This window comes from Hemicordylus capensis, chromosome 1, assembly GCF_027244095.1.
Source record: "Hemicordylus capensis ecotype Gifberg chromosome 1, rHemCap1.1.pri, whole genome shotgun sequence".
Classification (NCBI taxonomy): domain Eukaryota; kingdom Metazoa; phylum Chordata; class Lepidosauria; order Squamata; family Cordylidae; genus Hemicordylus; species Hemicordylus capensis.
Genome location: NC_069657.1, coordinates 88082869 through 88659584, shown reverse-complemented (window position 1 = coordinate 88659584; position 576716 = coordinate 88082869). Strand labels below are relative to the sequence as shown.

The following is a 576716-nucleotide window of genomic DNA, read 5'->3' as shown; positions in this document are numbered from 1 at the left end:
TATATTATAAACTGCCCCTCAATGGAGTCTCCTTTGGCCTCACACTGACAGGAAAATAACAGTTTGGGACATGCCACATTGCGTGGAGTGAAGTGGAGCTATTGGTACTGGTTCCAATGTTGGTCATTTTGCTATATCTCAGAGCTGTAATATCTGAACATGAAATAAATTTGAATTTTTTAATAATTATCTGGAAATGTACTGTGCATCTCCATTGTTGCAAAAAAAGAAACATTTTGTGAAAATATTTTTCACAGTAGAATGAACAGGCTGCCATTATGTTAGTTATGCTCATGAATTAATCTTTCTCTGGAGTTCATAGAAATGTCATTGCTTTTGCTTGCTATCCTGTCCTATGTCTATATTACAAGCAAGCTACTGAAAACTTGGGACAATAACATATCCTTTCTGGCGGTTTCAGAAAGCTGTACATTTAGGAACGTTGCATAGCCTTGTATGATGCTAGATGTCTCAAGAAGAAATGATGAGCACATAGTGACATAACAGTGAAATAAATATAAAAATCGATTGCAAATACTTTTAATTCAAATAATGCTCCCTTGAAATGTGGCTTTTAATCAGGATTATCTGGTCCATTATTTTGTTCTTGTGCACTAATATTAGTATACAATGCTCATCTTTAGTATTAAAGATGAGCATTACCCATCACAGACTTTCATTTTTATGCTAGAGAAGTGACTGGTATCCAGTCTTCTTTTCTGGATATAAAGCAGATTCCTACAAATTAGTAAGGTTGTGGTATTTCTAAGAGTGCAAAGAGCTTGTTGTGATATTATCATGCAATCGACAGAAGTTCACAAGATACATTGGGCCAGTTTGGATGATACTGTCTAACTAGAGAGCCCACTGTGTGATTCTTGCGAGTGAGGGTGTACATCTCTTGTCCTCCCACACAGCATGGTGTTCTGCCATGCGTCCTCATGTAGGGTGTGGGTCATCTGAACCACCCCCGACTGTGTAGGTCCAGAATTAGAACTCTGCAGTTAGGGTGGCGAAGAGACGTATGTGCCCTTGCTTCTAATTGCGTGGTTGATAGGCTGGATCATCCAAACCAGCCCATTTAAATCCTCAGAAGTGCAATGGAAGTTCTGGGATGTAATAGTTGTGATTGCCCATTCAAACATGCATCTTGTTCTTAATTGGGGCCTGTTGCATGCTTGATTTTTCTGACATAAATAGCATAGGCAAGACCCAACCAAATTGGAACCATTGTGGAGGGCAAAAGATTAAAGTTGCCCTCCCCCTGTGGTCCCAATCCAGATTGCCCTCACTGGCATGCTTGCCATTTACATTATAAAAATTGCACACACAGTAACCAATTGTGCACTAGGCGGATTGTCTGGTTTGGCCCAGTTTCATCATATGAATATGCATGGGTGTCTTTACATAGATCAGGGGTTCTGAACTCTGGGTTCCCAGATGTTGCTGGACTACAACTCCCATCATCCCAAGCCACAAAGACTAAGGCTATCTGCATATTATCCTATCTGCATATGTGAAAAAGAATCAAGAAAATCAAAACAAACAAAACACCACCATCACCATCACCATCACAGCTTGACTTTGAAGCAAGGACCTTTATGATAACTGTTGCAAGCCTTTGCGTCAAACAGCTCAACAGCCAAGCTGAAACATGTTTGTACCAATCCTTGGACTGAAAGTACATCAAAAAATCTGGTGTGGGATGATTTGTGGACATTTTGGCACCCAATGCAAAAGCCATTGATGCAGTTTCTGTGTGTTCGGTCCTTGTCTTTTCTTATAATATTTATAGAATCTTTCCAGCTACCAATATATCCATTCCCTTTGGCCTTCTCATTCCCGTTATAGGAATACTTGGTTCACTATGTCTCTCTCTCTGGTTTCCAGGGAACTTGCCTATTATTTTCTGTATGTTTGTTTGCTTTCTGCCTGCTTATTCCAGTAATCCTTGAGTAGTTTCTTGGCAAAGGAAACTGTATCTGATTAATGAGTACAGGACAATACTAATAACAGGAGGTCTTGCCTCAGAAGTGAACGATGTAGAACTACAAGTTTGCTTTGTGTCTTTGTTTTACTTTGTGAAAACATGCAGAAAAGGGATAGCAATGGTGTCTGGTCTGAACACATGAATTTGCCTTCTACTAAGTCAGAGCAATGGTCCATTTAAGCCAAGAGTATCTACTCTGACTGGTCCAGCATCTCAACAGAGGTCTTTATTATATCCTTTAATTAGAGATGCGAGAAGCCCAATGCCCTCACTTTTTCCTTTTTATTCTCCCCCCTGCCCCCACTCTCAGATAACTCCTGAAATTCTACATAAATGGTGTTAAGGGGCGGTTGCCAGACTTCCTGAATAGGACAAACAAGAATGTAGATAGCCATGTTTATTGTATCTTTTCATATGTGTGCCAGTTCTTCAGAAAGAGGTAGAAATGTGATAAGCAGCAGCTGCTGCTCACTTACATCAAAATATTTAAAATTACTTATTGAGTGGAACCAAAACTACACTTTTATAAAGCAGGCAGGTGTCAGAAAAGCAATGGACCAATGCAAATGGTGAGGTTGGTAAAGAGGTCAAGTGGCAACCCTTTGTCATATAAGTTGATAAGCTCACATTAAGGCTAGTCAAGAACCCTCACAAAGCCAACCTGAACTGAGTCTATAAAAATAAATCAGTTCATTAAACTGAATTGAAAAACATGAACATATAGCTTACAAGCCCACGATTCCTGAGGTGGCTTTGTTTGGAAGTAGTTCTTGAGAAGACGAGGCTCAGACCAGGGGAGGCAGCAAACTTCTGTTTTCTTTCCTAATGAAGAAAGCAGGCAAGCAAATAAATCAACAAGAAAACAAGGGGGAAAGGACATGGTAAGTTTGTTAGGGCCAGCCTTTTCTAGGGTTTGATTTCCAGCTGGCTAGGAAATTGTTTTTGACAGGGCAGTGTCAGTTGTGCCTAGAGAGACTGTGGGGCAGGGGTTAACTGTAGGTGAGTCACACAGCTTGTTGGAGGGGCCACATTCCTGAGGTAGCTCAGTTTGGAAGCACCTATTTGTAGGAGAAAAATGGCAATTCAGTCCCCAAATAGCAAAACAAAACTAGTTTGGTGAGAAAGCAGCAAAGCAAGAGGTCTTGAGACAGTTCCTTAGTACTGAAGAACCACAAGGATTTATTTAAAGTAAAGGTTACAAATGAATGTGAAAAAGCCTGCAGCTTAACTTCAGCTGTGGCTCATGGCTGAAGAGAGTGATCAAAACAAACAGCCATCTCTGGAGAGACAAAATGGAGACTAACACTGGAAGAACAAATTGGTGAGGAGTCCAGCACTTTTATCCATCACCCTAAAAAACTCCAGTGGTCACTGTGAGACGTTGCAGCTGAGAGCGGATGCTGCCAGGGTCCTAGCTCCAACACTCTTGAGAAGACAAGACTAGACCAGGGGAACTTTGCTACTCAGAACTTTGTGAACAGGAGTTTGCTGACAGATATCAAATGTGCTTTGTGTGGAGTTTAGCATGAAAGTGTGTGTGGAGGTATACAAGTGGTCCCCTTTTATCACAAAGGAGACACCCAGCATGATGAGAAGGTGATTACTATCCCACTTGTATAATTTTCTTGACGGACAAAGCTTAAAAACTTTAATTAGCTGACAACTGCAGCTAAGACCTAGTTTTCAAGTAAACAAGCTCTTTATATTCTAAATAGCCAATAGAACCAGTTATGAAGGTAGAATGCCAGCAGGGGAGGGGGTGCTTCTGAGTGCATTGCACAGTCTTGCGTGTATGATTAGCTGCCTGAGGGGCAGAAGTCGTGGGTGTGCACTCAGTGCAAAGAGCTCTTGCCTCTCAGGAAACAAGTTTGTTCTCACAGAGCCAAAGTGGCTGGCCTGGAGAAGCCCAGGGTATGTGGATGAGACCCTCAGGGATGTGATAGAGGCACCCCACTCCCAGGCTGACAACTCCTCTGCTGTCATGGAGAATGAAGATCTTTGGGAAGGAGGACATCAATTTGAGGAAGAGGGGAATACTCCCTTAAAAGGGACCCCTTACTTGGGTGATGCACCTATATCTTTTCACACAGGAGATATTCCTTCCAGGGGAGTCTCCTATTAGTGGCCGATTTGATCATTAGGAGCATAGAGTTTGTGACCCATGTGTGACTTGCCTGCCTGGTGCGAAGGTTGTGGGTGTCCTGCAGCATCTAGATAGCCTGTTAGGCAGTACTGGGTAGGAGTCAGCTGTTGTGGTCCTCATCAGCACCAACAATGTTGGGAAATGCAGTCAGGATTTAAACAGTTTAAACCTCATTTAAACTGTGCTGACAAGAGGCCAGTCTGGAGACATTTGTGTTGCACATCCTAACAAGGGGAGCAGGGTCAAGAAAATTGCATCTTTTTGCTCTGCAATTACAAGACTATCTTGTCAATTCTGTTCTTTTCTTCCAGATGTATTCTCAGCAATGTATACTCAACTTCCCCCATATATTCTGTTTTTCCCCCTGTCCCTTCTTTAGTCGGCAGCAAGTTTGATTTGACTCCTCTCTAACCCTGTATGCACCAAAAGAACTGAGTAACTGGGTGTCTTGGGCTGAGTGACATTGGTCCATTTCCTGCTATAGCTTTTCCAGCCAAATACACTGTCATGCATAATTCCAGTAGCAGAGAGATGTCTCTGTCCTTTGGTATGTAAGAGGAGAAAGGGCAAATGGCAGCTTTTATTCTCCACTTTAGAAAGATAGGGAACTAGATGGAGCTATCTGAGAAGGAAAAGCAAGATGGAAGGGGGAGTATCATAAATACACTGAAGCTGAGAGCTAGTTGGAGAGGGAATGTATGATCTTACTCTGGCAACAATTTCAGACAAGGCCAATGTCAGCACAAAGCACCCTTGGGCAGCTGCCAGATCCCCCAGTGCCCTGGCAAGGTCCACCACTGTCACCTGGCCTTAGGGAGGATAAGATCAGGCCACCTTCCTCCCACTCACACAGTGGAAACAGTGGAGTGTTTCTGTTCTAGAAGCATGGGAGGAAAATGTCCTGTCATCCAAAATGGTGGCCATCAGCAGCCATCCAGTACTGATTTCAACCCATGACAATTTCAGAGAAAGAACACACAATACTGATGTCTTGCTTCATCAGCCCATGTTATAAGAATCCACCAACAGGTACAGAAGTCAGACCAAACAATCTGAGCTAAATCCTGCACACGCTGTTGCATTTTGCACCTTGCCATGTTTTGCACCTTGCCATTGGCTAACATGGCTGCTAGTCAGCATGAACTGTCTTTTCCATATGGCTGTCTTAGGGTGAGGCCCCCAGATTGCATTTGTTTAATCAGTTGCTGCTGAAATCACCTTGAATTTGTTCAGAGAATCCCAATATCTTGCAGTCAGATCTCTTGACTCACTGGTATAGATTACTGCTGGTGAATACTCATCATAAATCTGCTCTTTGATCATGTAAAACGGCTCTTCTAGGTCTTGGTGTGGTCTGATCTGTGATGGCCACCCAGCTTTCTTTAGGGCAGCAGGCCAGCAACTAGGGATGTCACATGGGAGCAAAAACCCTAGGTAAGACTTTGATATGAGACAAAAAATGGGTTGGATTTGTTCAAAGAAAAATGTGAGATTTTGCAACAGGCTTGCAGTCTTGGAGGTGTGGCTGTAAGAGTGTCATGTTGCTTTTGGGAACTGTGGATGGATGGTGCGCTAAGTTTAGATGTTGCTTGTCTGTGCATCTACTTATTTCCCACTTACTCAACCTGTAGAACTTCAAAGAAATAGATATTACAGAAGTACAAGTCTCAGTTCTCTCTCTAAAGAATCTGCCAGATCCTAAAGAATCCACCAGATTCTTCTGCTGGAAATAGGAAAAGAGAAAAATACAATTAATTGTGGACACTTTCCAGATTACACACTGTTCAGCAGTAAAATGCTTTGGCTTGGCAGGATTGTTTTAAAAATGTTAATAGCTTGCACAACCCTCCTACAATGGGAAAATACAGGGGTTTTTTTGCGATGCAAATGCAATGTTGTAGGATTAAAATGCAAGGGTAAAATCTGAAAGAAAGCATCGGAAATGTGAACGGCACCTTGCTGACAGCGCAGGGATGCCAAAACACGACACAATGCCACAACACAGGCAGTTCGGAATCACATTTGACGGACACGTAGTGACACTTGTAGCGTGTAATCTGGAAAGCGCCCAGGCCATCTGTAAAGATGGTAGCACAGCAGGAGGTGACATGAAGCCTGCCACTCCCAACCCTTTGGCTAGCACAACGGTGTCGCCAGAAGCAAAAGGATTCAGCAGAGTCTTGAGGCCTTGGGGAACCATGTCTCTGTGAGTGGAAGCCTTATCTTTGGATATGCCTCTGGAAATGTATTTGCCCATATTGTGCCTTTATTTATTATGCGTTTATTAAACATATTTATATCTGCCCCAAACTGATGCAGTTTACAATAAAAACAATACAAATTAACACAAAATCAAAACATTAAAACAATTTAAAACTTCACACAATGTTAAAAGCTGTTAAAAATGGTTAAAACTGTAAATCAGATTGAAAGCCTGAGTGAATAAATGTGTCTTAAGCCTTGGGGCAGCAACAGAGAAGGCTCATCCCTAAATAGCCACCGGATGAGCCAGTGGCAACTGCAGATGAACCTTTCCAGATTATCTAAATGGACAGTGGGGCTCATGGTGAAGAAGACATTCTCTTAAATAGCCAGAGCCTAAGCTGTTGAGGGCTTTTATAACCAGCACCTTGATTTTGCCCAGAATCTTAACAGCAGCCAGTGTAGCTCTTTCAATACAGGGGTAATATGGTGTCTCCAATATGACCCAGAGACTAACCTGGCTGCTGCATTCTGGACCAACTGCAGTTTCCGGACTATGTACAAAGGCAGCCCCACATAGAGCGCATTGCAGTAGTCAAGTCTGGAGGTGACCAGCAGATGTACTACTCTTCTGAGGTCATTCATTTCAAGAAATGGACACAGATGGCATATACTGTAAGCTGAAGCTGATAAAAGGCACCTCTGGCCACTGCCTTAAACTGGGACACCAGGGAGAGGTTCGGATCCAGAAGTGTGACCCTATCCAGAACCAGCAGATCAAAATCGATTCCAGAGTTCCAACCCTGCACAATAAGTACCTCCATCTTATCTGGATTCAGTTTCAGTTTGCTATCCCTCATCCAGCCCATCACTGTTTCCAGGCAAACATATCGGGAGTTTATGCCTTCCCCTGATGATCGTGATGTGGAGAAAAAGATTGGGGTGTCATCAGCATAGTGATAACACCCTGCGCTAAGTCTCCTGATGATTTCTCCCAGGGGTTTCATGTAGCTGTAAAACGTTGAAGACCTTATGGAGAGCTAAGGGACACCATACAAGTGCAGATTTTGAAGGGCAACAGTCTCCAAGGGACACCGTCTGGAATCTGCCTGAGTGGTAGGAGTGGAACTGCTACAAAGCAGTGCCTTTAAGTCCCAACTGCTTTAAACACTCCAGAAGGATACCACGGTCAATAGTATCAAAAGCCACCAATAGATCAAAAAGGACCAACAGAGTCACACTCCCTCTATTGATTCCCAGTTGGAAATCATCCATCAGGCTGACCAAAGCAGACTCCACCCCATAGTCCACCCAAAAATTTGAATTTGAAATGGGTCTAGATAATCAAGACTGCCTGGAGCTGGGAGGCTACCACCCTCTCGATTACCTTGCCCAGCCTTGGAAAGTAGGAGATAGGCCTATAGCTGCTTGACTCTGAGGGATCCAATGCAGGTTTCTTAATAAGAGGTTTAATTCCCTGCCCTCCCCCAGAGAAGCATCTGTAATATCTACCAAGCCTTCTACAACAACCCCTCTGCCTGATAGTATAAGCCATGTCAGATAAGGGTCAGGAGAACAATGGTAGGCCACACTGCTCCAAGCAGCTTGTCCACATCTTCAGAAGTCACAAACTGAAACTGATCCATCCTAACCACATAACAGAAGATGCTGGACACCTCTGCATCAGACGCTGCAGTAATTGTGGGGTCTGAATCTAAGATGGCCCAAATACAAGATATTGTATCCACAAAGAACTCATTAAAAATTGTTTTTTTGATGGTTCTAAATTCTGATTCAAGGGAGGAGGGCACACACTAGCCCTCTCACAACCCAGAACAACTCTGCTGGGCGTGAGCTTGCAGATGCAATATGGGCAGAAAAGAATTGCTTCTTTGCCGCACGTATTGCCTGAGCATAGATCTTCAAATGTGTTCTGTATTATAATCTGTTGGATTCAAATCAAGTCTTTCTCCATTTGTTCTCCAGTCATCTACCTTGCTGCTTCAGCCTCCATAGTTCTTCCATACACCAAGGGGCCAGTTTCAAAGCAGGCCAGGGAAACCGCTTAGGAGCTATCAGGTCTACAGCCCTGTTGAGTTTGCTGTTCCAATTTTCTACCAGGGCATCAACAGGATCTCCAGCAGAGCCAACACTAAATTCTTCCAAGGCTTCTTGGAATGTGGCAAGCCCACCACCACAGGCAGCATCCCTCTATTGGTCCAGAGTTGGCTTCTCTGGCAGGGGCATATCTAGGGTAGGGCAGGCAAGGCACATGCCCTGGGCGCCACTTGAAGGAAAGGCCATTTTTTTTAATTTAAAAAATGGCCACTGAAAACAAAATGGCCTCTGTGCATGCTCTAATGGCCTCTGTGAGGCCCTAGGCCATGCCAGGCCTCGCAGAGGCCATTTGAGCATGCATGGCAGCCATTTTGTTTTCAGCAGCCTTAAAAAAAAAAGCCACCGCACATGCTCAAATGGTCCCTGTGAGGCCCTAGAGGCCAGCAGGGGGAGGGGGAACCTTTGCAGACCCCCCCCACGGCCTTTAGGAAGCCCCCCGAAGGGGCTACAGGTTGAAAATAATAATTTAATATATGTCACTGTACACATATTTAGTTTGGCACTATGTACAGAGAATCAGGGCTTGTGAATACTGAGCTGAAGCTTATGAGCTGGGATTGTATTCATTTGCTCTTACTTTGCTTCTTGTGATAAGTGAGTTAAATGTGATGTCTTAATAATATGGCTATTAATGTTCAGTTTGTCTTTGAATCAGTGTGAAATCCTTAATATTAAGGCCCACTGGGAGTTTCTTGCTCTCTTTCTCTCATTTTAACTGTCTTTCTGAAATACTAGAATCTATTCCAAGCAGTGACACAGTTTACTCTGCATATCCTTTAATTATTTTCAGAGTATCTGGGAAAAGTCAAAATCTCCATTTATTTTTAAAACTTATGTAATAGTGATGCTACAATGCATAGCAGAGAATTAGACAGGCACTTCTGTTTAGTTTTCCAAGTACACCTCCAGATAGTATTTGGGTATTTCATGAGCCCCCGCATACTGAAATTTGTAGTTTTCCAGAATTTTTTTGTCTGTCTACGTCCACTGCTGAATAGTTTTTGAAATATTACAAGATTAAGGAGCTTGACTTGTATTTTTGAGCTGATATGATGGTAAAGTTATCTGAAAGAGGGGTGTCAGATGTCTGGACAGGGGGTGCGATTTCAGTGCTTGCCGTAGGCACTATTTCCCCTCGATACGCCTCTGTTCTCTGGGCAGGTGGGATTCAGGAACTGCTGACTTGCCCTGGGCTCCAGTCCTGCACAAACTCCCCACAGAGAAGCAGCAGCGGCCACAGTCCCACGGGGCCAGCAGCGGGCAGGAAGCAGGCTGGCAACCACCACCACCAGCAGACAGACAGCAGCACAGGCTCTCACCCTGGAGCTGTCTGGGAAGCAGATGTTCTCTTCCTCTCCTGCAGGGCTTCTCTATTAATATAGTTATACTAACAGAGGCCAAAAAGAACCTCTTTTTATTTTGTTTACTTCATCCTTGGTTTGTTTTTTTGTTTTGTTTTTTTGAACATGTAAACTATTATTGGGTTCAAACAAGGTAAAGGAGCCTGTTCCTGGAATTGCAAACATGATGGTAGTGATAATGTATTCTTTCATGCCAATTTTCAACTTAAGATTACAAAAATATCTACCCAGCTTGGCATCACAATCCCCTCTGACCTGAGGCATGCTCAAATGTGACATCTTGGTCTTCTCCGCCTGATGCTGATAATGCCTCTGTTGAAGTCATAAGCCAGTGCTTTTCCAGGTGTTCTGTCTCACAGCTCTAATGGGCAAAAACTTACACTGCCTCCTAATGTAAGAGGCTTTGCACTGGAGAGTTTTGTGTAAACCAGGCCTGCACAACATAAGGCCCGGGGGCCGGATTCAGCCCTCAGGAACTATTTTACTGGCCCTCAGGTAACTTGCAGCAAGACAGGAGCTGGAAACTGCCTTATAGCACCATCCTGTGCATGCTTTCTCAGAAATATGCTCTATGGTATGCCAAGTGAGGCTTACTCCTGTGTAAGCATGCCTAGCATTGCAGCCTGAAAGCAACAATTTAGGGAGAGGAGAGGACTTGGCATTTGTTTGGGGCTGGCATGCACTCTAGGGGCTCCGCTGATTGAGCAGAGGCAGGACCTATTCTGTGGCCACTATCCTTGGTTAAAACTATGGGTCCATTGAAAGGAGGAATAGATCCACAAGTAACTAATAATATTTTTAATCTGAACATAATAATGTGCTAAAAAGTTGACCTTGGCCCCTGCACGCCAAGTTGTGAATGGTTCCAGCCCACCAGCATTTGAGTTGTGCAGCCCTGGAAAACTGTGTAAGGTGAGTTTACAGACAAGTTTTCTCAATTCTCCACCCCTCTCGTGTTTGTTCTCCTTGACATCTTTATTTTGAAGTTCTCCCTTCAGCAGTGCTGAAGCCTGACTCCTAAGCAGGATGTCTTGATTAGATAAGACTAATCTTGATTCGATAAGACTAATCAAGCATGATGATGTGTGTTTCTTTTTAACCACTTCCTTTAGCAACAAAAGCAGCATCCAAACGATAAAACCATTTGGGTGAGAAAAAAGAACATCTTATATTCTATACCAAAGGGAAATGCTTTTGCAGCTCTATTTGTTTGCAAAGTGAGGAACAGAGAAGCACCAAATATCCAGACATGATGGTCATGTCTCTTCTTGAGCCATGGCAAGAGTCCCAGAAGATCTGGGACCTGCGGGACCTGCTGTTGTCTTGGACTTCCTCTTTGGCTATTTGTGGACATGCAGCTGGAAAAATCTCATGTCCCATTTTTGCCCTTTCTCTTTGCTGTGACACACTTCACCTGACCAGGTCATGGCAGGCTTTTCACTTAGCCTTGTGGGTTAGCTAATGCAGTTTTGGGGGTGGGTGAGGAAGAGCATTTAAATAGCTTCCTCATCAGTTATATGGAGTCTCTGAGAATAAAAATGAACAGAGTAATGGGGGGACATGGCTTCCTCACAATCACTTCATAGTGCAACAAATATACACTTGGTGTGTGTTTGTTCCAGAGGCCCACATGTATTTAATTGATATTGTACATGTCACTTTTTATTTGTAGATATGCTATATTTTCCTTTTCTGTAGCTGCTCCTATGGAATGCACTCCCGGCAGAGATCTGCAGTTTAGGCTCACTGTCGGCCTTTAAGAGAGCCCTAAAATCCTATTTATTTGGCCTGGCCTTCCAAAGCTTGTAAAGTCTTGTTGTTTTTAAATGTATTTTAATTGGTTTTAACTAGTTTTAATCATTTTTGAATTGTTTTTATATTGTTTTTAGCATTGTTTTAATTGTGGGTTTTATGTCTTTTTAAAAGTTGTTGTACACTGCCCAGAGCCTCTGGATGGGGTGGTTTATAAATGTAATAAATAAATTAATAATAATAATAAATATTTATCCTGGATGCCATACTCCCCCCAAGACAAGTACATCCACTGCTATTGCAACTGCTAGTCTGAATTTTGTTCTTTGCCCTATCTGATAAAACAGTATTTTAAAATATTGCCAGTAGCATCAGCACCATAACACATAGAACACATTGGGAATGCATTCCCTCGGGTTATCATAGGGGCCAAGGGAGTTCAGCATTCTAGAGGAATTTCCAGAATGCTGAATAAAAGTTGTCTACTACAAACCTACAGCAAAGTGGCACTTTGACCACTGACAGCCTGTTCTGCATGGAATAAGAAGATAGCAAGTACAGGTTCCTAAATTTCTTCCTTTCAAAATTATTGAGTAGCTAAATAGCATTCTAGAGGCTGATCTGGGTATTTCATATGTTCAGTACCTCAGCAACAGATTGTTGTCCTTGGATATGCTTGATGGCATTTTTTTTAAAAAAATTAAAATATCAGAACTAAAGTAGTACATTTTGAAGAGGATTTCACAAAGTGGCTGATATGTGTGAAAGAGCCAAATCTCTCCCTGACAGAATAATTCGATTGACGTCAGTTCCCTGGTGCTGTATTCAGAATCTTTCAGTTCCCATTCTCTGCCTCTTTTCACTGCTTAACATCTGGCATGTGCTTTTGTTACTGCAGCTGGGCCAACAGTTTCAGTGATTTCTTCATCTCTATGATCATGTCAGTCACCCCACTGTCAGCAACATCTTCTTTAATCTCTTCTCTGAAGGTATAAACAGGCTGATGGTTTTCCATAATCTTCAGTTTGCTCCCAGACTAATTCATCTGACTAATCTTGGCATTCAGTATAGATATGGGCCCACTGCAATCTGATCTGTGTCTTATCATTCCAAACAAATACAATATTTTAGAAAATGTAAACTACGGCCATCTAATGGTCAAAACAGGTACTGCAGTGATATTGTAAGGGTATCCAAGATGCAGTGCTGGAAGGGAATCATATATGCATATTAGGTAGTGTAGTCTAACTGCAAGTCTATAATGTGTTAAAGAACAAATTATTTGTGGTTTTGCTTTGCCAGTGTTTTTATACTCCTTTAAGACCTTCATATTGCATAAAAACAGATGACAATACCTTGTAAAAACGTTGTTGTTTCTCTAATCTTTCTTCGTACTAAGCAACGCTCCACCTCCAATAAAAGGTAAAGTGTGCTGTCGAGTTGGTTTCGACTCCTGGACCACAGAGCCCTGTGGTTGTCTTTCGTAGAATACAGGAGGGGTTTACCATTGTCTACTCCCGCACAGTATGATATGATGCTTTTCAGCATTTTCCTATATTGCTGCTGCCCGATATAGGTGTACCAGCAGGGATTCGAACCGGCAACCTCTTGCTTGATAGTCAAGAATTTCCCCGCTGAGCACCTCCAATACATCCACCTTAATAGGCATTCCCTCATGATATTTGGTCATATGTACTGACTATGGCCTAGAGCAGAGATTCTCAATGTTGGGTCCCCAGATGTTATTTGACATCAACTTCCATAATCCCCAGCCCCAGAGTCCTTTGGTTGGGGATTATGGGAGCTGAAGTCCAATAACATCTGGGGCCCTAACATTGAGAATCCCTGGCCTAGAGTACAAAGAAAGATTAGAGAGGCAATATATAGAGATAAACTCAAACCCAGTGTAAATGGCAGGGAAGAGTTAAAGGAGACCATGAAGTATATTGGCTACTAAGGAGTATGTGATGTATGAACACAGACACACAGCTGTATGACTTTGGTTCCCTTTCTCTCTTTTCTTCCCCCTCCTCCCCAAATTAACCTCATTTGTTTGATTGAAATTACTGCCAGAGTGTGTGTAATTAAAGCTGTGAACATTATAAGCAGGTGATCCACAGAAGATGGAGGAACAACAACAAATATTTATATACCACTTTTCAACAAAAGGTTCCAAAGCGGTTTACATAGAGAAATAATAAATAAATAAGATCAATCCTTGTCCCCAAAGGGCTCACAATCTAAAAAGAAACATAAGATAGACACCAGCAACAGTCACTGGAGGTGGATAGAGCCAGTTATTCTCCTCCTGCTAAATAAAGAGAATCACCATGGTAAAAAGGTGCCTCTTTGCCCAGTTAGCAGGAACAACCCTGAGGCTGGCGTTTGACGCTGAAATGTTTGTTTGTACTATGCTTTTAACAACATTTTAAACAATGTTTTTACAAGTGATTATCATCTGTTTTTATGCAATAAATTTGAAAAAGGAGTACTTGGGAGTCACCTTAAATATGCATATTGCATCACCAGCTTATTAATTTATACTGTTTTTATATATTTATTTTATTTATTTTATTTATTTATTACATTTGTACATCGCCCCAAACTTTCATCTCTGGGCAGTTAACAAGAGCATAAAACATATACAAAAAAATTAAAAACAATTTTAAGAGCCAGTGTGGTATAGTGGTTAGAGTGCTGGACTAGGATCGGGGAGACCCGAGTTCAAATCCCCATTCAGCCATGAGACTAGCTGGGTGACTCTGGGCCAGTCACTTCTCTCTCAGCCTAACCTACTTCACAGGGTTGTTGTGAGGAGAAACTCAATTATGTAGTACACCACTCTGGGCTCCTCGGAAGGAGAGCAGTATATAAATGTAAAAATAAATAAATAAATAAATAAAAATTTAACAATTTAAAAATAAACCAGAGATTAAAACCCACATTTTTTTCACTCTGAATAAATATGAAATAATAAATAATAATAACTCTGAATAACTCGGGAGCAGCAGCAGTTGATGGGGCCCTTCCTCACTGCTGCCACCACCAGGGCCACTTATTCCCCTCAGGCTGCTGACAGGCCTGGGCCCATCCCTTGCCTGCCACCTGCCTGCCTGCCTCCCTCCCTCTGCCAATGGCCTCAGTAGCCCCAAACAGCAGCACTGGTTGACTGGGCCCTTCCTTGCTGCCGCCACCATGGCTGCTTGCTCCCCTCAGGCTGCTGACAGGCTCGGGCGTGTCCCTCACACTTCCTTCTTTCTCTCTTCCCCTTTCTTCTTTTTTTCTCTTTCTCTCTCCTCCACTTGTTCTTCCCCTCTGTCTTTCTCCCCCTCCCTTCTTCTCCCCCCAGACTTCTCTCTCTCTCCCTTCCAGAGTTAAGGGATCTTGTTTCCTCATCTAATTCACACAACGGCAGCCTCTTTCTCCTGAAGGGGCTCTTTCCTCCCTCACAACCTCTCTCTTCACAGACCCCTGCCAACTATCCTTATAGATTTCTCTCCTCTACAATCAAGAACATCTTCTGACCAGTAACAGTTGCATTCCAACTGAGCTTAATCATCACAGGCTCCTCCTCCCTATCTGCATATGGAATCCCCACTGCCTAATCAGGTGCTGCTGCTCGCAAACGCTCACGAGAGCTGCCACGCACAGGATTTGCCATGAGTATGCCTTAGAGAATTATACAGTATAGATAGATAGATAAATTTAGCTAAGAATTTATTCAGAAACAACTCCATTTTCTCCTCCCCTCCCTTTTTCTTTCTGACTGCACCCCCCCCCCCCAGGATCCCCATTGGGGCAAACTTCTAAACAACAAAATATAAAAGATACTGGATAGAATACAACAGACCCTTCATTTGATCTTGGTGGCAGGATCTTTGAAATCTCTCCTAGCATGCACCTCAGGCTACAATCTATGCAACTTGAAAGCCAGCACAACTGGTCCAATGTCTGGATCGAGTTGAGTATGTTTCCTACTGAGTGATTGGTTTGCCTGTCTTCTCATTTGATGTCATGTAGGCTTTCCATCTGGGAAGGGAGTAAAGAATTATTTCAGAGCTTTCTGGCAGATATCACTTGCCATTTGACAGCTTGCCTGTCATAATGTTCCTGCTTCATGTGTAATTTGCCTGATATACTTGCCTCCTCTTTTCATGATAGTTCTGCAAAACTCTGTCAAAACATGGCCTTTGAATAAAACATAGGCTTGCTCTATAACAACAGATAGTTCTGAAGGTGCATGGTTCAGTTCTGCTGCTGAAGTTAAACAAGTTTGGCCTCGTTGGCTGCCTAGAATACCGGGAATTTATATGTTACCTGCTCTATGGATGAAGAGTGGGATATAAGTGTGATAAATTCACTGGCTGACATCCAGGACAAGACTGCACTAGTGCAAACATTGCACTGGTTCAAGGATGTTGCACTAGCTAGTTCCACTATGTCAGGGGTGCATGACTTGGACCCTCCAGCTGTCATTGGACCACAATTCCCATAATTTCCAGCCACAGTGGCTAATAGTTGAGGATGATGGGAGCTGTATTCCAACAGCTGGAGGGTCAAAGTTGTGCGGCCCTGCCTGCGTTCCAGATTAGCATTACATGGGTGCAACGGTGCGCTTGTGCAACCTGTGATGTGCCTCTGTCCATACATGTTGCAAGGAATAATGCAAAGCTGTCAGTTATCCTTGTTCAAGTGCAACAAACAAGCAGACTGAAAGTGCAAGAAACTGAGCAACTTTGAGCATCTATTCAGCAACATGATCTTCTTGCATGTGTGTATCTTTGTTGGTGCACTTGTACTGTACAGTGTTGGTCTGGATGCCAGCCACTAATAATAAACAACATACTAGGGATTGGCAAATGCTTGGTGAGCATCCCTTGAGGACTGGTTTGTCCATGAAAAGAAGCAGTATATTCACGCTTCTTATTTTTCTGCCTCCAGTGTCGTAGGAAGAGGGACTCACAGGCCTACCTAAGACAGCCACAGAGACATCTTCTTTTGCCACTTATTTGCATGTATGAGCTGACTCATAATCAAGGGATAAAATAGGGACACAGAGTTCAGGTTTGAGGTTAAGCAAAACTGAAGGGGGGAAGATGGCACAAAATTGTACGAGTGTAAAATATGCTTTTAAGATCAGTGAAGGAAGTAGGTGGAAGCAGAAATCACATACAAGATTGGACCCATTTCCACACTGGTTGGCATGCTGTTTCACCCAATGGTGACTGCATGCTCATTTCAAGTATTTAAATTGATTAATCAGAAGCATTCAGGAAATGGTATTTTTAAAAAAAAACAATCTTCACAACTGCTGTCTTTGTTGAATCTCAGTCTGGAAAGTGAGCACCAAGAAGACGATCTGGGATGCTTTCAAAGCATACTTAAAATTATTGAGGCAGATGTTTGTTTCTGAGTTTCTTTTTTAAAAAAAATAAAGAAAAATTTCCCATCCTTAAGCTAAGTCTCTTGCTTTGGTTTTAGCTGACGAGGGAAAACTCAGTACTGTGGTAATTTGCAGCTGGAGGCCCCTCAACCCACTGGCTAACAATGGGGTAAGGGCCTAAAAAGAATGTTTAAAATCCTTTAAACAGGGCCAAATACAGCAGACATTTTTTCCCATAAAAGGGAGTGAATTGCTATCCAGTGGTTCACATTCATCTTGCTGGCAGGTTTGTGCTTGAGTTGGAACTTCCAGCCTTCTTGCATCTTTTCATTTGTGAGTGTTTTTTATGTGCTCTCTTGAAGTTTTGACTTTTAAACTAAGCTAAATGTAGCACACGATATATGCGATTGTCTCTCCCCCCTTGTCCAATTCTCTGATATTTTACTTATGCCTGTAAATGTTTCATTTGGAACTAATTCACCAGAAAAATGCTGGGCCCAGCTCCAGACAGCTTCATTTTCCTCTTCCATCTCAAGACATTCCTGGGTCTGACAGAACAAACTCTCATAGATAAATATTTAGGAGAAAGCAGTGGAGTTGTGTTAGTAAGATGCACAAAATGTGTTTTGGATTAAATGGAACCGTTGCCTCACCTGGGAGGAGAGAATCTTGTTTCTTTAGGTGTTGGGCTGGAGGATGCTTTTGTATGAACATTACCTAGGGAGTGCTTCAGCTGGTAAACATCAATATTAAGAAGAAAGTAGTCCCAGAGACAATGTTTGGAAATTTCACCCACAAACCCTATAAACTTCAGAACCGACCAATGAAAAATGTATTTAAGACATTTACACCCCATGTTTCCGGCTACAAAGTGGTTTGCACAAAATATTATAAAACAGTCAACATTGGAACAAACAAAGCAACAGCATTAGAAGCAGGGACAATAAGAACCCCAATGAGTCAGCAGACAAGATTAAAAGCGATCTTATATAAGTCTTCAGGTACTGACAGAAGCAGCCTAGAGAAAGGACCAGGTGACCCCTGCTAACTGGGCAAAGAGGCACCTTTTACCGTGGTGATTCTCTTTATTTAGCAGGGGGATAGTAACTGGCCCTATCCACCCCCAGCATAGTACTTCCAGTGACTGTTGCTGGTGTGTGTCTTATGTTTCTTTTTAGAATGTGAGCCCTTTGGGGACAGGGAGCCATCTTATTTGTTTGTTATCTCTCTTTGTAAACCGCCCTGAGCCATTTTTGGAAGGGCGGTATAGAAATTGAATAATAATAATAATAATAATAATAATTTGTGTGATGTTTTTCACATTTTTTGAATGGAATACTGGACGATTTTTCCAGCATTGTTAAAGGTGTTATTTATGTGTTTTACAATTTATGGTTATGGGATGGTGTAAAAAATTTTACTGCAGTACAATGTAAGTATGTGCAAGAGGGAGATTGACTGACAGGGAGAGGCTGCAGGCAAGTTGGGAGACTGTTTAGAATGCAAGAAGAGAAAACAGGCAGAGAAAAGGAGGTAGTGGTCAGTTACTTGTCACCTAACTAAAGTGTGAGAGGGTGTGTCTGGAGGTTTGGAAAGTAAAAATTAGACTGGACAAGAAGTGGACTTTTCTGAAGAAAGGAGATTTTAGGTAGAGACTGAGACATATTGGCGCTCTAAAGGAAAACTCCATTTCTGTTGCGGGAAAGATTTGAGAGTCTTCAGCTGGACTGAAACAAAGTAGCCAAGCAAAACACCCTAACCCTAAAAGGAGAAAAGTCATATGGAAGGAGCCTTCACTGTATAACTTTTCAAAAACATCAACAGTAAGTTATACTGAACTCATTTGTTTACGGTCAATGACCAAACAAACACTACAGCAAAGAGCAATACAATACAATGCAATAACATAGGTAAAAATTTAAAAACCAATTTGCAAACACCTTATTTTACAAGCCTCCGAGCAAAAGCAAGCAATCCTATGGGTAACTTCTTCATGCCTATCTCCTAAAAATAAACAATAAAATGTTCCTCAGACCAATCCTAATGTTTCTTTTGATAGGGGGCAATCTGAATGGAACGGGCAATATCATAGAAAGGGCAGTTAAACAAAGTATGGGTTAATGTTTCCACCTCAGCAGCTCCACATGGGCACATACGTTCCTCCAAGAGGATCCCTCGAAATCTGCCCTCCAACACAGCTGAATGGAGGTCATTAAAACGGGCCTGAGAGAAGACCCTTCTCAGCCTGGGTGTAGGCAAATGTGTAAGGTACACAGCTGGCCTCGGGTAATTTAAAAAGCTGAGATAATTATATCTGGAAGCAATCAGGCTAAGATCACTCTGCTTTTCTATGTCTCTTACCCTCTGTGTAATGATCTTTTTTGCCTGGTCATAATTTAACGATCATATATATTGCTCCGAGAGGCCACAATTACCCAGTGTGTCATGTATATTCCTCCTCCAAGTGGAACAGAAATCATCCACCAAAGTTAGTGAGCCTAGCCCCTGGGGACAGCTGATAGGTTTAAGCCAATATAAGACCGCTTGCAGCCGAGCCTGAGCCTAATAGAGTCTAATAATGTCTAATAACTAATAGACTAGACCAATAATGAGTCTAATAACGCCTGCTTCCAAATGCAGAGCTGCATTCAGGACGTAGCTGGGGAGTTGGAAGATGTCCCATAAGAACTTTGACTGAACAACTTCAAAAGATTGTAAGTTCCCAGCTAAAAGAATCTGGGCACCATATAGCATCTGAGCTCGAGGTTTCACCTGATATACCCTTAGCGCTGCCGGGATGTTCTGAGCGCCTTTAGAGTAAAAAAATTTCTTAATAGCTGCAATGGATCTTTGAGCATTTGCAGTCACAAACTCACAATGTGGTCTCCAGGAATTCCTTGAATGGAATATGAGGCCCAGATACTTATATGTTTTAACTTTTTGAAGGCTCCTACCATTGATTGACCATTTATAAGATCTTCTACGCTTATTGAAACCCATTATTTTTGTTTTTTGGGTATTGATGGACAGCGCCTCCTCTTCACAGAACTTCGCAAGGGCTCTCAAAGCGCGTCTCATTCTTACCGGCGTGATCGATACAATCGCCGCGTCATCAGCATATAATAAAATAGAAATGGCTTTCCCAGCTATTCTTGGCTGATGGAAAGAAGGGTCGTCAAGACAGAAAACTAAGGAGGTTATATAAAAATTAAACAAAAAGGGCCAAAATACAGCCCTGCTTTACCCCCTTCTGTGAGGGGACCAGATTTGAGAGGTGTCCTTGGATGTCACATTTGACTCTTAAAAAGGTGTTTTCATATAATGAACGAATCAAGAATAGCACATGGGGGTCTAATGAAGCTTTTGCGAGTTTACACCATAGACGGGTTCTAGGGATCGAATCAAATGCAGCCTTAAAATATATAAAGGCTATATATAGGGGAACATTTCTACTAAGTTGTTTGTCTACTAGATGTGAAAGGGTCAAAATCTGATCCAGTGTAGACCGGCCTGATCGAAAGCCAGTTCAACCCTTATAATATTGTTTTGCTCTGCCCAGTCTATGAGTTTGTTTGTTTATTTATTTATTTATTTATTTATTTATTTATTATTATTAAAACTTTTATACCGCCCTTCCAAAAGGCTCAGGGCGGTTTACATTAAAACACCATTAAAATCAATTAATTATTAAAGCAAAAAATAAAAATAAAACAATGATTAACAATTAAAAACATCATAAAACAACAATTAAACAATCAGAACAATTTAAAAACAAGTTTTAAAAAGCTGAGAAAGCCTGGCTGAAGAGATGTGTTTTCAGGTGTTTTCTGAAAATTTATAACATAAATGCCTCGCATACAATTTGCTGATGACGGACAAGAGGCTAATTGGCCGATAATTGGCTGGATCTGACCATAGTCCATTTTCATATATTGGGACAATTATGGCCATGTGCCAATCCTCCGGAATACAACCCTCATGGTCTATGTAGGTAAAAGGTTTGGCCAGAACTGGGGCCCACCAGTCAGATTCCGCCTTCAATAATTCCCTGGAAATCAGGTCTATACCAGGAGCCTTGCCAGGTCGTAGTTGAGAAATTAAATTATAAATTTCTCATTCCGTGACTGGAGGCCATGGGGGAAGGCAGTCTAAATAATGTGAGCAAGGGGAAGGGTCCAGCACAGGAGCTGTATATAATGATTTAAAATGGGCCACCCAACAGTCCGCAGTAATATAATTATCCAAAATAACAGTAAGTTATAAGTTTATGTTTAAAACCTGAAAGCACAATGATAAGAATTTATATTATAATACCCCAAACCATTATGCTTTAAAAACTTGTTTAACATCAACCAGTTATTTCAACGTTGTGTGGGACAGGATTTCTGCGTGGGAAATTGTGTTGGAGATGGAGTTTCAGTGCATCAACCTTTTGCACCGACTATCCTAATGACCACTAGGGACATTAGAAGTAGAGGTAGTTAGAGATGATCTCCTTACCTGTCCCTGCTTGCCTCTACTCTATGACCCCTGCCTTGACTCCTCTGGTACTTCCTATAGTGAGTCAGTCCTCTTCCTTTCCTCCTAGAGGAAAGATGGAAACTTCTATCCCTTCCTCCCTGTTCATTGTGTAGCTGATAGATAGGATAGGTCTTTCCTATCTCAAATGTACTTCATAAATAAATCTATTTCGTTTCGATTGAACAACAATCTCCATGTGTGTTCTTTTAGTAGCTGCAACAACTAAACTCTGCACTCTACTCTGTAACAGGAGTGGGTAGCTTCTCTTGTTGGCACTTTGCAAAATAATCACAAACCCCAACTAAATTAACATACATAAATACTAGCAGAAAAGGAACTTACAACAGGGGTGGTCGTTTGGGGGACCCTAGAATAAATTGAGTTGGTCAGACTAAGTTGGCCATACTTTAAAAGTGTCCGCATGCATGGGAAGTTGTGATATTATTTGCATAGGAGTGAAAGAAAGGGTGTGCCAGAAATGTTTTGTTTTTCACCATATAAAAACATAGGAAGAACATAGCTTTATACCAAGTCAGACCATTAGTCTATCTAGCTCAGTATCATCTAAACTGACTGGCAGCCACTCTCCAAGGTTTCAGGCAGGAGTCTCTCCCAACCCTACTTGGAGATGCCAGGGAGTGAACCTGGGACCTTCTGCAGATGTTCTACCACTGAGCTACAGCCCCATCCCCTAAATATCTTTACAGCAGAGAGTATTCACATGTAGTCACCTATCCAAATGCAAACCAAAGTGAAACCTGCTTAGCAAAGGGGACAATTCATGCTCACTACCACAAGACTTGCTATTCACCCCCAATATCCTTACAGTTCTTCTCCAGCAAAGATATGGGAGGAGGCCTTTCTTTGAAGGGGGCCCAGGGGAGGACCAAGGGCCCATCTTCACCATTTGTCCCAGAGCCCCTTCCATCCTTGCTACACCACTGATAGAAAGGATTACTGAGTCAGTATAACCATACTTCATGTAAACATTTTTTAATTCCTCAGTGTTCTGAATACTTTCTTTGTATAATTTCTGCTTGCTCAAGCGACTTGACCTTGATCATGCAATCTATCAAACACCTGCGCTTTTCCCATGTTTGTTCTTGGACACACCTGGTAATGTTCTCTAGGTATTGTCAATATTTGAGAGTTTGCTAGTGTCAAGGAAGAGAAATCCTTGGAGCACTGGATTTCTTTCTCACTTCCATCAGTGAGTTGCATTTTCAGGATGATGAAGGGTTGGACAACCAGGCAAGAAGGCAAAAGGACAACCAGAGTACTGCTTCTGCCAGTACTTTCCTAATCCAGTGGCCAAGTAAGTGATGGAACTGTTCTGTTTCCCTCGATACATTCAAACAGTCCAAGAGCTCCCTTTCTGCAGGTCAGTATAGCCAGAAAGTTTTGATTTAAACCAGCTGGCAATAATCTCAAAAAAGATCTCTGCTATCTATATCATACTGCATACTATATCATCTATATCATACCCCCACCCCCAAGATTAGGTAGAAATGTAAAATGCATAACATTTTTGTGCACAGGGAGTGCTGTTAAAAGATTATAGAGTAATCTTCAGAAATAATTTAAAAATGAATACCATAATATTAGACATGAGGAGCCTCTCAGCAAGAAGTGAAGTGGATTGTACTACATTTGAGAAGCGGAGATCTTTGTGGGTTCTGTCTTCTTCTCCCACAAGAAATGGAAGGAACAGGTTCCTGGAACCTGGAAATGGAAGGAACAGGACAAAAAGAGTGATTGCATTATTACAACAGCATTTTGTGACGGGCGCTGGGGTTTGAACTCTAGCACCTTAAGCTTCCCAATGGGTGTTGGCAATTCCGCAATATCTGTATTAGTATATACTATGATTTTGAAAAATATTACAGAGGGTTGTGGATGAAATACTACAGGGCACTTTCCCTCATTCAGGGCAAACCTGATTTGGAACACTGAAAGCACATTTTTATTGCTTGGGAGGGGGCTTCTCAAAATGAGGTACATAGGAACATAGGAAACTGCCATATACTGAGTCAGACCATTGGTCCATCTAGCTCAGTATTGTCTTCGCAGACTGGCAGCGGCTTCTCCAAGGTTGCAGGCAGGAATCTCTCTCAGCCCTTTCTTGGAGATGCCAGGGAGGGAACTTGGAACCTTCTGCTCTTCCCAGAGTGGCTCCATCCCCTGAGGGGAATAGCTTACAGGGCTCACACATCAAGTCTCCCATTCACATGCAACCAGGGCAGACCCTGCTTAGCTATGGGGACAAGTCATGCTTGTTACCACAAGACCAGCTCTCTTCCCTTAAAATCCCACCTCGTTCCTTTTATATGGAGACTGACATTCTTATCTATTGTTATCCACTTTTTAGCCTACTTTCCAGTAGGCTTATGAGATCACCTGGCATTCTGAGTGTCCATGTGTGTGTTGCCCCCTATCAACTTTGCGATGCCTGGACCAATATGAACCAAATTGGGTACAGTTGTAGGGACACATAGGGACACCTCAACGACATAGTTTGTGATTATGTCATCCAGCCCAATTCAAGATGGCAGACACATAAATTGTGAGGCGCAAGTGGGCTAACTTGTGAACTACTTAACTGATTTGAATCAAATTTGCTACAGCTGTTGGAACACATAGGCATGCCCCAATGGTGTAGTCTGAGATGATGTCATTCACCCCAGTTCAAGATGGTGGATGCATGAATGTTTGAGGTGCAAGTGGATTGTGGAACTGATTCTGGATTGTCTAACTGCTATGAACCAAATTAGGTACAGTTGTATTGAGTGACACATAGGGACTCCTCAATGGCATAGTTTGTGATGATGTCATCCACCCCAATTCAAAATGGCAGACACATAAACTTTTGAGGTGCAAGAGATCTAACCTGTGGACCTCGATTTGAACAAAATTTAGCCCAGTTGTAGAGATAACTGAAAGGAAAGTAGGCAGATTAGTTCTTACTAGAACAACTTGTTAATGAATTGTTAAAGGGCAAAATACCAATATGTTTAATAGTAAGTCAGCTAAAGAATGGGTACTACTTATGCCTGCAACCTTTAATCAGTTTAATTGGTAGATAGATCAGATGAAATTTTAAGACCCCTTATCAAGGTTGAGATAGAATTGAAAGGCACACTGCTATTTAGTCCATACAGATGCACTCGTTCTGTCTTGCTTGTGCCAGATTTGCAGGGAGGTGGTGGAATCCCCCCAAATAAGGAGATGGCTTTTAATTCCAGACTGTATTTAAAGCTAGCAGACATTTTGCATTTCAGAGTGAAACCACTATGTCTTTCCTTCTGGCAATAAGAATACAGGCAGTAGGGATGTGCAAACCGGCTCGAATTTGAACTGGTTCAAATTTGAACTGGTTTGGTTCAAAGGTTCAAACTCAGACTAAATAGGGCATTGCACTGGCAATGCCGGTCCAAGTTTGAACCGATCAACCACAGTTCAGTTTGAGCCTGTTCGAGCCAGTTAGAAGGTTCTAGTGGCCATTTTAGATGTTGTCCTCCATTTAGTGTGACTTGTGTTCCTTGATTTCATTGGCTGAGCTCTTGCTTCCCTTATTGGCCAGATGAGTCTGGCTCTCTGGTAGGCTCTGCACTGTGACAGTCCTTGAGAACTGGCACCCTATTGGCCAGCGGGGGAGGGCAAAAGTGGGTGATCCCAAAGCAGAGAGTTTCAAATCCTATTTAAAGCCAAGTTTCTGGTCCAGCAAAATCACTCTGGCTGCAGTTGCTGCGTGGCTTCCTTCTGGCCTGCTGCTGCTGGTGTGGTGAGAGTCTGCTTGGCAGACTGCTGTGTTTTTGTTCCCAATCCCCTATTGCCTTCTGCCTGTTTCTCTCTGCTCCCCCACCTTCTCTCCCCTACTTTAAACTGTTTTTCCCCTGGTGTGTGTCTGTTCTGCTGTGTGTTTGTTCTGCTGCTACTATCCCCCCTCAAGTAAGTGAGTGAGTGTCTGTCTCTCTCTCTCCCCCCCCCCTCCTCTCCTCTGGGCCAGGGAGGCCCAGGCCCTTTGGCCTGAGGCCTCTCTGGCCCCGTTTCCTAACCCAGTCACCACTTTCCCCCACCTTTTTTGCTTTTGGTGGCTGGCTGCTGCTTTAAAATCTTTTGGCTGAGTTGAGATCCTTCCCTTCAGCTCAGCAGCCACTGCCAGTTGTTTTTATTTTATTCTGGGTTCTTGCGGGGGGGGGCTTGTTTTTTCTGGAGCAGCTGCTTTTCTTTGTTAATCCTTTTCTTGCTGTGCTTAGCACACTGCCTGCTCCAAAGTCCAGCACCTCTCTGTCCTCCCCTTTCCTTCCCATCCCCATCTCCACAGCCTTTTCCCCCACCAGTCTTTTTATTTATTTTCTCAGGGTTTCTACTTTTAATTTGCTTTTGGGGTGGGTGAAATTGCTGGAGAGCTTTTCATTCTGCCCTACCTTTGCCCTGGCTGTGCCTGCCCGCCTGCGCTGTGCCAGCCTGCCACTGGTCTGGGATTCCTTCTTTTTTGTCCTGACCAGTGTGTGGGGCAGAAGATCTCCAGGACAATGAAGGGGTAAGTGATTACTTTTTGTTGTCCCCCTTTCCCCCTTTAGTGTTCCTTAAATAGGGCCTCCTTTCATATTTGGGTGTGGGGAGGTATATTTTCTGTTTTTTCTTTCTTTCCAGGTTGTTTCTTGTTTATGCAGGTTGTTTCTCATTTTTACAGGTTCTCTCATTGTGTAGTTTATTCATTACATTGTTTTTTATTGTATTGTATTATTGTGGGTGGAGTGGGTGGGTAGGTTTGTTTTAAAAGGGCTTTTCTTTAATTAGGGTTTCTTTTTAAAAAAAAAAAATCCCCCCATGGATTTTTTTAAAAAATGTTTTAAAGGGTGGGGGGGGGGTTTCCTCCCAAATAGGGTTGGTGTTTTTTTTTTTTAAAAAAAAAATCGCCCCTCCATTTTTTTTCCATTTCCCCAATTTTTTTAAAAAAAGCCCCAGAGTCTTTGGGAATTGTCTGAGCGCTGTGTTGCAAGCAACCTTGCAGCAGGGTGTCAGGCAGAGGTGGGAGGGGTCCCCAAGCTGGTGTGGGAGGCCGGGGTGGGAGGCAGAGAAGACACCATCCTGGAGTCCCACAGGTCCCCATCAATGAATTCTTTGGCCCAGTTGAGGCAGTGGTGTGAAGGTTCTCCTATACGGAGGAGCCTGCTGCTGTCGAACCAGTTCCTGGACCAGTGGCAGGTCCATCGGGTGGTGTGCCACCAGTGTTGCTGCCCTGTGTGGAGCCTGGTGGTGCAGGGGGCTATCTTTACAGGGACGCTCCTTCCGTGGTGAGGGTGGAGGCCAGGGACTTGATGTCTGGCAGTGCAGCCAGAATTTGCAGCCAGATTTTCTTGCAGCCCTTCCATTGCTCCTCTCAGCATTAAGGGGGCCCCCCTGATGATGCCCAGGTTGTAGGAGAGTCCAGTGCTGGGGCCTCCCAGTCTAGCTCCAAGGGGGAAGGGTCTGCTGCTGAGGTGGAGGGGGCATCCCCTCCTCCAGTGAAGCCCGGCCCTTCTTCTTCCACGCAGGGTGGAAGGGGGTGGGTGACGGTGGTGGGCGAGCACCAGCAGCTCCACTAGGTCAGAGGTCACCCAAGAGGCCCAAGATGGCACCCAGGTTGTCTGAGGCCACCCAGAGCAGTGATGTTTGGTGGCATTTTGAGGTCGCTCGAGATGCTCCAACCACTGCTCGCTGTGTCCACTGCAGGGCACAGGTCAGTCAGGGAAAGAATGCAAAGCATCTGGGGATGACCTCCATGTGGCGACACATGTAATGACTTCACCCAGAACTCCTTGACTCCACTAGTACGCCTTGTGTGCCTGCGAATAGTGCTGTGTGCCTTGTGTGCCTGCGACTAGCGCTGACAAGGGCAGTGCACCATCTTCCATGAAGCAGGGCACGCTGCCAGTCAAGTGGTGGACGCAGTCATTGGGCACGAAGTGGCCTGGTCACGTGGACCCATGTCTACTCACCTGTCTGATAGGGGAGATGATGCCCACTGACTATCAACCTTTTCAGGTGTTTGAGAACTCAGGCTTCTGCCAGATACTCCAGCTGCAGCGCCCAACTATACCATCCCCTCAAGGACCACATTCAGCTGGAACGTGGTCCCGTCCCTGTACAGGCGATGCAGGGAGCTTGTGTCAGGCATGCTGAGTGCAGCACCAGCTGGCACCAGCGTGCATTTCACCACTGATCTGTGAAACAATGTGAGTGGGATGCACGCTGCTTTCCTGGCCCTGACTGCCCACTGGTGGTGTCCGGAGAGAGAGGAGACCTCCAGTGCTGCCTCTGGCCTCAGCACATCCCACACTGCATTTTGGCACAGGTGGGCCATCTTGCACGTGGAGACCTTGGATGTCAAGCACACCAAGGAGGAGGTGGCAGCCATACTTGGTCACCAAATTAAGGAGTGGATCGGTGGGTTTCCACACCTCTCGCGGGGCTTTAGTGTCACAGACAATGGGTCCAATGCTAACATGGTGGTAGAGACAGTGATGGAGTGTGTGAACATCCACACACACTCCACCTGACGGTCAGGGTCAGGTCACCTCCTTGGCCTCAAGGAGGTGAAGGCATCCAGGGAACGTGGCTGCCCCATGGTAGTTGCTGTTGCTGTTGCTGCCACAGCTGCACTTGTGGAGAAGTCCCGCAATATTGCAGCCCACTTCCACCGGAGTGAGAAGTCCAGGCGTGTGTCCATTGGCTTCCACAACATCTCATTTCCACAAATGTAGATACTCAGTGGAACTCCACCATCCTCTTGTTTCAGAGCCTGCTGGAGCAGGATGTGGCTCTCAACAACCTGGTGAGGAACGAGTCCTTGGGAGTGTGCAACTTATCCAATGCAGAGTGGAAGCTCATGTCTGAGATGGTGTCAGCACTTGAGCTCTTCCTGTTTGCCACGAAGAGCTCATGTGGCGATACCACTCCTCTGGGCCAGGCCCTGCCCGCGGCTCTCCTCCTGGAGAAGCTGATGGGTGAACTCCAGACTTCACTGACCACGCCAGAGAGGCGTGCTCTGGCTGGAAGGCTGAGGCCTGGGGTTGTCGACTGGCTGGTCGATGAGTTGGGTAACAGGGAGGAGTATGTCCTGGCTTGTCTCTGTGACCCAACCATCAAGGGCGATATTGTTTGCTCGGATGATTTGCCCAGGTGGAGGGATCTCCTGGTTGATAGAGTTAAGGAAGAGGAGGTCACTAGGACTGGCAGAGACCAGGAGGGTGGTGATGGTGTGCCCCCCGAGCATGCGTGACCCACACCCAGCAGCAGCAGTGTGGGCGACCCTTCAGCTCCCACCCCTTCCAAGTCCAGTGGCACGGCATCCCAAGCAGCGGCACCAACGCAGCAGGCAGTGACTCCTGCTAAATCAGCCCAGTGGTTTAAGCAGGTGTGCCTGGGTGCCTTGCCTGGTTTGCGGGAGGCTTGACCTACCAGGCCCACCAGTGCTGCACAATGCATTGCCCAGTACTTTGAGGAGCCTTTGGAGGAAAACCCTGAGATGGACCATGTGCAGTTCTGGGAAACCCACCGTCAAGTCTGACTGCACCTGGCAGTGGTTGCTGCGCGCCTCCTCTCCTGCCTGCCAACCAGCGTCCAGAGTGAGCAGGTGTTTTCATGTGCTGGTGACATGGTAACACCCGCTCGGTCCCAGTTGGACCCTGGCTTGGTTGAGCAGGAAAACCAGCTGGCTTTCCCCTGCTGGGCTACCAAGCTGGTTTTCGCCTGCTGGGTTACCCTGAGCTGGAGGTTGAGCTGAGCGAGTAATTGGCCTATGGTTGACCCATGGCGCCAGTTAACTGCCTGGCAGCTGCTTCTGCTCATCCCTCCCCTCCCCCCTTCAGCTGTGCCAAGTTGCAGTGTGCCCGCTAGCACTTTGACTTGGCAACTGGATACACCCCCCCACTGGAGTAACCCAATGCTGAACTAGCCCTTGGTTCCACCTGACCACAGCACTCGGGGGGCCGTGGGCACATACACAAAACTAGGCGGTTTGTGCCAGTGTGGCACTGTGTAGATGTGTAAATATGTTGATGTGTAAATATGTAGATGTGTAAAAATGTACATTTCCGAATGTGTAAATAAGTGACTTGGGGGGAGGCAGCGGGCCTGGGGTGGGGCGGGGACTGTAAAAAGGTGGTTCTGTAAAAAATGTAGATTTGTAAAACTATAGAACTTGTTAGTATGTAAATTTTTAAATGTGTTGTGTTGCTTGGCGGGGAGGGCAGGTAGACTACTAAAATGTATATTTGTAAATATTTCAGTGTGTGTAAATAGGTGCTTGTGTAGATAGGTGTTGTGTGTGCATATGTGTGTGTGAGTGTGCTTGTGCGTGGAGGTTTCTTCTGGTGTGTGTGTGTGTGTGTGTGTGTGTGTGTGAGATGTCAGTAGTAGTAGTAGAGGTTTCTTCTTTCCTTTCTGTAGATAGTGTTTTTGGTCCAGTATGTGTATAGATAGTTATTGATGGTGTAAATATTATTGTATAGCTGCTGTATAGATGGATTTGTATATATACTTGTGTAATGTGTACTGTATATATGTATTTGTGAATTGTTTTTATTGTGTGCCCACCCCTCGTTTGGTTCTTCTGACATGCGCGCGCGCACGCACGCACACACACACACACACCAGACACGCATGTACAGACCATGATGAGTAAGTGGTCTCCCACCACATCATGTCGTGTGTGGCCTCCACTGACCCACCTCTGAGCCGGACTTTCCTATCCCTTTATTTTTTTCAGAGCCCCCTCCCGCTTCTCCTCTTCTAGCTAGCAGCACACACACACACACACCAAACGCAAACACACATGCATGCGTTGCACCCGAAGAGAAGAGCAGAAGAACCAGGTGCATTTTACTTTAAGTTCTTCAGAGTGTTTGTGTGTTTTTGCCATGCCCTTCTTTCTTTGCAGTTTGCGTGCTGGGTTGGTTTTACTGCCTTGCGCTGTCTAGTTAAGTCTTGTTGATTTGTGGCTGTTGTTGTGTAGTCTGTGCTGTTGTTTGGTTTGGTCCCCTTGGCTTTGCAGTTGTGCGGGCACAGCAGCAGGTCTGTTTCTGTGGTGGTTTTTTGGTTTCCAGTTGGTTGTCTTCTTATTTGTGTCATATGGTGGCCTGCTAGGGGCACAAAACTGGGGTGGTGAATTAGCAATTGCTGTGAATTAACAATTAAGGTCACACACAGTTCTACTTATGAATGGGGAGATACTCCTATGCATTGCAATGAAAGGGGGGAAAATTCTTTTTAAAAATTCTTTTAGAAAAACCACAATAAATCCTACAAACTTGGAGCTACCTGGGGGGAGTTGAGGCCAGACCTCCCATGCCCCCAGACCCACTTTGGGGTTCCCTGGCACCCCCCAAAGTGTGGAATGGGGCTGCCTCAAGTCCCCATTATTACCTATGAGAGGAATGCAAAAATTGGAAAAATCTTCAAAAATGCATTAATAATCACAGAAGTGTCCGGTTGCTTTGGGGTTTGGTGAGTGGTTGGCACCCCTGGGTGCCTACCACCCACCCTGGTTTTGTGCCCCTAGGTGCTCTACATAGGGAGTAATGGACTGGTTCGAGTCCCCATTATACCCTATGTAGAACCTTTTAGAGCCAGTTTGAATTGGGTTTGAATTAAAACTGAACTGGGGGTGGAGGAGTTCGAGCAAAACCAAACATACCCACCCTGTTTCAAAGCTGGTTCAAATTCAAACTAAACAGGCCAAGCCGATTTTGTTCACATCCCTAACAGGCAGTTGAAAAGAGTGTCAATACATCTTTTAAATCTGGAGTTTTCTCAGTACTGATGAGGACTTGAATTTTTGTACATCATTTTGGCTTTGATTTGTTACTGTAATAGGAAATACTCACACTGTAAAAGGAAAAATATATATAACAAATGGTCTTTCCTTTCAACCATCAGTGGTTACTTACCTGTATTAAATTATTTAACTATTTACTTACCTGTATTAAACTATTTATTTTCACACTTCTAGAAAAATTGTGCCCCTTTTAAAATTATCTTCAGCAACACCGAAGGGAGTCAGTGAAGCCTTTGTGATATTCAGGTTATTAATTAGTTAACCAATCTTTTAATTCAAAGTCAGGTGATAATAATAATAATAATAAATAATTCGATTTCTATACCGTCCTTCCAAAAATGGTTCAGGGCAGCTTACACAGAGAAATAACAAACAGATAAGATGGATCCCTGTCCCCAAAGGGCTCACAGTCTAAAAAGAAACATAAGATCGACACCAGCATCAGTCACTGGAGGTACTGTGCTGGGGGTGGATAGGGCCAGTTACTCTCCCCCCTGCTAAATAAAGAGAATCACCATGGTAAAAGGTGCCTCTTTGCCCAGTTAGCAGAATGGCAGACAGATGCTGCAAGGGGACCAAGATTGCCCATACACCACCCTTTATGCGGCATTTTTAGGGCTCATGGAAATAGATCTGCCCCCCAGCACCAGCACACAGTTTGGGAATGTGGGAGGCAATTAGGACTAAACTTTGCTTTCTTTGGAAAGGATGCTGTTTTAGCTGCTGAGTGAATTGCAAGGTTTGTGAACCAGGGTCAGCTGAAACCCTGAGCAGAGCTTAGGCTAAAGTACAACAATCATGAGTCACAAGAACAGCTGTTTGATGGCACAAGAGGCAACCAGGTCTGCAATGACAATGACTGACTGCTGAGCTGAACAGGAAATTTCTGTCTGCACAAATGTTATGGAGCTTCAATTTTTGGCAGAGAAATGTATACCCTTTATTGTTAAAATATTTATTGTTAAATTTATATTCCGCCTTTCATTAAAAATGATCACAAGGCGGTTCACATAGAAAAATTAAAACAGGACTATAAAAATTACACAGTTAAAATATGCTAAAATATAAAAACAGAGCTAATTAATTTTTAAAAAAAATACATACATAAAAATAACCATACAATATACAAAGAAGCAGCAATGGAGACAATCACCCTTTCCAGTCTATACAGAAAGAAATACTAGCATTCTACTTGACACCTAACTCAGGTATCATGTTGGCATTCTGGTGTCTCCTCACTCATTTAAATATTTTGTGCTGCTTCAATTGCCTCAACTAAAACTCTGATTTCCAGTGGTGTGTTGCCAGATGCCGCGGCTGAAATGTGCAATACATGGCTGTAAGTATTGAGGCAGGCAGCAATGCAAATACTCCCTGGTTCACTGTACAGTTGCCTTGCCTTCCTTCCTTGTTGGCATTTGAGTAGAATTTCCACTCCACTCTGAGAACAGGAGAAACCCTAGATATTGCATGCTTGCAAAAATGAACATTAGGTCAACATGCAGGGGTAGCAGGCATGGCAGGCAGACCTTTCCTACCATACAAACCATCTTCCTTCACAGTTGCCAACAACCCTGGTGGGAAGGATTCCAGTGAATTTCCTCCCTCTTCCCCAGCAGTTGACCAATATATGCAAATATACTTTGAACTGCACACAGATTTTAAAGGGTTCATTTCCTAATATTGAATCTGCGCTAAAATATGTACCAGCAAATTGGTGAATAATGCTGCCTTAAAGGTAAAGTGTGCTGTCGAGTCGATTTTGACTCCTGGCGCCCACAGAGCCCTGTGGTTTTCTTTGGTAGAATACAGGAGGGGTTTACCATTGCCTCCTCCCATGCAGTATGAGATGACACCTTTCAGCATCTTCCTATATCACTGCTGCCTGATACAGGTGTTTCCCATAGTCTGGGAAACATATCAGCAGGGATTCGAACCAGCAACTTTCTGCTTGTTAGTCAATCACTATAAATGAGTAAGCTAACAAGAACCTATGTCTTTGGTCCACTTGGCTCTAGGAATTCGCAGCTCCGTGTTGTACTCTCGTCAATCAGTTTCGTGTTTGCTTCAGATTATCTTCTCCAGTGCTATGACTTGATTTATGAGACACAGGGGTTTTAATGATGCAGCCATAAATTTAAATGATAGAGTGCATTTTCAACAAATCTTACTTCAGAGGTTGCTCCAGTCAGTCCATTAGATGTAATTTTATCTGTAATCCATCTGATGGAGAAATCAGATAATTGTACAGTAGTCTTCCTACAGTAGTCTCTGGAATCTGACACAGATTCATAGTCTAAGGATCTCCCCCCGTGCTTTAGGTATGAGTAAGATAAAGTGTGCCGTCGAGTTGATTTCGACTCCTGGCACCCACAGAGCCCTGTGGTTTTCTTTGGTAGCATACAGGAGGGGTTTACCATTGCCTCCTCCCATGCAGTATGAGATGATGCCTTTCAACATCTTCCTATATCGCTGCTGCCCAATATAGTACCAGTGGGGATTCGAACTGGCAACCTTCTGTTTGTTAGTCAAGCATTTCCCCACTGTGCCACTTAAGGTGGTTTTACATATGAGTACAAAACTGTAAACCAGTACAGTGGAGCTGGGGATATCTTGGTTCAAATTTCCACTCATAAGCCCCCTGGATGGATCAGGACAAGTCACTGTCTCTCAGCATAACCTTTCACAGGATTGCTATGATGATATACTTTCATTCTGAAATTTAGCCCCCGTCACTAGCCTGAAAACAGACTCTTGAAGTAGCTCACGATATAGCATCCTCTATAATAAAAGGCTTGAGTGTGTGCCCGTGTCCTTTTCCGGCCCGTGTCTTTCTCAGCTGTTCTGGGCATGCGTGGAGTGCATGCCCAGAATGACCGTGAAAAATACGGCCGCCCAGACACTGGTGGCCATTTTCAGTGACAGCAGGGGGACTGGGAGGACACAGGCAGCAGCGGGGGAACCGGGAGAGCAGCGGGGAACACAAAAAAAGCCAGGGAGAAAATAAAAGAGTTAAAAGATGGGCCCACGGAGGGACCGGGAGAGCAGAGACGGCAATGGAGGGAAGCGGCAGAGCGGAAACCGGGGAGAACTCTGGGCAGCAGTGGAACTCTCCGCCTGGCCGCCCAACAAACAAAAGGGCGGCAGGATCCCTCGCCGCCCACTTCAATTCAACCCGATGGCGCCTCCCTGTTAAAGAAATCGGGCGGCAGGATAGTCCCCTGCCGCCCCCTTGAAGGCCCCTGCTGCTGCCGCCCCCTTTCGCCCCCTTAAATCTCGCCCCGGACCGACCTCAGAAGGCTTCCTTCCAAAACACTTTTGCGGAGCAGACAGACAGCAGGGAAGGGGGCGGGCGGGCGTACATCCCGCTGCCGCGCCGCCTGCCCGTTTGTAGAGAGCGAGGTCGGTCTGGGGCGAGATTTAAGGGGGCGAAAGGGGGCGGCAGCAGCAGGGGCCTTCAAGGGGGCGGCAGGGAACTATCCTGCCGCCTGATTTCTTTAACAGGAAGGCGCCATCGGGTTGAATTGAAGCGGGCAGCGAGGGATCCTGCCGCCAGGATTTTTTCAATAATTACGGTCACTAAAGTGGAAAGCGCGGGAGGGGTAAGTAAAGCCCCCCCCCAAATAGAATCCCCCACCCCAGTGCCGAACCAAAACCACCCCAAGTCTGGGGGACTGGGCCCGCTGGCAGCCCAAGGTGAGGCCGAGAGCAGCACCCCCCCACTAGAGCCCGTTATTAAAATGGGCTTACAAATACTAGTTCTTAATATAAGTGACGGATATGTTCTGCAGCATAATGCGGCTAGTTCTGAGCTGCCCGCGCTGCTATAGGCTCCTAAGGATGAGCTGGCAGTCTTGTGCAAGAGTGAAAATACTTAAAGTAGCACGCTCACACCATGGGAGCACTATGTATATTGGAAATAATGTAAGTTAAATAATGTAAGTTATGTAAGTTGTCTCCAAGACAGAGCAGACAGCAGCTATACATTTCTAGGCTATTACTCCAATGAGAGATGGCACCTTTAAGATCAGCCTGTGTTCCAGCATCATTGAAAGGACCCAGCAAATCCATGCTCATTCTGTTCATAAATCTCTGTTCAAGTGATTGGGGAGGGGGGCAATGTTCATAGTCTTAACTCCTAGTAGTGGATACCTGCATGCTAGCAAAGCATCATGATTAGGGATACATCTCCCAAAGATGCTTACAACTAGTATAATAGAATGAGTGGCAGTCAAGTGTTGGTACCAACAGAATTACTAATAGCATACTGGGCTCCAGGATTGTGGAATTAGGAATGGGGAGCAGCAGATCAGAGCTGAAAAAAGGCATTGATTCTATTGGGGACTGTGGTACCACTAGAAGCAGCATGCCAAAACATGTACACTCTCTTCCTTACACTTTTGCATAAGTAAAGTATACAACTGCTTGCTCTGCACCTTAGCCATTGGTTTTCTGCAAGCACAATATTTCTCCTAAATGTAATTGGTGTAAAACTGCTTCAGCATTTTTCAGAGCCTCAGGTTGACAAAGCTTCATTGCTAGTAAAGAATGCTGGGTGTGCATATGCAGGATCCAAGCTAGTTTGTAACTGCTTGATCAGAAACAGAATCACATTTTTGGTGTGAATGGTTAGTTCAGGCACAATTAACTGCAACTGCTGACTGTTGCCAGTTGAATGAAGTGTAATTCCCATATGTAACAAGATGTACAGATTTAACCCCCTCTGATTTCTTTAAAAGAATACAGGCCCTGTCTCTCCACCCCACCAGCCTCAGCTAATAGCTGTTCCAGGAGAGGCTTTTTGTTCAGGGACATGGTTCAGGTGAAAGAGTTAATACATCTCCCCCAGCACTAGAGGCCCCAATGCTGTTTCACTCCCCTTCCCCAGCTTCCTTTAAGTCTTAACAAGTTGTTCTAGTAAGAATTCATCTTCCTACTTTCCTAAATTTGGTTCAGATCGGTTAGGCAGTTCACAAGTTAGCCCACTTGTGCCTCAAACATTCATGTGTCTGCCATCTTGAACTGGGGTGGATGACATCATCACAAACTACACCATTGAGATGTTCCTATGTGTCGCTACAGCTGTAGCAAATTTGGTTCAAATTGGTTAGGCGGTTCACAAGTTAGTTCAATTGCACCCAGGGCATAGCTATAATTGGGCGAACGGGTTCAAAGAACCCAAGCTGTGCCCAATCAGGAGCCACCATTCGTGGCCCTGACACGCCCCCTGCGTCTGACGTCAGTCGCGGGGGTGGTAGTTTAGCTCCCAAGCGGGGGCCGTGCGGCCCCTTCGGGAGCTAAACAAAGGCTGGCGCTGTGTTCGCAGCACCAGCCAGGAGCAGCTCTTCCCTGCAAAGGCAGGGAAGAGTCGCTCCTTGCTGGGGCTGCAAACGCAGCGCCAGCCTAACTACCGGTAGCTCCTGAAGGGGCCGCGCGGCCCCTTCAGGAGCTAAGACTGGTGCTGCGTTCACAACGCAGCCCAGAAGCGGCTCTTCCAGGGAAGAGCCGCTCCTGGGCTGCGCTGCGAATGCAGCACCAGCCTTTGTCTAACTGCCGAAGGGGCTGCACGGCCCCTTCAGCAGTTATGCTGCTTCTCCCAAACGGAGCCTCAAGGCTCCGTTCAGGAGCCAGACCACGCCCCCCTGTGTCTGACGTCAGACGTGGGGGGCATGGCTATCCCCTGCGTCTGATGTCAGATGCAGGGGGCGGGGCTATCGGGGCGCCCGCCGTGGCCGCACACGGGCCGCTGGCGGGCTAGCTACGCCCCTGATTGCACCTCAAATGTTCATCTATATGCCAACTTAAATAGGGGTGGATGATATCATCACAAACCATGCCATTGAGGTATCCCTGAGTGTCACTCAGTACAACTATACCAAATTTGGTTTGAATTGGTTAGGTGGTCCACAAGTTAGCCCTCTTCCATCTCAAATGTCCATGTGTCTGCCATCTTGGATCAGAGTGGAAGACATCATTACAAACTACACCACTGAGATCTTCCTAGGTGTCACTCACTACAATTGTACCAAATTTGGCTCAAATCAGTTAGATGGTCCACAAGTTAGCCCACTTGTGCCTCAAGCATTTACATGTCTGCCATTTTGAATTGGGGTGGATGACATCATCACAAACTACACCACTGAGATGTTCCTATGTGCCCTACTACTGTACCCGATTTGGTTCATATTGGTCCAGGCACTGCAAAGTTGATGTGGGGACAAACACACATACACGGACAGATACAACCATGGAATGCTGGGTGATCTCATAAGCCTACTGGAAAGTAGGCTAAAAACATCCAAGCACAGATTTCCCAAGTAACATGTCATCTGGTCCTCAGTCAAAGATCAGTTTTTCAGCCCATTTCTTAATCTTGATGCTGACCATCCATGGCTTGAAAATTAGAACATTTACCAGAAATATAGTGAGATCAATTTGCCTTAAAAATAGTCTCCCATAATAAATGATGGGAATCTCACAGCATGAGTTTTTAGAAAGAGAAATGTACAAAGCTATGGAGTGGGCAGAAAACATCTGTTCGGCCACTGGTGGAAAACAGGATGCGTTATTGCATTATGCATCATCACCACCTTTTGTTTTCCTGAGAATTATAGCAGATTTTGATAATGTGTTATGGATTGCAATATTTCTGATTTCACAGCATTGCATAAGTTTCTGGAGATATTTCAGGGCTAATATTAATCACTGAAAGACTGTGTTGTCTGAAATTTTGATGGCCCCTCTATGATGATCTCAGTGAATGGTCTTGACTTTCCCATTGTGATTCCTCTGATGCTGTAATTAAAGTCCAAGGTCAAAAGACCATTATGTTTTGCCCAACATCCATTCTAAAAACATAACAATTCTTTTCTTAAAGCATGTTGCTAGAACATCCTTTCTTTTGCCCCCTATAGTTGTTGAACTGTGTGTGCCTTTTAAGCATAATACACTGTTCTGCAAGAAGTCTGAGACAGAAAGAAACAAAAGTTCAGAGTCCATCTATCATAAATACTGCAATACAGTTGAAGCAGAGGTCTTTGGAATAATGTCAGTTCACAAGACATGACCATTTCCTTTCATCTCCTCTTTAAGTCTCATTCTCACATGAGTGAACTGTTGCACACAGAAATTTTGTCAGCTTTAGTCCAGTGTGCTGGACTAATTCTTAAGACTTCTTGGGGGTTTGCTAAGATGGTGGGAAAGAAATGAGCAAGAGCAAAAGCAGAATAAAATTTAAAAGAGCCCAATTAGCTTGCAGGAAAGGAACAACCAGCACAGTTGTGTGGAGCTGTGTTCCCTGTAACAGGGATTCCTTGATGTGGACTATAACTCTCATCATCCTCACCCAGAGTCCACTGAAGCTGGGATGATGGGAGTTGTAGTCAACAAGATCTAGGAATCATTGCTCCAGGGAACAGTGGTGTGGAAGTGAAAGTATGCATGGCAAGTGTTTTACAAATGGCACTTGTTTCTCCCTTGTTTGGAGAGGAGAGCTGGTCTGGAGAGGAGAGCTGGACTTGTGGTAGCAAACATGACTTGTCCCCTTAGCTAAGTAGGGTTCGCTCTGGTTACATATGAAAGGGAGACTAGAAGCGTGAGCACTGTAAGATATTCCCCTCAGGGGATGGAGCCGCTCTGGGAAGAGCAGAAGGTTTCACGTTCCCTCCCTGGCTTCTCCAAGATAGAGCTGAGAGAGATTCCTGCCTGCAACCTTGGAGAAGCTGCTGCTAGTCTGTGAAGACAATACTGAGCTAGACAGACCAATGGTCTGATTCAGTATATGACAGATTCCTATGTTTCTCCCTTGCTGTTTTGTTTTAGTCTGTGAATTATTACTGTCCCTTACAGAAAGTGGAAGCTCAATACCATTTATACCATACCATCAATACCTGAGCCATTTTGGAAGGGCAGTATATCAATCAATCAATCAATCAATCAAATACAAAAATAAAATAAAATAAAATAAAATACTCCTAAATATCAGCACAAGGAGCTGAGAGTTCACAGTGACTTACTGCTCTGGGCTTTCTTCTTTCAGTCTTTTTTGTTTATTAGACTGTGACAACAGCTGGTGAAACATGCTCTTGGAATCACTCACACAAGGTTACTGCAGCAAGGGACCTCTCAACCAGCCATCTTTTGATCTCCTTAGTTGTCCCATTACCAGCAGTTTCATCTGCAGCAATTATCTTTTATTTTATTTATGTTTACATTTATATTCCACTCTTCCTCCAAGGAGCCCAGAGTGGTGTACATAGTTAAAAATCTCTTCTCAACAATCCTGCGAAGCAGGTTAGGCTAAGAGAGAAATGACTGGCCCAGAGTCACTCAGCAAGTATCATGGCTGAATGGGGATTTGAATTTGGGTCTCCCCGGTCCTAATCCAGCACTAAGCACTCTAACCACTTAATGTCTAGCTCCGTGCCATGAAAAGTTGATGATTTTTGCACAGCATACAACTGTTAAATTTCCAGAAGCAAGGCAAGCCTTTTCTTTTTCTTTTTGATAGCCAGCCATGTTGGCAATGTTAGCCAATCCACCCACCCACCTAAAGAATCATACAGGCATGTGATGTGATCCATTCTGGACTCAGTCCAGAGAAAGTTGAAACTAACTTGTCCCATTGATTTCAAAGCATGGCTAACACTACTCTGGATCTGGCCCAGTGGGCCACTGTGGTCTGGTAAACTGTCCATCAGGGAGGACACACTTAAAACTGTCAGAATGTCCATTCTACGCTACTGTTGCATATTCTAGCAGTAAATAAATCACATATAACACTGCACTTCTCTTAGGGTAATTCAAATTATGTGGCAAAATAGGGACATGTTGGCAGGTATGTAATATTGGTCTCTGATATTGTAGACTGATATTTTTTGAGTGTGTGTGTATGTTCCTCTCTGCACCCACTGCACCCAGGCCCTGCCCAGAAGCTTGCTAAACAACAATACAGACCAAGATAAAATTGAGCTTGATTTTAGAACTCTCAGCACTCGGATGACCATCACCCCAGGCTGAATCAGCAGCCGGCCTGACATTAAAAGAGGGGGGCAGGGGTGGGGGCTTTGCATCCCTGCTCATGGGCCAGGCGTGAATGAGTGTGTGTGTGTGTAATATACACACCACTTAACACCACTAGTATGCAGAAGATTGTATCCAAAGGAAGTTAGTCATGATGAAGCACCATTGAAAGAAAACTTCCCATTTGGAAAGAAAACTTCCCATTTGGAAAGAAAACTTCCCATTAATTTCAATGGGACCTAGTTATGAATGCCTTTCTTTGAATACAACCCAGAGAGTATACTTATGGACTAGTTGTATGATCTGAAGAAATTGATATTTCTTATATAAAAAACTAGACACCTGCTCTTAGTGCCTTTCTGTATATCAAAGGAAAACAGAGTTTACATTAAAATCAGTTGGGAAACATGGTGGAGGAAAGTCAGCTTTTAAAAAACAACACTATACATATCCCTCCAAATCACGTGCTGCTGTTTTTCTGTAGAAAACCATCCTTGTCTAATCACCCGCAATAGCTAGTATCAAGGGTCATCCCTCCTTCCCAGACTGAACTGCTTGCTTCATGTGAAGTGCTCTAAATAACTCTTTTGCAAATGCTTAGTAAATATTCCTTTTGAGCCTTTCTGGTCTCATTTACATGCAATTCAGGCAACTTAATAAAGTAATGACGTGATCTTTTTAAACAAAGATGACTCTGTCCTCCAAAATAAAAAATCCAGATAAAAACAAATAAGCAAACAAAAACACAACTCAGTTTCCCAGTCCCCAAGCTTGAGTCTTGACTAGGAGGCATAGAATGAGGTTGCTAGGCTGGATTTTAGTAATTATCCAAACCCATACAAGCATTTCACACATGAAACTATTTATGCAAACTTGTGTTGTTCTTCAAATGGAATCATAGCAAACAGAATAGAGACATTTGTAATTTAAATGAGTAATGGTCAGTGGATGTTTTTATATTTGTATTACTGACTGATTTGGGGGCAAAAGCTACTTTAACCCTCATACGTGTCTTTTATCAAGTCTCTGTGTGAGTCAAGAAGAGCCCTTGTCATCTGAATAGGAACAGCCTTACCTCAAAAGGAGAGAAGGCAGAAGGCTTGAAGAACTGGGGAAAGCATGTCCGTTCGCTAATCGCTATACGGTGTTAGAAGCAGCAGTGTCGAAAGGCTAGTGAAATAGGTTTCCAGTTGTAATGCTTTATGGGTTCCAGGTTCAAGAGGAGTTGGTGTGGGCAGAGGCGTAACTAGGGAAAACAGCGCCTAGGGCAAGCACTGAAATTGCGCCCCCTCCGCTGCCCCCCCCAAACATACATCTGACTGACACATGTTTCAGAAAACTTTTATTTTAAATTTTTTAAAAATTACAAAAATTACCAAAAATTTCAAAATGCAATAAATAACAAAAAAAGCAATAAATAACCAAAAATGCAAAGTAAGGTGGAGAGGAAAGATAACCTCAGTTCAACCCCCATCCCTTTCTTTAAATCCCTGTTCCTCTAACTGCAAACACAACACAAACTGGGACTCCATGTTTTCTGCCTGTTACATCGCCGCTCTTGCCCCACAATCTCCTCCTCTGAATCCTTTCCATGGGGTGGTCAAGGGCAAGGCTTGAGCTGACCCCCACCCCAAGAAAAAAGGGGTCCCCCGGCACCCACAAATAGAGAGCAATCGGAAGCGGAGAGGGGCACACAGAAAGTTTCTCTCTGTCTCTTTCCCTGAGTGACAGATGCCTAGACAGAGTTCTCTTTGTTCCAAAAGAAACAGGAACTTGCACCCCCCCCGTATGCGTTACCCCGGTTTTGCTCCAAACACATTGCCGCCGCCGCCGCCCCCGCCGCCCTCAAGCTGTCATTTTAAAAGCTCTGCAAAAATCAGCAAAAGGGAAAAAGTCTCTGAACATTCGTCGAATGAAAAACCTTGAGTTTAGGGGGGGTCGAGACACAGATGGGGAGGGGGAGGAGTTTGCAAAAGAGAAAATTGGGAAAGTTGCCATTTTGGGATCAAGAGAGACGAAAAACATGCAAAAGTAGACGGGAAAGGAAGGCGGAGGAAGAAAAAGGGAGACCTTGGGAGTTTTGTTGCTTTTTAATGCAATTTGGGGGTTGGGTGGGAAAGAGGATCTACCATTCAGAAAAGCAGGCAAGAAGTTGGAGCTGCTTTGCTTTTCCTCCTGCAGTGTTGCAATAAATGCGCCCGAACAAAAGATTCTCTGCCCTGCTCGCTCGCTTACTCTCCCTCCCTTGCACTCTCTCCCTCAACATAGCTGAGTGTTTAGAAGGCAATCCCCCCCGCCCCCAGCCTCCCTCGTGCTTTTGCTTTTTCGGGACTTTTGCAGAGAGTCCCGGAGTTTTGCAAGCCCCAAGCAGACACACTCGCACACGAGACCAAACACGGAGACAGACCCAGTCTCCACGCGGGTGCTCCATTCTCTACGCCCACAAGCACACGAAACTCTTCCCCTTTGCAATCCAAGCTCCTACAAGTGCTGGCCATCTCCAAGTCCTCCTCCACACACTTTGCAAAGGAACAAAAACAGAAGTTTTCTCGAGCAAGCGGGGCGGGCGCTCGGTAGGGAACCCAAGCAACTTTCGAGACTTACTTTTCCTCATCGGTTTCATTTTCTTCCTTGTGGTGTCTCCCACCCCCTTCCACCTTCTTCCGCTCGCTCCTTGTCCTTGTGCTCAGCCTCACAGCAGCCCCAGGCAGCAGCAACAGAAACGCTCCGAGTCCCATCCTGCCTTGCCGACGCACGCAAAGTCCACGTGCTGCAGGCGGCGAGCTGGGAGGAGGACACCACCATGCATGCGCGACTGGTGGCAGGGCGGGGCGGGGTGTGAGCGGAGTAGTCGTGCTGATTGACGAAGAAGAGAGTAGACGAGGTCTGTTGTTGCCGACACGACGCCAAAGCAGCAAGCAGGCAGGCACTGCTTTAGGCGCCCGCACTGCGTGCCGGAGCTGAACAATGGGGTGCAGGGGCGGCACTGGGACCGGGGGAGGGGGCGCCACCACGTCGACTGTGCGGAGCAGACTGCTCTTTGTGGACTCAACTGCTGCTGCGTTCCAAATTTTTTTTTTTCCAGGAAAAGCAGGGGATCGGCTGGGGCACGTTTTGGTGCCCCCTACCGAAGTGGCGCCCAGGGCACGTGCCCTGCCTGCCCCGCCTATCGTTACGCCCCTGGGTGTGGGGGCAGCAATATCACAGGTAGCAAGCAGAGGGAGATATGGCAGTGGGTGTTGGGCTGGTCGTTACAGGAGGGAACAGTACAGGCAACTGAAGCTTGTTCCTTTTTCCAGCTCTTCTCCCAACCCTCTGACCCCAGGGAGCTCTGAGAACACTCCCTCAAGGATTAGGGTGCTGCTGTTGAATGCCAGGTCGGTTAATGCTAAAACGTCTCTCATCCACAACCTGATTGTGGATGAGCATGCTAACCTGGTATGTGTGACAAAGACCTGGTTGGATGAGCTGGGTGGGGTTGGTCTCTCTCAGCTCTGTCCTCCAGGTTTCCTGAGCATGCAGCAGCTCCACCTGGAGGGTCGGGGAGGGGTGTTTTAGTCACCTATTGAGAGATCCTCCCCATTTCCAGGTGCCCAGTCAGGCAATCTCAGAATTTTGAGTGTCTGTCCTTGAGGGTTGGCCTCCGAGATAGGCTGGGGATTCTGCTGGTGTACCGACCACCCTGCTGCACTTCAGTCTCTCTACCTGAGCTGGTGGGGGTGGTCTCAGAGATGGCCTTGGGTTCACTCAAACTTATTGTTTTGGGGGATTTCAATGTCCACGCTGAGGCCCCGCCTAGTAGGTGCAGCTCAGGATTTCATGGCCTCCATGGCAACCATGGGTTTGTCTCAATTGGTATCGGGCCCTACTCACATGGCAGGACACACTCTGGATCTGTTTTTTGCCGACCAGGGAATAAATGATCTGGAGGTGGGTGAGTTTGAGATAACTCCCTTGTCATGGACAGATCATCATCTGATGGGGTTTAGTTTGACTGCTCCGTCTGCCCTCTGCAGGGGAGGTGGACCGATTAGAATGGTCCGCCCCCGGAGACTTATGGATCCGCTTGGATTCCAGATGGCCCTCGGGGAGCTTCCAGTGTCCAGAGCTGGTGACCCTGTCAAGGCCCTGGTTGATCTCTGGAATGGAGAGACGGCCTGGGCCGTTGACACGGTTGCTCCTAAATGCTCTCTCTGGCTTGGTGGAGCCCGTTTGGCTCCTTGGTTTTCCGCGGAGCTTGGAGCGATGAAACAACTTGGGTGATGGCTGGAACGACGCTGGAGGAAGAGTCGTGCCGAATCCGAATGAACATGGGCTAGAGCCCCTTTTAGGGACTACTCCATGGCAGTGGGGGCGGCAAAGAAATGTTTTTTCTCCACCTCCATTTTATCTGCTCAGTGCAGACCACTGGAGCTGTTTCATGTGGCAAAGACATTGCTCCACACATCCCCCCAGGTAATGGGAGAGGAATCATCTACAGCCCGTTGCGGTCAGTTTACATGTCACTTTGCAGATAAAGTCGCTCGCTCTGTGCTGACCTGGACTCCAGAGTTTTAGCAGTTCTGGCAAACATGCCTCTGGTACTATCTGGTCCTGTTGTGTTGGATTCTTTTCAGTTGGTGCAGCCTGAAGATGTGGACAAGATCTTGTGCAATGTGTGGGCAACATCGTGCGCTCTTGACCCTTGCCCACCATAGCTAATAAAATCTGCCAGGGAAGGTACAGGCCGCTGGTTAGAGGTGATCATTAATGCTTCATTAAGGGAGGGCAGGATGCCATCATGCCTCAAGGAGGCGGTGTTAAGACCATTATTTTAAAAGCCCTTCCTTGATCCCTCCAACCCCGACAACTACAGACTTGTATCTAACCTTCCCTTTTCGGGGCAAGGTGATAGAGCATGTGGTGGCATCCCAGCTGCAGAGGGTCTTGGATGAGATGGATTATCTGGACCCTTTTCAATCTGGCTTCCGCCCTGGATATGGGACTGAGACTGCCTTGGTCGCTCTAGTGGATGACCTTCTCTGGAAACTAGACAGGGGGAGTGCATCCCTGTTGGTTCTGCTGGACGTCTCAGAGGCGTTCGATACCATCAGCTATGGTATCCTTCTGGACCGCCTCTTGAGTATGGGAATTGGAGGTACTGTGTTGGAGTGGCTTCGATCCTTTCTTCGGGGAGGGTCCAGAAGGTGGTGCTGTGGGACTATTGCTCGGCCCCATGACTTTTGGCCTGTGGAGTCCCGCAGGATTCGGTTTTGTCCCCCATGCTGTTTAACATATACATGAAGCCGCTGGAAGTGGTCATCCGGAGACTTGGACTGAGTTGTCAGCAATATGCAGATAACACTCAGCTCTATCTCTCCTTGTCACCTGATCCTAGGGAGGCAGTGGATGTCCTGAATCAGGGAATAGAGGCGGTGATGGGTTGGATGTGGGCTAATAAACTGAGACTGAATCTGGACAAGACGGAGGTAGTGTTGGTCAGTAGGAGAGCCAATCAGGGTGAGGTGATTCCACCTGTTCTAGATGGGGTTGCACTCCCCTTGAAGGAGCAAGTACGCAGCTTGCAGGTGTCACTGGACCCGGCTCTGCTTTTGGAAGCTCAGGTGGAGGTGGTGGCCAGGTTTGCCTTTGCATGGCTTTGGCTAGTGTGCCAGCTGAGTCCCTTTCTCAAGAAGGCAGATCTGGCCACAGTTACCCATGCCTTAGTCATGTCATGGCTGGATTACTGTAACACACTCTACATGGGGCTGCCCTTGAAGAATATCTGGAAACTGCAGCTAGTGCAAAATGCAGCAGCTAGGGTTCTATCTGGAGCTGCCTGGTGTGATCATATCACACCTATTTTGAAAGAGCTGCACTAGTTACCAGTGTGTTTTCTGGTCCAATTCAAGGTGCTGGGTTTGACCTTTAAAGCCCTTAACGGTTTGGGCCTGGGATATCTGAGGGACCGCCTGCTCCCAAGGGTTGCTGCCCGCTTGACGAGATCATCTGAGGGGGCTCTGCTCTGGGTCCTGACAATGAGGGAGGCTTGGTTGTCATGCACATGGTACAGGGCCTTCTCTGTTGCTGCCCCCAGACTTTGGAATTCTCTCTCAGTGGCCATTCGCTGCTGGGCTTGCTAAAGCTTGCAAAATCTTGGCTTTTTATCCAGGCCTTTACATTATTGTTTCTATTGCTGCTTCTGTGTGTTTACCCGTGTATAGTTTTTTATGTTTGTATTTTATATATTTCAAATTAGATTTGTTTCATATTTTTAGATTAATATTTTTAATTGTCTTTTTTATTGTATGTTTTTAAACTTTTGTAAACCACCTTGGGATTGTTTTTAATGAAAGACAGTATATAAATTTAACAAATAAATAAATAAATAAAACTTCAGAGCCCTTTCACCTATGTCTATGAAATGTCATGCAGTTCTCTGATTCTTTTGGGTGCTTCTTAAAAATATATATGTACACACAATACAGCTTCTGAAGTGGTAATCTGAAGAATGCTATCATGGGAGAAGAGGGGTTCCTTCATCCTCCTGCCATTTTCCTACTGAAAACTCCATCCCCAACTGTTTATATGTTTTGTAAATTCATTATACATCACTGGACCATGAGGGAGGGAGGGAGGGAGGGAAGTTGAAAAAAATTAAGAAGTAGAGCATGCAAGACTCAAGTCAGCCAACTCTTGAACTAGAACACTGTGGTTCTGGACACTATAGCTCAGGCATACACAAACAGTTTCTGAGGGGGCTTTGTTTACTTTTTTGGTTGCATATATTAAGGCAAGTTTTGTAACAAAGGAAGTCTTGGAAGGCTAGCTATCCAGGTAAATTTTAAAACAAATTGATATTTCATTTTTTCGCCTGTACAGCTGTGGAACTGGTGGAAATATTTTTTATTTGAATAATCTTTATGGAAAACCTATCCATTTGAGATAACAGAGAAAGCAAAACAAGACCCAGAACTGACATCCATGTGGCTTCTGGATTAGGCCCCTGTCCTTCCAAGATCTCTTGGCTCAAATGTGTTTTTGTGGTCTTAGCTCAACAGCCGGGTATGTTCTCATCAGTGAGGTCCAAGCAACTCCAAATTAGGTTGTTGCAAGTTCAGTGTGTTTTTGACTCATCTTCCAGAATACAGAGATTTAGCACCATCTGTTGGCAAATTCCTTTTATAACACTTGCTGCTGAGTGAAGGATGTTTATTCATTTATTTACACGTATAACCCACTCTTCTTCCAAGGAGCCCAGAGTGGTGTACATAGTTATGTTTATCCTCACAAGAAGAGAATATCTTTTCTTTCATGAACTTTGGCAAGCTTCCAAGTGACATTGAGCTCTTCATTAGGCCAAATGGAAAAATTACAAAGTCTTCATCAAGGGAGGGCATCTGCTTATACATGAAATATTTTAGACACTTCAGTTGGATTTTGATTCAGCAAGCCATAAACCACTTCCTCCCCACATGCACCAAGACTACAGCTAAGAGAAGGCTTGGAAGAAATGGGGGTGGGTAGGGAGAAAGAGGGTTTTTTTGTTTTGTTTTTGCTCTTGTTTGTAAGCAAGCATACATAGGATGAAGCTGTAAAAGTCCCTCCCTTACATGAAACAATTTGCTTTACCACCTGCTTCTTCCTACTGTTAGCAAAGAGAGCAACCAGCCTCAGAATTGACAATGAAGACATTGAAGTGGAGGATAGCTGCTTCTGCCTTTTAGGATCGACCATCAACAGTAAAGGATCCAGCAGTCAAGAAATACGCCACAGACTAGCATTTGGTAGGCTACAAAGATTAGAATCATTTGGACAATGGTTTTTCCATTATACTCTATGGATGTGAAAGATGGATTTGAAGAAGCAAGATAGAAAAAGCATTGACGCTTTTGAACTTTGGTGCTGGAGAAGTCTTTTGAGGATACCATGGACAGCCAGGAAAACAAACTAATGGATCATGAAACAAATCAATCCAGAGTTTTCACTCGAGGCACAAATGACCAGGCTCTAACTGTCATACTTCAGACACATTATGCAAAAATCCTTGAGAAGTCCATAATGCTGGGGAAAGTTGAAGGAAAGAGAAGAAGAGGGCAACCAGCAGCAAGGTGGATGGACTCAATTACGACAGCAATGAATGCACCACTGAGAGACCTTAAAGGCCAAGTTGAAGACTGATCATCCTGGAGAGAATCTATGTGGTCTCTAAGAGTCAACACTGACTGGATGGCACTTAATCAATCAATCAAGCATGATATTCCATTTAAACAAAAGGCTTCCAAATGCAGATGCTGAGAATAATATACAAGTATGACGGCACTGCACCATGGCACTTTCCAGATTAGACCCTGCAACTGGGTCATGTCATATCTCTGAAGTGTGCTTCCACACTAGGGATGTGCACGGAATCAGCTGGCCCGGTTCAGTTCGAATCCGGACCAGACTCAAACCTGACCGGACCAGTTCAGTCCAGCACCCCCTCGAACCCCCCAGGTTCGGTCTGAGGGGGTGCTCTCACATTTTTTTATCTAAGTTTTTTTCAAAACAAAAATTTTCCTTATTGTTCCTCAAGGTGGCGGCAGGGTGGCGGTCTGTGGAGGTTCACCCTCCCACCACTGGCCTCCGTAATCATACCCTCCGGCTGGTTTGGCCAGTTCTTCGGCCCATTTGGGCCTGCGGAGCTCGGTGCGGGGGCCATTTTGGATGCCACCGTGCATGCGCAAATGGCCTCTGCAAGGCCTGGCATGACCCAGGGCCTCATAGAGGCCATTTGCACACGTGTGGCATCATCCAAAATGGCCACCGTGCAGAACTGCCCATAGTTCGGCACTGTGGCCATTTTGGATGCCACCGCACATGAGCAAATGGCCTCTGTGAGGCCCTGGGTCATGCCAGGCCTCGCAGAGGCCATTGGCGCATGCACAGCGGCATCCCAAATGGCCGCTGCACTGAGCTCCACAGGCCCGAATGGGCTGAAGAACCGGCCAGAGGGAGTGATTACAGAGGCGGGCGGGGGGAGGGGGAACCTCTGCAGACCCCCTCCCCCAACCACCTCAAGGAACAATAAGGTAATTTTAAAAACCCCAAAAAACCCAACCCTTTTAAAAAAAATCGCAACACACACACCTCCGGTCTCGGTCCAGGGTCGGACTGAACAGGGGATGGTTAGGTTAAATGCCAAGCCGTCGAACCGTCGAACCCATTCAATATCGAGCCGGTTTGCACATCCCTATCTATTCCACACTTCCTGCGTTGTGACACCACAGTTCCTATGCTGACAGCATGGAGACGTTCATATTTCCAATGCCTTGTTTCTAAGTTAATCGCTGTGATATAGTGCTATAACGTCTTATGCTGTTGTTGCTGTTATTTCAGGTTGCTGTTATTATTTATTTTTATTTTATTTATTACATTTTATATCCCGCTTTTCCTCCAAGGAGCCCAGAGCAGTGTACTACATACTTAAATTTTCTCCTCACAACAACCCTGTGAAGTAGGTTAGGCTGAGAGAGAAATGACTGGCCCATATTCACCCAGCAAGTATCATGGCTGAATGGAGATTTGAACTTGGGTCTCCCCGGTCCTAGTCCAGCACTCTAACCACTACAAAGCTGCTGTTATTTCACGTTGTTAGTTTCTGCAAGACTGCTCCCTCTGCTGTTTACGTTTCGAATGCAATTTGCGTGAACAGAAGCATTTTGCTGCTGTTGAGCAGCTAATCTTGAAAGCGCGCAGATGACACTTTCCGCACCACAATGATAGAATCTGCACAATGGTAGAATTTACTTTTTTATGCACCTTTTAAAGGTAGAAGGAATTCTCTCCGAGATGAACCTGGCAATTTCATCTCTGCTTAATGACGCAGGGGAGACAAGCTGTCAGGCAGTAGCCCTGCTGCTATTCATCTCAAGGATAAATGGGTTATTGTAGGTTCGTGGCCAGAGGGCAGAGTTATGTCTGCGTGGCAACTGCCCATGCTCCAGGTTGTATTGAAAGCATCTCTGGGAAACCTGATTGGGTAATTGATCCCTTCAAAAGGACAGTGCTGGCTGAGAAAAAAAAGGGGGGGGCAAGGTGGCAACCCTACAAATCATAGATGACTATGCATGATGGAACCTATTCTCTATTCTTGGAGAGTAGTGATCAGGAAATGAAGCACTGATGCTAACCACCATTGGTTTCACAAGTGTGTCCTCACTTTAATTAGGATAATCCATAGCATGAGGATAATCCATAGCATGCTAGAAAAGCCTGACAGTATAATTTAGAAAGGCAAACAGGGGACAGTAAAATGACCTCACAAATTCCCCACCTTCCATTGCTGAGGAGGTAGGCCCATGTAAGCGAGCAAATTCCACAAGTATATCATTAACCAAGTCTACATTGCTACACTTGTTTTCTGTAGTGTTTGGGCATAACGGGAACTGGTCCAAGGTCAGAGAGAAAGCAAAATGTGTAGGATAGAGTGAGTAGCCACAAGAAGAAAATAATATGCTCCCCAAGGCGAAACAGAGAGTTCCACCTACAGCAAGTGGATTTCCTTAACTGGGCTCTTATTAGGTCTGCAACTCAATCTCAGTGGTTAGAAAGACCAGAGGAACGATTTAGATACACAAGGTGCAATCTGTATATGATAATCCATGCGGTTAGTTACTATCCATGCAAAAGCGACTAACAGCATTAATAAACCTACAATGCATCTGGTATCTAACTGTGTGGTAGGGATGACATGTAAGTAAATTCTGACAATCATTTCAAGGTGTTCATTAAAATATCTATTTGTGTGTTGATAAGTATCATCTGAACTGGCAGATAGAACATACTTCTCCAGCAACCACATTTTCATAGCACTTGAAGAAAAAGCTGATGTAAAGCCTCAAGGGGCTACAAACCTTGGTGTACTTAAAGGCCCCCAACCACTGCACATACCCTTTGAGTCGGCGCCTGTCTTTAGATGTGGGTGAATGGGGCATCACGCTGAGCCCAGACTGGAATCTCCCTGTCTACAGTGTAAGTGTGGGGCTGGCCGAGTGAGAGGGTGACTGCTGCAACAGGAAGGAGCTGAGCTCCATCAACAGGATCAGCGTGGAGATTTTCTACCACCAGCTGCCCGAGCTGGTGGTCTATGGGGAAGGGGGCTTCATTTTGTAGTAGCAAGCATGCTAAGCTTAGACCTTGCTAAGCAGTGTCCACCTGGTTTGCATTTGAATGGGAGACTACATGTGAGCACTTTAAGATATCCCCCTTAGGGGATGGGCCCACTCTGGGAAGAGCATCATCTGCTTGCATGCATGCAGAAGCTTCCAAGTTCCTTCCCTGGCATCTCCAGATAGGGCTGAGAAAGACTCCTCCCTGTAACCTTGGAGAAGCTGCTGCCAGTCTGTGTAGACAGTACTGTACTAGACGGACCAATGGTCTGGCTCAGTATAAGGCAGCTTCCTATGTTGGCTCTTGCCTGCCGCAGCAGTTGCCCTCCAACTTGGCCAGATGGCCCGGATCCTATGGTCTGCTCTGTTTAGCCAACCAGAAGACACTGCAGGGCTAGCTGAATGGGGCGGGGTGGGAGCTGTGCTGCAACAAACAATTGACCTCCAACTCAGCTGGGCCGCCTGGGCTCCACACTGCGCAGTGCTTGACAAACCAGACAGAGCACACCACTGAGGAGGCTGGCCGAGTAGGAAGGCAGCTGATGTGGCGTGTGGTAGCTACACGCTCCGCCAGTGGTGCAGATATTTCCCGCGGTTGCTGGCCCGAAGCTCGGCTCCCGCCTGTTGTAGCAGTTGCCTTCCAGCCCGCCCCAGCCCCACGGCGGACTCTGCTGGACAAACCAGAGCGTGCCATAGAGCCGGTTGAGTTGAGGGTGGCTGTTGCGGCCGGGGGGTGGGCCGCGCTCTGGCTGGCAGCAATGGGAGGAGGGAGATTTCAGGCAAGCATCTCTACACCGCTGGGGCACAGCGCATCTCTACGCCTCCGTTGTCTCCCGCCGCTGGTGCCCCGCACAGCCTATGGACGGCCCTGCCTAGGAACTCGCAGTCCCGTCGGGTCTCTGCCGGGGCGGGGCTGAGCCCTCCCCCAGGGGCGTTCCTGCGGCTCTGCTTTGTTTCGCTCAGCCCAGTCTAGCTCGGCCGGGCAAACAGGAGGACGTGTGATTGACACGGACCAAAGTTATCCCGGAATAAACACAGCACGCATGTGCAATCACACCGGATGTGAACATGCCCACTTTGCTCCCCTTTCCTTGTCTCTCTCTCTCAGCTGGGAGTTCGCAACCGTGCCGAGCCGTGCCAAACCGGTCCAAGCAAAAGAGAAAAGAGGCAGAGAGGAAGGGGGAGGATAAAGGCTATTCCCCCCCCCCGCACCCCTCTCCCCAGCACAGCTCCAACTGAACAAAGCTTTAGGCGCCAGTAATGCCATTACTACACTGAACCGGGTCAAATCCGTTCCAGCCGCGAACTTGAGGCTTTTCTAAGAGGCTTGAGTACGATTTGCCTGGCTTGCTGCTTCGTTCCAGTTATTTTCTCCCTAATGCACCCCTTTTGCCTCGGAAATCTTTTGGTTTTGTTGTAGCCGTAGGGGGATCGAGAGCTCAGGAAAGCATGGATTTCCGAGGGAAGAAGTACGAACGGGGCAGTAACTGGTCAGATCCGGAGGTGGTGGAGCTGCTGCATTTGTGGGCTGACGAATCGGTGCAGGCGGAGCTGGAGAGCTGCCTGAGGAACCAGCACGTCTTCAACAGGATCGCCGAGGTGCTGCGGGACAAGGGCATCCACCGCACAGGCGACCAGTGCCGGGAGAAGATCAAGAAAATGAAGCTGGAGTACCGTCGGATCAAGGACAACAACAAGGCCCCCCGAGGAGGCAGGACTTGGAAATTTTACGAGGTGATGGATCGGGTGCTGGCTAGCCGGCCTTCCCTGTCCTACAGCGCTGTCAACAACAGCGGCCTGATGGCTCAGCAAGTGCTCCAGGGAAGTATGATGGACGGCTACCATCACCACTTGGGCGCTTCCGCGCTGTCCTTTGCCCAGTCTCAGCCCCCGGAGTTGATGGAGATCAAGTGCGAGGAGGTGGATTCAGAGGACCAGTGTTTGACGCCTGAGCCTCCACCCTCTCTCACTTATCAGCAGGTGGGCTCTGCTGAGGAGCATGAGGTAGAAAGGGCCTTTTTGGATAGGTCCCAGAATGACTCTCCCATCTCCAGGGTGGAGATCCCCATTGAGACCAGTGTCTCACCTTCAGGTAGGACTCTTATGCTAACCAGGAGCTGCTTTTCTACCCTCGAGATAGATCCTTCCCCAGCCCCAACCAACACGGCCTGGTACACTGTGCACGGATTCCTGCCAGCATGTGAGAATTGCCATAACGGGGCAAAAATGCAGGGCCCCATTTGCCTTGGTTGCAGAAGTGGCCCACACCCACCAACTAGATGCCTGTGTTTATGAAGGGCTCCATTTCTTGCCATTGCCTCCCAGCTTTTGGCAACCTGCAATGGTAAAGCCCAGAAGGAGTAATTGCATCCTTTAACCTGTTAGCTTCAGGGTATAAGGAAGGAGGCTGTTGCCTCTGACCACTCATGTAGAAATAAACTAGTTACTGGTTATAATGGGTTTCTCAAACTTAGGTCCCTGGATGTTGCTGGACTACAGCACCCATCATTCCCAGCCCCAAAGACTAAAGGCCATTGAGGCTGGGGATGATGGGAGTTGTCGTCCAACAACATCAACAGTTGTCAACCCAAGTTTGAGAAACCCTGGGTTATAAATTAGTTATAAGCTGAATCCTGCTCATGTTTTCTCAGAAGTAAGCCCCACTCAGTTCATGGAACTTACTTCCAAGAATGTGTGCATCAGATGCTTATGTTATCACAATACCATTTGTGGGAGGGCCACTTTACACAAGTTACCTAAAGCAGTGTGAGGGGGGGAAACAAATGAACACTTCACATGTATGCCAGAAGTTAATGACTTTTCTTGTTGCAAATACCTTGAGACAATAGCACAAAGACCTTTGTTCACAGAATTTCAACATTATTTTATCAGTAATGTTCAATTCAAAACAAATCCAAACAAATCACAAGTCTAATGGAAGCCTAAAACCATGAGATAAAACTTAAGATAGCCTGGTGAGTTAAAACTTCTGTTATCCACAAAGCAAACATTCACTTTAGACTCCCGCTGTTGTGTCTGCAGTAGTAGAATGTTTAGCTCAAACTGCCTTGCTTCCTGCCTCACAGTACAGACCTGTTCCTAATATATATTATGCTGACTGACTTAAACATCTGCAAGAAGCAAAGTCTGCATAGTCAGGCAGTGATTCAGCTTCCTGCACAGTTCTGTTCATTCATCCCAAGTCCACAAGAGGATATTAACACTTTGGGTCTTTATAAGAATATATAACCACTTTAAGATTGTTGATTTGGGTGGCATACAAATGCAGCAAATAAATAAATACAAGGCTATTATACAAAATCGCTTGCTATATTATGAATAAGCTGCTTTGTTATTTTTTACCTTGGTCATTGCCTCATTGGCATTGCTTTTTAAGTGTGATAGTCAAAACAGGTCAATTGGTTGACACTGACAGTGTTTAGGAGATAGGAAATAAGTAGTGGCAGGCAAAGCACATGTAGACTTCATAAAAGAAGATGGCTCTTTGGTGAATGTGTACTTATGCAACAGTTTTAGTATCTGTGATGCACACAGTCTGGGAATTTATTGGAATTCCAGGAATATTTGGAATCAATGTAGAGGGCATTTGTTATAGATGAAGCTTGGGCACACAAACCATATGGGTTCAGGGAAGGAAACTTCACAGCAGTGTTGTGAATTTGTATTGCCAGATTAACCAAGAATGTTATGTTGGGTATACTGAGTGCTTAATATGAGCCAGGATTTGTCAGAGGTGGATCCTGGACTGGTTTGTTCTGGTTTATAATGCACATTGCACCAGGAGGAAGCTCTCCCAGCCCCTACTGGCACCTTTTCCTGACGCTGCTACGTCTGTTCTACAGATGTATATGAAAGAACAGAATCAACCAATCATACTGGCTGGTTTAGTAGACTGCAATTTAGCAATTCCCCCAATAACTTTATATCTACCACTGCAATGACAGACACGGCAGCCAAAGAGTCTCCTGTCCATTTTGCCCTACCACCAGTCCTATAATCTCGTCTTCTTCCTGACTACTCTGCAACAACACAGCTCTGCAGCTAGGCAGAATATGGACAAAGGGACTCTGGGAAGGAATGGGCTGCAACAGCATCCCTTTTCATTTCAACAGCAGATTTGGATACTGGGTGTGTGTGTATATGTTAATCCCCACACCCTGTAACCTTGCCTCTAGGTGGGTTCCCATCAGATGGAACATAGCCTAATCTCTGAGTAGGTTTACATGGAGAGGTCAGTTCCATATTTTGACAGGAGGACCAGCTTAGATGCTTAAGCTTAATTAGGCTTCATTGGTGTCGGTCTTCAGGAACAAGTATAGTTCCTGTTCTCCTGTTGCTCCTGTTCTCTTGACCCTTGCACAACTTGGTTTATCTCATTTGATAATCATATTATCAGAGAGGGTCTGGTAAATATTATAAATGCTTCTCTGAGGGAGGACAGGATCAGTGTTCCCTCTAAGAAGGATTCCCAGATGTTGTTGACTACAATGCCCAGCATCCCCAGCTGCAGTGGCCTTTGGCCATTGATTATGGGAACTGTAGTCATCAGCACAACAACAACAAATATTTATACACTGCTTTTCAACAAAAGTTTCCAAAGTGGTTTACAAAGAGAAAGAATAAATACATAAATAAATAAATAAATGGGGGTTGAAAATAAAAATGCTAATATTATAATCGCCTTATACAAAACTATGGTGTGGCCATACCTGGTGTACTACGTACAATTCTGGTCACCACATCTAAAAAAGGACATTGTAGAACTGGAAAAGGTGCAGAAGAGGGCAATCAAGATGACTGGGGCCTGGAGCACCTTTCTTATGAGGCAAGGCTACAACACCTGGGGCTATTTAGTTTAGAAAAAGGAAGACTGCAGGGAGACATGATAGAAGTCTATAAAATCATGCATGGTGTGGAGAAATCTAGGACCAACAAACGGAAGTACTTTTTCACACAACACATCATCAACTTGTGAAATTTTCTACCACAAGATGTGGTGATAGCCAACAACCTGGATGGCTTTAAGAGGGGCTTGAATAACTTCATGGAGGAGAGGTCTATCAATGGAGGGCTATAGGCTAGTTGGAGGGCTATAGGCCACCTCCAGCCTCAAAGGCAGGATGCCTCTGAGTACCAGTTGCAGAGGAGTAAAAGCTGGACTAGATGGGCCTAAAAAGAAACAGTCACTGGAGATATTGTGCTGGGGCTGGATAGGGCCAGTTACTCTCCCCCTGCTAAATAAAGAGAAACCATGTTAAAAAGGTGCCTCTTCGCGCAGTTAGCAGGGAATCCCTCTTAGAAGAAACACTGGACAGGATGCCTCCTTGTCTTAAGAAAGCTATTATTAGGCCACTTTTGAAGAAAGCTGCACTGGATCCCTTGGAATTAGCTAATTATAGACATGTTTCTAATCTTCCATGGTTGGCCAAGGTAATTGAGTGGGCAGTGGCCTCTCAGCTCCAGGCAGTATTGGATGATTCTGAATATCTAAACCCATTTCAAACTGGCTTTCGTGTGGGCTATGGGGTTGAGACTGCCTTGGTCAGCCTGATAGATGATCTCCAACTGGCTGTCGACATAGGGAGTGTGACTCTGCTGATCCTTTTGGATTTTTCTACAGCTTTCAATACCATCGACAATAGTATACTTCTGGACTGCCTAAGGGAGTTGGGGTTAGATGGCACTGTCTTACAGTGGTTCTACACCTTCCTCTCTAATAAATTCCAGATGGTGTTGCTTGGAGACTGTTATTCTGAAAAGTGAGAACTGAAGTGTAGAGTTCCACAAGGCACCATACTATCTTCAGTGCTCTTTAACATCTACATGAAACCGCTGGGAGAGATCATCATGAGGTTTGGCGCTGGGTCATTAATATGTTGATGACACCCCAGGTCTACTTCTCCATGTTGACCTAATCAGGAAATTGCATATCTTTCCTAAATGCCTGCCTGGAGGCAATAATGAGGGTAATGAGCTGGATGAGGGACAACAAACTGAAGTTGAATCCAAATAAGACTGAGGTACTGACTGTGGGGGGTTGGGACCTGAGATATGGTTTAGATCTGCCTGTTCTGGATGGGGTTACACTCCTGAAAGATCAGGAATGTAGCTTGGGAGTGCTTCTGGACCCAAAGCTCTCCCTAGTTTCTCAAGTTAAGGCAGTGGCCAGGAGCGCTTTTTATCAGCTTCGGCTGATATGTTAGCTACGTCCATTTCTAGAGGTGAATGAACTTAAAATACAGGTGAAACTCAGAAAATTAGAATATCGTGCAAAAGTCCATTAATTTCAGTAATGCAAATTAAAAGGTGAAACTGATATATGAGACAGACGCATTACATGCAAAGCAAGATGTCAAGCCTTAATTTGTTATAATTGTGATGATCATGGCGTACAGCTCATGAAAACCCCAAATCCACAATCTCAGGAAATTAGACTATTACATGGAACCAATAAGACAAGGATTGAAGAATAGAACAATATCGGACCTCTGAAAAGTATACAGTGTACTGTGCTTGATTGGTCAGCAAACTCGCCTGACCTGACCCCATAGAGAATCTATGGGGCATTGCCAAGAGAAGGATGAGAGACATGAGACCAAACAATGCAGAATTGCTGCAGGCCGCTAATGAAGCATCCTGGTCTTCCATAATACCTCATCAGTGCCACAGGCTGATAGCATCCATGCCACGCCTCATTGAGGCAGTAATTGCTGCAAAAGGGGCCCAAACCAAGTACTGAATACAAATGCATGCTTATACTTTTCAGAGGTCCGATATTGTTCTGTTCTTCAATCCTTGTCTTATTGGTTCCATGTAATATTCTAATTTTCTGAGATTGTGGATTTGGGGTTTTCATGAGCTGTACACCGTGATCATCACAATTATAACAAATTAAGGCTTGACTTATCTCGCTTTGCATGTAATGCGTCTGTCTCATATATCAGTTTCACCTTTTAATTTGCATTACTGAAATTAATGGACTTTTGCACGATATTCTAATTTTCCGAGTTTCACCTGTAGTGGTACATATGCTGGTAACCTCCAGACTTGACTACTGTAATATACTCTTTGCCGGGGCTGCCTTTGTACGTAGTCTGGAAACTACAATTGGTACAGAATGCAGCAACCAGATTGGTCTGTGGGACAACACGAAGGGACCACATAACACCGGTTTTGAAAGAACTGCACTGGCTGCCAATATGTTTCCAGGTGAAATATAAGGTGCTGGTTAATGGCTTGGGTCCAGGTTATTTAAGAGAGTGCCTCCTTTTTCATGAACCTTGCCACCTGTTATGATCTTCTGGAGGGGTCCTGTTACAGTTGCCACCAGCTTGTCTTTCACTGTAGCTGCGCTGCCAGGGCTTTGGAATATTCTCCCCGCTGAAATAAGAGCATCTCCTTCTCTGTTTGTTTTCAGGAAGACCCTCAAGACTCTCCTGTTCTCGCAAGCTTTTAATTAATTTTAATTTGTTTTAATAACTGTTTTGTACTATTTTTATTGTGTCTTGTATATTTTAATCAGTGTTGATTTTTTAATATTTTAAATCTTGTACATTGCCTAGAGATGTACATATCAAGCGGTGTAAAAATATGATTGATAGATAGATAGATAGATAGATAGATAGATAAGATAAGATAGTTAAAGGGTCTTGGAATATAACCTCCATGTAATCCATTATCTGGGGAACTGTTTATAACTTTGGCTGTCTGAAGGCTTGCTACAGTACAAGTCTCTCTGAGCATTTGCAGGCTCCCCTTGCTTGATCACTGAGTCACCACAGCTAGACTCAATATAAAAGTGAGAGGGTGTGGCACTCATCAGCTTTGAGCCCCATCGCTTGCCATCTTCCTGTGAGGGCACATATAATACTCTATAGCAAAATGCTGGATGAGGTGCCAGTGAAACCTGGGAAAATACAACTTGTTTGTTTCATAAAGTTACAGGAAAGGGCACATTTATCAACATTCACTAGTAATCAAATTGATTCAGCTTTGATTTGGCCTTGAAATTCTATTATGGACAGGTCTCATGCATGGCAGCTCATGCATTCATGAACATTTGAGCTTTCCAAGTGATATAAGATGATTTAAAGGAGTTGATTTGGATAATTTCCCCTTATCTGTTTACTAGGTTTCAGTGAGCCCAACATGGCTTCTTCATCACGGATCCAAAATCTGGGGCCACGGCCAGGTTTTTCCACTTTGCACCGCCTGCGGAAAAAGCGGAAAGCCCAACGGCTGAAAGACCCCTTGGATGAGCTCCTGCTGAAGACTCTTACAGCCCAGCGGGAAATGGAGGAGCGCTTTCTGCAGATGGAAGAACGTCGTCTGCAGCGAGATCTGGAAGTGGAAGAACGGCGGATACAGTTGGAGCAGCGACGTTTTGAACTGGAACGGGACCATGAGTTCCGCATGTTCAATGTCTTTGCCCAAATGCTCAGCATCTTAAAGCAGAGCAACAATAGCTCCTCAGCAAGTGGGCTGCCTCAGGGTGTGGACTTTAGCCAGGCATTTTCTGATACTGCAGGAACAGGTGAAGGGGGCCAACAGGAAAGAAGAACCCCACGGTTAGGGCAACCAATAACGGCTAGAGCAACGGACAGGATAACCAATGCATACAGTTTCTGTAACTATAGTGATTTCCAAAGCAGCCCATACCTCTCTGTCCGAGGCAACATTGCTAACATCTTCCGTGGCTCCACAGAAGACGGGTACAATGCCTATCATGCTGACAAGTACGATGAAGACAAAAATCCCAGTGTGAGTGAGGTTATTTCTCTTGCTTTTTAAAAATGTAAAACATAATTACCATAGTTTCTTATTATTTACATCAAGGTACAGGGCACTTTACAACTTACAGTAAGCAAAAATAGACACATGAATAACAGACATGGCCCAGCTTTCAGGAGCTGACACGCCAATGTCTAACTATGGCTGGAAGTCAGAGGGAAGGCCAGTGAGGGAGGGATGTGAGCAAAGGAAGGGGCATGTTCTCAGGCACAATTGCATTTGGGGAATGAAAGTAAAACTGGCCGTCCTGTGTATGCTTACTTGGGAGTAAGCCTAATTGAAATCAGTGGGGTTTACTTCTGAGGAAGTATCCATTGCATTGGGCTATACAGTATTAAACCAAAGGCTTTATAGAAAATGTGGGTTTGGGGGAGAAAAATAAGGGAAATTCTTATCAAAGGTGCTGTTTCTGAGCTCCTTGAGTTTAATTAATGGGCTAAGTCAGGAACAATTATCCATGTTATTTAAGAGCAGATCCCTCCCCATGAGAAAACTGACCATTGCATATATTGTTCCTAAATTTGTCAGCACAATGTATTTGGTTTTCTGTCTTTAGAAATCCTTCGCCAAACTGCTCCTGGCCAAGCACAGCCTATAATTATGATACAGTGTGTACAATTCCAATATTATTTCATCTTTTATTGCCAATAATGTCTGCTGAATCTGACTGCAGTGTTTATGGCTGGTGATGATGATGCATCAGAAGCCCCATATCTCTCTCTCTCTCCATTTTCTTTACTGTTATAATTATTTCCAAAACAGCCCGTGCTAATGGATTTGTTCTCTGAGGTTCATGGTGGACAGGTCTATCAATGGCTACTGGTCTGGTGCCTGTGGGCCATCTCCAGCCTCAGAGGCATGATGCCTCTCAATACCAGTTGCAGGGGAGCAACAGCAAGAGAGAGGGCATGCACATACCCAGAGGCATCTGGTGGGACACTGTGTGAAACAGGACTGGACTAGATGGGCCTTGGGCCTGATCCAGCAGGGTTGTTCTTAAATTATTAGGTTGACTTGGGTCATGATAGCTGGTATACTATAGTTCATAAAGCATTGAATTCGGTCTGGGAAAGCCCTGTTACAGATTTTTAATTGCTAAGCCTGATCTACTCACAGGATTGTTGTGAGGATAAAATGAGATAAGCTCATGTACACCACCTTGAACTCCTTTAAGGAAAGGCAAGGTACAAATGTAAAAAGTAAACACATTATATGGGTAAAGGCAGTGTCTGAGCTTATTGTTATTACATGTATATCTTGACCTTCCTCCAAGGAACTTGAGGGGTGGTGGTGGGTACATGGTTCTATTTATTCTTACAACTCTGTGAGGTAAGTTAGGCTGAGAGAGAGAAGTGGCTTGCTTAAAATGACCCAGTGAGCTGCATAGCTGAATGGAGATTTGAATCTCGGTCGCACCAGTCCAAGTCCAGCACTCTGACTTCTATGCTACATGTAGGCATTCTCTTCCAGGAGTAACAACAAACCTGCGTTTCTTTCATCGTAAATTTCATTCAGTGTGAGATTTCTTTTTACACTGTATGAGAAACAAAGCTTCTAGATATGAACAGAAATGAATGGCATGGCTTGACAAGTCATCTTTTGAGATACGTGTATTTGGGCTATGCTAAATGTAATTGTGGTGGTGTAATTACACAGCAGGTAAATCCTGTGATAGCAAGCTTTGCTAAGCAGGACCTTTGCTAAGCAGGATCCACCCTGGTTTGCATTTGAATGGAAACCAGTGCTACATGTGAGCACTGTAAGCTATCCCTAGGGGATGGGGCTGCTCTGGGAAGAGCACCTGCATGCTAGTATGCAGAACTTCTCAAGTTCCCTCCCTGTCATCCCCAAGATAGGGCTGAGAGACTCCTGCCTGCTACCTTGGAGAAGCCTCTGCCACTCTGTGTAGACAATACAGAGCTAGATGGATCACTGGTCCGACTCCATATAAGGCAGCTTCCTTATGCTCTGCCCATGAAATGTCTCATTATAAACAGATACGAAAAGTCAGTGCTATATTAACAAGTGAACTGAAGGATAAATTATGTACTGTTATGTATATAAATATATATTACTTCCCTCCTTGGGGGAAGTGCAGTAGTTCAAAGCTAGAGCACATACTTTGATAGAAGGTCCCACGTTAAATCCCTGACATCTCCAGGTAGGGCTAGGAAAGACCTGCCCCCTCTGAACAGTTGGAGGCCAGCAGCCAATCAATGTAGCAATACTGACCCCAAGCATGTAACTTAGTATAAGGAAGCTTCATATGTCTGATTTTTCTTTAAAACATTTCCCCAAAGTGTTCATTGGCTCCTTTGCTTAAAATAATCCCCTAGTTTGTGTAGTATGTGGCAATCATTTTGATGTAATATGAGTTTTGTGATGGCATTGTGAGATGCCAGCTAATGTGAAATATGTATAAATACAAAGAGTTATTGTTTTTCCTTAACAAAAGCTCCTTTTTGTTTTGGTCTCTGTCTCCAGGGCATCATTAACTTTGGCACCAGTGAGAACAAACTCTGCTTTGATCTGATGTCCAAGCGGGTAAGCAGTATTGTAAACACAGAAATGTTTGCTTCATTCTTAAGCAGTCATAGGCAGCCCTGGGGTTGTTGGTTTTTCCTAGATATTCCCATGGAGATCTTTACTTCCCAGAGCAATTTGCCTCTCAAAGCACTCAGGCTTAGCTTGATGTTTTGTTACATCTTGAAACTGCTACAAGTTGGACCCTTTTCTCTGTTGTTGGCCTGTTTCCTTTACTTCCTTGCTAGCATATGAGTTTGTGCTCTTTCCAGATTGATTGGTAAAAAGAAAAAGGTGCCTCCTTGGGCTGTGAGCTATCATCCCAAAGATCCCATCTGTTCCTTTAAAGCCTCTGAAGCAGCTTTCTGCGATGTCCCCTCCACCTTGCAATCTCTTAATCATTGAAGCTATTCTCATGCATGGCTAAAATCGAGCCAGGGGAACCCAGCCCTATTTTAGCCGCACTTGAGAACCAGTGTGGGAGCTGCGTGGCTCCCAGTGGCAGCTTGGCGGCAAACCCTACTGGGTGGCCCACCTCTTAACCCAGGTTTCGGGCATGAGGTTGCCTGAAAAGTGGGTAAAGTGATTGTGTGTCATTGCAGTGTGGCTTTGCACCGCATCGACTCACAAGTAGCCCCCCCCATGGGAGGCCAGTGTTGGGAGGCTCCCCAACCCCGCTGCTTGCACTGTTGCTCTGTGACGGAGCCAGTAATTGTCTTGGCGGCCAATCCGGCCACCCAGGGATGACTGCGGAATTTATTTATTTATTTATTTACTTACATTTCTATCCCACTCTTCCTCCAAGGAGCCCAGAGTGGTGTACTACATACTTGAGTTTCTCTTTCATAGCAACCCTGTGAAGTAGGTTAGGCTGAGAGAGAAATGACTGGCCCAGAGTCACCCAGCTGGTTTCATGGCTGAATGGGGATTTGAACTCGGGTCTCCCCGGTCCTAGTCCAGCACTCTAGCCACTACACCACGCTGGCTGCAATTGTTTGTGGGGAGAGCGGGTCAAATCCCTTCTCCCTGCAAACCCCCTTTAGGCTCTTCACACTGCTTGTGTGAAGAGCCTCATTGTCTTGCCCCTGAGCCCAGCAGACAGAATCTTAGCAAGTAAGGAAAAGAGTGGGCAAACAAACCAGTGTGGAACGGAGGCCCAATAGCTGCTTCTTTTTAAAGGTCAGCAGGGGGTGGGGGTGGTGAATAGCTCAGAGGTAGAGCATCTGCTTTGCATACAGAAGGCCCCAGGTTCAGTTCCATCTCAAGTAGGCATCTCAAGTAGGGTTGGAGGAAAACCCAGAGAGCTGCTGCAGGCTAATGTAAACAGTACTGACTTCGATGGACAGTCTGACTCCTGTAAAAGGCGGCTTCTGTCATTCAAGGGACAGGCATGATCCCCAGGTTTACAAATAGCCACCCTGTGTCTCCTTTGCCAAGCTCAGAAAGTGCTCAGTAAAAACAGAAAGGTAAGACTCTTTCACCCTCCTGGTAGCTCCTCTTTTGCCTTCAGAGTTTTTCCTGAATTTAAAACACTTTAAATTCACTTCCACACAGAGGTCTCCTTTCTGTGGCTCTCCTGAGCAGTACTGCAGTAGTGCGCTGCTGCAACTGCTGCAGCAGGTTGCACTGTCTGCGACGACACTCCTGCCCATATCAGAGAAAAGGGAGTGGAAAAGGAACCTGACCGGAGATAGACTTGCATGTGTTTTGTTGTCATTTGTAAGAAGAATGCAATCCAGTTAGAGAGGGTGAGTGCAGGCCCTTATTATGAGCATTAAGTACTACTGGCTCATTCTTACATTTCTAGACCAGTTTTGTTGTGTCTAGCTTAATGGTTATGCCATCTCCTTCTCATTGCTGATAGCTGACACAAAGTGACATGAACCTTATTGAGCCTCCATTGCTACAGTATCCAGACTGGAAGGGCCATTTGTTGTAAGTATCTTTTGTCTTTTGCATCTTTTCTTCTTGTGGATATGATCTCTCTCTTGTCTCTGTCAACAAGAAATAGTCAGTGTTTGGGATATTCAAAATTCATGCTTTAAAACTGTCTTTATGATGGGTTAAATGGCTTACGTCATTAGAGCTTCCTCCTCTTCCTCCTCATCGCAACCTCAAGTGAGTTAGTTCTAGAGTAATTGCCTTCTAATTTCATCCTTATAGAGTAGGGGTGGGCAACCTTGTCTCTCCAGCTGTTGCTGAACTACAACTCCCACATCCCAGCCACAATTTACTGGGCCACTGTGCAAAACAGGATGCTGGACTAGATGGCCCTTGGGCCTGATCCAGCAGGGATGTACTTATGTTCTAATATGTAATAGTTTCAGTTACATGTATTTAAGTTCAGTTAACGTAGGAAATCGGGATTAGGGTGTGGTGCTGAAGGCTTAATGGAAAAGGTGGGTTTTAAGGAGGGATTTGAAGCAAGTAAGAGAGGAGGCATTATTTTATTAGGGATGTGCGAATCGATTCAGGTACAGATTCAGACACAAAACAAATCGGATTATTCAATTCAGGCACAAATTGAATCGGAAAAATCTATTTGTACACATCCCTATATTTTATTTTATTTAGTATATTTATATACCACCCCATACAAAAAAGTCCCTGGACGGTTAACAGTATAAAACCATTAAAACATTAACACAATTAAAACAATTTGAAATACAATAAAAACTTGTTCATTTATATTATTCAGCTGTTCTGGGAAGCAGTTCCAAGCATAAAGTGCAGCAGGGGAGAAGGGTGGTGATATTGGCTGACATCCAAACTGGTGTTGCATTAGTGCAATGAGATAAGTTGCACATACTTAAGACATTTGTGAAGCTGTGCAAAGCCATGATGTGGCACTACCTTTAGTGGGGGATCTTTTTTTGGACAAATACAAGACTGCACAGCCTTCAACATCTTCCACTAGTGCAAGGACTAGTCTGGAACAGATGTTCTTGCTTTATGTCCTCTCTGTGTGAGTGGAACAGCAATGTGCTAGCGCAACGTGCAGGCCAGTGTCAGCAGACAAGGAGAGAATGCAAGAAGAGGAAGGGGTGGGAGAAATTAAGAGGTGTTTGAATTTGGACGTATTGGGTTTGAGCTGATGACAAAGTGATTAACGAAGATGTTGAATAGAGGAGTTAACCAGGATTTGGGTTGAGAAGAGTGTATAGACTAGAGAGAGGGGAAACCTGTTGAGACTTGAGGAAAGGAATGATTGAAAGTGGAAGCTGCAGAGTCTAAGGAGGGTGCAGAGGAGGAGAACAAAGTTTTGGAGAAAGCCACTATCTCAAGGGATTGCCAGCCATAGAAGGAGCAGGAAGGAGGACGTGTGGAGGATTGTCTGTGTGCAGTGCTGAAAGAGATTTTATGGTTGCTTTTGTATTGTCTTTAGCTTGCGAGAGGAAGTGGCTCGCTTTTTGACCTATTACTGCAAGGCACCTGCACCTCTCAAAGCAGAAAATGTGAGTCAGCTTACTTTCTGGCTTGTTCTCCTCTAATATGTTGGCATTCACTCTTGTATAACATGATCTAGAGATCGTTTCTGCTCACTAAAAAGGAAATCTATATTATATGGATGTGCCTGAGGAAGATTACTGTGAGCACCAGGAAGGCACTGTAATTATGTACGCACCTAAGCTGACTGCTGCTTACATCCTGGCACCTTATAAAACGTAGGCCACAATGAAGGTGTATTTGATTGATGAATTGATTAACGAACTTGCTGGACTGTGTTGTATTAACATGGAGTGGGTTTCTGTGGACTTAAAGAAGTCTACTACATATTTTCTTGGCTTGACATCATGGTTTTATAGTATTTGACCATGGTTAAATTGTAAATGCTCATAATGCCAATTGACTGCTTTCCCAAAGCGAATATGACCCTTTGCCAACACCTCAATAGCTAATGTACCTCAGATCTACATCATATCATAGCTGACATTCTTTTCCAGACTGGTGCTCACCATGGTAGAGTGTCATAGCCTTGCATGGCCATTTTCAAGTTTTGTGCCCCATGTGCAGTGAGTAGCCTTCAGGGATAACATCTTGAAATCCTGAGTGAGGCAGTTCTTTTGGTTCTATTTGTTTAGTTGGAATGGTGGAACAAAAAAGTAGATTTTCGTCCTGGGTGCCAGAAATTTTGTGTGGTGAATATATCTCCTGAGTGGGAGTAACATCTGACCCTCAATCTGTTTTGCAGGTCATTGTGCAGAATGGCTGTGGCTCTCTGTTTTCTGCTTTAGCTACAGTTCTCTGTGATCCAGGGGGTAAGTGATATTGCTGGAACAAATTAATATATAGATTGGTTCAATGGAACAACTGCAGTAGGAATAACACGTATCACTTGTGCATAGAAAATGACAATGAAATTGCTAATGTTGGTGGTGGCATTTCTGCCAGGTAACCCCTTCTTGTTCACCTTCCATAGTTCTGAATTGCCACAATGGATGGATACACAGACACAAAACACACACACAGAGCTACATTTTGCGCAGTCTTCCATCAAGATTAGAGGCCCACTAGGTCTGCTGCACTTTCCCAAAGGGCTTCCTTCTGGGTAGCAGTACAATACTCCTTTCCATTGTTTCCACCATTAAGAACATAAGAACAGCCCTGCTGGATCAGGCCCAAGGCCCATCTAGTCCAGCATCCTGTTTCGCACAGTGGCCCACCAGATGCTGCTGGAAGCCACAGACAGGAGTTGAGGGCGTGCCCTCTCTCCTGCCATTACTCCCCTGCAACCCCTGTGGATTCCTTACCTTGATGGGATACTGCACACAGTGTAGCCCACTGTACTATTCCCCCAATCTATCCCACATAGGCAGCATGGATACTTTCATGGATACTTTCACAACAAAAAGGTAGATCCTTGAGCCGACAGGCTTCCAACTCAGTGGAGAAAGTGCAGGATGCAGCAACAATTCTACTGGATTCTGTAACAGAACAAACATCCAGTTTTCTTTCTGCTAGCAAATTCTGCATTAATACAATTTTATTACTTGATTTAGTTATATTTGATCCAGCAGGAGGAGGAGCTAATGGCTATATAGACTCATATTTGAGATTGGGTGTTCAGCTTCATAGTTTTAAAATCCTTTCTACCTATATGACTTTATTATTATATGAGTTTTAGGCCCTTTTAATTCTTTCCAGAGGTGGCAAGAGAGGAAGCATTGCTTTTCTCTCCATGCTTCTCGATCATGTCCAAAGTGGGATGATGTACATCTTCTTGATGCAAGGACAGAATACTATTCTCCTTGCATGAGATATACTTATCTCCCTCCTCTGTAAGTTAACAAGGAATTAATGGTGGAGGATGAATGAGTCATGCTTCTTCTATTGCCACTTCTGGAGAATGTCCAAAGTAGCACTTCAAGGAGGCAGTCTGCACTTTTGTCAGTGCAGATGCCAGCTGGATGGATCTGTCTGTCTGTCTTTCTGTCTGTCTATCTTTTTATACAATCTGATATGCACATCTCTAGGTGGTATAAAGATTTAAAATATTTAAAAATCAACACTGATTAAAATACACATGACACATCTGCAGTTGCCACTGGCTCGTCTGGTGTCTACTCAGGGACGGGCCTTCTCCATTGCTGCCCGAGGCTTTGTAACACACTTCCTGCTGAGATAAGAGCCTCCCCATCTCTTACAACTTTTAAAAGGACAGTCAAGACACATTCGTTCACCCAAGCTTTTAATTAGATATGGTTTTAATTGTGTTTTAGTAGTTTTAACTTTTAAAATTTGAATTGTTGTTGAAATGTTTTAATCTTTTTAATGGTTGTTTTTATTTTCTTGTAAACTGCCCAGAGAACTTGCGTTTTGGATGGTATAAAAATATGTTAAATAAATAAATAAATAAAAACAATATAAAACAAATTATAAAAATTAATTCTAATTAAAAGCTTGTGAGAACAGGAGAGCCTTGAGGGTCTTCCTGAAAACAAACAGAGAAGGAGATGCTCTTATTTCAGCAGGAAGAATATTCCAAAGCCCTGGGGCAGCCACAGAGAAAGCCCAGTCTACGTGTCCACCATCTTGGATGGGGTGGATGACATCATCACAAACTCTGCTGTTGAGGTGTTCCTGTGTGTCCCTACAACTGTACCTGATTTGGTTCATATTGGTCCAGGTGTTCCAAAGTTGATAACAGGGGACACATGGACGGACACACAGACACATAAACAAAGAATGCCGGGTGATCTCATAAGCCTACTAGAAAGTAGGCTAAAAATGGTTCCACATTCTTACATTAAAATGGATTCTGAAGCATGTGTATTCTGCCCTCCAAGGTGTGAGATTGGGTTTAAAGATGTACCAGAACCCTAGCCTTCAGAATAAAAGTTAACTTAAAAGTAGACTTCAAGAAAGGAACTTTAAACAAAAGATTCTGACTTCTTGATTGCAGCAGTAGAATAACTAGCTCTATTCTTGTTTGTTTCAGAAGCCTTCCTGATTGCCACCCCGTTTTATGGGGGTATCACTCAAAGTGTGTTTCTTTATGGGAATGTCAAGCTGGTCTATGCCTATTTAGACAGTCAGGTAAGGAGGAGAATGCAAAAACCATCCCATCTCATAGTAGAAATAAACAACCTTTGTGAAAGGTCTTGCACTTTCTGGCAGCAGAGAGCTTTACAAATCTTCTAGCTTGACAGTTCACTTGGATGGCAGCTGAAAACAGTAGTTTCCTAAACAGTAGACTGAGACCCGACAATGGTTGCACTCATGGTGATCTTGTGCATGCCAGATTGTTAGCAGAGGGAGAGACTTTGCAGTTAAGGTATGTGTGGTGGTTTCTGGGGTTAGGGAAGCTCAGAAATCACATGTGTGTATCCCTTTGAGAAGAAGCTTTGGAACACACTCCTAGAAGCTATTTGCTGAATTATAAATGGGTATATTATAATTGAATTATAAATGGGTATATATATCTTGGGTATATTGAGGTCCAAGTAATTTTGGGATACAGAGAACTGTTGATTGTGCCAGGATTAGTACTCTGTTGTTACTAGGATTAGTACTGTTGTTGTTGTTACAGGATTAGTACTCTGTTGTTACCTAGTCCTTGTTACTAGACTACAAGCCCATGATTATCCAGGTCTCAGCAAATGGTGAACCATCAGCCTCAGTGAATGGCTGATCTATTCATGATGTCTTCTGGAACTTTAAAAAAAAATCTTCTTGTTCTTTGTTATGTGCAATGGAAGTGGAGCAGAGTCATTGTTGGGTTGCTTTTGTTACCTAGCAGAAATTGCTCTTCCTTTTAGTTCTAAAGGGCCATCATATTCTTTTGGTGTGTTTCAGGTCACTGGTGCATGCACCCGTCCTTTCCAGCTCACTGTAGATAAGCTAAAGAAGGCATTGCAGGATGCACAGTCAGAGGTGAGCTTGGCTTGAATCATATACACTTATCTTAATAACCATCCTCCATATGAACTTGCCTGGTTTTTGTATTCAAATTTGGAGGTCCTACTCACAGACTCATCATTAACAGGAATTTGGTTGGTGGGTACTGGAGATAGGGACTTTTCAGTGGTGATGTCTTCTCTGTACAATGCCCTCTCTAGGGAGTTCCATCTAGCCCCTTCCTTGGTCACTCAGATGGCAAGCAAAAACATTCTTTTTCCAGAACTCCATATAATTTGTTTGCAAAAAATTTTATTGCTGCTGTCCTTAATTTATTGTTTTTATTGTATTTTTACACTGCTTTGTGGGTTTTTTTAAAAAAGAATATTTATTATTTATTATTTTATTTATTTTATTTTATTTCTATACCGCCCTTCCAAAAATGGCTCAGGGCGGTTTACACAGAGAAATAATAAATAAATAAGAAGATGGATCTGTCCCCAAAGGGCTCACAGTCTAAAAGAAACATAAGTCAGACTCCAGCAACAGTCACTGGAGGTACTGTGCTGGGGATGGATAGAGGCAGTTACTTTCCTCCTGCTAAATAAAGAGAATCACCACGTTAAAAGGTGCCTCTTTGCCAAGTTAGCTGGGGTAAATAACTTAAATAATATACTTGTGGAATATACTTGCAAAGGTCTAGTGAGAGGTGCAGATCCAAGGAATATTATTGTGTGCAGTATAAAAACTTTAGAAACAGTGTTGTTTTCTCAGTGGCCAGGAGTGGTCTGAGAGCACCTAGAACTACGATATTGTCAAGACTGAGTGGGTGTGGACCTGACTAGTGTTGTGTTGTATTGTACTACTTTGCTGCTGCTTTATGGCTCCAGAACTCTGCTAGGCCACCACCTTGAAACATGGATTGCATTTTGATTGAATGAGGACTGAAGGGTCAGAAACAAATTTACCCCCACATGAACTGAGACGGAGGCAAAGAGTTTTTAAAGTCCCTCCTTCCCAGCAATAGAGGCTTTAGTAGAGACCTGCCCTCAATGTGCCCTTCAGCCACTTCCCTCAAGGCACAAGCAAAGGGCTCTTTGGATCAGCATAATGGATTACAGTAGAATTCTTCCCTTATGCACCTGGATCCTGCTTGCGTGAGATATGTAAACTCCAGCAGGACTTCTGTTGCTGGTCACATTAAGGGCAGTGGCATTGCCAGTGTCTTGGCTCCAGTGGCTAAGGCACATAAGAAAACGGGAGTGCCCTTTGGGATTAGGGTTGTGTGGAGCACAGATGGGGAGTTCTTTCGAGCAGATTGGGTCCCTGGGCTGAAGGTCATTGTGGCTGGGATGGATGACAGTGGTGTCTAGCAATACCTGGGAACCCAAGTTTGAGAAATTAATAGCGCAGCGGGGAAATGACTTGACTAGCAAGCCAGAGATTGCCGGTTCGAATCCCCGCCGGTATGTTTCTCAGACTATGGAAAACACCTATATCAAGCATACAGGATACAAGGAGATGCTGAAAGGCACCATCTCATACTGCGCAGCAGATGGCAATGGTAAACCCCTCCTGTATACTACCAAAGACAACCACAGGGCTCTGTGGTCGCCAGGAGTTGACACTGACTCGACGGCACACTTTACTTTTGCTGGACTGGATACATTCTGATACATTCACTAATTGGGATACTGATCCCCTGCAGATCTGAGAGCAAGCTGACATTATCACATTTCAGGAAATGACAAATGGTGTCCAATGGATGCCATCTCACACTTCCCCAATAGCATTCAGTAAGTGGAAACAATTAAGCACCATCCCTTCTAGATAGGTGTCAAGCCTCCTTAGCCTGTGGGAGTGAGTGGGAGACAGCACCCAGTATGGGAAAGGCTGTGTGAAAATTTGAACCTCAGCCAAATAGCTTCCTGGCTCTTAAAGTACCATGTCTGCAAAAATGTCATCAATGTACAACCCACACAGAGAAGTTAGAAGTAGTTGTGCCTTTTATTTTCCTTTCTGAATTGCCTATCTTCCAATGTCTTTATCTGGGTTTTTTCAATAAAAGTACTCTTTCTGGGGCATTATATGTAGGGATGTGCACAAACTAAGGCCCGTGCACAGATTCGGCACTGAACCGGTTTGGTGCTCCAAGGAACTGGCGGGGGGGGGAGCAGCAAGTAGGACCTTTACAAGAGAGTACAGCAGGTCCTTCCCTGCTCTCAGCCACTCCATGCAGCTTTCGGCTGCAGTGGCGCCACCCCTAACAGCCCATGTGGAAGCATGCACATGGCCTCTGTGCATGTGCAGAGGCCATGTGCATGCCACTGCTGTGCGTGGGCTGTTGTGGGGAGCGCCATTGTAGCAGGTCGAGAGCAGGTAAGGACCTGCTGTACTCTTTTAAAATGTCCAGCTTGCTGCTCCCCCAACCAGCGGTGCCTCAGAGCGTCGAACTGGTTTGGTGCCAGACCTGTGCATGAACCTCAGTTTATGTATCTCCCTAATTATATGTTCCAGACAGGTGTTAATGCTGCAGTTAAGAAATACCTCATGAGCTTCAATGCTCGGTGACACTGTTGATTCAAAAGGAATGAGCACAATGGAGATTGTAAAGATCTCGTGCTCAGGATGGGGTTGGGAGGAGGGAAGGCAGTCCACAGACCCTCCCTTGTAAAATGCCTTGTTAAGCAAGTTTTCCCACGGGTGCCTTTTCCTTGAAGTAACTTAAGGGAAATGGTGGCACTCTCAGGATAAGCCCAGATAAAAAGATTTCCTTTCTTTGCAATTTTATTTATTTATTTATTTATTTATTCGGTTTTTATACCGCCCTTCCAAAATGGCTCAGGGCGGTTTACAATTAAAAACAGAAACCATTAAAACCAATAACAATTAAAACAGAAATATAAATATGAACACCAATTTAAAAACATCTTAAAAAACAATTAAACTATCAGAACAATTAAAACCCTGAAAACCAGGTTAGCATTAAAACAATTAAAATTAATTAAAAACCCTGAAAGGCCCGGCCAAACAAATGGGTTTATATCCCACTCTTCTGCCAAGAAACCCAGAGTGGTGTTCATGATTATGTTTATCTTACAACAACCCTGTGAGGTAGGCTTGGCTGAGAGATATGTGACTGGCCCAGAGACATCCAGTGAGCTTCATGGCTGAGTGGGGATTTGAACTTGGGTCTCCCTAGCCCTAGACTAATGCATTATACCACATTGGCACTCTCTTTTTATGTTATTTTAACCAAATACTTTGTATAAAAGGGGGCAGTCAAACTCTTAGGGTGTGCAAGTTTCTCAACAAGCAGTGTTTTAAATCAGAGCCCTTGTGTGCTTTGTTTGTTTTTATCTCTGATGTTTTTACTTTATAGGGTACCAGAGTCAAGGCTTTAATTCTCCTGAATCCACAAAATCCCTTGGGGGACATCTATTCTCTCTCAGAGTTGCATGACTACTTAGAATTTGCAAAAAGGTAGGAGAACCTGGGAAGCTGAACAGAAGTGGTGTCTGGAGCCTGCCTGTCCAATAGTTTACTACTAAAACAAATATTTATATATCACTTATCAGCAAAAATTCTCAATGTGGTTTACATAAAAAAATGAATAAATAAGATGGTCTCCTGTTCCCAAAGGATCACAATCTTAAAAAAGAAACATAAAGTAGACATCAGAGGCTGGATAGGGGTTGGATAGGGATAGTTGCTCTCTCCCTGCTTAATACAGGTGGACCTCACTATATGCAGTACCGCTATTCATGGTTCTACATATCCGCAGGTGCCTAATTGACACCCGACCTCATTATCTGCAGATACAGAGGGGTTAAAACCCATGTATCCGTGGTCATTTCTGGTCACCATTTTGTGAGGAGGAGCCATTTTGTGGCTCATTTTGGGTTTTTAAAAAAGCATTTTTTCCTGCGATTTTTCGTGGGAAAATGGGAATTTGGGACTTGCAGTGGGGCATTCCTGGCCAGTTTGAGACCCGCAGAGCATGGAAACCTGGCTTTGTTTCATGGTTTTTTTGCCCATTTCCCTGCCTCCAGGAACCTAACCACCCCCATCCCATTTACTTTAATGCCCCATTATCCATGGTTCTGTTATCTGCGGTTGCAGCAGAGAACGGAACCCCTGTGGATAATGGGGTTCACCTGTATAAGAGAATCACCACTTTAAAAGGTGCTTCTTTGCTCAGCAGAGGTGCAGATGGTTTAGACTGCCTGTCTAGCTTTTTATTTGTTGCAGCCAATCACCTCTATAAAAAAGATGAAGGTGGAGGAGGGTAGTTAAAGAGAGAGAGAGGTGGGGCGGGTGGTACCGTGTAGGTTTTCTGGGAGAGAATTGTAGGCATACAGGCAGCAAAAAAAAAGACGCAAAGGAAGAAGGGAACAGAACCTTTCAGGTGTTTGTGGGTGGTACATTTAGAGAAGCAAAGTTCATGGGTAAGGATGAATTACTTCCATTCCAATAGATGATGATGTTCCTTATTTTATAGGAGGAACTGGGAATAATAAGGAAAAGAACAGACCTTTCATCCATACTTTGCCAATAGGCTGCTTTATATGCCAAAGAAAGGCACATTTGTGCGGGGAATCTGATGCCGTAAAGGTCTTGCCATAATCTTTAGTAATAAGAAAGTCTGTAGCTACTAGGTATGACATTAACTCCATTCTTGCTGTCTTTTGGATTCTCTTGTTGTCAGGATGACTTTCTAAACAATCTTTCTAGTAGCAGCTAATTAAAATATCCAGAAATACAGTTTTTTTGCAGCAAGTAGTCTCCCCTAGCCCAGAGCTGCTCAACTTCAGCTCCTCTGCAGAGGTTGGCCTACATTTCCTATAATCTGTCACTATTGGCCACTGTGGCTGGGGATTATGGGAGTTGTAGTCCAAAAACAGTGTGTGGGGGGGTTAAGTTAAGCAGACCTGCCCTAGCTGTTGCAGAAAATATTCTCTTTATGTTTGTTTTCCTCCTTACCAGGCATGAGTTACATGTGATTGTAGACGAGATCTATATGCTGTCGGTTTTTGATGATTCTGCCACATTTCACAGTGTGCTGGAAATGGAAAGGTAAGCCAGTTGGTGTTTCAGTCACCTGATAACATGGATTGCTAATCTCATAAAGCAGGGATTCCCAACCTTGGGTCCCCTTATGTTGCTGGACTAAGTTCCCTACACCCCCAGCAACAATGGCCTGCTATTGTGGCTGAGGTTGCTGGGAGTTGTAGTTCAACATCTGGGGATCCTAAACTGGGAACTGCTGCTATAGAATACTGTGAAAATAGAAACAACTCTGATGCAACAACTTCCTGGTACAAGTAGTTATTAAAGATGTAGAAGGCCCTATCAGATCAGGAGTTGGCACTTTTCTGTTGGAAGAAATGCTTTGCTTAACTTGCTTTTTTGAGAGTTTGTAACTAGAAAAAGTACTCCCTATGCTTCTGTGCAAGCATGTTCTGGGACTTCCAAGGATTGTCTGTAGCGTCATTCCTAGTCACTTAAGAAGCACCACTGAGAAAATGGTTCTGGAAACTTATTGGAGAGGTACAATAATACCCAATAAGCAATGAAATTATTTGTGGCATTCTGTTGTTTTGAGATCTCTCTAAATATGGTGTGATAGTGCACAGCTCATAGGCAGAATTACTTTAATGTGGTCTTTGGGTTTTCTCAGAGAAACGAATTTTTGCTTTAAATAATAGTAGTAGCTGTGATAGTAGTACAGTCTGGATATAGTATGATCTGTGGAGTTTTGGAATTCTGGAATCCTCAGCAATTTGTCACTAATATCCCTGTATGCATCTTTCTTACATTCAGATTACCAGATCCTCAGAGGACCCATGTGATGTGGGGGATTAGCAAGGTGAATGTTTTTTTCCATAATGTTGAGATGAATTAAATCAAAGGATGTTTGTGTTGTGATGGTGCAATTATGATTATTTCCCCCTTGCAGGATTTTGCTGTCTCTGGGATTCGGTTTGGAACCCTGTACACAGAGAACCAAGATGTTGCCAGTGCTGTTACATCCTTGTGTTACTTCCATGGGGTCTGTGGGCCTGTCCAATATAAAATTGCCCAGCTACTCAGAGACAGAGGTGAAATAAAGGGTGTTGCAGGATCCTGAAATTCTGTACCTCCTTTGCTAAACAGTTTCTGTTCTAGAATTCTTAGAATGCATGTTGGAGGTGATTTGACAATTCTTCAGAACTCAGTTTTAAAAGAAAATGTTATACTATGTTCAGATATAACAAGAGTTAAGGGAGAAACATGGAGTCTGTGTGAATGCACTTTCTTAATGCCTTTTCATACATTTACACATTTTAAAAGATGCCTGTCTAAGACTTCTTAACATGTAAGCATGGCAAGTGTGAATGTGACAAACCGGGTATCGTAAGCAGTTAAGGCCACTAAGTTTTGGAATTGTTTTTCTTCCAGTGTAATGCTTGATAGTGGAGAAGGAGAAAGTGAGAATAAGAAAAGAAGGGAGAGGAGTGAGGCATGCATTATAACGTGACATTGCACGTGACATGCACAGCCATTAGAAAGACTTAATTGGCTTCTTCTCTATGGGCTGGTTCATCTGTGTGTGATTCTTACTTGATGACTGTACCACCAAGTGATAGTGGTGTGCATGGAACCAGCGTCCTTCGAGCCGATGCCGAGGGGGAATAGCTTTAAGGAAAAGATGGGGAAGCATTCACTTACCAACCCCACTGCACTTCTCCCTCCGGTGCTCTGTGTAAAAATAGTCCAGCGGGGCAGCAGTCTATCTCCTTGCCGCACTGTTGATCCCCTGACCGGAAATGGCTGGAAGTGCCTTGTGCATGCACGTTGCGGGCGGGCACGCACACATCGTGTGTGTGGTGCGTGACATGCACACACATGCTGGGCACTTCCTGCCACTTCTGGTTGGGGGATCAATGGGGCGGCAAGGAGGTACACTGCTGCCCCGCTGGACTATTTTTACACAGAGCACTGGAGGGGGAAGCGTGGCTGGGGGGAGGGGTAAGTGCACACTCCCCCATCCTTCAAGCTACCCCCCCCGCTTGAACCGGCGGAACCACTGGTCTATTGAACCAGTTCGGAGGACTGTAAAATGGCCTGGAAGAAACTTGCATATTGCTTTAGATTCCTTTAAACACAGTGCTTTCCCATGGAGTCAGTTTATACATTCAACTGCCAGTCATCAAAAGACAAGAAATCAAATGATATCTCTTACAAATTTTGAAGAGTATTTCAGTGTGTTTGTGTGAAGGCAAGCCATACTTCCCAATAACACATTTTGCATATGCAGCCAGGCCAGTGAAATTAGCTGGATGAACTACTTTTTACATTGGAATATGCTGGGGCGAGGTTAACATTTTTATTTTTTTATTTTTTAGAAGAAATTCTGAATTTAATAATGAGATTCTAACTGTTATTGTTCTGAACAAATTTTTAACACTCAATAATTATATCAATAATTCAAAAATAATATGCCCAAGAGGAGGAGGAGGAGGAGGAGGAGATCTTTCTCAGATTCAAATTTATTGTGATTCAAATTTACCATATTTGTTAATCATTCATTACAATGAATAATGTTTGAAGTTGAAATCCTACAAATTTCAAACTCTTCTTTTCCTTCCCTTTTGCAAGCACATTAATAAAAAATTATATGACATATATAGCACAGTTCAAGAAATTAAATATGTGTAACCTATGTACTCAATATGACTTTGCCCAATCAACAAAGGGCCTCCTGCTAGTATGTATGTATTTCTACCAACCCTAAGTGTCTTCTTCTCTTGGATAGACTGGATCAACCAGGTGTACTTACGGACCAACCATGACAGGCTGAAAGCTGCCCATACTTTTGTGACAGATGAGCTCAAGACCCTTGGGGTTCCTTTCCTCAACCGCAATGCAGGCTTCTTTGTATGGATTGACTTCCGAAAGGTCAGTGTTCATAAGAAGAGCCCTGCTGTATCAGACCAAGGATTCATCTAGCATTCTGTTTCCACTAGTAACAGAACAGGTGCTTCTGGGAAACCTAGGAACAGATTAGGAAAACAATTCTCCATTGCCTACTTTCTATCTATCTATCTATCTATCTATCTATCTATCTATCTATCTATCTATCATATTTGTACACTGCCCAAAACGCAAGTCTCTGGGCAGTTTAAAACAAAACAATATAAACAATAAATAAAAAGGTCAAAACATTACAATAATTTAAAATGTAAAACAACGTTAAAACTATTAAAAATTATCAGACTATTAAAACAGTATCTAATTAAAAGAAGTATACTCTGAAGATGGGGATTCTGTTTAACCATTATGGCTACTGGACACTGGAAGGTCTATCTTTTATGAATTTATCCAATCCTTTTTTTTTTTTGGAGGGGTGTGGTTTTAATCTTGGGAGAGGTATGAAAGGAATCAAGCTGTCATCTGGTGTCTTGGCATTTGGAAAACATTTCTTGTGACTGATATAGATAATATTTAGCATAGATAATATTTAGCATTTGTTTAGTGCTCTTGAGTGTTCAAAGCGCTTCATGTGAATAATATTCCTCTAACGGTAACAATCCTTTTAAGGTAAGGAAGTATTATGGGAATGGGGCTTGTAGCTCAGTGGTATATCATCTGCTTGGCCTGCTAAAGGTCCCAGGTTCAATACCTGGCATCTCCACTTGGTGCTGGGAAAGACTCCTGCCTGAAACCTTGGAGAGCCACTGCCAATCAGTGTAGATAGTACTGAGCTTGATGGACCAATGGGCTGACTCGGTATGAAATAGCTTCCTGTTTCCCCCATATATTCCCCATATTCCTATGTCCCCATATTGAAGCTGAGACTGAGAAGAAGTAGCTTGCCTAGGGGCAACTAGTGAGTTGGCAGAGGGAAGATTTGAACTAGGAAAGTCTCGATTCCTGTCTCAGTCTCTTTACTGCTATGCTACACCAGATAGCATTGTTTCACTGGAGAAAAGCTTTTTGAAAGGATTGCTGAGACATTCCTTTAAAGTGTAGCAACTAGGGATGTGCAAAAATCTATTTTTTAATTCAATTTGTGCCCAGAACATAGGAACATAGGAAGCTGCCATATACTGAGTCAGACCATATGTCCATCTAGCTCAGTATTATCTTCACAGACAGGCAGCAGCTTTTCCAAGGTTGCAGGCAGGAATCTCTCTCTCAGCCCTATCCTGGAAATGCCAGGAAGGGAACCTGGAACCTTCTGCTCTTCCCAGAGCGGCTCCATCTCCTGACGGGAATATCTTACAGTGCTCACACATCTAGTCTCCCATTCATATGCAACCAGGGCAGCTCCCATTCATATGCAACCCTGCTTAGCTAAGGGGACAAGTCATGCTTGCTACCACTAGACCAGCTCTCCATATCTACCCCCTCCAAATCATCCCAGATTCTATTTGTATTTGCTTTGATTCAATTTGGTTTCAGACTGATTTGGACCACTTAACAAGGTCATAGGGCCACAAAATTTGGGAGATGGGTAGGTCCCCATGGGTGCCACCTACCACCCAAATTTCAAGGCGGTGGGACACTTGGTTAATTTTTAAAAATGATTTTTATTTTAGTTTTTACTGATTTTGAACATTTCTACCATAGGAAAAAAATGGGGATTCAAATTTGCCATATCCTAATCCTAAAACGGATCCCCAGCTTTCATTTAAAAAAAAAAAAGCTAAGCTCTAGCCCTTGTAGAAGTGGACTTATGGAGCAAAATGTGCAGTCATTGTGTTTGGATTCTTTGGTGTATAATAACTTTTCCTCATAATGAATCCCTATGAGGATTCATTGCACACCTTCATTTCTTCTGTTCATTTTGACTATCATTGGACAGTGCCAACTGTCAACTGCCATGTGTCAACTATACCACCACACACACACACACACACACACACACACACACACACTGGGGTACTCAGTTTATTTTTAAGGTATTTTTGAAGTGTTTAGATTCTTTGGTGTCTTCCTTACACACCTTCATTTCTTCTGTTCATTTTTACCACACTGCTTTGCAGATGGGGGTGGGGAATTAGTGGCATCCCATGTTCCAACTACCCCACAAACCACTGCGTACTCAGTTTATATTTTAGAAATTTGTGAGGTGTTTAGACTCTTTGGTGTGTAATGAATCCTCATAGGGATTCATTATGAAGAAAGGTTATTAGACACCAAAGAGCCTAAACACTTGAAAAAAATCTTAGAACATAAACTGAGTAGTACCCCACTGCCTTGAGGATGGGAGTGGGGTGTAGTTGGCACATGGCAGTTGACAGTTGGCACTGTCGAAAAGACAGTCAAAATGAATAGAAGAAATGAAGGTGTGTAATGAATCCTCATAGGGATTCATTGAGGGAAAGTTATTATACACCAAAGAATTCAAACACTTGAAAAATAGTGACCACACATTTTGCTCCATAACTCCACTTCTACAAGGAGCTTAGCTTAAAAAAAAAAAAAAAAATCAAAGCTGGGAATCTGGGGGAATTAATAGGAGGGATCTGAATCTCGAATTGATTCTAATCGAATCAGGCACAATTTGATTTGTACCCGAATCTAGCCAATGGACCACAGGGGTGATTTGTTTTGTCTCCAAATTGCCCGAATCAGCTAGATTCAGGTACAAATTGATTTGTACCCAAATCAATTTGCACATCCCTAGTAGCAACACACTTTCCTCTGCCCTGGTCTCAAAAACTGTGTCATCCATCAAAATAGCTCTCTTTTGTTTCTCACAAAGTAGCCAGATGTACGTCCGTACACCTTTCATTCAGAAACTGATTTGGAAATCTTTTGTGAATTAGTGAATTAATTTTATTGGGACTTGTATGCCTCCTCCCCGTCCCTAGCAAAGTGTTTACAGCTTTAGATTTCAATTGTCATGATATTTGAATGTTAATGTTGTGTAAAGTGTTATAGTTGGACTGCATATTTTGATGGTTCAATCTGGATATTGTACTCATAAGCTGCTTTAGACATCCTAGTGAGAAAGTGGCATGTAAATTAGTTAAACTAAGTATTCTCTAAATTGCCAGATGTTTCCCCTTTGCCCAACCAAGCAAAACATCTTGGAAAGATCCCTTTGCTTCTTAAACCATTGGCAGTGGGTGAAAGAGTCCTTAGTTCTCTTAACTTGTCTGAGACCATGGCAGCCCCATTCTCAGAAAGGAGAGAATGCCTCCCTTGTCTCCACTTACCCCTTTATTTTTATTGTATTTAAAAAAATATTTTGCCTATATTCTCACTTTCTCCTAACTCTGTGGGGGATCTCATGTCTCTCCCTACACTAAGGAGACATGAAGATAGTTCCTTCTTAAGCCTGTAACCCTCTTATATATGTTGACTTTGCTGTCTTGTTAACTGGCTCTAGTACCTGAGGAGAGGAACATTTGAGGAGGAAATGCTGCTCTGGAGGCGCTTCTTGGATAACAAGGTCCTGCTTTCCTGTGGTAAAGCCTTTGAGTGTGGCGAGCCCGGCTGGTTCCGCATTATCTTTGCTGACAAGCTACACCGGCTGCAGCTAGGTCAGTGCTGGCTTCATCGTGTTGTCTATCCCAAGTCGGCACAACCTGTTTGCCACCAAATCAAGCATAGCCTACTAGTTAGTTGGGTATTGTGGCCTGCTGGCCTGTTTTGGCACTCCCGGGCAAGCCGCAAAACCAGGTTTAACTGTCGGACTCCTGATGGGATATCATAGATGGCTAGTGGGCTGCATTCACCTTGGTGGCTAAGGAGTTGTGCAGGCCCACTCTTCATTCACCATGTTTGTTGCCCGCCCACCCACTTTCATGTCTTCTGTAGTACTGTCTTTATTTTTTATAATTCTTGGGAGGTAGATGAAGATTTAGAAGAGCAGAGAAAGCAGCATGTAAGTAATATTGTTAAATTTTCAAAAGAGGAAATAATCATTTGCTGACGCATTGTGCAAGAGAATCCGGGCAGCCAGAGCACTACCTGCGCCCCTGTGCATGTATAAACACCACTGATGGGGCTAGGGAAGCAGCAGTCAATCACAAGTGCTCCATGCACACAGTTGCACAATGCGGCGCTCATTATTTCCAATGGGCATTGTGTCGCACAACTGCATGCACAGGGTGCTTACAACCAAGTGCCCATGTTCCCTGGTACGGCATGTCAGGCACTGATCTTAAAGTTTCTTTAGCTGAGGCTAATCCTGGGCACACCCACTTAGGAATAAATCCCATTGAGGTTTGTGGGATTTATATCTGCATAAATCATGATTGGATGAAAACAGCCTCAAGATAACTGGTAGACATTTATAGAAAACACGATGGCTGTGGGTCATCACACTAAACTAAGAGTTTTGTTTTCTGGGAGACTGACTTGGCTGAAAGGATAAGACCAATGGTTGGATTTACTTTTGACCCTGTTCAAAAATATTCTCAGAAATACATGAGAGAATACAAGGGGCACATGATACATCATTAAGAGATGGGCTTAACACAGAAAGTAAACTGGAAATGTCACTGTCTTCTTGTTTTTTGTTTTGTTATAAAATTAAATGGTGTGTGTGTGTGTGTGTGTGTGTGTGTGTGTGTGTGTGTGTGTGTAAGGCTGGCCAGCCGGCCAACTGGGACCATAAGATGGTTTCCACATCCCTCTAAGTTATGAACATACAGAAGTTCCTGTGGATAGGATAGGAGATCAGCAAGCAGATGTTAATTCTTAGTCCTGCTTTCTCCCTTTCTATCCTGGACAAGACTGAGGTTCTGGAATGTTTGTGGAACAAGCTCTCCTGTCTCATACCTCCTTGGTGCTTTGGACTTCTCTCTTTGCAGCCTCATTTCTCTTATCTGGCCAGGACCACCATCTTCTGACCACAGGCATTCCCACACCACCTTTGGTACACGTTGACACTGTTGACACTGAAGAGAGCTAGGCACTATATATCTGTGGTGCCAGTCACATTTTAAATACTGTGTATTTTTGTGGTCACCATCTCAAAAAAGATATCATGGAGCCTCAAAAGATTCAGAGGAGGACAACCAAAATGATCCTATGAGGAAAGTCAAAAGTGTTTGTGATTATTAGTTTAGAAAAGGTGAGCAGGGACATTACAGAATTTTATAAAATTATGCATAATGTGAACAGAGAGATTTTTTCTTCTCTCATAGCACTAGAACGTAGGATCAGTCAATGACATTGGCTGGTAGTAAGTTCAAGAAAATAGTTACACAAGACAAAATCAATTCATGGATTTGCTGCCACAACATATGGTGGTGATGCCTCCTGGCTTTGCTTTAAAATGGAATTAGATAAATTAATGAAGGATAGGTTTATCAAAGCTATGATTAAAAGGAGGCAGTATTCAGGTTCAGAGACAGAATTTCTCAGAATATCAGATGCCCCTGGAGGGGAAGATGCCCCTGGGAGGAGGGCAACCACCTTCATTTCTTGCTTGTGTCTGCCTTCAAGGCTTCTGGGTGGCCCACTGTGGCAAACAGGATATTGGACAGACCTTTTGGTCCACTCTTATATTTTTAGGAGGCTGGATTTAACATTTTTTTCAGAATGAACAGATACTGTACTTCAGTATGATACTGTACAGAACAGATAAATGTACTTCATTTCAGTAAGTTGCTGTAAGTAACGTGGGCTTCTCTTCCAGCCCTGACTGTCAAACTGCAGTTCAGCTTTTACCTCATCTGTGTGTGTCTCTTTAATCTCCATCCCAAAAGTTGTCCGATTCTTGTTGAATACTGGCTTCTTTGATGGTGCTACACAAATGGCAAAGTTGATGAGTGAGGCAGGGAAGCTATTGAGCAGTGACCATTCATACAAATCTGTCACCATCTTGCTTGCCAAGTGGCGAGACCATGTTAATGGAACTATTCTGGAATGCTGGCAGAACATCCCGAGACTACTTTTGGGCTTATGTGGGGAATTAGCGAGACTAGTGGGAACAGTCATTACTGAATCAATTTGTGCAAAGCTCTGGTCTGGAAATAAAGGCTTGAGAGAGGGATATGGTACATTCAGATTTATTTAAGGGTTATTGGGGTACAGGAAATGAAAAATAGTTTGGCAATTGATAAAAGACGCTAAAATTTAACTAGCAATATAAATCAGAGACTCACAAAGAGGCGTTTTAGCTTAAAGCTCCAAATTGTGATTAAATCAGCTTAATGCTTGCCAGAGAGGGAGAGGGCCTGGAGTGCTGAGTTTTAGATTTAGGAGAGGGAGGGAGAGATTATTAGTAACAAGTGAATTTTTGGCCCATTGAATAACGGGCGCTAGTAACGGCGCTCCTGGCCCCCCACCGCCATTCCCCCTCCCTCCGCTGTCCGCCCCCCCTACCTTTAAGGGCCAAATCGGCCCAGGCACTTGCCCCCGCCAGGCCGGGGAGACGGAGGCCGGGACCGGGGGCGGAGCGGAGGCCATGTAACTTTTAAAATAAATGTTCCCGCGGCCGACGCCGCCGACCGCCCACCCTCCCTCCCAGCTGCCGAGTCCCCCTTACCCTGGCCGACTTCTGACAGCCGAAGACAGCCCTTAATTTAAGAGGCAGAGAGGAGCTCGCAAGCAGAGCTCCTCTCTGTGCAAAGCCTCTTGCCGAACTGCCGCTTTGGGCGCTTGTGTCCCTTGCGCCCAAAGCGGCAGTTTGGCAAGAGGCTTTGCACAGAGAGGAGCTCTGCTTGCGAGCTCCTCTCTGCCTCTTAAATTAAGGGCTGTCTTCGGCCGACAGAGGTCGGCCAGGGTAAGGGGGACTCGGCAGCTGGGAGGGAGGGTGGGCGGTTGGCGGCGTCAGCCGCGTGAGCATTTTTAAAAAAAGTTACATGGCCTCCGCTCCACCCCCGGCCTCCGTCTATTTCGGCCAAGGCGGCAGCTCTGCCGCCGCCTCGGTCACTTTCCCCTGCTGCCACTTCTCTGGCTGCTTCGGGGCAGCCGCTTCTGGCCACCCAAGATGGCTGCCAGGTGCCGGCGATCGTGTCTCCCTTGCCCTGTTCTGGGCATGCGCTTCGCGCATGCCCAGAACAGGGCAGGGAGGCACGGACACCAAGCGTTTTATTAGAGAGGATTCTTTTGGCAGTGTATTCAGTCATGCAGAAATATGTGGTAGAGTTCTAGGGGTGGTGGTGGTTCTCTTATTCAGAATTTATAGACTTCAGAATTTGGGGGGGGCGGGGGAGTGGAGTGAGCCAGGAAGTGGTGAGCTGCTGCCAGTTCTGCATTTGGCTGTGATGTTTTAGCAGGACCATGTGAATTGTTACTACTTGGTAGCTCTGACACATTAGCTATTCATCTGAATCATGCTTCCCTGCAGCTGATATCTCTCCCCCCCCGCCCCGCTTTCCTCCAGGCATGCAAAGGGTCCGCGAGGTCCTAGAAGAACACGAGCATGAAATGCTGAATGAAGATAAAGACCAGTCTTGCCAGTCTGACTCAGAGGGCAAAGCAGACAGCACAGACGAAGTGATCTTTGTTTCCCACCACCAGGAACCAGCCTCAGCTGGTGGCTCCAACCTTGGTGATCTTATTGGCCTCTTGCAGCAGCAAATGCGCTCCTCTGACTGGCTGCAGAAGAATACAGTGGAGCAGTTTGCACAGGAGAAGCCAGAAATCTATGATGTTTTCAGCAAGTTGGTGGGGAAACAGTAGAAAGCTCTGGTGCATCTATGCAGGGACGGTCACTGGAGCTCCTCATTGCTCGGCTTTGACTTATAGCCAAGGATATATTTTCTATAGGACAGGAACCAATTTTTGTAAAGCTCCTTCCTTAGCCATCCTCTCATCACTGAAAGGGATTGGGTCCATGAATCGAGGGGTGCCTTTTACTCTGCCTCTATCTCCTGTATTGTATTCTTTCTCTATATATTTTATAATGAACAGGCTTGTGCTTTCATGTAGGGAGAGTGATGGTGTTCTCATTTGTGCTGTTGCTGCTTCTACTACAAATATTTATATAACGCTTTTCAACACAAATTCTTGAAACAGAAATAATAAGTAATAGTTCCCTGTCCCAAAAGAGCTCACAATCGAAAAGAAACATAAGGTAGACACCAACAGCAACTGGAGGGATGTCATGCTGGGTGTGGATTGGGCCAGTTGCTCTCCCTTGCTAAATATAAGAGGACCTCTTTAAAAGGTGTGTCATCTGGCAGGAGATGACTGATCCTGTCTTACTTTTCATGAGAAAGATTTTCACCACTGCAGAACTTATTTAAAATATCTTTTCCTGCTTGGAATGAAAGTCATGGACAACTGATTTTAACCCAAATTTGAATATGTTCTCAACAAGTAACTTTAATACATAATTTAGTGGGAGATACAAATATCCACCAGCTCAGATATGTGGGTAAGTATTAGAACAGTTCTCATCTGCTTTAGAGTGAGTGTTTGTTACTAACAGCAGTGGTTTGTTCCTAAATTCCACTATCCTGGAGGCTAGTACAAATGCTGTCTGTTTCTCATCCATTGCTCAGGGATTGGGAACAGCCCAGAGGCTCACTCACTTAGATCCCTTTCCCTCTCATACTTGAACCTGAGGTGACTGACCAGGGAGGATTAAAGCCAGGAGGATTCACACACAAGGAGAAAGAGCAAGCAATCCTGCAGCTGTTTCTGGTCCCTTAGCTGGCTTAGGTTTGCGCCAGACTGGAAACCCTAAAATGATTAAAATCTCATTGGTTTAAGTCCAACACTTTTAAGGTCTGGCTTATTTCAGTGCTATCCCTCAAGAAAAAAGTGGCCAGTCGAGTTGTTTCATATAGCTCCAGAGCCTGTCTCTGAAACAACTAGCCAACACTTCAGGTCTCTCATGGCGACATCTACCATGGAACTGATGGCCAACCATTCTCAATTTAGAGGTAAACTTTGGGCTGTAATGTGCCATGTTGCATGGTGGCCTTTTCAGATCTGTGATTCCATAAAAGCACTGTGTTAGTGGACAGGAAATGGGGCTGTGTTAGGTCTGATGCACGTGATTGAAGGAGAGAGATCATGGAGTGACTTTGTACTCAACATTAATATAGTCTTGTGAGACAGCTTCAAGGGGTGGTTGCAAATTAATCTATCCTGACTAATGAATTTTTAAATACTGTTTTATGGACATAATTTGTGATTAAGAGGGGATGAGAGGAGAGTATCTTCTCCAGCTTCAAAAACTGTTGTTGTGTGTCAGCCTTTTGAATCAGTTGGTAGCTGTTTTTGGTCAACTTGCCTTATTCTGATAACTTATGGCCTTCCCTTTTGTTTGGGGGAGGATGGCAGTCACTGCTCCCCCTTTTGCAGCTGTATTGACAACTGTATTTTCCACACCCACACCCCAGGTGGTTGCCCTTGTCAAACATTCAGTAGAAGATTATCATCAATACCAACCATAAGTACTAATGCAGATATTCCATATTTGATACCCCTGTATAGCGAATTAAAGCCTTTGTCTCGGAGCAAGCTCACATGAGGGAAAGAAATGCTGAATCATCCCTGCTGAGCTGCCTGGAAAGGCTTCTCCTAAAACTAAACTGTATTATCAGTAGGTTCAAAATGCTGCCACACACACCCCCTTTTGTTTACAGAAACTCTCTGGGCTTGGGGTGGGATAATCCGGGGGGGGGGAATCTCTCAATTTGGCTCTTGGACAAGCACAAAAATCTTCCACGTGCAAACCTACACATGGTGAGAAAACTGATAGCTGCTGAATGTTTGAAGATGTATTTACAACAAAGAAATCCCCACCACCCCCGCTTTCCTGAGTTAAAAACCAATTCAAAGAGGCTTGTAAAAAGAAAAGAACTAAAAAAAAAGTTTTATTCAATTACTATAGACTGCTTCCTCCTGAGGCTTTCTCAGATTTTAGATATGGTTAAGAATACTTAGTAGGATACAAATATAGGCTGTTTAAGGCACAGTTAAATGTTTATAGAATCTTTTGCAATGCCCTAGGTGGGCGTAGGCTAGTGTTTCTTATTTTAATTATGTTGCAGGTAAACAATACTAGAACAGTATCAGGGATATACAAAACACACACCAAAGAAACAGAGATTCTAATGCAAATTCTTACTAAACCACTTTCTCCTGCCCTAACCTTCCGAAGCCACTAGCCTTGGCTTCCTTTTTCCTTGAACTCACCAAATTCCTGTTGAGAATCAATCCCCTGCAGTTCTATCTTCCAAGAGCTGCAGTCATCCTGTTGCAGCAAACTCCATTGCAATATGACCCCCTTAATCCTCCAGCACAGAACTTCCTTTCTTGTTCCCAGAATTCCCAGCAACAGCTCTCTAGGTCCCAGCCCCCCTGGTGGACTGATTGTGCAATCTCTGTAGGTCACCAGCCAGTCAGTCAAGACAAGGGTTCACTTCCAGTTAACTCTTTAGAGGGAGGGGAGGCTGGTCACTACACCCTGTCATACTAACTTGGATCAACTTGATTATAAGTGTAGAGCAAGCAGAAATCACAGACTAAGCGATATCAGATATTCTATTATGATAAGGAACAACATGCATCTAGAAGGCTTAAGCTATGCTGGTTGTTATAAGGTAAAGTTGTGCCGTTGAGTCGCTGTTGATTCCTGGCGACCACAGAGCCATGTGGTTTTCTTTGGTAGAATACAGGAGGGGTTTACCATTGCCACCTCCCACACAGTATGAGATGATGCCTTTCAGCATCTTCCTATATCGCTTCTGCCCGATATAGGTGTATCCCATAGTTTGGGAAACATACCAGCGGGGATTTGAACTGGCAACCTCTTTCTCCCTAGGCATGCTACTTCTCCGCTGCGCCGTCAAGTCTGTGTCAACTCCTGGCACCCACAGAGCCCTGTGGTTTTCTTTGGTAGTATACAGGAAGGGTTAACCATTGCCACTTCCTGCGCAGTATGGGATGATGCCTTTCAGCATCTTCCTATATACCTGCTCCCCGATAGGATAAGGCAAAAGATGCATTCTGTGAATGAATAGAGGGCTGCAATGCAAATGGACCTAACTGCGGTGCCAACTGCAGTTAGGTCTGTCCCTATTAGATTTGCAAATCTGTCCCCAATAGATCTGCAGATTAGTCAAAGGTCATGAAAATTCCATGTGGAACAGGCTTGACAGTACAGAAGGATCTTCAAGTCTAGCATTTGTCAAGTCACATTTATTATAAACTAGTTAATAACCTGCAAGACATCATAGCTATGGCTGGTTATTTGGGGGCAGAGGGGAAAAGGGAGGGCTCCTTGCATTACCCTCACTTTTGCCCACCTCTTCCTCTTCTGCCTATTATGCTGCACCAAATACAGCCTACAAGACTTGTATTGTGGCCTGTGGGGACTCCCTGTTTTTGCTGTCGTACTTAGGTACAATTGATTATTCGGTTACTGATGGATCACAGGCTGTACTGAGAGTGCTGGGAGTTTTTAAGAACAAAGAGAGAGAACATTGGAAGCTTATTGTCGCTTAAAAAAACAACCACCACCACCTCTGGTTCATTTTAAGGTCCAAGTTTTCCAGCAATTCATGTTCAGAATAGTTTGCTTTTTGTCCTCAGCTTGCTAGGAACATTTATTCATAGTAAAGGACGCAAGCAAAACGAAGCATAAAAAAACCCAAAAACCCTGTACTGGATAAACACTGGAAGCAAAGGCTATTTTTAGCTGCTCAGTGTATTCCCTGCTGTTCTGCAGCAGATTCTGAATGTGCACAAATACATGCACGAGGGCTTCGCTATTCTAGGCAAGTCCTCCGCCTGACCCTTTTCTCTCTGAACACCCACATGCCAAAAGCAAAGGATTAAAGATTAATACTACAGCAAACCATGGCAACTGCATTTCATTCATCAGTGTTTCATTCGTTTGCTTTCTTTAAATGATGGGGAAAGTTGGGCAGGGTAGAATCTGTTACTTTAAATGAGCTGCCATTATATGCTCTAGTCTAATGCTTAAGCCTAGAGAAGAAAACTTCAGAAATTAGGATCAAGGGAGGTTAATTCAGCCCATCTGTTATAAATCATGGGGTTATTTGGGCTAAACACAGGAAACAAAATATAGTGGCCCACATAATACACAGCACAACAGAGTTGTAATTCTGTGCCTTGGGGCAGCTGTGACAATGGGTGGGGGGAGATGTCTGCATTACCACCCATTCTTTACCAGCATCAGAAGATTACAGCAGGTCCCAAGGCACAGCGTTACAGCTCCATGACACTGCACATCATGTGGCCACTAAATTTCACATATTCTACATGGTTCCTATGGACTAGCCCATTGTTGGTAACCATATGTGGAAACTGGCAATGACTAAATGGCTGGCATAAGTAATAACAATCTATAATACAAAATACACATTTGGCAACATGTCTGAATGTGTTATAATGTGGTCAGTTCCCCACCCCCTCCTGTTTTTATTTTGCCTTCATGTACTGGATCCAACTGAAACATACGATTTCTGACAGTACAGATCTCTCATGGACTTCAGAGTGCCGATAGGATAGTGTGTTTGTGAAAGTACAGCAATTCCCAGTTCTCAAGCCTCCTTGCACCTGGGAAGCTTACTCATCATAGAGAAGTAGACTATCGGGGCACATGTGAATTGGCTACTGGCAGATGTTGACGCCTGTCTCTGATGATAACCATATTGTTTATCTTGTTTTTGTGGGCAAGAGGAAGCTTAGATTAGTCCATTATTTGTGTAGTTGAGTGTAGGGGGGCAACCCATTTCCATCCTTAGGCTATGTTAAAGGTAAAGTGTGCCATCAAGTCGATGTCAACTCCTGGTGACCACAGAGCTTTGGTAGAATACAAAAGACAAAAGAGGGGTTTACCATTGCCATCTCCGGCACAGTATAAGATGATGCCTTTCAGCATCTTTCTATATCACTGCTGCCCAATATAGATGTTTTCCATAGTCTGGGAAACATACCAGCAGGAATTCGAAGCGGCAACTTCTGGCTTGCTAGTCAAGTGATTTCCCAGCTGCACCATTAGGTGACTTAGGCGATGTTGGCCATGTCTAAAACAGATAAACTTTATGAGAGGGATCAAGTTTATCAGTAGCATTAGTAAGGAACCTGGGTACAGGTTACCACATCTTAGCAAGTGCAACTTGCAGAAAAGCTGTCTTAGTTCAGACAAATTTATGGGTAGGGTTGCCATATTCAAGCTTCCCAAATCCAGGAGACCTAATTTGCATATTATGCAAAATATGTGACAACTAACTTTATTTATTTATTTATTTATTTGGCAGATGTTTATACTTTCTCCTCCTTCTCTGCCCTCCCATATGATCGGATCCAGAGTAAAATCCGGGCAGCACATTTGAAATCCATGTAAATCCGGGTGGAATTTAGCAGCCGGGTGGAGGAGCCAAAATCTGGGGGCTACCCTAAATTCCCGGGGACATGGCAAGGCTATTTATGGGGTAAAATAAATGTCCTTTCTAGCATTCAGCTAGAAAGATGTTCCTTCCCAGAAAACAAATTGTTTTGTCTCCTCTGGAACTGAAGGTGATAGACAAAAGCAGGAGGCTTGGCATGAATGTCTGAGCCTGCAAGTCATGAGCAAAGAGTCAGGTGCAACAAGCAAGCCTTTTTAGGTGCTGACTTAAAGTCAAATGTCTGTGGGTCTAGTATCTCATGATCAACTGGTAATGCACTGGCTGCATCCAGTCCCCACAATTCCCCCGCCCCAAGGCCTGCTAAATTTTGCTCACAATTTAGCTTGTAAGGTAGGGGTAGGCAAATTTGGCCTTCCAGCTGTTGTTGAATTACAACTCCCATCTTCCCCAGGCACAATAAATTGTGGCTGGGGATGATGGGAGTTCAACAACAGCTGGAGGGCCAGGTTTGCCCACCCCTGTTGTAAGCAAAACAAGGTTTCATAAACATATTCTGGAAATGCAAAGGACCACAGCCAATCTGCCTCTTGAGGAAATCTTCAAGGAAGCACCACATATTCATCCCAATGGCCAGTGGCCTCAGACCATCCAAGTGCATACGTTTTGTATCTGTGAAGCTACTACTAGGCGATGCCAACTTGGTTACAGAGCCATCTATGAGGTGGCCAGATCATTCTGTTGGCCCTCAATCAGCTGGTCAAACCCAACGTAGGAAATGCTGACAGCCAGGGCTAGTATTTTAGGAAGGAAGGGATTAAACCTCTAGCCAACAATAGCTTTGTGTAGTCAATCTCTCCTTACTCATACCCCTAAGGGCACAGCACTTCAGGACAAGGGGCTGTGAGGTGAGCCCACTGTACAATAAATTTCCTGTCATCACTGATACAGTATTATATAAGATATTTGCTGGTCAGTGACCGAAATAAAAAATTACTTACTTACATACACAAAAGATAACTAGCTAAAGAATCCCAACCAAGTCCTGTGGCTATTTTGTCCTCTGCAGTTTCAGCTCTGTGTAATAATGAGGTGCAAATGGCACTGGGTAAGCTCTTGCATGCAGAATATGAATGAACAGTGGGAGAGAAACTGGCTGTGAGCTGAAGAATGTTATTTGTGATCTCAAACCGATTTCCTCTTTCCCCACTCCGTGCTGCACATGAAGGCAAGAGGGTGGGGGTGAGGAAGCCCTGTTTTGACGTAATTATACAAATTAATAGCTTGTCACCCTGAAGCTGACGAATAATTTTGCAGGATATAAATGGCAAGGCAGAGTCTAAAAATAGTTTTGCTGCAGACCTGTCTGCCTTAGCGATACCACTGGAATACAAACAAGATCCCTTGCTGCTTTTTCTGCAGAGCCAAGAAAATATCCATTGGAAGATATCTGTTGTTTTCTGAAAAGTGTCTCAAAACCTAAGCAGAACAGGGAAGGAATCTTTACACAATTTACACTCTTGGTCGGTTTGCTTACACTTTTTTCCTTGGTGGAAATTTCCTATTTTACCTGACAGGAGTGTAACTACCATCCCTTTTTACTTGCAATTGACCTGGTGCAGAAAAGCTCAGATCCAGGGAGAAGTGCTTGTGGGGCACTGTGTGGGCATCAGCATGACATGTTGAGCAACTCTCAATCCTCCCCCCCTCCACCAGCAGTGTGTGGAGTGGCCAATGTTCTCACTGCATGACAATGCAGCTCTTCCCTTCAGGGTTCCATACCATCCAGTCACCATGCACACCAAGGAGTGCTTCTCCATTCATAAAAGAGGCAATACTCTATTCATCATGCACCCTTTGCTTCTTGGTAAACAGTGTCAGAGAAAGTCGTCGGTGTTTAATGATGGTAACATGGCAATAGGGAGGGAGAGCACATCTTATGGAAGCAGGTTTGGGACACGATTTTTCTCACTGCACACACGAAATGCTGCTGTGGGAGGGCGGAAAGGGCAGTCCCTTGCTTCCAGAAGCCTTGGCTGTTTGTGTGGGGGCAGATCAGCAAACAGCAGCAGCTGCACGCCCACGGCTGTGCTTAGGGAGCCTGCCCACCGCTTCCTCCCAACTGAGGAGTATTTCAGGCAGGTATCCCTTTTCACTTCTGCCAAAGGTTACAAACTGACCAGGAAAACAAAAACAAAAAACTGCCTGATCTGTTCCTCCACTAAACAGCAGGTGATGCTTTTTACAACATGAAGATAAATACATACTGTAATCACTTCCTAACAGTTGGCACATCAAGCTGTTGGTGCTGATTAAAAAGCTGTCAACCCCTCTATTCCTGCTAACCATCTGTTTGGCAACTGAGAGGTGACTAGCATCCATGGATCTCTGGATCTGGTGAAAATCTTAAACAGAAGATTTAAAAAGGAATTTAATGAAGACTCACATCATTGTCAAAGTGTGATATCAGCAACAGGAATAAATGAAACCCAGAGAGAACCCAGTACTGAAATCTTAGAAGAGAGCAATCACTTTGTTGTTCCAGTGACTAAGCTACTCTTCCCCACTTGACAAAATGTATCTGACAGTATGCATGGCAGCAAACCCTCTACTTGAAACCCAAAGGGTGGTGTTTGGTGGGGGGTGCAGACTGCTTGAAGGATGCGGGACATTATTACATGACACAATGTTAGTGTCTTTTTAGTGACGTACTCACTTTCCTATGACAACACCAAGAAGTAGGACAGCAATCAGTGACATCAGGTACAGAATCCAATAGGAGTTCATGATACCTTCGGGGATATGATCCGTTGAAAACAGCTGGTGCAGCTATGCAATCCTTCAGGGGATGCAGGGGCCCTGAGCAACCTGTCATTCACTGATGGGACTCGGGATGGATGCTTGCTGAGAGAGAAACATCAACTCATCGTGCCATGCTATTGAATCAGCCAGCTCACACCATAAGCCATTGGGAACAGAGATAGCTACCAGATTAAATCAAAGTCAGGCAAAGTGCAGTTTCTCTCTTGAAAGAGGAGTCAGAAAAGTCAGTGGGCAGGCACCCCTCTACCCATGGGTGGAGAAGGGATGGGGGAGAGCCCTGCCAGATTCTTCATTCTGAGGAGCCAGATCTCCCAACAAGTTTAAGGGAATATATGATGATGTCATTGCCACGGAGCATCAGGCTCCAGTGAAGCTTGACTGGGAGGGACAGAGGCTCAACCCCCAAAGCTGAAAAAGTTAGTCATCTTTACGCAAAACAATCACGAGTGAGAGAGATTAGGAGGAGATCCATAAACAGCAAGATATCAGAATGTGGTGGTGGGTTTGAGCCAGTCTGTGATGGGGCCAAATGGAGACATCAGTTACTGAATAATATTCTTTCCCTCCACCTCCCACATTTTCTAACATACTCAGCCTATGCAGTCCAGACCATAACAATTGATCAAATGCCTCCCAGCTCTGGTCTCAGTTGAAGACGTGTGATCAATTGCTATGGCTTGCTATGACCAAATAGGCCAGAGAACAGGTGGATCCAGCATGGGGTGGGGTGGGGGGCAGCTACAGTCAGTGGCCTTTTGACCACTGTTCCCACTCCTCCTCCTCCTCTTTGAACAATTATATAGCACTTTTCAACAGTTCTCCAAGTGATTTACATAGAAACATAAATAAGCATAACCTTCTGTGAAAAGGTTTTGAATAAAAATTATGCAAGCACTCAGAACATTTATAAATGCACAATGATAAAATTCCCATTCCTCTAGGAGTTATCTTATTATAAATCAAAGGAACATTGGAGATATTTCTGCACACGGGCTGCCCCTGCTCCTTTTACTTTCTACAGTACATTCCTCCACTAAGCTATGGACATGCTTGTTGGACCAATTTAAGCACCAGTCACTTGATATTTGGGATTTGAGCACTGAGAACCTTCTCTCACTGCTTAATCACGTAGCATGGGGACCCAGCAGCACATGGGATAGCTCGACGTACTAATATGGCGGCAACATTTGGCACTGTCTACATTTCACAACCATAAGCACGTTCTGTGAGTATGACCTATATCCCATAGACACTTTGCTTCTCCTTCTTAGCTACACAGCTATCTCATGCCAGAACTGATACGGCAACAGACTAAATGTAGAGCCAGCCCTCGCTATGCAATGAGAGATCTCATCATCTGCATCTAGGCAGTCAGTGAGAGCATGCTCCCTAAAATAGCAGGAGGTAAGGTTGAGTCCCACCAACTGTAACGGCTGCATGAACGTGCACATTCCCAGGCAGAGGCCAGGCAGTACTTGAGAAGTTTCTTTAATGTGCCTTGGAGAATGCAAATTATAACCAAAGCAATGCAATTATTAGTTTGCATTAAATATCCTCAACAAAATGAGCAATCAGAGAACAAGCATGAGCAAGCAGTAGCCTTTTTGGCAAGCCAGCCTTTTCTATGTGATCATGGAGAAACTGAGGATTGGATGCTTGAACCAGTTCAAAGCTGCATATCTGCTGTTCTCAAAGTTTTCAAGTGACTGAGCCATGCTAACAAATTGATCCTATGCATGCTTACTCAAAGTAAGTCCCACTGAATATAATGGGGCTCACTTCCAAACAAGAGTGCATAGGACTGAATCTGATACTATCACAGATAGATGCAGGGACACACCTTTAGGCACACCTAAGACCATTGATACGTCTAAGTTTCTGTGAGAAAGGATGCCTCCAAAAATAGGAAAGACAGATACTAAGCTGTCCAAGCCCTTTGTGAACCCTGAGGCAACATTCCATCTATATATATAATTCTCCTGGGTGTGCCCAGGAAAAATGTGTCCCGCAGCCCAGCTAATTGGCTGGGCTGCGGGGGCGCGTGATTGGTCCTGGCGGCACACCCAGGAGAACAGTGGCGGCCATGGCCACTGGTGGGCCCGGCCTGGCAGCAATGGGGACAGGCTGAGAAGCCGAGGCGAGGAGGCGGCGGGGGAAGCTGGGCGAGGCGGCGGCAGGCCCGGGCGGCAGTGGGCCCAGCCGGAGGAGGCGGCGTGAGAAGCCGGGAGGAGGCGGTAGGCCCGGCTGGGAGGAGGTGGTGGGCCTGGCCGGGAGGCGGTGGCAGGGAAGCCGGAGGAGGCAGCGGGCCCGGCTGGAGGCGGCGGTGGGGGAAGCCAGGGGAGGCGGCGGTGGGCCCGGCCAGAGCCGCGGGCGGCGGCAGTGGGCCCGGGCAGAGCCCAAATAGAGGCACAGATGCTCTGTGCCCGGGCCCACTAGTTTAAAGGTAATCCCCTAACAAGTGCTTTTATTTGTATATTCCATATATCTATCATTCTGTTATCTAGAATCTGATGTCTGGCACAAACTTTAGTATCTCTGTGTGTGTGGACTTTAACATGTACGATTAGCATCTGGAACAGGTGGACAAATTAGAGTAGTGTTGAGTAGCACCAACGGAACTAGACCTAGATCTGAGAGACCGGGGTTCCAACTTCCAGCCCCAGTTTTCCATTTGTAAAAATAGCAATAATGTCAACTTTCCTTTTCAGTTTTCAATACGGCAATAGAATAAAGACCGCAAGACAATTTGCAAATTTTAAAAGTGCCTTATAAACTGTTCAGGACATTTATTTTATTCTTCAAATTTACAGACTGCCTCAAACCTCCATCTCTGAGTGGTCTACAAATTTTAAAAATATCACCTGCTAACTGACAAATAGCAGCAGTGGGCAGGTGAGATTTAAACATGCTGTGCAGTTAAAAGGTGCTCTTCTATAGCATGAAACATTGATTTGTTTCCGCTGACATGTGCAGCATTACAGTGGTGTAACTCAGAGATGTGGCATTGTTGCAGATGTCAAAGAGACCATCAGGGCTGCACAAAAGGGGTGGTTACATAATGTCCTTCCACGAGTTGCACAATTGCTGCTTTTGCTCAGCCCCAAAGCTCCTTTTGAAGTCTGCATCAGCCCTGCCATGCAGCGACACACCACTGTAATACTGTGCATTATGTCAGCCATTACTAACTTTATTGGTTTGGTGTGGACTTTGTAAAGCCTATAAGTCACAGAGCTTTGTCTGGAAACTTTACAATGATAAGCAAGCTGGAAATGAGCAAAAGCATGTTTGTTATTTTTAGTTCCAGCTTTAGTTTTTGCATTTGAAAGGGGGGGGAAACCCTTATCTTCTTGATCATTTGTGCTATGACCAGAGGCGTATCTAGGGAAAATAGCGCCTAGGGCAAGCATTGAAATTGCACCCCCAGTCCAAACATCTGACACCCATCTTTCAGATAACTTTACCATAATATCAGCTGAAAAATACAAGTCTGAAGGTCACATACAAGTCACATATCTGAATATGTGTACAGTGACTTATATTATATTAATTTTTAAAAAAAATACCTGTAGCACCTTCAGGGGGCTTCAAAAAGGTCATGGGGCAGGATCTGCAAAGGTTCCCCTCCTCCCTGCTGGCCTCTAGGGCCTCACAGGGACCATTTGAGCATGTGCGGTGGCCATTTATATGTATATGTGTATATGTGTATATATATATATATATATATATATATATATATATATATATATACACACACACACACACACACATACATACACACACACACACACACACACACACACATATTTAAAAGGCAGCTGAAAACAAAATGGCCACCACGCATCTCAAATGGCCTCTGTGAGGCCTGGTATGGCCTAGGGCCTCACAGAGGCCATTTGAGCATGCGAAGTGGCCATTTTGTTTTTGGCAGCCTTTAAATTTTTGTTAAAAAATTAAGAAATAGCACCCCCTTCAAGTGGTGCCCGGGGCACGTGCCCTGCCTGCCCAACACTAGATATGCCCCTGGCTATGATGCTAGGGCAATCACTTGAAATGGCCTAAGAAATCTTAGTTGAGACAATTAGTTGAAACTATTGCATATGTCTCAATAAATTAAAGGAATCAATTCAATATGCATAAATGTGCATCTGTTTACAACTTCATAAATTTGCATACATTCTGAAGAAAAAAGCATTCCTTCTTTCTAGATTATGCATAAGTTGTACTAGTAGGCACCATCTTAGAAGAGTCAATTCCTTCCGTGTGAGAAAGGATGTTATACTTATCACCTACTTTTGTTGTATGTAGTCGTATTAAAAATAGTTAATGTCTACCAAAACTAGTCTCTTGTGTGATTAATCAGGGACACCTTTTAAATCAGAGTTTTTAAGTGTTTGATCTTACCAGTGATTTGACTGAACACTGCAGCCTTATATGAGACCCATCTTTCTTAGCTGCCAAATTTCTCTCCACTCTGTACCATGTGTATCACTGGACCAGAATAGAGCAACACTGCCCTCTGGTGTTGTAATCTATGTTACAGCCTCAGTTATGTCCAACTACATAAGGAAAGGATCCTGGCATGGTCATCTGTCAAGCAGGCTTAGAACTGGTAGAATTGAGCTCACATCTACAACTATCTCTAGGCAAAATTTATAGCTGGGAAGGCTGAAAACAGTGAAATAAATAAGTTCAGAATAAGACCGAAATTGCCCACGATTTGATCGTGGATGAGGGAGCTGACCTGGCATGTATAACTGAGACCTGGTTGGGGGAGGCGAGTGGTCCAATGTGGGCTCAGCTTCTCCCACCAGGTTAGTCTGTTGTGGAGCAGGCCAGGGGAAGTGGGTGGGGATGGGGGTGGAGTGGCTGAGGTCCATAAGAATACCATTTCCCTCACCAGGGCCCCTGTGAGACAGCTGACTTATATTGAGTGCATATTTTTGAGGCTGGGAACTAGGGATAGATTGGGGATTCTGTTGGTGTACCATCCACCCCGCTGCCCAACTGACTCCCTAACTGAGCTGACAGAGCTGGTCACAGAGTTGGTGTTGGAGTCTCCTAGACTTTTGGTGCTGGAGGACTTCAATATCCACTTTGGGGCTGGGTTGTCTGGTGCAGCTCAGGAGTTCATAGCGGCCATGGCAACTATGGGCCTATCCCAATTAGTTTCTGAACCAACTCATGTTGCCGGCCATACACTCGATTTGGTCTTTTGTTCGGATCAGGGGGGTGTTCCGTGGGTGGGGGATCCAGTGGTTTCCCCATTGTCATGGACTACCTGGTTAAGGTTGGTCTCACAGCCGCAATCCACCCCTGCAGGCGTGGTGGACCTATTAAGATGGTACGTCCAAAAAGGCTGCTGGACCCAGCGGGATTTCAAAAGGCCTTGGAGGATTTTGACGTTGGTGCAGCCGGTGATTCTGGCGATGCCCTGGTGGGAACCTGGAATAGGGAACTCAACAGGGCAGTAGACATGATTGCTCCTAAGTGTCCCTTCTGACCTGCTGCAAAAATGGCTCCTTGGTATACTGAGGAGCTGCAGGGGCTGAAGCGGTCGGGTAGACGACTAGAGCGCAAGTGGAGGAGAACTCGGCTCGAATCTGACAGAATTCAACATGTGACTCATTTGAAGGCTTATGCGGTGGCAGTGCCCACAGTGAAAAAGAGATTCTGGTCTGCGTGCATTGTGGCAGCAGGTTCACGCTCGGCGGAGCTATCCCGGGTTGTGAGGAGTTTGATTTCTGCTCCTTCTACTTCCAATCAGTCCCCGGAGTTGCTCTGCTGTGATGCCTTTCGTGGGTTTTTTGCGAATAAGATCTCCTGTATTCGGGCCGACTTGGACTCCACTATTTCTGCAAGGTCTATGGAGGAGGTGTCCAGCAATCCCTCTTGCAGTATTAGATTGGATCAGTTTCAATCTGTGACTCCTGAGGATGTGGACAAGCTGCTTGGGGCGGTGCAGCCTACCACCTGTTTTCTGGATCCTTGCCCGACTTGGTTGCTTCTATTTAGCAGGGAGATTGTTGGAGGTGGCCTAGTTAATATCATAAATGCATCGCTGAGGGAGGGTAGGGTGCCTCCTTGTCTGAAGGAGGCAATGGTTAGACCACTCTTAAAGAAGCCTTCCCTGGACCCCTTAGCGATGGACAGTTACAGGCCAATCTCCAATCTCCCTTGGTTGGGCAAGGTGATTGAGAGGGTGGTGGCCGACCAGCTCCAGACAGTCTTGGAGGAAACTGATTATCTAGACCCTTTTCAGACTGGCTTTAGTGCTGGCTATGGGGTGGAGACAGCCTTGGTCGGCCTGATGGATGACCTTTACCGGGGAATCGACAGAGGGAATGTGACTCTGCTGGTTCTTCTGGATCTCTTGGCGGCGTTCGAGACTATCGACCATGGTATCCTTCTGGATCGCCTGGGAGAGTTGGGGATAGGGGGCACTGCTTTGCAGTGGTTCTGTTCCTATCTCTCAGGTAGATTCCAGATGGTGGAGCTTAGTGACAGTTGCTCCTCAAAACAGGAACTGCTATATGGAGTCCTTCAGGGCTCCATTCTGTCACCAATGCTTGTTAACATGTACATGAAACCGCTGGGTGAGTTCATCAGGAGGTTTGGTGCTGGGTGTTATCAGTATGCTGATGACACCCAAATCTATTTCTCCTTTTCATCTTCAGGAAATGGCACTCATTCTTTAAATGCCTGCCTATAGGCAGTAATGGGCTGGATGAGGAAGAACAAATTGAAGCTGAATCCAAGCAAGACGGAGGTGCTCCTTGTGGGTGCTCAGAATCTGAGGGGTGAGTTAGAACTTCCTGTGCTGGATGGGGTTACACTCTCCCAGAAGGAGCAGGTGCGCAGCTTGGTAGTACTCCTGGACCCAGGCCTCACCCTGGTATCTCAGGTGGAGGCCATGGCCAGGAGTGCCTTCTATCAGCTTCGGCTGATTTGACAGCTGCGCCTATTCCTTGAAGAGGATGACCTCAAAACAGTGGTGCATCAGCTGGTAACCTTCCGGCTTGACTATTGCAATGCACTCTAAGTTTTCTGACCAGATACTTCACCCAGTTCTGCGCCTGGATGGTTCCAAGTTTCATCTTCTTACTTCCACTGGATTTTGCCTTTGTACATAGTCCGGAAACTTCAGTTAGTTCAGAATGCGGCAGCCAGATTGGTCTCTGGGGCAACCCGTAGACACCACCTTATGCCTGTTTTGAAAGTTACACTTGCTGCCGATATGTTTCCGGGCAAAATACAAAGTGCTGGTTATTGCCTTTAAAGCCCTGAATGGCTTGGGCCTGAGATATCTTAGAGAGCGCCTTCTTTTACATGATCCCCACTGCACGTTAAGGTCATCTGAGGAGGTCCGTCTCCAGTTACCACCAGTTTGATTGGTGGCAACTCAGAGGCGGGCTTTCTCTGTCGCTGCTCCCAGGCTGTAGAATGCACTCCCGGCAGAAATTCGTAATCTTAATTCCTTACTGTCCTTCAAGAGAGCCCTTAAAACCATCTGTTTGGCCTCGCCTTTCAGGCTTTTTAATTTGTTTTAACTGTTTTAATGTTTGCCCTGGTTCTCCAGGGTTTTTAGCTGTTTGAATGTTTTAATTGGTTTTATTCTGTTTTTATAGTTTTGATTTTAATTGTTAACTGGTTTTACTTTTTTTTATTCTGTTGTAAACTGCCCTGAGCCATTTTGGAAGGGCGGTGTATAAATCAAATAAATAAATAAATAAATCTGAAGTAGGAGAGCCATAAAGAAACAAAGAAGGGACAGAGAACACTAGACAAGCCAAATGAAGATATCTTTTAGGAACCAGGGGGATGTATTTGTGTGTGCCTGTTGGCTACCAGTCTCTGCCTGTCATGTGCACATCATGTGGCTTTAGAGAAGACCAGTGGACCACATCCATGTGTGTATTTCAAATGGTTTTCTGACCAGATACTTCACCCAGTTCTGCGCCTGGATGGTTCCAAGTTTCATCTTCTTACTTCCACTGGATTTTCAAAGCATTAAATCATACCTTAGGACAGGGCTGCATAACTTTGGCCCTCTAACTGTTTTTAAACTACAACTCCTATCTTCCTCAGTCACAATGGCCAACAGTCAGAGATTATGGGACACAATGGTCAATAGTCAGGCCAATATCTGCGAAAGGACTGAAGCTAAGGACATGAGGCTGTTAGTAACTAACCAACCATGACTCAAAATCATGTATGCAGGAAATGGAGAGAGCGGGGGAAGGAGAGAGAGAGAGGGAAGGAGGAGGGAGAGAATGTTTGAGCAAGTTGTCCTGACCCTTCCAAAACTGCCTGCAATCTAAGCAGGGCTGTCCTTAGGGCATGGCAAGCAGGGTGATCGCCCTGGGCCCCGTTCTTTTAACCCCCATTAAAATTAACTGGAAGGGGGCCCCACACTGGCTGATTGCCCCAGGCCCCGCACCCTGCCAGGGCTTTCTAAGGACAACCTTGAATCTAGGACACTATGGAGTTATTCCAGAGATTATAGAACTGTGGCTGGCAATGAGACATGGATATGGAAGAAAGATAATCATTCCCAAATTGACACCAATCAAGGAATAAAGTGGGGGAAAGTCAGGCGCGTAACAACGATCGGGCAAGGGGAGACAGTTGTCTGGGGGCCCCACTGCCTGGAGGGGCCCCCCAGAGGTACCTCATGTGACTCCCCATTGCCCCCTGCCCAGCCCCAAGGCCCCTCAGCCACTTGCCCTCTTCGCCGTCTCTCCTGCTTGTTCTCCTGGCCCGCAATCCAGGCAGCAGACAAGCTGCAAAGAGCTCCTTTTCTCCCGCCTCTCAGCTGATCGGCGGGTGGGCGGGGCTTCCACGGAGGCCTCCGTGTAGGCCGCAGTGAAGCCTGAACTCCAGTAGGGCCCAAGCCAGCCAGGAAGGAGGAGGCAGCCAGAGTGGCCACCACTGGCCTCTGCAGCAGAAGACCCCCTGCTGCCAGGTAGAGTGTGAACTCCTTTTTGTGGTTACCTTCCCCCCCCCCGGATATATAGGGATCTGCTTGCCATAGGGCTTTGATATGGGGGGAGGGACTGAGAAGTCTCTGAATATTTATTTTGAAACAGCTTGGAAAAGTTGCTGGCTTAAAAAAAACTATCTAAAAAGTCCTATAAGTGGCTTGTTTCATGGCAGAAAATTACAAGAACTTCTGGAAGAAACAGTATTATATTAATTTCATTCATTCATTCATTCATTCATTTATAAATGCACTTATGTTCAAGTTGTTTTGCAACCCAGAAGGTCTGAGTGAGAACTGTGAAGCATTTATGGTGCTTTTATTTTATTTTTCTTGTGTGTGAACTGCTCCCCAATAACTTGCAGGGACTTCAGGGTAAATCTGGCCAACATGTGAATGCAGCACCTCTATTCCAGAGGAGATGTGTGTTAAAGGGCTTTAAAAGCCTCCTGTGAAAAATCTCCTGGAATCGAACTTGACGAATTTGTTCAGAATTCTGAGGAAAAAAACATAGGCTCACCCTGCATGGTTGAAAGTCTCCTTTGCTAATCTGCAGCAAGGAGTCCATTTTAATCATTCATCTTTCTAGTGTGTTCTAGGCATTAAAAGTAAAACAAATGTATAGTACTCAATTTATATCACTTTGTATTGTGACGTGTGCATGTGTGTATTCAGTGAAATGTATTTCCAGGCAGCATACTTATTTTGGAATATCAGACTTAAATCCTTGGGGGCCTGGGGTGTCCGGAGGCCCTGGACTTTGAGTGGGGGGGGGGCCCATTTTAAAATCTTGTCTCTGGGCCCATTCCAACCTTGCTACGCCCCTGGGGAAAGTTCATGGGGACAAGATTGTGGTAATGCAGCACTTTGGTGACCTGCACATCTCTTCTGTAAAAGAATCAACTGTAGCAACAATGGCAGTGATAAAAACTCCCAAGCTAATGAGATCTAGACTCTGGGTCAGACGACGATATTAACATTAAAATTACGTATTCTAACTTCAGCAATAATGGTGATAGCACCTGTTATTTTAGAAAGATCTTTACTTGTTTAGTTAGATAATTACTCAGATAAAAAGCTTTTCTGTTCAGTATAGGAAGCTGCCTGATACTGAGTCAAACCATTGGTCTATCTAGCTCAGTATTGTCAGATAGGCAATATAGAGATGCAACAAACAAATAACAGAGATCAAGCAAGATCAGCACTGCTATGTGACTCCATGCAGACAGGTGATTATATTGCAACTTTTAGTGAAGGTGGCGGAAATGGCTCACTGATTGTGTGCATTCGCCAGAAAATTACTATCCAGGAAATCTATACCGGATTGGTCGTCGCCCGGGTCAACAAGGACCGCGCCAGGTGCTATAGTCCCTGGACATCTGGTGGCAAGTGGGCTGCAGGACTCAGGATTTTCAGTTGAGCAACCAGGGCTGGAGACAGCAAAGCTACTGGAAGAAACGTCGCTTAACCGAAAAAAAATATACAAAAAATGCCAACAAGGAAATAATGATCTGCTATTACAAGTCTAGTCCAACTAGAAGAGGTTATTTAAAAAGAATGTACCAAATTTGGAAAGAGAAGCATCCAGATACAGAAATAACAGAACAAAGGCTAGCAGACCAGAGAAGATTCATAATAAGAAATAAAGTATTCACAGGAGTTGAGCTGGAAGAACTGCAAAGAGCAACACAGGCTCAAGATATGGAAGAAGAATTACCACCAACTGAAGCAGTTGCTCAGGTGCAGATGGAGGAGGTGTTGGAAATAGAGGATACCACCGTTGCTGAACTGTTTCAAAATCAAAACCAGGCAACCTCCCCTTCGCCTTCACCTCAAAAACCCAAATGCCATTTAACAGAAAAGCAACAAGAACTAAAGCAAAAAATAACTGAGCACATGAACCAAACAACCACCAGGGTTCGACTTCCCGCTCTAAAAACAGTTGCCAAAAAACAACTTGCTCAGGCATTAAAAGATGTCAATGCTGCACTTGCAGAAATAACAACCAATAATTTGCAAGAAACAAACCAACTAATGTACAGTGCAGCAACAACAACAAAACAAGAGCTCGGATATAAGATCAGTGGGCCTGTAAAAAAAGAAAGCAGTACATCACCTAAAGGGAAGATTCGATTAGAAAATAAAATCTCCAGGCTTAGATCAGATGCTAGTAAATTGAAAGATATGAAAGACAAGAAGCTGAAGAATGAAAACACCAAACAGTATCTGATCCAAAAATACCACCTAGATTCAAGGAAAATTAGAGAAGTCCTGGAAATAATAAAGCAGCAAATAACAGCACTGTCAAAGAAGATTAGCAGATATGAAGCCAGAATTACACAACACAGGCAGAATCTCCAATTCCAGTCGAATCAGAGACATTTCTACCAAAACATAGAAGGAGAAAGTGCAAGAAACGTAGGAACACCAAATAAAGAAGAAACAGTGCAATTCTGGCGGAAATTATGGGACAATCCAATAGATTATAATAAAAAAGCAGGCTGGATGAAAGAGGTCAAAAAATGTAACCAACAAATGCAAGATCTAATAATAACACCAGAATTAATAAGTGAAGAGTAAAGAAAATTAAAAATTGGACTGCGCCAGGCGACGATGAACTGCATGGCTTCTGGCTTAAACACCTAACAAGCCTTCATAAACAACTATCAAAACAGTTCAATCACATTATGAAAGGCGGTGATATTGAACAATGGCTAACAACTGGGAAAACTCATCTCATTATGAAAGACCCAGCAAAAGGTGCAGTTCCAAGTAATTATAGACCGATAACCTGCCTGCCAACCATGTTCAAATTATTAACTGGAATAATAGCAGATGAAGTGATACAACACTTATTAACTAACAAACAGCTTCCAGTTGAACAGAAAGGAAATTGCCCGAACACCAGAGGCACAAAAGACCAGCTGCTTGACAAAATGATTTTAGAAAACTGCAAGAGAAGAAAAACAAATCTAAGTGTTGCATGGATTGACTACAAGAAAGCCTTCGATTCATTGCCTCACACATGGATACTAAAATGTTTAGAAACAACTGGTGTCAGCAAAAACATTCAGATATTTATTTAAAAAGCAATGAGCATGTGGAGTACACAGTTAACAATCAATGGCGAGGCGCTTGGACAGGTTAGCATTAGAAGAGGCATTTTCCAAGGGGACACACTATCCCCTCTATTGTTTGTAATCACCATGACCCCACTTTCACAAATACTAAACAAAACAAGCCTCGGATACCAAACATCTAAAACATCCAGTAAAATCAACCATCTGCTGTACATGGACGATCTGAAGTTGTATGGAAAGTCCCAGTCAGAAATCGAATCACTGCTAAACACTGTCCGTATATTCAGTAGCGATATAGCAATGGAGATTGGACTAGACAAGTGTGCTGCATTAATAATGAACAGAGGGGAAATAACAAAAACAGAAGGAATAGAACTGCTCAATGGAAGCAACATCAAGAACCTGGAAGAGAAAGAACATTACAAATACTTGGGCATTCTCCAGGCTGATAACATCGCACACACTGAAGTTAAAAGAAAAATTGGAAGTGAATACATCAGGAGAGCTAGAAAAATCCTCAAGTCCAAACTCAATGGCGGGAACACCATACAAGCCATAAACACCTGGGCTATACCTGTTATCAGATACACTGCAGGAATAATAGACTGGACCCAGGCAGAGCTAGAGACGCTAGATCGTAAGACCAGGAAAATCATGACCATCAACCATGCTCTGCACCCCCGCAGTGATGTAGATAGGCTCTACCTCCCTCACAGCTCAGGTGGAAGAGGAATGCTGCAAGTCCATCAAACAGTAGAGGAGGAGAAAAGAGGCCTTGAAGAATATATAAGGGACAGTGAAGAAGATGCACTTCAAATGGTCAAGAACGAGAAACTATTCAACACCAATGAAACAAAACAGGCCTACAAGAAAGAACAAGTCAAGAACCGAGCAGAAAAATGGAGAAATAAGCCACTGCATGGTCAATATTTGCACAATATAAGTGGAAAATCAGACATCACCAAGACCTGGCAATGGCTTAAGAATGGCAACTTGAAGAAAGAAACAGAGGGTTTAATACTGGCTGCACAAGAACAGGCACTAAGAACAAATGCAATAAGAGTAAAAGTAGAAAAATCCACAACAAACAGCAAGTGCCACCTTTGTAAAGAAGCGGATGAAACAGTGGACCACCTGATCAGCTGTTGTAAGAAGATCGCACAGACTGACTACAAACAAAGGCATGACAAGGTAGCAGGGATGATACACCGGAACATCTGCAAAAAATACAAGCTACCTGTAGCCAAGAATTGGTGGGACCATAAAATTGAAAAAGTCAAAGAAAATGAAGATGTAAAAATATTATGGGACTTCCAACTACAAACAGACAAACATCTGCCACACAATACACCAGATAGAATTGTAGTCGAGAAGAAAGAAAAACAAGTCAAAATAATCGACATAGCAATACCAGGGGATAGCAGAATAGAAGAAAAAGAAATAGAAAAAAATCACAAAATACAAAGATCTACAAATTGAAATTGAAAGGCTGTGGCAGAAAAAGACCCAAATAATCCCAGTGGTAATTGGCGCCCTGGATGCAGTTCCAAAAGACATTGAAGAGCACCTCAACACCATAGGGGCCACAGAAATAACCATCAGCCAATTACAAAAAGCAGTTCTACTGGGAACAGCCTATATTCTGCAACGATATCTATAACAACAGCAACAACATTGACAATAAAATTCTGGCATCCCAGGTCCTTGGGAAGGACTCGATGTCTGGATAAAACAAACCAATCAATAACACCTGTCTGACTGTGTAAAATAATAATAATAATATCTCTGGAGGATGTGGAGCTTAAGTCAGCAGAAGGTAATTTGGAGTGCAGGTTCTTATTATTAATTATTATTATTATTTCTCTTTCCTCCTTCACTCATCTCTGGTAGACTGCCTCTGGTATCAAAGCGCTAAGGAACAGCAGCAGTCACCACGAACAGTGTGGGTGAGCTCAACAAATATTCTTTGACAGAGTGTGCAAGCTCACCAATGTAGTTCTGGAAATGAGGCAGCCTTTCACAGAAGAATCGACAGATCTACTTGTTCCCCACATACCTGAGATATTGCTGACATGGTTTTTACACAAGTAGAGAGCAGTTCAGGTCATTTGTGGTGGGGCTAAGCAATGAAGATGAAAAACCAGTCTATCAACCTATTAAGAAAAACAAGTTTGGTTTCTTCAAGCAACAGGTTGTTGCTTCACAGGCTACAATAAAGGAAGATTGCAACCTTTTCTCACAACTCTTTATCTCTTGACAGAACAAACAATTAAATTTGCCAGAAGTTTTAAAGTATGAAAATCAGAAAATCTATGTTACTGAGCAGTGCTCCCTGTAACAGGGATTCCCAGTTGTTGTTAAATGCAATTGCCACAATCCCCAGCCAAAGGCCATTTTCACCTTGGGATGATGGGAGTTGTAGTCAGCATCATCTAGGAATCCCCTGTTACAAGAAACACTATCACTGAGATAAATCCACTGAATCTAAATGACATGCAAATGAAACAATTAGAGATGTGCACGGAACCAGCAACTGCCGGTTCAAAGGTGAAAAAAATATTTTAAGACTGGGGAGGGTGCTCTTACCCCCCACACCCCGGCGCTGTTCTCAAAAACCATGGGAGGACCATGATGGGTGCTGACCTCCCACACCCCTCGGTCTTGCCAAGTGCAGCAGGTTTTATCTCTTTGGTTGAGCATAGCTTCATTTCCTACACACTCACTCATCTGGGCTCAGTTGGAGTTTCCAGAGTTGGATTCATTGTTTTCCTGACCAAGTCAGGAACATCTGCTGTGCATCAACGACACGAGCAGCAGGTTCCTGATAGAAAGAAGCCATTCACCTATAGTGGAGCAGCTAACTGGCAAAAAAATAAATTGAATCATGGACTTTGGGCTACAAAGCATGTGATTTGTAAGAAATCACATATGTGATATATGATGTCATATAAAACATAGGTAGGCACCCTCAAAATCCAATATGGTAGCTAAAAATCCAAAATTCGATATGGTGTCACAATATTACAAGTTTAAGATCACTAGAGTCATTAAAATGGCGATAAAGGCCTGGGATTTGGCAGATGTTTTGTCAGATATGTGTCATTTTAGAAAGTAAAAGTGGGAACTCTTAAAATGCAATATGGTAGCTAAAAATTCAATATGGTGTTGCAATATTGAATGTTTAAGCTCACCAGAATCAATCCAATCTCTATATATAATTCTCTAAGGCATACCCGTGGCTAATCCTGTGCATGGGAGATCTCACGAGCAGAAGCACCGTGGTGACTGGGCAGTGGAGAATCCATATGCAGATAGGGAGGAGGAGCCTGTGATGGTTAAGGTCAATTGGAATGCAACTGTTACTGATTGGAAGGTGTTCTTGATTGTAGAGGAGAGGAATCTCTCTATATAAAAGGATAGTGGGCAGGGGTCTGAGAAGAGAGGTGTCGTGAGGGAGCAAAGAGCCCTTTCAGGAGAAGGAGGCTGCCGTTCTGTGAATTAGATGAGGAAACAAGATGAACAAGTTCTGTTAACTCAGGAAGGGAGAAAGAAAGAAAAAGAGAAGGGAGTGGAAGAAAGACAGAGGAAGTGTGTGTGTAGTAGAGAGAAAGAGAGAGAAAGAAGAGAGAGGTAGAGAGAAAGAAGGAAGGGAGAGGGATGGGCTCAAGCCTGTCAGTGACCTGAGGGGAATGAGCGGCCATGGTGGTGCCTATTGGCAGCAAGGAAAGGCCCAGTTAACCACTGCTGCTGTTTGGGGCTACCAAGGCCATTAGCAGAGGGAGGCAGGCAGGCAAGGGATGGGTCCGGCCTGTCAATGGCCTGAAGGGAACGAGTGGCCATGGCAGTGGTGGCAGCGAGAAAGGGCCTGGTCAACCGCTGCTGCTGCTGCTCCTGTGAGGAAGAGCAAGAGCAGAGCTTGGGTGAGGATGGGGATGGGGAAGTCTCTGGGGAGAGGGGGCTGCAGCTTGGCCAATAGGTGCCAGCAACACAGCAGCCACGGCCAAGAGGGGGATGGAGTAAAGGGATGGAGGAGTGACCAAGAGGGGTGAGGGGGATGGAAGCAACTGGATGGAGAAGGAGGAGCAGGAGTGCGGCTCAGGTGAGGGTGGAGATATCTCTGAGATGAGGGGGGCTGTGGCAGGGGGTGAGGGGAACAATCAAGTACTAGCATGCAATGTTCTGCACAGGCTAAGCTAGTTATAGATAAAGGCCTAGGATTTGGCTGACATGTTGTTAGATATATGTGGGTTTAGTAAATAATGTTTAGCACCCCAAAAATTCAATATAGTGGCTAAATAAAATTATGGCCTCACAAAATGAAATGTTGAAAATAATCAGATTATCATAGTGATACAGATCCGAGATATAGCAGAAATGTTGTCGGATGCTTAGAAAGTAACTTCAGGTGCCCCAAAAATCCAATGTGGTGGTTACAAATCCAATATGGTGGCTAAACATTGCAGCTAAAAATAAAATGAATATAGTGTCACAGTAAATGTTGCAGATCTTTAGAATTAAATAGTTCTGTAAAATTGAAAAAATATCATCCAAATTGTATGGAATACATTTTATTTGATGGAAGGGGGCATCAGAATTTGCAACAGACCAACTTTCAGAAAAAATTGAGCTAACTAGCTGGCCCGGGACAGAGCATCAGTGTGCTAGTTCTTTCTGTCTCTCCCCCGCTACCAATCCAGATCCTTGCACTGCCTTCCCCCTGCCCCAGCCAACCCCTGCTATCCGGGATGGCAGTGGAGGCGGCAAAACCTCCTTCCTGCCTCCCTCACCGACTGGCTGATTTGGCCCCCTGCCCCATCCCTCAGCCTTAAGCTGCCCCATGGCAGCAGAGGATGGGCAATGGTGGGGTGCTGGTGGTGGAGATAGCAGTGAAAGCTCCTTCTGTGGGCCTGCCTTCCGCCCAAATGACGTCAGGCTGTTCATGGCCCATTTCGGGGCTCTCTCAGAGAGCCCCTAAATGCGGACTCACGGAAGGAGCTTTCACCACCCTCTTAGCTGCCAGTGCTGCGCCCTGTTGTCGCTGTCTCTGCTGCCATTCCCGCCTTGTCTAAGGTTGTATGTGCAAACCTCGCCCCTGCACTTTCATTGGTCATGGTTGCGGCGGCGGCAGGGTTTGCCACATACCACCTTAGCATATTATATATACAGTAGATAGATACTGTAATCTCTTTTTGAGTGTGGGGGCTGACATTTTGAATCTGGAAATGTTATAGTGTTAGTATTTAAAACAAATTCTTTGTTTTATGTCAATGGGTTCACAGATGAATAATCCATATTAAGATAACTAAGTCATTCCATGGAATGATGGTGTGCACGTTAGACTGAGGAGGAACATTCATTTTCCATAATAACTCACAAATTTGTCATAAATGTCTGATCTCAGTGCAATACACCAGGAGATTTCATTGCTTGGGCCACAGTGAGATTTAGTTCTGTTCATGGTATAACTTACCATGGTGTTATTTTGGCTACTCAAATGTTTTGATCCAGATTCCATGAGGAAAATATTAATGAGGTCTAGGAACTTTATGTCCTTCTATAGCTGATAACAGAGAAGGCCAACGGCATGTGGATCAGGCGGGGACAAGAGTAGAGGTAGTTGATCTGCTGGCTAACTATTTATTTGGAAGTAGGCTGTAAAAATGGTTGTAAAAAGACAAACTATATTTAGTTTCAGAAAAAGGAAAAGTCTTACTTTTGCAAAATTTTCCTGAAGGGATACATGTGGTTTGAAGTCTTATTTAGCCATTTTAGTTATGACAGTGCTGACCTTTATGTAATAAAGATGTGATGTACATTTACTTATTTCCCATGAAACATCTTTTTGCAAATAGGAAGTTTCTTTCTCTTAATGCCTTTTTTAAAATTGAAAAGCAGCCTTGGAAAATGTGATGGGGAGCAAAAGCAAGTGTGTGGGGGTGCTGCTTAACTCATTTCCTTTCTTGCTTTCTCCAAGCTGCTTTCCCACCCATTTTGGGAGGAAGTGAATGTTGAGTGGACAAAATAGCAGGAAGAGAAAAGGTTAAACAGTCTTCCTTCTTAATCCTGCACTTCAGATCAGAAGCTGCTCTTTCAATGCAAAACCCAAACTAGAGTGGGGTGGGTGGGAATGGATATATGACACATAGTTTGGCTGTCGTATCTGCTGTTTCCCATGATTATGAGTTTTGGAATAAATATTAGTAAATGCAAAATAGGAAACCTAGGAAATGGAAAATCCCAACAAGCTCTGTTTGTTCCTATTCTGAGTTCTGATATTGGCTGCATAAAGTCAGTCCTTGAAATCATGGTTTGGAAGATTGTAAATACACCATGTGTGCATGCACTTCCTCCCCTCTTGTGTGTAGGGCTTTATTCAGTGGCCACATACATATGTGATGGGGAACCGGAGTTGAAGGAGCCTAAGGTTAACTTTCTTTTACATCCGAATTTGTCAAACCCTGGTTCCATCAGAAAAAGGACCTTAGGTTTTCCCTTCCCAAACGCCCAGTTTGAAACATAGGGTTCTAGTGCGTATTGCTGCTCCTGAGGTTTGCAACTATCTGTGTTACTTCAGAACACTGAACTGCAGGCTGCATGCACTGTAACCAGAGTTGAGGGACGAAGCTCCTCCCTCTCTCCAGCTGTGATTGGCTGTCTGGGCTGTCCTTCATGCCAGCAGGAAGCCCACAAAACCAGTAGTAGTAGTAGTTCCCCCTCCTCTCTGCAGTCTCCCTAAGTGCAGTTCGGTTCCTGTCCGCTTCATCTGAATGTGGACAGGTAAGCGCATGAGGGGGACAGAACCGTGGATCCATCAGACCCTCAGTTCTGCGATACTTGCATATGCAGCCAGTGTTTCCTGCATTTCCCAAACCATGGTGTACCATGACATCCAAACAGACAAATTGTGGTAACAATTCCTCCAAATAAGGATTGCTAAATCCAGTTTGTCACTTCTGGATGTTACCCCTGTTAACTGAGCAAAGAGACACCTTTTAAAGTGGTGATTCTCTTATATTTATCAATGGGAGAGAAACTGGCCCTATCCAGCCCTAGCACAGCATCCCTCCAGTGGCTGTTGCTGGTACCTGCCTTATGTTTCTTTTTAGAATGTGAGCCCTTTGGGGACAGAGAACCATCTTATTTATGTATTTATTTTTCTATGTAAACTGCTTTGGGAACTTTGGTTGAAAGGTGGTATATAAATATCTGTTGTAGTAGTTCAGATTTCACACAAAAATTATGGATTGAGTGAAAGATGAAGCAAGGAATTAAGCCCTGAGGGTAAGGGAAGAGAACATTCTTAATCTCTTCACAAAAATAAAACTAAGTGGCTGAGGCAAGTTGGTTTAACTTTTTAATATGCCCTTTGTCATTCCAGTGGTGACAATCTTTGCCTTTTCTCTGTTATCTTTGTCCTGTATGGGATAAGTTGCAAATTTGGGGCTGGAATGGCCACAGTATGGTGTAGTTGTTACTGAGCATAGGAATAACTAAAGGAAAAGGTAAAGTGTGCCATCAAGTCGATTTCGACTCCTGGCGCCCAGAGAGCCCTGTGGTTTTCTTTGGTAGGATACAGGAGGGGTTTACCATTGCCTCCTCTTGTGCAGTATGAGATGATGGCCTTTCAGCATCTTCCTATATTGCTGCTATCCAATATAGTGCCAGTGGGGATTCAAACTGGCAACCTTCTGCTTGTTAGTCCAGCATTTCCCCTGCTGCGCCACTTAAGGTGATTCCATGGGAATAAGTAGCCTATCTCTATCCAAAGGATTACACCTCCTAATTTTAAACTATTCTCTCACAACACATTAATTGTATATATTATGTACTGGATATTGTGGCAATGTAAGAAGCAGCCTTCAGAATTGTCAGACACCGACACTGAACCCCTCTCAAGTCCAGGAAGATGACTTTTTATATTTTTTAACAACTTGGGTCTTCAGGTTCTGGGAAGTTATTCAGTTTTTACTTTCTTTCGCTACCACCATATGATTATTTACTACCCTACTCTCTCAGTACTCAGCACCTTGGTTACATAGCCTCGCGAGTGCAGGACAGACATATGTGTTCAGTGTACAAATGAAACAAAACTTGAGGTGTAGAACAAAAACAAGAATAAGTTTATTGTTTACAACTGATTGGAATAAAGATCTCTGCAAGGCAGCACATAAACCTCTCTACAAAGTGGCTAAGTATGTCACCTGTATAACTGAGTGGTTTTTCTTCCTTGATAAAATGTAACATTTGGGGAGGTGGGACAACTGGGAGAGGTAAATAAAACTTGGTTGTAGACTTAAGTGAATTTCCCCAGACCTTCTTGTGTTACTAGGTTTCACTACTGGGCACCTTTCACATTCAAGGTCTCTTTCCCAGGCTTAACACCTCCCCACTTTCAGAGCACTGCCTCAAGGTACTGCTGGTTCAACAGTCTCCACACATTCACCACTCAAGTCTCACACAAACTCCTGAACAATCTCTCTTGTTCAGATCACATAAAGCAATCTCTCTGCTCCGCTCTATCCAACCTCTCACTCCCAACAATCGTTTCCAACCACCTCCAACTGTCTTTTCCTAACCCTGTATTTGTTTAAATCCCTCCTCCTGTACATTTCGTGCCTGGTTACTATGACAACACTCACTCTCCAGCAGCTATATGTACATTCCATCTCAAGAATCTCTTAGGTAAATGAACTCTTGTCAGAATTAGTGATGTGCACGGACCACGGAGACGCGGCCGGCAGGGGGTGTTGCTTTAAGGGCGGGGGGTTGTACTTATCCCTCCCACCGCTTTCCCCCCTCTGGCGCTCCAGTTTTCAGCAAAATCTTTGGGGCCGCAGTGTTCCTCCCTGCTGTCTCTAACCCCCTTGTTGTCGGCCAAATCCGGAAGTAACATGGGTGCGTGCGCCCGCTTCTGCTGCGCACACCACAAAAGCCCCCAGTTCAAATTTCCTTCTGCCTGGAAGGCAGAAGATGGCCCTAGGCAAGGGGTGTCCAACTCAAAGGCCCAGATGGGCTGAAACCAAACATGACTTGGCACACGGGGCCCCTCCATGGCAGCCCCCACCCCGTAAGGCTGTAAACAAACAAATAACCAATCCCTTTTTCTCCCACAAAATCTTCCTGTCCAAAAAGAAACTTTTCTCAGCAGGGTCAGGCCGCTCGGCTCGCTCCCCGCCTGAGACAGGCTCGGCAAGTTCTTACCGGGCGAGGGAGCTCTTTCGGGCAGTGGAAGGACCAGCCCGCTCGCCCCCCGGTGAGGCAGCCTCAGACTCCAGCTCGGTCCTGCCCCCCACCCTGGTCCGCCCCGCTCCCCGTTGCCGAACTCGGGCGATGGCAGCTGCGGCCGTGCAGGCTGCTGCTACCCGCCAGCACTTCGTGGTGCGGTGGCCGGGCGCAGCAGCGGTGCCTCCTGAGGCAGCATTGCTGCTGCTGTAGCGCCCGCCATGAACAGCGGCAGGCTGGCTCTCCTGCTCCCCCTCAGGGGATGGAGCCTCCAGAGGTGCTGTCAGCAGCGGACTTCGGCGGGGTGAAGAAGCTCAGCTTCTGTCACTGTTAAGCCTTCACTCTCGTGGGGCTTCCGCTCAGGCTCCCAGCCCAGCCGCCACCGCTTCGGAGCGGCCAGATCCCGAGCCCTTCGGGGCGTCTCGAGGCTACGAGCGTCTTCCAGCCTGGAAATAAGGGCGCGCATGCGCCCTGAAGGAGATACAAGGCGCACGCGTGTCCTCATTCAGAGCACGCATGCGCACTGTATCTCCTTCAGGGCGCACGCGCGCCCTTATTTCCAGGAAGCTCCCGGCCCCCGACAGCACAGCAGCCGAGGGGTTCGGGAGCTGGCGGTCAGAAACCAGTGGGGAGGTAGCGAGCCCCGTGGAGGGCTCGGCAGGTGAGTAGCAGGAATGGCCTGGCAGGCCAATATAAGAGGCTTCGTGGGCTGGATGTTGTGCAGGCCTGCCCTTGGCAAACTACCATCTTTCAGTCTCAGACATCCACCTGAAGCATGAAGGCAAGAATACTGATCTACCTTGCAGTGTTCTTGTGAGGATTATTGAGGGGAAATGCTTACATTACTTTGAACACTCAGAAGCACTCTGTAAATGCTTAGTAGTAGCAGTAGTATTCTTAAGCTAATGTTTTACTTTTCTCAGTTTTCCAAGGAAATGAATAATTTACCAATGCCCTTCCCAAGAATATTTCCCACCCTGTGGAATTGCTAACTCCAGGCAGGAATCTGAATTTTGTACTGCATCCTGTATGTTCTTGGCATGAGAAGCCTAGTAGTAGAAATTATCAACAGAGGTTTGGGATAGAGCCAAACTTTAGGGGAGAGAGATGTGTTCACAAACTACAAAACTTCTTTGGTACATCAGAAAATTAGCATTTTCATTTAATTGATATTTGAATGCATCAGGAATATTGTTACAACCTAATTGTGTGAATTTGACCCTGTTGTAACAGTTCAAACACTTAATTTTGTAACTTTGTTTTGTTTATCTTCTGTCTTCTAGAAGCTTGTGGGAAAGGTGGCTTTGTTCATTATGTGTGCGTCAGTCAAATATAACACCCGGGGTCCAGCCCTTATCCCAAGAATGAAGACCAAACATCGCATCTACTACATTGCTCTCTTTTCCATTGTGCTGCTTGGCCTCATTGCCACAGGCATGTTCCAGTTCTGGCCGCACTCTATAGAATCCTCAAATGACTGGACAGTTGAAAAGCGTAGCATTCATGATGTACCTCTAGTCAAGATTCCTGCAGACAGTGCCATCCCAGAACGAGGAGACCTCAGCTGTAGGATGCATACATGCTTTGATGTCTACCGCTGTGGTTTCAACCCCAAAAATAAGATCAAGGTCTACATTTACCCTTTAAAGAAGTATGTGGATGAATTCGGCACACCAGTCAGCCAGACTATTTCCAGGGAATACAATGAACTGCTAACTGCTATTTCTGACAGTGACTTCTACACAGATGATGTCAACCGTGCCTGCCTCTTTGTGCCATCTATTGATATGCTGAACCAGAACACTCTTCGTATTAAGGAAACGGCTCAGGCTTTGGCGCAGCTATCCCGGTACCTACCAAAACCTTATTCTTACTGCTAGGCCTAGAATAGGAAACCAAGGATAAAATACTAAAGCCAGATAGTAAAGAAATGCATGATATTCTAATATGATCATTGCTACTCATGTAAGCAGAGTAATGGTCCTCAGTTATATATGATCTCTCATTTCCAAGTTTAGTGATGAGTGATGATTGTCTATCACTAATGGGTTGGGTCAATTGTCAAGCAGGCCAGCTGCAATCTTCCAAGTGTGGTTGGACTTCAGCTTGGAACAGAAACCTGTGGGTATGATGTCACTTATGGCCAGCTTGAGACTATTGCGTTACCTTATTTTACTTCAGAGCTGTTCCTTTTAACGTGGCTTCAGATGTGTGTTCTCTTCTGAAGCTGTGGTTCCTGGTATGTGTTGTGCTTAAATTTCCCTTCAATTTTTTTTCTTCCTTAGTTGGGATCGAGGGACAAATCACCTGTTGTTCAACATGTTGCCTGGAGGACCACCTGACTATAATACAGCATTAGATGTTCCAAGGGACAGGTAAGCAACTTGCTGCTGCTCTAAAGTTTTTTATAACAAGTCTCTAAACTAGATAGACTAAGAGCTGTTGGGAGCCCCACTTCAAATACTGACTGACATCCTGATTAACAAAGCACTGGTGCAGATCAAATGCTTCTGAAGAGTTCTGGACTAACACTTCACAAGTGTGGGCGGAATTTCAGTTACCTCCCCTTATTTCCCAGAAGCCCTTTGTGTCACCAAAAAATATGACCCTGAGGGCTGTGTGACCCTCAAGGTCATATTTTTGGGTGACACTGAGTGCTTCCTGGGAAAGGGGGCATCATCAAAATTTTCCTCTACTGATGAGTCGGCAGTGGAACTGAGTGAGTTGAAGTTTTCAGAAGCACTAGTGTTTCTGCTGTTGTGCAGATAGTTTATCAGGATGTCATCCACTTTTCTGGGGCACTCAGAGCATTAGCTTCTGAAACTCAAGATAATGCAAATGTGGATTGCACTGTACTTGTTTGAATTTTATGTGCTGCTTTCCAAGAATTGTTAAACAACTCTTAACTTGACCTTGATTTATATGTATCACAAAGGGCAACTTCCTCCTGAAGAGGAAAACTTCATTTTCAGTGGAATGCTACTTACAAACAGTTCTTGGGTTTATGTCTATTTTCTTTCAACATTTGGGTGCATTTATACTGAAAAGGCATGAAGGGTGGAGTTATGATTAGTGAAAGTTTTGTCACTGACTTCAGAGAGATGTGGGTTATACTCCAGAAGATGTTACTGAGTTACAACAACCCTGAAATACTTTTTCTGTACTACTTGCTGTCTGTTTCAAACATTTCATTCATTTTAGAGTGGGTAGCTTCTTCAGAACTAGAAGGTGGCTGGATTTATGTCAGCACAAGAAATTAGAAGTGGTGGAACATATGTTCTCAGTCCTTGGCTGTACGCAAGGAATCCATAAAGACTTTTAGTTGATAAGCCTCAGATTCAGTGGATGTTTGACATGGTTGGCCTGTAGAGGGCAGTCAAGCATTAATATAGCTAATCTAAATTTCTTTTCTTGAAATCTCATATTACCCTATATCAGCTGGTTAAGAGAGTATAAAAACTCTCCCTCTAAATCAGACATAATCTTTCTGTAGGGCGTGATGGTTTCCATCTTCTGTTTTTTTACTCCTTCACCTGCTAATCAGAGATGTGATGCTACCTTAAAATATGGAGGCTTCATTTTTTGTTATCGTGCTTAGTGATTTGTACATGTATCTTCCAAGGATTAATTAAATGAGGATTAAACCTATTGGCTAATCTTTCTTTAAAGCTAGTGACTACCCTCACATGTTGTGGCAAGGAATTCCATGTGATATGCGTTCTGTGCTTCTTTTTATTTGTCCTGAGGCTACTACCAATTTCAGTAACGACACCAAGTTCTAGCATCTAGTTGACAAATATCTTTAGTCACTTTCACAATGTTCATAATTTTGTATATATCTATTAGATTAGATTGACCTTACTTATTGAAGCTGCTGTCCATAACACTGACAAACTATGAAAATAAAACACAACATTACTAAAAGTAGTAGAAAATAGCAGCATCCAATATGAAAGAGTGTCAAAATCAAGCATCAGTTAGGCAATGTGCTGGTAGTCATTTTTTTAAAAAAAGTCCCAACTTCTTCAGCTTTTCATTATAAAGAAAGTGTGGCTCTTCACACAGATGGTGTGGTTGCTGCCCAGACTTGTACATGCGGTACTCCTCATGCCATTAATAATATGAATTCCTTATTGAAGTAAAACATGATTGCCTTGAGTGGTTGTGAGTTCTGTGTACAGATTGGAGCTCCAACAGATGCATGGATCCTCTGGACATGGGTGAATGTGTAGCTGTAAAGATCATAGACCTCGGTATGACAGTGACAATTAGGTTGAAATGTCCATGCACACTTTAGAAATAGCAGTAACCTTGGGTGACTAGACAGCACATGAGCGAGATCTTCAGAGCATAGTGATAGTTTAGCTTTAACAAATCAGGGGACATTACTCTGTCATATGTATTTAAGATTACACTTGTATGCTTACCAAGTGTGTATTAAAAACATAGTGTTGGATTGTAACCAGCATTTGTGCGAGTGGAACTTTCACATGTACGAGGAAGGGAGTGGGCTTTCCACCAGCAACCTTGAATCGGCAGCACCCCCCCCCATGCCATGTGTGGCATTGATCTTGGAGGTCACCAACCCTCAAAGTTGGCTCTTGGGAGTGGGTACTGGAGGCTCCAGGACAAAAGAGGTGGCAAGGAAGTACCATTGCACCCCCAGGCCCCAATGAAGACAGGACACACTTAAATGGAATAAAATAGGGCCACTTCTTTTGATGTACAGCAGAAATAGGACTTGCAACGAGGTACCTAACTAACCAGAGTGCGGGTACTCCTCCCGTGTGACACAGCCTCCTAGGGAGGGCCTTCTCACACCAGGGCGAAGGGCCGGGTGCTGATTCTGTCAGGCACCAGATCCTGACATCCTCTCACCATGAGGCTTTCCCCTGCTGAGAGGAGGGCAACACAGCCTACCCCAACCCAAGCTGCAGAACTATGAGTGGGGAGCTGAGCCACCCCCCCGAGGTAGGGCCATTCTCAACCCTCCAGGCCTCAAAAACCCCGCCCCTTACCTTAAATGGCCCTCCAGCTCGACACTATTAATCAGTCTATCTACCCCACACCTGCACTCTCCTGCCACAGAAGCAGGGCAAACATCTGTTTTGCCCCGCTTCTCCCTCCACCTCACTAGCGCTTCCTGAATACTTCATTGCAAGTACTGGAGGAACAGCTTGATCCCCCAATCAGACAGACATACTCAGTCTCCTCTCACCAGTGAACCTGTCTGGACCCAAATAGGTGACCCCCTGCCGGTTTCCTTGTGCACCTTTCCGCGTGCCTGATTGAAGCACAGTTGACTCCATTCGCCCCTCCACCTCAGTTGTGGAACCATTTTGGACCAAACCAACCGCAGGTTTGTCCACCACACAGCCAGCCTTCGTGGGTCTTTCCAGGCCTTGCCCTGCAGCAAGCTGATGTTCTCGCCCCCCAGGCGAATGACTAGTAGTATAATGGCCTTGCCCCGTAGCAAGCCAATGTCATTGCCCGCCCCGGCAGTGCCTAGCACATGTGTTGGCCGCAGTGGTGTACTCATCCAGCAGTGGAAGGAAAAGGTTCCACAGTGTTTCTTGATGCCCCCAGCCATTCCGTCTCCACATCCTCAGCGAGGCCCAACTGGGTGCCCACGATGGCCAGCCGAGCCCTCCAACTGGCAACTCTACTGGCCCAAAACACATAGCTGTGACCGTAGATGAGTACATGAAGAGGGAAAGGAGGCTGCTGGTGGTCTGCATAATAAAGGCAAGTTAGCCCCCTTTACTGCTGCAACAGACATATGTAGCGGTGGCAGTAGCTTGAACACCATGCCTGCTGTTGCCACTGAAGAAGCCACCTCGATCCTCCAGGCTAAGGTCCACCCTCCACAATGCTTGGTTCAAAGACAAGAAGTGTTATGTTACAAATGGAAAGGACTTGGAAAGAGCAATCTAGGAACAGAGTGCCCTACTGTGGCACCGTCACTGTGCTCATTGTAACTTTGAAGTGATTCATGAGCTTGTGAAGGGGGAAACTAATTAAAGACTTTAAAATACAGCCACGTAGAGGGTCTACATCCAGATGTGACTCTTGCCTTCATGCTAAAGGTGTGGAGTGTCACAGTGCTCCTAAGCTGTAGAGCCTACCCTCCACAAGACAGAGAAAGAATCACCACGCCCCCTAGGGGTGATTCACAGTGATCGTTGTGCTCTGCTGGAAGCAAGCAATCATTACAAACTCACCTTTATTGAAGTTTAGAGAGTATGTTGCACTGGCCAGTAACAAATTTGGAGGAAAGCCTCAGACTAAGGTCCGGCAATGTAGGTGAGCACCTGTCAAGTGACCTGAACAAATTCCGGCAGGAACATGAGACTACGCCCCCACCCCCAATACACCAGAATTGAATGGTGTGGCAGAGAGGAGGTTTGGCAAACAAGTTCTGGGGAGAAGCTGTGAGGTCTGCCTGCAATTTACAGAACTGGTTGTCACCAAAGCATTTGAACTTTGGTCACAGGATCCAGAATCCTTGATGTTGAAACTGGTGCTACTGAAACATGCAATGTTGTGAGAAGACAGTTGAACGAACTTTCATACATCTCATGCTAGCCAATGAACCTGAACCAAAACCAGACTCAGAAGGGGTTGCACAACCTGAACTGGAACTGAGCTGTTCACGGAGGCTCAACAACAAGATTGCACCCAAAAGACCCTCACTCATGAGTGAAGAGTTGCCTGAACTAGTCTATGCTTATCCTTTAATAATATTAGTAGATGGGTACTATAAATGTAGACATAAATGCATGTATGAATGTATTGTTGTATCACTCAGATGTAAACTCTTCTGCAGTTATGTAGCACAGAAAAAAGACGTAATTTCAGATTAACCTTATCCACCCAAACTAGAGGGTCTGGTTTAGTGGACCACGATGCCAATTGAGAAATGTGAATGGACTCACTCAGATTAGATCACTACATGTATCTCATATATGGTGCTCTGGCACAGGCACAAAGCCTCCTATGTTTCCAGTCCACTAGGTTTACCCCATGCATCTGATTGCGTAGAATCTAGGGAATGTACTAAACTGGATGACCCTGCTCAGGGCAATCCCCAAAGTTGATAAATGAAGGAAAGCTGCAAAGAAATTATTGAATCCTTGGACCAGATCAGGATGTGGATCCTTGTGGAACTACCCGCTGGAAGAAAAACTGTAGGATGCACGTGGGTCTCTAAAACCAAACAAGATGTAGAAGGGGGTGTTCAACACTATAAGGCAAGGCTAGTAGCTAAAGGATACAGTACTCCCAAGCGAGACATTCTCACCAGTCATGAAACACATTTACATCAGAGCAGCAGCCAGAAGGAAGCACATTGACCACTTGGATGTAAAGACTGCCCTCCTACATGGAGAAATGGAGGAAGACATCTATATGCAGCCACCACCAGGCTTTGAAGAACCTGAAAAAGAGGGGCTTGTGTACCAACTTCAAAAGAGCATCTATGGCTTATAGCAAACTGCTAGAGCATGAAAAGAAAAGCTAAAACAACTGCTGCCCCAGGAGGGGTTCACACAAGGACAGGCTGAAGAATCGGAGACAATTGATAGACTCTCATCTGGATTCATGGTGATGACCTGATTACTGTACATAAGGGAACAAGACAGCCATGAGATTGTACAGCACCAACAAGGAAATAGAGGCAAGAGACTTGGAAGCCTCACCCACTACCTTGGCCTCCAAATAGAAAGAGAAGAATGATTGGACTCCAGTCAAAAGGCTGGGGAGAAACCTGAAGGGTCCCACACACTACGCATCAGGGTTCCATCAAGCAGCCACCTCAGACTCGTGGGATACATGGACACAAATTGGGCTGAAGACAAAGCTGATTGCAAGTCCACCAGTTCTTTAAATGGAGCCGGAGGTGTAAGTTGGACTAGCCAGAAGCCATCACTCGATGCTTTCTCATCCAAAGAATCTGAGTACATCTCAGCCACTGAAGTGTGCAAGGAGGCTGTGTGGATACACAACTTACCGCTGGACTGTGGGATTGAAGCACGAAGGCCCCCTGAGTTGTTCACAGCCCGCCAAAGTTGTACTCAACTCTCACATATGGAGAAAAACCTGCACCAGAGAAGAGGCCAGCCAAGCTGAAGTACTGCCTGACTGAAGAGATGGTGACAGATGGGTTGACCAAGCTGCCACCAAAAGATCGGTTCCAGATGCTTGGTGAGAAGAAGGTAGTCATGAACCGGTGTGACAGGTGCTGAGAAGGGGAGTTGGAGATCTAGCTCCTACTGGCGTTCATCTGTTGCGCCCATAACCCTAATAACCACTAGGGGCCTTGGGAGTTGAGATTGGCCGTTAGGGTCCCTCTCTCCCCCTTATTCATCTCTGCCTCCTTGGCTCCTCCACTGCTGGAATGCACCCAGGAACTTCCCAGGAGTGACCCCCCCCCAATTCTTCCCAGAATGACTGCTGCTCTTTCTCTGAGCACTCTGCCTTCTTAGGTCTCTCTCTGACAAACATGCAGCCAGAAGTTAGATGTAGGTCTCTCCCTATCATCCTGTACTTCTGAATAAAGTAGATTAGTTTAAACTTACCTGAATCTCCGTACTTATTATTTACAAGCTGTTGCCCCAGGACCCTGTCAGCTTTTACCGTGAGAGTTGCAGTTGTTTGCTAGCCTGAGTCCCTGCCTTCTTCACACCCCCATTGTACCCATTCCAGACCCCGCACCATGGGGGCCTGCTAACTGGACTCTAATGCCTCCAGGCGGGACAAGATCTGCACTCTAACAAGCTGCCCCTCGTCCTCAGAAGAGGAGGAAGACTCCAGCTCTGTGGGCTAGGGCACTGTATGCTTAGGGGCGGGTGCCTTCCCCTTCGGCTCACTGGGTCCAATCTTAGCTGCCCATTGCTGAAGCCACCAATCAAGTGCCCCCCCAGCAATTAAATCAATCGAGTGCTCCCACAGAGTGGGGAAAGCCCCCCCTGGCAGTCAATACATTAATGCACCCCATTACCATCAAGAGGTAATGCCCTCAATCGATGCATTCAGGATGCCCCCGATATTAAGACTGTCTCCAATCAAGGAATTAAGTCTGCTCCCAAATCAGTGTATTATTATTGTTGTATTTTTAAATCTTGTGTGGGATGCTGCAGCCACGCTGCAGAGTGACTGGACCAAATAGAGGCTGGCTGGTGCTGTAACTGGCCCAGCCTCTTCCCTGATTGGCTGATACTGGCCACGTGCTGGGGGAGGCAAGATGGCGGTGCCATGCCTGCCTCACCTACCGGGGGCACAACCCTGCCACCTGCTCCATTGTGCTGGTGTGGCAGTGGGGATCGGCATTACATGAGTGACATGCTGCACATGGGTCTCTGGATCCAAGCCAAAAGTTTGGGTCTTAAAGCTAGTTGCTGGCTAGCCCTGCCCTGGTAGAGTTCTCTCAGACCTGTATAAATTGCCACCTTCCCCAGAGAAAGACATATTCTAAAGGCAGTTTATTTCCCTGCTCCCACTATATAGTTTGAGCACTGGGGCTAGAAGGCCTGGATCTTAGTGGAAGGAATGAGGCTTCAGGGTGAGCCTGGCGGCCTTTCTAGAGCAAAGACGGGACATCAATTGAGAAAACTCAGGGAAGAGGGAAGTCTCAAAGAATGGGCGATGTATATGTCTCTTACAGAGTTGCTTGCACTTGGAAACCTAAGAGTTAATCTTGCAGGTTTTTTGTTGCAGAGTAAAAATCCAAGCTGAGGTACTTAGCTGGGTGTTGGTTCCCTGTGGCTTTACTTGGGTAGATGCACACCTGTTTTCTCAAGGTTGATGAAGTGTTGTTACTTCGTTTACCAGATCCAATTAAACAATGTGGTTACTATTTTCTAATGAGGGAGGAGAAATAATGTGTAAAAATGCAGAAGTAACACATGAGCCAAATCCAGCCTTTTCTTTCTTACTCCACACCTCCACATTCATTAGAATGAAATTTGAAACGGGAGGCTTAAAGAGGCGCAGCAGCAATCTACAAGCAGGTGGCTCTGAAAGTGTGTGGAAATGATGCAAGAGAATCAATTCTAGGTTTAGGACTTAAAAAGTCAACGCTTCCATCCTCCAAGCAGCTTATTTTGCTGTTAAAGCCCATCTAGTTTTGGCTCTTATTTGGGGGTTTACTCCCTTCTTTCTTAAATTGAAGATTTGAAATGTTAAATTGCAGCAGCACCTTTCACTTTGCATCCTTCAGTTAATGTTAATTGTCCCTCTATTCCAGAGTTCAACAGCTGTTCTGAAATTTCTGTGCTCAAAATAAATCATGCAAGTAACACTTATGTAAACTTGCCTATCCTGATAGGAACCAAATGTTTGGTTTTTTTCAGACTGGGTGTTTTTGGCTAAGGAGGAGATGTATGGATGAAGGAGTACATGGGTATAAGGACTTGACGTGTGAGTGTGAGAGGGGTACCCCGTTGGGGACTGAACCTCTACGCTCATGAGCATTGGAACCATTTGTTGACATATTTTTCAACTGTGCTTCTTTGATTGTGAGAGTTCGAGAACTGGATTTTTAATTTTTTTTAAATGTTGTTTTTCAGAATCTGGAAGAGGTATAAGATTTTATCTAAATTTCTATGATTCTGTAAAATTTATTTATCACTCCATGGACAGAGCTCCTGTTCATAGGAGAGTTGCGGTCCTTGAGCATAGGTGCTTATTGTCTTTTGTTAAAACACTTTATCTACTAAAATCAAATAAGCAGGTTATTTATCTCTGTATACTCCGTGTGCTGACAATGAGGGAGCCTTGGCTGTCGTGCACACAGGACAGGGCCTTCTCAATTATTGCCCCCAGATCTTGGAATGCTCTCCCGGTGGGCATCTGGTCCTCAGTCTTCATCACAGTTTTTAAAAAGCAAGTGAAGACTTGGCTCCCCCCCCCCGGCTTTTAGATGAGTGTATTTTTGTTGTTGCTGCTTTGTATTTTGTGGTTATGGGGTGTGTGTGTGTGAGAGAGAGAGAGAGAGAGAAACCTTTGATTAGATTTGCATATTTATTTTCCATTTTAATATTTTGAAATTTTTATTTTATTTAACATTTTTTATACCACCCCAAACTTGTATCTCTGGATATTTTATAATTAAAATAATTTAAACATTAATGATTTAAAACAAACATTAAAAATTAAAACCATAAATCTAATAAAAAGCCTGGGTGAATAAATGTGTCTTAAGTGCCTTTTAAAAAGTTGCCAGAGATGGGGAGGCTCTTATTTCAACAGGAAGTGCATTCCAAAGTCCAGGGGCAGCAATGAAGAAGGCCTGTTCCTGAGTAGCCACCAAACTAATTGGCGGCAACTGCAGACGAACCTCTACAGATTATCTTAACAGGCAGTGCGGCCCATGGTGAAGAAGTTGAAGAAGAAACCCAGGGCCTAAGCTGTTTAGGGCTTTATAGGTAATAACCAGCACCTTGTATCTTGCCTGGAAACTTTTAGCAGCCAGTGTAGTTCTTACAACACAAGAGTAATATGGTCTCTCCTAGATGACCCAGAGACCAACCTGGCTGCCACATTCTGGACCAACTGCAGTTTCCGTTCTACATTCAAAGGCAGGCCCACATAGAGTGCATTGCAGTAATCCAGCCTAGAGGTTACCAGCTTATGTACCACTCTTCTGAGGTGGTTCATCTCAAGAAAAGGACGCAGCTGACATATTGGCCAAAGCATATAAAAACACCTCTGGCCACTGTCTCAGCCTGGGACACTATGGAGAGGTTCCATCCCATAGTCTGCCCGAAAGCCACTCTGCAATGGGTCTAGATAATCAGTTTCCTCCAAGACCGCCTGGAGTTGGGAAGCCACCGCCTTCTCAATCATCTTGCCCAGCCATGGAAGGTTGGAGACAGGCCTATAGTTGCTTAACTCTAAGGGATACAAGGCAGGCTTCTTCAGAAGCTGTCTAATGATTGCCTCCTTAAGACAAGGAGGCATCCTGCCATCCCTCAGAGAAGCATTTACGATCTCTACCAGGCCCTCTGCAACAGCCTCCATGCAAGTTAGTATAAACCATGTCAGGCAAGGATCAAGAGGGCAGGTGGTAGGCCACACCATTCTGAGCAACTTGTCCACATCCTCAGGAGTCACAAACTGAAATTGATCCAGGGTCATCACATAAGAGGAGCTGCTGGACACCTTGGCATCAGACTGTAACAATTGTGGAGTTTGAATCTTAGGTCGGCCCGAATAAGAGAGATTTTTGTCCACAAAAAATTCATTAAAAATGTAACAGCAAGTAATTGTTGGTTCCAAGAACTGGTTCAAGGGGGAAGGAGCACAATTAGCCCCTTCACAGCTCTACCAGACGTGAACTTACAGATGTGATACGGGAGGAAAACAATAGCTTCTTTGCTGCACGTATCGTCTGAGCATAGATCTTCAAATGTGCTCTATGTAGTAGTCTGTTGGATTCAAGTCAAGTCTTTCTTGCACTCTAGTCGTCTACCCCACCGCTTCAGCCCCCATAGTTCTTCCGTATACTAAGAGGCCAGTTTTGAAGCTGGTTGGAAAGGATGCTTAGGAGCGCTCGTGCCCACTGCCCTGGTGAATTGATTATTCCAATTCTCAGGGTCACAAGCAAAGCCAACTCCGAGGCTTCTTGGAATCCTGTTGGATCCAATAACCTTCTGGGGCGGACCATCCTAATGGGCCCCTGCAGAGGTGGTACGTGGTTGTGAGTCCAACCTTAATCAGATGGTTGTCTCTCCATGACAATGGGGAAGTCACAGGAGTCCCCACCTATGGAACACCACCCTGTTCTGAGTGCAAGATCAGATCAAGCATGTGACCAGCAATATGCGTCGGTCCTGAGACCACTTGGGATAGGCCCATAGTTTTTTGTGGGTTTTTTGTACATTTATATCCCGCTCTTCCTCTAAGGAGCCCAGAGCGGTGTACTACATACTTTAAGTTTCTCCTCACAACAACCCTGTGAAGTAAGTTAGGCTGAGAGAGAAGTGATTGGCCCAGAGTCACCCAGCAAGTATCATGGCTGAATGGGGATTTGAACTCTGGTCTCCCTGGTCCTAGTCCAGCACTCTAACCACTACACCACGACCACTATGAACTGCTGAGCCGCCCCAGACAAATTGGTTCCAAAGTGAACATTGAAGTCCCCCAGCACCACAAGCCTGGGAGACTCCAACGCTAAGCCTGAGACCAAGTCCGTCAGCTCAGTTAGGGACTCAGTTGAGCAGTGGGGTAATAGGTACACTAATAGAAGTCCCAGTCTACCCCTGGTCCCCAAACTTAGGTACACATATTCAGTATGGTCAAACACTTGGACAAGGATCCTGGCAAGGGAGATAGTGTTCTTATAGACCACAGCCACTCCACCTCCCTGCCTACTTCCCATCCCCTGCTCCTCAGAGTACCCTGGAAGGAGAAGCTGGGACCAGATTGGGCCACCAGCTTCCCCCAACCAAGTCTCCATAATACATACCATATTGAACGCTTCATCCAGAATCAAATCATGCATGATTTCAGGTTTGTTCTGGACTGATCCGGCATTACAAAGGAGCAAGGTGAGGCTCTTTGGGTGGCTGGCATTGCTTCCCAAGGTCAAAAAGCTGGCAGGACAGCCAGAAGGGAAAACGACAATTAAGTTTCTGATTTTCTTTCTCCTGCAGTGGCTTGCTGACGTGTCCACATTACTTCATCTATTCCCCACCATCACTGTAATAGCTGCCCCATAATCAGTGGATACACCCCCTGTCTCTCCATCTCTAGACAGACCCAGACACATTAAAACTCAACTTACCCAGGATTAAAACAGATGCTGATTTTGAAAATACCCACCCACCTTTACGCACCATGAGGGATCCTGAACCAAACAGCCTCGCCCTCATTATTCCCCTGTGTGACTCCCCCAAAGGAGTTACTCCCCCAAAGGAGTTACAGACCAGTTACTCACCCATGCCCCAGTCCTGCGTACACGCCACACAGATGACACCCAGAGGCAGTAGGCCGCAGTCTCACAAGAGAAGCAGAAGCAGGCAGCAGCATAAGGAGCCACAAGCACCCTCTCGGTCTCTCCCACTGGGCAGCACTGGATGGGAAGTAGATGGGCTCTTCCTCTCCTCTGCTTGACATCGTTATAGTCTTATATTGTGTTAAATGTTTGTAAATGGCCTTGGAGTTTTTTTTAATGAAAGGTGGTGTATAAATTTAACAATAAAAATAAACAAATATACATCTATGTAGGGTGGCTTTTTACCTCAAAGATCTTGAAGCACTCTAAGTTAAAAGAACTTAAATAGTATTGCATTCAGTTTAGCAGTCCTGTATAACTTGGTGAGAAGTAGGAAACAAAGGATCTGGTTTTCTGCTGGGTTGGTGTTATGCAAGCTGAAATGATGTTAAATGAAGCAGACTTTGCAAGAATTCTCCTCAATCTTAAATCTCATTGTGCTGCCAAAAGCAAGGGAAAGGCATAAGTTCAGAGGAACTAAAGGACAAGAGGATTGCCTGTTTGTTTAAAATGTCAAGGATATACTTTGGATGAAGCCTCTGAAGTCCTTTATCTGAAATATATTAGGAGTTGTAACTGTTCACAGGGAAACATTCTTACTTATTTTTTCTCAGTTAGGAAGTAAAGGCAATACAATATTGGGAAGAATGTGTCATAATTTTTTTTTAAATGATAAGCAGGACCACAACAAAATGGTATGCTCAGTAGTGTATGCTCAGTTCTTGAAAGAAACATACCTGTTCTGGGATCACCCAACTCTGGTATTGGAGGGAATTATGATCTATAGTGTAAGAGTAGTAAAATGGAAATCTCCCCTGCAATTTTACTCCTAAACTCTTTATGTACAATCATTTGCTAAGGGTAGTGAGTTTTGGGGTTTTTTTTCCTGGTAGAAAATAATGCATGACATAAAGTAATATCAGATTAATCTCTATCTCACATCCCTCTGAACCAGCTATCCACATTCCTCTTTCAATCTAGGTGTGCATTCTGGGTTCAGGGCAATCCTAGTTAGTTCCAGTATTTTATCAGGTCATATTACTTTTTATTATTTAAAGATGGGGCAAGGGCACATGGAAACCCGAGGTCTTCTGCCCTGGAACTGGGTACAAGAATATTCACATGAACATTTATCTGAAACTCCTAGCTAGATGTCTGATATTCTGAATTCATTAGAATATTCATATTATGTAGGATCTATTTGGAATTTTTTTATTATAACTGATCTTTCCCCCTCTTTCTCAAGAGCTCTGTTGGCAGGAGGTGGCTTTTCTACATGGACCTACCGACAAGGCTATGATGTCAGTATTCCTGTTTACAGTCCACTGTCTTTAGAGGTACAGCTGACAAGTAAAGGACCCGGGTGAGTTGAGGATGATTAGAATGAGGTTGTATAACTGTGCTTTTGCCAACAGTGTCATAAAATGTCAGCAGCAGCAAGCTGCTAAGAGTAAAAGTTGCTATTTCTGGTAGCATCTTTGCTATAATCAGTGCTCTTGTCATTGAAATCAGCAAAGCTGAAATATAGCTGCATATTTAAACATGCATCTACAGATACTAGAGTAACTGTTAATTTAAGAGATTATTTTATAACTATTATAGAAAATCCAAGTTTTTGTCATTAAATGTATAAAGTAATTTTCAGTTTCTGACTGCTGTGGTTCCTGAGCAGTAGCACATGTTTTTCCTGGATACCCTGTTCTGAATCTTCTTTGTGAAACTGTTTTAATTGTTTAAACACAGTTTATGAAATTGGTTCGCAACAATTTATGCACCCCTTTGTTAGAAAAAAGCTCGTTGCTGTGCAAGTGGTTCTGTTAGACCAGCCTCAGCCCCAGTGTTTCCTCTAAGGCATGTGCATGTGCGTGCGCTCACAAGTTTTTTGATGTCCCCTCAGTTAATTTTAGATCCCATTCAGGTTGAATCAGGATGGGCCCACTCTGAATGCATGTGCACACATATTGTCTTGATACTGCCGCCCATAACAAATCTCATCCCGCAATGAGATGAAAAAAATAGAGAGAATACTGCTCAGCCCCCAGACTCGCATGCCCTGTCTAGCTCCAGGGCTGGCACGATGCAGTAAGTGAGCACCTCATCGTAGGGGGGCACTGACGTTAGGATGGTACATGCTGCTCCCATTCCCTCCTTGTGCCTTTTCCCTGTTGTTCCCTTCCTCGGCTCGCCACTTAGCTTCCTCCTCATCGTTTCCCTGTCGTTCCCTTCCTCGGCTCATGCCTTGCTGGTTGCTCCAGGAGCTCCCTCTCTAACATGCCCCTGAGGGCATGTTAACATGCCCTCTCTAACATGCCCCCTCATGTTAGTGAGGGGGTAGGAGCAGCACGTGCCTTCCCAACATTGGCGCCCTTCCTCAGCTCATGCCCTGCTGGTTGCTTAGGGCACGCACGCTCCCTAGCACTCCCTAACACTCCCCTGTTAGGCAGGTGGAAACCGCCTCAGCTTGCCCTGATGCTGCTTTTCCCATTCCTTTTCTCCCCCTCTCCCGCCCATTGTCTGGCTATAGCAGGCAGCGCACTCCTGTGCAGTGCTTCGTGTGGGAGCCAGCTAGGCAGGCACAATGGGATTTGTGGGTGGGAAGGAGTGGATGGTAATTGAGGCTAGGAACAGATGAAGGGGGAGATACTTCTGCCTTCTGCTGGTTTGAGAGGTAAAAATGTCCACACACAGACACATATCTTCCCCATTATAGCTTGAAGAGAATGAAAGAGGGCTGTGAGGTGATTTCTATAAAACACATAATGGAAACTTCACTGAATATGTAAACTTACTGTCACAAAAGTGAACATGTAGTATTGTTAGGAAACAGACTGCAAATAAGACAGAATGTATGGTAATGCTATCAAATAAATACATGGTGTAGCCATATGTAAAATACTGTGAAGCTTCGGTTGCACCATTAAAATTTTTTTTAGCTGGGCCGGGCGCAGAACACCTGCTCCTTTAGTTGGCTGCAGCTGTTTTCTCTCTCCCGCCCCCTCTCACCTGACCTGCAGTGGCACTTATTTTCCTGGCCAGCCAGCCACCCTTCCTCTGGCCGCCTCGGTCTACCACCACCTCCCGTCCACTGACCGGCCCGGCACCAACCACCGGCGGCCGCCTCTTCTTGATGGCTGGCCCACCGCCTGCTCCTGGCAGCTGGCTTCTCCGGCCCGTCACCAGCCGCCATTGCTGTTCTCTTCCCTGTGCACATTCGGGCAGCTACTTGCAAACTCTCGCGAGAGCTGCCACACATTGGATTAGCCATAAGTATGTCTTAGAGAAATAAATGTATAGAATGTATAGAGGTGTTAAAAGTCTGAAAAGGGCATCTAAAATGATCAAGGCGTTCCCTATGTTGGGAGTTCCCAACCCCAACCCTTTCCCCCCAGTATTTTTTTATGATTGCTTCTCCACACACTGCCATTGTTCTGATGCTTATCTGTGTCATTTTGTGTATATGTATACTTCTAGATTGCAGGCTGTATTTACTACCTTTCTTATTAAAATGAACAGAATATATATTTTTTAAAAAGCTAATTGACACTTGGTTTATATATGTGGCCCCACCCCTTATATTTCTTCCCAGAGACTACACTGAGAGAGGTATAAAATATATGTAATAAATTTTTAAATTAATGTGCTTGCAAAAGAAAAGTAAAAGAATATTTGGAAATTTGTGGGATTCAACTACAAATGTTCGTTTTATCTACAATTTATCACACACTCTGGCATTTAGATATACTGCCTCTGAACATGGAGGTTCCACACAGCCATCATGACTAACAGCCAGTGATACTTCTCATAGAATTTGTCTATCCTCTTTTAAAGCCATCTAAACAAGTGGCTATCATCACATCCTGTGGCAGCAGATTTCAGAAATTAATTACAGATTGTATGAAGAAGTGCTTTCTTCTGGCCATCCCGCCTCTCCATTTTTTAGTATTATGAATAATGTACATTTTGTAAATCTCTGTAACTTCCTCCTTTGGTCGCCTTTTTTTTTTCCTTTTTGGAAATCCAGGAGCCCCAAACACTTCAACCTTGCTTGTTGGGAAGTCGTTCAAGCCCACTGGTAAAACGTTATAGCATTATTCCGTTGATAGACTAATGATAGGTATGATAGGTGCTCTTTCCAGACAGTATTTACTTTATCAAAATAAGTATCAACAATTAAAAAAAATTATATATAGGAACTTAAAAATCTCCTTTTTAAAGTCCCTACAAATATTTACTTACTTTGATGAAGTAAATACTGTCTGGAAGGAGCACCACCTATCATACAAATGGAAAAATGTTGTAAAGTTGATGGTGGAGGCATGCTGATTTATAGGTTGCGGGGCAGAACCCTAGCACCTGCCTAGCTCCCTGATCATCTGTGTCTGAAAAATTATCATCCTGCATCACCTCACATGGCTCTTGATTCCTATGCTTCCATCAGACTGGTTTGGCAATTCCAACCCTGCATATTTTGGTAGCAAAATAAACAATGGAAATTACACATGTCCTTCTTGTTTGCCTAATATTCATATCTGCTTTCCTTGCTGAGTACTTGACTTTCTAGAGCAGAACTTCAGTAGAGATTAGGGTGGCATTCGGACCTTTAGTGGAGTGGTGCTCCCACCAGTGGATGCTCCTTCCCTCATGGAAAGAGCACTTCATTCATGGAAGGGGTCCTTGCTTGAGCAAAAAGGGCCCTTCCATGAGGGAAGGAGCTTCCACTGACAGAACAATGATCTGCTAAAGATCTGGATGCTGCTCATTGTACAAAGTTTTGAAACAGGGAAAGCATTCTTTATTGGTGAGAAACCATATCAGACTGAAATGTAATGGGAACTTGATTATCTATAGTACGTATTGGACAATTATTTGGGCCATTTTTTAGCTCTCGTTAAATGACCAATTTGACAGATGTTTTCGATTGTGCAGTCCAAGTTTTTGTATCATTCATGGAAGCCTTGAACAGCACTTCAAGGCTTGTACTCTGGAGCATTCCTCATTTGTATTGAGTCCCCACTTGTTTGTGTATACAGGAAACCCTTGTTTTTCATGGGCTCTCCTATCACAGTTTCATTTATTCACAGGTGGGTCATAGAAACCCAGTTTATTTGTTTGCAGGCCAAAAATAGCCCTGCTTTTGGATGTTCATGGTGTAGAGACCTAAAATTTTGTTCATGTGCCTAAAACTAGGTCTATTTCTGTGTATTTGTGATTTAGAGACCTAATTTTTTGTTTGCGCACTAAAACTAGGGTTATTTATGAGATTTGAGCACACATAAGTGTGCTGAGGAACCTAACCCTCAACCCCCCCCCCCCACATTCCCCATAGGCTCATGGTTTCTTTTTTCGCAGTTTCCTTGTTTGCGGCAATAGGCCAGAACAGAACCCTCATGAAAAAAGAGGGCCTTCTGTATATGCCAGTTCTCAGCTTCTTTTTTGTCAAGCTAAGCTTTCGGTATGATGCTCCTTCATTCCTCTCTTCTAGATGATATGCAATTCTGGTATTTGCTCTCTTTCTCTCATAGTAATAAATGATCCATACTTTAGTTACACATCTTATTTCACACAGTGTACTTTCCTCAAGGAAGTGAATAGAAGCTGTTTGTTTTATGGAAGAAAGTAAATGGGCCCAGAAATCTTGATGGGCATTTTGGTGATTGCTAATGAATATATTTTTAAGAGTTGCAGTACTATATTGCAACTTCAGTGTGTGGCTGTGTAGTGGAGTTCAGTCTTTTCCTAGCAAGGGCTAAAGTGCATATTCAGTTTAGATGGTTGTTTTTAAGTAAGGAGCAGTTGAGCAGGACTGTCTCAACAGAACTGTGGGTTGGCAAAAAGGAGGGGTACTACAGTATCTCTTGCATAACAAGAAAGAAAACAAACAGTGATGCTGCTTCACTTCTTAGAACCCTTCAGTTAACAATCGATCTTTCCAAGTTGCTCTAAATATTCAAGATCATTCCCATGTATACTGAGTCAGAAAAACTATATAGAAAAATATAGCTGGTAAGGTCTAATAAGATATCTCTGTATAACCTTTTGTGAATAGAGAAAATTAAAACTAAATACTCATGTATGTATACTTTTCCCTGTTATTTAAGGCAAACTTGAGAAGGGTGTTAAGGATATTCATGGGATATTTTTGTTTTCAAATTGCCATGTGTCAGTTTGCACTACTTGAAACTAGTACTTGTCACACTACTGTAAGGGAATTCCCTTAATAGTCACTTGTACCAGTACAATCCCAATGAACAGTCCTAATAAATAGCAAATGGTGAGTGAAATTCTGTAGGCAGAGAGTGCCATCTACTGGCCATCTGTTTCTCTAAGAAACTCAGAACTTTTTGTTTGCTGATTTTGTCTTGGTATAAAGACTTGGGATAGGTTACAATACTATTAATAAGGGCTTTTTGTCCTTGGGATTGAATTGTCAATGAGAGAAGAGATTACAATTCTATTCTTCTTGAGTTATATATGCTAGGTGTTCAGAGTTGTACTGTACTAGAAATTGATCTCTCCTATTTATAGACAGGCTTGAATTGCAGATTTAAAAAAATAAATAAATCATGACTTCAATCATGTGCCACTTAGCTCAGACCATTGGCATTTCTGGTACTTATCTGCAGCTGTGCTCATGCATGGTGTAGCGTTTTTGTTTGAAAACCTGAGAACAATTTCATTTTTATTACAAAGCTGTAACTTTATAGTTATAAAGCTAGAGGTACCATTGGAAGTATATGAGCAAGTTTTCTGAAAATAGTTATTTACAAGATAAATTTATATGCTTTAAAATTTTCATTGGAATGAGAACACCAAGGAGATAAGTAGGCCAGAGGAATGCCCCCCCCCCCCCCCGCATTGCAAAGCTGTATTTAAACAGATTTTCTTCAAGAGAAGTAGAAGTGAAATATTAAACTGAGGACTTGGTTGGGTTTCAACACCACCACAGCCCTGCTTATGAGCAAGTCTAAAGTGCTTCTCTGAGTGCCTGAGGGAGGACAATATTTCCTTCTGGTAATAGCCCCTTGCACCCCTGAATTTGGTGGGCAGTTGATTTTTGTGGGGCAGGGTACATGTATGCTGTTGAAAGTGGGGAGCTTAAATCACACATGGTGCTTTGAATTCCAGCCCTTGTGTTTCTTGGCATTGCCAGGATATATACAACATTGATAGCGTCTGAAATAGTGCTTGTACAAAGTGTGAGCCAAGTCCCCATCCTCTCCTCTTCGCTCTAGCCCCCTGAACCATACTAAAAACCATTCCTGAGGATCAAGGGACCTTTGAAAAGGGTGTGAGGTTTGGCAGGGGTGACTAGAGGGGTGTTGGATGAATCGCCAGAAGAGGGTGTGAATATCCTCTGCTTACAGGAGGTGTCTTCACCAGCTTTCTAGGTATTCTAGTCTCCCTTTCCAGCCACCCCTTCCTCATTCCACATCATTAAGGACCCCTCAACCCTCAGAAATGGCTTTGAGAAGCCTCAGAGGGCTGCAGCAAGGAGGAAGTGTTGGGGAAATGGCTTGTGCTTGAGTACTGTACACTTTTCTAATTTTATTGTTAAATTTATATACCACCTTTCATTAAAACAAACCCAAGATAGTTCACATAGAAAAATTTAAACAAGCCTATAAAAACTACATAATTAAAATATTAAGGTAAAACATAAAAACAGAGATCTAACTAAAAAAAAATTTAAAATACACTTATAAAATAGCCATACAAAGAAGCAGAAGTGGAGACAATCACATAAAAGCCTGGGTAAAAAGCCAAGTTTTCACATTATTTGTAAAAGCTGTGATGGAGACTGAGGAGTGAATAGCCTGGAGAGCATTCTAGAATCTGGGGGCAGCAACAGAGAAGGCCCTGTCCTGTATGCATGACAGTCAAGCCTCCCTCATTGTTGGCACCTGGAGCAGAGCCCCCTCAGATGACCTTGTCAAGAGGGCAGCAACCCTTGGGAGCAGGTGGTCCCTCAGGTATCCAGGGCCCAAACCATTAAGGGCTTTAAAGGTCAAAACTAGCACCTTGAATTGGACCCAGAAACAAACTGGCAGCCAGTGCAGCTCTTTCAAATGGGTGTAATGTGATCCCAGTGGGCAGTTCCAGATAAAAATCCTACCTGCCACATTTTGCACTAGCTGTAGTTTCAGAATATTCTTCAAGGGTAGCCCCACATAGAGTGCATTACAGTAATCCAGCTGTGACGTGATTAAGGCATGGGTATCTGCCTTCTTGAGAAAGGGACACAGCTGGCGCACTAACCGAAGCCGTGCAAAGGCACCTCTGGCCACCACTTCCACCTGAGCTTCCAAAAGCAGAGCCGGGTCCAGCAATACCCCCAAGTTGTGTACTTGCTTCTTCAAGGGAAGTGCAACCCCATCTAGAACTGGTAGAATCTCCTCATCCCGATTGGCTCTCCTACTGACCAACATTACCTCCATCTTGTCCGGATTCAATTTCAGTTTATTAGCCCACATCCAACCCATCACGGCCTCCAGCCCCAGTTCAGGACATCCACTGCCTCCGTAGGATCAGGTGACGAGGATTGAGAGTTGAGTGTCATCTGCATATTGCTGACAACTCAGTCCAAGTCCATGGATTACCTCTCCCAGCAGTTTCATGTAGATATTGAATAGCATGGGGGACAAAACTGAACCCTGTGGGACCCCACAGGCCAATGGCCACAGAGCCGAGCAATAGTCCTCCAGCACCACTGGAGCCACTCCAAAGGACCAGAGCCACTCCAAAGCTTTACCTCCAATTCCCATACTCGAGATGTGGTTCAGAAGGATACAATGGTATCCTTAAGATACCACATTGAAGACTGTTTCATGTAATAACAATCTTTTTGAGGATCTTGGTTATTGTGAACATCTTAAAACAAGGATAACCAAGTCCAACTCCTTATGCAATGAGACCATAGCAAATTGACAGGGTATATGTTCTGCATGCAGAAAGTCAAAGGTCGAAGCCTAGCACCTCCAGTTAAAAGGATCTCAAGAAATAGGGCTGGGATATACTTGAGGCCTCAGGCAATTAGAGTGGTCAGTATTGGATTAAATGGCCAATGGGCTGGCTGCATTTAGGTCAGCTTCATACATTCAAAGACTGGACCACCCATCCTTTCCCAGATTTAGTTGCTAGTTTTTGAGTGTTGGAGAGTAGGTGCTCAGTAGACAAAATGTCTGTTGAGCAAGTAACTCTGAATGACTCAAGAGTGAAAAGCCACACTGGAAAGCAGCCTTTTCTTCCTGACCCCAAACATGGTGAGAGGCTGAACCCAGATTGTGAGACACAAATGCCACTCTTAAGTACACTGTTGTCGAATGAAGGCAAGGTTGGTTTTCAACAGTAAATGTAGCATTCTACTTCCAAGCCCTACTGCAGATTGGTTGCTCACTGTATTTCTGAGATTCCGTACATATTCCTGAATGTGTTTAGTGGCTTTTGTAAGTTTCCTGCTAATTCTACTCAACTATATCATAAGGTTTGCTTGCCAGTTGGGTTGTCTAATCTTAGCTTGTTTTCAAAACAAATCAGTTTGATAAGAATAAAATTATGCTTTCCTGCCTGCTTGCTTTCTTTCTTTCTTTCTTTCTTTCTTTCTTTCTTTCTTTCTTTCTTTCTTTCTAGCATTAGAATAGCACTTGAAGTTGTCCCTGCATTGCATTGAACACAATTGCATAGTTAAAAGTTGTGGGGAACTTGCTGAGTATATGCTGTGTTTCTAAGCAGAATTGGTTGGTTCAGAAGCATTCATCAGGGAGGAAAGGTAGCATCTGGTGTGACTTGGTGGCTGAGAGAGTGACTGTAACGGGTTTACACACACAAAGGCTGTTGTTCTAAACGTAAACCATTCTTTTAGTAGCTCACTCGCTGCCACCACACCCACTTTTTAACAGATTTTAATACTCCCCCCCCGCTTGTGTGGGCAAAATTCCAGGGAACTCTCCTTCGCTTTACTATTGAAAAAGTACACAAAAACCTCTATGTGCAAGCCTACAAGTGATGAGAACACTTGGTAGAGTTGCTGAGCAATTAGAACTGAGACATGTATTGCACCAGAGTCAAATCTCTTTTCCTGAGTTAAAAATCCATTCACAGGCCGGAAACATCCAAAGAACAAAAAGAGAAAAACTTTATTCAAAATACTATAGACTGCTTCTGTCTGAGGCTTTCTCAGCTTTTAGTTACAGGTAAAAGAAACATTCAGTAGTTGCAAGAATACTTCAAAAAACATCCCAGTTGCAAGGAACAGGGATATAGGAACCATTAAAAGCCCCTTTAGGTTACAGAGACTTTTGCAGTGCCCTGGATGGACTTCGGCACAGGCTTAGCGTTTCTTACATTACAGATAAACAAACTTAGAACAAAAGCAGGGATGAGCAGAGCACACAAAAATAAAGATAAATTTATGAGGTAGCTGACTAACAAACTGTTCCCTAGACTAAATTCCCTTTTCCTTGAAAATTCACCCCTCACCTGATAAGCTTCAAGTATTCTGCAATCCTGTCTCCTAAGGATCTGCAGTCCTTTTCAGCAGCTAACTCCATGGCTACATATCTTGTTGCAAGCTGAGCCTGGCTGCAACCAAAATCAAAGAACCCTTTCTCTTCCTGCTGCAAGGCCCTCAAGGTCCCACCCAGCATGTGCTGAGTGGCTGATTCCTAGAGGTCACTGCCTGTCAGACAAGACAGGGTTCACTTCTGGTTCACTTCTTAGGGGAGGGAGGGGTCGTTCACTACAACTTCTTTGGAAGCAAGTCTCATTTAATTCAATGAAGCTCACTTCTGAGTAAATATGCAAAGGATTGGACAGTTAGCTTACATCCAACTGTACTTATTCATGATTTAAGCATATTTATCTGGGTGGGACTGCTTGCCAAAATTGCTTTTGTTGTTCACACCTCTATCTCATTTGCATGCTAATAACTATAGCTAGTTGTTCATACAGCTTTTGAATCCTGCCAGACTTTTGCTTGACTGTGCCAACATTTGATTTTTTCACAACCATCACCTTGTTGCCAGCTCTTCAAAATGCTGGAAGAGGAAACAATGTTTAACAATATGTCCCATGAAAAGAAACACATTCTAGACTTTCTAGTCAGGACATTGCTGGATTTGTCAGAGTATCGTTGTGTTCTTCAGTCCTCGCAGGTACTTCCTCCTGTCATCTCAGATGGCTCTGCATCCTGAGTACCGTTCTGAATTGGAGGCGCTTCAAGCTGAGAATGTAGAATCTGTCCTGATCCTGGACAAATGCACCAACCTTTCTGATGGAATCCCTTTTATGCGTAAGCGTTGCCACAAGAATCAGGTCTTCGATTACCCTCTGGTGCTTCAGGTAAAGCTGCCCTATCAGTCAAAAGCAATTATTGATAGTGATAAGATCTTTTTTAAAACTTTGTGGTCTAATATGCAAGTATATATTCAAAAGATAACATGTCTTATAACCTTTTAATTATATAAATAAACTGTAACTTGACATTGGGTTTGCTGTCACTTTCAGAGTGGTTTGTTGCTTGCCTTTCTCCCTGCCCCCCCCCAAAAGAAAAAAAAAGCTCAGGTTGGTATGCAAGAAGTTCTGGTTTTACCCTCTCAACAACCCTATTGGATAGCTTAGGCTGAGAGACGGCAACTTGTCTAAAGCCACACAGTGAACTTCATAGTGGAATGGGCATTTGAAATTGGGTTTCCTGCATACTAATCCAAATTGTAGGAATATCATCACACTGGCTTTCATAACCCAGGTTTGGTTTGTTCCCATGCTTGCTCATATTTATGTATCTATCCTTTTAGGACAAACTTGCGGAATTGGCTCAAAAACCAACTGTGCATCCCAGGGCTTCAGCTTAGAGGGGAAAGAGTTTGAGTACATAGTGGATACTCAGCTGAATGGTCTTTGAGGGTAGTAGCAGACAGCTTGAATCACCAGAATCCCATGACAGCAGCAGCAAGGATGCTTCCCCGGAACCTACTACACATGTGTCTGGGGGCAAGACCTTTTACTAAAGTTCTGTCCTGTGTAAAATCCCAAAGGTGGGGATTCTTTGGATTTCAAGGTAGAAAAGGGGATTAGACTTGAGGAGGGTGTAGGTGTGGTTGTGACTATTCAGAGGAAGTTCTGCATGAATGACATGGGACCTGATTTTGATTGCATTCTGGGGATATCTGAACAGTTTAAAGGCTCGGTAGCCACACATGTATTTAATGCTTCTTTTGGGTCATGAACTCTGACTATCAAGAATGCACATGATTCAGTCATGTTGGAGTGGCAAGTGTCACCTTCTGCTAGGCAGATTTTTGCCTCAGTTCAGCTTTTTACACAATGCTACTGCTTGATCAAAGCAGAGGCCACTTTCTTCTATGTTCTGATTCCATTGCTGTCAGTAGAAAGCCAGTGTTTCCTAAAGATGGTAGGGAGATGCTGTCTGCTAACAAGTGGCTGCACAGTTTGGGTGGCTATCTGAAATATTATCGCATGCATGCATGTGTGCGTGCAGTCCCAGGTATATGAGTACGCAAACCTGAGACTGCTAGAATAGAAATGTCTTTTATGTGGATTATAGTTGTCTACAAATACACCCTTGCAGTGAGCATTAATGTGGAGTTGTGGTGACCTTTCCCCTCCGTAGTCTTGGGAGGAAATGTCTGTAGGTGGGCATGGTGCATATCTGGTTGCACAGTTGATCTTTGAAGAATATATAGCTATAGGTAAACAACATTTCTTTCTCTGAAAGATCATGGTGATTGAAATCATAGCCTAGATTTCATACTGTGTGGCTGCATCTGATAAGATGATGATGACTAGCTTTGAACATTTTCAGCAACTTCTTTCTTCAGGCAGTGATAAAACCTGGCCCACATGTGTGGCCATTGTACAAAGTGTAGAGGTGCTCAGGTGCAGCAATATGAAGACTGCTGCTTTCCATCTCTAACTGTGGCATACAATCGCTCTCAATTTCTACAATAAAGGACCAGCATTTTAAGCAAAAGTAACATTATGCAAATGTTCAATTTCTTGTATGAGATAGCTATCTAAAATTCTGCATTCAGGTGTGGAGGGAATGACTTTCCTCAACCCATGTGTTTTGCCAGAAGATAAAATGATTTCTATTTCATTTTTGCTTCTTTAAAGGCAGTCTGAATTGCCCTAGAATAAAAGGTGAAGAGGTGTCTTTTTTTTAAAAGTGAAAGGAGCTGTCACATGCAGAGATAGTTAAAATGCTTTTCTTCGCAGAACCCTACATCTCCCTTTTGGAATGTCTGGCTGATAATGGTGATGATTTGAGAGAGTATTTATAGTAACTTTTGTCTAGACAGGAAAACTGGTTAGTTGGGTGGCTGAGCATGTGTGTTCACATATGGGTACTCTCCCTTCTAAACCACACTTTTCCCTTATCCCCATCAAAAATGTCCATATTTCCTGCCTGCTATGTAATTGATCAAGTGATGTTCAGGTTATTTTGCTCTCTTAAATTTAGCAATTTATTGATCTATGCTAATATTATTAGACATTATGGATGGTAGTCCTAGCAGGTCGTGCATTGCTTCAGGGGTCCCTGACACTACAGAGGGTAGTGACAAGGACCCTTGCAGCAATGCAAGACAACCTGCTACAACTACTTCTCAAGGACATTAGGTGGTCCAGCCTCCACTGACAGACCCTGTCAGTGGTGGCTGGACCACCATTGTCTATGACTACATACACCCTATTACTTTCTCCAAAGACTTGAATTGTGAGGAAAAAATAAAGCTGCCCCTTTTAGAAATACAATCTAGGTGCAGCTGATTCATTCCTGTGGGTAAAAGCAGAAGTGCTGACTCCCATTCACTTTGTGGGAGAAGGCTGCACCACGTTGGAAGTTGGGTGTAATCAAATCACAGATGCTTGTCAGTTAAATGCAAATACGTTTAATTGTATAATTTGTTCCATACTTGAAAATTAGAGTTGTGCTGACAGTGTCACTGGAGGATGTTCTTGTGCTTTCTTCAGTTTGGCCCTTTAGACCAGGAGTAGGCAACTGTGGGTCTCCAGCTGCTGTTGAACTGCAACTCTCATCATCCCCAGCTACAGTTGAGGGATGGGAGTTGCAGTTCAACAGCAACTGGAGTGCCAAGCTTGCCAATTTCTACTTGATTTGTTTAACAGACTTCTATACTGTCTAAAACTCGTGTCTCTGGGCGGACTACAATTTTAAAAATGCAATTAAAGCACTAAAACAGTTTAAAATTTAAAACATGATAAAAGTGTTAATTATTAAAACTGTAAATCTAATTAAAAGCCTGGGTGAACAGATGTGTCCTGATTGACATTTTAAAAGTTGTCAGATGAGGAGGCTCTTATTTCAACAGGGAGCACATTCCAAAGCCTTGGGGCAGCAATGGAGAAGGCCTGTCCTTCAGTAGCCACCAGACATGCTACTGTAGAAAAATCTCTCCAGATAATCTTAATGGGAGGTGGGGATCATGGTGAAGAAGACGTTCTCTGGCTCGCCTAAGTCATTTAGGGCTTTATAAGTTATAACCAGCACCTTGCATTTTGCCCAGAAACCCTTTGGCAGCCAGTGTCGTTCTTTCAATATTGGAGTAATGTGGTCTCTTGGAGTTGACCCAGAGACCAATCTGGCTGCAACGTTCTGTACCAATTGCAGTTTTCGGATGCAGCTGGTGTATCAGCCAAAGCTGATAAAAAGCATCTCTGGCCACCAACTCAACCTGGGACACCAGAGAGAGGTTGGATCCAAAAGCACCCCCAGACTGCCCACCTGTTCCTTCTGGGGAAGTGTGACCCCCTTCAGAACTGGCAGATCAAGATCATCTCCTGAGTTCCGACCTGGCACAATAAGTACCACTGTCTCATCTGGATTCAGCCTCAGTTTATCTCTCATCCAGCCTATTACTGTCTCCAGGCAGGCATTTAGGGAGGCTATGCCTCTCCCAATGATGTTGACATGGAGAAATAGATTTGGGTGTCATCAGCATACTGATAACATCCTGCGCCAAATCTCCTGATGATCTTTCCCAGCGGTTTCATGTGGTTGTTAAATAACATTGGAGACAATGGAGCCCTCAGGGACACCATATGAAACTTGTGATTTTTGAAGAACAGTCTCTAAGGGATACCATCTGGAACCTGCCTGAGAGGTAGGAGCGGAACCACTGCAAAGCAGTGTCTCCCACTCCCAACCCCCGAAACATTCCGGAAGGATACTATGGTTGATAGTATCAAAAGCTGTTGAGAGGTCCAAAAGGACCAACAGTCACACTCCCTCTGTCGATTCCCATTTGGAAATCCACCAGGCCAACTAGAGCAGTCTCCACCCCATAGCCTGTCTAAAAGCCAGTTTGATATGTTTCTAGATAAACAGTTTCTTCCAAGACTGCCTGGCGTTGGGAAGTCACCACCCTCCAGTTACCTTGCCAAACCATGGAAAGTTGGAGACAGGCCTGTAAGTACTTAACTCTGAAGAATCCAATGCAGACTTCTTCAAAAGAGGTCTAATTGTCTGCTTGAGACAAGGAGGCATCCTGCCCTCCCTCAAGGAAGCATTTGTAATCTCTACCAGGCCTCCTACAACTACCCCCCTGGCTGATAATATAAGGCAAGTTGGACATGGGTAAGGAGAACAGGTGGTAGGCTATACCATTCCAAGCAACTTGTCCACATCCTCAGGAGTTACAAACTGAAACTGAACCAGTCTAATCACATAACAGGAGTCGTTGGACAGCCCTGCATTAGAAACTGCAGTAATTGTGGGATCTGAATCCAAGTTGGCCTGAATAAGAGAGATATTATCCAAAAGAACTCATTAAAAATGTTGCAGCAGGTAATAGATAGTTCCAGATTCTGATTCAAGGGAGGAGGGGCACGGACTAGCCCTCTCACAACCCATGAGCTTGCAGATGCAATATAGGCAGAAAAGAAACACTACTTTGCCATGTGTATTGCCTGAGCATAGATCTTCAAATACGCTCTATGTTGTAATCTGTCAGATTTGAGTAGAGTCTTCCTCCACTTGTGCTCCACTCATTTACCTTCCCACTTCAGCCCCCATAGTTCTTTTATGTACCAGGGTGCCAATTTCGAAGTGAGTTGGAGAGGATGCTTAGGAGCAATCATGTCTACTGCCCTGGTGAGTTTGCTTTTCCAGTTCTCCACCAGGGCATCAACAGGATCACTGGCAGAGGCAACACTAAATCCCTCCAAGGCTTCAATTCCACTGGATCCAATAACCTTCTCGGGTGAACCATCCTCACCCCTGCAGAGGTGGGATGTGATAGTGAGTCCACCTTTAACTGGATGGTAGTCAGTCCATGACAAAGGGGAAATCACAGGAGTCCTCACTCATGAAATACCACCCTGATCAGGGTGAAAGACCAGATCAAGTGTGTGACCAGCAATTTGCATAGGTCCCAAGATGACTTGGGATAGGCCCATAGTTGTTATGGCCACTATGAACGCCTGAGCCACTCGGACAAATTAGTCCCAAAGTGAACACTGAACCACCATCAACAACCTGGGGGATTTCAGCGCCAGTTCCGAGACCAAGTCTGTCAGTTCAGTTAGGGACTCTGTTGGGCAACGGGGTGATCGGTACACCAACTGAAGTCCCAATCTGTTCCTGGTCCCCAAACTCAAGTACACACATTCAGCATGGTTAGACACTTCAACAGGGATCCTGGTAAAGGAGATGTTGTTCTTATAGACCATAGGCACTCCACCTCCCTACCCACGTCCTCTCACCTTCTCCTCCGTAAAGTATCCTGGAGGGAGAAGTTGGGACCATACTGGGCCACCAGCCTGGCCCCAAATAAGTCTCTGTAATACATATCAGGTCAGCCCCTTCATCCAGAATCAAATCATGGATGGTTTTTGATTTATTCTGGACTGAACTGGCATTACAAAGGATCAAGGTGAGGCTCTGTGGATGGGTTGGCACCGCTCCCCAAGGTTAAAGAGCTGGCAGGACAGCTGGAAGGGGAAATGGCTATTAGATTTCTGATTTCCCTTCCCATGTAATGGCCCACTGACTTGCCAACGTTACTTCTTCTATTCTCCACCACCACTAAAATAGTTACCCCATAGTCAGTGGATATGCCGCTTTTCTCCCCATCTCCAGACAAATCCAGACACATAAAACAATCCTACCCAGGACTGACTTAAAACAAAAGCCACAATATAAAAGCCCACCCACTACTAACACATACAAATAAAATCTTAGGCCAGGGAGCCTTACCCTCGCCATCCCTCAAGTGCTTTAGACAGTCTTAAGTCAATAGAAGGCACAAAATTGACATTATTTCATATAGAAGTCTTTTATTTGCTATAAAAGAGAACCATCTTCTGAAGGGGATATTCACACTCAAACCATTAGCGGCTTCTTCTCCCCTTCTGCTATTGCAAGAAGTCTCTGGAAGCCCCATAAGGTCGCTTACTCTGCTAATCTCCTTTGTTCTGTTGGACAACCCTGTTCTAGTTTCTACTCCACTCTGGATTTTTAATGGAATTCAACCAGCCAGACTACTCACAGCCTGATCAGATTGGTATCTATGCACTCGTTTCATCTCAGACTTTCTCTCCTGAATAGTAGCATCAAATTGACCTGGAGAAGGCGGGCGGGGTGTGTGTGTGGATTTCAGTCTTGTATAACTCTATGCTGCTTGTTCTCCTCCTCAGTGTGACCAGTTGTCCTGGTCACACTTGTGTGTATATAAAAATGTAAATATTAAGATAACATTATCTTTGCTGTTCTAATCCTGTACTGCCAAAGAAAAAATATTTAATAAAGGACTGCTTCCCTCCCCCTTTTGTATCTGGTGCAAGTTGCTTATTTCTCTGATTTACTTTGGGGTACATTCAGCCTTCACAGTGGATTAGTAAAGTACCCTTTTTTATTCGGGCAAAGCTTGAAGAGCAGCCACAGTGCTGTAACACAAATACACTTGATCAACCATGTTAAATTTTCAAACAAAGTACAATCCCTATTACAGGCACCAAAATGAATTTGTCTGGTGCAGAGTACACAAAGTCTCCATATACAGAATATCTATAAAATTTCATCCCTACTATTTAAGTTTCACCTCAAATATGTAAGGATGCTTCACATACGATTTGATTTTATTGGCTTGCTAATAGGAATAGGGTATCTCATGGTAAGGCAGTGTGTCTTCCAGGAATTCCACTGAGACAAAAATGTGTTTCACATCTAATCCTCTGTGGAAACAGAGGACAAACTTTGAAATGGTGGCCTAGAACTGTGATTTTTTAAAATTATTGAACAGCAGAGCAGTTGTGCTATGTGGCAGAACTCCTTTTGATAGCTTATGGCATTCAGCTTCTTGGAGCTGAGCTTGCCCCTCACACTTTTTACAATGTCTATGATTGGCATTGAGGGGACTGATTGCTGCTGAATTAAAAATACTTAGTTTATTACTTTATTACCGAGAATAGCTCTCACGTGGTGTGTGTGTCTAGTAGTGTTTCTTGTAGCAAATTCCAAAGTTTGGGTGGTAGTCATGGGACTGCGAACACTATTTCTGTTTGGGAGAACTTTATAGTACCTGTGCCACCAGACTAAGGAACCTGTAGTTGATGGTTTGAATTTTATTTGATAGATATATTAAAGTCTTCAAAAATCTGCATATGAATAGAACCATCATTCTGAGGAAAAAGTCATGCTTGCTTTATTTCTTGTGGATTTATGTATGTAATTGCAGACATCATCTTAGAAAAATGTTCTCTCCTTTAGAGGGAAGGAAGAATGCTTCTTCTAGGCTGGTGTCTGTTGCCCATAGTCTTTGAAGTATTTGGGGTTTTTTTTAATTGCTGCTCAGAATAATAATAATAATAATAATTTATTTATTTATTTATTTATTTACACAGTCAGACAGGTGTTTTTGACTGGTTTGTTTTATCCAGACATTGAGTCCTTCCCAAGGACCTGGGATGGCTGAATTTTTTTGTTATTATTTGTTTGTTATTTCTCTGTGTAAACCGCCCTGAGCCACTTTTGGAAGGGCGGTATAGAAATCAAATTATTAATATTATTATTATTATTATTTATTCATTCGATTTCTATACCACCCTTCCAAAATTGACTCAGAGTGGTTTACACAGAGAAACAATAAATAAATAAGATTGATGGATCCCTGTCCCCAAAGGGCTCACAATCTAAAAGAAACATAAGATAGACACCAGCAACAATCACTAGAGGTACTGTGCTGGGGGTGGAGAGGGACAGTAGGGATGCGCACGGACTGTGGAGGCGTGGTCCGACGCCGGGGGGTGTCGCTTTAAGGGTGGGGGGTTCATACTTCAACCCCCCCGCTTGCCCCCCCCGGCGCTCTATTCCTTAGTGAAATTCTGGGGTGGCAGCGTTCCTCCCTGCCGCCCCTTGCCCCCTTGTTGCCTGCGAAAAGCGGAAGTAACTTCTGCACATGCGCGCACCGCACACATCACACACACTGTGCGGCGCGCATGCTTGGAAGTTACTTCCGCTTTTCGCAGGCGGCAACGGTTGGCAGGGAGGAATGCTGCCGCCCCGAAAATTTCACTAAGAAATAGAGCACGGGCGGGGGGGAGCGGCGAGAGGGGCAAGTACAACCCCCCGCCCTTAAAGCAACACCCCCCACCCTTAAAGCGACACACACCCCCGGCGTTGGACTTCTTGACCGGGCCACTTGCGAACCAGCCTGTGGACCGGTTTGTGCACATCCCTAAGGGCCAGTTACTCTCCCCCTGCTAAATAAAGAGAATCACCACATTAAAAGGTGCCTCTTTGCCAAGTTAGCAGGGGACTTGAGAGTAGTTGAGGGTACCTATTCAATGGATCAAAAGGATTAAACCGATTTTAATCAATTAATTAGCTGAATGTTGTAGCCCTACTTCAGGTACACGTTCATAGATATTTAAAAGACTGTGGGGTTGTGGGCTCAGAAATGCTTTAGAAAGCTCACTGACATAGTTATCATCTGCAGCTGTGTAAATGAAATGTGGACAAGCCCTGTTGACTTTTATTGTTTTTGGTCACCCCAGAACCCAGCTGATGAGGCAGGGGGAAAAAAACTCTGAAAGATTGTGAAGGTTAATGTATTGATTTTGATTATGATAAAATATTTTCTAAAGTGATGCTGTTACTCTTAACTCTGGTTAGTGAGGGACTTGTGTGTCTCACCATGTTTGTTTGTTTTTTATGCCATTTGCAAACAGGAGGCCACATTTTGTGTGGTTTTGCGGGGAACCCGTTTGGGGCAAGCTGTACTGAGTGATGTACTTCAGGCTGGCTGCATCCCTGTTGTCGTAGCTGATTCATACATTCTGCCTTTCTCTGAGGTTCTGGACTGGAAGAGGTATATTCTTAGTCTTGCTGTGTGCTCGGTTGCTGGGATTTATTTGCACGTGTTTTTTAGGATTGACACTAAGCAAAGTGCTAAAAAGCTACTTAAAGACCCACTGGTATTCATGCAAAGCAGGGGCAGAATATTATGTCTGTGTGTCGAATGATCCTTTGAAAACATTCTGATCCCTTGAATCAGAATCTGGAACCATTGATTACCTGCTGTGACATGTTTAATGAATTCTTGGGGGGGGGGATCTCATTTTCAGGCCAACTTAAGATTCAGTCTCCACAATTACTTCAGTGTCTGATGTGGAGATGTCCAGCGACTCCTCTTGTGTGGTTAGGTTGGATCAGTTCCAGTTTGTGATTTCTGAGGATGTGGATGAGCTGACTGGAACGGTGTGGCCTACTACCTGTTCTCTTGACCCTTGCCTGACATGGCTTATATTATCTGGCAGGGGGGTTGTTGTAGAAGGCTTGGTAGAGATTATAAATGCTTCTCTGAGGGAAGGCAAGATGACTCCTTACCTTAAGGAGCCAATTATTAGACCACTTCTGAAGAAGTCTGCCTTGGATCCCTCAGAGTTGAGCAACCCATTGCAGACTGGTTTTCGGGTGGGCTGTGGGATGGAGACTACCTTTGTCGGCCTGATGGATGATCTCCAATTGGGAATTGACAGAGGAAGTGTGACTCTGTTGGTCCTTTTTGACCTCTTGGCAGCTTTTGATACTATTGACAGTAGTATCCTTCTGGAGCATCTGATGGGGTTGGGAGTGGGAGGCACTGCTTTGCAGTGGTTCCGCTCCTACCTCTCAGGCAGGTTCCAGATGGTGTCCCTTGGAGACTGTTCTTCAAAAACTGAACTTCTGTATGGAGTCCCTCAGGGCTCCATATTGTCTCCGATGTTGTTTAACAGCTACATGAAACAGCTGGGAGAGATGATCAGGAGATTTGGTGCAGGGTGCTAGCAGTATGCTGATGACACCCAAATCTATTTCTCCACGTCAACATCATTGGGAGAGGCATAACCTCCCTAAATGCCTGCCTGGAATTGGTGATGGGCTGCATAAGGGATAACAAACTTAGACTGAATCCAGATAAGACAGATGTACTCATTGTGCTGGGTCGAAACTCAGAAGATGAGTTTGATCTTCCTGTTATGGATAGGGTCACACTTCCCTGGAAGGAACAGGTACACAGTCTGGGGGTGCTTCTGTATCCAAACCTCTCCCTGCTGTCCCAGGTTGAGGCGGTGGCCAGAAGTGCTTTCTACCAGCTTCGGCTGATATGCCAGCTGCGTCCGTTTCTTGAGATAAACTACCTCAGAACAGTGGTACATATGCCGTTAATCTCCAGACTGGATTACTGCAATGCGCTCCATGTAGGGCTGCCCTTGAATGTAGTCCAGAAACTACAATTGGTCCAGAATGTGGCAGCCAGGTTGATCTCTGGGTCATCTCGGAGAGACCATGTTACTCCTGTATTGAAAGAGCTACACTGGCGGCCGATAAGTTTCTGGGCAAAATAAAAGATGCTGGTTATAACCTATAAAGCCCTAAACAGCTTAGTCCTGTTCTCTTATTTAAGAGAACGTCTTCTTCGCCATGAGCCCCTCCACCTGTTAAGATCATCTGGAGCAGTTCATCTGCAGTTGCCACTGGTGCATCTGGGGGCTATTTAGGATGGGCCTTCTCTGTTGCTGTCCCGAGGCTTTGTAATGCACTCCCTGCTGAAATAAGAAACTCCCCATCTCTGACAGCTTCTAAAAATGTATTTAAAGATGCATCCGTTCACTCAGGCTTTTAATTAAATATTGTGTTAATAGTTTTAATATTGTGTTAAAATATTATTTTTAAAACTTTAAATTGTTGCAATGTGTTAACCTTGTTGTTGTCATAGTTTTTGCTTTGTTTTAAACTGCCCAGAGACTTATGTCTTGGGCGGTATAAAAATATGTTAAATAAAATTAAAAATATGTGGAAAGGAAAGATATAGTATCTGAGCAGCCATTTGCTCCAAATCCACTTTCATATGTTTCCCTCCCTCTTGTTTATTGGCTTGGATCCATTAAAAACATTTTCTCATTTATTTTAACTTATGAATTAGGCAAGGACATATCTTAATTTGCTTTTTCTGAAACTTATTTTCAAAGGAGGGTTGGCAGTTATGTTGATAGTATTATGTTCTTTGGCACTTGCTAAAATTATCTTTTGGTTTCCTTCTCACATGCCTACACTTAGAGCTTCTGTGGTGATACCTGAAGAAAAAATGTCTGATATGTACAACATCCTTCAAGGCATACCCCAGCAACAAATTGAAGAGATGCAGAGACAGGTAAAATAAACTGAGTACAGACCATGAAATATTATCCTAGGAGCCATGTGGATAAAGATGACCCAGTTGACATAGTATACTTGCACTTTCAAAAAGTTTTTGACAAAGTTCTTCATCAAAAACTCTTGAGAAAACTTAGCATGGGAAAAGAGGACAGGTTCAGTTGTGGATCGGTAACTGATTGAAGGACAGGAAACTGACGGTAGGTATAAATAGGCAGCTTTTTCAATGGAGGGAAGTAAGAAGTGGGGTCCCCCAGGGATCTGTACTGGGACTAATGCTTTTAAATTTATTCATAAATGATCTAGAAGTTAGAGTAAAGAGCGAGGTAACCAAATTTGCAGATGGCACCAGACTATTTAGGATAGTGAAATCCAAAACAGATTGTGAGGAGCATCAAAAGGATCTCACCAAACTGGGGGAGTGGGCAACAAAATGGCAGAAGGAGTTCAGTATAACAAGTGATGCATATTAGGGCAAAAAACCCCAACATCACATATTCATTGATGGGGTCTGAGCTGTTGGTGACTGAACAGGAGAGAGATCTTGGGGTCATGGTGGACAGCTTATTGAAAGTGTTGACACAATGTGCGGCAGCTGTGAAAAAGGCCCATTCCATGCTTTGAGTTGTTAGGAAGGGATTGAAAATAAAACTGCTAATATTATAATGACCTTATACGGTGCGACCACATTTGAAGCACTCTGTACAATTCTGGTCACCGTACCTCAGAAAGGACATTATAGAACTGGAGAAGGTGCAGAGGAGGGCAAATAAGATCATCGGGGCCTGGAGCACCTTCCTTATGAGGTAAGGCTACAGCTCTTGGGGCTTTTTAGTTTAGGAAAATGATGGCTGAGGGGCGACATGATAAACGTCTATAAAACTATGCATGGTGTGGAGAGAGAGAAAATTTTCTCCCCTTCTCACAAAACTAGAACATTAAACTGATTGCCAAGAAATTTTGGACTGACAAAAGGAAGTACTTTTTCACACAAAACATAATTAACTTGTGGCAGAGAATTCCTTAAAATGTGGTGACAGGCAATAATCTGGATGGCTTTAAGAAGGGCTTAAATAAGTTCATGGAGGATATGTCTTTCAATAGCTACTAGTCTGAGGGCTATAGGCCATCTCCAGCCTCAGAGGCAAGATAACTCTAAATACCAGCTGTAGGGGAGTAACAGCCGGAGAGTGTATATGCCCTCAGCTCTTGCCTGTGGGCTTCTCAGAGGCATCTAGTGGGTCACTATGTGAAACAAGATGCTGGACTAAATAGGCCTATGTGAAACAGGATGCTGGACTAAATATGCAGGGCTGTTCTTATGAGCAAAGCACAAGTTTGCATATCTTGCTGCTGTGGAAGTTGGAGTGACTGTCACAACGTTCTGTATATTTCTGTATTTTTAAGGTTTTTTTAATTTTAGGAGTCTGTATCCTGCTTGTTGCATAGCTTTGAAGTAGCTAAGAAAAGTGCATAATAAAGGCAATAGAATTGCAAATACGGTAAAGTCAATAACAAAATAGATAAAAACAGTGAGCTAGCAGCTAAAAATATTTTGAAACAGCAGTCAATTTCAGTTAAAAAGGAAGCCCTGAGCTATTCTGTAAGGGTGGTCTAGAAATCGAATGAATGAATGAATGAATGAATAAATAAATAAATAAATAAGCGGACTAATTTGCAACTTTGTTCATATGTGAGGTAATAAGGCTACAGTCATCCCTTGCCAACTGCAGTTTTAAGTATCTGTGACTGGGAAATTGTGGCAGGTCTCACCAACAGTGAGCCGAATATCCGCGGTTTGGTGATTTTTGGGCAATCTGGGGTTTGGGTGGGGTATTGGGGGGGGGCTGCAATTTCTGAGGGTCAGGGAGTGATTTTGGGGGGGTCAGGGGATGACTTTTCTGTTTTTAACTGTATTTTTCAGTTTTCCCCCAACCACGATTCCCCTAACTCCCTGTTTCCAATGTATTTCTGTTGTTCTCCAGCCACAAATTCGCCAACCACGAGATTTTCCCAGAACAGAACCCTCGCGTTTGGTGAGGGGTGACTGTGCTTAGATGATAGCCTAATTTTATGTGATTTGTATTGTTTTTCCTGTACTGAGGACTTTGCTACAATGACAAACAACCAGAAGAGGTCTCTGTTTGCTTGATTCATACTGATCCCCTTAGCTTTTTTGCCAGGCATTCTATGTGGAGACCAAATGGTTTGTTTAACCAATACAGTTAGGCTAGAATCCATTACCTCTTGATCAACTATTGTGGGTAGCAAAGTAAACACAATTTTGTTGTGAGATTGCTTATAGTTGTGACTGGTTTGATACCCGTATTAACTAGTCAGGTTAGTGTTATTGACTCTTTCTGTAAATGCAAGAGCATCTGCTTCAGTAGACCTAAAAACAGTCCTGTGTTCATGGTAGATATCCCTGCCATTTGAATTATGAACTAAAACCTGCTCTAGAATGTCTAGAACTAGGAAACACAAACAGAGGTTTGGAGCCTCTGCCATTTCCCCTGTTATTCTATGGAGTATACAACATCTGGCAAAGATGCAAGGATGAAATTAGAACTACATCTGTAAGTGTTCTGGAATCACATAACTGGAAAGGCTCTAAAGGTTCATCTAATCACATGCCCCACCCCAGCCCTAAGTTTGGCCCCACACCTAATGCACCCTCCAACAAATCTATTGGCTTTTAGGTGAACCCTCCAAGGAATGAGATCCCACATCATTCATACATAGCTAATTTATTCTATTGCTGACTGATCTTTTAGTTCAGCTGTTTAGCCCAGATCTACTTTCCTCTATTTAAAATAATTGTTTCTTGTCCTGTATGCTCAAGGGATAAGATGAATGGCTTCATGCCCTGCTTTCTGAGAGAAAGTATTTGAAAACTCTTGGCTTGCATACTTCTGTAATAGCACAAGTTGATGTATCAACGTAGCATTTTTAGGGGTGTATATATTAATACATGAAATCTTTAGTTGATAGGTGAATTTTTATTGCTGAGGACCTTTTTATTGTGTGATTGAGAATATTTTGTGTGTTTGAGGCTATTTTAGTTCCAGTGTGCTACTGTACAAGGATATGAAAAGAGAAAATATTAAAAATAACCTGCTCTAAACATTTGTGGTGGTGTTTACTAAAATGTCAGTTATTCTTACATTTTCCTCGCATCTCAAAAAAATAGCTGAGAGGTTTTTGAAATATGAAAATTAATTTACATATACAATTGTAATCATGTTAAAAGGCAGATGATTAATCAGTTTAATTAACAGGCTTAATCATTTTCTTATGCAAGGGGAACTACTTGTGAATGGTGTTGGGATGTGTTGTCACTTTGTGTCCTCCAGAAAGCTAATCAGCTGGATCAGGGGAACCTCTAGAGCAGTATGCAGTGCAGCAGTGTAGAGTGCAACTGTCGACAACTACTTTTGCAATTATTTTGAGTTATGAATTTGACATTCCATGTAATATGAAAAACAGAAAATTGGAATAAGTATTCTTTATAGTGCAGAAATGTAAATTGGGTCATGACCCCCAGTGTGGTTCTTTATGAATTTCTGAACTCAAATCTCTTTAGGTAGTAGAAATACTAGAATACTGAATGGTTAACATCTCCTTATCTTAACTGCTCTCTCAATATGAAGTTATCTTGTAAAATGAAAATTTTAACAATATTGGTGTCATTTAGATTCTTAGTACCTTGGACATATGGTGACCTTTTCCTTTCTCTCATTTTGATTGGGATGTAGCTGACCTCAGTACTCATTTAGTGCAAACTTCAACTGTTTGAAAAAACACAGTGGGAGGGGAAATTCAAACATCACAGATCAGTTCACCCCTTTATTGAAGAATATATGAATATAAAACAGCCCTGGTTGTATGGAGTCAAGTTTTTACATTTTTATAACTCTTTGGGGCCAGTTATAACTCCAGATATATAGGAAGGTTGATCACGGCTGGAAATATATTTCTAATTCCTAATTGGCAAAATTGAGTTTGAAGTTGCTGGTATCAGATTTTTAGGACCTTGGAAACAGAGTGTCTGGGATGGTTTTTCTTCACAATAGCATTAACATTCATTTGCAAATATATATATATATATATATATATATATATATATATATATATACATAGCCCTTGGCATATGTCATTGGTTTTTCTATACTCTGGTGTTTCTTCTCCATGCCTTGCATAGAATACACACAATTCATCTGTTGTCAACCTTATTTATTAGTAGATTCTTGTACTGGCGCATCTGTGGAATTTCCCTAGTGATGCATGCTTGTGTGATATTTGCAGGAAATATATATTCATAAAATAGTCTCCAGCATAGATGCTGATCAGCAAAATAGTCCATGGATGCACATTCTTAGTTTTTGTGAAGCAAACCACCACCTGCTCAGCAGCTGTTCCTTTTGTTTGACCGTGAAGCTATTTCACAATAAAGTGATGGGTTAAAGATGGCCACTGACACACAGGTTAAAAACATACTTGTTTCTAATGTGAAAGGGGTGGGGGTGGGGGTGAGAAGAGAGTGCTCGGGATTTGCCAGCTCATTGATTCTGCAGACTTTCATTCTCTGCCCTTTCTTTTTTGCCTTCTTAAAAGAAATGCATGTTTGTGATACTATACAAGCAATGATGATTAAAGAAAAGATAGGAATATAACGCTTTAGAGACTGGCTGAGTAAAAATGGCTAGGAGAATTCAAAGTGGAGGTGTTCGGAAGCCATCATATTAGTTTGTGGCTGATAGGAGTCAAGGTAATAAAAGTGTGGGCGCCTTTCTTGGCAGAGATGAAATGGGGGAGGGGGAATATTTATTCCATGAGTATTTTTTGAAAGTCATTTTTCTACCAAAATCCACTCGCTTTGTGATTTGATCTGCTTGAATCAGCTCATGCTTAGCTGCTTTCAAGATTACTGTACTGTGTTTTTTAAATCCATAAAGCTTTGGGAGAACTGCCATCTGTCATTATATAGCTGTTTCTTGTTTTACTTGTTAGATTTCTTATCTCTTCAAATTTTTTCTGTTCACCTATTGCAGTTACTTAATATTTAGCTGCTTGTACACCATTTTTCATTCTGATGAGTGCTTTGTTATTTTTGTTTGTTTGTTTATTTAACATATTTTTGTACCGCCCAAAACTTGCATCTCTGGGTGTTGTACAACAAAATAAAAACAGAAAAAGTAAAACATTAGTTAAAACTAAAACAAAAAGCTTAAAACATTACAACTTTAACATTTTAAAATAATATTTTAAAACACCATTAAAACCATTAAAACAATATTAATTAAAAGCCTGGGTGAACAGATGCATCTTTAAGGACTTTTAAAAAGCTGTCAGAGATGGGAAGGCTCTTATTTCAGTAGGGAGTGCATTCCAAAGCCTCAGGGCAGCAGCAGAGAGAGCTCATCCCTGAGTAGCCACCAGATGAGCCGGTGGCGACTACAGATGGACATCTCCTGATGATCTTAATGGGCGGTGGGGTTCATGACTGTCTCCACTTGTGCTCCAGTCGTCTGCTTCAGCCCCGTAGTTCTTCCATATACCAAGGGGCCAGTTTTGAAGCGGGTCGGAGAGGACGCTTATGTCTACTGCCTTGGTGAGTTTGCTGTTTCAATTCTGCACTAGGGCATCAACAGAATCACTGGCAGAGCCAACACTAAATCCCTCCAAGGCTTATTGAAATCCTATTGGATCCAATAACCTTCTCAGGTGGACCATCCTAATAGGTCCCTCACCCCTGTGAAGGTGGGAAATGATTGCGAGTCCAACCTTAACCAGATGGTGGTCTGTCCATGACAATGGGGAAATCACAGGAGTCCCCACCCATGGAACACCACCCTGATCAGAGTGAAAGACCAAATCAAGTGTGTGACCAGCAATATGCATCGGTCCATAGTTGTCATGGCTACTATGAACTCCTGAGCTGCCCTGGACAAATTGGTTTCAAAATGAACATTGAAGTCCCCCAGCACCACAAGCCTGGGGGACTCCAACACCAAGCCCAAGACCAAGTCCGTCAGCTCAGTTAGGGACTCTGTGGAGCAGCGGGGTGACACCAACAGATGTCCCAGTCTATCCCTGGTCCCCAAACTTAAGTACACAAATTCAGTATGGTCCAACACTTTAACAGGGATCCTGATAAGGGAAAGGTTATTCTTATAGACCACAGCCACTCCACCTCCCCGCCCACAGTCCCTCACCCACTCCTCAACAGAGTATCCTAGAGGGAGAAGCTGGGACCATACTGGGCTCCCAGCCAGGTCTTGTAATACATACCAGGTTGGCGCCTTCATCCAGAATCAAATCATGGATGGTTTCTGATTTGTTCTGGACCGACCTGGCATTACAGAGGAGCAAGGTGAGGTTCCAAGGGTGATCGGCACTGCTCCTCAAGGTCAAAGAGCTGGCAGGACAGCCGGAAGGGAAAACAGCTATTAGGTTTCCAAGTCCTCTTCCCCTGTAATGGCCTGCTGACCTGCCAACGTTACTTCTTTTGTTCACCACCACCACCACCACCACCGGAATTGCCGCCCTATGATCAGTGTATACCCTCCTTGTCTCCCCATCTACAGATAAGCCCAGACACATTTATAAACAGAACTAAAACAGTTATGGTACTGCCAGATGACATGGCAGGGTATGTGGGCAACACCCGGCTGCAGTAAACTACTTGTGTATCTATTACAGCTGTCTGAGGGGGATGTACTATGGCCTCTCCTCTAATAGCAGATGGGCACTGTGCAGGTGGCTTCTGTGTGGACCAAATCAGTTGTTAGGTGGGGCAGGAGAGCAATGCACATGGATCCAGGTGCCCCCACCTAACTGGTGATTAGTGTAGTGAGTGAATGAAACCCTTCGCAGTGTGGCCAGAACCTAAAGGGTATACTCGTGAGTCAAATGGGCCATAAACCAAAATTTGGCTTTAAAAAAGCCAAATCTGGCAACAGAGCTTCAAAGTACAAAACTGCTAGTGAGTGAAGAGAGGAATCCTGGAGTGGAGTTAGTTCCCTTTACTCCCAATTATTGCCAAACCGAAGAGCTGTTTGGGGCTATGAATCTTCTCCCCAGTGCTGATTACTCTCAGGAAATTGTAAGCACCATTGCAGAAAATTGCAGCATGAACTTGTGCTGCATTTGTAGCCAGGCCTCAACAAATTTGCTCGGGCACTGTGAGCCAGCCCCAAACTTTAGGAGCCAGATTGCACTCTTCTCCATGGGAGAGCAGGCTTACAGCTTGCCCCTAGCAGTGCCCTCTGTGCGGGAGAAGGAGGGCTCCCCACCTTGCTTGCTCATTCCCCTTCCTGGTCATGTACAGCTGGCTCAGACAGATGTTGAACCAGTACAACCAGGAGGAGAAGGGAACAAGCAAACTGGGGTGAGTGAAAGAGCAGGTTGATCCCTCCTCCTTTTGGCTGAATCCATCCATTGCCTGCCTGCGCCAGACAGGCGCATCTAGGAAGAGGAGGAAGCAATTTGTCCCTGCCTTGCTTGCTCATTCTGCCTCCTGGTCGTTTCCGTCCATCATCTGGCTTGAGCAAACTGGCACCTGGAAATTGTTGAGCCCTGTTTGTGGCTTTCAGCTTTTTCAGTCAAGCTATAGGGTAATATTTTTTGTTAAATACATTATGCAGGCAGAAGAGTTACTGAATCTAATAATGAAGGTTTGAGGTGCAGGTGGGCTGACTTGTAAACTGCCTAACCAATTTGGGCCAAACTTTGTCCAGTTGTAGGGATAGTGAAAAAGTAGGCAGATTAGTTCTTACTAGAACAACTTGTCTGTTTAAGTGAGTTTTGTGGAAATCTGACACAGACTGAAATGCAGTGAACTGAAAAAAAATATAGCTTGCTTGTTTGCTTCATATTCTGGTGAAAGTCCAGAGTTTCTGTCTTGAAAGTATCCAAGAAGACTGCCAAAGTATGTTGGAAGGTATCATTCCAATGGAGGAGAGTTTTTCATCATTTCCTGGCAAATCAATCAATTTTTCTGGGTAAAGTCTGGAACCTACCTGTGAAAATGGCATGTTTCCAACTTTCGAGCTTTAGTCTGGGAGTTCCATGCCAGTGAGTGAGTAAGGCCCAAGCAGCTTGATATATAGAGAGATATCAGATGTAACAGTGACCAGTAGACTAGGCTGCTTTAGGCAAGTTCGTTTGTGGTCTTTTGATGATGATGTTGCTCACTTGTAAAATGTTTCTCTCATTCAAATTCTTAAACTCTGGCAAATTACTCTGTGTGTGTTTCACTTCCTACTGCTGCATTTTTACAATAAATTATACTTCTGTACTTTGTATTTGTCAGGCTAAAGATCTATAAAGGTATAGCTCTAGGTCAGTAAATAATTGTCTATAAAGGTTTAATTTTGGAAGTAATATATTTGAATCAGGAGGGCAACAAATGTGGAATCCAGACCATCTTCAGAAGAGAGGCCCCAGTTGATTTCTACCCCAGCAGAACATGATACTTCACAAGTATGAGAGTTTTCCAGGGTGTTTTTTCTCTCTCCCGCTTTTGAGTTCTGCATAACTACCTCTGCTCTAATTACATGGTAGGTACATAGCTTGGAGGAACAGGAAAACCAAATATTAAGTTTTAAAATATATATATATTTGATTTGAGAAAGTTGAGCATATACATGATGGCACATTTTTTTGTTTTAATATGTCATTGGTTTGTATTTGTATAAGTATCCTGTTTTTAATTCACACCAAAGTTGAAACATATCTTCGCACTTATAAAAGAGTAAACAGTTAGGCATATGCATACACAATCAAAAGAATAATGCACTGTTTACTAGTTTCTGTGAAATGTTTACTGAATGGTATGCCAATATTGTGCTTTGAGTGAGAGAGTCAAATGAGAAATGACAATTTTTTGCATTCTTTAATGTCACAATTGGAATGGTTTCTTGGTAGTTAATTGACTAGCGATATTCAAATTTTTGCTACTTGCATATCAATGTGCATCCTCTGCTATAAAATTGAAATGGTTTTCTAGGTACCCCATGTCTTTATTGAAACAATTTTGGTTTTGGCATCTTATACTGGAAACTGATTCTGGAAATGCTGTATCTTGCTACTTAAAAAAACGAATTGCATATGTTTGCAACACACATCAGCCAGAAACTTAATTGTGTTACATTTCTGCTGTTGAGGAAAATGCATTCCTCACAAGTCTAGTAAGAATTAAAGCACTGTTGTTAAGATGGGTGTGCAATATATGTTCATGTGTTACTTTAGCCCCTAGGAAAATATATTTTGGAGGCAAACTTTATTTAATATTATCTTACTTTGCAGAGCTGCCAGGAGATCATATGATATATAAACCAGAGATGAGGAATTGTGGTATTTTGTGGCTTGCTCAAAACCTAGGAATTGGGAGGGCTAGGTTTTCTTTTATGTTCTCTGACTTGCAGTGAAACCTTGGGTAAGTCCAGCAATCTAGACTAAGCAATCAAGCAGGCTAAACATTTTGCTACACAAGGCCCCAAAGCCACCTGAATTTTGACACATCTCTGACTCCTAATCCTGCAAGCTGATTTGTGTTCATGGTTTAATCCCATGCAGTTATGCCTTGAAAGAATAAAAATATGGTGGCCATGTGTGCTTGGAGAACATGAATGTCCCCATTTCCCCCCCAAAGCCCCTCCTTTTTAGTTTTACAGAAACCAGAGTTTTCTTCTGGCTTTATCTAACCCCAGCAGACTTGCCACTTGGAAGAGACATGAGCCAATTGAGTGTATGAATCTGATAGCAAGCTGGCTGAACACATGGATTTCCAGGACCACCCCATGTCTGCTAAACAGTACTGTTGCCAGCCTGATTTCTAAAAAGCCACCTAGTAAGCATTCTTTTCAAACCAGCCCTCCTTCACATTAGATCCACATGGAGCCTGAAATCTAGGCATTACTGTGAGTGGCAAGCCCACAGACAGCTCTGCATGCATATATAGTATGCTCTTGTCATTTGCAGTAGATCTCTATCCTTAATTTTTTTTTTTTGGTAGTTTTCTAAGTCACAGGTTAACATAGAACTATGACATGGCCCTGAAGGTGGTAGAAAAGGTTTATGAATGGCTAGTCAGATTTCTGGAAAACATGTAAGTAATTATCTAGACTCATTTCAGACTGGCTTTAGAGCTGGCTATGGGGTTGAGACAGCCTTGGTTGGCCTGATGGATGACCTTTACTGAGGAATTGACAGAGAGTGTGATTCTGCTGGTTCTTTTGGCTCTCTTGGTGGTGTTCAATACCATCGACAATGGTATTCTTCTGGATCATTTGGGGGAGTTGGGGATAGGGGGCACTGCTTTTTAGTGGTTCCACTCTTATCTCTTGGGTAGATTCCAGATGGTGGAGCTTGGTGACAGCTGCTTCTCAAAACAGGAGCTGTTGTATGGAGACCCTCAGGGCTCCATTCTGTCACCAATGCTTTTTAATACCTACATGAAACCACTGGGTTTCAAATCATAGAAGTGCCCACTACTCTTACAGTGTTCACCACTACAGACAAATGCTGTAAGCACGAGTGCCTGCCAGGGAGGATGAGTTATGCAACAGGTGAGGGACTTCTGGCACTCCCTTATATCTTGTATTAAAAAAATAACATCTGAAGAGGGCTCTTGTTTTCTTTGAATATGAAGGGTTTGTCTATTGGATGTCCTACATGCAAGGTTTTGGGTTTTTTTGTGGGGAGCAGAGAGAGAGGTTTTTATGTTAATACTATCAGAAATTGTTCCAAGTCCTTAGATTCAAATATCTGTAAATCACATGAAAGGAAGAAAACTAGTATTGCAGAGTGTCTCAGAGTCTGAAGAACACTTCCCTTTAGACTAAAGATTTGATTATCATTTTTACTTGCAGAAGATATATTTCTGGCTGATTGTATCCAGTGTTGGTTGAACCCTTTTGACCATCTGAGATCACCTTGCTAAAAACCATTCAAGGAGGCCCTTGGGCTTGTTAATTGTCCAGCTATGGTACAATCAAGAATGTCTTGATTACTTCCCAAAATACTTTCAAGTCGTTTGTGTGTATTCATGTTGCCAGCCTCATCTCAATGTCCGAAACAAAACAAAAATAAGGGGTAGTGATGAGATTGTGACCTCTTCATTCAGAAGAGGCACCTCACTGGCACTGCAGCGGCAGTATTTTTACCTATGTTTCAAGTGTTTCAACTGTGACCTTTAAGCAGGCTTCAGTCTCCAGGTCAACAAAGACATTTGCAAGCATAAATAATGTATTTGTTTTAATGCCACATTAAAACAGCATGAGTGACTGGTTTTGGTGACCCTTCCCCCTTTTATTTAATGTGCTGCTTTTGGCTCTTCTTTAAAGAGGACTCTGTGGAGTAATTTCAGCTCTTATCAGTTTGCTGACAACTATATGAGCTATTACTGGCTCCAGGCAGTGTGTGCAGGCATGTGAAATCTCTCGCTCTTAACTCAGGGGGAAAGTTCTGAACCAAATGGTTTATGAGGAATATTTCTGTACCAAATGGTTTTTGGGGGCTGACAAAACTGCATAGGAGAGATTCATAATTGAGTGTTTGATTTAATGTGTAAATACAGTATCCTATGTCCAGTCAAACTACAATCTATATTTGGATGTTTGTGAGAAGTTAGGAATCATCAGAAGATTTAAAAAGATGGACTTATATTTTCTCATTACTATGCCATTCTCATATAGGAATATTTGTAAGCAAATATTTGGTACTTAAAAGGCTTTTAATTAGTATATTTGACTTTAGCCATCCATCTTTTCCCTGAGGGGAAACAGCTTCTGTCTCAGGGCCTTTTAGAATAGTTATCACATTGAAAAGAACTTTCATTCATCTTCCATTTGTAGCATTTTAGGTCGTGTGAGTAGAGAGCTTAACCCCACTTTAATCCTCCCAGAGTGCTTCACTAAAATTTTACCTTAATAAATGTCAGGCCTGGACATTTTTCCATCTTATCAGATGCATAGAAAAAACGGCAGTTCTTCCTTTTCTCCTTGAGAAAAATCTTTGAAACAGACAGCAAAGGAAAGCAGAGCGGGGTGGAGGAGAGAGAAGAACTATTACCTGGTTACTTGCCAGGAGCATCAAGGGGAGCTGTTGAATCCCTGGCATTTGCTGAATGCCTTTTCTTTTTTTTCTTTTAAAAATGTAAAGCATATTCTTAACCAACTTTTATTACTCACCTTATTTTCCACAAGCTTTGGGGAAGAGAATAAACAGTATTTTAATCTATAATGCAGTAAAGCAAACCTTTTTTGGAACTTTGGCGGTAGAGTATTTTCCTCAAATAACTTCCAGTGTTTGATTCTCTATCTGAACGAATGTTTCATCAGTAACTATGCACAGTTAAGACTCTCTTACACGGGTATGCCATATGAAGCAGAAAAGAAGAGGTGCAGTAAGGCTGAGCAGGTATCCTCTATGAATGGGCACAGAACCGGGCGGGGAAGTTCGAAGGCAGGGTGGGGGAGGGTGCACTTATCCCTCCCTCTGCTCCCCCCCCCCCCGTGCTCCATTGCAAACTGAACCGGCAGGGTGGCAGCGTACCTCCCTGCCGCCAGATCTGTTCCTCAAACCAGAAGTAAGTGGAAGTACCTAGTGTGTGTGCGCACGTCGCGCTCCAGACACAAAATAGCTTTTTTTTTTAAATGCCCCGTTCAGTTGCCCATTAATTAAGACTGGAATTCACCAATTAAGTTTGACACTACTGATTAATCAACTAAAGAGATTTCTTATTTATATCCTGCCTCATAATTGTACTGATTCACAAGGCATCTAGCTACATAAAATCACAATAAAGTAACAGCAGTTAAAGCAAATAAATGATGACACAATAAACACTGAATTACATTAAAATTGAGATGATTGCTTTGATTGTAGTAAGGATAGTCATTTTATTTCTACACCCTTCTTTCTTTTAATCTTTTGGATATAATGATTAAAATTTTCTAGGTTGAACATAGATTTTAAAAGTCACAGGCTGTTTCTGTAGGTTTGCAGTCTAATTAACCCTATACAAAAGGGAAAAGAGCTGGAGAAGGAAGAGGAAAATTTCCAAGTTATATTCCAATAACAGGTGGGATGACCTCCGAGGAGACAATTTTGTGAGAAGAGGAGCCAGTTGAAAATTGATGGCAGCCAAGCTGATGGAATGGGCCATGCTGTATCATGCATAAGATATGTTTACTGTAATGTAAACAAGGTATTACGATTAATATAATATATTAATTAGTTGATTCATGCAATGCTGCATCTGTGGGTAGAACTGAATGTGATGCTAAACACAGATGCCTCTGAAAATGTGTTGAGCTCATCTTCCTTTTCCCACTAATGTGTAGTTGCAGAAACATGTGAACTTCAGCTAGAAGTTCACAAGCAGAAATATGTTAACTTCAACTAGAAGTTCACATGCAAAACGTGAATGTTCAACAGACATGGACATTGTGAAGTGATTCCCTCAGCCTGTGTGTGTGTGTGTACACGTGTACATACAACATGCTATTCTTAGCAGAAAAGCACATTTTGACATGTGTACATATAGCGCGGGCAGAACTGGAGAAAGGGAGAGGAAAGGATATAATGGTGTGTGTGCATATATAGGGATGGGTTGACAAGGGTAGAAATATGTATTAATGACCCAGTTCAGATATAATGGTAAACCATGGGTTACCACTATGTGTCCAAGCCTAAGGAAGCTGCAGTTTTGATTCTGCTTTGATAGTACTGGTTAGAACAAACCAGGCTATGTGCTTAATAGCAGGTGTATAGGATTTACATATAGGTGTGTTACTTAGTAGTGGTTTGAGTAGTTTATATGTGATATTCCTCACAAGCTTAGTGTGTTGCTACTGTTTGATGGGGCTGTAGCGAAGTATATAGGAGAGTCCTGGGGCTGTTTGGACATGCAGCTGAACAGACATGCTATACAGCCTGGCTGATCTTTTGTGCATATAAATAAATTCCATGAGACCTCTCTAGGAAAAAATTCATGTTCTGTATGTTGTTGTTGTTTATCCTTACATGATAGCTTTCCAATATTGCTGAAAACAGTGTAGACTAGTACACAGCAGTGTTGACTTTTTGGAAAGGTGAAATATGATACACAGAACAACTTTGCTGATTGAATAAAGAATATTATTATTGTTATTATTATTATTTTACATTTATGTCTCGCTCTTCCTCCAAGGAGCCCAAAGCGGTGTACTACATACTTAGGTTTCTCCTCACAACAACCCTGTGAAGTGGGTTAGGCTAAGAGAGAAGTGACTGGCCCAGAGTCACCCAGCAAGTATTTGGCTGAATGGTGATTTGAACTTGGGTCTCCCCGGTCCTAGTCCAGCACTCTAACCACTACACCACGCTGGCTTTTGTCATATAATATATTGTCATTAAATAGTTCATAATTTTGCATTTACTTGATTTTATATAATCATGTGAATGCTCCTGTCCCTTTTGTTCTCATGGAGACTTATTATTGCACTATGACAAAATTCAAGATGCTCTCCTTTGCTACATTGTTCACATCCTTTAATTACAGGTACAGAATTAATTGAAGGCCTAAACTGAGTTCTTATTTGAAGCCTAGGCTCATCAGTACTTAGACCTAGATCTGTTTCAGTGCCAGATTACATTCTTGGAGAATGTTAGTAAGTAAGAGTTTGTTTTTGGATGTGCAAAATGCCGTCCTCTTACTAACCTCAGCAAATGTGGGTGATGGCTTTTAAAACAGAGATCAATTTCTGGGCAGGCTGGATCCTTCTGTCTTGTAAATTAAACAGAGCATATTGCCAGAGCATAGTTTTCAGAATAGGTGACCTTAAGTACACCAATGGAATGTTGTGAAGTTAAGCCCTGGGAAATAAGATGCATCCATTATATGGTCCAGGATAAAGAACAGCCCTTTAATATAAGGGATACCTATTTAAAATAAGAGAAATCTGGTAGCCTTGTATGTGATTGGCAATAGGTTTCCTTCATGTTTAACTTCCCTAGTCATGGGAATTAAAACTTCCATTCTCCTGGTACTAGCATGGCAATCATGAGAAATGTTAGGCAAGATTGTTGTAGTTGTTGTTGCGGTGGACACTTTTTTATTTATTTACTTAAGATGCTGGATACTGATGAAAAGTTTCCATCCATGTCTTAAACTGGCCTTGTCTAGAGCCAGGGCAGCTGCTGACCAAGGGAGATGCTAGTGGACATTGTACCAAGTCACAGTGGGAAGCATCACTGTATAGCTCCGAAAGCTGGGAAAGGTGTAAACAGATCCTCAATTTATCTGCTGAATGGGCTCTCTAAACACTGTTTTATTGGACAGTGGCTCCTGCTTTACTAACCTCTAACCTCCATGGTGCTCAGAGGTGCTACCCACTGACCAGCCTTGTCTTTGAACCTCTCTTGGTTTCTGCCACCTCAAAGGCTTGCTGTCGGATTCCTATGTTTTTCTTGGGACTTCACCTCTCAGCAGGATGTCTGCAGCAGAGAAAACTGATCCACCCTTAGAACATTGACATATTTGAAAGTGATACCCCCGAGACTTGAAACCTATTGCTTTCTGTTTCAAGAGCTGTCCGTCACTTGTCAAGAATGAAGCTGGATCTTTTTCACCCTTTTTCAGTTGGCAGTCATATTGCATTAGGACATAGCATATAGTTATGTATAACATTGATTTCTGTTCTCCTCTTCCTTACCATCTGCTGTAACTGAAGCAGATATTCATATCTTTAGATTTAGGTTTGTGATAGGAGGGCTACTACAAAGCAAAACTTTGTGTCTGTAGAACTTTTAGTTGAAAAGATTCTAAACATCCTCTGTAATGCTTGACGTTGTTCTTCCTTATTAAGATCAATATTGGGAACTTGGCTCTTCTGGTGATGCTTACTCAGACACCATTGCCTTTAGTGGTATTAAGTATGATTCTTACCTGAGAAGGCAGAGTTTTTTCTCCTTGTCCTACCAAAGTAATATTGCCATCTGTAACATATATACACACATACACACAACTGTAATGTGGGAAGGTAAACCCAAAGAAACATGAATATGCTAAGACAAAATTACATAAGTTTATGTCTACAAGTAGAGACTCATTGGGAGTTTCAGTGGGGAGAGAAGGGGAGGCAGAGGCCAAGGTGGACTCACTTTCTCTTATGTACTTGCACCAGGTTTTTCTGAAAGCTGTCTCTCCCTGTTTATTGCAGGGAGCCAGTGATTGCTACCATCTCTTCCAGCGGACATCGGGTGTGGTGGGCTTGGATCAATGGTGCCTGAGGACTGAACAAGGTCTGCTGCTATACAGACCAACTGTCATTCCATTTGGCCCAGCAGCCTGCCTGCTGCCTCCCAGCCTGACATAATTATTTACTGAATGTTGCCAATGTGTTTAGGGGCTTTGGCTGTTTGTGGGGTCAACAGGTCAGCCACTCACTCCCTGCCTGATCTTCCTGCTCCTCTCAGCTATTTCTCAGGTATGCCAGCCTTAAATGCTGGGATAATTCCAGCTGCTTGAGGCAAGCATGCATGGCAGGTATTGTGAGGTCAGGAGCTTCCACTACCCCAGATAGTTTTCAGCAAGGCTAGCAGAGAGACCCTAGCCTTTTCAAGGCTATCACTATCGGTACACAGGACTATCTGCATGTATGTGAGAGTGGAGGCATTATTGATAGCATATAAAGACAAAGACAGATACAACATATTGCCGAAAAGTATCACCTTCTAAACCATCAGAAGAAAATTGTGTTTGGTTTTCATATTAGTTTCTCAAATTAAATAATTTTGCTTTGTTTGAATATATAGATGGCAGGAAAGTGTTCTCCAGTTTATTTTCTATGTTGCCTGAATGTGCATACACATAAATATTTACTAGGATTAGAACTGAACATAGAATTCTAAGAAGAACCTAGAGGGTTATATCCTAAGCCTAACAACTTCTTCTGTTAGTAGTAGTTCTGTTTTCTCAAGTAAATGGGGGGGGGGAGAGAATTTTCACCTATCTCCCCTTTCTTCTGCAGCCACCTGCATATTTGCTCCTGAGAGTTGGGGTTGCAGAGAAGAGGGCAGATAAGTAAAAATCATTTGTTCTTCTTTGTGCCCACAGAACTTCTGTTAATAGAAGAAGTTCTTGGAATATAAGCTAGAAGGCTTACAAGTGTGTTCAAATCTAACACTGGTAAGCGTTTTTTAAAAACTTTGTTCTCATGCATCTGAATAAATGACTTACGTGGAATGAAGTATTGAAAGCTAATAAAGTCCAAATGTAGAATAAGGATCAAGAAGTTTAGCAGGTCAGAAATCTTAGTGATATGGAGTTAAGAACTCAACATATCTTCCCTTTCTAACCTGGGAGTCATGCCTATTATGTTGGGCATTTACAGCAATAAAATTGAGAACCCATAGAATGTAGCTCCCAAGTGACCAATATCTGGAGGGCTAGAAGAGAACTTTGAACTGTGACCCTGGTGCTGCTTGCAAATCTGCAGCTACAAAACAAATGTGGTTAATAGTTCAGATCTTGTTTCCTACATCCAGCTTTCAGATTAGATTAATATTAAACTTGGCAAAAGCCTCAGCTATTCCTAATTTGGGTAATTAAAAGGTCAGGATTAGTGTATTGTAGGTTGCCAAATGCTGGTGACAATTTTAATGTACTTTATATAGATGCCCAACTTCAGTTCATTATTTAATATTGTGAATATGTGGAAATATCCATAGCTAATACAGTGAATATGTTGAAATTGAGAGTGTGTAGCAGTAAATGTAAGCACTTCTGCATTAATTCCTGCCCCCTATTTATGCACATACAAAATCTTCTTACATCCGTGGAACGTATTCATATAACTTGTTATAAGGAGTATCATCTATCCCAGGGTTTCTTAACCTTGAGACCCCAGATGTTGATGGACTACAACTCCCATCATCCCAAGTCACAATGGACATGGCTGGGGATGATGGGAGTTGTAGTCCATCAACATCTCGGGGCCCAAGGTTTAGAAACTTTGATCTATCCCCTTGAGGGACTTTGAAGGCTAGGTTTTAAAACTGACAGTTTCCCAGAAAGTCACAACCACAGACTTAAAATCCAAATAAATATATATTTTATTGAATACAGTGTGAGGCTTGGATAAAATGGAACATGCAGGCATTCCCACATTATAAACTCTTAGATGTCCATGTACCTCAGCACTAATACTTAACCTCTGTTGCACTGGTTATTTAAATGTGTATGCTATACTGGGAGAAGGGAAGACGGTGGAGGGTACTAAGGGAGAAAGGCAGGAAAATAGATCTGAGCAAGATCACATAAGGAGGAAAGGCGAGACCAGTGAAGAGATTTGGGAAAAGAGCAGGGGAATGAAAAGGACCGATTCAAACAGGTTTGAGGAAAGAAAGTAGCATAAACTGATAGAGAGATCCAGAGACGGAGCAGAGGACAGAAAGAGGGTTATCCAGATTAGTTTAGTGAAGGAAGCCAGGTGGAGTTGGTCTGGAATAGGGATGTGCACGAATCAGCTTTTTTGTTTTGATTTGCACCTGAATGGAATCACCCCCAATTTGTTTTGGGTCTGAATCTGCCCCCCAAATCACCCCAGATTTGATTCATACCCAATCTTTCTGAATCTGAATCCAAATCAATTACGGACAAAAAAGGGATCCCGGGGGCAAAAGAGTGGGGTGGGTGGTAGTGTCCAATGGATGGAAGCTACCACCCAAATTTCAAAGAAATCGGGCAAAGGGTGATTTTAAAAAAATTATTTTGAAGCTTTGCCCCATAGGGAATAATAAGGATTACAGCAGCCTTATAGCTCCACGTGGGGGGCACCAGGGTAGCCCAGAAGTGGTGGATGGTAGTGCCAAATGTGTGCAAGGAAGCTACCACCTATATTTCAAAGAAATTGGGCAAAGGGGTGATTTTTAAATGATTTTTGAAGTTTATGTGTCTTTAAGCTTTTCCCCACAGGGAATAATGGGGATTTCAGCCACCTGAAAATGGAGGTCTGAATCTTTGAATTTTCCAGTTCCAAATCTGAGGTGATTTGTTTTGTACCTGAATCTGGGCAATTGAGGACAGGGTGGTTTATTTTGTCTACAAATCATCCGAATCAGCCAGATTCGGGTACAGATTTTTTTGTACTTGAATCGTTTTGCACATCCCTAGTCTGGAAGAATAGCAGAAGAAAGAGGACAGACCCAAGCCAGTTCTGATAAATTGTGGGGAGTGGAGGACAGAACAGAGAAACCCGAATGAGTTCACGTAGAGAAAGCAGATTGGTACCTGTCAGAGATGTGGAGAGACAAAAAAGCCCAAATGGGTTTGGATAGAGAAACTGGCGAGACTGGGAAGAAACGACTTTGTTCTTTGTGAGGAGGGCTGTGACTCAGCTCTCCAACTACAGAGCAAGTCCCAGGCTGAGATTATGTAAATGGAGGGAGTTTGCTAGGAACCCAGAAATGTGACTGGGAGAGGTGGCTGTCCCTGTGTCATCAGGGAGTCACTGATGACAATGGAATTGTCATGACTGAATGAAATATATCTGAGCAAGAATGAAATGACAATAGATCTGACTGAAAGAAATAAAATTGAGTCAGAATTAAATGACAATGGAATGAAGGACCATTTTGTACTTCTGGGGGACTGAACAATCGGGAACAGGGGGGTTGAATACAGCGTGGATGGCTAGGGTCACCTGTACTAAAAGCGAAGTCTTGTGGGTAAGCTGGCCTAGGAAAAATTGGCAAAAACCCCCACTCCAATCAGGCAGTAAAAGCTTGACTGTGCCCTTCTATGGCTCACGCTCTCATGAGAGAGTGGTCCATGAGAGGACTCCCTTACAGTGGTGCATACAGTAAACAAGTCTGTCACAGGTTGGGCCAGAATGAACCATCTCTCATGAGCTGTGGTCTTGAGCGGACCGCACTAAATGGGTGCTCTCTTTAACTTAAGGGGAGGAGTTGACTGTTGTCCCCACTTTCTCTAGAAAAAGGTTTTAAAAACCAACCTTTAGCCTAGCTCACTGGCACTTCAAGCACTTGCACACACACACACACCCAGGAAGGGAAGAGGAATTTGGGGATGAAAATAGAGAACTCCCACAAGCTGAGGAAGGGAAAGAGTTCTCCCTATATTTCTGTCTGAAATGGAGGGAAGAGAAGTGGGTTCTCAAGAATGAAGCTGGGGTGCAATGGAGGGGAAATCAGAGAGGCTAACAGCCTTCAGAATGGATCCCAAAGGCTGCACAACTGGAGTCGTCCCCTCCCCCCCAGTCAATTTTATAGGGTAAAAAGACACTAAACCTCTGGGTTACTCACTAATGGGGATGGTCTTCATTCTTTAATGGGGAACACTGAATTCCAAGACAGGAACATGGGCATATCTTGATAACTAGGTATTGATTTTAGGAAGTTGCTCTTGTTATCCTTTAGGCTTAGAAGGATCTAGATAGAATGACTAAGTGGTTTTAATGCATAAGGAATGTGAATATGTGCTGGGAAGGGAAAGGTCTATGGAGACCTGGCTTGGAATTCTCAGGAATGCCGTAGAATGTTCATACAGGAAATATGGTTTGGGGTCCGGGGGTGGGTGGGGACTGTGCATACCTCTGGGGCGGGGAATAGGATGCATTGGCTATGCTGCCTTACTTGATTTCCTAGGATGTTCTTTTGGCAGCAGTGCCATTTTTCTTCCTGGACTCTTTCTACTAAACATTGGTCAAGCAAAGCACCTCTGTAGGGGTGCCAAGGGGGATGTACAGACAGTCCCATTTCTAGATTCCATAACAAATGGCTGTGAGATAGTAGTCAATGTCTTATAGGATACTGGCCTTAGACTTTGCATTGTTGTTAACATCGGTCATAGATGTATTGGTTATGGCAAGGGACTGTTGAGAACAAGTGGAAGCCCATGAAAATTCATGGCCAGAAGTTGAAATAGGGAGTCTGGATGCAAGGAGCGGGGTTGAAAAGACTACAGCCTGAATAAAGGACAAAGACCAATATAATATCAGGGGGAACTGCGGTACAGTGGGAGCAGCCACCTCTGACTAACTGACGTGATGGTAGTAAAAGATGTATGGGTTTTCTATAACCGTTCTCCAAAAGGAAAACCATTAGAGTAAAGTAACCTCTGCCAACATGAAAATGGTAGCACTTCAGGACCTCAAACTGTGTGAAGTGTGGCTCTCAGGAAACACTTGACTTTTGCCATGGGGCAAAATCTCACAACGCCGTGGTGCCTGTTAGTTGAGGCAGTTAACTTTTATTGCTTTCTTCCAAGTCTCCCTCTCTTTCTCTTGGCTGACTTTTCTCTTTTTCAACTAAAACTTTGGCCTGGGTGAATGATGAAAGCCAAAAGATTTCCCCCCACTGAACATAGCCTCCATGTGATTAATCCATTTCAATTCATTCGGCCTTTTTGTACATCTTGCTCAGTAATTTCATCATACTAAACTGAACATTTACCATTGATGTAGTGTGATGGAGCACTTCTAGTCGGATTAATACCAAACCTTACAAACACTGTAGGAGTAGGCTGTGGTGTAACCTGATGCTGCCCAGGCTTGTGAATAAATTCTAGATGCTCAAGAGTGTTTATTTCTCAGGAAAATAACATCTTACCTAGCTAAATGTTAGTTTCACCGAGCAGATTATTAATAGTGCTGAATCAAGGTTATAAAACAGAAGAATATTGTAAAATGAGTGCATAATTTAGATCAGGAATACAAATTAAAATAGGAAAAATAGTGTTGCCCTCTTTATTCTATGTTTCTCTTGTGGCCCTTGCTCCTGAACTACTTTTAAAACGTCTTTTTAAAATCTTCGTTAGTGCTCCAGACCATAACAAACAAATTACAACAAAATAATGAAAACACATCCACTTCAAAAGTAGGATAGTGTCATTTTTTGGAACAAGCCAAAAATACATTTAAAGGTTGGACTATGACAAGCCTTGGGTGGTGCCTGGTCTCAGAAGCAAGCTGGTAGGACTTGGCACCAGAGCTAACATAAGAACAGCCTTGCTGAATCAGGCCCAATACCCATCTTGTCAAGCATTCTGTTTCTCACAATGGCCAACCTACCTCCTGCTACATCAAATAGAGATGACTAGAGATGATGTTCTAAAGTGTCCTGAAAAATTAAAAATTAACGAATTGCCAAGGCCACAAGGCATCCCCAAGAGTTCTAAAATAACTTAAATGTGAAATTGCTGATCTCTTAGCAAAAATATGTAACTTGTCCTTACAATCAGGCTCTGTATCAGAGGACTGGAAAGTAGCCAATATAACACTGATTTTCAAAAGGGAACCCAAAGAGAATCCAGGAAATCACAAGCCAGTTAGCTTAATGTCTATCCTGAGTAAGTGATGGAAAGCATACTTAAGGATAAAATCGTTAAACACACAGAAGAACAGAGCTTGCCGAAGGAAAACCAGCATAGCTCCTGCAAGGGCAAGTCTTGCCTTACTACTCTCTTGAAGTTCTTTGAGAGTTTCAATAAGCATGTGAATAAAGGTTATCCAGTTGATATAGGACTTTCAAAAAGCTTTTGATAAAGTTCCTCAGCATCAAAAGCTCTTGTGTAAACTTAGCAGTCATGGGAGGAGGAGGAGGAGGAGGAGGAGGAGAAAGGTTTGAGGGTCCGGCTGTTGTTTCTTCCTCCCCCCCCCACCCTCCCTCCACCGCTCGGATATTACATCTGGCCCCTCTGGGTTTGTGTTACCATTGTGCCCTGACGAGGAGCTGCCTGCCAGCCTGCTGTCTTCAAAATAGCCTGACAACTAACCTCTGTGTCGGCCAGCAGTCCTTTGTGGCAGAGGGGGCTGCGGGGAAGCTTTAAGACTTATAAAAACTGCAGAAGGCATGCTGGCGGCGTGGCCGGCGGCCTGCCTGTAGGCGGCCGCTGAAGCCAGCCGCCAAAGGGGGCCAGGCCTTCGGGGCCGGGCCTTCGGGGGTGGGACTGAGGGCTGGGGGATGGTTGTTTTGTGGGTTGGTGGATATTTTGGGTTAAGTACTGTTTTTATTGCCCTGAGTTGTACCAGGCCTAGTTGATGAGATGTGTTTGGGCTCTCCTGAGGGGGATAATGCAGGGGGTGCGCCTGGCAGCCTTGGGGCAGCTATTGCTGTAGTGGTGGGGAATAGAAAAATTGGCGCTGGCAGAACAGCTGGCTGTTACAGGGGAAGAGAAATTAGTAATGTAGTAACTATTTCTACTTCCAACTGTTCTGACAACTCTCAGGCCTTGGGGAGCAGCACCAACTACCCACAGAGCCTGACCTTGCTCCTTTGTAATGCCAGGTCAGTTCAAAACAAGACCGAAATTGTTCATGATTTGATCATGGATGAGGGAGCTGACCTGGCATGTATAACTGAGACCTGGTTGGGGGAGGTGAGTGGCCCAGTGTGGGCTCAGCTTCTCCCTCCAGGTTACTCTGTTGTGGAGCAGGTTAGGGGAAGTGGGCGGGAAGGTGGAGTGGCTGTGGTCCATAGAAATACTATCTCCCTTACCAGGCCCCTGTGAGACAGTTGACCTATATTGAGTGTGTATTCTTGAGGCTGGGAACTAGGGATAGATTGGGGATTCTGTTGGTGTATCGTTCACCCTGCTGCCCAACTGACTCCCTAACTGAGCTGACGGAGCTGGTTGCGGAGTTAGTGTTGGAGTCCCCTAGGCTCTTGGTGCTGGGGGACTTCAATATCCACTTTGGGACTGGCTTGTCTGGTGTGGCTCAGGAGTTCATAGCGGCCATGACAACTATGGGCCTATCCCAATTAATTTTTGAACCAACTCATGTTGCCGGCCACACACTGGATTTGGTCTTCTGTTCGAATCAGGGGGGTGTTCCATGGGTGGGGAATCCGGTGGTTACCCCATTGTCATGGATGGATCACTACCTGGTTAAGGTTGGTATCATGGTCACAATCCACCCCTGCAGGGGTGATGGACCTATTAGGATGGTCCGCCCAAAAAGGCTGCTGGACCCAGCAGGTTTCCAAAAGGCCTTGGAGGATTTTGATGTTGGTGCAGCCGGTGATTCTGTCGATGCCCTGGTGGGAGCATGGAATAGAGAACTCACCAGGGCAGTAGATATTATCGCTCCTAAGCATCCCTCCAGGCCTGCTTCTAAGATGGCCCCCTGGTACACGGAGGAGTTGCGGGGGATGAAGCGGCTTGGTAGGCGACTGGAACGCAAGTGGAGGAGAACTCGGCTCGAATCTGACAGGATGCAGCATAGAACCCATTTGAAAACCTATGCAATGGCAGTGCGCGCGGCAAAAAAGCATTTTTGGTCAGCGCGCATTGCGTCTGCAGGTTCACGTACGGCAGAGTTATCCCGGGTGGTGAGGAGTATAATCTCTGCTCCTTCTGCCTCAAATCAGCTCCCAGAGACACTCTGCTGTGACGCCTTTAGTGGGTTCTTTGCGAATAAAATCTCCTGTATTCGGGCTGACTTGGACTCCACTATTTCTGCAGGGTCTGTGAGGGAGGTATCCAGCAATCCTTCTTGCAGTGTTAGGTTGGATCAGTTTCAATCTGTGACTCCTGATGACATGGACAAGCTGCTTGGAGCGGTACGGCCTACCACTTGTTCTCTGGATCCATGCCCGACCTGGCTGCTTCAATCTAGCGGAGAGATTGTTGGAGATGGCCTAGTTAATATCATAAATGCATCGCTGGGGGAGCGTAGGGTGCCTCCATGTTTGAAGGAGGCAATAGTTAGACCTCTTCTTAAGAAGCCTACCCTGGATCCCTCAGCGATGGATAGTTATAGGCTATCCATACCTGGCTGGGCAAGGTAATCAAGAGGGTGGTGGCTAACCAGCTCCAGGTGGTTTTGGAGGAAACTGATTATCTAGACCCATTTCAGACTGGATTTAGAACGGGCTATGGGGTTGAGACAGCCTTGGTCGGCCTGATGGATGACCTTTACCGGGGAATCGACAGAGGAAGTGTGACTCTGTTGGTCCTCTTGGATCTCTCGGCGGCGTTCGATACCATCGACCATGGTATCCTTCTGGGTTGCCTGGAGGAGCTGGGAATAGAGGGCACTGCTTTGCAGTGGTTCCGTTCCTATCTCTTGGGTAGATCCCAGATGGTGGAGCTTGGTGACAGTCGCTTCTCAAAGCAGGAGCTATTATATGGAGTCCCTCAGGGCTCCATTCTGTCACCAATGCTTTTTAATATCTACATGAAACCGCTGGGTGAGGTCATCAGGAGATTTGGTGCTGGGTGTTATCAGTATGCTGATGACACCCAAATCTATTTCTCCTTTTCATCTTCAGGAAATGGCACTCACTCTTTAAATGCCTGCCTACAGGCAGTAATGGGCTGGATGAGGGAGAACAAATTGAAGCTGAATCCAAGCAAGATGGCGGTGCTCATTGTGGGGGCTCAGAATCTGAGGAGTGAGTTAGATCTCCCTGTGCTGGATGGGGTCACACTCCCCCAGAAGGAGCAGGTGCACAGCTTGGGAGTACTCCTGGACCCAAGCCTCACCCTGGTTTCTCAGGTGGAGGCCATGGCCAGGAGTGCTTTCTATCAGCTTCGGCTGATTCGACAGTTGCGTCCATTCCTTGAGGAGGATGACCTCAAAACAGTGGTGCACCAGCTGGTAACCTCCCGGCTTGACTATTGCAATGCGCTCTACGTGGGGCTGCCTTTGTACGTAGTTCGGAAACTTCAATTAGTTCAGAATGCGGCAGCCAGATTGGTTTCTGGGGTAACCCGGAGAGACCATATTACACCTATTTTGAAACAATTGTACTGGCTGCCGATATGTTTCCGGGCAAAATACAAAGTGCTGGTGATTACCTCTAAAGGCCTGAACGGCTTAGGCCCAAGTTACCTTAAAGAGCGCCTTCTTCTGCGTGATCCCCACCGCACATTAAGGTCATCTGAGGAGGTCCGTCTCCAGTTACCACCAGCTCGTCTGGTGGCGACTCAGAGGCGGGCCTTCTCTCTGGCTGCTCCGGGGCTGTGGAATGCGCTCCCTGCGGAAATCTGTAATTTGAATTCTCTATTAGTCTTCAGGAGAGCCCTTAAAACATATTTGTTTGGCCTGGCTTTCCAGGGTTTTTAAATTTTAACCCCATTTTGGGGCTTTTAATTACTGTAAACTGTTTAATTGCTGTTTTAAAATGTTTTTAAATTGTTAATTGCTATATTGTTTTTAATTTGTTTTAGCTTTTTATTGTTTTAGTGGCTTGTTTTAATTGTAAACCGCCCTGAGCCATTTTGGAAGGGCGGTATATAAATCAAATAAATAAATAAATAAATAAATAAATGGGATAAGGTTGACAGGTTCATGTGTGGATTGGTAACTGGTTGAAGGGCAGGAAACGGAGGGTAAGAATAAGTGGACAGTTTTCACAGTGGGGGGAAATAAGAAGTGGGGTGCCCCAGGGATCTGTACCGGGACCTATGCTTTTTAAATTGTTCATAAATGATCTGTAAGTTGGGGAAAGTAGCAATGTGGCCAGATTTGCAGATGACACTAAATTATTTAGGGTAGTGAAATCCAAAACATACTGTGAGGAGTTCCAAAAGGATCTCTCTGAACTAGATGAGGGGACAACAAAATGTCAAATGTTGTTCAATGTAAGTAAGTGAACAGTTTGTTAAGGGGCAGTTAACAAAGTGATTATTATCATTTATTATTTTATTCTATTTATTATATTTTTATCATAGTGTACAGTGATGTATATTAGGGCAAAAAACCCCAACCACATACACACTGATGGGGTCTGAGCTGTCGGTGACTGACCAGGAGAGGAATCTTGGGGTTGTGGTGGACAGCTCATTGAAAGGGTCAGCTCAGTGTGCAGCAGCTGTGCTATTGAATTCCAAGGGGATTGAAAATAAACCTGTTAATATTTTAATGCCCTTATACAAGGAGCTTGTCCCAGCAACAAGGCAGAAGACAAATCACAAACCAGAGTCTCCAAACATAACTGTTACTCATTACAGAATTATGTCCTAGGAACTCCAGGCAAAACATGTCAAGAGCAGAATTCCAGGCAGTCTTGTAAATGTAGTTCTAGCTCCTCAGGACGTGAAACATATGATAAGGAAGACTGGGTTCCAGAAGGTAGGTGGGGATGGATAACAGGATAGACAGACCAGGCTGGAGTTGTAACCCAACAGACTTCAAAGACCTCTTGGACTCCTAGTTAAAGTTTGCATCAATTTTCTAGAAAGTATGTCAAATAGCGTTAACAGCCAGTTGGACTGCAGCTGATTGACAAGTAATCTTGTTTGCACAGGATAAGAGCCTCAGCTGAATTATCTGTCTATTTCCAAGCTAACGTCAGTTCTCTGAGGAAGGGGACAATGGTGATCAAGATCTCGCTCGCAGATCTTAAGGAACAATTAGGATCATATGGAGAGAAATTGTGCAAGACAAAGGTGATTGGGCTTTGTAGTTTATCAATAATTACACTAAACTCAACATTTTTTAGTTGGACCTGGAACCTAACAATGCAGTTGGGTTAGACTCCGTTGTATATGTCTTTGTCTCTCTGCCCCTGCTAACCGGTGATTCGCTTGTGGTGGAAGCTTCCGAAAGCTACTTAAAAGTAGCCCATGTAGTATTGAACACCACCTTTCCACCTGTCCTGGCTATGCCAAAAACTGTAGCTTGGATCAAAAAGTGCTCTTATGTGAGCAAAAGGAGCCTGTGCAAGATGGTACTGGATTTCTTCAGATTCTCCCCTCTTGCTGCAGCCCCCTAGTCATATTCTATGCCCTTCTGGATGGTCCTCCAACTCTTGAGAGCAGCATTTTGGGGACACGAGGCAGGAAGGCCCAGTTTCATGAGTACATCCAAAGTAAAATAATACGCACCACCCATTCAAAATTACATGGAGGCGGCTGCTGGCGACATGCCTGTCTTCGCATAGTACTGCACATTTCCTGTGTGTGTGAGGTGCATGTATGGCCCTTTATGGGAATCTGAGCCCTGTATTGCCCCAGCAATGGCTGGGAAGATGCATGGGCAGATGTAGTACTTTCAAGCACGTTCCCCATATGACCCTCTGGGGAAACAACTATATGTCCTAGTTCTCCTCTCACACACCTTCCCATGTGCCTTCCCAGCCATCACTGGGGCAGTACAGGTCTCTGCTTCCTGTAAAGGATGCCTCCCTCCCACATAGAAGCACCTAGTATTCTGTGGAGACTGGTGTGCTGCAAGCAGCTGTCTCCATGCTGTTGCAAAGGGGTGAATATTCATATGAACATAGGAAGCTGCCATATACTGAGTCAGACCATAGGTCTATCTAGCTCAGAATTGTCTACACAGACTGGCAGCGGCTTCTCTAAGGTTGCAGGCTGGAATCTCTCTCAGCCATATCTTGGAGAAGCCAGGAAAGGAACTTGAAGCTTTCTGCTCTTCCCAGAGCGGCTCCATCACCTGAGGGGAATTTCTTACAGTGCTCACATGTGGTTTCCCATTCATATGCAACCAGGGTGGACCCTGCTTAGCTAGAGGACACGACATGCTTGCTACCACATGACTGGCTCTCCTTTCCAGTTCAACTTCAGACATTCTGAAGCACAGCCATAATTGCAAATCCTGTGGCTAGAAGGGAGAGTTTTGAAGTAGAAGCAAGCTGTTTGAGTGGCTTGACTAAAGATATGAAAGAAACAGTGTCAGAGTAAAGAAAGGCACTCCACATTTTTTATTCAGTAACTCATACTGTGGTTTTTCTGGGCATGCACCCATTTGTTGTGGCCTCCTAGATTTTAAGAAGCTAGTGTTGTTTGTTGTTTTCTCATAACGATGCTTCACCATCACCAAGAATCTGTTTCATGACTATCAAGTAATTGATTTGAAATCTATAATCAGCCCATTTTGAGTTGTCTTCTTAAATCACATGAATTAGATAAAACTGTGGCTCTTGAAAGTGCCCATAACTTTTGTTTAAGTCTAGGTTTCTCAATTACATACGGTGTTGGAAAGAAAAATCAAAGCTCCCTTTGATTAAATTGGGATGGTGCATCTCTTCTTAGTGAAAGAATTTCCTGCTGTGCTCAGTAATGTTCTGTGTTACATAGTACTGGATGACTGACTAGAAGCATTGATCAGTTTATTTTCTGGAAAAGCAAACAAGGTGGGAAGGAAGCACTGAGCCCTGAAAACATCTGTTTGGAGACTTGTAATCCCCCTGGAAAGTTTTGAATTCTGCCTTAAAAAAATACAACTTGGAAAAATAATTGCCAGTTGATAAAAGCCTTGTAGTTCTGTTCTTAAAATTAATAATTACATAAACATTTAGGATAGAAAAGATAAATTCCCTCCCTTCCTTGTTCCCTCATTTTCCCTATCATTCTCAGTGTAAAACTGCAGTTCTTTCTGATGCTGCTATTAGCATGCTTGCACAGGGAAGGTGAAAGAGATTAATGGTTGCTATAGTCACAAGAGTGAAGAGGAGGGTTAACTCCACTTTGTTAGTCACATCTAGCATCACAGAAACTATTTTGCAGGGTAAAATTATTAGAGAGGGTGCATGATGGTGCTGTGGATACCCTCCTAAAGCCCCTTTTGCTACTCAGTAGTTATTTCCACACAATTTTATGTACCTAAGATTTCAAACTGTATTAGCATAGAAAGATCTCAAACATAGTACAGACATAAACAAGAGACACAGCATTGTGTACACAATCACCCTCATAAAGATGCCACAATTTTGTGATCACCTGCCAACAGTACCTTTCTGTTGTCTGTATAGAGCAAACAGATCAGCTTCTATGCAAGAGAACAAATACCAGGAGACACAATTCTGAGATCAGAGATGGCAGCCTTCAGAAACCAGTGGGGGGAACAGATACTCTGCTGCTAACCTAAAGGTTGCCATCCTTCAATAGAATAATCTCAAAGATAGACTGCCGTGTGAAACAGCTGAATTTAAATTTTTAACAGGGTTTGACACTTACTACTTCTGGTTTGAATTGACACAATAGCTTTTTATCACATTACAAATTTAACAACATTCTCTCAGCAATGTTAGCAATCACCCCCGCATACATGTGCTTGTACTGTTTTAGGCAGGAATGCAGCACACTGTACACATGCTTCATTTGTCTGGATGTCAGCTGCTATTGTGATTTGTCACTGTTTCTCATAGATTAAGCTTTGCATAGGATTGTCACAGCATATGTGTCTTGCATTTTCTAACTTCACTGTTTACATGTTTTCTGCTGTATATGTGTGAGGGGGAGGGGGTGAGCGCGAGTGCGAGCGAGCACATATGCACACCCCTGCCTGCTGAGGATAACACTTCACAAATCTGCTGGACTCTAGTTCATGAAGCCTCATGCTACAATAAATTTGTTAGTCTTTAAAATGCCACGAAAGCATTTGGTTGTGTTTGCTGCAGTGAGCTACCACAGCTGCTCCTCTGGTAATGGTTACAATTTGCCATCTGTTATTGGAGGACTCCAGGCTCCTTGCAGATATAGGTGGGGCTTGGAGCACTCCAGTGACAGGTCTCAAAACAGTCTTAATGTATTTTTGGTTGGAAACAGAATGAGTAAGTAGACAATGACGTACTTTGGGTTTGCCACTCGGCCTCTTACCTTGACTCTCCTCTACCCAGCATGTTTGTGTATAAATAAATAAAAATAATACGGGCATTTTTGTGTGTTCCTTTGGGACAGGAAACCTTTTGTTGTTGTTTCCTTTGCTTTGTCAACTGCTTTGAAAACTTTTTTGTTGAAAAGCTGTATGTAGATATTCTAAATAGCTAAATAAATAACTTGCTGGTTTGCAGGCATGATACAATCACTCTAAGGTATCTGATTTGTTTCTGTAATGAAGGGTTCCAGTCTAGAATAGAAATTTAGGCTTAATCCTGCTTGTTTACAGGCAAAACCAGTCATTTTCTAACTTAGTGGCAACAGCACTTCACTTAGGATTCAAATTTAGATCACTCTGCTTGTCATCTTTCCCTTGTGTAGGTTTCCCATCTGAATATTTTCCAAAGGCAGAGTGTAAATGTTTCTTGCCTCTACGTTCCCAAACGGTTTACATTGAGGGCTCAACCCTTAACTTGATAGCTCTTTTTGATAGCTACTTGTAGCTAGGGATGTACTCCAAACAGATTTTGCATTCAGTTTTGAGCTCAGAACAGAACGCAAAATCCCCAGAATGTTCTGTCGGAACAACTGGTTGAGCCAGTTATTCTGACAGAATGACCCCATTCCAACTCATAACATTCCAAGCACCATTTTGGACTCCAAAATGGTGCTCTTCTGGCCTCTGAACATGCATGGTAGTACTGACCATGTAAATGGCTGCTGAACATGCGCAGAGGCCAGAAGAGTGCCATTTTGGAGTTCCAAATGGTTCTTGGAATGTTTCAGGTGTTTTAAGTAGAAACAGGGTCATTCCATTCCAAGCTCTGAACAGGACCTTCATTTGAAGGGCATTCTGTTCTGAGCTTAGAACACACGGTTGGAATGGCCTGACTGCGAACCATTCTGCATATCCCTACTTGTAATCTCATTTACTCATCTGTCCTCAAGTTGCAGAATAGACTAATCTGTTAGTGAAGTTTTCCTGTTAGGTTTCTAATTTTTCCTAGGAAATTAGATTTACGCCTTTTACCTGACATGCACATATTAACTGACCTTGAGCTCTTGATAAATTTTTCTATCTATCTGGCCATGGAAATCAAGCTCACAAAACAACACTTAATAATTTTCTGCAAGTGGTTGAAGTTAGCCTTTTTACAGTGGACTTACAGCTGACCAGTTGCAGAGGAGAATGGACTTTCCCCGCTTTGCAAACAGAGTGCCTCCATTCTATGCTTGCACTTGAACCAAGATGGAACCAGGCTGCTAGCACTTAAAATCAAAAAGATCACAGAGCAGCTTTTAAAATGATGTCTGGGCGATTGCTGACAGGAGCATAGGAATCTGCTATATACTGAGTCAGACCATAGGTCCATCTTACTCAGTATTGTCTACACAGACTGACAGTGGCTTCTCCTAGGTTGCAGGCAAGAATCTCTCTCAGCCCTATCTTGGAAATGCCAGAGAAGGAACTTGGAACCTAGATGCTATCCCCAGAGCAGCTCCATCCCCTGAGGGGAATATCTTACAGTGCTCACACTTCTAGTCTCCCATTCATATGCAACCAGGGTAGACCCTGCTTAGCTAAGGGGACAAGTCATGCTTGCTACCATAAGACCAGCTCTCTTCCAGTTCCCAGACCAGAACTGGATGGTACCTGGTTCAGCAAGCAAAATTCCCTAAGTCTCATCATGGGTGCAAACATTTTGGATATACCAGAAGGGGACAAAGTAGAATCAGGAGGAGATCAGAAGGAAACACATGACAGCTGCAGTGTTCCCTCTAACAGGGATTCCCTGATGTTGCTGACTACAGCTCTCACCATCCCCAGCTGCAACAGCCTTTGGGGATTATGGGAGTTGTAGTCAACTACATCTGGGAATCCCTATTTGTGGGAACACTGGACAGCTGATCAAACAGGTCAAATGATGGTAAGGAAGATGGGACACGCCAACAGCAGGTAAGAGACTTGGCATATGGTGTCTATATACCAGTGCCAGAAGCTTTCGAGCAAAGATTGGAGAGCTGGTTACTAATGAAAAAAAACATAGTGGTTATAATGAGACCCTGGTGGAATGATGAGAATCAGTTGGAAACTGATCTGGATCGTGATCCATTGCATTCCTAAGAAATGGGTTCTGTGCTTGCATTGTGGTTGGGTTTGAGCTCAGTGTTGAAGTCAACATCGAGTTTGCAGGGAACTGCAGGAACACAATCTAAAACCCCTGCAGGTGATACGGAGCCCCTATTCAAGAAACCAAAAGAGGTCTCAATAGTCGACACATGAGCGTAAGGACAAGAAGAGGAGGCGCTCCTTGGATGAGGAAATGGATTCTCCTCCTAGGAAAAAAACACCACACCAAGTCAAAATTTAAGGGCAGTACTCCTTCTCCAGCTTCCCTAAAGGACTATAACCTCTCTTCAAGATTGGCAACAGCTCCATCAATGTTGACAGATCAACCCTTGCGGTGGATGTCGGGAACTTTGCCTTCAATATCAACCACGATATCGACCACAGGCTTGACTGAAGCTGATCTTCATTTCACAGACACAATGTCAACATCGGTACCGTATGCGCTTTTGGAACCAGTTACGACATCGACTGTCTCGAAGGGCTTGCTGCACATGCCGGTTATAGCGGCTCTGCCTAAGAGGATCCTACAATTGTCCCCAGCCCAAACGCTGGTCCAGTACACGTTGACTCTCTTGTGGCAGCAGCCTATGGACAGAGGGGATTGCACTGATTTCTCTACTGAACATCTTCAGGATGATGATGTGTCCTTGGATCCGAACACTGAGCCAGCGTGGTGTAGTGGTTAGAGTGCTGGACTAGGACCGGGGAGACCCGAGTTCAAATCCCTATTCAGCCATGAGACTTGCTGGGTGACTCTGGGCCAGTCACTTCTCTCTCAGCCTTACCTACTTCACAGGGTTGTTGTGAAAGAGAAACTCAAGTATGTAGTACACCTCTCTGGGCTCCTTGGAGGAAGAGCGGGATATAAATGTAAAAATAAATAATAACAATAAAAGACCTTGAAGAGCACCTCAACACCACAGGGGCCACAGAAATCACCATCAGCCAATTACAAAAAGCAACTTTACTGGGAACAGCCTATATTCTGCGACGATATCTATAACAGCAGCAACAACATTGACAATAAAATTCAGCCATCCCAGGTCCTTGGGAAAGGACTCGATGTCTGGATAAAACAAACCAGTCAATAACACCTGTCTGACTGTGTAAACAAGAAATAATAATAATAATTAATAAATTAATACTTTGCTAGCTAAGCTAGCTTCTTCGAACAGCACCCCCTTGGGGTCAACTTTCCATGGTTTTTAAAGTAATGGTCTCAGTATCGAACAGGATGTCGAGGAGGTTCCAGTGTCTGTACCTAAAACACCATCCATGTCGCCTGTGCATTGTTACAACTATGATGAAAATGCCTATTTTGTCTAATGTCACTTTTGCGTGTTCCAAATCCAACAGTTTCGAGACCTTTCAGACTGTTCTCTTGACCATCGGTGCCATCACTATGCATACTTCATTAGCATGGAAGTCATCCATGCAGTATGTGTGCTCTCAGGGGCTTGTGCATCAGCAACAAGGTCACAGATGGATCACACATTCATGTGGTTTTTGCCGCACTCCAACGAATATGTTGCCAAATGAATATGCGGAATTCCAAATATGGAAAGGCACAGCGTGCTTTGCAGTGGCCTCTGTTAGTGGCCCCTGGGGGTCAAGTGGGTATGCAGCAACCTAAGATTATTTCTAGTACTGATACCGTGTCCACCACTTGCCAGACTATGGCTGAGGAGGCATCTCACCTGGTGATACCAGAGCAGCCTCTTGCAGCACCGTGGCCACCAGCAGAGACTCCAGCGGTGCCAGCACTGCCACTTGTAAAAACCAATATACTGTACTCCCTTTTGCGTTTTGAACGTGTGTTCAAAAAAGTCATGGAGTTGTGGCGGCACACTTATAGACCATCTTCCAATAGTTGGATGACTGGCTTTTGGTGAGTGACAACAAAGAAAAGTTACATATTGCAACTACTGCAGGATCTGGGCATCAGTATCAATTGGGAGAAATTGAACCTGGAACCACAAAAGCGCGTAAACTACATCGGAACAATCCTAGATGTGTAGCTAAAAAAGGGCATATTTACCAATAATATGCTCTGAGCAAATCAAGGACCTGATACAGCTATTCACCTCAGCTCCAATCCAGCCTGTGACCAACATACAACATTTGATGGGGTTAATGGCATTGTGCAATGCGACTGTGTGCTACATGTGAATGCAGCCACTACAAATGTAGTACCTCAAGCACTTCCGCCCCAATGTGGACTGTTAACAGAAGTTGCTGCCGCTGCCGCAGGAGGTCCGACGATCTCTGCGCTGGTGGACTGAGGAGGCCAACCTGCTGGGCTGATGTTCATGATCATCCCTTTTCAGACCCTGACCCTCGCACCATGGTTAACGACGGATGCGCCTCTGATAGGATGGGGGGCACATTGTACTGAGCATCAGGTGCAGGGTCAGTGGACCAGGCGGCAGCAGCATCAACATATAAATTACTTAAGAGTTAATGGCTTTGTTCATAGCATTGAAGGCATTCGGACCTCTGCTATGCAACAGGGTGGTGCAGCTCTAACTCAACAACACCACAGCCATAGCGTATCTCAACCAGCAGTGGGGGATGGTCTCTTGCTCCCTTTGTACCTTGGGTCTACAGATATGAGATTGGTGCATTTGTCACAGTGTGTATCCTCTGGCCATACCTATCCAGGGAGTGGACAATGTACTGGCAGATGACCTCAGCCGTTCTATGCAGAATTATCAGCACCACAAATGGGAGATCAGCTACATCTATCGGAGATTGGTGTTTGACTTATGGGGACATCAGACTGTGGACTTGTTTGCAACTGCTGCCAACAAAAAGTGTCTGGGATATTGCTCGCATGCCACTGTTGGGAGAAGATCGCTGGGAGATGCGTTTCAGCATGTGTGCAACAAAGGGCTCCTGTGTCTATTTCCACCTCGGCCACTTATAAGCCATGTACTGGGACAGATCATTCTGGACAAGACAACTGGCATCTTGGTGACACCATGGTGGCCTTGCTGGCTGTGGTTTGTACTTCTTCTCAAACTCTCGAAGGGGACTTACCACATATTTTCTCCAAGACCAGATCTCCTGGTGTGGGACAGCGGAGCAGTCCAGTGTCCAGATGTAAGGACTCTGCGGATGACAGCATGGAGAATTGGCTTCTAATGAAAATTCTAATTATCAATAGATGGTTGTCAACTAGGAAGAACTACGGTTCCAAGTGGAAACAATTTAAGGAGTGTGCTTGTAAGCAAGGTTTACTTCCTGACAAAGCAATGCTGAGACAATATTACTTTATATGACTATTTTAAAGTTTAAAGGATTGGCAAATGTATCCCTCAAGGTACATCTGGCTATTTCCTCATAGCATGAAGGATGGGATGGCTCTATTGTTTTCTCCCATCCAGACTGCAAAAAAATTCTGAAGGGTGTGAACAATTTATATACGCCAATAAGAAAACCAATGGAGCAGTGAAGTTTGTCCTTGTCAGCTCTCATGGAAAATCAATTTGAGCCTCTGAATGAGGCTTCACTTAAGTGGGTCACCATGAAGACGGTGTTCCTTTATAGCGATCACTACTGTGAGACGTGTTAGTGAGCTGATGGCATTGTGCATGGACATCCCTTATACTCAGTTCTATCCACATAAGGTAGTCATGCAATTTGGATCCACAGTTCCGTCTTAAAATAGTGGAGTTTGATTTAAGCCAAGACATTATTCTGCCAACCTTTTCCCAAAAGCCAGACATATCATTGGAGAAGGCACTGCATTCTCTGCATGTGACATTCTCTGCTGTACTATCTAGAGACAACCAAGAGTATTAGAAAAACAAAGAAGCTGTTTGTGGTCCCTAAGGTTATAGCCAAGGGACAGCCAATATCCCTACAAAGGCTTGCACCTTGTTTGGTGGAGTTAATAGTGCAAGCATATAAGCTGCAGGGTGTAGATCCACCATGTACCATGCGGGAGCATTCGACTAGGGCATACACATACTCAACAGCCTATCTATCCAGAATCTATATGGCTGATACTTGCACGGCTGCCGCATGATCCTCACAACTGCTGTTTATTAAGCATTATGCCATTGATCTGCTATCTGCTGAGCTGGCATACTTTGGGAGGAGTGCTTTAAAATGGGTGCTGCTGTAGGCTTCAGGGATTACTATGCCCGCCACCATGGTGGAAAGCTGGCCCATTCCTTAGGAATGCAATGGATCCCGATCCCGATAAACAAGTTGCTCACCTGTAATTTATGATCTGGTAGTGATCTGTTGTATTCCTAAGACCCTCCTGGCAACAGTAGAAGTAGTACAATGATAAAAGGAAGACTACCAAATAAAGACACTGTAAAATCATCAGGAGATGGCGGTCTGCCAGAACCTGAAAAAATGATGCCCCCAACTGCTGATTTCACTGAAAACACGAAGCACGTGCGAGGCAGAGTGGGCGTCACAAGGAGCTAGTCAATCGATCCGTGAGGTTCCTGCACAGAAGCAGAAGCCATTCCTTAGGAATACAACAGATCACTACCAGATCATAAGTTACAGGTATGCAACCTGTTTTTATTCCAATTTAAGACTCATCTCTTCAGCCAAGCTTTTTTGTTAGTTGGTGTTCTATGGATATTTTAATCTGCTTTTATGTTTTAACTATTCAATTATTGATTTGTTTTATGCTGTAAACCACCTAGAGACTTGGGTAGTGGGTAGTATACAAATTTAATAGAGTGGAGAGAGAGAATTTTTTCTCCCTCTCTCACAACACTAGAACCAAGGGCCATACCATGAAACAGAAGGTCAGGAAATTTAAGACTGACAAAGGGAAGTACTTTTCACGCAGCACGAAATCTGTGGAATTATCTGCCATGGGAAGGCCACTAGCTTGAATGGCTTTAAAAGGGGCTTAGGCAAATTCGAGGAGGAGAGGTCTATCAATGGCTACTAGCCTCAAGGCAAGATGTCTCTAAATCCAGATGCAGGGGAACAACAGCAGGAGTTAAGGCATGCCTTCACCTCTTGCCTGTGTATACTTCTCAGAGGTATCTGATGGGCCACTGTGTGAAACAGGATTCTGGACTAGATAGGCTTTGTGCCTGACCAAGCAGGGCTTTTCTTATGTAATGCCACAGTATCCTTTAATAAAGATAGTTCTCTCCTTGTCAGAGAGTCAAAAAATAAGTGTTGACTCTTCATGTTTGACTCTCTATGGCTTTATACCTTTTCATAATGCAGGCATCACTTGTCTTCTGAAGGACAGTGAGTAAGAAGAGATTTAAGCTTCTTTTCATGGTTTACAGCAAACTTCCATGTGCCATTTTGTCCAAATATGGAAAACATTGATTTGTTCAGACCACAGTTAGTTAATGTGACTTGAACATGTATCCCTAAACTAGGATATTAAACAATGGCTTGATTTGGTTTAATATACTGGTTGATTAACTGTGGTTTGAAAAATTTGCAGTTTTCCATAAACAGACAAAATGGGAAACGGTGGTTTGTTGTAAATCACAAAGAGATGCTTTAATCTCTTCCCTTCACATTTAAAGGAGTAGAGAGTTCACAAGCCTGGAGTTTGTGAAGGTGTATTCTTGTAACCTCACCAAATGTGTTATATGTCAGAATGTGGCGTAGAACTGCTTACTTTTAAATTATCCAGAAGTTTGCCTTTCTAAAAGCAAGGTGTTCCTCAGTTGTATTTAATTCTGTTATTTCAGCATGATCATATTTGTAGTCCTAGTATTTCTTCACAGTTTGAAAAGTCACCCTGATAAGTGTAAGTATCGCTTGGCCAGCTGTGTGTATTATGTTTAGTCTTGGTTGTCTTCTGGCACTGCAAGTTTTGTGTGCAGGTAGTACAACGGGGGGTGGGTGGGATTGCTGGCTGCCCCCCCTTTATCTCTGTGTGTATGTGTACACATACACGGCTGTCCCTAGGGGGCTGGGTGGGGCGAATCAGCATGTGCGGGGCCTCCTTAACATTTCATATCATTGCAGAATCATACTGATTGATGGCATACAGTGTAAATAGTGAGAGATGAAAGTTTGGGGAAGTATACAAATTTGATAAGTAAATAAATAAATAGTATGAGTGAGGTTTTTGGACATGTCCAACCAGCTTGGACATATGCATTTCTAAAGAAATAAAAGTAAAAAGCACAAAACATGCTTCACAGATCTCAGACCTTGTGGACTGCAAATCAACTTGAGCATAGTGCATTCATAAATAAATGAAATTCTGTTTGTTCCAGAGGGTTTTGTAATTTTCTGCCATGAAACAAGCCACTTATAGGACTTTTTGGATGGGTTCAAAAAAAGCCAACATCCAACAATTTGTCCTGTCCACTTCAATTTAAAGATACATATTCCTCCCCCACCCCCCATCCTACATCTCTGCTCAATACCAAAGCCCAATGGCAGGCCAATCCCTAAATATTCAACGAGGCGGGGAGAGATAGCCACAAAAAGGAAATCACATCCTATTTCCATTACTAGGGCTGTGCTGGGCAGAAGGTCTGCAGAGAGCTCTGGTGCTGGACACTAGGGGTGTGCAATTCGGGATTTCGGGTGATTCGGCTCGGACCCGAACCGAATCACCCCTGTTCTGTTTTGTGCCCGAATCTGGGTCACCCGAATCACCCTTGATTCGGTTCGGATTCGGATTTAATCCGAATCCGAATCGATTCGGGGGGGTAAAAAGGGGCCCAGGGGCAAAATTTTGGGGTGGGGTGGTAGTGCCCAATGGGTAGAGTCTACCACCCCAATTTCAGGGGGATTGGGCAAAATCCTGATTTTTGGTGAATTTTTAAAGTTTTAGTGACTTTGGGGCAGTTCAGGGGCATAGCATGGGATCTGGGCAAAAGGAGTGGGGTGGGGAGGTAGTGCCTAATGGGTGCAGGCTACCACCACAATTTCAGGGGGATTGGGCCAAGGGCTGATTTTTGGTAAATTTCTGAAAATTTCATGTCTTTGGGGCAGATTGGGGAATATTGGGGCAGAAAGTGGGGCCTGGGGCAGAATAGTGGGGTGGGGTGGTAGTTCCTAATGGGTGGAGGCTACCACCCCAATTTCAGGGGGTTTGGACAAAGGGCTGATTTTTTGAGAATTTTTGAAGTTTTAGTGACTTTGGGGCAGTTTGGGGGCAGAAAGTGGATCTGCCCCAAAATAGTGGGGTGCGGTGGTAGTGCCTAATGGGTGGAGGCTACCACCCCCATTTCAGGGGGATTGGGCAGAGGGCTGATTTTTTGAGAATTTTTGAAGTTTGGGTGTCTTTGGGGCAGATTGGGGGCAGAAAGTGGATCTGCCCCAAAGGAGTGGGGTGGGCTGGTAGATAGTGCCTAATGGCTGGAGGCTACCACCCATCCCCAATTTAAGAGTGATTGGGCAGAGGGGGGAATTTTGGTGAATTTATTTGTATGAGGTTTGTCTTCATAAGGTGAAGTGTGCTAAACTGATTACTTCCTCATATTATTCATAGTAAAGGAAAGTGTGAAAAAGTGAAAGTGGGGTCATGAGAGTTGTTTAATTGAAAAAAATCTCATTTGCTATGATAGAATGAGAATTCACACCTCAGAAAAAACTTCTGAGGTGTGAATTCTCATTCTATCATAGCAAATGAGATTTTTTTCAATTAAACAACTCTCATGACCCCACTTTCACTTTTTCACACTTTCCTTTACTATGAATAATATGAGGAAGTAATCAGTTTAGCACACTTCACCTTATGAAGACAAACCTCATACAAATAAATTCACCATAATTCACCCCTCTGCCCAATCACTCTTAAATTGGGGATGGGTGGTAGCCTCCAGCCATTAGGCACTATCTACCAGCCCACCCCACTCCTTTGGGGCAGATCCACTTTCTGCCCCCAATCTGCCCCAAAGTCACTAAAACCTCAAAAATTCTCAAAAAATCAGCCCTTTGTCCAAACCCCCTGAAATTGGGGTGGTAGCCTCCACCCATTAGGCACTACCACCCCACCCCACTATTCTGCCCCAGGCCCCACTTTCTGCCCCAATGGGCCCCAATCTGCCCCAAAGACATGAAATTTTCAGAAATTTACCAAAAATCAGCCCTTGGCCCAATCCCCCTGAAATTGGGGTGGTAGCCTGCACCCATTAGGCACTACCACCCCACCCCACTCCTTTTGCCCAGATCCCATGCTATGCCCCCGAACTGCCCCAAAGTCACTAAAACTTTAAAAATTCACCAAAAATCAACCGTGAACCGAATCACCCGAATTTTTCATGCCCGAAATTCGGGTGATTCGGCTCGTGCCCGAAAAATATCGGGGGACATCGGGGGTGATTCGGTTCGGCCCCGAATCACCCGAAATTGTTCGTTTCGGGCACAGATCGTTCTGTGCCCGAAATTTTTTGCACATCCCTACTGGACACTCTCTGCCTACCTGTCTGCTTGCTTGCTTCTTTCCTGAGCTTCATGGAGGCTTGCATGAGGCTTGCATGGAGGCCTCTCTGGAAGCCTTGCCCACCTGCCGAACAGCTGAGAGGCGGGAGAGACAGAACTCTAGCATTTTCCCTGGGAGCCTTTCAAGCTCCACACACACACACACAAAAAGATCGGCTCTGGCTGGGCTGAGTGAGGAAAAAATAAGTGACTGGGACTGGGGGAGAGAGGAGGGCAGGCTGCACTGCACTGTGCCCAGAATGGGGCCTTTGCCAATGCGGGCTTGGGGCAATTGCCTCAGTCATCCCACCTTAAGGACAGCTGCACGTACATACATACTTACATACACTCACTCACTCACTCTCCCCCCACCCCCCAGAGTGATAGTAAGCTTTGAGGGGCCTTAAATTTAAGTTCCATCTGGGCACTTAGATGTGTTGGAGATTTCTGCAGAAACAAGGTGGGAAAATAACTTCTGTAAGGCTAGAGAACTTGAACTGATTATGGCAAAGCATGTTTCCCTTGGGGCTGTATAGTTTTCAGAGTCAATTTGATTCCAAACCCTTACAAAAATTCTGTTCATAGCAGTTCTGTGTTAGAATCAAATTACAAATTAACCACCAGATGACAACTAGTAGTGAATGAAAAGGGAATAAATGAGACATCTTTGTGTTTTGAATTCTCTAGTAGGTTTAGGATGCTCTCATTATATGGCATCTATAGCCAAGTTCCAAATTAACTGAGGATTAAAAGACATGAGCATACATACAATACCACGTTTGTATAGTTAAGGCCCAGAATTGCAATTGTCTGGCCTGCAAAGTTCATTATTGGGAAATAATACACAATCTTCTTATTTGCATGCTCGTTGTATCTTCCTTCCCTCGCTCATGCTTAGCTGCCAATATGTGTGCATGCTCTAAATCATAAGCAAGTGCATAGCCAGAACATGAGCATGATAGCTATTCCCCGCTGGCTTTTATAGCAGTGAAATGCTGTAGTTGTCACAGGCAGGTGGTGTGCTGAGGGATGGCCCATGTATTGTAAGAAATCTTGAAGGTGTAGTGTGTATGTGTGCACATAGTGCTTGACTTTGGAAGCAGGGGAAGCCAAGCCACCCGGTGTCAGGAGTCGAGAGGTGGTTTAGCTTTCACTGCAGCAACATCCCCAGTGGCAGATGGGGGCTATAAAGGTGTGTTACCATAGCAATTGTCCAGTTAAGAGCTTCACACAAGGGAACCCTCTGGGTGGGAACCCATTCTGTTCAGCGGGGTTTGAAGGTTTAGTCCCCTCTCAACTGAGTCCCAGATTGTAGCCCTGTTGGCTTTGTTTCCTTGTGGCTCAGTGGGGCCACTGAGAATAAAGTCTGTTTCTGTTTTCATGGCAGTATCCTGGGGTTGGCTCTTTAGTGACGTTAGTTTGTGACTAAACCTTGGAAACTGGTGCTGGGGGAGGGGGTGGTTTCACATATTTTTGCCTAAATTGTGTATATGCAGTATGTGAAGGCTTGTAGTTACATTATGCTGGCTTTATAAAACGGGATCCATACACCCATACTTTACCTTGGTCTTTCAGTGTGACATTGGGAGGGTGTCAAGGAAGAAATTCAGTAAGTGTGCTTTTCTGGTGTAATGATGCCAGAGTGAAAATTGTAAGCACTAATTCATCTTAAATCAAAAGTGTTTTGATATTTTAATGTCCTTGGTTTTTGTAAAGGAACATCACTAAATTATGACGTGTATGTGTGTGTGTCAGACACAGAGACACACCAACGCAGAGAATTTTGCTCTGTGATTGTATAGCACTTTAAGTTGTCCAAACCACTTCATCTATATTATCTTTTTAAATGTGCATAGGATTGTGTTCAGCAACTTAGCACATTTATGAAAAGGTTTTGTATCAAACTAAGTAAAATGGAGTAATTCCACTAATCCATTAGAAAATTAATCACTTAGAAAAATTAATGGAACCCCAACAGCCATCATCCAAGATAGCTAAGTGGAACCTCCATCTTCAAAGGCAGTATATCTCTCAGTACCAGTTTATGGGGATGTACGAAGGCAAAAATTTTTAGAATAATCTATGTAACCCATTCTGTTACATAATTTTGCAAATAGGTGCTCTGAGTAAGTGAAAAATGACATAGAGATTCAAGGTAGGAGGAAGAGCAGTCTCCCAACCTTGGTTCAGTAACTTTTATTGAAGATCCTGCAATTTAATGTAATAAGCCAGGGAGCTTTATTACATCAAACTAGTGCCATTTTCATTTGTTTCAAGAGCAAAATCTTAGGGTAGGGGAGCTCTCCCCCAAATGAAATGTATAGTTTGTTGACTTTGCCCCCAAAATGATTGGACAAGGCCATGATTTAATGTAATGCAACCAGACCACTTGATTAGATTAAACTGATGCTGTTTTTATCAGTTTGGTCAAATTTTGACCCCAAAGTGAATGGAACATTTCCATTACATGTAAAGAAAACACCAAGTGCATAGACAGCCATTTTAAGAAGCAGAAATCACTCTTTCAAAACATTTGCCAGTACTTCCCCTGCTCCCAGTTCTACCTTTGAAGCTTTGCTCTGTCAGAATCTGTGAGATGGCACTTAGCTGATTGCTCTCTTTTGATAGGGATTTCAAAAACTAGTTTCTGAGATATACTGAATAGAGTCTTTTTCAAAAGAAAAAACATACATTTTTGTGATGAATTTTTGGACACATTTAAAGGATGATGGGATGGGTGAGGAAGAAAGGTTTGTTACTTTTAGTCAAATGTAGGTAGCCAGCATGTAAAAATCACATTATTAGTGATCAGTTATCAAACTGTATCTGTTATTTCTCAGTTGATCTCTATGCAATTTGATTAAATGGTGAAACTTGTCAACAGGTTGCTCCATGCCAAATTTCAGACAAATTGGATGGATAGTTGAGATGATGTGACTGATAGAGCATTCAGAGTTTATAATGGTGGGATGCGGTTTTTATACCATCCCTTACCTGTACACGCCCTACTGTGCCTGCATCATATATTTGGTATTTCCACACCATGTATAAAAGATGTGTGAACATGTTCATTCTGTTTCTGCAGGCAAGGTGGTTCTGGGAAGCTTATTTTCAGTCAGTGAAATCTATTGCCCTGGCAACCCTCAAGATTATCAATGACAGGATCTATCCATATGCTGCCACGTCATATGAAGAATGGAATGATCCCCCAGCAATTGTAAGTGTACTTAAGTTTTATTAAGTTAGCTTAATATGCTGGTTCTCTTTAAAAACAGCCTTCCTGAATGATGTTGATATATAATTCTCTTGAACGTACCCATCGCTAATCCCATGCGTGGCAGCTCTCGTGAGAGTTTGTGAGCAGCTGCCGGGGTCGGGGGGTAGCGACATGGATGGGGACGGCCGGCTGGCGAGAACAAGTACGGTTGGGCGGGTGAGAAGATGCGGCCTCTGGTGGGAGTGAAAGGGACGTGTTGGGCCAGCCAGTGGAGGTGATGGGTTGGCAGGCCAAGGTGGCCGGCAGGAGGGTGGCTGGCTGGCCAGCCAGCCAGCTGGCCAGGAAAATAAGCAAGGGCAGGGGAGAGAAAATGGCTGCAGCAACCAGAGGCGCAGATGCTCTGTGCCCAGCCCAGCTAGTACTTTATATTTTATTTCATTTGAACAAACTGAGTTTTCTTAACTTGAAACAAGATAATGGCCTGCTTTTCTAAAAGGTAATACTGGTATTACTTAATATTAATGATGTTAATATATTTGGTTGTTACATCATTTAAACATGTTGTTTTTTTCATCTTACAATGGAACTGTAACCATTTGTGTTTAATTGTACAAAGTCATAAAAAAGTATCCAATAATTTGGGGCAAATTCATTTTGCCCAGTAATACATGCATACCTTTAATTATTAGCATGTGTTAATAAATTTACTTTGGTCCATTACAAAAGAGGAATGCACTGTACTTCAGCTCTAAAAAAAAAAAAAAAATTGAGCCACATAGCAACAGGAGAGCTTCCAAAAATGGAGGTCAGAAAACCTTTAGACATATATACATTGAGCTTGCACTGACAAATGAGTGATTGCTATGAATTTTGGAAGCATACTCTGTGGGCCTGACTGGCAATCGATATTCATCTATTACTGATTAATGGATGAGTATAGAGCTATTCCATGATTAGGGTGCAAGAGTGAATTGTGAAAGAGGCATTCAACAGGATCCAATCTAACTTAGTTATGACTAAACACCATTGAATCATTGAGACAAATTTTTCATGGCTAACTTGAGTCCCATTACTTTCAGTGGAACTTAATCATGACTAATGGATTCTGCCCATTTCAGTACAAATCTTCAGTAATTGGTTATAAAATCTCATCATTGTTTGGATTTTGAGCCAGTATCTCAAAGTGTTCTACTACTACTGCTACTAAAAAATGATATGGATCTTCCCCAACTTTGATCTGAAAATCCCCTCTGTAGCTACTTCAACTTTTCTCTTTAGGATGTCATTATTTAAGCACTGACTTTTTGTATCCTGCAAAAAAGACATTTAATACCCTATATTTCAAGAGAAACTTTAATTCTACAGAATTCCTTCACAGGAGGTTGCTTGGTTTGTCTGTGGCAGCTAGTCTGTAGGATGGTTGCATATATTCTACACAGAATATTTCACGAAATCGGTATAAGCTGTGTAGCAGTTGGACATTGCAAAGAAGCATAAGGTAGCCAGTTGTTGTTCTCCAAACTGGAATTTACCTAGGGCAATAAAAATCATATTCCATACTCTGAGTCCCCCTTTCCAAAAAATAGTCAATTTCTTAGTAGGTTTTGATCCCAGCTGAAACAACAAAAGGCTGTTTGGTTTCTGAAATACATATATAAATATATATTTTTGCTGGCAGTGGAGATAAAAAAACAAAGTGCTCTTTGGATTCTAAGGACAGATTAGCTAGCTGTGCTTAATGTTTGTAGATCTTCAGTAGTTCGTATACCTGGTGGCACATATGAGTTGTTATAAGAGTGCCAAGACAGAAACACTGATCACCCAGTGCCTCCGTTCATGTCAGCTGTTGCCTTTAATTCTTGTACACCTTTGTTAAAAAAAACTGCAGCCATTGTTTTTGATAAACTCTATACATTTTCATACTGAAGATATAACATGTAATTGAGCCAGCCATTGGACTAATTTAAAAAATGCAGGCCTTTAAACATTCTTGCATTTAAACAACTGAATGTAAAAACAATATTGACAATGTTTATTTGATTGAAAATGCCCCTGTTCCACTACCTATATGGTATTAATATTTAGAATTGAGCCGTATACGTCTATAAGGTGTTCTTAGTATCACTTGTGATGATACCCCAAGTGGTATCACTTGTGGCTTTTATTATTGTGGCTGGGGGTGCTGGGAGTTGTAGTTCAGCAACATCTGGAGGAACCCAGGTTGGGAACCCCTGCCTTATAGCCTTATGCTTTGCTTGACAGTAGGAAAAATTAAAAACCCCACCACCAACAAAGCCTGGTTTGACATCGAAGGGCAATGGGCGGCTGCAGGAAAAGTTGTTTAAAGTGCCTAATGGCCTAGCGCCGTTATTTGGATCATAACTTTGTAGTTTAATCACCACTTTATTGATGATCACTACCGTGTTTCCCCGAAAATAAGACAGTGTCTTATATTAATTTTAGGCCCAAAAAATGCACTAGGGCTTATTTTCGGGTAGGTCTTATTTTGCACACACCTCCCCCGCCACGGCAGGCAAGCACAGAACAACTTACTCCGAGGTAGCGCCCCAAGTTTCAACCCCGTCTCCTGCCATTCTCGATCCCTGCGGCCAGCGCGCGGCCGCGAACCCCCGCCTCCCACCTAGGTCTTATTTTCGGGTAGGTCTTATTTTGGGGGGAGGGCTTATATTAGCGGCACATCAGAAATTACTGCTAAGTCTTACTTTCGGGGTAGGTCTTACTTTCGGGGAAACACGGTAGAAGAATAGCTGGTTGACATGTTGCAGAGTTCTACTCTGACATTTCCAACTGGCCTGTACTTCTAAAGAAGCTCTGGTAGCTTTTTGCAAGAACTAATTAATACAGATACTCAGTTTCACATCAGAACTGGAAACTGTTTCCAATGGAAGTTGTATTCCTGAGGTGCAGACTAAGATTGCGCAACATGTCAGACAGCATGTGTAGAGCCAGAAACAATTATTGATATGAAAGAGGTTAAGGAGCCCTTGCTAAATGAAATTGCAGATCCGTAGTGCAAAGAATGGTTCAGATGTGTGTTAGAGCAAGACTGCAGCTAATATAGAGATCTAGCTGGGCCAGGCGCAGAGCATCTGTGCCTTCGGCTGGCCCACCCACGGCCAGTTTTTCCTCCCCCTCCCCCCGGCAGTCCCAGCTTTCTGGCCGGCCAGCCGCTTCTCATCTCCCCCACCCCGCACACACACACTTTCTGTCGGGCTGGCCAGCCCTCTTCCTCTCCCCCCACCCCATGGTTTCGGGCTGGCCAGCCGGCTGGCCCACTTTTTCTCCGCCCCACCCCCGCGCTTTCTGGCTGGCTGGAAAGCCAGTCTGCCACCTCCTCCCGCGCGCCCACTCCCAGTAGCAGCCGCCAGCTCCCACGAGCCGGGTTGGCCCGCCGCCACCTTCTCCTCCTGGCAGCCAGCCTGCCCTGCCATTGCCTCCTGCTCCCACTAGCCGGGTCGGGCCGGCCCGCCACTGCCTTCTCCCTAGGATACGCCTAGTATTCTGTTTTGAGTCTGTTGGTTTATTTGTGAAAGTCTCTGAAATTGCCATCAGATCCCATAAACAGAGTGGATGGAAGCCACTGCCCAGTTTTTATTTCTTTTCTAGGTGAATGACTTGGCTGCGTGAAGAGCAGCTCTTTTAAAAAAGCACACACAACTATTTACAGAGTGTTAAAGAAGAGTGTTAAGTAAATCTGGCTATCTTTTACCTGTAATTTATATGTGATTTGGTAGGAAGCTCTTAGCATTTACCCAAAATAGGACACTGACATTTGGGTTTCTTGTTATACACCTCCAACTTTGGCAGTTGGAGCCTTGAGGTACAACTTATATGGAGCTGTGTGTAACGAAACCTCGATGGTGCTTTTCAGGAGCAATCTCCTTCTAACCTCTGCTTGAGGAAGCAATTTGGAGCAGAGAAGTAGTGAGGAAGGGGGTGTTTCCTCCCAGTACGAACTGTCATATAGCTTGTGTGCAGCAGAGCTTTTCTGCTCCCCATGTCCCTGCTCCTCTCAACTCAGAGAGTGAGTGAGCTAAAGTGGCCGACACCGCCTCAGAGGAAGCAATGGCCACGGTGCTAGGATGGTGGTGGTGAATGAAGGTGGCCGCCTCCTCTGATCCCTCGCTGCCGTCTCCTTCCCACCCCCACATTCCAACTGCCCGCCAAGTATCAAGTCCCCCCCCGTACTGCTGCCGCCTCTCTCCCCCCCCCCCGTTCTTCCTCCCCGGCCAGGCCGCAACTGCTGCTGCTGCCTCCTTCTGCCTCCAGCACCAACTACAGATCTTGTCAGAAGGGGATTTCAGACTCTTGCGAGACTTCCAATGAGTTGGAGGTGGGAGGAGAAGGAGGAAGAGGCAGAGGCTCATCTAGGGAGCAGGGGGAGGGAGGGGGAGAGAGAGATGGTGGTGCGGGGAACCAGAATCCTGGTGAGACTGCATGGCTGCCAAAAATAGCTACGCAGGGAGGTGGAATTTTATGCACGGGCATGCGGCCACACAACTTAGAGGGAACACAGTCTCCCACCCAACTGCTTGTAAAGAGGAATCCTCACTGGCTTAGCCCTTCGACTGGACCAAATCCATTCAAACTCAGACTGACTGCCTTGACGGGTCAGGATAGTTCAAGGTCAAACTGGGCCTATTTGGATTTGACCAAGTTCTGCTCACCCCTACTTAACAATTTGGGCCCTGGATATCTGAAGGACTGCCTACTCCAAGGGCTTCTGCCCGCCCAACAAGTTTGTCAGAGGGGCCTTTGCTCTATTTGCTAATATTTGAGAGTGGCTACATTTTCGTGTTCATGGGACAGGGCGTTCTCTGTTATTGCCCCCAGACTCTGGAATGCTCTTCCAGTGAATGTCCACTCTTTGACATCAGTAGCTGCTTTTAAAAAATGAAAGACATTTTTATTCAGGTTTTTACCCCCTTAGGGGCTGCCAGGGATCTCAGCTCTCCTGCTTGTCTTTTTTAAATGGTGGTTAGTTTTTTGTGTGTGTTTCTTTGGTGTGTTTATGGTTTTTACTGTTTAACTGATTTTAAGGTTTTAAATGCAATTTTTATGGAGTTCTTCTGTATTTTAACTTTTGTAAACCACTTGGGATGCTTTATGAAAGGCGGTATAAAAACTGAACAGTAAATTGATTAGTAAATTGAATTTGACAAGGCATTTATGTGAATGAGTCCTCTCATGTGAATGAGTTATTCATTTAACTGATTGTAAAAGTGTACATATCAATGCACAATGGAAGATAATCTTAGCATTATAGGTAATGCTAATTATATGATGTACCAGCCATCTGGTAAACTTTGGGGCAGGAAGGGAGAAAACAATGCAGTGATGAACTGTAGATATATGCTTATTAGTGAGTGAGGCTGACCCTGTGAAAATGGAGTAAGTAAATTCTTCAGGTTTTGCCCTTTGACCATTTGTGGATGAGACTTATGATGAAATGCGTTCAAAGTATTCAGCAGAAATGCATCATGCAAAACAGAATAAATCAAGGCACTTCTCGTCAGGTATTTCATAATTGAAACCACATTGAGGTTACAACCGATATTCTAAATGTCTGAGCCAAAAATGCCCCATTTTTAAAAGCAAGATAGAAATATAATTTCATAGTAAAGGATGTTGGAAATCATGTGATAGTCACCAAATTCTTCAGTCTTTTCTCCTTGACTTTTAAAAAATGATAGTAGTCCAGTCTGGTTCAAATTGAATATGCTTTTATTAAAATGGCTGGTTGACATCTAGCAATAAAATTCAATGGCTGCTGAAAAGAACATGGTGAGGGCGGAGAAGATCAGTGTTGTTTATGAGAACAGCCAAATATATTTATGTAGCTACCAGAATCCTTTCTTAGTCCCTCCTGGTTCTATCATTTCTCCTTCCCTGCCTTTTGCCCTTCAAATCCTGCTGCCTTCACATATTCTCAAGCTGGTCCTGTCCTAGCCTCCCTTGCCTTGGCCTCTGCTTCCTCCATATCTTCCCATAGCTATACTGCCTCGGGCCCCTGTCCCCTAACCCTCTTCAGTTCTATTCACATAGATAACTGTGGGATGAAGGGAAAGTGGGCCTGTGGGCATCTGCAGTCAATGTGTTACTCCAGTCTGCCTGGAGGAAAGTGGGGTGGTGGAATGGACTTCCTCCAAGTTTCTTCAAGAACAATCTGTTTCCTTCCCACCCTGCTGAACTTTCTCAGAATCTCTCTAACGTGTGCACCAGTAGAGTGGTTCAGGAGGAAAAGGCAGGCAGTCACATACACAAGAAAGCACGCAGACATATCAGCATCTTTGTGGTTACGCACTTAGGATAACCAGCATCTTTAGGGTTATCCATTTATACCATTACATCTTCTCCTTTTGGTTCCATTCTTGCTGTTTTATAGCTTATTCCACTTGAGATATCAATGATGTTCTTAATCTTGAGTATCATACACTTGACAAATAACTAATTACCATAACTGTTTGTTGTTTTCCATTGCTCATGTAACTGCAGCTACCTTGAGCTAATTGTATTGGAGACAGCACAGAAATTTTCAGAAATAAAATACCATGTATTAGCTTCTTTAGAGATTAACTGGTGGGAAGTCTGTCACATACAGTCACTTGATTTCTCACAAGATTGGTTTCTCTCTCTGCGATGAATATTTTTCTTTCTTCCTCTGGTTCCGATCCAGTCTTTAAGTATCTCTGGGGAAGAGAATTCCACAAGCTTCTTTAGTACCTTTCCTGTTCTTTTATTTACTCCTAAAGATTCATTCTGCATGTGAAAGAATTTTTCACTTAGTCTGAATCAAAGAAAATAAACTCTTCTGTAGCAAATGGAATTCTTTTTTTTTTAAACTAATGGCAGTTTGACACAAACAAGTTGCTTCTTGTGGAGATGTTACTTTAAAAAAAAAAACTTTTCCAAAATTAGGTCAGTTTTCCAACTTTCCACTCAGGTTCTGGATTCCAGTGTTTTGGCTGCTTTTGCTGTCTGCGGAAAGGAAACCTCTGTCAAACAGCCAGGAATGCCAGACCAAGCAATGTGAGATCACTTTTGCAAAGTTGGCACTTGCAACTCGATATGGCTTGTGCATAAAACTGATTCACAATAAACAGCCTATCAGTCTTAGGTTAATTACTGTGGCTCCTGCAATGTATATTAACTGTTTGAGGGAGGGAGTAGGGATGGGATTGTCTTAGCCATAACTGAATGTCAGCACTTTGTCAAAGAAAGTGATGGATGATTATATCACCAATACCTGTTGGTGTGTGGGAGTAGGGGGTGGAGGGCAGTGGAGGCACACTAGCAGACACTTAGATGAATCTCTCGTGTGAGGGCTAGATGTGCCTAAATGTTCGCTGGCTCATTCTCCATTGTTGGAAAGTTCCTTATGTCGCAATCAATTTCATGCCTTGCTTCCATAATAGGGATTTAATTAGGCTTCTGTTGAGTTAATTAGCTGTATTGTTTGCCTTTCTCCAACAGAAGTCTGAAAGACTCAAGTAAATCATGGAGAGTTGAATTTGCCCAATTTCCTGCCGAAAGTGAGGTCAAGAGGTCCCAGACTGTAGACACACTTTTCAGGCAGGCAGCAGGGGGTTGGCTCTTAATGGTGCTTCAGTGATGCCTAAATGCCCTTTTGAAATGTTGCTCTTGAATGAGGGAACTTGATGGGGGGGGGTCACTGTTGAGCAGCAGAACATGCGTGCACTTTCTTCTAGTCAGCCATTCTTTGCCAGCACCATTTTTTACTAGCCATAACAGATCTAATTAATACAAAACAGACTGAAGAGTTTTTTGGAGAAATTCTCAATTGTACAGGAGTTCTTATTCCATGAAACTGTTAGAATTAATACTCAGTTTTTCACCAGATATCCAGGTCTCATTCAAAAATGTGATAATATTTGAGGGGAAATGTGAACTATGTTGTTTGCTATATAATATCAAGAAGGAAACTCTTGTCTTTACAATATTATCAGATTGTGATAATTAAGTAGCCTTCAGAAGCAACTTGGGATCAATGGTAGTGGAACTACAAAACTTACTCCATCTTTAATGATTGTGAATCTAAACCAGGGCTGCTCAACTTCAGCCCTCCTGCAGATGTTGGCCTGTCTATTGGCCACTGTGGCTGGGGATTATGGGAGTTGTAGTCCCAAAACATCTTGGGGGCCTAAGTTGAGCAGGCCTGATCTAAACTGTCCTGCTGGGACTACAGAAGAGCAACCTGCTTTAGTTTAGAGTTTACCTGTTACAAAAGCTGAGGAGGACCTTCTGATGCAGTTCAGTTTGCTTTGTTATGACCTGTGCTTTGTCTTGTCCATTACTTCCCCTCGTACTGCACTTGCCATACGTACATGCAGTGTGAAGGGCTGTGGTCAGAACTGAAAACCAAACTCCCGTTTATGGAGCTAGGAGATTGAGGGGCATGTAAGACACTTTACAACCAATCTGTTATGCCCTTTGCAAGGATGCAGTTATTTGAAAGTGTTTCTGGCCAACTACAAATATCCCTAGTTTTCTTTAGGCCTTTATTCAAAATATTCCTAGGAAACCTCCCTGAATGCATCTATCTAATCTTTCCCTGTATATGTTGTTGTTTCTGCTGCTGACTATCCTTGATTGATCATTGGGAACAAAAAAGATGTGCTTAGAAATGCCTTCTGTTGAGTTTTCAGCTCATAGTCCCTGTTGCTCCTCTATCACAGTTTTCTAGCCAAACAGACTTCCTATGCTGGAAGTACTCAAGTACTTTAAATAGTGCTTAGAGGCTTTCCAGTGAAAATTGAGGTGAACTAAATAACTTTTAGGTTGATCTTTGCCTCTCTTCTAGGATTTTTTAAAATGCCTATATAGTGAATGGTTTAAAATCATAGAACAATCTTGTTTTTGTTGAAGGTAGTATTTTATCCTTCTGTATTGAACTATGAGTGCTTTTCTTTTTTGTGTGCCCATTTTGTGTCAGGTTTATGAATTTGCGTGCCTCTACTTCATTTCCCCTCAGAAATTGTGGCACTAGGCTGGTTTTCTGTTTGTTGGCCAAGTCTGAATTAATATGAAGGTTAAGCTGTCTTTTGAGAAGAGCGATGTGGGGAAGAAGCAAGCCAGGTTAGCTGGATTTTAAAACCCTCTGGTTTGCCTTGCACTAATCTTTCTTCTGGCTTCTTTATTTCAAATGTACCTCAATGAGATTTGCTCATGCCACAGAAGATACTTAGTTTATAAGAGCAATTGGCGCCTGATCACATAAACAGGCTCCCCCCCGCCCCCCCGCCGCCGCCTTCACTAAAAGAGTCAAAGTATTCAATAAACTGGTCTGAACTGGTCCTAGCATTCTGTCTATGTATTTTGCTTTTGTAGCTTAAAGTGATTTGCTCTTCCATCTTTCCTTTTACAGAAATGGAGCAGTGTAAGCAATCCACTCTTTCTTCCACTGATCCCACCGCAATCGCAAGGCTTCACTGCTATTGTCTTGACCTATGATCGAGTTGAGAGCCTTTTCAGAGTCATCACTGAAGTATCGAAGGTGCCTAGCCTTTCCAAGTTGCTTGTAGTTTGGAACAACCAGAATAAAGTTCCACCAGAAGGTAAATCATTTGAAGTCCTTAACATCTTGACCTCCATGTACTTTGTAGATTGCCTTCTTTGTATCATCACAGTATTTCAGATCACGCAGGGTAAACTTTTGACCATACTATCAGTGCCCCAAGTTTTAACTGCAAGGACACTTTGAGAGAGGGTTTCTCTGACTATCCCTTAGGTATGGAACTCTGTTTCCTTAATGGATCTGTCAAAGTCTTTGTGCCTTCTAGAAGTTTTATAAGACTTATTTGTCTGAGCTGATTTTTAATGCCCAGAGTTGAGCAGGTGTGAGGCATTTTAATTTCTATTCTTATAAATAAGGTAGAGTGTGCTATCAAGTTGATTCTGACTCCTGGCGCCCACAGAGCCCTGTGGTTTTATTTGGTAGAATACAGGAGGGCTTTACCATTGCCTCCTCCCACTAGGGATGGGCCCGGACCAGTCCAGAGGCCATTTAAAAAACCTCCGGACCTGGGCGGTCCGGTTCGGGTGGGGGGGGTTTCTTTAAGAGCGACGGGAGGGTTTACTTACCCCTCCCGCCGCTTTCCCGCTTGGCTCCCGTAATCTTTAGAATAATTGGGGTGGCAGGACACCAGCCACCCCGGCCGTGACCGGATTAGGGGCCAAATCGGCCCAAACTACTGCTGCCGCCGCCGACCACCCACCCAACCGCCCAACACAAGGCCCGATTTCGGGCCAAGGAAGCCACCCCACACACGGCCGATGACGGGCCGAATCGGCCCAAACTACAGCCGCCGACGACGACCGACCACCCGCCCTCCCTCCCAGCCGCCCGAGTCCTCACCACAACAAGGCCCGTGTCGGTCGGGCCGATCAGGGCCCCACAATTTGAAAAGGAGAGGAGCTCGCAAACAGAGCTCCTCTCTCTGCAAAGTCTCGGCCCGAACTGGGGCTTTGGGCGCAAAGGACGCCTGGGAGTTCCAAAGAGCGTCAGAACTCCCAGACGTCCTTTGCGCCCAAAGCCCCAGTTCGGGCTGAGACTTTGCAGAGAGAGGAGCTCTGTTTGCGAGCTCCTCTCCTTTTCAAATTGTGGGGCCCTGATCGGCCCGACTGATGCGGGCCTTGTTGTGGTGAGGGGGCGGGCGGCTGGGTGGCGGCGGCTGTAGTTTGGCCGATTCGGCCCGTCATCGGCCGTGTGGGGGGTGGCTTCCTTGGCCCGAAATCTGGCCTTGTATTGGGCGGTTGGGTGGGTGGTCGGTGGCGGCCACGGCAGTAGTTTGGGCCGATTTGGCCCCTAATCCGGTCGCGGGGGGTGGGGGTGGCCGGGGCGGCTGGTGTCCTGCCGCCCCAATTATTCTAAAGATTACGGGCGCCAAGCGGGAAAGCGGCGGGAGGGGTAAGTAAACCCTCCCGCTGCTCTTAAAGAAACCCCCACCCACCCAGTGCCGGACCGCAGTTGGCGGTTCCGTGCATACCCCTACCTCCCACGCAGTATGAGATGATGCCTTCCAGCATCTTCCTGTATCTTTTATTTGGTAGAATACAGGAGGGTTTACCATTGCCTCCTCCCATGCAGTATGAGATGATGCCTTTCAGCATCTTCCTTATATCGCTGTTGCCCAATATAGTACCAGTGGCGATTCGAACAGGCAACCTTCTGCTTGTTAGTCAAGCATTTCCCCGCTGTGCCAATTAAGGTGGTTATTCTTATAAATACATGTGTATAATGCATATATTCTTATAAATACATGTGTGTTAAAAGTACTGTTCTTATATCTTTTTTTAAACTGTTATTAACCAATCATCAGTGTTGGATGATTGTTCAAATTGTTTTATTGACATTTCCATTGCGGAAAGGCAAAATGAATAAATACAATAGGATTAACTACTAACATTTGTCATGACACTGCCAGTGGTTTTTCGTTCCAAAACTTTCTTTTTTCCTAGTCTCTTTAAACAAGTTATGTAACTTCTATGATCAGATTGTCAAAATCACAAACTAGATCATTTACTTGGCAAACTGTGAAATATTACTACAAAAGGAAAATATGTGCTTAAAATAAAATATTGGGTGCTGCTCTTTTAGTCCCTTTAACCAAAAGGAACCACAGATATGTTTGCTAGTGGAAGTTTTTCTTCCCTGCCAGACCATAACTATGAAATACTGACCATTTGTTTAACAATTAGGTTTCATGTCATGAACAACTGTTGGTGCTCCTTTTTTCCAAGCCTTGTTGAATACCTTGAATATTCACTTCAGGGTACTGTTGTTCTGAAGAATTGAGCTAAGGCTAGTGTGGCAGCTGTGACTCCCTCCTGGACAGAGATAGTCTGACCACAATTAGCCATGCCATGGTAATCTCCAGGTTAGACCATGATAATGTATTGTACATGGGTCTGCCTCTGAAGACTTCTTGGAAATTTCAGTTCGTTAAAAAATTCAGCTACTAGCCCACTAAACTAGGACCAGCTTCTGAGAACATTTCAGTTCTCTCATGGATGGTCTGCAATTCAAAATGTTAGTCATTATAACTGCTTCTTCCTGCACCATTCTACTCAAACCTTACAGAAATCTTCTGAGGCCCTCCTCAGAGTCTCCCACCTTCTGAAGCTGGGAACTGGAAGGATGGCTTTCTCAGTTTTGGTACCCGGTATATGAAACGGCTTCCCCACAGAGGCTCCCTAGCATCACATTTGATGTCTTTCCATTGCTAGGCAAAGGCCTCTCATTTGCCCAGGCCTTCCAGTATGATGATCCAGTTGATGCTGTTTTGATGGATGGTTGTATTGGTTCACCAGAGTGTTAACCTCTGCTAATATGTTGCTGCTACTGGGTTTTATTATTTATTTATTTATTCATTCATTCATCCATCCATTCATTTTATTTTTTTTCTAGTCTCTATTTTGTTAGCTGCCCTAGGAGTTTAACTGAGAGGAGGCAGAAATTCTGCCTTAAAACAAATTAAATTAAATAGTTTAAATTACCTTAAACAAATTCTGCCTTAAAGAGTTTACAATTAAAGAAACTAAACTTTTCATGAAACTAAGTAATATATTTCAAAATGTCATGAAATTAGTGCTTAGATCCCAGAATACTGTATGAAATCTTAAACAAATTGCATGCTTATTTGTCAGTGATGAGAAAACCTTATTGTAAGCTTAGTGAATGTTACATCCTGGTTCTAAATTTGGAAACCAACTTGTATTGAACCTGTCATCTAAATCCATACCTTCATTTGCTTTATACAATTAAGTCTCATTTTTCTGTTGCTTGAAACTATCTGAGCACTCTCAAAGTCAGAATTATGTATTTACTATTCTATCCCATCTTTCCAAAGTATAAAACCAGCATGTTGACTGATAAAAGTATTAAATACCATAAAAATCCAAAAATATAAATATCAAGTAACATATAATGAAAAGCAGCAGTTAAAAAAACACATTATCTTTGATAAAGCATTCTAAAAAGTCTTGCAGAACACACAATGTCTTTAAATGACATTTAAAAGTTGCAAGAGAGGCAGCCAGTCAGACCTCCCAGGACAAATGATTCCATAATATGGGGCACCACCAGGCTCTGTCTCCAGTACTTGCAAAACAAACCTCTGAAAACTGAGGGCCAGAGAGTAAAGTCCCAGATGCTGATTTAGGGCTCGAGCATATTCATATAGGTGTGGCCGATCCTAAGGTAACCTGGTCCCAGACCATTTAGGGCTTTAAAGGCCAAATCCAGCACTTTGAATTGGGCCTGGAAGCAAATAGTCAGAAAGTCTAACACAGTGGGGTGGGCAGTACACTAACAGAATCCTAATCCTGTCTCTAGCCCAGCACCAGATCTAAACATTCAAAACTAGGAAGCTGTCAGACCGGATGGAGGCTGCTATATGTTCCTGCCCATCGTGGCAACATTGGTATTACACTGGGAAATCTGGAGGATAAAGCTGTGAGAGATTAGCGTTGTTTGTTAAAGTTCTCAGCTGAACCCACAAGTACTTTGTGTTTATAAGGGTAGCAGATACAAAAACATCAAAATAGAATTGATTGCAAAAGGCTTTCTATGGAAGATAGTTTCTAGGAGCTTAGTCTTACCCACGGCTTCTCTGAAGCTGTCCAGAGCCAGTTGAGGTGTGTGAAGGACATTGCAACTTTTCATTTGAGCCTTCACTTCTTACTCTAAAATTTCTCATGACCATGCAGAAAATCATAACTAGAGAAACATGTCAGCATTCCAATCATAAACTTTTCTCTTAATTAAAAACAGGCTGTCACATTTAGTCTTTGTTCTGTTGTTTCTCCAACTTAGATATATAATTAACCTTTTCTTTATAATTAATTAAAGGATCAATATTAAAGGATCAATCTCAACCTGAGCCTTTTGGAAGGGCGGTATAAAAGTTTTAATAATAATAATAATAATAATAATAATAATAATAATAATAATAATAATCTCTTCATTAATCCTTTTGTTTGAGAAACAGAAAACTAGTTAGCTACTGCATCAACAAAAATAACTGATTCAAAAAAATCTCTGTTTAAAGAAAAGAGGGTTTCAGCTGGAAAAAAGAGGGTTTCAACCCCATCCCTGACATTTTTTAAAAAATCCTTAAAGAATTATCTTTTCACCCAAGCCTTTTAATTTAATTGTGGTTGTAAATTGTTGTGAGGTTTTTATTTTTGTTTCAACTTCTTATATTGTTGTGAGCCACCTAGAGATAGGGATGTGCACAAAGCGGCAGATGGCTGGTTCAGTGGCAATGGTGGGGTTACCTTTTAAGGAGCAGGGAGGCTGCTCTTAACACACACCCCACTGCATTTTCTCGGCTGGCACTGTCTGCAAAATCTCTGGTATGGGGTGACAGCGAACTCTCTTGCCACCCCGGTCAGCGGCAGTCTGGAAGTGGTCAGTGCGCGTGTGCATGTCGCGCACTGGTCTGACGCTGACCAGGGCAGCAAGAGGCTACTCTGCTGCCCAGCGCCAGCAATTTTGTAAACAGCACCAGTGGGGGAAATGCAGTGGGGGGTGGGTAAGAGCACCCTCTCTGCTACTTAAAGTACCCCCCCCGCCGCCTCCAAACCACCTGGACCTCCAAGCTGGTTTGTAGGTCCGGAAAAGGGCCTCCGAACTGGTTCGTGCACATCCCTATCCACAGACAGAAGTTTGGGGCAGCATAATTAATAAATAAAGAAAGAAAAAGAAAGAAAGAAAGTCACAGGTTAGAAGGTCATTTTCTAGGCCAGAGTAGAATTAAAGAAGAAGCAATTTATTCTCAAGATCCATGACGCAGTAAGAGCACTCAAATGTCAAGAGTCCTCCTATCTGGTTCATCCTAACCCCACCACTGTCTGTCTCCCATGCCACGCCACATCACAGGTGATATGTGCCATCAGGCAACATTCAGGCCCTCCAAACACATTTTGCAGGGCAACATTAAAAGTGCCTTCTAAGAGAGTTAAAGACTCCGTTTAAAATACTCCCTCTAGAAGAGATTCTCGGCAGATATCATTCTTGCCAGAAGTTCAGGGGGAAAGAAACTCAGCCAGTCCTTCAGTCATTCCCCCCCCCCCGCCCCGATCCCCCCACACAGTGTTTCACAGCATCAGACCTGTCAAACCTCTGCTATCTCACACCACTGTTGAAATTCCAGCTCTTACAAGGAGGCAATACCACTAACCCACTCTTACTGTATGTGGTGCCAGTTTCTGACAGTAATCTCACCACTCTGCTCTGAAGAGGACAGAGACTTACCTTCCCACTTCACTACAGCCTTGATGGTAAACAGGAAAAATAAAATAAAATAGGGGTAAGGCATTAAATGACTAAAAGTGGGGGCTTGCCCCTGTTGCAGTCCTGAAGTGGCAACCCCCACACCACTCCCATCAGGCCTCAGGTATATGCTTTCCCAGAAATGGAGCTACAGAGCAACAGTTATCCAAATCAACAGGCAGGCTGAGCTTCCTCATTGGACCAAATGGTCTCTCAAGCTGGCTCTGATATTTGCTTTCAATCCTGGAGCCCAGATGAAACTCTGACTGTGGCAGCAGGGAAGACTTGGGATGATGTTAACGGAACCTTTCCCCTGATTGCCTCACCTCTGCTATTCTAAAGCCATGGTTATCTCCCATTTTGCGGGGGTAGATTATTGTTGAGTGTCGAACTGGATTTTTTCATTCCTTTCCTATTCTTGGTTTAAAAAAATAGTTAACTCTCTCAAGGGGTTTGTGGTAGGGTGTTGCAACTAAACAGAAAATACTGATTTCTGTCCCCAGAAGCCTAGCACTCTAAAACATATATGGGTCTCTACAAATGGTAAAAGTTGCCAAAACCAGTGTATTGGGAGGTGAGTGCAATCAAGGTATCGTCCAAAGCCCATGTCTCATAGCTTTGCACTTGTGCTAATTCCAGATCTCCAGGCAAGTCAGTCAGCCAAAGCTAATGTGCACGCACCAACCGTAGCTGGCTGAGGAGGATTACTGCCAACTCCCCCCACTCCCAGTGTCCTTTGTCCCTCATGGAGAAAGCAGATGCAGGGAGCTGGATCTTCCAACCCCTACATTTCTGTCTCCCTGCTGCACTCCGGTTTTCCTGGGCAGGCAGCTGTGATGACTGTTTCTGGTTTCTCCTGCTTCCAGCTTCATGGTGCCAGTGAAGGGGAGGACTTGGTGTACTTGCCACTGTGCACCATAATTTCTTAGGATTTTGAGCTGGCTTAGAATGAGAGCAAGAGTAATGTACTCTGCTGCACCCTTTCCCTTCTCTTATGGGTAGATATTAATGAGCATAGTAAGCTGATTTTTGCTTACCTGATCCTTGATCAGGTAATTTTTGCTTACCGCCCTGAGCCATTTTTGGAAGAACAGTATATAAATCAAATAAATAAATAGACAGATATAAAATTATCATCTTATCTCCCTCTTCATTGCAACTTCTCCACAACTTACCCATCGTTCTAGGGGAGAAAGACATCAGAAACCCAATCGTTTTGTGTCGTGGGAAGGGATGCTTGTGCAGGGAGGGATTGTTCCTCTGTGTGTGTGTGTGTTTGTGTACTCACACACACACACACGTGTGCAACTGAATCGTTGCTTTATTACAAAAAGTACAAATGAACTGTCACAAGAAAATTAATTGTACACAGCTATCCATAGGATTGGTTAGGTTCCAGTTGTTTCATGCCATCTCCTTCACATGTTCTTTTATTTAATCCTGAGATTTGGATGAAGTCACACAAAGTGATAGTAATACTGTTTTAAAATCAATACTCTTCATTTTTAATCATTCATAAATCATTTAATCATTCATTTTTAATCATTCATCATACATTAGTTTATATGCTGTTGAAAATATCTTAAGTAGTCGAAAAATAATTGGCCCTGAAGGTCATAGGTTTGTTTCCTAGCTGAGTCTTAGTTATCTAGCCTTACTTTCTAATAGGTATGTATTTTAATAATTTTCTTATGTGACTGCCAGCTACCCCCTTCATCTGTGTATTTTTAACACTTGGATAGCCTGTGGAATCTCCTGGTCTGCTGTCGAGGGGTTTAATTTAATTTGTTTTAATTCAAATGCATACAGTTCGTTCCACCTAGCTCTTTCATGGGACAGCAGAACTTGGCTTCACTAAGTCTTTCATTCAGTCTGTCTGTTACGGCTCCTAATCCTTGGACTTCAAAGCTTCTTCCATTTATAGCCTATTAAAGCCAGGAAGTTTCTGATGGATTAGGACAAGGAATGAGTTTGAAGTTAGTAATGCACACCGCTGTCAACGATAACGTCTAGTTTATTACCCTACGGTAGTATCTGCACTTTTATGGCTATTCTCTCTTAATTGGTTATAGTAAAGCTGGGACTGTTAACCTGGTTGAGTATCAAATGCAGAATATCTTGGCCATTGCTGTATAAATAACACATTTTTGGCTTTCTGTCAGGTAGGAATCCTGTTATTTGAGCCAGTTGTATTTTTGATATACATATATTGTAGCTAGGAGAAAACATCAAAGTAATTTTCCCTTGTGATGTCCTACGGTAAATTCAGATTTGAACTTGGCTCTTGATGGTTGGCTACTGCAGTGGTGGGTAATAAAGACTCTTAGCTAACCCCCACCATTTCCCCATTGCTGACCCCATTGTAACTTTATAAATGGAATTCTGTCTTTATGTATTATTACTGCTCAATTTGTAACTCAGTTATATAATAAAAATTGTGCACATTTGCTGAAGGCCCATATATAAAAAAATTAAAGAGTAGCAAAATGAGCTCATGCAGCATTCTAGAAGACACTTATTGGAAAATGATAAATTTTAAAGCCGCTCTGCTATCTTAATGACCACTTGACATTTCTGAGGTGTGCCTCTTCTGGATTAATTTAAAGCAAAACAATCCTACCAAACAAGTTCTGGAATTGTAAATCATGTAAAACAAAGTAATACAAAGTCTCAGTTGGCATAGTCAAGCGAAAACTATTCAACACGAAGATTATTGCTCTGTTCTTGCTATTACAATTCAGAGGAACGAAAAATATATTTTGTAAAACAATCTGTAAATTAACAGATAGCAATAATAAACTTTATTTGTTAGCCACCCATAACAAATTGTTTTCTGTGCAGTTCACAACACAGCATTAAAACAAAAAATAAAAACACCTAACATGTTAAATCATAACAGACCAAAGCGGGGGGGGGGGCACACAAAATACAATACAAAGCAATTCTAAAACTCCTTTAAATCAGTTTTAAAACCAAATTTTAAAATCAAAACTTAAAAGACCTGAGTGAACAAAAGGCGAAAGGGAAAGGATAAAGGAAAGTAGCAATGTCAGGTTGATTATTTTGCTCAGAGAATTTGCTCCTGCCAGCCTCCAATTTAGTAATCTAAATGGATTGTTGGACAAAAGTATCATAAAGAAGAGATGGTTGAGCTATCTGTAGTGTTAAGACCCTCTAATGAAAGTATGATAGAATAGGCAAGCTAAGGCTGTGCGTGCTTAGTGCTAAAAAGAGAGGGTAAAATTCTGTATCCAGGTAAATCAAACACTCCACCAAGAAAAATTGAATTACAGTAGAACTTTGATACCCATAGATCCAGCACCCATGGATTCGCGTATCCACAGTCAGATAATAGACACCCTCATGGAGGAGGGAGGGTTTTTTTAAAAACGGGGTTAAATCCACATATCTGCAGGTTAAGGTGGCCGGAAATGACCTCAGAGGTAATTTCTGACCACCATTTTGGGATCAGGAGTGATTTTATGGCTCCTTTTGCACACAAAAAGGTGGGCAGGGGGCAGCCATGATTTTTGGCCGATTTTTCACTATTGGGGGCACTGCTGGGGACCTGTAAAACATGGTAGGCCACTTCACACTGCATTTCTACTTCCTTTGGGAGACTTTTCCCAACCTCCAGGAACCTAACTCCTGGATTTCCATAGCCCCAATGTTCCAGTATTTGCAGTTTCTGTATTCATGGTAGTAGCAGAGACTGGAACCCCCACAAATACCAAGGTTCTCCTGTATGTGACCTGTTTGTGCAGATTATCTCAAACTGCATAATCTCTCATTTTGCAAAATTTACTCTGATTATACTATTCATTGGGAAAGGCAATGAGTTATACTGTACATGGCACTGAAAAGCTTCATTGTTACGTTGCCAGCAAAAATAACAATAGAGTCTGAGTTTTACAGAAGCCAAGAGTTGCTGGGACGCTTTGTTGCTGTTTGTTTTTGTTTTTAAGGGGAACTGATGCTATTTTAAATACTAGCATTGTCTGTCTGGATGCTTTCCTGTTGCCTTAAGTGTGTTACAAGGTGCACACCTAACCTTGACTCTCAATAAACCATGGTTTGTAAATTAGTCTTGTTCTCCTCCTTCTTCTGGAGTAAGTTCCTCCCTCCCTTCCTTTCCTTTCCTGATGTTAACATGGTTTTTTATTACATTTGCATTGGTATGAATCATTTAAACCATTTAAATGATGCAAAGGTAACATGGTTTTACATTACATTTACATTGGTACAATCTTTTAAACTGAATTGTAGCCATGTTTTGAAGTAGGTTTGTCAGCTCTGATTATGAGGTAAGCTGGCTTGCATTGGCACACGGGGTTAGCACAAAGAGCAAGGAGAGATCATTATGGAGAGGACAGAATACAGCACTGCTTGTGAAATTCTTCTCAGTTTTGCACACCATGGCAACCGTAGTGTTACATCTGCATCGTCCATATTTTGATGACCAAATTGTATTCACTTGCTCATCCCTGAGAAACTCTTATTATAAATGATCTTTAAAACAGGGCACTTTGAGAACTAACTCTTTTTTAAAAATTTGTGTTACAAGAACCAATTAACACTGCTGGCTGGTTGTACATAAAGCCAAATTTGCACTCTTTAGCAAAGTGTTCAATGTGTAAGAGTCTCAGCTGCAGCACCAAAAAATGCATATGACTCTACATGTGGGATATTAATTTTTTTAAGTCTGGAGGCTTTGAAATGTTATAGGAGAAACTAATGTTTTTCACTTAGTCTGCATTTACTAAAATAAATATTGTGGTCTAAATGTCTGCTCCTGGAAATATTTGTGTAGGCAGAAATGTCGTTATAATTTCCCCATCTTATCCAATACTCTTCCTTAGCATTTAATTCTAAACTGATGGTCTTAAAGATCAAGAAAATCAATGTTATGAAAATTTTTATCCACTCTGCATGAAGTGGATCTTCACTATTACTTTACTACTGATAAAATAGTGTCCTCTTTTACAAGTAACTAGTACTACTTCCGTAACATGCTAAATTCATTGAGATTTAAGTAGTGCTTGCACATCTAACAGTATTTATGCCTGCTCCTGATTAGCCCCACAATGCTGATAGCAATTTTAATTAGTTATCTCTATTTAGACACTGTACATAATACAGAAACGTGTGCCATTTGAAACCAGACTAGCCAGCTTTTGAAGGTGGATATTATGTATTACCACTTTTAACCATATAAAGTAAGCTAGGCTAAGAGAGAGTGGTTTGTACAAGGTCATCCAGTTTGGTATTTAGGATCTGTTTTGTGGTGTTTCTTGCTACTATTAGGAGAATATAGTATGCTTAAGCAGTGGCACAAAAATACAGTTACCTATGTTAGATGATGCTTAGGCAATGAAGATATGTTTAGATTATAGTGAGTTCCCAATTTGTAGTCCCCATACCATAAACCAAGATGTACCTGGAGTGTCTGGGCCCTGGATACCTGAGGGAGGGACCACCTGCTCCAAAGACTTTCTGCCCACTTGACGAGGTCATCGGAGGTGACTCTGCTCTGTGTGCTGACAATGAGGGAGGCTCAGCTGTCATGCACGTGGGACAGGGACTTCTCAATTATTGCCTCCAGACTTTGGAATGCTCTCCCGGTGGGCATCCGCTCCTCAGGCTCTGTCACAGTTTTTAGAAAGCAAGTGAAATCTTGGCTTTTTATCCAGGATTTTATATGAATGTTTTTGCTGCTGCTGCTCTGTATTTTGTGGTCCTTTTGTATATAATTGTTTAATATTTTAATTAGATTTATTTTAAAAAATATTTCAATTTAATATTTTCATTGTGTAACTTTTATTGTCTTATATTGTGTTAACTGTTTTGTAAACTCCCTTGAGAAAGGCGGTGTAAACAATGATATAGATCATTGCTCTTTTATCTTTTATGGCTTGCTGTATTATGTGGCATATACAAAATATGTGCCCTGTTACTGAACCAAGGCCCCACGTAACAGCATTAGTAAGAATTAATTTTATAAAGCATTTTTGTAGTCTTGCAAAGGCCACCTTGGAGTAGGAAACTTAAGTGATTATATTTCCAAAAACTCTCAGTCTTTATTTTTTCTTATTTCTTTTGATCACTTAGGCCAATTCCTCCTTTATAAAAATCCCTCCAAGGTAAATGTTCTTTTCGTAGCTGTTTAGTGTGGTTTGGGAAAAGGTACCGTTTTCCTAAGGAAGCTGTCTCAGGTATTTTGTTTGGATATATCTGAAGTGTGCAGGACTTTATATGCTCTTTAAGAGTACTCTCTAAACTATAAAGTCAGGCACTCCCTAGCTATGAATATGGACATCTAGCCATACTTCTTCTTTTAGGGCCATCTGTGTACACTGTCATTGACATATCTTTATGCTTAAACACATTAATAAGCTGTGAGCAGCAGCAGATTCACATATAAATCATGTGTTCAGTATTCACATATAAAGGTATACAGTACACACTTTTCTCACACTTATGTATACTGGTGTAGGTAAAATGTTCTATGAAAAAGGCTTTACAGTCAGATCCCTACCCATCTAGGATGCGAGTTGTTTCTCTTCCCACCCCCACCCTTTTAATATGTCTAAATTAATTTTAAAGTTGGTTTTAAAGTTGAAGGAAGCACTACTCTGATGATACCACTCTGATAGCTGAGAATGAGGATGATCTGCAATCTCTAGCAATGAAAGTCAAGGAGCACAGTGGAAAAAATGGGACTACGACTAATTGTAAAGACGACTAAATGGGTACAGCAACCAAGCCTCAGAATTGATAATCGAAGTGGTGAATAGTTTCTGCCTTTTAGGATCGACCATCAACAGTAAAGGATCTAGCAGTCAAGAAATACACTGCAGACTAGCACGTAGTAGGGTTGCAGTGACGGCCTTGGAAAGGATACTTAGATGCCGTGACATGTCTATATCTACAAAGATTAGAATTGTTTAGACAATGGTTTTTCCCATGACACTCTATGGATGCGAAAGCTGGACTTTGAAGAAGCAAGATAGAAAAAGTATTGACGCTTTGGAACTTTGGTGCTGGAGAAGACTTTTGAGGATACCATGGACATCCAGGAAAAGAAACAAATGGATCCTAGAACAAATCCAGAATTTTCACTCAAAGCACAAACGACCAGGTTCAAACTATCATACTTTGGACACATTATGCAAAAACCTTCCTTGAGAAGTCCATAATGCTGGGAAAAGTTGAAGGAAAGAGAAGAAGAGGACGACCAGCAGCAAGGTGGATGGACCCGATTATGACAATAGTGAATGCACCACTGAGATACCTTAAAGGCCAAGTTGAAGACAGATCATCCTGGAGAGGATCTATCTATGGGGTTAAGTCAGAATAAATGCTGCTTCTTGGATGTCCACCAGAAACATCTAAATTGTGGATAGCTGGAGTAAAGGGCTGCGTTTGCGTGATGTGTGGGGTTTGAAAACTACTGGAAGTAGGCTTTTTGAAATGTGCAGTTGTATATTCGTAAGCTGCGGAACACCACTTATATCAAAACGTGTTGTATGTGCTCTTTGAAAGCTGTCCCATTGTCCATTCAGACACATACATGCAATTGACTTTCATCAGGAACAATTAAATGATGCAACTCTGGTAAACCTACACGACTCTATTTACCTTTGGGAATAGGCTGATTAGACATGCCAGTTAAGAAATAATGCATATGAAAATTGAGATGAAATACTGTACTATGTTTGTTAAAGCAGTCTTAAATCATTACCATTACATTTTAAGTAGTATTGTATGTATTCTATTTAGTTGTATTATCCACTCTTGCTTTTTGTTCTTTATGCTGGTCTACGGCTGTAATAAAGATGATTGATTTAAATCATTATGGTTAGATCATATGATGAAAAGATTAGATTTTCTGTAGCATTAGGAAATCATGTTGGGCAAGATCCAGACTATCTTGTCAAATTTATTTCAAAAGTGCTTAGTTGTGATTAACTTAGTCTGGGTTCTGCCTGTTATGATGGAATCAGCAAATAGACTGGATGGGAATGAATAAACTTGAGGTTATTCCAGATAAAAGGGAGCCAGTAGGCCTCTTTCAGTAGGCCAGTTGGATAGGGAAATGCCTTTTTGAATGGGGTTGCCCTCTCCTTGAAGGATTGGGTTCATAGCATGAAAGACTTTTGGACCTAGCATTGTAGATAGTGGCTATGGTTCTCTTCAGTTCTTGTTTTCATTGATTCATCAGCTATTCCAGATTGGACTACTGTAAGGCACTCTACATGGGGCTGCTGTCCATATTTCAAATAGGACATGTCAGTTATAATATTGCATCAGTTCTACAACTACTATACTTTCTTCCAGTATGTTATTGGGCCCAGTTCAAAGTTCTGGTTTTCTTCTATAAAACCCTAAGTGGCCTGAGTCTAGAGAATCTGAGGGAAAATCTTCTCCATTTAGACATCCCTCCCCCACAGCATGCACATTGATTTTTATCAGAGAATTCCAGTTTAATTATGTTTGATTAAAGGGATTAAACTGACTTGAGGGGATTAAGCGGGAGGTGAACATGAATTGTTCCCTCTGCTAAGCAAGGTTAGCTTTTGATTGCATTTGGATGTGTGACTACACGTGAGCTCTGCTATAAGATATTTCCCTGAGGGGATGGGGTTGTAGCTCAGTGCTTGAGCATCTGCTTTGCATGCAGAAGGTCCAAGGTTCAATCTCTGGCATCTCCAGATCGGGCTGAGAAAGACTGCCTGAAACCTTGGAGAGCCACTGCCAGTCAGTATAGACAATACTGAGCTGGATGGACCAATGGTCTGACTCGGTATAAGGCAGCTTCCAAGGTTCCTAGATTCTTTTCAGCTTGGGGCAGGATCTTTTCAGTAGTTACCTCAAAAATGTGGAATTGCCTTATAGTGAGAAGTGTTGTTGCTTATTGGAAACAGACAAAAACTTTTTTTATCTTGCCTTTGGGGCTTTCATAATCTTCTGCTAACTGATCTTGCATAGTTTGGAATTTCAGTCTTTTTGTTTAGTTTTATTGGTTTTATTATACATTACTTTGAGCCTTTTATTCCTGAAGTTTTCCTCATGAGGGTTGGAGGACCCTCCAGAAAGATGTGAGATGAAGTACAGAGGGTTGAAGTGGAGAGGAGAGAATGGGAAGGTTCACCTGATCTCCATTTGCGCCCCCACCCACACACACTAATCCAGCCCATTATAGTTTATCTAATCATTTTAATCTTGAGTTATAATTGAATACCTTTCTTTTTCGTATTTTACTTGTCCAAAACACAATCCAGTGCCATCTAGTTGTTTTCTGCCCCTCCTAAATTCTTCAAGCAGCAGCATTCTTACTTTCTTGTGTTGCTAATGTTGTCTGGAATTCTTGTGCATGCTATTACATAATTATTGTGTTGGTTACTTTTTGTGTGTAAATGTTAGTAGAAATCAAAGCAATTTTTCTGTAGAAAGCTTCTTTGAATTCACCAGAGTGAAAAGATACATTTGGTTTAATTTTCCCATTACAGTTCCTGTCTAGTAAGAGCAGATGGTGCAAAGACTGGTTCTGGGAAAGAGCTAAGGGAATAAAAGCTGCAGATTGGGTATGGCTTTAATGCAAATGAAATCTTCCTTGCTCTCCTCTGCTACAGAAACTGTTTGGCCCAGAGTTCGAGTTCCACTAAAGGTTGTACGGACCACAGAAAACAAACTGAGTAACCGTTTCTTTCCTTATGATGAGATTGAAACAGAAGCGGTGTTGGCCATTGATGATGACATAATAATGTTGACTTCAGATGAGCTGCAGTTTGGTTACGAGGTAAGTCTGTTCTTCTCACAGGATTTGAGTTGATGGATTTTTCTGTTGACAAATCCTCAGTTAAGATGTCACTCAAGCAGTGCCATGATGTATTATCAGCAGGCATTGCTTGCAGTGAGGCTGGCAATGTTGTGAAACTTCAAAAAGCATGACAATTCTCAAAGCAGCTGCCCTAGTACATGGAGATATATGAAAAGGCCTTCATGTTGCTCCTACCTAGCTCAGCCACTAGGATCCTCAGAACTAGTTTGCAAAAGCAAACTAGTAGAAGAGATACAACCTGTTGCATCAGCATAATTTTTCCCCCTCTGGGGCTAAAGTGGTAAAGAAGGAAGCATGAGTAGAGCATGAGCCCCCTCTGTGTCAAACCCTTTAAAAGAATTTAGCAAGAGATGTGTGAAGGGGAAACTGGGGCTTACTGCAGTGATGAGCTGTTATCTGTGCTTGCTTGCCCTCTACAAGTCCCTTGGATTGGCTTTGTCCCCTGCCCTGCCCAGCCCCTACAAGTGGATGGAAGATGGAGATCCCTCCTCATCACATATGTGAGACTAGCACATGAAGGTGTATGCCAGGGAGACTGCATGATGGAATTGCTTACCCTTTAAGAAGTAGGGGAGAGATTTCTAAGCAGAAAAGTCAAAGATGAGAGGGAGGGGGATATGGGGATAGAGAGTTGGAATTAATAAGTTGGCAAGGAAGGGGCAAGATGGTAAACTAATAATGGCTTAATAGAAAAGTTCTCTTGTCTTTAGCTTTTTCTCCATAATCATGGGAAAGTTAGTTAATGACACCACAGTTTATATAGGGTAACTTTGGCAATTGACACATTGACTTAAGCAATAATAAAAAAGAATGTAGAGAACCGATTAATAATACAGGTTGAGTATCCCTTATCCGGACTGCTTGGGACCAGAAGTGTTCCGGATTTTGGATTTTTCTGGATTTTTTAATATTTGCTCTCTCTTGCAACACAGGGATAGAGGATCCCCCTTTGCTGCTTCCTGCCAGGGGAATGCTAGTTTAAGGGTTAACCTGAGGGAGTCCAGGTTCCTAGAGAGGCGACTGGGAAGAAACATTCGGCACAGGGGCCTTCCCTTCCGGCCCTTCCCCTGAGAAAGTAGCCTTTGTGTCTTTTCCTGCCTGCGGGATCTGCAGCCCCCGCTTGAAGAGGAGAACTCAGTGATTGCCAATGTAGGTGGGGTGTGTGGGGACACCAGAGCCACAGGGGAAGCCGATGCAAGGGAGGAAAGCAGGGAGTGGGCTTGGGACAACGGAACCAGGGGAGAAATGTCCCGAGTGGGCAATGAGGGGGATGAGATGTATGCAGCCTTCTGAAATAAATACCTGTAAGTTAATACGTGAGTTTTGACTGCATGTTTAAAAGCAGCAAAATTGGGAATCTGCGAGCAAGTGAGCTGAGGCGTTTTGTTTTTTGTTTTTGTTATGGCGTGGTGTCTGGAGTTTGGAGCATTCTGGATTTCGGATGTCCAGATAAGGGATACTCAGCCTGTACCACATGTGCCTCCAGATGGGGAAATTCCCCTATGGAGATTAGCAGTTATATGGGAAGCCAAGCTTATATTTTCTTGTTCCAAGGCAACTTCCAGATGGCATGTTCCAGTGCTGCTAGTCAGCCAGTGTAGCACTCAAAAATGGGAGTGTGAGCAAGTAGAGAAAACACCTTCCAGACACCAGGAAAAACTAGACATCTTCATACACAAGGTGAAATCCTTGCAAATTATTAATTATTATTTATTATTTATTCGATTTCTATACCGCCCTTCCAAAAATGGCTCAGGATGGCTTACACAGAGAAATAACAAATAAATAAGATGGCTCTCTATCCCCAAAAGGCTCACAATCTAAAAAGAAACATAAGATAGACACCAGCAACAGTCACTAGAGGTACTGTACTGGAGGTTAATAGGGCCAGTTACACTCCCCCTGCTAAATAAAGAGAATCACCGTGTTAAAAAGGTGCCTCTTTGCCTAGTTAGCAGGGGATAATAATGTTATCACACTCATGTTAAAAATAAGAATGGATTAACTTTGTTGGACATTCCTCCGAAGAGATTTCTACAATTGTGTGACTGCTTATAAAAATGTTCTTGGTTAAATATCTCTGGTTAATGAAGCGTGGAGCATTATTACTTGTTCTCAAGGCGTGGGAAGTAAAGGTATTTCTATTAAATGAGGAGTCCATACTTCTGCTTCCTTCTCAGCTTATTGAGACCGGCACGAGGCCAGAAGCATATGAAGGGCGTAACTGAAGCAGTGTTTCATGTGGTGTGTGGGAGGTAGCTTAGGATTTGACTGGGTCCCTGTGCTACTTCCCTCTGTATCTTAGTGCTTAGTGCAAGGTGTGGTGCTGTAGAGACAGTAGTAGAGCCTGCTGAGGCTACAGCTCAGTTTGGAGGGGAAACTGGCATGTCTAGGTTTAAATTAAAGACACTGTTGGAAAGCTATGTATGGTTATTTAGGTTATGGTAGTAAACTTCAGCTGGTATTTCACTTCTAACATATGAGAACCGCAACTGGAAAAAAATGTTATCAAACATATCCTGCTGTATATGTATATAATGCATTGCTTTATAGCGGTTAATACTCTAGTGTGGCTCCTGTTAGGGTGTTTGTCCTCCTGTTTCATCTACTTCAGGTATGAGAAACAAAGACGAGTCTCTTTCTTAAGGGCACCCACAGGTACAGCAGTTGAATTGCAGTCCCCACATTTGGATTGTTCAGTCCATTTTACCTATTTTTTCTGACTGATGTCAGCCAGATGCTTGGATTGTAGAACTGCCTGAGTAACAACAGCCGGTATAGTCTTTGTGTGGACTCGGTGCCATTTGGATAGAGGTTCCTCTGGTCTGGCAGATGTACTTGAGACTTGCAAAGTGGATTTTTAACAGCATTTCTTTTTCTTCCATTTATAAAATAATTCTGCAGTATAATACAATGCCATACAGCTGGGATTTTAAAGAGCCTTATCAAACAGGCTGCAAACCCCTGCTAATTTCAATAAGTATTAGTAATATTTTAAAAAGAGAGAAAACAAATACCCTTGTGCCTGTATTGCTATTTTGTTTTTTAAAAAAAAAATTGGTACAGTTTCCTCTGAAAAAGAGGATAAAGGGAAGTGTGTATAAATGCAGTTCCTACCTTCAGCCCCCCAAATCAGTGACTGCAGATCAATCTTCTCAGGGCTAAAGTGTCTTTGACTTGCTTGACAGGCCTGAGCTGGCTACCAGATGTTTAACTTGTCCTCAGCCTGTGGTAATTTATTTATCTGTTTATGTATTTCACAAGGAAAGTATCTGTTGTGTTTCTGAGTAGTTTGCAAGGGAATTCTAAAGAAACAGTAGCTACAGTTATATTACCACCAGGAGGATTTCTTTTTAAGCGTCTTGCTTCAGTCAAGAGAAACATTTGGAATTGTGATGTTGAGAACATTCTTCCTCATGCTCCAGACCTTGTTTTTAAACATGTGGCTGAATTTTTGTAGCAGCACAGGCTTGTCTGGCTATATCGATTAGGGTCTTTTAAAAAAGAAGAAAAGAGGGGGAGGGCACTTTGATCTCTGTACACTTTCAGCCATAAAAATTAAAGTAACACTCAAAGTGTCAGACACTTCTTACTTGTTATAAGTGAACTATTAAAGGCCGTAGTGATTTATTGCATGGTGCAAAACTACTGCAGCAAGAGCAATATAGTCCCTCTTGCTGCCTCATTTAAGGTGGCATAGAAATATCTATGGCTCTGTGACTTTAATAGGAAGCTTTGTGAGAAGTAAGAGGACAGCTCTTCAGCATCGTGTTGACAGAAGTACTGACAGATAGTGTGCTGTGCTCTTAAACAGTTAGGACTGTACAACATTTCTATTCATTCATCAGCTGTTTCTGTTTCCCTTACAAGAAAGATAAAAGCAAAAGAGCAAAGAAATGTAACATGCTTTCATCTGATTATAATTTTAAGATATAGAGGCAAACCTGAATAGTCTTGCTCTAAACCAGGTTTTATGTTTTGAGCCCTCTATAGTCTCCAAGTTGCCTTAACTTGCATAGGGTCTTGCTTAAAATCTGGGATAAGGGGGTAACATTCCACTTTCTGAACACTTCATTGTAACTTATTCTGTTCTTTGGGTTCCAAAATATAATCTTGCTCATAGCTTTAGTTAGCTCTCCCCACTGAAATCCTGAAACTGAGTGTAACTGATCGTGAGACCCAGCTCAGTAAGTACCTATTGAGGCTCTTCTAGGAGATTTCTCCTCTTCTTGCTACCCATATTTACCCAAATTCAAACCTGAATTTAAGATTCCCTCTTTAAAAATATGGATTAAATATAGGTTATATATACTATTTACGCAAAAGGAAGAGCACCTTGAATTTAAGACTACCTCCCAATATCTATCAAAGAACTGGGGGGGGGGCTAGTCTTGGATTCAAGTAAATACAGTGCGGCTATTCACACAATCCTCACTGGAGCGGGGAGGGTGGCAGGGATTGAGAGAGGCAGGATTTCACCCACCTTCCTGCCAGATGATCCTTTGCAAAGTCTTCAGAATGCTGTGGCACACCCAGATGATTGACGCTGCTCCATACAGCGCAGATCATTCAAAGCCGGGACTTGTTTTCCTGGCCTCTGAATATCCCTCAATGCACTGCATGACTATCATGCTGCATTGGGGGAATCCCCCAGGAGTCCAGTGCTCTAGGCACATGACTCTTTGCATGCTCGGCAGCAAGCAGCCTGAACACACAAACAACCCCAGCACTGTGGTAAGGACACACTCACACCCTTAACCTTGGCTAAAGGCTGGGATACAAAGTAGGGTTAGGTGGGCGGTCAGCACCTGGTTCCACATGGTCCACTGCTGCACCCGAGCAGCCTAACCCAGACTGGGTTGCCCTAGCCTGGGTTAGACTGCACATGAGAACAGCCTTAGTATGCCTTTTAATTTGACACTTGTGTGTTCATAGACTAGTTGGTTGAGCGGGATGCAATGCCAAGGTGGGTCAGCTAGGGATGGAAAATGTTTGGTTGGCGACTGCTGCTGTCTCCTTTAGCCTCCTTTAATACTCTTGGACATTCAGTGGAGTTTAAAAGTTGCCATTCTTCTACCATAAGTATTAAAGTGAGCACTCTGTCCTGTATGGGTCACACTGTTATCCATATTGATCAAGTATATCCGCTGAATAGATCTTACGTTTTTCTAGAAGAATGTACAATGTACCTTATCTATGCATTGAACTGAATTCATTTATTTATGGTCAACGACTAAATAAACACGCAAGGATTTATCTATGCATTAAAATTGCAATTAAGAAGACTGCCCATTATGTTATCCACATTGTATGCTGCTCAGAGTAAGTTTGTATCAAAAGTCATAATAGAAAATTCACTCAGGCTCAATTGAGGCATCCTCTTTCTGGTTTTCAAACCATAATTTCAAGATCAGGAATGTGATGAGTCTCTTGCTGCTCCAGATAGGAACTATTTTCTGCTTCCATTGAAGATCGATATTATCCATCTATTCTTACTTAGGAAAAAAGGCTATTTATCAGTTACTTAAGAGTAAGGCAGTTACTAGCCGCTTGGGAGTTTTGGATCTTTCATTTCTTCTCCATCATATAGTGCATGGAGGAATATTCTGGGTGCTTCAGAATCAGGTGATAGATGGAGGGCGATCAGTTCCATCACAGGTTAATTTTTCAATTATTTATAAATCAATTTAAGAATACCATAGGCCTGCTTAAGCTAAATTGCACTAATATATCCATGCAATGCCCATTTAAGTAACTATGATTTCCTAAGAGAATCTGTTTAACACTGTTAACTCTCAGAATGTTTTTGTTTTTGCCTAGTGTCTTTCTATGCTTCCTTTTCTCAAACACAGTCCAAGTTTTATAGCCAGAGGGTTTATATTTTCTTACTTAGTCTCTCTCATGTGTGCATTCCAAACAGCAGTTTTTTCATTGTCATTCACTCCTTGCAGAACTCTAGTCAGCTGACATAGTCTTCCCAACTGAACCTGCTTGTTAAGTTATTCAGCAGTCTCTCTTTGACCTTCCTCCTCTTCTGGAACTATCCTTTTCAAATCTTCATTTTTTAAATCACCCAACATTTCCCCCCTCCAAGCCTGACTTCTCATTGGCTGGGCCCAGGTTCCATCTTTAAGTGGTTATACTTCTACCCTCCCACTGATAGATGCAAAGAGTCACAGAAATAACAAAGCTGTAGTGACACGTCTAATTCTCAATTTAAAAATACATGGTAACCCAAACAGACAAATAGGACAGAGTACCAGAGAGCTTAGAGTAGAGCAGCTCCCACATTTGTGGTGTTATCCTGTGGTGCATATGGCAGCATTAATTAGACATTGGAAATGATTGGTGTAACTGTCTTGGGTAGATAGGATCCAGTGTTCCCTGTAAGAGGGATTCCCAGAGTCAGCAACATCTGCGGATCCCTTTTATAGGGAACACTGATAGGGTCTACTCCTAAATTAGGATCATGCCTGAGGTGGAGTGAGGGAAGGTTAGGTGATAAGCCCCTTCCTTTTTTTAGCCTACTTTCCAGTAGGCTTATGAGATCACCCAGCATTCTGTGTGTGTGTCCATGTGTGTCCCCCCACCAGCTCCGTAACACCTGGACCAATATGAACCACATCAGGTACAGTTGTAGGGACACTTCAGTGGTGTAATTTGTGATGTCATCCAACCCGATCCAAGATGGCAGATGAGTAAACTGGAGGCGCAAGTGGGCTAACTTGTGAACCACCTAACCGATTTGAACCAAATTTGCTCCAGCTGTAGGGCCACATAGGGATGCCCAAATGGCGTGGTGTGTAATGATGTCATCCACTCTGATTCAAGATGGTGGATGTGTAAACTTTTGAGGTGCAAGGGGGCTAACTTGTGAACCACCTAACCGATTTGAACCAAATTTGCTACAGCTGTAGGGGCACATGGGGAAACCTCAATGGCATAGTTTGTGATGATGTCATCTACCCCAAGCCCAAGATGGCAGACATATGAATGTTTGAGCCGCAAGTGGGCTAACTTGTGTCTAACCAATTTGAAAGAAATTAGGTACAGTTGTAGTGAGTGACACACAGGGACACCTCAATGGTATAGTTTGTAATGATGTCGTCTACCCTGATCCAAGATGGCGGATGTGTGAACATTTGAGGTGCAAGAGATCTAGCTTGTGGGCTCCAATTTGAACCAAATTTAGTCCCGTTATAGAGACGGAGAAAGGAAAGTAGGCTGATTAGTTCTTACTTGAACAATTTGTTTTATCTGAGGTAGCTTCTTGGAGAATGCTAACAGAGAAGGACAGAGGATGAGAGGAAAGCTACTAAAAGAAACTTTTTCCCCCAAAAATAGGAGTGAGCCAGGCAACAACTGGATCACAAAGCCCCAGATTATAATGAGCAATGACTGAAGGTATTGATAGCAGAGGAAAAATCAAGGAACAGACAGATTTTATGAGAAAAAATCTTATGTATTTTTGTCAGATTATTAAAATGTAAACTATACTGAAATAAGTTAAAGTAGTACGGAGAAAATGGAGACACCGGCCAACATCCAGATTAACCCTCTACCAGTGGGTCATGATTTTTCCATTGCTTGTGGAGCACCAACTCTTCAGGGTTTGGGGCAGGAACCTTTCCTAGCCCTACCTCGAGATGCCAAGAATTGAATCTGGGACCTTCTACAGATTCATGTAAAACATGTGCTCTGTCGCTGAACAAGAGTCCCTCCCTAAATGCTATCAAACATCAAACAAAAATGCCACAGAAAAGCCCATCTCACTCAAAGACCTTTTTACTTTTTAAATTCTTTTTTCAAATTATTGTTAAAATCACATAATTGAAGTTAACTTCAATTAATTTCTTATAATACAAAAATATATGGAGCAGATAAGACAAGAAGCGGAAACGAATACATCAGAAATAAAACTTACTTTGTTCATGTATATGTACTTGTAAGTTTTTGTTTAAAATAATCATTAAGAAAAATGTGAAACATTCTTACATTTTAAAATTATTGATAGCCAAAGTGCTACTGAGTTCTTGGATACTTTGCATCTTTTCTGTTGTACTGAACCCCTTGGGAAAGGTGTCCATTGAGTAATGCTGTCCAAAGACTATAGAACTGAGGGCTGCATTAATGATGACTTGTCCCTGTTCCTGTCAGTTTGTGTTTTGATCTGTAGTCACTGGCAGAATAATGAAGTGATAGGAATGGCATCCTGATTGTATCCAGGTGCCAGGAACAAGGCAAGGGCAGAGAGACTGTTCATGTAATGATAGTTCCACCAAAGCACTCGGTAAAGAACATTGAAAAATGTGAAACATAAAGCTTTAGTTTCTAAACATATCCCTGTTTTAATTTGGGGGAAGGGTGGAAATCTGTACAGACCCTCATTTACCTCCAGAACTTGCATAAGTCGCACCTGCTAGCAACATGTTTTGTATCAAAACTACTGTATTTTGATTATATTTCTCCGTTTAAAATGTGTTAACCTTATGATCAAAGCATTTGTCGTGCCCTTCAAAGTCTTAATATTAAAGCCAGAATTATTTTACATGTATCTTGTATTTAAAATCTATGTCATCTAAAACAAACTTTTTTTCATTTTTGAAAGTGAATGTTGCATGAAGTAATGTGGGGTCTATGAATCCTTCGAGAAGATTGATGTAGACTGCTGTGTCACTAGAACATTTTTTACTCCCTGTAAATGTAATATTATAAACTGTCACATTGGAATTGCAGAATGAAGTGAAAAACAATTATATTAAATGTGAAGCTGTTCAAGGCAACATATGGTTGCTGAAAGGAAGTGGAGAAAGCAACTAGGCTGTTAGGGAAAACCAGTTGTGTGGAGCAACCTTTCTTCTTGATTGTGCGAAGAAGAGCAAAGAGAACAGCCTACATATGATATTATTATTATTATTATTATTATTATTATTATTATTTTCTTAAATTTCTATACCGCCCTTCCAAAAATGGCTCAGGGCAGTTTACACAGAGAAATAATAAATAAATAAAATGGATCCCTGTTCCCAAAGAGTTCACAATCTAAAAGAAACTTAAGACAGACACCAGCAACAGTCACTGGAGGTACTGTGCTGGGGGTGGATAGGGCCAGTTACTCTCCTCCTGCTAAGTAAAGAGAATTGCCACATTAAAATGTGTCTCTTTGCCAAGTTAGCAGGGGTTCTTATACTAGATATTTTTTTCTACAGCCATGCAGGGAAAACACTGTTTGTAAAGCAGCCATAAAACCAATATACTTAAGTTCTAGGTTTGTGTGGTGTTCATTTCTATTCCTACAGAAATGTTTTTTTCAATAAAAACATAATATATAAATTGTGTTTTTCATGCTGCAGGGTTTTTTCCCTTTTGAATTGCAGTAAGGTAGAGTTGGACACAGGGAATTGAATAGTCTGACAGTTTTGAATACTAGAACCGCATTGGGGCTATCATGCTTTTATTAACCTTCAGATGTTTTGCCAACCAAATGTATGATGGACTTGTAAGTGATGTGCATGACCCCTTACATTGTTAGAGTTTCCTTAATCCTACCATGTGGTGGTAATAAACTCACAAAAAGTGGAAAATATGTCATCTACTACTGTGCAATCCTCCCTCAAAAATGTTGTACCTAAGGGGCAGCTCACATGTGGGAAATCTGGCTTGCACTGACCACTTTATACACAAGGTGTGCCTACCTTATTTGCAGGCCTACTTGAGGTTCACATGTTGGACATAACATTGCATTAGGGCCTACATACCTAGAGGGGCAGGATTCAAATTGTGTGGATGTGTCGAGGGCCCCTCTGCAACCCCTCCCCCCGCCATCCAACCGTTAACTCCCATGATCATGTGCGGACCAGTGCTATCCCCTCCATACTGCCCCCTGCCTTGCCAGTGCCGGCTGCCATTCCCCCTCTGGCTCGAGCAGGTGGCTGGGCCATTTCCTTTGGGGGGGGGGCTCATGAGCTCATCCACCCACTCACTGCTACAAAATCTGGTGGGGAAATGATGGGTGGCAGTGGCAGGAAACAGTAAGGAGGAACATGGGGGCAGCCCCCATATTATAAAGGTGAATGATGGAATTGGTGCTGGGTAGCCACCGTGAGATGAAGCATGTGGGCTGCTACAGGGCATCTTGCACTCTCTTCTGCATGTTTACCAACACCCGATTTTGGTGACTAACAACTGCATGGATCAGAGCTACAGGCATCGGGCTCTGCAAGTTTATACCCCATTTCAGTATTACTTGAAATGTGTGCAGGCCTGGTGACTAGGCTGGGCACAGTCCTTTTTCCTTGCTGTGCTTATGCTCTATACACTTGGAGGCTCACATGAGTCACCCCAAGGCATTAAAAGCAAGTCCAGAGCAGGGCCCAAGATGCCCAGCTTCAATGACCTTTGGCTGGGGATTATGGGAGTTGTAGTCAACAACATCTGGGAATCCCTGTTAGAGGGAACACTGCCCAAGATGTGTTCTATCTTACAGCCTCTTGCACATTTTGATGCAAATGTTTATATTACTTGCACAGTGGTAAATTATGTTTAGCACCAAATGGTCTTGCATGTTGGAATAAGAGTTTCTTTTCTTTTTTTATTTAACACATTTTTATATCTCCCTAAACGTAAGACCTTGGGTGGTTCACAATCTAAAAACACAACAATTAAAATACTAACACAATTAAAAGAGTTTAAATACAGATTAAAATCTATTAACACTTAAAACTTTAAAACTATAAACTAAAATCCTGACTAAACTGGTATGTTTTCAGGTCCTTCTTTAAAACATCCTGAGAAGGGAGGCTCTAATTTTTGTTAGGAAGCACATTCCAAAATCCTGAGGCAACCCTAAGAAAGGCCCGGTTTCAAGTTGCCACTAACAGAGCTAGTGGCAACCACAACCTGACCTCCCCAGGTGATCTTAATAGGTGGTGGGGTTCATGAAGAAGGTGTTCTCTTAAATACCTTGGACCTAAGCCTTTCAGAACTTTATAGGTAATTACCAATACGTTGTATTTTGCCTGGAAACTTATTGGCAGCCACTGTAGTTCATTTAAAATGGGTGTAATATGATATCTTCAGGTAATCCTGGAGACCAACCTGGCTGCTGTATTCTGTACCAACTACAGTTTCCGGACTATGTACAAAAGCAGCCCAATGTAGAGTGCACTGCAATAGACAAGTCTGGATGTATCACTGTTTTAAGGTTCTTTATCTCCAGAAGTGGATATAGCTGGCATATCAGCCAAAGCTGATAGAAAGCCCTCCTGTGGAGAGGGCTGAGGGACCTGAGAGACCAGGGAAATATTTGAGTCTGGGGGTACTCCCAGAATACATACTTGCTCTTTCTGGGGGAGTGTAACCCCATCCAGAACAGGCAGATCTAAGCTACTTCTTAAGTTCTGAACTCACACAATGGTACCATCTTGCTTGGATTCAGCCTCAGTTTGTTCTCTCTCCACCACCCCATTACCACCTCCAAGCAGGTATTTAGGGAAGTTAGGCCATTTCCTGATGAAGTTGACATGGAGAAACAGATTTGAGTGTCGTCAGCATTCTTCCATAGTAGTCTAATAATTACCTCTTTGAGATAAGGAAGCATCCTGCCCTCCCTCTGAGAAGCATTAATGATCCTAACAAGACCCTCTCCAATAATCTCCCTGCTATATCATATAAGCCATGTCAGGCAAGAGGATCAAGATAACAGGTAGTAAGGCTAAGTGTCCCAAGCAGCTTGTCCACATTCTCAGGAGTCATAAACTGAAATTGATCTAATTTAATCAAACAAGAGGAGCTGCTAGACACCTCCACAATAGGCTTCTCAGTAACTGCAGCGTCAAGTTCAGGTCAAATATGAGATATTTTATCTGCAAAAACGTCACCATGGGTAACTGGCTCAGAATTTGAGGGATGAGTTAGATCTCTATGCTGGATGGGGTTACACTCCCCCAGAAGGAGCAGGTACGCAGCTTGGGGGCTCCTGGATCCAGGCCTCACCCTGGTATCTCAGGTGGAGGCTGTGGCCGGGAGTGCTTTTTATCAGCTTAGGCTGATTTGACAGCTGCGTCCATTCCTTGAGGAGGATGACCTCAGAACAGTGGTGCACCAGATGGTAACCTCCAGGCTTGACTACTGTAATGCGCTCTAAGTGGGGCTGCCTTTGTACGTAGTTTGGAAACTTCAGTTAGTTCAAAATGTGGCAGCCAGGCTGGTCTCTGGGGCAACTCAGAGAGACCATATTATGCCTGTTTTGAAACAGCTGCCGATACATTTCCAGGCAAAATACAAAGTACTGGTTATTACCTTTAAAGCCCTGAATGGCTTAGGTCCAGCTTGCCTTAGGGAGCACCTTCTTCAGTCTGATCCCCACTGCACACTAAGATCATCTGAGGAGGTCCGGCTCCAGTTGCCACTGGCTCGTCTGGTGGCAACCCGGAGGCGGGCCTTCTCTGTACCCACTCCTAGATTGTGGAATGCGTTCCCTGCAGAAATCCGTAATTTGACTTCTTTATTGGCATTTAGGAGAGCCCTAAAGACCTACCTGTTTGGCCTGGCCTTCCAGGGTTTTTAAATTGTTTTAAAGGGTTTTTAATGTATCGGGTTTTTATAAAGTTTTGAATTGTTTTATTTTTTAGCTGTTTTATTGTATTTTAAATTTTTCATTCCCAATCATTGATTGATTTTAACTGTTTTATTATATTTGTGAACCACCCTGAGCTATTCTGTAAGGGTGTTCACCCCTGCTAACTTGGCAAAGAGGCACCTTTTAATGTGGCAATTCTCTTTATTTAGCAGGGGTAGAGTAACTGGCCCTATCCACGCCAGCACAGAACTTCCAGTGACTGTTGCTGGTGTCTGTCTTGTGTTTCTTTTTAGATTGTGAGCCCTTTGGGGACAGGGATCCATCTTATTTATATATTATTTCTCTGTGTAAACCGCCCTGAGCCATTTTTGGAAGGGCGGTATAGAAATCGAATTAATAATAATAGAAATCGAACGAACAAACAAACAATAAATTAAAATAACTGGGATCAAAATTCTGATTCAAGCGAGGAAGGGCATGTACAAGCCCTCTCACAATCCTAGACAATAGGGATGTGTCCAAACCAGTTCAGTGGTCCTTTTCCGGACTGCCAAACAGGTTTGGAGGTCCAGTGTTTGGACCAGTTCCTTAGGTTACCCTTTAAGGGACTGGGAGAGTGCTCTTACACACACACACACACACACACACACACACACACACACCCCTCTGTATTTCCCCCACCGGTGCTGTTACCAAAATTACTGGTGCAGAGCGGCAGCGTACCTCCTTGCTGCCCCGGTCAGTGTCAAACCGGAAATGCTTGATGCATGTGCACACGTATCAGGGAGGTACACTGCCACCCTGCACCAGTGACTTTAGTGGGAGCACCAGCAGGGGAAACATGGGGGGGTAGTTAAGAGCATTCTCCCGGGCCCCTTAAAGGTGACCCCGCCGCTGCCGAACCATCGGTCGGACAGTTCGTGCACATCCCTACTAGACAACTCAACTGGACGTGAGCTTGCAGAAGCAATGTGAGCAGAAAAGAACTGCCTCTTTGCTGTGTGCATTGCCAGAGCATAGTTCTTCAAATTTGTTGTGTTGTAATATGTTGGATTAGAGCATAGTCTTTCTCCACTTGTGCTCTTGCCGACTACCTTGCTGCTTCAGCCCCCATAGTTCTTCTGTATAACAAGAGGCTAATTTAGAAGTGAGTCAGAGAGGGCGCTTAGGGTGTAGGAGATGATTGAATTTATGGATTCTGAGATTAGGTGGTGCCAAGATTAGTATATCAGAGAAGTATTCGCAGGGAGTTATTGATGTCGCATGCAGCTCAGTTTCATACTTCGAAAGGTTTCGTCTTCCTACACCTGCCGATATCCCCTGTTCCATGGATTCAGTATCAGAAATGCCATGTGATTTAAAATTCTCTGTACATGTTGAACTGCCCTCTGAGGCTGATACTTTACTCTTTAACATCTGGTATATGTAGTGTAAGACAGGGAAGGAGACAATTATGGTTGGACTGTTTATGTATGTATGTGCATATATGTGCCTGCACGTGTGGATAAAATACTTTCTTGCACTGCAGCTAAAAGATCACGTATTTAAAATGCACTGCATTTAAAAGATCACATAAGATTAAGGACTCGCAGCAATGGAGCAGGGAAGCTACATGCTGCTATTGAGGAAAGAGACTCCCTTGAAACTTCACTATAGTAGCATAACAGTCAAAGCTAGTTCTGTGACAAGGGGACATCCCAAAGTTGGCTATAGACCAAACTGGGCAGGGACCTCTAAACCCATTTCAAAGGCAGTTGAAACACACTCAGTAGTCCCAGAAGATCTTATGGCAGCTCGAGGAAGTCAGGGAAGTCTGCACCACTGTTCCCTCTGCTCCCAGTGGAGACCTCTGCTGCCAGCTGCTCTCCTCTCTACAAAGGCAGTTTTGCAAGCTGTGCAGACCACTGTTCCCTCTAACAGGGATTTCCAGATGTTGTTCACTACAACTCCCAGCATGCCCAGCTGCAATGGCCTTTGGCTGGGGATTGTGGGAGTTGTAGTCAACAACATCTGGGAATCCCTGTTAGAGGGAACAGTGGTCTGCACAGCTTGCAAAACTGCCTTTGTAGAGAGGAGAGCAGCTGGCAGCAGAGGTCTCCACTGGGAGCAAACAACATGAGCCAAGTGAGAGAAGGGAAGCCTAGGGAGCTGTGATTTGTACATCCACTATAACCTGCTGTAGGCAGGGCTCATACCCCCTTTTCATCTCTATGCTTCTTCTTCCTATATGTTCATATCTAACTGTAGAAAATGTTTTTACATGTATAGTCCTATTTTACATGTATAGTTTAATGTATAGTCCTGTTAAACCAAATGCTCCAACTTTCTGTAGAATATCTCTGGTGTAATGCCTCAGTTGTGCTCTGCAGGTCTGGAGAGAGTTCCCTGACAGACTAGTTGGCTACCCTGGTCGCCTGCATTTGTGGGATCATGAGACCAACAAATGGAAATACGAATCTGAGTGGACCAATGAAGTTTCGATGGTGTTAACAGGTGCCGCTTTTTACCACAAGGTAAGATAATAACATCAAAATGTTCAAATTGGAAGGGACTTTAGAAGTCTTCTGGTCTCACTCCTTATTCAGTGCAGTAGTCTGCTTCAGCATTCCTGACAGTCCAGCCTCTGTCTGATAACCTCTAGTGAAGGAGAGCTCGCCGCTGTGTTGGAGATAAACAGCAAGAATGTGACATAATTCTGAAATGGTGAATTTTACCTTTGTATGCTGGCAAAGGTCTTCCTCATATATGCTGAGAGACAGATGTGATCTAGAGAGAGAGACTGTCTTCTTTTGGTTTGTCTTGGGCAAAGCACTTGAGTATAGCTATCAACAGCATTGCAAATATGGTGCACCCCTCTCTCATTACACTCCTTGGTTGCTTAACAGAATAGTCCTAATAATTGTAGACTGGTCTGTTTAGGAATATTTGGATGCAGAATATAATCTCGGAATAACATTTTGCATTTATGTAGTGCTTTTGAGTGTTGAAGGTACTTTGAAGAAGAAATGACAATTGTGTGAGATTAAAATCACAAAGTATAATCTAATGGGTGTAGCTATAGCAAAGTGAAGAGCTAACTTATGCATGCACAATGCCATTTTTTGGCCTCTGAATATAGATCTCCCATTCCATATTAAAAACTTATTTTGAATTTCTACAACAGTTTGCTCTGTGGCATGTGGGGCTGTATTCTGAACCCATAGTTATATTCTTTGGATAATATGAATCCATAGTTATATTATTCTTTGGATTCAGACCTCTGGAAATCTTAACAGTTCTCAGAGATAGTTTTTCAAAATTATTTGTAGGGGAGCGTTGCAGTGGAGTACAGTATTTATTATTCATACGGTGGGTCCAGAAACATCAGGTTGTATCTTGCTGAAGGGAGAGCTGTTTCTCTCATTTTAAGATGACATGTCAGATAAAAATATGCTCTTGATTGACTGAAAAGAGTGAATGGAAATAAATGCTGGGCGTGATGTACTGGATGCATCTCTAGTACAAACCACACCAAAGAATAAAGGGGTGATTTTATTATTTTCAGTTGGGTTTGCACTGGAGAAATTTATGTGGATCATGCCCTTTACTTGCTCTCATTCTAGTTCTAATGCACCTGTTCTTGCTGGTGTTTTTAAAAGCTTGCAACCTGCACAAATGTGCATAAAACCTGTATTTTTCCCTTCTGTACCATTTCCCCCCATTCTGCAGTATTTTAATTACTTGTACACGTACAAAATGCCTGGGGACATCAAGAACTGGGTGGATGCTCACATGAATTGTGAAGACATTGCCATGAATTTTCTAGTTGCCAATGTTACAGGAAAAGCAGTAATAAAGGTGAGGTGTTCTTCAACTATTGTTTCTAACGATATAATATTGCTGTCCCATACTACGAAGCTGCTCCCCGCCCCCTTCGCTGCTCCTGCTGCAATACTGGGCGAGCAGGGGGCAGAGTTGCAGGCCTGGCCCATGAAGCAGGCACGTGAGCCACCATTTTTGTCCCACATCACATGTTGTGGGTGGACCAATCAGAGCCCAGGAGCGCCTGCATAAACTGACGGCTCCGTTCTGTTCCTTCACAGTTGCTCTGCGGGCAGGCAGCCTCCTGCCCGTCCCTTGACTCAGTGGAGGATATTCCAGTTGCCTTTTGGGGCCAAGTAAAATTTTTTTTTGGTCTCCATTTATTGGCTATGGCTTGGGCCTTTTTTCGCCTACTTCTCAATGACTTTGTTAAGGTTGTCACCCTTGAGTGCAGGTCGTGGTAGGTTAATTTGTAATGGTGTTGGACTGGAGGGCCATTATGGTGAGTGGAAATATGGAGGAAGGATTGGTGATCTCACAACTCTCAGGCTGGATCTGCTCTCACTCGGATGCATGCCAGCAAAAGCCGCTTAGTGCCTTGCAACTTGGATTGAGGTGGACTGGCATGCATCCCCGTGGGGGTAATCTCGTGGTCAAGATAAGGTTCGCACTGGTTCCGAGCCAAATCAAAGCCCAGTCCTTCGCCTCCTGTGGGCATACCTCTTATGAGATTGACCCACATAGGGATACCCACACCTTAGTTCAATTTGGCCCGCCCTGGGCCAAATTGAGAGGGGCAGTATAAAAATGCAATAAATAATAATAATAATTCCTCATTGCAGGTTTGTAATTATTTAATAAAGTGGCCCTAGTTTCTTCCCACTATGTGTCCTGTCATTATTTGGGTCTGGGTTTGCAAATTGTTACCTGCATATGCGGGTTAGTATATTTATGTACTTTTTCCCCATGTACTACTGAGATGATCTCTCCCACTACTACTTTAATGTAAAAGACCGAAGCTCCCAGCTGGATAAAAATGTATGGGGGAAATCAGATTTTTTAAAATGGAAATTGGATTTTTTAAAAAAAATTGAAATTGGATTCTTAAAATAAGTAAACAAATTAATTAATTTTCAATTCTCATGTAAAAACTAACATGGTTAAAATCCAATCTTATCACAAACATACTACACCAAAACATAAAGTTTCCTAAAAATGAACTGGCACTCTGTCACACGTCATTAAATTACCAACAAAGCATGGACATTCATTTGTTTCATCTCATGAAAATTATTCTAGTCTGCCCAGCAGCTACCAGCTCTTGCTTTGGGAAATTTCTGGATTTTCTGTTTATTTCTAAACCTGTTTTCCAAGTGCAAAGACACAAGCTGAATGGTAGAGTGGTGTTCTGTGGTGAGGCTGGGCCAAGGCGGAGGTGTTAAGACAAGCGCACAAGATAAGAAAGGAAGTGGAATAGAAAAACGGTGAGGGAAAGAAAAGGTGGGCATTATTTAGTATATAGCTTGTACTGCTCACGTTGCCACCAAAAAACTGTCATAGCTGGCATAAGAGGCATCTTATCTGAGAATATTTTGAAGAAATACCTTCCCTAGGGAAAAAGGAAAATGTGTCAAGTGTAAGCAGTGCAACACAGGGATGTAGCAGCTTGACACAGGTAATGAGTAAAGTTTTCCTGTACATTTTTTAAAAGTACTGTTATTTCCTAAATGAGTAAAAATAAAATTGTCTTTAAAAATTACCCTAAGTATACCCTGTTAGATGTTGTAAATGCTCTGTTGAGTTGTAAATCACCATGATTTAGTGATCAGATTTGCACAATTGTTTAAGAAATATGTGAAATATCAATGGGAAACTTGATTTAAAACAATGATTCGGACTGAAGTTTTCTCTTGGTGGTTTAAATCAATCTACCCTACAAGCCCCTGAAACCAACATGTCATTTTGGTAGTGCAAGGCTCTTTTTTGTCATTCTTTGATCATAATGGCCAAACAAATGTGAGAGTAAGCAAGTTAAAGTGTGTGTATGTGTGTTAATTATTGAACAAAATTACCAGAAGAAGAAAATTCTAACCCAATCCATCTTTCTTTTGCAATTGGCAACAGCTGATTTATAAAAATGCTAATTGCAAGAATGTTAATTGCAAGATCAGCTTTTAAATGCTTTCCCCCCTGAATTAAATTCCCTGACATGTTTCAACACATCTTTTTGGCCTGGATGTTCACTTTGCTCATTTCAAAGAGTGTCAACTTGGGCTGAGATTTAGAGGCCTCCAGGCATTACTTCAATTAGCAAGGTCTGCTTTCCTGCCTGTCCATCATCATTTACCCAGACTGGTGGCTGAGTTTCCTAGAAAAGCCTTTAAAAGATAAAGCATGTGTGTTTGCTGTGAGAGTTTCTGAACTGTGCAAGGGCACTGCAGAGTAATTTGGCACCTCAATGTAGTTGGGAGAGCCTCACAGAGTTTGCCAGTTAGCTATTAACTCAAGTGAGCAAAGTGTGTCTGTTGGATTAAGGTTACAGTGGAGTATGGGAAGCTATATTTCATCGCTCTTATGGCTGCAAGAACAAATGGTGTTTATACAGGGACCTTGGCAGTGAGAAAACAGTCATTAAACAGGAATTAAGGAGCTTGTCATCACCACTACTTTCCACTTATAGAAGGCAAAACCCCTCCAGGCCTTTTTTATTGGACCACTGTGAGCTTTGCAAGTCAGCTGGGCCAGATGGAACTTAATGGCATATTTTTATTTATTTATTTCATCTCCTTCAAGGGTTTGACTTACACTACAAATATGTGCAAGGGTGCTGTGCTGCTTTTTGGAGTAAGGGGATTAATGTCTGTACTGTTGACAATGTTATCACCATGACTTTGTACAGGTGACCCCCAGAAAGAAATTCAAGTGTCCAGAATGCACAGCCATTGATGGGTTATCGCTAGACCAGACACACATGGTCGAGAGGTGAGTTTCCTTCTGTCCCCTTGACATAATTAATTTGTAATATCTTTGAAGTTTAACCCGAATGAAGTGCTTATATTTACAAAATGCTATTACACAAATCTGATCTGCCAGGACAGTTTTAGAATGAGGCAGAATCTGCCCATTATTTCTGTGTTAAAAAATTTCTAATTTGCATCCAAACAAGGTTTTGAAAGCATCGTTTTTGCTCCCAAGTGCAGCAGGTTTTCTATGTTTTCTGTGGCTGTTGCTGATATCCTGATTGAAACAGCTGTTCAGAGGTGTAGCGAGCATTATACTGTTCAGCATAGCTATAACCAAAAAGTCCCTCCAAACTTTGATTGTTGTTAAATCTTGACATGGGCTGCATTCTCAAATGACTAGAGCTATATTCTATATATTTGTAGGCACATCTTCTCTTCCATATTGCTACTGCCAATTCAGGGAACACAGTCTTTTCATTGCCTAGAGCCTCATTCTAAGCATACTTACTGGAAATTAATTCCATTGAATTGAGCAGTCCTCATCCAAGATGCAAGGTTTAGTGGATAACATACTTTTATATTAAAGTGCTATCTAGGTGTGAAATGTAACTGATAGCTATTCAGATACAAAGCATATACTTCTATATGCTTTTAAAAAATCTTCTGTATGTGCTTCATGGGTGAGTCCATCTGGGTGTTTAGAGCAAATTTTCCTTTTTTCTGAAATAGAATTTAGCACTGTTCAGGCTGTTTTCAACAGACTATCAGTGTCAAGCCCTTGTGGTCATAAAAGAGGAATATTATTACCTGAAATGTTTTACATATGGATAGTTACACCTACAACTGCAGGTACTGTCATCTTTCAAAGCTCTTCAGTTCTGGATAGAAGGGGCATCAGCTCAGAAGGGAAGGTCTTATCTGCGAATAACCATTTGAAAGGAATCTGTCCCTATAAAGATATTGTAATATTTTCTTTCCTTTCTTATAATGCATTGGCAGTATCACAGAAGGCATATTGTATTCACTTTGCCCTGCCAGCAAATTTCCATGAGAAGTTAAAGATTGCTGCTGAAATTTAATACAGTTCTAGGCTGTCAGCAAGATTGATGACATGAGATTACTTACACACACACACACACACACACACACAAACCAAGAATGGTGAGGTGATGAGTTATTTAGGGTGGCAAGAGAGTATATGTGGTGTAATAAGGAGATAGCTTTCTCTGAATTGTCAGGAAGTACTACTTAAACATGGCATCTTATGCTCTAGAATAGTTTCCAAAGGGAGGTGGTGGATTCCTTCGGAAATCTACATGTGAAATGATACCTATCCAATTCCTGCAATAAGGGGTCTTGAATGCCGCTGTTGTCATGAGCCCGTCAAAAGAAAAACTGAGCCATCCCAATCTTCAGCCTTTTCCTTTCAGGAAAAACCAAGCCTTCCCCTTCTTCCACCTAACTAAGTTTTATTTTGAAGGGTAGGACCTCTCTTGCTTGGCAGTCATACAGCAAAAACCTTTCTTGCTTGGCATAGAGCAAACTACATTAGGGTTGGAGGATTTTGAGGATGAGGACTATTTGCTAGTTATACTTGTTTCAGTGTGATGTCATTACCTAATGGTTAGGATGTTGTTTTGTTAAGTCCTCATGACTTGTATCTTGGCTTTTGGGGTTCTCATTCTTGAAACTTGTATGTTCCCAGAAACACTGGGAATATAAATCTCTATATTAGAATGACTTCCACAGCTCATCTGCATAAGCACAGTAATAAAAATTATCTTGTAGTTGGGAGGAAAGTGTGTATGAATGCACCCATTCTGTCCTTGCTAATACTAGTAATGTTTCTCACCCTCAGTCCATGTTCTTATGCTTCATCTTTGATCCAGATGTGTAATGCCTCAAGGATTAAGAGCACATTTGGTCCCAATGTCCATTTGAATTAGAGGATGCCACTGAATTGTCATTCATATCAGTATTTTTATCAGGCAGATACCTGCCTCCAAAGAAGTAGGGCAAAATGAAGACATTCATTTCACACGGGACATTAAAGAGCTGCTATCCTAACATTAGGGTTGTGTGCATGGTGCATACTTTGCAGAAATGGAATTGAATATTCTGCACAGAATTTGGTATTCAGGTTGGGTGGAGGGACGTTGCTTTATAAACTGAGTTACTAACCTTCATGCCTGCTGAGAAAATCTTTCAAATTTATATGCACTGATGACTTTTCACCCAGAGGAGCACTGAAAACATTTCCTGTAGTCCTTGAGATGGGACATGTGCTTTGCATAACTCTAGTCTAGACAACCTCAAGGGCTTCAGATACTTGCCACCCTCATCACCCAATGGTAATCGCCATGTCCTTTGTTTCTTTCCTTGCTTAAGATGTCTTCTACTGCAAAATTGTCTGAACTGTTTGGCACCAATTGCTCAAGTGTGCTGGGGCTGACCATCTTCTCACCCATACAGAGGAAGTTAGGATTGCATGGTGCATTATCAGAAGATGTGTACTGAACATTAGTCTGTGCAGCGGAAAATGCCAACTTGCTTCTAGGATAATTTTTTTCTACAGTTTTAGCAGTGTGGTCAATTTTTGAAAAGTCGGGGAGAAGAATTGCAAAACCTCTGTTTTTAAGTTACTTGTGGGTACTAGCACTCTCCATGTTTTGTTTTGTTTATATATCCATCCATCCATCCATCCATCCATTCGATTTATACACTACCCTTCCTAAAGTTGCTCAGGGTGGTTTACATGAAAATAAAACATGCATAATAAAATCAAAAATCATTTAAACCAGATTAAAATTAAAACTAGATATCATTAAAAGTCAGCCTAAGAAGATGGGTCTTTAAGGCTCTTCTGAAGGCCTCCAAGGAAGATAATCCTCCTATCCAAAGGGAGCACTTTCCACTACCTAGGGGCAACAACTGAGAAGGCCCGATCCCAGGTCGCCACCAGATGAACTGGTGGCAGTTCATCTTCCATCACCTGAAGACAGACCCCTCCCAATTATCTTAATGAGCAGTGGGGATTTTGTAGAGAAGGCATTCTCTCAGGTAACACAGACCTAAGCCATTCAGGGCTTGAAAGGTAATAATCGGCATTTTGTATTTTGCCCGGAAACATATCAGCAGCCAATGCAATTGCTTAAGAACAGACATAAGGTGGTCTCTCTGGGTTACCCCAGAGACCAATCTGGCTGCCGCATTTTGAACTAACTGAAGTTTCCAAACTGAAGTTTCCAAACTATGTACAAAGGCAGCCCTACATAGAGCACATTGCAGTGGTCCAACCTGGAGGTTACCAGCTGGTGTACTACTGTTTTCAGATCATTCTCAAGGACTAGGCAAAGTTGTCAAATAAATCGCATCTGTTTTTTCCAGCTAGATTTGTCTAGATATCTTCCTGAATAGTGAATTCTTTCAGTTCTCACTGCATTACCATCCCTGGTCTTGGTTTCTCATCTTGCAATGAAGGGGTTGAGAAGAAAGGCAGCAGGGTTTTCACAATTATATCATTTAAAATAAAAGAATGCTATTACTTGTTACTAACGCCATTGTATGTTGCAAGAGGCAAGGGTGCAGAATAAGAATACAGTTGGCTTTTCAAAAGTGTATATCCTTTATTTCAGTCAGCTTAGACAGTGAAAATAAACCAGTCAGTTTCAGATTTGGGTTTTAAGAAATGTTGTATTTTAAGCTTTCAAGTACAATCAGTGCTGTAGACATCATAAAGGGAATGCTTGTTTATTTTCTGGAGGGGAAAAAACTGTCTCCAATTGATTTTTTTTTTTTTTTTTAAGAAACCCAAGATATATTTCTATGTGCCTTTGGTTTCCTTCATGCTTATTTTTGCAAGACCTGTACTGAGCCAAATTTGACCTGACAGTGGCCCTTTAAGAGAGATGTTGGCAGCTAATCTGCCCTCATTTATAGCATGTACATTGCTTTAAGAATGTCTGGAATTCTGGCAGGGAGGGAATAGGGAAGCTTTGACCTCCCTGTGCACATGTGCAGCTGACAGCATCTCCTTCCTCTTTGCTCTGATTAGATGCTTCAAAGAACTTCACATCTTTTCCAAATCCTGTAAAGTGTGAGTTTCCCTCTCCTGTTTCCTGCATCTGACAAAGTGGGCTCCAGCTCACAAAAACGTATGCCATGTCTCTTTTAGTTGCCACCCAGTGTTATTGTACTTGCACGGTAACACCAAAATAACACAGCTATTCCACTGGAATTCATCTCGTTTCCTATCAACTCATGTGGATAAAGCATGTCCAAGAACTCAAGAGAGGGTCAAGTTATTGTGAGGTTGTGTATCCCTAAACAGACCGTACAAAGAGGCAGTTCCAAAGTAATGCAATTGTCTTTTTCCCCAGGTCCGAATGTATTAACAAGTTTGCCTCTGTCTTTGGGACCATGCCTCTTAAAGTGGTGGAGCACCGGGCAGATCCCGTCTTGTACAAAGATGACTTCCCTGAAAAACTGAAGAGTTTCCCCAACATTGGAAGCTTGTAAAGCATTGCCACAAGGCAAACTAGATATTGGAATCCAATATGCAAACAAAGACTGGTGCTAAGCATGAGGCCTTTGAAGAAATGTGCCGGGGAGTATTATGGGAAGTGGACACAGAGATTAATGCACCCCACTCCAGGTATAATGCAAGCTTTTTTCTCAGGGCTCAAGACTTGATGGAGGGCATAGCAGCTGTTTCTGCATTGCATCAAAACATATGCTCTCATTTCTCTACATGGGTCTATTGAAATGCCAGACAAATATTTTTTTTTTCTTAGAGGCTACATGCAGACAAACAGATGCACACACAACACAGTCTTTGCTCAGACAGAAAAAACATGTTTGTTCTCAAGGGGCTGTTGGTGGGTTAAATCTGTATTGCTAGCTCTCAGCAAGCTCTTGTCTGTGTTTATTGCATGATCCCAGCCCCCACTGAATTTGTGCAAGACTGGCTTACCTACACCCCTTAAGATTCATCCTTAATACTAACTCTTCCACAAATATGCCAGCCTTTTTAGAAAGGAAAAGAAAACAAATAGCCAGATAGAAAAGAAAAATAAATTACCATGTGGTGGGATTAACCTTATGTATTGTAAGAAGAACGCCATCAGTAGTAGGAGAAACAAATAGCAGACAATGATTTCCTTCCTGTAGATGTTAATAAGTATACACATTTTACGTTTTCCATCATATTCCTAGAAAGGACAACATCATGGGTCACCAGCTTAACCCACGCACAATTTTTCAGTGTGTGGTGAATATTTCAGTCTTGGTTTGTTTTGATTTCTCAGTTCTATTTCTTACCATGCTGAAGTTCAGACACACATGGTCAGTACATACCCTGTTTCCCCGAAAGTAAGACCTACCCCGAAAGTAAGACCTAGCAGTAATTTCTGATGTACTGCTAATTGCCCTAGTGCATTTTTGGGGGCTAAAATTAATATAAGACACTGTCTTATTTTCGGGGAAACACGGTAAATGGCACCTAAAGCAGTTGGAGCACTGTTTTGAAGACAGCATATGGCATTCAGTTTCATAAACCATTTTACGTCTCACTTCTCAACAGAGTTGTGCATGTGTTCAGTACATTAATAGAAATCAAACTCCTCCTCTTACCTACCATATTCTGAATAGCTACCAAAGACTTATCTAGTACTCACTGCCACAAGCTTATTGAAATGCATGAAATAAGTGATTGGTGCTTAAGTAAGCATGATCTGTTTAAAATATGCCAGGGGTGGTTGTGAAAGGTAAATTCCCTGGGATTACAGAATTCACTGCCATCATTGCAAAAAATAGTTAACCGTATGTTAAAAATATACAAAATAATGTGAAAATATTGTATATAAAAGGTGTGAGAACACCAGTATAAGCTGGTTTGATATGAACATGCAACCCTTTTGAGTTTGTTTAGCACTGTTCACCAGAAATTGGTTCAAGTAAGATATTACTGCCTTTATTTTATTTTCTTCTCTTAGACCAGTGTCAGCAGTAGCCGTCTAATATCAAAATTAGATATACTTTGACATTTATTATAGGAAGGGAAGTTACATCTGCATAGTTGAAGTTGGTCTGAATAAAGATACCCTCATGCTGATTCGCATCTAGAGTAGAAAGGAGTTTTCCTCTTTGTACCAGCAGTATGATGTTCCAGTTCCACATCTCTCTCTAAGAGGCCTGCATGACTGTCGTTCTAGAACTTGCATGATCTGCCATTTCTGGTAATGCAGTTTGCCAAGATGCAAACTGCATGACAAATCACATAGACTTCAGGCCAGAAACAGGAAATATTTCATCTTTATCTGCAGCATCCTGAGCTAGCTGGACAATGGTTTGACTCATTATAAAGCAGCTTCCTGTGTTCCTGGGTGCGGAAATCTTGCTGCCTGTCATAGTGATACTATTGGAGGTGAAAGAATGGTAGCTGCAAGAGGACTTTCCACTTACACACTCTCCAGGAAAGGTTTATAAAGTAGACTCTCTCACTCAGTAGGGAAGAGTTAAATTTGTAATTCATTTTGCACTTGCTTCAGATTTTATCTTCTGCTGTATTTTTGACTTGGCAGGAGTAAATGGCATTGGATGATGTACTAAGGTTTTCTAATCACATACCATCAATGGTTTTTTTGAGTTACACAGAACTCTTTGCCAGAGGTTGGTTTGAATTAAACATATCACCTAAATAATTTTGCATCTCTTTTGAGTTAAAAATTGGACACACTTCCTGCACACACTACAGCCATATAAAAGCTTTCCTTGGTGTTGACAGGCTACCATCACAAGGCAAGTGAAGGTGAGAATGTAATCATTCTCTGGGCCCCATCTCCCCCCCCCCCAAAGCTTGAATAGCAAGCTGCAGGGTGGTTGGGGCGGCACTCCCAGGAAATGGGAAATTTCCCATCATAATGGGAAATGTTGCTTTATCCTTAAAAACTTAAGCCCAACAATTTACCTAGTTGTATGTAACTTTAACTACATGCGACAATAATTATTGCCATTTTAAAGCTATTAAATTTCTTTCTTATGAATACAATGTGTCCCTTAAAAGAACAACAAAAACCCCTCCCCCAATGACCTCTAGCCACGGTGAAGGATACAGCTTTTTTAAAAATCTAGACTGTCAGCTGCCTCTAAAGTTAGTGTGTACCCTGATAAGCCTCATGCTGCAGTTTCCCTGGTGCCCTCATCTCTTGCTGCTCTGGGCTGTTCAGCTGATCAGCTGATGGTCTGTTCTACCACCTTCTCAAAACTACTGTTCTCTTTGACCGTCTCTCTCCCTTTTTCTTTACAACCTTCCCCTTTCTTTCTTATCCTCTCAGCATCTGTCTCTTACCAATTAAACCCAACTTCCATTGGCCATGGCCAAGGTTCTGTCATGCTTATCTGAAGCAGCTCAGTTTTCTGCTCTGTTCGTTGTGCAATTTAATGCCAGGCTAATAGTATGAAAAGCAGTACTGCAAAAACGGGCTACAAGGTTGTGCTTCATGCAACATTCAGTTCCCCCACAATCCATCACTTTGGATTGTGCCATTTATGCTTACCCCTCTAATATTTCATCTTTCATTTGCTCTAGCACAGTAGCTGGCGCAATACTGTATTTCTTGGAGATGTTCAGTGTGTGCTGAATCAGTGCCCCTCAAACTGTAGAAATCACTTGAATGAGCTGCTCTTTGTTACCCAAAGGATGATTATGCCAGAAAAGTGTTAGCCAGCCTTTTGCCCTTTCTCTGAACTTTACCACATTGGTGTCTACTTTCCTAAAATAACCATGTGTGTGATTGTGCCCATCTGCTAGCTTCTGAACTTGAGAATGAATGGCAGAGTATATCTGTTTAATGCATGTGCAAACAGAATGCTTGACAAATAGAATCTGATTGCTTAGTGTCACTTCACACATGATATTTTTAACACCTACAATGTTTTAAGTGTCCTCCTAAATATGTAAAGTGTGAATGCAGTAAATGTGTGTGTATGTATACTTAGGGAGTTGTGTTTGCTGCAGCTACTTGTTGAGTAGCTCAATAGCAAACTCAGGTTTGTCTTTGTGTAATGTGAAAACTATAAAAAGCAGGCTGAAATCCACCTGTACACTCCTGGGTTCCTGAGGCACCAATAGTTTCTGCTTTGGGGCAAATTGCCACTTCACGGATGAAATGGGCCATGGAGAAAGAATGAACTTGTCCCCACCCCAATCCCAACCAACCTTTTGACCCCACTTCCCTCAGCATGATATTTTTGACAAGATTTTTTTTAAAGGCATGTGCAGTTGGAAGCACATCTCAGTAACACACATTTGCCTGCTGTTTAGTTTAACCTAGAGTGCACAAGCACCCTTTGTGGTCTTTGCTAATATCAAGAAGCCTGAGTGACTATTCCTTCTTTTTACTGAAAGTCTGCAAATAATAAGTGTCACATAAATTGTCCTGAAGCATTTCATAATTGCTTTATACTGCAAACTTCTTTTTTTACTGATTGCTAACATTCTGTAGTGTCAGAATTGTTCGGGGACCACATTTTTCCACTGTATGTATAATTCATTTTCTTAAAAAAAATAAAAATAAAAATAAAAAAAATAAATGGGTAAAAACAGTGTGCCTGAGTCAATATACTCTCTTGATTAGCAACACTACTTTCTTAAACTTACATCATGTAGCAATATTTTTTAAATAGGAAAAACTATTTTTACAAACATTCCCAAGCAGTGGTCTCTCATTTTCTTCATCTGTGTGCAGAATGAATTTTATTCCGCGGGGCAGTATCAAGGCAGTGTGTGCTCACATGCATTCAGAGTGGGGCATTCCTATTTCAACCTGAGCGGGATCTAAAATTAACTGAGCAGACATCAAACTTGTGAGCACACACACTCCTTAGAGGGAACACTGTTCCCAAGTTCAGTTCAGTTCAATCATGGATAAATTATTTTTGTGCCTCTAGCAGATTAAATCTGATTCCTTCCTTCCTTCCTTCCTTCCTTCCTTCCTTCCTTCCTTCCTTCCTTAATCTGTGCTGAGACTTCTAAAAGAGGGGAAAGTGGTGTGTTCAGCAAATATTATCAGTCATTTTATTAAGATACTATATATTTTTATATATTTAAATATATATTATGTTTAACAATATAATATAAACCCCATTATAGTTAAATGGGGTTGGGAGTGGCACTTGGCACAGTGTTCCCAAATAGAAAAACCTTCACGCAAGTAGTCTTCCTTGCTGCCAGAGAAATTTGGCATGGCAGGCAATTCTTCAAGAATGCAGCAGACCCTCAGAAACATGGCGTTCGAGAGGCAGGAAGTTCCAGCCATTAGGAGTGGCACAGAACTCTTTTGCAGTTTGGTTCAAATTCGAACCAAGCTGCCAGTTCACAAACCAGTTTGGTCGAAGCAAGTGGTGGTTCGGTCCATTCAGTTGACCCAGTTTGACCTGGTCAGGTCAGGACCGACCTGAGGGGCTATGCTTGTAAAGGGGACTCCAATGAGTATTCCCCTTTACAGCGCTGGCAGCTCTTCTAAACCCTGGTGCTCCCCACCAGCAGTGCGGCCCACATGGCTGAGGCATGGCAAAGGGGAATCCTGCCTTTAAAAAGCTTCTAAGGGTGGCCAGTGGACAGCAAGAGCATTACCTTACCCGTGCTGGCAGCGGCTTCTTGTGTGATCATGCAAATGGAGGCTAGAACCACACTTCAGCCACGTAGGCCGCGCTGCTGGTGGGGAGCACTGGGGTTTAGAGGAGCCGCAGGTGCTGATAAGGTGCCCTCTCACCACCACCCTTGGAAACCTTTCAAAGGCAGGATTCCCCTTTGCTTGTAAAGGGAAATCCTCACCAGATTCCTCATTTACAAGCATAGCCCTTTGGACTGGGCCCAGATCAGTTCAAACTCAGACTGGCCGACTTTTTATGAGGCCAGTTCAGTTTGAGTTTCAACTGGTAGAACCAGGCTGGTTTGATTCAATCCAGTTCTGTACACCCCTACCAGCCATTCTCAGGAAGAATGGCTGCTTTGTTTTAGTGACAGCTCCCTATCTGTCATCTTAGGAAGAGATCAAAGATGTCTTGGACTATTCACCATCCATGGATCCTTACATGCAGTAGAGAACTGCACAAATGCAAATGTGCACAAGGTTCTCCACATGCTCCCACACAAATGATTTGTTTTATTTATTTTAAAAAAATATTTATACCTCACCCCTCCAGTACACTGCTCAGGACAACTCACAACATTAATAAAACAGATACAAAGTAAAATATGACTAATAAAATTAAACAAGTTAAAAGACGAGGCTAAAACCACATTTTAAATTATTATATTTTTTAAAAATTGTTAAAAAGCTGAAAACACTAAAAACTAAAGAACCTACCAGAAATAAGCAACAGATAAAACATTTAAAAGCCTCTTTTAAAATATGTTTTGTTTTTTAAAACAGTGAGGGAGAGATCATGGTGCAACATGGTGAGAGCATGGTGAATTGTTACCCCCATCCAGTTCCAAAGCCTAGGGGCCACAACTGAAAAGGCCCTGTCTCTAGTCCCCGCCAACCAGATCACTGTTAGTGGTGGGGCCATGAGCAGGGACTGCGATGCCAAGCGGAGGGCCTTGGCAGATGCATATGAGTGAATGTGATCCAACTGTTACCCCAGCCCCAAGCCATGTAGAGCTTTAAAGGTCAATACCAGCACCTTGAATCTACCCTGGAATGAGACTGGTAATGAAATTGCCTTAGGATGGGTGCGATCCTCATGAAGCAACTTGCGCCCACAAGCATCCTTCCAGCCTCATTCTGGACCAGCTGAAACTTCCAACCTGTCTTCAAGGGCAGCCCCACGTAGAGTTCATTGTAGTAGTCAAATCTGGATGTCACCAAAGCATGAGTGACTGAGGCCAGTTCGCAGCTGGTGTACCAACCATAGCTGCGGGAAAGTACCTTTGTACAGTGCCGCCACTTATGCCTCCAAGGACAGCGTCGGGTCCAGAAACACCCCCAAGCTGTGGACTACTTCTTTAAGAGGGAGTATGACTCTGCCCAAGATCAGATTTACCTCACTACTCGGATGATTAGTATTACCAACACAGAGCACTTCCGACTTATCTGGATTAAGTTTCAGGTTGTTATCCCCATCCAGTCCAGAATAGCCTCCAAGCCACAGTTCAGAGCATCCACTGCCTCCCTGGTGTCTGCTGATTTAAAAACAAGGTAGAGCTGGGTGTCATCAGAGGGATAACAAACCCTGCTGAAATAAGAGCATCTCCTTCTCTGTTTGTTTTCAGGAAGAACCTCAAGTGGGCATAACAGAAACATGGTGGAACTGTGAGAACCAGTGGGACACTGTTATCCCTGGATAAAAACTCTATAGAAAGGACAGGGAGGGGTGCCTTGGAGGTAGAGTAGCACTGTATGTTAAAGAAGACATAGAATCTAACAAGCTAGAAAACCTGGGTGGACTGGAGTCCTCCACAGAAACTCTGTGGGTGACAATACAAGGCCTGAAAGGGAACGTGCTACTGGGGACGTGCTATTGCCCTCCGGATCAAAATTCTGACAGTGACTGGGAGTTGCAGCAGGAAATCAGGGAAGCGTCAGGGAGAGGCAGGGCTGTAATAATGGGCGATTTCAATTACCCACACACAGACTAAGTAAATTCACAGTCAGGTAATGACAAAGAGGCCACATTTCTAGACACACTGAATGACTGTGCCCTAGACCAGTTGGTCTTGGAACCAACCAGAGAGAAGGCGACCCTGGACTTAATTCTGAGTGGCACCCAAGACCTGGTGCGCAATGTCAGTGTCATCAACCTTTTAGAGAACAGTGACCACAGTGCCATCAAATTCAACATATATGCGGGGAGAGAATCACCAAGGAAGTCTAACACAGGCATTTTGAATTTCAGAAGAGGAAACGTCTCCAAAATGAGGAGTATGGTGAAAAGAAAGCTGAAAGGAAAAATCAGGAGAGTCAGTTCTCTCCAGAGTGCATGGATTTTACTCAAAGCCACAATACTAGAAGCCCAGTTAGATTGTATACCCAAAAGGAGGAAAGGTACCACTAAGTCCAGGAGGATGCCAGCATGGCTAATGGGTACCGTCAAGGAAGCCATAAAAGGGAAGAAGACTTCCTTCCGAAATTGGTAGGCCTGTCCAAATGAAGAGAACAGAAAGGAACACAAACTGTGGGGAAAGAAATGCAAGGTGACAATAAGGGAGGCAAAATAAGTTCTTTGCGTCCATCTTCACGGCAGAGGATACTGAGCATATACCTGTTCCTGAACCAGGTTTTTTAGGGATGGAGGCTAAAGAACTGAGTCAGATAGAAGTGACATGAGATGATGTTCTAAACTGTCTGGAAAAACTGAAAACTAACAAATCACCAGGGCCGGATGGCATCCATCCAAGAGTCCTCAAAGAACTCAGATGTGAAATTGCTGACCTCCTTGCTAAAATATATAACTTATCCCAGAAATCGGGCTCTGCACCAGAGGACTGGAGAGTAGCAAATGTAACACCGATTTTCAAAAAGCGATCCGGGAAATTACAGGCCGGTTAGCTTAACGTCCTTTCCAGGCACATAGAAGAACATGCCCTGCTGGGAGTGAACCAGCATAGCTTCCGCAAAAGTAAATCTTGCCTACCAACCTTTTGGAGTTCTTTGAGAGTGTCAACAAGTGTGTGGGATCAAGGTGATCCAGTTGACATAGTATACCTGGACTTCCAAAAAGCTTTTGACAAAGTTCCTTATCAAAGACTCCTGTGGAAACTTAGCGGTCGTGGGATAAGTGGACAAGTACATGTGTGGATTGCTAACTGGTTGAAGGACAGGAAACAGAGTGTAGGTATAAATTGAGAGTTTTCACTATGGAGGGAAGTAAGAAGTGGGGTCCCCCAGGGACCTGTACTGGGACCGGTGCTTTTTAATTTATTCATAAATGATCTAGAAGCAGGGGTAAGCAGCGATGTGGCCAAATTTGCAGATGATACCAAACTCTTTCAGGTAGTGAAATCCAAAACGGATTGTGAGGAGCTCCAAAAAGATCTCTCCGGACTGGGGGAGTGGGCGACAAAATGGCAAATGCGGTTCAATGTTGGCAAGTGTAAAGTGATGCACATTGGGACAAAAAACCCCAACTTCAAGTATACACTGATGGGATCTGAGCTGTCGGTGACTGACCAGGAGAAGGATCTTGGGGTTGTGGTGTACAGCTCGTTGAAAGTGTCGATTCAATGTGCAGTAGCTGTGGAAAAGGCCAATTCCATGCTAGGGATCATTAGGAAGGGGACTGAAAATAAAATGGCTAATATTATAATGCCCTTATACAAAACTATGGTGCGACCACACTTGGAGTACTGCGTACAATTCTGGTCACCACATCTAAAAAAAGGCATTGTAGAACTGGAAAAGGTGCAGAAGAGGGCAACCAAGATGATCAAGGGCTTAGAGCACCTTTCTTATGAGGCAAGACTACAACACCTGGGGCTTTTTAGTTTAGAAAAAAAGATGACTGTGGGGAGACATGATAGAGATCTATAAAATCATGCATGGTGTGGAGAAAGTGGATAGAGAGAAATTCTTTTCCCTCCAGATAACACTAGAACCAGGGGTCATCCCATGAAATTGATTGCCTGGAAATCTAGGACCAACAAACGGAAGTACTTTTTCACACAACACATAATCAACTTTTGGGATTCTCTGCCACAAGATGTGGTGACAGCCAACAACCTGGATGGCTTTAAGAGGGGTTTGGATAACTTCATGGAGGAGAGGTCTATCAACGGCTACTAGTCGGAGTGCTGTGGGCCACCTCCAGCCTCAAAGGTAGCCTCAAAGGCACCTCCAGCCTCCAAGTACCAGTTGCAGGGGAGTAACAGCAGGAGAGAGGGCATGCCCTCAACTCCTGCCTGTCGGCTTAAAGCAGCATCTGGTGGGCCACTGTGCGAAACAGGATGCTGGACTAGATGGGCCTTGGGCCTGATCCAGCAGGGCTGTTCTTATGTAAGACTCTCTTGTTCTCTCAAGCTTTTAATTAGAATTGGTTTTAATCATTTGTTTTATTGTGATATCTATTTTAATGTATGATTTTTAATATTAAAATTTGTACACCGCCTAGAGATGCACATATCAGACGGTATAAAAATATGATAGATAAATAAATATTGTTGGCACCACAGCCCACACCCACGGATGACCTTTCCAGTGGTTTCATGTAGATGTTGAACAGCAGAATAGATCCCTGTGGCACCCCATAGGCCAAAGGCAAAGGATTGAAGCAGGCGTCCCCCAGCACCACTTTCTGAGTACGATCCTCCAGGTAGGAGCGAAATAAATACATAACCATGCCCCCAAGTTGCAACCTGGAGAGAGAATCCAGAAGGATCCCATGGTCAATGGTATCGAAAGCCACTGATCGGTTCAGGATAATCAACAGTCACACTCCCTCTGTCTATCTCCTGGCGTAGGTGATCCACCAGGGCAACGGAAGCAGTTTCCATCCGGTATACAGGTCGGAAGCCAGACTGGAAAGGATCTAAGTAATCAGATTCATCCCGGACTGTCTGGAGCTGAGATGCCACAGATGGCTGGTACTAAGTTTGAATTAGGGGAGCATAAGGTAGACTGAGTTGAGGAGGGGTGTTCAGTTTCAAGTTTGAGAAATGCTCAGAGAGTCATAAAAATTACATTTGTAATCCTCGTGCTTGTGGAGGATTGTGTTAAAGGTTCTGACTCCAGTAGACAAAAGTTCCTATTTACCATTTTGTTAAAATTTGGATGGTACTTGGATTTTTTAAAATATAAAATATTGAATTTGGTCATTCAAACATCTTACCCTCATGCTAGAAATGTATCATTGAAAGGAAAAAGAACTGTAGCAAGGACTTTGGAGGGATTTTTTTTTCCCTCCTTTGCATAGCAGGCAAGCAATAGCATCTGCTATTTATTGGTGGTCTTGTTCAGCTGCGTATAAAGTAAAGTTCTGCCGTTGAGTTGGTGTCAACTCCTGGCAACCACAGAGCCATGTGGTTGTCCTTGGTAGAATACCGGAGGGGTTTACCATTGCCATCTCCTATGCAATACGAGATGATGCCTTTCAGCTTCTTCCTATATCACTGCTGCTCAATAAAGGTGTTTCCCATCGTCTGGGAAACATACCAGTGGGGATTCGAACCAGCAACCTCTTGCTCCCTAAGCAAGTTTCTTCCCCACTGCACCATTATTATTATTATTTTTTAATTTATTGAATTTATATACCGCCTAGTATAAAAAATCTCTAGGCGGTGTACAGAATTAAAACATAAAATATAACCCATTTAAAATTCATAAAAAGATAAAAATCAGATAAAAACACATTAAAATTTTAAAATTGTATAAAGGTGGCTTATGCTGAACTACAATTCCAAAATGCCTTGGTAGGAGAAGCAAAAGCAAATAGTAGTGGGCTGATGTCTGTAAAATGTTACACAAAGTATGCTATATACGAATAATGGCCAACATGTGCAAGGCAATGCTGCAGTTTCTGACCTAACAGCTGCTGCACACATATAAGCCAGCCTTGTGGTTATTGTGTCAGGTATATTCAATTGCGCTGATATTCAATTGCGCAGCAGCCCCAGTGGCTTGGAAATTCTGGTGCTAACATGTTGGCCAATAGGTATAATACTAAGCACTTTACCTGAGTTCACAGCACTTCATTCATTCATTCATTCATTTATAAATCGCTCAATTCAAAGGCTCTGATCATCACTTTACATAAGTGATGAGGACTGAGTGGTAATCACTTGCCAAAAGCAACCCTTCAAATTCATGGGATGGGATGTGCTTTGAACCTGGGATCTGCAGCTCTTAGCTCATCTTAACCACTGTGTTATACCAACAGCAAAGACACGTCACTAGATTTCTGAAGAAGGAAACACAGTCAGTAGTAGTATTTATGCTAGCTTTACTTCTTCCCCATAAACATTGCACACTGCAAGATGCTATAAGGGCATGAAACTCAAACAGGTAAATTGAGTACTTGATTTTAAGCTTGTTTAGTTTCTTTTGAACCCAGCAGTATTTGAAATTTAGAACTGTGGAAGTTGCTGGGACATAAGCAGCTTAAATCCATCAGTTTACCTAAGCTTGGCTGAGGGATCCAAGTTTGTCAGTGACTGAAAACAGCAAAGCCAATTGATCATTTCTCCCAGCCCTGGTTCCTCACATGACTCATCTTGAGGCAGATCTTGAGGACAGAGGAGACAACCAGCTTGTATTTCTCTCCTAAAGAAGACATCAGGCAATGGAACACAACAAGGAAATAAATCAGTAATTCAACAAGAAAACAAAGGGGAAAGGAGAAGCTAAATTTGTTGGGGCTAGTCATTTTCCAGGGTTTGATTTCTGGCTGGCTGGAAGTGGGCGTTTTTTAGAAAGCAAGAACAGTTAGCCTGAGTGGGCGATAAATTCCAGGTGAGTGACTCAGCTTGTGGGATGGGTCACATTCTTGAGGAGAGTCATGCCTGTAGATCTTGAAGACAAGGTTCAGACCAAAGGAGCTTTGCTCCCAGGAACTTTGCGAACAGGAGTTTGCAAATATATATTGAAGGAGTTTTGCAGGGATTGATTGATTGATTGATTGATTGATTGATTGATTGATTGATATGCCACCTTTCCAGAAATGGTTCAGGGTGGTTTACGCAGAGAAATAACAAATAAATAAGATGGATGCTTGTCTCCCTTGGATTGTGTCCAAGGGCTCACAATCTAAAAAGAAACAAGATAGACACCAGCAACAGTCACTGGAGGTACTGTGCTGGGGGTGGATAGGGCCAGTTACTCTCTCCCTGCTAAGTAAAGAGAATCACCACGGTAAAAGATACCTCTTTGCCCAGTTAGCAGGAGAGATTGTGGGGAGGTATACAAGTGGTCCCCCTTCATCACAGAGGAAACACGTAGCACAAGGATAAGGTGAGTACTAACCAACATTTGTAATTTTCTTGGAAGACAAAGCTTAAAACCTTCATTCAGCTGACAACTGCACCCAATACATAGCTTCAAATGAACAAACTCTATGTATTCTAAATAGCCAGTCAAACTGTTATACAGGTAGAATGCCAGCAGGGGCGGAGTGTATTGCACAGAGTGTTGCATGTATGACTACCTGCCTGAAACGCAGATTTCCTGGGTGTGTGCTCAGTACAAAGAGCTCCTGGCTCTCAGGGAACATGCTCATTCCCTCAAAGCCAAGGTCACTGACCTGGAGAAGCTAAGAGCGGAGTGTGGATGAGACCTTCAGGGATGTGATAGAGCCATCCCACTCCCAGGCTGGTGGAGCTTCTGTCAGGGAGAATGAGGGTCTCAGTGAAGGAGGACATCAATCTGAGGAAGAGGGAAACACTCCCTTAGCAGGGACTCCTTCCTTGGGTGATGTGCCCTGATGCGCCCATATCCTCTCGCATCGAGGGCACTCCTCCAGGGGGTGGGTTACTCCTCTTAGTAGTGGGTAGATTTATTAAGCACTGGGATACATTGGGGGGCAAGCGACACCTGTACAAAAGATGGAACCAGACTACTGGCACTTAAAATAAAAAAAGTCGCAGAGCAGCTTTTAAAATGATGCCTGGGTGGGGGAGGGGATTGTTGACAGGAACTGAGTCGTATCTGGTTCAGCTAGCAAAATCCTTAAGGTGTGAGGGTGTGCACGTTTCAGATAAACCAGAAGGGGATAGAGTAGAGCCAGGAATTGAGCAGAAGGAAACATATGTCAGATGGCCAAAAAGGTGAAATGATGATAAGGGAGATAGCATGCGCCTACACCAGGTGAGGGACTTGGCATATAGGTGTCTATATACCAATGCCAGAAGCCTCCAAGCGAAGATGGGTGAGCTAGAGTGCCTGGTTACTAATGAAAACATAGATATGGTGCATGGAACGGAAACTTGGGTGGAACTGTGAGAACCAGTGGGACGATATAAACTCTACAGAAGGGACAGGGAGGGGAGGATTGGGGGAAGAGTAGCACTGTATGTTAAAGAAGGGATAGTTTCCAACAAGCCAGAAAACCGAAGAGGACCAGCGTCATACAAAAATATTGGTGGCAAATCGAGAACTGAAAGGAAATGTGTTACTAGGGTCATGCTATCACCCTCCAGATCAAAACACTGAGAGTGACCTGGAGTTGGAGAAACAAACAAACAAACAAACAAACAAATAAGAGAGGCGTCAAAGAGAGAGACAGCAGTAATAATGGGTGGCTTCAACTACCCACACGTAGACCTGGTAAATTCACATTCACGTAATGAAAGAGAGGCCAAATGACCATACCTTAGAACAGTTAGTCACAGAACGAACCAGGCAGATGGTGAACATGGATTTAATCCTGAGTGGTGCCCAGGACCTGGTGCAAGATGTAAAAGTTGTGGAGCCATTGAGAAGCAGCGACCACTGTGTGATCCAATTCAACATATATGCAAGTGGAGATTTGTCAAGGAAGTCCAACACTGATGCACTGGACTTCAGAAGAGGAACCTTCTCAAAAATGAGGGGACTGGTATAAAGGAAGTTGAAAGGGAATATCATGAGGGTCAAATGACTCCAGAAAGCATGGAACCTATTTAAAACCACAATATTAGAAGCTTAGTTAGAATGTATACCAAGAAGCAGGAAAGGTATCACCAAGTTCAGGAGGACGCCAGCATGGCTAACAAGTAAGTGAAGCTATAAAAGGGAAGAAGACTTCAGAAAATGGAAGTCCTGCCCAAATGGAGAGAACAGGAAGGAACATAAACTCTGACAAAAGAAATGCAAGGAGACAATAAAGAATGCAAAAAAGAGAGTTTGAGGAGTATATAGCTAGGAGTGTTGAGGGAGATAAGAAAAACTTCTTTAAATATATCAGAAGCAGAAAAACTGCCAGGGAGGCGGTTGGTCCCTTAGATGAAGATGGCATGAAAGGGATTATTAAGGAGGATAAGGAGATTGCAGAGAAGCTGAATGAGTTATTTGCATCTGTCTTCACGGCAGAGGATGTAGACCATATACCCTCTCTGGAACTGAGCTTCTTCGACATGGTTTCTCTCTTTTACACCAATGGGCTATGCGCCTGCGCAGAGACCTTGTCAGAACCTAACAAGCTCAATTCTCCTGCTTTTGGCGGGAACCCCTCCCCCAGCTGCTATATCCGGCTGTGCCACTCCTCATCCCCTCAGTCTTTCGTCATCCGCCCTTCAATCAACATCGTGGAATCTGCAGCTCGGCAATGAGTAGGATCAGTATCTATCCCCTTGCTTTTTCCTGCTTTCTTCTCTGTTTCTTCTTTATTTTCATGTAGTAGCTTTTTTTCCCTTGGCATTTTGTTTTTTACGGGTTTTTTTCTTCCTTTGGAGCTCTGATCCTGGCTGGGACGGAGCATGGTGGCCGACCTATGGCATTTATGCCGGGCACAATGAACTTCAAGAAATGCATTCATTGCGGATCTAAGATTCCTTCCCCCGATACTCATACCGAGTGTCTTCTTTGTCCGAGGAAATCCCACATTGTTGAGACCTGTCTTCACTGCCAGAGGTTTACAACTGCCAGAGGTTTACAAAGCAGGCTCGCAAGAATAGGGCTTCTCGCCTGCGCGCAGCCCTGTGGGACTTGGCTCTCCAGTCTTCGGAAGCCTTATCTTTGAAGCGGTCAGTTAAAATGGCTTCGTTGGTACAGTCTGACCATCCTGAATCCACTTCTGTAGAAGTCAAAATTCCGACCTCAATACCGGTTTCAGCGCCTCCCCCCCCCCCCATCGTTATTTCTGTGACGGTTTCGAACACTTTGGTGTGTTTGGAAGACTTGCCCCGATACCCTCTGCCAACGGTGCTGGATCCTTCGACTACCTCGGGGTCGAAGCCAAAGAAGAAGATGCCGAAGTTGCCTCATGACTTGCTGGCAGGTCAACACCTCCCTCCTATCCCAAAGAAACAGAAAAATGTGTCATTTTCGATGCCAGAGGGCCCGTTGGCCAAGAAACTTAAGTTGGATTCACCGCTGACCGGAGATTCGTTGCATGTGACACCTGAGCGTGCTTGCCCGCATAGAGAACAGTTGGTAGCAACGGATAAGCCTGGCTATGCTTCGTCAGGGGAGGAGGCCTATTCTCCAGAAAAGCCCATAGAAGATGTGTCGTGGCTGCCTCGGTGTCAGTCACCCTCTCGACCACATCAGGAGCGTCTCTCTCCTAGAGATCGAAATTCCCATTGGACTAGGAAGACCGCTCCTCTCTTTACAGACAGGATCAGGACTGGGACTGTCGTGAGCCCATGTACATGGATTGGTACCATGTATAGGAGCATCGCTCTCCTTTGGATAAGGTGGCACCCTTGTATAGTGCTTGGTGACGGGACTTGTGTTCTTATGACTGATACCGTGGGGACTATCATTCAGACTACTCGAACTATGTTCGACCTCAATATGGCCCTCGATACCCAGATGATCCCGCATATGGGAGATCAGGAACTGTTTGGGACTGACGTGAGCCACCTTCCCACTCCATGCTCTCGCTCCCCACACCTTTCTCCTCAGGATTGTCCTGAGCAGCACGTCTCACCCTCTGCGGCTCCTATTGTGCAGCAAGCCTCACTCTCTACCCAGGTCCTGCCAGTGGAGCTTCCTGCCTTGATACCAACTTGTAAGGGCAGCAAAAAGGACTCCCCTCCAGTTTAGGCGGCCTTGGCCCAGCACTTATCAGCGCCTCCTGAGTCAGACTATAAGAGTGATCTTAGCTCTCTGGAATAGGAGGATGTTTCCCGGGGCTCATCTTCCCAGGATATATAGTCAGACTCTACGCCTGTTTCTCCATCGGAAGATCTTAAACAGTACTCCGCATCTGTGGCATGGACGGCTTCAGCCTTGGGCATGAGCCTCGGTACGCAACAGAAAGGGGAATTGGACCCTTTGTTTAGCCTTATCAATGCGGAGGCTAAGGTGCCAACCGCTTTACCTCTTTAACCCAGCATTGTTGGGGGTCGTGCAGGGTCACTGGAAGAAGCCAGCGACTCTTTCTCAGCCTAATAGATGCTTGGAGAACTTTTATAGGGTGCAATTACAGGATGATACAGCATTCCTAAAGAATCATCCTATCCCTAATTCTATAGTAGTAGAAGCGTCTTTGCAGAAGACTAGGGGTCACAGCCAGTCGACAGCGGGTGATGAGGGCAGAAAATTGGACTCCTTTGGGAGAAGGTTTTATTTGACCTCAGCTCTCCACTTAAGAGTGACCAACTATCAGGCCTACAATGCCCAATATGATCACTTTCTGTGAGAGAAAGTGGCTTCATTCCTGGATCTACTGCCACAAGATAAGCGAGATCCTGCCAAGGCGTTCCTACGAGAAGCAATACAAGTTGCTAAACAAGAACTCTACTCAGCTAGACACTCAATGGTGTGTGCAGCCAAAGTGATGGCCACATTGGTGGCTCTCAGGTGGCATGCCTGGCTGCGTTCCTCTGGCCTGACCTATGAGCCTCATGCTAGTGTCGAGTACCTGCCCTTTAAAGGCTCTAGCCTCTTTGCCGAATAGACTGATGACATGCTTCAAAAAGTCCAGAAGCTGCAGAGCATGGTGAGGTCCATGTCCTATTCTTCTCCGGCACCCAAACCGCAGAAGCCTTCTAGGTGGTCCCCTTATCAACAGAAGGCCCCATCTCAACAACAAGCACCTTCTGAACATTCCTTTCAGGGCAAAAGTACCAGTCCCAATACATGTCCGGCCCACAACCTATTAAGCCGGCCTTCAAAAGCAACGCCCAAACATCTTTCCAAAAAAACAATGATTCATGGAATTTTCGGACTTGCCTGACCCCATTTTTTACTGAATGGGACAAGGTGACCACGGACCAGTGGGTCCTCACAGTTGTATGTTTGGGTTATGCTCTCGAGTTCTGCAGGACACTACCCGTGTCCGGGGTCGTGTCTACTCTGTATACTCTGGAACTGGACGAAGAAGTCACTGCTCTCCTGTCAAAGGATGCAATAGAACAGGTCGCCAATCCAGAGAGCCCCGGTTTCTATTCCTGGTACTTTATCGTCCCCAAACCAGATGGAGGTCGGCATCCTATATTGGACCTCAGGGCCCTGAACAGGCACCTGGTGTACAAGCGCTTCCAGATGCTGTCAGTGCCTACCATACTGGCCATCCTGGAGAAAGGCATGTGGATGGTCTCACTAGACTTCAAGGATGCGTATTATCACATCTCAATACATCGTAAACATTGATGATTCCTCTGTTTTCAGATAGAGGGGATCATATATCAATTCAAGGCCCTGCCGTTTGGTCTCACAACAGCGCCCAAGGTTTTTACAAAATGCCTGGCCCCTGTGGTGGCTTTCCTGCAGGAGCAAGACATGCAGATCCTGCCATACTTGGACGATTGGCTCATCCTGGCGAGAACCAAATGGGTGGTCTTGGACACCCTTGAGATGGTAGTGGATACTCTGCAGGTTCTGAGTTTCCAGATCAATTTTGAGAAATCTCAGCAGGAACCAACCCACAGGATTCAATTCATAGGGCTGATTTTCAGTGAGACCTTGGAGAAGGTCTTCCTCCTGAACACCCGCATACATATGCTCAGGAGGCTGGCCTCTGCCTTTCTAGCCGGAGTTCCCCAGACTATGCACTCAGTGCAGCACTTGTTGGGACATATGGCAGCCACCACTTATGTGCTTCCTCAGGCATGCCTTCGGATGCGAATCATCCAGTGCTGGTTCTTGGACCCCCTTTGGGATCTGGCTCGTTTGGAACGGATGCCCCCTTGATGGGTGCGGGCAACTGTGGCCTGGTGGACCGAGATCCACTATCTGGCCATCGGCACCCCTTTCAGAACTCCCCGGTCTTGATGGGTGATTACGACCGATGCATCAGAGCTCGGTTGGGGAGCGCACCTGGACGGCTTTCACCTGAGTGGACATTAGTCCCCCAGGGAAAGGACTCGACACATCAACTACTTATAGTTGCTGGCCATATTCAATGCACTCAAGGGGTTCTTGCTAGTAATGGTGGGTTACTCGATGACAGTCCAAATGGACAATATGAAGGCAAAAGCTTACATCAATTGACAGGGCAGCACGTCTTCAAGGAGCCTTCTGTTCCTGTCAGTGGATCTTTGGCACTGGTGTGTGGCGCATGCGGTGTCCTATTCTTCTGCGGTTTGGGTGCCGGAGAAGAATAGGACATTCAGGGTGCCCTGAATGTCCATGCAGACATATTGAGCCAGACTGTGTCAGTCTCCTATGAATGGACCTTGGACCAGGGTGTTCTCAGGAACATATTCGCAAAGTGGGGTGTTCCAGTTCTGGACGTATTTGCTTCCTGGGACAATGCTCGGTGAGCCCTCTATTGCTCCAGAGGAGCGGAGGGCGAGGGCTCTTTGGGTGATGCCTTCGTCCTGTCTTGGAAAGGCCCTCTACTGTACCTGTTTTCTCCATTTCCCCTCATTCTGAGGGTGCTGAGCAAACTGAGATTGGAGCGGGCCAGGGCCATCCTGATAGTCCCTTAGTGGCCCAGGAGGCCTTGGTTTCCGGCCCTGAGGCAGCTGGCGGTGTCTTGGATGCGCCTCACCACTTGACTGAACCTGCTGTAGCAGGAGAGGGGTTGGGTGCTCCACCCAAACGTGCAGACCCTTCATCTGTCCGCCTGGAAGGTCCTGCCAACTTCCCATTGAGACTAATAGACATTTTGGTTGCAGCCAGGAAGCAGTCCACTAGAAAATCCTACACCATAAGTGGACTTATTTCGGTTCCTTTGCTAGCCTGCATGGGTTTGATGTGTATAACCCTTCTGTACAAGATGTCTGTAATTATCTTCTCTCACTTAAGGAGTCTGGTTTGAAGCTCTCATACCTTAAGGTACATTTGGCTGCCATTGCGGCACATTCCCCAGCAACCCGGGCTTCATGGTTTAAAGACCCAGTGGTTAAGAGTTTCCTGAAGGGTCTGTCAAATGTTTTTCCTGATGATCTTGTTATGTCACCAACCTGGGATCTGTCTGTGGTTCTGGCCAGATTGATGCCGCCTCCCTTTGAGCCTTTGACTTCAATTGATCCCTGTCTCCTTACCTGGAAGGTGGCCTTTCTGGTGGCCATCACCTCCGCAAGTAGGGTGAATGAATTACGGGCACTAAGGGTTGATCCACCTTACCTTCAATTTCACAAGGACAAGGTGGTGCTTAGGCTGGATGTACAATTCCTCCCTAAGGTTCCATCGTTCCTTTCCACTTACTCTGCCCGTATTCTTCCATGACCCTTCCTCTGATGCAGAGTGTAGGTTACATCGCTTGGACGTTAGAAGGGCATTATCCTTCTGTGTCCAGAGGTCTGCTCACTGGAGGAAAACTCCTTCCCTGTTTGTTCTCTGTGATGGGCATCGTAAAGGCCTCCAAGTTTCTGCTCAATCTATGTCCAGGTGGATAATTTTGACGGTTGAGCTTTGTTATAAATTGGCTCATAAGCAGTTACCTGCTTCTGTTAAGGCCTACTCGATCAGATCCGTGGCAGCCTCTGTGGCCTTTGATCGTGCATTCCCTTGGGACACTGTTTGTCCATTCGTTTATCCGCCATTATGGTATTGATGCCAGGGCACAGAATGATGCTGTATTTGGCAGGAGTGTCCTGCAGTCTATTTTCAGTTGATGTACTTGTTTCTGAAATAAAAGATTCTGGCAGATTACATATTGCTTTGTTTCTTCCCTCCTCCTTGGGTGCTAGCTTGTTATGCACCCATTGGTGTAAAAGACAGAGACCACGTTGAAGAACAACAGGTTACTCACCTGTAACTTTGGTTATTCTAGTGGTCATCTGTACTTTTACACACCCTCTCATCCTCCCTGTGAGGTCTCCTGAAGGCAGACTCTGTGACTGAAGGGATGAGGAGTGGCACAGACACATATAGCGGCTGTGGGTGGGGTTCCCTCCCAAAGCAGGAGAATTGAGCTTGTTAGGTTCCAGTGAGGTCTCTGCGCAGGCACATAGCCCACTGGTGTAAAAGTACAGATGACCACTAGAAGAAGCAAAGTTACAGGTGAGTAACCTGTAGTTCTCAGGTTTAGAGGCTGAAGAAATGGGCCAATTTGGGGTGACAAGGGAAAATGTTCTAAACTGTCTTGATGATTAAAAATTAACAAGTCGCCAGGGACAGATGGCATCCACCTGAGTTCTGAAGGAACTCAAATGTGAAATTGCTGATCTCCTAGCAAAAAAATGTACCTTGTCCCTACAATCAGTCTCTGTACCGGAGGATTGGAAAGTAGTCAATGTGACTCCAATTTTTTAAAGGGATCTGAGGGGATCCAGGAAATTGCAGGCTGGTCAGCTTAACTTCAGTGCTGAGTAAATTGATGGAAATCATACTGATCCAGTATCAGTTTGGTGACTGATCTAGACAAAATTGTTAAATATACAGAAGAAAAGACTTTGCTGAAGAAGAACCAGCATGGCTTCTGCAAGGGCAGGCCTTGCCTCACTAACCTTTTGGAGTTCTTTGAGAGTGTCAACAGGCATGTGAATAAAAGTGATCCAGTTGATACAGTATACTGTATTTGGACTTCTGAAAAGCTTTTGACAAAGTTCCGCACCAAAGGCTCTCGAGTAAACCTAGCAGACATAGGAAGCTGCTATATACTGAATCAGACCGTTGGTCCATCTAGCTCAGTATTATCTACACAGAGTGGCAGTGGCTTCTCCAAGTTTGCAGGCAGGAATCTCTCTCAGCCCTATCTTGGGGATGCCAGGTAGTGATGTGCACGGACCGGTCTGGAAGCCATTCTACAGGCCTCCAGACCGGTCCGGACATGGGCAGTTTGGGGTTCGGGCAGACTGGGGTGGGGGTTCCTTTAAGAGTGGGGGGAGGGTGTACTTACCTCTCCCGCTGCTTTCCCCCCTCCGGCGCACGTATTTTAGTCAGCAATTGGGGCGGCAGGATACCTCCCTGCCGCCCCTCCCCCCACTCGGCTGCAAAAGGCTTCAGGAAGCCTTTTGCGTGTGCATCACGTATCTGTGATGTGCGCGTGTGCGTGTGTGGCCGCGCGCACACGCAAAAGGCTTCCTGAAGCCTTTTGCAGCCGAGTGGGGGAAGGGGAGGCAGGGAGGTATCCTGCCGCCCCTATTGCTGACTAAAATACGTGCGCCGGAGGGGAGAAAGCGGCAGGAGGGGTTAGTACACCCTCCCCCCACCCTTAAAGGAACCCCCACCCCAGTGCCAGACTGCAGCTCCGCGGTTCCGTGCACACCTCTAATGCCAGGGAGGGGACTTTTAACCTAGATGCTCTTCCCAGAGCAGATCCACCCCATAAGACTCAACTTAGGGGCCCCCAACTCTTTTTGGACTACAACTCCCATAATCCCCAGCCACTGTGGCCAATAGACAGGGAATATGGGAGCTGTAGGCCAACATCTGCAGGAGGGCTGTAGTTTATTATTTATTTATTTATTCATTCATTCATTCATTCATTCATTCAATTTTTATACCACACTTCCAGAAAGGCTCAGGGCGGTTGAGCAGCCCTGCCCTAAGGGGGATATCTTACAGTGCTCACACATGTAGTCTCCCATTCATATGCAGCCTGCTTAGCGAAGGTGACAAGTTATGCTTCCTACCACAAGACCAGCTCTCTTCCAAGGGAATAAAGGGACATGTGGGGATCAGTAACTGGTTGAAAGAGAGGAAACCGGGTAGGAATAAATGGGCAGATTTCATAATGGAGGGAAATAGGAAGTAGGGTCCCCCAGGTATCTGTACTGGGACCAGTTCTCTTTAACTTGTTCATAAATGATCTAGAAGTTTGGGTAAGCAGCAAAGTGCCAATTTGCAGATGACACTAAACTATTTAGGGTAATGAAATCCACAAAAGGTTGTGATGAGCTGCAAAAAGATCTCTCCAAACTGGGGGAGTGGGTGACAAAATTTCTCTATGTAAACTGCCCTGAGCCATTTTTTGGAAGGGCGGTATAGAAATTGAATGAATGAATGAATGAAAATGCCAAATGCAGTTCAATGTAAGCAAATATAAAGTGATGCATATTGTGGCAGAGAAAAAACCCCAATTTCACATATACGCTGATGAGATCTGAGCTGTGACTGACCAGGAGAGAGATCTTGGGGTTGTGGTGAGCAGCTAATTGAAAGTGTCAACTCAGTGTGCGGCAGCTGTGAAAAAGGACAATTTCATGCTAGGGATCATTAGGAGGGGGGGTTGAAAATAAAAATGCTAATATTACCATGCCCTTGTACAAATATGTGGTGCAGCCACATCTGGAGTACTGTGTATAGTTTTGGTCACTGTATCTTAAGGATATTGTAGAACTGCAAAAAGTGTAGAAAAGGGCAATCAAGTTGATCAGGGGGCTGGAGCATCTTCCTTATGAGGCAAGACCACGGCATCTGGGGCTTTTTACTTCACAAAAGAGGCGACTAAGGGGAGACATGATCACGGTGTATAACATTATGCATGGAGTGGAGAGAGTCGACATAAAGAAATTTTTCTCCCTCTCTCACAACCCTAGAACCAGGGGTAATCCCATGAAACTGAAGGTCAGGAAATTTAGGACTGACAAGAAGTACTTTTTCACACAGCACATAATTAATCTATGAAATTCTTTGCCCTGAGCTGTGGTGATGGCCACCAGTTTGGACAGCTTTAAAAGTGGCTTAGACAAATTCATGGAGGACAGATCTATCTATCAATGGTTACTAGTCCAGTGGCTGTGGGCCACCTCCAGCCTCAGAGGCATGATGCCTCTCAATCTCAGTCACAGGGGAATAACAGCAGGAGAGAGAGCATGCCCTCATCTCTTGCCTGTAGGCTTCCAGCGGCATCTGGTGGGCCATTGTGTGAAACAGGATGCTGGTCTAGATGGGCCTTGGGCTTGATGCAGCAGGGCTGTTCTTATGTTATTTATTATTATTCATTTAAACCTATTTCTATACCACCCAAAACTTGCATCCCTGGGCGGTTTACAAAAAAGTAAAACATTAGTAAAACAAAAGAAGAATTAAAAAGTTAAAATGTGACAACAATTTCAAATTTTTAAAATAACTAGCTTAACCCATGCAGAGCATCTGCACGCTAGTACTTGATTGCTCCCGTCACTCACAGCCCCCTTCACCTCAGAGATCTCTCCACCCTCACCTGAGCCGCACTCCTAATGTCACACAGGGAAAATCTGAACCAAGATGGCTGTCCTTCATGACAAGCAACATTTGCCTGAAGCACTAGGTAACCTAGTGCCAAGCTGTCAGCACTGATTATTAGTGGGAGTGTTGCTCAGTCTACCTTAGGTCTGAAGCCGTTTGGAATCACTTGCCCTTTCTGTGTAATTTCAGTTTAGAACAAACTGCTGTTTTACAGTCCTGCATCTGCTGATCTTCATGATTCTGCTGCCTGCCAAGTTCTTGCGGCAGTGGCTGTGAAGGAAAGTTGTGTTTCTCATTAAAGGGATAATGAATGGCAACATCTGAGACAATTAGTTGAAATGGAGCAGTGATGGTGGTGGCTGAAGCGTAATCCATTGGAGGAAACACAGCACAGTCCTGATAGGTATTCCCAGCAGGAATTCCAGCAAGATTTCTCAGAAGGGATACTGAACTGAGAGGGAGGCCTCCTGTTTGCCAGTTTCATTTTCCGGAATTGGTTCCAGTAATTCCTCTCCAAAAGTCCTTGACTTTATCCTCATTTGCCTTGATTGTCTGTTTACTTGGAGAAAGAAGGAAATGCTTAACTCTTTCGGTGCCTATGCCCTGTAATAAGTGTCTACAGTTTTGGAAACCAGGCAAACATGAAGCAGATTTGTTAGCAATATCTGTGGGCTATTGCTTGGCTTTGAATAGAGACAGTCACTGCACTGTCTTAAGATAACTTGTAAAAATACATGAATAAGCTCCACCCCCCTTTTAAACCCTTGTGAATATGGTTAATGCAGCATGTATTGTGGCAAACAATAACTTAACCTGATGGGCATGCTTTTCTGTTTTCTTTTGTTCCTCCAAGCAGAGAAGATCTTAAAATTAGCATTATCAACTGATGGCCACCCTATCTATAAACAAACTTAGCATCCTGAATATTCTTGAAGGTGTGGTGCCTCCTACAGTACAGCAGAATAAAGTCCAGAATGGGGAAACTAAAATGTTGATATTTTAACATGCCCAGTACAGATTAACTCAACATAATCAAAACCTCAAAAATAAGGAACCTTTATTTAAAACTTCACTAGAAGGGTTGCTAATTGATTATGTTATTTGTGGCTTGGGGAACCAGAAGGGAATTTAGCTACAGAAGCAGTTGCAAGAATCACTCACATTTCCCCTTCAACGCTGGTTCTCCAAGGGCACTTGGAATTACTATTAGATCTTTCAATGCTAAGATAATGGTGATGTTTATGTGTTTCTGTGAAAAAGAGAGTTTTTGGCTACAGTCACTGTGGTGTTTCCAGTGGTGTCGTCTAAGATGTTTCCTCTCATTTTATACAGAATTCTGAATTGCTATTCTATCTATCTATCTATCTATCTATCTATCTATCTATCTATGTTACACAGTGATTCAACCATTTGTATGTAATATATATGAATGCTGAGACAAGAGAAGGTGTATCTAGAACCCTCCCTACCAAACCTTCTTAGCTATCTGTATGCAGGTTATTTCTTTCATTTATGTTCTGTATTGTGACATTGTAGGTGGGGGTAAAGACTGTGAGTGTGTAGAAACTGAGACCTAAAATATATAAAAGCTGGGGACAGAAAAAATAATTGGAAAGGTAAAATGTGGGAAGGCACAAAAAGGCCAAAGGAGTGCATCTATCTGTCTCATCATTAACTTTCAATCTAAAAATATATCCCCAGCTGTAACAGGGAAAGTAGAAGATACAAGCAACAAACTCTCATTTGTCTTGGATTAAATGCAACACCTTGACAGATGGTCTCCATATGGCTGTAAAGAGATGCCTTTACCACTTTCTCATATGTTTAGAGGCTATGATTGGTCTGAATTATTAAAAGATTAGTAATTCTTTGAAAAGGAGAATGTAAAAAAATTAAAAGCAGCATCAACTGAGCTAGTAGCATATTAAAAATTACTTTTCCACTTGATGAAATTTCACACCTAAATGGATTTAAGGTATTAAATGACTCTCAATCTTCTATGTAGAATTCCACATCTGTGTGAGGGCTGCTTCATTCTGCAATCAGTGTCTCAACCTGGCCAGCCCCTTCTTGCATTAAGTGAAAGAATAACCCAGAAGCCCATAGGCTTCTTTTCTTTTGCACACCCTGATCCACTTGCCCATACTAGCTCCCTCCCCACCTCTTTCCATCTGCAGTTATAGCTCTATCCAGACATAATGTTGTATGTGCATTCAAGTGACTGAACACATGTATGTGTGTTTGTGTGAATGACTGTACATGCATTCTTTAAAAAATGAACCTATGTACAGACCCCCTCAAATACATGGTACAGGTTGGAAGTGTGCTGCTTTACATGTGTTGAATATAATGTGTGGATGACTATATGTGTGTACAGGAGTACAGATCTGTACATGTGTATGCTGCACAAAGAATGTACATGTATTCAGCACGGTGTGTGAATAGGGCTTATGTCAGATGAATAAATGGAGCCGGTGGTATTCATTTGGCCCCATGTACTTTACTCAGCTGCCAAATTGGAAAGGCTTCTTCTTTACTTGTGTAGAATAAAGATTAGTGGTTTTTTGGGGGGTGTTTTTTTTGTGTGTGTGTGTATTCCTGTTCTGCCCCAAAATTGCATCTCTGGGTAGTTTACAATAAATGCAACATAATAATACAGCATAATAAAACAACAATTAAACATTAAGACAATTTTAAAATCACATTTAAACCGAATTAAAAGCTTGGGTAAATAGGTGTGTTTAAGCAACTTCTTAAAAATTGCCAGAGGTGGGGAAGCCCTTACTTCAACATATGCTTTCTCAGCTATCCTGGACCTAAGCTGTTTATGGCTGTATAGTTATAACCAGCACTTCGTATTTTGCCCAGAAACTTATTGGCAGCCAGTTCTTTCAATATATGTTATATATATTGGTCTCTTCAAGATGACCCAGAAACCAACCTGGCTGCCACATTTTACACCAGCTGCAGTTTCCAGACTATGTGTGAAGGCAGCCCCAAGGAAAGTGCATTGCAGTAGTCGAGTCTAGAGGTTACCAGCATGTGTACTATTGTTTTAAGGTCATTTATCTCCAGAAACGAACACAGCTAGAGTATCAGCAGAAGCTGATAGAAAGCACTCCTGGCCACTGCCTTAACCTAAGACACCAGAGAGAGTTTGGGATCCAAATGTACTCCCAGACAGTGCATCTGTTCCTTCTGGGGGAGTGCAACCCCCATCCACATCCAGGACAAGCAGATCAAAATTGAATTCTGACCTTGCACAATAAGTACCTGTGTATTATTTGGATTCAGCTTCCATTCAATAGTCTTCATTCAGCCCATTACTGCCTTCAGGCAAGTATTTAGGAAGGTTATGCCTTTTGCTGATGAAGTTGACATGGAAAAATAGATTTGGGTGTCATCAGCATATTGATAACACCCTACACTAAATCTCATGATTATCTCTCCCAGCGGTTTCATGTAGATGTGAAAAAGCATTAGTGATGGTATAGAGCCCCAAGGGACTACATATAAAAACTCTCATTTTGAAGAGCAACAATCTCCAAGTGACACCATCTGGAATCTGCCCAAGAGGTAGGAGTGGAACCACTGCATACCAATGCCCCCCCCCCCACCACCAACTCCCTCAAACGATCCCAAAGGATACCATGGAAAGCCTTGATGGTATGGAAAGCCTCTGAGAGATCCAAAAGGGCCAAAAGAGTCACACTCCCTCTGCCAATACTCAATAGGGAGGAGAGCTGGTCTTGTGGTAGCAAGCACGAATTGTTGCCTTTGCTAAGCAGGGTCTGGTCTGCCCTGGTTGTATTTGAATGGGAGACATGTGAGCATTATAAGAAATTCCCCTCAGGGGATGGGGCCACTCTGGGAAGAGCAGAAGGTTCTAACTTCCCTCCCTGGTATCTCCAAGATAGGGCTGAGAGAGACTCCTGCCTGCAACCTTGGAGAAGCCGCTGCCAATCTGTGTAGACAATACTGAGCTAAATGGACCAATGGTCTGACTCGGTATATGGCAGCTGCCCATGTTCCAAATTGGAGATCATCAGGCTGACCAAGGCCATATCCACCCCATAACCTGCCTGAAAATCAGTTTGAAATGAGTCTAGATCATCTGTATAACTGTGAGCTATCCACATAAACATTCTACAAAAATAACAGAGATAATACAACTCAGCAACAGTTCACTACTTCTTCCTAACCTCTGCAGGGTTTTGTAGGAATAAGAGGAGCATAAGCATAATCAGCCATTAGACCTTAAATGCTGCTTGAAGCTAACTCCTGTTGAAGTGGCACCTTTGGGCTGAGGAGCAATAAAGGAATATCAAAATCACTGATAATGCTTAGGCGGTTTTAGTGAAATTTCACACCACTATCATGTTGGGAGCAAAGGGTGCAGAAAGTGTATTTGAAAACTGATGTCATGATCCTGAGTAAGTTCAGGGGCTACCTGTCTCCCGATGCCAGATGTTTTCTTCCTTTAAACTTCCTTTGAAGCTGAGATGAAACTACAAAAGCTCTAAAACAGCCGCGGATACCTTCCCCCTTCTCTTTCATTGTAAACTCCAGGAATACTCTTGTAATGTGCCATCCATGTGCCGTGATCCTACTAGAGTAAGCAGTAACCAGCCCTTCACAGGTTAGGGACCATAACAACATGCAGAAGATCCCAGGTTTAGTTCCCTGTGTCTGTCACTAAAGTTGCTCAGGTTGCAAGGCAAGGAAGGACTCCCCCCTGAGGCCCTGGAGAGTTGCCTGCCACCCACCAGAACAGATAGTGCTTAGCTAGATGGACCAGTGGTCTGACTCGGATCAGGCAGCTTCAGATGGAGGCTTGACAAAACTAGAGCTTGAGCATTAATTGGGAGCACTGTACACACCTTCTGTTTGGTCTGAATTTGAGGGTCTAGGTTAAATATATTCAGAATTGGCGAGCAAAGGGGAATAGTCCTGTTCAGTGTGTGTGAGAGAGGGAGAGAAATCAATGTGTGTGGTGCTTTACAAAGTATGAGAGTTCGGGTCTCTCATGCTCTGTAAAGCACTCTGCAGAGTTTATAATTTAAAATTTGATACAAGGCAGAGGAAGAGGAGGCAAAAGGAATAAAGAGGGAGGAATATGCTATTACAGTATTTCAGTTATACATATGCTGACTTCTATGTATTTTAAACATTTACTTCCCATCCATTCAGGATGATGCAGATTTGAAGTTCAAATCACTAAAGCAAGAAGTGGCGGGTTTCTCATAATGGAGGAAGCCTTCTCTTAAATACCTTTGTTGGAGTAGAGCTTCAGTGATAGCTGGATGGTGTTGGTGGTGATTCTCATGTGACTGGCCAAGATTTGCCATTGAGTTGAAGGACCCATGTAGTCTACTAGTCACGTTTCCAGGCTTCCTCAGATGACTGCTGGGACAGGTGTAGTGTAAGGGACTCAGGGATGAGATGTGAAGTGATTGCATCTCAACCAGTCACTGAGATGTAGGTCCCGAATGCAGACAGAATTGTTAGTAATGTCCTTCAGTTGGTAACAGATGGGCACCCACTGTCTTAGATATTCTAGGAACACTATGTATGTCACCTTGAGTTCCATCATAGAAAAAAGTTGGGAGCTAAATATAATAAATTATGCCATCTTTGGATGATTCTGTTGCAATGATTAATATTCATGCATGCCTCAATTCCACAAGACAGCTCTGCAGCTTCTGCACATGTGGCATCTGCAGATGCTGAAGCACATCTGAATGTGTAACCACATTGCAATGCTCATCTGGGCCCCACTGAACTGGCAGGATCCATCTATTGCTAGCAGAATCCATCTATTGATGTACATCCACATCCGGGACCAGCAATTGTTAGGTACACCTAATTGCCCACAACTTGGGCTGGTTTGGGAATATATCTTTTTGAAAGAAAACTAATTGAAAGCAAACACCAGAACTGATCAGTTAGTTATAAGTTTATTCGGTCATTGATCAGCAAAGCAGAACTGATCATTTGTGTAACTTTTCTAGAGACCATCCTGTGAGCAGAAACCTGAGAATACTTTTGAGCTCTGATCACAGATGTGCTTTTCAAAAAAAAAAAAAAAGAAATGTGGAGAATCAACGTAAATTTCTGTATGTATGTGCTTATGGAATTCCTTCAGAACAACCTGTGAGCGCCAACACCACATAAAAATAATCTTATTTTCCCCCTGTAATCAGGTCTTCACTTCATCCACCAGCAGCCTAATGTTTAGCAACTCATTGGCTGGCTCCAAGTTTGCCTGCAGGATGTTCCCGTGGTCGCTGCTTCTAAGACTCTCTCGAGGCAGCAGGACTGTAAGCTGCCACCTGTTGTTAATCTAGCCTTGTTTAATCCATTCTGCTCTGTGTCAGCAGTTCAAAAGGGCACTGTTAGTATTTTTTGCCAACTTCAATTAACGTGAGACTTTGGAGGCCCCCTCCGATCACATTTCATCTGTCATGAGTCAGGAACAAAATAGACAGATTTCCGTTGGGAGTAGAGAAGAGACCATTTATTGCAACTAAAAATAACAACAATAATAGTATTTATTTGGGTCTCCTCTGCCAAAGCTCTAGGTGTTTATCATTCTTTCTCAACAACTTTTCCTTTGTTTAATTTTTTTTACTGTGGCATTATGAAATCTCACTTTATTCTCATCCTCAACTTGGGCGGGGGGCCTGTATGTGCAACAACTTACTTCAAACAAAACAAAAATAAAAACAAAATGCAAAGCAGTTTGTTCTTTTTTTAATATTACAATGTAATGAATTTGCAATACATATCTGTATAGGCAGCAAAATTGTATGGCACAACCTCACACAGCAATTTTTGTGGGGGGGTTTCCCATTCCATTACTTTATTCTCAAACTTTTTTTAATGTATATTTTTAATATATTCTGCCCCAGGCCATTAAGCTAAAGGAGAAAAAAAATAAGTTGCATTTATACATGGTTACAATATTTTACAACAATAATATTGACTGAGGTTTGTTTTCTTGCAATCTTTCTCCCATTCTCACTTTCAAACACTGCACACCCCCAAACCGATATATTATTATACATTGAAAACTGTCCTTCAACATCAGTAGTATAAAAGTCCTAGCACTATCTATATATGTGGAAAGAGGACCGGGCAATAGTGACCCACAATTTGGTAAAGAATGGAGGTGGGGGAAGGGTCACGCGTGGACTTCCCTGCAGTGCAGATACTCTCCCCAAAGTTGAAAGGCTTTCATCTGTTCAGTCAAGCTCTGCCCTAGTTCCCATTTGGCTTAATTCTTTAATTCCAAGTGTTTGCTTTTTTGCTATGTCAGTCAACGCAGCAAAATAAACAGAGTGCTCAGCTGCTGTGTCTGCCTGATTATTTTTCAAACCATTTCCAGGAAACTACCTTTTTTCACTGTTGTTTGTTTTCAAAGTGTTTTACAACATACTGTGAAATCTGGGTGCACTCTGAGATGAGAAACAGCCACCAAAAAAATAAGAAATCTAGAAATCTCCTGTAAAGGCGGGTGGGGGTGGGAATGAATGAAATGGGCATATAGGACACACTGTGCATGGCCCTGGTCAGCAACTAGTTCATTTTGGGAGGAGGAGGAGGAGGGCGTGGAAGGTGTGGGCAAGTGTGGCTCCTCCCAAGTAAATTTCCAGCAAGATTTCACTGCCATAGCCACTGCTCCAGAGGGTGCCGCATAGAACTCGGAAGGATAGATTTGGTGCTTATCCCAGTCAACCTCTGGCATTCTCAGTCTATATTCAGTGCACTGAGGCGAGTCTGCATAATTGTTGGTGGGAGGACTTTAATGCAGCACTGATGCAAAGCTATCCCGTTCTTGTAATCCATACAACATGTGCTCTGCCATGCACTGATCTTCTGCTTGTCTGCACTGTAGAGTTGGGAGTGGGAGGAATTGCAGTATTAGCATGGGTAGTACATGCCAAGCTATTGAAATGAGTGCAAAACCCCGCGTCAACATGGTAGTTTTTTTAGTTCTGATTTCTAAACTTCCAACTTCAAGGAATACAGGAAACTCTTGGGCTGATCTGCCATGAGTGACATTATCTTGCTAAGGATGGATTTTTTAAAAAAATTGAATGTTGAAGTTGTGGTCGAACTAGGCATGCGCAACACACATCTGCCATCAGAATGGCAGCCCTGTGTCTGAATTTTCTCACCCTTTCGCTGTAATGTTTAAGCACGCTTATGTGTGTTATCTCCCTACTTACCTCTCCAGCAGTAACCAATGAAGTAGAGTGGGAGCAGGGGAAATGCACATTCTCATGACACCATGAATGTCAATCTGGCTGAGACAACAGTCCTGTTTCTGAGCATAATATCTATCTCCACTCTTAGTGTGTGTATACTTTTTTCAGTGGATTTGCACATGTTGCTTGTGAATAGTCCAGCACATGGTGATCCAGAACACTGCTTCAAACATCATGAAACACCTTCTGAAGTACATTTTGTTTACAATTGGGCAATAATTGAACCAGTCACATGCAAAGTTGCTATTGAGTTGAATTTAACACATACTAATCAAGAGAGCCTGCTTTTATGCAAAGTACACATCAAATACATTTCTGCACATTTCTTCACACACAATACCTTTTGCACACTACTGCACACAGTACTATGTATATACTATGTAGCCAATACGCACGGCCAGTGTTGACCATCCAGCCTGGTTCTAAGCAGCCAAAATTCATTTTAGTCATACAGCAATGTACTACTTAAAAATCAGGGTGAAATCACATGGCAGTTTTATAAGCTGCTGATATTAACACTGGAGTGCTAACCCAGCAGCATGAGCTACTTGTAACTGGAGTTATCCTCCCACAATGGTACATTACTTGTCCACTCCCTGAAAACTGGAAGTATGTTGGACAGAATATATGGCCAGTGCTAACATGAGAAATCCTTACTCACGCCCAAACAAAGCTGACAATCTCCATTCAGGGCAGGGGAGTTAACATAACAGTACCAGTTCCTGAGACATTATGATGGGACCTGGATTTCATAGCTCAGAAGCAGGAGGGGTAGAGAGAGCTCTTTCCTGACAAGCTAGGCTCATTCTCACAATCCACATAACTATAGTTTAACTATGATTACCAAGCTGGGCATGCTGATGTGAGAACCTGAGCTTTATCAGCAATTGTAGTCCTGCCACTGTGATCAACTAAGATCAGCAATAATTGCAAGCGCCACCACGGTGAGGCTATGATTGCCCATAAAGTGTAGGTTCTCACTGTCACACTCCACAAGTGCATGCCTGACTTGGCAATTATAGTTAACCCTTTATCTAAAATCACACAGGTTGTGAGAACAAGCCCATTGTTCATAGCTAAGTTGTTACTAACTTGTAGTGGAGGGGACTTGGATTTTTTTTTGCGAATGCCAGTTCTATTGCAAAAGTACTGAATTTTCTACAAATTACAGGGTCTGATCCACAGAAAGCAGAAGCATTTCCAAGTTTCAATGAGGTGCTTGACACTCCCACTACCATCGATAAAGTTTAAGCATGCTCAGATTTTGACATCAGGGAAAAGGCAGTTTTTCTGTAGAACCAGCATGTCAGTTATGGTGAGGAGTGCTGTAGAATGGGGTGGTGTAAGAGTCACAGCATCTATTGGATAGTGCACGTGGCATCTTCACTAGAGAGAAAGGAACTTTCTTTCCCTAAGAGAAAAGGATCAGGGCCTGTTTACCCTGTATGCCACAAGCATCTGTTATGATTGCAATGTATAGAATTAGTGAGCTGGCCAGAAGTATAGGGACTCCTGAGGACTAATCATATGCCGTATGAAATGGGGGCAGGAGAGGGATGTCCACCTTTTGTTTCATCTCAGGAACAGGATGTCTCCAAACTTCTTCAGTTCAGATTTTCCACCAAGTTTTCCTTTCCAGGGGCTGGGTACACTGCAGACTAAGCAGCCTTGCCTTTGGGGAGCTCATTCGCTCATTCATAGGGATCGCCAGTGGCTTCCTTACTCTTCCAGGTTGTACTGTGTGCAAATGTGAATGATCCCATAGATATGTGAAAGCCAGAAGGCAGGTGTGGGCTTGTGTCTCAGGTATGACTGAGGACGGTCTTGTTCTTTTTGCTCCAAAGTCCAAATGAATTTGTATGAATTACAGAGCCTGCACAGCAGCTGCTCACTGGAAGGATAGGGACTCATAGCCACACCTCTAAAAAAACCATCCCAGATTGATGGTTTAAAGCTCCCCCCGCTTCTTCCTCTCTCCTCCTGTGGATGTGGATCAGTGCATAAGAAACCACAAAATTCAAACACTATTAAAAGTCTGCTTTTCTTATAGCTGAGTTGGACAGCATCTCACCAGACTTCATATAAATCCTCTTTGATCCATCTGTAATGCAGACCGACACAGGGGAACTGATGAATGGGAGTAATGAGGTGGGTTTGTGTCTGCGAAAACTTTGAGGTGAACGCATAAGCATTTCCAACTACGGAAATAGTATCTATTTATCCAAGATGCTACTTCTTGCAATCTCCATTCAGATGGGAGGAACTGGTGTTCCGGGAAGGAACAGTTTGGGACACCAGGAAACTGGTGTTTTTTGAGCTGGGCTGCAGGAAGCAGCAGCATGTATATACTTCCTTAATTAAAGGAGGGTCTGGTAACCATGCAGATTGTCTGTTATTGGCCAAAAGCCTGGGCATGAAATAACAACATTGGAAGAGAAAATCACATAACTTGGCCCTGTTTAGAGCTAGGCATAACACAAGTGCAGACTTGGGAAGCATTTCCTCTTCCTTTCCCACAGTTTCCTCCCCCAGCTTTGTTTCTCATTCAAGCCAATAGGCAAGCGATCTCCAGCTCCTCTTTGCCTGCTTGCCTGGCAGCCTCAGAATCCTGCTTACTAGAGTAGATGTGGAAGGGGCAGATGAAAGGAGCGGGGGGGGGAATGAGTGGGAGCAGTAGCAGCTGCCTTGTCTCTTAATTCAGTGGGAATTTCAAACGCAGGAAAAATCTCCAGGTTGCAGCCTGTCAACTCTACTTCTGTGGCTTTCAAGTACCCTGTGTGTTGAATCAGAATGCCTTACACTCAGCATACACACACAGGTTGGGATTCTAGGTCAAGAACAGTGAAGGTAACCACATTCCTCTGGTTTTAGGCATCATAACTCTATCCATAACATCAAAATAAATGAGAAAGAAGATGGGGGGGCGGAGGGGAAATCAACTGAAATGCTTGATTTGAATATTTCAGGGAGACAAATCTGGGGTCAGAAAAGGTAGGAGACCAGTGTTCCCTCTAACAGAGATTCCTAGATGTTGTTGACTTCAACTCCCATAATCCCCAGCCAAAGGCCGTTGAAGCTGGGGATGCTGGGAGTTGTAGTCAACAACATCTGGGAATCCCTGTTGGAGGGAATAGTGTAGGAGACCCCAAGTGCCCTTTTTGACTGGCATCCAGGAAAATAACAGTAGAAGAGAAACATGCCATGTGCACAGAAAATGCAATTGTGTTTTACGTACCTGAAACACCCACTCTTTCCTTTCACACACCCATTCTCAGGTGCTCACAGCCTGCCCCCCCCCCGCATGCTTAAAACACTCCAAATATGGCAATATACACAATGCTAGTATACCTAGGGTAGCTAAAAGTGCTGCACTCAGATCTCTGAGGAAGGCATTGGCTGTCTTGAGTCCAAGAGTGGATAGATTCGTTTGGTTGTCCCTGTTTGCTCTGCCAGTGTCTTGAGGGCATTGGCTACAGCCCTGTCATGTTGCCCATGATATGGCAGCACTGTGCTCCTTTGCTTTCATCCTCAGGGCTGCAATGCTGGAAGACTTGCGGTCAGGCTCACCGTTCAGCTCATAACCATTGATGCCAGGGCTGATGCCAGCACTGCCAAAGAGGCTGCCCATGTGAGTCTGTCCCACGTGGCTGCCGGGAGCAGAGACACTCAGGAATTCAGAGACTCCTCCAGTTGCATGGGGATGAGCGTGGGGAGACATGCAGGAAGGCACCGAGTCACAGGGTACTACGCAGGCAGGCACAGGGGAGGCAGCACCATTGTTGCCAATCCAGGATGGATTCTGGATCTGAGATGGAGAGAGGAGGGAAAGATCATTTAACTCACCTTGGCTTGTCTCATGGTTCAAAGAGTAAGCAGGGCCTCACCAAAAAGATGCAGGTATGGGAATTGTGAGCTTGTTCATATCTCCTTCCAGACAAGTATCAAGAGTTCTTTATCAAGACAACCATTCCAAAGTGGGCACATCTGTGAAGGATATGTGCCTTCACAGATCACATTAAGTTGATTGACAGTGCTGATGGTCATTGGTGTTCTTATTCTTTCTCAAACTTCCTTGAGGTCACTTCCATGGCAATCTTAAAACATGCCACATGCTCTGATTCCACCCCCCCTTTTCCTCATAATCTAAACCAGTTCCTGAGTTCAGCATGAACTGCATCAACCACAGTGACGTTTACAGTAACTCAAGGGTTTTTCACATACTGTATGAAATCTACATTGAATGCAAAACATACCATTGGCTTTGAATCCTGCATTAACAATGTGCACCATCAGAGTGGGTGAGAACGGTGCTTATAAGGATAACATGTTAACATTCTCAAAGGTGCTCAAGGTATAAATTTATGGGGGAAAGGAATGGGTACCACTAGAACCACCAACCCAAAATTTCAGAAGAAAGGGACATACTGGAGTTATTTGAACCAAAGGACATCCCTTATGAGGTTTATGGAGCTACAATATTTTTGAATAAGAGCTATTGTGCATAGTTTGATGACAAAATTGGCTGCTGTTTGAAAAAATGCACTCGATCTGTCCAATAACATCCTTTCCGTGTCAGGCCAATCAATTCATTTAGTGCCAGTCATGGGGACACTGGGGTGAGAGTGAAAAGTTTGATCATGGCCTTCGCATCTAAGTAATGTCAGTTTCTGAAACAAAGGAAGGGTCTGTACAAAGAGAGAGAAGAAATGTGCTCCACAAGGAATGCAAGAAGAAACAGGTACAATAGTGGCAGAGCTTTCCTTTCACCTTGGAATTCCTTTCAAAGGAATGAGAAGACCCTTCTGAATCAGAAATTGGCAACCCCATGCCCATCTGCTCATCTCCAAGTCACATGCCTCACCCACACTGGAGAAGTTCTGCTCTTTGTTGGGAGCAAAGGAATCAATAAATAGCATCGCTCTACTGGCGACAGTGTAATCTGCGCAGAGGCTACTACAGACTTGTAAGAAGCCCTGACACCGTTGAAAACTAGTGGTTGTGCAATTGCACCACTCATCACAATGGGAATAATTTCAGTACCACTGCTTTTGCAACTACTCATTCTCAACAGTGTCGAGGCTGCTTACAAGTCCATTGCAGCTCCAGCACAGTGCACATCATGTTGGCCCTGGTGTTCAAAACACTATTAACTTGTTCATATTGATTGGAAGCAAATCAGGTACAGGCAATAAGACTGCCACTTTCCCCCCCACACACTTACAGGGGCTCTGTGCAAGCATGGCAGGCAACAATTCAGTTGGTGCCACTCCAATAATGCAATTAGTGCATTAATAATTATTTGTTATTTAATATAATTATCATTTGTTATTTAACATATTTATTAATTATATTATTTAATATAATTATTTAATTATTGGTGCAATAATGCAGAAAGCTCAACCTCATTCATTTCTGTTATCCAGCCATTAAAAGACAGAGCCTTTGTCAAGAAAGAAAAGGTGACAACCCTAAGAAAAGTCAGCCTTCTAATGGGCAATTGTTGGTCTAGCCCAGAAGTGCTTGACTTGACTGGCAGCAACTCTGCTAGGTGTTCCTAGTTCTGCACTCAAGATACAGCAACTGGAGATGGCAGGGACTGAATCTGGGGTTTTCTGCATTAAGTGCAAGCTCATCTTTGGAGTCCCCTCACACCCGCATTTCCCATTTGGTTCAATTTGGTTCATTTCCCTTCTCTTCCTCAAGGGCAAAGCCAAGCCCTCCTGATAACAAAGGACTTTAGAGGCCAATTCAACAAGCACATGATCTAGGAGGCAAACACCAAAACGAAACTACAGAAGAGGAGACAGAAGGACAGCCTTTACCAGCAGGAGGCCCTGAGGGGGAGGGAGGTGTGTTGAGGGGGAGAGTGTGGGATGAAAGAATGCAACAGGAGAGCATCCAGATGGAGAGTAGGGAAATGCATGTCTCTGAAAGGCCTGCATTCCACAGCCTATTCCAGCACTATGTGCTCTGGCTCCACGTCTGACCTTTTACCTCCGGCTAACTACATATCTGTGGCATGTACAGGGGGAGGCAAGAGATGAAAATATAGGCAGATGGGCCATAAAATGCCAGGAATCATCATGCCATTAAATAGATGCATGGTCTTGTCACATTTAGAATACTGCATGCAGTTCTGGTTGCTCCCATCTCAAAAAGGATATCATAAAGTGAAAGTAGCACAAAATGCAAACAACATGGTCAAGGGATTGGTGCATCTTTCCTGTGAGGAAAGGCTAAAGAACTTGGGGCTCTTTCATTAGGAAAAAAATGACTTGGGTGGGAGATGGTGGAGGTGTACAAGCATGGAGGGAGTACATAGGGAACGTTTCCCCCCAACTCTGCCACACGTTTGAATTCAGGATCGCTCAATGAAGTTAACTGGTAGATTCTGGACAAAGAAAAGTATGCATGACTAACTCCTGGAATTCAATACCAATAAATATGGTGGTGGTCACTGGCAGATGGTTTTAGGACTGGACAAATTAATAGAAGATAGACCCATCAATGACTATCAGCCAAAACAAACCAAATGGAACCTCCATGATAGGAAACAGTGCTATATGTATGTGTATCTTCTCCCCAACACACCGTTTTGGGTGGAGGCATGGTTCATCCAAACTGTCCCTCTTCATGTGGTCCAAATACTACTTGAAACTTGGTGTGTAGAGCTTACCTTGTATGGATCTGACAATGTGCCTGATGGGTTGCTGCTTTTGCAGTTGCCTAAGTCAGCCTTCTGATGCTGCTAGACTAGAAAGCTGGATCTATTTTGGAGGGACAGTGTGATGTTATTCCCTATGACTGTGAATTCTACTTGCCTAGAACTAGGAGGAAATCACATTTTCAGTGTGATTTGTAGATCTTGTCATTTGAAAGCAATCTTAAGTTTTAAATATAGGAACTCTTGAGTCAGTCCTTTGGTACATATATCTCAGAATTGTCTACTCTGGCTGGCAGCAGCTCTCCAAGGTTTTAAGGAAGGAGTCTTTCCCAGTCCTCGCGGAAGATGCCAGGAACTGATCCAGAGACCTTCTGTATACAAAGCCTTTGCTATACTACTGAACTATGGCCCCATCCCCAGTCGCCCATTTCTTTCAGGGAGGGAGACAGACTTCAAATGGCTTTCTGTTTGTCAGGTTCTCATTGAAGAGACGAGAGGCAGAGATGACTTGAAACCATTGCTGTGCAGTCCAGAAGGATCCTTTACACAGAACTGGTTGTGTTCCCAATTACAGCTTCCAAATATTTCCCATGAATGGCCCAGATACAAAGAAGAAGGAAAAAGCACTCTGAAAGGTTACCAGGAACATTTCCTTTGGGTGAAAGCCTACAGTCTTCAGTACGTAACACAGATTGTCTCAAAGGACTCTTCTGAATTCAAAAACTACTGAACCAGCAGGTCTTTAACTTACAATCAAAAGGCTGACCTGCTTAGGTTTGGTGTTTGCCACCGTGTTGGTTAGAACTCTGTTCTGGCCTGTTGGGGATTGTCAGGGCATATCATACTAGCCAAGGGGATATAACCTAAAAAAGTCTCCTCGTGGCACTTGATCCATGTCTGAACTGTCATACAGCTATACAATTTGGGGTGAGGCATCATAGCAGAGTGGCAGGGCACAAGCTTTGCCTACAGAATGTCCAAATTCAATCCCTTCAGGCAGGGCTGGGGAAGACCCCTGGAGAGATGCTGCTGCTGCTGCTATAGATATTTGGTATCGACAATACTGAACTAGAGGGATCAAAGGATCTGACGAAAATGTGCATTGTAACACTAACTGAGAGTTTATTGACAGTATGAGGCAGATTCATATGTAGAACAGATGCCCAAATCCTCTGTTGTGGCACATTTCTGAAGAGGATCAGCAGTGTTGAACAATCTGTCTTCCAGGAAAACTTCAGCATTACTGATCTTCTAATTAAGGAACTATGTTTTGATAAGGTGCTATGGAAGTTCAGGATTCCCCAGAAAACTCTTGTGCCCAGAGTGGGCAGCCACAGAGCAATTAAGAGTCTGGGGCTGGGCCCTGAAACCAGATTTGTTAATGACTTTTTTTTTTTTTTTGCTCTATGTTCACTTCTCTGATGTTTAGCAATGCTTTTGCTTCTTTGGACAAACAGCTCATCAAGCTGGACTAATGGTGGCTTAGCAACAGAGACATATTCTTGATGACTGATCCTCTATATCTGAAGAAACTCCCACTAAGTTCAACAGACTTTATTCCCAAGTAATGTGCATAAGTCTGAAGCCATCATAGAAAAAGTGTCAGACTGTTCTTGGAAATAAAGAGCATAATGAACATTCATTTCCCTCTGCTTCAGGTCTGAATCTCACAACTATTATCCAGAATAAAGTTAAATAAATCAAAAGAGATTCATTGAGCCTTGAATTATTTGTCACATCCAGCAACATCTCAATAGGTTATGGCAGAGCCTCTGAAGTGACAAATCTTTTGGTGACAGACACTGACCTGGGCATAATTTTCTGCTCGGGTTAGCAAGGGCAGCTCATAGGCTGTGGAGAAGTGTGTGCGAACCTGCTGCATTTGACCAAACCGCTCTCGTTTCCTCCATTTTGCCCGTCGGTTCTGAAACCAAACCTGAGAGGAAAAGCACAAGAGAATTCAAATCAGGATAGGTAGGGCAGAAAAATACACTCAAAGCTTCTGCAGCTGAAAACAGACAAATCCCCCAACCCAGAGAGTTGAAAGCAGCTTGTAAAAGGGGTTGTTGCTTGTGTGGTATGCACTAACCCCACTTTAGCCTCCAGAAAATCGGTTTTGCCGATTTTTGTAGTAATCTCCAAATGCGATAAACCCTATTTGAGCAGAGGCAATAAGGAGGACAAAATAAATGTGTGTATACATCTCTCTAGAAATGTAAAATATAAGAGCACTATCTTTTCCCCTTAAAGCAGTCTGTTTTCAGCTTCAGATGGAAATGACAGTGAGGAACATCAAGCCAAAGATGCTCCTTGTTAGTACGGTAGCACCAATTTGAGTGTGCTAACCCTTTGTATAGGAACTCTAATGCTAGTCAAACATACAAAGAGAAAGGTTTATTGGTTGCTTAATGAGAAACCTAAATCATGATTTTCGATTCGATTTAATTTGGGTTGTTTGGGGTTGCTTATCTCACTGGAATCATACATGTGTTTGATGTATCTATACACTCATGAATAATTGCTCAGACACACTGAGTTAATTCAAGTACCAACATTATTGTATTGACCAAAACTACACAGTCATCTATTCTCATGTGTAACTCTGTTTCTTCTTGATCTCATCTGTTCTTCCACTGTTGTGAGAGCATCCTTGTCTTATAATGACAGGTACAGTTTCTAAAACATATCTCTCTATAAGGGCATGGTAGCATCTCTCTGGCCATGTGAATTCCCATACAGTTTCCTTACTATAAATTCTGCATATGTCTAGAGTACAATGCCTAATACAGGTCAGATACTAAGAAAGCAACACATGCTGATGATGGTATTGATATCTGCCAGGACAGTGGTTTTCAAACTGTGTTCTGGTGAACTCTGGGGGTTCTTTGGAAACTCATTGAGGTCCATCGATGAGAAGATCAGTAATGATAGCAAATGTGACACCTTGTCCACCACTACTGATCTTCCTCTGCAATGCAGAGCCATAGGAGACTACTGGGAGTGTTCTAGGGCACATCCTCAGCTCAAATGAAGTGACTGTGAGGTTTGATCGCTCTTGACCATGATGGTAAGGCTCCCTAGGCTTGCCCAATGTGTGTGTCCTTGAACATTCCCAGAAATCCTCAGCAATGAACTGGAATTCTGTGACAAATGTGCTGGAGTTGCTTGGTGGACAAACTGAACCCAGGGAACTGCCTTCTACTTAATTGATCCATCTAGCTCAACACTGTATACACTGAGTGACAGCAACTCTGCATGGCTTCAGAGTGGAGTTGAACCTGAGACCTTTTGCTTGCAAAGCATCATCTCAACCACTGAGCTGCAACCCCTCTCCAATTGATCTAAAAAGGGTTCCAGCAGATAGGAATTCTGAAAGCCCTGGGATTACGGCATTTCTTCCAACTTCTTAACTGTTGATATCCCCTTCTTAAAAGAGCAGTAACAATTCTGATCCATCTTAGAAGTATTTGGTAAAGTACTGCACATTTGCACAATTCCAGTCCTCCTGCAGATGTTGCACTACAACACCCATCATCCCTGACTATTGGCCACTATGGCTGGAAGTTGTAATCCAAAAACAGCAAGAAGGCCCAAGTTGTGCAGCCCTGGTTTACTACATTAAAAGTTGTGCATAATGCACACATATTTATTAGGAGATATGAAGCTAATAGCTGTGCAGTGACATCCTATATATGTGTGTGTGTAATCAGAAGCAAGTCTCACTGGGTTCAGTGGAGGTTACTCCCATGTAACTGTAACTTTAGAAAATCAGTAAGCACAGTTAACAGATCAGGCAAGAACTGTGAAAGCACTTCTTCTGAACCCAGCAGTCAAAAGACAATATGTATTCCACTACGTTCACTTTGTAAAGATTCCAGACTTGAACAAGGGAAAAGGACAACACCTTGCTAAGAAGGAAGTTTCAGGAGATTCCTGCTGCTGGCTTGGTTCTTACAAGATGAAGGCTACAGGCTCAGCCCCAACTGAGATACACAGACATGAAGCCTTGTCTAAAAAATAGCAAGAGATCCTCATTCGGGTTGTTGGGGGGAGAAGGTCTACCCTAAGGTGTAGTAGTTTTATAGTATTCTTCATAATATTAGAGCAATTATTTTAAAGTCATATGATTCTGCTATTCCATAATTTGTTATTGATGCATGCTCTACTGGTCTTGGACCGTATAAGATAATTGATTGATTGATTGAAACCCAGAAGGTGCCCAAGTTGCACAGTGGTGGCTCAGCTGTTGGGTTCTCTGTCTGACACCCAAAGATCCTGCCTTTCCTTTTAAATGTACTGAAGCTGAGAATGCTATTTGTTTGTTTGTTTGTTTATCTACCACACTTGTATACCACCCCAGCTCTTGTCTCTGGGCAGTTCACAATGATATAAACAGCTCGAACACATATAAAAACACATAAAAGCAAATAAAAACTAACAATTCAAAAATCAGTCACAAAATTAAAACCTATCAATTATCCAGAAGCTGAAAAAGCCTGAGTAAAAAGATGGGTTTTTAAATATTTTTTTAAAAAATGTCAGAGATAGGGAGGATCGTATCTCAACAGGGAGCGCATTCCACAGTTCTGGGGCAGCAACCAAGAAAGCTCGTATCCATGTGGCTCCCAGACGAACTGGCGGCTACTGGAGACGGACCTCCACAGACAACCGCAATGGACGGCGGGGCTCATAATGAAGGAGACGTTCTTTCAGATACCCAGGACCCAAGCTGTTTAGGGCTTTATAAGTTATAACTAGCACTTTGTATTTTGCTCAGAAACGTATAGGCCAAATACAAAGTGCAGGTGATATCCCTCCTTCCTGTTTCCTGATCCATTTCTGTGAGGGAGGGTGAGGGAAGTGTGGAGGAATGGGTCTCCCCTGTGACATCTGTGGAGCTATATCTTACTAGTTTTCTGGAGACAGCTCAAGATCACTCTGTTCCAATCGATTTCAATTACCTCAAGGTAGCTTGAGCGCCATTTCTACCTTATGGCATTTATGCACTAAACACTCCATGATCTAGATGTTCATGATGCCCTGTGGAAAAGCACGCTTCAGCAAGTTAGATTCATTATGCTAGTGTCATACATATAATCCCTGGTGGTGCAGCAGGGAAGCAGCTTGCCTAGGGAGCAAGAGGCTGTTAGTTCGAATCCCCGCCAGTGTGCCTCCCAGACTGTGCCTAGTAAATATATATTTGTAGTCACCTATATCAGGCAGTAATGATATAGGAAGGTGCTGGAGGCAGATGCTCACTTCAGTGACAACGGCAAAGGCATTATCTCATACTGCACAGGAGAAAGGCAATGATAAACCACTCCTGTATTCTACCAAGAAAACCACATGGCCCTGTGGTCACCAGGATTCGACACCGACTCGGAGGCACAATCTTTCCTTTCCTTTCCTTTCAACCAAGCAAAGAGGCACCTTTTAAAATGGTGGATGTCTTAATATTTTTTAGGAGGAGAGCAACTGTCCCAATCTAGCCCCAGCATAGTGACTCTCCGGCAGTGTTCCCTCTAAGGTGGGTGCGTTTTTTTAATGTCTGCTCAGTTAATTTTTAGATCCCGCTCAGGTTGAATCAGAAAGGTTTCACTCTGAATACATGTGTGCACAAAAAAATAGAAAGAACACTGCTCTCCAGTAGCTGTTGCTAGTGTCTATCTTGTATTTCTTTTTAAATTGTGAGATCTTTTGAGACAGGGAAACATCTTGCTCCTTATTCTATGTAAACCACATTGAAAAGCAGTATGTGTGTGTATATATATATATATTCTTAAAAAAACTACTACTACTACTACTACTACTACTACTACTACTACTAAGGCAAAAGTGTTCATTCAAAATATTTAGACTGTAGCAGCTGTAAACTAGTGTTAATCCAGACTAGAAAAGCTTTAAAGTTGTCACAAAGTTTAATTTTGTCTCTTTGTGGAAGCACTAGGAATGTTTATCTTAAATTATTGTATTGTACTTCAAGTTTACAGTGAGATATGTACCTCCTCCTCCTCCAGCCAGTTGCTTCCATCCTCCTCACCCCTCTTGGTCACTCCCCCATCCCTTTACTCCATCTCCCTCACCCCTCTAGGTCACAACTGCAGTTTTGCTAGTGCCTATTGGCCAAGCTGCAGCCCCCTATCTCCAGAGACCTTCCTACCCTCACTCAAGCCCCACTCCTGCTCCACCCCAAAGGAGCAGCAGCAGCAGTGGTTGACCGGGCCCTTCCTCGCTGCTGCTACCACCATGGCCACTCATTTCCCTCAGTCCACTGATGGGCCCGGGCCCGTCCTTTGCCTGCCTGCCTCCCTCCACCAATGGCCTCAGTAGCCCCAAACAGCAGCAGTGGTTGACTGAGCCCTTCCTTGCTGCCAGTGAGCACCACCATGGCAGCTCATTTCCCTCAAGCCACTGACAGGCTCAGGCCTTTCCCTCGCCCTTCCTTCTTTCTCTCTTCCCCTCCCTTCTTTTTCTCTCTTTCTCTCTCCTCCACTTGCTCTTCCCCTCTTTCTTTCTTCCACTCCCTTCTTTCTCTCTCTCTCTCTTTCTTGCCTCTCGCTCCCTTCCTGAGTTAACGGATTTTTTTCATCTTGTTTCCTCATCTAATTCACACACTGGCAGTCTCCTTCTCCTGAAGGGGCTCTTTTCTCCCTCACAACTCCTCTCTTCACAGACCCCTGCCCCCTATCCTTTTGTATATATAGATTCCTCTCCTCTCCAATCAAGAACATCTTCCAACCAGTAACAATTGCATTCCAACAGACCTTAACCATCACAGGCTCCTCCTCCCTGGCTGCATATGGAATCCCCATTGCCCAATCATCATGGTGCTCCTGCTCTCACAGGCTCCTCCCCACTATCTGCATATGGAATCCCCACTGCCCAATCATCATGGCGCTCCCGCTCTCACAAGCTCCTCCTCCCTATCTGCATATGGAATCTCCACTGACCAATCACCATGGTGCTTCTGCTCACGAACTCTTGCGAGATCTGCCACACATGGAATTATCCACAGGTACGCGTTAGAGAATTTTACAAATATATATATTAACAGTCAATTAAAAATATATACAATGAGACATCAAAACAAACAGCAGAAAAACGTGTTCAAAAGCCAGATTTTTTCATGCTGCAATTTTAAATATGGTGTAGAAATGTAACCTCAACAACAACACTGTGAAATATCTCTTCACATATTACCAAATTTCTACATGGGAAGATTCCCATTCAGTAATACTGAGAAAACATGCATAGCAGTCATAATGTGTGGTGACAGCAACAATTAATTCTTACAGCAGTGCTGCTTACAGACTGCTTACAGCATTGTTCATTGTAAGGCTTGGGGGCCAGTGGCAGCCCACATCAACCCTAAGTGGTTGGACTAATGGTTTTTTGGGCCTGCATGACGCTTCGACCAAAGCTGAATATTCTGCACAGTCCCCCTGGCACCATGAGGAGGTAACCATTCCCACCATGCAGTGATGCACTTTGCCTAGTGCCAGTGTGGCTCTTTTAAAGAAAACTGAGTCATTTTGAGCCCCTGCTTTATCTTGGAAGGCATGTCCAAAGTGGTAGGAAGTATAGACCTTCTCAGCACTTTCCCTAGAGAGCACTTAAGAGAGGGCCTGTCTCGCTTAAAGGGCCCTCCCAGCATTGAGGAACGTGTAGAGGTCAGCACAGTGGAAATGGCTCTCACACTGGAGTTTGGTTATTGTTTTTGCCAAAGGGTCCCCCACTTTAAAAATAGTGAAGATCACTGGCACTATGCATTTACAGGATCCCTACTCGGGATCCCCTTGGTGAAGGATAATTAGGGGCCAGTCTCCAACCTCCCATGGTTGAGTAAGATGATTGAGAGGGTAGTGTCTGACCAGCTTCAAGCAATCCTGGAGAAAAATGATTATCTAGACCCATTTCAAACAGGCTTTAGGGTGGGCTATGCGGTTGAGATGTCCTTGGTCAGCCTGATAAGGGCATAGGAACAGTCTTGCTGGATCATGCCCAAGGCCCATCTAGTCCAGCATCCTGTTTCACACGGTAGCCCACCGGATGCCCACAGGCAGGAACTGAGGACATACCCTGCTGTTACTCCCTTGCAACTGGTATCTGCAACCTGGATGTTGGCTGTCACAACATCTGATAGATGACCTGATAGATGAACTTCACAAGGGAACTGACAGAGGGGGTGTGACTCTTCTGGTTCTTTTGGATCTCTCAGTGGCTTTCGATACCATCGATCATGGTTTCCTTATGGTTCGCTTGAGGGAGTTGGGGATAGGAGGCACTGTTTTACAGTGGTTCCACTCCTATGTCTTGGGTAGATTTCACATGGTGGCACTTGGTGACAGTTGCTCTTCAAAATAGGGGCTACTATATGGAGTCCCTCAGGGCTCCATTCTGTCACCAATGCTTTTTAACATCTACATGAAACCACTAGGTGAGATCATCAGAAAATTTGGTGCTAGGTGTTATCAATATGCTGATGACACCCAAATCTACTTCTCCTTGTCATCAATAGCAGGAAATGGCATTACAACCTTCCTACAGGCAGTAATGAACTGTATAAGGGATAATAAACTGAAGCTGAACCCAAGCAAGATGGAGGTGCTCATTGTTGGGGGTCATAATCTGTAAGAAGGGATAGAACTTGCTGTTTTGAAAGAATTTACACTCCCCCAGAAAGAACAGGTTCCTCGCTTGGGAATGATCTTGGACCCGGGTCTCACTCTGGTGCCTCAAGTTGAGGCTGAGGCAAGAATGCTTTTTACCACTATGTGCTTTTTACCACTAGTGGATGTGCAAGAAACTAGCAGGGGCCGGTTTGAAGGCAGGGGTGGGACAAATTTAAGGGTGGGGGAGGGTGCACTTACCCCTAACTCTGCTTTCCCCCTGCCGGCGATCCGTTTGTAAAGACTCCGTTGGGGTGGCAGCATACCTCCCTGCCGCTCCGTTGCTTCCTAGTCCAAAATGTGGCAGCTAGTTTGGTCTCTGGGGTACACATTATGCCTGTAACTAAACAGTTACACTGGCTGCTGATATGTTTCCGAGCAAAGTACAAGGTGCTGGTTATTATCTTTAAAGTGCTAAATGGCTTCGGTCCGGGTTACCTGAGAGAGTGCCTTTTTCTAGAAGATCTTCACTGCTCATTAAGATAATCAGGAGGGGTCCCTCTTCGGGTGCCACCAGTTCATCTGGTGGTGACCTGAGATCAGTACTTCTCAGTTGTCTCCCCCTAGGTTGTGGAATGCACTCCTCATGGATATGAGAGGATTATCTTCCTTGGAGACCTTCAGGAGAGCATTAAAGACCCATCTTTTAAGCCTGGCTTTTAATGATATAGTATTTTAATTTTAATTTTAATGAGTTTTAATCTGGTTTTAAAAATTTTTTAATTGTAATTGTTTTATTATGTGCTTTTTATTTTCATGTAAACTGCCCTAAGCCACTTTAGGAAGGGTGGTATATAAAGATGAATGAATGGATGGATGGATGGATGAATATTACAAACAGAGGCAAGACCCTGCTTTAACCAGTAGCAATAATAACTACTAGATGATTAACCACACCTGTCATGTTCAAGAGGAGATGAAATCATTCCTCAAAAATTCAACTCTACACCTAATTTCAGCTTTGAAAAGACACCAGCTAATTTTCCAGGTTAAGACATAAAAACAGAGTGCACATAGTAATCAGCAGTTGCCCATAAATGTCCTAAATAAAGCCATTCATTCTTTTACAAGATTATGCACCCATTAATTAATCTTAGGAGGTCTAATAAGAACCATAAAGGGCCAAGATGGACATCACACGTGTCGCTTTTCTCTTAACAGTTTTTGTGTAATGAAAATCAGTCTTGGGAAGCAAAAACTGAGGGGGAGGGGGAGCTGCTTAACCTTTTCCCATCCTGTCATGTATCTCCTAAAAATCGCTTCCCAGCTGCCATGAGGAGAAATCCCCATCCTGTGGCACCTTAAAGACTGTCAAATGTATTGTCACAAGAGCTTTTGTAGGCAAGGCTTACTTCATCAGATGTATGAAATTTACAGTGAACATAGTGCATACATATAGGTCCAGGGTGTGTGTGAGAATGGGTGGTGGGGAGACTGTTCTGCAAGATAAAATGTTAAGAAACAAGCCGACCCCCGCACAGAGCATCTGCGCGTTTTTTTGGGCTGGCTACCTCTCTCCCCCCCCGCCCCAGTCTCCGGCCGGGCTGCCACTGGCCTCCGCAGCCGGGCCGGGCCTGCCGCCACCAGCCTCCACGGCCAGACCAGGGCCCCCACCACCGCCGGCCTCCCCGGCCGGGCCAGGCCCACTGCCGCCCTGGCCTCCATGGCCCGGCAAAGCCCACCGCCACCTCTGTCCTCCACCACAGATGCGCCTCAGCCAATCAGGTGCATCCCTCCGCTCCGCTGCCCAGCCAATCAGCTGGGTTGCCGGGACGCATCCCCACAGAGCCTGAGGCACGTCTACGGGGATTAAATATATAGATGAATGAACATATTATGCTGAAAGCAGAAGTATCATACAATCAACTGAAGTACTCAAGATGCAGTCACAAAGAGCCAACAATGAGTCCAGGCACACCCAATCATCACAGGTGGAAGAAACTCAACTGCATGTGAGATAATTACTGATCCTAGCCAATCTTCCTTCCTTCCTTGCTTCCTCCCTTCACCTTTCATTCATAGTGGAACTCAAGGTAAAGTAAGATAAGTCACCATTAAGCCCTAATTTTTAAAAGTGTCAATTCTGTCAATAAATTCCAGTTCAGGAGCCTTGCTATCCTTCTACTCTTCAAATATTTTTTGCTTGGAAGACTTAAAGCCAAGGTTCTGTCCCAACAAAATACTGATGTCACCATATAGTACATCAGAAAAATGTAGAACTAAATTGTCAAAAAGAGCCCAAATGAACATTAATTAAAACAGAAATATAACCAGGTGCCATGATTTCTGCTCTTTGATACACTGTGGCTGTGATGGTATCTTGTTGTTTTTGTTATGTTTTTATGGTTTACTCATGTGCTATGTATTATATACTGCTGTTTTTTGCCTAAGCCTTTGGTTTAGTTGCTAAGTAAATCTTGGAATAATTTTAAAAAATAAAAATAAAAAAGAGCAGTTCAGGAACTGGAATGCTGTTTATTCCAAATTACAGTTTCTATGGGTAAATACATTTCTGGTTTACCTTAACTATGTTGCTTAACCTGGGTTCCACCCTCTAGTCTCTTGAATAAAAGCAGAGAAGAGCGTCATTACATATTTCTGGCTATTCAATATAACTTTTTAAAATGGACTCATAACTGAAGTGATGCTCAAGCTATAGCGGTTTTCTAGTGTGTCACCAATTTGTATGCATACAGGACTTTTAATGTTTTGCCACATGTTTAGTTTTAATCAAATTGTAGCTATAGTTTCATATCTTCTTGTCACCCAGTCTGAGTGTGTGATACAGATCAGGCTAGACACTTAAATTAAAAAACCCACGATGCCTCTGGAGAAGAAGGCTAATGAGAGTGCAGAAGAATCCCCTCCCCCCTGCCCAGTCCACTTCTTTTCAGTCCTCACAATCCCTCCCCCTGTCTTTAAGTCTGACTTCCCTTGTAAACTGCTGGAGTCAGTCTTGCCAGCATCTCACTTTGATCTCAGAGAGGAGATTTCTCTCTGTCTGCTTGGGGCTGGCAAGGAGCATCTCGATGACCTGGAGATTTCCTCCCCATGTGGCTTGGCGGGGATGGTTTGTATCTCATCCAAACAGCAGCAGCAAAGCAATCACTCATTTATGTGAAATGGCTGGAACGGGAGAGTCTGCATGGGTGTCTGCCAGCTGAAGCCTTTGGAGTTAAGAGGACAGTTATTTTCGCCTGGACTGCACTCTCTGCAAGAGACGGCAACTCCTGCTATCGGGGTTGTGGTTAAAGGGAACCCCTGTGGGATTACAGCCTCAAACAGAACGGGGGAAGGCAAAGGGAGAGACACACTGGGCTACATCAGTGTTGACACCGAAACATGCTTTTGTGCAGAGAGACCGAACATTATTTGTAACGGGACCGGATGTATCTGTCACCTTCTTCAGTCTGCTTTGCCTTTACCACATGTTGATATTGCCCCCTCCCATAAGAGGCCAGCTGGCAGCCAGTCGTGGGCTTGGCCAGCCCCATCTATCTTTGATCTGCAGATGCAGAGTCCGTGATGGTGACCCTGCTGTGCATCAAGGAGTGCATAGCAGGTAGAGAGGGTGCCTTAAGTTGCAAGCAGAACATATGTTGTGCACATGTGTCTGTCCTCCTACATGGCAACAGACTTCTTTCTCTCCGTGCTAAACATTCATGAGGGTCCTCTTGAATATACATGACATGTGCTGGATAACCATACTAGGGCAGCCAGAAGTGCCCTCGGGCTAGCAGAAAGCTCTGCAGCCTGCTTCCGAGGGGAGGGTTGTACTAGCAATGTGAGCAAGAGCCTAAATGTCAAAGCAGCTTCCATATTCACAGGTTAAAACTTTCAGAAGAATAACCCTGACCCTTAGCCTCTGAATTAGTCGATTTGAGAGGGAAGATCTGGTTTTGCATTTTCAAATGAGCAGGCCCTTCAAGAGCCATCACTGTGATTCCCAGAATCCTACCCAGGAGGTTGAAGAGTCATTCAGTTCTTCCCCCTGTTGTATTCTCTCTAGTAATCTTTTATGTTGTGTTGTAGAGAATTTTGTCCCAGTGGGGATCCTGTAGAGAGTTTGGGGAGTGGAGTCAGTAAGGAAAGGAGAGGGAAAGGAGAAAATAGAGTTGTTTCTGAATAAACTTTTAGTTAAATCTACATAAGATTTTTGTGCCTATGGCAACGAGATTTCGAACCAGCTAAGTGTGTGAGCCTACAAAGCTTGTGAATGTTCCTGCAATGTCAAATCATTGCATTACTCAGCCTACATTCCTGAACTGCTTTCTACTATAGCTGCTGCTGATTGTTTCTCCAGCTTCTTGACTTGCACAACCCCTGAAGGTACTTTTCCCTTATCTATCCTGGATGTTGTTCACTGGCTGCCTACTGCAGCACAGCTCAGATCCCACCAACACCTTTTTTCTTGTCCACTCCAGGAGCATTTGCAGACAGCAGGCTTTACCAGACGGGGGAGGGTTTACTGCAAGGCTTTACTGTGAATTTGAATTTGCAAAAAAAAAAAAAAAAACCCTATGCAAAAAGTCTTTTTTTCAACCCCAGACATAAATCAGTCTACCCTTGAGTGCACAATGAAAAACCCGAATCGTATCTGGAGTGCTCCCTGATAGCTTGCAGGGACTTCAGAGTAAATCTGGCTGATATGTGAACACACACCCTCCATTCCAGAGGAGAAGCAAGCTAAAAGCCGCATCTGGAAATGCTCTAAGTGAACCTGCTCTTCCCTGGACACAATGGAGCTCCAATTCTGCAGTTACTTCCTCACCATTCATAAAGGAAAGGAGAGGTTGTGCTGTCGAGTCGATGTCGACTCCTGGCGACCACAGAGTGGTTTTCTTGGTAGAATCACCATACATAACTCTGGTTTTATTCCAGCGAAGCAGAAGGCTATATTGCTTCACTGCCTGGGCCCTGAAGACCAAAGAACTTATAATCATTTGCCCTTTCCTGCCAATTTTTAAGGGGATGCCAACCCTTATAAAGCTGCTCTTCATGCCTTAGATGATCATTTCAATCCTATTTTGAATGTGATTGCTGAACATTACAAGTTCTGTTAAAGAGCCCAACTGCCTAGTGAATCTATTGATTAGCATATCACAGCATTGTGTGCCTTAAGTGTAACCTGTGATTTTTGCCAACTTTACTGATGAAATGACTAGGAATCAAATTGTTATGAAAACAAACTTCTCCAAACTGCATGAAAAACTGCTATTGGAGTGGAAACTTCCCTTGGATAAAGTTATAGAGATGGCTAGAAAGGTGGAAAATTCTCTTCACTGTGCCAAATCACTCTCTTTGGTACCCCCAAACCAACCTCCTGAAATCCAGCTGTTCAATCTAAATCCTTCCAAACCCAATCTTCTCATATGGTACTGCCCCAGACAGTGGCAGCACAAGAAAGGAGGAGCTACCACTGCTACCAATGTGGAGACTCTGCCCACAAAGCCAGTATTGCTCACTTCCTAAACAAGTCACTTGAAACAGGTGCAAAAATGGGGGGGGGCACTTTGCTAAGGTTAGGTCACTCCATTACTGATTACTGTCAGTAATGGGTTACTCCATCACTGTCCATTCCATTACTGATTCACTAAATGATGAGGCAGATGAACCGCTTCCTGGCAGTGTTTTAAGGGTGACAGAATTAGGGCCTGCTTCTCCACATTGTCAAGCTAAATTTAATGGCCATTAAGGATGTGCACGAACCAAGGTTTGGTTTGGTGCCAAACCAGTTTGGACAACAACTGAACCAGTTCTGTGCTGCAGGGAAGGGAATTGTGAGTGGGATTTTTGAAAAAGAGGACAGTTGCTGTCCCCAAGGACCTGTGCACAGCACCAGCATAGATGTCATGTGCATGCTGGCACTGCGTGCTGGTTCCTGGGGACAGCACCGTAGCAGCAGGAAGCTGCAAGTGGCAGCGGAGAGCAGGTAGGGACCTGCTCTCCTCTTTTTAAAAGATCCTGCTCACCACTTCGCTCCCCATGGGTCGTCATTCCCCTCCCTGCATGAACCTCAATTTGTGCACATCCCTAATGGCCATGAAAAGTGGATACTGGCTGATTCTGGTTCTCCGTACACTATCATTTCCCATCTATTTTACAAGAAATTCCTTACTACATCAGATCAGCACCTGCCCCCTTCAGACATCCACTCATGGGGATATGGAGGTTCCTCTATTGCCAAAATGGATATTTCGCTGCTGTCCTGGAATACAGGACGTACTGCAGAAGGGAAAGTGTTTGTGTAACAAAAAGGAGTCTCAATATTAGGCTGGAAACATCACAAAGCTCTACAAATTGTGTTCAATCCAAATACCATGGTTACAGATGACGGAGCATCCATATCCTGATATGACTGCTGATTTCTCAGATGTTTTCACTGATACTCCTGACACTGCCATACACTTCAAACTTAAAATTCAGATGAAGACAAATGCAACACCTGTACAACACAAAGTGGGGAACATACCCATAGCATTGCTCCAGAGGAGTTCTTAAGACTACAGCATATTGACATCATAGAACCTATTGATACATCAGAATGGGTCTCTCCCACTGTTCTTGTGTGGAAATCAAATGGTACACTTAGAATGTGCCTAGATTTAAGAGATGTGAACTCCAACATGATAATGGATTATCATCCATTACACAATATCATTGAAATGCTGTTGACTCTGTAAGCCTCAGGACTTGTCTCTGGCCCATCATCAATCCTCTGCTCAAAAGCTCTTGGAAATACACAGACTTCATTACCCCAGAGAGTCTTTTTCAATTCAAAAGACTGTCCTTTGGATTAGCCTCTGCAGCTTCAGTATTTCAAAGAATGATAAATGCAAATTTTGGGACTATGGGTGCCATCACTTACTTTCAGGGTAACATTTTAGTGTGTGGCACAACCATGTTGCCATACTGACAGAAATCTTAAGAAAACTCCGACAACACTGACTTAATGTCTCTGCAGAGAAATGTCGGTTTTGCACACACTCGGTGACATACTTGGGACACACAATATCTCAGAGTAGTGTACATCCCAAAACAGACTTGGTGAAAACTATTTAGGAAGCACCAGAGCCTTTTCAGACTATCAAATTGGCCATTGTAGTCGTAGTAGATTTTATTTCAGTCATTGACCAGTAAATGAAAAATGGGCCATTGCTGAAAGCCCTGCTCTCACTTCTTTCAGTACAAATAGGCACACTATTATAACCACTGATTGCTTCTGAATATGGTTAGGGTGTTGTCTTGACCCTAGGGATGTGCGAATGGGTTTGGTATTGAACCCATTTGACATCGAACAGGGCCAGTTCAGTGGTTCGATATTAAACCATCCCCCAACTGAACTGGCCCCTGTTCAGCCTGATCACGGACCAAACAACCCCCAGTTCAGGTTTGGGGTTCATTGTTTCTTTAAAATAAATTAAAATAAATTTGGAGGCCCATTGGGTATGCATGGTGGCCTCCAAAATGGCCACTGCCATGGAGGTGAGATGCGGAATGGACTGAAGACTGCCCGAACTGGGCTTTTTGGAACTTAATGGAGGCTGCTGGGGGAGGGGGGACCTCTGGAGACACATATACACACCCTGCAGCTGGGGACAAGCCCCTGGAGCAGCAGTGGTGAGTTATATTTTGTTTTTGTTTTTTTTAAGGTTTGTCTTTTAAAAAAAATTAAATTGCAAATCCCTTGAACCTGAAATCAACAGGAGTGTGTTTGGGGGTGCACAAAACTGAACATGCCTGGTCTGGGTCTAGTCTGGTCTGGACTCAAAACTGAATTAGGCAACCCGGTTTTGTGCACATCCCTACTTGACCCAGCAAAAAGCAGACAGGGAAGTTACAGTTGCCTTTTCTTCGAGAGTGCTTACTACTTCAGAGAGACGTATTCTGTCATTAAACAAGAAGCTCTAGCATGTTTCTGGGTGGTGAGGCACTTCAGGACTTACTTGTGGGGCAGAAAATTCACTTTACAGTCAGACCATAAACCTATCTGCTTCATTTACTACTTGGGGATCAAGTCGAGCAACCCCAAGAATAACTAAATGGATCACCAGACTTATGGATTTTGATTTCCAGGTGGAATATCTTCCACGTCTTTGGAATACAATTGCAGATTGTTTATCTCAACTTCGATTTCCAGGCCAAGAGGAGATCCTAGAAGAAGAGGATAAAGGAGTAGTAATTGCTCAAATAGCTTCATCCACTCATGGAGTGATCATGTCTTCTGAATGGAAAGTAACCCTCCGTGCTGATCAAGTGCTTACTGAACTTAAACATTACATGACTAATGGATGGCCATGTAAAAACAAGAACATCTTCAGCCATATATGCACATAGCAAGTGAGCTGTCTCTTCTCAATGAGCTGGTGCTGTGGACTGATCATTTGGTGGTGCCAGCCTCCTTACAAGAAATCAAAATTGCCCATGCAGGTCACCTGGGCATGAGCTGAACTTGACTAAAAGGCAAATCAGAGAAGGTTTCTGGGGGCCAGGTATGGACAAACACATTGAAAATGTAATCAGGCACTGTATGGCTTGTGCTGTATCTGACAAATCGCAGAAGACTTTTACCATCCCCTTGACTCCAGCAGAGCATCCCAGTGGTCCCTGGGAAAAACTTGCTCTGGATATAATGGGGATATATCTTTATATCTCCTTTTGATAACCAACCCACGAAACAAAGATTTGTTACAGTGATGGTGGATTACTATTTCAGGTACCAGAAGTTTCATTTGCTGACATTACTACAAACAAGGTGGTCCAGTTCATGGCTGCAGTTTTCTCAAGGGAAGGTCTTCCTAAAGAACTGGTGACTGACAACGGGACACAGTTTACCTTATTTGAAATAGAGCAGTACTTGCATAACCGTGGGATAAAATGCAAGACTCTTTCCTTATACCATCCTCGAGGGAATGGTTTAGTGGAAAGAATGAATAGATTAGTGAAAGAAATTTTACAATTGGCTACTACGCAACAACAACCCTGGAAAGAGGCAATCCGTGAAACTTATCCAACTACTGCTCATTCTACTACAGGAAAATCACCTTTTTAACTGCTGAGAGGATGCAATGCTACCACCAAACTTACCCAATGGCAGCAACTGATAGGGCTTTCCATACCATCTCACCCTGAGGATGCAGAGATTCATGATCAGGTAAGGGAGAAGCAACAAAAATACAAATTGTATGTACATCAGAAATGGGGTGCGAAACAGCAAACATTTCAGGTGGGAGACTTTGTTCACCTTATAAAGTGAGAAAGGGATGTTCTTGATATTCTGTTAGCATTTAAGCTAACAGTACAAAAAAAATAAAACAGCAGGTTTATTTTTGCTTCTAAAAAATTTCTAAAAACTTTCTTTGCTAGATATAAAAACCAGGCCATAGCTGATATGCAAATAGAAACCCATTAAAATGTCCCAAAGCCAAACACATCTGTACTGAGGAAACGCAACCCTAACCAGGACAATATGACACCAGCCTGGTTGCAACCTCTTCACTCCAGAGATGCAGATGCTCACAAATTGAGCCCTTTCCCATGATCAGTGAGAAAGGGCTTGGGGTGTCTGGGGAGGAAGCCTTGAAAAGATTACCTCCCCCAAAGACAATCCTTCCATCCGTGCTGGGCGTGGAGATTGTGCTCCCAGACATGTAACTGCCTCCCCTGGCAGCGTGGAAGGTTGGGGGCCAAGACGTGATGCCCCAGTCCCCCACTCCACATGGGTGTGATGTGTGTGATGGGGATTCCAACCTCCCAGCACTAGTTGAGAGACTGCTGCGTAGGCACCGTGCAAAGCTGCGCAGCACCAACACATGATCATTTAGCCCGGGCTAAGAACACGCTCACAACTTTAACCCTGGCTAACAGACAGGCTCTTTGGCAGGTTTGCTGCCATTCCGCTGCCAAGAGCCATGCGGCTCCTGTCGGTTCTTGGTTGGTTGGTTGGTTGGTTGGTTGGTTGGTTGGTCTGTCAAGTCGGTGTCAGCTCCTGGCAACTTCAGAGCCCTGTGGTTGTCTTTGGTAGAATACAGGAGAGGGGTTTGCCATTGCCATCTCCCGTGCAGTATGGGATGATGCCTTTCAGCACCTTCCTATATCGGGGCTGCCCGATATAGGAGTTTCCCATATTTTGGGAAACACAACAGCAGGGATTGTGTTTCCAAACAACAGCCTCTTGCTTGGCTTCCTCAGCCTGGTTTTGGCCGCACATGGAAACAGCCTCATTAGGTACAAATGCTCAGATTAATAGATTGCAGTATATATTATATGGAATAATACCTTAAAATCACTATCTCTAGCATAACATTTCAGCCAGGCTATGTTCTTGCTCTCTTAGGAAGCTGCCTTCTACCTATTCAGATAACTGGTCCATCTAGCTCAATATTGCCCACACTGACTGACAGCAGCTCTCCAGGGTTTCAGGCCTCTTTCTCTCTTTTTCTCTTTAACCTGGGACTTTCTGCACACAAAGCAGAAGTTCTGCCACCGAGCTACAGACCCATCTATTGCTATGCTCCTTTTAAATGAATGCATCCATCACTTCTTTGTAAGATTTTGCACGGAAAAAAATCCTCTTGCTTTTTGAGATGCAAGGATCCTGCCCACCCCCGCAAAGGACCTTGAAGGATTCTAAGGCCCAACTAGTTGTGTTTTCTCTGTACCATTGTATAACCATTTATATATAGTCAGTAGCCCTCACTTCTGTGTTAATTATGAGTAGATAGCTGGCAGAAATTTAATTTTCAGACTCTGCCTTGACAAGTTTTTATATGCAGTAGCTTTTGGAGCTTCTTCAGATTACCACAAGGCATGGCAGAAAAGAAAAAGCAAGAAAAGTGCTGGGAAAGCATGTGCTCTTGGCTCTAACATGAGACAAGTCCATTACGATGGTCGCCTGCTGCCATGTAGAAGTTTGGCACCACCACAAATCACTGAAAAATGATGTTAGCAGTAGCATGACAAAAGTCGGCTCTTGTGTGTGGCAGCCAGTGCACATGATCAGTTTGCCACAGGGTGGCAGCCAACGTGCGAAAATTTCCCCCATGTTTACCACACACCCAGATGGTTGTTTCAATAGGCTCTTGGGCTGTGCATTTGTTTTTATACTATAGACAGGTCTGTGTGTGATAAATGCATGCAAATTCTGAACCAAGCATTATGCATTTGAACTTGTAGAAATTACCCAAATCAAGCACAGTTGCACATATTTTCTGTTTGCAAATTTGATTTTGCTTCTGCTGTTCACGGGAAGAGGCAAGGTGCTGTTCAGAGCATTCAACCCCACCACTACTGACATTATCCTTGGAGGCGTCAGACATTGCCTACATACTTACAAGCCTATTGTTGCATCCACTGACCCACAAGGGCTAGATACTTGGGCTTGGATCCACCGGAGTACTTGCACAAACAAAAGGTGCTGCTTCCACTCCCACACAGGAAGGTCCCCAATTTTTGTCAGTACCCATTGCCTACTCTGGCCTTCTACACCATATACCATGCTATTTAGGAGGGTCTCCTCGACTTTCAGGAGTGAATTTGTTGGGGGGTGCAGCAGGGGCTGCAGAGGGAAAAGAGAGGAGGAAAAGCCCCATTCCATTAACAGAACTCTTGTTAGAACCCAAGCCGAGAGAGGGAGAGAGAGACAGACAGACAGATGCCATTTGGGGGGCATTGAGTTCCAAGACCAGAACTGTGTTTCCCCCCAACCCTGTACTTGTGGACACAACTCTGACTACAGAGAACTAGTCACATATTAGACAAAACTATCATTTGCCATTTGCAGCAATTTCACAAACTATTTCTTTCCTAGACCAAACTAATACCAACATGACTAATATGAAATGAATGTACTTGTCCTCTCTTATTGTGATTCTCTTTATTGAGCAGGGGGAGGGTAACTGGCCCTCTCCACCCCCAGCACAGTACCTCCAGTGACTGTTGCTGGTGTCTATCTTACGTTTCTTTTTAGATTGTGAGCCCTTTGGGGACAGGGATCCATCTTATTTATTTATTATTTCTCTGTGTAAACTGCCCTGAACCATTTTTGGAAGGGTGGTATAGAAATCAAATAAATAAATACATTCATAAATAAAATAAATGAGATCCAATTCATTCAGAGTATTTAGGGTGAAATTACGCATCACAGGCAACACGGGTCTGCCACTGAAAACAGCAGCCCTATGTGGAGTTCTCTCCCCATACGTGTGCATTATCACACTGTGTGATATCACCACAATTGTCTTTTCCTCTTCCCACAACATCAGCAACTAATGATGCAGACTAGTAATAGGGGAACATCATGACATCTCAAGCCTTTCCCCCATACCATTTTCCCCGATGAATCACCCCCAAGCTGGCATTTGCCCTTAGAGAAAACTTACGTGTGTCACTTGTAACACATACTTTCTCCATTCTAAGTTTAGATAAATTGAAAAGATCTTTATGAAAGGTAAAATTGGCAGTGCTCCATATGGTGGGAGGAAGCACAATTAAATCATGCTGTCAGAGAGTCGCATCGTATTTTGGGAGATGTACTTCCCACATGCACATAATCTGTGCTTTAAGTAAAGAGACGGGAAATAATTTAGGACAAAGGAAGTGCTTCTTCTATTACCAATTTCAGAAAATCACATTTTTATACTCTTCATTAATTAATCCAGAATATCTATCGCTATGCCAAAATGGGATAATTTACCATTCATCCAGAATAACCGCCTCATTAATTAATCTCAAATAACTATCATTATTATTTTGTTTTTGAATTTACAACTGTCGATTACAATCTCTCATTCATCCACAACTGGGCAGGCCCCAAATCCAACCCTCTGTATCCCAAATCCAAATCATGAACCTGTGCACAGCCCTAGCAATTAAGGAATCTATCATGCTCAGAACCTGAGGTCCTTTCACATGATTATCTCATACAGCAGTAAGCACTTTTTTTTAGTCAGACCATGCTAACTCGACTAGTATTGGGGGTTGGCCAGGTCAGGCAGTCTCAAGGGTCCATGATCTTCTGAAGGCCCACCTGGCCAATACCTAAAGGAAGAGGGCATCCATCATTTTTGCTGTGCTCACCACCAGCCAGAAAGCCTCAGTATTGTGCCCAGTCCCCTGCTAGGGCTTACTGGCTGATGGTGGGCAACAATCGTGGACATACACATCCATCAACATGTGACACCATTTTGATTCCGTGGATGTTACATGGGAGAGAACAAGGCTGATAAAACAAAATTATCCTGTGCACTGGAGGAAGATGTCCACACTACTCCTCTACTCCCTCCCCATGGCAACCAGCACCAGGAAGGCTAACCAGGATGCTGCTCACTGTCATCCAGAAACATGGGTAAGGGCCTACTGTGGAGGCTTACTAGCAGCAATTAATACAATAACATTAGCGGCTGTAGCCTCTCTCCTCAGTGCTGCTTTACTTACAGTGGTACTGAAGGAAGGGAATGCCCACCATTCATGGCAGGTGTCATGGAGGGAAAAAGTAAAGGTAAAGTTGTGCTGTTTAGTCAGTGTCGACTCCTGGTGACCACAGAGCCCTGTGGTTTTCTTTGGTAGAATACAGGATGGGTTTACCATTGCCATCTCCGTATGAGATGATGCCTTTCAGCACCTTCCTATATCACTGCTGCCCAATATAGGTGTTTCTCATGGATTGGGAAACATACCAGTGGGGATTCGAACCAGCAACCTCTTGCTCCCTAGGCAAGTTACTTCCCTGCTATGCCATTAGGAGGGAAAGGGAATGGGGAAATAGCAGGCGGGCATGGTGTGCCCATTGGGCACCCACATCTCCCCAATGGTGCCCAGCATATAGAAAGCTTACCAGGATGTGCTTCTCTTTCAGCACCACCACCACCAAAGCACTATGCATTGCTTGTTGATTTCCCCCTCCCCATGGCACCTGGCACCAGGGAAGCTAATCAGGATGTGCTTCTCTTTCAGTGCTGCCATCACTGCCATGACACTGAAGACTATCTATCTATCTATCTATCTATCTATCTATCTATCTATCTATCTATTGTTGAATTTATATACTGCCTAATATAGAAATCTCTAAGCGGTGTACAGAATTAAAACATGATATAAAATTTAATCATGCCTACATAATTAAAAGTTAACTCAAGCTGTCAAAAACTATTACTGCCGCAACATGAATCAGTCATATGAAGGCACAGATGAGCCTCAAATATTTTGGTGTCCCAAGAAGTGCCCACGATACCCCAGCTGCACATGTGAACAAGAAGGGGGTGCCCCAAGAGTGCGCTCGTTGGCACATCCTCCACAGATGCCCAATGCCCTCCCAGTGCATGCACTCCTTGATCACGTGTGGAGGCTGGTCATCGGAATGGCCCCTAAACATACATTCTAAATACTGTTTTAAAACAAGGATTTGAAGTGCATGTTTAGGGGGCTTTTGGGTGAACAAACTCCACATGCGATCAAGGAATGTGCAGGGTGGATGCTGGGACATCTGTAGAGGATGTGCCAATGAGTGCATTCTTGGTACACTGCTTTCTAGTTCATGAGTGCTGCCACCAGTATTGTTTGAACCAGTCCACAGTAAACTAAATAATGGGCCTTTCGTGAGCCTTTAATGATACTGCAAAATCTATCAAATGAGGCAGCCTGCCTTTCTTTGCCTAATGGTAAATTTGGCCCTATATGAGTGGGCTGTTAAGTTAGTTTACACAACTCTGCATACACAATGTATTCTGAGAGAGATTAAATCCAATAACTTGTTTTAGGCTTTGTCCCTTCACAGAGTCCCTTTGAAGCTCCACTTCTCTGTTCATCTCTAATATATTTGTTCTCCTGCATACTTGCCTTACTTGGCTACCGCTTCTTCATGATCTCTCTCTCTCTTGCTCTTCCTTGCTGACTGCCTGCCTCTCTCTGACACCCTCATCTTTCTTGTCTGCTTCCTCCCCCCCCCCAATTTCTTACAGTACCCTTCACAATACCGCTTGCTTAAATGTAGGAACAGAGCCAGAATTCATCCTTAAGCACTGAAACTGGACACCATTTTATCAGTGGCCTGGAATGGGAAATTGGAGCCTGGGATGAGAGAGCTGAATAACTTGAGCTTGTTTTCATTTCATGTTTAATTTCCTGCAGGCTTAGCTCAGCCTTTCCACTTCTTCCACCAGCCTCCCAGGGTTTTATGGGAGAAAAGGGATCAAGATATATTACTTCTTGCTTTGCTTTTTTATTTTTATTTTTTTGTTTCACCCAGGCGGTGATTTTGCTACAGCAAAGCTTGACATTTCCACCTTGCTTTCAAGACCCTGCCACATCACAGGGTCACCACTGGAAAAGATTTTCATTAACAAGAGGGTCCTCTGGGGATGGACAAAGGTTCCTTGGCACTCAACACAGCACAAGAAGGCAAGTCAGCAAGCTAAGCAACAGGCTGCCAAGACGAAACAACCAATCAGGAAAAAGCAGCACAATGAGCAACCCTGTGTGGGTCGGCATATACAAAACAGGCAGAGGAGGATGCTGAAACCCTCCTCTATGTACACCCCGTTGTTCCTGTCCAAGCAAATCCACAGGGGCTCAGAACAGTGTGTGAATGAATGTGTATGGTAATTGCTTTCTTTTAAAACTTTCAGGGTCAGAAAGAGACCAGAAAGGCTGGGAATCTGGCACCTTGACTTAAGCATTCATCACATGGCAGCAAGCTTGGCTTTCCCACTGACTATACACTTGACAGGAGATGCAGCCCGTCCTGGCTCTCTAATTTGTCTGCCCATATCATGCATGAGTTTGTCTCATTTACATATCACATTGCTAGGTATATCCTCCTGCACTGAAAGATGTAATGTGTGAAGCAGCCCGCCACTCATATGGAGCCTGTGGCACATGCAATGGACTTTGGAAGCCACATGGGAAGTAGGTTCCAGAGTTCACCTGTAGAAACCATCCCAAATATCTCCGGCCCAGAACAGTGCCTATCGCTCTCAGCCTCCAGCCTGTGTGAGGTCCACATCTACAGGATGTCTATCTGGTTATTCCATGTTGTGGAGTTGCAAACACCTCTTGGATGTAACAGACCTCTGGATAGAAACCTAGAGCAACTATACTGCTGGATTATTATTGCTGTGGCATGGGAGCTGTTGTGACCTACCAGTACCACTCTGTGACTCGTAACATTTGAATAAGAATATGGATTGGCAGAGGTGAACCTAGGTAATTTTGGAGCCTGGACCTAAAGGCCTTTGGAGCCCACCCACCCCCACCCCGCTGCAAGTTAAGCATCATTTTTTAACACATAGGTTATTGAGGAGACAAACCACACCACACAGGACAGACTAAAGTGGATTGGGGGGCCCCCAGGGGGTGTGGAGGCCCTGGACTTCAGCCCCAAAGTCCAGTGGTAAGAGTGCCTCTGTGCATGGGTACATGGTTACTTCCCATTGAAGCAGCAGCAGCAGGATGATCAGTTTCCTTCTAACAGTACTGGTGGGGGGTGGGTGGGCTCTGCAATGTTGCATCTCTTCCGATGTCATAGCTGTTAATGTATGAACTGGAGCTATTTCAGAGCATTTAATATATCTTTCGCATCAAACCCCTGCTAACTGGGCAAAGAGGCATCTTTCAAAATGGGTAATTCTCTTTATATTAAGCAAGGGGAGAACAACTGGCCCTATTCAGACCCAGCACAGGAACCCTCCATCTTCTCCTTGTTATTCTTTTACTAAGTAAATCACTTTGAGAACTTTTTCATTGAAAAGCAGGATGATGATGATGATGATGATGATGATGATGATGATGATGATGAAGGAAAAGCCAATACTGCTTGATGCTGTTCAGAACATAGACACTGCATATCCTTGCTGAAAGATGTCATGGTCTAACATTCAGTTCATGCAGCAGTCAAGATGCTACTGCTGCAGGAAAGGGTCAGACCATGCTAGCACCAGCCAATCATGTGAAACCAGTCATGTGACACCTGATTCCACACAATGAAGTCAGCATGGATCAGGTTTGAGTGTTCAGTTAGACTCCCCACAAAAGCAAAATTAAAAAAGGAACAAAACTGCATCACATCATCACAAAACTGCAGTTCTGATGGAGTGTCCAAACCTAGGCTGCCCTAAGGATTCTGTTCAGCCACATTCATATCAGATAGGCTAAATACCATAAATAAATGCATAATACATCTGTGCTGGCTTCAGCACATGGTATCAGATTTCATTCAAGTAGCTTGCCATAGGCATGACCTGACAGTGTCCTGTCACTGTGGAAACCATATACTCAGTAGTAGTGCAAACATACTCAGAGTAAAGGGGGTGTCCGCATCAGCATCCTGCCTAATGTTTCATATCATTTCATTTCATTTTTGTCCTTCACTGTCGTAGAAATGTTTCTGTGTTGCCCATACACGCTCTCTCTCCCTCCCCTTCCCCCTCCCACACACTATACTATACCATACCATACTGTACCATACCATACCATACAATACTATATTCTGCCTATGGAAACACGATACAATTTTTGCAGTATGTCCCTCTGTAAACTAGTGGGGAAGAACAATGATTACTGACACATTTCTGTCAACCCTCTGTTTTGTTCCTTTTCTCTAGCCCTGAATGTTGTTCTTCAGACATTATAAAAATACCCCAATGTAGCCATATACAGTGGGATGAAGGGAGAGGAAGTCCTGCCCCGCCATGTCACTCACCCAAGCACCCCACCACTCACACTTATAGTGGGGCTCATCTGAAGGAGGTGGAGCCCTACCGGTGATGGCAGGCACTCCCATGATTGCGAGGGTGGATGGATCCCCTCTCTGCAAAACACTACAAAATTAAGTGGGTTTTGTGACTGCTTCCCAAGGATAACTAAGAAGTTCTGCATGATTCAGTAAGAAAAAAATTGTAACATAGGATTACATAAAAGCATATCTGGTTTTGTTTAGATGAAGGACTTCTGCAAGGCTGTGCAAAGGAGTGGAACTGTGGAATAAGTTCTAGTTTTTCAGGCTTGTAACCTAAGCTCCACCCTCAGCCCCTGGTGGCGCAGTGGTAAAACTGCCGCCCTGTAACCAGAAGGTTACAAGTTCAATCCTGACCAGGGGCTCAAGGTTGACTCAGCCTTCCATCCTTCCGAGGTCGGTAAAATGAGTACCCAGAATGTTGGGGGGCAATATGCTGAATCATTGTAAACCGCTTAGAGAGCTTCGGCTATAGAGCAGTATATACATGTAAGTGCTATTGCTATTGCTATTTGCAGGGCACCAATAGCTATCTGAATGTCAGTTAGTGGGAACACGCAGTGGCACACCTAGGTGATTTTGGCACCGAGACCAAAAGGCTTCAGAGGCCCCCTGCCGCCGTGAGGCCCACCCCTAAAAATTTTAAGATAAAAAAGTGACTAAACCTTCATTTGAGGCACCTCCAAATGTCCTAGAGGCCCTTCCCAGAAGCCTGCCACTGCCCTACTGCCACCCCGCCACTGCCCTGCTGCACCAATATTTGCCACTGTAGCCACCATGTGTGTAGGTGGAAGGTAGGGGGTGAACTGAGTAGGCCCCCGTGGTGGTGGCAGATGCAGTGACTGGTGGGTCTGCCCTTAAAAGTGTGAGACACTCCAGCATGAGATGCGAGAAGTGCAAGGCGCTCCAGCACTGGAGTCTCTCACACCGCTCAAGAGCAGACTTGAGAGCCACTGCACCCACCACCACCATGGGGTGAGGCTTGAGACCACTGCACCGACTGCCACCACGGGGGAGGCCTGCTTGGCTTATCCCCCACCCCACCCCGGCCATGCACATGGCAGCTACAATGGCAAAGATCAGTGCAGTGGGGCAGCAGGGTGGCGGGTGCAGGGTGGTGGCAAGAGGCCCTCTAGGACATTTGGGGGGGGGACCTGGAGACAGGAGGCCACGGACCAGCGCCCCAAGGTTTGGGGTAAGAGCGCCTCTGGGAATAGGATGTCACACCCTTGAGGGAGTCTTACCTCTGCAACCCCCCTGAGATCTATGCCACTTCTGCCACTGTGAACAAAGATGAAGGCCCCTTTCCTCTTCCCTCACTTGCTGCTATCTAATTTTCATATTAAAGGCTTTATCTCTAGCTCAGTTTCAATGGCTGCCAATTTTGTTTGTAGAATTATTTATTTATGTATTTTTAATGTATTTTAATATCTGTTAGAATTTTAACAAAAGAGGGTGTGGAAAGGAAAAAATAGTAAAATAAGATATGGACACACAGTTAGTGATTACTTTAAAATGGTGATTCCGCTGTGGGAGCAATACTAAGATAGAGTGGCAGCAGTGATAATTCCTCCTCTTTAATAAGGAGGGACCTTATGGCTTTATGAGAAGTCTTTTTATAGAAAGTGTCTGTGTGTACAGAGCGGGGGCTAGAAGAGCTGCATTTTAGGAGAAATTGTCTTTACTGTTTTTAGACACCAGCTGTGGAAATTAAAATCCAAAGCAGCCAGAAAGTGGCCCCTTCAGCAACTGGAAAGAAGCCAAGCTATAAGAAAAAATCCTCACAGCTGAAAGCCCCACACAATTTCCTACAGGCAGAGCCCACAGTGGTGCTAATACGATTGCTCTCTGGGTGAGCTCTTCTCCAGGTGCCTGGCTTCTTCTCAGGCACCTGACTATTCAAGTGTGCATTCAGAGAGAGTTATTCTTCTAGAAATAACTTGAAAACTACACATTCTTGGATGATAATTTTTTTCTGGACCCCTATTAGTCTGGCCTTATGCCTACAGTTTGGACAGCAACTGCTTTTGTCACTCTGGTGGATGATTTTCACAAGGAGAGATAAAGGTAAAGATAAAAATAAATGTTATCCTGTTGACTTTTCTAAACCTTCCAGCAACTTTTAACACTTTGGATCATCTCATTTTATTAGACTGCTTAGTCCAATAGTGGGAGATGGCCATGAACTTACTTTGATCACTTCTAACCGACCAGTCACAGAAAGTGGCGCTGAAGGATTATTCTATAGGTGTATGAAATCTGGTCTATGATTTCCCCCAAGTTTCCTTCTGTTCTGTCATTGCTTTTGCCTAATGCCTTATATATGCTTTACATATGAAGTTAAGTGGGCTCATTCGCAGCTGACTAGATCATGAAAGTAAATCCACACAAGAGCAAGTCAATAGCTGGAGGTTCCTGTAATTTATGAGAAGGGAGAGAAGAGATCTGCTTTCCTTTTGTGGAGCTGGTGTCTATATGGCTCAGTACAATGGGGCATGATTAGCAGTCAGGTGAGAGCAGATGTTATATTGTCATTAAGGGACATATCTGGGGTATTCTGAACAGCAGCAAATAAAGGAGCTTTGCTGGCTTGCTGGCTTTCCTAAACACATCTTCCAAAGCCTCTTTCCTTACCTGTACCCGGGCCTCAGTAAGGTCTGTCCTCATGGCTAACTGCTCTCTGGCATAGACATCTGGGTAGTGGGTCTTCTGAAAGACTTTCTCCAGCTCTTCCAGCTGATAGCTGGTGAAGGTGGTGCGGTTCCGCCTCTTCTTGCCCTTGTTGCTCTCTGAGTCAGTCTTGTCCATCGGGCTGGGAAGATCGTTGCTCGCCCTCTCTTGGGATACTTTCACTCCACTCTCTTTCACACTGAGGTACGTGCCATCCATTCCAGCAGGATCCGAACCTGGTTGCAGCTCAGTCTCTCCCAAGGAACTCTCTTTAGCTGTGTATATGGTGGGGAAGATGGGAGTGGACAGGGAGAAAAAGAAAACATAAAGCTGTAGATAAATCAGTTGGTTTGAGCTTGATTTAGACCAGTGAGAAAAGAGAGACACATAGGGAAGAGTCTGAGACGGGCAGCTATAGAATTAAGGAGAAGGAGGTGAGACAGGAGGAAAAAGGGGAGGATAGAGGTTTAGGAAAAGAGAAAGACAGGACCATTTGGCTTAGGCTATATATAAAAGGTGAAGGAAGCAGCCAGAGACCTATAAAATAAATAAAAGGATTTTGTTTTAATGACTTAAGGAAGGTTAGCTTTAGACTCCATGCTGCCTGAGATTTGAATTTGTGTTGCTAGTTCTGCTGTGATTTCCTGTACTGAAGCAGATTACTTCAGGGCACATAACAGATGATAAGGGGGATATTGTATATATTTTATAAGCTTCTACAGTGTTCTGTTGACTGCAGAATATGCATTCTACATTTGATTTTGTAATTGCAATCCCATGGTACAGCTCCCACAGTGTTCTGTTGACTGCAGAATATGCATTCTACATTTGATTTTGTAAATGCAATCCCATGGCACAGCTTAATCATGTGGTGTACAGATGGGGGGAACAGGGAGAGATCCAAAATACACAAGTTATAAAATATATATTTAATAATCAGGACATTTTGCACGCACACACACACCATGCACACAAATCACAGCATATGTCAAATTAACCCACACATTGACTGTGACTTGACAGCACTGGGAGAATTGCTCCAAGTGGAGTAAAAAACAATAATAAATTCATTTCCTGGTTTTCTGGGTGGTATTCACATGCCACCACTAAACATAATGCTGGTACAATAGACCCAAAGATGCTCTTACCCCTGGATTTTTAGGCTGAAGTCCAGGGCCTCCACACCCCTGGGCCCCTGGGGGCCCCCAGATCTACTTTTGTCTGTCCTGGGTGGTGTGGTTGGTGCCCTCAAGAACCTATGTGTTAAAAATGATGCAGCCAGGACGGGGGAGGCTCCAAAAGCCTTTAGGTCCAGGCTCCAAAATGACCTAGGTGCACTTCTGAATAGACCTAATCACATTTTCAACACTGCATCTGGGTCCTTTCAGGTCATAACTATATGCAGTTTAGTAGGAACCACTGATAACAAGACAGTGGGGTTAACTGAGTGCCACATAGCAATGAGATCATATTTTCCCAACCTGAGTCTGCAGCATGTTTATGACATCAAGTGAACCAGTGTGAGAAAGAGCCTTCAGATAGTTGGTAACTAAACCCATCATCTGGATGTGCATTACAGACGTGTACTGTAGATAAAATGTGCCAAAATATTTTTTTTATTCAGCTAGGCTTCCATAAATATTTTGTTAGGGATCTCAAATTCCATCTGGAACTTGCAAAAGCAAACTAAACTAATGGCAGAATCAGACAGCAGCGTTTCTGAACATCATAAATTGCAAAGTAGCTGTGTGGGCATCTGGATAGATTGCCAAATGTAGTGACTAGCTGCACTATTTAGACAAGGCATGATCAATTTACACCCCCCGCAGCAGGTTTTGGACTACAACTCCCATAATCCCCAGCCATAATCACCAATATGGGAGTTGTAGGCCAACATCTACAAGAGGGCCAAAGTTGTGGAAATTGGACTGAGATGTTGAAAAATCTGTTAGAGATCACCCCAGCACGCACGCACGCACACACACACACACACACACACACACACACCAAAAGGATCCCCCGGGGTTAAAAGAAAAAATGTTAGATCATTTTAAATCTGTGGTATGAATATGCCCTAAGGAACTATATGGAACACAAAACCCAGCACTGAAGAGCTAAGGAGCAAATGGGAGTGTGTTGTGTGGATTTCTTCAGAAATAAATATCTAAGGAGTAATTCACATGATCACTTTTTTAATGTACAGGGTTTGATTTTGAGTCAGGATGGATGTTGTGTTCAGCTGATTTTTTGGATTCATTGAAGTATGCCCGTGACTTTACTCAGCCCAGGCTAAAACTGCACCTGAAGTTAATCGCCTGTATCTCCCCATTCTCTGGACCTTTCCTTCCTTTATGTTAAGCAGATTCCTAGTCTAGAGTCTCCAACAGGAGATTGGTGGGGGTAGGTAGGCATTGCAACCTTTTCCTCTCTGTCATTTTCATACTTTCAAATGCGACCTCCTATTTTGTAGCTTGGAGGTGGGAAACCAGCAAAGAGGAAAGGATACCAGTACCAGTGATACCAGGGAGGGGAAACTGGGGGAAAGCGACATGTGTGGCGTGAGCTGCAGTATGAAGAGTTCTTCAACTCCCATCATTCCCAATGGGGCTTGGTTGCCACTGCAATGACGGGCAGCTTTAGAGGCACAGAGCAGCCTTCACCTTTGGAAAGTGCACAGATGGCCTCTTAGCTGGTGTGGAAATGTGGCTCACTGTGCATTATGTCAGTCAGTATTCACAAGATTGAAATCACTCCAAGTCAGCTCGTGTTACCTTCAGCACGACTATCGATATTGTGAAATGTCTTAAAACATGTGCAGTTCTAATGACAAACCAGCCCAAGACTTGATCTTTTCATTGATTCAACCCTAGAACTTTGAGCTGGAATATTCTGGAACCAATCAAAGGATCCCAGTCCATTTCCAGGCCCAATTCAAGGTGCTAGTTTAACCTTTAAAGCCCTAAATGGCTTGGGATCAGGTTACCTGAGGGAGTGCCTTGTCCCCAAATGTCCCAACCCGGTGCTTAAGATCTGTTTTGGAGGCCCTTCTCTGGGTGCTCCTGCCAAATGAGGTGAGGCAGGTGGCTACTAGGGAGAGGGCCTTTTTGGTGGTTATGGAACCAAAAAGGCCCTTTATGGAATAGCCTCCCCAGTGAGGTTCGACTGGCATCATTGCTTTGTTCTTTTAGATGCCAGGTTTTGTTCACTTAGGCCTTTTAAATTTAAAAAAAATTGTGATCTGATTGTAACTGATCTTAAGAATATATTTTAAAAAGAATATCTGTCTATCTATATATTTCTCTTAAACCTACCCATCTCTAATCCATGTGTGGCAGCTCTCGCGAGAGTTCGCGAGCAGCTGCTGGACAGCGACGAGGACAGGCTGGTGAGGGAAAAGAAACTGCTGGCCAGGAGAATGGCCGAGCGGTGGCCATCAGGCAGGGAGGGCAAGAGGAAAGCTGAGAAGAGAACTAGAGACGCAGGTGCTCTGCACCCAGTTCAGCTAGTTTTAAATATATATTTTTTAAAAAATAAATATTTTCAATTGTTTTTGTATTGTATTTTGTATTTTTGTCCCCCGCCTTTTTTTGTCTGTCATGATTTAATGTGTGTTTTTCTCTCATGTTTTAATGTTGTGCTGTAAGCCACCCAGAGAACAATTTGTTATGGGACAGCTAAGAAATAAAGTTTAATTATTATTGTTATGTCAGAGAGTGTACAATGAATAAGTCTTCACTGAATTCTCAGTTCTTACATCATTTTAAAAGTGTATAGAAAACTGAGAACCTGAGAACCCAGAATGCACATAATTCAGCTTGCAGAAATTGGCCTTTTGTGCATTTCACTTGTATAAACTGTGTATCATTGTGAAAGGTATCACATTTGTTGAGCAGATGGTTACGCTGGATGCTCTGACAGAGTCTGGCCTGTTTAGAAGACAGGAAGCAGAACGTCAGGAAAGTGGACACTGTCAGGAGGAGGCTGGTCTTGTGGTAGCAAGCATGAATTGTTCCCTTTGCTAAGCAGGGTCCAACCTAGTTGCATATGAATGGGAGACTACATGCATGAGCACTGTACGATATTCCCCTCGGGGATGGAGCCGATCTGGGAAGAGCATCTGAGGTTCCAAGTTCCCTCCCTGGCATCTCCAATTAGGTTTGAGAGAGACTCCTGCCTGTGACCTTGGAGAAGCCGCTGCCAGTCTGTGTAGGCAATACTGAGCCAGATGGACCAATGGTCTGACTTGGTAGAAAGCAGCTTCCTATGTTCCCTATGTTCCTATGAACACGAAGAAGAGCCTCAAACAGGAATATATAACAAAGCCATGAGAAAGATGGCAACTCCACAAATCATGTGCACTCTCAGATTCTACTGATTCTAGAGGAATCCATTAATTCCTATGGCCAGGGCCCAAAGAGCCATGGAGCTAGTTCCAAAAAACTATGAAACTAGTTCCCAAGGGAGTTTTAGACTTGTTTTGTTCAAACAGCAACCACTCATCCTGCTTGGCAAACAGCTTTGGCAACACGAAGGAGGGGCATTTCAAAAACACATGTTATAGCAAGACATGTGGATCAGCTGTCCAGTGGACAAATCCACTGGGCAAGTTTGAGTGCAGACCCATGACATTTTCAAAGGTTTCATTTTACCAGACTCTATTTTCTGGAATCTGTCCTTGGTAAATCAGTGGTCCACATGATACAAAGTGTGGCAAGTGGTGTTTGCTCTCATTCAAGAATCCAGCAGGAGTTATATCACCAAAGTCCTTTATTAGAGAAGCCAGCTCTCTACTAATAAATAATAATAACACCCTCCTTAGTCCTCCCTTTTGCTGCTACTCTGTAATGTAGTCCTAAGCACTTCCCAGTAGCTGTTGCCTCTAACTGTACCTCCCCACTGTGTTACCAAGTTATTGTCCCTGCTTACTGCCAAACCTCTCCAGTTTATATCCACATACACTGATATACACAGCATTATGGAGCCGTGACACTATGTCCCATCTGCTTCAGTCATCTGGAATAACATGTGCTCTGCGTGCACTTTATTATCTGCTCCATGTAGCACAGAGAGTCAGAATAGCAAACTATGTCTCCCAGTTTGCTTGACCACCACCCCCACACACACATTCCCAGACAGGTCCCTATTGGTGAAATATGTGAGGGTAGGCATTTTGTTGCCTGAACACCAAATAGTGCCTCTCCCTTCCCTCGTCTCATTTTTTCTATTACAAACGACCCCTTTCAAATCTTTCCCCCTTCCTTCCTTTTCTATTAGGAAGGAAAGAGGAAAAGCACCATTTTGCCACTTCACTTCCTTTCCTCTTCCGACCATGCATGGTGAGGGAAGAATGCTGGGTGGGCTGATATTCTGCCCCTCCAAAGAGGCCCACAATCCATTCCCTGAAGAAGTTCAGTTCCACCTCGTTTTGTGATAAGGCTGACCCTGGCCCACACAATTCCCTTGTCTGAGCCTGAGCAGCTCTTTGGATTTTGGTGTGTGTATATAATATATCGTGTTTCATTTGCAGAGCATTTAATGAACCTTACTGCAGCAAGCATCCTTTGCACCAGCTCCATGAGATAGTCCTGCATGGAGCAGGGGGTTGGACTAGAAGACTGCCAAGGTCCCAACAGACTCTACAACAATTCTATTCTTCATTATTTATTCTATTTTATTATAATAATTCTATTATTCCTATTTTTCAGATGGAAACCTGACGCTATTTATTTTACCCAAGCACATATCATGAATTGATGGTAGGAACAGGAATCCAAGCCTCCTGAATCGATGTCCAGCTCTTAAGCCATTGGACCTTTGTGGCACTTGCACATATCATGAAGCTGACCCTCTGCTGCATCCATAGGTAGTGTTGTGATGTGTGGACTCCATATGCATTGGGAAAGGCAGTGAAAGCTTGATGGGCTACTGATTCAGTTCCCACTGGATTTTTGGAGAACAGACTTAATCAGCCAGTTTCCACCTGATTCCACTTTCAAATTATACTAATGCAAAGCAGGCTTGCTGACACATACGGTATATAGCTGACAAGGGGCTCTGCAAGGGAATAGGTAATATGCAGTACTTAAGGCTGAATACAGACTTTCCAAAGGCAATGCTGGTGCCTGTTTCAGATTCCCTGGAACCACAGTCTCTTGCTGTGCAACCGTGCTAGAGCAGAGCAGTGGCTGGAAGCACAAGTTACCAGTTGGGAAGTGAAGTCCTTGGTTCAAATCTTATCCCCAGGGGTGCTCTGCTAATGAGGCAAGGTGCAGCAGTCACCTAGAGTGGTGTTTTGGCACAGAGAGCAGATGGCCTCTCCAGATAGGGCTGAGAGAGACTCCTGCCTGTAGCCTTGGAGAAGCCACTGCCAGTCTGTGTAGACAATCCTGACTAGATGGACCAATGGTCTGACTTGGTATATGGCAGCTTCCTACGCTCCTAGCTGCCTCCACAATCCTCCAGCCACTTCACTCCACCCAGAGCTTCCGTTGCCCCCCGCCCCAAATGCTTCCTTATGGTGTGCTAGCTGCTGCCAGTGGCTGACATTCTCCATAGCCCTCTGGCAACTGAAGGCTGCAGGTCTGCAAGGAGCCTGAGCTGAAGGTATCTTGAGCAGTGGACTGAGCACAGAGAGGGAGAGGGGGAGAGTTTTGTGCGATCCTCAGAAACATGTTTTGCAAGTGGAAAGGACTTTTGGAGAGAGGGAAGAGATGCAAAAATTACTCCCTTGCCACTTTAAAAGGCAGAAGTTGGGGAAGTTGGAGGGGCAGAACGTGATGAAAGACATTCCCACCCTCTAGCTGTATAAAAAGCAACTTCCCCACCCACTCACCAAAGCAAGGTAGGAGGGGCAGGAAGTGAGCGTCTGCTAAGCAGCAGCTGAGCCAGAGGGCTCCATCCTACTCAGCAGCTATACTCTGCTCTTTAACGAGGCAGGGTGAAAAACCGCTCCGACCCAGCTGCTGCTTAGCAGATGATCGCTTCCTCCCTCTCCTACCTCGCTTTTTACTCACAGACGATTGGAAAATGGGAGTTCGAACAGCTCCCAAGCTTTGGTAGCACACAGAGGTGCACCTAGGTAATTTTGGAGCCTGGACCTAAAGGCTTTTGAAGCCCCCCACCTTCCCTGCAAATAAGCATTGTCATGCTTTGCCAGGTGACCACACCACCCAGGACAGACTAAAGAGGATTTGGGGGCCCCCAGGGGCTGTGGAGGTCCTGGACTTCGACCCCGAAGTCCAGGGGTAAGAGCATCTTTAGTAGCACACACATCTCCTACCCAGAATTGTGAGAACAGCCCCAGTATAAAAAGGTTTTTGACAAAGTCACTCACAGAAGGCTCCTGAGTAAATTTAGCAGTCATAAGATAAGAAGATGGCTTCCCTTATGGTACAGAATTCACCGTTGCAAGCTGTAGTGATGGCCACTACCTTAGATCCTTTAAAAAGTAATTAGACAAATTCATGGAGAAGAAGGTTTATCAATGGTTATTAGTCCTGATGGCCATATGGAAGATATTGCAACTGCAGATATCACAGATACAACTCCTATCACCCCCAGCCACAATCGCCAAGGTTATAGTCCAACATCTGGGGACCCAAGGTTGGAAATCCTTGAGTACTACTGAATGGCTGTCTTCGGACATAACAGCAAACCGCGGGTCCAACAGACCTGCAGTTTGCCCCCATTCCCCTGGTGCACTCCCAGATGATTGTGATCTGCAGTCCAGGAGGCTGCAAAGGGAAAGGAACCGGCTGTGTGAGTTTCCTCAGATGCAGAAAGAACAGCCATGGCAGCCAACTGAGCAGGAGAGGGGGAGGAGCTTCCTACCCTTAACTCCAGTCTATGCAGCTTGCACAAACCAGAGGACACGGCAGCAGAATCCAGATGACACAATGCTGCTTTCAAACCTGATGTTTTGATGCTGAAACTCAATGCAACTGAAGGTTCAAATTCAGATTTGGGGTTGAAAACTGACCCACAGTTCAGTGACTAAACCACAGATTCCTGCATTTGGACTACCACAATCTTGAACCTCTGGCACGTTTGCCTTTGGTTTGTGTTATGTCCGAAGGTGGCCAGTACCATTTCCTAGGGAAGAAGAACAGGAGAAGGCTGTTGCCTTCACACCCTTCCTTGAGGACTTCCTGGATACCTTGGACCACTGCAGGAAACAGGATGCTGGACTAGATGTACCTTTGATCTGATCCAGCAGAATTCCTCTGAGGTTCTTATGATGTTTTGAAGCCTCTACCTCTCAGCATTTTATCTGCATTGCGAGATTATGTTGCATGGATCACTGACACACACAGGCTGGCATCTAGAGTAACAAACTGTCAATGCTGCTACATAAGAAGTGCTGGTGCAGATGGTAGTTTCAACTAACACAACACTGGCACTTGTCAGGGTGAGGGATTTCTATTACCTCTCCTTTCTGGGTGAAAGAGAGAGCTTCTGGGGGGAGGAGAGGTTGTTGGAATTCACCCCATTCCCATGCAAGTGTTGTTGCTGCCTTAGTGGGGAACTCATCAGCAGATAGAGCACATGATTTGTTAGTCTGGATGTCAGGCAATGTATATAAGAGATTTTTTTAAATATTCAGCTATCAGTATGGTCTAGTTCTGGCCAACAGTAGATAAGGTGACAACCTGTTTATTTATTTATTTATGTATTTATTTATTCATTCATTCATTCATTCATTTTATTTCTATACCGCCCTTCCAAAAATGGCTCAGGGCGGTTTACACAGAGAAATAACAAATAAATAAGATGGATCCCTGTCCCCAAAGGGCTCACAATCTAAAAATTTTTGGGGTTGTACCACTCCAGATTGCAGATGGGCACTCACTTGACTGAATGTTCCCTCCATACAGTGAAATTCCCATATACCCAAAACTACTAGCAGGTGAGGGAAAAGGCTAGACTAAAACCATTTTCTCTGACATCTAGCTTTCTATGGGCTTAAAAAAAAAAAAATCATTCATGTGATTTTCAATCTGGTGGTTCAGTCCAGACATAGATTTGCCATCTCCGCTGAAATCTGTGAGAATTAGGCCTATTGTTGTTTCTAGGACCACTTTTTTCTGTGACTGCAGGCTAGGTCAGGTACCGTACACTCCGTTCTGCAGTACCCAAGGAGTTCAAATGTTGCCCTATTCTAAAAGCCAACTGAAGTCCCCCTCTGAGAATCCAATTGTTTTGTTCCTTTGGCCTTCTGTCCCTAATTGCAGACAGGCTCTTGCGGCAGCAGCTGAAGAAAATCATCCTGCAAGCCAGATGCTGTCTGCAGGTCACCACCCCAAATTTTAGAAAACCTCAGCTTGCTTGCAGAATAAATATGCATCTGCCTACCCGTCTTATGGTTCACAAAAAGTCATTGTATCTGATGGAGTCTGTGGATGAGCTAAACTCCTATTTTTCACCTTCAGGGAGCAAGATTTCTATGCAGTGGGGGGAGAAGCTTCCTCTGTCCCAACATTTAGCCACCATTATATTGTGGCGAATTAGGCCCTTGTTCCCACTCCATGCCCACTTTGTTATCTGCATTACCTGCAGTAGATAGGACTGCCACATTCCCCCAATGGTAGAATTCTGATAATCATACCCTCTGACATTTCATCAATGAAAACAGGGACATGCCTATGCATGGGGTGTGGTCAAGGAAACTAGGTTTAGTATTCGGACTCCAGGCATGCCACAAATGAAAAGCAGGCAATAAAGTGCATCCAGGGCACATGTTACTCTGGATTACCAAAGTGGATGGGCCAAGGTCATACCCTCCAACATTCTGTTGAAGAAAGCAGAGACATGCTTGTAAGAACCATACTGAGTATTACTGTCCGAGCCCCACATTCACTGTTACACATTACTGAAGACTGAATTCTGCCCACTATAAGTATATCGTACATATGTTGTGCTATATACATATAGCGGGTTGAATTCACACTTCAGCAGTTGTGTCTCAATGTTGTACACCCATTTTTATGAAGATGCATTAGAAACAGGATGCATCCATCCACCCAGCTGGAGATTTAATTTCTAGAAACTCTAGGGAGGGAGCTGAATTCTGAAGAATGACAACTCTAGCAACTCACAAAATGAGCAAGGAATCCCCAGGTGGCAAAAACAAGGACAAAATAGAGATGGTGGCAGTGTTACAGGGCTGTAGCACTGCGCCTTGGGTTTGCTGCGATCTCCTACAGCAGCCCTAATGCTTTTAAGAACAGGCAGTCAGCACTGCCGCAGTTTCCCCATTGTTGCAAATGGGGAAAACTGCAGAAACATTGCTTACATTATCACCCGTTCTTAAGAGCACTGAAGTTGCCTTAGGAGTCCACAGCATATTGGGGAGCAGCATTATGTCTCTGTAATGCTGCACATCCTGTCAGCCAGTGATCTGTCAGCATGTCCAGACCCACCTGGACTTTGACTCAGAGGAAGCCCTGTCTAAGGAGGAGAAGGGTGAGCATGCCCCAGCTGAGACCCTTGGCCTCAACAAAAGCCTTTTAGAGCCAGCAAACCCAGAATCACCAGAGCTTGTTGCCCCTCCTGCAAGCACCTCTTTGGAGGAAACTTGGATCTCTGGGGAATCTGGTGACCTACAGTGAGGCCCCCGTCCTCGCTCTAGCAGTCCCCATAGCCTCTGGGACCCCAGGATGAGAGGTAGCTGCATGGAGCCAGTGGCAAACTCCAGCACCAGAGGCGAAGTGCTCAATTGGCTGCTCAGGGCCTCCCTCCCAATGGTCCTCCTTGGGAGTAGGAGGAGGCCAGCTCAGGCACCTGTTTTGAATCAGGGCTATCCTGAGCTCCAGAAGGGATGGGGCTCCTGCTCCAACCGCTCCATTGGCAGCCAGCCTTTGTTGTTTCAACCGCTCTTTCCTTGAGCTCTTGCCTCCAGCTGATGCTTTGCTGGATCTAGGTTCAGACACAGGGATTGATTCCAGAACATAGGGACTACCTCTGATACACAGGGGAAACGGGAATATATTTGAGCATGATATATAGCTCGGAAGCCTTCACCTTTTTCAGCCCTAGCTGGGCTAAACCTAGTCGGCAACGTTTGACTGACTTTTAATGTCTTGCATCTGCCCTGCTTGGAGAAAAATGCTGAAAGAAAAAGTTCACGTTCCCTCACTCTTTCTCTCTCCTTAAGAAAACAGAAGCAGAAAGGGTGACTGCTGATGCAACTCAAGGCATGATGTGAGTTGAAGATAGCTGGATATGAGCATGTTATGTGGATATGTGAGCACTTAACATATCTGCAATGCATATTCCTGAACTTAATCTTGAGCTATGAACAAAATCAAATGCCTCCCCAAATGACTGCAGTAAAGTCCCTCGTCTGGCATCCATTACGTCGGCATTTTCCAGATTCATGTCCCTGTTTATGGACCTTCGTAATTTGTCATGCCTGCTAGGCCATTAATTGTACAACAGCATTGACAGAAAGCCTCCATCGGAACTTGGAGCCACATGCATTCCCTCCGCAGAGCTGGCAGCAAAGCACACAGAGAACAATGGCTGGAGTGGAGAGGGGGTGGGCTGCTTTCGGCCAACTTTTGTCCTGCAGAGCTTCTCTCCCTGCTGCCCGAAGAGGAGGGAGCTCATCATGGATGAGTACGAAAGCATGATTGCAGGAGGGAAGAAAAGACATGCATGCCCAGTGCAGGGAGCGGGGAGGAAAGCTGGGCCTCATCTTTATTGGCTGTTGGACCAAACTACAGAGGGAAGATGAGCCAAGAGCTTTCAGCAAATCTATACTGTATCTCCATTGCTTGCAAGCCATCAGCCCCAGAGAATAGACTACACACTTCTGCAAGTGCCATGGCAATGGCGAAGGGGCTGACCTCAACTGAGCTATTGCCTGGGCACTGTGGTTTTATTACAGTATGCAAAGCGCCTCGAGGGCCAGTAGCCTGTTGTTGAGTTATTTGATGTAGCACACCCAGAATGGCATCTAGTACCGCCACACTCCTGCCCTTGCCCCACTGCTGCTTCTTATCTTTGCTGCCATTCGGCAGCGGCAGGCACTGTGGCTGGGATGGGCCTCTCCTCTCCAGCTGGCCAGCATGCCTCTCTTTTTCTCCCACCGGCCGGCCGGCGGAACTGCGCACCTGCAAATTCCGTCTATGGAAGTCACATGCCCATGACGTCATGAGCATGCCATGTCAATAGTCGAACTGCGTACGCATGCAGTTCGGCCGGCCGGTGAGTGAGAGAGAGAGAGAGAGGGAGAGAGAGAGAGAGAGAGGCAAGCCAGATGGCCAGAGATGCCCAGCCACAGTGCCCACCATGGAATGGCACTGGCATCACCCAAGGCAACTCCCTTGCAGTGCTGGCCACTCCCCCTGATGCTGATGGTAGCATCATGGGTGGGGCCAGCACTGCCTCCCTTGTGCCCCCTCCACCCTTCCCTGTCACTACGGGGATGGGTTTTAAACTACAGGTTTGACATTATGGGAGAAAGGAGCTTTTTCATCCCTCTTCCAAACTTGCAATTTAAAATCCATCCTCGCAGCAATGGGGGAGGACAGTGGGCAGGTTAGGAGCAGCAAGCAGGGGCAGTGTGGCGGGGGGTTCCCTCACGCGCCACACCATTGCAGAGGTGCTGCCTGAGACTATCGCCTCACTTCACATGAGCCACCCCATCAGTCAGTTTAGGCAATACTGAGCTAATATACCAGTGGTCTGACTGGCAGTTTTCTCTGTTCCTATATTGTCTTTATTTATTTATTTATTTATTTATTTATTTATTTATCAGATTTGTACACCGCCCCAAACTTTCGTCTCTGGGCAGTTAACAATAGCATAAAACAAGTTAAAAACATATACAAAAAATCTTAAAACAAGTTTCAAAAAACTTAAATATATTAACATAAACACATTTACGAATCTACTACTGTCCACTGAAGTACAGCTTATTTCTACTTGACAATTTTTATTTTCTCCCCTCTTCCCTCCTGCTCTCTTTTTTCTCATCGCTAAACTGTTTGTTACATCAATTATTCCAGCTTTGTATACTGCTATGAACAAAGTTTTTAAAATGAATTTAAAAAACACAAGTTTTAAAAAAGACTCCAACCGAACTGTTGTCCTCAGTTAAGCAGATATTAATAGCTTTTGGCTAACAAAACCTCTTCTCTACTCCTCCACACACAGACATAAAATATCAGTCTATGATTGATGGTTTATATTAATTGTAGGCTGAGATAGGGGGGGGGTGTGCGCACGCACATGCACATGTGAGGAGGGGTTTGCTAGCAAAAGCTATTCTGGTTGGGCTGAGAGAGGCCTACCTGAGTGAGGTTTGCAAACTGGGGTTTTGCAGAATCTCTCATAAGCAATGTGACTCTTCTCCTGGCTTCCTACAATAGCCTCTCTTTCTCTCTCTCTCTCTCCCCTCATTCCATTCAGAATTAGACTGACCAAAGACATAAATGATAGCTGCAAAACAGACCAGGAATGCTTTCCCCTTACATACAGTGCAATTAGAGGTAGATTCCCCAATAGGCCCTATGGGACTGGATCTAGGGGCACCATGTTCTATGGGGGTGCAGGGAGGTCAGTCTTCTCCAAAATTAGACCTTCATACAGAAAGACAGGGCAACATTTTGATAGACTCAGCAAGCGGACAGGATGGTGCCAGGAGGACCAGGGACTTCTGAGGGGTAAACCCAGCTAAAGTTATATCTCATGGATTTCACAATGAGAATAAGACACATTTGCTAACTTAAAACTGATGAGACTTGGGGCAATTTCATAAGCAGAAACATTTTTGCTGCATGTAAATGGCCCTATCTGCAGCAAGCATGTACAGTGTGGGTGACATACATGTATGTACAGATGTCTTTAAATACCCCTTCTGTGGCTACTATTTCTGTGCCCCAGGTGGGAAGCCATTGGCACCAGATTACTTCATAACTAAGCAGGAATTTTAACAAGGCGTTTCCATATGGGTAAGATAGCCTGGAAACAAATATGAAAAATCCAGGTATACACACCATAATTTCCCAGCTCCTAAACTCTTTTGACAATCTGGCCATAGGAGAACCAGTGTGTAGCTCTTTTGGTTCTCTGTGGAAGTGGGGACCTGAACCTTATTTTGGATTCTGAAAGGAAACAAAAGTTCTTTTGAAAATCTGTTTGTGTGTGAGAAGGAGAAAGAGAAAGAGAGATTAAATAATACTTTGTGAAGTTCAAAGGAAGAACAGTGGCATGTGTTCTTCTGGGATTAAGGAAATTGCCAGGAGCAGACCTTTATGAGGATACTCCATAGCATGTGAGAGCATCTGGAAAATGTGAGCTACTAGCTTTCTTCAACAGGCTAATAAAACTTTCATCATATGTGCAGGGTTGCCATTGATGCTAGCAGTTCATTGATACAACATGGCCGTATGGCAGCTCTTACTGTTGTCAGAGGGATTTTTCTTCTATAGCCATTGGTTTCATTATACTGTTCCTATTCCTTCTAAAATAACTGCTTTAAAGGATGCTTGCAGCTTTGATTCTGGTGAGCAAAATTAACACATTCTGGTTTCAGTCCAGAGAAATATAGTCATGCCTAAACCAATGACACTTAAATTAATCACAACTAACTTGTTCCATCAATTTCAACAGAGTTTTAGCATGACTACCTTTCTGGCTCAAGATCTCTATGGATAGCCAGAGAGACCGGTATGTGTGAGTTGCTTGTAGAATATTCATTAAATTTCCCTTTGTAAACAAATTCTCCCCAAAGGAGGTGGATGATGGGGGCTTGTCTGTGTCTTTCAAGCGATACTTGGCATTTAAAATGGAAGCAAGGGAGCAGCAGAATATTTAAAGGGGGTATATAATGTATTTATTTTGAATATTTATATATCACTTTTCAACAAAAAGGTCACAAGATAGTTTAAATAGATAGCAGGAAAAAAATGTTCCCTGTCCTGCCTCTGTACAGTCTATCTCCCTCCATCAAACTCATTCTATTCTATTCTATTCTATTCTATTCTATTCTATTCTATTCTATTCTATTCTATTCTATTCTATTCTTTCATTTAGTACATTTGTATAATGTACCAAAAAAAGTCCCTGGGTAGTTCACACTCTATTCAGTTCTGCATTTGAGGGCTTTTATTTCTACAGATCTATATCCTAAGATATATAGGGTCAGATTCAGAATCCAAGTCCAAGTTCTGACTTTAATTCAGATCTTTCCCCATAATGACCTATGGGAAAGGGGGGGGGGAATCACCCAAAATCACTAGTTAGGCCTAGAGCCTTGAAACATGCCACACATGTGGGGAAGGACATCAGGGACCCCTGTAGTGAATTTGAAGAGAATTTGGCAGTCCTCAGATTTCTTGTGAATTTTTGATATTTTTGTTTAAAATTGCTAAAAATTGTGAGATCTGGCTTGTTTCAAGTCAGAACTTTACCAAAACGTCTGAAACAGAAGACTCTCCTGGGACCATCATTCCACCAGCATGTGGAGGAATATGCCTTTTGCTTTCAAGTAAAAAGGAGTAACAGCATGCCCCTTTCTGCCCCCTTTATATTTCAGGAATTGACAGAAATCTGACACACATGAAGACCACATTGGCAGGACTCTGTGTTTGTTTGTTTTTCCAGAGCTGTGGGTCAATCCCCTGATTTTTAGTGAATTTTGAATTTTTTATTTAAAATGGCTAAAAATGGTGAAGCCTGGCTTCTTTCAAGCCAGAACTTTACAAAACGTTCTGGATCTGAAGCTCCTCCTTGGACCATCATTCCACCCCCATGTGGAAGAAAAAAGGGCATTCCTTTGCTTTTATTATTATAACTGTTGTTATTTAAAATATTTATACCCCACCCGTCCAGTACACTACTGCCTGGGGCGGCTCACAACAATAAAATAGATACAATATACAATAAAAGAATAAAATTAACCAAATTAAGGAAACAAGCTAAAAGTCAGGCTAAAAACCACAATCAGTATTAAATTTCAAATTTTAAAAAAATTAAAAGCTAAAAATTGAGAATTATAAAAACTTTTTATTACTATTTTTTTCTTGGGGGGAAATAAGAACATAAGAACAGCCCTGGTGGATCAGGCCCAAGGCCTACCAGACGCCTCAGAGAAGCCCACAAGCAAGAGCTGAAGGCATGCCCTCCCTCTCTCTTGATGTTGCTCCTCTGCAACAGGTATTTAGAGGCATCTAACCTCTGAGGGTGGTCTATAGCCCTCAGACTAGTAGCCACTGATAGACCAGTCATTGATAGACCTGTCTATGAATTTGTCTAAGCCCATTTTAAAGCCATCCAAAATCCTATTCCATTTTTATAATTCCAAAATTCCAAAGTATTTCCAAAATTAATTTTGATATTTTAGAATTAATTCTGACTTTACTGATACTTTTTTTTAAAAATTGATTTAGATTTTACTGATTTTTACCAATTTTGAATAAAATCCAAATTTTCAAATCCCAATTTGCACATGCCTAAATAATATAATTTAGAAATATATTCTAACATGTACAACTGCCAGGGGGCATTGAACTTGAAAATGCAATATAAAGAAAGAAAGAAAGAAAGAAAGTTAGTTTTTAGGAACTATCTTATGTACACTTACTTGGAAGTATATTATTATTGTTGGTGTTGCTGTTTTAATTATTATTTTGCATACCACTTTTCAACTTCAAAAACAAAAAGTCTCAAAGCAGTTTATATATTGCAAAAAGCAGTTTATATAGCAAAAGGAATGAGAAGATGATTCCCTGTCCCAAAAAGGACTCACAATCCAAAAAATACACACAAAGGAGTTGCCAGCAACAACCACTGGGGAGAATGCCATGCTGCACTAAATAGGGATAGTGTCTTGCCCCCTGCTAATATAACAGAGCTACTACTCTGTACCCTTTTGCCCAGTTAGCAGGGATCTACCCCATTTTGCTCAGTGGAACTTACTTCTGAGAAAACATGCTTAGGTAGGCCCTTTAGCATTTCATAGATGAGCCTCCCCCAGGCACTATTGCACTTTGTTGGTGGTTCTAATCTGGCTGCCATTTGCTGTATTTGACCTACAACAATTGTCCTCTAACTTAAAAGCTACGAAGATGAAGGTTTTTAACTTCTTTTGGTAATGTCTCACTAGAAAAAGACATAATTTCCCTAAAATATTTTCTCAACAGCTCAAAATATTCCTCAGTAGCATGAACAGCTGTCCACTGAATGGTGCCCTAACACTCATGTGCATGGTGGAAGGACTGTAGTTCATAGGGATGTGCAAAACTTTTCGACATTTAAATGTTTCGACTCAAAACGAGCCATTTCAAGTCTTTCAAGCTCAAATGCCCTTTAAATAAAGGGACTGTTTTGAGCTTGGAACAAAACAACCCCATCTTGAGTCATAACATTTTAACATTTCAAGCATCATTTTGAGGCCTGTTTTCCCCTTGCTGACAGGTTTTCTAGCACCGGCTTCCAATTGGCCTGAGCTCTCCTTGCTTCTTGGTTGACCCTTTATCAGACAAATCAAGTGTTGTACTGGGCAACCATGCCCCCATTGGCTGGTGGGGATGGAGGGGGAGCAAAAAGGAGGGAGTTTCAAAATGTTTTTAAAGGGACTGGGAGACAGAGAGAGACCTTACAGTTCTTCTCAATGTAAAAGTCTAGAAGCTTTATATCTCATTAGACCATTGGTTCATCTAGCTCAGTATTGTCTACAGTACAAAGAGTCAGACTTCTCTCAGGTTACAGGCAGGAGTCTCTCCCTCAGCCCTATACCTAGAGATGCCAGGGAAGGAACCAGGAACCTTCTTTATGCACATAAGCATGCAGGTGCTCTTCCCATAGCTGCCCCATCCCCCAGGGGAATGTCTTAGATTGCTGCTCATATTTCTTCCTGTTCCTTCCATCCCATTCAGATTCTTCCGACAGCTAAGCTCAGAGCTGAGCTGCCCAGGCCATGACTGCTTTGTCCTGTCTCTCTGTGGCAGGAAGGAAGGAAGGAAGGAAGGAAGGAAGGAAGGAAGGAAGGAAGGAAGATTTGATTTTGTGTTTTTCTCAGCACTGAGTATAATATGCTGTGCTGTTACTGCTATAACTATCTGATTTTGCTGGATCTCAGATTGACAAAGTCAGAACTAGGGTGCCTTCCTTCCTTCCTTCCTTCCTTCCTTGAGTTGTGGTTTAGTTTGTTTTTGAGATAGTGTTGTGGTGAAAAATGGACAATGGCAGATCTCTGTTGGTGTGTAATATTTCTTGGTGATTGCTGTGATGAGCTCCATGCAGGGGTGGAGATACCATTGGGTGAAAGGGTTCAAAGAACCTGGGCTGCCCACCAATCAGGGGCCATAAGCGTGACCCCAGGCACGCCCCACGAGTCTGACGTCAGATGCGGGCCATTATTTTGGTCCCAGACAGGGCTGTGTGGCCCCGTCTAGAGCTGAAATTGGCTGCGCTGCGCAGCTAGAGTGATTCTCCCTAACTGAGCAGGGAGAGCTTCTCCTACTAGACTTGCTGCTGATCGGCTCCGCTGCATTGCCAGCATGGCCAGAATGGCTCTCCCTGCCTTAAAGGCAGGGAGAGCCATCGCCATTTTAGATGGATGAGCCCTGGGAGCAAGCAGGGGGCAGCGGTGGCAGCCGAGAGGCGGACAGGTACTGGGCAGCTTTGTGTACAGGGCTACTGAAGGGTGGTGGAGTGTTGTCGCAATCCACGTCTTGGAAATGGAATTGACAAGACAGAGAAGGCGCCTCCGCGCTGTCAAGTAGTGTGTTTTTATTTTGTATTGCAGTGGTGATACCAGGACTGGAGGCGCTACAAGTACAGGGGATGCATGAGGTGCCTCTCTTGTACCTGAGTCTGCGGGGTCTCCTTTGCATGGTCTGCCCCCGGGAACCCCTCGCAGTTGAGGGGGCTGCTGTGTAGTCCCCTGGGTGGGGCTGTTCCCCATTCCAGGTGGCATCTGCTGTCCTCCCCTAGTTTGAGCGAGAGCACCCACTTTGCAGCCCCTTAACTACTGTTTGCAAGCAGACGCCAACTTCTGACACTGTACTGCTTTCAGGCCCTTCCTACTGCTTGCTCCCCAACGCGGGGGCATGGCTAGGCGGGCTGCGTCTGACGTCAGATGCGGGGGGCGGGGCCAGGGGCTGCGGCGGCCGCACACAGCCACCACCAGCCTCACTACACTACTGGCTCCATGTCTGGCATTGACTAACTTGTACTTCACTCACTGCTCTGGTCTGCTCTACTATCTGCATTACAAGATGTACTCAGTCAGAATGTGGCTGAAGTTGCTCTAGTTGAGCTTATGGCTATGCTTGCTGCTAAAGGTGCTGCTGTGGAAGCTGTTACAATGATAGGAAGTATGGAGTCACAATTGTGTGAGAGAAAGCAACTTGTGCCAATGATGTTACTGCAGCACCGGCAGTGTGGCTGGCAGTGGATTCTGGGTCAGTGATTCCTTTTTGGCTACTTTTGGGCTGTGTTTGAAACATTTGCTCTGTGTTTGGAGGGACAGATTCCCTTTTACAGTGTGCTTTTGCAGTATTTTGCAAGGCAGGGTTGAAAAATGCATTGCAAATTACAATGCAAAACTTGTGTGCACTCTGTTAGTGCAGCTTGTTCTGGCAAATGGGGGAACTCAAAATATCCCATTGTTCCCCATGGATAGTTCCTAGGGGCACCAAAGTGGGTTGTGTGTTGAGCATGATGGGTGCTACCTACCACCCAACGCACAAAAGAAATGGGCAAGTGGGTGATTTTTAACAAATTGTTAACCTTTCCCCAAACCCTCATAATTTAACTTACAGAGAAAGGAAGGTGCCGAGCCCTGTGAATGACAGCTCTAGCAACTTACACAATAACAACAAAGAATCTCCAAATGGTGAAAGAGGGACAAAATAGAGGCATGTTTATAATATTGGAGACTTTAAAAAACATACATAATTATTGAGGTGTATGATTGAATTTAATGATCAGACCCCAGATCCTTTAAGTACCTAGCAACACTCCTACTATGAGTGCTAAGTACCTAGATCTGGTACCTAGATCAGCAGGGGAAATGCCATGCTTCCAGAAAGTACGTGCTCTACAGTGCTACCGAGTTGAAACTCTCGCATTTTTCATTTCATTTTTTATTTGTTCCCTTTAAAATAACCCCTGCTAACTTGGCAAAGAGGCACCTTTTAACATGGTGATTCTCTTTATTTAGCGGGGGTGGGGGAGTAACTGGCCCTATCCACCCCCAACACAGTACCTCCAGTGACTGTTGCTGGTGTCTATCTTATGTTTCTTTTAGATTGTGAGCCCTTTGGGGACAGGGCTCGATCTTATTTATTTATTATTTCTCTGTGTAAACCGCCCTGAACCATGTTTGGAAGGGTGGTATAGAAATCAAATTATTATTATTATTATTATTATTATTATTATTTCTTGTTTTATTATTATTATTAAATTCCCTGCTTTCTTGTCATGTCCAACACCCTTATCAAAATATTTGTTTTAGGCAATTGCTTGAATTGCATTATCAATGTTGCCATGATATCACTCTTCATGATGTCTTACTAGCTATGCAGATCGATGAGATCTTTTCTCCTGGAGACATAATGCATTGTTATTGTTGCAAAGTGTCATAATCCATCTGGTATGTGATCTGTTACTGGTTGTAGAAATCTCCATATTTACACACGTTGCTGCCAGACAATAAGATGGCAGCCTGAGTTCAGACTGAGCATTTTTGCAAATGTGATGTCAATGAACCAAAAGGGTCAAAACCAGTTCATGATGGAAACCGTTGTGCTAAAAGGGATATTTTATACTGAACCATTTTCCCCTCGAAAAACAATTCCAATCACAATATACTCCCACATAATTCAAAAACAACAATGAAAACTATACTAAATTTGAGTACAGTCCTACACTAAACTACATTTCTGTTTCTTGACAAGATGATGATGTATATTATCTTGCCAGCCACCTGCCTCCATCTAGAAGTCATTTTTGAATCACTGATCTCCACCAAACAGAAGCAGTAAGAAAACAATCATAAAGACAAAATTACCACCATGCCATTCACATTCTGCTTGACTGTTGATGGGCAATTCCAAGGGTAATAGAATCACACAAGTTACCACTTTTTCAAAGACTGCAGCCATAAGCAAATTTTCCAGTTGATATTATATATACCCGCTGACAAGAGAACATCTGTAAAGTCATATTTTTACAAAACCCTTATATATTATAGATAGTAGCCCCATCTCATAAGACCATGAATAAGAGGCATGGAGACAGGGGTGGAGCCACCGTTGGGCGAACGGGTTCAAAGAACCTGAGCTGCCTCCCCCAGGAGCTGCGCCTTGCGGCCCCAGATATACCCCCCACGTCTGATGTTAGATGCAGGGGGTGTTATTTCGTTCCCAAATGGGGCCACGCGGCCCATCTGTCTGGAAGGGGCTCTACCAGACTCATTAAATTGCCCCATCAAACCACCTCCAAATGATCATGTGAGCGGCTGGGGGGGGGGAGTGGAAAAAACCCCAGCAGTAACGGAATCAGAATTTTTTGACATCCCTTTCTACACTTTGTGTAGCTATATGCGAATTCAGCCCAGTGCACAATCTTGGACAGATGATTATTCCCCCCCCCCCGGTAAAATACACTCAGTGCTCAAATTTTTGCACTCATCAGTTTTTCTCTGCATGTTTTAATTTAATCAAAAGAAAAACAAACACATCAGCAATGGAATCAGGTTGTAGGGTTGCTTGCTAGCCATCAAGGCAAATCATTAATTGAAAGAAAGCATGTAAGTCCTGGTGGGGGGGGGGAGAGAATATTAACTTCATTCACCATTTAATAACATTTATATTTATATATATCTTAACTTTGAGAAATTACCCAAAGAAAATAGGTGTGCCTCAGTAGTTTGCACAATTTCATGATGGTGTCAAGAAATGGTAGCTGGATTTGTACTAGGTATGGGATTATCTTGGGCGATCTGGTCACTTCTGACACTTGCCAGATCATTGCCTCCTGACTCCAAAGTACAGAAAGCATGTATCTGTCTGTGAGAACAAGAAGAGTACAAGCTGTTCTCAACAACCTATGATTCCACTGGATGGATAAAATGAATAGACAATCTAGCATCTAGACTAATGCAGTGCTGGTGCTCTAATGCAGCGTGTGTGTGTTGCATAAGAGTAGCAATTTTGCCAATTTCTCCTTCCCTCTGAAGCCCACTGTGCCTCTGGAAAACATGTACCTGAGGATTGTGTGACTCTTGGGGATATATTTTTGGGAGGCACAGTGGGCTTCAGAGGAAAAGAGAGTGATGAAAATTGCTCCTGTTGTGTAAGGCACATGCAGCAGCACTGCATTAGTCTGGATCTTGGCCATCATTTTCATACTAGTTGCCTTACATTTATGATCCTTCTTTTTTACCTCTTCATAACTATTCTGTCTTTCAGACTTTGGTGTTCCAGCAGGAGTAAGTGGCTTAATTTCACAATCTGTGGAAATAACTTTCAGAGAGATAACAATGTTTTTGTTTTTGCTGAGGCAGACTAAGAGCTGTGCACCTCTCCTATCCAGTTTACCTCAAGTGAGCCTGATTTCAGTTCTAGTTTCTTTTCACCCTGCCTTACCAATCACCTACTTTCTACCTGCTCTAAGCCCTAGTGATAGCAACTGGGTCAGCCACTAGTCTTCCGGACAAAATGCTGCAGTCTCTTTGGCTTTCATACATTGTTACTTTTTGTCTGCTAGGGCCTCTTAAAATTTCGGCTACTCCTGTACAGAACTATTTATTTACTAGGGATGTACTCGAAATGCGATTTGGCATCCGAATCTCAGAACAATCCATCTAAACCCGAGGGCTTACACAGCCCATTTAACACGGATGAGAGCAGGGCCATTCCTGCTCCTGCTCTGCTCACCACCTTTTGTAATTGCAGCGCTCCCCCCGCTATGACTGCACATTGGCGGGGTGTCTCCCAGCTGTCCCTGTGTGCCAGCATTGTGCAAGGGCAGCTGGGAGATGCCTCGCCGGTGCGCAATCATAGCTGGAGGGGGAGTGCTGTAATTACAAAAGTGGTGGCGGGAGGAGGAGCAGGTATGGACCTGCTCTCCTCAATATTAAAGGGTCTGTTTAAGCCCTCCATTTTAAAGGGATTGTGCTGCAATTCGGACACCGAATCATGTTTTGAGCACATCCCTATTATTTACACATCCTGACTATTCTGAATAAGGGTTTCTTTTCATTTAATGTAATACATAGCATTACATTAAACACATATTTGTACTACCAGGAACTATTTAGAAACACAAAGCTATTATACCACACAGATAACTATAAAATAACTATAAAATATATTTTCAAGAGGCCTACCGCAGTTCAGTGCAGACTAGCAGCAATGGTCTTGTGACTGTAAGTCAAATATAGAAGACTGGCCACTTTCTGTTGACCTGAGTATGGAGCACGGAGGGACCTGATTCCATTACTGATTCTGTTACCCTGAAAATCTGATTTTGTTACTGTATATTTTGGAGAGACATTAAAGCATACAAAGAATGCAAGTATTGTGGCAAGTTAGGTCATAAAAGTTGTCTTTGCTTAACAGTGATTTGGATTTTTATTTGCATTGGTTATACTTAAAAAAAAACTTTTGGCGCTTTTATACTAATGGAATAAGGATTCATATCTATGGTCTATGTAGTGCTCAACCACCTAATGGTGCAGCAGGGAAATGACTTGACTAGCAAGTCAGAGGTTGCCAGTTCAAATCCCCGCTGGTATGTTTCCCAGACTATGGGAAACACCTATATGGGCAGCAGCAATATAAGAAGATGCTGAAAGGCGTCATCTCATACTGCATGTGAGATGGCAATGATAAACCCCTCCTGTATTCTACCAAAGACCACAGGGCTCTATGGTTTCCAGGAGTCAACTCCGACTTGACGGCACACTTTACTTTAATAATTGTTTAACCATGCACTTCTGAACTTCGCCAGATCTGATCCTATTCATATTTACTTGGGAATAAGTTTCAATGTAATCAACAGAACTTCCTTCCTAGTAAAAAATGTACATAACTGCAGTTTGCGTTTCTTTAACCTGCACATCCTTAAAAAAGAAAGTATTGTTTCCATTAAATACCTCAAAAATATCAGTGATATGCATTTTAATCATTTAGAGTGTGATCCAGCCAAAGTGTTTGTTTAAATCTCTTGTACTGAAATCAGTGGGTCTTTAAGGGGCTAAAACCTTGGCTGAATAATATCCTTAATATATTGAATTAATCAGTGAAAAACAAAACAGCTGATCACATGTAACACAAGTAATTAATGGGCACCGCTGCATCAGTATTCCCTCTAACAGGGATTCCCAGATGTTGTTGACTACAACTCCTAGAATCCTCAACTGCAATGGCTTTTGCTTGGGGGTTCTGGGAGTTGTAGTCAACAATTTCTGGGGATCCCTGTTAGAGGGAACACTGCTCTGCATTTGTGTTGCAATGTTCATCATGAGTTAACTTCTTTGTGCCTTAAAGATTGTGGGTTGGATCTGCCTGCAGAAGGCATCCACTGCTCATGGAAGGGCTGCTTTCCACCGGGTGCTAGGATGTTCTGTGAGAAAAGTAAAACTTAATCTAACAATGCTATTCTGCTTACACACAGAGGCACCCTTACCCCTAGACTTCAGGGCCAAAGTCCAGGGTCTCCACAGCCACTGGAGAGCCCCAGATCATTTTTAGTCTGTCCTGGGTGGTGTGGTTTGTGCCCTCAAGAGCCTACATGTTAAAAATGATGCTTAACATGCAGTGTGGGGCCCTCCAAAGGCCTTTAGGTCCAGGCTCCAAAATTACCTAGGTGCACCTCTGCTTACACAAGACCTTGTGCAAGATCATAAGCAACTTCTTGCACAAGCAAAATCTTAAGAACTGCTATAGGACCTACCTATTATTGTGCTGACTGGACCATTGTGCAAGCTCTTGTGCAAGCCTTTGCAGAACAGTCTAGAAGTTATTTTCCTTCTTCTCCCAGTTAATTGGATGCAGGCACAATCTAGAGCAGAGTTAGGTACTCCTGAGGCCACTGTTTCAGTAGATTTGAGTATCTCTTCGGGGCTGGGGCAGTAGCTCACTGTTAGAGCATCTGCTGTGCATGTAAAATGTCCCAGGTTCAATCTTTGGCAACTACAGGTTGGGCTGGGAAAGACTCCTGCCTGAAACCTTGGAGAATCACTACCAGTCTGTGTAGACAATATGGAGCTGGATGGACCACTGGTACGACTCAGTATAAGGCAGCTTCCAACATTCCTGTGCTGGATTGTGGCTGTAATTTTCTTAAGCAGAAATCAACAAGGGTGCAACTTGAGGTGACACAGGAAGTTCCTGATTAGGAACTTCTCTGTTAAAAATAATAATAGCACAACAAGATGCTATAACCGTGTATCATAATAGATGATGTGTGTATTATATGTGCAAAGAAACTCATAAAGAGAGAGGGGGGAAGAGGGGGAAGGGAAAATGCTTGATAACTCCCAGTGCCCCTTACACAGTCTAAACAAATATTTATTTAAATTACTCAGAATGCCCAGTATTTTATATGTATCCCAGAAGAGCACCATAAAACATCTACAAACAGGATCCCATTAACCTTTGCTGCCCTGAGTTGGAGGAGCATATTTCAACAGCAGTTAAATTGAAGTTTAATAAACTCTCGGCCTCTGTCAGCTCCCTCCTCTTTCCCCCATACCTCTCCCGCCGCTGCCTCCTCCTGTCTGTTTCCAGCATGACTTACTGCACCGGCATTCGGTCTGAACAGCAGCTGCCAATATGGGGGACTCATTAGCACTGCTCTGGCTTCTGATCTGAATGGTAAGGCACCTGAGAGTGTTCCATCAATCACGAGTCTAAATGGCTGCTACGATGTCACACCTCTTATTTCTTCTATCGGGGAGAGGAGCCCTCTCTTTGAAGGGCTCTCCCATTTCCCCGGCATTATTCCCTCTAGTCTCCAATTTAGACTTGGCTGTTGGATACAACTAATGGAGCTGAAACAAGGAACAGCTTCCCAAAAGAGTTGGAGATCAGGTCCAAGAAGCAACTGCATCCCCAAAGCATTCAGTCCTGTTGTTTTATGTCATGCACAATATAGTAAAGCATAATAAAGTGTAATCAGAGACCCAATATTTCCATTTTCTTTATGGGGACTGGATCAACCTCATAAAGAGACTAAGCAGCCACCAAGGACAAAACAATCCAAGAGGCATTTTCCACAGTGGAAGCAGCAAACAAGTCTAGACTCTTCCAGCATGGTGGACTCTCTACCTGGACCAAGGATGTCCCAGAATTATCTGCAGTGCCATGGGAATGCTCTCACCCCACTCCCATCTAAGGCATCAGCCTTATTCTCTGTCAGTAAGAAAAGAAACTGTTCTGTAGGAGCTAGAAACACTGAAAACGTCAGTGCGCAGCAGTGGCAAAAAAGGCAAATTCATTTGCCTAGGGATCATTAGGAAGGGGATTGAAAAGGGATCATTAGGAAGGGGGTTGAAAATAAAATATTGTTTTATATAATAATATTATATAGGGCTAATATTATAATGCCCTTTTACAAATCTCTGATGCAGAAGAGTACTGTGTAGCGTTCTGGTCACCGTATTTATTGTTAAATTTATTTATTTATTGTTAAATGTGTATACCACCTTTCATTAAAACAATCCCAAGGCGGTTCACACAAAAATTAAAAACAAGACTATAAAAATGACACAATTAAAATATTAAGCTAAAATATGAAACAGATCTGACTAAAAATATTTAAAATAGAAGCATAAGAACTGTACAAAATACAAAGCAGCAGCAGTAGAGACAATAATATAAAAGCCCGGGTAAAAAGCCAAGATTTAACATGCATTCTAAAAACGGTGATGGAGACCGAATTGCTAATAGCCACTGGGAGAGCATTCCAGAGTCTTATCTTAAGTATCTTAAGAAGGACATTGTAGAACTGGAAAAGGTGCAGAAGAGGGCAACCATGGGATGTGGTGATGGCCACTAATTTGGATGGCTTTAAAAGGGGCTTAGACAAAGCCATGGAGGACTGGTCTATCAATGGCTACTAATCTGGTGGCTATAAGCCACCTCCAGCCTCAGAGGCAAGATGCCTCTAAATACCAGTTGCTGTGGAGGCATCTGGTGGGCCACTGTATGAAACAGGGATTCTGGACTAAATAGGCCTTGGGCCTGATCCAGCAGGGCTGTTCTTATGTTTTTAAAAAAGGACCCTGTCAATCTATCATTCTCAGAATTTATTGTAAATCTCATGTTTTTAAGCTCTTAGATATTCTACATTGAATATATTTTGGGTACTACTATCCCACTTTTCCATAACAAAAGTATAAAGCCCCACACAGCTTACAAACATTAAAAGCAACCATCCAATATCAAAAGGTAAAGCTTCTGATTTTTCAAGACTTTGGTCTCTTTTACCTTTCTATGACCAATCAACTAGACTTTTGTTTTGCTCAGCCGTTGATCCCATCCTAAACATGAGCCTTTTGAATAGTTACCCCCACTGGTGAAAAGGCACAAATACACAAGGACTGCAGGGCCACATGGTAATTCCCAGGCAGCTGCTTCACATGCTTCTTTTCTCCATTAAAATACCCATGGTTGGTTTATATTGTGTGAATGGAAGTGCAAACAAATTTTTGGGAACGAATACATTCATGCTTACTTTGAACCATATTTTACTAGAGTTGAGCCCCAGAATGACAAGACTAAGCCCTGGAATATAAGAGAGTGATTCTGAGCATGTACAAAGTGCATTTTGCAAGCCAATGAGAAATGGTAGCCCAACCATTTGCATCTGGGATTAGGGGGCAGGATTTTCTAAGCAGGTATGACCCTCTAGCATCTCCCAGCTTCAAAACCAAGCACACTAACATCACCCCTCAAGAAGATATTGCATATATTAGCTTTCTGAGGCATCTGTCTCAAAAAATATAAGCACCAAAATATAAGGTCAAAAAATATAGGCACCATCGTTCATCCACATAATAAGGGACAGGCTATCCCAATCCCAATACAAATATCCCATTAGGAACAACAACATGGAACAGTCCTTATTTCAATCCAAAGAGAGAGTCTGCAGTAAGGTTCACTGTCCTACCTTCATGCACAACAGATTGGTTAGTTTCTTCCAAGTTGCCACCTGCAACTTTCTGTTGCCTTTCCTTACACTATCTTGGCTTAAAGATGGCTGTTCTCTTCCTTGATGCCTCAATGGCACTAGGAGTCAATGAAGCTGTTCTCATGAGCAGCCACGACCAGGCTAGGAAAGCTAAGCCTGGGCTTGGCTGCCCATGGGAACTGCAGGGAACTGACCAGCTCCCTGCAGCGCCATGGCAGCAAACGCAGACAAGAAGCCGGGCTCTTAAATAAGGCTAAGGCAGCTAGTGCTCCCTTAACCCCATTAACTTGCCCGTGTGCCAGTGCCGGCTGCTTTGCCGCGTTCAGTGCTGAGCAAACTGAAGCACTGAGGGGTGCCTGCCTATTGCTGGGGGGAATCCCCACAATGCAACACACAGTCACATGGTGCATTGTGGGATTCTCAGAGGCTGGGACAATGAGTCCCAGCCTCAGAGTGATCCACCCTGCTCCATGCTGCATGGAGGATGGAGCATGCATCTCCATCTGTGGGGAAGGCAAGGTTTGGGATGCCTTCCCCCCCCCCACCCGCCTGCCCAGTAAATCATGTGAATGGCACCACTGACTACTAATGATGACTTTGCCACTAATAAATAAAGCTAATGAATAGGAGATCAGTATCAGCTAAGAATGCAGGTCCCTGGGGCACTATTTCATATTTCAGGAAAGGGGGCATGGTAAGATCTAAAACTGAACTCTTGGGGAGAGGGAGGGAGAGATAATTAATATGGTTATTTTCTTTATCAGACCTCATGATTGTTTGGTGAGAACAATAACTATTATAGCAATAACTATAACTATAGCAATGTTATCAATAAAAGCAAACAGGACATTTTTGGTCTTTGGAATGCATGAATACTTTAATTTATTATTATTATTATTATTATTATTATTATTATTATTATTATTATTATTATTTTATTTATTTATTTCGATTTCTATACCGCCCTTCCAAAAATAGCTCAGGGCGGTTTACAAAGAGAAAGGGCAGTTTACAAAGAGAATTTGATTGCTCATAATAATAGTCACTCAGGGCCAAACTGCATATGATGTGAGAGATCCCTGATCTTTTTTTTTTTTAAGTTAACTTAATTGCCACACAAACATAACAAGAAAGAAAACTCATAGTACTAGTAGTACTCATAGGCATTCAGCATTTTCAGAGTAGGCACTAAGAGCCAACTCTAGAGTGCATCATACCTGCTGAGCAGGATCAGCATTGATCTTGCCAAGATGAACCGAAGCCCACTTTCTCTGGGCATTTGAAATAGAAAAGTATATCAGATATTCCTCACTGAATGGCTGTAGGTACCAAATATAATTTCCAGGGTTTGTTAGAAAGCAAAGTAAGAAAGGCGAGACTTGACCACTATCTGAGAGTGGGGCATACATGCTGGTTCAGTAGATCTCCCAACCCCATCCGCACTACCAAGAATGCAGAGAGCCTCCATGGCAACTAAGAATTTCATCAGCATTCTAGCAACAGTTTCCCTATCATTCCTAATGGGAGAAGCATGATTACAACCTTGATACTACAGATCCTCTCTGTGATCAGTAACAGCATGGACATAGTTTGGAGATGCACAGAACCAGTGCATGTGCCCTGCTCTTGGATCAGCGGGGTGCCACACAGTACGTAAGCCAGTGAGGCCATTCACACAAAAGTGGCAAGGGGCAGAAGGCAGTGTTTCACCTACTTTCTCCCCAGACGATCTGTTGCCGAGTCTTCGGCATGTTGCCATGCTCCCAGACGATCCGCACTGGTCCATGCAGCGTGGATAGTTCGAGGCTGGGACTCGCTTCCCCGGTCTCCAGATATCCCTCAATACACCATGCGATGAGTGCAATACATTGGGGAATACTCCCAAGAGACAGGCACTCTAAGCACCCATCTCTGTGTGTGTTCCAGCTGCAAGCAGTCTGAGCACACACACGATCCCGGCACTGGGGTTAAGGGAGCATTTGTGAATGTAACCTCGACTAAAGGTCAGGCTTCAAAGTGGGGTTAAGCAGGCAGGCAGCACCATGATCTGCCTGGGTCCCAGCATTGCACACGAGCAGCCTAATCCAGGTTGGGTTGCCCTGCCCTGGGTTACAGGGACGTAGGGACCGTTGGACAAGGGGGGGACAATTGTCCCAAGGCCTCTCAGCCAGTCCCTCTTGCTTGCTGGCCCTCTCTCCTGCTAGCCCTCCTGCTCTGACCGGGTGAGCTAAGCAGCCTGCAAGCTGCTACAGCCCCTTCAGTCTCTGCCTCTCAGCTGTCTGGCGGGTAGATGGAGCTTCAAGAGAGGACTCTGTGCAGGCCTCACTGAAGCCTGAACTCTAGTGCCAGTTGGCAGGCAGTCCAGGCAGCAAGGGAGGGAGGGAGGGAGGGAGGGAGGGTGGCCAGCGCTGTCTGCCCACCACAGCTCTGCCCAGCTTTTTACTCCTCAGGCTTAGTAATGGAGGTATGATTTGATTTCCTTTTTGTGGTTATTCCCCCTCCTTGGATATTTAGGGATTCGTTTGCCATAGGGCTTTGATATAAGGGGGGATGTAGGGCAGATTGAGAAGACTCTGAATATTTAATTAAGAGATTGAAGAATTTGCTGGTTTTTAATTTTATTTATTTAGTTTTAAAACCATCAAAAAAGTTCTATAAGTGGCTTGTTTCATGACAGAAAATCACAAAGTCCTGCAGGTTTCAGTGAAATGTACTTCCAGCTAAATGTGGTTAGATTTGCTGCCTGAGGCTGCAATTCTGCACACACTTACCTGGAAGCAAACTTTACTGAATTTGTTAGGATTTCTGAGAAAACATACATAGGATCGCATTGCATGGTTGAAAATCTCCTTTGTTAATCAGCAGTGAGGGACCCACTTTAAAATCTTGTCCCCAGGCCCACTCCAACCTTGCTACACTACGCCCCTGCTGGATTAGGCTGTTCATGTGAACAGCCTTAATGTGTGCACGCACTTACAGTTGTTGTTGTTGTTGTTGTTGTTATTGATAGTATACTGCTTTTCAATAAATTACACTGAAAAAGATGAAGATGGTTCATAGTGAAACAAAAAGATAAACCAAATAAATCCTTGTTGTAGATACAGCTCCAGGAACATTGACTCTTTACATCGTCTATCCTATTGACCTCTAGGGGCATTTTGAACAGAGATAGTAAGCAAAGGTCTTCCTCTTTGTTTCTCCACTCTTGTTGTCTCTCTGTCTCTGCTCTGGCTTCTGATTGGTAGACTGATACTCTCGGGTCCCGTCCCCCCGCCCCACCGCCACCTCTTCATATCTGCTTTGCTGCATTTCTACCTTTTCCGCCTTCCTTGTTCTGCTCTCACACATAAAGCTCAGGGACACAGGCTTTCTATCCAAGTATGTAACTTCCTTAATAAGCCTTTACAAGTATTTGGACCTTAAATGTCTGTCTCAAGAAACTCTTAATGGGCTTGGTTCTTCTCACATACGCTTGCTCTGTTCTAATTGAGATTATTGAAATCCCTTCCCTACAACAATCCCAAATCTTACCATTGCAGCATTGCCCCCCCCCAAAGCCAACTTTGGGGGGATTTTCAGTGGGAAAGTGGCATGGAGAAGGGGTTGCTGGCAGGAACTTGTCCCCCAGCTGCTGGTGAACTCCCTATGACCCTGCATGGAGGTCAATGTCTCCTTCCCATGTGCTCTAGTCCCAATCAAGAAACAACTGCTATTTTTAAACAGCAGCAGAAGCAGCAACAAAAGCACAGAGACAATTACGTATTTCATGTATCTTCTAGACTGACTCAAAGAGCACATGCTTCACATATGAAAAACCCATTGTGGGACTGGGTAGGGAATGAATGCTCATGGTGCCTCTTGTAGGCATGAAAAACACAGACAATGGCTGACATTCAGAGCAAGGATGCATCAGTGCAGCAAGAGAGCATAGGAACATAGGAACATAGGAAAATGCCATATACTGAGTCAGACCATTGGTCCATCTAGCTCAGTATTGTCTTCACAGACTGGCAGCGGCTTCTTCAAGGTTGCAGGCAGGAATCTCTCTCAGCCCTATCTTGGAGAAACCAGGGAGGGAACTTGAAACCTTCTGCTCTTCCCAGAGTGGCTTCATCCCCTGAGGGGAATAGCTTGCAGTGCTCACACATCAAGTCTCCCATTCAGATGCAACCAGGGCAGACCCTGCTTAGCTAAGGGGACAAGTCATGCTTGCTACCACAAGACCAGCTCTTCTCTCCTAACATCACTTCCCTAACAGCCTAACATCACTTCCCAACTAACTGTGCCAGTACAGCAGGAATGTGGCAATCTTTGACACCCTCCCCTTCTCCAGGAAGCCCTCTGTGCCACCCAAAAATATGTCCCTAAGCTGCTTCCTAGGGAAGGGAAGAGCATCAATAGTTGCCACTTCCCCGCTGCAATGGTGTAGTTAGTTGGGCAGTTCTGTTAGACTGCTGCACTCGTGCATCCTTCCTCTGAATGTCAGTTGTCATAGATAAACACAATTCTAGACTAATCATTGATCAGGATAAATCAAGTTCCTGGCAGGTTTGGCCCCTTTTCTTGAAAGAGTCTCACCTCGACACAGTCACAAGGAGAATTTAATGGTGCATATGTGACAGGAAGAATTCAAAGACTTGGAACAGTATGGCAAGTATGCTACAGTGTCGTGTTCTTCTAGCGAGAACAGATGCACAACCAAGAATCACAGAAGTTAAGCATGCTGTTGTGTAAGTACGTAGGAGTGCCACTATGCCATCAATGAATGGAAATAGTATTATTTATGTAGCCCGGTACCACTACTGCCTGGAACACTAATTTCTGTAATAGCAATAGCAATAGCACTTACATTTATATACCGCTCTATAGCCGGAGCTCTCTAAGCGGTTTACAATGATTTAGCATATTGCCCCCAACATTCTGGGTACTCATTTTACCGACCTCAGAAGGATGGAAGGCTGAGTCAACCTTGAGCCCCTGGTCAGGATCGAACTTGTAACCTTCTGGTTACAGGGCGGCAGTTTTACCACAAAGTGGTAAGACAAAGTGGCCACATTTATGTGTGCTTACACCCGGTTCACCCCTTTCATTTTTTTAATATGAATACATGTTGGGGGCAGTGTTCTCTCTAACGGGGATTCCCAGATGTTGTTGACTACAACTCCCAGAATCCCCATGCAAAAGCCATTGGAGCTGGGGATTCTGGGAGTTGTAGTCAACAACATCTGGGAATCCCTGTTAGAGGGAACACTGGTTGTGGGTGGTTGAGTTTGCTTGAGTACACATATGGAGCTCCCTTCTCCTGAAATAGGACATTGGTCCATATAAGTCAATACTGTCTACACTGATTGGCAGCAGCTCTCCAGGTTTCAGATGGAAGTCCTGTCTGGAGATGCCAGGGACTGAACCAGGGACCTCTCTGTGTACTCTACCACTGAGCTACATCCCCCGACCTTTCACAAAAAAACATATTGAGTGAAACAGCCCTTCTTTCCAAGGGAGTGTGTTGAGGACTGGGATGCCAAGAAATAATAAACACGCACACATGCAAGCAGAGGATTGGGATGCATGGAAATAGATGCAGTTGCTTTGAAGTTTTTTAAAGACACATGTCAAGCCCCCTCTTTGCCCATTTCCGTTTTCCCAACTGTTTTGAGATATGTCTATCTCCAGGGGTCTGGAAAGAATGAAATTAAGGAAGAAGAAGAAGAGATAAACATTTTAGATTCCAATAGATGAAAGATACTGGAATTCACAGCAGGAAATTGGAGGAGGGAGCGGGGCTTGCCAGCATTGGCAGAAGCTGACTCTCAAGCTGTCTCCAGAATCCCAAGCTAGAGGAATGTTTGAAAGGGGAAGTTGTCCATTTTGTTTCTGTCTTCATTTGCTAAAGCAACAAAATTCCCTCTTAGTTGCCTACTTCTCAGATGTGCTTGCAGTTAGGTCATAATCATGCAAGACTTTCAAAAGGGCAAACCATTTTTATTTGTCGAATTTTGGGAGGTAGATTAGTTTTCAGGTATTATTTTCTCACAAGAATCTAAAGTATGACATTCCAGGCTGGGAAACATTTGGAAAGACATAATTAGGTTTAGGTAACTGAGCCTCCACAGTTGTTAATCATCTAGTTGCCCTTTCTTCTGAAGGAAACAAGGCATCCACTAATTTGTCCACTAAATATACGCAAAAGTGCAATTTATTCTGCCTACCTCAGCACATTTTTATGATAAAGCACAGAATGAAGATGCCAGAATGATCCTGTGCATGATTACTTAGACATAAGTCTCACTGAGTTCCATGGGACTTACATTGAACCACTTTACACTTTGCCATTTTGTCACCCCTCACTCAGTTTGGAGAGATCCTTTTGGAGTGCCTCACAATCTCTTTTGGATTTCACTACCCTGAATAGTTTAGTGTCATCTACAAATTTGGCCACTGCGCTGCTTACCCTAATGTCTAGATCATGTGTGAACAAGTTAAAGAGTACTGGTCCGAGTACCAATCCCTGGGGGACCTTACTTCCCTCCATTGTGAAAACTATCCATGTATTCCTACTCTCTGTTTCCTGTCCTTCAACCAGTTACCAATCCACACATGAACCTGTCCCCTTATCCCATAACTGCTAAGTTTACTCAAGAGCCTTTGGTGGGGAACTTTGTCAAAAGCTTTTTGGAAGTCCAAGTATATTACGTCAACCAGATTACCTTTATCCACATGCCTGTTGACACTCTCAAAGAAGAACTCCAAAAGGTTAGTGAGGCAAGACTTGCCCTTGCAGAAGCCATGCTGGTTCTCCTTCAGCAAGGAGCCCATTCTTCTATATGTTTAACAATTTTGTCCTTAAGTATGCTTTCCATCAATTTACCAGGCACAGAAGATATGCTAACTGGCCCAGATCCTGCCACGACCCACCCCAGATCCCTTTTTGAAAATCGGAGTTATATTGGCTACGTTCCAGTCCTCTGGTACTGAGCCTGATTTTTGGGGCAAGGTACATATTTTTGCTAGGAGATCAACAATTTCATATTTGAGTTCCTTCAGAACTCTTGGGTGGGTGCCATCTGACCCTGGCGATTTGTTAATTTTTATTTTTTCAATTCAGTTTAGAACATCTCTCATCACCTTAAATTGGTCCAGTTCTTCAGCCTCCAAACCTGAGAAGCTCCGTTCTGGAGTGGGTATATGGTCAGCATCCTCTGCCATGAAAACAGATGCAAAAAACTCATTCACCTTCTCTGCAATCTCCTTATTCTCCTTAATAAGGAGCCTCATCATCTAAGGGTCCAACCACCTCCCTGGCAGGTTTTCTACTTCTGATATATTCAAAGAAGTTTTTGTTATTCCCCTTGAAACTTCTGGCTATATGCTTCTCAAACTCTCTCTTTGCTTCCCTTATTGACTCCTTCCATTTCTTTTGCCAGAGTTTATGTTCCTTCCTGTTCTCTTCATTTGGGCAGGACTTGCATTTTCTGAAGGAAGTCTTTCCCCCTTTTATAGCTTCCCTGACTCCAGGAGGACACCGGCATGTCTAACAAGTTCTAGGTGGTACTTTCCTCCTTCTTGGTATACATTCCAACTGAGCTTCTATTATTGTGGTTTTGGCTCTTCTTCTTGCTTGAGAGAAAAGCAATTGCCCCAGTGTTTACACAATATTTTAATTTATTTATTCGATCTATATACCACCCTTTCTAAAGTGGTTCAGGTCTAGTCCAAAAGTTCACAAATTCCTGCTGCTTACATCATTTGTGGCACTCATGCCAAAGGTTACCACCACATGATAAAAGAAAACCTTGGATACGATTAATTATTTAAGAACAGTCTAGTGCAGGGGCACTTTTTCGGGGGGGGGGGGTAGAGCCAGCAATCCAATCCCCACCACCACCCTGGGAGTATATCCCATCGAATTCAATGGGACCTGGCTCAATCTGAGGAGGGTCAAGACCTGAGGAGGTCTCTTGCCTCCTCCCAGACACCCAACCTGAGCTGTTTTTGGACAATAAATTGTGGCTGGGGCTGAGGAATGTTGTAGTCCAAGAACAGCTGGTGAGCCTCAGGTTTGCCTTTCCTGGTCTAGTACATTAGATAGGAAAGTACTGCCAACTGGCTTTGCTAGCAAGTGATGAGATGACTCATTAGTAAATCGCTTCTGAGAATCATAAAAACTAAGGAAAGCTAGCAAAAGCTGCAAGATTGCACCCAAACTGGGGCAGAATCCTCCATAACCTAATCCTACCAGATCATCCAGATATTAGAGTAGCCCTTACACAGAAAGCAGAAAAAGCTTGCCACCTCATCTCAAGCACAAAGTAGAAAAAAAAGAAATAAACTTTAACTCTGGCCCATCTGACCTTGGAAGAGGGATGCTCTCTCCCAGCCCAAGTTTGGTGCGCGGTTTGACCAAAACTCCTCTCTTGTCATGCTCTAACTTCTGGGATGCTTTGCCAGAAATCCATCTCAGTCACTGTACTCCATCTCCTATTGTGTCTACTTTGGATGCACCAGAGGACAAGGAATCAATCACATTGCCAAAAACTTTAAAAAGATATTTAAGCAATGTCTGTCTCACACTCATGAACTTCAGGGTTACTCCTGTCCAAAAGTATAATAGATCACTGGGTTCCTGTATTAGATTATATCCGGTGCTTATACATCATATCACTGTGGTATTTAATTACCCGAATGCATACAAGAAGTGGGCCAAATGGCCATGTTTTAAGAAAATCTTCTCTTGACAGCATATCAGAAAGCCAAAGGTATGTTGTTTGACTTCTCTGTTTCCCACCAGGCCCCCACCCCCTGGGGAGGTTTCATTGAAGATAGTAAGCTGTAACACAGCTCAAACCTCAGCTCAGCCTCTGTTCACTAAATGGCATTATGCAAGCCTCTGTCTTTCACAGACCCCACACACCCGATCTGTAATATGGGGATAATGATACCATGGGCATCCACCGGACTTTTTCTGGGAGCACAGCTTTTTTGAGCAAGGGGACAGGCGATTGAAGCAAGTAGAGTGACAATACTGGCTCAGACTGGAGGAGCAACTGCCCCCCCTTGTCCTCCTACTGGATGCCCTTGAGTGATAGTGAGCTTGCAAGATTGTTGTTAAGATTACTGAGCTCAGTATCTATGAAGTGCTTGAACTCTGCAAAGCACTCTAACCGCCCTGCGCCATTTTTGGAAGGGTGGTATAGAAATCAAATCAAATCAAATCAATCAATCAATCAATAAATAAATAAATAAATAAATAAATAAATAAATAAATAAATAAATTGCTTGCACCAATGTTTTAGTTTTTCTTCACAACAATGGTAAGCAATAGGTGGTGGTGGTGGTGCTTTCTAATTTTCAGATGGGGATCAGAGCCTGAACAGGCTCGGACTGGCCCACAGGGCAACAGGGCATATTCCCGGTGTGCCCTACCCGCGCGGCACCCCGCCACACTCGGCAGCAGTGAATACCCCCACCTTTAAGCAGCCATTCTGCTCAAAACCTGGCGCCCTCCCCACATACATTCCACCGCCCTCCCAGTGCCCCCAGTCCGGCCCTGGGCCTGAAAGGGAAATGGCCTGTTCAATAACAATCTTTTATGGGCAGAAGTGTGACTTGAGGCAAGACCTTCCAGGCCTGAGTTCTGCACTCTAGCCACCGTAGCCATGTTGGCTTTCGACACATATATCCAGAGAAATACAGAAGCTTCCCACCACTTAGATTCAAAATTATGGTTCATTTCTCCCCTTATCTGCCTCTGTTTCCACCAACTCTGAAGGAAGAAGCCTTATTGGCACCAAATACAAATCTAGGATTTGTTTTAGAATATTTAGCATTCTAACCTAAATAATATATTACTGAAGTGACCATCCTTATCCTCCAAGCAGTTAAGCTAGGATACTTGGATTTAAGCCACCAAATTTGATGGGACTGTGCATCATATTAAAATGGAGTGCTCTGATCTACCTGCTCTGTAAGGAGGCCACTGTTAATATAGTATATCAGATGAATGGGGAAATAGGGACATGTTGGCAAGTATGTGAATGCAAGATGCCAGTTTGGCTCTCCTGTTATTTATTTCTGATTTTGTATCCAACTTCAGACAACTGCTTGCAGCAGTGAACTCATGGCTCTCACTAGGTTGCACCAAAAATCCAAATTCTGACAGCAGCAATTAACTATATATTATAGTTTCTCAAGCAGAGCAGAGCAGAGCAGAGGTATATTATAGTATAGGGAATTATGCAAAATGTGCTTAATTTGCATCACTTCAGATTCCAAGTGAGAAATGTGATCAAAGCATTTTTAAACATGTATCAGTGTAGTGTAGTGGTTAGTGTACTGTTTGAAGTAGGCACACCTAAGGGACAAATCCCCACTTAGCCATCAAATTCACTGGGTGACGTCGGCCCAGTCACTTTCTCTCAGCCTAATCTACCTCACAGAGTTATGAGGATAAACCATGAAAAACAGGTATGCTTAGCTCCTGGGAGGAAGGGTAAGATTTTTTTTAGAGTTGTAGATAAATAAGTGGAATGAGGTAATAGAATGCACCGAATCACTTCAAACTGCTGTGGGTGACTACATATGAAGCATATACAAGCCAGTGGTTCATCTAGTTCAGTATTGTCTACACTGATGGCAGCTTTTGTTAGGTCTACCTGGAGATGCCAGGGGTTGGACCTGGAGCCTTCTGGATGCAAACCGTGAGGTTCATTACTGTTAGTAACACCCTTCAAAAAGAAAGCCAGCAAAGAAGGCAAAGACTGGGTTAGAACCTTTCTCCCTGATGTGCGGGTTTTTTTAACTGTAAGCAGCGTTTTTAGATGGAGGTGCATTTATTAGTATTATGCCTCACCTGTAGCAGTCAGGGTTGATAAAAATCAATATTTTTTTTTAAGTCAATTTAAAAAAAGATTATTAAAAAAGAACCTAGTTCAAAGATATCACCATGAATGTTAATCATAACTCCTAATTATGTTCTGTGAACATATCCAGGGCATTAGGACTATAAAGCCGGCCACCAAGGTCTGAGGGGGGCGCTGAGGTGTCCCCTTGCCCCCTCCCGCACCCAGCTGGCGAACGAAGCACTCCCTGGCTGCAAGCACGAGGCACGCCCCCTCCTCTCCCGCCAGGGTTTCACTGAAATGCTGGCTGTGCTGTGCTGAGGGGGAAAGCCTAGCCTTCTTGAGGAGGCAGGGAAAGGAGCTCCCAGTCAGCGATTTTATGAACTAACAACTGGGGGAGGGAAGCTGTTAAAATCAGTATATGAGGTTGAGAGGTAACAGACCTGATCGATCCTATTCTGCAGGTGTTGTATATGCAGCACACACACACACAGTCAAGCCCTTGCCACAAACACAGGTACAGCAGTACACTTCGTATCTGTACCATGCATTTGAAGGGCCTGCATCCAGGTGCATTTTTTAAATGAACCCAGGTATAGCAATTCACACAAACGTGTACAAGTGTACAGACATCTATACATTTGTACAGTATACTGTCTGAATCAGGCTAATGAATGAATAGAGTATTTGGGGGGATGAAGTAGATCTGAGCAAGGAAGAGTCTGGCTACAGAGGCGATCTTTCCCATAGACCTTGGGCATCTGGTCCGTGGCCTCCTGTCTCCAGGGGGATCTCCATATGTTCTGCGGGGCCTCCCCAGAGGCCTGCTGCCACTCCGCACCCGCCATGCCACTGCTCCATGCCCACCCCACCGCTACCCCACCACACCAATCTAAGCCAAGCAGGCCTCCTTCGTGGTGGTAGTGGTGGGCACAGGCAGCAGCTGGTGGGCCTATCTGTCCGGGCGTGCCTGCACAGTGGGAGTATTGCAGGCGTGCCCAGATGGACAGGCCCACCAGCCACTGCCTGCGCCCACCGCCACCAGCACCATGGGGGAGGCCTGCTCGGCTCACATACACACCCAGTAGCGGGGCAGCAGCATGCTTGTAAAGCAGGGGCTTGCAGTGAGGGTGGGGGCTCATGGCAGAAGGGAGCTCCGAAATGACCTAGGTCTGGCTATAAATGCAAGGGATAGGACAGGGGGATAGAAAGTGAAACCAAAAGTGCATGAACTTATTCATGCAGTCCTGAGGAAACGTTTTCCGAGTGCATCTTCCATTGTAGAAGGGAAACACCTATCATGGCAGCAGGCTGTTAAAAATACCCCACTTGGGAATATTTTAATGACGTCCCTGTACCTGTGGATAAGATAGGCAGGCATGTGAAATGCAAACAGTGCAACAAAGAAATGCAAGGCCTGGTTTCCCGAATGAAAAAGCATTATGAGCACTGCATACCCATTATAGTGTGGAACTACCTTCTAAAAATGAAACCTAATCTCTGAATATGTATTAAGGTTATATTAGTCAACGAGAATGTACTTTTATTAGAAATTGATGATTAAACAGAATCTTCCTGACTAGTGATTTAAATTGTGATTTAAATCATTAAAATTGTGTCTTTCTGTTAAATGATTTAAATCATGATTTAAATTGATTTGATTTAAATCAAATCCGCCCTGGTAGCAGTATCGGTGTTTCCCTGAGCATCTCGTCATTTCTTTCTCCTGAATGTGTAAACCCATCCTAAGACCTACTGAAAACAGTAAACACATTCAGGATTGCACTGCATTGTGGTTTATTATATTTATTATTTATATATTTATTTATTATTATATATCATATATTATTTATATATTTATTATTATAGCCTTTATGTATCTGGCAGCTACTTCCTGTATACCTCTTTTGTGCATGGATAAAGGCAAAATTAAATGGGTGGATGCTCTTAGTAAAAATAATGGCTGACATGATGAGGGAAATTACTCAAATGCTAGACATTTCATTTAAATGGGATTACTTTGAGTAATTTTCTTCATCATGTCAGCCACTCATAATAATCAAATTGAGAAGCCCTGAAATAAAGGGTATTTCTCCCCCCTCATCATCTAGCTGGCGGCTAGTAGCCTTCTCCAGAGGTTATATGGTCTGTCCTCTGCTCCATATCCTCTGCTTGAAGACAAGATTAATCTGCCATTCCTACTTATTCTTTTTTATTTTAACAACATCCCATGCTGAGGAGTCTGCCTCCAGAAGTAAAATGCCTACTTAGGTAATTTGTGTCAATTAACAACTCTTGTAGATCTGTCACTAGCACAAACATTCTTTGCAACACTGTTTCCAGTATATGCAAATAAATCTAGTAGTTCCAGGGTCCAATTGCCTGAACTGGACCCAGAGGTGCACCTAGATAATTTTGGAGCCTGGACCTAAAGGCATTTGGAGCCTCCCACACCCTCCACCCGCTGCATGTTAAGCATCATCCACACACACACACGCTCAGCACACGCACACACCCCGTGACACACGGAGTATTTTTAACACATGGGTTCTTGAGGACACAAACAGCAACTGAACTCACAAGAATGTAAGAGTATAAAAACAGGTATATTTATGCAAAAATGCATTAGCAGAAACATTTCAACATGCAACTTAACATATCCCCATCCCACATATTTCTTTCCTCACTCCCTGCTCTGTCTCTAAAGCACAGGTCACGCTCACGTTCTACCACCTGGCACAGCGCAGCAACCGCACCACCCGGGACAGACTAAAGAGGGTTTCGGGGGCCCCAGGGGGTGTGGATTTCAGCCCGGAAGTCCAGGGGTAAGAGTGCCTCTGAGGGTAAGAATCATGCAATTCAGGAAATTATACAAAGATCTCTTCTTAAGCTGCAGTTGCTTGTTAGGTTTTCCACCTTGTACACCAACTTCATCTTAGGTCAGTTTTATGCCAAACAGATACTATATTTCAAGGTCTGCATTTCTTGACTATTACAAAGTAGTAAAAAGATCAGAAAGTTGACTATCTAATAGCAGTTTGGAAGGAACATGGTGATAGGATTTATAACTGGCTGAAGCAGTGTGAAGCCTCCTTGAGGTTTCTGCTTAAATTCCCTGGTTTTTCTTGCAGAAGAACTGGAAAGTAAGAAAGTTTGTTTTGGTTGTGTGTATGTTTTAAGGCTATATTCATATTATATTGTTCAAGCAATGAAATCAATTAGGTCCTCATCTTTTTCTGCTGTTTAATAAAAGGTTGTATTGGACCAGAAAACATGGCTCTGAGCAGAAAGTGCTGTCACGCCCACCCCCCATGCCACAGGGCACACACAGTTTCTATATGGATGGCTTTTTTAAAAATTACAGCAAAAGCAACAATTTTGTGAATGTGATATGGCTGAAAGTGGAGATCTTTATCATCATCTCATTTATAGATTTAGAGACATTGCCAACAAAAAATTGCTTATGACAGGGGAGTCAATGACACAAATACAAGATGGCTTTCAGAGTACTTTCTGGCTGAATTAGGCCGAATAAGGTTATGGTTTTAGCTTTCTGACCGTAATACATTACATAATTATATTTAGAATGGCCAGATTCACTGTCCAAAACTTAGAATTTCATGTTCAAGTGTTTGATTGTCAAACTGATTATCTCTGTTCTAGGTTTTATTGATGTTTCATTTTGTGCTTTGAGTCACATCATTTTTAAATGTTTGCTAGCTAGTTGAACTGTTTTTGTTTGGCCAGTAAAGAAAACTGCATTGAACTATAGCTTCTTTTTCAAGAATGCCTAGTTAAACTTTCAAAAGACAACATCAGCATCTTAAAATTTCAGGAGTTTCCTGTTAGACACTTTAACTTCTTAGCAACTTTGGCCATGTTACCTGTTACTATTCTGTGCAATGCCCTATCGATCCAAGAGCAGGGTACACACACTGGTTCTATGAGATTCAACAGCCCATCCCTGCTACTAGCAAAGGTGAGAGGCTCTGTAGCTACTAAGGATTGTGTCCTCACTGTAGCAACAATTTTCCTATCATTCCAAATGACCAATACATACATACTATCATTCCAAATGGGATAATCATCACTATAGTGATGACACAATCCTTAGTGGCCATGGAGCCTCTATGTTCACAAAGAGCATGGACAGGCTTTGGAGTTGCACAGAACTAGTATGTGTTGCTCTTGGATCAGTAACAGCAGGGCACTGCACAAAATGTAGTTAAGTCAGCTACGTTTGTATACAATGTCACTTGCAAATGACCAACAACTTAATAAACATAGTAATGCCCTGAAATAGAAGACTTTAATCTGTCTCCATTTCTCAGCTTAGAGAGCTGGTGCAGTGGCTATGAGCTGAGCTGCAAATCAGGATGTCTCTGGTTCAAACCTTGCCTCTGCCACTAACTCACTAGGTGGCCTTAGGCAATCTACTCCCTCTCCTCCTCAGCCCCACACCTATAATGGGTATAATACTAATGGCGCAGTGGAAAATGACTTGACTAGCAAGCCAGAAGTTGCCGGTTTGAATCTCCACTATGGGAAATACCTATATCAGGTAGCAGTGATATAGGAAGGAAGATGCTGAAAGGCATCATCTCATACTGTGTGGGAGGAGGCAAGGGTAAACTCCTCCTGTATTCTACCAAAGACAACCACAGGGATCTGTGGTTGCCAGGAGTAGAAACCAACTCAACAGCACACTTTACCTTTACTTTTATGTGGTCATTGTAATTGTTATATCAAGATAATACGTATGAAGCACTTTGGATACTTGAAAATGCTACACAAATGCTAAGTATTATTACTATGAAGAAACGCTGGGCAGTCCCTTCCCTTTCCTCTCCTCTGTGCCATAGAGCAGGGGTGGCCAACCTGAGGTGCTCCTGCTGTTGTTGGACTACAACTCCCATCATCTCTAGCTGCAATTTATTGTCACTGAGGATGGGGATGATGAGAGTTGTAGTCCAACCACAGCCTCAGTTTGGTCACCCCTGCTACATGTACATAGACTTAAACAATAATTCCCTCTCCCTTAGGAATTCAAGCAACTGCCATTCTGTGAGGGGTCTACAGGTCTCTAACAGAGGTTTCTCAACATCAGTACCAAACTACAATTCCCAGAATTCTTTGGAAGAAATCATGATGGCACTTAAACTTTCAAAGTGTCAACAGATTCTTAGCCCCCCACCCCACCCCATCCAATCTGGAAAGCTACCTGATTACCTTCCCATGTCCTAGTGATTTTCTAGTTGTAGGACCTTAGAAGAGGCCTAACTTGCAAAGCCTCTCAGCAACAGGTCTTGGCAGACAGAGCACCCAAGGATTACCTCTGTCCTGCAAGGGAAACCTATCATAGATTTGGGTGGAAAGGGAATAAATCTGCCCACTCTGACAGCCTGAAGTCTGTAAATTAACTCTCCTTAAGTTCTCCTTAAGTGCATTAACTTGGGAGGTTGGGAAGTGGAGCCAACACATCTCTGTTGATTCACAACTTGTTTTGAGTCATCACCCAGCAAGGCAGCCAGTGAAACACTCCAGCCAGTTTAGTCATGCAACCACATTGAATGCACACTCAAAGGGAGCAGCAAATAAACAGCCTGCAGGCCCAGAGGATACACACACACACAGTTCATATGTGCTGTCTGCCTGGCCCCCATCCATCTTGTTGAGGACGGGGCCTCCGCCTCTGCTCAGACACATTTGGGAGACATCCCCAAACTTTTCACCCAGTCAGTTCCTCCTCCATCTGCTTTGTCCTGGGTGGCTTACTATCAAAGGCAGGAAAAGTTTCCGCTGCTTCTACTGCTTCTTCTTCTGCTTCTTCACTCCTGCTTGTTGTTTTGGCCTTGGAAAAGCCTTTGCAGAGCTCCAGTGAGAAAAGCCAAGCCAAAAGCAGACTTAATGCCAGAGCAGGGCAACTGGAAAATAAACAGGCCAAGTGGGAAAGGAAAGCGTTTTGGTTTGGTTTTTTTTTTTTTTTCCCCCCTTCCCCTTCCTTGCCTAGAAAAGAAAGAATGCGTAGAGGAAAGGGGGAGGTCTGGAAGTTGCGGTCTTTTGACACATCCCTGTTGCAAACAGGATTCCGCCAAACCTTTGAAGGCTGCCAAATCAAGAGCTGCAGAACTGGCTCTCAACCTGAAAGAGATACAAACAAACCTCGCCTGGGAAAGTCCTACCTTTCGGCTCTTGTATTTGCTGTCGCGAGAATCGCCCAAGCCCTTGCTGCCTGCGCAGAGGGAACGGACTCGGATGCCCCTAGGCCGAGCGGGACTGGCTCCACGCTCCAGGCGCCTCTAGCCAACTTCTGAAGACCGCTCCTTTTCTTCCTCTCCTCTCTCCTCGCTGGGAGGGCGCTGGAGCTGCTAGAATGACCGATCTGGCGACCCCTATTGTGCAAGAGGGAAGGCGAAGGCTGGAAAACAGCGCCAGACGCCTCCATGCTGCCGAGGAGCGCCAGAATGGATGCCGCTCCAGGGGCGCGTGAAGGAGGAGCGCAAAAGAACGGAGGAGCGACCCCAGGCTGGAGCGCGTTCTAATCCTGCCATGCGTCGTCGTCTCCTCCTCATTAGCCGTCTGGTCCACGCTTGGGACTGTATAGGTCTGAGGTGGCAAAGTCAACTGTGTCTCTTCAGACCGCATGTGGTGGGGGCCTACATTTCTTTTGCATACTTTTACCCTCCCTGCAAATAGAAAGCTAATGCAGCATGGAGAGGAAGAAACTTTTCTCTGTGATGTCCTGGGCAGGGGCGTAGCTAGGGGAGAGGGGGCCGTGTTCATCCCGCTCTCTGGCGGCCCCCCAGAGTGAGAGAGATAATGAAAAAAATATGGAGGGGTGGAGCTGGAGGGCCATCAGGAACTGGGGACTGTGTTCTTTGAACCCTTTCGCTCAATTATAGCTACACCCCGGTCCTGGGTTTAAAAACAACAACAACAACAATAACAACCTAAGCCGGGGAGTTTGTTAGTGGAGAAGCTTTCAAAATAAAAATGACAGGCACTGAAGTCGTACAGTCCACACTTCTACTACCTAGGGGCTCTACCAGAGGAGACCTGGTCTTGTGGTAGTAAGCAGGACTTGTCCCCTTAGCTAAGCAGGGTCCACCCTGGTTGCATATGAATGGGAGGCTACATGTGTGAGCACTTTAAGAGATTCCCCTCAGGGGATGGAGCCGCTCTGGGAAGAGAAGAAGGTTCCAAGTTCCCTCCCTGGCATCTCCAAAATAAGACTGAAAGAGATTCCTGCCTGCGACCTTGGAGTTGCCACTGTCAGTCTGTGAAGACAACACAGAGCTATATACTCAGTGACAGGTTCCTATGTTCCTAGATGTAAAGCAGTTTGGAGTGGCATGTTTTTGAGAGGAGAGCTGGTCTTGTGGGAGCAAGCATGACTTGTCCCCTTAGCTAAGCAGGGTCTGCTCTGGTTGCTTATGAATGGGAGACTAGAAGTGTGAGCACTGTAAGATATCCCCCTCTGGGAAGAGCAGAAGGTTTCAAGTTCCCTCCCTGGCTTCTCCAAGATAAGGCTGAGAGACATTCCTGCTATCAACCTTGGAGAAGCTGCTGCCAGTTTGTGAATACTAAGCTCATTAACCGGCTCATTTAGACCTGGCCTTATCATCTTTTCTTCTTCGAATACTAAGCTCTTCTTCCTCCATCCTTCTCTTGACCATTCTGATCACGATCCAGCAAAACTTGAGCATTTTGTCTCATTGATTTCAATGGAACTTTGCAAATGCTTTTCTAGGGCTGCATCGTGCCCCTTTTTCTTTGTTGTTTTGTTTCCTTTTTAATTTTTACCTGAGTCAGCTTTTCATTATCCCAATTTCTCTTTATTTTCCTTTCTTTTCTTTTCTTTCCGTTCTCAGATTTCAGATCAGCGCCTTCCGTGCATCTCAGAATCCATTGACTGGTGAGGAGCAACCCTCTCACGGGAACTTCTAAATGGTTGACCCTCAAAAGGTCATTGCTGTGATGGACGCGGCTGTGCCATAAGAAGCGCGCCTCAGCGCCTTACCTGCTTAAAGTTCCTCCTTTTTCACCGCTTTTGCCAGTGTGGGCTGCGACTCCCGCCTCACATCTGGAGCCTTGGACTCTGCTCCTCTGCCCCTCGCGTCTGGAGGCTCACTGTACTGCCGTTGTCTTGTGCTTCTCTAGCAGTGTTAGTCTGCAAGGTACGACAGGACTCCTCATTGTTTCTACTGCTGCATCTAAACTCTAGTGTCCTTTTTTCTTCTGTTGCTGGAAGCCCCAAAGTTAAGGGTGAGAAACACACCGCATCTTCCTTTTGCAGAGAGGGAAACTGCTCGGAAAATAGACCCCGGAAAGCGAGGCACATTTGAAAATTAATTATAACGTTGCCCACTTTACTAGCAGGAAAAACACTCTCTGTACCTGTCCTCTAGAGGCTGTCCTCTAAAGCCAGTCCGCCCACTGATGAGGAGCTTCTAAGTCCCCCACTCCCCCTCTCAAAAGCACACATTCAGACTCTCTTGACACGCTTTCATCACATTCCTTGTCCACATAGATGCACACGTGCACGTTCAAACGTGATGACTGCAGTATGCGAGAATTAGACACCATAAATCCATGGGCACGGGCCACGGCACACACAGATCTTATCATACCGTATTCCTTACTACCATGGCGGGCGGCGGGAATAGGGTTAAAGCACCTGACCCACCCCCGCGGAAGCTCTGCAGGAAGCTCTTTCTTGTTCCTAGTAGTGCACCGTTTGAAACGTCACGTATAGTTTGGCCCGGCTGAGTCAGTTCACAATTCCAGATCAGAAATACACACTCAGCAGACTCGAGTGATGAAGTCCAGAAATGGCAGCATGGATTATTGTACTGTTTCAGTCTGCAGGTTAAATACTGCAAGTAGAAAATTAGCACATCAGGGAGAAAAGTCCTCCCTGATCTCTCTTCTTGCTTTTTAAAAAACATGATTCTTTAGCAGAGCAGTCCATTCTACCACAAGAAGACCGAACCATCTATTGTCGGGTCATCAAGTTCATAGTAATTGAGATGTAATCAAAGTGGAGGAGAGCTGGTCTTGTGGTAACATGCATGACTTGTCCCCTTAGCTAAGTAGGGTTCACCCTGGTTGCATATGAACGGGAGACTAAAAGTATGAGCAAGATGGAGCCGCTCTGGGAAGAACTGTTCCGAGTTCCCTCCCTGGCTTCTCCAAGATAAGGCTGAGAGAGATTCCTGCCGGCAACCTTGGAGAAGCCACTGCCAGTCTGTGAAGACAATACTGAGCTAGATAGACCAACGGTCTGACTCAGTATATGGCAGCTTCCTATGTTCCTAAAGTGTGTGAGACGTATGTGAGACAGCACAAAAAACCAGGAGCAAGTGTTTGATCTGCGAAGCAAGGATGACCTTGTTTATGGAGGGTACTAGCAGCAGCGAAGAATTGCAGCGAGGCCTGGGAATGTGTAGCGTAGAATATTTGCAAGTAGAAAGTTATTACAGCTTCCTGAAAGAATGTTTCTTCCACAACAGCTCACTTTTAGTTTCACATCATGCTCAGCCGAATAGATCGCAGATCGAAACTAAAGCTCATTATGTTCAACCAGTGTACTTGAACATGTACTAGATACAATGTACTGTGTACACAGATACATATCTGTACGTAGGTACAGTTATTCCCATGTGATGATGAACCCAGGTACAGCAGTGTACCTGTCCGTACCATGCATTATTCCCCCCCCCAAAAAAACGCGCGCACAGTCATTCACACAAAAACATGCAGGCGAGTGTGTACACCGTACAACATAGTGTCTGAACAGGGTTAGTATTGAGTTGCACATGGGATCCTAAACACTTTATAATGAAATCAACCCAACACAGGTGTTTAAACTCGTTAAATCAGCGGGCTTAACTAGCATGCTTAATTGACTATGTTGGATTGTGACCATTAGGTGGAAGCAAATGAAATTACAACGAATCAATAACATTTCCTTCCAGTAATGTGCTTGATATAGGGTACTATAACAATCATCCACTGAAATCAGTAGGCCATCTTCCAGGCACAGCAGCCATGCAAGAACCGAAAGATGGCAACCTGTGTTGGCGGCGCTAAATGAATGCAGAAAGAGGCGTTTGCTCGGATGCTAAATGCCCTTCCTGGGTCCTGAGAGGAGATGCAGAAGGATTTCCACAGCTGTTTCTCACGCCATAAGAACAGGTTGGTTCTTGCAAATCATAGGAGAAGGATGGCTCGAGGGAGGAGAGGTGGACGGTGGCTCTGTTAAGCGTGTATTGCTTAGATGGTCATTCTCTGCCATTGAGATCGACGGCGCTTTGGCGCTGATGCTGCTAGTGAAGAAAAAGGGGCGGGGGGAGACCCTTCGACTTCGCTTACTCCCCGCCCCACGACCCCACACCCGCCCCGCTTCCCGGCTGAGTCTCGTTCAGTTCAAGACAATCTGGTGGATTTGCGATGAACTCTGTCTGTGCGATTTGTCCTTTTAGCTCCTCTGCTCAGGCCGAGGTTTCTACCATTCTTGTATCTCACGTTTACCGATTTCTGATTTCTGATTGAGTGTCTTTCTACACACCAAGGGACTACACAACTTTGCTCTCCATATAGCTTTGGTTGGACCAGGGGTGTAACTATAATAGGGCAAGGGGAGACAGTTGTCTGGGGGCCCACTGCCTTGGGGGCCCCCCAGATGCAAGTCACATGATTGACTCCTCCAGCCACACACCCACCCGGGCTTCCTTCAGTTGTATTCATCCTCCGAAATTGATGTGAGTGTTAAGACCTGGAGCTACCAGAACAGCATGTCTTTCTCTAGTACCATGAAATGACTTGCATCGTCCACAATTTACGAAATCTTAAAAAAAATAATTTAGGACAATGTTCTATTGTGGCACATAGGAGATAGATAGATAGATAGATAGATAGATAGATAGATAGACAGACAGACTTCAAGTGAGGGGGGGCCCATTTTAAAATCTTGTCTCTGGGCCTACTCCAACCTTGCTATGCCCCTGGGTTGGACTACAGCTCCCAGCATCCCGAGTCACTGTGGCCAATAGTCAGGGATGATGGGAGTTGTATCCAACACCAGCTGGAAGGCCTCAGTGAGCAGTCCTGCTCTACATCCTTGTGTTTAGGGATGCAGATTTTGCCCCTCCTTCAGGAACCCCCCCCCCATTTTATTGACTTCCACCCCCACCCCCATATCTAATAACGCATCTCCGCCAAACAGTTTCCCCCCTCCCTCCAAAAATGTAGGCAAGGAGCTGCCCCTCAGGCTGCACCCCTGTTTGTGTGAGTTTAATCTTGAATAAGGAATCAGAAAATGTATGTGGTACACTCCCCTTTTGTTCCAGATTAATTCGTGCAGAATAACTATCCGAGTCTGCTCATAAGCCACGACACAGAGAAAGTGACCGCTGCCATCCATAAGGATGCATTGGGAGAACTGGGGGGCGGGGAGGGGGGGGTGTTTCAAAAAGTGTTTAACAGGCATCCTCAGTGTTATGCGATCCCTATGCAGGAAGTTCTCCTGAACAAACGTAATGAATAGAACTCGGGCGAAAGCATGGTACCTTACGCAGGAGAACGTCCAGTGAATGATGGGTCAAGCCACAGCAACCGTCCGAAAAAAATAGCTGTCTTTAAGGTACCGCGCACGGCGAGGGAAGAATAAACTAGTTGCCTGGTGTGTTATAGGCGTGCCATTCAGTTTACGGTGTTTTCAAACAGGTTTTGTTCCCTCAGGTAAGGTGGATTTTCCTGTCGGGGAGATTATGGGAATTTAGTGGAACTAGGTGGTCTCCGGAGATCAGATCTGTATTTTTCTGCCTTCTGGGGTGTACGAGTTGCTGCAAGCCAGCCTATTGGCCACTTGGGATCCTTTCATTCCTACCACCTTGGAGCAGAGGGGGCGATCCACTAGCTTGGCTGTTTGTTTTATTTTATTGTATTTTACTTATTAAACCCAGAGGCGCCAGGCTGCTTACATGAATAGATTGTCCGAATCCCCCCCCCCACGGATTTGTGTTCCCACTTTCCAGGTAACCAGGACCCAAAGTTAGCAGGGACATATAGGTCTTCCCTGTTCTGCTTCCTTGAGATGGTAATTTTGGTCAAAAGATGGACAATGAAGACGAATCTTTGTCGTCTTCTGGAGTTTGGTTTTGCTGTGTTCGAGCGAGGGTCTGACCAATAGCTCTGTAGAAGGCTGGTTGGATGGTCGTCTGGCTGAGGATGAACCCGCCCCCTGCAGTGTGGTTACGGGCACTTCCTGAGCCAATGGGAGCCGGGCAAGGGTGTAGCTATAATTGAGTTCAAAGAAGAACGCCCCCAGCATCTGCGGGACCAGCTCCTTCACCCCAAGGAGGGAACAGGGCCCCCTCTCCCCTAGCTACAGCCAGGCTCAGCTCAGCTGGTAAGTAGCAAATCCAGCCTTCAGTGGTCCACAAGCAGGAAAAGGTGCCTGCAACTCTGCAAGCAATGCACCTGCTCTGAGCTAGTGGCAGGCTGGATTGTACAAGTCGAGATGCGCAGGCTGAAACTGGGCTGATGAAGAGGTTAGAGCTGATTCGATAGATCAGGTTCTCCGGCTTTGTGGCTTGACTTGCAGCGCAGTCTCTATGCGCCCAGGCCGCGCGGTGGGAGGGTTTATGCCTTTCTGGAGGACTCTCAGGCGACCAGAGAACAGGCTTACACAAAGGTGCCAAGAGGAGAAGGCTGTTTGCCCGGCATGCCAATCACCAATCAAATAAAGGGAAGCCACTACCACACAGTGAGTGATGATCTCTGTGAGCGACTGCGCTTCTTTAACCGAGACTCAGTTCTGTGTGCCAGCCACACCACCGGATCTGACAATAAATAGGCAAAGGGAGACAAATGAAGACAAGATGCGCCCTGGTGCAGTTGCGTTGCGATCTGTTGTTCTCAGAAGGATGATGGTTTACTCCCGCGGTTTAAAGCCCTTCGCTTCCCTGCTGCTGCTGCCAACTCTGCGGGCACTGCTATGCATTGCCAGACCAGAGGAGCCAACGCCCGGCGCCCCCCTTGATTATACGTTGTGGCGAGGGAGGCCCAATGGGACTCCCCACCCCCCCGCGCGCGGCCCTCTAGCTGAGTTCCTATTGGACAAAAGGTTGAAACGGGCCCAGGGCAAGGTCTGCCCAGGCCTTAGCTCGAAAGGCCACCTTTGTTTCTAGGGTATTCTCAACTCGCGCAGTAGTAGACCCACCCGAGCAAGACAATCATGACGAGTGGGAGGGGGCATGTGTGTGGGGGCGGCGGGTGGGGTGGGGGGAGAGGTCGAAATGCCATTTGGGAAAGCGGCAGTTCTGCTCTGATTCCGAGGGACACATTCTCCCCGCACTCCCAACAATGCTGCTTTAGAGGCAGCCCTGGTTATTCGCTCTAAAATAAAACAGGTCGTTATAAGCTGCCAGGCCTGGCACTTTAGGGTTTTCCTGTGCCAGGAAAAGCAGTTTTTCTTTCTCTTAATCCGGAGAGCAAACATCCCAGGGCACATTCTCTCGCACGCCTCGAAAGAACCTCCTCCTCCCCGCCCCAAAATATTCCGGGTCCCCTCCCCAAACCATATTTCAAGACGGCAATATATTTCCTTATAGAGGAATATAATTTATCTCAGCTCCAAGTTGGAGAAATAGTAATTCAGATTCCTTTAAGCCGTAAATCATTTGAGGGCTCCCCACCACCACCACCACCTCCAACCCAAATATATAGTCCACTTTTACACCTTTCTTTAAATAAAAAAATTGCGTTTCCAGTTTGTGGAAGAATAATCCACAGTGAATAGTTGTGAACCAAGAAAGCAAAGAGAGTCCTTTTCAGAAAAGAGAGGCGCATTCAGCTGTATTTATGTGCACAGTACTCATTAGCAATCACAAACCTCATAGAGGTGGACACCAGGATGTCGTTTCCTCTGCCTATTTGAACTCACTTCACTTTACATTCGCTGCAAAAAATAAAACGAACCAATCAACAACCACAAGTGCATCTAAATTTTCCTTCCTTCCCGCACGACTGCAAATAAATTAAATCCCTTAATTCGAATCTAAATGCATTTTAGCTCTTCAAAAATTTATGACCAATTTTTATATGAATGGTGCAATTATTAACCATCATGTAAAGATGCTAGGCATGCATTATTGGAAGTAAGAGGCAGAAGAACTCATTTCTAAGTAAGCATATATAGGAGCGGGTTGCATGTCTCTGGTAATACCTATTCATCTGAATGACTCAGGGCTGAACCCTTTAAAGCTCTTCAGCCCAGGAACAGTAGAGTGGACAGCGCTTATGGTAACCACGTTTCTTCATATTTTGAAATTAACACTCTGATCCTAAAGACTTATAGGCACAAATCCTGCTTGAACATATACTGCAGACGAAGATCGGCTGTTGAACTACTGGTTTCTGAATCAAGCACTCAGTGGTTATGCGCTCGCGTTTTTAAAGACCCCAGTTCCCAGACCAAAACAATTCACTCTTTTCCCAGTCGGAGCGAAAGTTAGCCGGATGTCAATCTTAGTAGATGTCAATCTTTCCTAGTGAAAGAAAGAAAGAAAGAAAGAAAGAAAGAAAGAAAGAAAGAAAGAAAGAAAGAAAGAAAGAAAGAAAGAAAGTCAGTCAGGGGTACAGGGCGAGAAAGGGTGCATTTGTAACTGGGTTTTCAAATGCGACGGTGGATGAAGGCGAGAAAGTGAAGGAAAGAGCTGGCGCTTGTCTTTCACTCTAGCAAATAAAGAGTCACTTCGAAAATAAGTTCTAGCTACGGCAGTGTAAACGCCATGAGTTCGGATCATTTCTGGGGCAACGGCCTCCGACTCTCCCTTGCATCTTGTCTGCACTCTCACAACCCCTTCCTTCTGTTGTGGATACGTGGGAGCCACGCTCGAGTGAAACCACTAGCAGATTCCCCACAGATGTACATGACTGTTTGACTGGGATGCCACGAAGTAGGGATCTCAAGCGAAGGGACTGCGAAACATTTCCACGTTAATATGTTTAGGAAGCGAGAGCGCCCGCACAGAACCGCCATGTAAGGCAATAATTATGCATTCGTTTCAAATGTAGGAATGACGTTTTAAGGGGGGGATTTTTTGGTGGGGGGGGGAGACGTAGGAAGGGAGCAAATGGAAATGAAAAGCAATCGTCTCTGGAGGGTTTGGGAAAGCCAAAGGGGAGAGAGAAATCAGCTAAAACAGAGGCCCTCGAGGGGGCTGGGGCTTCAGAGGACTTGGTAGCAGGATCCATCAGAAAGAGGCCTCGTCCCAATTTTCCCTCTTCCTTTTCTTTCCCCAGCAACTGTACTCAGTAGTTAGGATCGAAGGTTGAATCATACGCAACCCCCAAAGAGCCTGTCCCCGTTTCCGTGACTCCCAGCTCGCCTTTCTACACACTTTGGCCACTAAGCGCCAAGCGGACTGGAGAAAAGCGGGTATTGAAATACTTAGCAAGGCCCTGTTAAAGCATTGGGATCACTCTCAATAAACGGTTATGGGAGCTCGGGTCTGAACTCTGGGGTATCTGATTTCGGAAATGAAGAAAAGTTTTGGAGTACGGGACCAACGCAACCATTAGAAGCGAGAATGCAACACACAGCAGAACGAGAATCCATCCCGCTTATTAAGGATGGCGTCCCCCCTGCCCCCCATCTATCTCACACACGCACACATACAGGTTTTACTACACAGAGGCCTCTTCGGATCCTCATTTACTAGCCCCAAAGCAAAAGCGACCCACTTGTAGATCCTACAGATCTGGGCTATAAAAGCATTCGGAAGACGATGCAGAAATTTATTGAGTACCCTGGAAATAAGCCACGTGGGTGTGAATAGATTTACCAGAGATGTAAGGTGGTCTCAGGCCTGTTCTAGAAATTTTGAGACCTACTGAAAGATCAGGTTTGGGGGCCCTTCTGTACGGCTAATTTCCTTTGGACTAAAGAGTGGGCAGGTTGTGGGCACCTTGACCCCTCAGATAGCAGCCCAAAGCCCACCACCAAACCGAAACTGGGCATTCTACCCTGTGTGACAGCAAAGTCTAGGGAAACCGAGAAGACTCACTTCTACCTGAAGGGAAAAGGCCAGAAGGTTTGACTTTGCTAACATCATTTGAATGAACTAGGCATCACAGCCCTCGGTCACATCCGCTCTCTTCCCAGGTGGGTTCCCTCGAGTGGAAGGATTTGGCATCCAGACGCCTGACAGATTTCCTGAGCAGTCCCATTACTTTCAACGGAGCTTGCTTCCAAGTAATTGGGTGGGACGTCACTGCCACCAAGCAAACGTGTTTAGGATCTAGGTATACTAAGTGCATTGGAGAGCTCTCCCAGTGCCCAAGTTTACTCATCAGAGAGAGGTTTCTCCCGGCTTTTCTTCCCGATGTCCACCCCCACGCCAATAATAATAATAATAATAATAAAATCCCTCCTCCCTAGTTTGAAGGCGATGCAATCGTCCTTCCCTGGGAGTCTGAGGAAGCCCGAAGCCCGGAGGAGAAGAAAACACGAGTTGGGGTTTGGCAAAACTGCTCGGCTGGTTAACCAAAACGACTCTCCAAGCGATTAGCGCTTATTGCCATTTACGGTCACTTCCAAGGCCTACAAATCGTTAACGGATCCAATTGCAGAAGTGGCTAACCTGGAATCGTGTCTGCAATTGCCTGGCGGTGGGAGAAGAAGCCTCCATGGCGAAGAGCGCGGATCCCTCCGGAGAAAGCTCCTTTGACGCCTCGGGCCCTTCGCAAACCGGCTGCTGTTTGCTTTCCAACCGCCTCACGAATGCCTCTGGCTTGGGTCGTCGTGCTCAGGATGAAGCGGGCCCTGTGGGGATGTGTTTCGCTTTGTGTATGCGCAGACCGACACTCGGGCCTGCCTGCCTTCCCCTTCTTCACCCCCCAAAGGAGTGCTTCTCTACACCCTGAAATCAACAGACACTTAAATCCCCCAAATGCGCTTGGCATCTAGACACCAATCCTATTGTACCTAGCCTTGTTACAGGCGGCGGGAGGCGGGAGGAGAGAGTGTATTTTATATGCCCCAGGAATTCCATTGGTAACTACCTAACCCACTTCCCACCCTCAAAACCCCACCCCGCATAACCGAAAACTCTTCTTTAATCAATACTCATTATTGTGATTCATCCACCCCACACAAATCTAGGTGTCTCTCATTACATTCCCTCGTCCCCTAAGCCACACCAACACGCAAAGTGGGACAAATGCGTTCAGGACCGCTACTATTAAAGCACACACCCCACACAATTGTTTACCTTCTGCCAAACTTAAAAAAAAAAAGTAGTTTAAACTCTGCAATTTAAAAAAAAATGTATTGGCTGGGATCTTTTTTTTTTTAAGATCACAGTGGAGGTGACTAGGATTGTATGGCTTTGTAGATTTTTTAAGGTGTCAAGATTTAACATGAGGGCGTTCTATAATGATGATGTTTATGACGATAATAACCATGATAATAATGAGAGGAAGAGGAGGAGGAGTATTAATAGTAAAACACATCGACTAAGACGTCACACATCAAGTATATGTGTTTGCAAGACCGTCTGACTGATTTAAGCATTATTTCCAATAAAATGTGTATGGAATGGGGAGGGAGTTAGTCAATCAAACACGATATTATTGATGAATTTTTTAAAAAAGTGACAGGCTCATTGTAAATTGACAAACTCTCCCCACCCCTGTGATTTCAAAGCGCCAAGTATTGTTAAGCCACAATGTTTGGAACCGAAGCCGATTTCAGCTCAGATCCCCGAGTCTGGAAGCATGTGGCTGGAAGGATCTGGTCATCCGGGCTCACTGGAGTCTTTAGAACTACAGCCGGCTCACTTCTTCCAAATACGCGCCGGAGAGCTGTTAGTGGAGTCCAGCAGCGCGCCAAGGCTTATTTAAAACAGATCCCCGGCAGGTGTCGGGGAATATTTTTAAGAGGGGCACTTCCCGCCGCCGTCCTCCTGATTTATCGTCTCGAAACTCGCCGAGAAGCCGACTGGGAAAAGTGGGAACTGAAAGGTGGAGGCTAATGACATCTCACGGCGCAGGTGAGCTTGTGGTTACTGGCGCCGGGTGAGGCGGAGGAGCAGGGTGGGTTCCACTCCGCCTGCGGTGGGCGCCCCTCCCGCCTTGCGGCTGCTGCAGATTCTGGCGCGGCGCGTTCCGCGGGATTGCACCCCTTCGGGCAACCCCTCGCCGAAGTTCCAGACCAGTGAAAGGGTGCGCGGCCGGAATTCGAGACAGCCTTTGAAGAAAACTCCTCTGCCGCTAGCGGGAGTACTGGAGCTCTCTGGAGGGACCGCTCCGACGCCCTCGGCCTTCTGCAACCAATCTGCCCTCTCTTCTCAGTCACTGCTTGCCTGCAGTTGTTTTTCTTTACGCCCAATTCGGAGTGACTCTGCTTTTTGGCGTCAAAAGCAGAAGGGAATCGGGGCCTGTGATTTCTCCCCACCCTCAGAGAGTGACACAAGGGGCTTGTCCTGCGGCTTTCAGTCTTCCGATTTCTCTCCCGCAAGTTGTTTCGGCAGCTGCCTTTGCTGTGTCTAGAGGCATTACAGCACTCGCTTGCAGAGCAGAAGCTCACAACGAAATTTGCCCCCTATAGTCAAGTGAAGCCGACATCCTGCTATAAAGATATTTTATCCAGACTTCCTGAGATGGTCTAGGTGTGGTTGGGGGAATGTCTCTAAGTTCACTATGGTCTAATGCCTGATCCATAGTTTAGCTCCTCTCCAGCCCCGTTCGCTTTGAAAGCAACCATCGTCCTTAGCTGAGGAGTTATTCGTATGTGTGTGTGTGTGTGTGGGGGGGGAGTTTATTGCTTTCTTTTCCCCCCGAGGTGGGAGTAGGCAGAGAGCAACTTTCTAGAATTCTGCAAAATACAGTTTCTTCAAAGGGACATACACGTCCCCCGCCTCGCTCGCTCTCCAAAATATCCAAAATGGGAATCTCCTAAACCTACACTTAGAAATAAAAAACTGCAAATGTTTACAGGGGTCTTCACGCTGGGCTTTCTGCCTTTCGCGTTATTGACTGGGCTTAGCAACAGACAGACTAAGCCTTTCTCTAACTTCAGCTAACTCTTCTAGTCACCCTGACTTTTCTTTCGGAATGCTGGTGACGGATGCGCAATTGTGTAACAGGATGCTAATTCTCCCGTGCTTTTATCCGGAGATCTGGGAAGGAGGAAGAATTATCGTCCTGGTGGAACCCTGCTCCACTCTGGAAATCGGCTGCTTAATCAAAGAGAATGAATGAAGCCTGCAAGATCCGGAAGAAATCGGGATCTTTTTGCTTCCCCAGTGATGGATGGTTTGTTAACGTAACCCCAGGCCCCATGCTTTCCCTCAAGTCAGAAGAAAACACTTCAAGCCTTCAAAATCCTTTGCGGGTCGGGCGGGGGGGGGGAGAGGAGGGTGCCTTCAATTTTCACCAATCTGTAGATTAGAAAGTGAGTTAAAGGGAAGGAGAGTGATCCTCCAGAGGTAACCAGGACAGCAACTGGGGAAAAGGAACCAGGCCGCGAAGTCAAAGCAAGAAGAGAGCAATGCGGAGTAGTGGAGAAATATCGACCGGGAAGATCTGAGTTCAAATCCACTCTCAGTCACAAGTTCAATGGATGACCTTGAAGCAATCATTCTTTCTCAACAGCGTTGTTGAGAGGATTCAAAAAGGAGGGAACTTTGCACATTTCCCTGCTGGATGAGCGGAATAAAATAATGCAAGGCCTCAGCCATCAGTTCTGTTCAAGGTGCTGAATGTATAAACAGCCAGGCTCAAGGAGGGAACAATCCAGTTTCCCCTTTCTTGTTCTTGGACACAATCCAGCCAAAGCGGAGCACTCACCGGAAGCGATCTAGCCACTGGAGCTTAAGAGTGGTCCGCTTTGGCTGAATCATGTTTCCCTGTGTCCACCTTGATGGATATCACTGGCTCCTTCCGCGCTTGCCCCTTAATTCTCTTCCAGGCGTCCCTCGCTGGAGTAAGTTTTGTTGCATTTAACAGTGGAGGGGGGCGTGGAATGGAACTCTGTCTCTTATCAGTCAAGGAGCTCTAAAGGGGACTTGCTGTCGAATTTTTAGAAGTAGAATAGCAGCTTCTAAAACCTGGATCCTGAATGCGTTGATTTTGGAAGCCAGTCTCAAAACCACTGCGGTTTTCAACCAAATAAACGCGTTTAGGACTGAGAAGGGCGCTCAGGCGAATGTGCAAGGAGGAGCGACAGAAAGAGAGATAGAAGGCACGGAGAGATAATTCTATTTTCACTTTCCCTTATCGTTAATTTATCCTCCCAGAATAACCTCCCAGAATAAACATTTGCCTGCCGTTTTAACCGCGTCGTTCAGCTTGTGACAAGAATGGATCCGGGTTAAGGCGATTCATTAGATGCGCCAATGCGACGAGGCGATCTTTTAATTGCCACTAATGAAATGTTGCGGCGGGAGGCAGGAGCGCAGGGCAGACCTTGACAGAGGAAGAGAGAGGCTCCGGGACTTGCAACTTGCCCGGCGCTTTTTTCAGCGGCTCCCACTCTCCACCATTTCATTAGACTGCTCTGCAGCCGAGGTTTTTCCGACCGCGGAAGGTAGAGATAGCCAGGATGGTATGGTTCTGGTCACTGACTAAGGGACAGTTATGAAAACCGGCAGGAACAGTAGAAAAGGGCTAATCAGCAGCTGATTGGGTGGGTGGGGCGGGGGGAGAAAAGAAAGGAAGCCAAATGAATGTCAAGGAAAGTCATGATAAATGAACCACTTATAAGGGAAATGCTCTTTCTTTGGAAAAGAGATCCTCACTGGCTTCCAAGTGTGTCTTTCTTTCTCTTACTAAATACCCGAGCTCAATACTTTGAAGTAAGTCCTAATAAAATGTGTCCAAGTGGAATGTCTTTAGACTTGGCTGAAGCCACATTCATCCCGATCCATAAGCCAATAAAGCCAACCTTCTCAAATTCTAAAGTAAAGGTTTGCCTTAAAAAAATTTTTTTTACACTACAAGACATCCAACAGTGAACTTCCAGTCCCACTGATATCAGTGGGCTGTGAGGGCTTAATTAGCGTGTGGACCCAGTATTTGAAGGTGCTCGCACAGAAGGAAGTCGGGGATCGGCGTGTGTATCCGCACCTTAAAACCTGAGTCCTTGAGGTTCGCATTCCTACGGAGGTCTCAGTTTGCTTCCCATTTCTACCAAAGCCTGGTCCTTCCACCCCTGGAAACAAAGAAACTCTGCGCTTCTAACAATCAGCGTTACGAAGGTGCGCGTGAGGGGGAGAGGATCGTATCCCAAATCCGAATTACATTCACCCCAAACGCAGAGTGTAAACGGTGAGCAGCGACACAGGAGTGACTCCGAATCTGCGCGGAGAAACCTAGTCCGGGCAAGACGAGGTAAGGCAGAAGAAGGCCGGTCAAGCCAGCGTGCGCTGCTTGTTGCTTTCCTCGCTCTCCCGTCCGCTCCGCTAGCCCCAACCCTCCCCGGCCGATTCGGGGACTCACCGTAGCAGGAGAGCTGCAGGGCTCCGTTGTGGCCGCTGGGGTCCTGGAGCTTGAGGCTGCCGCCGGGAGGGCTTTTGCAAGAGCCTCGTTGCGCGTAGAGTGGCGGCGGCTGCGGATGGTACTTGCTAAAGGAGGCTGCCGACGGAGCCTGCTGCCCGGCGCCGCTGCCGTCCAGGGATTGACAATCCGGCTGGCTGTAGCGGCTCCGGCACTTCGGGCTACTGCTGCTGCTGCTGCCGCCGCTGCTGCTGTCGCCAAAGCTTTGCCCTTTGCTGGCCAGGAAAGCGGGGCTGAATTTGTCGCTGCCGCCTGGAAATGCCCTAAAAGGCGAAGAGCCGTCGGCGCTGCCCTGCGAGGCGGTGTTGTAGAAGGAATCCATGGCAGCAGCTGGGTCGCAAAACGAAACGCAACTCTCGGCATTCATGCCTAAATTAAAAGGCCCCAGCAGTGTCCTCATGCACCGCCAGGAACCCTCTCTCCCTCTCCTTCTCTCTCTCTCCTTCTCTCTCTCTCTCCCCCCTCCCTCTCCCACACACTCACAGCTGGGCGAAAGAGCACTAAGAGGATTCAGATGTTCTTGAAAGCTAAGCAGACCCGACGCAGCCCCCCCGCCGCCCCCGCAAGCCCCTGAAGATGTAGTGGGGGGGGGGTCTCTTTCGCCTCCCTCTTGCTCTCTGGCTCTCAGCTCCAAGAGTGGAGGAAGGGGTGGGGGATACCTCCTCAAGGAACAGCTTATTTCTCCCTTCTCTACCTCCTCCTCTTCCTCCCTCAGTTTTTCCTCCGCGCATCCATAGCCACACGCACCAAATAAGCTCTCTCTCCCCTCGCCCAATTAATATGTAACAGGATGAGAGGGGGGAAGGGGGGCAGGAAAGGGGGGGCGAGGTCCAATGTTTTTTTGCACTGAAAAAAGTTTTATTTAGTTTTTTTTAAAATGCAAAATAATAAAATGGAAGGGGGGGAGAGAGAGAAAGATCAGCCATATGACATTAATGCAATTAGGGGGGTGAATATGAGGATCTGTGCAAAGCAAAAGAGCCGGGAGAAATGTAATGGCTATGACACACTCGATTCGCTCTGGTCCTCTTCCCTGTTGGCTTAGCCAGCAGCTGCAGGGCTTAAGTTGGGGCTCTTCAGCCTTCTCCTCTGTAGGACCTCTTAGGACAAGTCGCATCGGGGAATGGCCCCTCCTTCTCCCCGAGTACCTGTTCTTCCTTCCCCGCTTTCTTTCTCAGTCATCTTTAGATTCAAGACGACTGTTTTGTTTTGCTGGGCCGGAGAAAAATTGCGGGGGGCGGGTAGCTTCCATTTTACTCTGACCTAACTGGATTGTCAGCTTCTTCGGATCCTTGGCAAGTTTGTGTGTGTGTTGGAAAGCAGCTAGTGACAGGCCGAAATTGAACCGGTTCAGTTTTCCCCAGCATCACAAGATTGCGTTAGAAAACGCTTCAGATGTTGGAATGCCTGCCTTTCCTACAGCTAATAAATGTGCACAAGCCCTGTCAGTAGGGAAACACACAACACAACACAAGGGTCTATGATTCATAGGAACATAGGAAGCTGCCATATACTGAGTCTATCTAGCTCAGTATTGTCTTCACAGACTGGCAGCGGCTTCTCCAAGGTTGCAGGCAGGAATCTCTCTCAGCCCTATCTTGAAGAAGCCAGGAAGGGAACTTGAAACCTTCTGCTCTTCCCAGAGCAGCTCCATCCCCTGAGGGAGAGTATCTTGCAGTGCTCACACATCAAATCTCCCATTCAGATGCAACCAGGGCAAACCCTGCTTACCTATGGGGACAAGTCATGCTTGCTACCACAAGACCAGCTCTCCTCTCCTTTCCCCTACTGGAATGCCGGCTACTAGACCTGGTGGTCAATGTGATGCTCTCCCTCCCCGCACCCTCCATCCACGACCACCAGCCTTACACATTCATGTCTTTACTTTCAGCGACTCCTTCCCTTCCTTCGGCTAGTGCCAGGGAAGGGCTCTCGCTTAGCCCGTGACAGTCCAAGGGAGTCTGCTTTGGTATGGGCTTACAGACACGACCTTTGCGGGTGATCATAGGCTCTTCCGCAGACGCTTCAGTCTCCACACATCCATAACCACCGCTCGAGGCCTCTGAAAAGGATCCTGTAAAAGTCAGCTCGACTTCACTACGCTCCTCCCTTCCCATTTTAACTCCTGCTGCCCCATTACGCTCCATTTCTCTGTCTTCCTTTGTAATCCCTCATTTTTCCATCTCCACATCTGGTTTCCATTGCGCTCTCTCTCTCTCTTTTACCTTGAAGTTTTCGGTAATAAAGATATTACGCAAACGGCATCCGCGGCTCCACAGTCAGAAGGATCTTTAACCCTTTCCGCGCGGGGCCATAACATTCCTCAAAGCTTTCACCCGCACTTGGGAATTAAATATGAGTGTCTTTCGGAGTCTGTTTGTATGTTTGCATGTATGTCGACAGAGTCACGTTGAGAACACGGAAGGGAGGGGATCTACTGAAAGGGATGAGGAGCAGACTAGATCTGGCCTATGCCTGGATTGCAAAACACTGAGCACTTAGGAGAAATGCTGCTCGTTCAGAAGGCAGGTAGAGCAATGGACGGATCTAGAGATCCGCTTGTGAGTAAGTTAAGGCAGGAGCGCAACTACATTTCAGTGTATTGCTTAGTCCTAATGACATTTTGGGAACAAATCGATTTAAATCCAGGAACGTTAGTTTAAGCACATTGTGGCAAGATAATGTAACACTGTAAAACACCACAGGGTTAATGCACATTCCTGCGCGAACTTCTTGTACCGACTGATCCACAACTCCACCAAGACAGCATACTTGAATCTGAAATTATTCAATTCCCATTTTGACTTCTGGAGACACTGGAAGTAGTTTCCATTTCAGCAGCACCTGTTTAAGCTGGGGGTGGGGGTGGGTGGGCGGAAGGCGGAAGATGTTCCCTGTCCAAGAGAACCGAGTCTTAAATCGCTTTGGAAACCGAATGTTTGCTTTGAACCAGCTTTCATAAGTCCCTCTGACTTAACATGCTGGTGGATCCAAAGCAAAGGCCTGAGAAGAAAGTGCGTGTCCAAGTAACTGGGTGGTGCAAACGTCCTCTACAGCCGACTACCACATCTACATCTACATTTTGGTTCATTAGGACCATCTATATATTATTTATCCTCCTCCTCCTCCACCACCACCTCGTCGTCGTCATCATCATCATCATCATCACAACTGCTAGCCAGGGACAGGAACTGCTCTTTTTCTCTTCTATGTCGCAAACACCTCAGTTTGCCTTGCCAGAAAGAGTTCCACTATTTAGAAAGAATTTAGCTCCGACTAAATTTCCAAACATACAAATCCTCGAAGTCCTATTTGGGCAAACTGGTTTGGCCAGATTTCCTGATCCAAGAAAGCTTTCAGTGGCTTTTCCTTCCTTATTCTCTTTATTACCTGCTTAATTCTTTCCTCATTTGGGGGGGGCCTCCCCCTCCTTTTATTCGCCTCTCGCTCACCCTCGCTCCCTCTCTCTTATGACTTAATAAAAACCAAATCAACTCAATGCTTTCGAGCCTTTCGAAAAAGTGCTTCTGGACGGGCAGCGTGAAATCCTCAGAGAAAAGGCAAGTTGGAGGGATCCTGGGGTGTGCGGGGCGGGGAAGGCCGAAAAGGAGGTGTCGCCCTCTTTCCGGGCAGCTCGACTACCGCAGTAGTCGCGCAGATTTGAGGGGAATCGACAATGAACAGCTTTTCTTGCGCAGAAAGGGGAGGGGGAGCATCTTGGCTTGGGCTACGCTTTTTAGCGGGAGCTAATTCAAGCACTTGGTTCCAACCCAGCTAAAGTAACTCTTGTCTGAACCCCAATAAAAGTAACGGAACTTCATTATAGCCGCTGAGATCAAGGCTCCAAGCCGACGAACATTTCCCTAGGAGTAAGCCCCACAGAACAGAATGAGACTTACTTCTGAGTAAACTTGCAGAGGATTGCTGCACCTTGTTTATTCGGGTTTAGCGGGACATTAGTCACAACTAACTTTAGCTTGACTTAAACCTAAGAAAGAAAGGGGGAGGGAGGGAGGAGGGGTCTGGAGAAAGATCGTCATCATCATTAATAAATAAAAATAATAATTAATAATAATTAATAATGGCAACAACCAATTGCAACGCAGACGTGCTCGTGAGGGAAATTCGGATTATTTGGGTGGGGAAAATGTTTATTTAATTAATTATTTGGTGGGAGGAGACAATATGATTCCGATTCCCCCTCATTAGACCTGGCATTTATTTTTCAATTGAGACATCGGGATCTTAAATTAAAGTCCGATTCTACACACATTTACTGGGCAGTAAATCCCACAGAATTCGATCCTTCATATTTCCAGGTCAAGATCGGTGTGTCAGGAATCGATGCCTTAAATAGCATTGCCGAGTTTAAGTAGGAAGATTTGGAGTGAATCCGAGTTGGGCGGTGAGCCTGAATGCCGTTCGTTTTGAATGGAATTCGGCTGATGTCAGTAGGATTGTCAAGTAAACGGGACTGGGCTGGAAGTATCGTTAAGACCCTTTCTTTGGGAGGAATTAATTGCCTCTGGAATCAGTGGGATTCCCAAGCCAGAGATGTAAAGCGTAAAGGGAGTAGGGGTGTAAAGGGACTAACTCCGCCTCCCCTAAACACATTTACTTGGAAACAAAACGTTCTGGCCGCGGCAGAAATCGATGTATGCAAAGAGAGAAGTAACTCGGCATCATTATAGCGAGTTGTAGATCCGGCTGGAAGACTGAATTCAGGGCATTGAGATGACACTAAAAAGAAATTGGCTACAGATAGGAAAAGGGTTCCAATACTCATGTCCTCTTTCCACCCTCATTTTCTTTCCGCAGAACCTTCCAAATTTATTTTGTTTCCCGGGGCAGTTTTTCTGGAAACACACACACACACACTCCTTTGCTTTAAGAAAATGGTTAGTTTCTAAAGTGCCACAGGCCGTTCAGTAGTTTTTGCTTCTTTCTGTTGGGCACTTGGAATAGTTTGCTTTGCAAATCCAGAGGCTGAGTCCGCGAAGTCCCGAGCGAAAAGTCGTTTGGAATACAGACTGAGCAGAGTAGGGATTTGCTCCTGTCCGCAAGAAGAATCGGTCACCTAATCAAGAAAAAGAAGACAGGCGTCAAGTTAAAAACCATGTCTGACAGGATGAGGAAAAATATTCAAATTAGCCCCATTGAAATTTAAAGTATTTCAAGGGGACTGCTTTGAGTAATTTCCCCCACCGTGCCAGCCAGTTTATTGAATACGGGTCTACAAAAGAGTGGTTTTTGTTGTAAATCGCTAGGAGCCAACAGCTGATTGAGTCATCTCTTATTGGGTAATTAAAATGGAAAAGGTGTCCTGCTGTGATGGTGAGTGCGGGGTGTGGGTATGGTTGCGGTGGGGCTCTTTTGCCTTCCATCTGGAGTTGGAAGGAAAAGTCTTCATCTCTTCTGCGACCGAGTGAAGCACCTCCTGAACAGGATGGTCAAGAAACAGAATTAATTGAACACTTGAGAAAGAAGAATCCGTTTTTGAATCGAAGGCGCAAGAAACCAGAGTTTCTATTTTCACCATCAAATTCAAAATCTTTCCATTGTCTATCTGAAAAAAAAAATACGGAAAGAAAAACCTACAAAGAAACTGAAGAGACTTGCCATAAAACAACAAACAAACAAACAAAGAGAATTCCACCGCTTTATGATCATCAAATGCAGAAGGAAAAGGAAAATAACCAGGACTCATTTTCTTATAGCTCAGTCCGCCGAAAAGCAATCAGACAGAGCAACCACTCCAAGGAGATGGACGGAAACTGCGCGAATGACTATGCTCTTCTCACGCAGATTCCCATTCATGTCCGTGAGACTTGCGCAGTCCAGCTTTTGCGGATTGTGCCTTGTGCATATTGATCCTATTCCTGCTTACTAGGAAACGTCCCAGTTATGTTAGTGTGGCTAGCCCCAAGTCCTTGAGCCTAGGACTGCAATCTTATCCGAGGCTACTGTGAAGGATTATAAAGCCTAGTGGAACTAGTAGTGACCCAGGGCCTAGCTATAACTGAAGGTGGGAAGGGGGACGGGATGTCCCTGGGCCCCTGAGGGCACGGGAGACACCGGTAGAGTAACAGCTTGCTATCGCTCTCTCCCTCCTGCTTCTCCCAATAACAATGTGGGAGGGCTATCTTGAGGGCCCATCTTAATTGTTTGTCTCAGGGCCCATTCCAACCTTGCTGCACCCCTGACAGTGACCAGTAAGGAATGCTACGGCCACTAGTAGCCCTAACAGTGGAAGAGCCTCCCACCCCCCACCCCAATGATCATTCACGAAACTTTCCTCTAGATTTTGTTTGGCAGACTGATCCTGTCTTCTCGGACATGGTACCACCTGAATTCAATTCTTAAGCCTGAAGAAATCGGTGTTCTAATTGTTCTCCTTGCTTCCTGTTGTCTAAGGAAGTCTTCTCTGCCAAAAGGAATGTTGTACCTGCCAGCAGAAACAAGGATGCAGATCCCCCTCTAAGTATTTGAGGAGCTCGTCTCTCATTTTAGTGAATCTTCCCCAGCCAAACCCGATAGCCCATATCTTCAATACCCAAACATATTTTATCCTCCCCCAAAGTGTGTTTCCTCCCCCCGCCCAGAAAAATAAGGAAGCGTGGAGTCTTAAGTTCCCCCCTCTGTCTGCACCCTGCCTTGCGTAGAAACAGGCTTGGTATTCCACTGCAAGACTAGAGCGAAGGGAGTTAATCTAACAAGAAGGGCATCCAATATTTCACAAAGGATTATCTACGCGATTTATCCCCCAGGTGGACGCCGATAGCGTATCCTGTAATTGCAAACAGACTAGTATGACCGAGTGTTTAGTTTTAAAATGTGGTAAAATCAGGCGTTGCTGCAGGGATAAACGGCCAGCTTGCCTTTGGGTGCATAGATCCGGGGAGTGGGGTGTGAACTCCCAAGAGCGCATATACTCCAGCCCTGAAGGCAAGTCCTGTTGAAATCAATGGAACTTCCTACCAAGCCAGCCAGCCAGGCAGGCATGATTCTGCATTAACTATATACAATGTGAGCCACAAGCCGGTTTAAGGCTGGGGTCCAAAGCATACTTGTTTAGAAGACAGCTCTTTGGGCATCAGTGGCACTTCGGCCTGTGGGAACGTGTTGAGGTTTGAGGTACCAGCCTCTGGGGGCCGTCTTCGTCACGATCATTTACGCAGCAGCGTCATCGCAGCATATCGCTGGACAGAGTTTCATAAACCCGACTCCTAAATCAGAGACTTCATCAGAGAAGTCCCTGCCCCCAAGGAGCTTACCATCTGGAATGAAGTCAACACAAACGCCTTTGAAAGTCAGGTACTTCAGGCGCGGGTGCGATTGAGTTGGACGAATTTATGTTTGGACATGCTGTTGATCGGTCTAGAATGACTGAAGAAAGGAGACCTCAGAAACGCCTTTCACGACTCGCAGGAATCCCCAAGGGAAGAGATAAGCTTGTAGAGGTCCCGCTCAATGCGCCCAGGTTGGAAACGTATCGGGACATGTCACGCGGCTTCCATTGGTTACACTGTTGGGTAGCTGCCACAAACGGCTGACCTGAGAGCGCATCACACATGTCACACTCAGCCAAGCGTTCCTTGGATTAATTGTGTCCCGAATGGTTTTATTGATAGGCAAGTCCGTCCTCACAAAGGCATACATCCCACTGATATGAATGGGACATGAGAAGTGCATTCCTACTGAGTCAGACTAGGGGCCCACTTGGTTCCAACCATGCTGTCTACTGTAGCTGGCAGCGGCTCCCAGGTAGAGGTCTTTCCCCGCTCTGCTACCTAGGGGTGTTTTCCTTGCATGCCAGTGGCCGGTTCGGTTCTTAGCGTTACAGCACGCGCACATGATGCAAAGAAAGGTAGGAGTCTTCTCCATGCACTTTCCTATGAATGCTCTGATAGGTAAAGAGGACCGGACAGCACAATCCTAGGCATACTTACTTGAGAGTAAGGCGTATTTTGCTGACTTCCGAGTAAATATGCATAAGATTGGGCTGCTAAAGCAAAAGCTTCAAACCAGCTTATGAGGAAGAAGGGCTATAAGTGACCAGGGCTTCTCTCAGCTCCCTAGAATTTCAGTGACGTTTCAGCAAGACTGCTCCCGAGTTCCTGTTTTGGGGATTACACGTCCGCGCGGTCACCTCACAGAAGAACTGTCCAAGAAGGGGCGCCCTCAAAGAAGTTGCGCCCCTCCCAAGCCATCAGTAGCGCGCGCGTTTGGGCGCAAGCACAGTGGCCTATATGTTTTGATGGATTGTTCTTATTATCTTTGGAGCGCGGATTGAATCTGGTGTGTCCTGCTGGAGGTATGATAAAAACGCTTTCCTAGGGTTTGGTTCTAAGCAACTGCCTGAAGAGGAGATTATCTAACAAAGTTTTGATCCTACCTTAGGGCGGGCAGGGCAGAGGACAGCTGTGGGCGGGGGAGAGAGGGACCTTTTTTGCGACAGGGAACTCGGAGATATGCACAACAAGCACAATCGTGAAGAAGCCGGATCTAGTGTATAAGTTGAAAATTATATTTAAAACAACAACTACACCAAGCAGTTTCCAGTTCTGCTTCACCCCCATCCAATGAGGTTTATTTTAAAGTAAAATTATATGGAAATAATCCAAAATACAGACTTAAATAATACATTAGGAAGTCCCATTCTTCTCTAATCAGATATCACTTCGAAATAAAGAGTTCGGATATTTTAGTTCGAAACAAATATAAATCAAATCAAATCAAATCCATCTTTATTATGGTCATAGACCAGCATAAGTAACAAATATAAGATCAGGTGTGACTTTGTTTTGAAATTATTACATAGACTATAAAGAAATAAATAACAAGCCATTCTATCTATCACCTACCTACCTACCTACCTACCTGTAACCCGCTCTGGGAACTTTTTGTTGAAACGCGGTATATAATATCCGTCGTATTCGTATGACGGGTGGGAGTGTGATTTAACTTTCAAGTAAATAGGGTTCAGGATGTAACTAATTAGGATCGGGGTGTGAAAAAGTACGTTCTATTGAAACGGATGGGGTTTGACTTGCAAGCCTATATGCTTGTGAGGATGCAAATAGTAACACTTTAAAAGAGACTTAAATATGAATTATATATCCACAACATCACGTGTCTCCCACCGCCGCCGCACCCCCCATCTTTGTAGAGGCTTTTTCTACTGTTCAGTCCAGTTTAGTGGAACCAGATCATCTGCTGGTTTTGTGGTGAGGATGGGGATGGGCCACCCAGAACCTTTTCCAACAATGTGATTTTGCCTGTTGACTTCAGCAAACTGCTGAACCGAACCGATCTCCCTCTTCCGCTTTCGAGCGGAGGGCAGCTTTGCAAGCGTCCGAGGAAAAGAACAGACTCTTTTGGTGACACAGAGAGACGCAGATCCTGTTCACATCTCTGTGGCTCTTGGGAGGGGGCTCTAAGCCCCGAGTCGTTTTCTCCAAATGTTTATGTCTTTATTTATTTTTCCTTTTGGGACCTACCTGATACACGAGATCCGAGGCCACCTATTTTTATAAAGCGGCTGCTGAGAATATAACAGGGGACATTCTACTCTAAGCTGCCAAAGGCGAGGCGTCCCTCGTGCCTCTATATTTGTGCCCAGGCTCGCCTAGCAACGCGGTTCAACGCTTTGGACAGGCTCTTTCTGGGCATCCAGTGATGTTATCCGACAATTCCTCGCCCATAAAAATTTAATGTCAGGAATGCCGTAAGAAGGGGGGCGGGGGAAGAAAGTGGGATCTTCTATACAGTCCGATCCCAAAGGCGATTATGGCGGAAGGAATCTCTATTCATTTCAAAGGGAGTTACTTTTGTTTCGTGTAAGTAGGAAAGGCTCCTCCACCCAGGTGTTCATGTCCCCACCAGCTCTACCTCTGTCCTCTCTCTTTCTCTCTCTCACACACATGCGCAGAAGAAAATGTAGCGAGATTCACCGAAGCAGCTGGCTGCCTAAGAAACTCAAGCCACCCACATAAATAAATAAATAAACAAACAATAAAAAGCAGATCGGACCGAGAGTTTGCAGCAGCACCTACAGTCTTAGCGCTCCAAACTATATCCTAGTTCAGACCCATTTCCCCCCGACCCCGATCCTTATCACGCTCACTCCACTGAGTTCATGCCATTGAAGTGCTTAGAGAATCGGGTTGCTCTTTCGAACCAAGTTCCACTGAACTCAGTGGGGCATTTTTGCGCGAATAGACTAGGAATAGGAAGCTCCTGATCACTATTTAAAGTTCTCGTTAGAAAATGATGACTGCGATTATCCCCAAAGATCTTCACGACTCTCAGATCATAGACTAAAAAATGTAATTTCCTTTGGGCCTCCAGTGCCTCTTTTTCTGTATGTAAACATTTCCCCGTTGTTTTCAATGGCTATAGGTTGGTTAAGATGAAAGAGATTTCTCAGAAGGGTTTCTCTCCTTTAACAGAAGATGGGTTTATCAAAGACAACCCGATCCTATGCATATTTACTCACATTGCGTTCTATGGGATTTACTTGCAAGTGGGCGTGCATAGGATGGCAGCCTTAGGAGCTCTTAAAGTTCAGAGGAGCTTACCTGTCACACTAGAGCTGGATTCACATGTCATATGCGATGCACGTAGGATCTGTGAACTTTGTACATATGTAAAGATCTATACACAGGTACAGTTATTGACACATTACGCTCAACTTCCTGTAGGCAGGGCGGCTCACTTCCTGTCGGTACCCTGCATTCGAGGGGCCGGGCCTGTACCAGGTTCACTTTTAAAATGAACCTACCTACGTACAGTGGTTCACACAAATACAAGTACATGTGACATTTATGCGCAGGTACAGTGCAACCCCAGTATCTAGGACATTCCTTGCCTGTTGTGAGTGAGCTTTTAACTCTCCACCGGTGAAACAGAAGAACGGCCTTGTTGGATTAGCTCGTCCAGTCTTCCAGGGGTGTTTGCCATGAAGGCAAAGCTGCTGTGACCCTGGCGATAAATAGGGCTCTCCCATTATTGCTTGTACCCAGCATCTCATGCTACAGAGATAGACTACTCTGATAATGGAGGTTCCATGTCTACTTTAGGCACTTCGAAACCTAGGAAGGACAGCATGCTGAGCTACATGAGCTTTGGGGCTGATAAAGCACAAATTTGTATCCTTCTGGACGGTCTTAAGATAGATAAATACACGGGGGCAGTACCTGTGTGTCCCCCGCCCGCCATGCATTCTCCCACGTGCTTGATACTGTCTTCTTCAGTTGTATATGGAAAAACAGGCACATTAAAAGAGCCAACCCCCGCTCCTCTCTCTTAACGCCTTATCAACTATTTGCAAAAGCAATTTCTCCTGCTAGTATTGGGGTGCAAAGTACAGCATCTCCAGGACCAGGTTAATGAACATTTATTTCCATTCCTCTAAATGACTCCAAAGTCTCTGGAGAAGGGGGCGAGGGGTGGGCTCTTGTCGGATGGGGAGTCCACACCTCAACCGTAGTTTCATAATCAGATAAGGGCCCCAGGGACCACTAATTAATTAATTAATTGATTAATTGATGTTAAAGTCCTCCTCACCAGGAGTGTAGTGGAGGGGGGACGTGCAAGGACAGACCGCCAGTTGTACTTCTTGGTTTCTCTGGCTGTTGGGATGGGCATGGCCATGGGGCTATCATGGAGAGGCTTGCCCTTACGAATTGGCAACTACACCGCTGGTCCTCACTCTGGATACCCTGCTTTCCATTATGCTCCCGGATTCGAAGCTCCTTACATGGAAGTAAACAAGAATCAAGTGGACTAACTCCCGATGACCCGGGAGTCTTCGCCCCGCAGAGCTGCAGCGGGAGAGGAGATGGGGTTTGACACGGTTTAACTACATCCAGTTAAAGTCACTGACTGACATACTGTGGAAAATTACTCAAAGTAGTCTTAAACAGATTCACAGATTATACAGATTCAGGGCAAGTTAAGAAATTCTTGTCTTGTCCCTTTGATTTCCAGGGGACTATTTTGAATAATTTCTCCTCAGGCTGTCAGCCAGTGGGCCTTTGCATGAACTGAACCGTGGCTGTGGAGACCTTGCTCATCCTTTCCAGTACCCTTGTGAAATAAAAGAATGATAAAGATAGAAGTCTGACCCTCCCAACCCCGAGACAGACACGGGGCTGCCTCTTGATAGACGCCACATTCTGTAATGGGCAGACTCGGTCCACTCGGTCCACTGCGTAGCCTAGGGCTACTCAGAGGTAAAGAACTCCGAATATTCTCATGGGTTTACTTAGGTGCCTCGCCTGCTCAAGAGAGAAACACTCCTGCCTTGGCTCAGATTAAATTGGCTCATCCGCAAACCTGTTAAGAGGAGCAGAGTTGCGGAACAGTTTACACAACCTGAGCACAGATTTCATTCTTGCCAAGGAATGGCGACCTGCAACGCGATTGTTTGTATGCCTGTCTACTCGGAGGCCAGCACCCACTTCTAAGTGAATGTGGCTAGGACGACTTCATCCTTACAATACAAGTTTATGTTGTTAACGTGTTCAAAGTGATTTACTCCCACATAAGTGTTTATAAGATTTTGGCCAGAGTTTCCAGGTTAACATGGGTAACATTAGGTGTGGACACACCGGACCTATTAGTTGTCCCTTGGACTTCGTACAGCGTGTGCCATGAATAGTTTGTGGCTCAGTTTCCTGTTGAGTTTAATCCCCGACATTCTGTGGGTGAGGGATGCAAAAGTCCTAGCAGATGTTCTGGTCAAGCCCACCATTCCAGAACAATCACATCTGCGATCTGGAATGCGTGGTCCAGGATGATATTGTCTCAGTCCTCTCGGTCTATGGGGAGCCTCGCCGCGTACAGCAAGTCACAGAGGCTTTCAGTTGGTTTCTGATGGGGTTAATCTCGGCTGTACATTCATTGTCCTTGACAGGCTATATGTGAGGCAGGACAACTTCACACAAATTGTGTTAATCGTGGCATTGATTTGAAGGCACGGGTAGGTATAGACATTTGACGAAAAGGAAAATTGGACTCTACCACTGTAACCCATCCGTAAGGTAGTATTGACTTATTGGCAGGGAAAGTGGAGGCACTTTTAATTCCACCGTGTCTCGTGTGTCCAACAGCGGAAACCATGACTTTAACGTGGCACTCCGACTGCGGGCAGATTTTCCATGGCGGAGTTTCCGCTTAACACCCTGTCCAAACATACAGCGCAATAGAAAGCCAGTAGTAAGGCTGAAGCCAAGTCAGAGCGATTGACTTGACTAATGCGTGACTTGTACCCCGCTTTAGTTAAGGGAATGCTAAGCGGCCTACACAGCAAGCCAACTGAATAAGAGGAACAGCAGCATGGTTTTAGATACAGGGGCCATCATCGCTGTAATATTTGAGCTGTGGAGGTTGGTGCAGGAGAAGACCGCTGCAATCTTGAAAAGTTTGGGGACTTCACACTTCACTCCCTACCGGTCTTATTGCAGTCGCATTCTGTCTTCAAGGAAGGTCGCCTCACATGCCAACCTTCGTTTTCCTACGAACAGAAAGAGATGGAATGGATCCATCTAAGGAAACATGCAAGAGCTGACGCGAGCAAGACTTAGTTGAAAGATTGGCACCCCACTTACAATGATCGTCAACTGAAGGATAATAGACAGCAATGAATACTTTGTGTAGTTCTTTTAGGGTACTTTCTCTCAGCAATTCTTCTCCCTTGTATCATTGTTCTCTTAGTGAAGGTGGGAAACTGTGGCCGAGAGCGAATGGCTCGCCTGAGGCGTCCTAAACTGAAACTGAAGTTTAGGCGACCTAAACTGAAGACCAAAAACTAATCTTTGAAGAGGAGGCTTCCAGTCCCAGAGCTCACACTCTTGGCCACAGTACCATACAAGCGAAGCTGATCGACAGAGAGGACTGCCTAGGTCTGTGCGCTCTGACTCCTCACATACTGGGATTTTTGGTCTTCTTGACGACCCATAGCTCAATTTACGCACCCGGATCTGGCCATGTGGAGTTTTCTGGTCAGCTGATGCCAGCTGTTGCCTTCAACTGAATTTGATGGTGCACAGCATTGATGCGGGGAGGGATGCTCAATCTTGTACAGACCCATTAGTCGCAGATTCAAATCTGTCTGTCTATTTTTATTTTCCAGATTCATACTCCGCGCTGCATTTAAAAACAAACAAACCACAAAGGGGCGAGAAGATGATCTTTTACTTTAGTGTTGTTTTTTTAAAGGTCAGAAAATGGACTAGAACTGGCCAGGAGCCATAGTATTGTTGAGCTGGAGTCTGAACCTCCTGATCCTAAGTGAATGAATGAGATGTAAGGAAGTCCTATTGCAATGAAATACACTAACTTCCAAAAAATTACTTTTCTGATTCAGAATGTTAGCGAACTTGACGGCATCATCCATGGGAAGGTTGTGCTGAGCAAGTTCATTGAAATGAATGGCAGCTGCATAGGAGGACCATTACATCGGAATGTTCTTGCTAGCTCTCACTTTATTGAGACTCACTCAGGTCAGCTTCCGTATGGATTCTGCTCATTTTTCAGTGTTTTCCTCTGTGTTGAAGACAGTATGAAAGCTAGATATTATTACGAGATATTTATTTATTTATTTAAAAACCAGACCATATACTTCTTTTTAAACGACCATAGTACAGGTAATACCGATCAAGACCATAAATATGCAGAAATATCAGCAACAGCAGAATGTACTCACAGAACATCAGAGAATCCTCGGGGTGGGGTGGGGTGGGGTGGAGGGGCGGGGGAGAGATGTACTTCTTTAAAAGCTTGCAGGTGATGTATATGCTTTGCAGGGGGCTGCGGCAAATCTACTTAAAGCCTGACATTTAGCTTAATTGGGAATCGATTGTAGGAGAGCCTGAAGTAATCATTTATTAATTTATTTTATTTTTAACTGGAGTTAATTTCACCGCCTCTGATACAATTTGTAGAAAGGCAGTATATGCATTTTATATAAACAAACAATCCCACCCACCCAAACTCTTCCCCTTCCCTTACTCATCCTTGGCAACAAACTGTAAAGATGCTACGTTACTTTCTGAATGTGTTTCTTATTTGTTTATTATGACTTGTGGGATAATAAGTCAAAAAGGGAAATAACATGTATTTAGATGGCACCCAGCTATATAGCCTCTGCTCTGAATAAGGAGTAGTAAGCCATTTTGGGGTAGCACAACCGAAGCAGGGTGGACACTATCAGTAGGTTAAACTTGCACGCTCATGTTAGGCGACAGTTTCCCCTTTAACTCTCTGCGTTTCATATATCTGTTCAAGACTAAAGGACCCTGCAGGGGGTGGGGTAGGGTAACAAACACACGACCATACGAAATATGATGATGATGATGATTACATTTCTATCCCCCTCGTCTTCCAAAAAGCCCAGAGCGGTGTACATGGTTATGTTTATCTTCACAACAACCAGGTGAGGTAAGTTAGGCTAAGATAGAGTAACTGGTCCAGAGTCACCCAGTGTCTGAGTTTCATGGCCGAACGGGGATTTGAACTCAGGTCTCCCCAGTCCTAGTCCAGCACTCTGACACCTAAACTACATTGTGAATACAGTATGCGAATATAAATAATAGAGCAATTATAGACTTAAGGCATTTCCCCCCCGGAAAGTCAGCAGCAGACCTCATAAGCTTGGGTTTGGCGGCTCATAAGCTGTCCCGGAAGTGGGCGCTCTCCAGAACCGGTTATGACAGTTATGAGAAGGCCTGAACACTTCATGTATAGGGCAAATTTTAATCTCCAGTATCAGGAGTCATATCTGGGCTCCTGCTTCCTTTTGGATTGGACCGAGGGTTAATAAATCGTCGGAGACAAAACAACTGCTTTGCAGAGACCGGTGTTTCAATAGACTCGTCCTCCTGCATTTGGGTTGTTTGTGCGGCCACTACGGGTCGGCTGCCACCTTTGTTGCCTTGCAAAGGTGGGAGACAGACCGCCGCTGTAATGGAAGACTGGTTCAATTCAGAATGTATCCGTGCCCCTTTGAAACCAGCAGAATCGGTCTCGGACGTTTGGAAACAAGTCCCAACATTCAACAGGTTGCAAGCGAGGAAGAGCTAAGATGGGCACGTGGAAAATGAGTCCCCCGGAGGAGAGCGAGAGCAGTATAAGGGGATGTGATTGCTGTAGTCTTCTCATTGGCTAGCCAAGGAGAAAAGGGTTGGAGTCAGTGCCAGACCCAGCCGTGCTGATTGGTCCCTGCAAAAGGTTAACGTGAGGGTGGCATAGCAGGGATTGTTGCAAAGCCAGGCCTAGACCCTGACCTTCTTGAAGGTCGCCGGAGGCACCCAGGGCAGCTCTTAGCACCAGCTGCCTCCGCACTCGTGGCATTTGCCACCCTCTGGGGGCGTATCCTAACTAACCCTGGGAATTTCATCGTTGCCCCTTTCCAGGGAACACAATATACAGAGGGCATGGGAGGGAACATGGAGGAGAGGGGCCTGGAAGAGAGAGAGAGAGAGAGAGAGAGAGAGAGAGAGGGAGAGAGGGAATTCGTCTCCAACGGCATCCATCGCATTTGGGGACACACCTGTTAGTGGGCAGAAGATCACGCTGGCCGCTGAAACCAAAAAGCCTGAGATCAGCGCCAATGGGAGGGAGGGGGGGAAGGGAGAAAGGGAAAGGAATGAGGGACGGGGCAGGGAAGGAAGGAAGGAAGAGAAAGAAAACACATTTTCTTATTTCGAACATTTCTCCTGGGATGGACATGTGACTAACCATGGACATGTGACTAACTACAAGCCTATGCACATTTTCTTGGGAGTTGGTCACATTGAAATCAGTGTGGCAGACTTACTTCCGAGTAAACACGGCTGCTCGTGATCTAGCTTTAAATGGTAGGATATTTGTATACGAAACAGTTACTTGAATAAGATAAGTGATTCAATATCGGTAAGTGCTAAGTGATTAGATTAGAAGCTGAGTTTTCACCCTGGCTGGGACTGAAGGCAATGCGGCTCAGCTGAAGTTCCCGGCAAGGAGTTCCCCAAAAGCAATCATTATAAGACGCGCCGGCAGGAAAAGCCCACTCCCTGAGGCAGCCGCTACAAGGGGTGGATTTCCTACCCACAGAAGCGTTGTAGCTGCCACTAAAGTTCTACTCCGCGATCAAAGCTGTACAGAAAAGAGGGCACTTCTTCTCCGTGAAAAAATAAAATTACGAACTACTACAGTCAGTAACCCTTTCCTTGCTCCTTCGAGATCATTCCAGTATCGGGAATAATTTCTTCAGGATCCAAGTGGATAACATAGATAGGGTCAGTCTCCCTACCGTTCCAATTCCCTTCTTGGTTCTTTCAAGAACACTTTTTACAGAGGGAGGAGGAAAAACTGAGAGACAGGGCAGAGACCGGAAGAAAATCCGTTGTTTTAGGACCAGTGCAAAAATCACAGTAGAAACCGGTGTTCACCAAAGCCCATTTATTATTCTTTCGACATCTGTTAATACATTATCTTGAAAGTCACTAATTATATTCACATGCTGTGGGGACAAATATCTCATCAATCAAATTGTACATTTAATAAGATAACTGTAGTAATAACTTCACAGATATTCGTTCCCTGCTGGTGTGGTAAGGGAAATAACATGGGCTGGAAGCCGGCATACAGGCTGATTAAATCCATTGACTTCCATGGGAATAGAAGAAGCCTAACGTGTATGATGGGATGTTATTGTAACGAATAATGACAATCTACAACGGGTCATATTGTTCTGATAGGTTTATCACAAAGGATACAATTGCTACAAGGTCATGTTATTATTCTAAGGTTAATGTTTCGGCATCCATCCTATTTATATGACAAGAACGTTACTATCTTGACTATTTATTCTATCATTATCATCTTTCCTTGACCGACTGACAGCTCTAACTATTTAATTAACCCTCTCTGAATAGTAAAGCCAGAAATAGAAAGCGCAATATTATTTACAGTTGCCGTGTCAATATTAATGCTCCGGTTATTTTCGATTCCCTAAGCCCTGGGTGGTATTATTATGAGGCTCTCGCCCAGCGGCAAGATCAAGCGGGTTTCCCGTTCGTGTAATGGGAAATCACGTTCATAATTATAACCAGGTAAGCAATAAATGTGCACGCCAAAGACATCTTAACTATCAAGCGATGGATGGAAGATAATCTGCAGCATATGCCCAATTTCCACGGCGGCGAGAGGGATAGTAAAAATAGGCCTGGCATAAATCCTTCCTACCCAGAAACCACCTTTCTCTCTTCTGTCAGGTCTTTGTCAGGTTGCGACCTGAAAACCAGCTAGGAAATTCTCTCCCTTTCTCTTTTTTGTTAAGTAAGAGAAGCAAAACCCAGAAAAACGTGACAGCGCAAAAAAAGAGCAAAGTGTACATCCTTACAACATGAGAATGAACCCCAGCGATGTGGTATTAATTAATTAATTAAAATAAAATAAAATAATACCAGCAGTCCTAAAAGTACCTTTAGCAGCCGCATTAACCAACTTTGCCTAGATGGTTTGTGTCTCGCGAGAAAAAGAAATCACGCAGTCCTTGCCCACCCCGTGGATTTTAGACCAATATCTTGGATCGCTTCTTCGCTGTTTCAGAAACCGCTTCCTGACTTTCCCAAAGCATTATTAGATAAAATTAAGACCCTCCTTCCATCCTCGTAAAGGCACGCTTAAATGACTTTAAGCAGCGACAAAGCTGGAAATTCTCGCATCTGAGGCTGGCTGACTTCCACAACCCTGCGCAGGAAAATGGACCTCAAGACGCCCCGTAGCTGTACATTCTCCCGCCCCCGCACAAAGCTCTAGATTAGGCGTTTAATCATCAATGGGATTATTTCGGCAGGTTAATTTCTTGACAGTTTTTCCTAGCTGGCTCGTAAAATCGCCTCTTTTATACGATTTTAAGAGGCAGTAGGAATCTCCCACGAGAGGTGTCTATGTGGTATCACTTACTTCGCTTCTCTCATACAATTTCTGCTCTTTTTATATGCTCCTGCAACAAAGAAGGCAACACAGCAATCGTGTGTTAAAAATGCTTTTAAAAGGGTACTGTAGAGAACCAGTTAGACCTATAGTTCTGAAAGCTCTCCCAGTCCTAAATCACAATGCGATCCATGGCTCGACTACAAAGATCAAACCACACCTACTTGGAAATAATTGATACCAGTGGAATCTATTTCAAAGTGGGACAAAGCACAGAGCCATTCTCATTGGTTTACATCGGACTGACACACCAGCCCTAAATACGTTCATTTGAAAGTAACTATTCCCACTGGTTTCAACTGCGATTACTTCTAAGTAATAGTACAGTCAGTTACACGCCCCCACGTCCGTAAAGGCATTACGTGTGTGTATCAAGCTCCGTTCCGTTTAAACCTATGGGGATACTTTCAAGCAACATGTTTATGATCGAGGGAATCAATTAGGAAGAAAGCATACTTTTTTTCCAAATGAATTTATTTCTACAGATATACTTTTTTAAAAAAAGATAGAGTTTTAAACTCTACCCAGTTTTAAACATAATTTTGCATCAAAAAGTTTAGTAATTGTCAGAACAGAAACAATCTTTGTCAGAACAAACTCAATAATCCTTGGCACCCAGTGCTCAGAATGTTTACTTGCAAGTAGAGCCCTATTCACGCATTGTGTTCAACACTTGTACAATGTACACAGGTACAGATCTGTACTTAGTTTCATGGAAGTTGGTGGAATTTATTTCTAAGTAAATATGTCTGAGACTGCAATCCTAAGTGTGCTTACTTGGGAGAATATTACTTATTTTAATGTACTTATTTTAAATACTTAAACCCTGATGCTCCAGTAAACTACTGGTTGGGGCAGCTCAAAACATTAATTAAAAAGATATAATGCAAAGAAAAAGATTAATAAAGTTAAATACATTAAAAGACCAGGCTAAAACCACATTTAAAATTTCAATTTTAAAAAAAAGTTTCAAATTAAAAGTTATTAATAAAAAGCTGATAACTGAGAAATATATAAAACGAAAGAACCTACCAGATATTAGCAGCAGATAGAACACTAAAAAGTCTCTTTTTAAAAGATGTGTTTTGAATTGTTTTCTAAAAACACTGAGAGAGGGAGCATGGCAAAGCTCTTTGGGCAGGGTGTTTCAAAGCTGAGGGGCCACAACCAAAAAGGCCCTGTCTCTAGTCCCCGCCAACCGTATCTCAGTAAAGCCTCATTGAACTCAGTAGGACTCTGTAATCATACACAGAGTCCTGTGTATGATTACAGAGATGTATGGGATTTCTAGTAAGGATACACTACCTCACTGGTAAAAACACCAGATGATACCTTGCAGCTGAGAAGAAAACAGTCTTATGGGTATGGAATTCCAAAATTAAAGTAAAGAAAAGTGCAATTTCCCCAGAGGAATAATGGATGTAAATGGCTCTATCTCAGACATACAATCCATGTGCAATGTATGCATGTACAGATCTGAACACATGCACGGTTATTTACATGTTATGTTCAACATACATACAGCAGTCAACTTCCTAGCTGTATCCTGCATTTGAGGGAGTCCATACCCAGGTTCACTTTCAAATAAACACATGTGCAGTCATTCACCCTAAAACATGGGCAGACACTTGTATGCATGTACTGTACAATGTAATCTCTGAATAGGGCTAGAGTCAACTTGCTGAGTCCAAACTGACTAGAATCAAGGTGCCTTGGTCTTCTATCCAATTTTTGATGCACACTTGAAATGATTTATGAATGCTATGCAAGCTCTTAACTTTTGTTCATATTTTCAGGGTTAGTGTTGCACTGTGAACCGTGCAATTAAGCACGTCAAATGTGGGAAAAGCTATGGTTGTTGTGCTTGTGGGGACCACTTTTTTTCTGTGCCTGGTCTTTGACTGCTGCAAATGAGTCAACATCGGGTTCATCTGGCTAGAGCAGGTGACATGCAAAATGGCAGGTGCTGCTCATATTAAACAGGGCAGATGTTCTTTCCACACACACAAAACACATGTCACAAACAGTACAAGCACATACAGTAGTCTTGATTAACAGGAGGGCTGATACTCTTTCCATGGAAAGCAATATGTGTACCGGAGAATCTAGTTAGAACCTGTAAGCTGGACCATTTAATACAAGTATGAAACCTATAAAATTCAATAATAAATGATTGATCTTAGTAACAACAAGGAGTCTCTTGTGGTGTATGTAATACAGGGGTTTCCAAACTTGGGTCTCAGATTATTGTTGGACTACATCTTCCATCATCCTTGGGAACCCCTGGTGTAATAGCAACGTTTAGAGATGGAATTTCCAGGTGCAAATCCCTGATCAGCCTTGAAGGCTCATAAGGTGAAAGTGAAAGTGGCGGGGAGCAGAAGCTCATGATCTAACATTCCACAAAGAGGGACTATTGCGAGAAGAATATATTTATTAACATTAGAGAATAGATATACTGCAATCCGCATTGAACTGTTCCAATACAGAATCAAATAAATCAGAATGCACAAATGTTGGGGAGATATTGCATAGCAGGGGTATAACTATCACAGTAACTTATAAGAGTAATGTCAACATAATATGAGAATATTAAAGAGACTCTGAGTGTGAGCGACAACTAACATAGCCTGTAGCAATTTAAAGTCTGCTTCTGATCTGACCAAATTCTTACATGCAAACTACTGCAATGTGGCTATAGTCCACCTCCAGCCTCAGAGGCAAGATGCCTCTGAATATCAGTTGTAGGGGAGTAGCATTAGGAGAGAGGGCTTGCCGTCAGCTCTTGCCTGAGGGCTTCCCAGAGGCATCTGGTGGGCCACTATGTGAAGCAGTATGCTGGACTAGATGGGCCTTGGGCCTGATCCAGCAGGGCTGTTCTTAGTCCTGTGTAGAATACAACATATTACAATATATGATGAGTGCATGTGCACACATTTCACTCTATGTACACATGACCACAGCACAACTCGACTATTTACATACATGCAATGAAAGTGACAAGTGTATTATTATGTGGGCTGAATACTCTTTCCTCACTTGCTTTCTGTGCAGAGCTAGTCCAAAACATTTGTCTGACTTAAGCAGCTGCATCGTGCCCCAGTATCATTTGCAAAGTTGCAGAAATTGTTGGGGGCAATCCACATAATCTGAGAGTTGTGCCCAAGCATCTTCTACAAGAACATAGTTCTCTTTCATAATGCACTGTCCAAGGGACCACTATTCTACACATGTGGACAAATGTGTTGGTACCCCTCCACAAAAAAAGAAGAATCTACAATTGTCTCTGAAAAATGGTCTCTGATAAACAAACAAACAAACAAACAAACAATAACTTGAAATTAACAAAAGTAATTGGCACCCATCATTGTTTATTCTGCATTTAACAAAAAATCAGACTTTGCTTTAGAGTTTTGATGCAACAGAATGTTTCAAATAATAACACAAATGAAAATTGCATGGACAAAAATGATGTCACCCTTAATCTAACATTTTGTTGCACAATCTTTAGAGGCAATAACAGCAAACAAGTGATTTCTGTAGCTCTCAATGAGACTTCTGCACCTGTCAACAGGTAGTTTGGCCCACTCTTCCTGAGCAAACTGCTCCAGCTGTGTCAGGTTTGAAGGGTGCCTTCTCCAAACTGCATGTTTCAGTTCTTTCCATAGATGTTCGATAGGATTTAAATCAGGGCTTATAGAAGGCCACTTCAGAATAGTCCAGTGTTTTGTTCTTAGCCATTCTTGGGTGCTTTTAGCTGTGTGTTTTGGGTCATTATCCTGTTGGAGGATCCATGACCTGCAACTGAGACAGAGCTTTCTGACACTGGGCAGTACGTTTCACTCCAGAATGTCTTGATAGTCTTGAGATTTCATTGTTTCCTGCACAGACTCAAGGCACCCCATGCCAGATGCAACAAAGCAGCCCCAAAACATATCCGAGCCTCCTCCATCTTTCACAGTAGGTGTGGTGTTCTTTTCTTTGAAAACTTCATTTTTTCGTCTGTGGACATAGAGCTAATGTGACTTGCCAAAAAGCTCAAGTTTTGTCTCATCTGTCCAAAGGACATTCTCCCAGAAGCATTGTGGTTTGTCAATATGCATTTGAGCAAATTCCAGTCTGGCTTTTTAATGTTTTTCTTTCAACAGTGGAGTCCTCCTGGGTCTTCTTCCATTGAGCCCACTGTCACTCCAAAAGCAATGGATGGTGTGATCAGACACGGATGGACCTTGACCTTGGAGTTCAGCTTATAAGAACATAAGAACAGCCCTGCTGGATCAGGCCCACGGCCCATCTAGTCCAGCATCCTGTTTCACACAGTGGCCCACCAGATGCCGCTGGAAGCCACAGACAGGAATTGAGGGCGTGCCCTCTCTCCTGCCATTACTCCCCTGCAACTGGTACTCAGAGGCACCCTGCCCTTGAGGCTGGAGGTGGCCCACAGCCCTCTGACTAGTAGCCATTGATAGACCTCTCCTCCATGAAGTCATCCAAACCCCTCTTAAAGCCATCCAGGTTGTTGGCTGTCACCACATCCTGTGGCAGAGAGTTCCACAAGTGGATCATGCGTTGTGTGAAAAAGTACTTCCGTTTGTTGGTCCTAGACCTCCTGGCAATCAATTTCATGAAGTGACCCCTGGTTCTAGTGTTGTGTGAGAGGGAAAAGAATTTCTCTCTCTCCACTTTCTCCACACCATGCATGATTTTATAGACCTCTATCATGTCTCCCCACAGTCATCTTTTTTCTAAACTAAAAAGCCCCAGGTGTTGTAGTCTTGCCTCATAAGAAAGGTGCTCTAGGCCCCAGATCATCTTGGTTGCCCTCTTCTGTACCTTCTCCAGTTCAACAATGTCCTTTTTAAGATGTGGTGACCAGAACTGTACGCAGTACTCCAAGTGTGGTCGCACCATCGTTTTGTATAAGGGCATTATAATGTTAGCCGTTTTATTTTCAATCCCCTTTCTAATGATCCCTAGCATGGAATTGGCCTTTTTCACAGCTGCCGCACATTGAGTCGACACTTTCAACGAGCTGTCCACCACAACCCCAAGATCCCTCTCCTGGTCCGTCACTGACAGCTCGGATCCCATCAGCGTATACTTGAAGTTGGATTTTTTTGTCCCAATGTGCATCACTTTACACTTGCTAACATTGAACTGCATTTGCCATTTTGTCGCCCACTCCCCCAGTTTGGAGCTGCTCACAATCCGTTTCAGATTTCACTACCCGGAAGAGTTTGGTATCATCTGCAAATTTGGCCACATCGCTGCTTACCCCTGCTTCTAGATCATTTATGAATAAATTAAAAAGCACCGGTCCCAGTACAGATCCCTGGGGGACCCCACTTCTTACTTCCCTCCATTGTGAAAACTCTCCATTTATACCTGCCCTCTGTTTCCTGTCTTTCAACCACTTAGCAATCCACATATGTACTTGTCCCCTTATCCCATGACCACTAAGTTTCCTCAGGAGTCTTTGATGAGGAACTTTGTCAAAAGCTTTTTGGAAGTCCAGGTAGACTATGTCAACTGGATCACCTTGATCCACACACTCGTTGACACTCTCAAAGAAGTTCAAAAGGTTGGTGAGGCAAGATTTACCTTTGCGGAAGCCATGCTGGCTCACTCCCAGCAGGGCCTGTTCTTCTAGGTGCTTTACAATTTTATCCTTGAGGATGCTTTCCATCAATTTGCCCGGAACGGACGTTAGGCTAACCGGCCTGTAATTTCCCGGATCGCCCCTGGATCCCTTTTTGAAAATTGGTGTTATATTTGCTACTCTCCAGTCCTCTGGTACAGAGCCCGATTTCAGGGATAAGTTAAATATTTTAGCAAGGAGGTCGGCAATTTCACATTTGAGTTCTTTGAGGACTCTTGGATGGATGCCATCCGGCCCTGGTGATTTGTTAGCTTTCAGTTTTTCCAGACAGTTTAGAACATCATCCCTTGTCACTTCTATCTGACTCAGCTCTCTAGCCTCCATCCCTAAAAAGCCTGGTTCAGGAACAGGCATATGCTCAGTATCCTCTGCCGTGAAGACAGACGCAAATAACTCATTCAGTTTCTCTGCAACCTCCATATCCTCCTTAATAATCCCTTTCACTCCCTCATTGTCTAATGGCCCAACCGCCTCCCTGGCAGGTTTCCTGCTTCTGATGTACTTAAAGAAGTTTTTGTTATTCCCCTTGATACTTTTGGCTAAATGTTCCTCAAACTCTCTTTTTGCCTCCCTTATTGTCACCTTGCATTTCTTTTGCCAGAGTTTGTGTTCCTTTCTGTTCTCTTCATTTGGACAGGCCTTTGAAAGTTGTCCTTGGCTTTTTGTCTACCATTCTCACTATCCTTCTGCCCATTCTGGGGTTGATTTTCCTCTTGCGGCTGCATCCAGGGAGGCTGGCTACAGTCCCATGGACCTTGAACAACTTAACAATATTTGCAGCTGTTGTCACAGGAACATCAAACTGCTTGGAGATGGTCTTATAGCCTTTGCCTTTAACATGCTTGTCTATCAGTTTCTTTCTGATCTCCTCAGACAACTTTCTCCTTTGCTTTCTCTGGTCCATGTTCATTGTGGGACACATGATGATACAAAACAGCAGAGTGACTACTTTTCTCCATTGAAATAGGCTGAATGACTGATTGCACGATTGGAGACATGTGTGAAACTAATTAAAGAAAACAGCTAATTTGAAAAATCACTCTAATCCAATTATTTATGATCTTTTCTAGGGGTACCAACCAACAAATGTGCCCAGGCCACTTTAGAATATCTTTGTAGAATAAGCAATACTTTATCTCTTTTCATACTTGCTTTGCTTTACTCGATGACATATCAAAGGCATGCAGGTATACATGGGACAATTGCTTTTCATTTAATCGCTTTTCAGGAGGCATAAAATGCTTTTTCAATGAGCTGTAAGGGTACCAACAAATTTGTCCACGTGTGTATCTATCTGGCCAGTCCTGTTCCTTTGAGGATTTTTGTCATGTCCATAGCAACCCTCACTTTTCAGACTACTATGGAAGGAATAGGTGTAATGTCTAGAGGCTAGGAGAGCAATCATGGGACACTGCATCAATGGGACTTAATTTTAACTGTGCACTTAAATTCAGTTGATTACAGTGGGATTCAGGCACGCCCAACTTTCCCTGGATTATGTTTTCTGTCTGCAGTCCTCAAATAATTAGCAGCCTCGAGATCTCCATGGATTCCCTCTGGGATAAGTGATTTGAAATCTCCAAATAAATTCTTCCAGTAAAAAGAAAAAGAGAAAACCAACAAGTATTATTAGAAGCTATTGTTTAGTAGCTGAACTATGATTAATCTGAAAGAGCTATCCTACTTCTGGTGAGGTCAAATGAAGATGCTAAGGAAAAATCTTAACAAAAATATCATTGGCAGAGATCACAGTAGAGCAGTATGCGATTTGAGACAGATGATGGATTAAATTTATTTGGTAGTGGGAATGGAGTGGAGGATCCAGACAGACTGCCTTGGAGTTTGAAATGACAGTCCAGAGAGCCAAGTTGCAAGGCCACCTGTGTCCTCTCTGCCACTCAGATTTATAGAGTGCCACATTTTAATAAAAAACACTCACTCTTTCCCACTTTGGTGCATTAAGAGATTTCTAGCAAGACACAGTAATGTTGCTATAAATTTCTTTCCCAGAACCCTTGCAAGTAATAACTCAAACCCCAGTATTTTGGATTAATGTTTATTTTGATGGCTGCATTCCAGAAAGAAAAGGGAAAGGGGACCCCCACCCCATTGCTATTAGTCTCATGTTTTCAATCAAAGCCAGCACAAACTGGGAAACAAACTCTTGGGGCCAAAAGTTGGAGACCTAAAAAGCCCCACCTCTGGGGTATCTGGGCAGATAAATTATTGATGTTAGCTTAGGCAAAATTAATTCTGAAGTCACCTATCAATGGACTGGGCTGCCCAATCCACACAGTCAGATCATAGATGCAAACAACAGCAGCATGTCTTGTCCAAATTGCGAGCAGGTGAGAGCAGAGAATCTGCAGACACCACGTCACTCGGGAGTCATATAAGTACTTTTGAGCTGCAGCCTGGCAAATAGAAGTTAAGCATCCTATTTGTGCTCAAGATAGTCACACTGGTTGTGTGGTGCACATTTTCTAGTTCCTAAAGGGCTGTCCTTACAAAGATCCTCTAGGCCTGAGCCTGAGCCCTTCCCTTGCCCTGGCCAAAGCTCTTCTTATAGCCTTTGCTCAGATCACTGGGGGCTAACTTAGGGGCTAGAAATCAGTGATGTGAGCATACAATACCTGTGTTCTGATCACGGAGTAGGACGCAAACTGTACTGATGCAAGTGATGATGGCAGGAAGTTGTCTCATTAGAAACATTATCAATGGGTTGTTGTATCCCTAGATTAACTATGATTAGTGGTACAGGTCACAGGAATTTTGAACTTGATACATTCTTATTCATTACTTCTTTGAGAAGAATGGTGTAACTAGAAAATAATAGGGTGGGAGGAGGATAAAAGGGGCAAAGTACATTTCTGATGGTGGTGCCAAGCTTTGTCCACATGTTTCTCTTTTTTCTGAAAGAGAAACAACAGTACATTCCACAAAAACAGTCCCATCTGAAACATGAATGGAAGCGAACTCACACTGGGAACTATTCTTTATCTCTATTGGTATATATGAATGATAAGAATAAGAAGACTCAATATGTGAAAAGTGCCTTTCCATCAAGTTACTACAGGAGACTCCAGCAAAGGGAAGGGATAAGTCACTTGTCTGGGGATGGGAGTGCTTGCCTTCTTTGTCCCCTCTGGTGCCACCTTCATCTGAGAGTATAATAGAATATCAGAATCGAGCACAGCCGCACTGCTTGTATTAATTCATCCACCTCTTCATTCTCACATCAAAGTATAACACTAGGTACAAATCCTCCAATGATCAATGATTTAGAGTCAGTCACTAGGCCAGGTTTAGGCGGTATGTTTTATCTCTTCAGACAATAGACAGAGCCCAAGGCATGCATTCATTCATTCATTTATTTATTGAATTTCTATACTGCCTGATATAGAAATCTCTAGGTAGTATGAGATGATATGATATATGATATAAAATATAACAAATTTAAAATGCATAAAAAGATAAAAATCACAATAGATAAAGACACATTAAAATTTAAATTTCAGTTAAAAGCCTGGGAAAACAGGTACATCTTCAGGGTCCTCCTAAGAGCAAACAGAGAAGGAGATGCTCTTATTTCAGCAGGGAGCACATTCCAAAGCCCTGGGGCAGCCACAGAGAAGGACTCTGTGGTCCTTCGCAAACGTGTTGGTGGTAACCATAACCTGACCTCTCTAGATGATCTTACCAGGCAACATGGTTCATGACAGAAGGTGCTCTCTTAAGTACCCTGGACCCAAGCTGTTAATATTTAACCTTAGAAATGCTTGTAATTTCATAATGGGACTGGGGTCTTCCTTCTGTTCCTTCTTCAAATAGGAGAAATGAATCTTCAGTGCATATGAACACAAATGGAATCAGAGGTGCACTTAGGTAATTTTGGAGCTTGGACCTAAAGGCCTTTGGAGGTCTCCTCCCTTGCTGGAGCCCACCCCCCCAATGCATGTTAAGCATCACCCCACTACATACACGGTGACAAACATAGTATATTGAACACGTGGGTTCTTGAGGGCACAAACAACAAGTGAACTCACAAGAATGTAAGAATATAGAACGGGTATATTTATGCAAATATGCAGTAGCAGAAACATTTCAACACACAACTTAACATAGTCCTATCCCACATATTTCTTTCCCCACTCCCCGCCCCCATCTCTAAAGCACCCAGCACAGGTCATAATCACACTCAGTCACCTGGCACAGTGCAGGCCAGTGGTGACCACACCACCCAGAATAGACTGAAGAGGATTTGTGTGGGTGCAGAGGTCCTGGACTTTGGCCCCCAAGTCCGAGAATGCCACTGAACAGAATATGGAAAGAGACAATTGGCTAACAAAAAGACTAACTGATTGTCATGCCCTGGCTTGGATCACAGCATCCAAATGCCTCCCTTCCTCTGATCCTCTTCATAGGCTGTGGAAGTGGCCTCAGAGGTGCTGGTGAGGGGGTTAATTGTCACCCTATTCCTCTACCAGCTCTCAGGGAGAGGGGTAAGACTGCTCCTTTCTGGGACTCTAGGTCCAAATCACTCCCATCTCTCCAGACCTTGTCATCCCTGGCCATCCAAGCCTTAAATAAAGCCCTGCAATCAGGGCAATCCCAACCACCCTCTCCTGACTCCCCACTCTCCAATGTAGCTGCCTGCATCCTCCCTCCTTCAGCTGTTGCCTGTCTTGCCAGCTGTTGAGGCCCTGCCTTCTCCTTGCCACCAGGAGGCAACCTGTTGGGTCATGCTGGCCCATCCATGGTCTGTGGGTTCCTGAGTGTCCTGGCTCTCCCTGGCAACTGTGTAGGATTCCGGCTGACTTTGCCTGTACCCAAGAACTGTATTGCCTCCGCCTTCTTAGCCCCCTGACTGGGTGAGTACTCAGGCCCGCCCACAGCCAGTGGGAAGGCCTGACACTGATAGTACATCTATGCCATGGATGAGCAGCCTAACCCAACCCAGAGTTCAATGAAATGTACTCAGTGGTGGCTATTTCCTGTTGGGTCTGGTGGGGCAGAGTGCAGAGGTTATATCCCCAAGTCCACAGCCCATGCCTTTCTTTCTCTCTTCTCCCCACACACCAGCTTTAAATTTAGCTATAGTTCTGTGAGGAGGGAACTATCTGAGAGCCCTACAATTCCAAAGATTCTTTTGGCAAGCCCATGGCATCTCGAGCAGATATGCTCCTAATCTTTGGCTGTAGAGAAAGTATGTCATGACTTGTGTAATATCTTATTCACTCTGGGTGAAATTGATACCATATTATGGGCTGTACATAATGAGGCTCTATGAATCTTGTATAAGCTCAGGTGATTTGTAATTCACTGTTGCCTCTTTCTGGAAAAAAAAAAAACTGGTAGGGAGGAGCCAATACATTTTTAAAAATAATGTTCACCCACCAAGGCAATATATTACAAACACCTTATTTAGAGTTTTTTCCCTTTAACAAAGGAAAAAGAAAACACAAGCTAACAAGGAAGAACAACCATATTCTGTGTCATCATTTCATGTTAAGTAGGAAAACGCCATTTAAGAGCAGGGGTCCCCCCCCCCAGTTTCATGACTCCATTTGTTTTGCCCATTAAAAACTCTGTTTTTTTAGCTATTGATTAGTTAAGGCTGCACTTTTTCTGTAACAAATGATAGCAGTTTTCCATACCCTCTTTGCTTTCATAATGTGGGGATTCCTTGGTGGCAGAGCAGTGGGCCTTTCCCTCTTTTCCTAACTAGTGAAAGCTTGAAAGATGCCACATACCTCTTTTTGACAGCAACCACTTTCCTTCAGTTATGTTTCTCTGAGATGGTTTGGATGAGCAACTGATTGTGCCCGCCCTGATGTCATTAAAGAATGTTCCAATGTGCTGTTGAGATGTCCTTTAATTGTACAGTATGAGGTGTTCATTTGAATTGTTGCTGTACATGTGCTACCCCCTTTAAAACAGAGCTTTGTAGCATGTGTAGAGGGGTGATTTGCATGAAAGCCCCCCTCATTTGGTTAAAGGATGTTCCGACAGTATAGCAGGACATCCTTTAGTAATGTCATGGTGGATGCATTCTTGCCACACCCTCGCCCTCAACACATGAGTCTTCTGGTGACTCATGTGCTGAGGGTGAGGATGTGGCAAGAATGCACCCAAATTGGCTCCCACATGTTTCATGATGCTGAGCCAATGTCTAAAATGACTACCACTAGTGGGGGCCTGCATGTTTTTGTGGCAGTGGCCATTTCCCCCCACTATGCCCTGGAACAATGCAACATCAGTGACATTGTGGGGGGAAAGGGACTCTGTCTCTCCTTTTTAACTTTAAATGCTTAAAAAAAAAAAAAAAGCCCAATGCTGCTGTCACATTACAGGTATGTCCTTCCCATTACAGGAATGGATTTCCATATCATTTAGTAATGAATAAAAAAGTACTCAAACGGACTGATTAGGATCAATTTTTTATTTGTTAAAAAATGAACTACTTAAGAACCATTTCTCATTTCACTTTACTGGTCTGGGGTCTTATTCTTCAGATCCTTCATGTTATAGTCAACTTGTTCATTAATGTTTATTATTCCTTGGTATGAATATAAATGTTTCAGCCTTTATGTGGAGGAATAATATATATATATTAAAGAAAGTGCATAGCATCCTTTTGTTGACATCTGCAGTGATCAGACTCCCCTCCCCCTAAATAGTTAACTTGAAGTGAACCCTGTCTTGACTGACAGGCTGGTGAACTCCAGGGCTCAGCCAATCAGCACACTATATGGGTGGGACCTAGAGAGCTGTTGCCAGGAAGAGGGGAGTTCTTTGTTAGAAAGAAGCTAGGTGGGAGGTGTGCAGGAGGACATGCGGCCATGGAGGTTGGCTGCAGGAGAATGACTCTGCAAATCCTTGAAAGACAGGAGGGCAAGAAGCTTGAATTCTCTTCTAGAATTTGGTGAGTTCAAGGAAAGGAAGCCTGGGCTTTGGCTTCAGGAAGATTTTTAGGGAAAAGTTTGTTTAGTCAGACTTTGTGTCAGGGAAGTTATATTTCTTTGCTGTGTATGCTTTTGCATATTCCTAATACTGTTCTATTATTGTTTACCTACAATGTAATTAAAATAAGAAATACTAGCCTATGCCCATCCTACTTAGGGTGTTGCAAAAGACGTTATAAACATTTAAGTGTGCCTAAAGACAACCTACTTTTGTAACTTACTAAGTATTTTAACTGTATTTAAAAGTTGAGAAAACCTCAGGCGGAAACAGTCTGTAGTAAATGAATAAAACTGTATTTTCTTTAGTTCTTTTTTTAAAACAAGCCTTTCTAAGTTGTTTTTTTACTCAGGAAAGTGGGAGCAAAGGAGGATTCCTCTGGTGCAATCACATCCTCAAATGGTCAGACTCTATCAGTTTTCTCAGCATGTGCAGGCTTGCATGTGAAAGATTTTTGTACATGACCAAGAGCAAAATAAAGAGAGTTTCCCCTGGGACTCCACCCCAAGCCCAGGGAGGTTCAAGCTCTGTTGATAAGAGGAGTGGTGGTGACAGCATTTTTAACCTACTGGGAATATAGAATAGTTTTAGGAGAAGTCTAGCCAGGCAGTTCAAGCAAGGATGATTCAGCATTTCTTTCCCTCATGTGAGCTTGCTCTGAGACAAAGGCTGTAATCTGCTACAACTTTATTGATGATTTGTATGATATTTGATACCAGAGAAATAAGGAATTGCCATCCTGGGTTTTCAGGACCAATTGATTTCAGTAGAAGAAGAAGGTACTTTACTGGGTTTTCTCTCTGTACAGTATTTCTGCATTACTTGTGGGTGTAATGATAATTGCATAAGACAAAGTAGATTTTAACTGAAGCTTGGTATTGTGATAGAAAACATTATAAAGACTGAGCCATTCACTAAGCACAGGAAAAGTTCGTAGGTCAAGCCTATGACCTTTCTTTCTTTTTCTTCCATTTTTTGGCAAGTCCCTCTTTAGAAGTTCTGTTTCCCCTGGGAAACATGACCGCAATACCCTTTGCCCAGCCAGGAACAACAACTTCTTTCGGTCTTCTTTCTTCAGTGTGTATGTTGTCATTGTCTACTCCATCAGTACTTCCAGCCAAGTGTTGATACTGCTGGAAGGCCAGGCTTTTGCAATGTATTTTAACTTGCTCTGATATTTCACATAATCTTATCCCAGTATTTCTGCATCTCTATGAGATTGAGTGTGGTGTGATCATTAGAGCATTGGCCTAGGGTCTGAGAATATTGGGTTCAAATCCTTTCTCACTGGATTATTCTGGGCCAGTCCCATCTCTCAGCCTAACTTGCCTTACTGAGTTTTTGTGAGAATAAAAGGTTTGGGGTAGTAACATAAGTATCCCTGAGCTCATTGGAGGAAGGGTAGAATAGAAGTGTGAGTAATATCAATGCCATGTCCATCGTTGGAAAGATTTTTAAACATACAGTGTTAGATGCATATCAAACTGCATTGAGTGTTTCTCAGGCTAAAGAAACACGACTCAAATATAGAATATGTCAGATTGACCCATTGTTAATAAGAAGGCCAGAGTGTTGGTATGTGGTGCCAGGGGCCTTGCTATATAAGAGATAAGATACCACTAGCTTGTTTGTGCAGCATTAAAGGATAAGTAAGGATCTTTAATCACTCCAGCCCGGCATTGGAAAGTTCACTTGTAGCTGATATCATGTTCCATATCCACTGCAGTATATTTGGTTCCAAATTAATCTGTCTATCTATAAGAGAGTATAAGAACGTTGGTATTGCTAACCATCCCAAGACAAACTTGGAGTACTCTTGAGAAATGTTATCACCACAACAGTAGTGAACAAAAAGTCTAGATCATCTTCCAAAGGCATAAGGTTGAGACCAAATCAGACACGCTATTATACATGAGTTTTTGTATATGCAGTTTACAGGAATATCAGTCTTTGTAGCATCACCACCATCTATTATAGCTGGTTTATTTATAATATTTATACCCCACCCTCCATTGCAGTACTACTTGGGGTGGGTCACAACAATACAATAGATACAATGTAAAATAAAACTAATAAAATTAACCAAATTAAGTAAACAAGTTAAAAGTCCAGGCTAAGACCACAGTCAGGATTAAGTTCCAAATTAAAAGTTATTTTAAAAGATAAAAATTGAGAATTAAAAAAACTTAAGAACCTACCTGATATAACCAGAGATGGAACATTAAAAAGCCTTTTTAAAAAGATGTGTGTTTGTTTTTTAAAACACTGAGGGAGAGGGCATGGCGAAGCTCTTCAGGGAGGGTGTTCCAAAGGCTAGGGGACACAACCAAAAAGGCCCTGTCTCTAGTCCCCACCAACCAGATCTCTGTTATTTATTTATTCATTTATTAGAAACATTTAATATACTGCCCACTCCGAAGACTCCAGGCAGTGCACAAAAATATGCAAACAAGGCAACATTAAAAATTACATTCTAAATTAAAAACTAAAGTAACTAACAAAAAACAAATAGGTAAACTACAGGGCAAAAGCCTGGCGAAAAAGTAAAGTCTTCAATAGAGATCTGAAGATCAGTAAGGAAGGGGCTAAACGAATGTGGAGGGGAAGAGAGTCCCAAAGAAGTGGGGCAGCAACTGAAAAGGCCCTTTCTGTTAGTGGCAGGGCCATGAGCAGAGCCTGAGATGATGAGCTGAGGGCCCTGGTGGGCTCATATGGGAGAATGCAGTCCAAGAGGTACTCTGGCCCCAAGCTGTGTAGAGCTTTAAGGATCAAGACCAGCACCTTGAATCTAGCCCAGAAGTGGGCTTGTAACCAATGAAGCTGCTGCAGGATGGGTGTGACACTCATGAAGTGACTTGAGCCAGCGAACATCCTTGTAGTAGCATTCTGCACCAGTGGAAGCTTTCAAACTGTCTTCAAGGGTAGCCCCATGTAGAGCGCATTGCAGTAGTCCAATCTGGATGTTATCAAAGCATGAGTGACTATGCTTATAAATTTATATCTTACTGAAGTAAACTGTAAACCATCCCAGTTTTGCTGTGATTTTTGAGATTACCTGCAAGCCTGGTACAGAAGATTACTTGCACTAGGCTATAAATATCCAGAAACTCAGAGTGATCAGAATGTGAAAAGGACAAGAAGCAGGGGTGTAGTTAGAATAGAACAAAGGGAGAAAGTTATCCCAGGGCTATCAAGGGAGAGGGGCCACCAGCTGGCTGACAGTTTGCTATTTGTTCTGCCCCCTCTCCCTGACTCACTGGCAAACATGTCCCCCCATCTCAGGACTCATCTTCACTTCCAGCTGACAAATTCGCTACAGTGGGGAAGAGGAGGAATATTAGGTAGTGTCTGTCCCTCCTCCTCTCCTTGTGATTGGCTGGCTAGATGCTCAGGTTCAGCCCTCCCTCAACCTGACTGACAGGCTCAACAGCCAGATAAATGCTGTTGCTGAGCAGCAGCCAGTGTCCCCCTGGTTTCTGAGTCTGTTAGTCAGACTGAAGGATGGGTGGGCTAAGCCTGAGCCTCTAGCCAACCAGTCACAAGGAGAAGAGGAAAGAAGGGTGAAACCAGACCACAGGTATGCTGCAAGCCTGCAGCGCCCTGGCCATGAAACTCCAGAACATGGGAGGAACTCACAGGATATAATGGCGGGGTTTTGTTTTTTGGCCTAGTTCAAGACAGATTACATTTTCTTGCCTTTGGTGATTCAGGACAGCTTATATTTTCTTGCCATCAATATTGGCAAGATTTATTTATGGGGAGTCATGCTTCTTGGTTGTTGCATACAGGGGCATGGAAGGGGAATGGGGCCTGTGTTTGCCCCTCTCTCCAGTGGCCCCTCAGAGTGAGGGAGACAATGAAGAAAATAGGGAGGGGTGGAGCTGGCGGCCCCCAAGTTCTTTGAAACCTTTCACTCAATTATAGCTACAGCCCTGGTTGCATACTAGAGACATGGGGGTGGGGGAAGGAGAGGAAAGTGTGTGGACGGGTCCCATCTTCACATGCCAGGGTCCATTCCAACCTTGCTGTGCCCTTGACAAACAAGAAGAAAGAAGCAAGTCATGGGGAGCAAGGAAGTCTATAGACGGACAATAGCAAAAATGAACCAAGCAACAGTGAGGAAGGTGCAAAAGGTTGGGCATGAAATAGAACATCATAGTCCAATTCAGACATTATGCTGTACAAGTGTACAGATGTCTGTACACTTATACATGTGTTTGTGTGAATGGCTGTACCTGTGTCAATTTTAAAAGTGAACATGGCAGATATGAAGTGTACTTCTGTACCTTCATTCAACATAATATTTGAATGAGTGTACCTGTCTAGAGATCTGTACCTGTGTACACTGTACACTCATTGTATGAGTGTTGAACATAACATGTGAATGGGCCTAATGTCTTACACTGGGCAAATGCTGCAATTTCTGCAAGAGGTACAATCATTTTGCTAGTCTGCCACCAGAGGCAACAAGACAAGAGATAAATACAGTGGCTGCCTGCAGAGGTGCACCTAGGAAATTTTGGAGCCTGGACCTAAAAGCCTTTGGAGACCCCACACTCACCGCCGGCTGCAAGTTAAGCTTCATCCCCCTATGCACGCACACACACACACACACACACACTCACACACCGTGACACACACAGTGTGTGTGTAAAAATACACACAGTATTTTTAACACATGGATTCCTAAAGGCACAAACAGCAACTGGACTCACAAGAATGTAAGAATATAAACAGGTATATTTCTGCAATTATGCATTAGCAGAAACATTTCAACACACAACAACATATTCCCACCCCACATATTTCTTTCCCTACTTCTCCTTCTGTTTCTAAAGCACCTGGCACAGGTCATAATCACACTCGGCTGCCTGGTGCAGTGCGGGATAGCAGCAACCACACCACCCAGTCCAGATTTTGAGGCTCCCAGGGGGTGTGAAGGCCCTGGACATCTGCCCCTAAGTCCAGTGGTAAGAGTGCCACTGGTTCTCTGTCATCCTGACTATTGAAGCATATGTGAAAATACCACCTCCAACCACAGAGTTAGATCACCCCCACTGTGCCATAAGCTCCTTTACATGCTTGATATTGCACAATGGCACTAGCTGGCTCTTCTCCTGGAGCTCTCTTCTGTGCCTCCAAATCCCTCTGTCATAATAGAAGCACATCACTGAGGGCACATGCTTCGGTAGTCAGGAAGGATGCCAGCCACTGTGTGCAAACTAATGAAGTGCAGCAGCACAATGGTGTAGACAACACTATGGAAGTGAAATAGCAGAAGAAACAGTATGGACAATTGCATTCAAAACTGATGGGACCAGGGGCGTATCTATGGTGGGGCAGGCAGGGCACATGCCCTGGGTGCCATGTAAAGGGGGTGCCATTAAAAAAAAATGGCCACCATGCATGCTCAAATGGCCTCTGTGATGCCCTAGACCATGCCAGGCCTCACAGAGGCCAATTGAGCATGTGCAGTGGCCATTTTGTTTTTGGCGGCCAATTTTTTTAAAAAATATATTTTTAAAAATGGCCACCGCACATGCTCAAATGGTTCCTGCAAGGCCCTCAGCCTGGGATGGGCTGCAGTGATGAATTAAGAGGTTGGCAGGGGAGGGGGAACCTTTGCAGACCCCCCCATGGCCTTTAGGAAGCCCCCTGAAGGGGCTACAGGTAAATTTCTTTTTTTAAAAAAATTATATAATATAAGTCACTGTATACATATTCAGTTTGGCACTATGTACAGAGAATCAGGGCCTGTGAATACTGAGCTGAAGCTTATGAGCTAGGATTGTATTCATTTGCTCTTACTTTGCTTTTTGTGATAAGTGAGTTAAATGTGGTATCTTAATAACATGGCTATTAATGGTGAGTTTGTCTTTGAATCAGTGTGAAATCCTTAGTATTAAGGCCCACTGGGAGTTTCTTGCTCTCTTTCTCTCATTTTAACTGTCTTTCTGAAAGACTAGAATATATTCCAAGCAGTGACACAGGTTACTCCACATATCCTTTAATTATTTTCAGAGTATCTGGGAAAAGTCAAATTCTCCATTTATTTTGACAACTTGTGTAATAGTGATGCTACAATGCATAGTAGAGAATTAGACAGGCACTTCTGTTTAGTTTTCCAAGTACATCTCCACATAGTATTTGGGTATTTCATGAGCCCCAGCATACTGAAATTTGTAGTTTCCCAGCATTTTTTGGTCTGGCTATGTCCATGGCTAAATATTTTTTGAAATATTACAAGATTAACAAGCTTGACTTATATTTTTCAGCTGATATTATGGTAATGTTATCTGAAAGTTGAGTGTCAGATGTTTGGGCAGGGGGCGCAATTTCAGTGCTTGCCCTAGGCACTATTTTCCCTAGATACGCCTCTGGATGGGACACTTAATTATTAAAGATCATGGGGTCATACATTATTTCTGATGTTCATCTAAACAGTTTAAAGTGGAAACCACAATGTAATGAATATTAAAAAATAAAACAAATAAAAAATGGCCTTACAATAAAGAAAGAAGAGTGACTACGTATACACATTTTTTAAAAGCATTACTAGATGAGACCAAAAATCCACCTAGTCCAACATCTGTTTCTCACAGTGGTCAGGAAGAAACTCACTAGCAGGGTATGAGGACAATAGCCCTCCTCCACTGATGTCCCCCAGCAAGAGATATTTAGTGGTATACTTCCTATGTACTTGGAGCTAATTCCATCCAGCTAATTAGCATGTTCAGTTGCTAATGGAATACCCACATTCAGGGGAATCCTACAGATACGTGAGCTGGAACTAAAATTGAAAGGACATGTTGTACAGATACAATTAGTAAGTGGTCACAGAGGGAAAAAAGCCACACATCTAGTTTTGGAAATATTAAAAACCTACATTTGATTGCTGGATAGACTACTGGGCATCTGTACAATACCTAAGATAATTTGGTTTTTCGATTACTAGGACAATCAATCAATATTTTTTCTGCTCAGTGCATGGGGTATTCTGGGGCTTCTGGGGGCTGGGATGCCCCCAATCCCCACTGCCCTTACCTGCTCTGTGATGGAGCCGGTAATCATGTGGGCAGCCAATCCGGCTGACCAGGGCAGGCTCCGTGCTCATCTGCGCTCTCCCCACAGAACCCCCATCTCCCCACAGAACCCTCCTCGGCTCTCCACAGTGCTCGTGTGAAGAGCCATAGAATCTTCTTAGCAGAGCCTCACAGTACTGTGCCCAACCTCCGTCCTTTAATTGTTCAAGCCAACACATCTTTGCAAGCTCGTATCTCCCATTTAATTTAACCTGTGCCAATAGCAAAGGAAAGATCAATCAATTCCAGCAGCGATGGAGAATAGCCCCGTCTCTGCCCTTAGATGGGCTGTTGGAGTAACAGGAGGAGTCTTAGTATTTTTCTCAAAAAATTGTTTTGAGTAATCTCTAACTCTTCCTTTACTTTCTCTCCCCAGATTTCTGCTCTATATAACAACTGAGATATGGCATTAGAAAAATAGATCTTCAGAATGGGGTTCATCAGTTGTCCTCCTCTGGAATAAAATAAGTGTTGCAACTGTGCATTAGTTTTAGCACCTGCAAGCAAAGTGGCCTCTGTGTGGTGTTTCTGGTTAATATTAACATCTAAATTTATACTAAAATATTTAAAGAATTGCATTTGCTCCATAATGTGCCTACCGAGTAGCCATTTGAAGTGTCGTGGTCTTTTCCCAAAGACCATTACCTTAGATTTGGTGTAATTTATTGACACATTTTTCCTCTTTACAGAAACTCCCAAATTTATCAACATTATCTTCAAGCCTAGTCTATTCTGAGAAATCAGAACTAAGTCATTGGCATACAACAAGACTGCTACTTTTTGGGTTCTAAACTGAGGGTGCGAAGAAAGAAGGGGATGTCATACTTGTAACTATGCTGTTTACATATATAATAAAAAGGAAGGGGCCCAATATAAAGTCCTGTTTTACTCCTCTAGTAATTTGAATAGGTTTTGTCAGAGTACCTTGAAGCTCAGTTCTAACTCACATGTTATCATCCTGATATAGCCCCTGAATGAGCCATAGAAGTCTTATCAATGTTGCTTGTAGCTAATTTAAGCCATAACCAATCCTTGTCCACAAGGTCAAATGCCATAGAAAAATCAATAAAGGCTGTATATATATTTGGACCCTGAGTATATTTTGAGATTAAATGATGTAAGACATATCTGGTTGATGGTACATCTGCCTTTCTTAAAGCCAGCTTGCTCCTCACGGATAATGGAATTTTCTTCTTCCCATATTTAGAATTTATGGAGAAGAAAATGAACATACAATTTATAGGTCACATCAAGGAGACCGATGGGTCTGTAGTTCTTAGGGTCTGAAGGATCCCATTTCTTATAAATTGGCATCACAATGCTAGATGACCACCCTGTAGGAAATTTACCGGTACTATTTATCTGGGAGAATAACCTGGCTAGAACTGGTGCCTACCAGTCCACATCCAATGTAAACGCCTCAGGATGTAGCATATTTTCCCTGGGAACTTTCACTGTATGAAGAAAGGCAATTAAATCCATAAATTCCATTATAGAGACTGGAGGCCACTCTGGTAAATCGTCATAGGGTTTCCTGGGCTTATTATGTTGAGACAGCTTGCCATTCCCCAAGAGACCACTGAAATGGGTATACCACAGCGCAGGTGCAACTGGGGTAGCCTGTAAGAACTTCCCCAAATTTACTTCTCAAAAACTTTCCCATTTACCAAACTCCAACATCTCTGTCGATTTCTCTCAAGGAGGGTTAGACCCCGATTTTTCCAATTCTTGGTATAATAGATAATCTTCTTCTCTTTGAGCAGATTTTTATACTCTTTTTGGGACTGCGTTAAAGTGGCTAAGGGATGTAGACGTACTGCTAATCCTGGCCCTTTTAATCAATTATAACTCCTTTTCCTTGTACTTACATTCCTGGTCAAACTAGTTATGGCTAACAGGTCCAGTTTTCCTTTGTTATACTGAGGACACAAAAAGAGGGATCAACAAACCAATTATATCCTCATATACATCCTGCACTTTACATGGGCCCTCAATTGCCTGCTGTCTCAGTTCTTGAAACCTTGGACTGTCTAGCAGTGAATTTATTCCCACCCCCATTTGGAGATACCATCCACGACACCTATCTCCTTGTAAAAACCCATCCTTTTCCACTTCTGATTCTAGCCCAGGTTGTAATTTACTAGCATTGAGTATTAGTTGTAATGGAATATGATCACTTTCTGCTCCATCAACCAGAGAAGAAGACTGGACCAAGGGTACAATGGATGGTAAACCTAGCATATAATCTACTACACTTGCCTGCTTTGCTGTTAAATCGGTGAAATGACCAGAAGAAAGGACCAGATAACTAACACTGAGGCAAACCAGATGGTGCTACAACGTAATAAAGCTTTCCCCTCTTTATTAATAACTTTATTCTGGGAAACCCTATCAAAGTTAACATTACCTTCCAGGTCAAGGCCTAAGTGAACTTTCCCCATTCTTGCATTGAAGTTAACCACCTATAACTAGTTGGGAGTTTGGATAATCTAGACTAAGACCATGGTTAAAATCCTCTAGCCTGCTCCAATTTTCCCCTAAGGTGCTACATGAACCTGGAGGAAAGTAAACATTCACACAAAGCAAGGAACCAACACCACTATCTTGCACTAAGAGCACCTAGAAGAAGCTCTCTGACCAATCACTCAACAACAATCCATTTATATCTATAGAGGTAGAAAGGAGGGATGCTAACCCCCACCCCCCCATTACCTCGTCACAACTTGGAGGATTTCCTAGCTGCTTGCTCCCAAAGCATATAACCCTGCATAAACAATGAATTTTCCTTTAACAGCCAGGTTTCCTGCAAAAAAGACGACTATATCACAGAACTGGAGATAGCTAATAAATGCTGAATCTACAAACATGTTCCTCCACCATGTAATATTTCATGACACCACCTTGGTAGCAGCTGGTGAGGGTGCCAGTGGAGGGGCGGCAAGAGGCACCTTTAAGAGTAAAAAAATTGGTGCTTACCTCTGCTCTCACTGCACCTGCACGCTGCTCAGAGAAGCAGCATGCTGCCCAGCACCCCCTGTGGTGGGGGGATCGACTCCACCACTCACCCAAGGAGCCAATCCCCTGCCCACAGCCAGGTGAGTGGCAGAGGCGATCCCCAGCCACAGGGGGTGCTGGGTGGCATGCTGCTTCTCCAAGCAGTGTTCAGGTACAGTGAGAGTGGAGGTAAGCACCAATTCTTTTACTCTTAAAGGTGCCTCTTGCTGCCCCTCCACTGGCGCCCTCACCAGCTGCTACTGCACCACCTTGATGTTTGTGTCTACCTCTAGCCTCTCAGGGGTTGATAGTAATCCTTCTGGGTATAAACCAGTGGTGCATATCTATTACCTGCCTCCTAGGCTTGAGCTGCATTTTGCCTCAAGGAGTTAGACCGTTCTTCTCTACAATCTTCTACTGGGCTGTAGCAAGTTCCTGTGTCCACACTCATAGACTAGAGGAATTTGTACTCACCTCAGGTACTACTCGTCTAGTGGGGTGTTGCCACCTATCCTGCACCATTCTCCAATTTGAACCATCCAGATTGCAGCTCAGATCAAAAGGGCATGGTTGTTTGATTGCAATGTTGTTTGGAAAAGTCAGACAATTAGGGCCACGTGGTCTCCAATTAGAAGCCCTCTTTAGTCACTGAAATTGCTTTTCCCCATTTTAAGCTGGGTAGAAATCTTTTCTCTCCTATTTTCATTTAAGTGCCTTTCAATTGTTGAGAGGTATGATCCCTTTTATTAGGGATACCAAGATAACCTGAGGACAAAATAGAGCTGTTGAAGCCTAATCAGCCTATCTCATATGTCCCTAGAAAAGCTCCACTAGTCTTAAAACAAAGATTAAGGGAGAAGATGGACCATTAAAATTAGAAGAACCTACAGAATGGGTAGATTAGAAAAGACAATAAATATGGACAAATGACTTTATAATTATGCATATCTAAATAGGCTGAACACACACACACACACACACACACACACACACACACACACACACCACACTATAATAAATATAAATATTAAATAAATATAGGCTACAGAAAGAACACCTGTGGTTAAATAACAGCAGGGAAGAGACCTGGCATCAAGTGGGGAGTGACATCTTGGTGCACTTTGGCAAATATTACTTATTGGGTTTAGATTATGATTCTTACTATCTTGAAATGGCAATGAAGAAATATGGACAGTGCAATGTATGGTGTATGGATTTGAAATCAACCCTTTCAATGCAAGGGATCCCACATGTGCTAATGTCTGATTATGGCACACAGTTTACTCTATATGAACTCAAAACATGTGTTAGAGACTATGACTTTCAACATGTCACATCAAATGCAATGTATCTACTATCCAGTGCCATGGTGTAGAATGGGATCAGGATAGCTGAAGGGTTGCTAAAGTAAATCACAGCTTCAGATCCATATCTAATCATGCTGAACTTGAATTTTGAATTTGAGGACTTGAATTTTGAATATTAGGAGTTGCCTAAAGCATAGTTTCATGGGAAAAATGAAAACTCAAGATTCCAGATTTAGCAGATAAGGTTCAGAAACGAGAAAAAGATTTGGATGCATGTAAGACAGGATAACAATAAGCAAAAGTTGAACTATGGCAGAAGGTCACAAGAACTGTAACTGTTGAAATCTAATATAAATATGCATGCATACTGGGGACAGACAGAACATGTGTCCATGGTTACATGGAGTTAAAACACAAGGCTTTAGATATATTTGGATGTAACAAAAGACATCGATGCTGTTCTCACATGCAGCCTAACCTAGGCTAGGAAAGCCCAGCCAGGGTTAGGTTGTGCGTGAGAACTGCCAGGATTGGGCTTGATCCTGGCAGGGCAGTCCCACTTAGCTCAGCATTTTAGCCCGGCTCCTAGTCTGGGTTAAGGGAGTGAGTGCCCCCTTAACCCATGCTTCCTGTGTGTCTCCTTGGGCTGTGTTCAGCTACAGGAGACACAGAGATGAGTGCCTAGAGGCACGGTGCATTTTGGGATACCCAGAGGCCAGGACATGTCATCGCAACCTCCAGAGCTGTGTGCTGCTCAGTCCAGTGCTGCTCATGTGGTATTGCGCTCCGTGCTCCCAGGGACCTGTTCCCATGATCATTTGTGGGGAAGGTGAGGATTGCACAGCCTTCCCCCCATCTAGCTACCCTCCTGGTAGGCTGTGTGAATAACCCCATCTTCAGCTTACTACAGAAGAAGAAGCGAAAGAATGAGGATATTCTCTAGGAAAGTCAGGAGCAGAATCCATGTCAGCCTACGAATGATCCAGAAGAGCCGAGCACAGAACCAACCACTATATCAACCAATGCTGTGATAGGGCCACTTAGATCAAATAGACTGCAAAGCCTCTGGAAAAACACATTGAACAATGCCAGTATGTGTGTACATAGTTTTATGCTTTGCTTTATATTTCAGAACTAGTTTTCCTGAAGAAATGCAATAGCTGTAAATTGTTGCTTTAAAGGAGAGATGTTAGGAAAGTAAGCTGTCCTTTTAAGAAGAACTGTTTATGTTATCTCATAGAACTGGTTCCAACTTGTCCTAGTCAACAGAGTTAGGAAATGACCCGGATGGCTTAGAGAAGACAGTACTTTGAAAAAAACTAACTTAATCTAAAGACTGCCTGTAGCTTAATCAATTTGAGTGAAGCAGAACATAACCCACGTCTCCAGGTTGAAAGAAGCAATGGCAATGACAGCAGTGAGAGTGTGTATATATACAGATATTAAAATCCTTCTGACTAATTCTACTGTAATTGGCTAAAAATAAATAAAAACATAAAGCTTAGCCCCATGGCAGGGAAACAAACAATACACTTCCCAGCCTATAACAGTACCTCTCTGTTCTGTGACTAGAAAGCTCCAGGAGACTCAAGTTTCAAATGAGACTAAAAGCTTTATGATTTGTTTAACCAATCTGTGTATAAACCCAAGGGCTATTTTTGACCCACAGGGTATTCATAGTGCACAAAGTGAAGGCATCTGTAAACTGATGCTCTTCTGTTACATGTAGATGTAATATTTATGTGTAACAGCTAGTAGATGGCCGATGGTTCTGGAATTAACTGGTCAGAAAGCATGTTTTCTAATGTATGTCACACAAAGAGTGTTATCAGCACTGCATGTGGGCAAAGATTTGTACTGAGATGAGTTTGATGATAAATACACACCACACCACAAAACCATGTTCTATTCAAGGCAATCATATGCTATATCAATAATAATAAACATGGTATGGACTACTCTTCACACAATAATGGCATGCTAATATTACTTGGGAAGACTAGCAAAATACCCACCAAGCAGTGGGAATGTGTGTGGCTGTGCTATTTGTTGCTTGCCTCTGTATGCCCAGAATTAAGTGGTAGAGCCCATGATTCACAAGCAGAAGGTCCCAGGCTTGATCCTGAACATCTCCAGATAGAAGGATCTAGTAGAGTTGAGAAAGGCCTCTGACTGAGTTCTTGGCAAGCCTCTGCTAGTTAGAGTAGATAGTGTTGGAGCAGATGGACCAACGGTCTCTCTGCTAACTGAGCAAAGAGGCACCCTTCAAAGCAGTAATGCTCTTGTATTTAGCAGGGGTGGGGGAGCAACATTCCTTAAATAGCCTCAGCACAGCATCCTTCCAGTGGCTGTTGTTGGTGTCTACCTTGTATTTCTATTTTGATTGTGAGCCCTTCTGGGATAGGGAACCATCTTATTTCCTTTTCTATGTACACCACTTTGGGAACTTTATTGTTGAAACTGCTGTATATAAATATTTGTAATGTTTTAATTTTCAGTATGTAAGACAGCTTTAAATGTCCACATTCTTGAATGTCATCCTTTGCTTCCAGTTTGGGGAGTATGGCAGCTTTTGCTCCTTAGAACATTAACATGTAGGCCCAATATCCAAGCCTTTCTGGTGCTGGAGGCACTGTGTCAGTTGCTGCCTCCACCTGTGCAGTGCACAAAGGATCCCATAGACACTAGCCTCTTCCACCCTCACCACTTCACCTGTACCAAACCACTGCCTGATGCGACAACCCTATTATACTTGCTTAATAGGCTGACTCAGTAAATTTGAAATGTGTGGGTTGCCAGGCATGGAAATGGATCTGATATGTTTGATTTTGTTGCAAGGTGTTGATCATTCCCTACAGCCAAGAAAAGCCCTAATATTCTCCTATAACATTCCTGAGGTAGGATGGAACTCTCTCCCAGATGAAAAGTTATCAGTTTCCAAACCTGGGGACTGACACCCAGACTGATGAAGCACTGGTGCTGCCAATGCTGCACTGGCACTATGAGGAAGAGGCAATTTTTGGCAATCCCTTCCTCTGAAACCCACTGTGACACTATGTCCCCGAGGGCTGTGCAGCCATTAGGGACATATTTAAGGGAGTCACCAATAGGCTTCAGAGGGAAGGGGATATGGATGAAAATCACCCTCCCCACTGCAGTAGCAGTGCAGCATTGCTGCAACAGTGCTTCATTAGTCTAGATGTCAGCCATTGTGTCATCTTCCTTTTCTTCTCATCTTTCTGATGGCGACTCTCCTGCTCTTGGTGGCAAAACAGTCCAGGAAGAGAAGGCAGGCATACCATGCAGAGGTTTTAAGCAGTATTAATACTACTACCACTACCATTACCACCACTACTACTACAACAAATACTTATATACCACTTTCCAACAAAAAATTTCAAAGTAGTTTACACAGAAAAATAAATAATAAACATATGTGGTGGTTCCCTGATGCTTTGACAATATAGTTCATTAGGGTTTGGGGGTGGGTAGGGACCTCTTTGGGAACTGAACTCACTCACTGAAAGTGATAGGGCTCAGGTATGTGTGTGTGTGCACGGATGGGGCAGGATTCCCTCATGACAGCTCAGGAGGTGTGACTAAGGACCTGGGATCAGAGCTTTGACTGATCTCAGCTCTTATCTACCATGAAGACAATGAATAATAAATAAATAAATAAATAACTAAATAATGTCCCCAGTGAGGCACTACCTTGGCATGGTTGTGGGGCTTGTGTGCTCTGAGGAAGGTGAGAGCTATGCCAGAAGTCCAACCATACTGGACAGGTTTCACCAGCGGAGCCAGACGAAGAGTGCCTCTCCCATCAACAATATGGTGAGACGTAACTTTAATAAATCTATACCGGATCGGTCATCGCCCGGGTCAACAAGAACCGTGCCAGGTGCTGGAGTCCCTGGACATCTGGTGGCAAGTGAGCTACAGGACTCAGGATCTTCAGTTGAGCAACCAGGAGACTGCAGGGTTACTGGAAGAAACATCGCTTAACCAGAAAAATGCCAAGAAGGAAATAATGATCTGCTATTACAAGTCTAGCCCAACTAGAAGAGGTTATTTAAAAAGAATGTACCAAATTTGGAAGGAGAAGCATCAAGATACAGAAATAGCAGAACAAAGGCTAGCAGACCAGAGAAGATTCATAATAAGAAATAAAGTATTCACAGGAGTTGAGCTGGAAGAACTGCAAGGAGCAACACGGGCTCAAGATATGGAAGAAGAATTACCACCAACTGAAGAAGTTGCTCAGGTGCAGGTGGAGGAGGAAATGTTGGAAATAGAGGATGCCACTGTTGCTGAACTGTGCCAGAATCAAAACCAGGCAATCTCCCCTTTGCCTTCACCTCAAAAACCCAAATGCCATTTAACAGAAAAGCAATAAGAACTAAAGCAATATATAACTGAGCACATGAACCAAACAACCACCAGGGTTCGACATCCAGTTCTAAAAACAGTTGCTAAAAAACAACTTGCTCAGGCATTAAAAGATATAAATGCTGCACTTGCAGAAATAACCACCAATAATGTGCAAGAAACAAACCAACTAATGTACAGTGCAGCAACAATAAAAAAACAAGAGCTCAGATATAAGATCAGTGGACCTGTCAAAAAAGAAAGTAGTACATCACCTAAATGGAAGATTAGATTAGAAAATAAAATAGCCAGGCTTAGATCAGATGCTAGTAAATTGAAAGATATGAAAGACAAGAAGCTGAAGAATGAAAATACCAAACAGTATCTGATCCAAAAATACTACCTAGATTCAAGGAAAATTAGAGAAGTTCTGGAAATAATAAAGCAGCAAATAACAGCAGTGTCAAAGAAGATTAGCAGATACGAAGCCAGAATTACACAACACAGGCAGAATCTCCAATTCCAATCGAATCAGAGACGTTTCTACCAAAGCATAGAAGAAGAAACTGCAAGAAACCTAGAAACACCAAATAAAGAAGAAACAGTGCAATTCTAGGGGAAATTATGGGACAATCCAATAGATTATAATAAAAAAGCAGGCTGGGTGAAAGAGGTCGAAAAATGTCACCAACAAATGCAAGATCTAATAATAACACCAGAATTAATAAGTGAAAGAGCAAAGACAATTAAAAATTGGACTGCACCAGGTGACGATGAACTGCATGGCTTTTGGCTTAAACACCTAACAAGCCTTCATAAACAATTATCAAAACAGTTCAATCACATTTTGCAAGAAGGTGATATTGAACAATGGCTAACAACTGGGAAAACTCATCTCATCATGAAAGACCCAGCAAAAGGTGCAGTTCCAAGTAATTATAGACCAACAACCTGCCTGCCAAACATGTTCAAATTATTAACTGGAACAATAGCAGATGAAGTGATGCAACACTTATTAACTAACAAACAGCTTCCAGTTGAACAGAAAGGAAATTGCCCCAACACCAGAGGCACAAAAGACCAGCTGCTAATTGACAAAATTAGCCAGCATGGTGTAGTGGTTAGAGTGCTGGACTAGGACGGGGGAGACCTGAGTTCAAATCCCCATTCAGCCATGATACTAGCTGGGTGACTCTGGGCCAGTCACTTCTCTCTCAGCCTAACCTACTTCACAGGATTGTTGTGAGGAGAAACCTAAGTATGTAATACACCACTCTGGGCTCCTTGGAGGAAGAGCGGGATATAAATGTAATAATAATAATAATAATAATATGATTTTAGAAAATTGCAAGAGAAGAAAAACAAACCTAAGTGTTGCATGGATTGACTACAAGAAAGCCTTAGACTCATTGCCTCACACATGGATACTAAAATGTTTAGAAACAACTGGTGTCAGCAAAAACATTCAGATATTTATTACAATAGCAATGAGCATGTGGAGTACACAGTTAACAATCAATGGTGAGACACTTGGACAAGTTAGCATTAGAAGAGGTATTTTCCAAGGGGACTCACTATCCCCTCTGTTGTTTGTAATTGACATGACCCCACTTTCACAAATACTAAACAAAACAGGCCTCGGATACCAAACATCTAAAACACCAAGTAAAATAAATCATCTGCTGCACATGGACGATCTGAAGTTGTATGGAAAGTCCCAGTCAGAAATTGAATCACTGCTAAACACTGGCGTATATTCAGTAGCGATATAGCTATGGAGTTTGGACTAGATAAGTGTGCTGCATTAATAATGAACAGAGGAAAAATAACAAAAACAGAAGGAATAGAACTGCCCAATGGAAGCAACATCAAGAACCTGGAAGAGAAAGAACATCACAAATACTTGGGCATTCTCCAGGCTGATAACATCGCACACACTGAAGTTAAAAGAAAAATTGGAAGTGAATACATCAGAAGAGTTAGAAAAATCCTAAAGTCCAAACTCAATGGCGGGAACACCATACACGCCATAAACACTTGGGCTATACTTGTTATCATATACACTGCAGGAATAATAGACTGGACCCAGGCAGAGCTACAGACGTTAGATCGTAAAACCAGGAAAATAATGATAATCAATCATGCTCTGCACCCCCGCAGTGATGTAGATAGGCTATACCTCAGGTGGAAGAGGAATGCTGCAAGTCCATCAAACAGTAGAGGAGGAGAAAAGAGGCCTTGAAGAATATATCAAGGACAGTGAAGAAGATGCACTTCAAATGGTCAAGAACGAGAAACTATTCAACACCAATGAAACAAAGCAGGCCTACAAGAAAGAACAAGTCAATAACCGAGCAGAAAAATGGAAAAATAAGCCACTGCACGGTCAGTATTTGCACAATATAAGTGGAAAATCAGACATCAAGACCTGGCAATGGCTTAAGAATGGCAACTTGAAAAAAGAAACTGAAGGTTTAATACTGGCTGCACAAGAACAGGCACTAAGAACAAATGCAATAAGAGCAAAAGTAGAAAAGTCAACAACAAACAGCATGTTGCTCCTTTGTAAAGAAGCAGATGAAACAGTGGACCACCTAATCAGCTGTTGTAAAAAGATCACACAGACTGACTACAAAGAAAGGCATGACAAGGTAGCAGGGATGATACACTGGAACATCTGCAAAAAATACAAGCTACCTGTAGCCAAACATTGGTGGGACCATTAAATTGAAAAAGTTGAAGAAAATGAAGATGCAAAAATATTATGGGACTTCTGACTACAAACAGACAAACATCTGCCACACAATACACCAGATATCACTGTAGTCGAGAAGAAAGAAAAACAAGTCAAAATAATCGACATAGCAATACCAAGGGATAGCAGAATAGAAGAAAAAGAAATAGAAAAAATCACCAAATACAAAGATCTACAAATTGAAATTGAAAGGCTGTGGCAGAAAAAGACCAAAATAATCCCAGTGGTAATTGGCGCCCTGGGTGCAGTTCCAAAAGACCTTGAAGAGCACCTCAACACCATAGCGGCCACAGAAATCACCATCAGCCAATTACAAATAGCAACTTTACTGGTAACAGCCTATATTCTGCAACGATATCTATAATAACAGCAACAACATTGATAATAAAATTCAGCCATCCCAGGTCCTTGAGAAGGACTCGATGTCTGGATAAAACAAACCAGTCAATAACACCTGTCTGACTGTGTAAACAAGAAATAATAAACTATAAAAATTATAAAAAATAAATTGTATACCACTTTCAACAAAAGTTCACAAAGTGGTTTACATAGAGAATAATTAATTAATTAAAAAAAATGACTCCCTGTCCCAAAGGGCTCACAAAGACACGTGATAGACACCAACAACAACCACTGGCCGGATTCTGATCTGTTGTTGGATAGGGCCAGTTGCTCTCCCCTAGCTAAATAAAGAGAATCACCACTTTTAAAAAGTGCCTTTTTGCTCATTTAGGAAATGACAGATGACAAGTTGTTCATTCTGCTCTAGCCCAAATAAAAATCCACACTAGGCTTCGTAGTTTAATTTAAAATAAATAAATAATTCTGTTACAACCCCTTGTAACTATTCATAAAATCTTCATCATGTCTCTTTGTTCTGGGGTCAGTGGACCCTTCACATACTGTCTCCTTTTTATTTACATAAGAACAGTCCAGCTGGATCAGGCCCAAGGCCTATCTAGTCCAGCATCCTGTTTCACACAGTGGCCTACCAGATGTGGGCCAGTGGATGCTGGACTAGATGGGCCTTGGGCCTGATCCAGCTGGGCTGTTCTGGGAAGCCCACTGGCAAGAGGCAAGGGCATACCTTCTCTCTTGCTGTTGCTCCCCTGCAACTGATATTCAGAGGCATTGTGCCTCTGAGGCTGGAGGTTGAAATATATGGATGATAGGGATGAAAATGGACAAGTGTTCTCTGTGTATGACCTAGTGTAAACATCATTGCAGAGCTATTTTATTCCATGCAATGCCTTGGTTTTTCTGGAAGGTGACTCTTCTTATGTCTAATTGGTCACTGGTGCAAAATGGGCACATTGTGTAGACAATGCCCTTAGCTGGATGTGGGATGAACTGGAAGAAAGGGTTGTTGGATGGGAAGAACCTGAACAAATTCCTGTGATGACCCTGATGCCAGTATTGTGACTGCAGTCATCTACCACAAGGATGGATGCACAGCACATAGAGCTTCACTAAGATCTGATGCATATTTAGGTGCATCTGAAGTACAAAAAGTACCAGCCAATGGATTAGTGCTAATGCAGACACACCCATTTGCCTGATTTGCTTATTACTTTTGGAAACACAGTCCGAGTAACCTCATGAGGGAAAAAGGATCCTCCAGAATGTTTATATTGCACCTTGGGATATGAATAAAATTTCCTGGGACTCCACACAGTGAGCTTGGTGATGGATATTTAAGTGTTAAAAAGAAAAGAAAATGGTAGCAGAGAGAATGTTCAGTATTCTGTTGAACTGGACTACTGATTTTTTGTTATTTATATATCAGTATACACACACACAGACACACACACAGACACACCATGCTACTAGGGCTCATTGGTCATTTTGTAGTCTTTGTTTTATAGTCAGGGATAATGCCTTTAAATACTCATTTTTCCCTCCATCACCCCTGGCTAGAGTTGCAAAGCTATGGTTCGGATAAAAGTGAACGAGGAGGTCATAAATCAGCCAGACTCAAGTTTCTTAACCTTTCCTATTAACCTCTTGCATTGACTTGCGCGAGGTGCTATGCTTTGCTGCTATAAATCATTCTGCAATAAATGTATCAGCTTCTGCACAATGAAGTGTGTATTCTTTACTGCCATTCTTCTTCTTGGTGCCTCTCAGAAAAAATAATGCAGGAAAAACTTAATGATTGGGATCTGTGACAATTAACTCACAAACTCACTCTGCAAAGAAATCTGGCAGGAAAGAGGTGTGTGTGTGTGTGTGTGTGTATGTGTGTGTGTAGTGCAGGGTAGAGGATGGAGTTCAGCTAATGCTGACATGAGAAGGAAAAAAACCTAAGAACTCCAACTCATCATTAGGTCTTTCATGGAAATAAAAAAATGAAGCCAGGAGTTAAATCAATTTGAGGGTTTAAAATAACAACCCATTATACATGCATATGTAATCATCACCAGCATTAAATAACTGCTCCTTTAAAAAAAAAAACAATAAAAGGGACTAGTTTGCCAAATGGAAACCTTGATCTTTTCTTCTGTTTAACCAGGTGGCATGAATGGTACTGTAATCTCTCTCACACTGCAGTAATCCCACTGGCGAAGGAAGTTATGCCACTGTCAAAAGGGTATAAAGGATGAACCATGCCTTCAGGCCCTACTAGTCATTTGAATGGCTGATTCCCCCTCTCTTCCTAAGCAACTGTAGTAATTTTTCCTTAAGTGCTTAGAGACACAGTTGTGTTGTCCTGTTCTCTACCCTGGGGATTGCCAAGGGAATATTTAAATAAATGTGGGGGTCAAGAGAAGGTGATTTACACTCCACACTCTTGCTTAACTTGGCATTTGAAGAAAGACACCAGAACCAGATTAGAACTTTTGATGTTGGTGTTCATCTGAATGGCAGCCGCAAGCATCTTGCAGATGCTGAGAATATAAATTTAACAGCTGAACATTTGCACACATCTGAATAACTGCTTCAAAGATGAACTCACACTGCACCAAAAATAGGTTTGGAAAACAGTGGGACTGCATTCTACTCATCAGTACTGAGTAGAATCTAGACACTAAGTACCAACACATTTTCAGGTCTACCTATGCAGTGGTGCAGTCAGTCACTTTTGCTGTCATATCTGCTCCAAGCAACAGGTGCAGGGCAAATTAGCTTTCCTCCTTTTAAGAACTCTCCTTTCTCTGCTCCCTATGTGTACAGGAGACTGATGCAGGCTTCTCATCTAGATTGTAACTAGCTTTGAATTTTGTGGATTAGGGATGTGGTAGCAAGCATGACTTGTCTCCATAGCTAAGCAGGGTCTGCCCTAGTTGCATCTGAATGGGCAACTTGATGTGTGAGCACTGCAAGATATTCCCCTCAGGGAATGAAGCCGCTCTGGGAAGAGCAGAAGGTTTCAGGTTCCCTCCTTGGCTTCTCCAAGATAGGGTGAAGAGAGATTCCTGCCTGAAACCTTGGAGAAGCCACTGCCAGTCTGTGAAGACAATACTGAGCCACACAGACCAATGGTCTGATTCAGTATATGGCAGCTTCCTATGTTCCTATGTGCATGAACTGTGGTTTGAGCACAGTTTGGAGCTTTAAGAAAGAGGAGAACACGTCCTTTGCTGCTCTTTGCCACCCCATGCAGCTTCCTGCTGCAGCAGTGCATGTCCCAAGAATCCCCGCGTGGTGCCAGCACACACATGGCATCCACACATGTGTGCACATCATTAGTGTGTTCAGCAGCACCATGCTAACCACACAAATGGCACCTGCGCATGCGCGGTCGCCATGTGTGTGCGGGGGATTCTTGGGATGTGTGCTGCCCCAGCAGGAACTTGCATGTAGCAGGTAAGGACCTGTTCTCCTCTTTCTTAAAGTTCCTAGTCCCTGCTTCTGAACTGCACTCAAATCGCAGTTCAAACTGCAGTTCATGCAAATCCCTATTGTAGAGCATCTGCACCAACTGAACACACAGTCACTTCTCCCATTCAGCAAATGGCATCTCTGTAAAATCTGAACCCACTTTGTATGATTGTTTCAGCACATAGCATGAACAAGGGAGGTGGTGATAGAATGAACTATGTCCATGTTGATACGATGTGAGGTGGGTGGCTACTAGGGAGAGGGCCTTTTCGGTGGTTGCACTCCATTTATGGAATAGCCTCCCCAATGAGGTTCACCTGGCTTAATAACTGTTCTTTTAGATGCCAGGTAAAGACTTTTTTGTTCACTCAGGTCTTCTAAATTTTGATTTTAAATTTGATTTTTAAAACTGACTTTAAAATGTTTTTGAATTGTTTTGTATTATATTTTGTTTGTTGTTTGTGTGTGTGTCATGATTTCATGTGTTATGTGTTTTTACTTGATGTTTTAAGGCTGTGTTGTGAGTGATGAGAGGCCCAGTCCATCAGGGAAAAACAGAGGTACCATGTGCTTTGAACTGCACTCTCATAAGGTAGGCCTTCCAGTTATAGGGGCCCCCAGTGATATGGGGCTCCTGGTATCTCTGGTTAATAATAGAACTCATATTCTGTACCTTCCCCTCAACCATTCCAGACTTCCAAGAGTCTGGTCTGCTAAATGTGTCTGGGCAGTTTCTGGTGGGCAGAGTTAGGAAAGACTGGGGATTGATCCCACAACTAGAGCTAAACAGGCTGGCCAGGGACTGGCACTGCAGTGTATGTAAATCGGCCACTGGAGGCATCCTGTTGCAGGGCACTTGCGGATTAGAGAGATCCCTGAATAGCCAGGGGATCATGTGGGGCAGAAAGCAAGCAAGCAAGCAAGCAAGCAAGCATGTACATGTGATATGGGGAAACCAAACTGTCAGAGGGAGTGCTCACACTCTTGCTTCATGGCAGCCACTGGGACTGGGAAAGGTGTTGCTGAGGGAGCATTCCCTGGGGCTTCCATAGAACTAGCAACTGGGCTGGGTGGCAACAGCCCTCTGGCCTGCATGCATGTTTCCATGGCCAGGCATTCTCATGAAAGAATGGTCCTTGGGTGAAGGGCATAAGCATCTATTGCATGCTTTATCATCACACATGGCTTTTGAGCACAATCCCTCTGTCCTGTTAAATGCCTCCATTCATGAAGTATGGCCTAGACTGCATGTTTTCACTCCAGGGGAAGGGGCTGGGACCCCCTTCCTCTACAAATTGGTTAAAAAAAAATAGAGCAGGATCACAAAAACAAAAAACAAAACCCAAGGGATTTCTTTTAACTCAAATTTAGGGTTATCCATATGTTTCCCTTTGATGGAACAAATAATACCACACCAGTCTGGGATAATTTCAAAGTGTGGGTGGGAGGCTGAACATCTAGATACATATCTATATCTCCATATAGTTATGCCTGCCTGGAGGGCTTGATGAGGGATAACAAACTGAGACTGAATCCAGGTAAGATGGAGGTACTTAACTTAGGAGACTACTTTGATCTGATGGTTCTGGATGGGGTCACACTTTACCAGAAGGAACAGGTACACAATCTGGGGGTGCTTCTGGATCCAAAAACTCTCCCTGGTGTCTCAGATTGAGGCAGTGGCCAGAGGTGCCTTCTATCAGCTTAGGCTGATATGTCAGCTGCATCTGTTTCTTGAGATAAGCAATCTCAGAACAGTGGTACATATGCTGGTAACCTCTAGACTTGACTACTGTAATGCACTATGTATGGGGCTGCCTTTGTACATGTAGTGATCAGCCACCCCTCCCCTAAAAAGTGAACCAGAAGTGAACCTTGTCCTGACTGACAGGTTGGTGAACTCCATTACTCTGCCAATCAGCACACCAGGTGAGTGGGACCTAGAGAGCCATGAGGAGGAAGAGAAGGTTCCTTTATTAGAAAAAGCTAGGCTGGAGGTGAGAGAAGCATGAGCGGAAAGGCTTAGTGAGGTACAATGGAGTTTTGCTCCCGCATGGTCAAAAGCGAACCTGGAGATTTCTCTCATGGAATGGTCTCTGCAGGTTCCTGGGAAGCCAGGAGGGCAGGAAGCTTGAATTCTCATCCAGGATTTGGTGAATTCAAGACAAATGAAGCCAGGGCTTTTGGCTTTGGGAAGTTTAGTCTAGGGGAAGGTTTGTTTAGACAGATTTGGCATTAGACTTTCTGTTTTCTTTTGTGTGCGCTTTGTAGATCCCTGAAACTGTTCTAGGATTGTTTACATTTAATGTAACTAAACTAAGAAACACTAGCCTTCGCCCATCCAGGCAGGGCGTTGCAAAAGATTCTGTAAACTTTTAAAAGGTGCTTTTGTATCTTCCTACATCCCTGTTCCTTGCAACTGGGGTGCTTTTTGAAGCATACTTGTAACCATTGAGTATTTTTCCCTGTAACTGAAAGCTGAGAGAGCCTCAGACAGCAGTGGTCTGTAGTCTTTGAATACAACGTTTTCTTCTTCTTTTTCTTTGCATTTTACAAGCCTCCCTGGGTGGATTTTTGGCTCAGGAGAAAGTTGTTTTTTTTTTACTCTGGTGCAAACATGCCTCAGTCTTGGTCCATTTGGATCAGTTTTCTCACCACATATAGGCTTGCATGTGGAAGGTTTTTGCATTTAGCTTAAAGCAACATAAAGGGAGTTTCCCCTTGGGATTTCCACCCCAAGCTCAGGGAAGGTCAAGCTTAGTGATAAAGAGGGGTGGTGGTGGCAGCAACCATTTTTGAAACTACCAGAAATGCAGGAAGGTTTATGGAAAAGCCTTGTTCAGAAAGCATAGAAGGGATGATTCAGCATTTTTCTTCCCCTCGCGTGGGCTTGCTCTAAGGCAAAGGCTATAACCTGCTACAGTATGTACTTTGGAAAATGCAGTTGGTGCAGAGTTTGGCAGCCAAGTCTGGGTCATGTTGGAGATATCATATTACTCCTATACACTGGCTACCAATACGTTTCCAGGCAAAATACAAGGTAGTGGTTATAACCTATAAAGCCCTAAACAGTTTAGGCCCTGGGTATTTAAGAGAACGTCTTCTTTGCCATGAGCCCCACTGCCCATTGAGATCATTTAGAGAGGTTCATCTGCAGTTGCCACCGGCTCATCTGGTGGCTATGCAGGGACGAGCCTTCTCTGTTGCTGTCCTGAGACTCTGGAATGCGATTCATGCTGAAATAAGAGCCTCCCTATTTCTGACAACTTTAAAAAAGACTTTAAAGACACATTTAACAACAACAACAACACAACTTAATTTGTTAGTCACCCCATAAGAAATTGTTCTCTGGGTGGCTAACAACACAACATTAAAACATCAAATAAAAACATCCAACACATTAAATCATTACAGATCAAAAGGGAAAAAAGAAAATACAAAAATACAATACAGAGCAATTTAAAAACTCTTTAACAATCAGTTAAAAATATCAAAGGTAAAAATCAAAAATTTAAGAGGTCTAACTGAACAAAAAGGTATTTACCTGTGTCTAAAAGAACAAAGTGATGAAGCCAACCTCACTGGGGAGGCTATTCCAGAAGTGGGGTGCAACCACTGAAAAGGCCCTCTCTCTAGTATCCTGACCTTTATTCACCCAAGCTTTTAACTAGACTTTTAAAGGTTTAAATTTTTCAGGTTTTAATTCGTGTTTTAATTTGTTTTATGTTGATGTAAGCTAACCCAGAGACAGAAGTTTGGGACAGTGTACAAATAGAATGAATGAATGAATGAATGAATGAATGAATGATTTATAGACATCCTGCTATACAGTTCGAGGGACTAGTACTGTCCTTGGGAACTTTAAAAACACAGACAATGCCCAAGCAGGCAAGGCAACCAGTGTCCTGCTGCCCAACCAGACAACACACAAAACATATTTTAAAGGTTGCTTTGCTGAGCAGCTGCTCTAGATCAGGTGTTTTGTGAATGGAAGGGTTCCTTGTGCGTGTGCCTCTTCTCCTTCCCCAGATGGAATATGTCAAAATGTTTTCTATGGTAATTCTAAGTAAAGATCTTACATGCCAGCCAACATGCAAAGGTGTGTGTTGCAAGTTGTTCAAGAAATTGAAACCTCAATCCCTCTTGGTGCCAAGTGTGCAAGAAACCAATGACCCTGTTCATCAGAGCAAGTCAGGCTTTGTCTGTCCAGACCCTTGGAGCTTTTGCCTTTCAAACTGCAGCACATGAGAAGTGCCACAGAAAGCCTGACTTGCTAGCCTCCCATCACCTCCCAGCACAAATCCCACTGTTGATAAGTAGGTGCAATGGACAGAGACAAACACCAGATTTGTTCTCTCTTTAATTGACTGGATTGCAGGAAAGTAGTCATGGCTGGGGTTTCCACAGGTGTGTTCCTTATGTAGTTTTGATGGGAACCCCACTGTGCATGAGATTGGCACATTGTTATTTCTGATAAATACCATGGTATCACTTCCCCAATGTCCTGGAATATATGCCCTTTGTGATGAAACAATCTAGTTGTTCAATTTCTGCTGTTGCCGGGGCTTCATGTGTTTGTGCACAAATCACTGCAGTCCTGAATTGCTGGAGACCTCTCTTGCTTCCCCGTCTTGTCATCCTACCCTGTTACTGGGGATGGACAAGGGGGCCCCCATAAAATGCAGGGGAAAGCAGGCATTCACCAGTGTGTTTCTTTCCCTTTAGATGGAGGAACTGCAGTGACACAGTGTCCTTGTTGCCAAACAGTGACAGGAGAAGGAGGGGATGGCAGAGGGCAGGGTGTCAGCTCTGGAGTTGGCCAGCGAGAAACGCGACTGGCATAGAACTGACCCATTTCTGGGCTGCTCTGAGCTGCCCTCTCTATGGTTTCAGGAGGAGCTAGAGCACAATACCCAGGTTACAGTGGTTACAGCATTTGGATGAAACAGTGGCCCTTTGGAACCTGAGGTTTCACTAAAAACCGAAGGTTCAAATTCAGATTTGGGATCAAAAATGGACTCATGGTGGGGTGACAAAACAGCAGTTTCATGCATTCAGATGACCACCAACTTGAACCTCTGGCACATTTACCTATGGTTTGGCATTATGTCTGAATGTGGCCTTCTGACAAATTGTATCTAAATCTCTATCCACATTTCAGGAAATAAATCCAAGTTTGATGCAGATCTGTGAGACCAATTAAGACTTGAAACAAAAGCATTTAGCAAACTCCTTTGAGTATCTTTTCACCAAATCTGCAAGCACAGTGCGGGAGAGCTGAAAAGGACATTCATAAATTATACAATAAGTAGCTTACCTTTTTGGTTTTTTTAGATTTAAATTTTTAAAGGGGCAGCTTGATTCATAGATATAATTGAACAAGGTGGGACAAATGTTTCTTGTCCCAGGATTTGCTCCAAACTTGCTATGCCTTTGATCCCATGACTAAGTTAAGACAAAATAATTTAATTAAAATCCCCTTTATATGCTACCAAGTAGTGTGGTGACCAGACCAGTTGGGGTCCACATAAAGGGTTTCTCTCACTGGCTCAATGTTGAATGGTATATGCTGTTCAAGGAATCCAGTGGGTAGAAGCTTTTCCACACAGACTTCAATTGGCATGGGTATAATGTCAGAGGTGACAGGGTCCAAGTGAAGGGAACACGTATCTTGGTTTATGTTTGATCCTATTAACACCAGAGGGGTTAAACTAGTTTAAAAACAGGTGCTATAGCTAAATTAGATTTTAGTAGAGAGCTGAAGTACAAGCTAGACAGCTCATGAGGAAGAATGTTGATGGAAAAATATTGAAGAAGTCACAAAATATTTCTATTGGGCACAAAATATAAACATACACCAGAGCATAGATGAGCAACTGGGATGTTTACAGAAACAATGGTCTTGTGGTAGCTAGCATGACTTGTCTCCTTAGCTAAGCAGGGTCTGCCCTGGTTGCATATGAATGGGAGACTTGTTGTGTGAGCATGGTAAGATATTCCCTTTAGGGGGATGGAGCTGCTCTGGGAAGAGCAGAAGGTTCCAAGTTCCCTCCCTGGCTTCTCCAAGATAGGGCTGAGAGAGATTCCTGCCTGCAACCTTGGAGAAGCCTCTGTCAGTCCCTGAAGACAATACTGAGCTCGGTAGACCAATGGTCTGACTTTGTATATGGCAGCTTCCTATGTTCCTATACATTCTCAACATATTTCCATAGTCATGAGGGTTAAACAATTCTAAAGTATTTAAAAACTAAAGGTCAGCGTTTGGGGAATTTACATTCTGTTTTACATATTCAGCTGGAAGCACAGGCATCAAACACCTCCTGCAGTGCATGCTTAAGCATGATGAAGATGAGGCATGGCAATAATGGTGATAGAAATTGAAGAAGGGATACTTTGCAAAGCAGCAAGAAACAATAGCCTTTGTTACAGATTCTTCTGGTCTTTCCACACTCTCATCGTGTAAATGGTAATGACAATTCATTTGACCAGGCATATGGGGTAGCTTCTAGTAGTACGCACTCCACCCTGCTCCAAGACACTTCAGTCTTATGCATGATAGTAACTGGACATGACCAACTCATTATGGGCAGGGAGCCAATGCAACACAAAAAAGAGCACTGCTTAACCTAACGCCCCCCTCCCCGCAAAAAACCCCTATCCAAATCAGATCTATGTACACTTTTATTTTTGATGCTGCATGTTAGCATTTTATAACAACAACATGACATTTCTGTGCCTTCTTTGAAAACCTTTTTAAACTTAGCTCTGCTTTGTTCGAGCAGGGAATGAATGCACACAGTGATTTCAAGGAACACCATGCTGTCCAAATGGGTTCTGAGCCACGAGTGCAAGATGAGTTACAGAAGCAGGTCTGCTGGAAACTATAAGACTGCCCATGCGGCTAAAGTTGGGGAGGCCCATAAATGTTTATGCAATGTAGAAGAACAGCTTTCACAGAGCATAAAAGGAACACTTAAAACTGCCCAACAAGAAACCCAAGCCCGGTCTACATTTGTTCAGCAAAAACTCTGACATAAGAATTTAATTTCATTGGAATGGCACTGGCACTTAGCACCACCCTACAACTGCACACCTGCAGCATGATATTGTTACCAGAGCGATGAGACAAGTGTGATACAGCTTACAAAGCTTGATGGATCCTTAGCCATGTTAATCAGCTTCTGATGATTAAAAACTGACATTTATCTGGTCCTAACAGGTTCTGTGGCACATATTTTGTATGAAAAGGCACTTGAGAATCCATCATTAGTATTAGTTGAGAATCCATCACCTCCTCTGTTCTGAAAGACAGATATAGTTCGTGAAGGGCATTGGGAGATTTCTAGTGCAAACACTACCTCGATGAAGTAGTTAAATTGCAATGAAGAACTGGATATTTGAGGCCTGTGTGCCTAGCAACTCATAAATCTGGAATTGATTCTCTGAGGTGATGAATACTTTTGGTTCCCACTGAAGCCATTGGAATCTGGCATTTGGTGCTTTGCATGTTTGGGCCAGCAACCACATCATCATGATCATGATCATGATCATCATCTTTAAGCTGCAGCACAAATATGGCTTAACAGTATGAATAAAAAAGTGAGGAATAAGAGGATTCACTTGTCACCAACTCCAGTAGTAAAGACATACCAAGGATTTTACTATGCAGTGGTTTCTTCTGTTTCTTCTTAAGCTTCTGTCTTATTTAAGGATAGGTTCTTATGCAGGCTTCAGATGCCTAGGTCACGTTCTGAAGAAACCTGTTATCCCTCCTCGCAGATTTCGGCACTCCAGCCAGACGGGGCACACCTTCCTCGCACTATTTTTGCAGCCCCACCTGGCCCTTTTCCAGACAGGCTTTGGTGCAGGATTAGGAGGGGTGAAATACTGTGAGTTATGGGACATATTAGATATTTTGAATTTGCCCAAAAACTCAGTGCAAAAAGTGGAATTTTTTAGCCCAGACATAAATTGGGATAAATTCCAATGCACAATGAAAAATTTGAATTGTGTATTATGATTACTACTACTACTATTATTACATTTTATATCCCGCTCTTCCTCCAAGGAGCCCAGAGCGGTGTACTACATACTTAATTTTCTCCTCATAACAACCCTGTGAAGTAGGTTAGGCTGAGAGAGAAGTGACTGGCCCAGAGTCACCCAGCAAGTATCATGGCTGAATGGAGATTTGAATTCAGGTCTCCCCAGTCCTAGTTCAGCACTCTAACCACTACACCACGTTGGCTCTGGATTGCTCTTCGATAGCTCACAGGGACTTTGATGTAAATCTTGACGATATGTGAATGCACACATGCCCTTCCACAGTAAAATTGCCACCTGGTAGGGTTCCTGCTGCTCAGCACTTACTATTCATTGGTTTTACTATACTCTTACCAGCCTTGAACCTCTGGTATAAAGTGGGCTATAGGTTCTGTGAAAAAATAGACAAAAACTTTGCATTGCCAGTGCTTGGATTACAGGCAGGAAAGAGAAGGGTCCGGTCCCCTTAGCTTTCATTACAGCCTACTTTCCTACTGTTTTCAGAAGGCTACAGTAGGGTATGATTTGGTTAAAACTGGTGGGAGAAAGCCTATCTTTTTCACTTATAATGCTCATAACAATAATCATAAAAATAAAACATAGTGGCGGGGCTGCTGTGGTTAAGGGGGCCCTGATGCTGTGGAAAACCATTAGCTGTGCAAACAACATTTATTGCAGTTTCTCCCATTGTCATGAACAGAATGGGAGGGACTGTGGTAATGCTGCCTGAACAACCGCCATATCTCTACAGCGTCGGGGCTGCCTTAAATGTCCGTAGCAGCCTCGATGCTCATGCAGTGGCTCCATACTGTTGTGCACGATGTCGGTCCCTAAAGATTAAAACTCAGCCCTCTGATGCTGCCTGATCCTCAACTTCCAAGAGCCAGACACAATGTAAAAGCTAGGGGAGAAAATCATTAAGCCAGCCTAGACTATCATGAAGTGGCAGAAACTCAGAATGAAATCTAGCCACAGAGGCCACTTGAACAAATGCTCCATGCTAGCATCTTGCATTTAAGTTTCTGTCCCATAATCCTTTTGTGACACAAATGTCTGTCCCTGATCCAGCAGATTTTCTTGAGGCCTACCAAGGCTCTGTTAGGCTGTTCCCAGTAAGATGCTTGCATGGGATCTTTGTTCTTCTGATTAAGACCACAGTGCAGCTGTTACACGCATGCTATGGCAAAGGGCACTGAAAGAGCAGTTGAAAGCAGATACCCGGGGGTGGGGGAGAGAAGTGACGTTTCATGAGATTTGCAAAAGGGAGAGAAATTGCAATATAAGTAATATCTTTGTTATAGTATCACTTTATTTGGCGCTGAGAATGTGTATGGAGGCCAAATGTATTTCTGGCATTTCTCGATTACTATTATGATTAGTGGCTCAAATATCACACAGAGAACTGTCCATTGAAGAGAGAGGCATACTCACTGTTGCGAAGCACTCGAAAGCATGCTCCTGCTGCTGCGGAGGTCAGGCTGCTCTGTGCCTGCTAAGCACTACATAATCACAAGTGCAATGCTATTTCCATTGGGAATGATGGGAGCGGCTTCGTAACTGCATGTACACAATGCTTAGTAGGCATCGAACAGCCCCACCTCTGCAGTAGCAGGGGCATGCTTTAGAGTGCTCACAATAGCACAGGCACCTGTCTTCAGTTTATGGTCCTCTGCACAGTATGTGAGCCACTGTTGTTGTTATCATTATTATTACTCACAATAGTGGTAGTAGTCTATATTATTGCTTAAGGTTTGGGGCCAATTTATGCACAATGATATACAGCATGACTCTTATGAGTGATGTTTAAGTTTGTTTTGGTATTCACTTCTGTTTTGTGACTAGACCATATACAAACAGGTTGCTCCCTGAAGATCTAGGAAACGGCATCCTGTGGAATCCACATTGTTCATAGGGGTGCTGGAGAACAGCATTGATGAGCCCAGGGGGTTGGTGTGCCTCTCTCTCTCTCGCTGGCCGGACGAACTGCGCACATGCACAGTTTGACTATTGGCGTCGCATGCCCGTGACGTCACGGGCATGCGACTTCCATAGTTGGAACTGCGCACATGCACAGTTGGGTCAGCTGACATGTGCACAAGATAGGCATGCTGGCCGGCCGGAGAGGCCTGGCCCTGCCACAGCCGCCACTGCACGGTGGCAAAGATAAGAAGTGGCGGCAAGGCAAGGGTGGGGGTGGCGGGGCAAAGGCAGGGGCTGTCTGATCTGCTTGGGGGCCCCTTGGGGTCCCCCTGACCTTCTAGGCCCAGGGACATTGGTCTCTGTTTGTCAATGGGCACGACATGCCTAGCGGCTATGCAAATATTGAGAGTTTGCTGGGAACCAGGAACTGAGATCTAAGAATGGGACAGTTTCCTGCACCGCCAAGGACCATTTTTGGGAACACGGTGAACAGTTTAGGATTGTTTGAAGTTTGATGAATGGAGGAAGAGGAAAGAAGGGAGAAATCAGAGTTGGGCCACCTGAACTTAATGGGGCATCCCCTGGGTAGTGCTGGCTGGAAAATTCTTTCCTGGGCTTTGCCTTCTGCTGTCCACAGGATAACACTCTCTAGAGCAGGGATTCTCAGCGTTGGGTCCTCAGATGTTATTGTACTTCAGTTCTCACAATCCCCAGCCCCAGTGGCCATTGGTTGGGGATTGTGGGAGTTGAAGTCCAATAACATCTGGGGACTCAACATTGAGAATCCCTGCTCTAGAGTTTGTGATTCTAACATGGGACCTACAGCTTCTGTCTGAATGAAGCGAGAACAGGTCTTAGGTGGATCCTCTGGGATTGGTGTTACCCACTGGAGGCTACCTTTTTAATCAGGGGAGGAGATGACCACCCTGCCCACTTTTATTGGTGAAAGATAGATCTAAAGGGTGGGGGGTCTTAGTCTAGTCTGGTGAAACCACAAGCTCTCTCACACACACATACTCAGGGATAGGGATGTGCATGGAACTGGTTCAGAGGCCCTTTATAGACTCCGAACCTGTTTAAAAATCCGTCAGTTCGTCTGGTTTGAAGGTGGTGGTGGGGATAACTTTAAGGATTGGGGAGGGAGCTCTTACCCCCTCCCCCGTGTTCTCTCCACTGACGCTGTCCTGGAAAACGGTCCATGGGGCGGCAGTGTACCTCCTTGCTGCCCTGGTATGTTGAGGACTGGAAGTACCCAAAAGTGCCTGGTGCGCATCATATACAGGAGCAGCAAGGAGGTACGCTGTCACCCCATGGACCAATTTTCAGGACAGCACACGGTGTGTGTGTGTGTGTGTGTGTGTGTGTGTGTGGAGAGCACCTTCCCCAGGTCCTTAAAGTTACTCCCCCCCCAACTTTTGAACTGGCAGTCGCCGTTTCCATGCACATCCCTACTCAGGGAAGGAAGGGGGGGGCGGAATTGGGGAAGGAATAGGAAATCTCCCAGGAGAAAAGGGAGGAGGGAGTCTCCTTGTACTATCTGACAGACATGCAGGAAGGGGAAACTGGATTCTCTGCAGAGAAAATGGGGTGTGAAGATCAAGAAGCTGAGGGACACAGTCTCCAGAATGGAACTCAGTGGTGCTGTTTGGGGAGCTTTAAAAAGGGGAGGGCAAGGGGGATAAGGGTTTTAATAAGGGAAAAATTACTTTGTGTATATGCAAAAGAGGGGCTCTCTGGTTAATGGTTACCGAGGATGACCTGTAGTGGAGAACAATGGGTTTTGGGATAGTTAGATATTACCTGGAGCTTTTAATTTCCTGAGAAGAATGGGAATGTTGATTCCAACGATTAGTTTTGTTCCTGTAGGGAATGCAAATGGTTGATTCTGGGAATTTATGATTGTCTCCAAGGAACATGATCTGCCATCAAAGCAGAGGTCAGGAGTGTGATGATGTGAGTGAGGAGAAAGGGAGTCATGGCTGCCATGCCCTGGAGTCTCAAGAGCGCCGAAACCTTCATAGGGGATATTGGGGTAACTGGCTTGGGCTTCTCCAGTGGGGAACTGTGACCACATTCCCTCTTTGGCTAGCCTCCCTATGCTGCATTTGGTCACAGAGGTGAACACTGTTTTACTCCTGGACTCTCTTTGAGACAGGCAAGTCCAGACTGTGCTCTTCTTAAAGGACGTGGGATGTGTGTGTACGGGGTCCCAATTCTCGACTTCCTGCCAACATCAGTGGTATTACTGGAAGAACCATTACACCCACTCCTAATCACATTAACCTGTTTTACTTATTTCAGTGGAATTTGCTTTCATATGAGAGTGTACTGGATCACAGCCTTAGTGTACATGTACAGCTGCGCTTACCTAGTGTTTCCTATGCTCCTGCTTTAATTGCTGGAAATGGAAGCACAATAAATAGTACCCTCTGAAGCAATGGATGTGGCAGCGCTGGTGTCAGCACAAGGTACTCTTGGGCAGTTGCCAAGGGCCCAGTGTCCTGGCGGGGGGCACTTCTGAGACCTCCTCTATCCTCTGGAGTTGACTGGGCCAGAAGCCAGCAGCGCTATTTGGGTGGGCGCTCCTCCTCTTTCTGTGGTGGCAGTTGTGGATTTCTTTCATTCTTGACAGGCCAGCAGCAGCAACACTGTTCTAGCCAGCACCTGCTGCCCAGTGCCCCCACCCAGTGCCCTATATAGAACTGCAGCAGCCATTGGCTAGAATACTGTAGATGCTGCTGCTGTGAATAAAAGAAACCTGTGTTCATCACAATAGTAAGGGGAGGGGGCCTACCAAGGTAGGAAGGGTCATCAGAAATGATCTTGGCAAGGGCCCTCTCAGATCTGAAGATGGCTCTGGAATGTGGTATTGAACAGCCCTGATCTGAGAGGAGAGCTCAGTGGTGGCTGGTCAGTTAGGGCAGGTGGGGCAGTGTCCCCCTCCCCAAAAAACCAAACAAACTAAACTAATAAAAGATCAGACCTTCAGAGCAGGGAGCTTCTTCCAGCTGCTCCTTCCCTGCCTGAACTACTCAAGCAGTTCCAGCTGACCTGATTCCTAGAGGGCTCCTCCTGGCACTGCCTCCAAGGAAGAACTAAAATAAAGGGTTTAAAATGTACTTCTTGGTTGCTTTAGGGTGTATATTTTAATACATTTTTCCCTGCTTCCTGGGAGCAGTGCCAGGAGGAGCCCCCTGGGAATCAGATTGGCTGGAGCAACTACAGTAGCAGTTGTTCCAGCCAGTAAGACCACAAGAGGAAGTTGCAGGCAGGGGAGGAGGGGCTGGAGGAAGCTTCCTGCTCTAGAAGATTCCCTGGCTACTGCTAAGTCTGATCTTTACTAGCTTGTATGTTTGGTGGGAGGGCAGATGTAATCCCTGCTTTCTGCCTTTTGCCCTTTCCCCCTGCTTTTTCCCCTGGCTTTTTTGCTTTTTGCCTTCTTCCCGCACCCCCACCCCCAAATGTTTAGGTTTTATACCCTGCTTTTCTGCTTGCCCTGCTCTTTCCCTTTTCCTCACTTCTGGCAGGCTGGGGTAAATACCCATGCCTGCTGGTGTGGAGGAAGTGGGGGGGGGAGGGTGTATGCTTCTGCCTCTGTGACTCGGTTCTTCCCTGCCTCCCCTGCCCCACTACAATGCCTACCAGCCACTACTGGGAGAACCGGTCTTGTGGTAGCAAGCTTGACATGTCCACTTAGCTATGCAGGGTCTGCCATGGTTGTATATGAAAGGGAGACCACTGTGAGCACTGTAAGATATTCCCCTCAGGGGATGGAGCCGCTCTGGGAAAAGCAGAAGGATCCAAGTTCCCTCCCTGGCTTCTCCAAGATAGGGCTGATGAGAGAGATTCCTGCCTGCAACCTTGAAGAAGCTGTTGCCAATCTGTGTGGACAATACTGAGCTAGGTAGACCAATGGTCTGACTCAGTATATGGCAGCTTCCTATGTTCCTATGACTACACTCATGTCAATGGAAAGGTTCCTCATTGCAAACACCACAAGACCTCTCTAGACTACTGCTGAGAACAGTGCAATTGTAAGGATCAAATGTACACTGGAGCACACCCAGGGCACATCTGGGCTTAATGTTTGACCTACTCATTTGATTTTTGCAATGCTTAAAATGTATTGCACAATTCCTTATAAGTGCATGGTGCTCTCTTGAATCTCTCTGTTTTGCTATGTCAAAATTCCAAATGTATGTGGCAACCTGAAACAATGGTCAATGCTTTTTAGAGGGACATGGTTTGTCTACTACACATCTGCAGTTTTCTGAAATGAGGAATCAGGCTTAGAAAGAAGGGATGTCTTGTGAAATAAGTGCAACTTAAGTAGGGGTAGGTCACTGGGGATCAAACTTACAATGATGATGAGAATCAGCAACTTTATAACTGAGAAAACACTTTCTGGATCTCAAAATATTTTAATTAAAGAAATGCAAGCTGCCTACACCCAGGCTATTTTTATAATCTGCATGAAAATCATGTTCCATCTCACTTAATCAGGACTCTCCAGCTGGCCTCTACTGTGTGAACAACACTTGGGTTCCTAATTGAAAAATATGATAAATGTGGAAAGGGTACCACATCCATTAGGAAAAAAGAGAATGATTTAAATGTCGCTGATGACTTACTGGGCAAAGAGATACCTTTCAACATGGTGGCTCTCATATTTAGTATATTCATCCCAGCATAGCATCTCATCTCCAGTGGTTGTTGTTGGTGTCTTGTTTGTGTTTCTTTTTAGATTGTGTGCACATCTGGGATAGGGAATTATTTTCTGATCCCTTCTCTCATTGCTTTTGGTATATAAATTGCTTTTTGGATTTTATTTTGCTTAAAAGTGGTATTACTACAACTACAGATATTTATACTTTTCAACAAAAGTTCACAAAGCAATTTACACAGAAAAATAAATAAGATAGTTCCCTATCCCAAAAGGGCACATAAACTAAACAACAACAACAACAAAAATAACAAAAACAGAAGGAATAGAACTGCCCAATGGAAGCAACATCAAGAACCTGGAAGAGAAAGAACATTACAAATACTTGGGCATTCTCCAGGCTGATAACATTGCACACACTGAAGTTAAAAGAAAAATTGGAAGTGAATACATCAGGAGAGTTAGAAAAATCCTCAAGTCCAAACTCAATGGCGGGAACACCATACAAGCCATAAACACCTGGGCTATACCTGTTATCAGATATACTGCAGGAATAATAGACTGGACCCAGGCAGAGCTAGAGACGCTAGATCATAAGACCAGGAAAATAATGACCATCAATCATGCTCTGTACCCCCGCAGTGATGTAGATAGGCTATACCTCCCTCGCAGCTCAGGTGGAAGAGGAATGATGCAAGTCCATCAAACAGTAGAGGAGGAGAAAAGAGGCCTTGAAGAATATATAAAGGACAGTGAAGAAGATGCACTTAAAATGGTCAAGAATGAGAAACTATTCAACACCAATGAAACAAAGCAGGCCTACAAGAAAGAACAAGTCAAGAACCGAGCAGAAAAATGGAAAAATAAGCCACTGCATGGCCAATATTTGCACCATATAAGTGGAAAATCAGACATCACCAAGACCTGGCAATAGCTTAAGAATGGCAACTTGAAGAAAGAAACAGAGGGTTTAATACTGGCTGCACAAGAACAGGCACTAAGAACAAATGCAATAAGAGCAAATGTCGAAAAGTCAACAACAAACAACAAGTGGCTCCTTTGTAAAGAAGCAGATGAAACTGTGGACCCCCTAATCAGCTGTTGTAAAAAGATCACACAGACTGACTACAAAGAAAGGCATGACAAGGTAGCAGGGATGATACACTGGAACATCTGCAAAAAATACAAGCTACTTGTAGTCAAACATTGGTGGGACCATAAAATTGAAAAAATTGTCGAAAATGAAGATGCAAAAATATTATGGGACTTCTGACTACAAACAGACAAACATCTGCCACATAATACACCAGATATAACTGTAGTCAAGAAGAAAGAAAAAACAAGTTAAAATAATCGACATAGCAATACCAGGGGATAGCAGAATAGAAGAAAAAGAAATAGAAAAAATCACAAAATACAAAGATCTACAAATTGAAATTGAAAGGCTGTGGCAGAAGAAGACCAAAATAATCCCAGTGGTAATTTGTGCCCTAGGTGCAGTTTCAAAAGACCCTGAAGAGCACCTCAACACCCTAGGGGCCACAGAAATCACCATCAGCCAATTACAAAAAGCAACTTTACTGGGAACAGCCTATATTCTGCAACGATATCTATCATAACAGCAACAACACTGATAATAAAATTCATCCATCCCAGGTCCTTGGGAAGGACCATGTCTGGATAAAACAAACCAGTGAATAACACCTGTCTGACTGTGTAAATAAATAAATAAATAAATAAATAAATAAATCATTATCATCAGAGGCAGATATTCGGAAAACTTATATTTAACCCTATTTAGTTGTATTCTAAGTCCCAGCATTCGTCTTCAGTGCTACACTGAAGCATTGCACAAATTCAATTGCTCTTGTTAGATTTGATTTTCAGTGCAGGAGAATGGCTACATATCCTGTACAACTCAAGTTTCTGACATGAAGCTTGGTTTGGGCACTGGAAAACCGAAGTTGTGAAGTCAGTAGATCAGTTTTTGCTAGTTTGTGGGGTTCACAGTTTGCATTTCAGTTCTACTTCAGATTGATTGGCTTATCCATGAAGTTGTAAATCTATTTTCACCTGTAATTCCCGGAGTTCTAGATTAAATATGAATCATTTTCAATAAAGATTGCTGGACATTAAATCATGATGAAGTGGGGACTCAGGAGATATAATTCCAAGTCTCAGTTCTGTTCTACATAAACTCCACTTATATTATTCCATATGCAAACCAATCCACTGCCCATTTTAAGCACACATTTGGATTTGAGATGATTTCGTTTAAAGGAACCATTAAAATGTTCTGGTAACTGGGAATTCCTTTTTGTTTCTGTGTGCATATACAGTGGTTAACCCAAGTCAGTGATCTTATCCAGCCACTTTAGGCCAGGATTCAAAGAGTTATTTCAGGTGTGCCCGAGAGCTTGAGCATGCCTTGCAGTATTTTTTTTATTTACTTTCCTCCTTTGAACAGCAAATCCTTCCTTCATCTCACATCACAAAGTACAGTTGGAAGTCCCTTCAGTTTCAAAAGCCGCTTGTCATATGGTGTGATAATTGCTCTCTCTCTCTCTCTCTCTCTGTGTCTGTGTGTTTAAAAAGCCAGCCAAAACCTCCTTGGCTGTGCACAACTTTGTGCAGTTCTTTGGATCCTACCTAATACTGTGCAAGCATGAGCACATAAATATTATATCAGTGTAATGAACATACAACATTACAACAGGAATTGTATTGTTGTATGATAAAGGAAATGTTGTTTAACCTTCCCTACCAGTCAGAGGCGGTGCTTCCATGAGGCGAAGTGGGGCAGTCAGGCAGTGGATTATTAGGGCACCAGTGAAGTGTCATGATGCCCCTGCCCTCTTGCCCCCTGCTTTAAAAAAAGGTGGGGGAAGAGGGACAGGACAGTGCACACAATGGCAGCGGGGGGGGGGGGGAGGGGACAGCATTTGGTGCCCTCTCTCAGGCGTGCAAAGGTCTTGAGTCACCACTGTTGCCAGATCAGAGTCTAACTGCAGAGTGTACGCAAATGTGTGTGATGAAAGCCCAAGGGCTGCTTTTCTTAAGGAAAAGGAATGTCAGGAGGGGCTTTGGAATTTGAAGTGGAGAGGAAATATAGGAGAGAGGATGCTTAACCATTTCTCTACCTGCTGCTTCTCCATTGCAAATAATCTCCCTAAGCCACTCCTGCTGTCCCCTGGAGTTCCAAATGTATGTTTGCTTCTCCAAATAACTGGCTGGGGCATTGGGAGGGGAAGATTAGGCATCCTTCCCCACATTTCTCCAGTACAAATTACCCTCCTAAGGCTGCATTTAACTAGGAAGAGCAGCTATTGGACTTGTCACTCATTCATACACATTTACTTATATCCCTTTTTTCAATTTTTTGAAAAATGACAAAGTGGCTTACAATAAAAACATGACAAAAATTAAATGCATCTACAGAACCAATCAGCAAGATAGCAGCACAAATTAAAGCCAATCTAAAATCAATTCATAACAGCAATAAAAGCCTTCCTATTAAAAAAAAAATCATCATTCATTTAGAAATGGAAAGAGAGAACCAGCCCGATCACCTTAGGGAGCAATTTCTACAGCTGAGGTGTCACCATTGAAAAGGCCCTGTCTCCATTAGCCACAAAATGGATTTCTACCAGTGACAGACCAGAGTGCAGAGCCCTTCTGGTCAATCTTAAAGGCCAGGCAGGTGTAGATGGGAACAGGCATTTCTTAAGGAATCTTTAAAAGGTAAAGTCAGCACTTTACATTGAATCAGGAAGTATATTAGAAGCAAGTGAAGCTGGAATAGTTCTTGGTCACATGCATTTGTGCATAACATGCACTTCAGCTCTCAACTCAAAATGGGATGAAGAAGTTGGAGGTGGTTCACATCACTTTGTCCAATATAAATGTCACAGTTCTTGTGAATGGTTCAGACTGTGAGCTGTTTTAGGTTTGGAAATCTTAAAGAATAAAGACTTGCAGTCCTAAGATGGGCCACACAATCTGAATGCATCCTGAACCATTCCAAAGGCCAGAGAACATAGGCATAGCTAAGCTGATATGAAATTACTGAAAAAGTCAAAAGATATTGGAAAAGAGTATATCCAAACTCATTCATCTCCCAGCCTCCATTCTTTCAATAGTTTTTGGTTGGCTAGAAAGAGTATATAAAACTGCCATTCAACTCCCCTTCTTCTTCATTTAAATGAGAAAGCCCAAACCCAGGCTGTTCAGCACCTGGGGTTCATTGAGAAGTCTCTTATCTAATTTCTCTTCTCCCCCACCCCACCCCCGCATCTGAATATCCAACTTTCCCACACTCCCTGTGGCAAGCCTCTGTCCTAAAGAGATTCTACTTAAAGTAGATTTAGGGGAATGAATCCATATTAACAGAACAATACTCTATTAATTTTCCAAATGTTTTCAGCTTGGCAGTTCTGCAGCAATTTCATTTAAATATTTCATTGGCTATAAAACAGTCATAACTTTGAATACTGCCCTCCTCTTATGTATATATATAAAAAGGGTCTCCCTTCCCTTGCAATATGGAAAGTGTCTGTAATATACAAAGTAAAAGACTCAACACACAGAGGCCCTGACTCCACTACCGAGATAATTCAGGAGGATATTTCAAGTTACAAGTTTGTTTATCTTATAGAAAAGTTAATTAGATTCTTTTGATCTCACAGGAAAAACCACAAAGTGAATTTTTTTAGAGTCACAGCAAAACTGAAGTCTGCAAGTTAGTCTTCTAACTTTGGATATTCATTAAAACAATTCTATTTGATTTTTAATTTAAAGAAAACTTCTAATTTCCCCCCTTTACTTATTATTAAGAACCCCTTTGTCCTTAGGCTAGGATATAAAACCAGTTTTTCCTTTTTAGAAGCCAACACAAGCAGTTTAATAACCTGTACATAACTACACATCCAAACAGCTTTTTTCAATGACAGTATATTTATAATCCAAAATATTTTAAAGAATTATACATCTTTGTATTCTGTGGATGAATTATGCTTGAACAAAGCTACGCATCTTCTGTGGATATCTTCCCAATATATCTCCAGGTATAACAACTTCCCAAGAAATTACCCATCTCAAATCAAAAGTTATTTCCCAGCAATTATTCTCCTTCTTTATATATATATATGCATGCCATTAACTCAGGGAATGAAGAAAAAGTCACACAGTGCACAGTCTCTAATATTAATTTTCTTTACAGGATTTTGAGCATTCCAGCTTTTAAAGATAAACCTCTTTTCATTGTTGACAATGTATAAGTCATAAAAAATAGGCAACTCAGAAAAAGTGGGTAACAGAGAAACAAATATGAGACAGACAGGCTAAAACCAGAGGGGCAGCTCAAAAGACTTACTTGCACAGTGATAACAACAGAAAAGGATCGCTTTAATTCAGGCAGAAGAAAATTCTGGCCTAGATTAAAATAAAGAGTCTATTTCTGTATCTATATCTATATCTATATCTATATCTGGAAAATATGTGTGTGTGTTCATGCACAAATGGGTAAATGTATGAATTAATGTAAAAGAGTATGACTTGATTAAAAATTGATGTGTCTGTGTGTGTGTAAAATTTGAGTGATTGTCTTTTTCATTTTGAACACAAATATTCATATAGACAGCAGTGCACGTATACGCAGACCCAGACACAGACACACATATATACCATCACTCAAACATACAATTGAAATATGCCCAGAAAGAATTGTCACCCAAAAGTAAATGGCTGAGAAATTATACAATATTAGCATGAATCATCATACGAAAAAGACATAGCTAGTTTTAAAAAATTCAAATAATTCTTAAAAAGCATCATTTTTATTAGGCCAAGACTACCATGTCTTTCTGTGTGTTTGTTCGTGTATTGTGTAATTCTAAATCAAATGGGCTTAATGAGAGAAATATCAAAGATCTTTTAGTTATTTTTAAATATGAATCATTTGACTCTTATAACCAATTGTTGCTCAAATTAGTAATGAGGCTGGATATCTCTTCCACTTAAAAATTATATTAATATTATGATTTCATATTTTGCATTTTTAATTTTTAAATATTTTAAATGCACAGCTTTAAATATATCTGGATTTTAACCAACAGAAGTGAAGAAGCAACCAGCTACCAAGCCATGGTTCAAAACAGATATTTCCTTCATCTGTTTAGAACTGTATTCTGTCTCTGAATTTAAAATTCAGACTGTGACAGAATTGCTTTGAACTGTATTTGATTATACTTTCAATGGCACCAATTCCTTGATCAGTTGAAAGGGAAAGTCCAGCCAAGCAGATGGAATATTTGTGTCTCATCTTTTCCGTAGAAGTATTATTTGGAGCAGTGAATGTTTTCATGTTTATTCCCCAGCTGGGGAGGGCGGGGGGGAGACAGCAGAATTCTAGCTTATTGTTAAAAGAAAAAAGAAAAAAAGAAAACAAAGGCATTACCACTTTGATTTAAAAAAATAATAATAATACAGAAATCACAGGAGAGAAAATAAGCCAAGAAGTTCCATACAGGCTACAGCAAGGAAAAGTTTACTAAATGAACAACATGCCAAGTGCCTGTTACAGTTTCATGTGAAAAGGCAATGAACTTACCCAGTGAAGAAAGAAAAGTTTGGACCCTACCTTTGGTAGATGAAAAGTAATGGAGAACTGTGTTCCAAAAGTGTATATGACTTATACTGCCTATATGGTATGCCTTACTTAAAATCTATACATTTCTAACCAAAACAGCTTGGAGCAATTCACATAAAACAGACCCAAATGTTACCCATTCCATGTACAAGATCAGGTTTCTGTCTCAGCTCAGCCTGTGATATCAGGCTGGTTTTTGGTTTTTTTAAAAAAAATATGTATTCTTGTGTTTCCAATCCTTCTAACACACTTTTTTCATCTTAGGAAAAGGTCTCTTTTTCTGGAGTAGAGTATGTGGAAAAGGTTTCAGACTTGTCAGGACGCTGGTCTTTTCAGTACAATTATGTCTCACTTGATCATTGGCAAGGCTCGGCCGATTTGGTGTGGTCACCGGCTCTTGATTATGAATATTGTTGCAGATACATAAAGTTTACTACAAGCAGTAAATATGTCAGGTTTTGCCATGGGATTTACTAATAAGGAACGGTTACAAAGGGGGTTATTAATGGCAAAAATAATCTTTTCAATAAGGGCTCTTGCTCTTTTTTGCCCCAGGAAAAGCTTAGTTCAGGGGCATTCCTTAACAAGGAAAATGCAAGTATTTGACTCCTGGAAAAGTTTGCTTTAGGCAATGCAGGGAACGCCTGGCACAGGCAGCACTTCTGTTCTTGGCTCCATTCTGACTTAATGTGACTCTCTCTTTCAGCACTCTTTTGAATGCCTTTTTACTTTTATTAATATGTTTGGTATAATATAGCTTTTTTCTAAGAGGCTTTGACTGTATGAAACTGATGGATTGCCATGCAACACTTCCCAGCTATTTGCTTAGGTGTTTCCTTGGGTCAAAGTAATGAAGAATGTGGATGTTGTTAACTGGTATACTTTCCCTTTTCATCAGAGGGATTTTGTTTTTTAAAAAATGAATGAGGCACAGTCTGGCCAAAGTTAAGCACTTTTAAGTCCCATTGATTTCCGTGGGAGCGAATCATTTAACTATGTTGTGCTACTCTTCTGTTGAAATCGTGGGGGCTCAATGAGGCTTCCATTGCAGCTGGATCATGGCCACGGATAAGAACTACATGAATAGATTTTCTCCTGTTCTAATTGTTATGATTCTCCCCTTCTAAAAGCATTATATGTTTTTGGAATCACATTGTTGTGACAACTCAACTATTTTTATTGTCATTGGTGCTGATTACGATGACAATAAACATGCGGACCTCATTTAGTGTTAGTGGTTATCATATGACTGGTTGGCCAGAAGAATTCTATGCACATTTAACATTAATTAAATGCATCGTTATGAACTATGCATACATCAAAGGTGGGTGGGGAGAGATTCATGTACAGGCTCTCTGGGCTAAAATACTTGTCTAAATTTAGTTGTAGGGGGAGAAAGGAATGACAGGCACAAGTTGTTTGAGCTATTGTATTGAAACCAGTTACATATTTATTTTTTTATGGGAAATGTATACAGCATTACAAAAATGAGTTTAAAGCATGAACTGCTGAATGAATTAATTACCCTTGTATCGTTGAATAAAAGCATATGAACCAGAAATCCAACACGAGCAGAAATTCAACAGGTGTAGCCTCCAGCTTTTACAGGCACAGGAGCCCTGTTACTTAGGACAAGATGGCTTGGCATACTGATTAGAAGTGAATAGTCTGCACCCTTGTAATTCAGTCATGCCCAAATGTAGAACATGCTTGTTTATGACAGACATAATAGCTCCTAAGCTAATTCTGTAAACAAATAACACCACCAAGTTGAGTGGCAATTACTGGACAGATCTATGTTACACAGATGTACTGGACTGGTTTCATCCAGTAAAAGAATCCTTTGGATTTGCAGGTAGAAGCCCCCCAGAGGGGGTTGGTTTAAAAAATATTTTAAAAATGTTTTGTAAAAGGTTCGTGACCCCCCCCCCCCCCCCCCACACAACAGAACCAGGCGGGTTCTGCCAGACCGAACTGGCCCAGTCCTGTTCAGGTCCAGTTCAGACTTGAACCGAACCACACCAGCTGGTCCCATGCACACTCCTACCAGAGGGCCCTTCTCCCTGGTTGCCTGGGATCCTGAGGTGTCTGGTGCAGAAGGGCTTGAGCAGGGGCCATAGTTTTTATATGCACAGGGGTGCTGGCTTACTGCCCAGACATGTCCGCTGGGCTGACTCCCGATGGCCCTGCATGTGGACCCATAGGGGAGGTCTTAAGGGCATATCAGGCGTGGATGGCAAGGACCCACCCTGCGGAACCTGAAGGCCCCTTGCAGTGGGCCAAGGGTCACTCAGGCCTGTGCGTGTTCCTGCAGGTGAGCAAAGAACTGCCCCAATGCTCCTTGAGAGGCCAGAGTGGCTTGAGAATGCTGCTGGGAGTGGGTGAGATCATTATCATTTAGCTTAAATAAATTCTTTGGCACCATCTGCCTAGATGTGCGGGCTTGTCAGGGAGCTGTTTCCCTTCTGTTCCCGAGGGGCAGGCCTTGTCTCCACAGGACTCCTCTTTCCCCCATGGACTGCGTGCACTTGACTTGTTAGGATGGGAGGGGGTGTGCTGCTGCTGTCCAGGTCGGCATTGACAGATAGGCATGGGACCTTAGGCCACACTCTATAGAGTGGGCAGGCTTGCGTTGCCAGGAGAAGTGTGGGAGAAGTGTGAGGTTGCCAGGAGAGATGGGAGCCTGTGGTGCCCCCCGTGATCAAGTGTTGCACCATGTGACACATTTGCGGTTACTCCACTGCCTTCCATTTAACTTTTGCCCCTGCTTTCCCCTACTACCATCCATCCCAGATTGGAATGTGCTTTGGTGGAGGGGATAAAATGTACACTGCACAAGCATCCCCTGCCCCATTCTGAACCCATGCCACAACCCCCCAATCCTCAGAACCATGGGACTAGCACATCCAACCCACTACCAACAATGGGAACCACCCCATCCCACCACTGTCAATAGAAACCACCCCATCCCACCCCAATGGGAACCGCCCCACCCCACTACCATTGACAGGTACCACCCCACAACCCCAAAGGGTCCAACACCACAGGACCCTTTGCAGGAGACATGTTTACTCAGTTGATCCAGCAGCACAGGGTGTTGCTCCCCATGGGTGTGCTGGCTGGAACCTGCCACTGGTTCAGCCACTTCACCTCATGGACCCCATGTCTGCCACCATGTCTACCACCTTCCATCTGCCCTTGACCCCAACAATGGGAACTGATGTTGGTGTACACCTTTTCTGCAGGTACCACCTTCCCTATGCTTTACAAGAGGCATTGCTGTGTTAGGGATACACCTGCACCTAAACTTTCTTGGGGGCATGGCGATCCCAAAGAAAGGGCCCTGTTGGGGTGCAGCTGCTGTGCAGTGGTGTGTTGTGTGCACCAGTGTTTCTGCAGAGACAGCCACCAGTATAGGTTGAATGGCACAACATGTGCAGTGGCAGATGGGACATGTGCAGTGGTGGGTGGCTGCAGTGGCGGGTGGCTGCAGTGGCGGGTGGGACACTTTTCACTGTCCCTGTCTTTCTCTCCAACATTTGTAGGTGGGCACCAAGTTCCCCTTGAAAGTGGCAGAAAGCTGGCAACACCCAAAATGTTTTTGTCTTTTAAGAACTCCAAATACATTACTGTTGCCAAGCAGAATGGGGAAGAGAAGGGAGGATGGCAGGTGAGTGGCGCTTTCATTGAGAAGCAGCCATCGAGAACTGCAGCATGCTTAGAGCTACCACTTCTCTGGACGGGTTTGGGCTGCCTTCTCCATTGCTATGGTAACCACGAAACTGTGGTTATGGTGGTATCTGCATTCGGATGTAACAGTGCTGCCACCAAACCTCAAGATGGGGTGGCGATTCATATCTTCAAGACAACCCCCATCCTCCAATTGCTAACATCAAAGAACCTGGAAAAAAAATCTGGTCTTGGATTCAGGTTAATATAGTAATTATGCCACAATTGTGTCTTTAACACACCTTGATTTCAGGCTCTGTCTGCACTCCTGATCAGCCTACCTCTCCAGTTCTCTTGTATATTGACACCATTATACATTGCATGTTCATTTTATTTCATTTTCTAAAGCATTTGCAATCTCTCTTTACCATCCAGCATCAGCCAGCGCTGTGCAGTGGGTAAGGTTGGGTATATATGCTCTCATAGCAGTCTGCCAAGGCTTTAAAATTTGGCAATGCTTCAGGACTTCAGATGAGTGAGCATGAGAAGAAGCACCTCCTCGGTGGTGGCTCCGGAATGCTCTTTCTGCAGAGATGTGCGAGACTCCCTCTTTACTGTCTTTTGAGCAAAAGCTGAGAACATTTCATTTCAAGCAGGCATGCAGTATTTCATTCTGCTGCTGTGGTTTTGAACTGCTTCTATTGTTTTAAATTTGTATCTTATTCACTGTGTTGTATGATATTTATTGTATTGTATTTCTCTTATAATCCAATTTGGGTGCTCAATACACAGAAGAGTGGGTATTAATATTTATTAAAATAAATATTAATATAAAATATTAACACATTAAACCTATTTATATACCTCTTTTCAATAACAAAATTGTTCCTCAAAAATTTACAGAAGAAGATATTTGGGACAGGTTCAGTGGCCAAAATACTGATGCACTTGCTCTGCATGAAGAAGTGACAGTGCTGCTGAAGAACTCCCAGAGTAAGGCAGCACCAGCACTTGCACAGGAAGGGGTGAATTTAGCTGCTCTCTCCTTCCCCCTTAAGCACCTTGTGCCACCTTAAAATATGTCCTTGAGGGCTGCTCAACCCTCATGGACATATTTTTTGGACAGCAGAGCACATTTCTGTGAGAAGGGGAGACTGGCAAAATTAATCCTCCCCTTATGCAATTGCCACTACCAAGTTAATCAAACCTATCTGTAGCACCCATGCTGCTTTAGTCAGGGTCTCAGCCCCCATAACCAAAGGGCTTACAGCCTGAAGCAAAACAAAATTAAACACAAAGGAGTCACCAGCAACAGTCACTAACAGACACTATGCTGGGCAGATTAGGGACAATATCTCTTCCCTTTGAAATATTTTGTTTATTCAAAAGATTTCAATGCTGCCATTCTTCATAAATGAATTTATGGTGGCTTACAACAAAATTAATCAAAAACCAGATTATTGCTCAACCCTCAGGGATATATTGCAGGATATGACTATTAAAACAAGGCAATCAGAAAGAAATAGAGTTAGGGGAAGGCCAGCTGAAATTTAAAAAGTTGAAATTTTCAACTTTCATTAAAAATTAAACAGGGAGAGAGCAAGCCTAAGATCAAGGGGGCAGGGAGTTCAAAAGAGCCAGACCCACCACTGAGAAGGCTCGCACATGCATCACCAATAGTTGTGCTTTAGAAGGAGGCGGGATATGTAGGAAAGCCCCTCTGCATGATCTTACAGGATGGAAACAGCTATGTGGGAGTAGGCAGCCCTTAAGTTATCCTGGCCCTAAGCCACTAAGGGCTTTAAAGGTCAACACCAGCAACTTGAATTGCAACCGGAAAAACACTGGCAACCAGTGTAGCAAAAAAGTGATTTGAGCTGAGTATCTGGCCCCTACCAGAACCCTTGCTGCTGCATTCTGCACTACCTATAGTTTCTGGAGGTCTTAAAGGGAAGCCCCATGTAAACTGCATTACAGTAGTCTAACCATGAGGTGACAAGGGCATCTTACTGTGGCAGGTCAGCTTGGCCCAGAAATTGAGGCAACTAGTAAACAAATCAAAGCTGGGCAAAACCACCCCTAGGCACCATCACTATTTGGGTATCCAAGAGCAAAGCTGGATCCAGCAGCACCCTGAAGCTGTGAACTTGCTCTTTCAGATGGTGTGAACGCCATCCAGAATAGGCAGATGACCCACTCAGAGTCCAGCAGATATCATAACCAGGGGAACCTCTTTTCTAGATTTTGTTTCAGTTTGTTAGCCCTCATCCAATTCAAAACTACCCCCAGACACTGATACAGGACTATCACAGCTTCCCCAGATAGCAGTGAGATGTATCGTAGAGTACAGTGCCATCTCCATACTGGTGACACCCCACCCCAAACCCTTGGACAACCTCTGCAAGCAATTTCATATATATATGTTAAAAAGCATGGGGGCCCAAGATAGACCCTTGCTGGATATCCTAAACCAAAGGCCAAGGTCTTGAGCAGAAGTCCCCCAGCACCATCTTCTGGAACATCTGTCAGGAATGGAGCCATTGCAAAACCATGCCCCCTAGTTCCACCTGTGCCAGATGGTCCAAAAGGATACCATGGTTGATGGTATTGAAAACCACTAACAGGTCCAACAGAATCAACAGGGACGCACCCCCGTCATGTTCCTGGTGTAGGTCATCCACTAGAGCAACCAAGGCTGTTTCAGAATCAAAACCAGACCTGAAAACAGATTGAGAAGGATCCAAATAATCAGTATCCTGCAGGAATCCCTGCAGTTGGATTGCCAGCACATACTTGAACACCTTGCTAAAAAAAGGGAGATTAAAGACTTGCCAGTAATTATCCAGTACGGTGAGATTTAGGGAGGGCAGACAACTGCCAGTTTAAGGCATGATGGCAGAACACCCTTGCCAGTGAGGTGTTAACCACACTCTCCACCCACTTAGCCAGCCCCCACCCCCGGGCAGCTTTTATTAGCCAAGAAGAGCAAGGGTGTAGCATGAAATATGAGAGAGCTACCACTTCTTTGGCGCAGCGGAGAAATGACTTGACTAGCAAGCCAGAGGCTGCCGGTTCGAATCCCCGCTGGTATGTTTCCCAGACTATGGGAGCTGAATTGTTGCGATACCCTTATACCCACCACATTTCATGCTATATTCCAACTGAAATGTTTCCCAGACTATGAGAAACACCTATATCGGGCAGCAATGATATAGGAAGATGCTGAAAGGCATCATCTCATACTGCGCAGGAGATGGCAATGGTAAACCCCTCCTGTATTCTACCAAAGACAACCACAGGGTTCTGTGGTTGCCAAGAGTCAACACTGACTCAACGGCACAGTTGTCCAGTTAGCAGGGGTCATTTCATACCTGCCAACATGTCTCTATTTTCCCATTTGGGTAGGTTTAATTAATTAATTAATTAATTAATTAATTAATTAATTACATTTTTATACCACCCCAAACTCAAATCTCTGGGTGGTTTATAACAAATTTGTGGTCCAGAGCTGAATTGTTGCGATACCCTTACACCCACCACATTGCATGCTATACTCCAATTGAAAACCACGTGAATCTGCCCAGTCTGTAAGAACTTATAGGCAAGGCCTGCTGCATGTGCCACTGTTATTAGGGATCCATGTTGAAGCCCTGCAGAAGAGAGCTTTTTCTGAGTGGCCCACTTCTTATTGAATTTCCTCCTTCAGCAGATCTGGCTTGTCTGGTGTGCCTTGGTCCAGCAGGCATTTGCTACTGTTGCTTCTTGAGAATTGGTTTCAAGTGCAGTTTTAGCTTTTGTATATCTGGTATTTTATACTGTAATTTATTTTCTGTTTTGGATTTTTATTATATTTTAATTTTGTTTATTCCAAGCCACTGGAATTCTAATGAAAAGTAGGATACACATTTTAAAAATAATTGAATACCATAGGAACATCGGTCAGACCATTGATCCAGCTAGCTCAGTATTGTACACACTGACTGGCAGTGGCTCTCCAAGATTTCAGGCAGGAGTCCAGGCAGTGGACCTGGGGCCTTCAGCATGCAAAGCAGATGTTCCACAACTAAACTACGACCCAATCCCATGTTATCTTTAAAAATAAAGACAACAACAAGACTCAAATGTAAAATCTTGCCCAGTCAAGGAGCTAACCACATGGCTTCTGACAATACATTTTCTTTCAGCCCAATATAAGGGTTCTTGTGAGAAGATAACGAGCTAAGGATATATTATTTTGCAATTTGTTTTGGGCTGTGACTATTGCTCAACATGGATCAGTTTTATCTCATACAGAGCATAGGTGCATAAAGTCAATATTCCATGTTTTGTTATGAAGTGAGGGCAGGGTGGTGAGAAATATTATGTAAAGCAAGGAAGAGCCCACAATGCAATGTGAAACAGAAAACATAAATTTTCTTCATTCTGTAGAGTACTGAATAGGGATGTGCAAATTGATTTGGGTACAAATAGATTTGTACCCAAATCTAACTGATTCAGGTGATTTGGAGACAAAACAAATCACCCCTGTCGTCCATTGGCTAGATTCGGGTACAAATCGAACCATGCCTGATTCGATTCGAATCAATTCGAGATTCAGATCCCTCCTATTAATTCCCCCAGATTCCAAGCTCTCATTAAAAAAAAAAAAAAAAAAAAAGCTAAGCTCTAGCCCTTGTAGAAGTGAGGTTATGGAGCAAAATGTGTGGTCACTATTTTTTTCAAGTTTTTGGATTCTTTGGTTTATAATAGCTTTTCCTCAAAGAATCCCTATGAGGATTCGATACATATCTTCATTTCTTCTATTCATTTTGACTGTCTTTTCGACAGTGCCAACTGTCAACTGCCGTGTACCAACTATGCCCCACTCCCACCCATAAGGCAGTGGGGTACTACTCAGTTTATGTTCTAGGATTTTTTTCAAGTGTTTAGGCTCTTTAGTGTCTAATAACCTTCCCCCATAATGAATCCCTATGAGGATTCATTACACACCAAAGAGTCTAAACACCTGAAAAATTCCTAAAATATAAACTGAGTACCCAGTGGCTTGTGGGATGAGGGGTAGTTGGAACATAGGATGCCACTAATTCCCCACCCTCACCTGCAAAGCAGTGGGGTCAAAATGAACAGAAGAAACAAAGGCGTATAATGAATCCTCATAGGGATTCATTATGAGGAAAAGTTATTAAACAGCAAAGAATCTAAACATTTTAATATTCCTAAAAATTACAATGATTACCCCACTGCCTGCAAGTGGGGGGGGGGGTGTAGTTGGCACATGGCAGTTGACAGTTGGCATTGTCCAATGAGAGTCAAAATGTACAGAAGAAATGAAGGTATGCAATGAATCCTCATACGGATTCATTACGAGGAAAAGCTATTATACACCAAAGAATCCAAGAACTTGGAAAATAATGACTGCACATTTTGCTCCATAACTCCACTTCTGCAAGGGCTAGACCTTAGCTTTTTTTTAAAAAAATGAAAGCTGGGGATCCGTTCTAGGGTTAGGATATGGCAACTTCAAATCCCCACTGTTTCCTATGGTGGAAATGTTCAAAATCAGTAAAAAAAATTCATTAAAAAATCAACCAAGTGTCCCACTGCCATGAAATTTAGGTGGTAGGTGGCACCCATGGGGACCTACCCACCACCCAAATTTGTTGCCCCTAGGGCCTTGTTAAATGGTCTGAATTGGTTCAAATCAAAGCAAATACAAATTGAATGTGGGGTGATTTGGAGGGGGTAGATTTGGATACAAAACAAATCAGGGGTGATTTGTTTTGGGCACAAACTGAATTTAAAAAAATTGATTTGTGCACATCCCTATTACTGAATTCTATGTTGTGACTGCACATAGAAATGATTAAGAATCCTGATGGATCTGGAATTAGGAACAGGGAACAACACCAATTTCCTGACACTTAGGACCTGATTTCCCCCTCCCCTTCCCCTCCGCAATCTGTCAAAGGAGTTCATATTTCACAATAATATTTGAATTGTTTGGTGAGCTTCGAACACTGTGGCAAAGTTTGCAATGTTATTTGTCAATGCTCTCATTGTGAGATTTAAATTTGTAAATTCAACTCTATTTTTTCTCTATTTATATCCATTCTACAGAAGAAGAAATCTGTACAAAGCCTATTTCATTCTATGATGATCTTTCTAAACCTGTATACTCAGTTCTCAGGTTAGGTTCTGGAAATGGATTAGTTAGAGTCTTAGTGCAGTGTGAGAGAGCACATGTTGTACATTTATAATCCTTAAGTCTGATGTGATTTTCTGTACTTTTGTAGTAGCTTATAGAACGAGCATTATAGGTTCTTCCTCAATTAATAATGGTCAAACCCACCTAGCAGAATTATGTATAATAACTCACTTAGTTGGATATGCGGCATAGATTGTTAAACAGAATTCGGTTCAACTAGCAGTTTCAGGCTCACATGATGAGATACTTACTGAAGTCTTTGAGTCTATCATCACACTATGACATGCATGGTGATTCTTATGATCAACATGAGTTTGGATAAGAACATAAGAACAGCCCTGCTGGATCAGGCCCAAGGCCCATCTAGTACAGCATCCTGTTTCACACAGTGGCCCACCAGATGCTGCTGGAAGCCACAGGCAGGAGTTGAGGGCATGCCCTCTCGCCTGCCATTTACTCCCCTGCAACTGGTACTCAGAGGCATCCTGCCTTTGAAGCTGGAGGTGGCCCTCCAAATAGTAGCTGATAATTGGAGGGCTATAGACCATCTCCGGCCTCAAAGGCAGGATGCCTCTGAGTACCAGTTGTACTCAGGGTTGTGTTCAGGGTTCAGGGTTGTGTTCAGTTATGGAGAGAAAGACAGGGAGCCCTTAATGAAATTCATGAGCCCCACCCCTGTTTCTTCCCAGTTTTAGCCAATTAGTAACTCTTTGTAGCATTCTAAAAGCAGTAATTAAAGAAGCCATAATAAAAGCTAAGGGGGGCAGGTTCCATTCACTACCCCTGTTATTCCCCAATGATTCTGTGGGAATGGTTGAGGTGGACAACAGCAGGTGTGGAAGCTTCTAAGTGTAGTTTTTAGCCTACTTTCCAGTAGGCTTATGAGATCACCTGGCATTCCTTGTGTGGTGTGGTGTGGTGTGATGTGGTATGTGCCCTATCAATTTTGCAATGCCTGGACCAATAAAAATTAAATTGGGTACAGTTGTAGGGACACATGGACACCTCAACAGTTTAGTTTGTGATGATATATAGCTTAGCCAGTTCAAGATGGCAGACATATGAACGGTTGAGGTGCAAGAGGGCCAGCTTGTGGACCATGGACCAGGGGTACCTTGTGGACTTCCTAACTGATTTGAACCAAATTAGGTACAGTTGTAGTGAGCGACACATAGGGACACCTCAATTGTGTGGTTTGTGATGTCGTCATCCACCATGATCAAGATGGCAGACACATGAACGTTTGAGGTGCAAGTGGGGTAACTTGTGAACTGCCTGACCAATTTGGATCAGATTTATTCCAGTTGTGGTGATAGTGAAAGGGAAATAGGCATATTAGTTCTTACTAGAACAACTTGTTTTTAATGTTGTCTTCGTTGTTTTTTTTAATTTGAATTTTAAACTTTGTGAGTTGCCCTGAGGACACGTGTTGAAGGATGGGATATAAATCTGTTAAATGAATAAATAAATGAATGAATGAATGAATGAATGAATGAATACACAAATAAATAAATAAATAAAAGTTTAGACTTGCAATGATGACATTGTAAACTTGCTGTATAGGATGGAGGCTTCTGGACAGGCCTAATGACACTTGGTGTGACTTGAGGCCCAGTTCTAACCCAATAGTTCTAACCCAGCTAGAACTCACCACAGAATTCAATGAGCCCCCCAATCCCTAGAATTCCATACTAGCTTCTGCTCCTAGACCTCAACACTTTTATGAATGCTGGGGACCCTGCTTACAATGTTGCCATCTGGAATACAGAGGATAAGTCATGAATGAGTTCATTATGCTATATTTCAAATTCATCCATATGTCTTTTCAATTGTTTCCCTTTCCATTTCATTTCTTACCCCTGCTCTTCAAGACCATCCTTCAAAAACCCTGGAAACATATGCATCACTTATATTAATTTGGACCATGCCATAAATCTTCCATTTCATAGTCAGCAATTGGCCATGAAAGATGAACTGTTACATGTCAGACACTCTGGGTTGTGCTTCAGGCAGTTGTTTTAGAACTCTTCAACACAGCATGGCTTGAACTATGAATTGACATGTTTGATCTGCCATTTAACCACTAGCTCTTCCTATGAGCCCACAGTCCCTTTGATCCAATAGCTTTGAAAACCTGACAGTGGTCAATAAGCCTACATTCAGCAGCAGCAAGGATTCTGGATATGCCAGGGGAAGGATTATTATGGCTTCTTGAAAGCTAAGGGCAGGATGCCAGAGCTCACCAAAGCTCAGTCCTGGCAGCTACATTCAGTGCCAATGCTGAACGCTGGAATTGTGAAGCAAGAAAGGACAAACGTGCCCCTGAGCTGGTGCCAAAGATATTCCTTCACTACTGAGTATTTACAGAAAATCCCCAAATAGCAGGCATTAGGGGAAAATATGGTTTTCAGACTGAAGAGTTGCAAGGTGCCTCTGTTGTGAGGCAAGCAGAAGTGATGGCCTCAGCCCTCAGGCAGCGAGAGTGTTATGGGATGGTAAGTGCAGGCACCCAGTCCTGCTCGCTACTGCACGTGACACCCATTGATCTTCTGCTGGTCCACTGCCACCACACCTCCTCTTCATTGCCCTTTGTCCTGGCACATTAGCAAAGCCTCCACACAGTCAGGCATGCTCTCTCACAGTTTAATCGGGGTGGCTGGGTGTCAGTGAGGTCACACTGCTGAGGCTGCCTGCCAGGGTAGGTCACAGGCCAGGGCTGAGCAAAAGCTTGAGCAGGACTGGGTGGCAGCAGCAGAGCCCGGAGCCAGACAGTTGGTGGGGTCAGGCTGCAGGTGATGACGGGAAACACAAGCTGGGGCATAAAGGTCTCTGCTACTGGCTAGGTCCAGAAGCCACAGCCAAGGTCAGCAAGAGCTGTTGTTCCAGCAGTGAGTAGGTTAAACTGAGAGCCTTATAAAGCTGAGACTTGCAGAGCAGAGGCTAATGAACCCTCTCACAGAGCAGAGGCTCTGTCATGAACCCTGTGGCCTATTAAGATCATCTGGAGAGGTCCGGTTATGGTTGCCACCAGCTCGTTTGGGGGTGACTTGGGACCGGGCTTTCTCTGTTGCTGCCCTGGGGCTTTGGAATATGCTCCCTGTTGAAATAAGAGCATTTCCTTCTCTGCTAGCTTTTGGGAAGACCCTCATGATGTTTATTTATTTGTCTATATCTTTTTTTTTGCATTAAATTTTTATTGATTTTAACAATATCTTGAACATCTCATTACATCCAATTAAACAAAAATTGACTTCCAGCTCACCAATCAGCGTGAATCACTAACTATACAATTAACCCTTGCTATAATAATTCAAAACATATAACCTATATCTTACCAAACTCGATTTTAGTCTACTCAACCTGCTAATATTACTAAATTTCAAACCCTGTTGAAAAATCAATATTAGGAAAATAGTTCTTTAGGTACAGTAAGAATGATTTCCAATCTTGTTTAAAACCTTCCAAATTTTGATCTCTTATCAGTACTGTAAGTTTTGCCATCTCCACATATTGCAAAGTTTTTATCAGCCAATCTTCTTTTGTGGGCAGTTCATTGTCCTTCCATTTCTGTGCATATACTATTCTGGCCGCCGTGGTTGCATACATGAAGAATGTTAAATTGCTTGTGGATAACTCTCCTTGTGTTATTCCCAACAGGAAGGATTCTGGGCTCTTAGGAAATGTCATCTAAAATTTTTTTTTTAACTCAGTATATATCATGTCCCAAAAGGCCTTTGCCTTCCTACAAGACCACCACATATGAAAAAAAGTTCCTTTACAATGTCCACATTATTTATTTGTCTATATCTATGTAAACCGTTTTGGGAACTTTGTTGAAAAGCGGTATATAATCCATCGTATTCATACTTGTTTTCTCAGGCTTTTAACTGAAATTTAAATTTTAATGCTTTTATTCACTGAGATTGTTTTTATTTGTTTTATGAATTTTAACTTTTTTATATTGTTTTTACATTTGTTATGTTTTAACTTTGTGCACCGCCTAGAGATGTTTATTTATTTTATTGTTTTATTTATTGTTAAATTTATATATCACCTTTCATTAAAACAATTCCAAGGCGGTTTACAGCAAAATTTAAAAACAAGATTATAAAAATGACACAGTTCTATCAGGCGGTGTAGAAATATGATAGATAGATAGATAGATAGATAGATAGATAGATAGATAGATAGATGATTGATAGATAGCCATTTGTTGCTGGCCTGTTGCTGGCTTCTGAGTAGCACTTTTACTTGCAAGGGGACCTCTTCCCTTGCTCATGAGTGGCTCTTGGCCTGAATTGTTTCCTGGCAGCTATGCGAGATCCCTGCCTGCGTTCTCGGAGGGCTGCACAAGCTTTCCTCCAGCATTGTTTGGGCTGATGGGATGGTTGGTTCCTCCTGCTCTAAGTCTAGCAGGGACTTTGAGGTAGGGATGTGCACGAAGATTTTCGGTGCCAACAGGGGTAGCACTTTACGGGCAGGGGAGGGTGTACTCACCCCTCCCACCGCATTTCCCCCGCCGGCGCGCTGTCGTTTTGAAGCCCCTCGGGGCGGCAGCGTTCCTCGCTGCCGCCCTGTTTCCCCTGTCGGCCGGAAGTGGTCGGAAGTCACGAGTGTGCATGTGCCCGTCGTGCGTGTGCGCACATGGCAGAAGGGCGCGTGCGCACACACAATGGGCGCACGCACGCTCGCGACTTCCGGCCACTTCTGGCCGATGGGGGAAACGGGGCAGCAGGGAGGAACGCTGCCACCCCGAGGGGCTTCAAAACGACAGCACGCCGGCGGGGGAAATGCGGCGGGAGGGGTGAGTACACCCTCCCCTGCCCTTAAAGTGCTACCCCCGTCGGCGTTTCGGCGCCAAAACTGCCCCCAGCGCCGAAATGTTTTGGAGGCCTTCATAATGGCCTCTGAAACGTTTCGGGCACAAGCCTACTTTGAGGGGACCCCCACACCCATGTTGTTCCGGGTATGGGAGTCTCTGACTTGTAGGGCACAGGGGTGTGCTCTGCTGCAGCATTCCCTGGTTCCAAGGCCTTGGGAAGGGCTTCAGGAGGGTCTCTGCTCCCTGTCTTGGTGGTCTCCATGTGAACTGGGGATTCAGTGGGCATGTCAAGGACACTGGGCTCATCAGTTCTAGCCCCTTCCTGACCCTGTTAAGACTCATTGCTGAGGTACCCATCAAGAGCTGGGTCCATGGTTGCATCTTAATTGGCTTCCTCTGTGTCCAACTCTAGTGGTCCAGGGCCATCTCTGACACCCTTCCTGCCTCTTCTTGCCCTGCTCCTCTTCATCCAGGGTGCACTCTGTCTCCATGACCCCTTGGCAGAGCCCACCGACACCCCACTTTTCCTTCCTGCCTCTTCCTTCCTTCGTGGGGCATGCTTAATGCTATCACCACTGCTGCTGCTGACTTTGAAGCAGAATCTAGCTTTGACAGCCCAGAATCTGTTCACTCCATGACCCATTGGAACTGCCACTACTGTTCAAGCAGTAGCAACCGGCTCCCTTGCTGGCACACATGTCCACAGGAGAGGTCTATGGGGCAGGGTGGAGAGAGCACACTCAGGAAGGAGAAGAGAGGGGGAAGAGGAGGCAGGAAGGTGATGCAACAATGGAGAAGAGGGAGGTAGAAGAGGGGTGTGTGTCAAACAATAGAGAGCAGTGGGGCAGACCTGGTGGGATGGGACAGGGCTTGGGGTCAAGACAGCAAATTGCTCTTTGCCTCATCTTTGGCTTTCATTCTCCATAACTGGAGGACAGTGTGTGAGCCCAGACCCAGCTTCTCTTCCTTGAAGGAGGCACAGAAGATGAATCTAGCAATGCACAGCAGTTTCTTCTGTGAACATACAAGGAACGCATAGAGCCCTCTGTGTGGAGGGGCCTGACATTTTATAATGAGATAAATACATTTGAATGATACCACTTAATCTGAGAGGAAATGGTTTTCTTAAAGACACTGCCCTTTTATGTTATTACCTTCCCCCACTGTCTTTTTTACATATGGGAATTAGCTACACTGACATTTTCCTGTGTCCCTTCCTCTGTAGTTTCCTTCCTTCTTAGTTCTATTTATCTGACTGACTTTCTTTGAGTCCCATTCTCTGTTATATTCTTTCTCACATTCCAAATGTTTAAAACAAAGTTCAATGGTGTGGTAAATTTGATTCTGCATCCTGAGCATCAGTTTTGTAAATGGTTGCACTGGTCACCTCCTCTCACCCTCCCGCCTTCTTTGTGGCTCAGAACCTTTGTTACGCACGCACGCACGCACGCACGCGCGCACACACACACACACACACACAGAAAGGCAAGAGGCAAAGAGAGAATGAAGAGTGGGGTGGGGAAGCTTACAGCATGGTTAAACTATGCCAAAGGTTTGCTGGTAACAAATACAACATGTTAGGAACTTTGACTGTGCAGATTTCTCCTGAAGGGGATAGTGGTTGTAGAAGTGATAGGGAGAAAATAGAAATATGAAAGGTTTCTTTGAAGGTATCTTGGGTCTAGTCTTCCTGTTATCTAGATATGGAAACAAGAGTATTTCTAAATGTTGGGAGAAGGAAATTTATTTGTCTCTATTGCATGTATATTCCACCCTTCTTCTAAGGAACAGAGCATGGTACATATGGGTTTTCTTCCCCACTCTCATTTATTCTCACAAAAACTCTGTAAAGTAGAATGACTGGCTAAGGTCCGTCAGTGTGATTCATGGCTTAGTGGAGAATGAGATTTGAATCCAGAACTCCCTGATCCTAGTTTGACATGCTAACTACTACACCACATCAGCTATAATACTTTATGAGACTCATCAGGATTTGAGAGCATGGCCAGAGCAGCACATTTTACCAGAGACCTACTGAGTGCTCAAAATTGTGCTGCTCAGCCCAGCCCACTGTGAAACTCAAAAAAAGAGAGAAAGCTATATAAGATCTCTCTGAGATGCCACAATATAGGCCAGAATCCCAGAGTGGACAGCAGACAAACAAGACAGATTAGGGTCAGACAGATGAACAGAAAAGAAGAAGCAGGAAAGAAGAGTCTAGAAAAATATTAACAGAACATTCTTTGTCTTGCAAAAAAAAAAAAAAGTATTATGTGGAATGGGGCATGTGAAATTTTTTTTAACAGATCTTAACATGCCTAAACTGAAAAATTCAAATTTGCATCAGGATGTCCTTCACAAAGGATGTCCTTCACAAAGGACCTTTGGAAGAGAGAGGGCTTTTGCTTCAGCAGCATGTGGAAGGGACTTTTCATTCCCATAATCATCTTGGTGCAAATGCTTGGGTTGTTCAGAAGCAACCAGATCCAAGGACAGATACTGCCAAAGCCAAGTATTTGAACGGCACCTCTGTTTTCTATCAAATAAGAATTTTTTAAAGCCCTGTTGCTTACTAAACTCCAGTAGAACCTCTATACCATGCCGTTCACACAGGCATGCCAGTCACCTTTCATCTGCTAAAATTCCTGACTCTGGTTTATAGGGGGACAAAGAACAGAGTCCAGCAGTAAGAAAGAACCCAGTGGGCCCTCAGGGCTGGGTATGAAGGGCAGGGAAGTAGCCATTGGCTATGATACAGGGACCATGGTCTATTGAGACATGTGTAAGTCCTGGGAGAAGTTCTGAATCTGAATCCTTTAAGGGAGTAGAGAGCTGCCATTTTAATTAGAGTTGCAAAATTTAGAGTTCATGCACATGACCTCTTTTCTCAGGGACAGAGGGAAGGCAGGATCACTCCTGCCTTCCCCCACATGATCTGGGATGAAGCCCTGCTCATTGCACTGTGCTCACAGATGAGCGCCACTGTGGAGAGCAGTGCAGCAGCAGGGACGCCAGGGGAGGGATGCCTCGCCTCCAGATATCTCACAATGCACTGTGCAACAAGTGTGGTGCATTGGGAGATTCCCTTGAGTCAGGATCTCTAGATGCCCAGCTTTGTGTATGCTTGGGCTGTGAGCTTGGGTCCTCTAACCCAGGTTAAAGGCCAGGTTCAAAACCTGGGTTTCTGGCCTAGGCAGTGCTGAGGTCAACCTAGGTTTATCATTTATATATGATTTATATATATGATTTATCAACTATCCAGACTAAATTAGTCATGACTATCCCACTGAAATTAATGGGACTTGTTAGATATGATTAACTTGTTTAATTGATTTCCATGGTGCTTGGTCATGACTGATGCTGCCCTATGATTTCTTTCCTTGGGGTAAACCCTAATGTTAATATTTTGCCCATGGAATGAAATACTGAAGTTATATTTTTAGACAGTAAACTTGTGGGCAGAGTTCTTAAAAGTGTTAAAGATCTGTGGAGCATCCAGTGACTCAAGACACAAGAGATGTCATATTTTGAACCACAATTTTGGTTCCAAAAGGTCTCTCTTTTTACAACTTCTATATTTAAAAAATCAGGCACACTAGTAAATCTGCAAAAAATTAAAAAATATACCTCAAAGTTTGCACTTAGGAGAAAGTAGATATGATAACATGAGGAAGGCTTTAGAGGAGTGTTCAGAATTAATTGGGATTTGTGCAAAATTCCACTCGCGCTAATGTAATTATCACATTAAACCTACCAGCAGGGACTGTCTTATCTTCTAATCACAGAGCAGCTTGTACAGTACCTTGAAAATGTACGCATATGCGATATACACATACATATGCAAGCTACTATATACAGTACATATATGTACTCATACACACATACATGTACATTGTTAGGTAATTAACAAATCTGGGCCCTGGGCCCACTGCCCCCCATCTGATAATTAAACACAATCATACCCCCACCAAGAATAATTACATATGCTTTTAAAAGTCTCCAATATTATAATACAGCACCAATGAAGGTGGAAACAGCATGGAGGAAAATCTACCATGGAGGAAAATCTTTCACTGCTGGACTTCGTTTTTGGAAGAGGTCATAGAGGAGGGAGGTTCAGGGCTCTAAGCAATTCATTGGGGTCTGTGCCCCACGGCCCACCCCCTAATGACATCCCTGATTATCAGCAGTCTTGAGTCACTGAATGCAATGGAAGTCATAGGAACGTCGGAAACTGCCGTATACCGAGTCAAACCATTGGTCCATCTAGCTCAGTATTGTCTACACAGACTGGCAGCAGCTTCTCCAAGGTTGCAGGCAGGAGTGTCTCTCAGTCCTGTCTTCGAGATCCCAGGGTGCGAACTTGGAACTTCTGCTCTTCCCAGAGTGGCCTCATCCCCTAAGGGGAATATCTTACAGTACTCACACATGTCTCCCATTCAAATGCAAACCAGGGTGGACCCTACTTAGCAAAGGGGGCAATTCATGCTTTCTACCACAAGACCAGCTCACTGCCCTAAGTCATTGGGTCACAAGTGAATTACTAGACACACAATGGCTCTACAGGATGGGCAGAATACGTTTTATCAAGCACTTACTCCGAAACAGTCCCTAAAGGTCACTTTATGTTCTGAAGTAAGTACGTTAGGCTAAGGTCCTTTCGTTTGTGAAGTGGGTACTGAAGCACTTGAGACATATCATCATGAGGAAGTTACACTAGTTTCATGTAAACTTTAAATGTACAATGAGCAAGAGCCAATACTGGTGCAATTTTTTCCAAGAGCAATCTACATGAAAAATATATTATGTTGCAATGCAAAATCCATGTGGGTTTTCTAAGCACAGCCATGAGTAGGAGAGGGCAGGAATATAGTCTTCTTCTCAGAGATCTTCCCAGTAAAATGAAGATTTTGCAATTAATTCATATGTATTCTTTCATTCATAGCAGAATCAGCTCTTTAGCCCAGTCCTGAAGCAACATTAAACATTGTGCTATTATGTTTTATATGATGTCGTCATGGCATAACAGTTACGCCAGAATGCATACCCATGGATGTTTCTGGTTTGTAACCATGTAGACACAACTGCAGATTAATCTGGAGACATGTCCATATTAGTTCCATGTCATAGACACTAAACGTGATTATCTTAACATTGGAATGTCTCCATATGACCTCAGTCCTGCACTGATGTAGGTTTCAAAGGTAGAGACATGCCTACAAAAATGGAGCACGTACAGTCTTTGTAGATTCGGAGACTGGCAATAGGTTTGCAAAGGAAGAGGTCCAATTTACAGAGGAACTAGGAAAGCAAGGCATGCAATAGGTTATGAACCAGAAAATCAAATTGAACCATACATCAGATGAAAAAGATAAGTTAGTAACACAGATCAAGGTAGTTGAAAGCCAGAGGTCAATGCATAAACAAGCAGGCAGAGGATGCAGGGTAGGAATGAAGCCAATAGGAATGAAGAGTAAAGAAATGAGGCAAGAGCAACAGCAAAATGAGGATCAAATCCAGGTAATGCAGGAAGAAATCTGAGGAACTCAAGCAGGTATAGCAAACCAGTTATTGAGAACCTTATCTACACTACAAATCTATAACAGTTTTACTCTGGTTTAACTGTCACGTCTTCCTCCAAAGGACCCTGGAAACTGTAGACTGGTGAGATGTTAGGAAATCTGTTAGAGCCCTCTGTCACAAAACTAAAGTTCTCAAGGAACAGGAGATTACTCTTAAACCAGTTTAAATCTGCAGTGCGACTATGCCATAGGAATATTTCCTGAGGAAATGTCCCTAACAAAGGTTGAGGTGGAATGGAGCCAGCATGTAACATGCCAAAAAGAATAGACTGGTAATCTCTGAAGATCTAAAAATAAACAGTTTGTGAACATTTGATATATCATAGCAGTATAAAAATATATCATAGCAGTATAAAATTAATACATATGATTTAGCAACACGGTTTATGTATAGGTTATGGGCTGGTTTGGATGATGCTTCCACCAGCCCCTCTATATCAAGTGGGAGAGGAGCAAATGTGCACACGCCCCCCCCCATCCAGTATGTCATCCCACTACCACATTGTAACAATTGAATTGACTCTCAATGTGTGAATTAAATATTATTTTAATAAAGTAGTATTTAATTTGTGTGTTGAGGGGTGGGTCAGATAAACCCATCCTATGAAATGATATAATGCCACTTTAAGAGGCGCAGCGGGAAAGTGCTTGACTAACAAGCAGAAGTTGCCGGTTCAAATCTCCACTGGTACTATATCGGGCAACAGCAATATAGGAAGATGCTGAAAGGCATCAGCTCATACTGCATGCGAGGAGGCAATGATAAACCCCTCCTGCATTCTACCAAAGAAAACCACAGGGTTCTGTGGGCGCCAGGAGTCGAAATTGACCCGATGGCACACTTTACCTTTACCTTTATGAAATTATATATCTCCTCTCCCATGTGATGTGGAAGGGCTGGTGGACATATAATATGAACCCACCCTTATATGATTAGACATTATTTTATAGCATTTAATACATGTATGCATGTTAGTACCGAACCATTATTTCACCCACTTCTGTCTTTCCTCTCAGTCTCCTTTTAGCAGTCCTCTATTTTTCTTTCATTACTTTTAGTGTCTTATGATCATTCCTTTAGTAGAAAGTATATATGCTCTATCACAGATCCTATATGACTTTCGTGCATTATTTGAGATTTGTTTAATAAACTGTTAATATAAAATGGAACCAATTTTGAGTTATGACAGGTGATACATTTTAGATGTCTTTTTGGAAATTATCTCAAAGGATCTTGATGCTGGCATTTCCACCGCAGTAATCTGGGGGAGGGAGAACCATGCAGCAGCAAGCTGACAGTTCTGTACTATAGTGCACCTCTAGTGTAAACAAAGTCTATCCATGAAGACCAATTTCTCTAGACAGGGTGAACTTTGTAAATCTGTCTTCAGCTCTCCTCCACCCTGCTCCTCATTTTTAATAAAAAGCAGCAAGAGAATTTATGGTGTATTAACAGCTATATGGAATAGTTACAGCTCAGTGACATGGTTCACAACTCACCTTCCAGTAGCTGAGAGAGGTAAGAAACAGTGTGTTATATATGACAGCAAGCTGAACATATGTCGGGTTCTTTTCTGATGGTGTTCTACTGGAAACTCTTGAAACACATTGTGAAGGAGCGATGCCTGCTGGGCTTGGACTCACCATTAGTCTCATCAAACAAGCCAAGCTTTGATGAAAACAACTCATTACCAAAAGTAGGGAAGAAACAAGTCTGATGTGTTTACCATTGAGATCACTCAGTTGTTCCTTCCAAGCTGCCTGCGGATATCAATGAAGGAGAGAATAAAAGCCACCATTATAAACTTTCTGTCCTCAAGGTGAGGAGTTTTTCCTCTCCTTTGTTTGGTTTTGGTTGTGGAAAACAAGTTTTTCCCAAACAGTGAATAATCCAGGACTCTGGGTCAGCTATAAAGGATGAAGCTGCTTGTGGGCACAACTCCTTCAATGCTAGGTCCTGATTCCCGCCCCCCCCCCCAACATTCTTTTATGACATTGGTTTTCCTGTGTCTCTTGGCTCCTGAACTGGTGGTGCAGCCTGTAAAACAAGTAAGTGGATGTATAATGACTCTCTCATGGAACAGCATCTAATTACAAGCTTCAGCATCACCAATAACATGGTTTACCGGCAACAGCCTGGACTAGCAATGCCTCTACAGTACATTTAAGTTTGTTCTATTGCATTGTTCAGTGATGCTCTTCACATCTTAAAAAGAACTAGAAATCTCTGAGTGGAAATGTTTATTATGTTGCTGGGCCTAATTAGTCTCTAATATAATTGGTGGCATGTGAATTGCTGGAAATAAGGGAGAGTGTAAAGGCTGCTGTCTTAAGCATATTTAGTTGGGACTATGTTCCATTGGATGCTGGGGACAAACAGGGCACTGCTATGGCCATCATGCCTTGCTTGTTTGCTTCCCAGAGGCATCTGACCGGCTAAAGACAGAATAGCAATAGCACTTACATTTATATACCGCTCTATAGCCGGAGCTCTCTAAGCGGTTTATAATGATTTAGCATATTGCCCCCCAACATTCTGGGTACTCATTTTACCGACCTCGGAAGGATGGAAGGCTGAGTCAACCTTGAGCCCCTGGTCAGGATTGAACTTGTAACCTTCTGGTTACAGGGCAGCAGTTTTTACCACTGCGCCACCAGGGGCTCATAGCCAAGAATACTTGGCTAGTTAGATTTTGATCTGATCTAGCAAGGCAGCTCTGAACATTTTAAATATTCTTCAAAAGATTCAACTAGTACATAATGCTAACAGAGGTGGATCACCAAGAACACATTCTTTTCTATAGCTTTAGTGAGTAAGGATTGTTTTAGCTTCTTGAGATGGGACAAAATAGAATCCGAAACTTCAGACAGAGGCTGTTATTCTTCTTGAGGTTCAGAATTGCTGGTTTAGGCAACAAGCAGCATTTGTTGAGTAACATAAATAAAGTGTAATGCACTGCAGTATATCTAAAACAAAAATTCCAAGAGTACTTTGGAAATAGTTTCTAACAGAATGATAGGGATACAATTGAAAAATCTATATATATAGATATATCTATACTGTACTGAATTTACTCATAAACAAAGAAAAAGAGGGTATATACAAATATCATTTAAGTTTTTTTAGGGTGTAATCCTATGCACACATTCCAGAGAGTAAGCTTATTGAACACACACTGAGTCTTTCTTATGTGTTTACTAAGATTTGTGCAGTTAACTAACAGAGAAGAGATTAAGAGATAGTCATAAAACTCTTGCCAACATGATGCTCTTCAGATCATTTGCAGAGAGGGTAGAGACTCAGTGTCGGCAGGCATCTCAAGCATCTGCTAGAAGCTTTTTAAGGTCAATTTGAGAAGCTTAATAGCAAAACCCACAAACGATCTTCAGATAAAGTATCATATTTTAAACTGTACTTTTAACTATAGGTAGCTTAGCAATAATGCCAGAGTAGAGCCCTGTAGACGGTGAGTTGGAGCCTAACTTGCACAAGTGGGAAGAAACTTGTGTAAGAGATCTTCTCACCTCTCTCCCCACAGCAACCCTCTGAAAAGTCTCTCTGGAGGGTTGGGAGATACTCAAATTACTCAAGAGAGAGAGGTTGGGCATGGGAGGAGTGAATTCTAGTTTTAATTTTAATGAGTTTTACCCTGGTTTAATTTTTAGAAGTTGATTGTTTGATTATGGGTTTTCTATATTAATGTAAACTGCCCCGAGCCACTTTAGGAAGGGTGGTGTATAAACTGAACGAACGAATGAACTAACTAATTAATAAATAAATAAATTTCCCCAAGCCAAGCACTGACTGCCTAACCATCTCTCTTCCTGGCAAGGACCTATTTTACTTTCTCTGGCAGCAGCACAAGCTTCCTTGTCCTCTTCTTCTCCAGCTGCCTGACCTTGGAAAAGGAGCAGTAGGCCAGTGGAGTGCTGGCCTAGAGTGTCTTCAAAGAGGCCAGTTCTCTACTGGTTTCAGCACACCTTTTTGCAGCAGTGATGGCAGTGTTGGGCAGAGACAAGCAAATGGGGTGGTGCCTCCCTTTCTGGGGCCTTTAGTTGTCCCTCTTAATCTTAGCTGCCTGATAACAGCATAGGGGTGGGGTGAGGCACCTTCCCTCTCCTGCTCTGGAATTTTCAGCTTTCATCTGAGGAGACCAGCTGGCAGCCAAGGAGCCCTGCCTAGAACATCAAGCCTAGTGAGTGATAGAGACTGTTGTGCCTGCTCCCCCAACCAGGATGTTTGTCATAGGAACATAGGAAGCTGCCATAAACTGAATCAGACTATTTGCCCATCTAGCTCAGTATTGCCCACACAGACTGGCAGCGGCTTCTCCAAGCTTGCAGGCAGGAATCTCTCTCAGCCCTATCTTGGAGATGCCAGGGAGGGAACTTGGAACCTAGATACTCTTCCCAGAGCAGCTCCATCCCCTAAGGCAGGCCTGCTCAACTTTGGCCCTCCTGCATATGTTGGCCTACAATTCCCATAATCCCTGGCTATTGGCTGCTGTGGCTGAGAATTATGGGAGTTGTAGTCCAAAAACAGCTGGGGGGGCCTAAGTTGAGCAGGCCTGCCCTAAGGGGAATCTCTTAAAGTGCTAACACATGTAGCCTCCCATTCATATGCAACCAGGGTGGACCCTGCTTCGCAAAGGGGAGAATTAATGCTTGCTACCACAAGACCCGTTCTCATTGGTGCCCTGTGAACACTGGCACCATGGTTTTTGGGCTGGAAGAAGTGTGCCTTATATACTGACTGATCCCTCTTTGGAGAGGAGAGAGACAGCAGATTGGAGATTGGCCCGTGGGAGAGCAACCTAATGGGTGAAAGATACTGGACATTAGGAGTATGTTTTCCTTTATTTTCCAAGCCCTTTCAGTTGGTCAAACTGCTTTAAAGTGAGTGTTCTATTCTGGTGCCTCCATTTAATTAATTTATGTGTGTGTGCTGATTTTGGCAGTTAGTTCTGGTGATTGTAATTTTATTGTAGAACATGGGTTATAAATCAAATTATCATTATTGTTGTCGTTGTCACCTGGGTAGACCAATCGAATAATTATTAATGCAGAAGAGAGTCATTTATAATGTGAACAAATGAATATTTTGTCTGTTGTAGGCTATATTTTCATATATTACAATATAAGCTGACTGAAGCAGGAACCATTTTAAGCTGCATTTGTGAAAATGCCCCTCATAAAATGCCTCAGAAGCATGGGGGAGCATGGTATGTGAAAGATCTGTGCATCGTTCCCTCTCACTTCTGCTGTAATGTGAGAAGTGGAGCCTGTAGATACCACCTCACAGGCACCTTCTCCATGCAAAGCATAAGCTATACCACTGAGCTACAACCCATCCCCAATTACTGTTTTATATCAGACCACTGGAACTGGGCCAGGGCCATTGGAACGGATATTCTGTTTCTAACACATCCCAACCCTCGAAACACCTATAACAGGGCATAGGATACTAATAAACTACTTGCAGAAACTGCATATGCTGCTAAATGTGTGATGATGCCGCCATTTTAAGTTGCTTCATGGCAATGCTGGCACTGACAAGAACATAAGGTGGTACATCCCATCTATACAAGCGGGTAATGTAATGCAAATAAAGATATAGGTGCAGTGGAGCCCTGTTTAGCCCTGTACTGTCACCTGAGGCTGGTGAGTCTTGATGTCCTGAAGACCTTAGAGTGCCATGCTAGAGCGTCATGGCCCATCGTTACGCCAACTCCTACCTTAATTGCACTAATGCCCAATACGTGTCTTTTCATTTGGTGTTGTCAATGAGCTGCTATCTTTCCATATAGTGCACTCTCCATCATTTTAGTCTAGCTTGCAAATAATGAGGTGCAGGATATCCAAACCTCCTTGCCTGCTATAACGACTGTATATTTGCTCGTAAGGCAGAAAAAGTATCTTGATGAACAATATGGTTCTAATATCTGCACCAATGAAATCAAAGGGGGATTTCCTTTTTCTTTTCTTCATCTTCTTTTTATTTTTATTTTTATAAAAGGAGTTAACTTAATTTCAAGAGTCTGTGTGTTTTTCATTAGCAACAAGCCTTTTGAAATCCGTCCGAAGAATGCCCAGCAGAAACAGAAATTGATATAAAAGGGTTTGTCTGGAGTCACCCCCTACACCATCCTACCTTGTTTCAGTTCAGTTACTTGGTGGGGAGAGGAAAAACCGTTTGCTTCCCTGCAGCCTCTATTTTTTTCTGGATGAAGTAGAGCTTGAGCATGTTAGGGCTTAGTACTGAAATTGCCTCTTTTGTCTACCTTTTTGATAAAGAGTATCCAGATGGGGACACTGGAGGTAACAGTGGCATTGCACAGAGAAAACACAGAGAAAGTGTTAGGTTGCTCTGGGATACTCAGCTGTAAGAGAAACTGAGTACTTGAGAAAATACCCTTTTACTGGGAAAATCCATCTGGAAAGGAGGCTGAAGTTCCTGTCTTTCAACAAGCCATCCATTTTGATTAGAGGGGTTTTTTTGTGTCCGTGTGTGTGTTTGGGGGGGGGCGGATTTGGAAGCAGTTGAGATGAGACAGGGCAGGTATTTGTGTGTGATGATATGATCCACCTGCATCAAGAATGTATCTTATCCAGTTATGTCTTAGAAATCAACTAATAGATGAACTGCCCCATATTGGAGCTTTAGCAACCCAGGAGTTCTTTCTAATGCTGACAGCAAGAATCTGAGTGTGGACCAAAATGAATGTTTGTGGATTTTTCTACTTTATGCCTTTAGTAAAGTATATGGTAAATGCTTCAGCATTTATTTATTTTTGTAATATTTTTGTACTGAAATACCATCACCCTATAGGGAGACTAATGGCTGGATATTACTTTGGAAAAGCTGTTAGTTTGCAGCAAGTTTGACATAAACTGATGTGAGTCCATGACAAGAAGCTCTACTGGAATTCATGAGTCCAAAAGACCTAGCAGTATCTACAAAGAGTTCCCCTTACGTCCTATTCCTCAGGGTCACTCTTACAAACCAAAGTAGGTCAGATTGCAAAACCTGCATCTCTGATATCCTTTGGGGATAGCCTTATAACACAGTTAATTACTTTCTGAAGTATTGCCATCAAGTTACCACTAAAAACTGAGTTCAGCTCCGTTTCCTTTGGTGGTCACATGCAGCCAATTAATGACCCCATTAATTCAATATGGGAATGCTGCCATGGTCTGGAGAGTTGAGGTTATGCCAATGGTTTTCATTATTAGTGAACTTCCTCTCATATAATTGATAATTACATGGAGTGGAAGTGTCCCTTCCTAGTCATGAATTACACACACACACACACACACACACACACACACACACAGAGAGAGAGAACAATAAATAAACTATTTTTGTGGTCTGCCTGAATTCTGTGGGCATCCTGAGGATCCTGGAAGGGGGAATGAAGAACGAGAAAAGAACAGAATAGCTTTCATGGAATAGGTGACCTTTTAGGCCTCCCTGATCCTCCACTAACCTAGCTAGTGTCAAACCAGCTGTGGAACTAGAAATGCCGTTAACATCACGGCTGCAAGTTCCTAATTAGTTAATTTCCCAAACAATGTGGGCCCCAAGTGGCTGAGCTTCACCTTTTGCCCTGGGCCAGCTCATTCAGTTTAGTGGTTCAAGGTTCAATCCTATGTCAGGGCAAAGAAGCTCCTATTGTATCCTTATGAATTGGCCATGTGATGCTCTTTCTACCTTCCCTAAATTAATTTTAGACTGGTATGCCACCTGGAGTCAACCATGTGACAGTGACCCTAATCAATGAGGCCTTGCAGGTTGCCACAAACTTAGCAGTCAAGCCTCCTTCTTTTCTTTGTGTGCTCTTACTATTGAACCTCTAGTTCAAGGAAGGAGACAGACATGCTTAAAGAAGTTGCAACAGGTGCAAGACTTTTACTCAAGACAGTGATGATTTTTTCCTTTCTATTTTCTCTTCATAGAAGAAGGCAATTATGCAAAGACAGTGGGATTCTTCACACACAATATAATGGGACCATATTCTGCAGATCCTTAAAGACCATGCTTCTGTGCTGTTTCTACTTTGATCATTCTACTGTACTTGTTCACCTTGGTAACACCACCAACCAATAGGTGGTGATGTTCCATGCTTTACTATATAGTAAGTTTCTGTATCTTGTCTTAGCTGTTCTGTTCTATTGCTGTTACTCTGAGTTTCCTTCAAAGTGAGGACTGTGTGAACAGCCTGAAGAATCACAGGCCCATAATAAAGTTCTTCTGTTAAACCAGCATTACAACTGGTGGCAGCGGCTTCGAGATGGCAAAAGCCTTATTGTCTGAGAAGAAATTGACTGGTCATAGGAACATAGGAAGCTGCCATATACTGAGTCAAACTATTGGTCTATCTAGCTCAGTATTGTCTACACAGACTGGCAGTGGCTTCTCTAAGGTTGCAGGCAGGAATCTCTCTAGGCCTGTCTTGGAGATGCCAGGGAGGGAACTTGGAACCTTCTGCTCTTCCAAGAGTGGCGGCTCCATCCTCTGAGGGGAAGATCTTACAGGGCTCACATGAGGTCTCCCATTCAAATGCAACCAGGGCAGATCCTGCTTAGCTAAGGGGACAAGTCATGCTTGCTACCATAAGACCAGCTCTCACGCAGATGGGCCTATGATCAGTGAGTACTTGATGGATTTTGACCTTGTGTCTGGAATTGAGTGGACTGCTCAGAAGGCCGCATAGTACCTTGCCATTTTACCTGCAGCTGCCAGGCATATTACCTGCAGCTGCCAAGTACGGACTGAGGCTCTTATTGGCGACTCTGTCAGCACTTGAAGGGCCATGATGAAGGAGCCTTAGCCCTTTTGCGATATCGGAGGGAATGGCAAGCTAGGAGGAGGCTGGAAGGGAAACCTCTACATGCATATCTATGTGCTCTGCACAGGCTTTTTGATAGAGCTTTTCCTGCTCCTCCGTGCCTGGGGGAGGATGCCACTGAGGCCATTCCAGCTCAACTAAATGTAGAACTGGCTATGCAGAGAAGGGCCTATGCTCAGTGGCAAACCATGAAAGACTCTCAGGTGACCTGTATGGCCCGCTGATTAAGGAAGATGCAATTCTAGACAAATCTGTTGACTCTCTTGTGCATAGAGCATAAACTGTAGAAGCGGAGCTTTGTGCTTCCTTTAAGAAGGCTGCTGTTAAGTCCCAGCTCCAGTGTGTGACTCTTACATGCAATCCACAGCTTTCTAGGAACAACTTGCCATGGCGGTGGATCAGCAGTTAGAGAAGGCCCAGGTGCAAGCAATCCATAAGCAGTCCTGGCAGAGGAAACCAAGAACAGTCCCCCCTGGGGATCTCCAACCAATGGATATTTGTCAAAAGTGTGGGGGAAAGGGGCACTGGAAGAGGAATTGCCCTAGCCCTGACAAGTTGCCTCTAGGAAATGAAAAGCTGCTCTTGTAGAAGGGCCACCAGTAGCTGCAATAAGAACAGCCCTGAAGAAGGGATGTCCAGGCTATTATGTGAGAGGGAAGATTGCAGAAACCTATTTGTTGTTGGGCCTTGGTTCTGAAATAAGCCTCATTCATGCTGAACACCCCTCTCTGAAGGGAGCAACAGTGAATGCAGCTAGAGTTAAATTGGTGACCATCAGTGGTCAACAAGAACAATTGAACTCTGTATACTACTTGGACCTGCCAATATTTCAAGTATAGTTGTTCTTGGGGTGAATTTTCTTCAGGGGCATCATGACCATGCCTAGCGTTAGTAAAACACATTTGGCATTGGACAGTGTTCAGACACCTCTCCTGAATGCGGATGCTAGGAAATCTGGCTTTCCGGGAGCAACACTCCAGGCTGTTGACCCCTGCTAACTTGGCAAAGAGGCACCTTTTAAATGTGGTGATTCTCTTTATTTAGCAGGGGGAGAGTAACTGGCCCTACCCACCCCCAGCACAGTACCTCAAGTGACTGTTGCTGGTGTCTATCTTATGTTTCTTTTTAGATTTGGGGTCAGGGAGCCATCTTATTTGTTTATTATTTCTCTGTGTAAACTGCTTTGGAAACTTTTATTGAAAAATGGTACATAAATATTTGTTGTTGGTGGGAGACCTCTCCCTAGCCACCTTGGTGGTGGGGTGGAAGTATACCCTATAGTGGCCCAGAATAAACTAGTCAAGCCTAGACATCATGCCTGATACCCCTGAAAGTAAATGGTTGCAGTGAAAAATTGGTTGGTGTGTGTGAGCCCAGCACCATCCATCCAGGCCTGTTGTTCAGCAGGACCCTGTTTCAGGCTGGGCCTAAAGGGTTATTTTGGCTTAGAGCACTAAATGTGACAGAGCAGGAAATACAACTCACCAAGAATCAGTTATTTGGAAGAGTTTCCAAAGTACCAGGTGTCTCGGAGCCCCTCCATGATGTGGACGTTAAAGACTGTGCTGCTGCTATGTCAGTTAGAGAAACGGGTGTTGACTTGAAAGAAGCTGCAGTAGATGGCACTGATTAAAAAACCCCAAAACAACTGAAACAGACACTCCTGAAATATGCAAGTGTGTTTTCAGGCCCCAATCAAGTGATTGGAAGATATGACTAAGTGCACCATAAGATTGTACTGAAGCCTGGGAGTGTGCCAGAGAACATAGGAACATAGGAAGCTGCCATATAGTGAGTCAGACCATCGGTCCATCTAGCTCAGTATTGTCTACACAGACTGGCAGCGGCTTCTCCAAGGTTGCAGGCAGGAGTCTCTCTCAGCCCTATCTTGGCGATGCCAGGGAGGGAACTTGGAACCTTCTGCTCTTCCCAGAGTGGTTCTATCCCCTAAGGGGAATATCTTACAGTGCTCACACATCAAGTCTCCCATTCATATGCAACCAGGGCTGACCCTGCTTAAGACAGCCTCCAAGTTGACAGCCTCCATGCTGGAATCTTTTGGCATATCAGGCCTCAGTGAAGGAAAAGTTAATTCATACATTGGATGACAGATTGATAGAACTTTCTACATCACCTTGGGCTTCCCCTGTAGTGATTGTGAAGAAGCTAATGGAGATTTGAGAATATGTGTTTATTATAGATCACTAAATAAACAAATAGTTCAGGATAGCTACCTGTTTCCTAAATTGGCAGACACTTTGGACAAAATGTCAGGAGCAGTTTTATCTGGTCTCTGGGTATCATCAGATTCAAGTGGCACCTGATGACAAGGAAAAAATAGCCTTTGTTACACCCTATGGACTCTTTTAGTTCTGCAGGATGCCTTTTGCACTTATGAAAGCCCCAAGTACCTTTCAAAGGGTTGTTAATGATCTTACTATGATGCTGAAGACTAAAGATATCCCCACCTATTTTGGTGACTTCATTTGTTTTCATAAAATGTGAACAGAACATCTGCTGGGCCTGGAAAGGATTCTCAGCCTATTCAAGGAGTCTGGTTTTAAATTGGCAGGCAATAAATGCCAGTTTGCAAGATGTTTCTGGGACATAGTGTCAGTGAGAAAGGGCTGGAGCCTCATCCCCAGAAACAGGATGTGATTAAATCGTGGTCAGTACGTTCAAATTTGGAAAAGGTGCAATTATTCCTTGGTTTCTGTGGATTCTACTGATATTTTGTTAAAACTTATCTGAGAAAGCAGTGCCTTTGTTCCAGCTCGCCAAGAATAGCTTCACCTGGGACGCTGGACACCAGAAAGCATTTGAGTTACCAAAGGAAGGTTTAGTGAATTATGCAATTCTCCAATTTCCTGATCCTTCTCACGCATTCATTGTCACATGTGATGCCTCCAAATTGGCATTGGGCTGTGCCTTAGAACAGATGGCTGCGTGGGAAAGGCGCTGGTCGATAGGGTTTGAATGAAGGAGAAACCCAGTATTCCACAACAAAGCTGGAGTGTTTGGCTATTGTGGAGGCCCTTGAAACATACTGACCTTATTTATTGGGTACGGAATTCACAGCAGAGGCGTAACTATAATAGGGCAAGGGGAGACAGTTGTCTGGGGGCCACGGCCTTGGGGGCCCTCCCAGAGGCAAGTCACATGACTGACTCCCCCAGCCGCGCCCCCGCCCGGGCTTCCTTCAGTTGTATTCATCCTCCGAAATTGATGTGGGTGTTAAGACCTGGAGCTACCAGAACAGCATGTCTTTCTCTAGTACCATTAAATGACTTGCATCATCCACAATTTACAAAACCTGTTTTAAAATAATTTAGGCTGATGTTCTATTGCAGCACCTAGGAGATTACTATGCTTTCTGTTACCACTATTCAGCCTCATTTAAGATTTCTTTACTTCATGAGCTGAGCTTCAGTGAGGGGGTGCATTTTAAAATCTTGTCTCTGGGCCCACTCCAACCTTGCTACGCCCCCAATTCACAGTGTACACAGACCACAGTGCTTTCCAGTGGCTACTTACCAAACACAATCTGGAGGGTCACCTGTGGTGCTGGATCCACTGAATACACCTTCATGATTCACCATACACCCTGCAAGCAGAATGTGATTGATGCTCTCAGCTGTATAGTAGCAGTGAAAATAGATGCCACCTGGTCATGGGAAGATGTTTGCCAGGAACAGTGTAGGGACCTTGAACTGTGCATAGTCCATCAACAGCTTCTTCAGAAGTGATCTAGCCTAGGGAGGTTTAACTCCACCCAAAAGCACTTATTAATTGATCCTGTAACAAATTTATTGGTTTATGAGTGATACAAAGTTATTAAGCTGGTTTCTTTGCAGAGGGCAATGCTTGAATACCTGCCTGATAATGATGTGGTGGGTCACTTGGGGTATGAGAAGACCCTTGACCAGGTTTCAGGCAGGTCTTTAGCTTACTTTCCAGTAGGCTTATGAGATCACCCGGCATTCCGTGTGTGTCCATCCTTGTTTCCATCCCCCCCTTATCAACTTCACAATGTCTAGACCAATATGAACCAAATTGGGTACAGTTATAGGGACACCTAAATGGCATAGTTTGTGATGATGTCATCCACCACAATCCAAGATGGCGGACACAAGCTTTTGAAGCGCAAGTGGGCTAACTTGTGAACCGCCTAACTGATTCGCAACAAATTTTCTACGGCTACATAGGGATGTTACATAGGGACACATAGTTTGTAATGATGTCCTCCAGCCTGATCCAAGATGGTGGATGCATGAATGTTTTGAGGTGCAAGTGGGTTAGCTTGTGGACTGTCTAACCAATGTGAACCAAATTTGGTACAGTTGTAGTGAGTAACACACAGGGACACCTCAACGGCGTAGTTTGTGATGATGTCATACAGCCAGATTCAAGATGGTGGATGCCTAAACATTTGAGGTGCAAGTGGGCTAATGTGAACCGCCTACCTGATTTGAACCAAATTTGCTACAGCTGTAGGGACACACATGGACACCTCAATGGCATAGTTTGTGATGATATTATCCATCCTGGTCCAAGGTGGCAGACGTGTGAATGTTTGAGGAACAAGAGGGCTAACTTGTAGAATGCCTAATGATTTGAACCAAATTTGGTACAGTTGTAGTGAGTGACACACAGGGACACCTCAGTAGTGTGGTTTGTGATGGTGTCATCCACCCAAAATCAAGATGGCGGACACATGAAAATTTGAGGCAGAATTAGGCTAAGTTGTGATCTGCCTAATCAATTTGTACCAAATTTGTTACAGGTGTAGGGACACATAGGGATGGCTCAATGACATAGTTTGCAGTGATTCCAACCACCCTGATTTCAAGATGGCAGACTTGTGAATGTTTGAGGTGCATTTGGGAACTGATTTGGACTAAATTTGGTACAGTTGTAGTGATACCTCGGGGCACTTCAAATGCATAGTTTGTGCTGATGTCATCCACCCCAATTCAAGATGGTGGATGCATGAACATTTGAGGTGCAAGTGGGCTAATTTGAGAACTGCCTAACCGATATGGACCAAATTTATTCCAGTTGTAGGGATAGTGAAAGGAAAGTAGGCAGATTAGTTCTTAGTAGAACAACTTGTTTTGGCTTGGCATGGTGGTGGGTGTTAAACAGTGGGTGAAGTCTTGTCTCACTTGTTAGCATAAGAAACCTCTGGCTAGGAGGGAAAGGCCTCAATTAGGGGAAATGCCAGAGCCTACCAAGGTCTGGGAATTTATTCAAGTAGACCTAAAAGGCCCACTTCCTGAAACACCAGCTGGGAATCAATATCTGTTACTGGTGTATAATGCCTTTTCGAAGTATGTTGTGGAACAACCTCTTAAAAATAAAAGGACTGAGACGGTGACTGATGCACTTATGACATCTGTTGTGTTGCAATTCGATCCCCCAAACTGTATCAAGGGAAAGAGTTTGAATCATGGCTGCTCCAGGAAGTCTGCCAGCAGCTCCAGATTACCAAGGTAAAGACTGGCCCATCCTGCTAGTAATGGGGGTGTTGAGTGAGTGAACTGGACCACTGGGTCCATGCTTAGGGTTCTCGTCAGTGAGGACCAGAATGATTTAGATTTAAAAGTTTTGTATGTTGTTTTAGCATACAATCCTAGTCAGCATTCCAATATTCAGTACTCGTCCTACGAGATTATTTTTGCTCTCCGCAAACCCACACGCGTGTGTGACTTTGTGTTCCAGTGACGGGACCAGCCTAAGCTTCTACTCTTGACACAGGGTGATGTTTCCACACATACTTAAGTTTGCTACTTTCGGGATGCTTTTGCTCACATTGAACAACAAATGAGGTACAACTTGCTAGAGACAAAATGTGCTACATCCCTATCCAGGAGGGGGATAAAGAATGGCTCCACAACTGGAAGAAACATCCAGGAAAAAATCCAAAGTTTATGCCCTTTTGGAGGAGAGCTTATACCATGCTGGAGAAACTTAGTGATCTCTCCGTGCTCATACAGAAGAATTGCAGCCTGTAATAAAGTTCTGCTGTTAAACCAGTATTACAATATGTTGCTCTTCCCCCCCGCCCCCTTTCATTTTTCCAATGTCCTGCGACTACCGTTAAGATTGCAACTGGATCACTCTATAGGCTAAAGATTGCCTCTTTTTATTTTTGGTAGACTATGTCCTTGGCATTCCTAGTGGAGACAGGCAATGATTTGCTCAGGGCCATAGGTGGTTTACTTTAGAAAACAAACATGTCAGATTACTGTGCCTGAACTACAGTAATTTGTCAATGTGTATTTGGTAGTTTGCTGAATATATTTTTGCTGCTATGTGCATTCTGAAATTGTAGTCTAGAAAACACTCTTCATTCACAGAGGCCATTCACACAATCAAAAACTATTTTCTACATGGGTTTGGAAGCTCTGTGTGCTCCCAATTAATGGTTGCATGGAAGCAAGGTAGGAGGAAAACCTGGGTATCTTTTCCATTACCTTGCTTGCTTGCTTGCTTGTGTGAATGACCCCACACAGTGATGACTGAAAAGAAAAAAGAAATGTGAATAACCTTACAGGATATGTACTGATTTTCAGCTAGTCTAGTTTGCTTTTTCCAGCAGCAGTCAGTAATATGCATGAGAAAAAGGAAGATCACAATTCCTGCTGTTTTTGCTCCGATTATATATTTATAATATCATTTACCAACAAAAAATGTTCTTAAAAAATTTACATTGCCAAAAAATAAAAATAAACCGTGACAAAAAGATGGCTCCCTGTCCCCAAAGAGTTCACAATCTAAACAGAAACAAAAAGTAGACACCAGCAACAACCACTCAGTCAGAGGTATTGTGCCTCTAGATATGCTGTTCAGTTCTTAACCATTATAGCTAATGTAGACATCAGAAGACCTATATTGTTCAGTACTCCTTGCCTTTCTTTGATAAATCAATTTAATTCAGCCCTTTTGAATTATAAAAGGGTTCTGTTACAGTTTAAAGATGACCCAATGGTGTTGGAGACCAAACTCATATCATCAGGCTACAAGTGTAAATGTCATATCATCAAGCTACAAGTGTCAGCACTACCTGTAATATTGTTCTAGAAACTTCATTTTCTCTTGCTCTGGAGTGTTAGTAGCTCAGCCAGTCCCCAAAAGAGAATTTTCTAATGCATCCTTTCAACCATCCATCAGAGAAGAAGGCTTTCCTTGGAGTGTCAACATAGGACTCATTCTTCCTTGGTATTTGCCTGCCATGCAAACTTAGCTGGCCGGAGACAAGAGTTGCTTTGTTATACTCATTAGAAGACTTTAATTGGCTGGGCAGGAGAAATTCAGGCTCTTCTCTAAGAAGTTTCTAATTTAATTGGTGAAATGTCAAGAAAAATCAATGAAAGTCTGTTTCCTCCTTGCTTTATTATGCATCCCTTTAAACTGCTTTTATGTTCTGTTTATTGGTTTGCTTTCTCCTCTCTTTGTTTCTGAAGTATTTAAAAATGCATACAGTCAAGAGAGCCAATATTACAAGAAATTCATTTGGCTTTCCTGGCAAAGGAAAAGTACCAGAAGACCACTAACAAGACATTCATAGCTGCAGACTTCATGGTGGTATGGTACGGAGGTGTGGGGTGAGCAGAACTCCTGGCGCTTACCGATTGTGCTTTTTCTGAGGTATGAAATGTTCTTAAATTGCTGCATAACCCCTGCAGTGTTAAGAGGGAGACTTGATCAGCCAACCTGGAAGGAGAAAACCACAAGCAACTTGTTAACATTATTCCCCCTACAGTGAAGGAGAAAAGATGTCTTTTCCAGTTCATAAACACAATCTGGTTCACTGGAAATATGCTTTTACCCGGATGTGGCAGTTTTTATAGGTGTGTGAATATGAAACAGAACACGCAAATGAAAGTATTACAGTTTAGAGCCTGATAAAATATGGTGCCACCCTGTTCTGACCTCTTTCAACCTCTATGCAATATGCTCAGAATCAAAGCAGGCCTAGCAGAATGTGGAACTTAGGTTATTATGTTAGAATCAAAGAATAAACTCTGGATCCTCAAATTGATACTGTGTTGTGGAGCCAGCAATTCAAGAGTGTGCAGATCAGTGTGCAACATTCTCAGGTATAGGTCTGAGATGAAGCTTCCTTTCTAAATGAAGCTGTGTGCTTTTAGTTCTCCATACAAAGAAGACATCCAACATGCATCACTAAAGTTGCATGTATGCAATCAAATGCACATTTTCACACTATTTTTGTCTACATGTTTGTCATGATCAGTGGGGAAATTGGTCAGGAGTAGACAGGCACAGAAACCCAGGAAAACATGGGAAAAAATTTCACCCATGTGTTTTACTTGAGTACTGTTAAAATTTATGGGGATTTCAGAGAAACATGTAATCTGCTTTCATCACTGGCCAAGATGGGTTCAAAATTCAATAGCGTCTTTAATGTAATACTGTGTTGTCTAAAAGCATAGCCATCTAGATCTCATCAGCTTCAGGCTAGGTATCTTTGCTATAACAGATAATCTCAGTTGCTTACAAATGCAGAGAAGTGACATTCGTAAAGCAGCTGTTCTAGCAGCAAAGAACATGTAAACAAGACCATGTAAGCAGAGGTGCACCTAGGTAATTTTAGAGCCTGTACCTAACGGCCTTTGGAGCGCCCCCCCCCCCGCACAAATTAAGCATCATCATGTTCGGTTGTGCAATCACACCACCCGGGACAGACTAAAGAGGATTTGGGGGACCCCAGGGGCTGTGGGGGCCCTGGACTTCGGCCCAGAAGTCTGGGGGTAAGAGCACCTCTGCACGTACGGAGATAAAACTTCTAAGAATTTAGAATTTTGGCTCAGTCGACATACAGTGTATGAAAAATTGCTTCATCCAACAGAAATACTAGGTTGGAGGCACTAATAAAATAATTATTATTCAGTGGTTGATATCCAGACCAATGAAGCAAACGCTATGCTAGTCCTGGAGGGAGGGGGATATTCGTCAATCTCACCTTCCCTCTGAAGCCCACTATGACTCCCAGAATATGTATCTGAGAGCTGCACAACCCTTAGAGACAATTTTTGGGGGTGTTATGACAGGCTTCAGAGGGAAGGTGAGAGTGACAAAAATTGCCCCTTTGTCATAGTGCGCACAGCATTGCTGCATCAGTGCTTCATTAGTCTACATGGCTGTATGACCCTCAGGGACATATTTTCAAGAGCCAAATTTGGCAACGTAAGGAAGGGGAGATGGATGAAAACCACCTGTCTCCCGTAGCGCAAGCAGCATAGCTACACGCACACTTCATTAATCTGTATGTTGGCCTCTGTTTATTATATTAAATATGCAGTTATATGAAAAAAGTAAAAAGGACAAATGCCCCGATACAGCAAAGGGATCTCAACAAATAGCTGATAAGAATGCGCATCTCGATGTGGGTGGTGTATATAACAACAGTCTCCTTGTCCCTACTGAACTTAATGGATGGGTCTGATGCAGGTGATCCAGGCCTACACCCTCATGAGAGACCATAAGTTTGTGACAAAGCATGACTACAGCTGGATTAGGGCAGAGCTAGATGGTGAAAAAAGTGTGGAAGTGGAATGTCTGAGGGAGGAGGCAGCTATGTCACTTAAAGAGCCAGCGTGGTGCAGTGGTTAGAGTGCTGGACTAGGACTGGGGAGACCCGAGTTCAAATCCCCATTCAGCCATGAAAACTAGCTGGGTGACTCTGGGCCAGTCATGTCTCTCTCAGCCTAACCTACTTCACAGGGTTGTTGTGAAAGAGAAACTCAAGTATGTAGTACAACGCTCTGGGCTCCTTGGAGGAAGAGCGGGATATAAATGTAATAATAATAATAATAATAATAAAGTAGGAAGGTCAACATGGTGCCTGTGGGAGGAAATGAAGAGTCAGATCATAGGTGTATGGCTGGAATTTGAGAGAAGGGCCAAGAACGGGGCAGCAAGGAAAGAGCCATAAGCAAGAACAGAGTCATGTTCAGAGAAAATAAGGGGGTAACCACACTTAGAATGAAAATAAAAGTAGGGAATCCAGACAGCAGCAAGGTGATAGGTTTTGCAAATCAGCTGTTGTATCTGAACTGGAAGCTGTGTTCAGAATCCAGTCAGCTCTGAGGCCACTAATTGGCTTCTGAAGAAGCTGCTCTCTGATCAGACTAGGGTCCAAGGACTTGACTCTAGTCTGATGTTGCTCACTGCACAGTATTTCTCTTTTTAGTCTAACTGTGCTTTGGTCTTTGTGCTTCATATGCCTGGAGCAGCTTACCTTTCCCTGTTGGTCAAATACTTCACTTTCATTGATCTGTCTTTCTGCAAACAGGCCTACCAACAGATGAGTACAGTTAAACCATCTATGCCAGGCTCACATCTCAAGACGGACCCCCAAACAGGGCTCTCTAGTCCTATTAGGCAGAGTAAGATACCACTGAAGGGTTGCAAACTGTCAATTATTTCACTTGGCATTAAACTAAATACTAAGCCAATGGTGGGGTGGCATTATCTGGATTTTCTGTCTCAGGCACAAAATGTCTTAAGTTCTTTCTGCTTGAAACTGCAGGCTTGCTCCCTGCTCAAAGCGAGCAGAATGTCGCAGAATGTGCTTCGGAAGTGGGTTCTGTTCTGGCCTGCCTGGGGTCCCACACAAATGGAGAGTATAATTGGAAGTGGGTGGTGTGTGCGCTGCTCCCATCTGTCCTGAAACTGCATCGGTGTGCCTGGCGACCGCATGGGAGGCGCCACCGCCATCCAAAGGGTGTGCTGCGCCAGAGCAGTTCCACCTCAGTGTTCCCAGTGGGTGGTGGGTGGAGCTGCTCTGCCACAGTGCACCATTTGGATGGAGCCTCCCGTACCATTGCCAGGTGCACCAACATGGTTTCAAAATGGACAAGGGCAGCACACTCACCACCTGCTTCCATCAGTGAGTGGCTGTGCAGTATGTAAGCCACTGTACAGTGAACCCATGTCCATTTCCCCTTGTCTTTGGCTCGCCCCACTTTCTCCATCTCCCTAATACTGGGCCAAGAAAATCCTGTCAACAGAGTCCATTATCCAGCATACAATTAATTAAAACGACAAAAGAGAGAGAGAAAGAGAGAGAGGTCTCCACATAGACTTTAATACATCATAGCTCTTATCAAACGTCTTGTTCATCCAGAAAAAGTTTTTAGTTGGGCAATTTTGGATACTGATACCATAAAAAGGAAGTGAATTAAGTTGGCCTCTGTGTTCTCGCATAAGTCCCATTTCATAAGGAAAGCTGTTGTTCAATGGAAATTGAATTCTCATGAAGTTAATTAGAGAATCCAGTGAACTCCTGATTAAATTTGCTCAAGGAAAAAAAAATTAAAATATAGACAAACATACAGGACATCCTGATGTAGGAAGGGTTCATTGTGTAACTGTTTTCTGTGATTTGAGGTGGAGGTGGAGAAGGATCATGGGGATGTGGACAGGAACTGCAAGAGGGAGTAAAGGACACTAGAGGCACATAGAGAGGCAAGGCTGACAGAATTGCCCAGGTTTCTAGACAGAGGAATATTTCCAATGCAGGAACAGCTCACACAGCTCCCCAAGTTAGCCCAGAAGCACAACAAAAAAGGAAGAATACCTCACAGGTACAGAAGCAATGTTAATGAACTGTTAAGCCTAGAGATAAGTCCTCAAGAACATAAGAAGAGCCTTGCTGGAACAGGCCTAAGGCTATCTAGTCCAGCACACCTGGCCCACCAGGTGCCTTGGGAAGCCATACAACCAGGAGATGGGCGTGCCCCCTCTCTTGCTGTTGCTCCTCTGTTGCATTCTGCATCTGAACATGGAGGTAGGTAGCTTATAGCCATCAGTATTAGTAGCGATTGATAGTCTTGTCCTCCATGAATTTGTCTAAGCCCCATTTAAAGCCATCCAAACTGGTACCCATCACCTCATCCCATTGCAGATAATTCCATAGATTAATTATGTGCTGTATGAAAAAGTACTACAGTATGTTGGCCCTAAATTTCCTGTCAATTAGTTTCATGGGATGATCCTTAGTTCTAGTATTGTGGAGAGTTTTATAAACCTCTATTATGACCCTCCTTCATCATTAAGTCCTTCCTGAATAGGCACCACATCTGAATGCAATATTTGTGTCTGTCTAGCTGTTAAACAATTTTCCTTGAAGAAAACGGCTTTAAACTGAGTAAGACTATTGGCCCATCTAGTTCAGTATTGTGCTGTGACTCTCCAGGAGAAGTGGCAGTGACTCTCCAGGAGAAATCTTTCTGATTGCTTGCTACCTCATCTTTTTACTGGTGACACCAAGGACTGAACCTGGGCCTTCTGTGTGCACAGTATCTACTCTGCCATAGAATTATAACACCTTCCATCAGTACCTGGCTAGTTGCACCATTACAGTAGTATATAATGAAATACGATTATTAATAGTAATAATGGCCAACATGATGAGGAAAATTACTCAAAGTACTCCCAATGAAATTAAAAAAACATTTTATTATCTATCTATCTATCTATCTATCTATCTATCTATCTATCTAATTCTCTAAGATGTGCCTGTGGCTAATCCCATGCATGGCAGCTCTTACGAGAGTTCAGAGAGCTGCAAGATAGCCACAGGACGGGCGAGGAAAAAAATGGCAATGGCAGTTAATGGCAACATGGTGATGGCAATAGCAATAGCAATAGCAATAGCAATAGCACTTACATTTATATACCGCTCTATAGCCGGAGCTCTCTAAGCGGTTTACAATGATTTAGCATATTGCCCCCAACATTCTGGGTACTCATTTTACCGACCTCGGAAGGATGGAAGGCTGAGTCAACCTTGAGCCCCTGGTCAGGACTGAACTTGTAACCTTCTGGTTACAGGGTGGCAGTTTTACCACTGCGCCACCAGGGGCTCATTGGCAGATGATGGCAGGCAGATGAGGGCCGAGGAGGAAGGAAATGGCGGGTGGGGAGGAATAAGCTGGCGGGCAGGTGGGGAAAGGAAGAAGGGGGGAAAGGAAGAAGCCGGCAAGCGGGGAAAAGAAAACAACGGCAGGCGGGCAAACGGTGGCGGCAGGCGGGTGTTGGTGTGGTGGGTGAGGTGGTGGCGGGCAGCTAGAGACGCAGATGTTCTGCGCCTGGCCCAGCTAGTTTATTTATAATATTTGTACCCTGCCCTTCTAGTACACTACTGCTCGGGTTGGCTCACATCCTCAAAACAGATACAATGTATATTTAAAAAATCAATAAAGCTAAACAAGTTAAAAGACCAGGCTAAAATCACTTTTAAAATTACAAATTATAAAAGTTTTGAATTAAAAGTTGTTAATAGAAAGCTAAAAAGGTGGGGTTTTTTTTGTTTGTTTGTTTTACAAAGAAACACCTAACAGATCTAAGCAGCAGATAAAACATAAGATTAGGCATTGCCTAACATCCTTTTAATTTAAATGGACTATTTTGAGTAATTTCCCTCTTCATATCTGTCAATAATAATAATGGTGATAGCTTATCACCAAATGAAGATTGTGTGTGCTAAATGTTTCATGTGTGAGATGGGGGTGGGGTGATTTTCAGCAAATTCCCTTACTTTTGCAGCCCTCTGCCTCCTGAAAATATGTTGTGGGGCCCTCAGGGACACATTTTTCAGGAGGCACAGAGGGCTGCAGAAAGAAGGGGGATTTGCAAAAATCAATCCTCCTCCATTGCAGATGTGTGAAATGTTATTCACCATATGTAAGATTATTAATCTGGATGTCAGCCAGCAACAACAACCACTAGCATTACTGTCTTCTAGAGGAATAACATCTGTTTCAGCAAAAACAACAGTGTCTACACTGCTAAAGTTTTTGTGGCATAAATCTTTATGGCTTAGAAAGTTGCATCTTTGCATCTGATGCATGAAGTTATTGTTGTTCTATTGCTTTTCTTGGTGAGCTTCCCAGAGAACAATTGTTATGGGCCCACTAGATACAGTTGTTGTTAAATATCTCCTTTGCTATTTTGAAAATTAGCCCTTTAAAAGTATTTAGTTTTCTGAAAAATATCTATCCTGTTTCCCCCCAAAGTTTTCACTCAAGGCAGCTAGCAATCAATTAAAAGAAATAAAAACACTGGCTTACATTCAGACTAAGGCTGCGCTCGTGGAAGGATGTTCAGTGAAGTCAGGTGTCTGTAGTCCAGACTAGTGCTGTGCTAGTACAACTGGGTGTGCCTGTGCCATCTGTGGCATGCTCCCTCCTGAGCAACTTCTTCCTCATTCAATATGTAACCCCTGCTCTCTAAGGCTTAAAACAGCAGGTGACATAGGCTTGTCCAGTAGGGGGGCTGCAAGTTGAATAGGGACTACCATATATGGTTAAAAAAGAAAGGTGCAATCCTCAGAGGATCTAGAGCAGGGGTTCTCAACCTTGGGTCCTCAGATGTTGATGGACTTCAACTCCCATAATCCCCAACCAAAGCCATAGGGGCTGGGGATTATGGGAGTTGAAGTCCAAGAACATCTGGGGACCCAAGGCTGAGAATCCCTGTTCTAGAGGCCTCCTGAAGAACGTCTTGGCAGAGAGAGCTCCCGTGGGCTGGTTATTTGTTAAGCCTACAGTATATTTATTACTTACAGGCTTTCAAGAAGGGGAGACAGAAACAGACTATACTTTAATGCCACAGCAAAGAAAGAACTCTAAACAAGCCAACACCACCACTAAAAGGAAAAAAACCTCAGTTTTGACACACGAGTCTGCAAGTCTCTGTAACCTTTTTATTTTATTTTATTTTGCAAATTCTGATTGTGTTAAGAAAGAAACTTTAAAGTATAAAGTTATCATTTAATTGTGGTTATTATTGTGTTTCATTTATATGGAAAGTTAAAGAAATCTCACAAGGCAGGATCACACTGCCAATTGTAAAACAACCCATGCATGATGTAAATAAAGTGTTATACATATATATTGCAGGGATGATGCAAAGCTATCTACTATTCTTGTGCAAGCATATTGCACAAGCAGACCAAGAGCACAAGAGATCAAGCAACTTATGTAACCTTCTTGCATTCATCTTTCTTGCACAAGTGCAGCGTTAGTCTGGATGTGAGCCACTATACTCAAAACAGCAGAGATCCGATAACTCAAAAGGCAAAGTGAAGCAAAATAAGCAAATCTTCAATAGGCAGCAGAAACTAAATAGGGAAGTAGCCAAACAAATCTTGCGGGGAAGGGTTCTAAAGAGAAGAGGCTACCACCAAAAGGGACTTCTGTGCCAGACTGAATGGGTCTGGCAGATTCAAGGAAAAGGTGAGCCTTCAGGCCATGTAGGTCATTTCGAATCATGCCCAGAAATATACTGGTAATCAGAACAACTGGTATAAGACTGATGTAATATGGTCTTGGCCCACACAAGATTTTACCACCACATTCTGGACCAGTTGAAGTTTCTGGAGGGTCTTCAAGGGCAGCCCCATGCAGAGTTCATTTCAGTAATCCAATCTAGAGGTAACAAGGACATGGATATTTGTATCCAGGTCTGACTGAGATAGGAATGGATGCAGCTAGAACACCAGCTCAAGTTAAAAAAACCCCAGGCTGTGACTACTGCTTGAATATCTGGCCCAGGAGCACTCCCAAGTGGCAAACTTGCACTCCCAAGTGCAAACCATCTAGATCAGGCTGACATACCATAATAACTGCTCTTACCTCCATTCTAGTCTTCTGCCTCCATTCCAATTTTGCTATTTCCCTTTCACCATGTTCTTTCTCTCTACAAACAAGATTATGTTTGTGCAACAATGTGGTTAACTTTAAAAATTAGACCCCCAGTCTCAAAAGTAATTTTAAAGGGATTATGGTGAACCACTTGTAAACTACGTTCAATAATAAGAGGACTTAGAACAGGGGCTGTAAGAGGGTCTAAGTGACTGTACTGGGGACACAGATCATTTCCTGATGGTTAACAACTTCCCCACCCCAACTATCAAAAGGCAGTGATTGGACCTTGAGGTTTCAAATAGAGACGTGTGAAAATAGAAACAGAGGTTGATGTATACCAGGTGGCCAATTTATATTTTCTATTATTGAATGCTTTAGTTGGCTAAACAGGAATAAGCACCTATGTGGCCACCTGAATCTGTACAGGACCATATGTGCGGTTCAAATCCCTATATTGCTGATACCCACACCTATGGGAAATCAAATATAACCAATAAATAGCACAATCCGCTGTATTTTCAAAAATTGACAAACAGTTCAGCGCTATCACAAGTTCTCTTGGAGTTGCCATGACTGTAACTAACTATACACCATTATGCAGCTTCTGGAAATTCTCTGGAAGCAGTAGAGCAGAAAACATTTAGTTATTAAAAGCATCTGGATAGCTTGCTTTGGTAAAGGAATCTAAGTGGTGTGGATAGAAATGCTCCACAGTGAGCTAGGCAGAGGTGCCATGAAATAAAAAGCAAAATAACTTCAACGGTGTTTGGCATTAGGTTGGTGCACATGTTCTCAACACCATATAGTGGTCTTTTGGTATCACTACCTTGTGACAGCTCTCAACATAGTAAATGATGAGAACTGGGGAGATCACTGCCCAGTCCACAGGCTGAGAGTGACCAACTAGAATCCTACACTCCAAGTAAACACTCTTCAGTTGAGAAACATACCGTCATTGAGGCAGGTTGGATACCTTTTTAGAAGGCAGATTAGGTATGAGAAGGCTAATTTCTGTGTTTCTGTGGCCACAGAAAAACTGTATAGTAGGATAATATTTTCTCTCAGCATCTAGAGCTCATTTCATCTTCTTCCAGACACCTTTTTTACTGGGTGGACCCTTTATTATTTTCCTCTTAGTGTGCCTATGTATGCTAACATTTTGAAGTTGTAGATGATTCTGATAAAATACATCTTTCCCTAAGCAACTAATGAAAGTTGCATGAATTTAATACACATTATTTCAGGAAACAGGATGTAAATGATCATGCCAGAAATGGGTCAAGATAAAGTTTTGAGCATACTATCTGGGAAATACAATACAGAGAGACCAATGGTACAAATTGTAGAGTACAACACTTTAGTGGTAGTGGTAGTGGTAGATACGTGAGATATTTGGATGCAAAAGGACAATAGAGACAAATTGTTCAGAGGCAACAACCTGAAGTGGTCCAGTCCACCAAAGGTTTTACTAGTGGATTCTTCTGCATGCATAACTTGGCCCTGATTCGATGATTAAATTCTGGTACAGGAAGAGCCAGAGCTCAAACTAGCATGCATTCCTAATGGCTGCAGGCCAAACCCATACATGTCATCAGCTTCTTTCCTGGTTCACCCTAACCTAATAAAAAGTAGCTGATAAAATAAGCTGTGCTGGGTAAGCCATTGATTTTAGACCATTGCATGTCATCAGCATTTTCACTGGCAGCTCATTACTAAAGGTGAAGAAAGAACAGAACAGAGAGGCTGATAAATCCCCATATCAAAAAGTTGCATGCTTGTGGCTTGTGGCTTGCATGATTTGTGCCTGGAGATCAGCAGTGGAAATTATACCCTTTTGATACTCTTAAGTACCATGTTTACTGCTTCCAGTATTATTTGCTATGATGTATTGGATACTCTTGGTGGCATAATTGTAGAGTTAGGAGAGTATTTACAGGGATACTAGTCTCGTTATCCTTAATAAGGGCAACGATCCCTGATGCCTCCTTAAGAAGGCTTCCATTTGTCCTCTTCCTTGTCCTATTTACTATGCATTAGCAGGCTGCTGCCATGGCCCAGCCTGTCGCCACCCCCTTCTCCTCCAGTAGTGACTCATATTCAGATACAGAAGGGGAGGGGACCCTACCAATGTAGCAGAGAGTGAAAAGGCTGATCTGGACCATGTCACTGAATGAGACACTGAAGAAGCCTTGAAATTGTAACCCCACACAGAAGCCCCTTCAGGGACCTGAACCCTCCACAGAGCTGGCCTCTCTTCCATCGCCACACCCCGTAGTATAAGCACATCAGTGCTGCCAGCAATCCAGAGAATAACTACTGGAATGGAGAAGGGGCACCAGACTCTGAGCAGTGGCCCCTTTAAGGCTTGGACACGCCAGGTGTGGAGGCGGAGCCTGGAGAAAAGATCTGAGCTCTCTAGAGTACTTGAGGACTCAGTCTGCCAGCAGACAGTGGTGAGTCAATTTGTTCTCTGGGACCTTGCATCATCCCAGCCTTGCCTTGACCAACCTCAATCCTGTGGGCATCTAGGACGGGACAGGACAGCTACCTCCATTTGTATCAGATTTATTTCTAGCAATCACAGATGTTAGTGGCATGCCCTTCTACTTGATTCCTATTGCCTTTCAGGATAATTTTCCTGGTGCTGATTTTGTCTTAGCACTTCTGCTAGCATATGTGAAAAATTGTATTCTCCCTTAGGGTGGCTAATTAATGGAGCAGAAACAAATTGGAGGGAAGAGCTGCTGATCAGAAAAAGACCTTCTTAGTTCCAGTTCCAACTGGGTTATTCTTAAAATCTGGTGTCTTAATGTCTTGGGCTGCCACAACCCAGTCAGCAGCTTGGGCACAAGACCTTTGACTTTTTTCTTTGAACAGCAATCTTCCGTGCCATATTGTTAATGGCCGCTGACATTTCCGCAAGTTTCAAAAGCAGTTTCTATGTAGCACTGGCAGCGCTGGTGACAGTAAACAAGGGGCATTTGGGCTTTGAGACTAACGTAATGTTAAACTACTTAGCTTCCCTACATTGTAAAGCATTTTTAGCCATGCTGAATGCAGTACAGTGGTAAGACTGTACAACTAACGCATTTATTGAATTCCAGGTTTCTCCCAGCTACTTGCAGGGCATCTGACATTCCGCCAATCCTCAATCTCATTCAGTTGCTGCAAGTGTTCAAAAACACAAATATTCTGTACAGATAGTTTACTAATGCAACTTAGAACTAGGAATCAGTCCCTAGGGGATGGAGTGAACAAAGAGCTGGGTTGCCTTATATTCAAGGACCAGTGGAAGGTTGCACTTTCTGCAGTTAAAACCTTCACTCTTGACTGAAATGCAAATTCATACCTCACGTTTATCGGATTTCCCAAGGGTATGTAAGAGATGGATGAAAGACTCTTCTGCTTGTTGGATATGTGATCATACTGCTGATATTATGAACATTTGAGAGCCTCATGATAGGGATGTGCATGAACAGTTTGTGCACTCCCTGGGGCAGCGTGGGGGGTGCCTTTAAGCGAGCAGGTAAGTAGCTCCTTACCGGTTCACCCCCACTCCAGAAAGGCAGCGCCAAACCTGTTTGTGCACATCCCTACCTCGTAATCACCTCATTTCAGACAGAGGTACAAGGTAACCCTTAAAGCACTAAACAGTTTGGAACCTAGCAGGTACATAGGTGTAAGGAGGGGGAACAAATGTCCTCCGGCCACTGGTGACGGGTCTGCCCGCAATACCCCAACCCTGCATTGTGGGTTCTTGCTACTGCACATGTGCCCAATGTTGCTGTGTTGCCTCTGCTTTTGTTCCTCCTAGCCTGCTGCCTGCCTGCATTGGGTGCTCTCCACTAGCTCGGGTCCAGCAGCAGCTGCATCGCTGAGCCCGTGCAGAGCTGCCCCATGCCCCAGTGAAAACTGGTGGCCATTGTTTTTGTACTGGCATGGGGCAGCATGGTACCTCATCACACCATGTTGGTGCAGCCAGCGCTGGGCAAAGGAAAGCTGGGGAGGAAGCAACAGGCGCTTGGGTTGGGGGCAGAGGCAGAAGAAGTGGGGCTGCAGAGCCACAAAGGCAGGTTGCAGGTGTGGGTAGGGGCAGACAGTGGTGGGCCCATCCTCAAATCTCACCCCAGGGCCACCTTCAACCTTGCTATGCCCCTGGAACCCAGATATCTTAAGGATATCCCCCAAATTTCCCCCAAATGAATGAATGACCCAATATAGGTGTTTCTCATAGTCTGGGAAACATACCAGCGGGGATTCAAACCGGCAACCTCTGGCTTGATATTCAAGTCATTTCCCCACTGCGCCATTAGGTAGGCTAATTATAATTCTACAATCACATAGGAATATTGTCCCACAAACAATGTGCTTCTACTCAATAGCTGTTTGATAAGTAGAGCCAGATATTAACTGTTGATGGATCTTTGTGGCTACCACACAAAATTTAGCAACATTTTAGGTAATATAAGATTTCCTGTCTTTCTCCCAGGTTATTCTCCCCACCCACCAAGATCTGCCGGGGGGGCTCTGTTCCACATGCTGACACTTTTGGAGACCCATTGTTATATATGTGAGAAGGGCCTTCTCTTTGGTTGATCCCAGGCCATGGAATTCCCTCCCTTTGGAAGTCCATTCTTCCACCTCCATCCAGGCTTTTTGAAGGCAACTGAAAATGGATTACTCAGTGGTGCCTTTGGGGCATGAGACAAAAATCTACCACATGGCTTTTTCTGTGCTTGTTCCTAGAATATTAATGGCATTTTAATTCTGCCTCTGTGTTTTCAAATCAAGCCTATATTGTCTTCGTTTAATAGTGCTTTAAATATGCTCTCAACCATCTTGAGACTATATGACAAAAGGCTCATAGAAGTATAAAAATAAATAAACCTAGTACTTGTTTGAAATTCCTACATGTCCATGATAATGGAATTTGCTGTCATCTCTTTTGCTTGCCTGACACACAATTGGCACCACAGAGAGCAGCAGAGCTAGGAGCCGGAGGAGGAAGTCCTCTGGCATCCCACAATGCACCACACCTGGAATGCGGTGCCTTGGGGGATTCCCTTGTTGCCGGTGCGCTTGACGCCCAATTTTGTGCACTCTTAGGCTGCAGGCAGCCCGAGTGTGTGCACAACCAGGAACTGAGGTAGAAGTCTGCACTCATACCCATTACCAGTAGGATAAAATACTGGGGCTACCCAGCAGGGCAGTGCTGGGACTGGGCCCGATCTCGGTGCTGCACACCAGCAGTCCTACCCAGGTAGGGCTGTGCAAGTCCAGGTAAGGCTGCTGGTGTGCATGTCCTCTATGTGTTACACCACTTGTGTATGTGTGAATACAAACAAACACAACACACAGAGGCACTTTTATATACTTACGCATCAAAGGTCAATATCAATATGGTTACTGAGTAATTTTGTCCCATTAAAATGCAACCATAGGCAGATGTTCCATCAGGGCCTGCAGGATTTGTAGTGTCACTCTCCAAAGAAAACATTAGCCAAGGCAACTGTTCTCCTGTTGAGCGGTATGCATTCTCTGCTCCTTCAAAAGCCTCAGTGCCCACCCTAGATTAAAGCAGCATGTTGCTTCATTGGGCCTCCAATAAAGATGCCTTTCAACGACACAAAACCACTAATGAGAAAACATAGACGAAAGGATCGCTAGCTCCCTATGGCTCCACTTCTCAGCTTTGAAACACCATCCAGAGCCTTTGGTGGCAGTGATCTGACAGGCTGACAGGTCTTGAGTCCTGGAGACTGCATTTTCCAGATCACCTATGTTTGCAGCAGAGAGACAATGAGAAGACAGAGAAAGACATCTGAGAGCAAATGGCATTCCACCCCCGCCCCAAGCTAAGGAGACCTCGTTTTCCAAATGTTCCAGTAATTAGCCTCACTTTCTTGGCTGGTGTTAATTTGTTCCAAGTATTTGGGCTTTAGATCTAACCATGGGAACCTCGCTCCCTGCAGAAGTCTTGCCAGTTGTTACTAGACATTTTACCACACACATGCAGGCCAAAAAAAGCACAGCTAATGACAGTGTCCTGCTCTTTTTCTTTTTTCTTTTGCATTGTGAAATGTATTTGTTATACTGTAGTTCATTGACTTTTAATGAAGGAGAGGAGGAGTAAGCAAGGCAAGCTTGTGCATATGTCTCGTGTGTGACTCCACATAATTTGAATATGACTAAACTTCATTCACAGTATGAAACCCTCCAAAATCTTAGGTGCCTGGTCCCAACCAACCTACTAAAATGTACAGTACTCCCACTCTTTGACTTGTGGATAACAGAATAACAGAATTGTTCTGTTTTTTCAATATGTGTAAATAAGAACTATCCTATTATCCTACGATTATCTAGACCCATTTCAAAGTGGCTTTAGAGCAGGCTACGGGGTTGAGTCTGCCATGTTCGGCTTGATGGATGACCTTCACCAGGGAATCAACTGAGGGAGTGGGAGTCTGTTGCTTCTTTGGGGTCTCTCAGTGGCATTCAATACCATCGATCATAGTATCCTTCTGTATCACCTGGGAGAGTTGGGGATAGGAGGCACTGCTTTGCAGTGGTTCTGCTCCTATCTCTCAGGAAGATTCCAGATGGTGAAGCTTGGTGATGGTTGCTCTTTGAAATGGGAGCTATGAGGGATGAGTTAGATCTTCCAGATGGGGTTACACTCCCCCAGAAGGAATAGGTATGCAGCTTGGGAGTGCTTTTGGATCCAGGCCTTATCCTGACATCTCAGGTGGAGGCTAGGGCCAGGAGCACTTTCCATTAACTTCGGCTGATTCGTCAGCTGTGTCCATTCCTTGACAAGAATGATCTCAAAACAGTGGTGCATCAGCTGGTAAACTCTAGGCTTGACTATTGAAATGTACTCTACATGGGTACGTAGCTCAGAAACTTCAGTTCAAAATGTGGCAGCCAGACTGGCCTCTGGTGTAATCTGGAGAGACCATATTATGCCTGTTTTAAAACAGTTGCACTGGTTGCTGATATGTTTCTGGGCAAAATACAAAGTGCTGGTATGCTGGTTCTGCTGGTGCTTTAAAGCTCTGAGCGGCTTGGGTCCGGGCTACCTTAGAGAGCGCCTTCTTCTGTATGATCCTCATTGCATGTTGAGGTCATTTGGAGAGGTCTTTCTCCCGTTACCACTGGTATGTCTGGTGGTGATTCGGAACCGGGTTTCTCTATAGCTGCTCTTGGCCTATGGTGCACTCCAAGCAGATATCCGCAGTTTAGGCTTGCTGTTTTCCTTTAAGAGAGCCCTAAAAACTTGTTTGGTCTGGCCTTCCAAGGTTTTTAAATTGTTTTTAGTTTTTTAATTGGTTTTAAGTGGTTTTGAATTGTTTTAACATTGTTTTTATATTGTTTTAAACAGTGTGTTTTAAATGGTGTTTGTTTTTATGTCTTTTTAAACTTGTGCACTGCCTAGAGCCTTTGGATGGGGCAGTCTATGAATGAATGAATGAATGAATGAATATCCAAGTCAGCCTCATAGCCAAGCCTTTCTTCATAGGGAAGGTGCTCCTTTCCAGCAATGGAATCCTCCCTATTAGATTTAAACAGCAAACAGGTTGTTGATACTCGTATTCACATCTGCAGTGATAGTCAGGCCTGAGGGAGGACCAGGTCTCAATTACAGTAACTGCTTGGAGAGTGCGCTTCTTCCAAATAAGGAAGAAAGTCCGAGAAAATCAAATCCCTAGTGCCCAATTCATAGGGGCAGGGTTTATTGGACAACAGCCTATAGAGGAGTAGGGGAGGGGTGTGTTGAATTCAATTCTTCCATGGAGGCCTCAAAGTGAGGTCTGACCAGCAGCTACTGCAGGGAAAGAGGAGACTAACAGCCTAGGACTGGCAATCAACTGAAAGTTTCTTATCTGGAAGAAAGTTTGAAGGATAGGGACCAGTTTAGCTAGACACATCAGGAAATTTATTCTTGTTTAAGTGCTTGGATCAGATTGCATGGTTCTTGTAGTTCCTGGGGAAGGGTTTTACTTGAATGGAAGCAGCAATGGTTGATGCCTCTATAGTTTTCCTTAATTTCCAATCTATATATGCTTTGCCCTGTTAACTGGGCAAAGAGGCACCTTTTACTGTGGTGATTCTCTTTATTTAGCAGGGGGAGAGTAACTGGCCCTTTCCACCCTCAGCACAGTACTTCCAGTGACTGTTGCTGGTCTCTATCTTATGTTTCTTTTTAGAATGTGAGCCCTTTGGGGACAGCATTCCATCTTATTTATTTATCTCTCTGTGTAAACCACCCTGAGCCATTTTTGGAAGGGCAGTATAGAAATTGAATCAAATAATAATAATAATAATAATAATAATAATAATAATAATAATAATAATAATAATAATAATTATTATTATTATTGGACTGCGCCAGGCGATGATGAGCTGCATGGCTTTTGGCTTAAACACCTAACAAGCCTTCATAAACAACTATCAAAACAGTTCAATCACATTTTGCAAGGAGGTGATATTGAACAATGGCTAACAACTGGGAAAACTCATCTCATCATGAAGGACCCAGCAAAAGGTGCAGTTCCAAGTAATTATAGACCAATAACCTGTCTGCCAACCATGTTCAAATTATTAACTGGAATAATAGCAGATGAAGTGATGCAACACTTATTAACTAACAAACAGCTTCCAGTTGAACAGAAAGGCACCAGAGGCACAAAAGACCAGCTGCTGATTGACAAAATGATTTTAGAAAACTGCAAGAGAAGAAAAACAAATCTAAGTGCTGCATGGATTGACTTCAAAAAAGCCTTCGATTCATTGCCTCACACATGGATACTAAAATGTTTAGAAACAACTGGTGTCAGCAAAAACATTCAGATATTTATTAAAAAAGCAATGAGCATGTGGAGTACATAGTTAACAATCAATAGCGAGACACTTGGACAGGTTAGCATTAGAAGAGGCATTTTCCAAGGGGACTCACTATCCCCTCTGTTGTTTGTAATCGCCATGACCCCACTTTCACAAATAATAAACAAAACAGGCCTCGGATACCAAACATATAAAACATCAAATAAAATCAACCATCTGCTGTACATGGACGATCTGAAGTTGTAGGGAAAGTCCCATTCAGAAATCGAATCACTGCTAAACACTGTCTGTATATTCAGTAGCGATATAGCAATGGAGTTTGGACTAGACAAGTGTGCTGCATTAACAATTAACAGAGGAAAAATAAGAAAAATAGAAGGAATAGAACTGCCCAATGGAAGCAACATCAAGAACCTGGAAGAGAAAGAACATTACAAATACTTGGGCATTCTCCAGGCTGATAACATCGTACATGCTGAAGTTAAAAGAAAAATTGGAAGTGAATACATCAGGAGAGTTAGAAAAATCCTCAAGTCCAAACTCAATGGCGGGAACACCATACGAGCCATAAACACCTGGGCTATACCTGTTATCAGATACACTGCAGGAATAATAGACTGGACCCAGGCAGAGCTAGAGACGCTAGATCGTAGGACCAGGAAAATCATGACCATCAATCATGCTCTGCACCCCCCACAGTGATGTAGATAGGCTATACCTCCCTCGCAGCTCAGGTGGAAGAGGAATGCTGCAAGTCCATCAAACAGTAGAGGAGGAGAAAAGAGGCCTTGAAGAATATATCAAGGACAGTGAAGTAGATGCACTTCAAATAGTCAATAATGAGAAACTATTCAACACCAATGAAACAAAGCAGGCCTACAAGAAAGAACAAGTCAAGAACTGAGCAGAAAAATGGAAAAATAAGCCACTACATAGTCAATATTTGCACAATATAAGTGGAAAATCAGACATCACCAAGACCTGGCAATGGCTTAAGAATGGCAACTTGAAGAAAGAAACAGAGGGTTTAATACTGGCTGCACAAGATCAGTCACTGAGAACAAATGCAATACGAGCAAAAGTCAAAAAATCAACCACAAACAGCAAGTGCCGCCTTTGTAAAGAAGCAGATGAAACCGTGGACCACCTAATCAGCTGTTGTAAAAAGATCGCACAGACTGACTACAAAGAAAGGCATGACAAGATAGCAGGGATGATACACTGGAACATCTGCAAAAAATACAAGCTACCTGTAGCCAAAAATTGGTGGGACCATAAAACTGAAAAAGTGGTAGAAAATGAAGATGTAAAAATATTATGGGACTTCCAACTACAAACATACAAACATCTGCCACACAATACCCCAGATATAACTGTAGTCGAGAAGAAAGAAAAACAAGTCAAAATAATCGACATAGCAATACCAGGGGATAGCAGAATAGAAGAAAAAGAAATAGAAAAAATCACCAAATACAAAGATCTACAAATTGAAATGGAAAGGCTGTGGCAGAAAAAGACCAAAATAATCCCAGTGGTAATTGGCACCCTGGGTGCAGTTCCAAAAGACCTTGAAGAGTGCCTCAACACCACAGGGGCCACAGAAATCACCATCAGCCAATTACAAAAAGCAGCTTTACTGGGAACAGCCTATATTCTGTGACAATATCTATAATAACAGCAACAACATTGATAATAAAATTCTGGCATCCCAGGTCCTTGGGAAGGACTCAATGTCTGGATAAAACAAACCAGTCAAAAACACCTGTCTGACTGTGTAAATAAATAAATAAATAAATAAATAAATAAATAAATAAATAAATAAAGGCTTAGGTGGTACGCAGCAAGTCCCACCAACGCAGTGCTAAATAACCCACCTGCTGTGGTAGCTTGGCCAATCGGTGTCGCCACCGGAGCTGCAGCTAATGAAAACATGGGCCAACAGCAGGGAGTGTGGCACCACAGGAGGGAAAAGAAGCGATTGCTCCATCTACTTCAGCATTGTCTGTACTGACTGGCATCAGCTCTCCAAGGTTCCAGGCAGTAGTCTTTCCCACCCCTACCTGGAGATGCCAAGGATCAAACCTGAGACCTTCTGCATGCAAAGCAGATTATCTACCACTGACCGACACCCTTATACATTAGTGTTGTGATGTGATTGCCACCACAAACTAATTCCATTGTAGTAATCTACAGTGCATTGGTAGAATAGAAATGTGGGTTGTAGAGGCCAACATGCCAGTACTACGCATCCATCAGTGCCACTGAACTAGTTTGGGAAATAGTATCCACATAGTGATGATGAATATTTATATTTCAGTCAGACATGGGCTCATGACATCACCAGCCCCATTCCCATCGGTCCTGAAGGCAGAATGATGTACCACACAGCTAGAGTAACTGCAAGTGCTCTTGGATACCTGCAGGATCTTCCAGAGCACTTTGGATCTGTTCAGCCCACGCAGGGAGACGAGGGAGGCATCAGAGTGCATTTGCACCTTAACCCCTTCCCTGCCACCTGGTGCTCAGCTGGGTTGCAACCCAGCTGACCTGATCACTCCAACAGGGAAGGGGGTGGGGAGGCAGTTGTGCAGAAAGGGGCTGTACAGGACTGCACAGGCAGGCAAGCTGTGCAATCAGCAAGCCCTGTCTGAACCTCAGGTTTGGATTAGTCAAATCCAGGAACCCTGGGGCATCCTGTACAGCACCTTGCCCAGTGTCGGACTCCCTACTGGGTGCACTGTCAGTGGGCATGAAGGGAAAGTGTGTTACCTGGGAGGGGAGGGCATGGAAGGACACCACCCCAGCTGCTAGCCATTGTGACCAGAACAATTATCCAGATGCAGGGGGAGGACATACTCCCCAGGGGCACATTGCTCTTGGCTGCCTAAGCAGGGGAGTGTACACATTAATTTCCCCCTCTGCATCAACTTGGCATCTGCCCCCTGCACCAGCACAAATTAATTGTCCCCTGCCTGATTTGCACTGTCCATGGTGCTTTATAGGGGGGACACAAGTTTTGGAAGGTGGTCTCAGTCCCCGACGTCACTGGTGTACTGGTAGAACTCAACAATCCCTGCTAACTTTGCCAGGTTAGCAAGTTATCCCTGCTAACTTGGCAAAGAAGCACCTTTTAATGTGGTGATTCTCTTTATTTAGCAGGGGGAGAGTAACTGGCCCTGTCCACCCCCAGCACAGTACCTCCAGTGACTGTTGCTGGTGTCTATCTTATGTTTCTTTTTAGATTGTGAGCTCTTCGGGGACAGGGTTCCATTTTATTTGTTTGTTATTTCTCCATGTAAACAGCCCTGAGCCATTTTTGGAAGGGCGGTATAGAAATTGAATGAATGAATGAATGAATGGATGAATGAATGAATGAACAATTCCTGGGAACCCACTCCAACCAACAGCATCCTCAGGGTGGGGGGGCAGGACCCACCTGTCCAAAACATCCCAGCTCTGCCCCTCCTTAGTCACATGTTGCACAGTCACATACATATCCCCTACATCCCTCCCATCCCACCAAATGGGCAAGCAGCTTCCCATGCCACTGGCCCCACAGGCAATAGAGCTGGCTGCTGTCTCATGGGTGGCCAGATGTCCTGCCAGCATCTGTTAGTAGAGTGTGGGCATGCTGCTGGGCATGGCATGCTGTGCTGTAGCTTGAAAGGGTGGGAATGTGGGCAGTGAGACAGGTGTAGGTGGGCATTGCAGGTGTAGGTAGGCATTGAGTGTGATGTTGTGTATTGTCAGGCAAAGTGTAGCTGGATGTGTTGGGGCTTGGAAACCATGGAGTAGGGTTTGGATGCCCAAGTGCCTGTGCGTGGCATCCACTCTAGGCGCAGGGGTCAGTGGTGTACATGAGGTTGAGGGCATGTGGCATGCAGATAACCAGGATAGTGGATTCACATGATCAGTGTGGGTTCACATGATGAGTGGATCTTGGTTTGAAGCATTCCAAGCTCCACTATCCTACTTCAGATCCTAGACCAGGCCTGCTCAATTTTGGCCCCCCAGCTGTTTTTGGACTACAACTCCCACAACCCCCAGCCACAGTGGCCAATAGCCAAGGATTATGGGAGTTGTGGGCCAACATCTGCAGGATGGTTGAAGTTGAGCAGTCCTGTTTTTAATGGAACTGCCCTGGGGTGATTGGTGAACACCCCAAAATTGCATTTGGACTTTGTGTGGGGAAATTAGCTCAGAGTGGAGCAGTTCCATGTCAGAATAATTTTTGTGCAAAGCTTTGGTGGCAGGAAAATGAACTGGGGGGGGGGGAGAGAGAGAGAGGTTGAAATTCAAAAACAAACAAGGTTTTATTTGAGGGTAAGGGGTACAACAGAGTCAATTAAAGCAATGTTACTAATAATAATACGTTACAAGAATAACCAGATGACTGCAAAGAGGAGATTTAGCGTAGTGTCCAAATTAAACTACCTTCCAGGCTGGCTGGAGAAAGGAGGCTTGAGAGAAACAGATTTTTGGATTGAAGAAAAGGAGCAGGGATAGGGATACCCAGAGGGGTGAAGCCATGAACATAACAACAAAGAGGAGAGCCGGTCTTGTGGTAGCAAGCATGACTTGTTCCCCTAGCTAAGCAGGGTCCTCCCTGGTTGCATTTGAATGGGAGACCACATGTGAGCACTGTAAGATATTCTCCTCAGGGTATGGAGCCGCTCTGGGAAGAGCAGAAGATTTCAAGTTCCCTCCCTGGTTTCTCCAAGATAGGGCTGAGAGATATTCCTGCCTGCAACCTTGGAGAAGCTGCTACCAGTATGTGTAGACAATACTGAGCTAGATAGACTAATAGTCTGACTCAGTATACGGCAGCTTTCTATGTTCCTAACCTCATCCTTCCATTAGTGGCAATTGGACCCTCATGGTTCTGGCGCAACTGAAGGACCTCTTTCCTCAGAGATAGACTGGGAAACAGCAGACAGCAGCAGGAAACCAAGGAAGTTAGGCAGCTGAGATAGATCTAAAAAGTATCTGTTTTTGAGTAGCCAACTTCTGGTAGTAGCAATATTGGCTGGGTAGACCGGGATAGGCAAGAAGGCTGGAATGTTGATTGGCACGCAGAGCAAAACACCGCCGAGTGTAATGGAATGTCAGATCTAGCGTCCAAGTCATGGGTGACTCCAAGTTGTGAAAACCAAAGGACGTGCACTGGGATCCAAACAGAGCACCGAATGGAGCACCCTGGATTAAGGAACTAGTGGCAATTAAAGCCCAAAATGTGTCCTGAAGCAACATTCCAGTTGCTCTTCTTTCTTGAATAGGGTATTCAGGGGAATCTCAAAAGGTTCCATTGTTTGTGTTTGCTGTGCTGCACTACAACACACTGAAGCTTTTCTTATGATCATTGAGATCATTTTGGGGCTAACTCTGGGGAAGGAGTGTTAACCTTCCCTTCCCTGCAGACGATCCTCTGTTGGTCTCTGGGTGGGTGGATCACCTGCCCACATGAGCAGTGGATTTCCTGCAGCACTCCTGCGCCTTGCTCGGGCGCTCCAGGGATCAGGCGCAGGCAAGTGCTGCTATGCGGAGCCCCACCCCCTGATCCCAAATAATGCACCACGTGAGTGCATGGTGCATTACTGGGAGCCTCCCTCCCCCTGAGTCTGCCTGCCACGGCTTCAAGCAGCCATGGCAGACACACGATCACTTAGCCCATTTTTGGGGCACACGAATGCACAAAACACGGGTTAAGCAGAGGGCTACTTAAGAGGGCCCACTGCCTTGCCGCTGACTGGAGCTGCATGGCTCCCGGCAGTTCTACGTGTAGCAAAAACCAGGCTGGGCTTCCCTAGCCTGGTTTTTGCTGCTCGTGAGAAAAGCTTCAATGTTTGAATGGGTCAAATGTACCATATTATGCAAATGGAGTGAATGGACATACGAACACGGTGAGGCTATTCCCACAAACGCCCAAAAGCGGGCTAAGGGAATCCAACCCGCTTTGGGGTGATTGTGTGCCGCAACAGCAGCCACATGGCTCCCGGCAGCTAGCCTCCATAAATACCCTTCCCCTTAAACGAGGTTAGCCAAGTGCGCACTCCGCTAACCCCATTTACCCAATAGTGAGGCTAAGCCCACTCTCCCCGCTTATCCCACCTCAGCTCTCCACACTGCTCATGTGGAGAGCCTCGGTATCCCTTAGGCTGAATGAACCTAGTTCAGTAATCAGCATTTTAATGAGTACACCTCTGAGTTTCTATCATCTACTTAGATTTCTTCTGATTGGAAGGAAGCTGCATCCCAGAGCCTTATCTGACTTCCTTGCTGAGGTAATTGGTCCTCAGCTCGTTTGAGGCATCTACTGAGGAGAGGTAGACAAAAGGGGGATCCTGGTACAGTAGCTCCCTGTTACTGTATGCCAACTCTCAGAACTCAGGATGCTGTCTCTTTTTACAATGTTATTTTTTCTGGTCAGAGAGTCAGGAGACATAAGATATATCATGTGAATATAAGAATCGCCCTGCTAGATCTGACTGAAAATGATAAAATAGAATTTTAGAGAGGGATGGACCTTAGAAGTCCTTTACTACCCACCCTGCAACTGCTCAGTGCAGGAAACTGCTACAACATCCCTGACAAAGGCTGTCAAGTCTGATGAAAAATTTCTTGCAAAGGTAACCCATCACTGGGGAAGGCTGTTCCACTGTAGAGCAGCTCCTAATGGAATGTCTCCTAATGTCTAGCTGAATCTACTGCCTTGTAATTTCAATCCATTGATTCAACAGAGGGCAAATCTGCTTCTTCTATTCCAGCATTTAGGAGAACAGTGGCTATGCTTCTGGAAGGTTACAAGCATGAAATGAAGGCAAAGCCATCTCCTGTTGTTATTTCCAGTTCTGATATGCAGTAGTATACTGTTGAATCTGTACATGGAGATTCCACTTGTCATTTCATGGATAATATCTGTTGACTGACATATTTTAACTCTTTTAGGAAGTAATTAATGTTTCCCATATATAATTCATATATGAAATAATTCATATTTTTCTAAGCTAGTTGCTATCACCACACCATGTGGTAGTGAATTCCATAGGTTAATTATGCGTAGTTTATTTTTTCTTTCTTTCATCAGTCCTGAAAATATTATGTATATTTATTAGGGATGTGCATAGACCAGTAGCCATGGTTCGGTTTGAATTTGGCTGAACCGCAGCTCAAAGAACCAGTTCAAACTGGTTTGAAGTGGTTCACCATCAAACCGCTTGAACTGGCCTGGTTCACAGCACACCCGTTCACAATCAAACAATTTCTACACATCCCTAATATTTATTCCATCTATTTCAGGTCCATCCTTAACAAATAAGAGCTGATGTATATGAAATGCAGGAGAACTGTGCTAATTCTAAATGGTAGTTTGCCTCTGTTATGCAAGACTATCTCATGGGGGCCAAGTGGGAAGATGAGGTTGCTGACAGTGAGAGGACTTCTAACCCATCATCATGGTTTGGTATGGACTTGACAGGGAATTCAAGCAGTAGGTGTCCTCATTCCCAGCTTGGTTGCATTAATAGGATGCAAATCTGTCTTCTTTAAGCTCACTGTCTGAGGATGGATTTTCATAAAATGAGTATTTATGATGTTTTTCACATTTTCTGTAGACCCTCAGAGTCTCATAGTGTCATTTGAAGCCAAGTGTGGTTGATGGTCTTGGCGATGAGCCCCACCACAAAACCACCTCTTGCAACTCTGCTCTGAGCCTGAAAAGGTTTAGATCTAAACCAGCAGCATTTAGGCTGAATTATCTTGTGGAATCTTGGAAACCAAAGGAGAGATGGGATATGTCATGGAAATGTGGATTGAGGGTGATCTCTCTATGCAAGTGACCTCAGGTTTCCCTCAGAAAAAGTGTTGACTATTACCTGGCCACAAAAACAAACCTTTGCAATAATTATTACCTGCTATCTGAAATATACAAGCAGCAGAGACTGTGGTCCTAACAGATGAGGAACAGTTAGCAAAGAGAGCTGTAGCACAGTAACTTGAAAATAATAATAATCTTGGCTCAGTATCAGAATGCTTTGACAAGCAGAATCTGGATTGTCTTTCTCTTCACTTTCAAATAAAAGGAGTGTCTGCTCCATCCTCATACACGTTCACCACAAGAAGATAAAACACAGGAAACAGTTCACTGGCCCAATATAGGCCAAGGATTTTCCATTTATTTTGCAGAATGTACACATCTGCCTCAAACTCTGAGAATGAGTGAAGTTATAACTTATTACTGCTATTGTGAATTGTCACCATACTTGTTATATATACTTTTAAGCTTGTCACCAGATTAGGCCTCTCACATTTCCTCTTGCATTTCATCCCACTGCTTACAATTTTTTTCTTTATGTTAAGTATATGTTTTTAAATATTTTTCTAAAATCCTTCATTTTAAGAAAAAAGTGAAGGTGCTTAAAATTCGCACACATGCTGCAAAAAGCTTGGAAATTGCAAGTTAAAATGCCTTAACTTCTGCATCATGAAAGTAATAAAGGCCTTGTACAGTTTCATACACTGGCTTTATAGGTGGAATTTTGGGGACGCACTGTGCTTTGTCGCGATGTTTCAAGCCTGGATGTATTTCGGACTGGATGCATACCTTTCAGTAGTGGCTTGCCTTAAGGAGCCAAATGAGGTGCAGCTGCCTCTGGTTCCCGGCCGCTCTGGTTATGCCTTTTTCTCCCATCCCGCTCCTCCCAGGTGTTAAGAAGAGCCATGCTGCCTGTAGGCTGGCCATTCATAGGTGTGGACTGGGTACAACATGGGATGGGAGAGAGAAGCACAACTGGAGCTGCCCTGACCAGAGACAGTCATGCCTTGTTTAGTGCCCCTCAGTTCATTAAGGTGAGCTGCTACTGATTACTTCCCATTGCTGGGGTGAAAGACGAAGTTTAATTTGCAAAGCCAGCATAATATATGAGACTTTTGACTGACTGACTGATTGATTGATTGATTGATTGATTGATTGATTAAGTGCCGTCAAGTCGGTGTTGACTCTTAGTGACCACATAGATAGATTCTCTCCAGGATCATCTGTCTTCAACTTGGCCTTTACGGTCTTTCAGTGGTACGTTCATTGTTGTTGTAATCAAGTGCATCCACCATGATGCTGCTTCAATTTTTCCCAACATTATGGGATTTCTTAAGGGAGCTGGGTCTTCGCATAATGTATCCGAAATATGATAGTGTGAGCCTGGCCATTTGTGCCTAAAGTGAAAATTCTAGATTGATTTATTCTATGATCCATTTGTTTGTTTTCCTGGCTGTCCATGGTATCCTCAAAAGTCTTCTCCAGCACCAAAGTTCAAAAGCATCAATGCTTTTTCTATCTTGCTTCTTCAAAGTCCAGCTTTCACATCCATAGAGTGTCATGAGAAAAACCATTGTCCGAACAATTCTAATCTTTGTAGGTGTGATCACGTCACGACATCTAGTGCAGGTGTAGACATGTCGTGGCATGAGACTGTACCAACCCTTTATTGCTTACATGACAAAGAAGTTGAGGCAACCACCTTAACTTGCAATTTCCACACTTTTTAGACCATGAAAATTGTAATCATTTCAACTCTCATCTTAAAGAGGAGATATTTGATTCTTCAATTTTCTTGTATTTTTTGAAAAGGCAGTACATCATGTCAGCACTCTATGTGACTGTTGTGTGTGTTAAAATTCTATGTGTATACTTCTACAGCATTTTAGGAAGTTTAAGCTACTTCACCGATATTGCCTTGTTAAATGTACACAGGATTGTGATCTATCTATCTATCTATCTAATCCCCCCCTTATTAATATACTGCCCTTCCAAAATGATTTATATACCACCCCTCCAATATTGTTTCCTAAGTTCTGACCCCACACAATAAGTACCTCCGTCTTATCAGGATTCAGCCTCAGTTTGTTATCCCTCCTCCAGCCCATTACTGACTCCAGGCAGGCCTTTAGGGAGGTTATGCCTTCTCCCAATGAGGTTGAAATGGAGAAGTAGATTTGGGTGTCATCAGCATACTGATAACACCCTGCACCAAATCTCCTGATGATCTTTCCCAGCGGTTTCATGTAGATGTTAAACATCTGAGACAATATGGAGCCCTGGGGGACACTATAGGAAAGTTCAGATTTGGAAGAACAACAGTCTCCAAGGGACACCAGATGGAATATGCCCATGAGGTAGGAGCAGAACCACAACAAAGGAGTGCCTCCCACCCCCAATCCTCTCAGACGTTCCAGAAGGATACTATGGTCAATAGTATCAAAAGCTACCAAGTGATCCAAAAGGACCAACAGAGTCACACTCCCTCTGTCAATTCCCAATTGGAGATAATCCATCAGGCCAACCAAGACAGTCTCCACTTCATAGCACACCTGAAAGCCAGTTTGAAATGGGTCTAGATAATCAGTTTCCTCCAAGATTGCCTGGAGAAGCCACCAACCTCTCAATCACCTTGCCCAGCCATGGATGGTTGGAGACAGGCCAGTGGTTGCTTAATTCTGAGGGATCCAAGGCAGGCTTCTTCAGAAGTGGTCTAATGATTGCTTCCTTCAGACAAGGGGGCATCCTGCCCTCTCTCAGAGCATTTATAATCTCTACCACCCCCTCTACCACAGCCTCCCTGCCAGTTAGTATAAGCCAATGATTCTCAATGTTGGGTCCCCAAATGTTATTGGACTTCAACTCCTATAATCTCCAACCAAAGGCCACTGGAGCTGGGGATTATGGGAGCTGAAGTCCAATAATATCTGGGGACCCAATGTTGAGAATCCCTGGTATAAGCCATGTTTGGCAAGGATCAAGAGGACAGGTGGTAGGCCACACCATTCCAAGCAACTTGTCCACATCCTCAGGAGTCACAAAATGAAATTGATCCAGGATCATCACATTAGAGGAGCTGCTGGACACCTCGGCATCAGATTCTGTAACAAGTGTGGAGTTTCAACCTAAGTTGTCCCTAATACAAGAGATTTTGTCCACAAAAAAGCATTAAAAACATCGCAGCAAGAAATTGTTGGTTCCAAGTACTGATTCACGGGGGAAGGGGTGCACATTAGACCCTTCACAACCCTGAATAACTCTGCTGGACGTGAACTTGTGGATGCGATATGGGAGGAAGATAATCACTTCTTTGCCGCACATGTCGCCTGAGCATAGATCTTCAAATGAGCTCTATGTAATAATCTGTCAGATTTGAGTCGAGTCTTTCTTTACTTGCGCTCTATACCTCGCTGCTCCAGCCCCCGTAGTTCTTCTGTATACCAAGGGGCCAGTTTAGAAGCGGGTCAGAGAGGACACTTAGGAGTGATCATGTCCATTGTCCTGGTAAGTTGATTATTCCAATTCTTCACCACAGTATCAACAGGATCACCAGCAGAGCCAACACGAAATCCCTCCAAGGCCTCTTGTAATCCTCTTGGATGGGCCCTCTGTCCCTGCGGAGGTGGAACATGGTCGTGAGTCCAACCTTAACCAGATGGTGGTCCCTCCATGACTATGGGGAAATCACGAGTCCCCACCCATGGAACACCACCTTGTTCAGAGTGAAAGACCAGATCAAGCATGTGACCAGCAATGTGCATCGGTCCCGAGACCACTTGGGGTAGGCCCATAGTTGTCATGACTGCTATGAACTCCTGAGCCACCCCAGACAAATTGGTCCCAAATGAACATTCAAGTTGCTCAACACCACAAGCCTGGGAAACTCCAATGCCAAACCTGAGACCAAGTCCGTCAGCTCAGTTAGGGACTCCATTAGACAGTGGGGTGATCAGTACACCAACAGAAGTCCCAGTATATCCCTGGTCCCCAAACATAAGTACACACATTCAATATGGTCAGACACTTCGACAGGAATCCTGGCAAAGGAAATATTGTTCTTATAGACCACAGCTACTCCACTTCCCCATCCACGCCCCCTCCCCTGCTCCTCCACAGAGTACCCTGGAGGGTAAAGCTGGGACCAGACTCAGCGACCAGCCTGCCCCAACCAAGTCTCTGTGATACATATCAGATCAGCCCCTTCGTCCAGAATCAGATCATGGATGATTTCAGGTTTATTCTGGACTGACTTGGCATTACAAAGGAGCAAGACAAGGCCCTATGGGTGGTCAGCATTGCTTTCCAAGGTCAAAGGGCTGGGAGGACAGCCAGAAGGGGAGACAGCAATTAAGTTTCTGATTTTCCTTCTCTTGAAACAGCCTGCTGACCTGTCAATGTTACTTCTTTCAGTCCCCACCACCACTGGAATAGCTGCCCCATAATCAGTGGATACACCCCCTGTCTCCCCATCTCCAGACTCATTAAAACTCAACTCACCCAGGATTTTAAAACAGAAGTCAAATTAAAATACTCACCCACCTTTACACACCACGGGGGTCCCTGAGCCAAAAACGTGGCCTCACCCTCGTTATCCCCTGAGTGGCTCCCCCAAAGGGGACACAGGCAGTGTTCTTATAAAGACCCAGAACTGGGCAGGTGACCCCAGGAACTGCTGAGTCACTCACCCCTGGCCCCAATCCTGCACACACGCTCCCCACAGATGTTACCCAGAGGTAGCAGGTCACAGTCTCACAGGGGAAGCAGCAGCAGGCAGGCAGCAGCAGGAGCCACCAGCACCCCCTTGGTCTCTCACACTAGGCAGTACTGGATGGGAAGCAGATGGACTCTTCCTCCCCTCTGCCAGGCTTCTAGGAGACTGAGAGACAGGCAGCATTCCTATAAAGACTCAGAACTGGGCAAGTGACTGCAGGAACTACCGAGTCACTAACCCCTGGCCCCAATCTGCATACTCTTTTAAGTTTTGTAGCTTAAATGTTAAACAATAACTGATGGAAAAGGGACAATTCTACTCATCTATTGGAAAATGGAGACTAATCCTTTAGAGAAATTCATGGAAAAGCTATTTGCAGAGTTAGCTAAATGGAATCACCATGGTCAGAGACAGTACATAGGAGCATAGGAAGCTGCCATAAACTGAGTCAGACCATTGATCTATCTAGCTCAGTATTGTCTACACAAAATGGCAGCAACTTCTCCAAGGTTGCAGGCAGAACGCTCTCTCAGCCCTATCTTGGAGAAGCCAGGGAGGAAACTTGGAACCTTCTTCTCTTCCCAGAGTGGCTCCATTCTCCGAGAGGAATATCTTACAGTACTCACATGTGGTCTCCCATTCAAATGCAATCAGGGCAGACCCTGCTTAGCTAATTAGACAAGTCATGCTTGCTGGCACAAGACCAGCTCTCCTCTGCTCCCAGTACCTGACTGGGGACATACAATGGGAAGAGTGTTACAATTCTGCAATGTATTCCCCTCTATTCTCAAAAGTGTTCATTGTAAATTAAATGTGAAAAATGACACAGGGACTCAGCGCGTGTGTATAGGAGGTGAGGCGAGCACTCTAGCAGCATTAATACACTGATTTTTACAACAGTCCTGCAATCTGTTCACTGAAGAATCAACATCATTTGTTTCATTCATAGTTATAACTTATGACATATATTCCTCCGCTCAGAAGGAAAATAGATTAGTACAGTAATTCAAAATATATGCATTGCCTTCAGAGAACTAGTGCCAGGCTCACTACAGGTAACTATCAATGCCAACCTACACCTGCAATTTTAAGAAGAAATTTCAAGTACTTCCTCCACACTGGTATTAGGTTGCTAAGCATATGCTGTTTTTAATAAAGTTATAACGTGTCTAATCATACTTATTTCTTTCATGCTGTTTACAAAGTAGTACATTTTAAAGACTATCAATAGAAGCAGCAACCTCTAAGCATATGAAAAGTGCATTTCTTTTTATTAGATCATGTGTAGGACTAGGTTCCAAGAGGTTATCACTTAGTGGTGTTGGTAGCACAGAAAGAAAGAAAGAAAGACAGACAGACAGACAGACAGACACAAAGCACCATCTTGCAAAAGTTACCAACCTCTGAACATACACAGAGTACATTCTTCTCCTTTAAAGCAGACTCTCACTTAATGGTTACTCTCTTTCTTGTTGTCAGAAAGCTGAGCCATGGGCAGCAGTCACTAGGGGGCGCAAGTCCAAAGGCCAGGACTGGGAGAGCCAGAGACTCACCAGGGATCAAGCAGGAGCCAGAGAGTCTAGACAGAAGCAGTAGGTTAGGAGCACACTGAGGGTCAAAGCCAAGGAATCACCAGTAGTCAGAGTGTCAGACAGGGAGCCAGAGATCAGGAACAAGCCAAAGGTCAAGCCAGGTGAGTAGTCAGGAGCCAGAGGGTCAGGCAGATAACCCACAGTCCAAAACAAACCAAGGGTCAAACCAATCAGACTGCAGAGCTACTAAGCCAAGTGCTCCAGACCAGAGAAACCTTGATACTGAGGCAAAGCTTACCTCAGCCAGTAAACCTCTTACATTTCCTGCTTCAGGGAAAGCCAATGAATGATCCACTAGGGCAGGGCTTGTTCAAGGCTTCAGTGACCTAGGAATCTGCTGAAAAATAGCAGGCTGAAAGTAAACTAAGCAGTAACATATATACTGGATTCCCAAATTACTACAGTGATCAACAAATAATCCAAAATAAGATTAACCAAAATTGTAATAATAGGTACGAAATATCTGAAATATATTGAAGTCATAAAAAGAATTACACCGAAGTATGAAAACAACTAGTGAATTTTAACAGAGGAATCTACCTGTTTAGTAGCATTCATCAATAACAAATCCATTGCCCTAGGAATTACAAACTGTCAAAAGATAAATCTTGCACATGTCACCAGGATCATGGACATCCAGTTGGAATCGTAAATCTTCCAAATCCTGACAATTACAATAGTCTTAAAAGCAAGAGAGGATTATTTATTTATTTATTTATTTATTTATTTATTCATTCATGTACTTCCTGTCATCCTAAATCCCAGGATTCACAACAAGATTTTAACAACAAGATAAATACAATTCAATAAAAACAGAACAAAGGAGCTAAAAGTTTTAAAAGAGCCAAGGACAGTTCATTGGCCAAAAGCCTGGATAAAAAAGGCAGTCTTCACTTTCCCCCTAAAGGCTGAGAAACATGGAGCAATGCGGGTCTCAGCTGAAAGCAAGTTCCACAGGCTACGGGCAACAACCGAGAAGGCCCTGTTCCACAGGCTCAACAAACGGGCCTCAGCAGGTGTCGACATGTGGAGCAGAGCCTCCCCAGTCAATCTAGTCACATGGGTAGATTCAGCTTGGAGCAGGCGGTGCCTAAAGTACCCGGGTCCAAGCCGGATAGATTCTTGGCATTAAAAGAACAACCACCATAATTAGAGATCGCACCCTTGTGAAATGCTGTAGATGTCAGGGTTATAGGAGAAGAATGGTATGTGCACTGTTGGAATTCGGTTTATTCCATCCCCCTTTAAAAAAGAAATCATTCCATTATTCTCTCCCCCAGTGTTTTAAAAGGATATTTCCATTGTTCATCCCACCACTTTTAATGGGGATATTTCAGTCCCCCTGTTTTTAAAAGAATATTTATATTATTCCTTTGTTTTGAGATTTCTATTATCCCCCCTCCTATTTTTTTTAAAACAGGGATTGTTCTGATTGTTCTATCCCCTTCATTTTTTAAAAAAGGGGATTCCATTATTTCCCCATTTTAAAGGTTTTCCCATTAATCTTTCCTTATTAACAGTAAGACTTACTCTGAGTAGATGTGCAGAGGAGAGTACCATTAGGTAGCTGCTGCAGACACAAAAAAAGCTGAACAAGCCACCAATCTCTGCTCTGAACAAAGGACAAGTCTGACATACAGGCCAATATGGTGGTTCTGCTAGTTCATACAAGTTAAGAGGCAGGCTGGTGGCAGCCATCTTTGTTGCTACAGGGAAGAATCACTAAGGCCACATCCTATTACAATAAGGAACTCAAAGGATAATAAGTCAAGAAATAATTTTGGATCTATTTAAAGGGACAAGGAAAAGAGAAAGGTAGATTATCCGTGCACCATGTAGCCAGCATGGTGTAGTAGCTAGAGTGCTGGACTAGGACCGGGGAGACCTTAGTTCAAATCCCCATTCAGCCATGAGACTTGCTGGGTGACTCTGGGCCAGTCACTTCTCTCTCAGCCTAACCTACTTCACAGGGTTGTTGTGAGGAGAAACTTGAGTATGTAGTACACCGTTCTGGGCTCCTTGGAGGAAGAGTGTAATATTAAATAAATAAATAAATAAATAAATAAATAAATGCTAGTCACCCACAAGTAAAATAATCTGTGTAGGAATCCGTTTTTAAACTGCTGTATCTAATTTTCCAACAGATCAGTATGAAATTTGAAAAGGTGGTGGTATTTGTCATCTAGTTGCTCCATGCCAAATTTCAAGCAGACAAATGGTTTGGACTTTATGAGCAATAAAATGGTAGAATGCAGTTTTTACATCTCACCTTAATGATACAAGCATTATGCCTGTATAATACCTTCCGAATGATGATTTTTAAAACGCCATGCAACAGATTAAGTGGACATAGTCTATGAAAGCTTATGCTTCAACAAATGTGTTAGTCATTAAGTTGCTTCAAGACAATAAGGTCATTCACACAATCAAAAACTGTATACTACCCGGATATGGGACACAACCAATTTTTGGTTGTGTGGAAGCAATGTATGAGGAAAACTTGGGTAGAAGTGATTGTGGGTAGAAGTGATTGTGTAGAAGCAAGGTAGGAGGAAAACTTTCTTTTCTACCTTGCTTCTACACAATCACTTCTACCCAGGTTTTCCTCTAACCTTGCTTCCACACAACTGAAAATTGAGAGCACACACAGCTCCAAAACCCAGGTAGAACACAGTTTTTGGTTGTGTGAATGAACTCAATTTTTTGTTTTCCAGAACAAGATAGTATTGTACATAGTGACATCTATAACCAACACGTACATTGCTTTTAACAAATACATTTAAACTGAAATAGTTTCTGGAGTTTTTTCTTTCTTCACAGTTAACTCCCAATTGTGGGCATCTGCATGTTTGTGCTGATTGTGAGCCTTTTATTCCAGCCGGAAACTGCAGAAAGTTGAAGGTCAATTTCAAATTCATAAATAGAGTCTTGATGTTGTTGCTAATTTGTTTTATGTATAAATTAGTTATTTACTGGTATACAGTTCTGGGGGATCTCATTTCCCCCACAGATGTCTCCCTGCCGCAAGTGGAAAGGATTGATACCATATCCAGTGTGGACACAATCCCCGCCTTCCCTTTGGCGCCAACAACCAGCAGAAGAAAGGACAGGAAAAGCTCAGACATGGAAGGAACAGAAGAGAGCAGAGTTGCTGTTACTGCTGCTGTTGTCTGTGTCTAGGATAGACAAATGAACATGAGGGAAGAAAAGGGGTAGAGGATAATTACTTTCATCCCAGTTTTATTTTTATTCCCACAAATCCCAACCGCTTTTGAAGCCAATTTTCCTTTAATAAAATACACTTTTAATGACTCGAGTGGAAGCCCTTTGTTCAAAACAATACCCAATTCTCCAGATGGAATTGTTTTGGGCAATATACATATATGTATATTTATGAGCATGGGGCCCATTACTATATTTTGTAAATCAAGTAAGTTATTTAAAAATATGTTGAACATGCTTTCTTCCTTTGAAATTAATTCTTTCTTGGTTTCTCCCCCTTCCCCTTCCTTTAAAGAAAAACTCATGCCAAAGAGAAAAAAGAGTGATGGCTTTCCCATTGTTTCTGGAAGCCATTCATTTGGTATTTCTGTTCATCAGAAATTCACAACGAAAGAATAAAAAGAGCTACTGATGACTTCTGCCATTTAGCTCAGATATATACACATCTTTAAAACACTTGGCAAACATCTCACTTTGGCTTTTTTCCTCAACAGCCTGGGAGAACCATTGCCTACTTAGCTTACTGTGTCTAGAACATATTGCGGGAAAGCCAAATTATAATCATGCTACCTACCAGGCCTGTGCACATTTGCAAATGTCAGGATCAGGTTCAACCCAATCTGACCCGATCCCACAAATGTCATTTTAGGGTTCTTTGGACATGTCAAAAAGTTGTGGTTGGGATCAGGATTGGAGTCTTTTTCCATGCCCCCCCCCCCAAGCAAAAATCCCCATAGACGTCTGGGGGGAAGTACTTTAAAAAATCACTAAAAATCCTTCACCAAAAGGGGAGTTCCCTCAGCTGGCACACAAATTGTAAGGATGACCAGAACCTGTTTATTTAATTACAACCTATTCCAACCATCCTTTGATTTAAAATTAATTTTCAAAAGTAACTGGGAAATCATACCTACCGTGAAACCTGGAAGCAAAGTAATGTAACACCAGAGAATTGCTGGGGAAATTATGTAACCTCAGAGAATCTAAGGGGAAGTGATGTAACATCAGAGAATTTCAAATTGGCCACTTAATTTTTAAAAAATGTGAGTTTAAATTGAACTAAAAGCTTTTTAAAAAAGGAAATAAATACACAGGCAAGCAGGCACATGGACAGAGGGCAAGATGGATTGTTTTGTCAGCTGCAATTGCGAAAAAGAGGGGTCTCTGCTGCCATTTGGAGCTTTAGAAAGCTCTGGTTCCTCCCAAATTGGGCCAGAGAAGTCTGGACTGAAATGGGCTTCCCTCGTTTGGATTGGGAACATCTCCAACTTCCTCCAAAATGGCGCAGATCAGGCAATTTCTGATGTTCCTGACCCAACACTGAACAACCCTACTACCTATGTTCGGCATATAGCTGTAGCTGCAGTACTGTTGGTGATGAGCGGTATCAACATAGGTAGTAGGGTTGTTCAGTGTTGAGTCAGGAACATCAGAAATTGCCTGATCTGTGCCATTTTGGAGGAAGTTGGAGATGTTCCCAATCCAAACAAGGATTGGAATTCTGCAATTCTGCACCTTGTCTGGGTGGAGAGCAGGGTTTATAGTGGCTGGTACAAGGGTCCAATATACTGCTGTTATGCCATCATTGTGGTAGCCATTCTTTAGTATGGCCATTCCTGTCAAGTAGAGTTCCCCAGATGCTTCTTTAGAAGCATCTGGAAGCTTGTACTTCCCTAATCCTGCATATGTGACTCTACTTCTGTTTCTCCTGTGTGTCATTACCTGGGGAAGAGCAAGCAGCCAGATACTCCCAGATGAAGCAAAGAGGTGTTAATGGAACTGCTCTGGGTTGACTGGCAAAACACCCCTAAGTGTATTTGGGCTTGTTTGGGGGAATTAGCAAACTAGTCCCATGTCAGAATAAATGTGTGCAAAGTTCTGGTCCCAGGGAAATGATCTGACAGAGTAAGTTGAGGTTCAAGAAAACAATCAGGTTTTTTTGAAGGAGCAGGGATACAGCAGAGAAAAGAGTTGATTAGGACAATATTATTACTAAAATAGGTTACAGAGATTAACCAGATAACTTGCAAAGAGGAAATTTGGGCGTGGTGTCCGAAATCAATGAACTCCAGGCTGGCTAAAGAAAAGAAGTCTTCAGAGAAACAGGTTTTTGGATTTCAGAAAGAACAGGGACAGGGAGAGCCCCAATGGGCGTAGTGGTTATCATACAACTTCACTCTTTTTTTGAGATGATTGGACCCTCATGGCTCAGGTGCAATTGAAGTACCTCTTTCTTTAGGAATGGGCTGGGAATTGGGAGGTGGCTGAGGAGGACCAAATGTAGTTTGGGGGCTAGGCAGCAGGGGTAGATCCAAAAGGTGTCTGTTCTTGTGTAGCCAGCTGCTCATAGCAGTGAGGTGTGCTGGGAAGATCAGGCCAGTGAGGAAGGCTGATCTGGAGGCTGAGAGTGGGAATGGTGCAACAAGCAAGACATGGCCTGATGTTATGGCTGCTGTCAGGTCAATCACCCAAATAGCAGGTGACTCCAAGGTGTAGAGACCAAAGGAATCACACCGGTTCATGAAACCAAGGCCAGTTATAGCCCAAAATATGCCCTGAGGCAAAATGCTGATTCCTCCTCCTTCCTGAGGAGGGGAATTCTTGTGGATCTCAAAATAATCCATTGTCTTTGTTGGGTGTTCTGACATAAGCACAATGGCGTGAAAAGGTCAAGAACAACCTGTATTTAAATGGACTGAATGGGTGTGCAAGGACTTATCTGTCAGGTTGGAAGGACCAAGTAAACCAATCAGTATTTTTAATGAGCACATCTCCTGAGTCCCTATGGTCCATCAACCTCTTTTGTTGGGGATGGGAGCAGTGTGCCTTATCTGCTTTCCAGCTGAGGTAATTAGTTCAGCTTGTTTGAGGGAACCAAGGATGGGAAGTAACAGGGCCAGTCTCTGGGCAGAGAGACCTTGGAGTTAACTTGGAAGCTTACTTGGGTCTGCTTAGACATGCCCTAAGGAAAGGCATGAGGCTAATCCCCTTTCAATTCGCTTGATCGCTGGTGAAGTTGGGGGCAAATATCCCACAACCTGCTAAGTAACTTGTCCCCTTGTACCAATAAATGATGATCCCATGAGGCTCTGAGCATGTTAGGAGTGGGAACTGCAAGCCAACAGTCCCAGACATGAGCAGAGAGGCTTCTGGGAACCCGCAGAACGGCAGTGCTGGCAACAGAAGGATCACTGCTTGCTTGCTGTGATTTGCTTTACTATTTTTCTTTGAACAGACTTCCAATCTCATGTCAAATCACACACTACTTTGGAATTTTCAAAAGTAATTAGCTATGTAGCAGTGGGGCCATCAAGAAACATGTCTATTCTTTGGATTGTGGCCCATGTTGTTTAGGGAGAAAAAAAGGGCATCTGGATATTTGAAGTTGCTGTGTCATGATGATGATGATGATGATGATGATGATAAATGCAATTATCACTGGGAAATTGGAAATCCTTGATGTTGGTTTTCAGCAGTCATGCTGTAGACTCACAGTACACCAGTCTCTTGATAGAAAAGGAGAGAGGAATAACAGAGACATACAGGGACAAAATGATCCTTTTATAGTCAGTGCCCAACCTTTGAAGGAAATGACAACAATCATTCTTCTTCCTCTTACAGTAAAGTTACCAACCAGCTAACAACAAATAAGGATGAAAGCCAAGGATCATCCCCTTATGAAACACTTTCACTTTGAAAAGAAAAAATCCACAAAATACCTACAACTACTGCTTATGAGCGTGAGGAATCCAACCAAGCTCTTATAGAGATATAACTCTCACATTTTGGAAGTTTTTTCACCTTCCACTTCAAGCCATAACTTCGGAATTCAAGTCTGAGGTCCTTAATTATATGGTCAAACTTTCTCTGTCCACTAGTTAAATAACAAGTTACTCCAGCCTTCAAATATATTCCCCTCATTAGCATCTCTGGGCTTCCTTCCCAGGAACATGTTTCTACTGTGTTGGGTTATAGTTAAGTTCGTAAAAGAAAAAAAGGTGGGCACCATCCCAATCAAAGTAGAGGAGAATAACAAATAGCAACATCATTACTTGAGTTATATTCTCAAATGCTATAGTTATTCTTGGCAGATATCCAGACTGGTTGCACTACGACAAGGATCTTGTGCTAGCCAGTTTCATGAAGTTGGGAGCTTGTGTTCTATACTAAGGTTGTGCTACTGCAACAGAGGGTGCCTCCTGCAGAGAAACTGCTTCCTTAATCTGTATTAGGGATGTACACGAAACAGAGTTTGTGTTTTGTTTTGAGCTCGAAACAAAATGCAGATGACTGAAACGGTTCAACGAAACCGTGGTTGAACTGGTTGTTTCGACAGAATGAAACTCGAAATGTTTCTAGTGTTTCAGCCATAGGAAACAATGGGAAAACTCAAAATATCCTGTGGATCCTCATGGGTAGCTCCTACTGACAGCAAAGTGGGTTGTGTGGTAGGGCATGATGGGTGCTACCTACCACCCAACCCACAAAGGAAATGGGCAAGTGGGTGATTTTTAACAATTTTTAAACCTTTTCCCCAAACCCCCATAGGATTCTCCCTGTAACCTGGGAGAAATCTGACTCTTTGTACTAATCTAGATGGAAGAAACAAAGCTTATAGACTCTTACCATGAAAATAGCTCATCTTTCTTCTCCAGCATATATCCTGTGATACTGCTGCCTGCTTGCCTGCCTGTGTCTGGATAACACCATGGCCTCAGATTTATTTATTTACCATATTTTATAATGACTGAAATGTACAACTCTAGATTGGCGCTGGGACCCGGCTGACAGCCTGACACATTTGTCAGGGCATCAGTCCATCTCATCATGGGCCACAGTGGTGGTGAGCATGAGTGTCTGCATGTGTCAGCAGCACTAACAGTCAGGTGTGACACATCTGGTTTTGAGGTTGACCAGGGTGGGGCAAATTGCCAGGGCTCAGTGGACTTCTCTCATACCCCTGGCAAGGTGCCAAGGAAGCCTTACCTGTGAGCCACCAGGTGGAAGGCTGAGGTAAAACTACCAACTCTCTTGGTCCGGCCAGGGACACCATGCTGCTCGACCAGGAAGTGGTGGTGATGCTGCTGCTAAAGGTGTAGTGTGCACTAGCAATAGACATTCCAGTACTGTCCTCCTGGTTATGCCCCAGCCAGCAGCTGGTCAGGGGTGACAGCATTGCCCTTTATTCTTGGGGTCATTCCATTCTTGGGTCACATAGGCAATGAAGGAGAATGGGGCTTGATTTATACACACACACATTCCTCCCGTCTCTTTCTCTTTAAACATATACATCTCATATATAGCATAGGCTTATGTTATCTCATCATGTAATCACTTTACCACGTTATTTTAACCATATTATTGCATAAGAGGCTTGTCGGGCACTCCTGCCGGCTCCTGGGGTGGGGGCAAGACATTTACCGGGGCACACAGTAGAGGAAAGGGAAGCTACAGGGCATCTGGCCCTGTGAGGAGCTGGTGGTTCCCTCCCCCTAGCCAAGGAGGCTGGGGAGTAGGGGTGGGGCTTAGGGCAACAGCCGCCTTGGAGGCCACTGAGCCAACCAGTGGGGAGATAGCTTGGCGCATGAGGGAGGGGCCAGAGGGAGAGGATCAGGACTGCCCTGGCTGCAGGGTGTTATTTATGGGGCATACGGGCGGGGATGAGGTCAGCAGAGATGGGAGTTGGCTGGCCCTATAGGCTCCCAGGGAGGAGTGAGCAACTCCTCTCTCTGATGGGTAGAGGAGATCCAGAGTGACTAAAAAAACCCCTTCCCAGCTCTTCTGAGGCCTATATCCCCCTTACAGCAAGGTGTGGGGAGCCAATAAGAAGGAACATTGACAAGGAGTGGCGAGACTGAACATTGACAGGGTTTCTATGATTTTAATCAAAAATCCATAGATTGATTGATTGATTGATTGATTGATCAAATATGAAGACTTTGGTTTAAATCCATTCATACTGACTATTGCTGACAAAATCTTTTGAAAGTTGCTTGGCAAAGCTTTATGATAAAGGGAGGTTAGACCAGCTATGGGTCAGTTAGATGAATTAGTTAAGGAAGAACTACCCGCCAAAATGGTTCTTGAAACTCGAAACGTTCCAAGCTCAACATTGGATCATTTTGCTTTGAGCTTGAAACAGGCCCTTTATTTTAAGGGTTTTTTGTTTTAAGGGTGTTTTGCTCAAAACACTAGAAACGGCACATTTTGAGTTTGAAACAAACACATCCCTAATATCTTCTAATTAGACGTGACCTATCAAAGGTTTCAGTCTTTTTCTCCCCTTTGGGGAACTTTCCTCCCTTTGGGGAGATTTTTCCTCTCCCTTTTGGAAGTTTCCTTCCTTTTTGAACTTTCCCCCTAGCTTTGGGCTTCAAGCTCTGGCTATAGTTTCTTTTATTTATCTTTTAACTTTTTATCGGGTCTCCTGCTTTGGGTTGCTGAGACTGATTTGCAGACTGATTTGGCAGGAGTGGTGAGATGCCTACTAAATTCTTTAATACGTTTAGACTTTTAAGATTAGCTCTTCTAATCTATCCTAAATGTAATCCAAATGAAATGTTAACTTGACTTCTGGAGTGTGTGCTTCATTTCCTGGGCAGTGGGCAAGCAGCTGGCCAGGACCCAATAACCCCATAGCTAAAATTTGGCTGCTGGGGAATACTAGTAATCAAAAATTCAAACAAATTGGAGGCACCACTGGATTTTTGGCCAGCTGTCATTTGCTTCGCCTGGAAGATTAACTTCCAGAGCAGGACAAAACATGCTTTGCTAATGCACCCAAGGGTGTCCTGAGCTGACCCAACACTCCAGTCCTCAGCTGACCTGCCAAGGTGATTGCTCCCACAATGTTCAGCATGGACTGGAGCTCAGCCATCATTTTCTCAAGGAGAAGAGTGGCGAGCAAAGCCTGGCTCAGTGTTGCTGTTTCAGCACTGTTAGTGGCAACAAATAATGGCTCAAGTGCCGACAACCTGAGAAATGAGTGTTGGGGTTTGTGACCAAGGAAGCTACCACTCCAGTTACAGAGTGCAGCGTTAATTGTTGTAGCTATTTAAGTAACAGGCATGGAGATCACTGTAGAGTCTAAACTAAATTGATTTATTGGTGAAGTACATTTGAGATAGGAAAGACCTATCCTATCTATCAGATACATTATGAATAGGTAGGGGGAGAGAGAGATGTTTCTATCTTCTCTCTAGGAAGAAAGGAAGAGGACTGACTCACCACAGGAAGCACCTGAGGAGTCAAAGCAGGGGTCATAGAGTAGAGGCAAGCAGGGACAGGTAAAGTAGACCCTCACTAACTACCTCTACTCTCAGTGCCCCTAGTGGTCATTAAGATAGTTGGTGCAAAAGGTTGATGCACTGGAACTCCATCTCCAATAATGAGTGCCCATCCCTAGGTGGACAGGTCGCACGCTTCCAAGCCACGCCTCCTTGCTTGGCTGTGGATGGCCAGCTCTTGCTCCTGTAGGCCTAAGAGAAAGGTAGATTTCCATTGGATCAGAACATCCTGAGGGATCGGGTGTTCAGGTGGGCCTAGCTCAAGCTGCCTCTCCTTGAGCATCTACTTACCCTTTTCACTTTGGTGGAAGTTAGCTGCTATCCAGCAGCACCTGTTCACAAGAGCAGCCATGGCAGCATCAGACTGGTGCTCAGCACCTTCAGTGGGGATGTCTCACTTTGCTGCAGCCCCCAAAAAGCCCAAAGGCATCCCTCAGGACCAGGTTCAGAGTGTGTGCCAAACAAGAGATGGACACAAAACGAAACTGCTCAGCTACCTTCACTATTTTCAAACTGTGGTTGGTTACCGTGAACTCTTGGTGAAGGTTTGGCTGCCCGGACAGCCATCCCTCCACCTGGTGATCCAACAGCTCATCTGCCATGTGGTTAGTGTCCAGCACCTCCACATGCCGCAGAACCATTTCAGTAGTGGCAGTACAGGGGGACCTTCTGGGGGACCACTACCACCACTACCCTTGGTCCAGGGTTGAGAAGGTCCAGGAAGCATAATGACTTCCTCCTGCTCCTCCTCAGTCTCAGCACAGCTGCTCTTCAGTCTCTCCATCCTCCCCACTACCAAGGGGGATTGGGGAGGATGGTTAGACGGAACTGGCTGGGCTAGCAGCCGGAATAATCGCCTCCTTCTCCGCTTGCACAGGAAGAGCTTCTTCCCTGACAGGGAAAGACCTCCCCCATAATTCTAACTCAGCTGCCACTGACGGCTGCGCGGAGGCCAGGTGTGTGCCTGTGGTGCATGGGGGCAGCTGGGGGAGAGCACCACCGGTATAGGCTGATGGCTAGGGGGGAGCGCCGCCAGTATGGCAATGGTGGCAAGCAGAGGAGCAGGAATGGACCTGCTCTCCTCTGCCTTAAAGCCCTTGATTTTAAAGGGGCTGTGCCATGATTCAGAAGCCCAATCGTATTTCAGTCAATCCCTACCCACATGTCCTGCAGTTGCAGGAGGGTGGAAGAAGAGTTGTGCCCTTACAAGGAGACCACAGAGTAGCTGCAGAGAAGCCTTTGTTCATAGCTAAATATGCAAGGAAGGGAGAGGGAGCAATTTTGACTTCTCTCCCCTACCTGCAATAGTCCTTTTGACTTCCAGAAGTAGGTCCCTGAGGGCTGTGTGACTTGTGTATTTGAAAACAAACATTTTATTATTACAACAGGCATTATACATCTCCAGTACTCTGTCATGACAAAGAAGTTGACCCTGTAAAATACAACTCTGCTGCTTCCTTCTATTTAGGGAAATGAGGTGTGTGGAATATTAGGAATGGCCTTTCAAAAATTGCGTGGGTTGATTCTGTATATGTTGGCAGGTCAATTGTGCTGCATTGTAGCAGGGGCTTGGACTTTTAGATAGTTTGATCCTTTCCAACTCTGATTTTACTAATGTTATTTGTAGCAAGAAGATAAGAAAAACTGTGAGCTCAGTCTTTCAGTACTTGCTGTTGCAAAAGCACCATAAAGTAAAGTTGTGCCGTCAAGTCAGTGTCAACTCCTGGTGACCACAGAGCCACGTGGTTTTCTTTGGTAGAATGCAGGAGGGGTTTACCATTGCCATCTCCTGTGCAGTATGAGATGATGCCTTTCAGCACCTTCCTATACTGTTGCTGCCCGATATAGGTAAAAGCACCATATATGGGTATGATTTGAGTGAATAGTTGTAACAAGTTGGGAGAGTGAGGGTACTTCAATGTCGTATCTATATAATTAATACGCTTAGCTGGACTAGCCAGATGCATGGCAGACTAGATGTGTGGCAGACCAGATGCTAAAAGCAGTGGCGAGGAGCGGCGAGGAGAGTTGGGTGGGTGGCCAGAGGAGGAGGCAGTGGTGGGCAAAGCCCTGCCATCTGGGAGGAGGAGGCAGGAGGCAGTGGCAGCAGTCCCACAAGGGGGCCCGGCAGCAGCAGCGGTGGACCCTGGCAGAGGAGGTGGGCAGGTGAAAATGGCAGGGAGGGAGGGAGCCCAGCGGGGAGAGAAAGTGCTGCTGGGGGGCAGGGAGGGAAAGCTGCCGGTGGCAAGAGGAGGGTGGGGACCTCCTGAACGATGGACTAAGGCAGAAGAGAGGGGAGAAAGCAGTGGGGAACTGACTGGGGAATGACAGGGAACGGACTGGGGTGGAAGGGAGAGGGGAGCAGCGGGGAACGGATTGTGGAAGGAGAACAGAACTGACTGGGGAACCAACTGGAGTGGAAAGGGAGGGGGGAAAGCAGTGGGGAGAGAAAGCGGCGGAGCCCGGTTGGGCAGAGACAAACTAGCGGTGCAGATGCTATGCACCGAGTCTGCTAGTTATTATTATTGCTGTTGTTTTCTTGTCTTGTTTAGAAGTTCGTCCCAGTGGGGATCCTGTGGAGTGTGTGTGTGTGGGGGGGGTGGAGTCAGAAAGGAAAAGGGAGGAAAAGGAGTAGGAGAAAATAGAGTTCTTGCTGAATAAATCTTTAGTTAAATCTACTAATTTCTAAGGGCGTGCGCAGAATGGCATGAGTGAAATTTGCATAACAATGGTGCCTGATGAATTTCAAGAAAAAATATACTGGAAACTAACATAAAATGCCTTTTTTTTTTTTTTGCTTCTAGTTTATCCAGTCTAACTTTACCAAAATGTAGAACATCATCATTTTACAAAAATTACCAATATTTTGATTTTGTTGAAACTTTGTGAACGAAGAAATGTTGTGAGTATACTTCTACAACACTCAAGTGTATTTCAAGATTCCAATCTGATATTCAGTGTGATGGACTAGAATCACAGAATGACAAGTCTTAAAATAATGAGTTGTGTGTTCTTAATAAGAGCTGCCACCAAGTATCTTTCCCTCAGTCACAGCAGCTTGTCATGCAGGAGGGGAATTTACAAGCACTAACAGAAGGCAAACTGATTTTTTTAAAAAGGTCCACCCACCATGAAAAGCCATGTGTTAGTTTGAACAAGTCGTAAAGTGATTCTGTCATTTTTCTGGCACTGACAGCAAAAGAATCTAGACCAGCTTTGTGGTTATCAAAATGCTGTATCCTTATATACACTGTTTAAAAAACAGAAATTCTTTTCTGGAGACCGAGCTGCAGGACTTTGACCACAAATTGTCCACCATGCAAACTGGGAAAGGAGAAAACACAACTGCACCCTAAAGGAGAAATAGTTGAGCTTCATCCCATCGAAATCAACAGTGTCCCTCTGAGGCTGCCTGAAGGACCTGGCCCTAGCCTCACAGCAGTGCCCCCTGAAAGGTTATCTTGGAATCAAAACTCCTCTGTTGTGTGACTATCCATTGTTTATGGATTCGTCTAACTGACTTCATATGTATCTGGTCTGAGGAAACTGATGTTATTAAAACACAACACTGAGACATTGAGCTCTGATACCAGTTCAACATGAACAAATAAAGCAAGAGTTTTCCCTAAAGTAAAGCTAAGCAAGGATCCTGGCCTTCACATGAACTGCAGGGATGAAAGGAAGATGTGATACCATCATCTGAACATTGACCTTTCCAATGTTGTTTCTTTTTCCAGCTTGGAGACCATTCCTGTGTGGTGTGTGTGTGTGTGTGTGTGTGTGTAAGTCTCTTTCATCCCCTCTAGCCAAATTTCTCAAATAGACAGAGCAGGTAGACTACAGCAGCAAAGGTTTTTGAAATGTTTTGGCTCGGTTTGTTGCCCTTGTGTCCCAATAAAAGAGGAACGAGGGTTGTTAACTGTGACCTTTGCCCAACAAACATCAATCATGTTTCTAGAAAGTTTTCTTTATCAATTTTCAATAAAGTATGCATCAAAGATCACTTGCAAGCTTGGTTAAGGTGGAAGTGGATATTGTAACTGAGAGCTAAAATGTCACCAGTAGCTTATGTCTAAGACCTTGCTGTGTATTTTGCATAAAATCTTGTGTTTAATAATTCTAAAAGTCCAAAATCTATAAATATTACTCAGTTAAGTTTCAGTTTGACACACAATTTTACAAATGTACCTCTAGAAAATTGAGATAAGTTAGTGCACTCTTGAAATAAGTTAGATGACATTCTACCTAGGAAGTTAATAGGCCAGTGCCTTTCCAAGTTTGTTTTGAATCTCCTGTAAACACTATGAATGCAATGCATTCAAGTCACACAAGCCATAGAAGAAGAAGAAGAAGAAGAAGAAGAAGAAGAAGAAGAAGAAGAAGAAGAAGATTGTTTTCCAGGCAGCTCACAAACAAAAAAAAACCCAGTGAAATAAAACATACAATTAAAGGACATTAAAAACAAAAAGAGACAATAATGCAAAAATGCAAAAGCATTTTTAAAAACATTTGAGACTTGTAAGTATGAAACTTGAATCCTAAATGGTAGTTCCTAGGGCCCCTTCTTACATTATATGATATGTTAACATATGATTATTCCAGTTATCGTGGATATATCTGGATTATTCACATTTTAATCCACTGTTGCCTGTTTCAAAATATGCAAGCTGTATCCATCAGTGGAAGGAAATTTATTTTTGATCAGCTCTCTCTGTGTGTTTGTGTGTGTTACCATATGAATGGCCCATCCCTTAGAGTCCTGCCAAAAAATATCATGCTAGAGTGAGACCTTTGGTGGATTTTCTTAATAAAAATAACAGAATCTCATTCATTTAAAAATTTTCACCTTCAAGATTCTGTGGTCATTCAAGACATTGATTAAAACCAATTGCTATGTTCCAGCAGCAAAGTGTGCTAATTGGTCTCCAAGATACACAATAATTTTACATACACAATGAGGAATTGTCTGGCTCATAAAGGAGAATCTCAACCCCCCTGTAGCTGCTTCTTGTGCAACCATACATATATTAAGCCTTTGCAAGATCGGATTTCCAATATCGGAAATATCCTGATATCAGTGACATCAGAGATATTGGAATAATTCAGATCTGATATTTAGAAGGCTATATTGGATTCGAATTATACAATACGGTATTGGAGATATCAGGAAAAATATCAGAAATAATATCAGAATATTGGAGCACAAAATGGCAGCAGAAATACAAAAATGGAGTCCTCATTGCCCTCCCAGTTACTTAAAAAAATCAATTAAAAATCAATGGATGGGACAATTTATTCAAAATCAAACACACAAAGTCCTTTTGATTCTCAGATGTGAATCAGGATGCCATGATTCTGGCATGTGAGTACAATTTCCAAGGTCCTTAAAAATCAATTAAAAATCAATTAATGGGCAGATTTATTCAAAATTAAATATATCCCTGCCATTCTCTGCTATGTATGGGCCAAATTTCAGAGCTCTCTGCTAGGCCATTTGGCGGGGGGGGGGGGGGGGGGCATTGTTTTGTATTTCCCTATAGACGTCTATGGGGATTTTTAACAATAGTTATCAGATTTCCAACTGGAAATCCGATACCAATAATGATATTCTGAAAAGTCAAAAGACCAAATTTCAATTTCTATGCTATCTGAAACTGATCATGCACAGGCCTAATATATTTTCAAATGGGGAACTCCCTGTGCAACCACTGTTCTGAGAAGGTAGCATCCACAGCAACATTATCAGAAGGCCTTTTTGCAGTTGTAGTGCTCCACAAAGTTGCTCTACTGATAGTGGAAGTGGAACTGCCCAAACAAATGCTGTGCAAGGCGTTCCCAATTTACCAGTAAATGGGACTTGTGCAAGGGGTTTGTGCTTGTGGTAGAACTAATCTGGAACAGAGGCAAAGTTCTTTACACATCCTTACATGCATCCTCACTATGTCCTTACACTAAAACAACATGATTTACACTATTGAAAGACTAGTCTGGTTGTTTCCCTCTGTATGTTCATGGGACTTCTGTGAATCTTTGATCAGGGCCTACTTTCTGCAAACAATGCCAACTAGGCTGATTAAAGAGTCACCTTTTAAAGTAGTGAATCTCTTATATTCAGCAGAGGGAGAGCAACTGTACTACACTTGAGGAGGCAAGGGTGGAAATTAAGGGCTGCTATGTTGCACTGTGCTTGTGGAAGGAAGTGTTTCCCAAAGATCATGTGGCTTAAAGGTAGATTGTTATGGTGACTCACATTTAGCTAGCCAGATATTTGCACCCAGCAGCATTAATTCCAGAGCTCTCCACCGCCTACAGATATTAAATACCTGCCTCAGGCGATTCCATCTGGGCCGAACCGTGGGTGGTAAACGAAAACCAGCATTTCTAATGTTTAAATTGTATAGCAGGCATTTTTCTATAAACCAGGCATCCTTCCCCTCTTTTTCAATTGCTTTTGTCAGTCAAACTTTTTCCCTTTTCTTAATATTTGTGCTCTTGGACCATTGGCCTAGTTATTTTGGCACTCACATCAGAATGACTGCCAAGGTAACCAAGTTAAATCCATGAATCAATGCACCTTTCCAAAAAGAAGTGTCAAGCTGCAGAAAGGAAGAAAGAAAAACTGAGGAGGATATTTACTGAATATTGACTTAAAATATACTTTTGAAAACAGTATTTAATTAAACCAAATAAACCCTAGGAAGCAGGCAAGCCTTGAGACAGCAGCTATTTGCTGATCGACGCACACGAATCCAGATACTGGAATCTCTCTGTGGCATCATTCTACTTAGAGGGAATGCCACTGAAACAGTGGGTGTAATTCTTCAAACATTACTGCTGTGCAACCTCAATTCATTTACTTGGGGCTTCTGCAGGAGTCACTGACAAGTTCCGTTGGAATGAATGGAAATTGTACAGCAGCCGTGCTTCGCATGAGGGTATTGGCAATCCACTGGGCTGCCCACATCCTGTAGCAAATTCTTCTCCAGAGCTATTCATGATTTACAACACTCTTCACTCCTGATAAAGAATACCTTTTAGGAAGAACATTTATACATACTGGCTGCTGATCCAGAGTCCTGCTACACAGGCATTCATGCATGGGGGTGGGGATTTTAGCCCATCTCTCTGATAGGAGTAACTGCCTTTTCAGCCCAGAACAATATGCTTATGGGTCTCCCAGGCAGCACCAGGACTTTTCAGGTCTTCATTGGCAGAGATCAAACAGAACAACAAATTTGACAATGGAATGTGAGAAAAGGTTTTGACAGCAGTATTTCTCTCCCACCCAGAATCTCAGTCGCAAAAGAGCTGAACAAGTCTTTGAGTAACCCAGATGATGTGGGAAGATCTTAGATGGAAAACAACTAAGAAACCTTTTCAGGAAATTAAAGGTGATCACCAATAAAGAAATCCCTCCACAAGAGCTATCTCCCTATCTAAGTGATTAAAACCCATTTTTACCCCCTCCCCGATCAAACTGATTAAATTCCCATTTGAAGACTGAACCTCATGGTTAGCTTGACCCTGAAGGTTGAGTCTCACATCCATTGTGAATTCTGCCCTTAAACCATTCAGCCTATCTGAATGCCAGACTTCATTGGTACTCAGAAAAGTATTCACATTCTAGAAGGTGCTCAGCTCAGTCACTCCAAAAGTGCACAAAACTCTTTAATTAGTACAATATATCACCAGTCAGAACAGAAGAAGTTCAGAATAGGTTCATATTTACCTTGCTGATCCCAAGGATTGAGGTTGCCCACCTCTTGCTAAACTGTCCATCCACACCACTAAAAGCCCAGAGAGAGAGCGCGCGCGAACTTTTGTGGGTGAACTTTGAGAACTTTGTTCTCAAGCCAAGAATCTCTGAGCTGAAATAACTAGCTGAAATAACCATTTTTTGGCTCCTCAATTCACAGGAACACAAAAAGCTGCCATTGGTCAGACCATTGGTCCACCTAGCACAGTACTGTCTACACAGATTGGCAGCCAAGGTTGCAGGCAGGAGTCTCTCTCAGAATCAGCCCTATCTTGGAGATGCCAGGGAGGGAAGTTGGAACCTTCTGTTCTTTCCAGAATGGCCCCATTCCCTAAGGAGAATATTTTACAATGTTCACACGTCTCCCATTCAAATGCAAACCAGGGCAGACCCTGCTTAGCAAAGGGAATAATTCATGCTTGCTACCATGACCAGCTCTCCTCCCTTATTCTTTGTAAGCCAAGAACTCAGAATTTCCTCTCATCAGGGGAATCTCCCATCTCATTGATCCAATACAAGGCAAAACTGCAAGACAGGTAGATATAGCCCCTTCCCGAAAATTGTCCACTTTAGAGCAGGGATATCTCTGAGAGAGAGGCATTCCCTAATCCTAAGGCTGGGGGGTGGGTGGGGGTGGAATGGACTGGTCCTGGTTTGGCCAGACCCCAAGCTGGACAGCACCAGGTTAGTTTGAATCCAGTTCATATTCGAACAGAACCAGCAAAACTGACAGCTCACACATCCCTAACTGGAAGCCTAGTCCTCTCACATCCACCTTCTCGCAAGATCTAGCCTTCTCCCACACTATTCGCACTGTGTGCAGCTGCTGTCAGTTTAAGCCACCTGATTGACCTGAAGCATAGCTGCACTGCATTAATGTCTTTTGCATATCCCCTCTATGTCTAACTTATTTATTTTTCTGATTTGTTGTTTCCCCTGTCAATTAACTGCCTGTCTCAGAAACTAACCCTATGTAGCATAGCACTGCCACGTTAAGCAGCTAGTTTAACACCAAGGAGACTTGCTAAGAGTCACATCTTTAATAACTCTATGGTTGTTCCATTCATTTCAGTGAGCACTATTGAATACATTGTTTTTCTATGTTATACGTGCAAGTTAGTTTAGTCTGTTGAAATTCCTCACATTAATAATTTGGTTTGCTAGCATTACAATTAAGTACATATTCTATTGACTTCCCTCAAATGAGAATGTATATTTTGATTGTCATTTAATAAATACATTCAATAAATTCAATGCACATGAAAATGTGTCCCTGAGGGTTGTGCAGTCCTCAGGGACATATTTCCACATGTTAAAAGAGTGCTTACATAGCAAGGAGAGATCAGTTAAAACCGCTGTCCCCCCCCCCATTCCCCCATGTGTGAGCATCTATGTAGTTGGACTCTGGATTACTAAATACTGCAGAGGTACTTTGCACGCAGTGCTTCCACATTGTTAGTCAAGATGTAAGCCAGTGTCTTCTGAAACAGGATTTATTTCTATATTATGGAAATTCACAACTAGGTATATATGACTGCACTTAATGACTGAGATAGTGATACATTTAAGGGGTATACACAGAAATATGCTTCATTTTCAGAACCCTGCTCATTTTCAGGATTCTTTCTCATCTCTGTTACCCTTTTGCTAGGTACCGAACCTGGGATCTTATACATGCTGAGCAACTACTGAATGACAGCTCTTCCCAGTGAGCACAATGAGACTTGAGCTAAGCCTGTTGTCAACTTAGCACTGGCCTTGCTAACTGGTATTTCCCATCCATCCTGTCTCATCTCCTGCATGTACAAATAAACAGATTTTCACAGAAGATCTCATAAGATTCAAGGGCTCTCTTTTCTACAGGAAACTGACCCAAACCTCCCACTACTAAAGAAAGAGCAGGAAAGAAACAACAGAGGGAATAAAATGTAAACAAATTGTTACAAGCAAGATGAAAGTTTTCATTCTATTCAGTATTTGTCTAAAGAAAAACATTTTTTTCTAAACATCACCCATGGAGCTCCTATTGTGAATTTACCTGAGTGAATAGTTCAGTACGTTACCCCCCCCACCTCTCATCAATGCCCAAGGGTTGCGCGTTTTGTATTTTTTCTGTTTCGATTTGTACCAAATCCAAATCAACCCCATTTTGTATTTTGTCTGAAATTAAGCCTTCCGAGTCACCCCAGTTTTATTTTGTATCCAAATTAATCCGAATAAGAATCTGAATTAATTCAGACTAAAAAACGGGTCACATGGTCAAAAGAGTGGGTGAGGGTTATAGTGCCCAATGCATGGAAGCTGCCACTAAAATTACAAAGGAATTGGGCAAACTGCTGAGTTTTGGTTAATTTTTGGTTTGTGCGTCTTTCAGATTTTCCCCATAGGGTATGATGGAGGTTTCAGGAAAAGTATAGCTTCACGTGGGGGTGGGGGTGGCCCAGAGTGGAGTGTGGTTGGTGGTAGTGCCCAGTTGGTACAAGGAAGCTACCACAATTTTTTCAGAGGAATTTGGCAAAGGGCTGATTTTTAAAGAATTAATGAAGTTATGCGTCTTTCAGATTTTCCACGTAGGGTATAATGGAGGTTTCTGCAGTCCCATAACTCCAACCACCCACATGGGTTGCTAACCCATGAAGTACAGGGTCTTGTTGTTCTAGAGGTGTTCTGAGAGTAGATACTCTAGTAGCATATGAGAGTGGATTCATGGTTTTTCATTAAAAATCTCATTTGCTACCAGAGAATCTAAACTCAACACCTCAGAAACAACAAAGCCCAGTACTCCAATCGGTTAGCAATCCAGGAGCGTGGTTGGCACCCTCTGTGCACTACACCACTACTTGCTTTGGGCCATCCCAGTGCCCCCCAGGTGGAGTTATGGGGCTGCTTAAACCTCCATTATTCCCTTTGGAGAAAAATCTTAAAGATGCGTAAACCTCAAAAATTCCTAAGAAACCAGCCCTTTGCCCTATTTGGAATCTGGATGCACCAACCCACTGTTTTGCCCCCGAAGCCCCACATAAACAAGTTGAAAGAGTGAAGAGAATGATGAACAACAACACTTAATTTTTTGGCACAGTTATTTGAGAATTTTGCAGCGGGAGGGAGCCTGTCCCTGTGGCACTAGCACAGCAGCACAACCCATTTGTGCATTCAAGCAATCTTTCAATAAAAACACTCCCTCCCCATGGAACAGTGACCACAGGTCATTCGAGATAGCAAGATAGACCAATGAACTGCCTTAGTACTATGGAACAGATTCAAATGTTCATTTAACTGAAGTGGAGTGAGCCCTAGCCCAAACAAATCAGCCTACTGTTCAGAATTGTTGAGATTTATCATCACTGTATTTAAGAAAGTGAAAAACCATGTATCATGGTTACCAGAAAGAGAGAAGCAACTAAGATTCCTGGGGATGTCAACAGATTGACTGGGGTATTCCCCACCCCCTCCTTTTGTCTCCTGTAGTCCCATGTGGATGACCTGTCCCTGTAATGGCAAAAGTTGTGACCCACTGGCTTAGACATCATGTCCCACCAAATTACATTGTGGCCTAAATTACATTAGACTGCTCAACCTGGGCAACAAAACTCAGACACCATTATAACTCATAAAACTCAGAAGAAAAACAAAATAGTTCTTCAAAACACCCCTGAACAAGTCAAGAGATTCTTTCTAAACCTTTGGAAAGAAAAACCTGTGTAATTTCAGAACTTTCCTAACCAGCTTCTCGAAAAGCTTCTCCACACAATTTATACCATGGCTTTTAGCAAGAGCTTTGGAATAGCATTGAGCTCCCAAAGATATTTGGGTATTTCTGTCTCAAAATGCTGTCTTCCAAATCCCTTTGCAAGGTCAGTTTGCATTTCAATCACACTGAATACAACACATACTTAACTAAACCATTCAAGCTCAAAAGCTTTTTGTATATCTTATCTTTTGCTAATCACTCAGTGCCTCAGCTGGAGTGGAGAGAGTCAGAGAAGTCAATTTCAATTGCAATGCTTTTCCAAAGAACAAAGCATTCTGTCTGAAACACAGTCATTTTGATTTAGAAACAAAAATCTCTGGTTTTTAGTTCTTGATTTTGTTTTGGTTACAAAACCTCTGAAATTGCCATTTCCAGGCACAAAACATTTTGTACCCGAATCGAAATGCACAAGCCTACCCAAAGGTCATTGTGGCTGGGGATGATGGAAGCTGCAGTCCAACCACATCTGGGTACCCAGTGTTGGAACCTCTGAGTTACAGTATAGCAGCAGGATATTCTAGAGTTCAGTGTATGGAGTCTGCATTTTGGCACATTATACTGGAGATGGTCATTAGTTTCTGAACAAATGGAGCAATGAACCAAACTGGGCCAATTTGGTCGATTTTTAATTTGTTCCAGGACAAATGTAGAATGGCCTAGTGAATGAATGGCATGTACACCATTTATTCCATTCAGAATCCTATCCCTTTTCTGAACAAGGGAACCTTGTCTAACAGCATGACAGAACAATGGGCCTTTTCTGGTCCCCATCCCATTCCTTTTTACAATGAGAAAGACACTGCAAAATGGCTGAGCTCCTTTTGGCAGCCACTGGGGGCAGTGTCCATTTTCCCTATTACAACAATGTCTTGACTATTGTGTTGGTCCAAGATTTTGTGGGAGAAAATGTGGACATGGTAAGGATTGTGATATTTTTGTGTCAGTGGCCAATGACCATATTTTCTCACCACAATTCCTTAAACCAAAGCAACATCCAAGTATTTGGTTGACAATCAGATTAATGTTACAAAGGAATATAGGCAGCTACCTTATACTGGGGCTATTCTCACGATCAGCAAAACTCGGACTAGCCTCCGCTAGCCTGATTTTTGCTGATCGTGAGAACCACCGGGCTTGGCTGAGAGCCCAGTGGTTCTAGAGCGGGTAACCCGTGCTGCGGCTACTCGTGAGTAGACCCCTGGAGGGGAGGCGAAAAGCTGCCTCCCAGGGTCTCCCCAGTATGCCCTGCGTGCTCGCACAGGGCATACTGGGGCTTCCAGGGGCCGTGTGGCCCCCGAGCTCCTCAGCCCCCGCCGGCTCCCTCATGGAGCCAGCAATCGTGTGGGTGGCCGATCTGGCCGCCCAGGGCTCCCTCCCTGCTCGTGTGTGGGGAGAGCGGGCTTAGCCCACTCTCCCCATGCTCCCTGCTGAACCGGGTCTCACTGATCGTGAGACTCCATCCACTGAGTCAGACCATTGGTCCCTCCAACTCAGTATTGTCTCCAGAGAATGGCAGTGGCTTCTCCAAGGTTACAGGCAGGAGAATCTCCCAGCCCTATCTTGGAGATGCCAGAGAGGGAACTTGAAACCTTCTGCATGGAAGCATGCAGATGCTCTTCTCAGAGTGGCCCCATCCCCTAAGGGAAGTACAGTCATCCCTCGCCAACCGCGAGGGTTCTGTTTCAGGAAAACCTTGTGGTTTGTGAACTCATGGTTGGCAAGGCATTAAAACCAATGCGAAACAGGGGGTTAGAGGAACTGCGATCACAAAAAGAATGCAAAATACAGTTAAAAATAGAGGAAAAAATCACTCCAAATGCCCTGAAAATCACCCTGAGCCCCCCAAATGACCCCCGAATCACTGAAAATCACCCTGAGCCCCAGAAATTGCCCCAAACCCCAAATTACAAAAATCTCACTATACCGTGGATACGTGGGTCACAACTGGTGAGACCTGCCACAATTTCTCAGTTGTGGATACTTAAAACCGTGATTGGGAAGCCCGCGGTTGACGAGGGATAGCTGTATTTCACAGTGCTCACATGTAGTCTCCTATTCAAATGCAAACCAGAGCAGACCCTGCTTAGCATAGGGGGCAGTTCATGCTTGCTACTACAAGACCAGCTCACGTCCCATGTTTTGATGTGTACATCAAAAAAAGTGCATTTAAAAAGTTGCACACGTACAGTGGGGGAAGGCAGATTTTAGCTGGTTTCCTCTTTTCTCTGCAGCGCACTGTGGCTGAGGAAAAGTAGTACTGGAGAGGTTCTGTATTAGTTGACACAGGTTTAACACTCCTCAGCAATGTGCCCTTTTGGCTCTTAAAGTCAAACCCCCATTCTCTACTTCATACATAACTGTGAGAGATCTGGGCTTAAACACATGGATTTGCTGCTGTCTCATGTTGCTTAGTCTAATGTTTCTTGCTTCCTGCTTTTTAACACTTGTCTAGGGTAATTATTCAAGATGCTTATGGTAATTCTTATGTTCTCTGTTCTTATGTTCTCTGTTCTTATGTTCTTATAACTCCTGCCTGTGGCTTCCAGCAGCATCTGGTGGGCCACTGTGCGAAACAGGATGCTGGACTAGATGGGCCTTGGGCCTGATCCAGCAGGGCTGTTCTTATGTTCTTAATAATCATTACTTCCTTTTCTAAACTTAAAGAAATTTATTTATTTATTTTTTATTAAATTTTTATACCACCCTTCCAAAAGGCTCAGGAACACAATTACAACACCATTAAAATAAATTAACCATTAAAACATAAATTATAAAACAGCATAAAACAACAATAATTAACAATTAAAACATCGTAAAACAACAATTAAATAGCCAGAACAATTTAAAAACAAGTTTTAAAAAGCTGAGAAAGCTTGGTTGAAGAGATGTGTTTTCAGAAGTTTTTTAAAAATTGCCAGAGATGGGGAGGCTCGTATCTTAGTAGGGAGCGCATTCCACAATCTTGGGGCAGCAGCCGAGAAGGCCCGTCTCTGTGTAGCCACCAAACGAGTTAGCGGCAACTGGAGATGGACCTCCTCTAGTGATTTCAATGGGCGGTTAGGACTAGTCTAGCTGCTACAAGTTTCCTATGTGTGTGTTTGGATGTCCATGTGTCAAAACAGGCATGACACATGGAAGTGTAATAACTTTTTGCATGTAGCTCAGCATGTCAGTGGCATGCCTGTTTCAACCACCAACGCTACTACATGCAAATGGCTGATGCACACAACTGGGGTTTTTACATGGAATAGGACATGCACAGAATGCTTACCCTGGTAAGCACTTTATCTGTAGCCCACATCATTGCCTCCTTGACTCAGAGAGAGAGAGAGAGAGAGAAAGACAGAAAGAACTTAAAATGAACAAAGAAGAAGGAGAAAGGGAAGGGAAGAGGAGGGAGGGAGGGGGAAAGAGAGGGGGGAGGAAAGAGAATGAGCGAGCGAGTGAGCTTTAACCTAGGTTAATATATTCCACATACAAATGATACAGCTGAGAAGTTCTTTTAGATCTATTGAGTTTGTCAAGAATGCAAATTGAAAAGTAAAAATAAGCCCAACACGAAAGCACAGATTAAATGGAAACACAAATAAATCTGAATCAAGACACCCCTGCTTCCAGACTCATATGTTAATAAAGTTGCTATTAGGCGGAGACTATGTGGTGAGTAATGCCTAAATTGTTAAGGTTGTTTTTTTTAAAAAAAGACATCTTGTAAATCCTTAACCAGTGGGGCTTGAAATGATGTGGGTTTTAAAATAGCAACTTGGCAGTAAATGTTTATGGCATATCTCAATGGTATTCCATTTAATTTCTATATGAAATTATATTAAGGGTCTAGTAACTGATCTGCACATAAGGCAGCCCCTGGGGGAAAAAGGCAGCTTACAATGCTTGGAGTCTTGAGGAGAAAGACGAATGCAGAAGACATCAGGAAGGTCTACAATAAAATGTGAGTTAGCTGGGACAGGAAAGCAAATAATGCCCTTGTAGAATCCAAGGGAAAGAGTTGTGGTATGTAAGGACAAGTGGAGTGGAATCAGGAATATTAATAGTTAAATAAATAAATATGTACAGAGAGGCAAGTGCAGACTCTTATGTGGGCTATTTGTTAGCCCCATCTCTACACCAGGACTGGAACACAAGTAACTAAAGCCCCATTCAAAAGCTGCCCTGGATCAAGGAATGGATTAAGCACAACCACCACAGCCTTGCTCTTTATTATGTCTGTTACGTAGTGAGCTACAGTGAATATATGAAGCTGTGCCAGACCTTTGGTCTATCTCAGGACTTCCTTCCTGCAGAATGCAGATGTTGGTCTACAACTCCCATAATTGCTGGCTATTGGCCACTGTGGCTGGGGATTATGGGAGTTGTAGCCCAAAACAGCTGTGGGGGGGCCAAAGTTGAGCAGACCTGGTCTATCCACGTAGCTGCTCTTAGCAGCAGCTTTCCAGGGTTTTCAACAGTGATCTTTCTTACCAGGAGATACATGGACTGGACCTGGGACCTGTATGCACAGCATGTGCTCCCCCACTGAGCTACAACCCCTCTCCTGGGCTGACTTTGGTTGATATGATACTTGTGCCTCCTGATATAGACTATGGCTCTTGTCACTGACTGTAATGTAGAGGAGTCTATATCAGAATCCGTATTGGGGCTCAAGAAGCTAACAGAGCATTTGTGCCTGTTGTAATGTTCTGGCTGATATTTCACAAAGAGCTTGGTTTGTTTGTGGAATACGTGAAAAGAAAATTCAGAGCCAGTTATTGGCAGAAGGAAACCTGACCTGGGTTAAAACTGGAGAATTGGCAACATCTATGGAAGCAGCAATGAGAAACTCAAGGAAATCTTTGGGAATCAAATACAACGTCCACAACAAAAAGGTTCAGGTCTTTAAAAGGTGCTTTCATTGTGAAGAGCAGTTTGGTCTTGAGAACGATTCCCACCATGTTAGAGAGAAAGGAAGGAAGTGGAAGGCTTGCTACCCATAGGTGGAGGAAGGGACAGTGAAGCATGGTGAGTTCCACAAGCAAAAAAAGTGGAGCCATACAATGTAATTGTAGAGTTAAATAATCAACACATATGCATAGAGATAGATTCAGGGGCTTCATGGTAAGTGGACAACAGAGCACGAGCTGCCCTGGGCCTCCCTGAGAAAAGGGGTCGCCTAGGGCCCCTTACCTGTTGCTCCATCCTTCTCCTGCTGCCACCATTTCCCAGCCAACATGCATGGGACCAGGGTCAGTGAAGCCATCCACCCACCCTCCTCAGTGCTGGCAAATTTCATGATGGCTAATAAGATCACTGCCAAGGTGTGTGGCTGGGTACTGATGTCATTAGCCCTCTTCAGCTTTGCCAGTGCTTTGCCAGCAGGTGGACAGTTCCCCTGGCCTTGGCCCCATACATGCTGGCTTTTAAAAGGCATTAGTGAGGGGATAGGGTAGGGAGGGAGGAGGGATGGGGTGTGTGGCTGACTGGCTGGTAGTGGTAGTAGCAGTGGTGGTGGCAGTGGCAGCCACAAAAAGTAAGGCAGTCCCTGAATACCCCCCCCTTTTTTGGAGCACCTATGGTGTTACAAAAAAAAAGAAGAAGTGGGGGACAGTTCAGTTATTGGGCATGAGTACCTTTAGACCTTGCTGCACCATGGATGGAGGGGCTTCAGTTATAGTGATTAATGACAAGATTGATCAACAGAGCAAAGCAAGTCTCAATCCACTGGCAAAGGCAAAGTGAAAGTGCAGATATACTGGGAAAGAAGAGTGAGAGGATCAGCATGTGTGCCCCTCTGAAACAAAGGACAGCACAGGGACTTACGGACACTTACAAGCTCTAGTAATAAAATATTAACTAATAGTAATGAAATATAAAGGCCCAGTTTGTTCTTAAAGTAAAGTAAAGTGTGCCATCAAGTCGGTGTTGACTCCTGGCGACCATCTTGGATCCCTGGAATTCAGATATATTGGTCATTTTTGGTGTAGACATTATCCTGTGCCGCAAATCTCTCCCTGGCATGAAAGCCATGGTTGTGTTTTTGAAGGTCTGTTTCTTTTGCACTGTCATATTGTCTCAATGAAACCTTGTCTGCCTTCCTGTCAATAAGTGGGCTAGCCTCACTTCTGGAGTTATTTGGGAGAATGTGATTCTGCATTTCAAAAGGAATCACGCTATCTTTGTCTCCAAACTCCCCTTAGTCATCCTTTTTTCATCCCCTCTTTGAAGGTTCTTACCTTCAAAGCTGGATAGTGCAGTGCTGTCTGAATGAGTTGAATTCCATTTTTGTTCAGGAATCTAAAGAGTTTTTTGTTTTGTTTTTTCAAAAGAGCAACCCAGTTATTACTGGAGAAGGAAACTTAGATGTACCATATAAAGTGGAATACAGCCATCAAACTCATGAAGTATGTTACACGAAAACAGAAATAAAAATATAAAATATTGACGATTACAATGGAAGATGATAAACTATGCATCAACAAAAATGTTGGATCGATTCCGCCCCATCTGACCTGACAGAAAATATGTTGGAGAGGGTGACATGGCCCCTCCAACACCACCGGAGTCAAGAGTCGGGTCCGTATTGACCTGACATTTTAACAACGAGCCTGTAGGAACTATTCCCTCCTGCCTCCCCCCACCCTTTTCCTGTCCTCTTGCACCCTTACCTTTAAGACTGAAGAGCTGCCACCACCACTCCAGGTCACCACCACTGCTTCTGCAGCCGCTGCTGGGCCACTGCACCCTTTAAAGAACAAGTCCTCATGTTGGAACTAGGACCAGTTCTACATTAATAGGAGGGAATTTAGTCAGAATTTCAAGTGCCGACATTCCCTCCTATTATTTGTGGAATTAATTCCGATCGTCCTGGCATGGGGGCTATTGGGTCCGACATGCCTGTTGGAACTATCCAACTGCACAGGCCTAGAAGATGCATCAGTGCAGATACAGTCTTTAAAAACTCTCTGTATTTGTACTGAAGTCATAGGCTGTTCCTTACATTTATACTAGGCTGTTTCTCTGATCATCACCCTAGGAACACCATCAGCCTCCTATCTATGTACAGCTAGTGTTATACAGTATATTTCTTTGTCTGTTTGGTATAGGCAGAAAAGTTCCCACACGCTGCCTTTCCTCCTATCCTTGAAATATAAAGCACACACTTGTCATGTTCAGAAGAATGGATTTATGGCTGAAGCTGTCTCTCTTTCCTGCACAGACCTCAGTGGAACTGGTATCCAGATGGGCCTGCATTTTGTATAAAGCCTTGCCTAGGCCTTCAGCCCAAATACTGTTCCCAAGGATATTCTGTCTCAACTGGCTGTTGGAGTCTGTGGGATGCTTGCAAATATCTCTCTTTTTATCCCTTTAGTGTGTTTATGATTTATATACTATAAATGGCACAGTAGGTCTCTGCTGTCCCAGGCTTAAGGCCCTGTGGTATTTGTACATCTGTGAGAAAAATCAACATGTATTGTAGGCTGCCCAACTTGTGTGGTTGAAGAACACTCTTTTCTGTACTCACAAGAATGCCTACCATTTATATAGCACTTCAGAGTGTTCAAAGTTGTTGACATTCATTATCTCAGCAATCTTTAAAACAACTTTGCAGTGATGCTGGCCAGAATTATTATCTCCACATTGCCAATGGGAGCTGAGACAAAGATGCCAAGACTGAGAGAATAACAGCTTGTGGAAGGCAACTTAGTGAATTCACAGCTGAAGCCAAATTTGACATCCTAGCTTACAGTTTACTTGGGCACTGCACACCACAGACTTGCATAAAAGGATTCAGAGTACAAAGATACAATGAGGCTGTTCACATGAGCAGTCCTACCCAGGCTTACACAGCGCTGCTGGTGCAGGCCTGCTTGTGTGAACCATCAGAATGGGCCTGATCTCGGTGCTGCCTCTCTGGGTAGCCCAGGATTTCCCCCCAGGCTTTTACCTGGGTTGAAGGGCACGAATGTGCCCTTCGACCCAGGTTGCTGGTTGTGTGTCAGGTGCAGCTTGCAGAGGAATCCTCCAATCCCCTGTGCTCATTGCATGGTGCATTGTGGGATGCAGGAGGCCACAGCCTGCTTTCCTCCCGCTTCCTGGCTGCTCGCGAAGCCACTGATCACTGATCATGTGGGCATACGGCACTGGCAAGACCAAGGGTGGCTGGAATGGTGTGGGGAAAGGCAGGATTGCTCCTGCCTTAATCCTGAGCCCTCCCTCAGCCTTCCCCGGCCAGTAGCGGCCAGTGAGGGTGCCGGTGGAGGGGCAGCGAGAGGCACCTTTAAGCAGAGGCATATCTAGGGAAAATAGCGCCTAGGGCAAGCACTGAAATTGCACCCCCTGTCCAAACATCTGACACCCATCTTTCATGTAACTTTACCATAATATCAGCTGAAAAATACAAGTCAAGCTCGTTAATCTTCTAATATTTCAAAAACTATTTAGCAGTGTACAGTGACTTATATTATATTGAATTACATTTTTAAACCTGTAGCCCCTTTGGAGGGCTTCCTAAAGGCTGTGGGTGGGTCTGAAAAGGTTACCCCTACCCCTTCTGGCCTCTAGGGCCTCTCAGGGACCATTTGAGCATGTGCGGTGGGCATTTTTAAAAATATATATATTTTAAAAAATGACTGCTGAAAACAAAATGGCCACCATGCATGCTCAAATGACCTCTGCAAGGCCTGGCATGGCCTAGGGCCTCACAGAGGCCATTTGAGCATGTGTGGTGGCCATTTTGTTTTCGGTGGCCATTTAAAAAAAAAAAAATTAAAAATGATGCCCCCTTCAAGTGGCTCCCGGGGCACATGCCCCTGCCTGCCCTACTCTAGATACACCCCTGCCTCTAAGAATAAAAGAATAGGTGCCTCACCTTGAGATGTATATATGACCCCCCGCTAACTGGGCAAAGAGGCACCTTTTGAACATGTTGATTCTCTTTATTTAGCAGGGGTGAGTAACCGGCCCTATCTCCCCCAGCACAGTACCTCCAGTGACTGTTGCTGGTGTCTATCTTATGTTTCTTTTTAGATTGTGAGCCTTTTTGGGACAGGGATACATCTTACTATTTATTTATTTATTTATTTATTATTTCTCATAGGGACATAGGAAGCTGCCATATACTGAGTCAGACCATTGGTCCATCTAGCTCAGTATTGTCTTACAGACTGGCAGCAGCTTCTCCAGGGTGGCAGGCAGGAATCTCTCTCAGCCCTAACTTGGAGATGCCAGGGACCTGGAGCCTTCTGCTCTTCCCAGAGTGGCTCCATCCCCTAAGGGGAATATCTTCCAGTGCTCACACTTCTACTCTCCCATTCATATGCAACCAGGGCAGACCCTGCTTAGCAAAGGGGCTACAAGACCAAATGGAGCACATCCCAAAGCTCCTGCAGAAACTGCATTTGCCTACTGATGGTGGCAATCACACCAGCCCTCCCTGCGGGAGAATCCCCCCTCCCCCACCCTGTGCCTGTTTCTGATCTTGAGGTGGGGATTCCAGGCCCTGGCAGGGAGCCTAGCTTCAGAAAGTATCCTGAAACAAAAGGCTCAAAATTTCTGGTTTCAGCTCATTGAGAGCCAGTGCATGAAATAGGCAAAAAACCCCACATCAAATCACTGCGTGGTGTAATTAAAAAACAAAAACAAAACAGGCACTGTAGGGAAGTTTTGTGACATAGTTTTACTTGTCCTATCACCACGCACTGAGCGTAAGCCTACCGAGAAAGAGGAGCAGACTCTCCCAGGCAAGTGACTGCTGCACTGAGGCTGTGTTCTTGCTACAGGGGCAGACCCCCACTGGGCAGCTTCCCCAAGGGCCCCAAACAACCAGGCCAATGTAGCAAGTGTGGAGGATCACAGAGGGCTGGAAAGAGCTCAGTGCCAGGGCTGGGGAGGCCAGTTTCTGGGATTATCCAGGCCCATGGCTGCCTCTTGGGTTTTGAGGATTGTGGCATGTTTCTTGGGACCTCACTACCCATCAAGAGGAGAGACATTTATTTCCCCTTAGAAAATAAAACCAAGAGATATTTTGCGGTAGACATCTCTGAAGTGGGATGTCTCCTATGCTTCAAAATATGGATGTCTCCATATATGATGTCTCCACATTTCTCACTAAAACATCTGAGAGAGATCTGATGGCACCCACCATGTACAGGTGAAACTCGGAAAATTAGAATATCGTGCAAAAGTCCATTAATTTCAGTAATGCAAATTAAAAGGTGAAACTGATATATGAGACAGATGCATTACATGCAAAGCGAGATAAGTCAAGCCTTAATTTGTTATAATTGTGATGATCATGGCGTACAGCTCATGAAAACCCCAAATCCACAATCTCAGAAAATTAGAATATTACATGGAACCAAGAAGACAAGGATTGAAGAATAGAACAATATTGGACCTCTGAAAAGTATAAGCATGCATATGTATTCAGTACTTGGTTTGGGCCCCTTTTGCAGCAATTACTGCCTCAATGCAGCGTGGCATGGATGCTATCAACCTGTGGCACTGATGAGGTATTATGGAAGACCAGGATGCTTCATTAGCAGCCTTCAGCAATTCTGCATTGTTTGGACTCATGTCTCTCATCCTTCTCTCGGCAATGCCCCATAGATTCTCTATGGGGTCAGGTCAGGTGAGTTTGCTGGCCAATCAAACACAGTACACTGTATACTTTTCAGAGGTCCGATATTGTTCTATTCTATAATCCTTGTCTTCTTGGTTCCATGTAATATTCTAATTTTCTGAGATTGTGGATTTGGGGTTTTCATGAGCTGTACGCCATGATCATCACAATTATAACAAATTAAGGCTTGACTTATCTCGCTTTGCATGTAATGCGTCTGTCTCATATATCAGTTTCACCTTTTAATTTGCATTACTGAAATTAATGGACTTTTGCACGATATTCTAATTTTCCGAGTTTCACCTGTATGTTCCGTTCCTTGACCCTTCTGACCTGTGGAAACAGCTTTAGACACACTGCTCCAGACATGGCCCAGGAGACCAGTGACTATCCTGGAGGAGAAAGGTGAGGGACCAAAAGTTTCCATTCCATTCCTTTCTGTCCTGGACACACACACACACACACACACACACACACACACACACACACACACACACTGAAGACACAGGCGGGTAGATGGATGAACACAACAGTCAAGGTGTAAACAGTCTCGATGTAAACTGCTTTGGAAACTCTTGTTGAAAAGTGGTATACAGGAGAACCTCGATATTTGTGGGGGTTCCATTCTAGGCTGCAGCCTAGAAATGGAAACCATGAATATCCAGTCATTGGGTCCTATGGGATTGTGGAGGTTGGGTTCCTGGTCAGCCAAAAACTAGCTGAAAATGGCAGAAAATTGGCCTTTTTTCCTTTTTCTTTGCAGGGGGGAGCTTCTTACTGTGCTCTGCTGCTCCTCCTGAGTTGTGCTGTGCCCCCAAATTGGCCGAAAATCAGTGTGTTTTCTTATTCCATTTTTAAACAAAGATGGGAGTCATTTCATGGCTCTGTCTAAGAAAATGGCAGCTGGAAATGACCTCTGTGGTCATTTCCAGCCACCTCTGATCCATCGATACATGAGGTCAACATGTCCCCCACTGTTTTTCACATATGCCGAGGTCGGGTGTCTTTCCCCCGACCGTGGATATGTGTATCTGTGGATATCGAATCCTCGGATAATGAGGTCTACCTGTATAAATATTTGTTGTTGCTGGCATAATGTCTGATTATGTCCTTTTTAGGCATTCAATCTGAGGATATGAATATGTGTCAGGGAGATGGTGATACTGACTTATCGTGTGTCAGGTGCAGATCGGAAGAGCAATCTGCAATATCTCATAAGTATTCATTTGGTGAATTGGTGAATTGTTTTAATAAACTTTGTGCCCTTGAGGCGCAACATAGTGTTTCTTGATTAAAACTTTGTGGTTCTGTGAGTAGAGAGTGTGGTGATGTTCCAGCTGTGTCATGCCCTCGCTCATGGATAGTGAAGAGGAGTCAGAGGCTGGCAACCCTCCAGCAGCGAGAGAAGCTGAGGGGGAGAGCTCGAGTGTCGGGCTGCAGGAGGTAGCTGAGACAGGCCAGGGAGAAGGTTCAGGACAAGAAGGCCCAAAGAGAGCAGAAGAGAAGGGATGGGGGCAAAAAGCCAAACTCTGAGCCAGAGGATGAGCAACTATTAAGCCCCCAAGAGCGGAGATGTGCAAAACACCGACAGCAGGTGCAGACACTCAGAAGGAGTCAGCGGCGCCTCCTTAACAGGCAAGTTAAACACTGAATCTCAAACAACTGGCTGGAAGAGGAGAGCAATTATTCAAGGATATAAATCAAACTGGCAGGCAAGGAAAAAGTTGCTGGAAGCAACGTATTGTTTGAGCTTGCTGCATCTCCAGCCTTCGGTAATGTAGAATCCCCTGGCTTCGTGATCAGACTCCTGAGTTCCCTGCCTCTCCTGCTTGCAAGTGGATTCCTGGGCTAGTCATCAGATAGCTTCTCCCCAGACAGATTGCTGGAGGGGACCCATCAACAGCCTTTCACATCTCCCTCTGTGGCACCTTGGACTCTGGGCTCAGGGCGTTTGGAATCTGGTGAGCAACCTGGGTCTTGGGGGAACGGTGTGGACTGGTTGTGATTAGTTCTCTGGTGCTTCTTTACAGATGTGGAATGACTCCTGAGTTGCTGGCTGCTCCAATAGAGAGACCTTGGACAAGACAGCGGACAGACAAGCTTGTGACAAGCTGTAGGTTTTTCTGGATGAGACTGATTATCTGGACCTGGATACCTAAAGGACCATCATCACCTATATGTGACTTCTTTTTTTACTCTGATTGAGGCCTTGCTCCAGATGCCTGTGATATCTAAGGTACAACAGGCATCCACTAATAGCAGGGACTTTTCAGTGGTGGTGCTGACTCTTGGAATGCCCCTCTCCCGGAGACCCCTGCTCTAGATCCCTGCTCTAGACTGTTCTAGACTCTAGATTGTGTTAAAACCTGGCTTTTTTGTTCTGCTTTGAGAGAGATTGATGCTGGATTGGTGTCTGGGTGGTAATTATTGGGTTTTTTAGTTGTTACTTGTGCTCTAATTTTAGTTACTTCTCAGATGGTGTAATTGTTTTATTGCATTTTAAAAATGTGTTTATTTTTCTTTTTGATTGTTAGCTGCCCTGGGTTGCCTTTGGTAAGAAAACCAGGATATTAATCTTTTAACTGGATGTATGTATGTATGGACGAACTGACAGTCAGATAGAGATTGATTTTTATTAAGACACAGCACACATCCTTTCTGCTTAAAGAAAGCTCTTATTGTGACAAGCAACTGACTCATTTCTTTCAATTGCTTTTATTTTAAGGCCTAGTTTATTACCTGGGAATATGAAAGACAAAAAAATTCCCCATGTCTCAAAATATTGGTTGACATCCAGTAGTGCAATGATCAAAGATGCACACATGCAAAAGGGTTGTGTAGCTGAGTGAGATGCTCAAAGTTGCACAATATCTTGCAGTCTTGTTCCACTTGCAGAAGCATTGTGCTCGGACAACAAGGATAGTGGATAGCTTTGCATCAGTCCCTGAAATATATATGAAGAAGTTTCACAGCAGGAGGTATGCTGTCAGTTTGACAAGAGCACCCTGTTTCACCCATGCAACACTAGTCTGGAACACGAGCTCCCAACTTAGCAGAATTAGCGACTGACATACGGAGCAAGGATGTACTGGTACAGCGAGAGAGCAGCCTAACAGAACTTACCAACTAATTGCACTGGTGTAGCAGAGAAGTGACAATACTGGATACCATCCCCTTCTCCAGAAAGCCCTCTGTACCACCTGAAAATATGTCTCTGAGGTTTGTGTAGCCCTCTAAGACATATTTTACAGTTTGTTGGGGAAGCTGCTCTCTTGCTGCACCAGTGCATCCTTGCTCTGTATGTCAGCCAGCTAGCTCAACTTCTTGCACTAGTGCAGTGTTAGCCTGGATGTCAGGGCCAAATCTTCTATTGGATAAACATAGACAGTTCTGTTCCGGGATTCTCAGCACACTCTGTAGGGGCTTTACATGTGCTGAAGATCCCAAATGAAACAAAGAAGACTAGAGAGGTCCATGTTATTTTCTTGGCGGGACTCACACAAGAAGCCCTGATTCCCTCCTCCTGTGACTGTTTCCACTAGGCGGGCAGAAGGCCAAGCTGTGCTGCTTGCTCTAGGAGATGAGACACAGCACGTCCATCACAGTTTGTGTGAGTCAACAACCCTGCAGGAGCAGGTCTCTAGAGAGCTCTCCCCCATTCCCCTTTGAATAGACAGGCGTGTCCTGCTGCTGTAGGACCAGTCCCCAAATCAGTGTTTCTTATTTATCCAGCTTTCCCTGTGCCCTGAACTTTGCCTGTATCTTTGGCTAAAAGGGCAGTTACCCCAGGTCAGAGCATTGCCTTGGGCTACTAAAGGGAATCAGCTTTCAATTTCGGCAGTGACTTTCTTTTCCCTTCTTCCCCCTCTTATCCCTCCAGCCATCACAAAATAATTCCCATCCCTATTAGCTTACTCTTCTCCTCCCCCTTTCCCTTTCCTTCTCCTTTGAAATCCTCTCTCCGTTCCCTGGGACTGGGAGGGGAGAGAAAGCCCACAGAATTCCTGCTGATATTACACAAAAGCCTCGTGTATCCTAGTGTCAGCCCCAGAGGGCAGCTGAATAATTCAATTAAAACAAGGGGGAATTGCCCTCTCCCTCATTTTAATTCCCCAGATTTTTTATTTCTAATTCTTAAAGATGGGGGAGGGGAGGGGGGAAGTTTGAGGAAAAGAAGGGGTGGCCCATAGTTTTTTCCCCTTGCTGAAGAATTACTAATGACATTATCACCATTCTTTAAGTGGAGAGTAGATTCTTTTGGCTTCACTCTCCTCATTTTTGCTTGAAGGTCACAGTAGTTTCTTGAAATTAAAATAAAATCCCCATGTGAAAAACACATTCTTCCCTGCCCCCCCATCACCCCTTTTCTCTTGAATAATTCTTCCTGCCTATCTTTGTATCAGTCCAGCTAAAGTTAGTCATGACTATGTACTTTTGAAAGCAATGGGACTTCGCAGGAATGGCTAACTTGTTCCATTGGTCTCAATGCGGTAGCTAAAATTTTAGTTGCAAAGGGATGTTTGTCTTTTGCTCTCTCTGAAAATCTTTTTGTTAAAAATCTTAGTAGACTGGACAGTTTCAAAGATGGTAGGAGAGAGCGATTGATGCCTGTGGTGTCCCCACTTCTCCCACTATTGCTGCTGGGAAACAGGTTTGCAGGCTCTTCTAGTGTTTCAAAAACCTGAAAATCTTATTTCACCTAAGATTATAGTGAGGCACAAGAAATATGTCTGTACATCAAGGGTGATGATCACTCTCTCATACCAGTTTTAACTTTCTTAAACTCATTGGTTGACATGACACACAGCAAGAAGTCAGTGGGAGACGGGCTGCACGTTTGCAGAGTCTTCAGCATCCCAGCAGATGTAGAGGGAAGGAGCTATTTTCATCTGTCCTGCAGGCTAGGGGTGTGCACAAAACCGGCTGGCCATTTGGTTTGAATCTGAAACAGTCCTGAACTTGGTTCTGCATCCCCTCGAACTGCCCCCCCCATTCGGTTCAGTTCAAGGGAGTTCGCGATCTTAAATTTATTTTATTTTATTTACTCACGCCCTCCAGAGGCTTCTCCAAGGCCGCGGGTGTGTGTGTGTGTGTGTGTGTGTCTCTGGAGGTTCCCCCTCCCTCTGCTGGCATCCATTATGTGGCAAATCACCCTTCAGCCTGTTCCAGGCCTCACCCCTTTGTAGCATGCATTTTGGAGCCGCGCTTGCCCAATGGACCTCTGAGTGGCCGGGGGTGGGGTTTGGTTTGATATCAGACCATCAAACCTGTTCTCACATCCCTACTGCTAGCACATATTTATGCAAGCAGAAAGGTCTTTTGTAGGGAGGGGAGAGATGCAAAATTCCCTACTTCGCATCCGCTTGGCTGCACAGGAAGTCTTCAGCACTGGGACACTGAAGGATCTAGCAAATGCACAGCCCTTCACCCACTGACTTATTGCTGCACGTCATGTCAGCCATTGTGTACAGCAACTCCCCGCCCCCCCCCCGCCCAAGTCATCCATCCCACCATCCCAACTCGCTATCTACAAGGAAGCAGATTTAGGCTAGATATTTGGAGGAATTTCCTAACTGTTAATATCTATTTGAAAGTGGAAAAGCCTGCCTTTCACAGTGGTGGGTTCTCCTACATATGAACATAGAACGCTGTATTATACTGAGTCAGACTATTGGTCCATCTAGCTCAGTACTGTCTATACAAGGTCTGCTCAAGTTCAGCCCTCCAACCGTTTTTGGACTACAACTCCCATAATCCCCAGCCACAGTGCCCCAGAGCCAGAGATTAGGGGAGCTGTAGACCAATATCTGCAGGAGGGCTGAAGTTGAGCAGGTCTAGTTGAGCAAACTGGCAGTGGCTTATCCAAGGTTGCAGGCAGCTCTCTCTCAGCCCTGTCTTGGAGATGCCAGGGAAGGCATGCAGATGCTCTTCCCAGAGTGGCCCCATCCCCTGAGAGGAATTTCTTACAGTGCTCACATGTAGTCTCCCATTCAAATGCAAACCAGGGTGGACCCTGCTTAGCAAAGGGGACAAGGCATGCTTGCTACCACAAGACCAGCTACACTTGAGATAAACCAACATATGCTGGATGGCCATCTGTCAGGGATATTACAGCAGACTTATGCACTGAGCAAAGGGATGGACAAGAAGATCTCCAAGGTTCCAGTTCTAAAATCCTATGATTCTGTGGTCTCACTTTCCCTTTTGCCCATTTTGGTCCCTATTTCAGCTTCATTTTCCTTTCCTAACTTTTTTATTTCCTCCATTTCTTTCCCAGAAGGTTACACTTTTTCAAACTGCCCTCCCTTGTTAACCACAAACGCATTCTCCCAGCTGGGATGGGCGGAATCTTTATCTAATAAATGACATCTTCATTCCTCTGCCTGACATTTATTAATTACACCCTTCCCTCTGAGCATTCGCAGAAGTGCAGCCCTCCTAAGAAGACATGGCTAATGTATCATCACCAGCATGCTAAAAGTGAAGAATTTATTCCACTGGCTGTCTGTGCCAGTTTATTTTCATGCAACCTATCATGGAAGTAAGCTACAGGCTCTATTTCAGATTTCAGTAGAGCAGGGGAACAAATATATTTTTCTTTCTGCTGTGTTGTATTGTGTCCTGTGTTTGTTTTTCATGGTTAGATTAGGTTTGCCAACTCTAGTGAGAGGTCATAGCTCAGTAACAGAGCACATTCTTGGCATGCAGAAGGTCCTAGGTTCAGTATCTGGCATTTCCAGGTAGGATGAGGAAAGACCCCTTTTTGAAACCCTGGAGAGGTACTGCCAGCTGGTATGGACAATACTGAGTTAGATAGGGTGTGCACAAAACTGGTTTGCCCAGTTCAGTTTGAAACAGAACCAGACTTGATCAGAACTAGGCATGTTCAGTTATGTGCACCAGGAACACCGCCCCCTACCCAGCTTGGCTCAAATTCGAGCCAGTTTGGGGGTTCAAATGTAAAAAAAATTTTTTTTAAAGACTCATTGTCTCTGGGGGAGTCATCACCACAGCTGCGGGGGGGGGATCTCCGGACGTTCCCCCTCCCCAGCTGGCCTCCCCCGGTCTTGAAACAGTCCAGTTCAGGCAGTTATCAGCCCGTTCTGCGTCACTGTATACTGGCAGCCATTTTGGTCTACAAAATGGGGTGGGGTAGCTCAACCTCAAGCCAAACCAGGGCCAGTTCAGCGAGCCCTTGAGCTGGACAAGTTAGATGTTGAACCAATTTGAGGTCAAGCTGGTTTGCACATTCCTAGAGGCAGATGGACCAATAGTCTTAATGGTCAAAACCCAGACTAGCAAAGCACTGGTTCTGTTAACACTGTGTGTGCACTATGGGAGAAACAAGGTGATTCTTTCAGAATCCAGACTATCAAAGTGCTGGTGCTGCTAATGCTGCATATCAGCTACTCACTATAAGGCAGCTGTATGCTGGGGAGTAAACTATTCATCCCCTGTTCTGGACTTTGTGGGGAGAGGGGCCCAGGGCAAGCAGGAAAACAAAAACATAAATTGAAGGGAGGGGGGGGGGAGCCAAAAGACCAAATTGAAAATAGCCTCGGGTCTTATCCATCCTTTGTATTATTTGCCTTGAAAATTTGACTTTTCCTTTTGTGCTGATGGTTGGCACCCAGAGACTTAGTCTCAGGACGCTGTCCCTACTTGCGGGGGAGGGAATTGGTAACTCATTTGCCTGTCTTTCTCTCAAGTAAACAGGTTGGCAACCAACAGTGCCTTGAATTGTCTTTCCAAGAAGGATTGGTCCTCCCCAGATTGAAGGAGTACCATGCATACAATCACCAGAACGTGATCCCAAGGGAGTCTCCAGAGGACATCAATCCTGACCCAGGAGAACTAACCATCAGCAGCAGCAGCTACCCAAAGGAAGTCCCTATCTGAGTTTCCAATCCAACCCAATGGTGACAGAACGTCCATCTACTACCCTGTCCTGTGTTCAAGGAAGAAGGCCTAATGCAAAGTTCATCTTCCTGTTCCTGAGTGCTGTAGGAGAGGAATAGACAACAAATGCCTGAAGACTGCCTGAGAGCAAACAGGCAAGCCAATTTGTTTACTTTTCTCTGGAGTCATACGTGCAACAGCATCTCCTCAAGCTGTAAAGTCCTGGAACCATCCTACCTGGGTAAGATACCTTGCCAAAGACACTATTTCAAATCTGCCAAAGACACTATATCAAATTGTCCACAAGTGGGGCGGGAGTCAACGCTCCCAAACATATGAACATTTGAGCTTGTCTATGGACACTAGCCAAACAAGCCAAAACAACATGGATCAGAGAACATCCAGGATAGCCAAAATCCTGCAACGTTGTACAAGAGTATTTGGTTCTCAACTGAAGGACTAATATATATATATATATATATATATATATTTACCAAGGACTCTTAGTTTTTGGAATTCTAGAGCTCTCCATAGCTTCCTTTTGGTCATGGCAGACTCTAGAGGACACCAAGGGGGGTGGGAGTTGATGATTTACACCACTTTCTTACATTACTTTCTTGTAGTGACTATGTGCTATCATTATGTTGAAAACCCTGCTATCTCCTGTGCTGTAAGGACATGGACCTCGCATGCTTGCTCTCTGGTCATTTCCTTACTTGCTTCCCTGACATATTGTGCCCATCATCTAATTGTTTCACCCAGAGCATTTACCTGCAAGTCTGCACCTTTCCCAACTTATTGGTTCCTTTTGCGCTCTAAAGACATTAAGCTAGCCCAAGCTTTACCTGCTGATTTTATAGACACCTGTATTTAACTAATGTGATTGTACATGACTTGTCATTGCCATCACTTTCCATGAGCTGATAATCCATTAATTGCCAGAAGCACCTGGTTCCACAAAACAAGACTGTTATTGATACTTTATTTGGGATGAAGATGGGTCAAAACAATGTTGCTTGCTATAAGTTGTATGATCTTTATATGTACACCTTGCTGCTGTGTAAAACTTTTTATCTATATCAAATCATGCCAGATATGGGTGGTTAAGGATATGTGTGTTGATTTATGGAATTATACTAATTATGTTTGTAGCTCTAGGATGTTGTATGCAATGTATCTAGTTTTATTGCCATATGTACAGCCCATTTAGCACCTACCATTTCTGTAAAATCTATGCTTAATGCATCACAAGTACTTAAGGCATCCCAAAACCACATATGTCCCAAATCCTTTAGCCACACAAAACACAGGACTATATTTCCAAGATTAGGAATTTATGCATTAGAAAGAGCTATTATTAATATTTCCAGACAGTTAGAACTTTCATTTAACCTGACCCTATTAGCTTTAATTAATGAGAACCTATGGATTTATGGGCAAAGCAGATAATTCTAGTTATAGCATGTAAATTATTTTTATTTATAATCACATGTTGCTGCTTATAATGCATTCCAGCTTTAATTCAAATGTTTATGAGAACCTTTAAACCTCGCCATAATGTAAGACCCATATATACAGCTGTACCTTTGCAAACCTTAATTAAGACATCCTGAAGATTCAGGATGATCCAGTTTTTCAGGGGGGAATTGATGTGTTTAGAAAACCAAAGAAACTCCATGTTTGCCCAGAATACCACATTCTAACTTAAAGTAACCTGGCCCTGCTCAGGGACATCACTGCCTCTCATGATTGGCGTCATTATCTCTCTCCAGCTAAAATGTATCTATGAAATTTGCTAAGACAGCTAAGGTTCCCACTGCCAGAAAACAGGATATAACCAAATAAGGAGTAATCACCAGATGAACAATGAGTCATTCGCATGCGTACTAGATACTTAGACCACCATTTTATTGCCACGTATACTGTGTCTAGGGTGTCAGCATCATTAGATTGTCTGTATAAATGTAAGATGCACCTGTAACCAAACTGTAATCGGTTTGAGAGCGTTAGCCTATTGATTACCTATTGCTGACTGCAGTAGCAATAAACCTCAATTAATAATCCTTGTGTCTGACTGATTGGCTAAGCGGACCCAGGAACAAGCCCCATTCACATCAGCCCTATCTGAGTAAATATATATATATATTAAACTCTTGAAATGAAAAATTCTCAGTAGAGGTGGGTGTAATGATGGAGTGCAGAGCTGGGTGGGGACAGAGCCCAATAATTGTGGGAAGTGTGGATTAGAGTCTGTTAGTTTTTTCATAGGTCTGGGATGGAGCCCAGTGCAAAACTGTCTATTCATCTAAGGTGTACAGCTTTTTAAAAAGTTACAGGATGGGGGTGGTACACTGTCACTCTTTTCTAGCAGCTGATCTGCAAGTGTCCACGTGCGTGTGCACATGCACACACACACACACACGGGTTTTTTTGTGCTCTGCTAGCAGTCCAGTCTATTGGTTAGAGTATTGGTTAGAGTATTGGACTTGGTTAGAGTATTGGACTTGGTTAGAGGTTAGAGTATTGGACTTGGATCAGGGAGATCTGGGTTCTAGTCCTTGCTCAGCCATGAACCTTGGTACCCATCCTTGGGCCAGTTACCATTTATTGACCTAACTTACCTCACAGGACTGTTGTGAATATAAAATGAGAGGAATAAACAGGTATAGCACCCTCAATTTCTGAGAGAAATGGTGGTATAAAAAAACCTCAACTCCTGAGCAAGAGTCAAAGTTTTACTTGGGAAGACATTGGCTTTAAGAATGTTGTGCACTTTAAGAATGTTTATTGTGGCTTATTTTTCCATACCACTTAAGAGTTAGACAGATCTGTTTCTCAGCAGCAATCATATGTAATATGAAACATGGGATGTGGATGGGGACTAGCTCATTGGACCATTGCTAAAAATGTTCCCCTGATGAAGAGCTGGAGCAGGGTTACAGCACATCCCATTTCCTGTCCCTGATAGTTTCTGATTAATGGTGCCTTCCTGGAATATTTACCTTCCAACAAATAATTTGGACATATGTCATGCAATTCCTCTCACCTCAGCCCTTGCTATATCCCTTCACTTTCATAATTAGATCCCTTTGAAAGTAAAACAATGCAACACTCTTTCCACACATATCCACCCATTCACCATATGTTGTGGGCAATGGCTGACATGAAGCACAAGGGTAACTGTGCAAGAAGATGTAAATGCCACTGCTGTTGTGTACCCAGAAACAGTGGTGCTGGTGTCTTGATCAGTGGTTGCTCAAGCTGTCCCTGTGGTTTCTCCCATTCACTACTATGGAAGCACCTGCGAGGATGCAGCTTGTGCAATTGCCAGTTGGGTGTATCCTAGCATCTCAAAAAGTCACTCGGAAGACTCTTGGAGACTCTCCCTGACATCCGTTGTTTCTAGCTCAGTGCAAGCCACACCACATCAGAATAACAGATATGTAAATGCCCCTCCCTCTGCATTTGCATATAATGCAGAACTGTGGATCAATGGACTCCTGCCCCCCCCCCCACCGCCGGTGAGGTTACTTGTCCACATTCAGATGTAACTGGCAGGGCCCCAACTGCAGTCAAGGAGACTGCAGAGAGGAGAGGGAACTGGCTGCAATGGCTTCCTTCTGCAATGAAGGACCACCCCGGCAGCCAATCACAGCTGGAGTGAGGGAGGAGCTTCCTCCCTCAACTTTGGGTAGAGCTCACTGAGACTCCAAGCAGCATATGGATGTAACAGAAACCTCAGGCAGGACGCACTACAAACTGAAGGTTCAAACTGGAGTTTTGGGAGGGAAACCTTGGGTCACTTTTGTGTCCGAACCGTGGTTGCATGCATTCGGATATACTAGAAATTCAACCTCAGGCATCTTAAACTCCGGGTTCCTGTTATATGTGAATGGGGCAACTGTCTCTTCTTTCTTGATGGCAGCTTTAAAGACAAGACTTTCCTTTTATAAGAATCTTGTAGAGCTTTGAGTCTTCTGTCATGTGCTGCTAAAAAATTAGTGGTGTTCAACTCTAGGGGCAAGAATCACTCCACCATTTTATATGGTCTGGGAAGAAGTGTAACTACTCCAGCATATACTGTGCCTAAATGTGTTTAGGCTCTGATTGGCTCCCATTCTGAGTTTCTTTGGTGGTCCGACATAAATTTACTACATTCATTCCTGAAATGCAGCTTGTAATACCTTTTGGCTTTATGTAGACTTCAGCACTTCATGAATTATTTCTGTAAATCTCTATGCTAGGGAAACTTGAAAGTATAGCTGATTGATATTCTGACAGAAGCCCAGAAATTATCTGATATTGGCTTATATTCTGCACAGCAAGCCACTGATCCAAGAGAGAGAGGATTCTTCCAATTGACTGTACACCCTGCCTGCGGTGCTTCTGAAGGCGTGGAGGCTGCATGCCTACTAAGGAGTGCATCACCACACTGTCACCATCACCAGTGTGATGATGCACTCCTCAGTAGCATGGAGTCTCCTCTCCTTTGGAAGCAGTGCAGGTGATGTAAATAGTCAATGATGAAACAGTGAGTATGCCTCTCCCTTGGATTGGTGGCTCACTGCGCAGAATGTAAGCCAGTTTCTACTTCCACCCCTTGAACATATGCACTAACACGATCTGTATGCCAAATAGGCAAAATGTTGCTTGAAAAAGGAGTTCTGTCAAATTGCTTATGGAGGTACAACTCTTGCCCAAGAAATTTCAGCCAGTGTCAGGATCCAAAGGGCCACATGTGGCCTCCCCCCACCCCCAAGCATCTCAAAAAGCCACTCTGAAGGTTGGAGACTCTCCCTGACATCCATGAGGCACAAGGGACGGCCACAGGAGGAGGAAAGTGGCAAATTCCTCCTCTTGCATGTACAGTTGTTTGTGGATTACAGCTAATTACAGGAGCAGGCATGTGAAATATCCTAAGCTGTTCTACCTAATCCACTACTTATGCAAATTGTGTCCATACATTTTCCCTTTTGTGAGCTGGCTTGGACAATATTTTGTCCACTGGCCTGCCTCCGCAGGATAAGGACATGTGTGTACCATGAGTGCACCTGTTCTCCCTACCTCCCAACACGCAGGGGGCGCAATTCATTAATGGCATGTGGGAGTGGTTCATCTGAACCACACCTCTTCACTGTTAGAGGTTATTAATTTTTACCTCAGTGAGTAAAACAGCAAAGCACTGAGGAATAGGCACACACTCCAGTAACAGAGTGGATAGCAGGGATGGTTTAGTTGTTGCAGCTATTTGGAGAAAATACACATGGAGATCCTTATACAACTAAATACTTATTGGTTAAGAACACTTGGATAGGAAAGACCTGAAACTAATCTAAAGGACTAGTTGGTAAGGAGAGAGAGAGATATGTTTCCATCTGCTCTCTAGGAGGAAGGGAAGGATTGTAACTCAGCACAGGAAATGCTGAAGAGTCAGTCCTGGGGTCATAGAGTAGATACAGGTAAGGAGACCCTCACTCATACCTCTACTCCCAATGCCCCTAGTGGCCATTAGGATAGTTGGTGCAAAAAGGTCGATGCACTGGAACTCCATCTCCAACACTCACATGGCCCAAATATTATTTGGATCAAATGTAGAGGAGTGGTTCAGATGAACCACCCCCTCATGTGAATAATACGCAGTGCCCTGCAAGCTGGGAGGGAGGAAATGACATGAATGCTCACCGTGCATTCACTTCCAATATCCCCTTGAGTCAGGCTGGCAGGCAAGAATCATCCAAACCTGCCCTGTGGCAATAGCATCTTGGGGCTGGAATTTGGATTTAGGATTACAGGGCAGTGAGAAAGTGTTAGAATTCTCTCCACATGAGCCACAGGCCAGATCCAAATCAACCCCCACTCACTACAGCTGCTTTTTGAAAAAGAAAAAGATGCTGGTAGTTCCAGTCATGAAACTCCCATATCTTGTCTCATTTGGCCTCCAGAACTCTCCCTCATCAGTCATACAGGCTCCCTATTGCCCTTTTCTGTGTTGCCCTTCTTTCTAGTCGCTGCTGTCTTGCCATTTTCCCGGTGGGGGTGGGGGGGCTTAAAACAAAATCCATGTGCAATAGATTATACTAAAAGCAGCTGGGAGAGGAACAACAATAAAAAGCTTGTGCATGCACAGAGAGACCTGGCACTTTACAAAGGAAATGAAAATGGTTTCCTCTTTATTTAATACTTCTGCACTATTTGGTCTTGCATAGGCTCTTTAGGATGGGACAAAATTTCATTTAACTGGTAAGTTCCAAATGTCAAATCTGATACATTCATAGATGCTGTACTAGTCATTAAATACTGTACCTGAGTAAATTGATGAACTACAGAGAGGGTACCACAAAGTCTAGGGAAACCAATGAAGCTGTTTTTAAGGAGACTGCATAGCCTGTAATGCAACTCACTCTGTACAGTTGAGGGCTGCTGTGTCAGGGAGCTGGGTTTTGTCTGGGGACGTAGGAGGCCATGGTGGGTAGGAGTAAGGAGGAGCTTATGTGGAGCACATGAAGGGCTTGCTAACCAGATCTTGAGGCACTATCTGACTCTGTGTCCAGACCAAACAGCTTGGAGGAGTAGGGCCTTAATGTTACAACATTGTTAAGTTTGAGACTACCCTTTCTCAAGTGATGCTTTGTCTACTTTGTATATAAGACCTTGCAGAGCCTGAGATGTTCTCTTCAGGGACAGTAATCCTTCTCATTAAGTTCTAATTTTGGTGACTAGCTGCCACTGACTCAAATTTCCTCCTTGAAGCTGCAACTTGACACGCCAGTTGTAATTTCTAGTATTAATGCAATATTCCATGCTTGTATACTCAGTATTGGTTTGAATTCTCATAGGTAGGGGAGTGTGAATTTATTAACTCTTGAAACAATGTCTTATTCCCAGCATAAATCACACACAGGCAAGCAAGTACTCCATCACATGGCAAGAAAATGGCAAGATTGACTAATGTTGGTGAAGCTCCATGAGGCTGCAAAGGGATGGTAAGGTTACTTCTATAATCACTGCTTTGCTCATCCCAGATGTATTTGCATTTTAAAAGTTAAGGATGGTATCCCAAGAGTTTGATAATTTTATTTACTTTGACCTGAGAGATTTATTCCTGCTTAGTTTATTTGCAGGCCCTGGCTTATTTTTAGTTCATAAACTTTCTGAACTGTTCACCCACTTGCTTGCTTTTCACTCCCTCACCTCTTAAGCCATGTGTAAACTTCAGGGACATTTTCCACTTCATGTCTCTGCCCCAAATGGACAGCAGAGGTTAGCACAACAAGTGTGAACTCTACGTAATTCCATTCACCTTTGTGCTGGAACGTTGCTTAGTCATTTTCTGAATTCTGTGTCTGCACAGGCTCCGCTTATTAAAGAGGACATATTTACCAATTAGTTGTTATATAATAGCTCTCGATGGCCAGGCAAAAGATTCAAGGGCAGTTGTTCAAGTTAATGGGGTCTGGGATTGATTTAAGTCAAGGAAAGGCTAGTATCACATTGGGGTATCCCTCTGATATTTTCCCATCCTACAAAAGAGAGTTTTGAGAGGTGATATTGGTGTAAAACCATGTGTTGTCTAAGCTGATAGGTGTCAGTTATCAGAAAAACACAGAGGCTTAGTTCCTGTACATCTGATCAGATTTCTGGAGTTTTCTTCTTATCTTTACCTCATATATGAAGCGGGGAAAGGAAAGGACAAAGGAAACAATTTTCACACATGAAAAGGTTTTCTAGCATAGCAAAGGATTTTGGAATGAAGGTTAAACTAAAAGGATCAAGAAAGCTGAATAAAAGCTTTATTTCAAAAGATTCAGAGGTAATAAAAAACCAAACAGAAAACCTAGAGTCATTAGATAAAGCAGACACAATGAAATGACAGTGCCAAAAGAAACTTGAAAGGAACCTATGAGGCACTGGGTAGGGAAGTGAAGGAACTGGGGGCACATATAGTGTTTTCATTTATCCTTCCTTCAGAAGATCAAGATGCAGGAAGAAAATGTAAGACCTTGCAAGTAAACAGCTGGCTACAAAGATGGTATTGCCAAGAAAGGTTTGAATTGCTGGACCATGGCTGATGCTACCATCGAACCATCTAGTAGCTGGTTCCCTCCAAAGTTTCCCTCAGGATAGCTGGCGCTCATGACGTCTACCACCACTCAGTTTTATCTGGTAAAGCGAATGATTAGAGGTCTTGGGGCCGAAAGGATCTCAACCTATTCTCAAACTTTAAATGGGTAAGAAGGCTGGCTCGCTGGCGTAGAGCCAGGCATGGAATAAAGGATTCAAGAGCCGAGTATGGGGAGACATGATAGAGGTTGTGTTTATATAATGCATGGATCAATTATGCATAGAGCAGAGAGAGTGGACAGAGAGAATTTTTTCTCCCTCTCTCACACCAGAACCAGGGGTCAGCCCACGAAACTGAAGGTCAGGAAATTTAGGACTGACAAAAAGAAGTACTTTTTCACATACCACATAGTTAGGAACTTAGGAATATAGGAAGCTGCCATATACCGAGCCATACCATTGGTCCATCTAGATCAGCATTGTCCACACAGACTGTCAGTGGCTTCTCCAAGGCTGCAGGCAGGAATCTCTCTCAGCCCTATCTTGGAGATGCCAGGGAGGGAATTTGGAACTTTCTGCATGCAAACATGCAGATGCTCTTCTCAGAGCGGCTCCATCCCTTGAGAAGAATATCTTACAGTTCTCACGCATGTAGTCTCCCATTCATATGCAACCAGAGCAGACCCTGCTTAGCAAAGGGGAAAAGTCATGCCTGCTACCACAAGACCAGCAGTTAATCTATGGAATTCTTTGCCACACGATGTGGTGAGAGCCACCAGCCTGGATGGTTTTAAAAGAGACTTAGACAAACTCATGGAGGCAGAGGTGCACATATGTAATTTTGGAGCCTGGATCTAAAGGCTTTTGGAGCCCCCCAACAACAGTATTTTAAACACATTCTAATAACAACAACAACAACAACAACAACAACAACAACAATAATAATTATTATTATTTCTTGTTTACACAGTCAGACAGGTGTTATTGACTGGTTTGTTTTATCCAGACATCGAGTCCTTCCCAAGGACCTGGGATGCCAGAATTTTATCATCAGTACTGTTGGTTATTATAGATATCGTCGCAAAATATAGGCTGTTCTCAGTAAAGCTGCTTTTTGTAATTGGCTGATGGTGATTTCTGTGGCCCCTATGGTGCTGAGGTGCTCTTCAAGGTCTTTTGGAACTGCACCCAGGGCGCCAATGACCACTGGGATTATTTTGGTCTTTTTCTGCCACAGCCTTTCCATTTCAGTTTGTAGATCTTTGTATTTGGTGATTTTTTCTATTTCTTTTTCTTCTATTCTGCTATCCCCTGGTATTGCTATGTCGATTATTTTGACTTGTTTTTCTTTCTTCTCGACTACAGTGATATCTGGTGTATTGTGTGGCAGATGTTTGTCTGTTTGTAGTCGGAAGTCCCACAAAATTTTTACGTCTTCATTTTCTTCAACTTTTTCAATTTTATGGTCCCACCAATTTTTGGCTACAGGTAGCTTGTATTTTTTGGAGATGTTCCAGTGTATCATCCCTGCTACCTTGTCATGCCTTTGTTTGTAGTCAGTCTGTGCGATCTTCTTACAACAGCTGATCAGGTGGTCCACTGTTTCATCTGCTTCTTTACAAAGGCGGCACTTGCTGTTTGTGGTGGATTTTTCTACTTTTGCTCTTATTGCATTTGTTCTTAGTGCCTGTTCTTGTGCAGCCAGTATTAAACCCTCTGTTTCTTTCTTCAAGTTGCCATTCTTAAGCCATTGCCAGGTCTTGGTGATGTCTGATTTTCCACTTATATTGTGCAAATATTGACCATGCAGGGGCTTATTTCTCCATCTTTCTGCTCGGTTCTTGACTTGTTCTTTTTTGTAGGCCTGCTTTGTTTCATTGGTGTTGAATAGTTTCTCGTTCTTGACCATTTTAAGTGCATCTTCTTCACTGACCTTGATATATTCTTCAAGGCCTCTTTTCTCCTCCTCTACTGTTTGATGGACTTGCAGCATTCCTCTTCCACCTGAGCTGCGAGGGAGGTAGAGCCTATCTACATCACTGCGGGGGTGCAGAGCATGATTGATGGTCATGATTTTCCTGGTCTTACGATCTAGTGTCTCTAGCTCTGCCTGGGTCCAGTCTATTATTCCTGCAGTGTATCTGATAACAGGTATTTACCAGGTGTTTATGGTGTGTATGGTGTTCCCGCCATTGAGTTTGGACTTGAGGATTTTTCTAACTCTCCTGATGTATAATTATAATAATAGTTGTTGTTGTTGTTGTTGTTGTTGTTGTTGTTGTTATTATTATTATTATTATTATTATTATTATTATTATTATTATTAAATTCAATTTCTATACTGCCCTTCCAAAAATGGCTCAGGGCAGTTTACATAGAGAAATAACAAAGAAATAAGATGGAACCCTGTCCCCAAAGGGCTCACATTCTAAAAAGAAACATAAGATAGACACCAGCAACAGTCACTGGAAGTACTGTGCTGGGGGTGGATAGGGCAAGTTATTCTCCCCCTACTAAATAAAGAGAATCAGCATGGTAAAAGGTGCCTCTTTGCCCAGCTAACACAACTACACCACCTGGTGTAGTTTCTAACACAACTACACCACCCGGGTCAGACTAAAAAGGATTTGGGGCCCCCCAGGGGGTGTGGAGGCCCTGGACTTCAGTCCAGGGGTAAGAGCACCTCAGCAAGGAGAACAGGTCTATCACTGGCTACTACTCTGGTGGCTATAGGCCACCTCCAGGTTCAGACGCATGATGCCTCTGAATACCAGTTTCAGGGGAGCAACAGCAAGAAAGAAGGCATGGCCTTCGCCTCTTGCCTGTGGGCTTCCCAGAGGCATCTGGTGGGCCTCTATGTGAAACAGGATGCTGGACTAGTTAGGCCTTGGGTCTGATCCAGTTGGGCTATTCTTATGTTCTTATATGTTCTTTTGACCCCTGGAACTAGATGGGTGAGGTGTTTGGCCTCATAAACCACATCAGAAGGCCTTTAAACTGAATCTGATGGGGGAAGGAGACAAAAGCCCAGCACCAAATAGAAAACCAAGTACAAGGGAGAAGAAAACATGCGCCAAAGGTGGAAGCAGAATGGGGAAGGGGGTAACTACAGCAATGAAAGCAGAAGATGCTGACGTCTCCAGTGGCTACACACTTAGGGGTAGCTCTTTCAGGAAGTGAAGTGGGGTGAGGCAGTAGGGCAGCTACATGGCCCCCACTGTCACCATCAGAGCAGCTGTTTAGGGCTAATGAGCCATGCAGGTTTTGTAAGGAGTGCCTTTCCTCACATTCCTTGCAAAGCCTGTAAAAAGCACGAAGAGAGAAGAGGAAGTTGCTGTCAACATTACCTTTTCCCCACCCCTCCACCCCCATGCCATTTTCAATGCTTGCAAGGATCAGCTTTGAATGGGGGCTGATCCCCACTAGTGGCATGGGGTAAACGGCATTTGGTGCCTCATTTCAGGTGCTGCAATACCTTGGGCCACCCACTGTATATGCTAATGAACAGAGCATGGGGAACAAACAGGAGGAACTTGAAACCCTTACAAAGTAAGGCAGATATGATCTGAAGGTATCACTGAAACTTGGTGGGACGAGACTCATGTCTGGAATATAGAGAGCCAGTGTGGTGTAGTGGTTAGACTGCTGGACTAGGACTGGGGAGACCCAAGTTCAAATCCCCATTCAGCCATGTTACTAGCTGGGTGACTCTGGGCCAGTCACTTCTCTCTCAGCCTAACCTACTTCACAAGGTTGTTGTGAGGAGAAACTTAAGTATGTAGTACACGCCTCTGGGCTCCTTAGAGGAAGAGCAGGATATAAAATGTAATAAATAAATAAATAGTATTTGAAAGGCCTTTCAAATTCATATTCCTATTTCCAAAGGAATAGATCCAGGTCTATAGTTTACTATAGACTATCTGGCCACATGGAAGACATGGACATGGATGATATTTTCCTTAGACAGATTACCAAGTTATTGATGAGGCAGATAGTAGCAATGGGGGACTTCAGCTATCCTGACATGTGCTGAAAGTTTAAGTCTGCTAAGAGTAGGAGGTCCAATGAGTTCTTGATCTCCCTTGCTGACAACTTCATCTTTCAGAAGGTGGAAGAAGGATCAAGGGGTCAGCTATTCTGGGTGTAGGCCTTAGCAACAAAGAATAGGTTGATGCAGTGAGAATGGAAGGAATTAGGGATGTGTGAACAGTTTGACATCAAACAGGTTCAGTTCAACTGTTCAGGGTCGAACTGAGCCACCCCGTTTGATCCAACCCTGGCTGGACACACCGCCCCCCCCAGACCGGACCAGGGGTTTTTGAGGGGGTGCCTGAGCAAACTGGCCCAGTCCGGTTCGGACTCGAATCTAACCAGCCAGATCTGTGCACACCCCTAGAAGCAATCGTGCGGGAAAGCGACCATTTCACTTTGGATTTAAGGTAGTCCGGGCAGTTGTGCATTGCTACTTCCACTGGAAACAATGAGAGCAGCACTGTACAACTGCCTCAATACTGTTCTAAGACCTTTTGCCACTGCCCTGAAGGCATGAAATGTTCCACTGCACAGAATTATTATTAAATATTATTAATAATCAGAGGCACTCTTAGCCATGGACTTTGGGGCCAAAGTCCAGGGCCTCCACGGCCCCTGCCCCCGCAATCCTCTTTAGCCTGTCTCGGGTGGTGTGGTCGCCCAATGGAGCATGATGATGCTTAATTTTCAGCGGTGGGGATGGGGCCCCCAAATGCCTTTAAGTCCAGGCTCCAAAATTACCTAGGTGCACCTCTGTTCATAATGAATGTACTAGATCAGTGTTCTTTGCAAGGCCTGTGAGCCAGTAGCAGCTCCCATTGACCCTAAGCACAGCTCCCTGACTAATTGTTTATTACGCCTGTGCAATACTTTGGCCAAAGCCAAATATTCTTCACCTACCCAGCCCCTGGCACCTCACAAAGAGGCAACCATTCCATGCACTTTGGTTAGCATGTTTTCCTTTAAGGGGGAAAAAAAAGCCCTCTTGAGCCTCAGCGCTGCCTGAGAGCCAGCATGGTGTAGTGGTTAGAGTGCTGGACTAGGACCGGGAAGGCCAGAGTTCAAATCCCCATTCAGCCATAATACTAGCTGGGTGACTCTGGGCCAGTCACTTCTCTCTCAGCCTAGCCTACTTCACAGGGTTGTTGTGAAAGAGAAACTTAAGTATGTAGTACACCACTCTGGGCTCCTTGGAGGAAGAGCGGGATATAAATGTAATAATAATAATACATACATACAGAATACTGGGATGTGTAGGTGTCTGTGGGGAAAGCACTGGGGAGGACAACACTTCTCAGCATTCCCAGCACCCAGAGCTCAGATTCCTTCCTTCCCAGAAATCACTGGGGCTCTGTTTCTCTTAAAGGCCCCCAACACTGGGGAAAGTGCTCACTGCACTCCCTGCTGAGATGTGGGGTTTGACTCAGTAGTCTGCCTTTAAGAGAGCCCGCTTGTTTATCCAGACATTTGGCTATAATTAATTTAATTGTTCTAATTGTTTTACTTTGTAATTTTGGTTTTAATTTTGTACACCACCTAGGGATGATGAATAAAATAAAATAAAATAAAAGTACAGCATTATGCAAAGTGGCCCTCTTTGAAAAATAGTAAGGATAACTGTTCCTGATGGTGATGGGAGGCTTTTTGAAAATCAGAAAGACTTGGCATACCAGCCTTACCACTGCTGGTGCCACCGTGATACCACAGACTTCAGAGTCGACTGGAGGATTATGAAACTGGGTGTGCGTGTCGAATAGGGCTTGAGTTGGGATCCTGGCTGTGGGAAAGAAGAGGGCTATTAAAATGAAACCTTCTGACACATATGCTGTGAAATGCACTTTTCTCTCCAAAAATACTTTGCAAAGGGATGATGAGTAAAACAAGCACACCCTTCATTAAGGGAGGAGATGAGGTGCATGAGAAATTTTACATCCATTCTCTTTCTGCAAAAGAGTGAATGGTGATCCAATCTATCTTGATCAAAACTAGCTCAAAACTGTCAAAGAACGAACAATAGGATAAATGTCTAACTACATCAGAAGTATCTAGACGGTAAGAATGTTTATCATCACTTCTTATACTTGGACTGTCAAATACAAGGGGTGTGTGTGTGTGTGTGTGTGTGTGTACACACACACTTGTCACACTTATAGAACACATGACAGATTTATATTCAGTGACATGCAACAACGAAAGGTTATATTTCACTTATGCCAATCTTAGTGCTGCTGACCCAGGGGGATCTTAGGACTGCCAGAGGAGTAACTAGGGGAGTGGGGGCCCCCATGTTCACCCCTCTCCCAGGAGGCCCCTCAGAGTGAGGGAGATAATGAAGGAAATAGGGAGGGGTGGATCTGTGGGGTCCCTCATGAGCTGGGGGGGCTGGTTCTTTGAACCCGTCTCCTCAATTATAGCTACACCCTTGAAGACTGCTCTGCTTCAGTTCTCAGCCTAGTGTTGGAGTCGTTTAGACATTGCAAAAACGTTGCACAGTCTGTCAGCCAGTAAAATACCACACAATGACATTTGCTCTGGAAGTGCATCGTGTATGAACTCGCCCCAAATTCTATTATTGCTTACAACAAAGAGCTATGAAAGAATAAGGCTGGCTGAGCTTCAACGCAGATCACAGTGATCTGTGAGTCTACTTCCAGCTATCTGGTATTGCCCTGTAATGGAATAGCGGAAAGTAACATTCAGGAAGTTGCATGGAGTGAAAGGTGGAAGTATGTTGCAGGTAACTGTCACACAGATGCTTTTCATATCACCCCCTGGATAATATTCCTGTTGCTTTGAGATAAAGTAATATATAAGCCAAACCTCCACAATCCCTCCAGAGGTTTTTCCAGTTCATAGAAACAGCTTTATTGAGATAGTGTTCTCCAAGTAATGTTTATCGTCTCAAGTTGCACATGTTTTCCCTGAGTTCCATTTAGTAGCCCTTTAGCTCCAGTGTTTAGCCTATTATTAGGGAAACAAGAGCTTAGTATTAAATGATGGTTATACAATTTATTTTGACAAGGGAAAAGTGAAAAGGGGAAATTGACATTTGTGAGTTCACTTGTGTGCTGACAACCCTAATTAATCTTAATTCTGGCAATGAGGATGATAAATGGAAGTGATGGCAAAGCTTCATTTTCATTTGCTGCTGACTGGAAAAAAAATCCCTTAACTGGGGTACTAAGTCAGGAACAAATTTTTAAGAGGATGGTGACAATGTAATATTTTGTTTTTAACCATTAGTCAGGCCAGACAGACCAAGAAATAGTTAGTCCTAAAAGCCAAATTAATCCCAGGGATAAAAACCTTAGCTCCATTTGAATCAATGGAATTTTTAAATAATTCTAGATAGGAATTCTGTCATATCTTTATAATAAGGTGTGAGGATGACATCTGATATTAAGATGACATCCTAAGAATGGGAAGAATTTAATTATCTACATTCTAAAGTGTTATATAAATATTCACTATATTTGTATTATCTATACTTCTTACTCTGGAATAGATCCACTCATTCATAATGTTTACTGATTGTTTGTATTTCCAGAGTTTTGTCCATTATAAGTGGAAGAATCTTGTCCACATGTTTTGCCTTTGTGAGTTTTTCCCTCATAAAAATGGTGTCACTTGTGAATGCAGAACAGTGTACCCACAGAAACTTCTGTTAGTCCTGTTGTCATTTGCAAAAATATCTGAGGAAGAAAAGGATTTCTGAAGGCAAGTTGTTTTATAAAACTTTAAAAGATAGCGGCTGATAGCCTGTCTGAATTTACTTGAGGAAGTCCCATTGGAGTTAAAAGGACAAGTTAAACATAGTTGATTTGTCCTTTTAATTTCAGTGGGACTTTCTCAAGAAAATTCAGTCAAGATGTCATTGTTGTTTGACATTCCCATTCTGAAAAGCGTAATTACTCTATAGGATCAAAAGGGACTATAGTGATCATTAGTGATCTCCGCTGGGACAGCATTACAACACGGATGGTCTGCCCCAGGCACCTTATGGATCCTGTCGGATTCCAGGAGGCTCTTGGGGACATTCCTTGCAGTCTGGTGGGCGTTTCTCCGATGCAGCTCGTGGAATCTTGGAACATCGAGGCCACGAGGGCGTTAGATGAAATCGCTCCCAAGCATCCTCTTAAGGTTCATGGATCCCGGCTCCCTTGGTTCTCTGCAGAGCTTAGGGAGATGAAGCAGACCAAAAGACAATTGGAATGTCATTGGAGGAAAACTGGTGCCAAAAATGCCTGAATGCGATTACTTACTTATATTCTGGAATATTCTAAGATGATAACAGTGGTGAAATCTCACTATTTCTCCACTCTTATTGCATCAGCTGAATCTCGTCCAGCGGCCTCATTTCGGATTAACTGCTCCCTTCTTAGGAGAGTGGATCCGGTAGATGTTCAACCTGGCTGCTGTGAACAATTTGCTCGATTCTTTGCTGATAAAGTCACCTGCCTTCAGCAAGAGTTGGACTCTACCTCTTTAGGATCCAATCAGATAGAGAAGATTCCGCCTTGTTGGTAGAAGATATTGACATGATTCTCTCAGGTATGGGTGCAGCAACATGTTGCTTGGACCCTTGTCCTTCCTGGCTGGTTAGAACAGCCGGTGGAAATGTTAATTCATGCCTACGGGCGTTGGTTAACTCCTCGTTACGTGAGGGTTTCGTGCCAGCAGCCCTTAAAGAGGTGATAGTTCTCCCTCACTTGAAGAAACCCTCCCTGGACCCTGAGGTCCTTGACAACTATAGATTGATCTCCAACTTCCCTTTTTTAGTGAAGGTGTTAGAGAGGGTTGCATGTGCCCAGCTTGAGAGGGTCTTGGAAGAAACTAGTTATCTTAATTCTTATCAGTTGGGTTTCAGGCCTCGGCATAGGACAGAGACAGCACTGGTCGCTCTGGTAGATGACCTTCTTCGGGACCTTGATGAGGGTTGTCTCTCTCTCCTAGTCCTCTTAGATCTCTCAGCGGCTTTTGACACTATCGATCATGCTATCCTTCTTGGATAGCCTGCATGGGTTGGGTATCGGGGGCACTGTCTTACAGTGGTTCCGTTCTTACCTTAGCAGGCGTGTCCAGTCAGTATGCATTGAGGACAGATGCTCTGTCCCATAGCCATTCCTTTATGGAGTTCCCCAGGGTTCAGTTCTTGCCCCTGTCCTCTTTAACATCTATATGGAGCCGCTGGGTCAGGTCATTTCCCAGTTTGGGGTGAGATTTCACCAATACACTGATGATACTCAGCTTTAAATTGCCATCCCAGACCAATCTGGGGATGCTGTTTCCGTGCTTACTCGATGCCTGGAAGCTGTTAAGATCTGGATGAATCAAAATAAGCTCAGACTGAATCCAACTAAGACTGAACTACTTTTACTCAGCCCTTGTACTGGCCAACAGCTGGATGTGAACCTTGTTCTAGATGGGGTGGCGCTGCCCCCAAAGGAGCTTGTTCGTGATTTGGGGGTCCTTTTGGACTCGTGCCTCCTGCTTGAACAGCAGGTGGAGGCTGCGGCCAGAAGAGCCTTTGCCCAGCTTCATCTGATGTGTCAATTACTCCCTTACCTTGATCGGCAGGCATTAATGACAGTGACCCATGGCCTTGTTATCTCCCGCTTACAATATTGTAACACCCTCTATCTAGGGTTACCTTTGAGAACAATCAGAAAGCTACAACGGGTCCAGAATGCAGCGGCTCACCTACTCATGGGTGCCAGAAAATATAACAGGGTAACACCTCTCCTGCAGTCATTGCACTGGTTGCCTATTCGCTACCGAATTCAATTTAAGGTCTTGGTTTTGACCTTCAAAGCCTTGTGGGGTTTGGCCCCTGTCTACCTACAGACCCACCTCTCCTATCCAGTTACATCCCGTCCAGTCAGATCTTCTCAAATGGCACTTTTGTCGGTCCCTGATTTCCAAGAGGTTTGGGGTGCTAGGACCCATGAAAGGGCCTTTTCGGTTGCTACCCCACTTCTCTGGAACTCCCTTCCCCTTCAGATAGGTTTAGCTCCTTCCTTATTGATTTTTAAATCTCTATTGAAGATTTTTCTTTTTCACCAGGCTTTTACCCTTTAATTTAACTATCTGTTTTTCCCCTCTGTGTTAGTTACTTTAGTTTTTAATTTAGAATGTAATTTTAATGCTGTCTTGCTCTGTATGCTTTTGTACACCGCCCAGAGTCTTCAGAGTGGGCGGTATATTAAATGTTTCAAATAAATAAATAAATAAATAAGGCATTAGTGACCTAAATAATTAATAATGAAAATAAAATAATAATAATGATATAATATAAATATTATTTATTTATAATAAATATGTAATAATTAAATTTTTAAAGCAATGGTACCAGAATCCCATTATACAGTGGTCACCATTAGTACCTTTCTGTCTTAATCATCTTGCCCCACTGACATGGTGCTTGGTGGGACTGTCCATAATTTGTTAACATAAAATAGCAACCCTAACTGCATGCTGAAATTTTTCTGAATTAGTGCTGAATTATCAGTGCTACTTGGTGGGCTTCAGAAACTTCCACACTAGGTCGACAGTGAAAATCATCCAGTTGTAGGAGCTAATGATTTCTGCCCACCAAGACAATAATTTATCTATCTATTTATTTATTTATTCATCATATTTTTATACCGCCTGATATGTATGTCTCTAGGTGGTGTACAAAATTTAAAATATTTAAAAGTCACAAATTAAAATACATGACAATAAAAACAATAGAATAAAATAATTATTAAAACAAGTTTTCAAAATTATTAAAATTAATTTTAATTAAAATCCTGAGAAAACAGGAGAGTCTTGAGGTTCTTCCTGAAAACAAACAGAGATGAAATAAGATGCTCTTATTTCAGCAGGTAGCATATTCCAAAGCCCTGGGGCAGCCACAGAGAAAGCCCGGTCCTGGGTCGCCACCAAACAAGCTGGTGGCAACCGTAACCAGACCTCTCCAGAAGTAGTGATGTGCCCGGACCGGTCCGGAGGCCATTCTACAGGCCTCCAGACTGGTTCGGACATGGGCGGTTCGGGGTTTGGGTGGATTGGGGTGGAGGTTCCTTTAAGGGCAGGGGGAGGGTTTACTTACCCCTCCCACCACTTTCCCCCCTCCTGTACACGTATTTCCATCAGTAATTGGGGTGTCAGGATACCTCCTTGCCACCCCTTCCCCCGCTTGGCTGCAAAAGGCTTCAAGAAGCCTTTTGCACGTGCTTCACGTCTTCGTGACATGTGCGCATACGCAGCCACACATGCATGTGCACGTCACGGAGACGTGAAGCGCGTGTGCGACGTACACACGCACAAAAGGTTTCTTGAAGGCTTCTTGAAGCCTTTTGCAGCTGAGCGGGGGAAGGGGCGGCAGGGAGGTATCCAATTACTGACAGAAATACGTGCACAGGAGGGGGGAAAGTGGCAGGAGGGGTAAGTAAAACCTCCCCCCGCCCTTAAAGGAACC

General features: G+C 43.8%; 3 protein-coding genes and 2 long non-coding RNA genes across 10 annotated transcripts in view; 4 read left to right on the top strand and 1 right to left on the bottom strand.

Annotated features, from left to right (window-relative positions):
- The window catches only part of LOC128341876 (uncharacterized), a 7146-nt gene extending 6956 nt beyond the window's left edge, over window positions 1–190 (top strand). The window contains exon 3 of the long non-coding RNA XR_008314626.1: window positions 1–190. This exon is cut by the window's left edge and continues 1189 nt beyond it. This is a non-coding gene — a long non-coding RNA (uncharacterized LOC128341876).
- Window positions 191–52207: 52017 nt separating this feature from the next.
- On the top strand, window positions 52208–85992 carry ACCS (1-aminocyclopropane-1-carboxylate synthase homolog (inactive)). 2 transcript variants are annotated; one of them, XM_053285736.1, is made up of 15 exons: window positions 52208–53535; window positions 59596–60224; window positions 62739–62798; window positions 64642–64712; window positions 66163–66232; window positions 66970–67036; window positions 69217–69314; window positions 70074–70151; window positions 73498–73598; window positions 75102–75191; window positions 75939–75984; window positions 76075–76216; window positions 77914–78056; window positions 81499–81652; window positions 85450–85992. In XM_053285736.1, the coding sequence occupies exons 1-15, from the start codon at window positions 52893–52895 to the stop codon at window positions 85746–85748; spliced, it is 2691 nt and encodes an 896-aa protein (XP_053141711.1). In that variant the 5' UTR covers window positions 52208–52892; the 3' UTR covers window positions 85749–85992. The 2 variants fall into 2 exon arrangements, with proteins under 2 accessions (XP_053141711.1, XP_053141712.1); XM_053285737.1 differs by having other exon boundaries at window positions 53054–53177.
- A 30037-nt stretch (window positions 85993–116029) lies between these two features.
- On the top strand, window positions 116030–276462 carry EXT2 (exostosin glycosyltransferase 2). 5 transcript variants are annotated; one of them, XR_008311287.1, is made up of 15 exons: window positions 116141–116279; window positions 116782–117347; window positions 117784–117873; window positions 130738–130854; window positions 140633–140828; window positions 149697–149836; window positions 152068–152161; window positions 196339–196470; window positions 205877–206066; window positions 221419–221585; window positions 236577–236720; window positions 237916–238044; window positions 240908–240990; window positions 245351–245625; window positions 275314–276462. XR_008311287.1 is itself a non-coding variant. In XM_053271260.1 (14 exons), the coding sequence occupies exons 2-14, from the start codon at window positions 116812–116814 to the stop codon at window positions 245487–245489; spliced, it is 2157 nt and encodes a 718-aa protein (XP_053127235.1). In that variant the 5' UTR covers window positions 116030–116159; window positions 116782–116811; the 3' UTR covers window positions 245490–249576. The 5 variants fall into 5 exon arrangements, 2 of the variants coding, with proteins under 2 accessions (XP_053127235.1, XP_053127218.1); XR_008311286.1 differs by lacking the exon at window positions 275314–276462 and adding an exon at window positions 269300–271675; XR_008311288.1 differs by lacking the exon at window positions 275314–276462 and adding an exon at window positions 255433–255765.
- A 4040-nt stretch (window positions 276463–280502) lies between these two features.
- Window positions 280503–374032, bottom strand: ALX4 (ALX homeobox 4). Its single transcript, XM_053284701.1, has 4 exons — window positions 373609–374032; window positions 313076–313386; window positions 285852–285980; window positions 280503–281185 (listed from the first exon to the last, which is right to left on the bottom strand). The coding sequence occupies exons 1-4, from the start codon at window positions 374030–374032 to the stop codon at window positions 280862–280864; spliced, it is 1188 nt and encodes a 395-aa protein (XP_053140676.1). The 3' UTR covers window positions 280503–280861.
- A 142563-nt stretch (window positions 374033–516595) lies between these two features.
- Window positions 516596–519943, top strand: LOC128339955 (uncharacterized). The gene is made up of 2 exons (XR_008313358.1): window positions 516596–516733; window positions 519453–519943. It is a non-coding gene; the product is annotated as an uncharacterized LOC128339955 (long non-coding RNA).
- The last annotated feature ends 56773 nt before the right edge of the window (window positions 519944–576716 follow it).

Coding starts and splice junctions, on each gene's coding strand:
- ACCS (XM_053285736.1), top strand. CDS start 52,893: ATGGATTTCCGAGGGAAGAAGTACGAACGGGGCAGTAACTGGTCAGAT. Junction 66,233..66,969: donor CACCTCTCAAAGCAGAAAAT/GTGAGTCAGCTT, acceptor TCTGTTTTGCAG/GTCATTGTGCAGAATGGCTG. Junction 70,152..73,497: donor TGCAGGATGCACAGTCAGAG/GTGAGCTTGGCT, acceptor TTTACTTTATAG/GGTACCAGAGTCAAGGCTTT.
- EXT2 (XM_053271243.1), top strand. Junction 149,837..152,067: donor GAGGTTCTGGACTGGAAGAG/GTATATTCTTAG, acceptor GCCTACACTTAG/AGCTTCTGTGGTGATACCTG. Junction 206,067..221,418: donor GAATAAAGTTCCACCAGAAG/GTAAATCATTTG, acceptor CCTCTGCTACAG/AAACTGTTTGGCCCAGAGTT.
- ALX4 (XM_053284701.1), bottom strand. CDS start 374,032: ATGAATGCCGAGAGTTGCGTTTCGTTTTGCGACCCAGCTGCTGCCATG. Junction 285,981..313,075: donor TTACTGAGGCCCGGGTACAG/GTAAGGAAAGAG, acceptor TTTTCCTCTCAG/GTTTGGTTTCAGAACCGACG. Junction 281,186..285,851: donor GAGCAGAAAATTATGCCCAG/GTCAGTGTCTGT, acceptor TCTCCATCTCAG/ATCCAGAATCCATCCTGGAT.